General features: G+C 45.0%; 14 protein-coding genes and 2 long non-coding RNA genes across 28 annotated transcripts; 6 read left to right on the forward strand and 10 right to left on the reverse strand.

The window, feature by feature from the left end:
* Positions 1-4,678: 4,678 nt before the first annotated feature.
* LOC134139607 (probable E3 ubiquitin-protein ligase HERC3) lies at positions 4,679-56,190 on the reverse strand. Of its 6 annotated transcripts, XM_062574209.1 has the most exons (25): positions 56,148-56,190; positions 51,169-51,432; positions 36,416-36,575; positions 34,877-34,953; positions 34,056-34,277; positions 31,560-31,651; positions 30,833-30,963; positions 30,077-30,237; positions 29,609-29,685; positions 28,838-28,962; positions 28,215-28,274; positions 25,728-25,839; positions 24,502-24,691; positions 22,572-22,735; positions 21,875-21,988; positions 20,567-20,590; positions 20,392-20,481; positions 18,486-18,656; positions 17,647-17,790; positions 16,099-16,265; positions 14,839-14,905; positions 12,958-13,040; positions 9,391-9,574; positions 8,539-8,641; positions 4,679-6,608 (listed from the first exon to the last, which is right to left on the reverse strand). In XM_062574209.1, the coding sequence occupies exons 2-25, from the start codon at positions 51,392-51,394 to the stop codon at positions 6,400-6,402; spliced, it is 3,153 nt and encodes a 1,050-aa protein (XP_062430193.1). In that variant the 5' UTR covers positions 51,395-51,432; positions 56,148-56,190; the 3' UTR covers positions 4,679-6,399. The 6 variants fall into 6 exon arrangements, 5 of the variants coding, with proteins under 5 accessions (XP_062430193.1, XP_062430196.1, XP_062430194.1 ...); XM_062574210.1 differs by lacking the exons at positions 4,679-6,608; positions 8,539-8,641; positions 9,391-9,574 and adding an exon at positions 11,949-12,116; XM_062574212.1 differs by lacking the exons at positions 4,679-6,608; positions 8,539-8,641; positions 16,099-16,265 and having other exon boundaries at positions 9,496-9,574.
* Positions 56,191-61,354: 5,164 nt separating this feature from the next.
* LOC134139611 (E3 ISG15--protein ligase HERC5-like) lies at positions 61,355-79,731 on the reverse strand. 2 transcript variants are annotated; one of them, XM_062574225.1, is made up of 23 exons: positions 79,574-79,731; positions 79,143-79,255; positions 78,429-78,505; positions 78,076-78,297; positions 77,211-77,302; positions 76,526-76,656; positions 75,821-75,969; positions 74,917-74,993; positions 74,506-74,594; positions 73,634-73,693; positions 73,019-73,121; positions 72,388-72,571; positions 71,886-72,064; positions 70,587-70,685; positions 69,249-69,359; positions 69,038-69,160; positions 66,219-66,359; positions 65,943-66,109; positions 65,203-65,269; positions 64,942-65,024; positions 63,859-64,042; positions 63,378-63,477; positions 61,355-62,761 (listed from the first exon to the last, which is right to left on the reverse strand). In XM_062574225.1, the coding sequence occupies exons 2-23, from the start codon at positions 79,214-79,216 to the stop codon at positions 62,547-62,549; spliced, it is 2,727 nt and encodes a 908-aa protein (XP_062430209.1). In that variant the 5' UTR covers positions 79,217-79,255; positions 79,574-79,731; the 3' UTR covers positions 61,355-62,546. The 2 variants fall into 2 exon arrangements, with proteins under 2 accessions (XP_062430209.1, XP_062430207.1); XM_062574223.1 differs by having other exon boundaries at positions 79,143-79,284.
* On the forward strand, positions 66,511-67,580 carry PIGY (phosphatidylinositol glycan anchor biosynthesis class Y). The gene is made up of 2 exons (XM_062574226.1): positions 66,511-66,610; positions 66,686-67,580. Exon 2 carries the CDS (start codon positions 66,887-66,889, stop codon positions 67,100-67,102), a length of 216 nt encoding a protein of 71 aa, XP_062430210.1. The 5' UTR covers positions 66,511-66,610; positions 66,686-66,886; the 3' UTR covers positions 67,103-67,580.
* An 8,794-nt stretch (positions 79,732-88,525) lies between the features above and the next one.
* FRAS1 (Fraser extracellular matrix complex subunit 1) lies at positions 88,526-268,193 on the reverse strand. The gene is made up of 73 exons (XM_062574968.1): positions 268,112-268,193; positions 263,894-263,925; positions 203,818-203,925; positions 200,493-200,585; positions 198,491-198,650; positions 197,468-197,601; positions 194,438-194,521; positions 193,720-193,821; positions 193,425-193,616; positions 189,312-189,401; positions 187,400-187,547; positions 184,909-185,052; positions 184,340-184,474; positions 177,031-177,174; positions 174,583-174,723; positions 174,001-174,141; positions 172,909-173,079; positions 170,702-170,842; positions 168,502-168,645; positions 160,864-161,016; positions 158,600-158,746; positions 154,857-155,003; positions 153,184-153,324; positions 152,826-152,966; positions 152,087-152,227; positions 151,150-151,420; positions 149,878-149,962; positions 146,917-147,243; positions 142,008-142,161; positions 139,214-139,392; positions 136,489-136,605; positions 132,381-132,495; positions 131,593-131,730; positions 130,942-130,974; positions 130,093-130,224; positions 129,213-129,338; positions 128,090-128,337; positions 125,007-125,155; positions 124,511-124,673; positions 123,696-123,831; positions 122,529-122,719; positions 121,958-122,111; positions 121,153-121,416; positions 120,136-120,324; positions 119,666-119,785; positions 119,030-119,209; positions 116,652-116,776; positions 115,813-115,953; positions 114,634-114,861; positions 114,249-114,362; positions 112,543-112,693; positions 111,777-111,936; positions 111,046-111,208; positions 110,054-110,300; positions 108,705-109,049; positions 108,249-108,409; positions 107,455-107,602; positions 106,185-106,390; positions 105,559-105,715; positions 104,648-104,848; positions 103,115-103,302; positions 102,657-102,932; positions 101,364-101,596; positions 100,800-100,960; positions 100,085-100,299; positions 97,306-97,456; positions 96,153-96,260; positions 95,072-95,231; positions 93,788-93,904; positions 93,191-93,357; positions 92,630-92,835; positions 90,576-90,722; positions 88,526-89,512 (listed from the first exon to the last, which is right to left on the reverse strand). The coding sequence occupies exons 1-73, from the start codon at positions 268,191-268,193 to the stop codon at positions 88,928-88,930; spliced, it is 11,988 nt and encodes a 3,995-aa protein (XP_062430952.1). The 3' UTR covers positions 88,526-88,927.
* A 9,984-nt stretch (positions 268,194-278,177) lies between these two features.
* MRPL1 (mitochondrial ribosomal protein L1) lies at positions 278,178-299,004 on the reverse strand. Of its 2 annotated transcripts, XM_062574227.1 has the most exons (9): positions 298,911-299,004; positions 298,625-298,718; positions 297,344-297,587; positions 295,530-295,613; positions 293,228-293,299; positions 292,925-293,036; positions 291,400-291,500; positions 285,138-285,219; positions 278,178-282,345 (listed from the first exon to the last, which is right to left on the reverse strand). In XM_062574227.1, the coding sequence occupies exons 1-9, from the start codon at positions 298,948-298,950 to the stop codon at positions 282,212-282,214; spliced, it is 963 nt and encodes a 320-aa protein (XP_062430211.1). In that variant the 5' UTR covers positions 298,951-299,004; the 3' UTR covers positions 278,178-282,211. The 2 variants fall into 2 exon arrangements, with proteins under 2 accessions (XP_062430211.1, XP_062430212.1); XM_062574228.1 differs by lacking the exon at positions 298,625-298,718 and having other exon boundaries at positions 298,911-298,965.
* A 1,811-nt stretch (positions 299,005-300,815) lies between these two features.
* CNOT6L (CCR4-NOT transcription complex subunit 6 like) lies at positions 300,816-332,404 on the forward strand. Of its 4 annotated transcripts, XM_062574232.1 has the most exons (13): positions 300,816-300,865; positions 301,313-301,441; positions 319,129-319,250; positions 319,738-319,924; positions 320,390-320,475; positions 320,907-320,996; positions 321,737-321,805; positions 324,162-324,319; positions 325,265-325,419; positions 326,882-327,033; positions 328,291-328,515; positions 329,205-329,407; positions 329,775-332,404. In XM_062574232.1, the coding sequence occupies exons 3-13, from the start codon at positions 319,139-319,141 to the stop codon at positions 329,985-329,987; spliced, it is 1,650 nt and encodes a 549-aa protein (XP_062430216.1). In that variant the 5' UTR covers positions 300,816-300,865; positions 301,313-301,441; positions 319,129-319,138; the 3' UTR covers positions 329,988-332,404. The 4 variants fall into 4 exon arrangements, with proteins under 4 accessions (XP_062430216.1, XP_062430213.1, XP_062430215.1 ...); XM_062574229.1 differs by lacking the exon at positions 301,313-301,441 and having other exon boundaries at positions 300,818-300,865; XM_062574231.1 differs by lacking the exons at positions 300,816-300,865; positions 301,313-301,441 and adding an exon at positions 308,286-308,300.
* Positions 301,531-304,440, forward strand: LOC134140161 (uncharacterized). Its single transcript, XR_009958331.1, has 2 exons — positions 301,531-303,737; positions 304,071-304,440. It is a non-coding gene; the product is annotated as an uncharacterized LOC134140161 (long non-coding RNA).
* A 1,998-nt stretch (positions 332,405-334,402) lies between the features above and the next one.
* On the reverse strand, positions 334,403-335,409 carry CXCL13 (C-X-C motif chemokine ligand 13). Its single transcript, XM_062575031.1, has 4 exons — positions 335,334-335,409; positions 334,969-335,098; positions 334,791-334,874; positions 334,403-334,699 (listed from the first exon to the last, which is right to left on the reverse strand). The coding sequence occupies exons 1-4, from the start codon at positions 335,395-335,397 to the stop codon at positions 334,675-334,677; spliced, it is 303 nt and encodes a 100-aa protein (XP_062431015.1). The 5' UTR covers positions 335,398-335,409; the 3' UTR covers positions 334,403-334,674.
* A 1,196-nt stretch (positions 335,410-336,605) lies between these two features.
* Positions 336,606-349,416, reverse strand: LOC134140163 (interleukin-8-like). The gene is made up of 5 exons (XM_062575032.1): positions 349,353-349,416; positions 346,188-346,367; positions 338,780-338,909; positions 337,553-337,636; positions 336,606-337,030 (listed from the first exon to the last, which is right to left on the reverse strand). Exons 2-5 carry the CDS (start codon positions 346,228-346,230, stop codon positions 337,018-337,020), a joined length of 270 nt encoding a protein of 89 aa, XP_062431016.1. The 5' UTR covers positions 346,231-346,367; positions 349,353-349,416; the 3' UTR covers positions 336,606-337,017.
* Positions 349,417-373,746: 24,330 nt separating this feature from the next.
* On the reverse strand, positions 373,747-380,683 carry CCNG2 (cyclin G2). The gene is made up of 7 exons (XM_062574233.1): positions 380,425-380,683; positions 379,308-379,445; positions 378,131-378,381; positions 377,887-377,965; positions 377,708-377,806; positions 376,499-376,704; positions 373,747-375,984 (listed from the first exon to the last, which is right to left on the reverse strand). The coding sequence occupies exons 1-7, from the start codon at positions 380,560-380,562 to the stop codon at positions 375,852-375,854; spliced, it is 1,044 nt and encodes a 347-aa protein (XP_062430217.1). The 5' UTR covers positions 380,563-380,683; the 3' UTR covers positions 373,747-375,851.
* A 1,624-nt stretch (positions 380,684-382,307) lies between these two features.
* LOC134140164 (uncharacterized) lies at positions 382,308-397,407 on the reverse strand. The gene is made up of 2 exons (XR_009958332.1): positions 397,061-397,407; positions 382,308-382,920 (listed from the first exon to the last, which is right to left on the reverse strand). It is a non-coding gene; the product is annotated as an uncharacterized LOC134140164 (long non-coding RNA).
* A 370-nt stretch (positions 397,408-397,777) lies between these two features.
* CCNI (cyclin I) lies at positions 397,778-433,227 on the forward strand. The gene is made up of 7 exons (XM_062574236.1): positions 397,778-398,147; positions 413,693-413,849; positions 424,884-425,018; positions 428,933-429,007; positions 429,189-429,329; positions 430,191-430,421; positions 431,521-433,227. The coding sequence occupies exons 2-7, from the start codon at positions 413,736-413,738 to the stop codon at positions 431,977-431,979; spliced, it is 1,155 nt and encodes a 384-aa protein (XP_062430220.1). The 5' UTR covers positions 397,778-398,147; positions 413,693-413,735; the 3' UTR covers positions 431,980-433,227.
* A 4,153-nt stretch (positions 433,228-437,380) lies between these two features.
* Positions 437,381-494,239, reverse strand: SEPTIN11 (septin 11). Of its 2 annotated transcripts, none has more exons than XM_062574234.1 (10): positions 494,153-494,239; positions 466,450-466,564; positions 463,153-463,348; positions 460,588-460,774; positions 458,273-458,434; positions 456,293-456,389; positions 454,393-454,561; positions 449,603-449,735; positions 448,485-448,672; positions 437,381-437,483 (listed from the first exon to the last, which is right to left on the reverse strand). In XM_062574234.1, exons 1-10 carry the CDS (start codon positions 494,177-494,179, stop codon positions 437,417-437,419), a joined length of 1,341 nt encoding a protein of 446 aa, XP_062430218.1. In that variant the 5' UTR covers positions 494,180-494,239; the 3' UTR covers positions 437,381-437,416. The 2 variants fall into 2 exon arrangements, with proteins under 2 accessions (XP_062430218.1, XP_062430219.1); XM_062574235.1 differs by lacking the exon at positions 437,381-437,483 and adding an exon at positions 444,008-444,576.
* Positions 494,240-498,873: 4,634 nt separating this feature from the next.
* On the forward strand, positions 498,874-500,937 carry SOWAHB (sosondowah ankyrin repeat domain family member B). Its single transcript, XM_062574969.1, has 2 exons — positions 498,874-499,248; positions 499,567-500,937. The coding sequence occupies exons 1-2, from the start codon at positions 498,874-498,876 to the stop codon at positions 500,881-500,883; spliced, it is 1,692 nt and encodes a 563-aa protein (XP_062430953.1). The 3' UTR covers positions 500,884-500,937.
* Positions 500,938-520,455: 19,518 nt separating this feature from the next.
* LOC134139621 (16 kDa beta-galactoside-binding lectin) lies at positions 520,456-530,208 on the forward strand. Of its 2 annotated transcripts, XM_062574239.1 has the most exons (6): positions 520,456-520,528; positions 522,037-522,116; positions 522,316-522,487; positions 522,988-523,096; positions 524,010-524,076; positions 528,448-530,208. In XM_062574239.1, the coding sequence occupies exons 1-6, from the start codon at positions 520,520-520,522 to the stop codon at positions 528,455-528,457; spliced, it is 447 nt and encodes a 148-aa protein (XP_062430223.1). In that variant the 5' UTR covers positions 520,456-520,519; the 3' UTR covers positions 528,458-530,208. The 2 variants fall into 2 exon arrangements, with proteins under 2 accessions (XP_062430223.1, XP_062430224.1); XM_062574240.1 differs by lacking the exon at positions 524,010-524,076.
* Positions 529,632-564,746, reverse strand: SHROOM3 (shroom family member 3). Its single transcript, XM_062574238.1, has 9 exons — positions 564,629-564,746; positions 552,667-552,798; positions 545,770-549,043; positions 542,435-542,511; positions 537,887-538,801; positions 536,218-536,718; positions 535,116-535,266; positions 531,307-531,579; positions 529,632-530,614 (listed from the first exon to the last, which is right to left on the reverse strand). Exons 2-9 carry the CDS (start codon positions 552,723-552,725, stop codon positions 530,255-530,257), a joined length of 5,610 nt encoding a protein of 1,869 aa, XP_062430222.1. The 5' UTR covers positions 552,726-552,798; positions 564,629-564,746; the 3' UTR covers positions 529,632-530,254.
* Between the last annotated feature and the right edge of the window lie 11,970 nt (positions 564,747-576,716).

Genomic DNA, 576,716 nt, shown 5'->3' on the forward strand with positions numbered 1-576,716 from the left:
CACTCACACTCCACACTCCACACTCCACACTCCACACTCCACACTCCACACTCCACACTCCACACTCCACACTCCACACTCCACACTCCACACCACACTCCACACTCCACACTCCACACTCCACACTCCACACTCCACACTCCACACTCCACACTCCACACTCCACACTCCACACACCACACTCCACACTCCACACTCCACACTCCACACTCCACACACCACACTCCACACTCCACACTCCACACTCCACACTCACACTCCACACTCCACACCACACTCCACACTCCACACTCCACACTCCACACTCCACACTCCACACTCCACACTCCACACTCCACACTCCACACTCCACACTCCACACTCCACACTCCACACTCCACACTCCACACTCCACACTCCACACTCCACACTCCACACTCCACACTCCACACTCCACACTCCACACCACACTCCACACTCCACACTCCACACTCCACACTCACACTCCACACTCACACTCCACACCACACTCCACACTCCACACTCCACACTCCACACTCCACACTCCACACTCCACACTCCACACTCCACACTCCACACCACACTCCACACTCCACACTCCACACTCCACACTCCACACTCCACACTCCACACTCCACACTCCACACTCCACACTCCACACTCCACACTCCACACTCCACACTCCACACTCCACACTCCACACTCCACACTCCACACTCCACACTCCACACTCCACACTCCACACTCCACACTCCACACTCCACACTCCACACTCCACACTCCACACTCCACACTCCACACTCCACACTCCACACACCACACTCCACACTCCACACTCCACACTCCACACTCCACACTCCACACTCCACACTCCACACCCACACTCCACACTCCACACTCCACACTCCACACTCCACACTCCACACTCCACACCCACACTCCACACTCCACACTCCACACTCCACACTCCACACTCCACACTCCACACTCCACACTCCACACTCCACACTCCACACCCACACTCCACACTCCACACACCACACTCCACACTCCACACTCCACACTCCACACTCCACACTCCACACTCCACACTCCACACTCCACACTCCACACTCCACACTCCACACTCCACACTCCACACTCCACACTCCACACTCCACACTCCACACTCCACACTCCACACTCCACCTCACACTCCACACTCCACACTCCACACTCCACACTCACACTCCACACTCCACACTCCACACTCCACACTCCACACTCACACTCCACACTCCACACTCCACACTCCACACTCCACACTCCACACTCCACACTCCACACCACACTCCACACTCCACACTCCCACACTCCACACTCCACACTCCACACTCCACACTCCACACTCCACACTCCACACTCCACACTCCACACACCACACTCCACACTCCACACCCACACTCCACACTCCACACTCACACTCCACACTCCACACTCCACACTCCACACTCCACACTCCACACTCCACACTCCACACTCCACACTCCACACTCCACACTCCACACTCCACACTCCACACTCCACACTCCACACTCACACTCCACACTCCACACTCCACACTCCACACCCACACTCCACACTCCACACTCCACACTCCACACTCCACACTCCACACTCCACACTCCACACTCCACACTCCACACTCCACACTCCACACTCCACACTCCACACTCCACACTCCACACTCCACACTCCACACTCCACACTCCACACTCCACACTCCACACTCCACACTCCACACTCCACACTCCACACTCCACACTCCACACTCCACACTCCACACTCCACACTCCACACTCCACACTCCACACTCCACACTCCACACTCCACACTCCACACTCCACACTCCACACTCCACACTCCACACTCCACACTCCACACTCCACACTCCACACTCCACACTCCACACTCCCACTCCACACTCCACACTCCACACTCCACACTCCACACTCCACACTCCACACTCCACACTCCACACTCCACACTCCACACTCCACACTCCACACTCACACTCCACACTCCACACTCCACACTCCACACTCCACACTCCACACTCCACACTCCACACTCCACACTCCACACTCCACACTCCACACTCCACACTCCACACTCCACACTCCACACTCCACACTCACACTCCACACTCCACACTCCACACTCCACACTCCACACTCCACACTCCACACTCCACACTCCACACTCCACACTCCACACTCCACACTCCACACTCCACACTCCACACTCCACACTCCACACTCCACACTCCACACTCCACACTCCACACTCCACACTCCACACTCCACACTCCACACTCCACACTCCACACTCCACACTCCACACTCCACACTCCACACTCCACACTCCACACTCCACACTCCACACTCCACACTCCACACTCCACACTCCACACTCCACACTCCACACTCCACACTCCACACTCCACACTCCACACTCCACACTCCACACTCCACACTCCACACTCCACACTCCACACTCCACACTCCACACTCCACACTCCACACTCCACACTCCACACTCCACACTCCACACTCCACACTCCACACTCCACACTCCACACTCCACACTCCACACTCCACACTCCACACTCCACACTCCACACTCCACACTCCACACTCCACACTCCACACTCCACACTCCACACTCCACACTCCACACTCCACACTCCACACTCCACACTCCACACTCCACACTCCACACTCCACACTCCACACTCCACACTCCACACTCCACACTCCACACTCCACACTCCACACTCCACACTCCACACTCCACACTCCACACTCCACACTCCACACTCCACACTCCACACTCCACACTCCACACTCCACACTCCACACTCCACACTCCACACTCCACACTCCACACTCCACACTCCACACTCCACACTCCACACTCCACACTCCACACTCCACACTCCACACTCCACACTCCACACTCCACACTCCACACTCCACACTCCACACTCCACACTCCACACTCCACACTCCACACTCCACACTCCACACTCCACACTCCACACTCCACACTCCACACTCCACACTCCACACTCCACACTCCACACTCCACACTCCACACTCCACACTCCACACTCCACACTCCACACTCCACACTCCACACTCCACACTCCACACTCCACACTCCACACTCCACACTCCACACTCCACACTCCACACTCCACACTCCACACTCCACACTCCACACTCCACACTCCACACTCCACACTCCACACTCCACACTCCACACTCCACACTCCACACTCCACACTCCACACTCCACACTCCACACTCCACACTCCACACTCCACACTCCACACTCCACACTCCACACTCCACACTCCACACTCCACACTCCACACTCCACACTCCACACTCCACACTCCACACTCCACACTCCACACTCCACACTCCACACTCCACACTCCACACTCCACACTCCACACTCCACACTCCACACTCCACACTCCACACTCCACACTCCACACTCCACACTCCACACTCCACACTCCACACTCCACACTCCACACTCCACACTCCACACTCCACACTCCACACTCCACACTCCACACTCCACACTCCACACTCCACACTCCACACTCCACACTCCACACTCCACACTCCACACTCCACACTCCACACTCCACACTCCACACTCCACACTCCACACTCCACACTCCACACTCCACACTCCACACTCCACACTCCACACTCCACACTCCACACTCCACACTCCACACTCCACACTCCACACTCCACACTCCACACTCCTGACCCTGTGCCACCACAGGCCTTGGAAATTCAGTAGCTACTCTTTTTCCCAGCCTCTTGTCAAGCTTTGGGCAAAGTCTTCTCTTTTCACTTCTCATCTCCCGTCTTGTTCATTTGCCACAATCATTTCAGGTAACTGTTTTAATACAATCTATCTGTTGACTGTATTTGTGTATTGTTGTCATATGTTGTAGATAACATAATTAATTACCAATTAATGAATTGAAGAGACATAAGCCAGCAAATAATATATAAATACTTTCATGTTACATCTTTATTAACTATACCAAAATACTATATATTTAGGAGTTCTCCTAAAGTGAAGACAAGCAGAGCCATTCTTTGAGATGCTCAGGAGAACTGGAGGCCTTAGGACTATATTATGGAAATCCTGTTTTAGCACAGTATGACAACGTTAATATCACTAGTGAGTTGATGCTGTCCCACTGTGACAGTGACTGACCCGGGCCCTGCACCACCTCGCTAACTTCCTTACTGGCATTTTGAGGGAGGGGCGATGCACACGCTGCAGTTCCCCCTACCTGCCAGGAAGGTGCCACTCGCCCCGGTCCCCTCCACTTCAGGATCAGTTTGCTGAGCTGCTGCGGCTCCCGCCGTCATCAGTGCTGCTCTGCGCTGGGCACGTGCAGGACAGCCGGGCACTGACCAGTGCGACAGCCCTAACGCAGGGGCACAAGCCACAGGCAGGCGGGTCCCAGGCGGGGTGCTGGGGCCCTCAGCTGCACCCTGGGGACCAGCTGGGCAGGCAGAGGAACCGAACCCTGCGCCTGGCACTGCTCAGACCTCGCTGCAGCCCCTCCTTCACCGCCAACACAAAGGTAGCCATGCTGTCTCAATCAAACACCAGATTTATTGCGTAATACTGAACTATGTACACACACATCATAGAAAATAAACAATTTGATATAACTGTATATTTGTCCTTAATGCTGCATTGTAAAGAGGCTGAAGGGCTCTCAGTGTAGCCACCAATTTGTCTTTCTTAAAAAAAAAAAAAAAAAATACCCAGAAGCTGAAAACCTTTTGTTACGAAGTGCAAAGTGCAATATTATATATTGAACATGGTGCATAAATACTGTACGTCCTAATAACAAGTCAGTCCATTCCAAACCCACCTTAGGCTTAAGGTGAGATTGACATCAAGACCTGAAGGGGGCTCATTCAAACAAACATCACTGAAGGGGGGGGAATGGGGTTGGGGTGAAGAAGATGAAGCTCCCATCTTACAGGAGATACGTAGTTCCAATCATTTCATTCACATCACTGATTGTCCTTTAGGTGCCCCCAGCACTGGGCAAAATAGCTGACAAGTGAAAGGAGGCTTCTCTCAAACAGCTTAAACCTCAGAAAATAATCCCAACTGCAAACATAAAACCAATCATCATCTCTAAAGAGTGGGTTAATGCGTGAACACGGGTTTCATGCTTATTTCTTTTTTTCTGAGATCATGACATCATGACATGACATCTGAGATCGTTTCCTCATGAGATCAGAGGGCTTGCAAACACACACACACACACACACACACACACGCGCGCGTGCACACATGTGACCACACGACTTCTGGGAACAGGCAGCGGTAGTCAAAGCAGCCACCTCACCTTGAACTGGAACATGGTGTCTGTTCGGCTGGAGAAACAAGGCCCAGCTAGGCCCACTCCGTCTATCTTGCAGACTTACCAATATAGAAACGCAATACGAGCGAGATGCAATTTGAGAAAGCCATCATTATAGGTACGGTTTGTTCTTCCAAAAGTCTGAACGCAACCACCGCTTCAGAGGAGTCGGAGACTTTAAGACGACGACATCGCTTGGGAACACAATTTGAGACAAAAGACGACAAACAAGCTGACTCCCTCCAAGCCACTGTACTCACCGTGAGACAGCCTGATGCAAGGTGGCAGAGCTTGTACCATAACTAATACACTGTGCTGGGAGGTCACGAACAACATCCCAGCCCAGCACCCGCCTGCCCGGACCAAGGGGCAGGGGGGGGCATATCCACTTACTTACTTACTTAAAGCAAGCAAGAACCAGCTTGCACTAATAAAGAAGGAAAAAAAGGGTAGGGGAAAAAAAAAAATCACAGCTTTTCAAGATGATGATCACTATTTCATCCTGAATTTCCACCATAGCCTAAAATGCAAAGAACATCAAAATATTTAAACAACTGGACTAAAAGGAGAGGTAAGTCTGTGTGTGCATGGGCAGTAAAAGCAAACTACGAGGAGCTGCTAGGAGGGCAGTGGTGCAGAGCGAAAGGGAAACAAACAAACAAACAAAAAAACCCCACTGACTGAACTGATTTCTTTCAGTGGATTAGGAAAAAAAAAAAAAAAAAAAAGTCTAAGCAACAGTCTCTCCCTGCTGAAATCCCAGAAAATGCAGCCAGCATCAGGTTGAGACACTGCATCATCTGTATCTATTATTACTACTAATTATATTATTCCCCAAAATTTTCTGATCCATTCCCTTACAAAAATAAAGCCAACTCCACTCTTTCTTTCTTTGTTTCCTCTGTACCCAAGTGTCAGTGTCTCTTCCCTACTGGTCAAGCTAAGCTAAAGCCCTCATAGTGATCGATGGCTTGGATGAGCCGGGCGCTGAGGATCTCCTTGCTGCTGTACTTGGGCAGGTCCAGGAGGTTGTAGCAGGTGTGAGCCACGGGCAGGTACTGCTCGCCGCTGGCGGTGGACTGGATGACGATGCGCAGGCTCGACATGCCGTAGATGGGGATGCGGTCGCTGCCCGTCAGGAACACTGGGGAAAGCAGAGCGAAGGCAGGGCGGTTAGGGCGGGCGCGCTGCCTCCCGGGGCAGACCCCCTCGCTGCACGGGCGACCGCCTCAGCGCGCACGTTCTGGCCAGTCTGTCCAGCTTGAGCACGCAGGACAACTGGCTTTCTGCTCATTTATTTGGGAAGAAAGTCTAACTAACTGGGACACGTGCGCCTCTTCAGTGGTCGTCCACCAGCGTGTCTGTTGTTAAAGGCGGCAACTCGGCCCAGGGCGGAGCGCTGCGCTGCCGGGCAGCACACAGCCCTGGCGACCACAAATGACTCCAGCGCTGCCCTGACCCTCGTCCAGAGGAGAGGTCTGGTGCTGAACGTGCTCGGCTCCCCTCGCGTTAGAAGGAAGGGTCACGAGCCACTGCTAGGCCCGTGGTTCAGCGTACGCGTCTCCAACGCCATCCGTTATTTTTTTTGCGAGGGCAATAAAAATTGGTTTTACCCTATAGCCTTTTCCAAAGCAGCATCTTCCCTGAAGCAACGTGCTGATACCAAAGACAGCTGCAGGCAGGGGAGCTGCACCAGCAAAAATCCGGCCATGCATTACTGCGTTTGTTCCAAGCAACCGGCTGCACTAAGAGGACAGCGACTACTTTGCGTCTGCGCCTACTTCCTGGCCAAGTAATGGGACAGTGACCCCCCAGCGCAGCCGAACTGCCGGCTCAGCTCTCCCACTGCAGTAGCTGCGGGCTCGGAGGAACAGCCCCATCCGAACAGCTGCCTGGCAAAAGGCTGGCACCAGGCCTGCCCCTCGCATGGACCTCACTGCAGTGGGGGACAGACAGATGTGCAGCTCCCCGGTCGGCCAGGGCAGCAGGGACATCTGAGCGCGCTGACGTGACCGTGCCCTGCAGCACCACAGTGACTCCTGAGACCAAGGTGGGGGGGCAAATGCCAGGGAGTCTATTTTTAAGCAGAGCGCAAGATCCTACGTCCTACCCCGCTGCTTCTCGCAGGAGGCTGACGAGAAGGCAGGGCTTTTTCAGGCCTTCAAAGGACACACACTAGTTTTCCAAAACAAAGTCCCAAGGCCAGGCACCCAGCCTGGGCGACTCCTCAGCTCTTTTTCCACCGGCCCCAAAGCTGGCTGCTGCCCCCAAGAAAACATCTCTCCTCTGTCCACAGGCTCAGACGGACACGGACGCTTTTCGGTGGCGGATCGGAGAGCTGGGACAAGGGCTGTTCTCTAAGACTGGCGGGGGTAAACAAACAGGAAAGAACTCTGCAAGGGTCAGTTTAAGGAGTAAATTAAATTCTGAGGACTGAACAATTGATTAACCATCTCTTCTTGGAGATGAGTTCATCTAGAATATTTAGAACTGAATAATCTGTCAACACTATCAAGAGAAAAGTGCTTTCCTCAGCACGCCTCCGTCTGTGTGGTTGGAACCAACTGTTTCCAAACAGATACAGATTAGCGGGTACAAGAACAGGGAACAAAACCAGGCCAAAACAAAAATGATTAACCTTTCCCAGGTTAATCCCATCCTCAAGGGAACTAAAGTTGTCAGCTGCAGCAACAAACTCCAAGAATCTGCCCTTAAAACCACATATGTTTACTCCCCTCTCATTTTGTCCCCAGGTAAAGTGAACCCTCCGGCAGCTCAGCTCTGTGGGCGGCTGGGACGCTCAAAGTCCAGCGCAGCCACACACCGCGTCCAGGCGCCCTGCTGAAGGCAGGGCACACCCTCCCTGAGGCCATTTCTCCGGGGGCTTCCTCGCCTCCTCAGCACAGCACCCACCGTGCTAGCACGGTGACACCAGCGGGACAGCAGCCATCTGTTACCTGCTCACTCCAACGCGCGGCCCCACTTCCCTGCTACGTGAAGCACGAGCTTCTCCACTTGTCACCCTGCAACTTTCCCATTTCAAGAGAGAGCCTGCATCACTGCAAGATACTTACAGAGAAATTTCTTCTTCTTTTCCAAGGGAAATGCATGAAAGGTTTCCCAAAACATTCTCACGGTTGGGTGTGTTGCACTGTAGTCTCCTTTATAGACAGCACTCTGTTAAAACCAAAAAGTCACATCATTTCACCTGGTACTAGAAAGCAGAGACTAAGCAGAAACCAGAACTGATCTCTCCTGGTATCTGATGTCAGATCCACACATGACAGTCACAAAACAGAGCACGGGATGCATCATGGGCAATAGAACAGCTCACAGAGCCAGAAAAGGGCTCTCGTAGCAACCCGCAGAAGGAAGGTGCTTCGCTTCCAGCTATTTCACTAATTAACAAGTGTGATGAGGAATCCTGGGGGGCCTGCTCACAGGCTGGACTCATGGACAGGATCACACATTCTGCATTGCAAAGTCAACTCCACGGCTAGGGTAGGGCAAGTAATGAGCTACACATTTGAGAGGATTACAACTCTTGCCCTGCGTCCAGGTTCCCCTTTGAGCGCTTGGCACCCTACTTTTTCCTCTCGTGCACTGGCATGAGTTTTACTCTGGGTAAAGACCCCGATATTGTCTCGTCTCTTCAGTCTCAGGCTTCATCCCTAAACAGGGCAGACTGAAAGCTGCCTTTCCTGTCCTTTCCTGTCCCCACTTCTCTCCATGAGCTTTATGAGTAGCAGGAGAGCCCAGTAGGCCAGAAGCTTTCATACGAGTGTTGGTAGGGTGTACAAGGAATATAGAAAAAGACATCTGTGGTTTATCAGATCTTGTGTTCCAGGCTCGCGCCCATCTCACCCAACTGCCCCATCCTGGTACTTGTTAAGAAGAAGAAACATAAGGCAAGAGGGAAGGTTTACCTCCTCCAGTTCCTCCCAGTTGTAGTTACTGTTTCCAACTATCATGGCCCTTAGCTCTGTGGGCTGGAAGAGTTCCAGGACCTTTCCACCGCACACTTTCAGGAAGCCAGTGGAAAAGGCCGTGTACCACTCATCGATGGAGAGGTTGAAGATGTAATTCACATAAGCTTCAACAAATTCTTCCCTAGCGCATTGAGAGAGAGCAGGTAGAGGAAAGCACTTTTATTCATATGGCTGAGCATTGGCACAGCTAGTCTTCCTACAGAGCAATTGCAGGCCAGAAGCATATTTGACGGGGATTAAAGAGGAAATCTCCTAAGTATTCAAAATAAAATAACCAAACAGTTCAGCAGGCCAGAATTAAATGTTTCTGGCTATAATGCATCTTGCATACATCAGTCTCCAGCAGGTTCACCCCACTGCCTTCCTTCCACCAGCTGAGTCACTGTAATACTGACAAAGAATTAGGCAACAAGTATCGCCACGCGTCTATTTAACGCTTGGCAACGGCAGCGCGGGAGGTTCCCGGCAGCCCAGGCTGTGCGTTACCGATACACCCGCAGAGCGGCCTCCTATCCAGTTGCCGACAGGCCAGGAGCGACTCCAAGCTCTGGGGAGCTGTCAGGAACAGAGCTTTTTTCTCCGTGGAGCCCACGCCCCCACTGAGAGTGTGTAAAGTAAATATCAGGATTCAGTCACCAGAGGAACACATCCACCCTCTGTCTCAGCTCTTGCAACCCTACGTTTAGGACGTGCAAGAAATAACCTATGGCTATTCTCAGCCCACAGGCGCCGGGGGTTACTCAGCACAGGGCTGCCCGCCCATCTGCGACAACCTCCAACTGCCGGATGCCACCAGCCAGCACGCCACCAGGCAGCAGGAGCCAGACCAGACAGATGGTGCCCAGAAGACAGCCAGGTCCAAAACCAAGAGCTTCATAAAACCCTGGTTAGGTACCCTGTGATTTTTAGGGGCAGCTGCAGCTGACTCACTCCTCACTGAGAGTCCTGCCAGGTGTTCAATGCTTTTGAAACTAAAGCAGTAGGTTACAGGCAAGACTGAGGAAGTCCTGGTCTGAGACTGCAGGGCCGATTCCTTCCCTCCTGCCCCCGATGGGAAATGCACCAGGTTAATTCTCAAGGAATTCCCCTCGCTACAGAGCGAGGAAATTACCCTCAGAAAGCTACGGAGACGGAAACTACCTCTTCACCTTCAAACTCTGGCTAAACAATGCGCTGATCGGCATTTGGAGTACGTGACAAAGAGAACGACTTCTCTCAGAATGACAACCCTGTTTTGCTTCAAAGGTTTCTAAGAACAGCACTAAGATAAAAACAATGTCCTGTAATCATTGCCAGAAACTTGTGGCAGGCCTCAACCAAACTCTCACCTCTGGATTTTGTTAGGAAGTTAAGCATCTTTAATACTCTCTCCCATTCCTTTTCTTACGGTATCGTAACTTGAGCGCAAGACTAGAATTTTATTGGTGCAATGACTTAAAGCACGTCCCCTTTGTTTACACCTGACAATAAAGCATCAGCCTGCATAATGTGGCAAACAGACATGAAACTAGCCTGTGTAGGTTGAGCAGTCATTTTTTGCCTGACATTTGAGAGCAGCTCACACTTGCAATCAAAAGGTAAGCAGGTCAGGAAAAAAAATGCAGAGCGCAGTATCTCAGTCTCTAGCTGAGGAGGTCACAATCAAAAGTAATATTTTGACCTTTGGGTAGAGGAACTCTCACAGCATATGCTGTGTAAAAGCAGCAAAGGATGGGTGAGAAACCTTAAAACAAAAATAAAGATGTAGACTGACAAATATGAAAACTTGGAATAAGAAGCCATATAGTAAAGGGGGATTTACTGTCCAGTGCTTTTGTTCTATTGCCTTTTTCCCGGTAGTGACCTGAGCGTAAGGGAAATTCAAGCCGATTGAGCGCGTAATACCTCCCCGACTGTTACGGTCACACACCCTCTATCAAGAACATTTTCTCTTGCAACACCCAGTAGGGACTCTAAAGGAAAAAGGGAAAATGCAGGCATTTCCTACTTGGCATTTCTCAGTGAGGGCAACACTGAATTTTTCAGTACCTGGTGAACCTTCTTCTTCAAGTAGGAAGGGCAGTGCCCAGGAACGTGCAGGCAGCACACTACCGAGGCCAAGAGGGCAGCAAATTAATCCCCTGACCTCTGAACGCAGGGGTGGAGGAAGTCATTAAGCACTGCAAGGTGGACAAAGTGACAGCTGCGTCTAGACTCGGATTTAGAGGTTAGCTTGAGTTCAAAACTCGGGTCAAGACAAAGCAATTACATTCTGGAATGTCTTAATCCAGTGCAGCTGCAAACTAGCCTTTCTCCTCATAGGCTTGCTTCTCTTCTTGCCTATTCTAACTTAAAAGCTGCAGGAGCTAATATGGATGCTCTTCTCAAACATTTGCTCTGAGCTAAAATCTGTGTTCCTTCCCCTAAGCTTATCTGGCACACAGTAGAAAAATGGCCTTTTTCTTTAGAGTCAACACGGCCAACCTAAAAGCCTAAAGGAGACTATCACAGGCATTTTCATTTTTACCTCACTGTACCAAGTATAAGTCAAATTCTCTATTTACCTGAAGCCCACCTTCTCTTTGCAGGGAGACAGACTTACACTGCTCCATCTCCACTTGGATTTTGCACGGAGGCAGCTATCTAGCTGTAAACACGCACCCTTTTGTGCAGTAGTGAAGTAGCTAAGAAGGTAATAGAAAATACTTTTGTTACAGCAATGGCTTTAGACACAATCTGAACCTTTTTAAATAATCAGATTAATAGGAAATGACTTCATCTCCAGGCTTGCCAGCAAGGTCTTCAGCAGCCCTAGTATAAGCCTCTAACCATGCTGCTGACTAATCGCCAGATCACACTGTTTTGCCAGCAGAGAAAGAATTTGAATGCTGATTCAAGTAAGAAACGCATTTGTAGAAATCCAATTACAAGATTATGAGAAGAAAACAGTTTAGCAGCTGGAAAAAAAGGTGGGGGAAAATGGTGGCTCTGCTGGTAATAACTCTCAGGGAGTCAGTCAAATGGAAAGGAGTCTATTTATGTACAACAGTGCCTTGCAGCTCTAATCAGGGATGGTGGTCCTCTCTCCTACCAGACATGCACAAGGGAATGTGCTTCCTGCTTCTGAATTAATAGTCTAAACAAGTTTACTAGTCTGTGTTGTTTTTTGGTCATGTACAGTTCCTGTAAACACAATAAGGGAGATTAACTTTCAAGGGCCCACATCATTCTGCAATCTCTATTTACCCTGTGTAAACTGTGCTAAAGGGTGCATGTGAAGGTCTTTTACAGGGAAGCTATGTATCCAAAATGGTATAGGACTTTTTCCAAAGCAGCTGGAAAGATGCTAAAAACCTTGTTTATGTAAGGCTCACAGATGCCTAACAATTTTGAACAACAGGTCCCAGAATTTGCTCACAATAATTTCTAATGCTCCTCCAAAATTTCGTCTCAGTCAAACTTTTTGTGGCATTGCATCTGACTCCACTTGAAACCTGAGTCTATCCCCCCATATGCCCCACTTACCTATTATCCTTTTGCACCAAAATTTTGTCTCCATCTTCAATCAGGTTCTTCTGCTCTGTCACACCATAGCTTTCCCTGCAGATCTATACAAAACAAGAAAACTAGTTTTATCAAAAGCACTTCCCAGGCCACAAGCCTGCAAAAAAAATACAAGGTCCTCTTTCACAGTTGATTACTGGTATGTGAAGGGTGCAGTAGAGAGGCCTGAGAAAAGGGTATATGCAAAGCAATTTCTCTCTGCTGTAAATGCCCTGCACGTTTCATCATTTGTTATCACTTATATTTGCTGTACGACTTATTAAGCCTAAATGCAAACCTGGAAGTGAACAAAGTTACCCTTTCAAGTATTCTAAAATACCTGTTATGCCTGACAAAATCTATTCTAGATGTTTAGGTATCAATTTCTTGTGGGGGGGGGGGGGAAAGGGGGATTGATCACTTAAAAAACCCACTATATTTAAGTAAGACCACGTGCTCTGGCAACAAAAAGGACTCCATTTTTATAATGGAATGCCAGTATATTAATTCATCTCTTCTCAATATAAGACTGCATGACCACAGACAATTTGCTGCTTTTGCCTGGGCTAGAATGGCACCAACACAAGCGCACTCAGTACGCATACAATCGGTCACATGGAGAAAATGCAAAAGGGTCAATTTTCAAGTTGCCATGCACAAGAGAGTCACAGGTTTTGACAGGCATGGAGATCAATTATTTATTCATTTCAGAGTTCAGGAGATTATTTCAAGGCTTTAGCATGTATGTCTGTATGCGTGTATGTATTATGTGACAGGAAGTGCAGAAAAGAGAGACCAAGAATGCCCTTTTAAATGAAAGGAGAATTTGGAGATGATTCTACCAGGTTACTTTAAAATAGTTTGTATTATTATCACTTTGATTATCGTTTCATTATCTCACTCTGAACTGCAGCTCTGACCTGCATGAGATACAGTCAGACTCAGGTCTGAATGACTCCAGACGCTAGTCTGATACAAGACACTATTTTATGTGCTGTCCTTTATTAAACAAGGCAGGGGACAACATTCTCCCAGCTCAGCAAATATTTTCTCCACAGCACATAGCAGAGCTTTCTGGCACCTTGTTATTACCTCAGGCCAGCTCTAGACAGATAGCCATGAACCTAGACCAGGCCCGAGAGGAACCCATCACTCCAAGTCAGTTAGAGCATCAGGACTTTGAAACAAAGACGCTGTGCTTCTTTGCGAGATTCTACATGTTTGAATGTGATGAGGGACCTACCTAATATCTTAATGTACATAAAGATTTGGCTCTTAATTTTGGGGAATCAACACTATTATAGAAACTATTGTCTCTAGGCTACTAGCAAGAAACAAGTTCTTCTACAACCCCAGTAGCACAGGAATGCAACTACCTCATTTTGTATCCTAGCAAAAGGCTCCAGCATTTTGTTTTTAAGGAAGTCTGACCGAGCACATTCACTGTAACCTTTAAAGTTAAAAAAAAATATTAATATGACGACAGAAAGGAAAATTCTAAATTGTGTTAACAGTTCAAGAATCAACTCAGTGATGTCAAAGCCTAACTTCCATTTCAAGGGGGACTTAGGAATCTACTTCTTACTGTCTTGTGGCTGAGAAGTCAGCCACCGGCACTTAAATCACGTGCCACAGTGACAACTGCTATTTTGAACATCACCCAGCTTATCGACTTACTACCTGAGTTTTCATGGCCACAAACAAGAACAAGGGAGTTGCCAGCAAAGAATTTCAACATTTCTAAGATTTATGAGATATGTGCTACAGGCATACTTAGGAGTAAGCTACAATACGCATGAATAAGTAGATGGGCTTCAAGCGTACCATAACAATCACAGCACTGACATGTTAAATATATCTTACTGTAAAATTTAAGCAGAACATCTCCTCCACATCTTCCCCAGGGTAATCTAAAAGCTGCTGAAGACTCCTACAAGAGAAGTAGGGAAAGAAGAGGAAAAAAATCAGAGATTCAGAAAACCATACATTTAAAGGGGAAAGGAAAAATCAGCAAAAGTAAACATCATCATGAACATCATCATACATCTGGGTAATAGGATTACAAGAGAGAAACTGAGTCACTTGAAGGGGCAAGAAAGAAATACACCTCAAACGCGGAAACGTTTTGTTAGAAGCAGGATAAATGCCACTCTACACAAATTATCAATACGATCCATACCTACCTCGTATAAGGATTCCCATTAATGATTCTGACCTCAGAATAGATTTAAATTTCAAGTTCTTAAGGGCTGCTAGACAGTATAAACACCACACAAAGGTCTGAGGAAACGAAGGAAGTAAGGGTGGTAGGAAGTTATATCTATATCCCTGTTATGTTCAAATTATTCTTCTCCTATTACTCTAAATTCTGCTGCTGTCTTCTTGGTGTTTTTCTGCATTATTGTTAAACGCAGCTGCAGCTTTGTGCTGATAAATCAGACAGCAGCTCAGAGGAAAAAAGGAAACAGCAGTCAGACAATGTGACCTTAACCTCTCAGTGTCAGAGAGAGCAAAAGCCCCCACAAAATTACACAGAAAATATTCAACACCCGGTTTAGAAAAAGCCATTCCTTTGCCCCATTCAAACTCTTTTTTAGCACGGGACCATGTCACAGTTACAGTGGTCCAAGTAGAGGACAACAGAGAAGGAGTTGCCTGAAGGGACACATACACCCCACGCAGCTCCTGTCCTGGGCTACGTCATGAGATGCACATCAGACCTGCTCACTAAGCCAAGCCTGGCCAGGGGGAAGAGGCTGAGGCTGCAGTCTGGGATCCTGCAGGCAATCACGCTGTGGAGTGCTAGGCCCCCATTCCCTGCTTTCTAAGGGGTCTAGTAGGTATCTTTTGGATATTCTGATACCTGTTTTGGGGAGGTCTGGAAAGTCACTGCAGGAGTTATAGTCTGAGTACATAGATTCGACAGCCTGTGGGAGAGGAGATGGCTCCTGTGAAATTCCTCACATGCCTAAATACTTTCCTTGGATCACAGCCCCCAAATTAATCAGTCACTGAAAGGGATCAGGAGGTGGCTTACTGAACAGCTATTATCCAGTTTGGCATTTCTTGTTCCCAAATGGAAGGTTTCCATTTCCAGAAAGGCTGCCCTTTTGTTTTTCATACCTTCCTTCTGTAGGGGACAGCTCCTTCAAATCCTCTAGGCACGGCTTCACATTCAAGAGCTTTTTGTACAGAGCCAAGGGAAAGTGCAGGTCTACCACGGTGAAGTTGTATATTGCAAGACCGCATATGATGCCAATCAAATGAAACCAGTTGTGTTCTACAAAACACTTCAAAACCATGCACAGAAATCCTGATGAGACACACTGTAACTGGTGCAGTGCACAGTACCCCTTATCCCCATGAGGTGATGGCACTAAGAAGCTGGCCCCTACTTTCTCAGCTGGGGTAAAAGCAAACTGTTCTCATCAGGTCCCAGTTTGGTCCTGAATTCCTTGATCCTGGCCTGCTTGACTGTAGCACAGGATTGAGGCTTCAGAAAACAAGACCTATTACCTTTTCAAGCCATGATTAGCTATAGAAACAGCTTCAAATAGCTACAGCTGCTTTCCATCTTTTCTGTCTTTTATTTCCTTATTATACTTTTCTGCTTTAGACATCAGTGAGGCTTCAACATTCGCATATTTTCTTGCGGTACACAGATGGCAACACTTCTGTCCCCTCCCCCCATCCTGTTTTCTATTAAAAACTTATTAACCATAGCGGTACCTAAGCAAATACAGGTAGGTGTTGGTACACTGGTCTTCATTCCTTCCCACATTTACTCTCACACTGAGATGTCAGTCACAACCAGTCTGCCTATATTTGTTAAATGTCGCAAGTAAACGACTCTAGTGTTTTCAGTGCTTACACTGTCATTCTTGGTGCCAAAAGACACTGCTATTTTTACATCATGAACACAAAGAGTAACTGCTCTGTAATACTGTTTACAAGTTACAAAAGGTACCATGTCATTTCCTCCTTTGTAGAATATAATTAATGCATTAAAAGAACCCCTACCAGGGCAGCTACATCTTAAGGGGAGACTGACAACATAGTTCTCCATCTTGCTAGCAAGGAAGGGCAAGAAAAAAAAGAACATAAACCATCACCCTCCAGCATAATGCTATCTGACAGGCAAAGAACTTGCACTTCACACCCTTCCAAAACCAACCAGCTTCTGCTGCAAACCACGTTTCTTGCCTTTTTAGAGCTCCCTGACATAGAGCATTAACAAGTTTAGACCCTGAAGGTGATAGTGATGCACAAATAAGTGGATTGATTGCAGTTATGTGAACAGCAGGGGAAGCACAGAACTAATGTCATTACAACTTAAGCCTCTAGTCCTGTAAACCACCACATGATTATCACATTCATGATAATGAGAGTTCTATTAACCCCTCCATTACAAGCAACCATCTGATACTTAATACATGTTTTATTATGGGCTAAGAATAAAGAGAAAGAGCCAATTCCTTTACAGGCATAATTATCACAGTTCTATTAAAGTTAATGGACCTGTACTAATTTAGGCTGACTGGAAATAGAGCTCACATTGTGTCATGGGTGGAAAACGGGAGGAAGATCATTGCTTTCCCACAGCTGCCACTAACTCGCTTGTCACTCAGAGTGTATTCATTCAAGTGGTCTGTATACAGAGTAAGGACTCACCGTGTCTGAAAACCACAGCAGGTTTGACTCTGGGTAATAAGTGAACATGCCATAGATGGGGTTGAGGAGTTCCTTTAACAACAGGAGGAAAAATTCCTTTGTCACCCCTCCAGCATCAACAGCTTCCTCACCATCAAAGATGACCTGCAGGAGAAGTTGGTCAGTAACAAGGATGTAGAGACGAGACTACTGAGTGAATCAGATGTATTTGTAATCGAGAGTTATGCAAAGCAGTTCATTTGACATACCCAAATCCACCTCCACCTATGAGCCCGTTTCAGTGCTTTGTTTGCAGAGGGGGAAAGGGAATAGGAACTAGCAAATCTGGTATTTTGAAAAATGTTTACCCTCTCATTTTTCTCATGTCGGATGGTAACTAAATCATAAACAGCTACTTGTCCTCTCTACAAAAGAAGCAGCAACACGACCATTCTCTTCTACATGCAATTGTTACCACGGTAGCTTCTAGCAGCCATGAATTTTGTAGCAACTAAAACACATCCTATTGCGAGTGGCCTGCTTATGTAGAATGGCAAAAAAGACACTGCATCCTAACATAGAAATGTTTTTCTCTCTCCCCCTTATACAGTAGGCATGTCAGGAAAACTTCCCCAAAACAGAAAGCAAACTCTACGTGTTTTGTAAACTGACCATCGCCAAAAATTCCCAGGGGTCATGGAGGAGAAAGACTCAACCCTCTGTTGACTAGATGAAGCCCTGCTGTGTGTTCTACACGTGGAAGAGCCAACGGGCACTGGTGAGGTGGCAACGTGAAGGGCAGAAGGGCTGCAAAAATGTCAGTTGGATGAGTAAGTGCTAAACAAATGGAGAAAACTTACTTTAAGAGGCTTTTTCAAATCAATGTCTGAATGAATGCTCAGCTCCCTCAAAGCATCACCAACCAAGTTACTCCTGCGGACATGAAGTACCAGGAAAGGGCTTCTGACCAGCAGAGGCTCCAGGGTGAGAAGCATGAACACATTCTGCAAGTTTGCACCGTTTATTGCCACCTGAAAATGAGAGGCGTGAATTAAGAGCTGCTGTTCTGCTCCTTTCTGAAAGGAAAACAGTAACCATACGCCTGACATTCCTTCCTTCCTTCCTTACTCTTTTGGTCTGTTTTTGCAGGAGTACAGGGGCTCTATGCCCACTCTGTACATGCATGTGTGGCTAATTTCCCTCCATCTCCCATATCCACACCTTTTGAGTCCACTGGCTTACTTCAACTGAGTGAGACAAGAAGTTATTAAATTCCCAAGCACTGCGTGACATAAGGCAGACAGGTGGAAGAAAGACTTTCTTCATGTTCTTAACTGAGCAAAGAAATTCAGTGTGAAAACAACCCTGAAAAGATGCCAGAGAGTCCATGAGGCACAGCAGTATTACTAACATGCCAGGGGAGGAGCTGGTTGACAACTGCAACTTGCAAGGCACCAGGGAACCCACCCCACACAATCCAAAGTTCTCACTTACCCCACAACAGAGAACCCACGTAAGGCACAAATTCTAGTCAAAGCTTTGACCACACGTAGTGTTTGTTCTCACTCACAGATTCTAGTAAGTGACAAACGCACTCTGTATAATTCACTTACAATGTTAATTGACCATGAGACAGAAATCTATTGGAAACCAGGCTTCCTTTGTTCCAGCACTCACAAAACTGCTTGTTTCTGTGGCCTCTTAGTGGCTGACTTCATTAAGATCTTGTCTCTCAAGACAACAAAACCTATGCCAGACCGCTGTCCTGCCAAGGCAAGGCAGATAACCTCCTCGCAGCAATACACTGCTCATACTCATGTTCCGGGGAGCTGGAAATACATGGGGGAGGGCTGCAAAAATAACAGCGTCAGAAGCCAATTCCAGGCTGTTGAGCGAGTGTGGGCCCAGCCTTCTCTTCCTTGCCAGGGACCATGTGTTATGGTGGCTACAGAAAACCTAAGAGATGGATCTCACGTGAGACCAGCACCATGGCCATGAGTAACTGAGGACAGTTTTCCACTCAGAAGGAACGTGGCAGTCATGGACCTTGCCAAACTCCTTTCTCAGAGGACCGGAGTAGTTCCTGACCCGACCTGCACTGGATGCAGGACCAGTGACCACTCTCTGCCCCTGCATGAGCAGTATCAGCTACCAGTGAGCGGTTTATACCGGCACAGAGGGCAGGCCGGTTGTCCTTGTCACAGCCTAGCTAGGACACAGCTTGGCTGCCACCTACAGGGTAAGGGCACAGAAGCCAATTAGCTGCTGTGACCCCATCTCTGGAGCATCCAGGTTCTGTGCCCTTCACTGCAGACAGATGTGTTAGCTGGTGACAAGTCACTGCTGGCAACCAGGAATGGGGTCATGAGCTGGACCTCAAAGCCTCAGTTTTTGACACACCCTCTGTGCCAGATAGAAACTTCAAAAGAGGAACCCACTTACCTGAAAGCCTGTCTGCTTTTCCAGCCTTACAGCTCCTTTAGTACAGACCTCCTCTTACTTCTATCCTTAGATGACCACAAACACACAGTATTCTGTTTAAGTTTCCACATCTGGCAGGCCGGATGTTACCAAGCTTACCGAAGCGAAAGAAACCAGGAGCTGCCCCTGCAGCATCCAGGGCAAAAGTTCTCCAGCTACTTTTTTCTCTCTTGTCACAGAAACAGTGAAATGCAACACACTAACCCCCACTGAATCCTTTGCAGGCACTGATGGGAAAGGAAAGGAAAAAAATAGGACAGAAAAAACAGAAGAGAGAAAAGTTACCTGCATCTGTAGTTCAGCATCTGTCTGTAACATCTTGGTCTTAGCCTGAGCATCGAAGATGAAAGGATAAGAACAGAGTGTCACAGCATCCTGCAAGAAAGGCAGGCAGACTGGTTCCTAATTTGCAGTTTTGATAAGCACTTCAAGGAAGAAGCACAAAGAACAATTTTCTTACCTGCATAATAGATGGTCTCACTTTCTGTGAAAGCAAAAAGGAAAAAAATAAAAATCTTTCATTCTGTCAGTTGTGTCTTTTATTTTTCTTTTTTTTAGGATGGACTAGTTCAAAGGCGACCCAAAGAAACCTTATCTGCTCTGGGACCAACAACCCAATTTTTTCTTCTTGAAGAGAAGCACAGGAAATTCCTTCTCAAGGAAATGCACAAGTTCTAATTCAGAACTTTTGCATCAAATATTACTAAGAGGACTAACTGGCACAGAGGCCTGCGTTAGCCTGCCATAGGTGAAATTCACTCTTCTGAAGAAAAACAAGAATACCACCCCCAAGGCAGAGATCATGTGAAACAACAAGAGACAAGGCAAGGCCACAACGTGAAAACTTAAGACCACTCCAGTAACACAGCTTACTCCTCTTAATAGACATATTGATGCATTTTTATCTATTACTGTTACATAAAACTGAGTCAGTATTATATTACTCCACTCACTGAAAGCAAGCACAGAGCAGCACTACTTATGTGATGGAAGGCAGGCACAGGGGGCACAGCACACGACATTTACAAAGTCCATAAAAACACACACAAAAATTCTTGCTACAGTCAGGTTTTATTCTTGCAGCATCCCTTGATGGATATTTTTGATGTTTTCTCACATTTGGGATTTCTTTCCTTCCTATAATTAACTATTCTCATTGAGCTCCTACACAGCATTTTCCAGCCCTCAGTTTAGTCATCTCCATTCTTACAGATGAGAAAGTGAGGCATAAAAGAGGTGAAGGGTCTTACCCAAGATCACCCAGCAGGTTACTGGAAGAGCCAGGAATAGAACCCGCATCTCTTGAGTCTTGGTTCAGTCCCCTAGCCAGTACGCCACACTGCCTCCTCTTACAGAGCAACATTTTAAGATCACTGGCTACATTATTCACAATACCTGCCTAAACAGCAGAAGTAAAGGGTAAAAATTATGATTTTAGAATATAGGATTTGGCTCCTGAGGTGTTGATTACATTAAAAGGATCCAGCAACTGAATTAATCCCCTTGTGCAAGGATCAAATGGGACTCACATGAATAATCACAGAGATCGTTACAAGCATTAGTTAAATACTGTTAGCTTTAGCTTTTTGAATGGTCTTATTTTAAGGCAACTTTTCAAGCTACTGAGTACCCAAATCAGAGAGCTTATATATAGATGCTCCTATACTGTATACATTATACTCTTAATAAGGATATTAAAAATGCAGATCTCTTAAGACTAGAGAGACAAACAGACAGCTATTTCATGACTACATATAAAGCCTCTTACCATTCCAGCCTGATGCAAGAACCACATGAGATAATCCTCCTGAATGTCCACCAAGTTGGAAATCTCAGGGATATAAAACTTATCATACTCTACGTGTTTAACCTTCTGATTTACCTAGTGAGGAAGACAGGTTTTAAAAATACGGATGTATTCAGCATTTTTCTACAAACAAGCAGGCTTGTTCTCTTCAAAAAGGCTTCCCCTCACAGCTCAGATACAATCGAACACAGTGGCTTGCAACACTAAGCCTTAGAAAGCCTTACAAATAACTGAGGTGCCTTATATTTTCCTGGGAACTAATCGAGATAAGTAATGATGCAAAACATGGGCAAGAAAAACTTCTTTCCTACTGCTTCTTTTAGTTCTCCCTCCTCCTCAGAGTAAACAGCACCAAGGCAGTGGAAACATAATGGATGATGAAACAGGTATTTGTGATGGAGCAACAGCACACAGTCTGGTGGCTCAGCAGTGGTGCTTTCTAAGGCAAACTTTTCCTAGTGCTCGAGACAGGACTGGACAGTCTTCAAACACCCTGAAGTCAGAACAGCCACAAACATCTTCCTTCTTGTGGTGTCTCAGGGGGCAATGACACAGCTGTCAAACCGGAACTGTGGCCACTTTGCCCCTGCCAACTGGTGAAGGGCAGAGAAGAGACTGAATCATCTGCAGCCAGCTAACACCCAGATTTCCCTCTTACCTTGTGGAGTTTCTCCAGAAGTCTGAGCGCAGCAGTAATGTAACTGCTGAACAGCACCGGGATCAACAGCGTCTTTCTTCCACTGAGGAGGTATACCACTGCCCCTTTATAGAGGTCCACTAGTCTCAGGAAATACCTCGGGCACACTTGAGACCACCAATTATCTGGAAAGGAGAGGAAAATCGATATAAATATTAAATTGAAGGCCACAGAGTATTCTAAATAAAGGAGTACAGCTGAAAACAGGGAAACATACTTAAGAATAATTTCAGAAAGCCTCCCTACTTCTATTCTAACTGCAGCAATAGGAAAGCAAGACAAGTCAGCTGCAGACACTAGAAGTCTCAAAGATCTTCCCTTCCCCTCTGATATAACCACCCCACTCACCATCCAGCCCCTACGCCAATCAGTGCTAGTGTCTGAATTCAAGATTCTTGCAAGATATTATGTTCTTGCAGAGAACCCACAACTTCCATCCATCACTCTAATCACTGACTCACTCTCAGTGAGAAGAAGACAGCTACATAGCCCAATCTTCATCAATACCACATACTTTTCTAGTGGATGTCAAGAGGGCATCCCTGGCACATCTGTGCTAAAGGTCTGAACTCCTCCTCTTTAAGAAGGCTGATTTCTTTCCTGTCAAGGACAATAAGCTTTGCCTCTCTTCTGAAGGTCTGGACTCTGGTCTACTAGCATCTTTGCTAGACCTAATCAGCCTGCAAAGTAGAAGCAGGAGCTTGGGAAACCATCACATCTACCTGTTAGAAACAAACATGTATTCATTCCCTCAGGTGTCAGCACAATAGTGAACTCTGGCAGGCAGAAGGATGAGAATCCTTTACATTTCTATAGACTAACAATCACAGTGGACTAGAAACTCTAAGCAGAAGAGGCAAGCTGGTTCCAAACTCTATGAATACAAAAAAAAAAAAAAAAAAAAAACAAAAAAAAAAACACCACTAAATTTCACTGGAGCAACGCTCCTGGAGGCCCAAACACATTACATAGCATTATATATGATACTATGAGAATTAGTCTAAGATAATCTTAAACAACACAAAAAATAACAACACAAAAAATAACAAAAGTAACAGCTTAGCAAACATGCATAAACAACTGTAAGCAACGTATGCTCTACTTAGCTTAAGCTAAGCTATCAGGAAATAATATGAGCATAATTCAGAAGATTCTGGAGCAGAAGAGCTGGAACATTCTGATGAGAAAACAGTCAGTAGGCTTTTCTGTACCTTGTATAGGATAAGATAATTTTGTATAAGCAGCACATCTGCTAATTTACTTTATACAGAACAGTATATTTTAATGTGGGCAGTATCTAGTTATATTTAAGAGAGTAAGATCTTAATCTCCACAATCTACAAAACCTATGTTCACGCAGCAGCCTTAAAATTTCTTTGGAACTGAATCTCTGAATGTAGGCAGATTAGCTAAGGCTCTTCCCTACTAGCTGTTCTTTGAAGTGATATTTTATTTCTAAATTAAAATAAGTCACCTGAATTTTCTCATTTATTATCCACACTACCACATACTTTATACATTCTGTATTACTGCAACTGATGAACTTTCCACATTTTACCTGTATGGCAAGTTCTTTATTTCCTCATATTTTAAACCTAAAATTCAAAGCACATTCAAAAAGCTTTTAATTGGGAACTTAGGTTGGGAGGTGAGGGTAGATTCCTTGAACGCTTTTGGTTCCCCCACTCCTTTTTGGAGGTGAATCCTTCCTAACAATACTGTATCAGAAATAACACTCAATTATCACTGCAGCTGTGGTAACAAAACAAAAGGTTAAGTCAAAACAAAACATGACTGAAAAATCTCAAGCCAACACTTTGTGTCCCAGCAGGATGCTTTGAGCCATTTCAGGCACATCCTTCTCTAAGGGAGAAAATGAATTATCCCTTACCAAGAACTTTGCTGGGGTTGGTATCCAAGCGCAGAATAGCCATTGCTAGAGGAAGTGTTAATGTTATATAATACTTTGAGTCTTGGAAGAGTGGAAATTCAGGTAGAATCAAGTAGATCCTCATTGCCTCAACATCTGGTGGTGAGCTGGACAGCTGAGGAATCAAAAAGCTTTCAAAGCTCTTTAATATCTAGAAGGAAACAAGAAGGCATCTGAAAACAGGTGAAAGACTTTTTTCACTGAGGCCCTCCATCGTAATAGTTGGAGGACCCTGTTAACACATTGTACGTCCCTCACAGCCTGGGAAACACATAATTACAGGAGACTATAAAAAGGATCATATACTAGAACATCAACTTCAAAGAACAAAGCCATCCACTTTTAGCTTATGCCACACTACAGAAATTAACTGCCACTACATTTACCTTCACATACTGTAAGTGTTATTGTGCATCTTGTTTAGAACCAAATGATGAGGAATTATCAGCATTAAAGTCAAAAGAGTAACTGAGATTTTTAGCATCAAAGCCATATACTTAATAGCTAGAGCGATTTATCTACTCCGTAAGCTAATCTCACTCCATTACTTATTTCATAAGAACAAACTTCACTAAGAACGGCTACTACTCTGTGACTTTTGAAGTCTCAAAGTTCATGCTAGTGGTTCTACCCAGCACACATTCACGAACCATTTAAAATATCTTGGGCTAAGTCTTCAACTAGTTATCACTCTAAATCTACTGAAGTCATTATATCAGCTGAAGATCAAATGCACAGGAAAAGAAAATATCAATTCTAGTTAAAAAGATGGCAGTGAGAACATTAAAATTATAGTTAAAAAACGGCACAGAGAACAAACAATTGCATCTCACAGTTCTTGTACTCATAGGAGATATACCCTGAGTTAGTGCTTGAGCTGGTATAAAATCATCAAAATACTCAACATGCAAGAAATGAGCATATATTAATTGTTTACAAGATGCGGACTTAATTTCAGGAGCTATTTCAAGTATTCAATACCATAGGATAGAACTTTTTTTCGAAAATAAGCTTTTGGGTCACGTTCTAAGAATGTGGAAATTAGTTCAGGTTGATGAAGATGCAGTATCTAGCCTGCAAATATTAAACACAACCTGCTTCCCAAAAACCTACCGTTACTTCCATGTTACAGAGGGACGAAGTCCTTACTCTCCCTCTGAATATCCCCAAATCCAGAAGTGCAATACCTGGTCTAAGAGAATGGAGTGCTGAGAGTTCATCAGCTTCTCAAACAGCACTCTGGTGGAGTTCAAATCAATCCCTGGGATCTTCGGACTGGTCTTAAAATGTTCATCAATTCTTAAAAAAAAAAAAAAAAAGAAAAAAAAAAGTCACAGACAGCCTGGCATAAATTTAAGAAAGAGTAACGACTACCCTGTGTGTTGGCATGGCCTGAGTGCAAACAACAGAGAATGATGGCCAGGGAATTAATCAGTCTAGAAACAAAGTAGAACTTGGAATCTTTTTGTTAAACATAAGATGAACAATTCACCCTTCTGGACTCCTTCGGGCCTTGATGAGAGTTGAGATTCTTGTAGGTAAACATTTTATCAAATGCTTTGATTTCCCCAGCATACCTTACTAACCTAAGAGCCTGCCTGCACAGGTCTGATAGCTTAAAACCATATAAAAACCAAACCTACTATATGTATCAGGATTCTCTGTATTGCCTGATATACACACTATGTATTTTTAATAGAAAAGTCTGTTTATGCACACACCATAAGAAAGGGAGGGGTGATGCGCAAGAAGACACTGCCTGTTACACAAGGGAACAGACTTTCATCAACTCCATCCTCTTACTTTCTATCCCTAAAACTAAAGCAGGACCACAACCAAACCACAATACAGTTGAGACGACTTTATTTGTAACAAAGATGTGCTGTCCTTTCCGCTAGTCTTGAAAGGATGCAGTTTACCCAAGATGCCTGTGTAAGTGAGATAACAAAGGCAAGCCTACTGAGGACAATAATCTGACAACTTGATCTAGTAATGCAATGCAGCAGGTAAGTTCCCATATCAGCATCTAGAGTGTGTTCAACAGCTGTAACAGTAGCTCTCAGCACCACCACCTGCAGATATAACAGATCTGCAGATGACAGCAAAAAGAGAAAAAGGTCATTACTACAATTCCATTCAAGGATTTCCCAAGAGCCATGCCACAAGTCACCTTGCGTGCGCGCTGTATCAGACATCCCCTGAAGGAAAAGGCACCTACTAAACATCAGATGCAATTCTCAGTTTGCTGGTGTGGCTCTAACGATATGAGAAGCTAAACTTAGTCTCCTGTAGTAGGAGAGTTATTTCCATAACCACACAAGCGCCAGGCTGGAAATAGCTCCTCAGAGTCACACTGTAGTGCAGAAAGCTCCAGGCTATGATGTGCAGCAGCAGCACTGCAGCCTGCCCAGCTGCACAGGCACAGAAAAGCTGCTCTTCCATCTAACCCTGTATACCACAATGCCATACTGCAAATAGGCCTATATGGCATTAGGATGCTGAAAGGATGTACAAGGGTATTTCTACCAGGTGCCCTGTAACATTATGTTTCACATATAAAGATGCACATTTAAATACAACCTCACCTCAGTGTATGGTGGCTTCAGATTTTATGGTTCATTTACTCACACTTCTGTAAAAGTTAAACCCTGCACTAGCCAAGATATCATTAAGGTGGAAAGACAAGCACATCAGGGTGATCAAGTCATGCACTCCACTCATTTCCACAAAAGAGATGTGGGACTATCTACTGTGACTCAACAACGTGAAAATGTCACAATGTGTTTTAAATCAACATGACACAACTCTCCTAGTGTGGTAACATGATGCTTTCTCACAAGGTTGGAGAAGAAACCATTGCACTAGTGGTAAAAAGCAGGAATAATTAGTGAATTGTTTTCTTTTCAAGTTACTCTTGGAAAAAAATTAGTCAAAGATTACTCAAAGTAACTAGGTTCTTCACCTAGCTACAGGTCATTATTCATCATATCACCATAAAAATTCCTCTTCATTTTATGCTGTTACCTCCCCCTCTATTTATAGACACAGCCATCACAATCCTTTCCAGCCCTCAGCCTTTCACCAAGCTATGCATATTACTTGCTCATCACCACCCATTGTTAGTTACACGCATTACATTTTACCAGTACAGGTCATCCTCTCCTTGAAATTCCTGCTTTTGTAAGCATGAGCACATAACTCTCCAAAACTGACGTCACCTAAAAGGAAAGTGCTGCCATGTTTTTCACATGCATGCATTTTTTTAAAAGCGATCTGTGTTGAAGTATACCTCCACACACACACCCCCCAGTCCTCACTGGCTAATTCAGCTGGGTATGAGACTATTCAGATAACCAGGATCACTTATTTCCCTTAATGTCAGTACTCCTACCCTTCTCTCTTAAAAAACAGTTTATATGCATTTTGTAAAAAAAAGTAACAATTGTGACAACTCCAGGGATTCCATGGCACTTACAGTACACTCACCATTCACTTTCTTAGACTATTTGCCTTCCTTATCCAGCTCTGACCACCCATCTCCTTAGCGGCTGCTCTCTGCCCCAGTCTCCTGCCTGATCACAAAAATCAAAGCCCATTGCAACAGTGAACAAAGTAAAGAGATTCCAGTTTGTCTCAAGGGAAGGACACACTTCTGGACCCCGTTTACCACTTACTTCTTCTCCAGGAAGCTTCCATTCCAGCAGGCAGCCGAGGACAGTATCTGAACTACATTACTGTTTGCAGCAAGAAGACAAAAGAAGATAGAGATACAAAACATGAGAAGATGTCCCAGTCAGTCTCCTTAGCTTTCTTCCCTTCCTTCCTTGGAAGGCAATCTCAGAATCACATCATTCAGAGGCACAGTGGTGACACAGCCCACTCAGCATCATGTAACATCCCTCTTCGAAAGGATATTGGTAGTGCCTTCTTTCCACTTACTCCGTTTTTCTCAGGGCAGGCACACAGGGGAAGGGAAAGGAATTTCAATCAACCTGCATAAAGCTTCTTGTTCCTTTTCACATGAACACTAAGCACATACAGAGGACAACTTCAAATCCAATTCCCACCCATCATTCCAGTCATGTTCTGAGGCAGCCTCAAATACCTCTGGTCGTGCTAGGGAGCTGTAACCTGTCATCCTTACAACTGGTAACTGTCCCCACTGGAGCTTGGGTATGACCAAGAATCACACTTGGAAAAAGTTGCTAAGTTTCAAGTGAAACATGGCATGGTAGCCAACAAAATTCTTTAAATAAAATTTTTGACAAAAAAGCTTCTCCAGTGCCCCAATACCTACTTGACAGAATTAGAACCGTTCTTTTCTAAAAGCTTTTGCCTCCAGACATCTATAGTTTCATCATTTATTAAACAGGTGTAACGTGTTTCATTTATGGTCCGGAAATCATCAGCAGGCAAGGAATTCTGTGAGAAGATACAGATTTCAGCAAAGGCAAGGCTTGTAAACAATTTCTTCTTACTCACAATCTGATTTCTACACAAAAATGATCGCTTTCTCAAGTGCCATTTCTGCACAGGCTTGAAGAGGAAGCTATGGCTCAACTAACGAGCTCAGAAAGGAATGGAAAAAACAGGACCATCACCAAATATAATTTGAAAAATAAAAAGAAAAAACTGTTTTCTTAAGTGTACCAAAGCCCTTTTAAATGTCTCAGAAAAAACATGTCAAAACACCTCTTGAAAGAAATAAGGAGACAGAAACAACAATCGAGCATTCAGCCCTCCATGCAGCCTACATCTTCAGAGAACCTCAGGGTACGTGTTACACAACCTTACACTCTAATCACCCAGAACCTTATAGGGGAAGCAGCCTCTTTCTTATAATCTGCAAAGGAAATAATTCCCCTCATTGTCGATCGAACTGAAACCAGTGTCTTCCCAATTGCTCTTTGACATGACCCTGAAGGAACGCATCTAAGCTCTTTCAGTCACTCCTAATCAGTTGAAAATCCCTGTAATAGTTGTCATTAGTAAGGTTGTCATTAGTAAGGATGGACTGCAAAGGCTGGGGCAGAGGTACAGACCTAAGATGATTTTTTTTTTTTTTTACCTCATATTTGGAGCAAAGCACAAATGTTTGGTCTCCTCCAGAAAAGATGTGTTTAACAATGTGATATTTACAAGCATCTGTTAAAGAAAGAGATGTAGTTCTGTTAGATGACACTCTTGGCCTAGCAGGAGGAAAAGGTTGTAATTTTTAAACTACAGTGGGTGTTTTAAAGAGAAACCTAGGCTCTCCAAAATCATTACTAGAACAATTTCATGAAGGCTCAAGATCCTCAAATGTTGAGCTGCATTACGAAAAGAGAAAGGGAGATAGTACACGGGTTAATTAAGAGAGCAAGAGGTCATCTACTACTTTCTATAGTGCCTCTGGACCAAGGGGCTAGGATCATTCTATCGTTTCTAGCAGTTTCATTCCAACCCACAGACCAACGTCAAGATGTCTGTAGATCACCATAGATGAAATGAAAGCATCTACGTCCATTTGCCACTTCAGATTGCACACAGCACATACCAGGTTTCCCTGAGAGTTGTCCATTGTGAGCTGCCCAGTGACCCTTCACAGGAGAGGGACACTTAACATTGCACGTGTGCCCCGTTCCTAGCTGGCCTCTTGTTCCACAGCCAAATGCATAGATCATTCCTGAAGAAGGCACAAAGGCTAAAGTGTGATGTCTGCAACAGAGACGGGTACAAAGTTTAGACCACGTTTAACAATTGAAGAAAAAACACAGACATAGTCTGAAATTTATTTTCTGTTCACTAGACTAGAAGTTGGTGCAAAGCAGCATATTTCTACTAATACCAATGATCAGCTTTTGCCACCTGATGGCACCAGTTTATGGAGCACAGCTCATTAGCTGGAAGGGACAAAGAGCAGTCTGTGCTGGCAAGCAGGCTCACAGATGAAATAATCTGCCATTTGCCAAGTCTGTACATACCAAAAAATAGTATCACAGCACAGTATTAATAACTCTCTTTTCAGGGAAGAGGCAGGAAACTTGTGACCAAAGGGCCTGCAGCTTCAGAGTCCATCTGGATTATTAAGATGGAAAGAGACCTTCCTTCAGATTATAGCATAGGCAACAGCCTCAACTAAAGATCGATCTCATTTAGAGGGCCTTAAAATTCTCATGTACAGTAAATTTTAAATTAACTTAGTTTTGACATGCAGGATGTGCAAGCAAACTATCCCATAAAGGTACTAGAGCCAGTATCAGCACTAACCACCACTAAAGGAAAACTTCTGACTGTGCACACAGGTACTCACCTGCCACAAGCAATCTGGGATACTTCGCTGCCCATTAGCTCGAGAACTCTTCGGGGGTTCACTTCGTCGTTCATGGAGTCGTGTCCCAGCTGCCCACAGGAACCTGCACCGAACGTGAACACCCCTCCACTCTGTTAGCAAATCAGACAGCATATTCTCTGTTTAGGGACCCATAGCCTAGCAGCATCTCTCTGACTCCAGTTTCACTATCAGCCCAAGCTTAAGCAGAGGCAAGACCTGAGCAGACCTAGCCCCATCTTCCGTTCACTAAACTATACTCTAATTGGAAACTGCAGGAGGTATACTACTGAAAACTTCTATTGTAAATGTTGTGAGTGAATGACAACATGTTTGTTTTAAACACCCCTTCCTTTTACCCTGTTTTTCCTTCTGATGCACAAAAGCTCTTTTTATCTTCCAGTAAAATGTTGTTTTCAGCCCTTTGGATGTATGTTTGTTAAATTCCCTGATCAAATCTGTTTCTCTGAGGGAGTCAGCTGAGTTTTGCTATTCATTGTTATGAATTATTAGTATCTTCAGAAATGACAATGAATCTCAAAATAAACTAAAACAAGACTTTACTTTCCACTTAGTTCATTTAGTTCACCTTACTGGGGTCAGATGGAAAAAGTTAAGTCAACCTGTTTTTCTGCCATTACCCAGGGAACTAAATGAATCCATTAGGCAGGTGAGACAGCAGCCAACATTCCCAGGTTGGCACTTTTACCTTTGTCAGAACTGCCGTGTGTTCTTCTCCACAGCTGATGTAAACAACCTTCTGAGACCGCAACAGCTTCACGTGGCAAGGAGATTCTCGGTCTGCATTGTAAACAATGGAAACAAGAAGGGTTTGTTTCATACATACACACCAAAATGTCTGAAAAAACCACTAGCAGTCTGATTTTCAGATGTGACCTGCAACTCTGACACAGTACAAGGAAGCTTTAGCAAATGTGGAAAAAATAACATACGCTTCAACATGTCCCTGTTGCTTTCTCCTCCAATTCTTAAATGATTTGTGCCAGGCATACAGGAAGGTGTCCAGAGCAAGAACATAAATATTGAGTATGTTGTATGAACTCAGTCAGCACCTGCAGGTCGGAACACAACTAGTGCAGCCTAGCTACACCCACCTTCAGCCTCCTGCTCTGTTCCAGACCTCTCACAGACTGCTGCATACATCTGTTTCCAAAAGCTCGCTCAGGGCCTCTTTGAGGCTAACGATACTGACATTTGGGAGACACCAGTGCAGGGCATATGACAAGGTGAATCCCAAGGTGTATTTAAATGCCAGGTCTTCCTTCTTTTGTCATATTTTAAGAAAAAGATCCTCCTATTTGCAGAGGTTAATCTCAGGCACAGTTTAATGATGCTTCTGTTCATGCTGCTGTCTTAAATCATTAGAAGTGGGTCTCCCCACAATGAATATATCAAGCAAGATTTCACGTTATACTGATGTGGCAGGTAGGCATTTCAAAGAACAGTAGGCAGCCCAAAACTGCTTCCTCTGCACCAATGAAAAATAAGGTTCCTACCAAGAGGGCTATCCACTTTTTAAAGACTCTCACCAAAGGATTTTACAGCTGCTTTTTCTGGGTAGTGAAAGGCAAACAGTCACATTTTCCACAGATTTAAAAATGACAGTGGATTCTTTATTTACTTTGTTCTGTATTTTCCCCCACTGATCTTTATTTTGACTGAAATGATGCTTCTTAACCCTACAGCATAATTGTTTAAATAACAGTGCTACAAAATACTCATGCTTGTAGACTTTGCTGTTCATGTTCACTAAGTATAATTCTCACTGCCTCACCACGATTCACTAACCATAGATATAAAATATTTATTACAGATGCCTGCCAGCTGTGCCATATATTGAGGGTAAGCAGACTGTGATCCCTGGCCAACATAGCCCCACAAGCAGAGGCCCCCTGTATATTTAAGATGGCCCAAGAACTAAGCAAGGCTCTCAAACTGCAGCTTTTCTACTAGCACTGCGTTGAAATTAGATGCATCTATTTGCTAGTCTATATGGGAAGAACACAGATGCTTTTCCAGAGCAGTGCTCTAGCTTACATACAGTCCAAGAAAGCAGCTCTGAAACATTTCCGAGAGAATACAAGTTACAAGTTCTCCAAGTGTGTTTCACATTCCTAAAAATGCAAAGCAAGATGAAAGGATACATAAAACAATTCAGGCTCTTGTGCTAAACTGCAGGCTGTTCTTCAGTAACAGCTTTAAGTATATGTTTCTGTTGGTAGAGTAGATTTCAAAATGCACCCCTGCATTATAGATACACAAAATATAAGTGGAGAGATGGTTTTCTTTAGCAACATATAGTGTTTACATATTAGCACATATGCAACCTAGCATTTACAAATATATACACCCCATGTGTACTTACTCATGCAAAATAAGTTATTCACAAATGCTGGGCATCAAGTCCACACTCAGTAACTTGTCTAGATATTTAATACACATTTAAAGTTACTCAGAAACTGTGTTGAAAATGAAGAGCTTGATTTGCAACTGCAAAAAAATTCTTCCTCTCACTTCCTTTTTTCCAAAGGGTTAAGAACATGTTAGCAACAAGCAGAGGAGTTCTGGGCTTTGCAGAATAATGGTAATGTCATATTCACTCTTCAGCTTCATTTATAAAACTATTTCCAATTCTGTTGATGGCTAGGCTGTACTGAACATGGTCACCTGAAAAAGTTTATAAAATTACGCAACCAATAAACTAGACAGCATTTTTTAATACTGAAATACTCTGTGCTGGCATTCTGTAGCAAACAGATGCTCTCCAGTCAAAAACATGTTGGCAAACTAGGGGATGGATCCAGCACACTGTTCCACAGGGACAGCCTTTGCTCCACGTCAACTTCAAACAAAACCATGGACACAGTATTTTGAAAGAAGAAAGAATCCTAGCCCTTCCTTGGATGCCCACATGTTGACACTCGCATTTGAGAGGCTTCATTTTTCTGACCTTCTTCACTCCCACTAACATCTACAACAGAAAGAAAAAATGTGTTTCTGTTCCTATCAAACAGGAAAAGCCTGAAGAACCTTTTAGATCACATTTCTCTGTCCTCTCTTCCAAAGAGCAGTGGCTAAGGTTACCTATCTGCTCAATAAAAATACACTCTAAATGTGAAAAGTTGCATTCAGTCAAAAAAAAAAAATCCATTCCTTCTTTCACCTAGGAGTAAGGTTTTAATACCTCGTTCATCACTTAATCCCAGTTGCCCTGAGCTGTTCTTCCCCCAGCCAAACACAGCTCCTGAGAGAGACAGGGCAAAGCTGTGGGCTCCACCTGCAGCAACCTGAGCCAAAGGGATCCCATCAAGAGATTTGACACGTTGCGGGCTGGCTTGGGAGGGACATTCTTTACCCAAGCCCAGCTGACCATAGTTGTTCTGTCCCCACGTGAAGAACTGGCCATCTGAAACAAGGAAAGAAAAAAAGAGTCATAGAGTGAAAGCTAGTCAACAGGAAAACAGTTTGTTAAAATGAACGTGAACCAAACAGGGGGCTTCCTCTCTACTCATCCTTAAAACAGAAAAATCAACAAGACATTCTCTACTAAAATAAAAATCGCAGTCTGAAGCCACCAGGTCAGTACACAGATGTGTGACTAAGTGCAAAATACAATACTGGATTACTGTAACTTAAACAGCAAAATGAAGAGTGGTCCACATGCTGCATACTACAGAGTAGTAGCCAAGGGTAACTTCCACAAAAAGACATTAATTATGCACATTTTTCTAAATCAGGATGGAAGGGTTTTAAATGCCTGCCATCATACAATAGTGAGGTAGTGGGTAGCCTGTGCATGATGTTTCCTCTCTTGACAGTACTGACAAAGGCTTTCTTGGGCTCCTTCAATATTTATAGTATCTGACAAGTTGTATACTCCCCCATTTGGATCAAAAGCAGTTGAGACAGGGACACCCTTGGTCTGTCACGTGGAAATAAGCAATCTTGGATACTATGCAAAATAACAGTATAAATCTTGGTAATAAATAATAAATGTTACAGTACCTGCAGCCAAAGCCAGGCAATGCCAATTTCCACAGGAAACCTGCAGAATTGTCTGTTGGTTCAATTTCTTTATCAACCTAAAGAAGGAGATGCTATTTTAGAGTAATAGTCTACATATACAGTATCACCTAAATATCATTTCAAGCATTTTTGCTAAACACATAATCTGCAGTTTTGAAATTGAGTATTTTTTTGAAGGAAATACATACCCAGGGCACAAAAGTTGCAAAACTGTGAAGAGCTTTGGACAGTTGAATACCAACTCTAAGCAAGCTACTGCTATAAAGCTGAATCCAAACATTGGAAAATGGTGGAGACAGCTCAGTTTTAGCATCTTTCTTGCTGTTTTCTTTCAGGCATCAAAATTTTTCACGCTCTTCGGGGGCAGAGCCACTCCTATGAGCTATAGCACCAGTGCTTTGTACATGGAACAGCAAGCATTGAAGGGCCATGTTATTTCACAAAAACGTACTTTTAAAAATGGCACTATCACATTAGCAGATGAGCCTTTTTTCTTTTTTATAGCAGATCTACCTGCAAGTAAAGGGCTACCTTCCCACACAGCCAGCCCACCAGCTCCAACATAATGTTTTGTAACCGAAATTCTTTTCTTCTCAACACTGTTGCCACAATCATGTTCACCCCAGACAGGTATCCAAAACTGCCTCTACCTGCTCTGCACTGGCTTTGCAATGGTAGCAGGACTAGGAGACAGAATTCACCTGTTACGAATGCAACATGGTAAAATACCATTAAAAGTACGAAGAGACCACAGATATCCTTGTTATGGTGATAAGCTGAGACCTCTCCTCTGTGACCTGCTTTGGATGAACAAGTATCAGTACCCACAACTGATCTCTGCACCATCTACATGTGCTTCCATTTAACCCTTACCAGTGCTCTGACACAGGTAAGTTATATTTAATAAGTAAATGAAGAAAATGAGCACTGTTGTTAAAGTTTGAGTAACACTGACTATTCACAATTGCAATAGGCTGGTTTAGCAGCTTTGGTGCTAAGTAAAAGGCGTGAATGGGCACCACAGCACAATAGTTTCAGAGCTGAGATGCTGGTTCACTCAGCCGTACTTTTTTTTTTTTCCTGTTCTTAAAAAGTTAGCTCCTACCTCAGAGGACTTCCATGGGAGTTGAGTACAGGCAGGTATCACATAGCATTTCCATTTTTAGGTCTTCCCTCATGTATCTTCTTGAAAAACACTGGCACTTTTTCCAATGAGGGAAGTCAAATACACTCTGATTTTCTCCTGCTGTGGGCCCTGAGCACCCAAGGGCAGGTCTATCCTGTCTGACCTTCCTTAGAACACATTCATCCAAATCCCAAGGATGCTCAAGGACTGCCAGTGCAGAGGAGGAGGAGGAGGTAGAGGAGGCCTCATGCTTATACTTGTAAATAAGAAGTGCCTTGTTACCAGCCCTTTTAGTTAATAAAACACGGCTGCTGACTCCAGGCTGGAAGAATCCCTCAGGCTGCACCTCCAGGAAGTTGCCTTAAGAAAACCTGAACCTGTTAAAAATTTACCTTGGTACTGTTACTGCATCTTCTATAGTAGTGAGACCCAGCTGTCCATCGCTGCCTGCACCCCAGGAGAAGAGCTGGCCCTGGTCACTGAGCGCCACACTGTGAGACTCTCCACAGGCCACATGCACTATGTGCTGTCCTGCCAGTGCTCCAATTTGTTCTGAGGAAAACAGAAAACCTCTCCTGTCATAGGATTCATCTCATATTTATACACAGGCATTAGTCTAGAAAAATCCAGATGTAAAGCCATTCAGATGGATGCATTGATGCCCAATTCTGTTTTGAAACTCTTTCCCTAAGAGAAAAGCACTAAACTATTGAAAACACAGAGGTTGTAGCTGCGGAGCCGTTCTGAAAGCCTCGTCTGTAAACCACAGAATAAAGGGAGGTAGTTGCTCCCGGGCGTAGTAACAGTCTACAAGCAAATAGCCCCACAGCTCCACATAAGGAGAAAACCCACCAGCTTATTTAGGAAAAGTCAGATTTGATGGTTTCTCACTCAGTTTTGATGTGGGGATCAGCAGAGACTCAGAACTCAGCAGACCCTGTAAAACTCTCCTGCTTTTCCACGTCTCTTATACCCCATGAAGACAGGTTATTCACAGAGCTAATCAACTCAGTTCTCTCTCAATTCACTCCTCAATGTATGAAAGCAGATGTGTTACAATATTCACAGTGCTAAGCTTGGAATAGGCTTGAACCAATCAACCACTTACTAGTCATGTTTCTGTCTGTCAGATATACAACAAATCCTATGAGAAGGGACCAAAGCCTTATAGTGGAATAAAAAGGAAAAAAAAAAAAAAAAAAAAACACTCAGTCCTTTGGAAGATTCCCCACAATTAATTTCTCATTATTATGTCACTGCATGCAGCTGAACTAGCTTTGACAACCACTTTTAAAGACACCAACAACCAAGCCTAACTCATTATGTAAAGTTTTTATAAATGGACATTAAAAATCCTTGTCTAGCAGTAAAATAGTAGAAATACCATGCTTGTGGTAGAAAAACTCCCCCACAAGCCAGACAGGCGCAAGGTTAGTTTTATTTTTATTTTTTTGCCTCTGAATAAAAATAAATGTTAGAGTGAATGAAGAAAGATTCACTCCATAAGCTACATGCCACTCACTAGTTTTAATAAAAGCAAAGCCACTTGGCTGGGACACGAGAGGGAAGGGGAGTTGCATGTCATTCTATGACAATGACACTTCACATCAAAGGCACCTGGAAATCATTAACATATTACCCATGCAGTTCGTATCCTTAGGCCCATAAATGTACTGTTGCTTGGTAGCCTGTTTTATGCTCATTTACATATAGAATTAAGGAAGCCTAATTTTATACGTGGACTCTAAATAACCAGAAGCTGCACAGGCTGGTCAAGGTCAACGATAAACAGACCAGAGATCTCAATGTAAATATGAAATGTAAATATGGCTCTGGTCTCTTTTCAACAGTTAGAGGGACAAAAATAAATAAATAACACACAAGTCCACTGCCTAAGCTCAGCTGAACACATATCTATACTAGGACCTGAAGGTCCCCCATCAAAGCTCCTGCTGGAGAGGATGAAGCATCACTAGAGGAAATCCTTTCGATCATGAGCAGTTCACTTTGTTACCTTCCTAGCTGGGCTATGCAGCACGCCCTGTGTAGCTGTAAGTTTGAATGCCAGGATGCACTGAGCCCATGTGTTATCCAGAATGCCTGAGCTCTTAAACCAGTCACAAACCCACCAACCTTCCCCTCTTCTAAAGCTGCTCTCTGCACACTGCCAAACACTCAAGGGGACAACACGTATTTGACGGGAAAACAAACGTGGACAATATGGGAAGCTAAGGCATCAGTAACAGAAAATGTGCTGCTACCCGAATGCATAAAGGAGTTAATTTCTTCCCTGAAAAAGCAATATTTGGTATAAACACGTGTCTAGCTTGCTGCAGAAGGGCTATTACGAGCTGCCCCTGAGAAATCAAAGCACCCTGGGGAAACGACAGAAGATTCCACAGACTGAATACCAACATGAGGAGATCAAGAGGGCAGAATGCTGAAGACAGCAATACTGCAGCTGGAGAGAAAATGTTGTGAGGTATCAGGAGCCTGGGGTAAGAACCACATAGCTAAGGGCTTCATGTGCAGGGATGAGGAGAGGATGGCTGAGAGGTTTAGAAATCCAGAGCTGCTGCTTCAATCCCCATGGACTCTATTTTAAGTCTAATTTGGCAACACAAACCTGACCTTGCTCCATGTGCCATCCCAAGGGACTAATAAAAACTGAGTTGTTTTGAAAGGCTGCCCTGTGTCACTGAAAGTGTTCAGTGACCACACTGCTCACCAAGAGGCACAGTACAGCTTCATGTACACTCAGTAAATAACCACTAATAGAAGAAGTATCCACGTCCTGGAGCTGAAGAGCTTTTCTTCAAAATGTAAGCCTAGGCCTACCCCAGCATAGCACACTCTAAGCCCCTGTTTCTTGCAGCTTGTCTACGTTTCTTCACAACTTGGCAAACTCTGAACAGTTTATGCTTTACACATCTGCACACATCTCTCCTTCCAGCGATGGAACAAGCCAACCTTCCCTTGGGGCACAGAGGTTGCCCATGGAGTCCAACAAGGGCCCCAGTCCACTGGTTGCCAGTGCAAAGGAAGTTTAGGTTTAGCACTGTGTGCTCAGTAACTGCTAAATAAGTCCAGTCAAATGGAGTTTAATAAGCACACCAAACAAAGTTGAGCAGAACAAAACCTTGAAAACAATAGGGAAGTGTTGAAGGAGCTATGTAATAAAATATTTCAACACGTCATGAAACTGCCAAAAAAAAAAAAAACACAAAAGCCCCAAGTTTCAAGAAGTACACATTGACTCAATCTTTACTTCTAAAGACACAAGCTGCCTCAAACAGCACCAATACTCAGAACTTATTTTTCAGTTCTTCGCATCTGATGGAGTTATTTTCATCCTTTTCTGTTCAGTTTACCTGACAGATCTTCGTTCACCATTCTGATGTAAACAGGTATCAAGGTCTGACTTCTTTTGCTCCTACTTGTTAGATCCTTTTATAAAATACACATTGGACCAAAGAACGAGGTTCAGGCAAAATGGATTCCGGATAGCACTTCTCTGAAGCAAGCCAGGCCTAGTTCCCAGAGCTGCTCCAGCGTGTGTCTGCCAGTCCTTCCTGTTCCCAAGGGCATTTCAGCAAAAGCTGTAGACAGGTGATACCTATTTCCCATCCAGTAGCTCCCCTTAGCTGTCTGATTTCACTCTACTTGGACACATGGCCAAGACTCAGTGTGACAATAGCCAAGTCAGAACATTTGCTCAGTTGTTTTCTGCTAGGAAAGGGCTCACTAAAGGCCTCACTAAAACAGGTGTCTTAATTGCTTGTCTGCCTAAGAAAGAAATGGTAAAAGAAACACAGAGAAAGGAGAAACAATCGTAGACAGAAAGTCCTCTGGATAAAATGCTAGCAGCTGGCAACTCTGAGGACAGAAAAAGCCAACTTTTTTGTGTTGCCATACTTGTTAATATAGCCCAGGTCCACACAGAGGATATCTAAGCATTATGCAACTAAGATCTAAAAATAAGAAGTGAGAGATATAACATTTTAATGCATAAGACAGCTGAACATTTAATCAGACACCACTAGCAACCTGCACTTCACCCATCTGGTCTTTTTGTTCTCTGGCTGATGACTGAAGAGCCTTATTAATTCTCACGTAAAAGGAGCTGAGCTCTTCCCTTTTAGAAGATGAACTACAGTAACACCTTAAACCATCTAGCAAGGTGACAATGACAGCGTTAGCACTTACAGAAGCCTGATGCAACAGCCATTAACTCCATGAAAAACCTCCTTCTGCATTCAACAGGTGCTAAGAAAATGAAAAAAGGTTGCACAGCTGAAACATATCAGTCATCAGCATTTCATTAAAGCACTTTACAAAAGGCAAGTCAGCAACTGTGGATCACATAACTCTCCAACATGGGTTTGATTCATTACGTAGGAACCTTCCATTGACTCCTGACTGCCTCTGCCTCCACTGGCACATCCCAGAGATGTTTCTGCATATGGATATCCTGGCTATGTTTCTAGGCTGTGATGAGCTTCATGCTTTCACTCCCAATAAAGTCAGCTGAGCTTTAAAACATGCATGAACTTTTTAATGAAACTGGAAAGAGGAAAGAAGAAAAACTTGAAGCAATTGTAATGCTTGCAAGTGTACAAAAGGAAAACTACACACAAGATTTCTCCCTTCCCTTAGGAGGGTTCCCCTTTGTCAGCACTACTATAACAACCCTCAGCTATTCAACGCTTTTATCAGTATTACCACCATGAGCACATTCACCAGCTTTTCCAAGAAGTGTCATCACCTGTGAAGCACCAGTGAAGGGTGCTTCTACCACTTGGAAACCGGTAACTGAGTCACCCCCTGATCTACCTCTGTTTCAGTCGTACTTTCAACTTGGACCATCTAGGTGTCTCTTGCTCACAGCTGCCCTGGACAACATTTGGAGGTTAAGACAGGGGAGGAAAAAAGTTTTACTCTAGACAACTTAAGTCAGGCAAACATACAGGTTGTCCTAAACTAGCATATGCTTTTGAAAAAAAAAAAAAAATCAATAAAGCCAGCACATAAGAAATCATGGGAACTAAGACTATGACTCCATTCAGATCATCTCTGCAGGCTGCGTTTTGTCAGCAGTAACATCAGAGGAAGGCTCACAGAGAGGAGGAAAGGGCTACAGGACAGTTTCAGGAACAAACCTGTGTGATTGCAGGCAGCGTCTGGTAAGATTAGGTGGCTACACAAGACAGGTGAATGACACGTACAACACGTAGGCACCTGGAAACACCCTGCCTGGCACAAGCCCCACGGTATTGCTGCCATTACCTTCCTTCCTCCTCCCTGTGGGACTTCTCCAAGGAGATGTTATGTACTTGTCACATCTTGCCTTCAGACTACAAGAGCTTTGGGCTGTGGGAAGCATCCTGCTCTGCAACTGCACAGCCCACTAGAAGAGCAACTCCATCTCAGGAGCCTCTATCTCTGCAGTAATACAGCTACCCTTTCTTTCTGCCTGCCGCTCTCACAGATAGGTAACAATCCACCTCATTTTCAAAGTTCTCTCAGTATGGGACAAAACCTTATTTGTTTTCTATACTTGTATCATAAACTAGAGCAGTACAGGAGCAGCCCAATTGGGGGGCTGACAATGGTAGCACTGAAGCTGATCAGGCTTTGGTTTTGACTACTGAGGAGGAATGTGAAGATAGAATTGATTCATTGAATAAAAATGCAAAAAAGGAAAAAGAGTAAGACACCGATCAAAGCAGGTGATATTCCCAGGAACGCTGCTGGTCACAGTGGTGGGAGCACTGTCAATAGAACAAGGTTGAGAAGCTCTAGGTAAAACAATTCCGCAGTTTCCTTTCATCTACAGACACTAATGAAGCTTACTTAATGCCTGCTTTGCTGTACAGCACACATATTACTGCTCACTAATTTAGCATTGCTACTTACAGGCTTAAACCAGAACAAGGTTGGTTTAGTTGTAAGCAACATTGTCACTTCATAAAGCTGACTGTGATTACATCAAGGAAGGAACGTAAGTGCAAGAAGCAATAGCTTCTCATGCCATCTTGAACCCTGAGCAGCCTTGCACAACCCCATGGTGTCACCTTCTGTCTACTTTGCTGGCTACTCCCCCTCACAACTGCAAAAGGGGACCTCTTCCAAGGTTTGATGTGAAAGCAAACCTCTTCCTCAGACATAGTCATATATGGCCTTTCATTCCCCCACAGTGTTGTCTTTTACTAGAGACATGGTCTTGAAAAAGATTACAAGCTCTTTGAATGCTTCTCTGACAAGCTGTAGGCTGGCTGGCACAGGTACAGCTGACACGCAGCGGTACAGCTGACAGGCAGCAAGGAAAAATTCTTGAAATGGCTAAGCATACAGGGAAGGCTCCAGTCCAACAAACATCAGCTGGGAGAGGAAAGACTCCATGTGCTGCCTTCAGACCCTGGAGGTAAGAAAATACCAGCACTTCTTTCAGTTAGGAAAGACACCAAGACTTGTGAAAGAAACACACTGGAAAAATGTGTTTAGGCAACAGATATAACCTGCTTTCCTCCTCAGTTCATTGCGGAGAGGAGCTGTAAAACATGGCTATTTGGCCAGGACTGCCAGCTGCTGGCAGCCTGCTACAGCATTAGTTGTGGCCGGTTTGCAACTGCTGAGAAACCCCAGAAGCCCGCCATACACACCTTGGCCACCACCACAGCACAACTCTGATGTGTGCAGGACACACCAGACCTCAGGGCCATGTGCTAAGCAGAAACACCTGTAGTGAAAGGTGGAATTAGGTGTATACATACTGGATTCAAAGAGCTTGTATTACACCATGCAAAAACTTATTTCTCCTTGAGAAATCCCAAGCATAGCCACAGTAACATTAAGAGCAGGGACAGGAGTCCAGGGAAAGGGAAGAACAAGCCCTTCACTACAGCCCCTAATACCCACATGCAAGAGTTAACATAGCCAGATGACAAAGTACTGAGACAACCATATAAAGGCAAAAGAAAAGGCAACCAATATATGACACTGGCAGCTCCACTTAATAAAATTACACCTGCACTTCCTAGCACAACTACAAAAGAAATCTGTTCATTTCTTCCCTGTAGTTCTTCCCCAAACACAATACTACATCATTCCCAGCTGCCTTATCACAGCTCCTTGCAAATTACCTGCTGGTGAATCAAGTAGATTTAAGTCTCAAAGACAGAGGAATGTCTACAGCCTGGCTTTGGGGCTCAGTCAGTTGCTCTTGGCAACCCAGGAGGTAAGTTGGAGGTTATTACTAGCCATCTGCTATGCTCAATTGGACAGATCACCACTGTACAAGTGTCCTCCCCTGGCATGTGATCACATCTGAGCAGAGAGAACAAAGTGAAGCATCTCCTAACTGCAGAACAAACAGCATTACTATATACCATATATACTGCAAGCAAACCACACAGGGTTTGTCCTGCTTTCTGCCTCTGGACATGTGAAAAAATAGCTAAAGAGCACATTATTAGTAGGCAACTCACATCCTGAAGCAGTTTTGCACAACAGGAAAATTTTAGCTTTCATCAAGACATTTTGTATTTTCTTCCATGAGGGAAGCTAGATTTTCTAGGTGCCTACACAAGACAGCACAAGACAGAAGCTCACTTGCGACAGTCTCAGACTTTGATGAGGCAGCATTGGACTTTCAAAAGCGCTTGGTGCGCTCCTCACTCTGTTCCCATTTAATTCAATCCTGCTGTGATTTGCATGGGAGCAGAACAAAGCTACAAATTCCCAAAAAGCCGCACCTGCACAGTGCATATTTGAGCATACTTGTCCTTGTTTTCAGTGACATTCCAATCAGTTTCACAAGTACTGCTTGAAAATACGCTACTGCAAAGAAGCCTTGTGATAAACTGCATTCATTCCCCTTCTTTGCCAATCAAACATTCACAGCATTTACAAACCACTTTTGTTTTAAATAAAGATTCAGTAACTTTTAGGAACACAGTCTGACAAGATTTAAATGCACTCTTTTTTGGAATAGTAAAGAGCTTTACAGAGCACACACTGAAACCTGACACATAAATCAAATGGCCAGCTTCTGGAGAAAGCTCTTCCTGAAACCATACGCTCTAGCAACAATGCTTAATAATATGGAAGATGTTGACTGAAGCTCTGAATTCACAGCTCTCTGATGGATGCAAAATAAAAGCAGTCTGCGATATTTGGATGTATCTCATTGTTTTCTTCAGAAGAAACACTGTTCTTGTAGATTTACAGATATCAAAAAACCCACTGAAAGCGTTGTTGTGTACCATTACCATGGAGCTAAAGTACAAGTGATTCACATGAACACTCAAGTAAGACACCAGGTATTAATGTAAACCTCAGGAAAACTTGAAAGATTTTATCATGTTTGTGCAGTAAAAGGTATTCAAGGATATGCAATTTAGTCATTTAGCAGAGGTTATTCTGTATAAGAGGCAAGTTGAAGTCCAGATAATTACACAGATAACAGGGCAGAAGAAAGAAATCTGTAGCGATGTTGCACTAAAGAACTGCACAGAATGATTACACTTCATTGTAAAATTTGAAGGACAGTATGAAAAAAGGAGAGATGAACATCTGTACATTTGAATTTATACAGACAGTCAACTCTGAACAGCAGGTCAGATGTTAAGAGTGAGTAGCTCTTGTCTGTTACATTACTTAACAGGAATAGCTGTTTTCTGCTAGCAGCTTTAAGTGTCTAAAATACACGATTGAGAAGAAAATGAATTTATACAAAGATCTTTGAGATAATTCTTTTGAGTACAGCTTGACCGGGACCCATTAAACTGTTTAATGTTGACTGAATCAAACTTATAGTCACAGACATAATTATGGGTCTTCTGGAAGATCTAAGTCTGTCCAGAGAAGAGACAGCAATAAGCACATGCTAGGAGTCTGAGTCAAACTCACTCTTCTCATCTAACAGTTATATATGAAAATAAGCAAACCAATCCCTTTTCTGTCAGGAAAGCAGAAGGAAGTTCATCCTGAAGGGCCAATCACTTTTGAGAGTCTCAGAAAGAAAGATTAAATCAGATAGAGAATGTTTTACAACAATCTTTTACCAAATTCAGGCCTTGTTGCAGGAAAAACATGCGGACACATGTTTCAGGCTAAAGGAAACACAATATTAAGGCAAGAGTAAAAGTGTCCTTACTAAGAAAAAACATGCAGGCTACTTTTATTAGGGGCAATAATAGAGTTTTGAGTTGCCAAAGGGAGATTTCCAATTGCAGATACATATTCACAGAGCCTCACCTCTAAGAGCATTGCTTGATAACTGCATATTGTCATCTGTGGCTACGTCACATAACATCTTGACAACAGAAAAAGGAACCTGAAGCATCAACAGCCACCGAGCCACTGAAGCCTGGTATTGGGTAAAGTCAGTGTTCATGAACCAGACAACACAAATTTAAGAACACCTGCTCTGAGTATCTGTCATATTCAGAACCCTCACCTGCAGATTCCTCAGCCTGCTTGTTTTCAGGCACATCTTCCAGGCTCTGGCAGGACTAATGCTTACACACATGGCTGCCGTGTCTCTGTTGCACCTTTTACAACATGAGGGGGGATGCAGAGGAAGCATGGGAGAGACGAAGCTAGATTCTCCTGGACCACAGCACTTGGAAAGTGTTGATACAGCTGCATACTGAGCATCAGCTCTGCACCTAGACCAGGGAACAAAATTGTCTCAGATCCTTTCTGAAAAGTCTGTTTAGTCATGGTGTGCAAGAATAAATGGCTCCTGGGCTAACTGTTGTTTAAGGTCCCTTTTTCTTGCTTCATTCCTTGTGCAAAGGAGAGAAAAGGAGGAGGAACAGGACTGCAAACTAAACGTCCTCCTAGCACTGCGACCCTGCTCCTAAGTGGCTCCCAATCTCACCTATTCCATGCAGCAGCTATGTCTCCTCATCTACGATTTGCTCACTTCTGGAACTGCAAACAAGAGCACTGACACCTCTCCTCCTATGCATGAGCAACCTAGCCTTCCCAGCTAACTCCTCACCCATCAGGAAGAAGTTGAGAGGAACAGCCTTGCAGGCTGTCCTTCCAGGGAGGTTTTGTATCTGAATTCCCAGCTGTTACACTGTTACAGGGTTTATGATTAACAGGCTTGCCAAAGTTTCAAGCATCAAGCTTTCCGGTCACTGTAACCCTGTGCTGGAGTTCAGGGCAAGTGTGTTTACATTTGAGAAACAAGGCTGCAGATCCGGATTTTTTTTTTCTTTTTTCTTTCTTTTTTTTTTGAGGGGGGCCCAATGCTGGGCATTGCTACCTTGCACATTTGCATCCAAATAAGTTTAGTAATAACAGAAGAAATAATTTAAAAAGCCAGCATGGTTTTGCCTGTGCTATGTTACCAGAAGAAAGGTGCAAAGCACATTTTGTGGCAGATATTTTTCTGTAAGTTTCTTGGGACACTAATTACTAAAGGCTAAGATTCCCTAATAGCACAGTTCAAATGAAGCCTGAATGAGCTGCAGAGAGCAGATCTCTAGACCAGACAGCATGTTCCATATTTCAAAGACTTGAGCACATTTCTAAAGCTTTACAAATGGGTAAGAACCAGCTAGTTACTTCACACACCTGTATGGTTCAGCATAACCCCCACAAGAGCCTTTTACCTTGGTTACCTGGGCCTGTCTTTTGCTTTCCAGCATATGCACTCATATTCACATAAAACACGCTTTTCATCAGCTAAGAGCCATCACAAGGAGTCAAGACACCACATAATACCTGAAGAAAAGCAACCAGAGTGTAATTTCAGAGCTGAAGAACCAGAAAGTCAGCTCTGGTGAGAGAAAATATTTGTCTGGTTTCCCAGAACTAATGCAGTAGAGTTACCACTTCCCTTTAGGGATGTAATCTATGCTAACACCTGATGGTGCCTAGGAAATTAATACAAACTCAGACTGATTTTGCAAGACCGGAGTCTTCTCAGCTCTTACTGTCACCACACAGATTTCTGATCTGCTTCTCCTAAGAGGTAAATTACAGGGAAGGGTATTTGCATAAAAAGAAGTCACCACTGACTAACACCTTTCATTCAGCAGAATGCACTTCCCCAGTAATTTCTGTTCCCCTCCATGGAGGGGCACAACCACCCTGCCAGGTGCCATCCTATCCCCACCTTACATCCACAAGCTCAGCTGATGTGACAATAAACAAAGCTTTTTAATTAAAAAGATTATTTCATTCAAAGGTACTCTTTAAAGGACTCCGAAGAGGAATTACCCAGAGTTCTGTGCCACAGTTTGATGACTGTAAGCAGCATGAATGAGAAGCAAGATTTAAATAGTATCCTCCCACTACAGATATCTGTAATGGAAGACAGAACAAGAATAGGAAAGTAAATTATTTGGAATTCGTAGTAAAGGAAGAAAGGGAGATGAAATCTTCAACAATGTTTAGTGCACATATAACAACTCTTTTGCCACTGAAGTCACTAGTAAAATTCTTCAAGCTTTTCAAGGAGACCACTGTCAGATTAATGCTGAGTGCACTGCAAAGTCCGAGAGTTTCAGTCATAAGCAAACATCATGGGAACTAACCATCTCCAATTAAACAACACGATCACATATTCTGAAAACACTAACGGAAGCTTTTAAGATGTTGGTAGCTAAGTTTCACAAAAAAGAAAAAAAGCAAGAGAGAAAAGGCAATTTCTTTTTTGTAAATACAAACCTGGGCAGCAGGAAGGAGACCACTCCACTCCTCTAAAGTCACTAAGCACTTTGCCACAGTTTTCAAAAGGTTCAGACTCCCTGAATATTTTCCTTATCTCAGTGTTACTCTCGAACACAACTAAATCATGCCTCGCGCAACAATAAGCATTTCTAGAGTCACGGAATCACAGAATGGTTAAGGTTGGAAGGGACCTCTGGAGATCATCTAGTCCAACTCCCCTGCTCAAGGAAGGTCCCTTGGAGCACATTGCACAGAACTGCATCCAGGTGGGTTTTGAATATCTCCAGAGGAGACTCCACAGCCTCTCTGGGCAACCTGTTCCAGTGCTCTGTCACTCTCACAGTAAAGAGGGTTTTCCCTCATATTCAGGCGGAACTTCCTGTGTTTCCGTTTGTGCCTGCTGCCTCTCGTCCCGCCGCTTGGCACCACCAAAAAGAGCCCAGCCTCATCCTCTTGATAAGATCCCCTCTCAGTCTTCTCCTCTCCAGGCTACACAGGCCCAGCTCTCACAGCTTTTTCTCATAGGAGAGACTCCAGTCCCCTGATCATCTTTGTAAGCATGCTTAGAGATGCCATCCAGGATGAGCTGTTCCACCACCTTTCCAGGGATGGAGGTGACACTGACTGGCCTGCAGTTGCCTGGCCAGGCACCCCTTTTTAAAGACTGGAGCGACAATGACTTTCTTCCAGTTCTCAGGCACCTCGCCTGTTCTCCATGACCTGTCAAAGATGATGGAGAATGGCCTAGGAACAATATCACTAGCTCCTTCAGTACTCATGAGTGCACCCCATCAGGGCCCATGGATTTGTGGGTGTCAGGCTTGCCTAAATGATCTCTAACCCCATCCTCCTCCAACAAGGGGAAGTACGCCTTTCTCTCTCATCTCCAGGCTCTGCGATTCCCGATGGCTGCCCTCAGCAGCAAAGGCTGAAGCAAAGGCAACATTCAGTAACTCCGTCTTCTCCGTACCCTTCGTCGCCAGGGTCCTCAACCCATTCAGCAGCAGGCCCACATTCTCCCTAGTCTTCCTTTTGCTACTTGTGGAGTTGAAGAAACCCCGCTTGTTGTCCTTGAGGTCTCCTGACGGATTTAACTCCAAACGGGCCTTAGCCTTCCTCGTCGCATCCCTGCATACTCTGACAGCGTTTCTATATTCCTCCCAAGTGGCCTGTCCCTTCTTCCACACTTTGTGCCTTTCCTCCTTCTGATTGAGTTTTGCCAGGAGCTCCTTGCTCACCCATGCAGGTCTCCTGCCCCCTTTGCCTGACTTCTCGCCTTCCTGGTCTGTCTTTCCTAAAAGGCACATAGCCATCCATGGCAGCATTCCAGTCATGTGAGCTATCCCACTATGTCTCTGTAACTGCAATGAGAGTCCAGATCGGGGTCTCCAGGTACTTTGCCAGCAGAGAATGCCTGCAGGGAACAGCCAATCTTATGCTCTCAGCTTCCTCACAAGGAGATCCAGCCCACCCCCAGTGCTGGGCAAAGACAGGCTATTCCTGGCTGCCCTCATACGCTAGGCAGAATCAAATCATAGTGCAGTAAAAATCAATGGGCCTCAGGCCCACACTGCCCTGCCCTTCAAAGGTTGAACAGAGGTAGTTACAGGGCTCCCGACTCTACACATTTCTCCTGTTCTCATCCTCATGCGCACTGGTAATCTTCTGTCATCTTTACCTTTAATAGCTCAGGACCCAACATGCCCTAAACAGCTTCAGTCACAGGTTTGCCAGAACTCTGTACTTCACTCACTTGATCTCAGACTGCCCCTTTTCTATAGTCCTACCCAAAAGCAGGGCTACCTAATGGCTAAAACCTTTTTCAGGACTCATGAGTTCCATTTGCAGCCTGGATCCTTGACTCACTGCGTGGCCACCATTTTCCTTACCATCATGTGCTTGTTTTTACAAGCAAATGGCAGACTAACCGAAGGATATTGCTCAGAGCATAGTCTTTCAGAATTTCTGGGACTTCACCACATTAAAGCCATGCAGCTTATTAGTGAACTTGCAAGGGGAAGTATTTGTGTCAGGTAAGATAGAATACTCACTAAGCTTGGATTCCTTTTACTAAGCATCTCATTAATTCCAGTGCCTAAATTTACAAACAAAGATGAACAGCAGTTGTGCACAAAGGAGACTTAAGCACTCCTGATATTGTCTGGAAATAATTTGTAGGAAAAGGAAGAGAGGTCAGAACCAACATCAGCTCCCCTAATCCAACATCACGGCTGCAAAAATCTAGCCAGTGCTCAAGAGAAAGCAGCAAACAACCCTCAGATGGAGAAAAGGAGTCGTGAAGTCAGTCAGCTCACACTTACACATATTACATAGGGAACTATGGATATTTTGTATACTCTCTTAAGTCTGTCATGCAACTATAAGGCAAGTTAGAAGAACACCCAGCCCTACAGAGAAATAGTTGGCAATTTGAGGAAAGATGCCTATTGTTTTAAATACCTAGGAAAGTTTCTTTTATTGCCCATATAAAAATCACTGAACACAGTGTTCCAGCTGTACTAAGAACATTAAGTTCAGAAACAGAAGCAAGAGCTGAATTTCCACCCTGGACTTGGCCTGGGGATGTACTTGGGAGGAAGGTTGAGAATTTAACCCATCCTGCTTTTCACTGAAATATGCAAACTGATAAATCAGTATCTTTACCACATGCCAACACCAAAACATAGATAGAAAGTGAATTGGAAGGTCAACATTCAAAAGCAAAGTTATAGAAAAGGCTTCAGAGGTCCTGAAAACAAGAAATACACAGTTAAACCGCTCCTTGCAAACTCAAGGAAGGAGAGGCACCAGCTCCCTACAGCTTTGCACAGACAGGTTCTGCCTGTTGGAACACAATTACAAAAATGCTATTCAATTCAGGGGAACAGAAGGCTACAGTGACCTTCTTCCAGAGTTAAGATGACATGAAGGGGAGAGGTGGAGAGGGCACACATGGACAAAAGCCTTCTAAGAGGGAAAACCAAAACATCTGTAAACCCTCTCAGCCAGAGAGGGCTTGTTCTCCGCAAGTACTTTCAACACAGGCCTGTTCTCTTCGGTACAAATGATAAACTGAGCAATAACTGAAAGAGAGCAGGGATGCAACACAATCGGAAAAGCAAAGCAGAAGACAGTGTGACTCATTGCCCTCTCTTCCCCTTTATAATAAGGCACACTAATGCCAAATAACAAAATCTGTTCTGATACCATCTGCACTCCCCTTTATTTTGGTGCATTTCCCAGGCAAATTGAGCAGACCTGTCTCCCCCACTCATGCTCAGATTTAGCTTTCAAGAGCCAGCAAATATTATTCAGCATCGTCACTGTGTTATTACACACGATCTTCAGCCTTGTTAACTGCTCCAGCTCCACAGCATTCACAGAACAGCTACTATAATCTTCTCAGCCTCCCAGCCTCAGCTGGTTTGAAACCTTGTATAAAAAGCAGACATACCTGGCTTGCTTCCTTCACTCTCGTGCCCCAGTTGGCCTTTGGTGTTCAAGCCACAGGTATACACTTCCCCGTCTTCCAGAAGGAAAATGGAATGGTTTCCTCCACATGCCACTTCCTTGACATTTCTGTCATGAATGAATCCATACACCTGAGGTTCAGGAACGATGACCTGGAGGTTGCTACCTATCCCAGGCTGTCCAAAAGACGAGTATCCCCAGCATAGCATTTTCTCTCTTTTCAGCAAGTCATGTAGCTTTATCCTTCCTGGGAAAGGGAAACAGGGAGAGGACAGATGAAGCAAGTATTCAGCAAGTTATCTTTTAGAGATGAGCTGCTTTGAGCAGAAGATAGAATCAGCTGGAAAAAAAAAGAAAAAAAAAAAGAGTATTTCCTGACCAAATTGGTCAGGCTTGTAGACTGACAGTTAAAAAATTTAAAAAAAAAATATTTTTACCATTACACAAACTAACAGACAAGAACCAAGGCAGTTCAGACCTCAGGTACTAAGTGCCTTCATACCCTGGCCACCTCCATTTGTAAGGTGGTGAAAATGTTCTGAAACCCATCAGTCTCAGGTTCTTTCATCCCAACAAAAGCACTCTACCTCAAAAGCAAAATTCAACCTCCTTCCCAACTCAACTGTAATGTTTTTTAGAACTAATCGCTCCAAATACTAACTTTTAGTCCAGTAATGTCACATTTGGGGCCACTACTTAAAGATGGTTTTAAAAGTATCTTGAGGATGATCAAAACAGCCCTGCACAGACTAACAGAGGCATTTATAGCATGCTGGCCAATGCACAAGTATATCATATCTGATAAAGCCAAGCTAAGAAGGATTTCACAAAACTGTACACATTCTTCCAAACCAGTTATGTGCGTACACACCAATTTCCCAAGAAAAAGCAGTCTACATGGAACAGCACACTGACAGCTTGGCCCCTGACAGCAACAGATAGATAAAACCCTAACACTGATATAACTTGCCAGAACTCAGGTATTACCTTTTCCACTACGCTCAGAGTCAGGACCTTCAGAAAACACAGCAACATGGGAAGGAAAAACAAAGCAATATAAAAGGAACTAAGGAATTATACAGTCTGAATTTGTTAACGACAACATCCTTATGCTTAAGAGCAGGGAAAAAGGCATGTGTATGTTTTTAAATATATATATAGTATAGATGCATATACCCATACACACACACGCACATGTGTGTATATAGACACCTGTCAGCTTTCACTCCAGAAGAATCATCTGAAAGATTTAGCAATGCTCTCTTGTCACCCGTAATCACAAAGTGTTTAGGTTATTTGTTAAACATGCCGTACTAATGAGACATCAAGAATTCCTCTGCTTAAGCTAGAATATGGTTAAAGCTTTTCTGTAAGGGGAAGAAAAAAAAATAAGAGAAAGAAAATGAGAACTCCTACACAATAGGTCTTACAACTCATTACACCAAGTTTCCAACAAAGGCAATTTACATCAGCAGCATTTATTATCTCAGCACAAGATCTGAAACCAAATGTAATCCCTGAGGTTCCACAGATTCCTCAAGAAAACAAGGTTCATTTTACCATTTTGAGCAGACAGGAAACGCCATGCATTCAGTTTGCATCTAAAGCTTGGTCCTAATTCAAGCCCTCGGTATTAGCAGTAAAGCCTTTTGTAATCTAAGCCCTAAGCAATGGGTGTCCATCTCTCACTCCATTATCCTTGCCTGTCAGTTGTGGTCATGCAGTCAGCTGTGGTCACTTCCATTGAGGCAGGACTGAGCTGGATGAGGGAGGGAGGGAGAGGATTTTCTAGCTGCAATTCATCAGCAGTTCAGTTTCCTACTGCAAACAGTTTACCAGGAACTCTCGTCAGGGTGCTTTAAAGCATGCTATGAATCCCTTTTATTTCTATCACAGCATCACAGCTGATGCCTTTGCTCCTTTTTAACATCACTTCATGCATACACATCCACATGCATGCTGACCAGCTCCAAAGCACCCATGGGCAAAAAGCAGGACATTGCAGGGCTCTGTCCAGTTGTTAAATTAGTTGGTGTGTATATTCTGGCATTTGGTTGTCCTGAGGAAAAAAGGAAAAAAAAATGATGAAAGATATCCTACTGGTTACTCTATTTCCTATGCTAAGGATAGAAATGTCATAGACATAGTGAAATTGAAGCAAATGCATGTGCTTATCCTTTATATGACACATCTGATGTATTTGTAGTGAACTTCACAATCTGTCTCAAAAAAAAAAAAAGCCAACATAAGCAACTTCCTGAAGGTGGCAACACCAAAGAACAAAATCATTACAAAATTGACATCTGAAATGGTAGTAACCTGAGTCTGTAATTCCTCTCTGCCTGGGGAATTACCTTATTACAAAGATATCAGTAGCCTTCACAATAAGAGCAAACCTAAGGATCCAAAGATCACATTCCCTGAGGGTATAAATGGAGGTTACCTCTGAGATGAAGATATTTCACGATTAAATGGGATGAACTACTGCAACATTGTACAACATGAGCTAAATATTAATTCAATACATCTTTCTAAAAAGGTTCCTAGAAAGTCTGGTCCTCATAGAATATTCTTCTATTTTTCTTCTTTCATTTAAAAATGCTAAAAATACTTTAATTGCTTTCCTTTTCTTCATATTCCCCACAAGAATTTGCTGTAATGGGCAGGGGATAGGATATGAATGGTAACAGGAGAGAAAAACATCCATCTATTACTACACAATTTAAAATAGCAAGAGTTCAAACTCCAATAACTCATATGCACTCTAGGATCATTTCAAGGGAGCTCAGCTCCCATTCATGCTAGCAGGCAGATTTCCTGAAGCATCCAAAAATTTAACAGTCCCTACAAGAGATGATGGGGACTTCTGGGCACAGAACGTCTTAGAAAAATCCATAGTCCGGTCTTAAGAACTAGATTTTTTTTGTACAGTCTTAAAGCACCTCCTTTGAATAGTCACTGCCCCCTCCTTTCATACTCGCTAGTCATTTTGCTGATAAATTCACACGCAGCTTTATTCCAAAAGGAGAGAGCAGCACTTTCCACTCAGGAGTGAAAATCCACGTAGCCACTTTCCACTTGAGAGCATGGGCACAGAAACATACTTATTTCCCGATGGCCTGGTGAGCCACATTTTTAATTTACTTATTTTGAGAACAGTGCACATTTTAAAAGCTACAGCTGTTTTTAATATTTTTCTCTAAGATGCAGCATGCAAAGCTGCTGCAACTTGCTGTGCATGCAAGAGCCGCAGCTTCTTGTGTGACGGGGAACACAAGAAGGCTTCAAAGGAGAACTTCACGCTCCATTTCCAATTCTAGTTAAGGCAGTTATTCCTCTTTGACATTAGTGGAACAACTGAAAATGCACGTAACACTGCAAACTACATCAACAGGCTGCATTACCCATCTTATGGTGACACAATTACATTAAAAGTTTGAGACAGGCAGTAACACACATGATGTACACACATGCATATACCCATACATTTTATACCCACACATCTGAATTTTTAAAAGTGACCAATCATTCCTAATGCTCAGCTTGATGCACCTGAAACAAGTTGAATTTTTATCTCTGAACAACATGCCCTTAGGAAAGGGCTTTTAAAACATGTATGTTAGGGCACTAAAGTTCCCAGCACCTTTTGAAAATTAGGTTGCAACAAAAAAAGGAGCTATAGCACCCAATGACAGTATAATTCCCTGTTCTTTAGGGATCACAGCGCAGCTGCTTTGATACTCATGTTTTAGAGGATAAGAGCAGGTGCAATGCAGCAAAGCTACTCATCCAAAGGGATTCCCTCTTTCTACCCCCCCCCCAAAAAAAAAGGGGGGGGAGAGGGAGAACCTGCCAAACATCTTCAAACATTAATACGCCAGGAATAATTCACCACTGAAGGATATGCACAGCACAGCCAGAGAAAAGAAAACCTCACACTGCAGGGAATATTTTGAGGAAGACAACAGTGGGTGTAAGATCCACCCCTCCCGCTATAATAAGCCTCAGCTGACATACTAAGTATATATCCTTTCATGAAAAGCAACCCTGGTGATTTATAGGATTATTGTAAAATACTAATGCTGCTTTTAAGATCATGACAGGATGCATTTTTACATTTCTCTTATTAATAGCTATCGCAACACACACAGTCTCTTCACACAACCAATGTAGCCAAAAACCATAGCTGTGCAGCAATTGCATGCTTTCTGGGAAAGTTAGTTAAGTAAATACTGTGCTCACAACAAGCAAAGCTCAAAGCTGAACGCTCTCTGAACAAAGCAATCTGCCAACTGGCAGGACATGAGTAAACAACCCTTTTCTTCCTGTTGTTCGTGGGACTTCACCTAGCAAATGTGCGTTTTTTTGTTTTTTTTTTTTTAATCAGCGTTGCCCAATAACGAAGCAATTGCTGCTTGTTTCTGTCACAAGCGGGCCTCCAAGCCCACTTTCTCCTTCTCGCCTTCGTTTCGCTCCAACTAGGCACTCAGGTCACTGAGCGAGCAAATGCCAGGTGCAACCAATCCCACCGCAAAAAGAGCATTTCCACTGCACAACCAAGCGCCCTCCGAGAAAGCATTTTCGACCAGCCACCAGCGGCAACCTCCACGGCGCACAAGGAGAAGGACGGGCTCCACCAACCCCCGTCAGGCCCCGCTAGCACCTCGCCCCCTGTCGGGCGCACCGGCGCCGCCAGCCCGCGGGCACCCGCGCCGGGGGCACCAGCGGCCTCAGACCATGGCTCTGCCCCTCGCACGTTCCCCACCCCCGGTAGCTCCGGCCCAGCGGGGGGCCACAAGGCGCCACCCGCGAGAGGCTGCTGCCGCCGCCGCCCGCGACGTGACACGGTCCCGGCTGCTGCCGATACCGCCGGGCCTGCCCACCCTTCACCGGGCGCAGCAGCGCCCCCAAAGCCCCCCCAGTGCCCGCCTCAACCCCCTCAAATCCCCGCCGGAATCCCACCTGCCGCCGCCTCACCGGTCCCGCCGCCGCCGCCGCCACGGCAACGAGGAAGTCCCGCCCCCCGCCGGCGGGAGTGACGTCGGGGCGCGCCCAATGAGCAGCACGGGGCCGGCCCGGGCGCGCCAATCAGCGGCGGCGGGCGGGCGGCGGCCGTTGGGCGGGCCTCGCGCGGGCGGCCGTTGGCGGTTGGCAGTTGGGCGAGGCTCGTGACTGAGGCGTGGGGGCGGGGCGGGGCGTGTCTGTCACGCAGCTGGGCGCGCACCGGGCTTCAGCTGGGGCGAGGGAATGGCGCGGGGCTGGAGCCCGTCTTCGTTTTGATAAGCATGAACTATGGCTTCTTAATAACGTTAGTCAGCAGCCTCCCTCATTCTTCTCTTTTATCTTTCGTTTTGCCTGGCCTTTGGGCCTCTGACAGGCTTGTTTGCTTTGGAATTAATATTTTACATCAAATTTCAAGCTGGGGGAAATATCTGTGGTCAAAGGGTGAATCTTTGGAGAGAGAAAAAAAAAAAGAGGTCGGTCCTTCAAATGAGCATGCAATTACAACTCCTAAGGACGTATTTTCTGATTTTAATGCCATCCAATTAGGAAAAGGCCACCCACATGTCACCCAAGAAATGGCTGCATTTCTGTAGTCATGTAACAGTAAAGGTAACCCAACAATCGACAGTCGTGTTTGACCGAAGGACAAGCACCGGAGCTATACACATCTGGCTCCCACTCAGACCGTCAAAACGGCAGTCAGGATTTGTGCAAACCGCATAGAGATGCTTGTACGGGTTCCAAAAAAATAGAGGTCCCTAAACCATGTCCAGTGCCCACGGTATTCATCTCCCCTGTGCTACTCTCTGGCAGCTTTCAGTGTTTGTATGGCTAGCATGCAATGTGTCACGTATGAGGCAAAAATGTGACCTATATGGGCATGGATCATGCAAATTTTGCAGAAAACGAACTACTTTGCATTGTAAAATTACACCACTGACATAATAGCTTTTATCTACTAGTATTGCAAGCAGCTTCTACAATAACTGTAAACACTTAGAGGAAAAAACAGTTCCTTCTTTGTTTGTTTTTGTTTTATTTATTTTGTCGTTTGGAAGCCCTTTGTATATAGTCACTGTTTCCCTTTACACTCAGTTTCCTCTGTTTGTTTGGGTCTCTGACGGAGCAATCAAGGAGGCAAGGACATGCAAAAAAACAAGAAAACAAGCTAGTCAAGCCCAGGATTTGTCAGAGGGAACCAGGAATCTCTTGCTGAAAGCAATTACTAATTGGCTGTATTTCAAGTTCAAAGAGAACTTTCAGGGCTGGCACTTTATAAATGTACAAAGTAATAAAGAGACCAAAGTAAAATAATTCTGTATCTGTTTCCACGCAGTCTACTGTGTGCCACTTCTTTTGGAGGCTGCTACCAGTGCAAATTTTTAATAAGAGCTCGAGTTTCACTGCAGTATGGATTTTCTTTATTGCAGTATAGATTTTCCTCTTTTTATTTTTTATTTTTTATTTTTTTTTCCCCAGGCTAAATCAAGCTGGCATGTGTGGAGTCAACATCTCCCTGCTGGCTAATGTCTGCTCCAGAAGGGCCCATGGCAAGGTTAGATCTTTTTCCAGAAAAGCTTTTAGCTCACTATTTCCTTAATAGGTTATCTCTGCTTGTTGAGAAAGATAAACCCCTTCAAAGTGATACACCACCACCCAACCACCGTAGAGGACCAGGTCTGAAGATGTCCAGAGACTGCAAAATATGCAACTAATCAGGATTTCCCAAGTGCCTCTTTTCTCCCTTACTTAAATAAACAGCTGCCCAGTGTGAAGAGCCGCACGGGCCAGCACGGAGGAGGTCTCCACAACATGCACGTTGACGTAACACAAATTATTATCACTGCAGTTATCTCCACAAAGGGTGATGGAGTGGCAGCTGCCCTGTGAACCCTCTTCTGGTAGATGTATCTCCTCAGAGTCTTTCCATATGTGCCATTGGTAGCCTTTTGCCACAACAGTCCATGGTACAGACATTTAATTGTGTGTGTGTGGGGGGGTGGCTATGTGCAAGTAGTGATGCTTTACACCTTTTTAGCCATACTCCTCCTCAGAGTTCATCACCAATACTAAATAGTCCTCAAACCACCCCAAAGACCAATGTGTGACAGATATTAAAGTCCCTTGAGTACTGAGAGGGAGATTTCAAGAGCTTCACCAGCTCTGGCTACCAGTTTCTCATGCTGGGCTCTGAATCTAATAACAGAAAGCCCTGGCAGGTCCAGGATTTCAGCTGGGTTGTTCCTTGCTCCTGTTACAGACCACCAAGTCCTAAATCATGCCCGGCTTTCTGCAGCAGGTCAGCCACAATACAGGGTGCTTAGGAATTGCACACATCAAGTAAAAGTACTGTTTATGCTTTGAAAGACACCAGTGAAAGAGTGTTCCCCAAATCCAGACTGAAGCAGGCTGGGGCAGCCCATTCCTGCGTGTCAGCCCACGGCAGCCAGCTTCGCCGTTTCCCCGTTCTTCCGCAGAGCTGGGCCTCCCTCTGTGCGGTGCCAGGAACCTGCCCTCGCCGAATTCTGCAGCAATCTGCGGGTTGCGGTGTTTCCCCCAAGCCACGGTAGTCCCCAGAGGGATGATGCATTTCGTCGTATCTCAAGCTCAGCAATCCGGGCTGTTTTTGTGTGTGATGTGGTTCGCCATCCGTCACAGTCATGTTGCAGCCCGACAGCTGCTGCACTGCCTTAGTTCATTAGTTCTGAATGATCGGGATAAATCCTTAATTCTTTCGGTTTTGTCACAAGCCTGAGGATGCTTAAAATTCTTCCCTGCAGCCCTGAGGAAGACAACTGATTTACAAGAGACTCCCAGTAACAGTGGGAAACCTAGAAAAAGCTTGAAATTGCAACTCAGTTCATATGAGAAAGCCCCAAAGTCAATGTCCTTTAAAAATGTGAGTTTTTTCCTTCCCTGATGTAAAGATTTATTATTTTTGAGGTACCTGATTCATACGTTTCAAGGGTACAGGCAGTGAGTTAATGTGTGCTGAGAATCAGATAAGCTTAACTCTTTTTACAAGCTGTTCCACAATGTCAGGAAGAAGAGTGCATAAACTATTTCCCAGGCAAAAAGGGAAAACATGAGACAAACAGGAAAAAAAATATCCTCACTCATAGATCATGGGAATAACTGCTGCAGCAATGTCTTCCAGGGTTAAGTTGAGCTGACCTCTTATTTTGTACTGGCAGGTATGAAGTCAAAAGCTTTATCGATAGTGTTATAAATGGGGTAGGGCATGTACAGACTGGTACAGAGTCTGCAGTTTCCATTACTAGCTTGCATTCCCTGGTTTGATTCATTTCTGCCACCTATTTTCTTTTTGCTTTCCTTTCCCTGGTTCATGTCCAGTCCTCTCTTTCACATGGAGCAGTTGAGTGCCAGCCTTGGTAGCGAGCATTTGCGCATATAGGAGCTAAGAGGTGAAGCGCTTGTGGGTGTCCTTTAACATTTCTTAACTAGTCCTGGCAGTGCAGAATTGTTAGAGACGGAGCGGTTGAAAGTGTTTTTCAAAGGAAACTATGTTACTCCAAAATGCAGTCATGCCTTGCACCAGACACATTTAATTCAAATCCATCAAAAAAATACTAAGAGCTGTCCCTGAAGTGCCTTGGGGCTGAGGCTACCTGTAGTCAGGAAGCAGCCTGGTTTGACCAGCCAAGATTTTCCTGAATTGTTTCCATAAAGACATAAAATGACTCAGAATAAGTACAGGATGAGCAGGTAGGATCATGGTGCAATGACATCCGGAGGGATTGCTGCTACCTCTGGTAGGTTACACCCTGCTCTGCAGTAATACAGTAAAAGGCTTCCCATTCTTGTGATCTATGGTGTTCAGGAAGCTGTAGAGACTCTCTGCACCAGAGAAACTGTGCCTTCGTATTTGCCACTCCCTACCTTCTTGTTAGGGTTTCTTTGCTGTCTGAATCTGTGTTATTTTGGTTTAACTTTTTAAACTCATAGCAGGATATCAGGTTCATGCACCTTGTTTTTCTGTGTGTGTTCTGTAATGAGCATTACTTGACAAAACGTAGATACAGCTTGGTGCTCAAAGTCATTTCAAGAAAAGAGAGACTCTGCTCCTTCTGAAGCTTTTTTTTTTTGTAAAAGCAGGGCTTATTTGAGGACAAACTAAAAATAGCCTTGAAAGTTACTCTAGGCTTTATCTCCTCTGTGCTGTTGCATCAGACATGACAAGAAGGAAATTCCTTCAGGCTTTAAATAAACCTGTAATCATTTAATCTCTAATGGGTTGTTTTGAAATCCGAACAGAATACACCTTCTGTGCACTTGCACAGCATTGAAGATCACTCCAGATTTCCAAGCCCTAATGGAGGCTTAGAAAAACATAAAAAAAAAAAAAAAAAAAACAGGAACAAGCAGCTGGGAGCACGCTAGAGAAAAGCAGCAACCTGAGCTGCCATGACAGAGAGCTGCAATGATCTGGCAGTACTGGCTGGGGTAGGATCTTCTAGCTCAGTGGGGATGACATCATGTCGGGCAACAGCTTGGGTTTCTGCCAGTTCCCTCATTCCTCAGAAATATATCTGCAGCTGCATGATACCCATTAAAGAGATGGTTAAAAAAAACACTTTTCATGTAGTGGGAAAAAAAGTCACCATGAGCAGATGGCACTGTGTTGGTTAAAATCCACTGGGCTGGGACAGTCTCCAGGGAGGTGCTTTCACCAAAAGCTCCCCTGTTGCTGCAACTCCTGTGGGTCTGTCAGCCTATATGCTGGAGTCAGAAGAAGAAAAAAAGAAATGTAATTCTCTTCACAAGCCTTGCGCATTTCTCACACATGCTTTGAACGACCCAGGTGCAACCTTTTCTTACAATCTGAGTTGTATCAAATGCTTTAAAATAAGGGCATTGCTGCAGTACCTCTCACACCAATAAACCAGTGACTGAAACAAAAGACTACAGGATAGTTCCCCAAGTGATAACAGACATGTTTGTAGTGATGCAGGTTATCTTCTACAGCTTGGGAGTAAAACTTCACTTTTCGCTAAAACGCAGCCACGTCTGGGTCAGGACACTACACGATAGACAGCACACGGAGTAAAGACAGAACTGGAGGTAGAAAACGCTGTCTTCTTCTTGCACTAAGTTTTTACATTCATATAAAGTATATTTTGCACCAAACCCAAGACTTTCTCTTATTTGACTTAGGCAATGCATCTGTTTGAAGTACACTTGACTCCTCATGTGAATGACTTTCCTATATCTACTATATGAGGACAAAAAACACAGATACACAGGCAGCTGCTTAACAAAAAAAAGAACAAAACTACAGATATGGGAATTCAATCAATCATCACTTAATTCAACGTAGCATTTGACAACAGACATAATAAAAATCATTCTTCAGATGTGTGTGTCCATTCACACATTTAACATAGCAAAGAAACGAGAGGATTGCTAGTAAATCATTATCATTGTCTCTCAATAGAACAAAATACATATTTTTTTTTTTACATGAAGTAAAACATACAGGAAAAATATACAGCTGTAGCCTTTACACTCTGCTGGACATTGACAATGTGCTGCCAGTGTCAGGTACTGTCCTGGCAATGAACTTCCAGCAGTCATGCCTCATGTTCACAGGGCTCCGGGTAGGCACTGAGTTGTTCTGCAGGCCTAATATTTTGTTTTATTGTAAACCATCTACATAGAAAATACAAAGAAAACATGACAAATTCCACAGTACTATCACACTAAATAATAAAAAGACCATTAATGCTTTAAAAATAAGGCTTTTGACCAAGTCAAGGATCACTCAAGTCCTCATCCTGAGAATGTCTCTCAGGTAAATCAAAGGCAATATACAGGTGAGTAATGACTGCTCAGTCAATTCAGTTTTCAGGAGCTGGTCTCCTTAGAAATAAGTGCTCCCTAAGAAGATCCATCACTAACATGGATGAAAACTTTTCCTGCCTTCCTCTTGCAACTACTATTGGTTAGCATACACTTACAGTGTGATTGCTGGTGATTTGGAAAGCACAAAGTCTCAGGCTGCTGAAAGGTCACCCACTAAGTAGCATCAGTACAGTGCAGGGAAGATGGACATATACATAAACATATCTGTTTCCCAACTTGCTTCATGAAAGCATGTTAAGTAGATGATTAAAATCAGGAAAGAAGAATCCTAACAACCAGGCATCTGATCGAAGCTCGTTTTTATAATACACAACCCGAGGAATGCACTTAAGTGTCTAGAAAGTAGAGTAAAAATAAGGGAAGGCGTGAGGAGAAACCAGCACATCAGAGGCACAAAGAAAAATAAATTAAGAGGTGAGACAAAGACTGAATTTTCTGTTTGCTTACTTTTGCTTTAAAGCACTCCCGACAAAGTTAGGGCAAACCAAAATTCTCACAATGCTCTATGGCAGAGAGGAGCCTTTTTTTGAGTATTCTTTTACAGCTGTATCTGGGCAGCTGTAATATATAGCTGCAGGTATTGCCAACAGGATAGTACGCATCTGGATTTTCCTTTTCAGGATCTGCAATAACAAATGTAAAATCTTCTAGTCCACTTGCCGGAATTCGATCAGATCCTGACAAAAAAGCTGGAGGGAGGTTTAAAACAAACAAACAAACAAAAAAAAAAAACTAGTTAGCAGATTCAAAAAACATTATCAGAAGATGAAAAACTGTAGAGAAAATTACTGTAAACATATGGTTATTTCCATAAGCTAATTAGTTTTCTTTCTCAGACTTGAATATAGTAAGTCTCTTGAGATTCATAGTTTATAAGCTCTGTTTTACTTTTAGAGACTTTGTGGATAAAAAAAGCCAGGCTACATCTGACCTTTTGCATTTAAAAAGAATGGGCTGGATTCTGCAGTTCTTTGAAAAAAGCTAAACTGCTTGTGTCAGTATACGCAAGGAAGGGCTCTGAGGCATCTGACCAACAGCTGATACCCACAGAAGTAAGCGACAAAATAGTCGCAGGGTTCATGGGGGTGTCAGGTGCACGCAGGTAAGCCTCCAGGGAGGTCAGAACTGAGGCTGTGCGTATCCCCATGTCAACTCTCTCCGGCTTTCACTAGAGAACGGTGGGGAAAGACATGGCCAAAGCCATCTGGAATGACAGTATTTTTCACGTGTAATGAAGAAATCTAAAATGTGTGTTCTAGGGGAGAGAAGGGGCTAGAAAACAGTTTAAAGTGTCTGATACATTACCGAGAAACATTCTCTTTTTTTCTTCTGGGAGTTTGTGAAACACATCCCAAAAACTTTTGATGGTTTCATCTGACTTTCTATAACCTGAGTACTTCACATTCTGTTGAAGAAAACAAAAATAAACTGGCCAGTTAATCCTTTTCCATTTAAAGTAACAACAGTTTATCCAATATATTTTATAGTCCTCTTCATAGATGTTCAAATCCTCTTAATCTCTGGAATCTGCTTGTTTGTTTGTTTTTTTAAATATTTACGTGACAATCCTTGATCTATTATTTGATTTTTATTCTCTTTTACTCTTGTAACTGGGGTACAAGAAATACATTCAAAACCATGAGACAAGTGAAAAAAAAAAAAAAAAAAGGAGTCCCTTGAAACCCTATTTTGGTACTTATGACATATGCAATCAACAAAAGAACAGGGCAGAAAGAGTTTATGCTCAGCAAATATAGCAGAGATACATTCTGCTTGTATCCAGTACCTTTTCCAGCAGGTGCCAGTCATATTTTTTGTGTCCCTCAAAAATAGCCTGGAGCTCTACAGGGAGAAACATCTTCCACTTTTTAGCTGGGCAGCCTCTTGAAAACCCTCGCATAAACTCCTTAAATGGCTTTTGTACTGATTCATTGAACACATAGTTCACATACAAGTCAACAAATTCCTTCCTGCAAAGATATTTTGATTCAAACAAGCAACGTAAGAGGTGATGTCTTTAAAAGAAGAAATATAAAGAGCTTTATTCCTTGGACGTGGCCAGGGCCATATGCTGCATGTAGGACCTGCTTTACATTGTCTTTACTGTCAGCAGTCATTACTAGCAATTATTCATTCACTGAATTAAGCAAATAAAAGAGAACGCTGGCCAGCATGGATTCCTTTTGATAACACTCCTCATCTTCGTATGACCTCTCCAATGAAATCATACTTGTCATTTCACTATGATGACAGAACCCAGCAGAAAAAATGGTGTAAATCCAGACAAACTCATTTCAAAAGCCAAAGAATTATGCTGGAATCAAAAGAATTATTCACACACCTGCTAATCAGTATGATTGCACTCCTCTCTATTCGTGATGAGGAAACATTTAGTGACCCTATACTTCTATACAATCCACCCAATGTAAATGATATACTTTGAGCTTCCTAAACAGCCCCTTCGTGGATCCATATGGGTCCTCGGAGCAACTGCATAACTCAAGACGTAGAACTTCTCTCTGTTCCCCTGTGTCAGAGTAACCACTGACATGATGTCTTATTGATAGATTTCTCCTCTTCTGTTATGGGCAAGATATATCCCATGTATGTAACACAGTGCTGATGTTCAGCACTTTCTAAGAGTGTCACCATGCAAATGGTTTGCACAGCAAGTGCACAGATTTCTAGCAGGGAGGACACAAGTGGAAAAACATGGGAACACTAAATTCTTGCAGCTTAAAGCTAATGGACAGAAACCTCCTCCTCTCCTATGACAGGATGCCAAACACTTCAAAGCTTATGGGGATAGTTAGTGGTTTGATATTTCATATATTCATGACAGAAAACAGGATAAAAAAATAAAACCTACCTGTTCTGCTTAGTGACAGGAATGTTGGTACCATTTTCTTTAAGTTCAGTGACAACCGTGGAGCCTCCTTCTTCTTCCAGTATCTACACAAGTAAATCAAAACATTGCAAGCTGAGCTGTATCTACCATTTTTCCTTTTTGCAAGGCCTGACACAGCGCTCTTACTGTACGAGTTCATAGGTCAGTTGTGCTGTTTTCATATGGATACTGACTTGCCTAAATAAGTGCACAGCATGTCTGAATGGCTTGATAATGTCTTACCGTGAAGTTCAAGTCCAGGTTCTCAAAGATATCATCGTGTTCTTCATCCAAAATTTGCTGAAGACTCCTTTTAAAACAAAAAAAGGGGGGGGGGGAGAAGAAGAAACATACTTCAAAGATCGTTCTATGTGGCATTCAAATTCTGCTTCAAAACCATTCCTTGGCAGCCACTACTTAAATGCATATACACACACAGAACACTTGTATTCACGTGGCACCTCCATAAGTGGCCCTAAAACGACCCCTATACTTATGTCCCACCGCTGCCGTGACCTGAGGGCAGATGCCTTGACTGCCAAGGATTCCAGGCAAGTCTATTCCCACCCCTTGCGGGGGGATAACTTTACAGAGCAAGTCCAGTGGTGAGGGGGCTTGGACAACAGCCTTCCAAAGACTATCTAGGAAAGACCTACACTTGGACTGGGGGATGATCTAGGAGATCTATTTTGCAGTGCTGTGACTCTCAGAGCTCTTCAGGCAACCTCTGGTTTCCGTCCCCTGAGGGCCTTTCTGCACTTCAGCCCCGCCACCGGCTCCAGGGCGGGGGCTCCCGTCTCTCTCCTGCTGCTCACAGGCCTCGCGTGGAAAGCTGGCCTTCCGGGACCGAGGAGTTTTGCGATACGTGGGCCAGGACAGCAGCTGGGGACGGCGGCGCAGCTTCGGTGCCTTCTGCCCGCGCCGCACGGTCAGGGGACCTGCCTCGGCAGCGCTCTCCCGGCGGAGGCGGTCTGGGGCCGTACCTGCCCTCTGAAGGCAGCAGCTCCTTCAAGTCTTCCAGCGTGAGCTCAACCTGGAGCATCTTCTTGTAGAGCGCTTGGGGGAAGGGAAAGGGAGCGATGCACTTGTTGTACAGGGCCATTCCGAAGAGGGTCCCGACGAGGAAGAAGGTGTTGCCGTGGCTGGACGCCTAGTCAGAAGCGGTAAGAGCAGCGGCGGTAAGGCAAGGGAGGGGGCCCCGCGCCGCCCCCCAGCCCGGCCGCGGGGCAGGGAGCAGGGCCCGCGGCGTCCGCCCTTACCTGCCTGGGGAACCAGAGGAGCTGCGAGGCGAGGCGGCGGAAGGCCCCGGCCCCGGGCTCGCGGAGGGCCCTGGCGGCCACGCTGAAGAGCTCCCGCGTCAGCCCGCCCTCGTCCACGCCGGCCTCGCCGTCGAAGCTCACCTGCGGGCACCGCGGTCAGCGCCGCAGCCCGCGCGCGCCCCCGCGCCCGCCCGCGCGCGCCCCCGCGCCGGAAGCGCCGCGGCGGCCATGTTGCGCGGCGGGCGGCGGGCGGCGGCGGCGCTGCTGCTGCGGCGGGCGGCGAGCGGCGGCGGCGGGGGCGGCGCGGGGGGACGGGGCCCGGCGCGGCCGCCGCCGCTGGAGCCGTCGCTGCTGCGCGTCCTGGTGTGCCCGCTCTCCAAGCGGCCGCTGAGGTGAGCGGCGCCGCGGGCGGGCCGGGCCGGGCCGGGCCCGGGCGCCGGCGGCTGAGCGAGCTTGGGCCCGCGCAGGTACGAGGAGGCCGCGAACGAGCTCGTGAACGAGGAGCTGGGCATCGCCTACCCCGTCGTCGACGGCATCCCCACCATGGTCCCGGAGGCGGCGAGGAAAACCCGCGCCAAGCCCGCGGCCGCGCCGGCGGCCCAGGGCGCGGAGCGGCCCTGAGCGGCGCGGCGGGGCGCGGCGCGGCGCGGCGCGGCGCGGCGGGCGGCATGCCGCCCTCGCTGCCCACCCTCGCCGTGCTCGTCCCCCTCCTCTCCCTGGCAGGCCTCCTCTACTCGGCCAGCGTGGACGACGCCTTCCCGCAGGGCTGCGCCAGCGCCGGCAGCCTCTGCTTCTACAGCCTCCTGCTCCCTGTCACCGTACCCGTTTACGTCTTCTTCCACCTCTGGACCTGGATGGGCATTAAGCTTTTCAGGCACAACTAGCGCGATGCAGGTGCTAACCCCCGCGCTCCTCCAGAGCGCTGCAGCTTATTTCATCTCACCAGGTACCGCAGCCGACTTCGAGCCCCCTGCTCCCACTAGAGGCTGTTGTCATTTTCCCTGCGCTGTCCGCCAGCGTGCATGAATCCTCTGTAGCAAGCCCACTACTTAGTTACTGCTAAGGAAGATCCAGAGGAGGAAGGATGAGAAGCATTAATTGCTCCTAATGTGTTGTGTGTGTAGCAGTGCTACCGGAAAATCTTCCAGAGGGTGGTGGTCTTTACTAGCAAGGACTGTGCTCTGACTGGAATAACTGACTTTTTCGGAACAGCAAGCACTGTCAGCCTGCAGTGATGTGAAGCTATCTGAATTATCAGCACGGGGTGTGTTTGTATGTCTTGAATATGTGCATGTATTGAAATGTATTTGTCTCACTGCTGGAAAAATGTAAAATAAACTAGGTTTGTGTTTAGTAACGAAATTTGAGTTAAATGAAGACATTTACTTGGATGTACACATACGGGTATCATCCAACAGCTGCTACTTATTTCTTTTAAGAAGATGAGGAACTAAAAAAAAGCAGCAAAGGACTATGTTCTTGGCATAGTCTGACAAAATGTCCTAGTAAGACACAGCGAGGAAATTAATGCCACACTACAGATTAACACCACACTAGTCTATTACAAAGGATTCTTATTTGTATTTTGTTACTGGGTAAGTTTATATTTGCCATATAAACACATGAACGACTGCAACCTACTGAAAGTTCAGAAATGCAGCACCAAATTGTAAACATCAGGCCTTAGCACCTCTTGGTGCGTTATTTAACAAAGCAATCAAATTGATCAGGCAACTGCTGGGCAAATAGTACTGCGATGCATGGTATGAAAGGCAATGCCCAGAAGATCAGTATTCAAAGGCTGGCTTTAGTTAAGCGGAGCTGATTTGTAAGAGCTCCTCATACAACCAGTGAGGTTAGAGGCTCACCTAGAGGACAGTGCAGAGCACAGGCCTTACTGCGGTCTGTAAAGAGAGGCCTATTTCAGCTGATGTAGCGAGAAGGGGGGGGGAAGGAAAGGTAGCCCTAGGAGCCCTTTGTGAATCTTCTCCTACGTGTATAGTAAGGGAGGGTTCTGGCTGGCAAGAAGGCTCGCTCGATCAGCGCCGGAAGATAATTAAGAGCGCACAGCGTTTGATAGATCCTACGGCTCAGGTCCGGTACCAAGCTGCGACAGCCTTCGTGTCAGCGACCGAGAACAGAAGCACGTGGTCCCTGAGCTGAACTCAGCTCTGGGCTGGTGCCTTGCTCCCATGTCAGCCATCTAACCGCTTTTGCGTGGCAGGGCTGGCATTGCCATACCTGAGGATAATACAACTGCCAAAACATCTGTATTGGGAAACCACAAGTTAAAGTCGCACAGAGAGAACAGTAATAAGTATTTCTTCTCTCTGTTGCTGGCACTACTCTTTCCCATCAGGCACCATGGCTAAAAGAGAAATGTTTTTTGTGGCCACATCAGTCTGGCTGACTGCTTGGCCACCAGCTTTTCGCTTAGAGCAGACTAGCCTAGAGTCTTCACAGCAAGTCTAGCAGTAACAGGCTTGACTGTCAGTTACAGTTTGCTGAGCTACCCAATTACATCACCTCAAAGCAACTTCACAGTAAATAAAACCACTATTCATATTAGTGCTTAACTTAGGCAAACCAAGCTTGATGTCTACCTGGAATAAGAATGCGAGATCTTGCCCTCCAGATTTATTCTATGCCCCCCCCAGTGGAACGTTTTTTTAATAATAATTTGAGGGCAAGTTTTTTTGTTACATGCTCACTGAATACAGTAAACCTTTCCTACCATACTTCAGCAACACTGAAAAACAGAGAACTCTGCAGTAATATATTCAGAGATAACAAAATATTAATAGAGTATGATTTCTTACTTCTAACATCCTCCTGAATTGTTCAGGTGCTGCGTTATTTAAAATGTCCCATACGTCTTGCAGAAGGTGTTGTCTTCTGACCGGAAAAAACCATGGTTCCTGTACTTCCAGTGGAAAGCTCATCTGAAGAACAAAATAAGTGTGTTAAAAACTGTGTTTATCTCTTTTAAACTGTAAAATAGTAATAAAAATAGTAACTGGCTGCACTTACAATATTTATCAAGCAGTGGAGGGACAGAATACTGCGTTCTATATCGTGAACTGCAATCTTATCTTGCATATCAAAGATGCATGGGTATTTAGTCAGCTTCCATAGAGCAGTCTGAAATGACAAAAAAAAAAAGTGTGCTGTTTTCTGCTTGCAAAACCAGAGTTCAGGAGGTACATGTACCAACTGAACTGCCAGTCTATACTGTAGCAAATTCCTGTTTCTCTGAAACATACCCTTGTTGTTCACATGAATACCGTACCACAGAGACGCACTTTCTAAAAGCAGCTTCTAAATGTTTTTGTGAGTAGGAAACCCTGATAGAGAGGCATCTGAATTCTTGGAGAATGTGTTTTGATTTTTTCCCCCCCTCTCTTAATGCTGGCAGCCACTCATGCTGCAGCACCCCAGAAATAAACCAGTGATTTTTAACAGCATCCTCCATACTTCAGCTAAACCAAAACACATAGCAAAAATGTTGTAGGTGCCCAGGTTATGATGCATTATTGCTGAGAATTGTTATTTTTGTTAGTTTTAACACCAAAAATAGATAGGAGTATATAAAATAATGTGTGTCAAAATGTTACATTTCTCTTGTGACAAAGCAGCAGCTTCAGATAATGTCCTGTTTTGCTTACGGTTCCATATTTTTACTCAAACCAACTCCTCTGCTTTGGTTAATTGGTACAAAGAAGCAGATTAGCAGGTGAATTAGGTTCCTGCCCTGCAAACTCCAGCCAAGTTGCCACAAAATTGCATTATTTGTCTGAGGAAGCCCCAACCATCCACATGTTTCCATTTCATATTGCTTCTAGTGACACTGATGGTATTTGATACCTAATTTTCACTCCTTCATACAATAGTGTAGCACGTCACTGATTTTTATTTATTTATTTTCTATTACCACTGCTTTGTTCTTAGATGAAAATAAATTGAAATACTCAACAGGTTTGCTCCATAGAAGTTTTAACAGTCCTCCAACAGTTCTGTTAAATGGACTGGTTAAAATCTAGAGCAACAAGAAGTATAGCAACCACCCCCCCAGTGCTATTTCACACTGGTGATCAATTCAAAGCAGTTAGTGCCGCCTAAGATGTTGGGGAACAGTTCTGGCTCTCAGAACCAGGGGTCATGAAAGGAGAGGAGTTAACTGTGGCTGCTAAAATAAGCCCCAGTGAGATTATAAATGGTTTGCATAATTTAAAATAGTTGGAGGACTGGAGTAAATGCATTGTGTTTGAGCTTTGTTGGTCTATAAATATTTATCTCCACATTTATCGGTTCATTTAAACAAAGCAGAAGAGTAAGCGTATTGTACCAGTGGAAAGATTTCATACTTACTTTTTTCACATCCCTGCAGAAACACATTCTGATAATCTCTTTCACTGCAGGTATATAAAAGTTGCTCTTGTGTATTCTAAAACCAGCCTTGGACTTCACCTGTATTGGTAACATGCAGTATGAAAAGGAGCGTTGGCAGATCTAATGAGCAGTGCATCCATACAGCAGGACAGGACTGAGGAGTAACAGGGCCCTCTTTGCAGAGAGAGGGCTCTGAGATCCTGCACAGAAGTGGAACCACAGAAACACCACAAACAGCACGGTACTCAGCAGTGAGCAGGCAGAAAACCACAAGTAAACTCTCAGGAAACTCTCACGATTCTCATTTCCATGAAGGCCCATTAGCAGGACTCCATCAGGGGAGGTATGTTTCACTTTGAGCCTCTTCTGTGTTGCAAGAGAATCTAAAGTTCCGCAATCGCTTTAATATTTCGTGCCTGACAAAGGTCTGATTTTTCAGGAGCAGTGAAGATGCAAGGCTCCAAGTGCTGTTACTCCATCTAAAGGGCTCCCCCTGCTGCACCTGCAATTTTTATCTGGTAGATAAATATGGATTCAAGAGTCTAAACTTATATGCCCTAACCTGCATTCCCAGCCAAGGATATTCAGTTTTGAACAAAATTTAATCCTCTGATTCACATCAGGTGTATGTTTGAGTTCTTGACTCTAAGTTTTGAAAATCTCAGCAGGATCAAGAATGGTACTCAAAAAGAATATAGCTACAAGCCCTTCTCTTCCCCTTGTTCTTATGCAGCAACATACATGCTCTAACTCTATCATCCCAGGTGATTTCTCAGGTAACAGACCCTTAAAGCGTCTTACAGTGTTGCTGTGGTATCCACGATGTGTGAGACACATGGGCCATCTTCAAAACACTGTGGACAGTTAGCAGGGTGAGGGATTCCGCTAGCAGGAAGGGGATCAAGCGTGCTGTGTGATGGACACCATGTCCTTGGCTCTGCACACACCAGTGCAAGCGTGCCTCACACCACTGACAGCATTGCCCACGGGCGCTGTAGCGCACTTCAGCTCTTCGCTTCTCAAGGGGCTCTGCCAGGAACAAGAGTGGGACTTGGGGTAGGTAACGATGTTCCCTGTGGCAAGTGAGGGCCTTCACAGCTATGCTGCTGTACGGCCGAAGAGATTCCTGAAGCAGTGTCAAACGACAAGGTCCTGTGTTCCCTTGGAAGGGGGAAAGTTAGAGAATTCAACAGGGGAAGGAAAAAATTAAAAAAAAAAAAAAAAAAAAGATGAAAATATTCTAAACCCTACTTCTTCAGAATTCAAACACTTTCTCACCTGGAAAAGAAACTGTAATATGTGCAGAGTCGCTCGCTCTTGGCAGCGCAGTTCAAAGAGGCTTCTTCTGCAAAACCTCACTTCGAAGATTAATTGAGACAGATTGTTCCAGGAAGCCCTCTGATAGATGCTGATGAGCTCTTTGAAAAAGAATTCTTCTAGATTTGACAACAGGGATTCTGTAAAGAAAACAGCTAGTAAAGTATTTGCCACAGGCAACAGACAAATAACTACAATTTCTAGATGAAGCTGCATTTCTTCTTTTTTTATCAAATCAACTAAACAAAACATTTATTTTTGCACTACAAATATTAGGAAACCTACGGAAACTTTCTCTTGTGACCACTTTTGCTGTGTAGTCCCCATGTTTCTGTTTCTGCAGAAACCACTTCTTCCAGGCTAAACTCCTGGAACCAGCTACATCAGTGAGAGTATCTCTTGCTCCACAGCCCAAAATGAACAAGCATTTAAATCATTCTGTTCTACTGAGCCCAAACCCTACCAAGAATTTGCAGGTCCCTTGGCTGGAGTCTCATGATGGCTTGGGCTAGCAGACCAAGAGAATGGTAAGAGGCGTCATCCTTTTCCCGCAAAAGGAAGGGTAAGATCAAGTAGATTCTGAAATTTTCAGGTGAGATGGGAGAGAGAGACAGTGACGGCAGTAACTTCTTAATCTCCTGTTTCACCTTGAAAGGGAAAAAAAAGACAGAATGATTAAAAATGGAAGGTGTTGTGCCAGAATAATCCATGAATTAGGTTAGCACAGAACAAGTCTCGTGCGCAAATCTTCCTTCACACATTTGCCTAGGATGCTACCTCTAAATTTAATTATTGAATTGGTCAGTTTTCATATTGACTTTGGGTTACTCATTCGTTCGTTCGAGTCAGTAAAAGGGAGCTCACGATAATTCTCCCAACACTTCCCTTCTAAGGGGAGGAAGCGTGTCAGCTTTGGCACATTCCCAGTGCTATGACTTTCTGTCCAAGCACACACAAGGCTTCAGCAGGAATAACAAGCAGACTATTCCTTCTCTTCAAGCAGCTGCCTGAAAGGTCTGGGGAAAATGGTACTTGGATCCAGAGCTTTGCAGTGTTTTGTTTGTGTAGTAAGAATTTCTATACCACATCCTTACCTCTTGGAAGACTCTTGGCTCGCAGCTGATATTCTCATAAAAACGTAGCACTTCTAACATGTCTACACCCGAGATTTCTTTGGAAGTTCTGAAATGCTTGTCCCTATCACAAAGGGGAAAAAAAAAAAAAAAAAAAAAACTCATCCAATGATGTGAGAAGCTTGCTTCCTTTCTCTGATGGGTGTAGTTTCATCTGTTCTACCAAGACATTCTCACTACAGTGTGATCTGATTAATGTTCTGTCCTTCCTGTCTCTTGTTGCTGTATGCTGTCAGTGATATGCTTTCCATATTTCACCCTAGAATGACATGCCGGGAGAAGACATTTTGGATTTCTGGGGAGCTGAAATACTGCCTAAATGGAATATTACCATCTGTCAAATGTCACTATGGGATAATCTACTAGCATATGAGCTTCTATAGCCCACTTCGATAGGTTCAGAGGCTTAAAAACTTAACTATTTTTGGCATCATCTTTTCCTTAAAAATACAGACTTGCTTCTTGCAAATATAGATACAACTATTCATTCTCTACATGTATAGCTTAAAATAACACTACCTGGTTAGTTCATACACAGCTAATATATTTGTTTATGTATAAGCTAGCATACACTACCTTTGTTCCAAGAAGCTTCCATTGATGCATGCCTCAGATGAAAAGATCAGACTAATATCCCTGATAGGAGAAAATAAAAAAACAATCCTTTCAACAAGAACAGCAACTTCAGTTTTTAATTATGAAAAAAACCCCACCCTGTGTACAACTGTATCTATAGCTAACCGTATAAAACTTCTCTTAATACTACTTTTCATATGACTTGAACCAAATTAAAAGCACTCAAGAGAAATACTCAGAGCCAAATCAATGAAGACCTTGGAATGCTCAAAATGAGCAACGGGAGTCAGGTTTTCCCACAGAAAATAACTTCCTGCATGAGATCTGAAAAAAACTAGCTTTTCATAATTCCTGCCAATAAGCATTAGGTTCTCGAAAGCAGTGTTGCACTTGTTGCTTTTGAAACCGGGTAACTGAAGAAGAGATTGTGGATTTCAAATGCTGACACGCCCTGAACGTTCCAGACACGCTGGCTGGGTTACTTCACATTACGCTTTTTGCACAAGGCCTTGGTCCACAGACTGAACCTGGCACTGCTGCAACTTGTCAAGTCTTTGTCTACCTAGTAACTATTCTGTGCAGTGAGAGGAGCAGAGGCTGCTAAAGCCTGGCAGTCTGCATATCTCTTCTTACGAAAGGCATACTGAAGAACTGCTGCTTACTAATGTGTTTTTGCCTAGGCAAAAACGATACAAGAACTACTGGTACAAGTTTCAAAGAAACAAAAAGCAAATGTTACATTCTGCCGTGGCTAAATTCTTGAACATCAGTTCCTACAAGAATCTCCAAAGGAAAATAATTCTTAGAGAAAACTATGTATCAGGAAAAAAAAAAAGAAAAAAAAAAAGAAAAAACACAGGGCTCTGACTTACTTTCTTGTGTCCTCCCACTTTTGTGAATAGGAATTAGAAATCCACACATCCTTCAGAGTGGCAATTCCATTCAAATTAAGATAGGAATTCTGTATGAAATGTATGAACATATTGATGAGATTAGAAGTCTGGCACATGGGACTCGTTTTTTTTTTCAAGCTAGTCATTAAAAGATTTCAGCTAGAACCTAAATATAAACAAATTAATGATCATCCAGCATGATTTGTAGATGCATACAATATAGAAGACATACATAATTGCAATGTAAGTTTGTTTCTGCATAGAAACAAGACAGCTGCAAAGAGGCAGATAGGAATTTGAAGAAGTTAGAGTAGGATGGAAAATCCAAGTTTCCATCAGTAATGTGAATAATAACAATAATATAGAAGCCATAATCAAATATGCACATACCCTTTTCTTCAACAGCAGGATAATACTTTGGTTTCCTCCTGCAATAATTTTAATCTCCTTTTGTGATGTACTGTTTCCTGTGAAATAATAATAAGAATTTTCAAAGGAGCATTTGAAGAAACAGTCATTATCTATAGGGAGTTCAGTGCAAGGGCATGGCATATTAAAAAATAAATAAATAAACCCACTCAAATAGTAGCTCTTTGTCTAAAAATAAATTCTGTGCGGCAACTATCTATGATGATAAATCAAGCAGCAAATGGAATCATCAAGCGAGCATGAGACATTATAACTTGGGCTACTACAAGCTGTTCGCTTGTTATCCAGTAAGGATGGCAAGGAATAGTCAGCAATTGGGTTGATCCAATTGGATAATTATGTTTTCTTCTAAGGTTGTGGAAAAATTTGGGACACTAGATTAACCACTCAGAGGTAGAGCTCCTTCCACAGACTGAGAAAGTAACTGCTGCTCAAGCTAAACAATTTTGCAGACACATTTCTTTCCAGATTTCTTGGATCTTCTGTCCTCAGGAAAATCATTTGGTTGTTAGACTGAAAAAAACAGACAGCAAGTTTTGTATTTGGAAGCTCCCGTGAGCTTGTGCAATCGAAGCAGAAGGGGCAAGTGAAATCTTCCACCTAGCACCCCTCTACCTCAGCTGTGCCCATGTGTTTGCAGAGCTGACCCTCCTAATCCTCCTTCTCACCACCTGGGGACTGAAGATCAAGTTCTTTGTCCTAAACTATATCTTTTTTTTTTTTTCTCCACTTACTACATTCTCATTAAAAAAAAAAAAAAAAAAAAAAAAAAAAAAAAAAGTGTTCTCAATGTAAATCAAGAAAGTAAGCACCTGTCTTTTTGACTTAGATACGGATTATACCAGTCTGCTACTGTGAACATTACCCTGATTTTGTTTTCCATTATCCACAGGTAAATTGATGGGAAGTGGTACCAGCTGATTAGACTTTCCCTCATTTCCCAGCTGTCCTTCCTCACCAGAACCAAATGAGTAGACTTTGCCCAAGGAGGGGACGTAAACTAGAGTGTGCCGTCTGCTCAGAAAAGAGAAAAAACAGTCAGAATAAGCTAATATGACTGAGCTACTCAGAATAAAATTTACAAATACATTTTTAGAGTGGGTAGCTAAGGCTTCATTTTAAAAATCATCATAGTTCAGCTATAAAATAAACTTTAATCAAATCCTTAGCATCCTTCTTTGCATAAACATTTAGCAACAAAAAAACCCCATATGAACCTATTTTTTCTATACTATCCTCTACTGTTTGTGATTTATACTGGTCTCATACATGCAAAGTGTTGAGCCTCGCTAGCTTTATCTTCTTCCTTTTTTTCACACACATATAATTTCTATGCTGCTAGACACAGAAGCAGCTCCCCCAAAAATTAACAGGAGACATTTTGTGGCCTAGTTCCAGAACGGAAGAACAGACTCGCATGCTCGTCACCATTCTTTGGTTCTTTCTAGGACCCATCGTTCCATCAAAGCACACGTGAACTCAGTGACCTTCGTGGCTCAGCCTTTTGACTCTGGAACCGAGCACACCCATGACTTAGACCCTCGAGGACATTTTACTGTCATTTTCCTACCTTCCACAGGCAACCTGCGACACTCTTGCTCCCCACAGCTCAGCCACCATGCGAGGGGTCTGTTCGCTGCGAGTGGAGTTGTGACCAAGCTGGCCAGCCTCTCCCGCTCCAAAGGTGCACACCAGCCCGTCCTTGAAGGAGAAGAAACAAACAGCAGGATCACTGCACCTAGCCGCCAGCAAGAAACAACACACTACACGGGCCTTGATTCAAAACATCTGTGATTCAAACACAGGTAGAGTTCTCTTTGCATCAAGCTTAATCTTACATTGTTTACAGGTGCACGTGCTTTAACTCCTGAGAATAACTCCCCATTGTTTAAGAATTTTACTTGTATGAGTAAACCCTAGTGAACTGGTTATTGTTGGCATTTTCTAAAGTCTCCAATATGCTATAAGCACAAAAGATGTTCAGATAGGATAGAGAGTTGAACTGCACCTCCTCGCCCCAGGATTCCTGTTTACCATCTCTCTGCAAAACTTCTGCACAAGGTGACAGGAATCAGAGCAAAGACTAGTTTTCCAAAACTCAGTTAGCAAACCTTGGCAACTGTCTTTGGATTCTGATGGAAGTGGGTATTGCAGGTATTGCCATTCCAGTTTCTCCATGCTGAGCTGTAGCAGCTTATCCTCTCTCCTAGGGTGAAATCTCAGATGCCGAGTTTCACATTCAAATTCAGACTCACCTTGGAGAGAACTGCAGTGTGATCTGCTCCACATGAGATAAATACAGTCTTCCAGTGGTGTAACGCTCCGATATATGATGGGCAGTCCCTGTCTGGACAGAAAACACAGCACAGCTAAAGCAAGAGAGTACTGGGGAATCTCACATAAATAGAGGTTTAGAAAAGACTTTTTAGCCTCTTCAGTCCTTTCTTAAAGCAATTTACAACTTGGTTTGAGTCATTTTCTACCCTCCACTATAACACACAGTTTCTCATAACATTCTTCTTTATTCATTTACATTAGATTGGAAACAATGCTTCGCACTTTCACATCTGGTTGCCAAAAGATAAGTTCCTACATTCATACTTGACTTTGAAATATCTGACACTGAAGGGATTGTGCATGTTCATCTCCTACTGATTTAAGTTCTGTCTGGCTAAATCAACTGCTCTCTAGGCTTCTAGGATGGAAGATATAGGCTAATTTTGATTCTTCTCTCACCTTTTATTTGCAGAAAACTAAGGAAGGCAAAGAGGTATAAAATGAATATCATTTGGTGCAAGATTGCCTGGAGAGAGAACAGAACAGCAAAGAGATCTCTGAGACATACCTGTTTTTTGCATCCTTGTTATCCAGTTGGCCACATAAAATGATTGTAAATTCTACAGTGTGGAAGTATAATCCCACATCCCTTGTCATGCATGTGTTTCCTGACCAGGATACAACAGCTTGCACATGAAAAACTTATCCGGATACACTTTCTTCCAAAGACTCTCTTACCCGCTGCTGTCTCGCAGGGGTTTGTCATCCCTCGTTTCTGCAGTAAGCTTGCTGATTGGGAAAAAAACCTTCCTACTTCAGTCTCACACTGCTGTCTTTCCTCACCTTGTGTGTGTCCAAGTCCCAGCTGTCCAGAGTCGTTCTTTCCCCAGGAGTACACAGCTCCAGAGAGTGACACCACCAGGCTGTGAGCTCCTCCAGCAGCGATCTGAGCAAGCGCGATGCCCTTTAGCCCCTCCACGAGCTGCGGTTCAGCGGCGCATGTGACTTGTCCTCCCACTCCAAGCTGTCCATGGGCATTCTGGCCCCAGGTGAAGAGCTCACCTCCTCCACCCAGGGAACAGAAGAAGTCAGCTCTAGTACTCATGCCTCCCTCCAGTCTTTTTGCTTTGGGAGTGGTAGGGAGGGGGAGACCAGTGCTGTGTTCAGGGAGGAAAAGCTTGCATAAAAGCGGCTACCTCTAGACAGTGCCATGGAATGATGGTCCCCACAGGCTATTTGGACAATATATCGGTTTCCTAATTCTTTCAGCAGCCTACAAAAATAAGGAAGAAATATTCACTCAAATAGAGAGACGCTGTGCCACAAGACAAAGCAAAGGAAGAGCATCTGCTATTAGCTGTGCCCCAGCATGTTTAGTGGCATATATGTGGAAGAATAGAGGTCATTTCTCAGTTGATGCACCTTGCTTTTATGCTAGTCTACCTCAGCTGAGCTAATTGCTTTGCTGTGATTCGCCCCAGTGGAAGCTGGAAGAGTCAGGCTCAGACACGGGTGAGTTAACAGAAAATCCCACAGCATACTGCAGTGCCATCTTTAGACAGTACCTCTCATCACAGCTTAATCAGGAGGTGGCACAGTTGGGGTGGGCTCGGGTCTCTCACCCACAGCCTTCCCAAGCCACGTGTAGTTTGCAAGTCATTTGCGTTACTCCGGAATATGACTCTGATCCTTACTGAGTTTAAGAGAAACCTGTATCATGCTCATCTTCATCAGCCTACCTCTTTGTATTGTCCTCAAAACCAGTGCATTTCTTGCTGTGTAAAAAAAGGGGAGAAAGCTGTGGCCTGGAGGAATGAGCCTGCCTCAATGTCCCGGACGCTGCCCTTTGGAAAAGCAGGCCGTGGTCTCTGACATTACCATCCACACCCCCACGTCATGCAGCTCCTTACCTTGTCTCAAAGCGGGTAGCCGAAGCCGTAGCCCGGTGCTCGGAAAGCTTCCCGTCAGAGGAGAGAAGGAGCATGTGCGTTGCTTCGCAGTCCAAACATAGCACCTGCTTGTTCTGCAATTGCACGTATTTTGCCAAGCAGACTGGGACAGACACAACAGCACACTAAGGCAGTGGGCATCGTAACCAGCTCTGAGACCCCCGTGTGCGCTTTCGCCGAGGGTCTCCGCTCCTCGGCCGTGAGCGGGAAGAGCACGCAGCGAATTTTCTCAGGCCCCTTTGGCATTTAAGCATCCGCCGCGCTAGCTGGCTGCGTGCCAGACGGCTGGCACGGGGAGGCATTTCCCCACCTCCCCCTCCCTTGTGACACCAGATTTAAAAGCCACAGGTGAAATAACACCCCTCCCCCCCCCCCCCCCCCCCGGCAGTTACCTTCACCGCCGGAAAGGAGAACCACCCCCGACTTCTCCACGGCAGCGAAGCGGCCCTGCTTGCAGAGGGCTTGCCGCAGCCTCTCCGGCTGCCGCAGGAAGCAGCCGGGCCGCTGGGCGGCCGCGGGCAGCACCAGCAGCCCCGGCCCGCAGCCCCCCGCCGCTGCCATGCGACGCTCGCCGCGGCCACAGTGCCGGCAGCGGGCGCGGCGCGGCACCGCTCGGCACGGCCCGGCCGGAGCAGGAAACCGAAACCCAAACCCTGCTGGGGAAATGGAAAGTGAAACACACACTCTCACACACACACTCCCTCACTGCCTAGCTCTCGCTCTCGCTCTCTCCCCTGCCTCAGCAGCCCTAAACCGGCACTTGCTGGCTTCTTACTGCGAAAGAGAGGCAAGGAACTTCAGGACCCTAAAAAAAGGCAGAAAAAAAGGGCAAAACAGGACAGGTACAGCGCCACTGGGTAAGTCGGTGGTACAGCTGTAACTGTCTCGCACGAAAAGCCAGGTAATTTCTTGCACAGTAAGCCTTTCTTCAAAACGTGCAATGCTCGACTTCTTTACAGAATGTAAACGTGCTTCTCCGTTCTTCTGCACTTTGAGATGTGGTTTTGCTAGTTCACCGATCTATGAACAGTGACTTGAAGAATCTATCTTTTTTCCAGGATTTCATAAAATCCCCTCTTGCAGCACGCACAAACCTCCTCCCTGAGCGCGCTGAAGCTGCAGCTGATGCGTGGCGTTGACAGCGTCAGTCACAGAGGGCGGAAACTCCGCAGCAAACCGAAGGGGCAAAACCCTTTCTCAGAGGTTGGGTAATAAACCCCTGTAGGTAGAAACAATCCTGAGGCATGAGTTTGTACCCCTTGCAAAACTATTATTTGCATCAATTATTACAGCTCAGTATTACTCTGTTATCTCTACAGTAGCAGCATTACGATATTCTGTAGCAATGACTTCCACAGTGCAATTGCTACTGTGAAGATTTTTCTTCCTATCACCTCTGAATAGATTTCCCTTTGCTTTTATTCACTGTCTGCACTACAATAGGAACAAATCTCTGAGCTTACGCAGTGAGGTAAACATTCAATTTATATGCTTTTGTTTTATCCTCTCCAAGCCTTAAAGTTTCTAAATAAGGACTTATTTGGAAGGAATAATTACAGTCCTTTTAGGCTTTTTCACACTTGTTTATCATCATCAGATGTTCAAAACTCCTCAATTTTGCAACATAAACTATTTTCCAGAAAATGTAAAACCTGCTTTTCTGGCAAAGTCCATCATCATTGTGCTCTTTATCAAAACTGCAATGAAGTTGCAAGACTCCATGCCCCTGGATCTGAATGCCAAAACCTTTACCTGGCCTCAATTAAAAAACAAACAAACCAAAAAAACCCAACAAAAACAAACAAACAAAACTATTAAGAGTTTTTGCTCTAGGCTACAATGAAATTTCATTTATGAACAACCATCCTGTTTACAGTTTCTATTATTGTTTTGCAGCTGAAATATGGAAACATGGTGTGCAAAATCTTACAAGCTTTTGGCAAAATAACAACCACCATCCCTACTACACGGAGCTCAGCTGTCCTGATGGAGTTGTGTGTAAGCATGCAAACAAATCTGCATCTGGACAGAGACTGCACTTCTTGTACACTGCAAGTAAAATACTGTCACATTCCTGTCCCGTGGCTCCCTCTCGTGTGGCTACCCGTCCTGCGGCACCTGCACCCATGGACCCTTGTGCCTTGGCACCCTCTCTGGTGACACCCCCTGCCGTGGCACTCTGTGCTCTGTTTGACGTGTTCAACCATGTTTCTGGCAAAATATGTTAAATCACATGCTCAGAATTCTTATTCCACGATGTGTTTTGCATGTCTTTGATCATGTTTGGCCGTGTGTCTGACAACGTGTTTGATCACGTGTTTGGCCCTGTGTTTGGTGACACGTTTAGCAACCTGGTTGGCTGTGTGCTGGGCCATGTGTTTCGCTATGTGTTTGCTCAGATGCTTGATGATGTGTCCGATCTTGTGTTTCATCGCAGTTTTGATTCCATGTTTGGCCATGAGGCTGGCAATATGTTCGACCACATTTTCCCAGGATGTCGCTGATCACGTGGTTGATCACATGTTGCGGTTGAACATGCGTGCCCAAAACGTGCTAAAGCACTTGTTTGCCCGTTAAGCGTTTAATCACATTTGATCACGTGTTGTGTTTGACCATGGGGAGGTCCCTGGGGGAAGGGCTCCTCGCCTGCGGGTGGGGTGGCTGGGGGAGGCCGCAGAGGCTGCAGGGGGCCCTGAGGGACGCTGGGCGGAGAGACGCCCACGGCGCGACGGTGCCTGTTCCCAGGTCCGGCGGCGCTGGCTGGCCTCGGCGTGGGCGTGCGAGCGAGCTGGAGAGGGCCCTGCAGGTGCGCATCCAGCTGCTGGGCGCTTACGGAGAGGCACGGGAGCACAGGGTGAGCAGCCCCCACGGCCAGCAGCCCCCTCCCCGCCGGCCGTGGCCCCAGCAGGCAGCTCTGGCCAGGCCAGCACCGGGTTTTGGGTCCCCTGGGGCCACGGGCAACCCTTCGCTCGCCCCCTGCCCGGCAGCGGCTCGGGGACGGTGGGGCCGCCGGTGACCTTTGCCCCTGCCTCTTGCTCCCACAGCACAGCCATGCCCACGAGCAATTCGGTGTCCTGGTGGGACTGCTGGGGCCCCTCATGAGCGACGTGGCGGCTGCGTCCCGCCGGCGGGCAGCCACCGGCCTCGGCCGCCTGCTCCAGATCGGAGGTGTGAAGAGCGCGCAGGGCCCCGCGCTGCTGCTGCCCGGGGACCAGGGACCACCCCCCTTCGCGACCAGCCCCTCGCCCGGCACGTGGACCCGCTACGCCGCCCTCAGGGGGCCCTGGCTTCACCCTGGCCTTTGCCACCCTCCCTCGGGTCTGGCTCTATCCGCCCACGGGGCCGAAGTTGGCTCCCTGCCAGCGTGACTCCCCTTCCTCCCAGCTCCAGCCGAGACCACGGAAGCGGCGACCGAAGAGATCGGGTACCTGCGCGAGAGGCCGAACGCCAGCGAGGCCGAGTCCCTGCTGGCGACTTCCAACAGCATCGCGAAGGCAGCTGGGCTCTGAAAAGCAGGGTGGGGGCCGGTGGTGGGCTCGCACCCCTCTCCCTGCTGCCAGCGGGGTCTCGCGCTGTTCCCCGAGCGAGCTGCTGCAGGGGGACACGCGCTGCGAGCACGGGGCAGAAGGCTGGAGACGTGTCTGTCCTCTCGGCCCACGACGAAAGGAGTAGGTGCCGTGCGCTGTCAGCGCGCGAGCGTCGTATCTGAGCCATGTGCAACCTGGTCTCCTCTCTTTCCGATTTCCCCCGGGTCGTTTGCAAATACTTCCCTCGAGGCCAGGCCACAGGCTTTGTGAGCGCCATCGCGGAGAGCTTGCTGTGCGCCAGGCCCGCGTGTGCGGGGGCTGCTGGGCGGCAGACGCTCATGTCCCTGAGGAACTGCGGAGAGCAAACCCTCCAGGAAGAGGTGGGAGAGGCGGGTTTTCCGTCAGCGTTCGGCTGTTCTTTGCTGTTGGCCCCCAAGAAGGGGGGGGGACGGGACACCTTCCAGGTGCCAGAGATCGCGAGCGCCCTTTACGCGTGCCTGCGGAGCACCCCGAGGCGCTTTGTGCTGCAGGCCTTGGTCCTCCTGGCCCGCTCTCACCAACGCCTGGTGCTCGACAGCCTCCTCCAGAAGCGCCTGCCCACAGGCAGGTCTGTGCGCTCGCCCTCCCCTCTGCCATCAGCCCCGGGGCGCGCCGGCCTGGGGGGCCGGTCGGAAGCAGGTGGTTTTCCCCCGGGAAATGCTGAGCGCTGCCGGAGCGCGGACTCGCGTCCCTATCCTGACCTGGGCATCGCCGGCCCCGTTGGAGACGAGGAGGGCGCTCGACCTCTGGTGAGGGTGTCGCGGGCACTCGAAGATGCTGCCTCGCGTCTGTTCCCTTGCAGCGACACGGCGGAGCTGTGGAGGAGCCTGGGGAGAAGCGCTCTGGGGTGCCGCATGCTGGGGCACTTAACGGAGAAGTTAAGAGCAGCCCCGGGAGCGAGTGCTGCTCTCGGGAGCTGGGCAGCCGCCGGGACGCCCCGGAGCCTCGCACGGTAGGGTCGGCGGCCGAGGCGTTGGCACCGTCTCGCGTCTGCTTTCCAGCCGGTGCCTCGGTGCAAGGCAACGTCCTGCCCCTCGCGAGCGCCCGCAGAGCCTCGGGGTGCTGTGCCAGGGCACCGGTGGTGCACGCAGCCGGGAGAGCTGGCTGCTGCCGGGCTGCAAGGCTGTTGCCGCGGTGGGGATCAGAGACAGAAAAAGCCTCCCGGGCCGGCGGGGGGACGTGCAGGGTGGGAAAGGCCCCCGCGTTACCAGACACTCCTTGGCTGAATTGCTCTGTAGATCACCCAGGCCCTCTCCGAGATGATGTCTGAGCTGCAGAGCGAGATGCTGGTCCGACGCCTGCTTCCCCTCTTCCTTCCCTGCCTCCTGCGGCAAATCAGCGAGATGCTGGGGGAGGAGATGGCGCTGGGCGGTGGGGAGCCGGGCAGCAACTACGTGCCGGGCAGGTACGGAGCGGCAGGGCGGTTTTCTGTTAGCTTAAGCTGTGAAGAGTGTCGACCGGCATTTCAGGAGTCCTTTGGCTCTCCCTCAGGGGAGGTTGGGATGAGCGAATCTTCCCTCAAAGTTATGCCACTGAGGATTTCTCTTGCCTTTTTTTTTTTTTTTTTTTCCACCAGACTTTTTGTGGAGGCCCTAGAGCTGGTGCTGGCGAACTGCCTGGAGAAGCGCTGGCTGCCGCTGCTGCGGAGGCAGGGAGCGTGGACATCGCTGGCAGAACCCCGGGCTCACGCCACCGGCATGCATCTCCTGGCGAGGTAGGAGCCCTGGGATGCGCCCTGCCTCGTCCCGAGGGCTGCGCCCGCGAGAACAGTTGCTGGGACCTTGCTGCGTGCCCGGGAGCTCTGCCGTGCTGCGGAGCGGGGTCCGCGTCAGAGCGGGCAAATCCGGGAGCCACGGCCCGCGGCTGTCCCACGCGACTGCGCGTCTCGAGCCTGCTGGTGCTTCGTGCGCAGCGTGCTGCTCCGCGCCGAGCTCGTCCCGCAGTGCCTAGTGGAGACCCTCTTCCCGTGGCTGGCTTCGCACCTGGCAAACCTGCGGCTCACCGCCGCGGCTTTTTTTGCTGAGGTGAGGCGCGGGGAGGGCTCGGAGGGGCTCCTTGAGACGCCGCTGCTGGGGGCGGCCCCTGGAGCCCCGGGACGCGGCTGTCGCTGCACCTCGCCTGGTGCGAGTCACGTCGCCACGCTAGCGGCCACGTGGCTTTGCTGCAGCTGATGAAGGACCAAGCAGTGGAGGAGCGCGAACTCCTGAAGCCCCTCCTGGAGGCCTTGGTAGAAAGATCGCGGGACCCTGTCCGGAGCGTGCGGCAAACGGCAGCGAGAGGCGTGGGCAACGTGGCCAGCAGAGCGCCCGGCCAGGCGAGATGGCCTTCTCTGCGCTCTGAGCGCGGCCCCGGATCGAGAGCTGCCGTAGGGACAAGCAAAGGGTGACGTGGGGCTGTGCTGAGGCTGCGCTCCTCGCTCGGGTGTCAGCTTGGGTGCCAAGCGGGGCTCCCCGGGCTGGGGTCTGCTCTGGGCTGGCTCTCGCGAGGGCAGCCCTTGGCGCTGCGGTGGGAGGCAGGAGCAGCGAACAGCTTGCACACCCCTTGCTCCGCAGCTGTGGAGGCACCGGGTGGTCGTGGTGGAGGTGCTGCTTGAGGGCCTAGAGGACACGGCTGGCACGGAGGTGGCTGCCGAGAGCCTGCTGGCGCTCGCAAAGGTGGTGGGGGAGCTGGAGAAGGGCCGTGGGCTCTGCCTTTAAAGACGTGGCGAGGCGCAGCCAGGCGCTCCTGGGGGCGGTAAGTGCAGCCGCTCTCGCTCCTGCTGACGAGAGGTGGGGGCCAGGGCGAGCGCGTGCAGTTTGGAGAAGAGGGAGAGTTTCTCGGCGCCATCAGAAGCTGCCGCTTGCGAGTCCCTTTTGGGCAGGGAGTCTGTCCGGTGCCGGGCGCGAGGCAGGCGAAGGTGCCGCGGTGCTGCATGCGCACGCACGAGGCTGCCGGCGTCTCTGCAGCCCTCGCTGAGAGGTTTCTCCCTCGGTGCCCCGGGTGGGAGAGCGGCGTCCTTGCAACCACCCCGACGCTCTTCTCCAGGCGTGCAAGGTCGCTGTGCATCAGTGCGCCCCGTTCCTGGGCTCGAAGAGGGTGCAGCAGCGCATCGCCACGAGCGCAGGGCTGAGCGCCGCCGAGCCGCAGGACGAAGTCTGCAGACACGGCGCCGGCTGAGCGGCTGCAGCGGTGGGACCTGGCGCTCCTGTTCGGAGGCAGGAGATGGCAGCCCAGCTGCCGCCTCGAGGGCTGGGGGCTCTCGCGGCTCCCGGACAGGGGTCGCGGGGGAAACGGCGGCTGAGCACCCACGGCACCTGCCTGCGGTGTCTTTGCAGCTCAGCGGAACCGGCGGCGCGCCGAGGCCCCCCGCGCGCAGATGGCGGCAGCCACGGTCCCCCCTGCATCGGGGGGCCCAGCAGCCCGGGGGCGGAAGGCAATAAAGATCCGGCCACAAGCGGAAGGTGCCGGCCCTGTCTGGGCTCTGTGGGGCCTTGCGCCGGCCTAGGCTGCCCCGCACCCGGGGCTGGGCCTCCCCTGTGTTTTTGAGCTCAAAAACAGAGGTCAAGTCCTGCCTTTTTGGGTCGAAAGCAGCGGCTGAATCCTGCCTTTTTAGGGGCCACAAATGGAGGCTCCCTTGGCTCTTTCTGTGTCTGAAAACAGACCAAGTCCTGCATTTTTGGGACCTGGAAACTGCAGTGAGTTCAGCTGTTTCCAGCCCCAAAGCGGAGGCCGAGGGGGCCCTTTCCAGGGGAGGAAGCGGCAGTGGGGTGGGAGGCCATGTGTGTGAACCCTTCCCAAAGACGGGGGTCTGTCCGCGAGCGCCCCAAGGGCAGGGAGGCGGGCACACGCCAGGCCAAACCTCACGTCTGAGAGAACTTCTGGCTCGAGAGTGGGTTTTTGGGAGAAACACCAGCAGAAAGCATCTGCCAGACCCCGTATTTATTCAACACTCATCCAATACTTTCAGCGCTAATTAACCCATTAGCTTATAGATACTCAATCAGTACTGGCCAATGTGCTGCTACTGATTCGATACTCATCATCCAGCTGCTCAATCATGAGTCAACATAGATAAACCGACCAGCCGACATTCACGCGATACTTCCAGTACTGAATAACCGGTTTGTCCACGCTGATGCCACGTACATTAAGCTCAGTAGTCAACATGCACCGAATATTCGCGAGCGCCTTGCTGGGCGCTGGACTCCCCATCCCCACGTACGGCTCGGCGCTGCCCCATAGACAAGCCTGGGGCGCCCGCTGCGGCTCCCGGTGTCCGCAGGTTCCTCCTGGCAGCCCTGGAGCCCCGTCCCATCCTCCGGGACGCTACCTGCTGCTGCTGCTCCGGGTCAGCCCCCCTTGGCACTGCCAGGCACCGCCGCAGCTGCCGCCTCCCCCTGGTCCCAGCACCGCACACAGGGTCCCCACGGCCGGGACGTTGTCGTGCTCAGGTGAATGCTGTTCGAAGCGCAACGTGTTGCCCTGGAACAAGCAGATTGCGGGAAGCGCAGTGCTGTGTGTGAACACGGTGTATTTGTTTGCACACTGCCACACAAGCAGAGCTCCCAAAAGCCCCAGGACCAAGGAGCAGCCCTGGCCCGGGGCACCCTCGGTGCAAACCAGTATCCCCCCAGGATCCCCGGCGTGGAGCGAAGGAGCCCCCCACGCTCCCCTTTGCCTGCAGCAAGGCCCTGCTGTGCTGGCATCCCTGGAGCAGCCCCAGCACTGGCTGCTGAGTACAGCATGACCAGGATCGTCCCCCTACCAAGGAGTCAGTGAAACAAGGAAAGGAGGTAAAAACCCAGAGCCAAGTGCGTATTTCAAATACAACAGACATTAACAAATCCTTCACCATTGTGTCCCAGTTTTTTGAAGTTAAGCATGTAAAAGTAGCACCAGTTAGCTCAGTCCCTGAGCTACCAGAAAAGGAGACCGAAGGGGCGAGTCCACGATGTGCCGCATCGGGAAGAACACACACAGGATGCACGGGGAAAGGCCGCCCCAGTCACGTGCGGTACGAACGGTCCCTCGGCGCTCCGTGGCGAGGCCGGATGCGACGCCAGCGCTGGCAGGGAGCCACAGCTGCGCGGCTGACACACGGCGTGTCCCCTGCCGCCGGCCACCACAGCGGAACGGCAGCCTGTCCCCTGCGGGGCTCACGGCTCCTCCGCCAGCGGGCCGGGCCGGAGCCTGCACGGAGCGAACCCCAACGCCTGAGTGCCGGGGTTGCGGCCGCCCGACTGCATCGTTTTCCTCCTCGCAGGAAAAGAAACACCCAAACTCGCCCCAGGCATTCAGCAGGGATGTGCTGGTTTTCCTTCTTGCTTTCTGCTCTCAGAGGTGGGAGCGCGAACCCTGGCTGTGACGGGGGCCATGAGTGCCAGCTGCTCTCCTGGCAGACACGGAGCCATCCCACCGCACAGGGAGACGGTGCAGAGCAGTGGGTGCTCGCTGCAGCTGGGAGCCTGGGGAAGCTGCCGTGCTCAGAGCCGCCTGGGGCAAGGCGGGCTCCGTGGTGGGGCCAGGAGCCAAGGGCAGCGCTGCGGCCACGCGACTGCAGCGAGCTTCCCCTCGGAGTCTGCTCCCGGCCGGGCTGAACGATGCCCCGTGATGGCCCTCGGCCTCCCTCGCACACGGGATTTGTTTCTCTGCAGCGTTTCGCCCTGCTCAGGCACCAGCACTGATGCTCAGACCGGCTCCGCACACACTCTCGCCCAAGGCAGGGAGGCGAGCAGCAAAGCCGGGGAAAGGGCTCAGCCCGGGAAGCAGCAGGTCGAGCTCCTGTGCTGAGCCCCCAGCAGCAGCCCCGAGCCTGAGGCAAGGCTGCAGCATCGCTCCCCTGGTGCAAATGCAGCGAGTGGCACAGACCCACTCTGCCCGAGCTGCCCCTGCTCCACAGGGAGGTGTTTGGCTCCCAGGGACGTAGTTACAGAAGTGGCAAAGCGTGAAGTAAAGGAGCGTGGCGGAGACGCACATGGAGAGCTCAGCATTGTCTGCCCTGCCCAGCTCCAGCAGTTGTGGGCAACGAGGGAGATCAGTCGTGAGCAGAGGTTTGAGATCATCACTCAAAGCGAAAGCCACCCATTTTTCTCAGAAGTATATAAAAATACCAGCATAGTTTTTCTTATATTTTCTCTTCTTCTTTTTTTTCTGTTTTTGAAACTTATAAAAAGCCTTTACAAAATAAAAGTGTGCGTCTCATTAAACTTCTGTTCCATCGGGCACATTGCTGTGGACTTTGACTTCTAAGTTCACCTGCTTCACCTTCCCGCCCTTCACCTTCGGGGCGCCCCCCGTTTCCCTCAGGATGTTGATATTCCTCACGGTGCAGTACTGGCTGTTCACAGCCTTCCCCGCTCCCTTGGGCAGCTCCACCTTGGTGTTCAGGGGATGCTCCTCTGCAATGGCTCTGGCTGCCTCCTTCCTCCTCTGCAGCTTTCGACACTTCCTGGTGATGAAGCAAACTCCCAAAAGCACCAGCACCAGCAGCATGACGGCAGCGAATGCACTCCCGAGGGAAGTGCCTGTCTGCGACAAGGAGGCTGCAGCAACTGCTTCCTCCATCTCCAAGAGCAGCGATTTCATGTTGGTGCCATTCTTGATCTGGTCGCCTTCATTGTCATAGACCAAGGAGTCGTCCAGCATCAGCCTCCCGTCACTGTCGACCAAGTCCCTGCGGCCACGTTTCAAGCGGTGAGTGAGAGATCGCTGAACACGAGGCCCTGCAATACTCTCTGGGCCAATTATGTAGATGACTTGAAGGTACCACTGATGGCCAGCTTCCACCTTTAAGAAAAAGAACACACACACACAGGAAATTTTACTGACAATTTTTAGATATATTTTTTTTAAGGTAAAGCTGGTTGCGTTTTTTCAACTAGCTTTTTGATTTCTGCAGATACTGACAAAAATGCTCACAATGCTTCTAGAACACCTGCAATAATATGTGTCATCCAGTTTGGTGTTCAGTTTCCTGACTATCTTTGCAACTGTAATAAATAACTCAGGAACATGGATAAACTGCTTTTAAAGAGCTGCTTTTCTGCGTGCTTTGAGAAAGTACTTTTTCAAAAGAGCTTAAAAAACAGAATAATTCTTCATCTCCATATTCTGTACTGGAGCATTCAGCTCCCTAACTGGTTCCCCTGCTAATTTATGGTACAACCCCAAGAATGCCCAGAAGCCACATAGGCAAGTAGAGTTCACTGGATTGCAGAAGGTCTATTTGAGGAGGGGCAAAAAAGACCAGAAATCAGCATATACAATTCTGCCCTTAATCACGTGCTTCCGTTGCGTCCCTCCTGCGAGGGTGGTCTCTGCTATGATCTGGCCTGGCTCCTCCACTTCTCGTACTGGCCAGCAGCTCTGCACTGACAGGAGCCGCAATGAGAAGTTGCCTGCCCCGTTAAGTGATGAGAGGAGCCAAGAGCTCTGAGCTCCTGTTACCTTCAGCTCACTGGGGAAAACTCCCCGCAACTTTTACAACCAGATGCTGAACAGAAGCTCTGATTTCTCACATTGCATTAATACTGAGGTAAATCAAGCAGAAATCTTCCACAAAATGGTCTGCAAATGCAAATGACCATATGGGCCACTGACCATATGGGAGTCAACCTAGCTTCACAGGGACCAAGTTATGGGGGTGGAAATGAATGCTAGCATGTCCCACCTCGCCATCAGAAAGGCTATTTGAAGGTTGCCATTAAATTGCAGAAGACTGCAGGATCTACCTTAACATGAATTTGTTTTTCCTAACAATGTCAGGCCCAAAGCCTAAAATTTACAGAGCATCTGCAACAACCTGGGCAGAGAAGTTCATTTTAGGCTTCTGACATCGCTTGCCATGTACCTTATAGAGAGCGTCCACCTTGAGAGTAAATCCATCGACTCCAGGCATGCTGCTTACTGAATGAAACTCAGATAATTCAGAAGCAAAGTGGGCATCAAAAGGGACATCATGGAAATACTTATCAGTTACTTCTGGTTGGTTTCGGTCCTGGAAGGCAGAGAGGCTTCAAGAGCAGGAATGCACACTACCAGCAACGTGTACATAACAAGCAGACCTTCAAGGGTGGTGTTACCGACAGTGCAAAGCAGAGCACCCCTCAAGCCGAATACAGCCTTAAAAGATGACCTCTCCCTCCCAGGAACCTTCGATGATGCTAATCCAAATTGGGACAAATCCTCCCTAGTCTTAAAACTACTTCCTCTGTTTTCCAGATAAATTTTAACCCATTTTCAGGAATTTTCAGGCTAAGCCTGGCATTTCTGCACATCTTTCCAAAGGGAAGTCAAAAGCCAGCAAAATACTACATACTACTGCAAAAACCCAGTCCAACTGCCCAGCCTTTGCAAATCGCTGTAAAAGGTGCTATAGAAGGGCCTCATTTACATTTATTCCCCCTCCACCCCATATGGATACATACATTTGTTTAAATGTGCGGGTTATAGTACAGAAAATACATATACCCTGTATGATTTGTAATCCCTTCATACCGATTTAGCACACCCTTTCAATACTAGGCTTGTTGAAAGGAACATGAGAAGAGTGTAACCAGCCTGCTCCTCTGTACAAGCTAGACTGGACCAAAACCATTAGCATTACCCTTGTACTGGAAATGGTAATGTGGCTGCCAGTAAGGACACTGGCAAGTGTTAATTTCAAAGCATGCAATTAGAGCTAAATGCATCTTGGGAGCTAATCACAGCTTTAGACAATGAAGAAGAATTTCTGGTAAGTGATAAATAAACCTCCCTTTATATGCTGCCAGTCCTGTCGTTCCCAAGTGATGGTATAAACAGAAATCAAGGAGATTTTTAAAAGTTTGCTACATCACTTTTTTCCCCTCCTCATCTCTTATCCTTTAGACTAAGAAATACACAGGAGTAAAGATCAAGGAAAAACTGATCTGGTCTTCACGGTTCAGACTTGTCTGACAAGCACTACAAAAAGCCACCACATTTCATTTCTCATGCCTCTGCAGCCAGACTCTGCTCGTACTGGGGAAAAAACAAAGCAGCAGACGCCAGCTCTGCAAGCAGATATTTGCATGAGGACAGCTCCCAAAAGAGGGACGACTCTAGCACAGGCAACACACTTTACTGGGGCTCCGGCTTTCCAGGGCCACGCAAAGGAGCTGGCGGCTGTGAGGCGTTGCAGGCTCTGTCCAGAGTCACTGCAGGATGTTGTGCAGTTTGGGGGTCTCTGGGGAAGTCAAATGGAAAAGCAACAGTGCTGAGTACTTTGGGACAGTCAGGCTAGTCAGAAAAAATAAAGGCGAAAATAGCTAGAACTGCAGACTAAAATAGCTAATAGGAGCTAAATATCACATGAGCAGTGCACTAACTACTTCTGAAAAGAGGAGGAGAAAGCTAACACTAATGTAATATACTGAATCTGATCTTGCTGTTTGTGGTTGTTTCATCCCCACATTAGGCCCAGCAAGATGCAAGTGATCAGGTCCTGTCCAAACAAGGCAGACCCAGTGCCATGTAGCAAACATTCTGCTAGTTGCTGGGACACTCACTTTTTCTCATAGCCAGCTAGCATGTCTTTTGTCTAGCCTCAGCAAAACAATGCTTCGCCTTTCAAAATGAGAAGTGTTAGTCAGTGTTTTTGCTAAACACAGTTAATTTTCCTCCCTCTTAAAGACAGTGCTCCCTGCACTGGCTCCCTGATGTGCAGTCCCTTCTCCACAAGCTGGAAGGTCAGTTAGTCCCCAGATCTGTTCTACGCTCCTGTGACATGGATTTAGTCCTTCAGAGTTTCCTCCTCTGAAAGTTTTTGAAGAGGAAAAGGAAACATAGGTCTCATACAGGGTACAAGGGGCATCACCAGACTTCTCCAGACATGATCACACAAAATGCTGGACATCATGGTTTTGTTCACAGCACAGAACTTACTAAGAGGAGAAATCTGTGCTTGAGGTACTTGTTGGGTTGAATACAGCCATACTGGGGTCCCTCATTATACACAGTTCCTGTTGGGTCAAAGAAAGGCACGTAGCCGTCCTTGCCAGTACAGAGGTAGACTTTTTCCAGCTGTAGCTTGTAGGCAGCATTTAGGTTTTGTTCGGGGTTCCAGAGCACGCGGCCATACAGGATTTGACCTGAGGAGGTTGGGAGAAGAATGGTCAGGATAAATTCTCTGAAGGGTAACAGGGAGGAGATGAGACAAATTCAGCAGGAGAACCATTCCCAGAGCCAAATGCATCAACTAGAAATGGATCTGGTTTTTGATGGGTTTTAATTTGCATGGGCAGATGACAGAATATCATGCCATAAATACATTCTTGTCTTCTGGTCATGCTATTACAGAACTGCAACATGCTTAAAATGACATTTGCTGCTGCAAAAGAGGCAAAGCCAAACTTGGGTTTTACCATTCTCTTCCACAGAAGCAGAAGTGCTGAAGACAGAAGCATTAGATACAAATGGTACAGGAAAAGAGAAAAAAAATCCTACCTTTTGAAAATGCCCCTTTGTAATCCATTTCCGCCAGAGACATTTCAGATTTGGTGGGATCCATCAAAAACACTTTCTCATTGTTACAGAGTTGAAACTCTGTGTTTAGGGAGTAGACAACAGGAACTGGGCGGTTTGTCTGCTGGAAGGCAATTGGGATCAAAAATCTAAAATTGGGACAGCAAGGAAAAAAGAGAGATTTAGTCTGTGCTGTTCTGAAGTTACATGCTGGTGACCTATATAATCGCTTTGCCCTTCCTCCCTCCTGCTTGATTATTTGCAGGCCAGCAGCCCACACTTCAGTAGTATTCAACCCAAGCTGACTGGTTGTTCTCATCCTGCCCAGTTTTCCAGCAACCGCACAGGGCCCTGCATAACTGGTCGAAGCCAGCTGATGATGGCTTTGCTTTCCTTCGTGTCTGGCGACAATCTCGTACTGCCCTGACAAGGAACAGTCGCAGTCACAGGGGGACGCCTGAGCCAAACACGAGGCTCATCCCCTTCCCTTTTTGCAGCTGCTACGTGCCTGCTGGGACTACGCAAACAGCTTAGGCCAGCTAAAACTGTCCTGCCGAAAGGCCAAGCGCAGCTCCTTACCGTTCAGGGGCATGAGCGGTGCAGGGCAGGGGCTTGTCTCCGGGCTCGATCCATGGCTGTGTGGGCTGTACAGTGCAGGGAATGAGGAAGATCGTGTACTCTCCAGAGTAGTCCTTCCTGTAAAGAGGTGGGAGACACTGCGATCACCAAACTGACTCCAAGCTGTTCACCCAGCTGAAGTGCTTGCCTAAAAGCCTCCGTTCTCTAATTAGTGCAAGCAAGGGAGACAAAGTTCAGAGCTGGACCTAACCCACACCCAGAAACCTCCATTTATCCTAGCAGTTGCAGGAGGGATGAATTTGGCCCACAGTGCTTAATTTGGCCCTCTGTTTGTGCAGCAGCATACACAGAAAAAGGAAATAAACTGAAATAATAAAAAAGTTATTTTTTTTAAGGTGAACCAAATCTCTCTAAATTTTAACATACCTACTTCCATCAAGCACGGCACTAATGACTAAGTCAGTCACAAACAGGAAATTCTACTTTAACCTGCAGGCTGCAAAACAAACCTCAGACACAGTGGTGTCTACCTAGCCACTGGTGTAATTCCTAGAAAAATGCATTTACAAGATGGATTGACTTTTTTCTACTTCTATGACAGACAGAGCAGTTGCTATTCACACGCTCTAGCTCTGAATCCTTGAGTAAGGCCAGCTTGTTACCGTTCCACCCTGCTTCTGGCTCTGTGGCTGCCAAAGGGGCAACAGGGATTGCTCTCTCCAGCCTGGACTTGAAGCTACCAAATCCGTTTCCCGGGGTCTCCAGGACCGTCACTGCTGTGAGGAGCGAGCAGGAAGGATTTCCAGTTCATTAAAGCAGCGCCAGAGTTGGCTCCATGAGCAGCACCTCTGTCAGCACTGCGCGGCAATACAACAGGCTCTCTACCCTGGCGCAGCTCTCGTCCAGGCTCACTCAAGGGTGAGCACAGACAAGGAGAAGGAAAAGAACACCTTGCTGGGGGCTTTACAAACTGGAGCCTGCCTCAGGAAGAGCACCAAGAGGCCATCAGGCCAAGCAAGGCTAAATTCAGCCGCTGAAGGGCAAGAGGAACAAGGACTGAATGCCACCAGGTACAGTTTAGTACAGCCACACACAAATGTGCACAGTCTCGTGCTGGTCTCAATTACACCAGCATTTAACAGTTGTGATGATGAGCACAGGAACGGTGTGTCAGTATTAACTATTCCCGCTGTGCCACTGCTGTTCCTTCCCCGAGCTTTCACCTCTCCCGAAGACTATCTGTAGCAGGAAGCTGCTGCAGGTGCCTGAGGCCACTGTCCTCACCTGTTATAGGAGCTGGTGGCTCTCCAGAGCTGGTAGGGCGAGTCGAACGTCTGCGCACTCCACAGCAGCTGCAGGTCAAATTCGATCCCTCCCAGGTGCTCGGGTGTTCTTAGAAAAGACTTCACATCTGGCAGGCTGTGGTGCTCCATTACAAAAAGCCCTGCAGGGAGGACAAAGGATCCCGCGGGGATTTGCCACTGGCACCGCTCTGCACCGCTCCCTTGGAGGTGTCAGGTAAGGCAGAGTGCTGGGAGCCCCCCTGCTGCACACCTCGCAGAGGGACTCCCCATGGTAGGGTGATTGCAGCTCTCACGTTAAGAGAGACTGGAGAGCCAGCACAGTGGAGCTGCTATTGCGGCCTCATATCCAGAAGCAACTTTTGCTACTGGTAGTAGTTGGTTGGCTGGAGCAAGTTAGGGGCAGATCTCAAACACACTGCTGAACAAGACAAACTCTAGTGCTGCTGCAGCCTGCTGCTGCCTTAATACCAGCTGCTCCAGAACTGGCAGTGGATGCCCCTGCCCCCCCTTCCCAGACACAATGCTGTGCTGCTCCAATCTCCTATTTAAAGCAGGAGTTGTGGCACGTTCATGTGAGACAGCAGCAGAGGACATGGAGCTGACCTGCCCTTGGCAGAGAAAAGAGATGATGATGAAGAGAGTCAATAGGTGAAGCACTTGTTAGATTAAGGCTTTTCATCTTGTGGATAATGGAAATTATTAAGCCCAAATCAGTCAGGCTTCTGAGAGGCCTAGCTAAACAGCTGGGTAGTTCTTATAATAGGCATAAGGATGTTAGGAAGCTTGGAATCAAAAAGAAGTTTGCATATACTCCTTCATTTTAATACAAGAAAGTTGTTCTTAATTCTCCAGCCCAGGACAAGTAGAAGACCTCAAGTTCTTCTCCATAAGGCAGAAAATTAAAACAAAAAATACCAAAGAGCAAACTGGTTCCTGGGCTGAAATACCTCCTTTGAAGATGAATCCTGTCCTTAGCCAGAGCTTGCTTTCCTACCTCTGTTTTCAGAGCAGATTCGTATCTGCACGGCACTTCCTTTCTCCATTAGCACTAATACTCTTACCTCTAAACTTGGCCTGCGTCTTGAACTCAATCACCAGACGGCCATCCTCACGGATATAAATCCTGATGATCTGCAGCCGGGCTGAGAGCACGCTGTCTGTCTGAATCCCTGCATGCGCAGCAAGAACAAAGTCACTGGGGGATGCGTAACACAGCGGGCCCTAAAATGAGCTCTGTCATCCCCACATAGCCCCAGATATGCTTAGGGGAAGTCCAGAAAGACACAACTTAATTGGGATCATTCTCCAGTGGATCATGGATTTCCTTTATTATCCACATACGCTGCCTAAGTCCCACTCAAGAAGAAAGGAAGTAAATGCACTGAGTTCTCCTTTTGACTACTTTGTGAATATAACATATTTTACGCCAGCTACACATCAAGGTAACTGTTCTAGATGATTGTTCTGTGCACTCTTGGCCTTAATTCCCCAGTGTCCCTCCTAACACAATGCTCTGTGAGTCCCTGCTCCAAAATACTTAGTATTACCACCGCCAGAAGAAAAGCCAAGGAGAAGGAGACTCCCTTCCTTGTAGCCTGTCACCAACATGAGCAGCAATATTTGCTCCAGACTGTAGTTGTAGGTTCACAGCACACACAGCCTCCAAATATTGTGGGAAAGCTAAATAACCCAGCCGGAAACAGAAGACTCACAGGCAGAGGATAAGCCACAAATAGCTGCACTGATGTTAATTCTTGGATGTCACCACCAGCAAAGGAGAGTACCGCAATTTTAACAGATAATAGTAACTATAGGAAGAAAGTCTCCCTGCGAGAGCCAGGAGGCTGAGGAACATTACTGCAACTCCTGCATGAGCTTCACTGGAAAGTGATGGAGAAAAGACTCAAAATGTGCCATAGGGAACAGCCTCTGCTGGGTGGTGGCAAGTTAGGTGACAATAGTGGCCTTTTTCTGCAGCACTTTCTAGGGCTCAGGGACGACTGTTTCCATTATCAGAGAGAGGCTGGGCGGAAATGACAGCTCCCCTGCTAAGCATTCCTGAGTGTTGCCGTATCTGAACTCAGCTTGCATGCCTCTTTTCTTCAGCAAGCACTACCCCTACTCAGGAGTGCAGTGGCAGGGCAGCAGCTAAGAAAGAAGAAAAACCAAGAACAGAACACTTTCCCCAGCCTCCCTCAAATGCCTCAGCCCTACCTGTTCTCCAGAGAACAGTATCATAGAAAAAGGAGAACTCCATCTCGGTGTGATGCTCCAGAGACGCCCAGCCTCTCGGTGCTGTCACGTAAACGTAGGACACATAGAGTGGGACGTAGACTGTTAAGAAGGACTGAGCAGAGTCCCGTACCTGCCAATAAAACCCGCAAAGGTGGTTACACAGTGGCTAGGAGAGACACTGGCTCACACTCCCAGCACCCGTTGTGCTCAGCTTCTGCTTTGTGAACAGAAAAAAGGTCAGAGGAGCTGCAAGAGAAGTCTCTTTTCTTTGGGTCCCTGTGGGTCTCTCTCCACAGAGGGAATCATGGATAGCCTAAGCACATGGAAGATAATGTCAGGAAGATGTATTCCCAAGGCAATAGGATGTCTTTGCCCCACAGAGACTGGGCATTATTGCCAAGTAATAAACGAGGACAGCTGAGGGCAGGAAACGTTTCCTCTGGAGCAAAAGTTATTCTGATGTTTGGGTGAGGTAGAGTGCTGAGAACAGCTTTTCTGTTGCCATTTTGTACATCAGCTTATTTGTTTGCGCGCACACACACATGCACACGTGTTGCACATTAAAGAGTAACTGAGGGTAAAAGCAGTAAGTTCTGAAAGCATTTTAACACTTTGCCATTCTGGGACAGCCACTCCGGAAGATTTTTTTTCTCTTTTCCAATTCACAGCATGGAGGCATGTGTGAGCATGTCTGCAGCTGGAGGCAAGTCCTTCCACATCAGCCCCCAAACTACTCACTGCAAGAATCAGGGGTGTGTGCCCAAGCCGCAGCGCAGCGGGGCGAGATATGAACTGCTGTGGGGCAGTGTAGTTGTGCTAGCACCCAGTTGAGCACGGCGCACTACGCTCTGCTGTGCCTCTGCAGCATCCTTGCCACCTCTGCGCCACACCGAGCTCTGCGGTGCTGGCGCAGCCAGGGTGGGGAACACTGCTGCCAGCTCACTCCCTTGCATCACACAACATCAAAAAAAAAAAAAAAAAAAAAAAAAGACACCTAAAGGTTTAAAACAACGAATGAGCTCTGGGCTTCTTGTTTGTATTATTGGAATAATAAAATAAACAAGGTAACATCCCTGACCAGTGAAGAGCAGAATTTTGGAAAGGGCTCAATAAAGCCCTGATCTGGTGGGCATGTTTAGCTCAGTTGGGTAGAGTGTGGTGCTGCTAATGCCAAGGTCACGGGTTCAGTCCCCGTATGGGGCGGTGCTGAGTGTCGGACGAGATGATCTCCAGAGGTCCCTTCCAACCTTACCAACCTATGAACATATGAACATCTACCTGCAGTCAAGGAGAGTTGGTTCACTGCTCCCAGTGTAGACACAGAGTTAAATCAGCCCTTCTGATTGTGGAAACCTTCAGGAGATTTCTCCAAGGAGGAAAGAAATCTAAGAGTTATAGCCCAGAATCAGCTAAAAGTGTGTGCATCATTCTAGACCTACTAATACATGGACCTGAATATATGTAATGGTCATAAATAAAGACAATCTCTCTGTGGGTAGTGAAAGGCATACAAGTTCTCCAAACTCACTGCAATGCTAATACACAGAAATACACTAAATAATGCACTATAAACAATTAGCTCATTTCAAAAAAAAAACTATCGCTGGACTGCCATTTGAAAATTATCCATCAAAAACGGTTGGGAAAAAAATATACGCAAATACAGAGTGCTCCTCACAGGCTACAGAGTCCCAACAGCAAGTCAGAGCTGACTGTAGGTACTTTGGACAAACATGCAGCTTAAATAAGTGCATCTCTCCTAATGCTAAAGTACACTGTTGTCATTCACATCGCAAACAAAAGGAGCTGTGCTTCATTCTCCCTCCCCCCAAAAAAGCGCTTCTAATTTCATGATTTTTTTTTTTTTTAAAAAGCTATTTGGCTTGCTCAGAACTGCCCACAAGAACTTCTGCAACAGCGCAGTGTCCTGGCTGAATACACCGTTTATTATCTCCAGAAGGCAGCTCGTACTCTGCAAGCCCCTCACAGAGCCCGAAGAGACACATTCCAAACCGGCTGGCAGCAGCCTCCACGTGCTAAATTATGCAGTTGTTCAGTTCAAGTAGCTCCTCTGCATTTGTGCCAACAATTGGAACTATAAAAGGAAAGTTTAAAAAGTATTCCACATTGTCAGGAATTAAAAGACACCACGCTGAGCATAACATTCTGACTGGGAATTTACTGTAAGAATCTAACGCAGGGGACATACTCCCTCGAGCAAGATGTACATGTATAATCTGTCCATAAGAGGGCAGTGGGACACACCAAAGCAGGGAAAGACATTATTTTACAAAAGAATGTTGCTGGCTTGTAGTCGGTAAACTAAGAAATGTCATCAAAAATCCCATGACCTCTCTCCACTGAACTACTGGGGGGTACAAACTGATGTGTTTCTACTCCCCTTCTTTGCTCATATACCACAGCTAAGAATGCAGTCAAAACTGTTAAAGAATACAGCACAGACGAGAATGTTTTGTAGCTCCAGTACCCCCATTATATTTTTTAAAATGCACTGTATATTTATAAGCTCTTACTCTTGAAAGAAACCTACCTACTCCAAATAAAATAAACGAATGAGATATATTTCACAAAGTACTGCTCTTCTTTTCCTAAGAGGAAAGAAAAACCAAACATGCCTCTGCTGTACAGAGTAGAAGAGCAGATATACCTAATAAATATTCATAACCACATGGAAGAGCTTTGCCTGAGAATGGACAAAGATTTGGATTAGGTGAAAGAGCTTCAGACACGGTCTCACCTGAAAGTCAGCAGTTACAGAGCCTCCGCAGATGTCAATTAACTCGGTCATGTCATAATAAGCGTTGAAAGTCCAAATACAGCTCTTCAGGTTGAGATGTTTGTAGAGCTGGATTGTCTTTGGCTCTCTCACTGTGGGGTCAAACTGGTAGGGACGGTCATACCCAGGACCAAGAACGATACTGTCCTGGGTCACTTCATCCAGGAATCCTGCCTCTGGAATCAAGAGACATCAGAAAACCTATCACTCTAGATTTTTATCAGCTTGAAGCCAAGTACTGAGGTCCTGTTTTCACTCTCAAATCATGTCAGTGCTTTTTATTGTACTAGAGCTTAATAGCTCCTCTCCATTATCCTAGAGGTCAAATTGAATACATAGCACTCTTCATGGGTAAAAACATTACAGCAACAGAGTAACAAAACTACAAACCTATTCGCTAAAGGTTAAACTTCAAAAAATGCAAAACAACTTGGGTATAAAATGAACAGTCTGAAATGCAATAGCCCCTGCTCGCTGTGAAGCAGGTTGCATTCACAGACCACATGACCCTGATTGTCAGGAAATTCTGCTCACTGTTGTTAGCAGGGGAAGATGAATTATTTTTTTTTACATAATATCAAAAGCACACAGAGGAAGACAGAGCCCTCTCTGCATTTCTTTACTGGCTTCCCCCAAACCCCAGATTCAGAAAACAATAGCTGACTTTAAAGATTACCTGAGATGCCTTTAAGGTCTCGGATGGTGACTAGGTTTGAGCAGACATGTTGGTGCCTGTAGATAGACTCAGAGAGCAGGAAATGCAGATTGTGCAGCGGCAGGGTGGAGATGAGGGGTAGCATCCCATCCTGATGAGGAATTTGCACCGAGATGTGGATCCTGGAACAAACAGTGGATGAGAGGGCAGAACAAGCAGCCCTGGGAGGCACAAGAGCCTCATACACCAACCTACGCCACAAAGAAGCAGTGCATAGGCAGGGTAAGCCTGGCAGTGGCAGTCTGGTATTTAGATACAGCTGGATTTCCTTATCTATGCATCTGCTCTTCAAAATGTCCCACCAACTCCCAGATCACTCCCTGCAGGGAAGAGCACCTCTGCGGTGGAGTGGGGCGAGAGGAAGTGAGCGTGAGCGCTGCCCTGGACACCCTGCACTGCTCACGAGAGCACGCTGCACGGACGGATGTGGCTTCGGACGTGCACTCTCCTTGCAGCCCAGGCCAGCCCTGTAATCCCAAGGGGCTTTGAGGAAGACCGCGCACACGCCCTGCTCCCAGCTCACACCTATTAGGATGTTCCTTGTGTTTGACGTCCAAGTACTTCAGAGTGGCAATGAACGACTGTGCCTGGAAACCTCGGGCCGTTCCTGCTACTACTGGGGTGTGACAAATGGCACTGTCTGTCCCGATGGTAACTATGTTGCTTCTCAGGGGGGTCCCCACATGGCCAGCCTTGTCCACAGCCTTGGCCACACAGCGCACGTGGAACCGTCGGCTGAAATAAATGCTGTCCAGCACCTGCAGGCAATGAGGAGAGACATACATGCATGGGAGTCAAAAGCACCTTTGTAGTGATATCTTACCACATCCCCAAACCACTTTGCCCTGGTGCTTTGATATGGCACAGAGGACAGGCACACACCTGCACATGCACACCAGGAGCATGCACGTAACAGCACCTGCCTGGCCATTCTGGCATGTAGGCATGACTGGCCTTGTTATCCATGCTGCAGAAGACACACTGATATGTCATGTGCTTTACAGCCGCCTAACTCTGCCCACATACTGAAAGAAGGGGAAGAGGGAACCTGAGATATCATAATCTGCCAAGCTCCACCTGTCCCTGGCCACCAGAAAGTTACCAAAGTGTCTGAGTGCTCACAGCTACTTCCCAAGTCGACAGAAGCAGTGTTTTTGGCAGGCTCAGTGAAAAATAGTACTAAATTTTCCAAAGCCTGAAGAAAAAACAAATCCCCAAACAGGCCCCCTCATTCCAGTTCCCAAGTCCAAGGAGACTTTACATCTTAATCACTACATACCTGAGGCGTGCACCACCCACCATGCGTTGCTTAGACTCCCCCCCCCCCCCCCCCCCCCCCGGTCTTGCACAAGCGGGCATGATCTAGAAACACCTCCGGATGCCTGAAAGATGCTGAGACATCATACACAGTTGGGAGCACCTGGGAAAATCCCCCACAGAAAAAGAGTAATTCTGTCTGTGGGGCAGGGCATGAACCATCCAGAGGTCTCAGGCCACAAATAGAGCAACAAGGCCAAACAAGCACCTGAAGAACAGTGGCTCATAATCTGAGCCATGCCCCTCCTGCACCATAAGCAGAGAGGAAAGGAAGCAGGTAATCACTCGGCCAGATCCTGGTAACACAGGTTATATCAGCATACCGAGTTCTCACTCAGGCACAGTCACTTTTCCAAGTGCGCAACTTATCAGCTGCAGTAATGCAACCAATTCCACGTGTGAGTGATCACTCAGCTCACTGACCGAGTTGCCACAAGCCCTCGTCTGACTTGTGTCATGTGCTCTTGTAGCCTTGCTGTGCCAGTACGTATAGTCACATACCTTATGGTTGACGCTAGTGAATGGCGTATTGTCAGTGATGGTTTCAAAAGGTGACCTGGCCCCGTTACCGTCCGTGGGGGTTGCTACTTCCCAGCTGAACTGTACTGAAGACTGATTGATCCCAGCCTCACTGCAGCGTTCCTTCATGACCACATACTTGGGGAAGTGAGGGTCACAAGGAGTGACACAGATGAGTGGATAGCCTGGGGAAGGGGATTTCTTAGCACCCTCTTTGGTAGCTCCTTCCACATGGTCATAATCAGCCAGGGTGACAACCTGCAAAGACGTGAGACTGCAGCATTCACTGGGGGTTCACGGAAAGAGCAGCAAAGGCTATCCTTCTTCCCACACACTCCAAGCCTGCTACGTAACTGCACCTCTTAATTTTATTTCAGAAACCTCACTGGGGAATCTGTACTCAAAGGACTAAATCACATTCATCGCAATGGGCAACTTACCACAGGGGGTGCCGGAAGAATCAGGCTCCCCGCTGCCTCTTGATCCAAAATAGTCACTATTGCAGTGCTGGTATCTCCAAGAACAGCGTCCACTGGATCATCTGGACCTAGCACCAGCGAGAAGGACTCATGCCACTCCCGGTCTTCATTGGACATGATCTCCACCTTAAAGATGATGTATTTCACACCTGTGAGAGTATATGTAAGAGAAACAGAAAGAATTCAATTCATCACATTCATGGGCCAGTTGTTACTCTAAAGTTTCCACAGAATACTGAACAGCTTGTCTAGGTCATGACAACTGAAACATTATGATAAAGTACACCTTACGGGTTTTATTCCCACTCACTTCCACTAATAATTGACCTCCCTTCCTCACAGGGATTTATTCTATGCATAAAATTCCAGGTATGACAACTAATCCAATCGATCAGGTGATAGATTTACTAGCAGATGCCATCACAGGATTAATCATGTCTAACTTATATTAGCTGTCTGCTAATAAAAATCTACAGTCCAAAGTACACTCCATCCCTGCTGTGAGCATCTCTGCTCCAACTCTCATGCCAGTATGTAGAGCTGCTTGGTTAGGGCTTCTTGGTCTCAGCAACATGGTCTGAGCAGTCTTAAAAAATCCTGAAAAACCTATGAGCGTTACATTCCCTGAGGACCACTTTACTGGCACCTGGCAGACACTAGTGCTTCTTCCTGTGTTACGATCACCCTTCTTGTAATAGCTCAACCCTTTCACATCACAAAGTTATGGTTGTAACAAAGTGCAGGGTGTCAGCCTAGGGGAGTTGCACTTACTTTAAAGATGACCACATGGTAGGGCCTTATGCAGTATATTTAAAAAATACTACCAAGAATTCAGAAAAAACACTCCAAAGGAAAAAAGTAAGACCCTTCTCAACTGGCACAGGCACTGTAAAGGGATGAAGAATGGTACTCGAGGGAAAGCATGGTAAGATTTGGGATGGCTTTCCAGTCTTTTCAAGGGACATGAATCCCTGTGAGCAGACAGTCTCAACAATCTTTGTTTTCTTAGATAATTACAGACTGCTCAGTAAAAAAAAAAAAAAAAAAAATCTGTCTTAGGGCTTTCATTCCTCTTCTGAGAAGCTTGTGCTCAGAACAGAAGCCATTATAGTGGGAGGTTTGAGCTGAGAATGATTAGACAGGGCGAGGGGGAGAGGCAAAAACACATGCCTAACACACAGAAAGGGGAAAAATCTTGCAATCCACTTGTAACACACTGGAGAATTGCATAATGTTTTCTTCCACAAAGAATGTGCTAAGACTGAGAACAAACCTCAAATCAAAAATACATCTAAGGGATTTGTACAACCTTCTTATAGTTAATGCATCCACCCCCCCAGGAGCAGTTAGACCTATGTCGATGTCATAAGCCTCATGCAAAAAGTGAGTTTTTCCAAGTCTCCTGAATATTTCTCTTCATTGTTCCTTTCCCACATGCATAAAACATCACTGGTCACATCACCACCTCAAACCTCCCCTCCAAGGATCCTTTACCTGGGCTGAATTTGAGCACTCGACTCTTGGGGTAGTAATCCACTCCAGCCTGAGCTGAGCCATCACGGGTGCTACAGCGGACTTTTGAGGTCCTGTTCTGATCCCCTCTCCGGACCACCTTGATATTTAAAACAGCAACACCCTCTGGGCCAGGGGGTTCCCGCACTTGATAGGAAGCTTCTTCAAACTCAATGGTGGGTGCTAAAGAAACAGCAGCGAAGAAAAAGCCCCAGGTCGGCACCACAGCTGATGGTTTACAGATGAAGTACATTCCCCTTCAGAATCTGCAGTAAGCTCCTTTTAGAGCACATCTGCACCTCTTCAGAGCCAGGGGCTCCTCAAAGCAAGGGCCAAAACTGCAGCTGTAACATTTCAGTATGAACTAGGCTACAGAAGAAAGCACATTAACTCCTCTGTCCCCTGCCTCCCGCTGAAGCACATGTCCCTGCTCCATGAGATGTGATGGAGACATGGATCCCATTCCTAGTCACACTGCAAGGACCTACCATTCCCCTTTCTCCCCACAAACCTCTCCAGGCTGTGGCACTGCAAAGGGAATACAACAGCTCCCAGAGGAAGCACAGTGGCTTCCTGAGCGACTGCAGGGCAACGGGAAATGGGACAAATGGGTGTATGCAAGCCCCTGCTATTCAATCCCTCCTGTAATACCATGACCAGTGCACAAAGCCCCCGCACGGACGACCTCATGATTGTCTTGCTCATAGATCGGTGGGTCTCCAGCACAGTATTTCTGTGAGAATGAATCCAACAAACCAAAGCTGTGATAATGTGACCGAAGGCATTTCTTGTGTACTGACTGAAACTCAAAACTGTTGATGAGATTGCGCTGACTACTTGGAACTGCATCCTGCACTACAGCTTCTACATCCTTTTTGTGTCTTCTCACTTACCATCTTCATCATTGGTGACAGTTACAGTTGCCATATCCATCTTCCCAATCCTAGCTCCACTCCAGTGGTTTCCAAGTGGGCTACCAAGATAGACCCGAAACTGCTCTTCTGGTTCAAAGGCAGAATCATCACTGATGTAAACAGTGCAGTTCTTTAACTAACAAGGAGGAGAAAACAGGAAACGGTCATAAATCCCCTGAACCCACCAGAAGGCCAGACTGCTCCTCTCCATCTAGTGTTTATTATCTGAGTATTGTTAACCCTGGAAGAAGCACTCTTCTATTTTTAAGGCTATTTCTTCAGGGTGGAAAAAACAGCACAGAAAAAACAACATGATGAGATACAGCAGTGAACACATCTACTTCCACAAACCAACAGCTCCTTGCCACAAAAGTCCTTAGTCCTACTGACACAGAGGATTTGTTTTTGATGTTTTAACCAGTCTCGTAATGAACAAAGACTCTCTCCAGAGTCCTGTCATATATCCAGAACCAGAGGATTTGTGACTTTAAGTGTTTGTGGAAGCAGCTCTGCAAAACGCCTCTGAAATCAGAGAGTCAATGAGGAGATCTGAAACTCTCTCATCCATCGCTCTTCATTCTCCCTTTAAGATCAGTTCAACTTACCTTCTCCCCTTTCAAAAAAGTGATGCGGGACTCCTCTGCATCTCTCCTTTCTGCAAAGTCCTCCATGACCACTGCTGTCTGGCTCTGGGTGTAGCACCTGACAGAAGACTCATAGCTCAGGTCCCCTGTGCGGAAGACGGGGATGTGCAGGACACCCTCCTTCTCCTTCACCATGAACACATCCTTGCTGAACTGCATACTGGGTACTGCAGAAGGCAATAAGAGTCAAGCAGCAATGAGCTCCCCCAAGAGAGACAGGAGCTAATGGAGGCACATAAACTCTTGGAGAACTGCTGTAGGGAGTCTGACAGCCAGAGAATGAAATGACAGTTTCACTGCGCCTTAGCAAAGGATTTGGTTTTAACAAACCAGTGACCTTAATTGCCCTCCACGGACAACAGGACTCCTAGAGTCATAGATTCATAGAATGGTAAGGTTGGAAGGGACCTCTGGAGCTCATCTAGTCCAAACTTCAGCATAGCCACATATGGGGATTGAACCCATGACCTCAGCATTAGCAGCACCACGCTCTAACCAACTGAGCTAAACCTGCCCCCAACTCTGCTGTCCTTCAAAAACGATACAGTATCTTTCTTAATCACCTGTTAGTCACCTACTCCAAAGGCTGCTGAAACTGTTTTCTTCCCCAACATTTTGGTGCTGCTCCAGTATGCTGGAGAACAAGACAGGCCTGGAAGTGGTGTGTTTGTAAGGCATGTCAGGGAGGGATTACATGAGAACTCAGTACTGAAAATAATTCCTTCGTCTCAAATCATTAAGCTGCTGTCTATGGACAGACATAAAATAAATGGTTTGCAGCAAGGAAAGCAGATCGCAACAGAAGATACAAAGGCAGAAATGATTATAGTCTACTACAGAATTAAATTATGCAGATGGTGCTTTCCTCAGGCAAGCAAACACGAGAGACATTAAAACTCAAGGGAAAGGAAACATATCCTGAAATATTCTCACACAACAGGGGGGACTTTGGCTCAGAGACAGCACGAATGAGGACTGAGCAGAGGAGACAAAGCCTGCCTGAAAGCAAAGGAATCCTACTGGACAATTTATTCTGCACTTTCAAAGACTCTGTGCTTTTGTGGACAGTGATGCATGGAAAGAACAGGGTAGCGAAATGGAACGGGAGGATCCCCAAACCATAGGCTAAATCCACCCTAGGAGTAACTTTACTTGAACAAGTCTCCTGCTGTGCAGAAGTGCTGAAGATGAGACTAGGATGGACTAGACAGAGTTGCCATGGATAGCTTACCATCCTGGAAGATGTCATTAATGGCCACTATTGCTTGGAAAGGCTTTTTCAACTCAGCTCCATGGGGTGAACTGAGATATACAACAAATGTCTCCAGTCCTTCTATCACCGGGTACTGAGCATCGTCCAGGATCGTCAGAGTGCAGGACTAAAAGGAAAGCAGAAATCCCACTTTTAGAGATGCAATCTCTCGTCACTCTGTGAAAAGGCAGAGATTCCTGGCATTCACATTTGGGTATCCCATTCAGTCTTTTTCTGCATTCATTAACCAATGACTGTTCTTCTGGAAACAATGTTCTAGATCTAGGCACATCACTTCGCAGAAGAGGCAGCCACTTTTACGCTGGGAGAGATGTTTTCAGTGAATCTGGATAGAGCACTGACCTGACGCGGATCTGTGCCTGAGAGATTCATTAACCCTTCTCACATACCGTCCAAGCACCTCACCCCCACTGAGGTTGTTAACAAGCAGAAATACCTGGCAGACAGTAATCATGCATTAACCCTCAGCTTCCTTTCTGCACCCTCTCCTTGTACAGCACTTCCTATCCTCATCTCTCATGTTTAGGAACACAGAAAGACTATTAAACGCATGGGTGGTTTGAGATACCCAAACATAGACCAGAAGTCAAGAATCCATTGATAAATAATCCCTTAAAAATCCACTGTTCAAGCCTCTCGAAAGGAGGAGGAACAACGTCTTTCAAGATCTGTTGTCAAACATCTAACCAATGCTGAGTTATTCAGTGTCAACTGACTGAGCAGACTCATGAGTGACTGAAGAGGCTCCTTACCTCTTCTGTCCTCCCTGGCCTGAACTCTATTTTCCTGGAGCTGGGGATATAGTCAATTCCTGGGCTGGCAGATGGAGGGTCTGATGTCCGAGTGGCGCACCACACAGAGATGGGGATGGAAAGATCAGGTCCCTGTCGCAGGACTGGAATTTCAATGTTTCCTGTATCATCAGTTGCATACATGAGAAATAAGATTAGAAACCAGTCAGACACCACAAAACCGCCTCCTCTCCCCCCTTTGGTGTGCCCTTCTCCTGTCATCACTGCCCCTGCACTGAGCATGGACCGTTGCAGTGAATAACTCCCAGTCCTCCCTCAGGGGCAGAGGAAAGAACAGAAACTCGCCAAAAATCTTTTACGATCTCCTGCAGTGCACTAGACTGCTCTTTCTGATGCCTCACTGTGGTGAAAACGTGCATTCCCGGTAAGCACCCCACACATTCTTCTGTTCTTCACCTGCAGCCTCACTGACGGTGAAAGTAGCATTTCCCAGGAACACAGTAGAGGCGTCATTGGGACCACTGATGAAGACGCTGGCTGAAGCCAGGCTTCCAATGCGGGCATTATCGGAAGCATCAGCCAATACAATCTCAAATTCCTCCTCTTCTTCGTATTCGCTGTCATCAATCAGTGTGACGTCACATGTCGACATGGTGACACCCGGCCCCAAAACAATGCGGTTCTCATCTGTCATCCCCCGGGACTTGAAGTCAGAGCCAGGCTCCAGCCTATAAATGCTGCTTCCCTTGGCTGATTTGGAGACAGTGTAACAAATGGCAGACACAGTGTTGCTGTTGTCCCCTAAGATGCAACAGAAAATCTTGTAACTCTCTGCAAATTCTCTTACTCCATTTGGTGGAGAAGTCAGATATTATTAATTTAAATAGTGAAAAAAAAAAAAGCAGCATATTTCACAAAAGGGGTGCGGGAGTATAAAGAACACCATCCTTGCTCCTAAACTAGCACAAAACAGGCTTAGGGCTGACTTCCATGTGTACATCAAACCTGCACTCTTGGTGACTACTCTCTGGGAGCCAATGGTGCTTGCCTACTAGAGAATATACAGCACAGTGACAGGGTCTGCACAAAGCACAGTATCTAGATCACATGGAAGCAGCAAATAGAAACAAAGGTTTGCTTCTGCTCACACTGGCAGGAGAAATGGGTCCAAAAGCAGAGAACTTTAGCTTGGTGAGACTTGCAACAGACCTGGGAAAGAAAAAAATCCAGCTATCTGCCCAATCTTGTTTCCTATCATTTCAGTTGCACCATAAAACTACTTTCGAAGATCAAAAAAAAAAAAAAAAAAAAAAAAGGAAAGAAAAAAGAAAAAGAAAAAAAAGAAAAGAAAAAAGAAGACAAGACCTAAACCATATCAAACCAAATCCCTAGCAAATACCACTTGTTTTGGCGGTCACAGGTATTTGCCTAGCAGAAACAGCCTTTTGCCTGAGTCTGACAAAAGTATATGCTGCAGATTCCTCAGTAGCTTTGTACTGATCCCATTCATAAAAAAGACTGCAGCATACACTCAATAAACTGCTTCTATTGTCTATAAAGTCCGAAATCTAAAGTCAAACTCTAGGCAGCCCCAGGCACTTCACAGGACACTGGCAGGTCCTGCACTTGTCACCTCTCACCTTCCTGTCGACTACAGTCTCCAGGACTTCCCATCCACCCTCTGCAGAACAGGCATAGGCTCTGCACATCACCCCTACAGCGCTCAGTGCTTGCAGAGTCACTCTCCTCCCACACCGCAGAGTCTTGTGGGAGCACAGACAGTTGCTCTGTCCAGCTTGACCCACCTTTCCTTTCAACGGGAGCAGAGAGCAAACCAGCACTCTCACTGATGCGGTACATCTTCCTGTCGAACTGCAGGGTGGGCTCGTCCTCGGCATCAGTGATGAAGACTGTGGCCCGGGTGATGTTTCCCAGCAAGGCATAGGCTGGCATGCTGAGCTCCACGGCAAAGCTCTCCGTGCTCTCAAAGACGACATCATCATTAATGACGATGGTGCAGGCCTTGGTGTCCTCCCACTCCTCAAACTGCACCTGGAGGGGGGAAAGCAGCAATGTATGCAGTCACTGGCACACTGTTCTCCCGGATTGAAATTTTCTGTCCTTCTTGCCTCCCCTTTCCTTCATGTCCTGCACATGCAGCAGTGCCATGCAACAACTTAAGCCCAAGATAAAGGATGACTGAAGGTGCAAGGCAGCAGCAAATACAGTGTCTGGGCTCCTATTCCTGGTTTCAGTCATGGTTTTAGTCTTTTGTATGACCATGAATAGCAATCCTACCTGCGCAAGCCTGTAACATTTGTAGTCTATCAAAATACCACCCCAAAAGGTATCCGCCAATATAAAAACCTGATAAAAAAAGAGACCCTTTCTGAAAGAAATAAATCAGACTTTTAGAAATGAAATACCTGACAGTCTCCATCATGTTTTTATCAGTTCTGCTATGACTCTTTAGTATTATAGGCATCATAAGCTTTACAAAGAGAGAGAACAAACACATTGCACAAAAACTACTTGAATTAAAAAAAATAAGAAGTACTGCTTAAATATGCAGGAGACAGTGAAGTCTTTTATGAAATTCCTGTGTCCATGTTCAAAGACAGACGCTAATGGAAGAAATGGCTGCGGGTAGAGAAAAATTCTAGCAATTAATAATCTGTTATGCCTCCACTTTCCACCAATTTCCCAGTGGGCCCTGCCCTCCTGCCTTCACTGTTGTTCCAGGCTTGCTGGCAAGTGCCACAGCCAGCCCTTCCTTCTCCCTGCGCTCTCAACCTACCTGTCCTGCGTACTCCACGTAGTCCTGCTCTCCAGGCTGTGAACCGGCGCTGGAGGTGGCCGTTCCCTGCTCCGTGAGGCACAAGACAATTGCATACTGGTTGAGGTTACCAATCCGCTGCACGGTGACACTCACAGAGCCTGCACTCTCACTGACATTGTAGCTGAAAATATATTAAATTGGGACAAATACAGGACACTGTTTAATGGACTAGCTGATTGCACTGATGTGCTACGGGGAATGTGGCGATTAGGAATTTCAGACTGGGAAGCAAACCCTGTGTGTTAATACTGGTCCTGAGCCCCACAAACTCAAGCTGACTGATGCCTCTACAGAAAGTCCAGGGGACACTTATAACCAAGACACAAATGGTATTCTCCAGGTCAGGCACTTGAGTAGATGTCAGCTGTTTAGCAACTCTGCTCCACGGTTTAACCCCGCAAACGCTTCTACTCTCTGACACACACATGAATTCCCTTTTCCATACTGGCTGCTCTTGGCTCCTCCACCATCTAGGAATCAATAGTGGGACTGTCGTGTGGAATTACAGCGCATGGCAGTGAGACCTCAAGTCTTTATGGCATACAAGTGAAATGATCATAAACGATGGTAACTGTCCCAGAAATTTGATTGCATGCTGCAGGTCCATCACATATTACAGAGCTCAATCTGCTTTGCTCTTAATAAGAGCATCTCTGTGTGAACCATACTGTAAACTCCATGTCATTTACCTGGTGTATGTAAAGCTGATGAGAGACCACTGGATATGGAAGACATTGCCACTGACCACATTAGGCTTGCTGTCCTTCACTAGGAACTGAAAGCTGTCCACACTCTCCTGAACCTTCTCCTCATGCATCACGTATCGAATGAGGCCGTGGTTCACATCCTCTGCCAGGAGGAGATGTCCAGTGAGCCAACTCAGAAATTCAACCGCAGTTTTACAAATAAGCAGTGCACATGCATGCACACACACAGCTGCATGGCTTGGGTCCTGTACATGACCTTCATGCTGCTAGAGCTTCTCTTACTCGCACAGTCTTATCTCTGACAGAAGCCAGCCTGCAAGCTGTGACAGATTATTCCTTTGCCTAATCTTTATCTGTAATGGTTCATGTTTAAAAATGAAGTAAATTTAAAGTAGCTTTGGTCAAACATATGGAATCTGAACTTGCTAAGCAGTATATATTTCAGCTCTAGTCCATAAGCTCATATGTCTAATGGGGCTCCTTTTCCCTGCAGAGATGTTCAGGGATCTCTGATTTTCTTGCAGTGTAAAGTAACTTTTCTAAGCTCCAGCCCCAAAATAATAGGTCCCTTCCATTCTCTCTGTTTGCACTTACAGAGCCCAAGGGAGGCCAGGCTTGGCTGGCAAGACCTAATGAGAAGGGACAGCAGAAGTGCTGACTGCATTTGCACAGGACAAGACACAAGCTACCCTGATAAACTCAGGCAGCCAAAGGAAAAAAGTAACAACATGTAGCCCAATTTCCATACCCTGAGTGAAAGTGGTCACAGTTGTCCCTGGTTTCAGCTTGCTCTCCACATAACCATGTCTGGGACCTGCTGTTATCTCATAGATCAGCTGTTTGTCATCTGTGTCAGGATCTGTCGTCAGTAATTCCTTCTTAGTGATTACATTGGTTGCCTGGATTAAAGCCAAACCAAGGGAGTTGAACTCTGGAGATGTAGTAGTGACAGTCTGACTGCTCATCTGAAAAGCCCAATCATCCCTCTATCAAACAGTGCACCATAAGGGAGAAGTTAGGGAATTTAGGATTATTGTCACAAAGAGTGGCCTTGAACAGACAGAGGCTGTAGAGCTCTAGTCATGTCCCACATGATATTTGACAGCACAGAAAGGATTCAAATTCTGCTCCAGATTTGGTTTAAAAAAATAGTTGTGTAAAAGCAATTTTAGAACAAGCTGCCAAGCTCTGTCTAGCTGGAATTAAAAGTTAGGGCAAATCTCCTGGTTTCACCTGGAAACCGCCCCTCCATGAACGAGGCTGATGCTCACGTAAGACCTGCTTTCACCAAAAACATCTGCAGATGGCCTCAAGTTTAAGGGTTTCACTCAGAACATTTTATGCTGCTTTAGCGAGTCTGTACTAATCCTCTTTCTTATCTCATATAGATATGTCTCAGTTTCACCACATTTTGCTTTCTCTTTAAAGAGAAAATACCTTTAACAAAGTGGGGAAAAAGAGAAAGAGCATTAACCTTCCTGAGGCCTCAGGAATGCTTTCTCCTAAGTCAGAAACTTCAGTTGAAATTCCATTTCTTAATATGCTGTCACCTAGCTCCCTTTTTCCTGGAAAGGACTGCAGCTAATGCTGGGTCCTCAAAAGTGAGCACAGGGTTTATTCCCTAGGCTTTTGTTTGGACTTAGCAGAATAAATGTATGTCACAGTAAGGAACCATGTCATCTCTACTGTGGCTGCTGCAGCACACAGTGAAGGCTTCTCAGCCATCAGCAAAACTGAAAAGAAACAGCCCCAGGTATGAGGGAAAAGGCACAGGACAAATCTGCCCAAGAAGGGTGGCTGAAGGGAGTGGGGCTGTGCTGAGCTGGACAGCTTGTGAGAGAGCCAAGAAGAGTCAGGCTTACTGCTCCTGCTGATGTGAGGGAAGGGGATGGGTCAGGAAGCAGCTTTTCCCCTTGCCCCAAGATACCTCCCTGAACTCCTGCAATGCACCCACAGTTCTGCAACACTCTGGTACATTAAAGCAGGTGGAAAACCCACTGCTCCCAGAAGTCTGGTAGCCCAGGTGATCATCTGCACTGTCTTTGCAAAGGGTTGAAGCTGCCTCTGCCATCATGGAGCTCCACAGCAAAGGAGGCTCCTTGGATCCTGCACTGCTTCCTCCCCCTGTCTTCTTCTCAGGCCTGCTGGGAAAGAGCTTCCTGCAGCCAGCTATCCAGCAGAAGCACCTCCCAGCCTAATGCTCCCTGCCCACTGAGCACAGACCCTCTCTTCACAGGCTCTACCTTCATCTCATGCTGCCTGGTTTAGCTAATGGAGCAACACAGGCATCCCTGCAAATCTCTGCCTCTTCCGAGCCACTCCATGAACACAGAGGAACACTTGCTTTCTGCCAAAACAGTAACAATGCTAACGGGTCAGGATGTTTGCCTGTGAACCCCCTTCTCCTGAAACAGTCTGAGCAACAACCTAAGTCGAATCCAGGCAGCCAGTTACCTTGCCATCTGTGTACTCCAGCCACTGCAAGCCCAGGTTGGTGATGACCCTGGGTGTTCCATCATCCACAGGGAGAATGTCCACTTTGAAGCGCTGCGGTGCTGCCGTCACGACCTGACAAATGTTCAGAGTCATGGCTGACACTGTGGCAATCAAAGCTTTGGCTACCATATTGTCAGTTTGGTTCCTTTCAGCTTCTTTAGGGGCTAGTCTGCACACACAAATGCCAAGCTGGGACACCAGTGAACAAACACACGGTAGCACATAACTGAGAATACTCAGTCCTTATCTTCAGTGGAGTAACAGCAGCTGAGTCTTCCTCCTGTGAGGGGAGCTGCCTATCAGCTATGGAAAATTTCCCTCTCCTCCCCCATCCTCCCCTTACCTCCTTTCCCCCATCCTCCACAATGAAGAAGGGATTGGTCCCATCAGACACAGTGAAAGTGAAGTGATCCTTCAGGGAGCTGCTGCCATCATGACTGTAGCTGATGCGGTTCTGGTAGATGTCATCCATCGTGAAGGTAGTGGCTTGGTGGTAGCGCTGGCCATTGTTAGTGCATTCAATCAGGCCATGCTGGGGGGGCTGCACAACTGTGAACGTGATTGACTCAGCCTGCACCGAGGAGACAGGGTGGTGAAGGTGAGGATGTGCTCCCGGAGCCAGACGGGAAGGTCGCTCACGCTAGAGAGACCTGGAGCGGGACTCTCCACACACAGCCAGCCTTCCTAGTACAGTATTCCCAACCAGGGCTGAAAGGCAGCACTGCATCCTGAAACAGTTCACCCTGAGACCTAGCACTACCCCATTCTGCTCCCACACAACCACCCAAGTAGGGAGAGCTAGGCTAGATTCATCAGACCAAACTATTGGTTTGGATGGTCTGAGATAGCTCTCACCCTCATGACAACTCCTTAATCAGAACAGCGATTACTCCTCCTGCAACCGTTCTAAGCGTCCAAGCCCATTGTCACTTTGGCACAGGGTAGCACGTAAGCGAAGCTGCTCCATGGAAGCAGTGACAATCTTTGCTTTGGCTCAGAGCAGTTACGGTGAGCCAGGAGCTCTCTTGCCCTGAGGAAACTGCAGCCCAATGAGGTACAGTCAGCATGGGACTGCTTCACCTCCAGTAAGACCCAGAACGAGGAGGAGGAAATGCCATTTTCATCTGTGCCAAGCATAAGCTCAGGGCTACTCAGGTCAAGTCCATAACATTCAAAAGGAGGTGAGGACAGGGCAGGGACTAGCTCTGATCACAGCAACTTTGCAGTATTTTTCATGTAGCTTTTTGTTGTTTGTGTGTCCAAGAGACACCCCAGATGAAGTATACATTTCTCAAGCCAAGACTTTGCACTGCTCAAACACTCATTTATCTATTTATCTATCTACATACAAATGGGGTCTTCTGCAAGCTGTTTGTTTGAAATTCTGATCAAACAGGATATGAGCAGGTAGGGAAGACACTCATTACAATCTCTCTCTTTGAACACAAGCCCATTTCTTCTGATAGCCCACATGTGCAGCAGGACAGGGTAGGTAGGAGGCAAGGGGGGAGTCCTGCCTTACCTCTGTGTCAGCATCTGTTGCTTTAAGCTCAAACTCCGTGATGGTTTTTCTCACACCTTCCTGAACTCTCATCCCAGGGCTCTGCACTATCGGTAGGGAGTCATCCACAGGGTTAATGGTGATGTCAAATGTCTGGCTCACCTAGAAGAGAAGAAAAAGCCTCTCCAGACAAATGCAGTCTACTAAGAGTGCAATGCAACTGAAACGGTAATGCTGTAAGAAGACCACAGTAACCACTGAGTATGAGTTTCTTTATTTTGGCCTTGTTTTTCTTCTGCGAGTAAACAAGAGCTTTTGAGTTCAAATCATATGAATATGACCTCTACTACCCCCCCCCCCATAATTCCTTCACCATCTTTCTGTGATATTTACAGAGATACATTTTTTCCCTCTGTTATTGAGCTCTGCTTTGTCCTCTTATCTCTGCAGCTATTATTTCCCCCTTTCCCAAAATAGGGAGGAGACATTTCTCAAGGGTTTGGCTATGCTTCTGGCTCCTCTGTCAATGCATTGGATGAATGCTGAGCTCCAGCAGTGACTGCTCAGCAGATGAAAATTAGACACTGAAATCTAGGTAAACATATATGAAGAGGCTATATCTCAGGCTGCTCCACTTTTTGTGAAAAGGGTTCTCTCCTCTTCTGTGGTAAGATCTCTGACACAAGAGAAGCAAGAGTATCCACCATTGTGGAGTTACAAGCCCACACGCAGCTTGTTTCATTTCTTTTGCCTAAGTGTATCTGTGTCTCACAAGCACGCAGGAGGAAAACTGACTCCCACCACATATGCCAGAACCAAGAGTCTGCTCTGACTCGAGGAAGAAACATGCTGGAACCTACCTCATTCGTTCCATCAGACACAGAAAAGGTGAATGCATCGGCATGCTTTTCAGTGTCACTAGTATGGACGTATTGGATGTTACGAGAGGCCAGGTCTGCCTGGCTGAAAGAATTTATTCTTGTCCCTAGAAAAAGAACAGTAAAGGAAAATGTGCAACAGAAACAGAGACAGGGAAAAATACAGGGAGCTGGACACATATAAGCACTCACTCTTGGTTCGCTCTGCTTTCACTGAGACTATACCATGAACTTCAACTGAGCCAGGCCTTTGGCTGACATACAGCTGAAAACTCTACTCCACAACTTCTGAATTAACATAGCAGCCCCCTTCTGCAAAGAGAAGTACAGACTTCTTCACAGACTTCAAAGGGTATGACGGTGCTTCACACTGCTAGGACACCTGATAGGGGTCAGGCCACACAGGGCACAGAGCAAGAGAGAAGCTGTGAGAAACAGCTTTGATTCTCCCTGCCAAACAAGACAGCTTTAACCATGGCATCGCTCAGTGTAGGCAAAAGGTTCCCAGCCTCAGTTGGCGTGCAAACAGCCTCACCTCACAGTTTTCAAAAACGCCTTCAAAATCATAGGGAACAGCAACAACAGAAATGTCCCACAAGGGCAGAGTAGCGGTCGGCCCGGCCTGGCACTGTCTCCAGCAGTGCAGGAGGGAGAGCACAGGAGCCTGGGCACAATCTGCTCTTTTTTCCTCCTAGCACCCAGCATACAGAACAGTCCAAGTCCTATTTTCAACACTAATTTATAGTGACACCTTTACAGTCTTAGGGGCAACATGGTCACAGAAAGGTTCCCCCAAAGCATTTTAAAAAGCATTTGAACTTTTAACTCTCATTGGTGCATCTGACAGTTTTACTGCTCTTAACAAGAAAAACCTTGGAAAAAAATAACAGTTTTTCACTAGTTTATCACATTAAATGGCTACTGACAAGTATTGGCCACACTACAAAAGATGCAGGGAACTAGTACAAATAAATGACCCCAAAAATGGATGATTAGCCAAGGTTTACTCAGAGCTCATTAGTTTTAAAGTTTGTGAGAATATACGCTCTTTTGAGTGCTCCAGTACTCTCTCCTTAGGCTTAGGTCATTTAAGCCATGAGAACAATTATTTCACATTGCATGAGCTGATATGTTTCTTAGTCCCTTAAGGATCAAAAAAAAAGCCAAGAAATTGGAATCATCACGTTTTAAATAGCAGGAGGAATAAAAACTTAATTCAGCTCCTTCAGATCTCAGAAGTATGAGAGTCATTGTTTGGTTCAAAATTTAGACAAAAGCATTGTAAGTTTTTAATTTTCTCTCAGCAGAGGGTTTGTATATTTATAATTTCCATCCATTATTCCTACCCTCTCAACAGAGTTGTCAGAAGACATCTTACACTAAGAAGATTAGACTTTAAAACTATGCTGTACAGGGACTGTCTGCATTCTGAAAATGCACAGTAGAGATTTACACTTTAATCTCATGTTAAGAAGAAATCAAATTCTAAGAAGAAACAAAATCTTAGGTGAGTATAATCTACACCAAAAGAGCATATTATATGACAGCACAATTTTAAGACTAAAAAAGAGTAGGGACACACATACTATCAGGGGATAGCTGGGCTTGGGGGACAACTCTAAAATTTAGACTAGATTTGCAGGGAATTCTTTTCTGAATTTCACAAGGTTGACCAAAAAAGCCTAAATTACCAGAAGGTCTCCAGAATCTGGAGGGTCAAAGTGGAAGAGTGTGTAAATGGGCACAGTGCACTGTTTAAAATAGTCTCTCACAGAGTCTGTGGGAATTCATTATCCAGCATATCCATCACACCAGATGTGTGTGACTTATCTTCCTTTTAAGAGTTCTCTCCCACTCTGCAGCACTGCCAGGAGAAGAGGCTGGAGTTAAGGGATCAAGAGAGATTACAGGCCAAAATGGGGGAGTAAAAACAAGTTATCTGTTCACCAAGGGATAGTCTGTTACCATAGACATTAGGGGATAGATTCTTTTGAGCTCTGCACTATATGCTGTCACAGAGACGGGTTGCCTGCCATGCAGATGCAGCGCAGATCCTGAAGGAGGAGATTCACACAGTGGTGAACCAGACTGATCTGCAAGGCCCACAGGCTGAGGTTACAAAGGGGCCTAAACTCACCGAATGGCTGAATAAATCCTTGTCTGCCGAGTGTTGGGCTGCCCTGCCTCCACTGACCCTACTCTGCAATGCTCTTGATCAATGACTGTTTGCTTTCTGACAGAGAACATAATTCCCGCTCCCTCCAAGTACATTTTTCATGCAGTAAACCTTCAGGGCTTAAAAGCCCTTCTGTGCTTTGCTGTTAGAAGTGTCCAACAGAGCCAAAAGCTCTCCTGCAAACCTGGGGAGGTGGCGCGCTCCAGGTGCCCCAGCTGTGGTTGCCTGATGAGCCGGAACCAGAGCTTGGCTGGCTCACTGTCCTGATCAGTGGCAGAGAGCTGCAGGGTTGTAATCTTCTTCATCGAGTTCTCATCCAAGACCAGCCCCTTGTTAGTGATGATGGAGGGGGGGAGCCTGTCCTCTAAAAGGGTTAGGCACAAAATGGAGTGAGTTAGGAGACAGCCAGCCTTCTTTCCTTGGTATTATTTACACCAGATACTTGTGTGCAAGGAAAACAGCACCCTCCCACACTTTGTTAGGCAACCCTCCCAAATCAGTAATTCTAAAATGAGTATTTGGGGCCTCAGCACTAAAGAGGAGGATAGTAACATTATAATGTCTACACAGTATTAAGATGCCAAGTGGAATTTTTCTGCCTTTTCCAGTGAGTTTGTCACGTACCAAAGAACTACTCCTTATATCAGTGAACTTTTCCCATGCCCTAAATGTCAAAGGCTTTTGAATGAACAATGGGAAAAAAAGCACTGCATCTCAAGAATTATATCTTAACTTGCCATACATGTGGGATGGAAATCTCACTCTGCTAAGGTCTGAGCTCTGCAGCAAAGAAAATGTAACTTAAGAAATATTTTTTTACCTAATACACTAATATAGAAAAACTGGTCCATCAGTTTGTTGCCGTCTGCATCAATCACATCAAAGGTGAAAGCAAAACTTCCGCTGGGATCCCCTTTCTTGTGACTGTATGTCACTTGCCCTTGAGAGAGGGACAGGAGAAAAGAGGTAGTTTACTACAGGCTGTATCATTTCGTTCTTAGTTTGGAACCAGGCTGACACTGTTAGCCAAGGGTCTGGGGGCTTGACAGAACTCCCACATTTGGATTTCATTACTTTTTTCTCTTCATTCTTTTTCTCCTGCTGAAAAAGACTTTTTAGCACTTGCTTTATGACATGTGTTTCTCCCCCAACATAACCATCTTATTTTACTACTTTCCCTCTCCCTTTTCTGCTTCAAATCATCTTCCCCTTGACATAAAGATGTGGCCACATTTTACTTAGAACTGGCTGTTAGACACAGCAATTAGCTAAAATCAAGCACTCTCTCACCTTTATTTATATCAGCCTGGGTGAAACTTTTGACTGGTCCATTAGCAGAGATCTGGACTTGATTATCACTTTCGGTCAACTGCAGACTGCCGACGCTGGGATCCTTCTTCATGACAAATTTGACCTTTGTGTCATCCAAATTAATAGCTGCCACTTTCAAGTGCTGATCTGTGAGGCGTGCTGCAGAGCCTGCACCAGAGAGAGAAGACCTACCAATGGCTCCACCCAATCCAGCCCAGTGATTTGTCTAGGTTGGCCCATAGAGTTTACAAATAGCAGGTCATACGTTACAAAATTGGGAGTTGCAGTTTTATGGAGGGTGAGGGCAACTCCACTATAAGGAAAACAAGCAGAGGACTCTTCTCCAAGGATGTCCTGGATGTCCAACTTGGCACAGCAGCACTGAAGACATATGCTTTGCTCCTGTCTCAAGTGCCTGGATGCTAGGCCTGCTGGGGAGCCCAGGCCTACGAGCTGGGTTGGATCCACACAGGGCACGTCACCAACATGGAGCAGTAACTGTATGATTTCATGTTTCTCACTAATATATCAGCACAGCACAGGTTTAACTGTGGTGGTCACATTTCCAAAAATATAAAACAAAGCTCAAGGCAGAGGAAAGTTTCTGAAAGGTGAGCACTGTCAGACTGCAGCGATCTGTCAGGACCGCAGTTAGATGCTCTCACACTTACTCCTTCCCAGCTAATAGATATAAAGCCCCAGACTATACATTTGTTCTTGGGAGGCAAGGACTTAACTACAGCATTCCCTGCTGCACTTGCATAGACAGAGCACAGTCATCTGTGTGTGTAATTCATTCTCACCCTTCCCTTCAATAAATCACCACCCCTTTGCCCCACTTTGGGAGAAAAAACATTTGAAAGAGATTTTCCTAGTCAAATCAGAGGTGTAAGCACATACCTTCACCTTGCAATTACAGCCACAGGGAAACATATGCTTACATCTCCCAGTGAGTTGGCTGAACACAAGATACTATCCTCCCTCCTCATACTGTACCAGCAGAAAGCTGCAGGCCCTTGTTGACGACTAATTTGGGTGGCTCGTTCTTCTGCAGCTCCATGGAGAACTCCAGCCTCCCCACCTGGGTGTAGAAACCATCTGTGATGGAGAATCCAAACTCATCCGTCTGCGCCGCTGCACCACTCTGAGTATAAACGATCAACTCATCCAAAATGTCCTGGTAGGTGAAGGATGAGCCCTGGGACAGCACAAGCCCATGATCCATGGGCTCCCCAGCAGCCTGCCTCCTGCGGAGATAACCTGACAAATGCAGGAAAATTACAGGGAGAAGACGGCCTGTCGGAGGACTGTTTGCATGCCAGTTCAGTAGGATGCACACAGGTGAACGTGGCCTTACAGCTCCTGACGACAGTGTCTTGCCAGGAGAGTTAAAGGAAATTTTCCACTTATTGTCAAAGCTGGTAAGAATTCTGCTGCTTATAGGAGATCTGAAAGGTGGCACACAGCCCCCACTGGTTTAACAAAACAAAGCAGCCTTCTCTACATACCCTGCCTTGCTTTTCACTAGTTGCTCAGTTCTGAACACTGAATCCCACAACAGGTGATTTGCACCAAGATGGGGTAACACAAAAGGAAACTTCCCAGGAAAGTGTATTCAGGCTGAATCTTTCCCCCATCTCAGACAGTGAGGGAAATCTCTCAAAGAACAAGTCTGTCCTGATGGGCAATCCCTGGGTGACTGCTGGGCCACACTGAACAAATGTGCTTTACGTGAATGTGCCAGGCTTCTCTCTCACGTCAGGAGGTGGTACACACACACACACAGCTTGTCAGGACTTACCATGGTCAGGAGTTTTTGTAACCACAATGACAAGTTCACTGTCCTGGGTGTCCAAGTCCTGCAGGCTGAGGGAGGCATTGGTAACCACCACGCCTGAGCCCTCCTGCATTCTGACAGGCTCCAGCATCATCTTTGGGGGCTCATCATTTTGTCGCTGTACAGATCCAAAGGCAGACAGTGACAGAAAGGAAAAGGCCAAAGGAAAATGACTGTTTCCTATCAGCATGAAACACAAGCTCCCAAATAACAGTACTGATGCTGTGGTACATGGGTGGGCTACATCAATCTATCTCCAAATCTATCCATCATTGTGGATGCTTATAAGATGGAAGGGACACCAGAGAAATAAGCCCTGAGGAAGCTGCTGCAATGCACAACTGTTTCCTGGTCTGATGGTGAGTTATGCTGCTGTACTAGGGGAAGGAAACAGGAGGAAGAAATCCCTCTTTAATCGCCTTCACATCTGTTACAAAGGGGTGAGCACAGCTCACAACTAGAGGGAGCTGCACCTTAAAAGCCACTTGTCTCTGGGGGAAGAGAGGGCTTCAGCAACCAGAGAGCATGTGCGTACCTGAATAGTGATATTAATGCTGTGCACCTCAGACTGGCTGAAGCCGTTGCTCACATAAAAGCTGAAAACATCATTTGTTGGCTCGATGCTTTCATGGACACTCTGAAAATAGTAAATGCTGTTCTCTAGAACGTCTTGAATAGAGAAGGATGCATCCATGGCCATAGCACCCTGTGGGCCAAAACTCTCACCTGCAAACAGAAGTCACCAGTGAAAGGAGGTTCAATTCACTAATAGAGGAAAAAAAGCAGAATTAGGAGAAGAATAACAAGTTCAGAGATGCAGAAGGATGTTCATTTCTGAAACATGGTTTTCACTTATCTTGTGAACCTATGTAAAAAGCAATTTCTGTTGCACTAGAGCAGGCATTTAGGAAGTTGCATTTTTATGCACAGTACAAGTGATCCCCAGTCCCAGAACTACTTAAACTTTCTTCAACGATGAGACAGTCGCTAACATCTCCCCTCAACCCAATCACCACATCAAGTTGTACCTTGAAAAACTATGGCTCTCAGCCAAGAAAAATACCCAGCCATAGCCTGTTTAAGGAGAGGAGAATCATTACCAAAATAGCACAAAGCAGAGATCATTCAGGAGGGACGATATATCATGGTTAGTAACTCCTGCACTCCTAGAGAAATGTAGTAACTGTTGTAACAAGCCACCATATTGGCCAACACAGGGTGGTATTTTAGAAAGGGAAGTTATGCTTTAAGTAAAATGTCACCTCTCTTAGGATCAATACACAGGAGTGAGCAAACAGTCCCCTTGGATGAACATCCTTGGATAACATGAGAGGAATTCTACATCTTCTGAGTAACAAAGTAAGCTAAGAGAGTGTCATCAGCCATGTTCTGCCACAGATCACCCAGCTTTAAAGCTCACTGTGACAGTTGCTGGGATTCAGCAAAGAATGCTTTATACTCAACGACAGACAGAGTAAAACATGCTGGAAATACACACGGGCTTGTAAAAGCTTTCATTGTCCCAGCCTCCCCAGAAAGAAGTTATCTTGTAATGTTGACTTAAGAGCTCTTTGTCATCAACTGACACCAATCAGAGCAGGAGAGAGGAATCGTGATGAGATCAGTTAGTCTGCTCCAGCATGGCATTTCCTATGTTCCCTTTCAATGGCCAGGAAGAAGAAGAGACAGTCAAGTACTTTACCTGTCTTAGTGTTTTCAATGTAGCCATACATAGGTAAAGTAATAACTGTGACCTGCAGGTCTTCCTTGACAGCAGTATCATAATCAGCAGCTAAGTGGTGATGAGCCAGCAGTGGGACCCTGCCCCCCTCATCCACCTGGAAAACAAAAGAACACAACAAAACTACCATCAATGCACACAACACACAACAATATCCAAATCAATACTGAAAAAGTCTGCACAGTCACTCCATGGAGGAGGCTCCCCAGGCACTTGCACGTTCACTTCTCTGAAGTCCCGTCTCATCCTCCCCCAGAGGGTTTGAACATGAGATCAGCTGGGAGGTGGGGTGGGATGGGAAGAATAAAGCCTACCTGCCCCCCAAGAGGAGCTTGCAAGTGCTTTATCAGGGAGGAGGAGGACTGGCAGAGTCACGCTGACCTCTTGGAGGGAGAGATTTGTATTTCTTGTTGAGGGGAAGTTTTGGAACGTAAGGGAGGGGGAAGGCAAAGTTGGAAAGGAGGGAGATCACTTCAAAAGGCTCTGATAAGGAGACTGAAATGCTTTGTATCAATCCAAAGCCCTAGATGTTTTCAGACTCAACCTCTGGACCCAGCTCCTGACCAGAACAGAAGTAGTTGAGGTTCAGGGATGCAGCAGTACCATCAGCCTCCTTTAACCTTTGAGTAATTTTATTAACTCTTCGCACCCACACGATTGCATGTGTAACACCATACTTTCACAGTGATTTGCCCTCAATCCAGGAAAAGACCATTCAGTTTCTCACACCGGACACATTCTTGACACTGTTTCCAGTATCCTTGGTGGCCACTTACAGTAATGTGGTCAGCAAAAGCAATGAGTGATAGCACTGTCTGGGCAGATGTGATAGTGATGGTAAACATCTGGCTGTCAAGCCGGTTGTTATCAGCATCAAAAACAGTGAAGTGGAAGATGTCTGTGACTGGTTGATCGCCGGTTTCAAACACAGTGGAGTAGCTGTGCAAGTCAAAACACAACCTGAGTCAGTGAGTCTCACAACAGTCACTATTTTCAGTGTTAAATATCTAAAATGTCACCATGACATTGCAGACACAGAAAAATATCCTCATAATCTGAAGCTACACAAACTTCTGGCATTTCACACACACAGAAATACCTATCTCTGTACACAGCAAATGCCCTCATTTGTAATCTTGTAAGACACAATAGTCTAGAAAGGACAAAATAACTTCGATGCATTGCACTAATATAGTATAGCCCTGAGATCCCCGCAGAGAGCCCACTAAGCTTTTAATTGACATGTCTTGATGGAAAAGAGCTCTTTGATACCTGATCCTCTGGTTGTTGATGTCTTCCATGGTGAAATTATAAACCTTGGAAAGCTCTTCATCACGAGAGCCAGAAGTTCGTAAGAGAGTGCCGTATGTGGGCAGAGATATTAACTGGATTCTTATCTCTGAGTCAGGAGAATTATTATCCTAAATGTGAAAAAAACAAAACAAAATCCAAGATTAGCTTCCACTAGACGGAAGGAGGAAGAAAATGTTTTACAGGGAAATACATCAAGCTCGTAGGGTCAAACCCGCAGCTGTTGAATACTGGAGAAGCTCTACTGATGAGGAAAGCATCAGCTGGATGTACCTCCCCAGAATCTGCCACAAAATGCATTTTGCTTTTCTTTCAACCAAGAGGCTTTCTCTCTGCCTTCTATCACACCAACACATTCTCCAAAAGATAACCCGGTATTTTGAATTTCAAATTACACTCCTACATAAACCGAGCCAAAATGTTATTAATAAACGGCAGAGAGTTGCCAATCAGTGCTTCAGACAGACACAGAGCTAAGATCAGCTCTTAGTTAAAAAAGGACAAATTTAGAGCAATGCTGCAATAGACAGATCCATATTAAACTAAATACTCAATCTGGCTCCTTATAACTACATTAAGTGCAACCACGTCCTTGATATCCTCAACATACAGAGCAGGAGCCAAATCCTCTTTTCTGTGACTGTTGCCTGCCTTAGAATAAACTCGAAGAACTTCCATGTCAGCTTTCCTTCCTAAGAGGAGAACAGGACAGACTCAATTCTGTGCAAAACGTTATACACGCACAGGGTAAAACTCCATCTGGCTTAGCCACAGAGACGGTCGGTATATCAACACTGTTCTTCAAAGCCATTTTTTATGCATTGATTTAGGTACCAAAACATGCCAACTGCATTTTTAAAAGCATTCACTTAGGACAGGCACCTAACTGCACCTCACTTTAATGAGTAATTCTGTGTCTCACCTGCTGAAGTGTTTTGGCAAACTCAAATGATATGCTTCTCTGCATGTCTCCTGCCAAATCACTATGAAAATAAAGCACTGGCTGCCAATCTCCTAGAGATATCTGCAAATCCAGTCAGCCCTGGAAAAACAGTGCTGGAAGGTATTTGAGCCCATCTGCCTTTCTTGGCTGCTTGGTACAAGGAGTATGCAACAGGTAGGGCTTTTAAAAGCAAAGCAGTCCAAGCTCTTAACAGGTGGAAAAAATTTCTGAAGGGTTATTTTCATCAGTCAGACAAGAATTGTTCAAGTTACAGTGGTTTACTCTTTTAGCATAACTGATTCATATACTTTCGTAAAGTTGTAATTTTTATGGCACATAACTATGGCAAACCAAACCTATGTATCTATCTTGGACAGGGAAAAAACACTTGCTCCCAACTGCTGCTCTTGATTTTGTTAATGTTTTTTGGTGAAAGTGCCAGAAAGTCAGATTATACAGACTGCTCTCTGAATAGGTCTGCTGATCTTTCTGAACTCACTGCATCTCCTTGTACCAGGATTTATTTTATAAAAGTATTTCTGACATGATTCACCTTTTCCAGAACCAGAAACTGGTTAAAAACAAGTAATTCGTTCTGAGGGAGAGGTTGGTTTACTACTCAGTAAAATGTTCTACTGTAATGAAGTACAAGGCCTTGAAACCGGCCCGGGCTGGAAAGCTCTAGCAATCAAACCAGTCAAGTCCAGAAAGGAGACCGGGCTGTGAATATTCCCGTGAGGAAGCAGTGACACTGCTAGAAAGGTAACGAACTCCTACAGCTTATTTCTGTACGAGACAAGTACAGTTCATGTTAGCAGGGGTGGCAATGCTGTGAAAAAAAACAAATCGGTCTTTGACTCATCCAGTAGGTTTTGAAAATGTTACCTGCTGTCAGCCAGGAGAGCATGGCTTGCTGCTATCAGAAGAGAGCCTGACACAACGCAGGTAAAACACCTCTGAGTGCAGAGGGCCTGGACAACACACGCCTTCCTTAGTGAAGAAGCAGCAACAACATGGTATGACCAGCCCTCTGGGACTTACTATGCTTCAGTTGAAACACTCAGCTTTCTATTACTGCTATCAGGAAAGGGAACGAGTCTCTTACAGCTTGGTCAGTCTAGCATCTTCTAGCCATCTCAGGGATCTAGATTTACAGCTCACAACTTTGCATATATGGAAATGGTGTGGCCAATAGGGATGGAGCCAGCACACCAATTGCAGCTGAAATGCATTTTTAATGGAGCAGGCTAGCTACAACCTGACTGCTCAGAAAGCAGCTATCAGAAAACAGAAGCTGGGGTGATGCGATCCACATGAAAACAGGGCTACATCTCAAGTTGACATTTACATACTTGTCTGTGTAGATTTGCTCACATTCTTGGTACAGACTTGTATTCCTTGGAAAAAACATTCTTATCCTGCCTCATCCCCCGTAGTTCCCTAAGCACCTCTGACAGCCATTACGTTAAGTCTCTCCAGCCATTCCCATGTGCTTTGGTTTCACTCTCACCTCCTCCCTAAGGGGAGGAATGTGCACACCTGTAATCCACTGCCAGTATCTTTGCTGTTAAATCAACTGCTAGGAGCAAGATGTCTTTCTTCTGACTTTCACTAACAGTGTAAGTCTTGTATAGCACCAAAACCCCGGAATCAACTCCAAGCTGCCAAGGAGTACAGCATCTTGGATTGCTTAAAAAAAAAATCCTCAAGCATGTCCAGAAAAAGAACTAGGTAATTTTGAAAGACAGATGGGACAGAACAGGTAGATAGAAATCATCTAGGGATTATCACTAAGCAAATACGTGTGCTTTATTAACAAGTCTGTTTGGTACCTAAATCTGGGATTAACTCAGTTCTCATGTTAGCATGGCAGTTCACCTCTGATTCAGTCAAACACAGATAGCTTTAAACCCTGTTGGATAAAAGAGCCCATTATCCCGTTTTTGGCAGCAGTAGTTAAAATACAGTCAAAACTTGAGTTCTCTGCCAAGAATCCACACCAACTGCAGAGAGGGGTATGCTGTGAAGGCTCTGTGGGGGGATTAGGAAAGGGATGCTGGCAGCACTCATTGGGTTGAGGCAGAAATAGATGAAAGCTTACAATATAAGCGAGGTGCAGCCGAGAGAGAGTCACAGAGCTTTTACTAGCCACAGTCATTGCTAACAGGCAGCCTGGGGCCAGCTGTGGACCGTTGTTATCCAGCAGGGACACCTCCACCCTCAGCACTGTTGTCACCGTGGTGACACCATCAGTGACAGAGATTTCCATGCTGTCCTCTGCTGTTGACGAACCATCATGGACGTATTGCAGAGCATTTCGAGTGACGTCCTCATAGGTGAAGGTGTCACCTTCCCAAAAAAAATAAAAATTGCACAAGTCAGACTGACTTTGTTCAGAAAACCAATCCAATTCAACTCATTTAAGGCTCCAATTTAGCAAAAAACAGAATCACATGCTTAGCTGGCATTTAATATCATCCTTACAGAGGTGTGAGTTATGAGGGGATTTATTAAGGATTATCTATCATTTATGTTACTGGTATGATTTATATTACAGTATATATTTATATTATTTATATTACATATATTTATGTTGCATCTTAATTATATTATTTATTAATAGATGCAGGACAGAGAGAAAGCTACAACTTCACAGTTTCACAGACACAGCAACTCTTCCCTGTTCTCTGAGAGCACAGAGGCCCTCCTTCCTTCCCAGCTTCTGTGTAAGCTTCCATCTGTCATAGCTAGATAATGCTTCTATCTCCAGATCTTCTGTTTGCTCCACTCCCCTATAGATAGCATTTGTCCATCTGATCACATACTGGAAACTGCCACCACCAAATCAATAGTAAAACTCTTCAGGAGCTTTGATGACTGGCTCACATGTTTACTTGGACACAGGCTTCAGGAGAAATGTTCACTAAGCATTATGTCAGATTTAACTTCCCATGTAAAACAAAACATGCCTTCTGATTAACTCCTGGTTAGAGTTACCACAAGACTGTGTGTTAACTAGCCCACACATCTTGGCACAGGAAACACACTGACTCAGCCAGGAATTAGACAACAAACCAAAGCAAAGGGGAAGTGTCTCCCATGCATCCCATTCCATGGTCACACGTTTTCAGGCCTCCATCTCCTGCTGCTCAACTGAACTGTCTGTTCCACCAGGCACACGCTGACCCCCTCACCACCTTTAAAAAGACTTCTGCTCAACTTACCCGCTCCCATGTGTTCCTGCACTCCTGCACTGTACTTGAGCACAATGCCGTGGTGGGGAGGTTTCACCAGCTCAAAAAAGAGACCCTCAGGAGCTGTGTCTGTGTCGCTCACCGCCAACTGGATCCCTGTTCCAGGGAAAGAGATCACAAGCTTCAGCATCCTTATTCTCTTAAGCAGGAGAGATTTTCTTAAGTTTTGTGATGTGCTCTTGTGCAGGGAGCCAAAACAATAATTCAGTCAGTACCTGAAAAGTTGAATTACTCTAGAGCAGTTCTAGGGCAAGCACATGCTGCCTTCACTGAAATAATTAGTCCTCCGATGATGCTTAGAGGTTGTATTACAGAACTTACCATCAATAAGGCTCACAAACAAAAGCTATGCAAACCTGCAGCTTATAAAAGTGATTGTGTGTGTGAGTGCGCATAGAGCAGGGGGGTATCTGTAAGAACCCCACAGAACCTCCTGACACCACCAGAAATTAAGTTTTCCTAAACAAAAGTGCAGCAGATCATACCACTAACTAACAGCTAAGCCCCTCAACTCATGAGGTAAATGCAACCTGAGGGAAATGGTGATAAACCCTCTCCCTTGTGCACAGTTCAGTTGAGAGGCCAGCGAACGTGGAGATTGCAGAGCAGCATAAGGGGGAAAAAACAGAGAAGAAACAGATACCTGAGCCTGCTCTCCTATGCCTCAGCCAACAAATGAACATGAGTCTTCTCAGTGGCTCCCACTACACCCACACAAGGACAGCTCCTTAGCTAAACGGACAGAGATGAGGGAGACTAAAACTCCCCAGTTCCATCCAGGTGGCCTTGTGGCAATGAACTCCAAGGCTGAGGCAGAGCTCTGCCATGCTGTTCCTTCCACTCTACTCACCGATGGCAGCCTTTCCCCCCTGGCTGACCTCCAGGAATGGAGCAGTGATCTGGAAGACTGGAGGCTGTTGCTCCGCAGACAGCAAATGAATGACAAATACCATCTCTGGGGTTGTGTGTTCGCCATCAGACACTAAAAACAGTCAAAAACCACATCTGAGTGCAGGGATGTGTTTTCAGGGACTTACCTGGGTAATTCACTCTCCTCCACAAATCACAATGCCACATCACTGACTTCCCACTACTTGCCAACCTACCCCTTTGTCTATGGACCCATATACACAATTCAAAAATCCTGTCAACAGTATTCATATTTGCCCTTAAGTTCACCCCTAGTAAGACAAGTACAACTTGGAAGAACCTATGTGTGTGCATGTATACTTATTATCTTCCATATATCTATCAGGTGCACTTGTAAGTCAGATAATAGGGTTCTCCTTGCTAGTGGAACATTTGCATCCCTGTCCAAGACAGTACATGGAAAAGGAAAGACATGTTAAACAAAGTAGTTTATCAGTAGTGATTTAACTATAGAATTATTTCCTTGCTATATTAACTAAAAAAAAAAAAAATCTGATGTACATTATACACTGAGGGAAAATAGGAATGAATTAGCCTTGCAGGACAAATTTTAGACAACTAATGGAAAACTGAATTAACTCCTAGCTCCTACAAACACTATTGGGGCACAACTATACGAATATTCCCCTGGCACATACATTTTCACAAATTCCTACTGAGCACCCATAGATGTGCCTGCAGTGGTTGAAAGGCCAAGAAGTAACAGGTAATGTGAAGGGCACAGGGAGGAAAATCTTTTTGGCCAGGAAAGAACACATAACACTCATACCTGTGAATCGGAAGTTCACTGACTCTGGAAGACCTGAAGGGAAAACACAAGCAATTTGTGTAATTGTGGTTAGAACAGGAAAGCACACACTGATAGGCAACTCCTAACTGCAGAGCAGCAGCTCAGAGTGCACGACCCACTATCAGCATGGGCAATGCTAAATGCTGCAGTGAACAATGTCATATCCTCATAACTCACTGAATGCTGCTATATTGTCCCACAAGGGGAAATCTTGTCCGAGTCACCAAAAGCAATGGTGAGCTCTTGGAACATTCCCATACACACTGTAACCCACCTCCCCAGGCAAAGGCAGAGGCAAGGGACCGCAGAATGAAAGAAGAGGGAAGACAGCCAGCTTTCTCCTGTTCTGCTCTCCAACATACACTGAATCACTGGCAGGAAACGGAGAAAGTGTTTTCCTGAGAAACTGGGCATTCCTGGAAATAGTAAAGCAAGCATAAACTGGTCTTGTCCTAAAATAGCTAGGACTCTTCTCGATTTCAAATAAGAACAAGACAGATTCCCACGTCCTTTGTATAATTGAGGCCTCATGCCCTAGTACATCTGGACATAAACATGAAGTAACTGGTTTGGAGAAGGACCAGCACTTCAGCTACTCATGGGCACTAGAACAAATGTTCAGCTACTTACCCGCAAATGAGAATGCAATGATCTCTCTCAAGTGAGGAGCTGAAGTTGGTGGACGATACACAATCTTGCCATTGTTTATATCTGCTTGGCTGAAATACCGGACTGGGGAGAGAGGCCTGTCTTTGTGCTCCACAATACCTACAAAGAGCTCAATATTAACAAGATGATTTTTTTTGCTTTTTTTTTTAAGGCAAGACACCAAAGACCAGAGCTTCTTTTTCTCCCTCCAGGTACTTCTTTTTACATCTTTAGTGGTTGCTGAATGGGTCTGCACCCAGGACAGATTCTGTATATATAATATATAACTATATATATATATAGTTATATGTATATATAGTTATATAGTTGTGTGTATATATATATATAAATATTATAATCAAATATAATTATAATAATTATATAATAAATATAATATATATATATTCTGCATTGGAAATTAAAAAGAGGTTCTTCACTTGTTTTTTTTTTTTTTTTTTCCCAAATGTCTCTCACTAGAGAGTTGAAAATCAGAAAGCCATGGAGTGCAATATTAAATATATTCCAGACAATAATAATAATAATAAAAAAATGTCCACACATTGCTGACTAAACAAGCCTAAGAAACTCTTCTTAAGAAAGAAGTTGCTTGAAAGCTAGTGAAGGAGGCTGAACAGATTAACAGATGCCCCACAGAATGACACTGTGAAAAAAGCTAGAAGCACAGCAATAAATTCAGAAGACTGTAAGTTTCAGCACTGAAGTGACATTTTGCAACAACAAAGCTGCCATGTTCTGATTGCTTCACTTGCCTTGGCCGGGAAGCAGAGGGACAGTCACATTGAACAGGATTTTCTCACTGGAAATCTCCGGGTCTACAAAGGAGAGGTGATGGGGCTCAATCACTGTCACACGGTCCTCCAGCACCTCAACAAACACATTAGACCATGAGCATGAAAGCCAAAACATAGGAAGGCGAGAGAATTTGTTTTGTTATACTTAAATACAAGACAGTCTTTCCATTTTTATTGGTTTTAGACCTAAAATCGACATGGGATGGGATTGGCCAAACCTTTAGCAAGGCTCTCAGACTCCTGCGGAGTAGGGACTACCTGCAATGAGATCAGAGAAGACACTGAAGCTTGATAATGAGTAAAATTTGCAATAGGGCCAGGGCAAGTCTTAGGGACCATCTAAACACACTTTCACCCCATCTGACTTTATAATGCAGAAACTGAATACTATCATGCTCAACAGGAGACAGCATTATAGAGGATCATATCTATTAAATCTTTCCTTCTGGAGAGTGAGAAAGGGGCTAAAAGCCTATGAAAAAAGAGAAAACCACCTTTTTTTATATATAATTCTGAGTTTACTCCTACTTTCAGGCTGCCCAGAAAAGTAGCAGTGTTTTTAACACATTCTCCAGGCAACGGAGGGGCTAGAGCAGAGGGACTGACTGTGACAATCCTAACCATGAAGTCAGGACAACACAGGGCCTGGTGTTACAGTCTGGCCATGCCATAAGACAGCAGCAAAGACTAGGGTCTCACACTGAGGGAAAGGAAATGTCACCACAGATTATGCAAACTGGGCTGCCCTCTGCACATGTGCAGCCTGCACTGTCCCAGGGGAGTGGAGTTTATTTTTCTCTCTTACAGCAACTAAGAACAGATGAATGAAAATCCAATTTGATTAAAAACCCATTGGATGAAGATATAATTCTTTCCGCAGGTAGTTTACTGGTCTCATCTGAAGTGCCCTGAATGAATTTGCTTTTAAAAGAAATCCTGAAAATTTCCATAGAAATGCAGAGGAACCAAAGGTTTCTCCTTCGTCTTAAATCTGTCTCATAATTGTCTCATTCCCTCCATTCCCAGAGTATCATTAACCAAAGGTGGGCAGTGTGTTATTGGAGTTACGGTGCTGCACAAACAAATTTAAATGTACAAAGGCATTTAACCTGCACACATTTGTGAACCTTAATCGTGTGGAATTGACAACTATGAGAAACCACTGAGTTTAATTTCAGCTGGGTATGAAAAGCCTCCAGCTCATTTCATAATTACTAACAAAATATGGAGAGTACAAGCTAAATTAAGGACACAGGCAATTAATTCATCTGCTTCAGAGCATGAGATGATCATCTGCTACAGCTCAGAAACAAATTAGTTTTCCACCTACCACATCTTGCACAGCAAGATATATAGATATATATCAGCAAGATATATTGTGTATATATATATATATATATATATATAGTTATATATTATATATACAGGACTGTGATGCCACCCTATCAAACCTGCCCCCATTCTGCGGGCCTCACATGTCAGTCCAGCTGTTGGCCTGGACACTGTAGCAAGGTGAAAGTTCCTGACAGACCAGCTCAGTCTATCACAGATGCCACCAATCTCCCAAATCAACTCCAAAGGCAGTGCCAATTCATCTCTCTCTTTCTTCAGTTTTCACTCAAACATATCCGAAGAGAAACCACAGCCTGTGAGTGACTCTTGTAAAGAAGTTAAATAAAACCTCGTCAATCCTTCTTAGATGTGAAAGTGTCACATATCCAGTCAGAATCAAAAGCCACAAAGTTTATTTGCGATACTGACATTGCTATGTACAGCCCTGTATAAAGAGGGCAGGCTTAAAATTAACAGCAGTGCCCCTTTCACATAGCCAGTTTGAGAAGAGTCTAGAGGAGTACCTCTCTATGCTTGCAGAACTGTCCCTCTCATTCACAAAGCCAATCTCCGTTAGCATTTAGCTAGAGAGAAGCTCAGGCTCCTATCACCAGTGCTGTAAGTGTGGGGGAAACAGGTAACATGATGCATTACTGAAGAAGGAAACAGTATAGATGTATGCCCAGTTTAACCATCAAAGCAGCACTGCACTTCACAGAATCTCAAAACGGGTAAGGTTGGAAGGGACCTCTGGAGATCATCTAGTCTCCCTTTCTTTGACCTTTCTCAGCAGGACGCACAAAGCCAAGATTTAAGGTATGAAAAGACCTAAAATTTTGTGTTTGCCCTTCCAGCAGAGAAGTCAATCTAATTTTGAAAGACTCTGAAGACAGATTAAACAGAACTCAATCACACTGATGCAAGGAAGTACAATTTTAGGATGAAAAGATTTAAGGTAATGATTGCTTCCTAGTTGTCTCCAAGGCATATTTCTCTCTCTCAAAGGTAGTGCTTGCAGGTAGCAAGCCATCCTCTCAGTAAAACATGTTTTATGGCACTACTGAATTTTGTGCTGTGTAATTGGCTATAAAATCCAGCACTGCACAGCTCAGTCAGATTCCTCTCCCCTGAATTTTGTCAAGTGACAACAACCAAAAGTCTAAAAGAGAAAGAAACATCATCGGCTATCACTCCAAGTAGCAGTCTGAGGGTGTTTTATTATTACCTGTATTTTAAACCCTGACAAGGCCCTTGTGTCATGGACTGTTCACTAATTTCTCTCCAGTAGCTTCCTTAAGCCCCTCCTGGCCACAGGCCTGGCAGGCTTTGCCAACTTATGAGTCCACTGCCTCCCCTGAGAAGGCTCCTCCTGGGAACCATGGCACCCAGGAGGTCTGCCACATCTGCTCTCCTGCATGGGCCTCTCAGAGCACTCTTGTCTGCCACGGAGTGCCTGAGGGCACAGGCTTTCTGTTTGACAGCATCCTGCTGGAATGCTCTAAATAAACCATCAGGAACAAATAATGCCAAAGATGCCTGCACACTACCTCCAAGCTTGTAGACTCAGCTCCCCCAGAGCACAGCTCCTGCCTGAAGAGTTGGCCTCAGCTCCATTCACATTTCTCACAAGTGCTTCCCTATGCATTATTTTTCATAGCCTGTCCTGGCTCGCTCCTATCAGCTCAAGACAGCTGTTTAGTGGATTATGTTCTCAGCCCCCCTCTGAAACCCCCACTGACCACAGTAAGGCTACATGGCCAAGTTGATGCCAAAACCAGACCTCCTGCCTTTAGCATGGTTCTCTGAGAGTCCTGATGGGCACTCTAGACTTAGCTCCCCTGCAGCCCACACGCTCTATTTCCCTGCAGAATCAAAGAACAGGGGAGAATAGAAAAAAGAATGGAGAAAGCCAGACTTCACCACCACCCCCATACTGGGGACATGGAGGAGGCATGCACCAAAGTCAGAGTACTCACAAAATCAACTTTAAACTTGAAGATCATCTTTTAAATTAAAAGAATCAAGAAAATAGTCATGTTAGAGAGAACGCTGTGTTAACAAAATGGTTGTTCCCAGAGCTGATGCTTCAGGAAAAGGTAATTCAGTTCCCTGCACGCAGACAAAACGGGCTTGTCTGAAAGTTTTCCAGACAGATTATAATCTGTGTTCCTGATGTTAAGATGATGGATGAAAACTTTCTGATGTGGGTGGACTACAACTCCAATAAACAAGATTTGTAGTGGAATTACTGAGATCTATTCATTACAGTTTCTTTAACCCACCATTTTTCATTCTTGTCCTTCTTAACAGCTGCTCAAGAGTGTTCTGAAAATACTAAGAATTCCATGAAAAGAAGTTAAAAATATTTTTTCTTTTCTCTCGCCCTCTCCCTTCCAATTTACACATTCATCATTTCTACTGAGTTTCTAAACTTTTTTGTGGGGGTGGTGAGTCTTTTTTTTAAAAAAAAAAAAAAAAAACAAAAAAAACCCCAAAAAAACAAAAAAACCCATTTTTTCTTCTAACCTGTCTAGGCTTTTTTTCATTTAGGTCTGTTTTCTACTCCACTTATCTGGTGTATAATCTCTGTTCTTTAGATTTAGTTCAATCTTTGAATCATGAATCAATATTTAGCAATTATTACTACTCTATAGGAAGCTCTGCTCCCTGTGCGCTAACGTAACAAGAGCAGCAACACAGCAAACAGCAGTCAGTCGTTTCAGTTCACACTTACAGCCATGTGCAAAGAGGAGCCGAGTGAAAGCTGAGGTGCTCTGGGAGTCCGTGGGAGAATGGCAACGTTGAAGATGTGGGTTTCCAAGTTGGCTGGTGGAGCTGCAGAGCTAGATACCTGGGAAGGAGAGATCATGTGAATGGACACCTGACAAAGGATACCACTGCATTTCCAGACTAGTTTCATACCTTCCCTCTCCTCTCTTCCTGGAAGGTGAAGACAAACACCCTTCCATCAAACACCAAATCTAAAGTACAAATGCATGATAACTGCTAGGAACTAAGGCTTTTATATGCAATCATTTTCTCCATTATTGCCTGTACAATCTGTAAATGGCTTATTTCTTTATTAACATGTTGAAAGACATCTCTGTTTGCCAATTCCCTATCTTCAGTTACTCATGCCCCCTGTCCTGCCTCAGTTTTGCTGAATTTTACCTCAACTGTTTGTATCTCTTAATGGAATTCCTCAGCACAAGAGCAGAAATGATAATGGGTTTTTAAATCTTCCCTCCACTCAAAATGACCACTGGCTGTGCCGCAAAGCTGAAAATAACTGGTCTTCTAACAACGGCAGCACCGATCCTTGGCAGTGACTCTTTGTGATGCCTACAAAGACAGACTTTCCAAGAGAGGCTGTGCTTGGGTTTGACACAAGAGACCCATGCAGATTCCAGACACCACTACAACACTAAAATTAATCCAGTTGCATCTAAGTTATTGTAGCACGCTTGCAGTAATGACATGTAAAGCAAATAAACAAAGTTAAATCTGTAAAAATTCAGAGGACCAGTGCCATCCAACAGAGATAAGCCTGTAAAAATTGACAACAACCCTGAGATAACGCAAGCATCCAAAGATCTGCGGTCCCCTCTTTGCTAGACTCAGTTACACGTTTATCTTTTGCTAGGTATGTAGTTTTATTGACTACAAGAGAACTTAAGCCCTTCGTGAGCAAGAATGGACTTCAGCACATCCTTGATTTTAAGAAAACGCATAAAAATGTTCTGCTGAATTGAACAGAATTATTTTAGCCATTTGTTAGACCTGTTTTGAGTTGCTGTCTGAAGGGTAATTGCCAAAGTACTAATGAAAATGTGTCAGCCTTTCCTATGATGCCCTAATCCACCACTCAAGACTCAGACAGACGTGTTATGGTCTTCTGATGTGATCTGTGAAATCATGGCTTCCTCTCTCATATGTAGTTATCACTACTGCACCAAGATACCAAAAACATTCAACTCATGCAAAATGCATACTCTGTAACAGTAACACAGCAATTAAAAATTAGCTTGTTCAACATCTGACACTCACAGCTTCCTCATTATCGCTTATGTTAATTACTTTAGAAATTACCCTAATTGCCTCTCCGATGCTACAGGAATACCTTCTGAGTTGTTAACTAAATTGTTGTGAGTGTTCATGTTGGCTGAGTGTTATGGGATGCTGTTAAACTTTTCAAATAAACAGTAAGGACCTGCTTGAGGAATTTTATGGCCACTAAGCCTGTGGGGAGGTGGGATTTCTTTTTATATTACATCTGCTGGAGGGTATTTTTACCATTTGTCTGTCTGCAAGAAGGAGAGTAGTCTGCAGCAAAAATTAAGGTATTAGTTGAGGGACTCCTGGAAGCAGGAGGGCTGCTTGATTTGGGGGCTTACAAAACAAACCTAATTAAGAAAAAAATTACTTAGCACATTTTGTACTTGGAGTAAACACTACAGGTTTTAGGAGAGAACAATGTATTGTGGTGTCATGCAGAACCAAGAAGTCAAACTTCCTGTCTGAAGTGCAAATGCAACTGAATACTTATGAGGGCATCAAAACCTTCAGGTTAAGAGCTGCAGTAACACACCTTGCACGGGGAAGTCTTCTCACAGTGATACCTGGGACAGTGGCAAGCTAAAACCATTTCCTGTTCCTATTTCTTCCCAGAACAGCTCCCCTCAGGCCAACCCCAAGCACAACAGCAGGGTTCCAGAAGAAAGGAACCATCCCCACAAGATAATCCTGCCCCGCAGGCATACAGCTGATGGAGAAGTGATCACCACAACAGAAAGAATCAGTCTCTGATGTGTAACTGTGCCATGTTCGCCTACTCTAACAAGTCTGCTGGTTTCATCCTGCGGTAATTACAAGTGTACATCTGTTTGTTTGTTCACTCTGGGGACTCTTTTATCTCATGAAGCTTTCCTGCCCAGACAAGCTAGCAGGCTGGCACTAGAGCAGTGTCATTCCTTTCCTACAGAACCCTCTTCTATCCAATATGGAGTTTTTCTGTGGAAAATCAGGTGGGCTATTATGTTAACAAGTCAACTATTAGATGCTACTCGAAAGACAGTTTTCCCCAGATCTGCAGTATGGCCTGTGATTTGCCATCCAGAAGGTTAACGTCATCATACGAGGATCAGCACTGCGGGAAACTGGCTGGCTGGCTCCACTGCCACAGGTCAAACCTGGTGATCCACACGCAGGGAAAACTCTCTTGGTAAACACGCACATACACATTTACAAACAACACATATACACACATGTCTATATTTAAATATGTATACATATTAACATGCATGTGTTTGTGTATATGTGTTCATGTTTATATGTATATGTATATATTAAAACTTTGTGTCATAAAATACTGTCATTCAGGGAACAGCAGACCAAGTAATCTCAAAGAAAAACACCATCAGAACTGCTCTGGAACCTGCTGTGAATATGACAACAAGTACCTGGAATTGGAAGGAATCACTCTCCACTTGAGATCCGGAGTGCCTGTACCACACAATGCCTTCATTGATGTCCTGCTGGGTAAAAGATGTTGTAGGCGAGACTGCTCTTCCATCAGGCAAAAGCTGCCATGAGTCTGCTGGGCCATCTGCTGGCATTGGGACCAGGAGCACTACTTCACCTGGGAAAAGCAGAGATGAACAGCCAGGGTACGCTCATGAGAAAACAAGGGGGAGGAGGATGCTTTTTCACCAACTCTTGAGCATATTAAGAAAAGTGTCCTCATTCATCTTTACTGGTTTTGGTTATATATAATTTAACTGCTATCTAAATAACTTGAGTTAGTTGTGCATTGCTAGTCTCTTAACAGATTTTGAAAGTATCCCTCATGGCTACTAGTTCAGAACCACATATATTATAAATCACTTTCACTTTCCTTCCAGCATTAATCATTCTATTATGCAAAATACTCATCATAAGCTCTCTCAGTTCATTTCCCAAAACCATATTCAGTGAGAGTAATAAAATAATTCAGCAAGCTGAAATATACTTCTGTTTTATCATCAAACTCTACGCTAATATTCCCTTATCAGTGAAATCCACTAATCTAATTACATTCCCAGTCTGATGCTTCTGCTCATGAGAGTTCACTACCTTAATCTCTGAGTGATTTCAAAAGATGTTACTCACACACTCAAAGGAGTTAGGACCTGCAAGTTGTTTACCCCTCCGAAAGTAAGATCAGAAACAATTAGAGCACACAGTAGCTTTAAGGAAGATGCAACTCTGTGATGCTTGCTTAATTTATGATGACCATTTCATTTGAAACAAACAAAAAAAAAATGGAAAAGCACCTATTGAATCATTATACACATGAACATGAAGTTTGTGTACACACATGCAATTTATGCCTGAAATACATCGACCTTATAGAGTTGCAATTTCCAGAGCTGTCTAGAGGACTTAGGTATTGTGATATATGATTTATTCTTTTTAAAGAGACTGGACACTTGTATCATTTTTAATTGGCTTTCGAGATTTCATCATCCAAGAATGCGTGCCAAATGGAACAGCTCAGGGTATAACAATAGCTACTCACATATAAATGTGTGAAAAAAACCTATCTTGAGGCATCCTACATGCCTAGAAGAGAGCCAGGGAGGACAGTGATTCTGCATCTAGCAACAAGACAAGAGGTTCACCAAAAAGAGATCATTAGAAAGATTCACTGCTCCCTGGCACCCAACAGTACAAAACCAAATCAACTCTGCAGAAGAAAAAGATCTGGGCAGAGAGAGAGGTTTTCTCTTCCTCGAGTCAATCCCTTTCATTTCGTTGCAGGGTCTTGAAATAAAGGATAAGGAGCATCCTTAGTCTATACATTTGTGTTACAGAAATGTAGTAGCCAATTCTGAACTGGTTTTATTTCTTATCTAAAATCCAATGATATATTTTTCTACAGGTATGAATATCTTTTTCATGAGTCACATTCTAAGATAGGCAGATAAGCCGTCCTTCATTAAGGATCCATTTTCTATGTTTCTCTGTCTTGAATTTTTCCTTTCTGTGAAATACTTTACATGAAACTTTGAAGCTTACTGATTCCTGCTGCTTATTCCTCACCTGAAGCTACAAACCTGTTTACATTACTGCAATTAATTACAGAAGAGATAATTATGATGATACAAATACAAAATTGTAAGTTTTGGTTAGGGTTAGGCAGCAGGAGACAAACTCCTCAGAGAAAAATTCTTGTTTTCATGTAAATGCTTATTAAAAAGGTAGCCCATCTGCAGAAAACCAAAGGGAGAATACAAATTAACTATTCTCTTCTAAACTGCAGGAATAACATGATTTCTGTTTTCACCAGGTGCTGGCAGCTGTTAATTTTATCCAGCTCAGCAAATAAATAGCAATGATACTGTTTCATGCAAATTCCAAGCATGTTATTTAGAGACATGATTCTAGTGAAGAAAATGATAACTCTGATGAAGAAAACATTTTTCTTTTCTGCTCATAGTTGCTTCCCCTCCACATATAGCATCTTCTCTTTTCCATCAGCTTCTCTGAATCTGTATCTCAGTCACAAATCCCATTACCTCCTACCCTCCTTGGCCTGGCTCCAGAGCATATTCTGAAATCTGAAGTTCTACAGAATGGGGAAAGTATTTGCAAACTTGTAAAAGTAGTTACTCTGAAATATGAGATCAGAGACTCTTAATAGGAGTTTAGAGATGAGAATTATATATGGATGAAAATGTCACCAATTTCTGTTTGAGTCAAAACCCCTTGCATTATTAAAAATCAAATGTAAAAGAGTTTGAGAAGTTCTTCAACTGTTCAAGGTACATTTGCTCAGTAGTTTCCAAAGAAAGATGTTACTCCACGCTGTTCTGAAACCAAACATTCATCACAGAATACCAACTTTCAGCAGTGAGTGAGTGAGTTTCTGCTCTCATAAGGCTGTAAAGCCACTAGAATGTCACTAACCTCAGAGAAACACCATTACTAGGAAGGACAACAGTGTTTCATTACTTCACATGCTCACTTGAACTAACAAAAGCAATATGAGGTTAGCAGCACTTATTCAGTATAGTATTGTATGAAAATATACTCTAAAATGCTACTAGTTGTGAACAAAATACCATGAAAAAATCACACTCCAGTATGTCTCTGCAGAACCTCATCTTCCTCAAAAGTAAGAAGAATCCTGCACTTTTATTTAGTGGTGGGGTCATGTGAGGAGAAAGCAACAAATTACAGCTCTTTTTCAACAGTAACGCCAGAGGAATTTACCGTATCTTGGCTGGTCCTTGACGATGCTATAGATTATCTCAGAGTCACGAGCACCGGGCACCTCAGCCTGCAGAATTCTCTTGGAGATCTGTAGCATGCCTCCCAGGGGCACCCAGACCAGGGAGTTTGTCACCAGCTGAGGGCGTCCGTCACTCTGCATTGTGAGGAGATCAGCATGAAAGGGCTTAGCTCAATGTCAGCTATGCTGTGTTGACGGAAATAATTTTTAAGTAAAAAAGATGAGGTGGAGCATTTTGGAGTTTCTTATGCACACAACCCTGGTTGTCTGCTTTAAGAAAAGCATATGTATTTTTAACTTACATCCCTAGGACCTAACTCTCCCTCTGCTGAACTGATCTTGTCCACTAAGAATTTAACTTCCTACTTCTGACCCTAAACCTTCCTGATCTCAGTATCTCCCCAAAATTATGTCCTTTGCCATCATTCTCAGTCTCTACTCACTTGCCTTTTGACATATGTCTTTACAAAATTTATCTCCATGACGCAGTGGAAAATAATTATCCAGTCCACTGGACTAGTTTGACCGGATACACATTGTTTCTTAATTCTCCATTTTATTTCTAAAAATACACACCTTTCAAGCGTGCTTGTAAAACAACAAGCCTCACACCCATTCAAAAGAATATACAAATAACATCTCCGATATCTTTATGCACACATGTAACTGTTATCACTTCTCTATGGGCAAATCCAGATTCAGAACCAACCTCATGCTTTTTGACCAGAAGACAAGGAACAGGGTTTTTTCACCATTAATTCCCGAGAATTTTTCGCAACTATGGGAGTCTTGTATGTGTAAGTCTATATGTTAGTTGACTTAAGATGATGCTAAACAACTTTGCTTAACAGTAGTTTTCCAATTGGAAATCAGATTTATGAGTTTTGCTTTCTTTGATAGCTCACTTTCTGTTGGACAGACCACCACAATCCTTGTGACCTCTTCAGTGCTATGGTCCTCTTTTAGAAGCTCAACTGCTGTTAAGTGTGTTTTCCATTCTTGATTTCTATGGATTTCACATTGAAACCAGCTATGGTGAACTTTTAAATGCCACATAGTCTCAGACTGTGTCAGGCGAACAATTTATCAGCACAATGTTTGCTTTATTTTTTTGAAGAACTTAAGAAATAAGTCAGACCTATTCGCAGCCAAAAGAACCCTGCCAATATACAGAATAGCTTTCCTCTCAGCTTATCGATTAGATTACATCATGACACAGATAGATCTTTAAGAGAAAAGTGGAACTCTGGAACAGGAAACAAACAACGTGAGAAGGTCAGAAAGGTCCCTGGATTTACTGTGTGAGGAAAGAAAAGAGAGACTAGGTGTACCTCAGAGACTGACAGGCAAAAGTCACTGTTTGGAAATAAAATATTTCTAAACACAAGGCTGTGATTTTGCTATGAACATTGAACCCTTCTACTTTTCAGTAATTAAATGATTAAATGTGTCTTCACTGGCCACATTAAACCAGTCAGGCATTTTCTAACGCTGTTTCCACCTTTGATGCTGCAGTTCTGCTGACTAATAAAAATACACTCACGAGACAGCTCTTTTTGCTTAACAGTCTTTTCACATACACAAATTACTGTCTGATCTGAATGTTCACCCAGTGTTCAGCAAAACAGCTAGACTTGCATTAAATTCTTTTACTGGTGCCTGAGCACACAGTTGGCAAACATGGGAATGAACCAGTTGCTCAAGAAAGGTGTTTTCAGAGTGCCCAGAAGCTAACGTCCTTCCTGCTCACTGCTTCAGCTACCTGCTCCCAGGTAGGGCAAGACTCATTGCCTGGCAGTATCTTAGAAACAAACCTTCCCTAGACGAATCTCCCCCGGCAGTCCAAGGACAGTTCAGCCTCAGAGGCATGCACGCTTACGTCATCTCATCACAACGGGCAATGAGTGCGCTCTGCAGGGCAGCTGCAGAAGCAGTCGATAGGTTTGGTAAATCGGGTACATTCTGGAAGACCCTAGGGTTTTACAAAGTGACCTGACAAGAGCTAAGACGCACACCTGAAACAAGCCTCTCTTATCCTTCCCCTGCATTCAGCTCAGTCTCTCAGACGGTCTATATCTCATTAGCAATGAACACACCTCATGCAAGCAGGCCTGACCTCCTTTCACCTGTACTACAAGGCTTGAGACTGTTTTCTAGAACACAGGCTCACACTTCCCCATTGGAGTACCACTGGTGGGAAAACAAATCTTCCACCAAAAAATAAGCACCAGCAGGTCTCAGATTAACTTTACAGAAATTGTAATTGTTAGAGAACATCAACAGAAATATACAGCAGTGCAAAGCATTATCAAGAGTTCTCAAAATAGAGGCTAGGTGTTCAGGCTGCAGTATATCAAATGAAACATTTGGATATGGGCAAATGCAGAAAATCATGCTGTCAGCAGCCAAATGGACTATTTAAAAAAAAAAAAAAAAAAAAACTTGCAGAAAACTAGGCACATAGGCACACCCATTGCAAGTAAACAAACCCCTCTAATTCATAATATTTGAAAGGTTATGTTCTCCCTTCTTTTATGTTTTTGCATTCACACTGCAGTGCTTCTGTGGATTAATGTCCTAAAATTTTATGCTCCCCAGAAAAAAAAAGAATCCTAGAAATGTCCTTTAACATTAGTATGTACTACATAAAACCGTTCAGCAGTATAGTATAAGAAGCTCTATGCACTTAGGTATGTAACCTAGGTTTAGAAACCAAACTCTAACCCCCCACACTTCTAGCCAGGGTTGTACCAGGCTCAACAGTCTTTGGATGAAAACCAGGAAAAGAAAAATGTGTCTTTGCATGTGTGTCTCAACAGCAACTTTTCAGAAATAAGCCCTGCATCCATTTCATCTCCCAAGGCTACTGCACAAAGACAATAATTAGGATGAGGCAGAAGCTGGGTGGCTGCCAGCTCTACCCTCACATTAAACATTGCTCTGCTCTCACCTCTATCACCGCCTTCATTCTTCTCCATAGCCAAGAGTGCACAGAGAAACTCGGAAAGATAACGAGAGACAAGGGAGTGCAAAACTGGCTAGTGAAAGAAACTATACTCAGCAATTCACTCTCCTTGGCATTTACAACAAGGACCTGCCTAATCAACAGCAGGAAAAAAAATGTTACAACTGAGTGGTTTCCAACATTTTACAGTCCTTCTGCTCTCCTCCAGGCTCCTTAGGGCCACATAAGTAATCTGGGTAAGTAAACCACAGGTGGGGCTGCTCTCATTCCAGGAGTCTGAATAACTCAGCACCAGCCTTCTAAGCAATCCTGTTTTGATTTCCAGACTGATTAATTATCATTAATTACTACTTCTGCTTCAAGAGTACCCGCAGGGTCCAAAGGAGATCTCTCCCTCCTTGTGCTAGCTACATACAGACACACATAGTGCCTATAAACCTTCCTCAAAATTCTCAGGCCCAAGGAGCTATGACAGACATCTAACACAGCAGAAAAGAAGACAGAAGAAGGGTAATATCATCTCCTCTTGGTTCTTTTTTATAGAGTGGGTGCACACAAAGATCGTTTAATTCTCAGATCCACGCACAAAAGGACTCCCTGTAGTGGACCATTTCTCTTGTAGCTGTGGTTTTTTTTCTTATTCCTCTTTCACATTTACTAAGAGATAAGCATATTCTCAAGTTTTCTGCATATTTTATTACAATACTACAAAAACAGAACAGAAATGCTTGCAAGTACTTAAGCAACTTTATTTTTTTTTGAAAGTCTGTCACTCAATTTGTATAAATTGCATGCTTTCTTCAGCTGGGATTTGCTTCAGGAACAAACGGATAAAGCACCACTATTTCTACTTTCTACCCTATAGAATTTAATACAAAGTGACATTCCATGTCCAAATACAGAAGTGACAAATGGCCATTTTTTATTTGTGAACTGCAGTAAAAGCAAGAAACAGAAACAAAAATACTTAACAGTAATTTCTGAGTGCTAGGTATCTGTGCCTTGTCTATGAAATCTACCAAGCATAACAACGTATGAAGTGGAAGATTTCAGTGGAGCAACACTGAGTGAAGTGTTCCTAACCTTTGATCACCATGGTCGGAGTACCAATGCTATGCCTTTTTAACCAAGCTGTGTAACTCATTTAGGTTCCTTTCCTTGCTCTTTTCCTGAGACCTGTCCGTCCTTCATGTAAGCCTATCTCTTCCCACATTGCAGGTCTGACTTCGGAATTCTCATTTGTTGTGTTACATTCTATGACAGAGGAACCTTCTTTCCTCATAGGGGTTTTCTTCCTAACCTCTCTCTGGCCTCATTTCATTGAACGGTCTAATTGGTATCTGTGAAGTCAGTCCAAATGTTCATTTTAAACTTGGACAGAAATGGCCCCATTCAGAAACATATCCACCCACTAAAGCAGTTCAAATACTATTGCTTATCTAAAATTTGCTCTAGCTCCTGAGCGCTGTAAGTTGCTGACCCAGTTCCCTGTTGTGTACCTCTTTTGCCTTTGGCAGAACTTCAGATTCAAATGCAAGAATTTTAGTGAGCCTCCTGTCTCTCATATCATACTCCTGCCAAGCCAGTGACTGGTTTTATTACTTCTCCAGCCTTCTCTTTCCCTCTTCCACTCATTCTCAAATTTATTGTCCTTATCAGGCAACAAAACTCTCACTTATAACTCCAGAAGAACTGTTCATCAAGTAACTGCGGCCCTTGAATTTTCAAGGCTGCACAATTCAAGTTGAACTGTTCCTGTTCCAAATGAAAAACTCAGGTGACCTGCAAATCTCCATCAATTCATCACTTTCCACTATCTCTGACCAGAGCCTGTTGGTAATGCAGGATCTGTGACACCTCAGGGATACAGTGATTCTTCTCCAGACTTCTCATTTGCTTAAGAGGATTTATGTCATAGCACATACCTTGGGAGCAATCTTAATGTAGAACAGGATGTTCTGGAAGTGGTACCCATCGTTCACTTGCAAAAGCATTGTGTCATCCTGGCTGTCAGAGTCATCGTGAGCATAACGTAGGAGACCCCTGGCAAGGTCACTGAGGTGAAATACGTGGACTGAAGAAGCCAAGTCCCTAGGAGGTTTGACCAGCTGCCCATGGCGTGGGGGCTCTAAAACCATTAGCACTACATCTTGAGGATTGTCACCATCTCTCATACCCAGCAACACGTCTGTTATAGTTCCAGTTTCCCCTCTGCTGACGAGGAGAGCCTCATTTCTGAGAACATACGGGGCCTGAAACACAAAAGCAACTCTTAGCTGTTTGCTAAACCATAGCAATTTGATGATGATCAAACTCTGAAAAGAAAGATGTGGAGGTTAAGGAAATTAGTTCATCTCTGAAAGACTCCTACTTCTAAGCAACAGGGAATCACTCTCCATACTTTCCTCCACATTGGCAGATCTAAGAATATCTAGCAATTTAGGGTGACTTAATTACATTAGAGCAGGTTTCTCTTGCTACAGCAAGCTTATAGCAAGAAAAAACCTCAGGAAATTTGTAAGAAAGCAATACAGTTATCAGTTAGAGTCTGCATGGATAACAGATGAGGGACACAATTTTGCTCTACTCCTTTCCACAGAAATTCAAACGAAGATGTTCATTTCTTCAACTATTTTGGAACAACTATGCTTTATATATATGTCAGCATGCCCAACTGGAATTCAGACACTTCAGATGATGAAGACTTACTCATGGGAATAACAACTTCAGGGTTGGGGAAGAGTGATATACCGTATTTCCCACATGTATATTCTATACCTCTGGTAACTTTGACCTTTTTTGAAGCACTAATGCTTGAAAACAAGATCCAGCATAACCTGCACATCTGCTTAAAACGGTCTGTACAGAAGGGAAAACAAAAGTAAAAGAGAATATCAGATTAGGGAGAGTGGCTTACACAACTGTGAGTCAAAGTGGTAGGCAGAAGCATGAATAACGCTTCTAAGTAAAAATGAGTCAATTAACACCAAAGGATATGCTTTTGCTTGTCCGGAACTGATAAAGTCCACTTCAAAGACAGCAAAACCACAAGTCAGCTCTGATGACTGGCTGTCATCAGCATCATTGCTTGTTTATTTTCAAAGAGTCCACATAGCCTTATTCATCCAAGAAAGAAAATCAGCTACAGTCCACATTTCTCAAGGTTCAGACTAGTTCCTTAGTACTTCATTGTCAAGAAAGCTGTGAAGAGGTTTAAATCTGCAGTCTCTATTGATCTCAGTAAACACCATTCACCATCGGTAATACCTTGCCTTGGGAGGGGGGAATGATCCTGCAGAGACAAAGTCAAAACCCTAGGAACATTCTTCAGAGAGCTAACTGCTGTCACCTCACCTGCGTACAATTGATCAGGATTATTAAGGATTGACAGACAAAATTCCTACTATTAAACTTCACTTATGCACTCTGGGGCAGTAACTGCAGCTCCTCCTCAGGTGCATGTCCTACTGGGGTAAACAAGAGATTACACTGAGCAAAGATTTCAGCACCAACCAGAATCAATACATATACAACAGGATCAAAACCTTGAGTTTGTATTGCACTGAAGGTCAAACTAGAACTCTCTGAATTTCAAAAGTTATGAAATGACTAATAGAAAATATAATAATTAAAAGTAACAAATTGCAATTAAAAATAATTCCTAACCATGAAGCCATCACCTCTCTAAGATCCCAATACAGAAAGATACCAAGCACTGTAAAGTCTCATGACTGGCAGAGAACCACAGAGATTCTGCAACTCAAAAGGTGTTGTTGCCTCTACGAAACACTAAATGCATTAATTTGGACCCTTCCATTGGTGACTGCAGTGAGCAAGTCAGGTCCATTTACACTTAGACGAACATAATATGGCTTGACTGTAACTGGAAATCTGGCTATCGTCTTTTTTGTTTTTAGTGCTGACTCCCTATTGCCTACAAGCCTGACTTAGCATCCATTCTTACAGCGAAGTAATTTAAGAAATTAACTTCTTTAATCACTCCACTCATGGGCGGGTTTGCGTCTGAAGGTGCTGGTACCATCCTGTGCTTCACGCTCAGTATAGTAGGAACAGAGCCAGCAGCTCAAGTCAGTGATGAATCTCTGAGGGGGAGGAGGGGCACAGTAAGACTTTTTGATAGGCTGACTTGGACCCATGCAGCTAGGGCTAGGTTTGAACAACTCACCCCTTCTGCAATGCTGTACTTCTCCCCTGCATGTATATCGCATGTGCCTCTTCAAGCTTTGTCTTTCAGAGAGCTCACTCTTAGAAAAGGAGTCCTGTATGTACTGCCTCTATGCAGTCTCCTGGGGAGGCCACTATACAACACTGTGCTACAGATTTTAAATAACAGTAATGAGACAGGGACAGTTGACAGTACCATCAACTTGACTATAGTATTGAGTAGTTTAGGAGACACACATAAGGAGAAAGCACCACCTGAAATAGTTTGTGCTCATTTAATTCCCAGCTGCCCTGGAACACGGCATTTAAGAAAATACTCTCAACTATCAAAGCATCCCTACCATAGAGATCAATCATCATTCAACTGCCCTGCAGTAAGAGGCTGAGCAACTAGACCATCCACTGATCAAAAGAATAATTTAAACAGTAGGGACTCCTTAGTTCTCACTGATAATTGCTCTATGATTGCACAGCTACAATTCCCCGTACAAACAAAATTACATGGGTCAGCTTCTTCTTTCACTTAACCCAGTCCAGTTCTTTCAAATCACTGTTGACTGCCTTGCAACTAAGTGACAGTTGAATCTAATGTGACCTGAACACCAGCTACTGTTCTAACCAGCTCTTCTGTTATCACTGCAAGAAACCAGGGCTCTAAAAGGTACAAAAAATGAGGTTGTTTCCAAACTTTGTTAAATTACCTGTGTTGAAAGTGCTTGAATGTTGACCACCTCAGGCTGGGAGAAGAACTGTTGATCGCTGACCTTCAAGGAAAACTGCCCTTTCCTAAACAAGTCCCCAACAACCCCAAAACAGAGGATAATATAGATGAATGAAGTGTTCTCACAGGACACAATGATGATAAACTATTACATATTTAGGAAAAATGACTCACATAGTGACAGATGCTTTAGATTAAGTTTCTGCAGTTATGTCTTTATAGGATCTTTTCTGAAGATTCACAACATGTAATAAAATACTGTCATCTCCTTTCAAGTATGTAATAACATACCCTCATTTCCTTTAACTAATGTTACCTGCATAGATGATTTGTCCAAGATTAAGTGCTGACTCTAAATGCTAGCTAGTCTCTGCTAAAGAAAAATGCCATTTACCTGGCTTCAACTCAGCAGTTCCCATTCTTTAGTATCTATGCTTCCTACTTACTTTTTCAAAATGGCACCCTTGAACAAAACACCTTGAGCATAAAGAAACTGTTTTGCTCAAGACAAGATCCTGATAGCTATTGTGATGATCAGACAAAAAAGAAAAAAGCCTGATACAAAACCACATGCCTTAGGTCTAGTGAGCATCCTTGGCATCAGAGGGACACACTGAAAGTATTATTGAAAATAGTGAGTCAAAGCATGCTTTAATTTATACAATTAGAAATCTAGAAGAATTCCACTGATTTCAGTCTAGTCCCAAGGTCTTATGGTGATACAAAGCAAGTGTAAAATTTGGCAGTATGACTAGCTCATTGCCTGGCAGCCAGGGGAAACATGCTTCCTTGCAATACACTTGCAGTATGAACGCTGCCAGGTGCTAACCACCTCTCATGGTCCCAAGACACTAACTGAGCACATGTTGCAGGCAAAGTAGCAGTTTATGCTGTAGAGCACAGTAGTGACATTATTTGCTCTCTTGACAGTATCAAGAAATTGTCGTAAGAGCCAGCACAATATGCCAGTATTTATCACCCAACAGGAGCATCCTAAAGACAAGATAAGACTTCTGCATCCCCCAAGCACAACAGACTGGCAGCTGGATCACAGTGAAATCTTATTCTATACATAGAAAAGTTTTGCACCATCCTTTATATTACGGCACAGTATCTCTGAAATACAGCAATAATATTTTTAGTAGCAGTGAGACGTGCACTTCATCATAAGAATGTTTCCAAGGGACAAGGGAATACATGTTCTCAAGATATGTCTTGAGGCAAGAGTTTAGAAAGAAGCATCACCAGTCACCTGGCCTTCTCTTTGCTGTGTATAAAGCGGACTCTCTTTTCCTCCACATCCTTGCAGCTGAAGTGGTCACCTTTGCTTAGCTGCACTTCTTGCCCATTCGCCACCATCACCAGCTTGCCGTTGGAGGGAGCACTGTCGATATGGAACAAGAGCTGTCCTGTGTCACCACCTATGTCATGTATCCCTAATAAGGAGAGGTCTAGGGGCTTTACCCCACCAATCCCTACTGTGAGGGTGTTATTCACTTGGAAACTCAAGTGATGCTTGCCGGCTAAAAAGAAAGAGAAGGGAGAAGTATTACTGAATAAATGTTCTTCATTTCACAGCCACCAGCTGTACTAGCATCTTGCCTGTCTTTAAAACCTTAATGACAGTCCCTACCACCTATTGGGACAACAGGGTGCCAAAACCTTTTAATGTCCTGCACATCACGGACCTAGGTGGACTATCACCATCTCAAGAAGAAAGGCAGACAAATCCAGTCCCCACTAGGATTTTGAGGGTCTTGGGCAACTGACCTTCCATCTTCAGTTCCAAACAGCAAAACTAAAAACGAACATATATTGATGCACCCTGGAGATGGACTAATAAATGTCCACATGCTACTAGGAACATGTGAAGGGTAAGTATTATAGTTGATTCAATAATGTATTTCTCCCAGGACATTTTTTATTATTGTTTTGTATTGATGATAAGGGAAAATACAAAGCTGTGACTGAAAAGACACACATACCTGGGTAATTTCACTCTAGAAATCCATGTTCATGAACCTTCTATACAATAAAAAAGTTGCAGTAAAAAAGCTGCCAGCTCTTAGTAGCCAACACAACACTGTACAAAACAGTTCCAAAAACACCACTGAACAAACACTTAGCTCTGATCCTAAAATTTGCTGGAAGCCTGCCAGCCCAGTTGCCTTATCACAACAGACACTCACCTTCACACTCTCTGGTCCACATGTTTTCATAGAAACCCTGGCCACAGGAAGAAACACAAATCTTGTTCTTTAGGAAGGTGGTGCTGTCACAGAGGTGGCACAGGCTGTCACTGACACACTCCAAGCATCCACGAGGACAAGCTGAATTGGATGGAAAGTACAACCCCATTGAGACTCTGCAAACAATGTAGCCACTGATATGCAGAGCTGTTCCCGGGAGGTCGTAACAGAAATGCCACTCCTCTTAGTGTCTTACCTACATCATAAAAATCATCAAAGAGAAGGGCCAAACAGTTTTGATTAAAGAGCTTTCAAGAAGTTCCTTCCTCGTTTGACAAGTAATTTCCACAGACTACAGAGAAACCGAAACAATCTTCCAAATGGAAAAAGTATGTTTAAATTCTACCAATTGAAAAAAACCTCTCCCAAAAGATATTCTAGTCCCACACAACTTGTTAACCCACAAATGCAACTGAAACCTTTCAGTGTGTTTTTACTACTGGTTATCCATGGTTAGTTATCTACACCGAATCTCATTCTTCCTGAATTAGGCACATCTGAATGCAGATGCTGCCTGCTCTTTAATTCTCAAGTTGACTGCATCACCTTGACAGTGAGTTTAACACAGCATCAAAAGCACTTCCTCTTTGCCCAAACTTTGCAGGGAGAGAAAGTAGCGTACAGAACATAGACTACAACCCCTTATCCCTCTCCACCATCTCACTCCCATTTTGCTTACCTGTGCATTTTTGCTGTGCATTATCTGCATAATATCTCTTCCCACAATCGCGAACACAGTGAGTGCCCAGGAGGAAAAACGGGGCTTCACAAAGGCTGCATTCATCTGGTTGGTGACACTGAAGGCAGTGTTCATCACACCCTAGAAGTCACATATAAGGAGTTCAGCACAACTCCACCTCCTGCTGCTTCCTGCATTGTGCTGTTACTCTGCTAGGAACCACTGCACTGCTGCATGCGGATGCCGGCAGGCAGCAAGTGAGAGTATGCCTTCTGAATGCAAGATATGCACAAGTTGGGGACAAGGAGGGAAACGTGTTGGTAGCAGTGATTAGAAGCAATGCTTGAGAATAACTTACTCTGGCAAGTGTCTGACTCCTTGTAGAAAGCTAAGGGGCACTGTTCCATGCAAGCTCCTTCATGGAGAACGTAGCCATCCATGCACTGCAGGCAGTCAGTCCTCTGGGGGCCTTTACAAGCATTACAGCTCCAGTCGCACTCTGGAAGAAAAGAATTTAATGTAGGGTAGCCCTCTCCAGGGTGCACAGCTCACCCTGTAAAAATGCCTAGCATAGTGGGACCTATGAGCTATAGGAATATAAGCCCAAACAGCAAAAAGTAAAGAAAGAACTGTTTAAGAGATGCTTTAAAAAAAGGAAAAAAAAAAAGTAAGATTTGTACTGACCGACTTCTTACAACATAAGATGCATCATTTTTTTCCCACCTGTTGGACTTAACGTGCCCTATGTCAGATTCAAGCAGGCTTAGCTCTTGTTCGGCATTCAGACCCACACAACACTGGCACAGTTTTGTACCCTATAAAGCCTGATTTTACCCTGGAAGTGCCAACGCTCCTTCCCTACCAACACGGATTTTGTTGTTCATTAATAATTATCCAGCCCAATTCATGAATCTCATCCCTTTCAAATTCAGAGCCTTCTAGGATCCCAAATGCTTTTCTAATCACTCTTACCACAAGCGAATGAAACCACTGTCCCTCGCTATCCAAATGCCCCTCTGAGAAGTCCACACCAGATACTTCTGGGATCACGTATGCCTTCAGATGCCCTTGCACTATTCCCCCTCAGTCTTCAGCAGAGTCCCACTGTGCACACATGTCCAAGGACTATTCACTTTGCCAGTGCTACTGTTTGTGCTTTGATAGCACTTAGAGGGCCTTAATCAGCAATTAGTAAAAGAAAAACTTGGCTGATAAGAAAGACAAATGGTCAAGAAGAAATGAGGGAAAAGAACCACTCAAAGGAGAGCTGATGTGCCCATCACTGCAGGCCATACAGCATGTCCAAGCCAAAGCCAGCACAGGAGCCCTGTCACATTCCAGCACCCTAAATGATGGATCATGCCACTTCTCTGAAGTACTGTGATGTTAAAGGGACTGATGCAACCTAGTTAAGCTAGGTTCAGGCACTGAGAGAGCCAAGTAGAAATGAACACTGAACAAGTCACTTGCATTAAATCCTTAGGCAACAGTATTCTGCAATAAAGCCACATTATCTTCATTTATTTTCATTATGGAACACTCTCCTTGGGAGTTCTGGAAATCTTTTAAGTCATGCGTCTTTTAAATCACTCCCAAATGTTGTTGTTGAAGTCATCCAGCAATGCAAGTATTTAATAAGTCAAAGAGAAGCAGGTAAGTACACAAGGCCCTACAAGCACTTTAAGAAAAGAGCCTGGTAAACTCACTCGTTATTCAGCTGACCCATGACTAAATGAATTGCAGGACCTGACCCTTGAAAAGTTTGCTGTCTCACTTACTAAATCATTTACAAGAGATGAATTTGCAGTAATCTTGTTTTTCACTGAAAGGCTGAAGTATGTGACAGCAGACTGCCGAAAAAGAAGAAAACTGTAGAAACCTCACAAGTGGTCTGTTACTACCAACAACCCCCTTCACACATGCTTTTTATAGCAAGCCACCTGTACAGATTATGCTGCAGTATAACAGATTATTAGCCAAGTTAGTCGGAATTATTATTTTTTTCCTTTAAGCTAGCAATGTATTTTTCACCTCTGCATGTCCTGGTGGAAAAATCAAGGTAATACTGCTGAGCACAGCTTTCGTACTGGCATTCTCCAAACAATAAGACCTTAGCTGGATCTCTGCAAGACGTACAGCCTGCGAATGACTCACAGCTCAGGCACTGGCTGTTGCAAGCTGTGGAAAGACAAAGAAAATAACTGTAATTATTGTTGTATCAGTTAATTGTACAAGGAAAATACGATTTTTTCCTGTAGCTTCTCTACTGTAGGTCCTCTCTGGGACACCCCTACAGAGGCTTCAGTTTCTGCTTCTTACGTCCCTCCTGACAACTGTTAAGTCTCCCTTGATTAGAAAATGACTTCTATGTCTCCTCATAGAACTGTATAACATTGCTCCTAAGTGCTTAAGAGAAGAAGCTAATAAGATCAGTTATGACGGTTCTTTCTCTCCTCTGCCAAATCATGATAAAAGATGGAACTTGAATTCAGATCTCCAAATAAGAACTCTCCTTGTCTCTGTTTGTTGTAGTAGTAGTAGTTGTTGTTCTCTTTAAGCATCTTATGTTTCTAACGATTACAGGTTTAAGTTACAAAGACATCTTTAGAGGCCATAATGTACTGCTACAATCAATTTAGCAATCCTTGGGGGAACCAAAGGCCCACTGAATTTCACCTACTATTTCCTATTTTTGTAGTTGGACACAGTTTGAAATTTTGGAGCTCCAGAAAGCAAAGAGAAAGGCCAGGGGAAAAAAAAATAATTCAGGAATGTACTGAATCTAGGATCAAAGTCCAGGGGTTCAGAGTATTTCAGCTTACCTCTTTGATGTCCAGGGTAAGAATTTCCCAGAGCCAGAGCTCTTAGCTCATTCACAGCAGAGAGTGTAATAGTACTATGAAGTACTATTCCTCCTAGCACTTTGCCTCTATGCACTGAAAGCCCACTCTAATACTGGTGAGACAAAACTCCGCAAAAATAATCAACTGCTTCCAAAGGTGCACAGCACATCGCAACTGCATGAGGACAAAACTCATGTCTGCTTTACACAAACAACTGTAATTGCCCTGCTGACAAATACTTCAGCGGCACATGCAAAAGGACCGTTAGATACCTAATCAAGCAGTAGTGAGCACTGCTAACTCCATGTGCAGTCAGAATCTTTGCCCAAGTCCAATTCTGTATTTATGATAAATCAGTCAATTTCTGAAGACCCAACTCCAAACATTTAAGCTGAAGAATAAAGCTTAGCCGACCATTTTTAATGAAAATACAAAATGAAACAAAATCTCTCACAGGATTTAACACAGCAACAGTGCAGATATTAAAAGAGATATGCTATTTTTGGAAATTCATTTCCATTAGTTACACTATTTATGGAAATTAATTTCCCTCTGCTTTTAATTCAGGTTTGAGTTTTATAACCACCAACCTCAAAATGCAGAAACATAGCTGAAAATACCCACCTTGCTCTTGTTGAAACTCAATCCAATGTGCCCTTCAAAATAATTACTTGTTTTATCTTGTCTCAATAATGTCACAGAAGGCCTGTATTTTGTTGAGGTACAAATGTACTTCTAACAAAATGTTTTCTCAAAGAATCCAGCAATTGTTTTCAGGTGCTCTAGTGCCAATCTTATTTCACCTAACTTCAGAATATTATATGGAATAATTACTATTCATGAAGTGCTATGAAAAGCCAACTATTAAAAGTATGGCAAAACATACCACATGAAGTACAAATATAGAGAAATCAAGTTACCCAAAGAAATATTCCTGAACAGTAAGCAAAAACTATATTTGAAAGCAATCACATCTGTTTATCAGCATGACTCCATATCTACATTTTTAAACCCAAGAAAAGCTTGTTAAGTTTTGCATTGTTCCTCAGCCAGTAGGTCAATGAGCTTAGAAGTATCTTAGAGAGCAAATACATACACTCAGCATCTCTCTCAACTCCATTCCAAACCTGAGTTCCTCAAAAGCTCAATGTGATTCAAATAAACTTTGAAGGGAGACCAAATTTCTCAGCCTAAGAGCCAATCTCTGATTAAACAATCTTCATTACCTCTAAGTGGTAGTTTCTCAGCAGCCTGGGACAGTTTATATCTACACTGCTTATCAGCAGTACTTCACATAAAAAGGCACAAGTGACAATTGGAATGACAAGAATCCATTGCACCAACACACTTTGCCCTGAGCCTCCTGTCACAAGCATTACCTGCACTTCTTAAAAAGCCATTTTCCAGCTAGGAGATTAGAAATGTCTCCTTGTAGTGAGTTTGCTTGCAAAAATCTATTTGCATTTGAGCTACTAAACCAAATTCAGGAAGGGCACAGTTCTCACGAACATTCCACTTCTACCAAGATGTCCTGGGGAGGCCTATCAGTAGGAAAGTTTTCATTAGGAAAGGACATTTTCATTAGGAAGGGGGCTATTCTGGAGTAGTGATAAGAAACTCTATACAGCAAGAAGGAACAGTAAACATCTTGTAGAGCTGATATGAAAATAGGCAAGGCAGTGAGAATCCTGTGCTTCTGGGTTTTTTTATTCCTTTTCGTTACTTTCCTGTTTTTTATTACTAAACAGCCTTTTTTCTGTCAACTGAAGAATAGTACAAACTCTTCCAGCTATTTCCTTGAACTTATGCAAGGTGTCTCCATTTCTGCTGATATGATAGAAATAATAGTTTCAGGAGAAAAATATATATCAACAAAAGGCAGGTAAAGCTGACAACCATATCAGTTTCCTCCTACAGGACTCATCACTAAAGAAATTAGGTCTAAAGAGGATGAGACTGATACCTGCTCTCAGTGCAGTGCAATAGAGTTATTCTATCATAAATCAGAGTACTTTAAATTAGTGTAACACATCTGAGTGTTCAGGTTCAGAGCAAGCAAACCATTTAAGAACTCATTTATTTTTAGACACGTGTACTATAGTGGATCAATTCAAGCAAGTGTTTTAATATTTTTTATGTCTCTGAGCTATAAAATTTAGCATTTTGGAACATCAAGTCCAATAATTATGTGAGGAATAACTCAACTGATGTCAAGGCCAGAGAAAACAGAATAATAAAGGTAAAGAAACACCTGGGTGATTCACAAGGTATGACAGCAGGCATAGGAGAAAATATTATTGGACTTAACATCAGATCAATTACATCAGCTCATCAGATGGTAAAAATATCACAGGTTAGCTATGTCAGCCAGGGATGCGTCTATTAGGTTGCACCTAATTTCTACTGGAGTTTTCACCAGTGGCAAAACTTGCCCTAAATGCTGAGGTCTTAGCAGAGCTAATACATCAGTGATCTTCCACAGCAGGTACTGGCAGGCAGTACTGTGAGGAGGGGGTTACTCAGTAAGAATTGATTAGAACTGGTCTAACCATGTCAGGTTTTCAAAATAAATAAATAAAATAAAATAAAAAGGAGTCCTGGAGTCCACCAGTTCTTTTGGCCACTGCTCTACGTACTGCCTAGACAAAGGAGCCTTACACAAGCTGTCTAGCAGATTTTTACCATGAAATCCAAGGTCTCCTGTCTCTGAAGTCAGTAACAAAACTGCAACTGTGCTTCAATCTAAAGCATTCTGTAGGCTCTGCATCTCACGTAGCTAATCACTTCTGCCAACTCGCTGAATTTTCAGGCACCTGAAGTCTTCTTCTGGCAATAGGAACAGTAGCAAAGGAGCAAGAAACCACATCTTGGTGATTACCAATATGGTAATATGTTGTGGAAAGGACAGATGGCTTGGAGAGAGAAACTCACGTTTGCAGGTCTGGCTCTCATCTCTGTAGTATCCTGGGGAACAGACTGGAACACACATGCTGGTGTGGGACAGAACCAGGCTGCTGTTGCAGGAAGAGCAGGAAAAAGGGCCTCTGCCGCTGCAGGTCTTGCATGAGGGGTGACATCCTGCAGGGACAGCAAGGGCAAATGTTTTTGTTCAAAGAAACGTAGGTCTTTAAATTTCACGAGGTCCAGCAGAAGCATTCTCAGAGACCAAGCACAGCAATACTAAGTTTCCAAAGTTCTCACTAAATTATAAGACAGCTACTGGTGCTCAGCACTCAGTAGCAGCCTTACAACCACCTTCAACCTGTTGGAGCTCTCCTTTACACTAGAGGCCCTTTATAACCACTTTATACCAGTGAATTAAGCAGCTCTAACACCGTACCAGTACCACAACTGTTCCCCCCAGAATGTGACGGAGAACTTAAATGAGTTTTATCCATGCTTTATGTGCCATGTGCACTAGCTCTCTCCCCTTCCTCTCTTCTTCTGCTCTCTTTTTACATGTTCCTCTTCTCATCTATCTTCCCTTCCCTTTAGGGACACATTAATAACCCTACTGGATCAGATCAACCTTCTCATGCTTCTCCTCATCTATTTTCAGGTCAGTTCATCCTGAGCCTGATGTGTTTCATCTATTTAGAATCCCACCAAGTGCTTTTCTGACTTTTTCACATATCTGAGATGACTTACATCCATCCCTTCAGCAGGAGTGGCACAAGTACCACCTATTGCAAGAAGCAGCACTGAAAGACAGTGAATTGTCAATCTCTATGCACCCTCTTCCCATTTCACTTGTGATTTTGTAGACCTCCATCACATCCTCTCCAGCAAGTCATCTCTTTTCCAGGTTGAAGAGCTGTAGTCTGCTCAGTTATTCGCTGTCCAGAAACCATCTGCTGCCCTTCCCTGAAGCTTGTTCAGTTCTACTGCTTCCTGTTCAAGATGACCAGAACTGTTCATAGTACTCAACATCTTCAGTCAGCAGCAGAAGGAACTCCTCTATTTCTATGCTCCTTTTATACTAAATCCTGACATTTGATTTGTTTTTTCAATGTTGCTGGACACCGATGTGACATTTCCACAGTGATCGATCACTGCCACTGCAAGGATGCCGTCATTTTGTTTGAAAAACTAGAAATAATCTGCAATACTCTATGTTCAGATTAAGACGCACTGGGCTCCGTGGGCCATGTAACAAGGAAAGTAACCCAATTCTTTCTAGGAAGAGTCTAAGAAACATAGAACAGCACAAAGATGAAAATACAAGACCATAAACAACAACAAAAACTGCAGCAGTCTCAGGGATAGGTGAAGGTCCAAAAAGCTAGAGAACAGATCATGTTATCAATCTATCTTCACCTACACAGCCAGAGCACTGCATCTACCAGGCATGCAAGCTGATGAAACTCTTTTGTTGTGTTTGAGCCTGCTAGGAATGATTGCCTTTGGACCATTATTGCAGTGAGGTAATGCTCAATGAACATCAGGCAACCTGCAAGAAGATCCTAGCTAGAATGACACTCCACTCCAGATTGCAGACTTCTGGAAAAGTTGCTAACATTAACAGGTCTGTCTTTTATGAGCAGAAGTTGTATGGCCCCTTGCAGCACATGTCTAGAAATGGTCTTAAAGGACCAGTATCCCAGAACTGAGTCCCCCACACAAATTGGAGACTCAGTGATGGGCACATGAAAAGCCTCTGTTTGAAATTATCCTTGATTGTGGTTAAATAGCCCATCTACTTCTAGGAGTAACTTCAAGGCAGCTGTTCCTACACAGAATACAGAGCACTGTCACACTATTCTCTGGGCCGCTGCTTTCGAGAGATGGGACTTACCAGAGAGATACAGAAACTCACCTCCATCTCTTCCTCACAAGCACACTGCTATCTGGTACTTGTTACAGTATTGTAACAGTGGGCAGGTATTGTAACAGTGGGCTACCTCTCACTAGCCTCAGTACGTGCTCAAGACAGTGGAGCAGTGTTGGCCTTAAAGAACTCACTGTCTAAAAACACAGATGAAGGACCGCACAGTGACAGTGTCCCCAGCCATCCAGCATAAATGTGAGCCAGGAAGGTCACCACCAGGCTCCACTGCAATGTCTGCTCACTGGACCAGGCTTCTCTTCTGAGGAGGAGCCATTTCACGGCTCCATATCCATATCCCAATCTCACAGGGATTCAGACAGATCCTGCTACCTTGCTGCTACTTGTGGCTTCCATAAGGGCTACTCACTTTTGCAGGCACCGTTCTCCACATAGTACCCCACTGGACAGTCAGGAACGCAGTGATCCCCCAGCAGCAAGTGACGGGCATTCTGACACTTCAGGCATATGCTGCCGGTGTCCCGCAGGTTGGCCACGCACTGATGGCACAAAGGATGGCAGTCTAAAGGAAGCAGGGAATAACAGATACTGTGACCACAGATGAACAAAACAGAACTGTCATGGTGAAACACACCACCAAGAACTCAAGGACCACATTAGGGAAGTTACTTTCAAGCCCCTTACTGCTCTTCGGTGTACAAGGGCTGAGATCAGGTGCTAAACATTGCACTTCCAGATCTTTGCAAGAGGGATGATCTGCATTCAAGGAGCATTCCTTTCCCTTTGCCCTCATTTCCACCTTATATTATTTTCTTCTTGGGTATTGTGGTCTCTTCACTTAGCCTCAGTAAATACACAGTTTGAATATTCTCTGCATCTCTCCTGCCCCATTCAAGCACCAAGCATCTTCCCTCCCCTCCTTCCTTAAACTAATTTGGGAAAGCTTTGTCAGAAGCCAGTCTGAAGTGCCCTACTTTCCCCAGTCCTCTCTTTGATTTTTAGGTATGTCCACCTACAAGTTTCTCTAACAAAACTACGTTGCCAGCAATAGGCATTCACTCCCCTTTGTTCCTACCCCTTAAAAATGAAGAATACTACCTGGATAGACTATTTCCTTCTCCTATAGTTCATAACATTCAGACTTTCCCACACAAATGAGACATCCATATCCCAAAAGGCCACAGCATACCTCAAAGCCAAGCCAAAAGTGGAATTTAGAGTTGCATGAGTGCCTCAAAACCTTTCCTTTTTTCTTTTTTTCCCAGCAGCACAGAAACTTATGTCTCCTGACCTCTATCTGAACTTGGGTGTTTCAAAAGGTTTTACAACAAGCCTTTTGTATGCACAACAGGGCAGTGTAAGGCAACCTGGAAGCCAAATTAATCCTCATTACGGTAATTCAGAAAATTATAAAGGAAATGACGACTATCTTGAAAGAAATGTAATAATGAGGCTTGATTCTAGTACTTGGCCTCTTGTCAGATTTCTACTGAAGGTTCAACTTTCTGTCTTTTGTCTCTCCTGAGAGCATTACTACAGATTGTCAGGCAATCGAATTTTACAAGCTGAAGACAAGGTCACATAGGAGTTCCAGGGAATTCTGCATCTATACCTGCAAGAATGCAACAACAACTAGTATCTAACCCTAGCCTGATTTCTCCTAAATGTTACACACAGACAAGTCTTTCCAGACACTAGGGAGAAAGGGAGAAAGCACAGGTGCAGCTCAGAAATAAATACAATCCCAACAACATACAGTATCCAAGGTCCTTAAAGCAGTTGCCTCCTTCCCCTCCTGACTTCACATAGCATGTAACCTATGTAGTCTCTGCTCCCCTGACCTTGTTGATGGGAAACTAACAGCCAGAGGGGAGGTAAAGGTGAGCAAGAATAAAGACTAGCAGTAGGACAGCAACCCTGTAACTTCTCATTCCATCGGTCAGGACAGTGATAATAAGAGCAAAGCAGCATATGCGGTGGTGCTCCTGCATTTAGTGACAAACCTCAAAATCTCCTGCTTACAGGCGTTATCACACTGCAGCTTCCTGACTCTGTACAGAAGAACTCAATACCCACGGTGTCATCGCAAAGAGCATGCAAAACTTCACAACCAAAGTAGGCCAAGGTCCCAAACCTGCACTGACATCAGAGTGCAGAGACCTACATCAGAGTGCATCTACCTACAGCCTCACTGAAGCAAGAAAGTATCTTCTGCCCACATGCAGCTCTCTGTACGTGACAAGGAAGACAAAAATGTCATTCAAAAGGCCCTGAACACCATATGTATCCTGCAAGTACAAGGCTGGAGGGGAGGGAAAGTTTCACATGCTCATACTAAATAAAGTTAACATAATTTCAACTAGTGTCTCATGCTTCCAAGTTCACTCAGCAATACACCAACTCATCTTCTTGTCAAAATAACACTCTTGCTGTTTAATCTCTCACTACAGCCACTGGCAGCAGAGAGTTTTGGCTAAATGCAATATATAATCAAACTCATAACTAGTTCTTCAGTAACCAAGAAGAAAAGAGACTCACGAATGCTCAGTATGTTCCATATACAGAGCATGAAAATGAGAGCAAGAAAACGCTGGAGGTTCAAATAACCAGAATCTACTGTAAATAACTGGACTGTCCCAAAACAATGCTTAAGGCTTAAGTATCTACAAAACCAAGTGCTGTTGCAGTACACTCTTCTCCTCTTTAACACCTCGATCTGAGATCCCATATGTTTAAAGAGGTCTTTTTTTCATTTACTGTTTTATGTCCATACCTCTCTTGTTCCTTTGAAAACTTGGATATCAAAGCACGCACAACACCAAAAAAAAAGGGGGGGGGGGAGAAGAAAAAGAAGAAAAAGACACTTGTGGTGAATTTGAAGGGCCTTGGGGAACTAGTGACAGAAGAAAGAATAACTGAAGGACTTTGTATTGGAAAAGATTATTTAAATTTTTCACAGCAGGCTGCCTTTGAAGGAGCAGGAGCAGAATATTTTCTTTATGCTTCTCAGTAATATCTCACATCCGTATTTGTTTCCTGTTCCTGTCTTCTCCCTGTCAGTCCTCGCCACAACTCAGATGGGATGCAACTCCATGTAGCTAGCTGCTCAAGTGTCAGAGGCCTCACATGCCATGTTTGCTGAAAGTCACTTTGGTTACCCAATTCCTTTAGACTTCTTCCAGTATCCAAAGTGGACTCTTCAGGGTAGGATGTTACCATCCTGCTCACAGTTCAAATGCCTCCCCATTCAAGATTACTAAGCTGTCTCCCACTATCCAGACAAAACTTCTCCCTGCCACCCTTTCAGCCTGTTCTACATTTTTTCTTTGTCAATTCAATCTCCTGTGCAAAATCTTACATATCACTGATCTTCCTATAAAGCAAGTTACATGACATAAAGTATGATATCGTGGGTTCACAGATTTCAATTTTCACAGCTACTGCACCACCATACTCTCTTCAGCTTTTTCTTAGCATGTAAAGAAAAGGTAAAGAAAATAGTGCGCTTCCTATATGGAAAAGTATCTACATCTACATCTATAAAGTTTCACATTATACTTACTAAGGTATGGTATGAGGACTACAACAGGGCACTACTTTAAAACCATGTAATTTGCAGGTGTGTCAGCATGCAAACATTCTGCAATCCTTACAATAAATCCAGAAAGAGAAATCACTGTGGCTGATTCAGCAGGATACCTAGGACTGACTAGCGTTTTTGCTTTGTTGTTTCTTCAGAGGGTGTTTTGCCTCTCTCTTAAAAGAGCTGAAATGGTCTTTGACACCAAAAACTAGTAAGGTGAACTCCTTCTGAAGTGAAATCATGTTTGCAGGGAGATGTCTGCATCTTCTGAAAGGGGTGAGAGCTTCTCTAGGCAGAATAAGGTCCACTTGGATGGTGCTTGGCACAAATGAGTCCAGATTAAAATGGGGAAATGGTCTTCCATTCTCCTTATCTAGCAATTCAGTTGATATTTTTTGTAGGCAATTGTACAGCAGTGACTAAGTGAAGTCAAGTCTCCCTCTTGCTCTACTCGGAAAAACTCCAGCTCTTTTGGATGATATCAATGTCCCTCTAAGAGTACAACAACAACCCATTAATTTTACAAGGAGATGAGTGTATTTCTTGTTGTCAGTGTTCCTACCGGACTTCTAAGAGCAAGGCTGAAAGGTTTGTTATAGGCATCCTCCTAAGTGAGCTCTTCTCATTTGTCTTTGAATATTTTTACAATCACACACAGCCTTAAAAGCAAGCAAGGGCCTGAGCAGTTGAACTCAAGGATTGGGAGTTTCCTGGCAAAAAGGATGCAAGTCTAAGTTAAGATAAGAACTTGTGGGACACTGTCAGTGAGAGTCTTGATTTTTGTTTTGTGCCAACTACCCCTTCTACCAATTCTTTTACAAAGACCTTTGCATCTGTTTACTCCTCAGCTGAGAACCCAGTGGAGCTCTGTCCGTTAACTCCTTGCTTCATCTGCTGCGCGGTCCCTCTGCATGTTCCTAGCTGTCCTTCCACTAAGTCAGGAAAAGAGCGAGGAGGAAGCCTCAAGACAGGCACATGACTTTTTCAAAGCAGGAAAGCAAGACCAGGGTTTTATTAGCAGAACAATAGTTTTAATGTTGGTGCTATTTCTAGATTGTTAACCGCCACACTTCCAGAAGCTAAACTTGTCTCAGATGAACAGCTAAGAGAGGGAGAGAGAAATTAAATAATATTTACGAAGTGGGAAAACACAAAACTCAGAAGACCTGAGACTCAATAGAGGACAGCTAAAACCAGAAACACACTCCTGTGCACACACTTTAACTACAAAACAAAATTCATAAACTGAGTACTCTTCAGAACACTGGCACAAATTCTTTGTTCCCAAACAGGAGCTTGGAAATTCACTGATCTTTTAATATCTGGTGCCATTTCATCATTCCTCTGCTTACATTTGAAATGCTTATTTGATAAACTGCTAAAAACAAAACTTTTTTTTTTTTCCTATTAACAAGGTCAATGTTCCAGTCCTCATTCAGGTAACATGTACAATAAAAACATTCATTCACAGGCAATGGTTTCAAGTGACAGTTGGTTTTCTCCAGCCTCTATGAAAGATTTTTCCCTGCAGGTCCATGAAGTACAACAGGTGGCTATAATGCACAGCAGTCCCTATAAACCAAAACACAGTTCTGTCTGGAGGATCAGGAATTGTAGCTAGATTAGAAGATAACTGTAAAATAATGATTGCTTTGGGAAAAAAGGAAAAAGCTTTGTTAAATTCTGATGCAAATCACGTATTATACAAATGTCAGGGGTTTCACTGTTTTCTTTTATGGGACAGCTGCTCTTTAACTGGTAATTAATAACTTGGCAAAGCAAATTTAGCATTTCAATCAGTGCTGAATGAGGCAAATGAGTGAAATTTAACAGCTTGGATGTGGAGCTCTTTATCTGTTGCAAAACTAGCAACACTTATCATATGCTTAAACATCAGACATAAATTTGGCACAAGGACAACACAGTTTAAACCGGAAATCAAAGACCAAAGCACAACTTTTTTTTTTTTAAAGGTAACAAATAAATATTCCACTATGAGAATCTTTAAAACTTCAGTTTGAGGACCTTTAAAACTTCAGTTAGACCAAGAAGCATCACTGCATCTATGTGCAAGAGCACATAGACATTAGTGGTCCACCAGTTATGAAGATCAAGCAAAAATTTATACTGGCCTCTACCACAGGAGTGACACAAGTCAGTCACACAGCAAGCCTAAGGTCAGAGCCAGGAAGAGGAAAGATGTCTCCTTTTGCTCTTACTACCATTGTACCTACGAAGCCTTCTCTCCTGTTTCTGAGAGCATAGAAACATTACTGACGCTCAGTGACTCCAGCCACTGCGAACCAAGTCTTGAAAATGCGTTTCGGCCTTGAGAAGACGACTCTGTAGTGCCTGAGGTTCTTGGCCTACTCGGCTTTGAAATAAAGCTTGCTTAATTTGCAAGAAAAGGATGCATTACCAGACTGCAATTGCTTTGGAGTCCAGAAAGCCAGGTAAGGTCCTTTCCAGGCAATCCATCACTGTCAGCATAGAGAATCTCCAGGTCAAACCATGCCCTCCACAATGCCCGAGTGACCCCTCTGTTTCCAATTTCTAGTCCTCATTACTGCCAGGCACCCTGATGTCTGCTTAATCACCTGATATTTGGAGAGTACATTTATTGCTCCATGACACCTCACCGAACGTGCAGGAAGCAGCAGCCTGAAAGGAATAATTAAAGCACATAGCACGAAGGAAGCAGCGAAGAAAACCCTTCTCAGGAACAGTCTTTGTTTGTGATAAATGATACTATGTATTTTTTTTAAAAAAATAAAACTTGCATCTGTATTTCTTGAGACCTTTTCACAGGAAGCATAATGAAAAATAATGGGAAAATAAGGTGGAAGAAATAAAGAGCGTACAGCTAAGATGTTACAGGACATTAATAAGCATTGTTATCTTCCCTGAAATTTTACAGGACAGAGACAGCTTGTGATACTGAAATGCTGAGATGCTGGGTAATTTCCATACTGTGATCACTAGTCTGTATGAACCAGCTTGATTCCCCAGTCTGACTTCTTGTATACCTAAGGAGCTGTACAATACTTCTGAGACATTTTCCTACTCCTCAGATATCTCATTCCCTCCTCTTTTTGTCTGTACTACAATCAGGTAAAACAGTAACTGTTGGTTAAAAAGAAGATGAAGAAATAGGTCATTAAATTAACCTGTGGAGAGCAAAGAAACGAGCCTTTTGTTAAAAAAAAAAAGGCAAAAACACACACACACACACACACGTAAACAAAAACAAGTCTGTGTGAAGGGGAGTTATCTAGACAACACTGAGAATGATTGCTTCTCAATGGATGTATTTTGTCTATTGCATTTTTTCCCTTTTCTTAAGCTTATCCACTTTGGAACTATTCAGCGTGGCATAAGCCTCACACACTGTATCTTTTCTTTGATAAAGAAAAAAAAAGTGGTTTGATAAAGCTCAAAAATTGTTGGAGAGGTTCCCAGGATACATTTATATATGTCCACATGATGGATTAAAACCGATTTATCTTCTTAAAAAGGTAAATGCAATTACTGACTTCTGACAATAGGCTTGAGTGTAGGCACAGAACACTCACGGAGTATAACCCCTGTGTATAAATTTTATTATCACCCAAAAATGCACAAGCAATCCTAGCTGTACCAGCTTTTCCATAGGGCCCTGTAAGTTGCCCCACATAACAAATATTCCCTTAATTTAATTTGCTCTGTGCCAGACCTAAGCAGCTTTCCTGGCTCTGGGTCCACCAAACTTGGCTCTGCTCTCAGAGGAGACCCTGTTTCTGGCCACTGCCAGGTAGCAAAACCTCAGATATTACACACATCTGGGACTGCTCCTTCCTGCAGGGCAAGGTGGTGCCCTTTTGTTTCAGTGTGGCTGCAGGGAACAAGGAAAGCAAGTGCCCTGTCTTTGCAGAGCGCAGGATGTTCTCAAACTGGAAGACCAGGGAATACAGTGACAGGCTGTAAAGCTCAGACTGGAGCAAGACACAGTTAAGTACGTTTTGGTGACCAGAGAGCGAGCAGTGCACAACCAAAGGCGAGCACATCACTGAAGAGAGCAGAGCTGTAGCCCATCCTATTGTTAATAATTTATTTGTTACAGCATCATTAACCATGTGAATGCTCCACTGATTCCCAAAAGTACCCAACCGTAAGTGTGATCTCAAGCCTTCACCAAACCAAGCAGCAACAAGCCTGGCAAAAACAGTCTTCTCTCTCCCTCCTTCCTGCCCTATACAATTCACAATTGGCTTCACACAGCTCTAGTGAAGATATGCACAGCCGCAGAGGCAAGTGGTTTCGCTACACAGTGTTTACACTGGAGAATTGACTAATGGTATTCTCATCAATGTGACTTTCTTCTTATAGCAAGCATTTTGATTTCTTCGTGGCGTGTGCTGAAATACCCGGCCACTGCCGCAGAAAGACAATCACTCTGTACTATCCATGCAATCTTCTCTTACCTACCCACACAATATCCCACCAGGTTGAGATACTGCTCTTCCTTGCAGCTAGTCCTGCACTTTCCACCAGCTAGAGTTGCATGGGGATGGCAGGTTACACACTCCAAGTCAGCAGGGCCATGGCATGTCTTGCAGGATGGATGACAGGCTGGATAAGAAAACAAACACTCATTGTTATGCACTCACTATTGCCTACCTTCCACCCTTCCCAGAAACCCAGCCCCTCTAATAATTTTTTACTTCTACATGGACATAAAATGATGTTGATAACAAAAGTGACTGAAGAGTTCTGACTGGGAAGGTTTTGACATTCTCCTTGTAAATAAACAAGATGCAGAAAGAGTTGAAAATTTAAAGCTTTGCTTTTTTTTCTCTTCGTAAATTAAGGTATAGATCTATACAAAATACAGTAATCAGCTTATTTATTCCTCTCTCTAGCATATGCATGTGCATATAGAGTGTTGGATGCAAGGGAGAGTTAAATTAAACATCTTGGGATTATATAAAAATTGTCACGAGTATGAGTTTGATATTTACGAGTAGGGAATCCAGGAGTGAATTCTGTACAAATCCCTCCCAAACTGAAGCCAGTAAAATGTAAATGCCATGCCATCTCATTAGCCACTCTGTGTCTGGCAGAAGCTCAACAAAAGGATTGTAGAGAAAGAGATTAAGATTGCTCAAAAATATTTCACTCAGACTGTTTTTGTATCCTTCTACCTTTAAAGCCAGATGACTTATTTCCATGATTTCCACACTATAGATCAGAGGTACTACAGCTAATGACCTGTAAAAACGTCCTAAAAACTTTATAAAATCTTCTGTGAATAAAAGCACACAACTTCAAAGTCTCCCATCTCAGGACTCCCCCAGACTACAGTCGCTCCCTCTCCACATGGAAGCCGGGGTTCTCACAGTAGCCATCATGTAAGGCTCCTGTGTTTAAGACCTAACACATCAACTCCCACTACCCTCTCAGCTTTTCAGAAATTGTGCCTCGATTCCACTGTTCAGTAAAAGCAAAAGGAAGAGTCAAATATCCAGGCACACCTACATTAACTGAGCCTTGCTGTTCAAAAAATGCAGGAGATCTAAGCTGGCAGCACACAGAAAGCTGCCACTTTCTTGACAGTGAAATTTTGTTCCCAAGATATTTACATAAGCCTGGGATCTGAAGCAGTATAACGCAGCGTTCAGCAGCTACCTCAGCTCCTAGGCAGCAGCACACAACATCAGAATTGATCAATCTTTACAAAGGCTCGCCAAACGAACAGATTTATAGAGTTTTCTCCTGGATGAATATAGATTGAATAAATAGAACAATGGACTTCAGAAGAGTTCCCTCTCTCTAAACTTGAGGCCTCCTGGGGAAGCAACCAATATAACTTCAGTAAATTTCCCCCATTACCAGGACAGATGCGCAGACACTTTATCAGACAAATCTATAAAAAGAAAAAAAAACGACAACTTTCAGCTGACCTTGAAGGGACTGATCAGATTTCAAATGCCTGCCTTTCCTCACCCATTGGCCTCAGCAGCTAATAATGAAGGGCACGTCCCAAATGCCAGCTCCCTGCAAGAGGCACAGGGGATTGAATTGTGGCAGTCACCCTGAAAGTCAGCAGTTGCAATCATCTGCTTAGATGAGATCAAACAGCCTGAATAAAGGCCACATGCTGACTGATGGGCAAGCCTAGGACACAAATAAGTAATGCCGTCCTCCTTCCTAATCAGCCATATCCACAGAAGTAATGTTTTTTCTCCTACATCTGCAGAATTTCCTCCTCCTAAACCCACCCTTACAGTCAGCAGTGGATTAAAAATAAATCTAATTCATATGGACAACATACTTATCTAGACTAATAAAACCAGTTCATGCTTCAGTACTATTCAGCATGTTAAAGAGCTCTTTGCCCACAATATGCTAGCTAAGAACAGTACCTAAGCTCATTGAAATAAAAAGCAAAATATTTTCAGGAAACCAATCCAGGGGAGCAAAACTGATTATAATTTCTGTTTCAACGTGTACGCCTTCCTCCCATTAGGGGATTTCGTTTCCTGAAAGTGGACTTTACTTCTCCCCTGAAAAGACTTAAACAGCTGCATATAATCTCACAGCATCTCTATGCTGAGAAATGCACTACAAAATGTGCACGCAGTAAAACTCATGGTTTAAGCTGCAGGTGCCTGCACTATGCACTCACAGTAGCAGTGATCTTCGTGGCTGAACAGCCCCTCTGGGCACTCGGAGAGGCACCGGCCTTCAAGCAGGACATGGGAAGATGGACAAGTCGTACAGTCCTGGGAAGTGCTCCCCATGCAGCCTGCACAGGAGGAGTGGCACTCTGCAGGAAAGGGATAAACAGAGAGACAGAGAGAGCCAAATTGTTTTCTAGCTTATCTCTGCTGTTTCTGTCTTAAGAGTCCAGCTAGATTGCTTTCTCCCCTAAGAAACAAGACAGCATTTGCTTTATAGGATTCTCTGCTTGTGAAATGCAAAAAGGGCAAAAGGGCTAAGGCTGTACAGCATACTTCTTGAAGATAAGGAGCAACCACAAATAGCTGCATATTTAATCTGTCTTTGCATCCATGCAATTCATTCCTGAATTTCTAAAGCAGAAAGCTGAGATGCACAACGCCGCGCAATACCTATTGCCTGCCTTTAAGAGCTCTGGGCTCCTGCCAGCTGACCAGGGGTTGAAATCAGCTCTTGCTATCACCCTACAGTTACCCCAAGAGACGTTTTCTATCAAGCTCCTTGGTAGGCTTAGGTCACCATCCATCCTGGAGCAGTAACAGTGGCAGACTCATCACCTGACTTCGTAACTAACAAACTACTGCACCCTCACTAAAAGGGCTATTCAGGAAAAAAAAGAAGAGAATAAGTAAGGTGCAGAGTTGAAATGATAGATTCCTTCACCTTGGCCTTTACTGCTCCTGATCCTAAAACAAGCCGGCTTAAACTAATAGTCTGATTAAATAAATATATAACTGTTTAGCTAAAAGAACCAATATTTTTTAGAACAGAGCTTTAGAAGGACATGTGGAGAAATATTTCTGTGGATTCCTGAAAAGTTCACAACCATGCAAGCAAAACTTTCAAAGTTAATGCTTTAACCTGCACATGAACACATTTTTATTTTGAATAGATATTGCAGGTGTAGTATACATCTGTTGTGGGTTTACATTCTCGAAAAGGTGCATCTATATGCTTTGCACAAATTCAAAGCTTGAAATATTGAATCTTCACACTCTTTTGCAATAAATCAAACAACTATTCTAAAGCCATTACTGATACAGTAGAGCTAATAACACATGGGGCTGTGTCGGCATTCTTGTCCAACGACGTAATCTAGCACTGTTGCTGAACTCTGCTTAGGCCTGTTTGTGCAGATTCGTTCATCTGTCTGAAGCAATGGTATATGGGCTTCTTCATTCAGTTTCAATGCCATAACCTAGAGTAAGCCAAGCAAATCCATTACCTGCCAAGAGAGAGGCACTGCATGCAGGAGCCCCAGAACTAGGTCTGGAGCCTCTCCAAGCATGCCAGGAAATATACTGCATGGCAGAGGCTCAGCTGGATAAGGTGCCATCTCTCCATAGGCCTAAACGGGGGTTATGGTACCTCCTGCCAACTGGGGATGCTTCCATATAATTTTGCAAATGAAGAAATACAAAAACTGTGGTGATTCTTCTCCACGCACTTCACAGCAATCTCACAGAGCAAGGAATGGAACTTCACTTAAGGAAAAATGGAAGACAACGTTCTTCATTCATTCTAATCATTTATTCCTACAAAAATTTTCTCTCAGAGCAGTGGGAAACCATGTAAGTGTCCCTAACGCACACCATCTGAGCCTCTCTTCCAAACTCCAGCATTCAGTGTAAAAGCTTCCTATTTGAGATTTCAGGAGAAGTAATGCAGCAATGGCTGAAAGGTGTGCTGAAGCACATCTCAGATGAGCTTTGTCTACAGAAGAGACTGCTGTGGGATGTCTTGACTTGCTGCAAGGGATAATAAGGAGACCACCCAGCATTTTCTGAAAAGGCACTCTCCATTTTCAACTTTAAGGATTGTTTCTGCTCTAACATAAATCAGTGGTAAAAGTTGTATCCTCAACTTCAGTGAAAAGAAGGCTAAGCTGTTACTGTATATTTGAATATAGTCATTTAGAAAGGTAACTTAATCCTTTACTTACAAACTATTGTAGAGCATATTTTCCTTCAAATTTACCACCATATGCCATTCCGAAAGTTATTCGGCTTAAATTTTCATGACTGTCACAAGGCAAACACAAGAGCTCAAAGCATGTAAAAAGTGAACACAGTTTGAGACCACTCCAAACATCTAAAAAGCCCAGTGTTGCCCTGTGCTTAAGGACTTGAGCAAATTGTTCACATCTCTACTCACGTCTGCACACCCCTGTGCTCTCCAGGTAGAACTGGGCTTGGCAGTGAGAGAGGCAAAGGCCATGTACATCTCCTTCCACATGCTGGTCAGGCTGCAGTACATCTGGCACCCTGCACTGCACGCAATGAAAGGCCTCTGGGCCAATGCAGGTGCGACAGGATGGGTGGCAACCTGCCCACAGGTAAGAGAACAGTTAGAGCCACAGCGCTCAGAACAGCTTTCTGAGACAGATGGACAAGGCACAACAACTGTGCAAACTGGAGCATCTTGTCTTAAACATGAGAGAAAACGGGAAGAAAACACTGATTCGGGCCCTCTTGGTGATCCCACTTCTCACTTCTGCATTATCGCAGGCATTCCAACGCTCAAACAGTCAGCAAAGAGCACACAACTACCTTGCAGCAAATCACAGAACCCAGTGCTAAAGAATCTGTTCCAAAAGCACACAGGATGCTGTATTTTCTTTAATGGAGCAGGGGTTTTTAAATAATATTTTGCCATCTATTCCTAAATAAAAAATAATGGTTCTTTCTCTGATTAAATAAAGTACATAAAAATAATGCAGGAAAAAACTCTGCAGTTCTATGCCATACGCATTCAATTTTCCTTTAAGTTCCAGAACTTCAAAGGTGAACACAACCTCGCTAGGACAGATGGCAAGAAATGAGTCTAAAAGGGTTCATGGGTAGTACAAACTCATCTCCTGAATTTTCAGGATTTTCATTGCTGCAAAATGACTTCAACCTTAGCAAATTTACTAGATAAGTATAAAATGTTATTCACCTCTTAACTTGTATCAAGAAAAATTTCAAATTGCTAGGAATATACATTTATTTCAACAGCATTCGGATAAAATATCCCCAAGATTACTAAATCTTGAGCAGGTGAAACCCCAAACCTCAAATACACAAATTTGGGATTTTCTTTCTAAAGTGGAAAACAATCAGTAGACCATCATGGGAACCTCTCATTCCTTGACCAGTTCTGCACAGAAAATGGACTAGAATCATAGCTGAATACGCACACTAATAGTCAATATAGGCAGACTGATTTACAACAGCTAAGGAACTTAACCCAAATTACATGGCTTACCCTTGCAGACATTTTGATCCTGATAAAAACCCTCTCCACAGCCTTGCAGGCACTGTCCTTGATGCAATGCCAGAGGAAGGGAACAGGAGGTACAGTGGGTGGCCAAAGGTCCCTCACAAGTGGAGCACAAATCATGACAAGCTGATAAAGAGAAAGAGTACATGGAACTGAAATACTCCATTTATTCTGCTTGCAGAATAGGCAGCCAGTGTTGCTGGCTACAGTATCCTCCAGCCAACAACTGGCAGGATATTCGGCTATATGAACTAATGAGAGCAGAAGCACACAAGTATTAATAACTATAATAATAATATAGTATACTATAGTAATAATGACTCCCCTCACACACTGTTTTGAGTATGTATCTCAGTATGTATCATTACGCTTCACAAAGCAAAAAAGTTATTTAAAATAATCCGTCACAAGTGAACCAAAGAAATCAAAAATTGAAATTCCTTTTCCCACCCTCAATTTCACACTCTTAAAGTTCCCTCCTTACAAGAACACATCTGGGGAACAGAAGACAACATCTGGAGCGTGCCCTGAGAGCCATAAGAAAGATCATGCAAAGATGCCTATTACCTCTGCATCTTCCACTGCTGTCGGGAAAATATCCATCTGGGCACTCTGAAACGCATTTCCCATCATGTAACATCTTATCCGAAGCACAGGTTAAACATCTGGGTTGGTCTGAATAGCATGTTTCACAGGACTGGTCACAAGCTGCCAAAGACCACAGCTCATTAACTAAAAGCACTCACTAGGCAAAAAAAACAGCAGAGCCATTAACCTGGCTACATACATAAAGTAGCGTAAACCATGTCTTGTTCTTCCTTTGTCAGAAAGATATCTTTAAATGCGCTGCTCCAGCACAAGTAACCTTTCACACTTCCCTGCAGTACCTAGTGACATTCACAGAGGCAGACATGTGAGCGCTGACATGCATTCACTGCCCTGTTTCCCGTCGAGGCCACTGAGAAAAGTGCAGGTGCTGGGAGTGGGTCTATACCAGCACTCCCTCCACGCTGGCACAAGGGAGGCCACCCAGCCCGACTGCCTGCAGCAGCTTAGGGAGAGAAAGACTCTTACAAATCCCACCATTCTCCTGCTCCTGTAATGGGGCATCTGGGGAAAAAAGTTTGCATCCCCATGCCTGGCCACACCTGGATCTACCCTTAACAGCACCGAAGATTTCCATTTCTGAGTACAAGAGTGTGAAGGACCACGGATGGTCTCAAGGCTGCCTTATAAGCTTGTGTTTCCCAGTCTGCAGGGGACTTGCACTCAGTTTGGTCTGCACACCCTTCAGGTCTGAAAGGCTTTTCTTTCCACCAGCAGTGTTACCAGCTAGACTGCTGAGGTATGATTATATCAGCATCCTGAAACTCAACATACAAGCCTCTGTTTGCCTGTAATTTTTGCCTGTTGCTGGACTCAGTGGCATTTCAGGCTGAGACTACATATCAGCTTTGTATGGTGCAAAAGTACCATAGATATCTACATACAGACCAGACACTAAAACATCTTATTTTTCTTTACTAATTAAGATCTCTAATAGTTATCCAGTGAATCCAGAGACAAGTATGTACGTCCTGGGACATAAAAAAAAAAAAAAAAAAAAAAAAAAAAAAGAATCTCTGAAGTAAATAAGAGTGGGGTTTTTCTGTTCACCAGTGGTCTGTGAACAGAGAATATCATTATGAACACTTTCATGTGCGAAAATCATGTCATAAATCTTTACAGATCTTTGCAAAATAAGCCTCAGTCCTCAGGTTGTTCACAAAATGAAAGACAGGGAGAACATTGAGAAAGAATTTATCATTTTTTCCCTTCTTTTTTTCAAATCAGAATTTTGAGAGCGCAAATGCATCAAAAATCAATCATGATAATGTTTTCAATCAATTTTTGTGGTCTATATTACCCCTTGTATTCACTTCTGAAGCTAAATTACCTGTTATATGATAATCTGTTAAATGAGAGAAGCAGTATGAAACTGGCTTCCCTAGGTCAGTGGCATTACTGCTGCTCTATATTCAGAACGGCCAAGTATTTTACTTGTACAATTCTTGCTTATTTTCTCCAGTTGAGAGTTTCCCTTTAAAACAGGTTACAGGTCTCTGCCTGGGCATCAAAACGTGTGTTGTAGGTAGAAGTGGAAAAGCCTGAATTCTGGAGGTTCCTATGCAGCTTTGAGAAATCACTGGCATCTAAACAGAACTTCTTTCTCAACTAAAGATGTAAAATTTTAACTCTGCACACTTTGAAACACATGCTTATAGAATTTACTGGTGTAAACATCAACCAAAGCAAATGGAAACCTAGTCAGAAATCCAGCAAGAAGTGGCTGTAACAATTGTTTTCAACAGGCTCCAGGTATTAAGCCCTCTCTATCTTGCTGTGACTCAGAAAGACCTATATGAAAATAGGCAACCCATGCATCACTTCTACCAACCCTGCTAGACAGACTATCAAAGTAGCTGGAGCTGGCTGAAACACAGACCTGGCCCGCATAGCTGCGGCAAAATTTAGATTATTTATTTATTGAGGTTTTTTTCCCCTTCATGAGCTGCTTGACTTGGTCCTTAATTTCCTCCAGCCTTCCCTTCCCCTTCTTTTAACTAACCTTCTCAATTCCCAAGTCTCATCTGTTATGCAGGTATTAGTTACTGTGATGCTGAATTACAATACAATTTACAAAAACCTGCTGGCAAGGGCCATTTCTCTTGCTGCAGACAAATAGATTTGTCAAGCCCTCAGAAATATCTCAGTCATGCTTTCATGCTGTTCAGTGCGGGAAACAACCTTAAACCTTTCAGCATCTGATTAGCTTAAATGAATTAATAATCTTACAAGCAGCAGCTTTACCCATCCAATTATTTATGCACAAGGTGCCTCTGGCTTCTTAGACGTGAATAAAATCACAGCTGTAGCCTGGCTAAATGAAATATTGATTTCCTTTCTGCAGAGCATTCCTCAAACTTCTTGCAATTGGAGGAAGAAAAAACAACAACAACAAAAAAAAGTATTTACCGCTGCAGATTCCATCCTTCATGTAAAATCCCTGTCCACAACTGGCCACACATAGCCCTGCTTTCAGTATGTGTGATGTGTCTTTGCAGGATAAACAATTGTTCTCATCAGCTCCCCAGCAGGAGGAACAGGACTTGTGACAAGCTGTAGGAAAGAAAGCAAAGAATTAATGAATGATGAACTTCTAGGCGACTTTTCAAAATAAAGAGGTTGCAGGAATTCGCTTTTTTGCTATTTTCTTCCTTATATTTACAGGCATTTTCATTGCTTCAGTACTGCAAGCTTTTCAGTATGTCAGGAAAGGAAAAGAAAAAGACAGGAGGTTTGTTCATAACACTATTTAGTCCTGCTCCTCATGGTGCTAGGTGTTGTACAAGCACAAAGTAAAGGGAAGAGTAAAGAGTTCCTGTCACGCACTATTTAAAGATAAGCCTACAATCAGATCCTCAGAGTGACTACTGACATTAACAGCACTTCATGAACAAATAAAACATCAGACTGCAGGGCCGCAGTCAACATCTTGCAAAACTAAAGTAAGACCGCCGTCTCCTGAAAATCACTCCTTCTGTCCTTCCAAGACTCCGCACTGGAGTATGAGACCGTAGCTGCTGGCTGCTCCTGGCCAGGAAGGGCAGAAATCCTCACATACTCAGGCTCTGAAATTCCTGGGGACAAGTGGGCAGTGGGTCCCAGGTACCGTAGAGTGGAAGACTGCAAGTCTTTTCCCTTACATTGCCAGAGGAAAAGAAGGAACATTTTTTTTTTCCACCGAGTTTAGAAATCAGTTACGTTTCTCTTGAGGTGAGCCATGTATCATGGCTAGTGCACAGCGATGTTCTACCTGCTCCTGAGGCATACCACATTTTGTGACGCAGGCTGTAGAAACATCCCCTCTCGGGCATCTCGGCACAGAAACACGCAGCCAGAACAGAGTGATCCTCAAGTATGGTGACACGTTACAAGTAACTAATAACTATGTGGAGATCAGTTCTGCCTCTCCCCCAAAAATGTTGAATGAGCAGCCTTATAAAAAAACTGCTCAGCTGTGAGGGAAATTCAGCCCACACTGTGGTTAGTGTTTCTGGAATTTGTGCAGCAGACAAACATTAAATCCTGTGCTACCAGTGCTTGCATGAACTGTGCACATTACAGTTCTTAAAGCTACTAGATTTTTTTCTTGATTACACTCAAGTAGGTTCTAGACACATTCATAAATTTATTCTTTAGTAATGAGGCATGTACATGCTTACATTCCTAGACCACGGCAGGAGGAAGAAAATGGAACTTTATGACGTACGGCCTGTATCCATGAACACGTCTAAAGCTGCAGCCACCCAGGAAAAACTCTTCTGCAAGTAGTCTTAGCATAATAAGGAATCAGCAGACAAACCAGCAGCTCACTGGGGAAAGAAAACTCGTATGCTCTAGTAAGCTTAATTCACTTAACTCGGAACACATTTATGTATGAAAGTTACATGAACAAACATGTTCCAATGACAAAAAAAAATCCCTAAATGAGACAGTTCATCCTCTCCCCAATAGCAGGTGAGACAGAAAGTGTTTCTGTTCCAAGACCATGCCTAATGTATCAGGGCAAGGTGAACTAGCACAATGTCAACACCATCAAGTGCATGTAATTGTGGCTGAAGCAGAACACCACAAAAATCAGACATCCCATCCCAAAGTAAAGATTGTGCACACTTTTCTGTTCCAATCAATAATTTCCCTTGCTAATAAAAAGCCGCACCTCATTCCAGCTTGGATGATTCTCAGGGCATGCCCACACTTGCAAGTTAACTGCAGCATATGAGTTCATGCTGTAAATTCCTAAGTACTGAAATGTCCTCACTTCACCTTCCAGCCATGAGTGTTTTGCTCCTCTCTGAGCTCACTCTCATTTTTGACATCTTTTTAAGGGGGTGGATATCAGGGCTTGATCTGCTAATAATAAACCTTCCATAGCACAGCTTTGCCTCCTCAATGCTAACCTGCCTAAATATGTTAACATATCTGAGGATACTCACAGTACTGCAGTCCTCATGTCCTTGCTGAGCTGGTTATTTACAAAAATACTCAAGTCCTCTCCAGTGATACAGCACCTTTTCAGGACAGATTTCTGTCCCCGGCAGCCTGGCCTCTAGACTCTGTTTTTAAACAGACACTCTTGCATACAGCTGTATTAAAAATGCACGTGTGGCAAAAGCAAAGTCATTTGGGCAATTGTGCTTGGCTCTAAGGCTCTCCTATCTGCACTAAACCGGCTGCTCTTCAGTACTTCCTCACCTCAGTCTCCTCTCTCTCACAGCTGCCTCAAGATGTCCCTCCGCATAAGTCAGGATTACACCTTCAGCCCCCCAGCACCACATGTTTTGCTGGGTCTAGGTCTACCATAAACAATTCTCACGCTGGAAGATCTTCAGCATGGCTGTGCCTACCTCCCAGGCTCTTCTCTGGAGATGATGCCCAGCAGTACTGCCTCTGCCACAGTCTGCACCTACCATTCTGCTGGGCTTTTGTCACCGTTACCATCATTCTCCTCACCCGCAGCTTATCACAGAACAATCTTCCCTTCTGGCTTGCCTTCTCTTTAAGCTCTGGCCTTTCAAAGCCCTTCTATGGACACAAGGTTGTAGAGGTAACCAAGAAGTGGCCAGGCCAACCCAGCCTGCTTCCCCATTCTCCGCTGCAAAGTGAGACCCACTAAAAATGTTGCTTTAAACACAGCCAGCAAGAAAGAGAGAGAGACAAGAAGAAATGGAGCTTTAGGCAAGATGGGCTAAGAACATGCCCAGTGCCACACCTCTAGTGGGAAACCTGGAAGGTCTACACTCAAGCCAAGTATTCAAAAACTTCAAAATCCCCCTTCACTCCCTCTCTCCCGCTCCCAACAGGGTCTCATCAGCCTGTGACTATGATCCTGCAAAACCACTCGACGGTATCCCATAGTAAGGCAGCTGTTGCTTTAAAATTGCATATCTTCTTAGATGGAGGATGCCTTCTACGGTCTCTAAGAGTTTGAAAGGCTACGGTGAGAGAAATAAAGATGAAGTACAACCTACCAGAGGTCACCAGGCTTTCTGAGAAGTTGCAATGAATTTGCCAGAACATTATGAAACGGAGACTCTCTGCAATCAAAGCTAATGGACAGGAGAGCAGAGAGGGACAGAAAGGGAGGGCATTTAAGTAGCAGGGCTTGGAAGAGAGAAGGGAAAGGAGAAAGACTGTAATCAGATTTTTAGCAAATCAGGCATGTTTAGCATTTGGAAGCAGAGCAAATGACTCAAAGTACAGGACAGGTGACAATCTCCTCAGGTGGGTCAATGATAAAAGTATCTGTGGCAAGAGACCCAGCTCAGAGGCACTGCTCCAATCATTAGGTCTACCCTGGGAACAGGCTCCAGTGACACAGTCATTTCTGCATGCAGGGCAGCAAGTACCTTCAGGAGTTATCAACTGCTGGTCTCCAGATGACAAACACACACAGCCCATTCATGTTCCTACAGATACAATCCTTCACTTCTTGTGCCTGCTGCGACAAGCACCAGGCAATTTATTTTCACATGTCTTGAGGATTGTTTTGTTGTTATATCCAGCAGCTACTGAGTCCCAGACAGTATCTCTGCTCTGTTTGCTATCAGGAGGTCTAAGCACAGCTGGAGTTACAAGCAAGAGACTGCCACCCCTAGGATTAGGATCTTGTGGCTGGGGCACATGTTCCTGCCCTCTGTTTGCACGCACACACACACACACACACACACCTGCCTGCAAAAGTTTTGGCTCTTTAAGCACTGGACCATTGCCAGGCTCAATGGTTGCTCTTTCCCCAGCCACTCCCCAACTCCACTGAAAAAGAAGGGGAAAAAATAAGTATTCATTGGGCCACTGTCAGCTGAAATGTCTTTGTCTGCAGCAACTAAGTGGATGCCTGAAAATAAATCAGCAGAAGTAACTGCATTGCCAGGAAACTGTGTTTTCTCCTTTTCTTGCTATTTTCAGTTCAGAGTTGGGAAGGGCCATTTTGTACTCTCTCCTCAGTTCAACTGGACATGAAGTTCCTGTAGCCTAATCAGACACTGTTGTTGAATGAAAGATGTTCAAAAGAATACATTTGGCCTTCCAGTTTCAATAGGATGCACAGTTACTCTGCCTCAGCTGACATGAGGGCATTCACTAAGCTGCAATCACACATCTTTCCAGAAAATCAATGCTAAACAGACTAAACTTCCAGGGTCTCCCTTCTTGGTTGAAGCAGGAACACCTCAAAGCTCGTGAACCAAAGGGCCTCTCTCTCTGCTCTGTTACTCAGGAATTCCAGGTGTAAAAACTAAGAGTTGCACAGAAGTGACAGAGGCCTGGTGCTTTTAGAAGACAGGAGTTCCTGTAAGGGCACATTCCCTTTGGCAAAAGGGCGCATGCAGGCATCAGAGTCTGCAGTCTGCTGCATCCCAGACTACCCCGAGGGCCCCAAATCACTGGTCACTCTGGCATAACCAACACATTTCATTACAGCACTCAGACACGAAGCACGGTGCCAGGTATGAGCAACGAGTGCTTTCCACATGCTCTGCCTTTTTGTTCTATCACGAATGACCAAAACCAACAAAAGCTGCACTTACCAAGCTCTCTCTTATTTGCATCAGCAATGTTCACAGGCCTGACGAAAGCAGAGGAAGGCCAGCGCAAAGCGCCTCACAGAACACCATGAGAAGCTGTTGCCTGGCTTTCAGAAAGCACAGATGGGTTCCAACAGCTCTACCTATGCTGTGTGGCAGCAGAAACCACCTCTAACATGTCCTCCTCACTGCAAGCTGGGCAAGCTCAGCTTAGTCATATTCAGTCATTCATTCTCAAGGTAAGCCTCTGCAGCCGGGATACAGCAGAGAAAAACAACAGGGCATGAACAGAAACTCAAGCGCTTTGCTACAGAGTGAGCTGGGTCTGTTATTGTCAGGTTACTCATTTCAATACTCACACTTCAGGAGATCAAAGCAGAAACACTTGCATTCTGCCTAAGCTTTTGAATAATCCTGAAAACATAAATAATTAAGTTGGAAAAATGCAGTGAAAGCACTGAAAACTCCAAGTCCTTTGAGCCCTTTTGTTTTACATGGCAGATATCTTCCCCTCCACCTTCACTTTGCTTTGGCATTTTTTTCTTAACTGTTTACGTGGCCCACTTCTGGCAAGGAAGATTTCATTACTCTGCCCAAAGCAGAATTCCAACCGACCCATGATTATTAAACACACTGGTATGTACCTGAACTGCCACCTTTTATCCTCAAATCTCAATCTTTCTTTTAATGGTTTCAATACTTTACAGAATGGAGGGTTGGGGAGAGCAATAACCCTGGTGTAAGAGCAGAATTGTGAAAAGAACAAAAACAACTTCATTCCAAAATTCAAATTAGATTCAATCAGACCAGATGTTATAAAAAATGAACAAAAGATGAATTCATTGTGTTTTGTTGTTGCAATATAGACAACAGTGTCTCAACAACAGGACGGATTAAGTAACCAGTTCTTACAGGTCTTTTTCAATTGCAAAGCAATTCCTCAAGAGATTGTGTTAATTATTATAGTTCCAACAAACTATCTCATTCATCCTTTCTGTTATTGTGGAACATACTTACCATAAATGTTAAAAACTGTTATGAGAAAAATATCCCTCAACAGTTTAAAGCCAGTTTGGACAAACAGATTACACATTTGTAAAATGGAGAGTGTACAAAGAAAGGCTGAATGAAAATGAATTATGGTCTGTGTCTGAAATTTAAGGCTTTCTCCACTGGTTTTATTTTATGCAGAAAATGCAGCCAGGCAGAACTAAAACAAATTGGTTTAATTCCCTTGAGGAAACAGGAACAAATTTTCCCAGCAACTTTCAGCTACAACCATGCGTGACTGCAAATTCGAATGGAATGTACAATCACTAATCCACAAACCAGTAATAAAATGAAATGTTAGCCTTTCTCCCTACTTCAGCAGTACATGGGGACTGCCAGTTAAAACTCCAGGAGCAGGTGGAAAGGAAATGGTAAAATAAAACCAAATGAAGTAGATGATTATTTGATACTTAACACTATAAATTTGTCTGGACCAGGTCTCTCTCTTCTATTTATATACACACAATAGGGCCCTAGTCTATGCTGCCAGAAGGCAGAGGTTTTCAAAGCTTCAAAACCTGAAACAAATAGTCAGCTTGTCAAGGCAAACCATATTAGAAAAGGAGACTGGACTTAGAATCTGAAGTGTTTTCTCCTGAAATCTGCCAAAAGCCCTAATTTTAGGCAGAAAGGCTGGTTCTAAAGAAATTAAAGCAATGGCTCAAAAAGTTAAGCCTATGCTCCGGTCCTTTGTTGAATTAGGGCTGCAGAAAGATTTCAAAGCCACCTAAAAAGGCCAACTTTAAAGTTAATGCTTTTCTCCTCTTGAAGAAAACAATAAAACTGTCAGGAGAAAAAAGCAGCTACCAGTTTGGAGGAAGTACAAATATCCCAAAGGAGTCGAGGAAGCTCATAAAAACACTGTCATAGTTCCATCAAAAAGAAACCTGTAACTTTCCAATCTTAATCTCAGGCTCTGAAGTCACAAAGGTATAAGATTTAGACACATCTCAGTTTTGTGTGGAATTACTAATTTACATTGTACGTATTTCTCCTGAGAACAGCTAGCCCAATCAACTTTTGGGAAGAGAGCACTGTATGAAGGAAATAAATGGCAAAACAAAGAGGAAAACATCAAAAAAGTATTTTCTGTGATTGTTTTCTGGCTCCAACTCCCCATCTCTCCTAGTAATTCTCCAAAAATGTCAAAGTACTGTCTCTTCAGAGGTCTGCCATTAGCAGCTGCAGCTTAGTGCACACTGAACTCAAAGAAAACCCCAATGGTTCAGATTGCTGGGCATGGTTCAGGGTCTTGTATCCTTAGTAAAATAAGCACATATATCCTGCGCTACCATGCACTTCAATATCACAAAATACACAGTTGCATTTCCAAAAGGGAATTTTGAATGGAAAGAAGACAGTGGCGAAAAACTAGAACTATGTCATTAAAGAGCAGAAACTTGTAGTTCAACAGAAATGATCTGCTGAGGAATTTTAATGAATATTCCTCCAACCAGCAATCAGTTTTACACAGTATGACTTCGTTCCTCTGTTCACTCTTTGCTTTACTCTATGGTAAACATTAACGCCTATGTCAACAGCAGATCCCTCAACTGAGGGTATATATATCTAAGAGACTGGGTACAGCTTTGTCTGCTCTCTTGTTTTTGCAAGTATCACAAAGTCTTTTTGTTTTTTTGAGTTACCTGCACAAAGGAGCTGATCCTGAAAGAACCCCCGCCCACATGAAGTCACACACTGCCCATTCTTCAGCAGCAGGGATGCTTGGCATGAGGAGCACTCAAATCCATTGGTACAGGCTGAACATGTTTCATTGCAGGCTTCCGACAAAAAGCAAAGAAAAACAAAGGAGCATTAATGCCAAATATCTGGAGACAGCAAGACTCCCCTGCTTTGATAAAATGAAACAGTCCATGGAGTATCTCTGTTCAGTTCGTCTGAGTCTGGTCCCCCTACTACCTTTCATGAAGTATTTTTTTTTCCCCGATATGAGATCAAAAATTCGAGAATCTACATTTTCTGGTGACTGCCATCTGAAACCTCTTAAAGTCGTAAGCCTATGGTTACTATGTAGTATTTGCCTGAATGCTTTTCCAAACAGAGCCTGATGATGTGCTTTCAACAGCAATGTGAGACTGCAGGAAGCAAACTAGGGGGCAACTCGGACAGCAAGTCTGTGGGATCCTACAAACAAAAGCACAGCAGGCCAGGGGAAAGAGTCATCTGGCAAGACAAAGTCCCTTGCAGGGCTGACCTAAGCAAGTCCCTGCATCCTGGTAGAAGCCTGATTCACATGTCTCCACACAGCGTCCGTTCTGCAGCTGCCTCCTTGCATCACGGCAGACGTTACAGTGATCAAAGGACTGAGAGCAGGTCAAACAGTCCGGGTGGCACTCAACTGTCACAAAGAAAAGACATAAAGGCAAAAACATCAGCAGTGCTTTCAGCCAGGAAGGTAGAAAACAATGCACACTCAAAAACCAAAGTAAAATTCATTACTGGCTTCTGTAGGCAGCTCAGGGTACATTGGTTTTGGAGTGTTTTTCTTTTAAAATAGCATGAAAAGACTTAAATATTATATTGCTGCATTCTAGTATATTGGAAAGGTATTGTATTGTCTATTGATAAAAAGGATATTCATTGTCCACACTGTTTCTCAGCAGTAAAAATTTTAAGTCATCTGGAATTAATGGCCCAGAACAACCTGATTTTGAGTTTCCTTTAGTCACATCCTGCAATGAAGAGAAAAGCATGCCCACATCAGGTCAGAGTGCAGGTGGCAGATTCTGCCCCCCTTCCTGCAGTCAAAAGTTCTGTGTCATAGTGCTGTAACAAGGTATTTCATGACCACAGATACTTTCTCAAATAGCACAGCTGGTCTCTCTACAGAGGACAGGAGAGGGACTAAATCTTTAATGCTGAGTTACTTTCGCTTGCTGGAATAAAAGCTGTCTGTTCCTCCCTGAAGAGTCAGCAAAAAGGATTCAGATTCTAAAAACTCTCCTTCATTTACACTAAAAAAATCTGTAAGTTTCCAAAGAGGTTCTCCGAAGGGAGGAAAACAGAAGTTATAGAAAACAGACAGTTAAGGTTAACAACAAATCCAAAATGAAGAACAGCAGAAATGAATAGGAGGTTCTGTCTCTAACCATTTCTTTCCACTAATTTTCCAAAGCAGCTCATCCTTACTGCTTAACAATGAACTGACTGCTCAGAGGTACAGAATGGGTAATTTTTCATAAGTAGGGGAAAACTCCCTCAGCTCCACTCCAAACACTCTCAGCAAGAAGGCACAGTTGCTGGTTTTCATGCGACTACAGCTATGTTTAGGGTTAGATGCTCTATACTGAGAATGAATAGGTTCTTCCTGTATGCTTCTTCCAGTATATCTGTGCGAAGAAGCAAATGATTTTTACTGGCTTTAAGGAAACAGATGCATTAAGCACTAGCGTCTCCCTCCTCCCGTAATTTTAGAAAGTGGAGATCAGTTCTGCAAAATAATCTAGCAAGCTTTAGGCTTACAGATTAAGCAGGTTGAATTTTGCATTTGTTTCTCTGTTCTGCATTGGAGGGGATGAGAGGGAGGTAATTTCAGTAAAAGAAATTTCCATTTACCTTTTACAACACAGAAACACAGGTTTAGCTCTGTATGTCCAATATAATGACTTCAAAACTTATATTTTCCAAAGTGCTACTACTCTAGAACAGGTTGGGTTCTCAAGAGTAACCAGCATGCAGTGGCATCTCTTGATAAGAGAACAGATATGTGCTGAGAGCACTTTATAATCTATCCTCTCCTCAGCAGTCTGTATAGAAGCTGTTCTCTTTTGAAAATCCAGAACAATTTTGTCTAAACTGTCCAAACCCCATTTTCCTCACTTTTCAATTTGTAATGGTTTGCATTTTTTTTTTTTTAGCATTTAATAAATAACAAGCTTTAAAACATTACTACGGTAAGTGCACCAAGCCACCGCTGCAAATCACAGCATAATTAAACAACGAAACTATTTTCTTTTTACTGAAATAAACCATTAACTGGGGCACTCTGATAAAACCAAAGTTAGAGGAATGCAGCAAGAACAGCTACCAATAGAAAAAAATAGCAAATCACAGAAAAAGCCTATCAACTATAAAATGTAAATGAAGAAGAATGACAACATCCTGGAGAAAAATGAATTTATATGCAAAGTTAACACATAGCTAAGGCTATTCTAATCTCTCCCAATAATTATTAACTGGCAGTCATTCAGCCCCAGGTGAGCTTGTGGCATGAACAGTGAAAGCAGGTTCTTTCTCTTCCCCCTTCCCAAGAAATAATCATGAACTCATAAACTCCAGAAACCTCATTAAGATTCAGCAAGTAGCAACCTTCTGCCTTAGAAAACTTATGTTGGGAAAAAAAAAAAAAGGAAAAAACAGCACAAAACATTTCCAGAGACTTTTCCCAAAGGAAAGCTATGAAGGGTATGATCTAAACCAAGGGAAGTCAGCAGCAGCCTTTGGATGGAGTCCTAAACCTCTCCTGAAATCCTAACTAAATTATATGGGAACCAGTTAATTTGCAACTGCAAAGGGAATGAAGTAAAGACAAGTTAAAATTTAATGCAGGTGTCAGAACAGCGCTGATCAAACCAGGGAAAGGAAGGCCGCAAGGTTCCCAGAACACGACCCGTGCCAGAGGCGTATGCAACGCGCTCCCACCCAACCCAAGCGACGGCAAGAGGCGGCGGTCTCTGCGCTTGTACCTGGCTCGCAGCGGGGGCAGCACTCCCCCTCTACCTCCACAGCTAGGCTGCCCAGCGGGCAAGGCGGGCAAGAGCGCTGGAAGCAGACCACCTCTGCATCCCGGCATTCACATTCTCTGCACAGCTCCTCTCTCCACGTCTCTCCATCCTGCACAGGACAACACCAAACGGCCAGCATTAGTACTCTGCTCCTCCAGCACAGCTGCCAAGCTCTGCCGTCAGGCCGACTCCAGATTTTACTTTGGGCAACAGACACCTGGTTTGCCAACAAGCAAGAACTTCCCATTGTTTATTGCTTCAATATTAAATTATTTTGCACAAACAAGGTATTTTTCCCATGCAGAGAAATCTCCAGATAAACTCAGAGACTACATCAGTACTAGCAGTAAACATTACTGGGTCTTTCTCAGCACTGACTCCCACTGACACGGGACTGCCCAACTCTGTATGACTAACCCTCTTGCCTTGCAAAACCAGACAGGCTGCAAAGGGTCCTTGGCCTGTGGCAGCTCCTGAATACATTTTCACAACACTCCCTCCAAAATGGGGTGCTTTTTTAGGTAGCAGCACATACCTTCTGCTTCTTCACCTACTTTCATCTTCTCTAACACAAATCATTGTCTCATATGTCAAAATTCTGCTGCCTCACTTGTTTTGCTTCTTTTTCACAGCCCAGTAACAACTGTTTAAAACTGCTTTGTATCTGAATGATACCTTTTATTTGTTCTGAATTTATGTATTTGCAGTTCTGGATTTATATGTTTGTATAATGACGTACTGGGTCATTATAACCTTCTCCTCCGCTACAATTCATCTCATCTATCTGTCAAACTTTAAATCTCTTTCTAACCTTTGATAGCATTTTACACCCTATCCTCCTTTCTTTTGCTGCTTTATTTTCCATCACCAAGCACTGGCTGACATACCATGCAAATACTAGCAGACTGAACCCTCTGCTTTCTTGAAAAGCTAGCCCTCCTGTCTGACCTTTCTACTTTTACAAGTTAGTGGAGGGGAGACGTCTCTCACTCACTGTCTCCCCACTGCCTGCTGCAATCAGCATCCCCAGGTCTCCTCTGAAGGGACCAGAACAAGCTCTCAACCACTGAGCCTCTGCTGGTTCCTTTTGAGGAATTTCAAAGGCAGAAAAAAGTCAGCTGGCATTTTAAATGCTCAAGAAGCTTTCTTGCCAGTTCCTCTCTCAAAAAGGATGAAGAACAAACAGGAATAAACCAGACATCTTAATCTGTTTTACCTCACTTGGCTCAGAGAAAGAGATCTAAGGAAGGAAAGGGAGGTATTATCATTAGGATTAAAATAATAATAATAATAAAAACAGCATTGAACTTCCCATTTCCAATGCATGTTGGCAAACAGCAGCCATCAGTACTTGTACTCATCTGTCAGTGCAATGAAAAGTCCAATACTGGTATATTTCAACCAAGAAATCCAACACTTCCTTTTTCTTTAACTTGAGAAGGAAAGTTCCTTGAAAATATTCATAAAATAAGGCACTCCTGCTGCAGTGAGAATAATAATCAGTGGAATACATAATCAGAAGGCTATACTTCGCCTTTGCTTTGTAGCCCCTAATGTATAGTATGAAAGTGAGGCATCTTAAATGCCCATGAGGTGCACAGGAAACCAATGGGTATGTGTATTAAATATTAAGAGGAACAATTGATTACATGACACAGAAGAAGGTAAGGCAAACAAATTCTGAAGCAGATGTACACGTTATAAACAAGTGTGTTTGGTAAATTCTAAAAGCAGTCTGGAGATTGCTTCAGCGGTTTGTTCTTCTACCACACTTGCAAATAATATCCTTTTCAGAACTGGAGAGGGAGAGCCACTTCTCCAAAACTTTATGAGCAGCACTCTCTACGTGCTCCAAAAGTACCAGGATACTCACTTCTTTGGTATGTTCTCTGTAAATACAGTAACTGTTACTTGAAATACATTCAGGACAGCACTTCCCATTTAAGTGAATTAATTCTTCACCCTGTGAAGAGAAAGGTTGCAGCAATTCAGATGGAATCAACACACCAAAGTACTGTGGAATGCAGAGACAGAACCGCTCTTGCCCTGGAATGCAATCTTCAATATCTAATTTCACCTTATCTCCTCTGTATCCTACTTCATCTCTATCTGTACGGCCTAAAAAATGTGCTTAATTAACACTGTAGTTGCAGAACAAACCTCAGAAAAGGTCAGGGAATTCAGTAATAAGGCCATTGCTTCATCCCTAAATCCTGCACAGAAAGAACCCTCTGGAACAGTCCACTGAAAATACAGAGAACAGGAATATTATTTTTACTATGAATTTCCAGGACTTTTTCGGCTGTCATCGCCAAGTCAATGAATGGAAGCTTACCTTCATTTTCAACGTTTTACTTTTTCCTAAGACAAAAGGCCAAAAATGTTCATGACAAATTTCAAAGCACATGTTCTATTTATCCCAGATGAAAAAAGCCTGATCTTTGTTGCAGCTCCACAGAATTTACTGAAAATACTTTGGATTGAAGATAAGAATTTTTAACAGGGTAACGGAATGAAGTGCTCTAACTGGTCACAAATTTTTGTGCCTAAGCGGAAGCTGAACATTTATGAAAAAGGGAAGCTCTGTCTTAAGAAGCCAACAAACAAAAAGAAATAGCTTCAATGTCTTGACAAAATTCTCATGCATGCTAAACACAGGCAGAAAACATCACAGTAACAAAAGTTACAAATGAATAACTAAATTAGCTATTTTGGCACTGGTTAAATTTTTCTGGCACCGAGCACTGGTTAAATCTTTCCCCATTAAACGTCAGTGCCAACGCTCATCTCAAATCTCAGGGTGATTATTTATTTATCACAAAGCAGAGAAGTCACAACAGGTTTTTAACTGTCTGCAAGGGGCTCATATACCCAATGAAGTCGCATAGCTTTTATTCGTTTCCATTTCGGCACGTGGCTACCTTCTTTGGGGGGCTCACAAAATTCAGCTAAGTGCCAACTTTACCCAGTCACTTTGCTGACTCACACCACCGGAGCATCTATTCCAATACTGTCACTCCAGGATATTTTTTGCTATTCTGCTTTAGTGCATCTAGAAGTTTGTATATGTAAACTCTTCTATACCTACACAGTACAGTAACAACCTCAGCTGCTCTTTATTTAGCTTAGGCAAAACAGCTAATCCAGGCCGTACTTGGGCAACTCTCATACGTTTCTGGGAATAGGTAAGAGAGCAAAGACCATATGGTTTTTACTCATCTAGGACCACGTACAGCCTAAACCTTTCTTTGCTGGTTCTATACAGTTTTGCTACTTAAACCATTACTTCAAAATGCTGTTGGCTGTGGTTGGATCTCATGTCGCTACTATGTACTGTAAAATCTCCCATTCCCATCTGGGCCGACATCCCCCCAACACACACACACACACACACACTGTAGGAGAACAGTTAGGCATGGAACATGGCACTCTCAGCCAGAAGGAAATGCAACTACACTGCTCTGCCAAGACTCAGGAGAGAGAGAGACTGCGAGACAATCAGGCTACTCATGGCTGTTCTGAAGAAAGATTACTCATCACACTGCAGGTTGAGAATGTTGTAAGGCGGTGATGGGCTGGAAGGCAAAAATTGGGAAAAAAACAGGCTATGTAAGTATCTCTCATGCTCATACATAGCTACATCCACATGCACCAGCCACAACTCTCAACCTCCTAGCTCTGCTTCTTCATAATTTCAGAGTAACTTCCACAGGCTGCTGATCATATGTTAGTCACACAGCATCCTGCAGTATCAGCTTTACTGACCCTGCAGTTGCTGGGGTCAACAGGGCTGTGTCTAGAGCAGGCAAGCAAGGCACCACCAGGGGCGTCCCGTCCACCAGGTAGGCTGCGGCTGCCCCTCCTCGCACCCATGACCCATCCTCCTCAGTCATATCTGAACAGTCACGAGGGCGCATTCTTTGCAGAGGTTTTGGGAAGTGGGCCAGTAGGACTATGCGATGCTTTGGCAGCTTGAGTAGGCTTGGTTAAGCACACCTACTTCAACATCCCAAGCCTGCCACATAACTTCCACTCCTAGTTCATCAGAACCTCCTGTTTTTTTGTTTTTTTTTTTTTTTTTTTTTTTTTTAAGATTAGCTCAGAATCACCACAGACACTTTCATTCTTGGTTGCTGGCCAGGTTTGTCTGAAAGGGTTTAAAAGCTAAGCCTTTGCCCTATCCTCATGTAATACTGCTATACTATGTCAAGCTGTCCACAATTTGCAGTTTAAATCTGTGGCCTCATTACACTTTGAATAGGACTATGTGACCAGAAAATTAATAATGCCTTAATGAAGAGATTAATCTAAATGCTTCTAGCTTTATCTCAGCTCTGATTTATTGATGCAGGTGCCTATAAACAAGACCTGCAACTCAAAGAGAAAAAGAGAAAAGAAAAAGAAAATAATTTATATGCTTTTTTGAGTAAATATTTATTACATTAATTTAATGTGCACCTTGTACTATTGAGCTAAACTATGACTGCAACTGTCTTGAGGAAGCCAGTTTATCTTGAGGGAAGCCATGCAGGATTATAAATCCTTGGGCAAATATCTTTAATCAGGTGCTTTCCCTCTGCTGTCCTCCCAGTCATCATATTTCATTGAATTCAGAATAGCAGCCACTTGTACCCTGAAAAATAATAACACTTTTTTAGATGCTCAGCCTTCAGACTGGTTGGTTACCTTTGACAGCCCAAGCCTGGAAAAAAAGTGCACAAGAGATAAAGCTGCTTTTGACCGCCACTCTGTTTTTAACTCTACATGTAAACATCTTCAGCTGTTGTCCTGCAAGATATTCCGAGCTTTTCTGAATAATGGATTCCTCATCAGAACCCAAGGCATGAATATGAATATTAAATCATTCTCCCTACCGAGCCATGACAGCATGCCATCATCATTAGTGTAAATGATCCAATTTACAGCCATAAGCATGCAAGAAGCTGACTAAAACAGATGGAAGTGCACAAGATTTTATGAATGTCATGACTTCCATCCAGCAAAATCTCTCCATAAAGTTTAAGATTATATGAACATCAGGAGTAGCACACCCAGTTGCAAGAGTCTGCATTTTTGTTATTTAGAAGGCACAAACACAGATGAACTAGCATACACTTCTATTCCTACATACATTGCCTCTGCATGATGTATCATTTGAGATTGTGCATGTGGATTCTAACTTTCTGGAACAGCCACTGAAACAATCTAATCTGGTGAAACCATTATGTGCAGCACGTTAATTTTTACTGGAACTCAGTCACAATACAATGGTGCTAGTACATGAGATTTATCATGCAAGCAGAGTCACCAGAAAAGCACTTGTCAGTAAGAAAGAAACCTTAGAAAGCTACAATTCCTTCTCTTCTCTTCACTGACTCTGTGGAGTAGTTGTGATAAAACAGATATTGGCCTATTGATTAAAACAGATGCAGTGACAAAACAGAAGTTTTGTTCCACTGCAAAAAGCTAATTCAAACTAATTGTTATATACAACAAACAAAGTAAGTGTGTGTGTTGCGGGGAGGAGGGAAGAGGGAAAAACATTCAACCCTATCTAATGCCTTTTCCATATTCATGGAAACAACTTGTCAGAGGATTTCATTTTGGAGTAAACCACACCGGGAATCATAACATGCCTTACCAGTTTCACTTCCATGCTCAGAACGGCATGGAAAAGATAGAGTAAAGTGGAACACTGCCTTCCACAACAGTGTGGGAGCAGCGTGGGAGGCAATCCACATAAAATTAGTAACTGGCTTTCTTCACAGCACAAGTCCACTGAGCAGCCAACCTTGCATGGGAAAATCCAAAGCTTACTCATCTTTTCTGTGAGTGCTTTCAAGGTAATTGTACAAAACAAGCCACTAGAGAAAAGCAGGTTCTTTGAGTGTCTCAAGACATTAGTCAAGAGAGAAGGAAAAAAAAGGAGGGAATGAGGGATCAGAGGACTTGAGAGATGTATTTTGAAAGGAAAAACCTTTCTTACCTTGGCACACTCCACTTTGGCGCACACTGCTTTCTGGCAAGTAACTTGCCCTCCACCACACATGCAGAAGTCACAGCGAGTACTATTCCACATCTCACTGTGGTACCTGACGGTGCCATCATAGAAGCAATTTCCCTTGGCAGAGACACATTCCTCACAGCACTTCCCAGAACGCTGCACTTTTTTTTCCCCCTACAAAATGTCAATGATTATTGAGCAGGACTCTCTGAACCCTTTCAAAAGGGCAGACTGACACATGCAGACAGGGTATCGGAGCTGAATGATTTTTAACTACCTTCTCGCATGCAATCAAGTCACACGTCTCTCTTAGACATTTGACTTCCCCTCGGTGACAGGTACATGTAGTACAGGCATTTTTTTTCCACTGTTCACCATGCTATTCAAAAAGAACACGAGATGTATACAATTGTTAAACATCCTTCATAGATAGCCAAATTATCTCCAGAAATCTGTGCTTCCTATTGATGAACATAATCATTTCTTCTGCAGGTCTGTATGCAAGAGCAAACTTCTCTTTAAAAAATGCTTGTAACTGTATAATCAGCAACATAAAGAAAAAATAAGAGGTCTGGATGACAGAGGTATGCATTTCTCATTAATTGTTAGCTAGTGACATCAGTGAGGCCCTAACTGACATTATTAGCAAAAAATAATAGTTAACAGTAAACCCCACATACACATGTATTCATTAAATAATACATTAAATTAACTCCAGGTGCTTTCCTCCTTCAAAGAAAGTGTGAAAAGAAAGTGCCTAATCTGCTTCATCCTGCAAACTTCTTTTCTGTTTGCCAGTAAGTTCTTATCTAGTTTTAATTTCTTTCAACTCTTCTGGCTTTTCAGAAAGGAAAAAAAACAAACAAAAACAAAAAAACCCAACTGTCATACTAAGCTGTCAGTGCCAGCAGAAAGTCAGATGTTATGGAGAAGGAAAGATAGATGTGCCAGAACTTGTGTACAGCTGGCTTTTGGTGTGGCTTATCAAAGGTTACCTGGTACACTCTTCCTGATACGGAGCACGGTTTTGGAATACATTCTGGGCAGCATTTTCCAGGAGACATTATCCTAACTTCATCCTAAATAGAAAGCAGAAGACAAACAGAATAAGAGTAGGAATAGTAAAGATAGGGCTCAGCATCACTGCCTGGAATTTCAGGCATTCTACATCTGTGTGATAACCCACAATCCCTCAAGACTGGATTTTGGCTCCAGTATCTGGGGCCATCTTCTCACTATAAGATCAATGTGGAAGGCTAGAAATAAAAACATTCCCTACATCTCTTTCTTTAGGCTTCTTTGGATGGCAACCAAGGCCCAGATACACAGACACAGATAAAGACACACAACACAAAGACAAAAAATATATACACAAATATATTCAGACATACAGAGAACATATACATAAAGCTACAAAGAGACGCACACTAAAAAATAAGATTGTGGAGAGACAGACTCCTCCTTTCTGGTACTGCCATATTTTCAGGCTTTGAATGTGTAATTTACACTCATCATCTCAGGAGTGCTGTACACAGGTATTTGCACTGTTTAAGTTAAAATCATGCAGCGTAACTGTCTGCACAGGTGTTAAATTATGCTTAAAACTGCATTAGTTTAAACTTTTTCATGACTGATATAAGTTACACCGGAATAGCCTAGCAGTTCACATCAATATAGGAGTTCCTGCATGGCTCAGCTCCATTGGTCCCAAATGTGTATATAATTTAACTGCTACATTTTCACATACATCCATTGATTTGTAATGTGCATAGCATCATTCACCAACACCTCCCTCCAGCCACATCGAAATCAACAGAAGACTGACCTGTGGACTGAAAATCATGCAGAAATGCCAACCACTATAATTTCATCTGCTTTGTTAGTGCAAATCACTAGTTTTCAAAGAAAGAGTGGAAGCCTTTGTATAAAAGTTGTCAACCACGGACTTCCCAGTAGAGTTAAAAGAACTTTTTCAGGGATTTTGTTGGGACAGCATAATGGAGCCTTCCTTTTGGCTCTGATGACTGCTTATTAGGCAGAGATAACCGGCAGCAAAACTCCCTAGAAACAAGCAAGCAAGTAGTGCGAGCTGAAACTGCCAGATATTCATTTAATTTTGCAGTGGAAGCAGCAAGCACACTGGGCAGACTTGACAAGCTTGCATGTTCAGAGAAAAAATATCCACAGAAAGTGTATTCTTCACTCTCGGCTTTTTTCATGATATCTTGGCACCGAGTTAAAAGTGAGGACTTGCCCTGCCCCTCAACTCCTCTTCTCCTATAGTTGACATATTCAGGTGCCCTCCTGTAACAAGCATTTTTGAACTTGTGTCTCCTCAGCATCCAGAAAAGGGCATACTTATCTGAAAGATGTAAGATGAGTTTAATACTCGTTGTCGCCGTGCTGGGAGAAGTTATTTATTCGTTTTTGTCAGGGAGGGGAGTAGGAAGAGACAGGGATAAAGGCACATGACAGGTATGATCAAGCAGAACTCCTGCATGTATTGCCAATGCTCCTTTCAGTGGGCATCTTCTCAGGAAATATCTGGAGCACCATCAGAATTAGCTTTCTGCTGCATTAACTTGGATGTTTTCAGCCAATTATTCTCACATATATCACAGTAATAACAAAGTCATTTCTATTTCTACAAATTAAATCCCAGTGATTAGCTGATTAAACATCAGTGCAATCAGTCAGCAGGTAGCATCAATACATTTGGAGCAGTATACTAATTGAGTATCTTAGGACAAAAGAACGTATGATTAGTATGCAGAACAGGTGAATTTTCCTTCAAACAAAAGAAAAATCAAAACAGCGTTAATTACACAACCATCAAATCATAAGGTTATGACTAGTGCTTTTCTTTTACTGAGTGCTACATGGTGGTCAGGCTGAGCCAGAGCACACATTTCAAGGGAACTAGAGCTCTTGACTGGCTACTGAAGCAAGCTCAGTAGATAAAAGAATTTGAGAAACTGCTGTTTCATGACAAAAAGTCAAGGCCTAAAAGGGGAACTCCCAAGGGGCCCAATCCTGCATTTCAGAGATGTCACTGACATGGTACGCTGCTGAAAACAAGAATGCGGGGAAGCCTAAGAAAACTGTTACAATAGGCCTAATGACATGAAATCCAAAGAGTATAGTCGCACCCTCAAGCACTTCTGGTTTGTAATATAATAAAGAGAATTTAAAGAATCTAGTCACTTTTATAGAGCGTAGAGTATTGTACACAGTCTGCTTTCCTTAACGAACCATTGTGTTAACACTGTATATAATCCTATCATGTTTTGGCTGGGTTTATCACTGCACAAGTGCTGAAAATTCATCATTACTGTCCACAGCAAAGACCTTTGAGACAGAAATGTCCCAGTTCTCTCATTTGGGCTAGAAAAGTAAGTCACTACTTGATCTTGAGTAAGTTATCTTACTGATTTTACTGATCTGCAGACCTCTTTTGAAACACAAGCACATATAAGGAATAGTGCTCTGGGACTCTTTTCCAGCAGAAAGTATGTTTTATTTTTAAAGTCTTCTTAGTCAAAAGGGGAATCTTATCAGCATTTGACTATTTTCAATCGCATTTCTACAGTTCTTGTAAACAAAATAAACAAGAACTGCAAACAAAGCAGCTGAAACAAAAAGTTGAAGTTTGTGAAGACAAATGCCCATTAAACCCCTTGTTCTTTCATTCCTTCTTCCAGAGAAATAAAAACACTTCCTGATCAACTCAGTAACATTGTTTTAGTACAAAACCAAGATCACAGTTTCTCTGGATAATATTTTTGCTTAGTTAGCCAGCAAATGCATGATAAGAGTAAAAGGGTGGGGAGAGAATGTGTTCGTAAAGAGACAGACAGCACTTCTGTATACCAACAGATTTATCATTCTGTATTTCCAGAAATTAAAACTCCCTTTTCCAAATCATCTACTTTCCACATAAGAGCTCTGCCTGCTAGTTTGTACATCCTGCCAAGGAAAAGAAAATAGTCAAGAAAAATGTCCCCAGAAGGCCAGCGGGTCCTGACCTGACTGCACAGCACAGGCTGGCAGGAAGCCACGAAGCACTGAGTCACGCCATTCCTGCAGATGCATTTGGAGCACTGACCAAGACGCCAGTCTTCTCCATCCTGGAACAAGTGGCCATCAAAGGAGCAGGACTCTAAGAGAAATTTAAGATATTGGGTAATTCTCTTTTCACGTCCTTTAATCCCTTTACATTACCCATTCCGCTTCATCGCAAGCACATATGCTGTTCCCAAGGGGATACCGAGTTCTGTATAGGCTTGCTACACAACGCACTGTGTTCTCTGGCAGTCACTGCAGCTTCTCACTTGCTGCAACAATTTCACACCGTTAAAGTCTGTCATCTGTTAGCAGGTGCAGTTGTTGCATACAGAAAGGAACTACAGCAACATGGGGATATTACATTCCTCTACTTTGGGGAAAGAAGAAAAGAATGCATTTAAAGAGTCCTTATTCACGAATACGCCTATGGCACAATGATATCTTTGAAAACAAGCCAGAGTGATTAGAATAATTAAAACAGATTTTGTGCATCTTAGAATTCAAAATCCTCTTTCTCAAAGTAGCAAATATTTACAACAATTCCAACAGTTTTCAGGGGCTTTAAGCTGGTGAATTAAGAGCTCTGGCTGTATTGCTCTTACTGGATTTGAACAAGAAGAAGCATCCAACAGCTCAGGCCTTTTTGAAACTTGCAGCATAAATCTGCAAGTGCCAAGAGTATCCTCACTACACAGGAAATATCTGCGTTCTTTTCCCTAAATCATAGTCTCAAAAGCAAGGACAGAGCAATAGGCACATCTGTTCACTGCCTTTGGCCTATGGGTGAAGCCCTTACAAATGTAAATACAGTAACAGGACAGAAAGAGAATTAAGAGACACGCTTGACCTAGGTGTTTTCCCAATAGAATTGTGTAAGAAAAGAAAACTTGCCCAATCTGGGGACTAAAAGGAGATTTCCAGCTAGTTATCTACTGCTCCGATCACTGAAGCCAGATGGTGCCCCATTCTCACCAGATACTCACCGCCAAGGCCCACACATTTGGGACAGCAGGCTCCCTGAGCAGTGTACTGCAGCTCCCCTCTACTGCAAGCAAGGGCTGGGCAGACCTTGGCAGTGCAGTTCACCTTCCTGTGGGCACAGGAGCACAGGACACATCCAGAGCTGGCCCACTGCGTGCCATGCTGCAATGCACAAAAAAAACACACAAGAGACACATGCATAAATCTAGCTCCTAAGGAGACCTGCAAATTATCTTCTCTTGGCTGAGCCACTCTATAGCACTGTTTAGCTTTCCTCTTTTGCAGGCCCAGCCAAGCCCTGTACATTTTAGCCCTTGCTCCTGGCTGCACTGTTGGGACAAAAAAGCAGCAAAAACTAGGACAGCAGCAAACTTGGGGATTAGCCTGATTTGCCTTCTTGCTGCAGGGGGGAAACCAGCAATAACCCACCTCTGAAGTCCCAGTCTAACGGGTACACCCTCTTTCCATCACAGTCTGCTGGGAGGACTCTTTAGAGACATTCTTCAGCTGTCCCTGCATGTTTTCCACAGAAATGTTCAAAAGGAGCCCCAACGCACACCTGACCGCAACATTGAGCCCCATATAATTAAGCACTTCACTGTAAGTAAAATCTCGTGAACAAATTATTGAAGTAACAATATTCTTATCCTGAGGCAAAGTGAAAAAAATCTGGCCCCCAGAAGAAACATGTTGATGTACTGCAACGTTCTCCAATAAATGGTGAATGTTAACTTTTACAAAACATGCAATACTATCAGGCTTGGAGAAAAGAGCTCTTGTCAGATGGAGTATACCGGTTTTCTTGATGGAGCTACCACGAGGGCTGCTACCTAAACACCTCTAGAATGAAGTTTAAGTTATAAAGCATTACTCTGGCTTAGTGGCAAAAGATAAAACATTTTCTTTGATCTAATCGGTGCTGACTATCAGGATGAGACTTTCTGTGGCCAAAAAATTGTTTCATGTCCACCTCACCCTGGAATCGGGTGATACACATGACTATAGGCACAGGGTGATATTTATTCTCCTGAGTCGGGTCCCAAAAACAGGCTTATAAAGAGCGAAAGGTATGAACTAGCATACAGTAATAGTAACAACAAAAAATACAATGTAATATGATATATTATAGTATCACCCAAATCACACCTACAAATAAAGATGAGAAGAGGATGGATGGGCCCTCCTATTCCAGTCTTTTCTATCTTGCTCATAACAGATCTGTGCTGGTCATGCTGCCCCACTAAAACAGACAGCTACCACCACCATCTGAGGTTTTAGAGTGTACCAGACATTCAAAAGTACTTGGCATTTCACCAGTTTCCGAAGATTTGGACATGACTGACTTCTTGTCGTACTGAAAAGTCCATAAGAGATTAGAGACCTAGACTCTAGGCTCACAGTTAAAACATACTTCTCCATTTGCCTATTGTTCAGCATATGTCATTAACTACTCCTATGAATCACCATATTTTCTTTCCTGCAGACACTTAGTCTTACTGTTTTGGCCTCTCAGGTCCCCTAGGTGCAACTACATCCTGTAATGTGCTTCTTGAATAATTCAGGGTTACAATATGCATAATCCCAGGCTCATGACAGCAATCAATTTCTACCAGCATAAATTGCTGCTGATTGAAGAACTTTCTTTCAGGACAGCTAATGTGTCAAGTTCAATGTATTTTTGCTTCTCCTAACATTACTATATTGTCTCAGACACTCACAGAAACAGCAAAGTGAATGAATGAGTAGAAAACTTTCTCCCCTTAAGCCAAACAGGACACACTATCGCTCAGTGACACATTATCTTTTCACAAACCCTGCATACTGAACTCACTATATATTACATTATCTGATAGTGACAGAATATAGCTGAGATGGAAAGAGTGACAATGAACAATTCTTTTTCCTCATGTCAGCTAAGCACCCTTCACTGACATGAAGCAAGTAGTCAGACAGCTAAAAACCAGAAAGGAATGCCTGGGTTGAGGAATGTGACAGAGCACTCACGCCATGGATCTGTCCTTCATGCTGGCAAAATCCTTCAGCTCGCGAGGCACATTCGGGGCAGCACTTGTTGGGGGCTATTTGGAGCACTTCTCCCTAGACAGATACAAAAATCCAATAAGCAGTGCACATGAAACAGAAAGCTAAACCCGAAGGGACAGACAGGGGATCTCGAAGGACACCACTGCTTTCAGTTTGAAGATCTAATGTGCTAAGAGAAATATACAATGCTGTTACAGAAGATCCCATTGTCAAGAGATGTCGCATCGTCTTGGGATGTTGAATTTGACATTTTATGGTCAAAACTGCCGTAGGAGAATTTGAAGAATTTGGAGAACTCTGTAATTAGAAAGTCCCCAGCAGGACTAGCTTTCAAGCTAGGATGAAGAATAGCTGGAAAACATTTATCCAAGACAAAAACAGGAATTATTCAGTGAAGACCCTCTGAAGAACACATTACAGTCGTAACAAATTTTATTAAATAATATTTTCTACATGTACAGGATGGACCTCATTCTAATGTTTCTCTATATCAGAAGCACAGCTGACAAGCAGAAAGAATATGCATCCAGCAGCTGTACTTCCTAGGTTCAACAACCAGCACTTCTTTGAACAATGGTATTTGAAAACCAACTATCGACCACTTCCAACTACAGCACACACTCACACTCTGATGATACTGCTAACACTTTGGTTTGCCTGTTCAAAGGACTTGGCAAGCTGCCTGTCTACTACATTATGCTGGCAGTAGGAACACAGATGATGCTGATGGAAGGAACTGTCTGAGGTACGACATCAGACCAAGGGCAAAACACATCAGGAAAGACATCAGCCAACACCAGGAAGGACCTTAGCCTCCCTTTCTTGAAAGGTCTCCATGGACTCTGCAAACAAAGATCCCACATTCCTTCCAGCGCTCACACCTGTGCGCTAAATCTCAGACCTGGCACAGTGCCCAATGGACACAACAGCATAAGCTGTCGCAGCATCTTATTTTGCAAGGGCCCCACTCAGGGCAACAGCACCAAGAGCCCTTGGCACCACCTGGGAGATATCACAGATCTCTCAGTATTTTTCCCCTACAGATTTATAAATAAATAAATAAATAAATAAATAAATAGGACCATACAATTTTAGTTATCTGAGTACAGCAGCTAGAGAAGGAAAAAAATGAAATAAAAACAAAAGTAGAGAAGAACATCACAGGTTCAGGAAATGAAATGAAGAAAAATTCTACCTATGAAGTCACCTTCTTTAAAATACTGTGAAGGTGCTTCTCAGGAGAAATATTCCGTCCTTGAAAGGGTACAACCAACTTCTAAGGCATTGCTCTTGACCAAAAGGGAATAATTATTTACTGTAACATAATAAAAAATGAAGATTGTACAATACAAAAACACTGTCTTACCTGTCACCTCTTTATTAATATGATAAAAACCACCAGAATCATTTGAAAACATCATAAGTTTTCTTTCTAAATTTTCTAAAAGAAACAGTTTAATTTTTCAAATTGTAAAAGGCTTCTCACTTGAAGGTTTCCCTCAATGTCATATTTTTATAAGGCTGAACACAAAATAAAATGTTTCATTTAGATTAAACCATTAAACCTCATTCAACTGTGAAGCTGGTAAGAAGAGAAATCACTCTGGGTTTTTTTTTCCTTAAATCACACAACAGAAATAATTTTCACTGATTTTCCATCTACCTAATACATTTTTTTTTCAGTTTGCCTGTGCATGAAGAATATATGCACACATAGCATTAGGTTTTAATATACAAATGTTTAAAATACCACTCGTATCACTTTTTGGAGAGACTGCCAGTTTCTGCTCATGTCTTGTTGCTGTAAACAAGATAGGCAATGTTTACAGAAATCTCACAATAAGCAGATAAGAAATAAACTACAGAGTCTCTGATCTCATTATCTGTGATCAGTTTATGCTTGAAGGATGATCAGATTTATTTTTATTCTGAGACACTTGATAACTCTTCTCATCATTAAAGTGGCCAAACCTTTTTGAAATACTAAATTCTTTGTCTTGATGATTTCCTGTATCAAGGAGTTGCAGTTTTGTTTTACACTCTGTAAATCTTTTTCTCTTTATAAGCCTTATAGCTGCTTTCCATTTTCATTTAACCTTATTGGTTTTTTATGAATGACAACATATTTTCTAGCCCATTCATTATTAGCTGTTCAATGACAGCACTCTTTTTTCTCCCTCCTCTTTAGCACAAAAATCCTAATATTTCTGTTGTCCTTTAATCAATATACAGTCTTAATAAAGGATAAAAATAATAAGGATCAAAAAATATTTCACTGTTAATGCTGTCATATAGGAAAACATTTTAACCTGCTTCATAAAGCTATGTCATTTTTGTATTGGCAGGGCCTCTTTAAAACACTGATTTTCATTGTCATTCATGTGCACTACCCCAGTAATCCAGATGCTAATGTAACACCACTTCTGTGGCCAATTAGCTATAAGCGTTAATGAAGGCTCTAACAGAGAAAGATAAACAAGGGACAACGAAAGCTTAACAAGCACCACAAGGCACAAGAAACTAAGACGACAGAGGATCTCAGCTCTGTTGTTGTTCATCAGAGTGGAAAGCGTCCATCTGCTTGTTTGACAGTGACCTGGCTCCATGTTCAAATGAAGGGTGATTAGAAGCTGGGCTCACGCTGGGAGGTCCAAACGCAGCTCAGGGCCTTCCTCGGGGACCAGACCGCCCTTGGAGCACAGGCAGCCTGCAAGCCGTCCAGCACCAAGCTCTGGTTGTAACGCTGGCAAGGACACAAAGACTTCACACACTGGGCTTCGCCTGTGTTTTCACTCCACAGGCTTGCACCAATGAGAAGCGAAAGGGCACGGGGACTATGTCTGACCCTGGGCAGTCACACACACCCTCAGAGACAAAGATTTCACTGGTCCCTTTTGCTTCCCCCAAGTCCTGCAGTGGATCAGACCCTCAGGTTCCAAGAAAGCTACACAGAGGAAGCCGAGCACAGAACGCTGACACAGTGGCATACAGAGATGCATAACTAGTTCCCCTCTGCCAGTGCCACCGGGGAAACTCCTCCTGCTGCATCTTCTTGTGTCCCAGTTAATACAAGAGCTTTGCCTCCACAGGGACTGTAGATTCAACTGCCCATGCCATACTTCTACATGTCACACACTGTGCAGGTTCCAACACAAGGATTTTGACAAGCCCGTAATTATTGCAAGGGTTAAAGGATGGGGAAAGCAGGAAAATCCAGAGTGATCTGCCGTTTCTCCCACTGCACAAAAACAGACCAGCAGGTGTTTGGGTAGTTTCAGCCCCTTACCTTCTGAAAGTCACACAGTGGGTGTTTGCAGACAGTAGGTTCACAGGTGACAATATTGCTATGGCAGTTGCAGGCCTGGCAAGAATCTGGCTTCCAAATTGTGTTGTTCTGCAAACAAACATAAGTTTTAAATTAGATCCATTTTCTATAAACCAGTTTAGACTGTCCAAACTGCAGCTGCTGCTATGACCAAAGCTTGCACTAAGGCACCTGAGTCAGACTTGAGGCCATCCCACACCTGGACACACAGCTGTGGCAGCAAACAGCACTGTGTGAGAATACAGGTAAATACTGACACCCTTGACACCCAATGAGCTCCCAGCTGTTGAATGAAGTATTTAAAACTTTGAGCCTGTAGAAACATGGAAAGAAAATGTTCTCTCATCAAAACTACAAAAGAAACTGTGCTCATTACTTTAGGCTGTGAGATGGAAGAAAAGGTCTAAAGAATATACCATACAATTAAACTGGTGTAGTCAAAAAAAAAAAAAAAAAAAAAAAAAAGCTGAATGCACAGCCAGGTATAAATAGGCTCTATACAATCTTTTTTTTTTTTTTTTTTTTTTTTTTTCCCAAAAATGTCATGGAGGGAACTCTAAGCAGACAGGCCAGCAGATTTGGAAATAGGTGTCGTCATCACTCAATCAGTGCACTCAACTGGAAACCCACAGCTAACTTGCAAGTGTTTTCACCACCCCTTCTCGACCCTTTTCCATTTCTTCAGCACTGAGGTCATGATCTGACACCACCATCATGCTTTCCTAAGCCAGCTCCGGCCTCATCCAGTTGTTTGGATGGTTGCCAGACTAGGAGTTTTCCTTGCCTCCTGCATGTTTCTCCAAGGACTGAGCATTTACTTGGGACTCCTTACTTTGGGTAGGATTTTTGCAAAACAAAGCTTCCCTTCTCTTTACTCCTGAACACTAACTTCCAGCCATGGTGACAGCAAACATGCTTTAGTGATTTACTCCAATAAACTAATTTACTCACACTGTAAAGTACTACTTAGGCAAATTAAGATAGGAAAACCTGATCAACCTTTTACTAGTAAGAACACATTCTGGGCTAACTGCTAAAGCTGTTAAGCACATTGATAAAACACTCAGATGTGCCCTAAAGGCCCATTAAAGAGCTAAATGAGACCAAAAATCTTTTGAAAAATCTGGCCACTTGTTTCGGTGCTTACATAAAAGCTGCCTTGTGCCGGGCTATGCTAAAAATTGCACTTAATGCGCCACAAACAAGTCTGCAAATGATGGGGACAGTCAACACAAAGCTATCTTAAAGGTTTTATTGCATCTGCGTGATTTAAAGGGGGCACTGGTGGAGGCGCTCTCATATTTGACCCATTCTGCATGCAGGGCAGACTGTCGGGCAGAAAAGCCCAACTCCCTCCCCTTCGGTCTATGTCAAAACGAAACTGCTTGCTCTACAATACTGAACCAACAGTCCAAATCCACCTGCAGCAGGATAACGATACTAATAAGCCATTATTCCTGTTCAGTGCCTTACAAAACCATTTTGTTCGTATCAAACCATACTGTTCACACACGGGAAAGTTTATGCACGACCAATGAGCTCTCCAGCAGCATCATGAATTGAAGTAGATTCTCCATTACAGCGAGTGGCAACATCAACCCCAAGCGCAGTCAGAGACGGCAGTAACGGCACAGCTCGTGACACAAAGAATCAGCCTGACAAAGAGAGAGAGTCATTTCTACTCTGATAATACAGCTGGCTCTCCTCTCACATACGCCCAGCTGTGGCTGTAGAACAGAAACACAGAAACCATTTTTGCTAGCAGATTCACCGTATAGTTATAGAATCAATTCAGAGCAAGTTACGCGCACATAAAGCTTTAGTAATACACACATGCTGTAGTTAATTCTTTCTGTTCTTTTTAACAAAGCTTCATCATACTCAGATATATTCTAAGGCTCAGGGTAACACCTAGAGCTCCAAACAGCTTTCCACTTGCAAAATGTCACGTTTAATTTCTGATTAAATCATTTTATTTATTTATTTATTCATTCACTTGTTTGTTTCCAGCTGGAAGGAGAATCCCAAAATAGCAGGTGGCAAAGAAGGAAATTTGGGCCAAAATGGTATCAATATTGAAGAGCATCCTGCATTTTTAAACTCATTGGAAGAAAAAGTTAAGGTCTCAGAAGAAGTTGTCAGCTTCTGGGTAAGCACTGGGCACAGCAGGGAGGGGAAAGGAAGAGAGCAGATTTAGTGCCTCATCATTTTGCAAGCATAATCACATGGGGATGTACGTATGGCTGCCCACAAGGGACAGCTGTGGCTCTTCTAAGTCTTTACCCTATGGTCTCTCTGCTTTATAAAACAAGAAATATTTCCACAGTGGGAATATTTACAATAGAAATATTTATTGGAATCTGAATTGGAATAATAGCCAAAGGGTTCATATGGAAAGCGAGCAGTACAAAGCTATTCTCACTCACATTCTGAGATCCAAATGCTCAAGTTTCTGATAAAACAATGTTCTATCTTCTCCCTCCCCCATTTTCTATTATAGTCCAAGCAGGCTGGTTCCTGTCTGTGAGCTCTAATTAGCTTTTTCTAAAAACATCATGGGGTAGGCTCTGAAATAGGTCCCAAGCCACTTGGTTACGCTTGGAATCATCTGCACTTGTCCATTTTACACATTTGCCAAGTAACAGACAAAATCTGCACATCACTTCAGAAAATCTAAGAAATCAGACTCTAGCTGATAGTCAGGAAATCACTATTTGGTTTTTCAGATGTGATAATCTTCCTTCTAGTTCCACAGACCTCTATGTTTGGCTTTTTTTGATGATCAAACCTTTACTTTAAGGTTCCTAGCCATGGAGCTACAGACCTACACTCAGGTTGGAAAAGTCAGACTACAGTGATTTTACTGATTTCTCTACAGAAAGGTGAGGATTCTAGTCTCTGTAACACTACCAAATATCACAACGCAATAGCTACAGGAAACCGAGCAAAAAGCAACTCTCAGGCTACGGGCCATTTAAAGTACAAAGCCTTTTAATTCCTTTGAGATGGGGCAGAAAATCATAACATATTTCCATAAACAAAGTAGAAACGCATAAAAGGACGAGGAGATTTTTGCAACAATTTCTTGTGGTGGTCTGGCTGGGTGCAGACAAATGTAGGATCAAATTCCAAACTGATTTTAATGCGCTCCCTGTTTACATTGTAGCTAACAATGCTAATATGGAAAAGCCTAGAAAGATATATGTGCCTATATGTAGAACTATTAAGACCTGGAGAACACAAAATGTTATCTTTCACTGCTAGTATTTCATTTTTTTTCCTTTTCAAACATGAATCTATTGCCAAGACAACCAAACATTAGCCAAAAGATTGTGAATGTTCTTCCCAGTTTTGCCCCTCTCTGTGAGATCTTCGGCAACTCAGGCTAGGATAACATGTCTGAAAGAGATGCAGGAGCCTCGGTCACATAAGAAAGGTTCCTAAGTCACTTCACCAAAGGGAACTGAGATATCAATCACCCAGCTGCAAAATGAGGATCCTACTTACCGATCCTGCACGGTGTGAGGCTGCATGTATAGCACTTACAAAGAAACTTGAAAGCCCCCAGTTATTACTGTTTCAGAGACAAAGCAAGGCTGTTCAGCACACACTCAAAGAATTGCTGTAAATCCTTCTTACATCTTCTCTAAGGCACTATATCTCAGTGGACCAATTATCTACTACAATTTAAGTGTGGAATTCCTACCCTGTTAAGAGTATACTTTTATCAGTGGATATTCAAAGAGCTTTTTCCTTACAGTACTAATATAATTAGCAGTATAAATAACAAAATACTACGCACAGAGCACTTTGAAGAAGGGAAGCACTCTTTAAGTGTCAAATAGTCCTAGTATAATTAATAAATTCTCTGAATTTTCTATATCAAAAGAACAAATGATATACAATTCAGCTGAACTTTATAATGCCAAGCTAGAAGAAGAGATATACCTGAATTAGTTGTTTGGCTTGCACAACATGGGCCAACAAAGCAGAACATGTTCCCACGCCTTTAGAGCTTACAGGCCCCCAGAGAGGAGACAAACTAAAATCCAAAACGCAGCACGAGTTACATACTAGGTTTGGAGAATATGGATGAGGAGAAAAAGGTGGGAGACACGATGGAAAGATAAGAAGAGAAGAGAGGAAAAGCAAGACAGTAACAGTCACTGCAAAAGAGGTTTGAAGCAAAGAACAAGCTAGAGAGAAAAAGAGCAGACAGCAGAAGGGGGAACCCGGCACAGCAGTAAGCCCTCATGGCTTGCTGTTGTCGTACTGTCATGTTAACTGGAGGACAGAAAGACCTATATCTTTATGAATATGGCTTTTTTGACTGAATATCACAAATTTATATAGCTGCATCTGTTCTTCCTCTACCTCAGGAATGAAAAACATCAAATTAAAAATAATTGGACTCTGCTATTAATACAAAACAAAAAAAAGCCTCAGTAATTCGATCAAATGGAGCTTAACACAGGATGCTGTTTCACTAAATAACAATCTGCTTTATTGTGGTGCAGTGACTGAGGAAATATGAAGCCTGCAACAGCTGTTTCGTCCCCCCCCCCCACACACACACACGCTTTTCTTATGGCTTCATGAAAATATTCAGCCAATCCATAAAATGCCACCAGATGTTGTATCCTCCACTGTAACATACAAGACTCAGCACTGGTCATCTGGTTGGTGGTGGTGCTGGAATTGCCAAGCAGGGTGAAAACAAGAATCTACAGCTGAAGAGGCTAATATCAGCCAGGAATCAAATCTGCGACTTTTACTTTCCTGCTGCAGACAGTAAGGTTGCTGTTGTTCCTCACGTGCCCCACCGATTACACTTCTGCTTCCTGTCGTTAACTTTCAAGGGAGCTGCCCTGTCTCCAGGCCAAGGGAGGCACACGAGGGTGGCACCTTCCCTTCGGGAAGGCGGGTGCCGCACCACGGCAAACCCCAGGCAGAGGAGCTGCGGCTCTGCCGGAAAGGACGTTACCAGCAAAGCAGCCGGTCGGAGCTCTCCCCAAGAGACGCAGCAGCCCGCACAGCGCCTGGAGTCTTCAAAGGCCCAAGAAGGCAGCCTTGGATCTGCTTCAAATGTTGCTCTCCGCCAGAGACAACTACAGAAGGGCAGGTATTGGATGTCTTGGAAGAAGATTAGGTTGCTTTGTTGCAACTACAGGCAGAAGCCAGAGCAATTACACTTCTGGTAACAATTACCAGCATCACCCGCCAGCTGCCAAGTGAGGAGACTTGGCAGCTCAATAATACTGCTTTCATTTATCATTTCCACTCCAATTAGCTGACAATACCAGGCAATTGGTAGAATAAACCCAAACCTAAGGGAAGTTGACAGAACGCTATGTGGTCTGCTAATGGAGCAATGAAGAGATGAAGTAATTCAGAGACATATAAATGATTCCCAGTACCCATTCAGGGTTAGACTTTATCTTTCATAATAGGGAATTGTTGCCAATGCTGAGTATGTTTTCAAATCTGATATGTCCTTGCATGTAATGAAACTCTGTTGAAAATGGTCTTTTAATGGGCTTATTATAGCTGGCATATAAGCAGAACAACACGGGAAAGGCTTAGTCTCTAAAACCAACCCAAAATCCAGCTGACCTCAGTGGATATATATATTCAGCCTGGCGTTCCTGCTACAGAGCAGTGCCGGCAGAATATACAGCTTGATTAACAACATGTTAATATTTTGTTTCAGGAACTGGGAACAATTAATCCCCATCCTCAAATCCGAGAATTTAGAAGGTATACAAATTAAAGCAAGGTACCACATACGGTTCATTAGCCTGTTGCTTTTCTAGATTTTCTAATTACATCTTTCATCAGTTGTCTAGGCCTTTTACAGGAGAGAAAATAAAAAAGAGGCTACAAGCAAAATTTCATAGCAGTCCTAATTGATCTCAGAGACAGGAGGACTACAAAATAGATATTCTTAACTCACTTACGTGCTTTTGCATACTTTATCCTATCTTTCATAAAGACACAAAAGCAGTCGCTCTGAAAGAGCTCAGACAAATGAATTCTCAGTGAAGAAACAGGCTACATAACTAAAATAAAAGGTTTTAAATCATTGGTTATAATCACGGTTTAAATCAGCATACAGAAATCGTGATTTAGACCTACAAGTTCAATTATTTTTCTGTAGCCTTGTTCCTCTGTAATAAAGGTTAACGCTGCCTGGTTGGTCACCATTAAAACGTATCCATCTGTATTCAAATACAGCCTTTGCACAAACCACTGCACATTCTTTCCTGACTGGAAGAAGCAATACTGCTACACACAACAATTTAAATGACTGTAGTTCAACACATATATATGCTGATTCTTATGCTTTCCTCCTCCTTTCTAATCAATTCATACCAGTATTTGCAAAATGAAAAATTAACACAAGTACCATTTTGAAGTACCCTTAATTAGTTAAGTAACTCTGTGATGAATATGAAAAGAAAAGAATTTCAAGAGAATGTTTTGCATTTAAAAGTGATTAATCACAAGCAACATAGTTGCACCACACTTTGAGATTTCAAGCCCGTAGATTGCAGCTTTACATGCCTATCTTTTACTCCTAAAAGAAATTTTTTTCCTTCCTTCTCAACACTTAATTTCTTTGCTTTGAAGGAAAAAGGATAAATTACTTGAATAAACTGCAACTAACAATTATTTGCTTGGCCTCTGCAAAACGAGCTACTATTTCCAGAAATTGGTTTAGCACTGTACTCCTTCTGTACGTTTACTGAAAAAAATCCACAAGCCATTATGACTTAAAAAACAGTATGACTTAAAAAAAAAAAAAAAAGAAAGAAAGAAAAAGACTGTAAACATACACAATTTGTTTTGTTTTTTTTTTTTTAATTTTAATGCAAATAGTTTTAACAAACTATAATAAGCTTCAGCCTTCTGGTTGTTGTAACTTCAAGAGTATTTTTTTCAAAACAAGTAGAATTTAAATGAAGAAATCTGTTCAAATTTTGTATCTTTTCATTTTCAAGTCTACTCTACTGCTTTTTTCATTCTGTATCTATGTATGCAGGTATCTGGCATAAATTTGAAAACATCAGAGAGTATGCTAAGCATGTGTTCAATATTAGCACCAATAAATAAATAAGCATATATTGAGAATAAACACCAATAAATAATGGATATTTGGAAGATCACAGTAACATGTGCTCTCACAAACTCTTCTGCAACACATGTCCAGAATCTGAGCAACATCCAAGGACTTAGCTTTTTTAGTTGTCACATTTTGTATTTGATCTCTTCTGTGGGAGTGAAAAATCAAGACCTTAACTGGGTTATAAAATCAGCAACAGAGAAAGTGGAGGTGAAAGGAGATGGGAAGAGAAAAAGCTTGAGTTTGTCTTTTCATTAGGTAAAATTCTGCTGGGTAAATCAATGTGGTCTATGTTCCAATTTTTTTTAGGCAATGTAGAGAAAGAACACCACCAGCTTCCTGACACAGTAGCAAAACCAAATGCCACAGAGAGAGGTATTTCCACAAATGACGCTGCTTTCCATGCAAACATGTTACTGAAAGCTGAGGCACAAAATCCAAGTCCTGACAGAAAGCACTGTGTTTGACTCTATTAATCTGGAAACACAATATCCTTGCCCAGTCATGAAAAAAATCATGCTGCATACAATAAAAAAAAAATATAGAAAATATTGCCTCAATAAGAGAGAGCCGGAAGACTGTATCTTCTTCATTAGACTCAAGCTCTCTTTCCCTCTTGAAAGAGATTATAATTAGCATTCTACATCTTTCTGTAAACCAATTGAGATTTCTGAAAGAAAATACACATTCAAATCCATAATTTTTAACATCCCCCAAACCAGAAAATTGACTTTAAAGTCATGAGATAATGAGGTTCTCTTGAGGCCTGGATGGTGCAAAGTGATCCCTTTTTTAAGCTTTTCTCCACAGTCACACAAGTAGGAATTTGGTTTTCTTCTCTCTCTCTCTCTCTCTTTTTTTTTTTTTTTTTTTTTTTTTTTTCCTGGACTCAAACCTGTTTTCAAAATGTCAGTAACTGGGTAAGTAGTATCTCAGCAAACACAGGAACCTCCCAGAAAATAATGAAAGCTGGCGACACAGAGCTGCTTTACGCTTAGTTGAAGGCTCAGGTTAGAAAGCCCTCCACCCAACACCACACAGCGCAGCTGTAGGGAAGTATGCAAACGTTCTGCCCACCTAACCACAGATAACACACTGCACTCCTAAAACAGTATTGCAGCAGTTAAGAAACTAAAAGTATAAATGCTTATAGTGAGTCATTCTTGCCTAACTCCATTTTTGCACAACCCGACTTCTTTCAAAAACATTTTCTTAAACACCAACAATATGGCAGGATACAGAAAATTTTGCCCAGAACAGCTTACAGTTTCCTTGCATGCTTTCCTCACACATTGGGACCATCTGTAAAAGGATGCAGAGAACAACTAATAGTAAAAGTAATTATTATAGGGAAGGGGTTACAATCCCAGTATCGCTGCACTCGGCGAGAGCAAAAGCATCTGACCCAGGAACTTGCTTTTGACAAGAGCTAAAACGAGACAGATGAGACTAGAAATACAGAAATACACAAATCAATACTTCTTCCCAAAACACTTCCTGTTCAGTTTACAGCTCAGAGGCTTCCCAAGTCAGAAGCAGTATTTCTGCATTCTGCATTTGCCCAGTCTCCCCTTGAGCTCATGTAAACTTTAAGCATCGACAACACCTTGCAGCACAGTTCCAGAGCTTGCTCACGCATGGAGTGAAAAAAACATCTCCCTCGTGGGGAGCTAAAAGATGTTCCGAAATAGGCATAAAAATAGGTATCAGGCAAATGATAGACTAAAATACTGGATCCTTACTGAGAGCAGATACTACCCCAGGACAGCACCTGAGAACAGCTTGGGGCAGCAGTGAAAGAATAAAGGAAAAAACCCAGAAGACCCAGGTTGAATGGTTGAATTTCTGCAGTGACTACTGTGACACCTCAGGCAAGATGTTTCTCGTGGCACAAAGTAAAAGATCCCACTCTCAGGAGACAGACAAACTGCCTTCCCAGATTGCAAGGAGCCTTGACAAGTTAACTTTGATGGGTGGCTTTGGATGAATCAGAGAAAAAGTAATCTCTGAATAAGTCTGTGAGAAGGAGCCATTTCACTCTGCTGCTACGTCAGTGGACCCCACAGCAGAATCCAGCTCTGCCTCCATCCCCTGGTGGGGAACAGCTTCACACCGTCTTTCCGCGAACCCTCACTGGAAAGGAGCTGGTGCCCTGGTGACCGAACCGGCCCAACCAAGAAGCAGCAGCACTGCTAATCCATGCCTCGCATCGCCGTGGCCATCGGGCCCTGAACAAACACCTCATGCACGTGTATTCGAGTTCGAAAATGGCCCATGGGGAAGTGATCATGAAACAAGAACAGGCTTGGGTTCACAAGCTTTTTTTTTCTTTTCTTATTTTTCCCTGACCATGGCTTGTTGTATGCCATGTTGCATGTGCCCAAGTTGGAGAAGCCAGACACACCAGCAACTCTCCTTAACAGTCAGATACGCAGTTGTGGTCCTTCTGTTGTTTTTTTCTCTCTGTTTATTCAAACATTTCATAATCTGCCAACCAGCAAGTTTCAAGTATCCTCCCCCAAAACGGCTCCTGAAAGGATCCCAGACTGGGAGTGTTTGATTGAACAGCTGTTGAAAATGAGGGAGGTAAGGGATTAATTTAACCTAAACTTGATCACAGCTTCACTTATAGCATTTATTGAGACATAATGGATTTTTTTGGAGCAGCAGGAGTCAGAATCTCCTGAGTGCAATGGAATACGTACACAGCACGCAAGTGCAGCTAAGGCAAAGTGCATCTTCACCTGCCAAAAGCACCAAGAAAGTTATATTCTATCCCCTTAAAAATGACACCACTTGTTAGAGAACTGAACATGTGAAAGTCGCCAGGATGTAAGTAGCCAATATTGAATGCTGAAGGCTGTAAAACTGCAGGTGAACTGTCAACAGCTGTGCACAGAAGCACAGCTTGAAAAAATTATCACAGATTTGAAATTGGCTATTAAACCAGCTTAATCCAGTGCACATATTATTAGGGATGCCCTGCAGAGCAGAGCCTGGCTATACTTTCTAGAAAATAGCATTGGCCTTTTGAGCATTAGTTCACATTTTCGAACAGAGAGCAGAATACCCTCTGTAGTTCCCCCACCACTATATCACATGATGATGCAATATTCCCAGCAGACTGTGTAACTTTAAATTCATCCTGTTGTGCTGCTGAAACGCAGGCAACGTTGGGTCAAACGCTTCAATGTCAACTGTATCTCGCCAGGGCAGGATGACCAAGATTGGCTAAAGCCTTTTATCCCCCTTCTAACAAAAAACATCAGGGCATGAAAATCACTGCAGCTCTGCCAATGGACTCGGTAGGAAAAGAAAATATATTTCAGCAAGTCATTTGTAATAGACCTTCCAAATACTCTACTGGGTGAAACATAACTCTATTTCCATTTCTTGAAGGCAATAACAGACTGCAGAGCAATTTTGCAGGCCACTTCTACAATTTTAATATATATTTTTACATATATATATATATATAAAAAATATTTTACATATTTTTATATATATATATATATATATAAAATAAATAAAATTTCCAATTCCAAGCTGGATATTTAGGAAGTATACATCTTTGAAAGCACAAAGCAAGGAATTACACACCTCAAATCCTACTATTGTTACTGTGGATCCAAGCATAGTAATCTTCCCTACAGCTCCCAGAAAATACAACTCTTTATGTCCTTATCTTTAATCTGAGCTCCCTACGCAGTAGATTAATAAACTGGTTCTTCTTTTCCTTCAAAGAAAGAAGGGGACCCCTGTGAAAGTCCTGCAGAGTCAGTCATTAATCTTTGTGAACAAGAAAGAGAAAAAGAAAAAAAAACAGATTTCATGGGCTGTCTTCATGTGCTCTAGTATTGTTTCAGGAGCCTCTCATTCAGTGGTGGCTGTCAAGATTTAAACGAGGTAGTAATTTTATGGCCAAACAAATTGAAATAAATGTCAGCAAAAGGTGTGTAATAGCCTAGTACTTTATTTGAAAACGTGGACTCAGTGTTGCAATCTGTTACAAATTATTAAATTAACTGACTTTAGCACGTGGAAACCATAAGCTCAGAAATAAAATTAGACTTAGAGCATCCTAAAAAGGGCAGTATGACATAGGCATTTGTGTGAAGGGAAGACGTCCGTGATATTTTTTGATAGAAAAGATACAAAAGATAACTGGCTCTCCGGATGTTTCACACCATCCATCTTTCACCTTATTTCCTCTATTTTATTACAAGCATTCTGCAGAGCCAGTGTCTAGCATTCCTCCTCATCAACTCCCCATGCACTAATTCCCCTCCACCCCCATAGAGAGAGGGTCTATCTTGAGGCAGTCACATTTGATGAACCAAAAAAAGTGTAACTAGATTAACAAAGACAACAGATAGTGTGTGAAAAACAGGTCCATCAATCTCTTATGAAATGTAGCTACCCAAGTTTAAACTTTAGATCCTTAAGTCCCGGAAACGCTAAGTAACAGGAACACAGAGAAGGCTCGCCCTTACACCTTCCCTGTTACTTTTACCCACTTCTCCGGACTATCTGCCACTAGTGAGGGAGTCGGACCGCTGGGCTGGTCTGTCCCAGCTCTGTGAGGACAGGCGTGTGATCCAAGCACTGCACTGTGAAATCAGGTTCTGCAATATGCCGCTGGCCAGCTTTCTCGCACATGCATGCCCTGCAGATCATCACTGGGCAATTCAAACTGAGCGGTTCAGCCCCAAAAATAAAATGAACTACTGGCATCTGGCTAGAGCCTAGTCTGAGATGACAGAGCAGGTAGAAAAAGACTGTTCATCCACAAAAGCGATGACTCTAAGTGAATGCACTTAGCATTTCTGACAAGAAGAGATGGTTTTCTATGAAACAGTAGGTCCAACAACATTTGCATTGAAGGTACTATTGGTAGTAGGGTGGAATAGCAGGTACAGTGCATGTCTAGAAGCAGAACAAATCAAGGCCCTGGCAAATGAAGGAGCAGTTTTCCCAAAAGATCAATCTAGGCATCCAAAAAATGAAAAAGGTTAGTCCATTAAGTGATTAGAAGGAATGGAAGGAGGCACTGGAGTGAAATACTGGGGCAGGAGGGAGTACTATCTTACGATAGATTAGTATCAACACTCAATAGGCATATGTAAAAAACAGTAACTCCTCCAGCAGTGCTTTGTTCCTTGTTATTTTTTGACTTAGGGATTACATCTGTCCAGCCATTATCTGCATTATCAGCACATTCTACTGTCTAGCAAGTGTGCAGGAAAACATCTCACACGCACACACTTCACCTTGAAATACACCAGAACTGACTTATCTTTCCCAGTTGCCTTAAGGGAAGAAGAAAAGGCACTCAGGTAGTGACATATATTTTAAAAAAACAGAACCTCCCACTGTAATTTCAGATTGTAATTCCCAGCAACATTATTGCTGGGCAAGAAAGGAAGACACAAAAAAATTTTCCTGTGCTCTTCCCCTCCTCCTGCATGTGCCACAACAAAAGCAGTAATCTCCTCCAGCACATAGCTGCCTAAGGGAAATTAGAGGGGCCTGGAATTGCAGTCCAAACCGTTTCAAAGACATGTCTTCAGCACCAGGGCTGCGATTGATTGCCAGTGCAGATCAAGAGCAACAGGTCCTCTCACAGTGTGTGAGGAAGTAGAAAAGAGTTGAGCTAAACATCATGGTCCCTATGTTCACTGGGTCCCGCACTCTCTAAAATTGATGTGTGTGTGTGTGTGTGTGTGTGTGTGTTTTTTTGTTTTTGTTTTTTACAGTTACAAAGCATACCCCATTCAAAAACAAGCTGAAGAGAACTACGTTGATTATCTCTTGCTCTAATAAAGAAAATATTCCATGAGTTTAAGGATACTCTATTCATTCTAGTGTCTTAACTTTCTCTGCACATGTTTTCATTAATGGAAGATTTTCCTACTGAATTATAATGAAGGCAGCACCAGGCCCTGCTTGGGGATTTTTTTACTGCATTTTTTAATCCTTTAGATTCTTTCCTTCCTCTTTATTGATTATTCAGCTTTTGGGAACTTTGTCTCTTGCACCACTAAACAGCCTTGCATAGCCTCACACTCATGGCTAGCTAGAGCGAAAGAGAAAAGTGAACACTGTGTGGTAAACTGCCTTGCACTGTGACAGCACGATCAATGAACAGGACATCACTTATCTTGAGAAAAGCCACTGAGCTCCAAGTCCACTGCTAGTCAGCCATTACGAAATCTGCCATTCAAGCTAACCTACCAACCAAAATATCCCTTTCTGATGGAGGACACCTTCAGCAGCAGAGAAAGTAACAACACTTGCTCTGCATGACAGGCTCAGAAGTTGGCCAGAAACAGAGTGGAAGACAGGACACAGTGAAGACAAAAAAAAAAAAAAAAAAAGATGGCAAATGACAAATAGATTGCTGAAGATCTAAGAAACAGAACTAGTATTACTGGTAATTTTTACCTGGCTTTAAGTCTCTTAACAGGACAAGATTTGACCTAATTTGTCCTTGCTGTCTCCAAGTTGAGAGAGAGCAAAAAAGTTCTACCTGACCACTAAGCTTTAATTCTTGGATTTCCAACTGCCAGGGGCAACTGCTCCTGTGAGCAATCAGTCACAAGCACTAACAGGCAATCCTAGAAAGAAACACAGACCTCACAGTGATGCAATGAAATATGTCCACTGCCCTGCAGTTTCCCTCTGAAATAATGAGCTCACAGCAGGGGGGTGAACTTTTAAGACCTCAGCCTAGTACTCAGCACTGCTGTACTCCGGGGTCAGAGAGGCTGCTGACGGCAAGCTTGGTATTCTGTTCTTTGTTCAAGTTACACGCTTCCAAAGCCAAAGCTCAGTATCATTTTTTCTGAAGCAAAAGCAGAAGCTTTGCTATGCCAGAATTGCTATCCATCAGGATTTTCTCTGAAATAAATCAAGGGACTGACTCATAGGACTGAAAATACTAACAAGATCCTGCTAGATCGGCTCTATGCCCTGAATTTCAGGTTGGCACCAAGTAGCTAGCATCAGAAAGGGCCACAAGGGCTCAGGAGGAGTGAGGGAGCACACAAGTGGTTAATGCCTCCAGGGAGGCAGTCACTGAGAGCAGGTGCAATGGAGGGAAGCAGCAACTACACAGCTGGAAGGGGCAGTCAGACAAACCATGATCCATTGCTCTGGGGGGAGGTAGGAATGAGAAACAGTTGTGTGAGGCATTTAAACTCCCTCTTATCAATCAGATAAAACATAAGCAAAAACATGATGCCATTGGAATCATGTTCCATGAGAAGTATGGTTATATTAGTTGGCATGACTGTCTATCACCCAGAAATAAATCATATTTTACATTGAAAAGTGGCAGCATCCAAGGCGAAATAAATTGCAGACTCTCTCAACCTCATGCTGGAAACAGTTCATTTTGCTTTCATTATTCAGAAGCACTTCATAAAAGGTTATGTCAAAAAAATTTATTTAAAATTGAAGCCTTGTAATCCTATCCCAAGTATATTTATTTTTTGACGTATAAAAATGTGTAACACCACAATTCTATGAACTGCTTTTCAAATGTAATGCCAGAGTGATGTCAGGAGTTGTTCTGAAAATAAATACAGCATGCACTTTGCACAGCTCTCCAATCTGCTCCCTCTACTACAGTTTTTCTTCTATAAAAAAGCCAATTTCAAAAAACTTGACTTTCCAGAATAGAAGATAGATAAGGGACAAAGATCACCATAACCTCTAAGGCTCATGCACATGAATTTCTCTCTCACCCCTTTTTCAGCACTTAACACCTTGCTCAGAATAAATCTGTGATAAAAGCTTGGGAATAATTTATATTTATATAATGGTGACTACAGCAGTAAGCGTGAGAAAAAGTATGTGCACACACACTTATCTAGACTTGAAAACAGACCAGGTGGTCCTTAAATCTTTGATGCTTACGGTTTAGAAAAGAGACAATTTTCTAATCAAATCACTTTATTCCTTTGCTATACTGCTGTCTCAATCTACAGGAGCACCTCTACTAACTATTTAGCAATGGCAAAACACGTGCATGCCTCCAACTTCACACTGAAGAGGAATATGCATATTCCCTCCTTCCTCAGTCATCCAAGAATGGGCTGAATGGACTGTAACTAACACCTGGAAGATTGCTTTTGTTATACTTCTGCTACAACCATGTACATTCTGTTTCCTTAATAAGCTTAAATGAATGCTTGCTAAGGTATTTTTTTTTTTCCAAAGCTCATCTCTTGGGTATATAAAGCTCCAGGCATCAACATTCACAAGCATTCAGAGACAAGAGGGGAGTTTTCATCACATCACTTTCAGTGCTGCTGTGGATATTTGCCAGTTTGAAGATTGCTCATTGACATGGTGTGAGTTAATTCTTGTCATGCTACTTCACACTTGGCTAGAAATAATTGCTGTCTCATTACAAATTTAATAATGACCCTGTGATATGGTATAACTCCTCTTTGCAATTTTCTTTTTTCCTTTCTTTCTTTAAAACACAAAAGAGATTAACTGCTACAGAGTCCAGGGATTTTTAATTATTTTTTCCCCTCAAAGGAGGAAATCCCATTTTTCAAGATAGGTAATTTTTGTCAGGTAGTTTTGATAGGGCTTTAGAAACATCCATACTATAGCTTGGATGTCAGGTCCCTGCACGATTCTGAAAAGTCTTTTAGTTTTCCTTCATCTGCATCTACTACAAAGTGGTCTGGGAAGAATCACATGCTTGAGACCTACCTGTGCCCTGAAAGATTCATGGTTTCCCTGAATAACGAAGGGACACAGGAAAATCACTTTATGGAATTCTTGTCTCTAGTGAATACATTAGGAATGACGAGCACAGCATGGAGAATGCCTTTCCTGTTCCACTCCTGACTTACCCACCTGCTCACAGGGAGGACTACAATCCACAGTTGTAGTGAATACAGCTGTAGAGAGAACAAGATATTAAATCTACCTTCCACCTCTACCACAGCCAAATACAGGCTGTGACAAAAGTCACAAAGCAGAAGAGCTGTCACACTCTTCCCTCCTTTAGGGTGAGAAAGGCACAATCCTGCAAGTAAACACACACGCTGCCAAAAGGGATAATCTGTTGAGAAAAAGTTATGGTGGGCAGACTTCACTTCAGTCTTTGCCAAATGGTGGCTGAGTAACACCATTTCAAGTGCCAAGACAAAACTGGATTTATTCCCTTTCTGCATGGGTGACTGCCACAGCATTTCATTCACTTTGCTACTAGCTGGTTACACCAAGAAAGAAATCTGGAAGTATTGCCCTGATACACATTAAAATCTATTTGCATTTTTTGCCTCCTTCTTTCAAGTTTAGCCCAGTTTCACCTCATCCAGATTTCTGCTAACTCCAGTTTGTGCAGAGCAGTCAAGCAGTAACACTGTAACAGGGCATGCAGTGTCTATTTCTAGCCCTAGACAAACAGGTGAAGTGGCTCTGCTGGCTGATGTGAGCAATACGGTCTGGCCAATAGTATGTTTTTTGGAAGGGTTAATCCTTCAATACCAACTGCCACTGAAATACAGGGAACCAGATCAAGCCAGAGCTCAGTCTAACCCAGAGACAATGAACAGCAGCAGACGGTCCAGGGGAAAGCACAAAGAACTCTGCAGCAGGTAGACATCTGCCTCTCACAGAAGTCCCACTCAGGTGCCTTGTAGCCCAAAACTGCATTAAGCCCACAGATAAAAGGTTTCACAACCCATGCAAGATGTTGCCTGCGCTAACTGCAGTAGTTCAGTAACTACATGTAGAATCTACCCCCCTCCTGAAAACCTGGTACATGGTTGGCTTCAAAGACTTCCTACAGCAATGATTGCCAACCAGCAGTGTGTGAAATAGGTTGGGTGAAAATGGCACTATTCCTCCATAATGTTCGAGTGGCATTTCCTAGAGGCACTTAAATACTCTTTGAATAAAGTGTACCATGAAAAACTCCAGGTTCTATCACTGGTCTGGCCACTCTGACCTACAGTCAGAGGGAGGAGAGGTCTCCAGCCACATAGCTATGCCTTAAAAAAACATTTCACACCTTCAATTCCCCACTTTCATCTTGCCTGATTAACATTGTGCCACAGATGCAGCTGATGGAACCTGCAGCCTAGAGGCTTCCTAGAAGAATCCCACAAGAGGTATGAATGTGACCTGATTACTTAGATGAACTTAATTATAAGACAGAAGGCCTTCAACAGAAAAGTAGGCTAATACTTCACTGCATGAGACTTATTTCTCCGAACACTGTGGCAAAACAGAAAAGAGCATTTGCAGAGCTGTATCACCTGATGAGTACTTTCAGCAACTTGAATCACAAGCCTTGTCTCAGTGCAACCATCTCTTCCAAAGACCTTGATGACTGGATGACTGGAGTTCTCTTCCCACTAAGGACTTGGTGCTTCTGATGCTTTGTCTACATTTTACTTTCAATGTTTTTCAGATGAGTAACATATGACATATACCCTTATATTGTCAGAATCTGACAATAAAAGAGTAGGGGACATAGAGAAATATTCTCCTTAAATGGCTCTGTATACTACATGTCCAAAAGACTCCTTGACAGGCTTTAATAATCTTAGTTTTAAATTCCAGATCAGTATTTGGTTTATTTCTGTTTCCTTTTGTACCAGATCCTCTACTTCCCTTCCTAATAGAGAGAAGGAGGACATGAAGCAGAGCTGTCACTCATTAAATCAACATTAATATCCTCATAGACCCTCAACTAGAGGGTAACATGCACACCATATGACTGCTCAACAGCTCAACCATGTGTCCTGGTCAATCTGCAGTGCCTAGATAGCTCCCATTACTGCAGCAATGGGAATCAGTCCAAAGTGTGTTGTACCCATGATGGAAAAATGATGATATTCTCTTTTAGACAGGTTGGAAGGCTACCACTGGCTTACCTCCAAAGCTGACTGCAGTCACACGCTTGCTCTGCCACACACAGTGCAGGCAGTCTGAACTAGCCATGAGCCCACACTGAGTCCATTCGATGAGACACACCAGTACAGGCAGCTACACATTAACAGCATCCAGTCCAGACAAACCAGGTGAGGCTGACGCAGTCTGCATCCACAACGCCTGTGGTCGTGCGACAGGAGCCTTAAAACGCTTCTGGTGCCTCGTCAAGGGCAAAGAAGCATGCCCTACCCTGACCCCTCCTTCTCCTCTTCCCAGACCAAACAAACTCAAGCTGGTGGGTGCCCTATCCAGGTACATGCCAGCCACATAAAACACGCTCCTGCAGCAGCAGGGGAGAGTGGAATCAATCACGCAGCATCACCTAGAGCAAAGGTTTCCTGAGCAAGGGTTTCACTTGTTTCCTCTCCTCCCTGCTCTGGTATGCACACAGAGGGGACATATGCCCAAAAAAGGTTGGGGATTTTTTCTCTCTCTTCTTTCCCATTTCTTTTTTTCTACCAAAGAAATAAAACCAACCTGGTAAGTGTATTGAATTCACTTTCTGTTGGTTATTTCCCCATGGCCACCTGATAATCTGGAAGGAGAGAAAAAGCACCACCACACAAGCAAGTGTTGATTTGACCTTTGAAGAGACCACAGATTCATAAGCCCATTACACTGAACAATGTTAAAACAAAGCATACTGAGGGTTTCACTGAGGCGCATTGTAGAGACCGCACAACAAGTTACACTTGAGAATGTAAGGAATTCTAGGAGAGAAGCATATAATGAACAACCTCTACTGCCATGAGATACCTGGAAGCATCTGTGAGGGAGACCAAGACAGCCAAACTGCTGCAGAAATGAATAGAGCAGGGGCAAATGCAACACTGTTGAAATCTGCAGTACTGCAAAAGGAACAGATGACACAGTGCTGGGGAGGAATCTACACTGTATTAAAGATGATAGGCTTAGCTCAAGAGAAATAACTTTTACTGCAAATATCAGACAAGCAACATGTGGGGAAGGTATCCTTCCCAGCACTGCTCTCTCCCCCTGCACTGCAAGATTTCCAAAAGGTCTATGCCCAGGAGCATGATGGATTTCCCAAACAGCTGCATTCCTCATTTGATTTTGACCTCTGTAAGCCACTTTTCCCACAGCTTCAGTCAGTTTCATCTTGTGAAAAAAAGAAAGGGAGAGTGAGGCAAGTCCCCCAAGCGCAGCTGGCAGCCAGGCTAGTTTCTTTCCTGTTTCCAGTGAAATCACTGTGACTCTGGCTCAGTACCACCCAGACGTGGGTACACCTCTTCGAGTGCACCAACGCCATTCAGCTGTCTCCCATCTTGCCTCAGTATCACAGTCAGCCTGTTACAGTCCAGCTGGAGAAGGAGACAGCTACAATATTAGCTGTCTTTATAGCAGTGGGCCATTCTCATTCGCAAGAGGAATTGTCTGAATGGCCATCTTTTGCCTGAACCCAAGAAACTTTGCTTCTCACAAGCTGCCCAAATTAAATGGACAAACTGGAAAACGCATCCCATATCGCTGCCTCGAACTTTTGCCTATCACAGCCTTGAACATACCTAATGATTCCTGCTCAACACCATGAGAAATGTTGTTTAATATTCTGGAAAGATACTATCATAATGCACGGTCATGGCCTGATAGTTTGTTCTTTAGTGGCCTGGGAACATTAAATATTTCAGTCCTTTCTTCTACCGTAGCAAATACTGCACTTTAAATCTACCCAATAGGTGTTTAAGTCCTGCTACTAATCTTACTTTCAAGTTCTGGGACCCAAAGTACAGGTTTATGGGTTTGTTCTGCAGGCTGAGAAAGCCTGAAAGAAGCTATCATAAATGTAGCCCTCATCAACTACTGAGCAACAGCCTACATAAGGACACTGCTTTGCAGAGCACCCACATACAGTTTCTCTGCCACCATTCCTTTGCCAAAGAGTTCAGTCTCCTCCGACAGCTCACCAATTATTATCCTAGGGTTGCATTTACATGAAGTATCTGTGCCTCCATATAATCCAAGTTTACAATCAGCTGCGATCATACAGCAAGGTCTGGCATTATACAGCAAGGTTTGGCATTATTGGCACAAGATTTGAACACCCATAATTGGCAGCGCTGTCTTATCAGAGCATTATATGAGTGTCTCATATCTAAAGGAATACACAGCTCCCTTGCACAAGCACTGAAATGCTGAACAGAAGTAATACAGTGACAGATGAAAGGAAAGTGGTTATATTAGCACCTTCCAGGAATAACTTATTAAAATAGTACCTAGACCAAGTGGTATTTGAACCAGTGAAGGCTGAACACAGCCATCTAGAACCTTCTCCTTGAAAAAATTCACTAGGTATCTTCAAATCAAGACCAGACTCCTCAAAACATGGAGGGTTACAGAAAGAAAACCTGCCAGCCAGCAGCCCTCATCAACACAAAACATTAGAAGCATCCTCCCACCACCACCTACCCAGGGGCAACACTCTTTGTAAAGCCTACAAACTGCGGTATGTAGCTGCCAGCAGATGCTTGCATGCAACACCACTTCTTCCAGTCCATGAAAGATGCCTGAGGAAGGCCTCAAGAAAGCAAGGGCTCTCCACACAAAAGCAGGCTGCGCAAGGGAAATCCCAAATTCCCCATGCTCCCCTCCCATTCCCTACTCATCTCCACTGAACTGACACACTAAAGCAGCTAAACCACACTATACTTGAAAACAGAAGTCTAAAGAGGGATAAAAACATCCTCCTTATCCCACTATCAATCTGCAGAGCTTTCCTATCCCCTGAAGAGGAATATAAAGATATAAAATCTCAAAACCTAGCTCAGAGCATACTCGGCCTGAAAGCAAGCCAGTACAAAGATTTCTGTGCAACTCTTAGCAGTATGATTAATCTGGGTAGCACTCCCATGTCTGTAGACAGTCACAGGCAAGATGAAAGTGCTCACGAGCTTGTGTACACACACAAGTCATATCACATCACCCCGGCCCACCCTGCAATTTCCACTGTGGAAAGAGATTTATAAAGCAGAGATTTCTCCCTAGGAAGAGAGCAAGTTACCCCAACTTAATTTTTACAGCAGAATGACTGATGCACTCTTATAGCTGCATTTATACTCTGGAATCCACAGACATAATGAAAAATACATCATCCAAGATGCTGGAAAAGGATGGAATTTGCTCACGTTGCCACGCTAATGTGGGCATACTCTGGTACAGGGCATCACCCCAGCAAAAAGAAAGTCTGCCTGTGGCAGGAGGAGAGCAGAGCGTGCCCCAGGCTCCTTGTTGCCTCTCCGAGCCATGGCCAGGGTAGAGAAAAGGGACTTGCGCTTCCAATAATCTCTTCCAGCTATGTCACCTGCTAGAAGTCATCAGCACATGGTTCCAAACATACACCGGGGACAAGAAAAGATCACAGAGACTGCCCAAAAATAAGAGACTGCAAAGAATGTTAACCCAGCCTTACGCTGTGACCCCAATAAGCCAAGCTACACACACACACACACACAAGGAACAGAAATGTAATTCAGATGGCTGACAAGGTGCTGGGTTGGAAAAAGGGAAAATCTCTTCAGAAAACTGAAAATGTCAAGAGTTACTTCAGTTTCAAAGCATTTGAAACTGAAGCAAACATTTTCCAAAGCTTCCTGTAGTTCTCTCTTGTTGCATCATTTTTCTTCCTTTCTTCTCTCAGCTAGTTTTCTATTTCTTACTGGCATCATGCAATAAATTAATATCCAGGCCATTTTACTTCATCTACCCTTTCCTGTTTGCCCCTACACCAGCTTTGTTTTATTGTTCAACTGTGCTCCTTCCTGTAACTTTTCAAAACTTTACCAGCTGTGGAATATCATGCTGTGACAAAAGAAAAATCTGAATTTTGCCATCCTGCTGCACACTTATTACTCAGATGTCTTCAAAAATAAAGTTTGAATCCTGCAATTTTTAGTTTTCAATTTTCTTAAACCAAAATGCAAAAAGTCTGTACAATTATCTTTTGGTAGCGATTTGAAATACCTCTCAGTAAAAAGGTGAATTATTCCAGTGAAATGTCTTTTCTGCTGAAAACATTTGTTTCCAAATTCTATTTAAAAGGAAAATCATTTCTGACATCGTTACACGCAACTTCAATGTCGAACACTAACACAATGGCAAAATGTTCTCCTCAGTTTCAAGTCTGAAAACATTTTATGGTTTCAGTGCAGTTAATTATTCAAATAGCACCAGGAAAAAAAAAAAAAAAAAAAAAAAAAGTAACCACCCCTATCACACAAGCTGCCCAAGCTGGCCATCCTTGTCTTAAACAACCAAAACATCAGGCAAACCCAAGTCTGCCAGTAATGCTGACCCCAAAACCAAGGACTGCAGCTAACTGAGTAAGTCAGCTGCCAGTGAAAAACTAGAGGAAAATCTCACACCCTCTTAGCAGCCAGACAAAATAATACCTTTTCTCTCTGTCTCCCATGGACATTATGCCCTAATTTTCAGCTGGTCACATGTGCTACCCCAAAAGCTGAGATTTTGATTTGTGCAATGCCAATGTAATATAAAACAACTTTAATATTTCAGATGGATGGGTCTGGCAAGTCCCTTCCTTCGACATGTCATTTAAATTTTATAGAGGCGTAAGAAAACGTGATTTATGCAAGATGGAAGTCCCAGGAGCAGCAGCCTGTCACACACAATTCTCATGCCTCATCCATTGCTCCAGCATAATGGCAAATTGCATGAATTCAAAGGAAGGAGACAGCAGGGAACTACACCTCTTAGGAAACTGGCAGAAAACTAGACCTTTCTACTTCTATGTCAGCAAGCTGGTAATGAAGGGTAGTCATTCCTGTTTGGTGGTGGTCTTAAAATGTTAGTGTCAACTAACATTTGCATGATCAAATATCTAAATCACAGTTGGAATTCACTGTCCACTAAATGACAGCTCCAGCACAGCAGACAAAAAAATGACAATTTTCTTGTCCAAACAATACTTTGTGACAGACAAGGACCATTTACAACAGGCAGAAAACAGTATTTACTTTTTTATCTTTATTTTCCTGAGTATCTCCATGCATTCTTGTATCACAAGCAAATGTGTAAAGAATACTCCTGCTTATCTTGTATGCCCTTTGCATTTTTATTAACTCTCCAACTCCAGCTCTAAACTTCCAACACCTCGATTTAAGGGTTATGAGATCCTTTCCCAGTATTTGTTTTATAGAAGGCTGTCTCAGGAAGCTCCTTCCAGTCAGGGCATTACAAACACACCACATAAGATAGTAATTATCTCACTAACACAACAGATAAGGTTTATTCTAACAAAAGCATAATTCATTGTGAACAACCATTTAGTCAAGTTGCTGCAAATCACTTCTTCTAAGCAAGAGCATTTGTTTGGAAGGAAGAATTCACCATAAAGCCTCACATTTGCCTCACATTTGCTCTCATTTTCTCCAGCATTTGACCACGTTCACACTCACTGACAACATTCACAGTCAAAATAAAATGCATGTCAGGGCTGGTATCTAGCAGAAACATTTTTTCCACCTTACTCACATCCCTGATAATACATGCTGTTTTCAAAACACAGAAGGTGTTGGTGGGCTTTCTTGATTATCATACTAAGAACATCAGCAATATTCCTGTAAAACTTACCAGTTGACTTCAGTGAGATATAAGCCATCTTACATCACTATATGAAGACTTAAGAGATGCACTGGAAACTGGACAGACACCACATGAGCTCTGAAACAAGTCAAGTAATTTAAAAGCAAGACAGTCTACCACACATTCAACTTTCTCCAACACACTTAAAACCAAGGCGTTTTCCTTTTCCATCTCAAATAACTTGCTAACATCAGCCTGTTAAGATCATACAGGAGTTTCTTCCTCCCAGTAACCTGTTTTCACTTGCATAGTCTATTCGTCTCCATTTTCATATTCAATATTTCTGTTCCTTCCTTGCATTTTTAAGGATGTATTCTGATAAAACCTAGCTGCAGGACCAGCACTGATATTACTCTGTCTCGTTGTGAATAAGTAGACCTAAATCTCATTTTCTGCATAGCAAAGGGGCGCTCAGAAGGCATCAACAGCTTTGGAGAAGGAAGAATATAAAAGCAAACAGGGAGAATGAGAAACTCACCAGGACTCCCCACTATCTTTCCTCCATGTTCCTGTTAAGACCCTGACTGATGTTTATAGAATAGCAAAAAAATCAGGATTTTCATCACTCCAGCAGTGAAGCTCTTTCCTGTCATTCATTGCCAACTGATAGACATCTCTTGACTAAAATTCAGACACTCTCCAGCACTGATTTCCTAATGAATCACAAAGCAACTGGACCCTACTTCCTTTTCTTACAGTGCAAGAACTACTATGTGCTGAAACAGGAGCAGAAAGAGGGAATGAGATCAAAGACAGGACTTGGTCTGTATCAGGAGACAGCACAAAAGTCTACCAACTGTTTCCAAAATCAGGATTCTTGATCCAAATTCAACATGTAAAGAGACTGCCCAATCCCCACAACTTCTGAGAACTCAGCAGCTCCCAGTGGGGTCAACGCTATACTGTTATATCCACATGTTTCTTTATGGCATAGAGCTTAACTTTTAAGGGGAAGAAGTCCAAAGTAAAGAAGTCCAAGCTTCTCTAAAGCACATTAACATGCTTATAGATATGAGTAAATTAAAATAGCAACCAAAAATGCCTCCCTCAAAAGGTACTCTCCAATATCCTAACCCAGAATAAACCTTTGAGCAAAGACAGGATAAACAGAAACAAGAAATAGTGTCCATGAGAAATTCTTTAATAAGGACTAGGTAATGAGGGACAGTTGCCCTTCTGAGAGCCATTTTAGCATCTCTTAATGAGGAATGTAGAAATAAAGAACCTGTTATAACCTCTCATTTTTAAAATACTGGAGTATAACAAAGTCAGCAGATATGTACCCTATACTCTACTGGCAGATTTTTTCTCCTAGCAGAACGATTATTTCCCGCTGGTGTTCATCTGGGCAGGCTCTCCTCCCTCATTTTCCAGCTAATAAATCAGAAGTAAAAGCTGCAGTTAACAAAACCCACTTTTGACCCTGCATCAAAGCTGCACCTTGCCTTGCTTTGATTCTCCTCCAGATAAACAAAATAAAACAAGTCTCCAATCCACAGTCATCTCATTTCATCCTACCCCCCAGGCAAACTTTACTTCAGTACTGCTCAGGATGGGGACACTAAAAATGGCCTTGTACAAACACTTGGCTTGTCTCAATTACTTGATCTTTGCGTGCTCAGCATTTTGCAGACAGAGGAGCAAGTACAGGCTCTCTCTTTTCTTTTCTTGTCCTCCTTACATCTGGTTAAATTAAGGACAACTAGCTTCAATTACAAGCTGAGTTAAAGCACAATTGCATGGAAAATGGTGTGTGAAGTGTCTGTTTATGTCTCCAGCAACTGCAGGAACCATTATCATCCATCCAATTGTCATGAGGCTTTGTATCACAGTCAGGCCACTAGGATTTAATTCTTTTATATCATACCTACACATCATTTACCTGCTTACCTGTAGGAACTTGCAGTTAAACAAATGACAATCAACCACAGTCCTACAAGATGCAACATTCATTACTGTATATGGTTGTCAGCTGAAACAGGCAACCATTCAAGTAAGAGCTCAGCAATTTATTCTGGAAAAGACATGGGTCAATTTTCATCTGAGGCTGGTAAAACTGCAAACAATGCAGATGTAACCAATAAGACATTTTGCAACACCATCTGCTACTGAGAGACTACTGAACACCTCTAACCAAATGCTCCCTGAAGCATCTTCCCAAACTACCTGCAACGTCCTCCAAATAACATGACTCCTCTTCTCCTTGCAAATCCCACAGTTGCTTTAGGTGACTCCTCACCTATAAGACCCTGCAGAGGAGTTTGTTCTGCAGCCAATGTTTTATTCTAAGCCAAGCAGCAACTCCCGGATGCAGTTCCCAGCACAGTTTTCCTCTCTATTCACATGCAGTCGGTATGGCTTGTTACCTCCCACCAAGCAGAGCTGTTAACAAAAGGCAGAGCCAACCATAACTTCACCATTGCCCAAAGCAGCAGCATGTTTCAGCTCCTGACCAGAACCACCATACCCATCTCCTTACATACCCACGTATAATACATACACACAGTAACCGCCTCCTTTAATCCACACTCCCAGGATATTTTGACACAAGTGCTCATATCAGAACCAATCTTTTTTGAATCCTTTTCCTTTAAAGGTTTCCCCTAACTAACCACATATTTTGAAGGTTCCTGTAAACAAATCCAAGTAATGAGGAAGCAAAATTAAGACACAGATTTTACCTAGAACACCAGAAAACCTAGTTCAGTCTCCTCAGATGATGAAAAATAGATCAACTCCCAAATACCTAACTGTCCTGACAAGAGACTCTTGGAAACGCTCTCCAACAATTCCCTGTTTAACAATTCTTGTCGGGGTAAGGGAGCATTTTGTCTAAGTAAATGGGATTTTATTTCTGGCTGTGATCTCAATTTCAGGCTGGATTCGCAGCACCTGCCTCAGTACAAAAATGTAAAAGTCTGCACATCAAATTCTTCCCTTCTCTGTATTTGTGCAATGGTTACCTATATTCACTGCTGTCCTCTTGCCTTTCAGGCTTGAGCAGGATTTTTCAGGTAGAAAGGAAGACAAACTGATGCTTGCATGCAACCCACACAGAGCAGCACGCTCCACACCTTGCGCTGTCTCTGCAATCGAAATACAAGGCAACTCTTAATACAGGTTTCCCTATGGGGAGTAATCACAGACTATTTTTAACAGACAGGACCACCAGATACTGCTGAAGTCAGAGGTATGGTCTGTACTGATCTGCTTCTAGTGGGATTATAAACTTGAAGCTTCCTTGGCACGCACCCATTTGAAAAGGATCATACAATAACATTACATCTTTAAGTCTGCACCTAGGAGATTTCAGCATTATGCAGTATCTGCACATGCATGGTACCAACAGCTATTCTGTTGAATAAACTAACCCCAAACAAGACTATCCAGCCAAAATTATGAAGTGGAAACAGCAGATCTGCATGCAGCAACATCTGAGCCACAGCTGGCAGTCAGGTGTAACCTCTGCTAACAATTATCTCTTGCCACAGAACCCTCTGCTGACTCAAATTCCTTTTCATTCTGGCCAAAGAGCCAAAAATAAAAAAGGAGGGAACCTCTTCTCCCACTGAAATCTAATCCTGCACATTCCAGCCTATATCAGCTCCCATTCCAATAGCAACAGCCTTTTCTCATCTTGTATTGTCACTCCAGTACCCACCTCACATAAGACATTTGTGATAGATTTTTTTTTTTTAATTCCTCTCTCTTTTTTTTTTTTTTTTTTTTTTTTCCTAAAAACCATCAGTTATGTCTGTTTTGGTCAGATGCTCCTTTGGGACACTTTCTTCACCAAAGATCTTCAGAAGATCTTTGGTTTTAAACTGCAGCCATTCCAAAAGAGCTAACTAGTTGTCACAAAGCAGAACTCAGTTGCATATACGGAATAAAAAAAAAAAATCATTTTTCAACCCACTGATTTTCCTTCTCTTTATCCATTTGTGCTGGCCAGAGGAAGACAGTTATGCCCATTTCACAACACAGATTCTAAAATGGAAGATAAGTTGGGAATTTGGTTTGGAGCCTAGAGTGTGCAGTCTTCTCTACTGAGAAACCGGATAAACTTCAGGGGAGAAACGGTTCCCAACAGTGCACCACAACAGGCTTGTCTGCAGCTCTAGAAAAACTCAGGAAATAAAAAACAAATTTTAACAAATACCTCAAAAAGAAAAAATTAAAAGTATGTATTTTTAAAATTCAAGCATAAAAGGCACCTCACAAGAAACATAGTAGCTGTTAAAATGACAGGCTAGGGAACAAAGACTAATGATAATAACCTTTACTGTTGTTATTACCAATTGCTAATGCCAACACTATCTTTCACTGCTAGCCTTGCCATAGAAAAATCTACAACAGTACCTAAATAAACAAAAAATATGACTAATAAGTAGAACAAATCAAAGTCTCCTTGCATTTATACAGCTTTCCCCTAAAAGATGGCAGTCATGAAATAGAGAAGCTCTCTCAGATGCTTTCTTGCCTGCTACCCAAAAACAAATGCGAGAGGTGTCTGAATCTGAAATGCCTCTGAAACATTCTCCTATAGCCAAGAGCAGTCACGTAATACAAGGTAGCACAATTTGATTCAAAAGTATGATTTCTGTAAGTCTGATCTCTTCTCCAGTCATCTAAGATAACTGTTTCCCTGATCATAAACAGAAGAACATCAGATTTTGCACTTTGTAATCAGTTAAATCAGTTCTTCTAGCTATGTTTTCTTTCAAGGCTCACAGGGTTATCTTTCACAGGGAAATGCAGTAAGTCGTGACTGAAAAAGATAAGGTAAACTACCCCTAGATGCCTCACCAAAATCAGCTATGCATGGCAGTCTGCCCTTTTTGGTATCTTTGCTTGGATGAGAACGCTTTACCTGCGATCCCATTCACAGCTCTTAACAAGAGCACACTGCAGTCTGATCCAGACCATGATTTATGTCTCAGCTTTCCACTGAAGTGATGCCAATATTTGTAAGCTGACCCTACTTCCTTCAGTTTATTCTGTCATCTGTTAATTGCACTAGACATATTCCACACAAAGTACCTTCATAAAGAGCACACAATGAGAATTTATTAGACACAATGGCTCTACACAAAGAGCAGTCTCAAAAAAAGTCATTTAGCGTTGTTCCTGTCTCTTAATCAGAGAACCAGTTCTCGGCACAAAATAAGTGGGCCACTCACATTTCACAAGACACAACCATTTCTCATTTCAAGGAAAAAGACTGTATTTAGCAACTGGCAAAAAACTAAATGAGGTCTATGCAAGATTTTTCTATTGCCATCAATGCCCTTAAGATGAAGCACTTGAATGAGAACAGACACACAAAATAAGCTGTGCTATTCTTGTGAATAATTAACTTCAGTACAAGAAAATGCTTTTCTTGGAATGTACCTTTCCCAAGCAAACAAAATTCACGGTGATAGGGATGACTGAGTAACAGGAATGAAAGGTGTTAAATAGGTGACAGCAAATCCAAAATTTCTCCAGGAAGGCTTCTTTTGGGGAATCTACAGAAAAGTCTTCACATGGGCTTGACATAGACCTCACATGCAAGACAGATACCTTGTGAACTGATCACTTCAAATGAGAATCAGTGTTACAGCACAACATACTCTCTCCTAGAGAGAGGATCAGCTCTGACAGAAAAAGTCCTTGACCCGGCAAAGATCTACACATGTTCATAGCTTAAAAAAAGGGGTATGATAACAGGGGTAGGAATAGTGACACAAGTTTGGTCTTTGCAGGACTTAGCAGGAATTAATGTAATCCTATTAAAAACACTGTAGATAACTATGCCATCGCATACTGTTAAAAAGACTGCGTAATGTCCATTTATGCAAGCATAGTTCATACAAAACTCTCCTTCTGGCCTATGTTCATGATTCCTAACAGGATGTGCAACAAGGCATAGTTATAGTTTAAAACTGAGAGGGAGTTTAAAATTTCAGAACAAAGGCCAAGTGCACAACCAGTTGCTGGAACGGGTGGGAGACAAGGAGGTGTGAAGTCTTAGAGCCAGTTATGAACTGCACCACACTATCTTTTGATTTCACTGAGAGATGAAAAAGACTTAAAGTTTGTGAATGCCCTCTGAGGATCTTGAGGTATTTAAAGGAAACTAATCAACATTTTTATTCGGGATGCATCTTTCGTATTCAAGGGACAGAGGAACTGACACATTTCTACTTCTTTTATACAGACAGGTATGATGAACAAGAAATGTTACATAACTTATTACAAACCATGTACACAAGGACTATTTCTGAACTGGGCTTGTAATTCAAAATACCTATATCACACATTCACAGAGCATGGGGCCCACTCCTGAAAAGTCTCTCTGTAAGAGAGTAAAAAAGTAAGCATCCTGTGAAAAATGCAACATTTTGTCATGCATTAATGATTAATTTTTCCTCAAAGGAATCTGGGCTTTTTAACCAGCTGTGGAACTTGGCTCTTGTACCTTTTTTGCCAATTGTTACAGCTACCGAACTCAGGTGTTTCCAGCCACCAAAGTGAATGGCCTTGATCTCCAACAGCCTGCATCATAGATACAGACAGAAATTCTGCAAGTCACAAAATAAACTATGTAATAGGGCTGCAATGCAAGTGTAGTTTGGGAAAACTATGCTGGATGTAAAGTTCACTTGGTTGGCACTAGAAAGGAGCCAAACTGAATATTTCCCAGCTAGCTAAAGATCGCTGATTGCCTATACAACACTTGTGAACAGGGCTGGTGCGTTCAATGATAGCATTCAGCAGGCAGGTCAATCACAAAGCCTCACATCAACCATCACTGCAGCAGAGCAACTTCAGCAGCAAATGGTTCACCCAACTGGCGTTATCCAACTGTGCTACAGAGCAGGTAAGAAGCAGAATTTCAGTCAAGGTCTCCTACAGCCCAGCCCTTAACACTTACCAAAAAGATTCCAGTATTCACCATTTGTTCCCAGCAGACTTATCTAACTACTTAATTTCCAACTATCTCCTCTTTCTCATTTTATGTATAAAAGGCAATCAAAAAAGAAAGACTAAAAGTTCACATGCCAGTCTAACATCCTTCCATCTCTATCCACTTGGCCTTCTAAACTGTCAGAATTGTGTCCTTCCTTACTGCTGCTCTATCAGAACATCTTTCAACAATTCGCTATTTTTCACGTCTGCTTCCTAAAACTCCTAAAACAAAACTTTAATTACACATAACTTGATCCAGACTGGAATGCACTTTATTTTGCTTAAGTGCATATAAAATGCTAAGGTTTTTTCTTCACCATGGCTTTAAACCTGTTTTAATTGTCTTCAGTTTTGCAATCACATCTCCTGTGTCAGCCAGTGTGCTCAAGAAAAAAGCAGCAGAAAAGTGATATTTTACAGTCCTCAAAACTGTAAATAACGTGCCTTTCCACAAAGTCAGACTTCTTGTCTTTTTCCTGTTGATTCATGTCCACAGATTGCCCAAGAATTCCTCCCTTTGAGGAAGAACCATTGAGTTGTACAGACTCACTTTTTACCGAGAGCACCAACTTCCCCTGTCCAGTTCTGTTCACCACAAGCCTCACTCCAACAATTGTAACTACAGGCTTGACCCACAGGAGAAGGCACCAGCAGCAATAGTGAACAGAGTCATTTTTAACAACTCCTCTCCAAACAGAGCCCTGCTTGGGGTACACCTTTCTTGGGCAATCATAATTTATGCTATACCAATTCAAGGGGAGATCTCTGCTGAAATTTCAAACATACTGTCCCCCTGAGGAACAGAAAGATGTATTTCTTATAAAAGTAAGTGGCATAAAGACCTCTTGGTCATTAGAGCCTCCAAAGAAACAGCTTAGAATTTGAAAGCAACATCTGCACATACACTGCCCAACACTCAGATCAAAGAAAAAACACAGCCAAAGTTTTTAAAGTATCATTGTATTTACTGCAACAGGAATCTTGCTCTGACCACTTGCAATCTCCTGTAATTTGTGATTTTAGGACTACTTAAAATTACTTTTCTGATATAAAACACTCTGTCCTTGATGTTTAAAGTCAAATATTAGCTAGTGTTTATAGGAAAGGGAATAGTTTCAAACTATTATTATCTCCTGCACTGGCAAACAAGGATTTTATTTTTTCTTCATCTCAAACATACCATTTTATCTCAGCCTTAAGAGAAGTAACAAGCAATGAACAAAGGTACAGCCTCTGCCAGGTAAGAGCTCCTCCTAAGAGCAATCTGTCCTACAATTGTGCCTAGAGACCACACGCCTACATTGCAGAACTCCACAGTGCCATATGCTATAAAAACAAATAGAAGCTTTTTAAACCAAAACAGCAGAAGGGCCAGGATAAAGGTAAAATCTCCCATCTCTTGGGGAAGAGAGACAGAGCAGTTCATTTCATGCACACACATGCAGAAATCACACAGCCATAACAAGTCTGAGTGGAAAAGTTCAAGGAAATATGCATGAAGGCTGCACAATAGATCAGAAGTTACAGGAGAGAAGTTTTCAACTCCGTCACAAACTACAGCGTGGCTTTGGGCAAACTATTTAGCATCTCAGACTTCCACCTGCAAAACAGGGTGAATGCCACCTTTGCATAGTGATGATAATGTGAGTATTAACAGTAAAACTACTCCATTTTATAGGAATGGCAAACATGCCCTACCTTCCTACCTGCAAAAAATGCATCAGCCCTATCTATCCAATATCAACTGTAAATTCTTCATACAACCTGTGAATGTATAATGCCCATCCCAAAACAGGATCCATAAACAGTAATATTAAATGTGGCATAGTAACAGCCATGGGGGAAAAAGTGATAAAATCCTCCAAAAATCCATCATCACTTTGGCTAAAGCTCATTCAAAGTCGTTTGAAATTCAGTTGGGTTCGGACTTCCATTATTTTATCTTTGGTATTCTGGTTGTTTGGCAGTTTGCCTAACAGAGCCAAAAGCCATGTCTCTTCCTGCTGAAAAACAAGCTAACAGAGATGGCATTGATACTCCACTCATCAGCTCTGTAAAACTACTCAAGTTTAATCATACACAGGGAACAAAACACACACAGACATCCTGTGCCCTACCTGAGGGGACGAGAACAAGGGAGGTGAGGAACAAGCAACGGCTGATTCTTCTAAGACAACACATTGTATAAACATGGTCATGTTTCATAGGGAAAGAAGGGGGCATAGCCAGTTACAAAGCATTTTTAAAGGCATGCTGAGCATTTTCTTTAGCAAAATAGTTCAGAGGCAAGGAAAAGGGGAATTTTGCAGCACTTAAATTAGAAAATTACAAAAACCTCAACAATTCTCCCCATAACACGCGCTTGACCAGCTGAACACAGACTGTATCATGTTTTCTGATGAAGCCCAAAGGCCACCATCTTCCTTCAGTTGCATCTAAACCATGGGGATCCAGACGCAATTCCAAGCTGCTTCCTGATCTTGAAGAACTACAAAGGCTGTCATTCTTCAGCTGTACACAGACAAGGTTTTACAGGAGGAGGGAGGGAAGGTAGGGCTACTTCTGAGGACACATAAATAAATCTCCCCTTGGGTATCAGGCATATCACCGTTTAAGGACAAGGCACTGTAAGCACGCAGTTCTTCAGAACAAAGGGACACAGATGTGCGCTCTATATTCAGAAATAGGTATCAGATACCTATGTGTCCACAAGCAAACTTTCTGCATTGGCAACAATTGTATAGGGCAATAAAGCGGATGTTTTTTCATCCTTTAATTCTCTCAGCTCTGAAAGTAAAAGCTCAGTTAACCGGCCTTTCAGTTCCTCACTACCTCAATAACTGAGTAGGTAAGGGTGAAATTGCAAGTTAAAGATGAACTAAACCAACTGCAGCCTCTCCATCATGAATTCTCTCCCTTGATTCATGCTCCTTAATAACTTGTTTCACAGCACAGCTCTGGCATTCAGGGACCCTCTGCTGAACAGATTCAACTTGCTAAATCAGCAGAGAATTACTAATTTTTCCCTGATTTAGTTCTCTGCCTCCGAGGGAGGCAGGGGAAAATATGGCCAACCCTTTCAACAAGGGCAGTTACCTAAGGCTGGGTACAACATTAAATGACACTCTCACATTATCAGTGACAGCTGGTATGTGCCTGTACTTGTATTTGTTGTTGTTGTTTTTTTTTAACAAATTAGAAACCGTCACTTATGACATCAATGTACACAAATGCCTAACTTGTATGTTAAAACATAAGCTTACAGCTAAAACTAGAATCAAAGCTTCCTGTATACTCTATACCATGACCAACCACAGCAGCAGCAACAAAATTTGGTCTTCTGTGTGTGTTATTCTCTCAGGTTTCTAAGAGCAAGAAAGAACTGATCAAATCTACTTGGATGCAGAATATCAGGAAGGATTTAGCTTATCAGATAAAGCAGTAGTTGCTGACTATAAGGAACATAGACATTAGCAAAAAGTTATCCTTAATTCAGGCTATCAAGGCTTTACCAGATAAGTTTAAAAGCTTGTGGCTTAAGACTCCACCATTAAATTATAAGAGGTAGAAGAAATTGCTTCAACAGATTTAGACACAACAGATTAAGTTTTCTACAGAGTATTCCCCTTTTCTTGCCTCGTCATCCTACCCATTTTTCATAGATTACAGCACTGCTATGGATTTTGCTTAATGAGGTTTACACAATGTTATAGGTACTTAATTTAGCTGTCACAGCTACCATCTGTAATTAATCCTCCCAGGAGCTAGAACACTGCACAGCTTGTTACTGCAAGCTGTGCTTCTAGGATAGTACAAGCTTATAACCTCCATAATTCTGATCTCCTGTCATTTTATGCCACCATAACCTCTCTAGCTTCATATGACCTACTCCCTGTTCACATCAGCCAGTGGAGAACATGATCCACAGGAAAAAGTTGTGGAGCTGGAGGTGTGTGGGAACGTTCTTTTCTTCTTCTTGTGTTTTTCCCTTTTCATGGAGGAAGAAGTAAGGGAGCAAGCAGATGCTCTGGCCCTCAACGTTTGGAGACCATTTCTGTGTGACATTCTGCATACAGCTTCCTCAGCAAGAATTGCATGTGCTTAAGACACAGCCTTTAATACTGAAACGAGTGAGGCTTTTACCTTGTACTAACGTACACGCATTTTACTGAAAAAAAAGAGACAATGAAATAATAGCACTCCAATCTCCCCTTTAATGTTACAATAAAAAGTAGACAAGGCGAATAATACACCTTCTTCATGACACTGCCTATACTACTGAATTTTCTCTCATAGGTTTTAATACCAAAAGGGAGCTTGCTTGCTTTTTAACACAAGGAGACTTGTATTACTTAACTTCACCGTATAAATGAACTCCTGATTTGGTTCCAACAGCTGCAATTTAAGCATAGCATAAATTTAAGTAAAAGCAGCCAACCATAATTTAAAGATTTCTAGTGATGCAGAATAATTCATAATACACCTCAGGGAATTTTTCCAATGATTTCACATCTCTGCTGTTAAAAATCTACTAAATTTCTAAGCTGAATTTACCTAGCTTTCAGTTTCTGGCTATATCATTTTCTGATGGGAAAAAAAAGTTTTATTTATAAGAATTCCTGCCCTCTAATCTTTTAGAGATGGGGACTAAGTCAGCCCTTGATGTTCTCCGAGAAATAATTCAGACTGAGCTCGAGTCTTTTGTTATGAGGCATATCTCTCCTCCAGACCCCCTCCACCCTTGTGCATCCTGCCCTATCCTGAACTAGATGTCACTGAACAGTGAAAAATCCACTTTATTTCAGCAGTTGTCACAGCAATGCTGAATATCCAGTTACTATAACACCCTTTCTCCTGAACTGTAAAGCCTCTTATTCAGAGGGATTACATCACTTACTCAGGTGGTAAGGCACCAAGAGCAGAGACGTTTCCATAGGCACTTCAGCCCTCCTCAGAGGCACCCATCACTTCAGCAGAGCCGCAGTTGCTCTTCCTAAATGCATTGCCTTGTCTCTGGCCATACTGACACACATCTTATAGTCTGCCTAGAGCAATCCTACCCTCTCTCTTAGGATCTGTACCAAGCAGGCCTCTTCCACGTTACCAATAATTTTTAAGCATATGAGCACAGAACAGTAACTTCTGTGGGACTCACTGTGAAGATGAGCTGATCTTGCTGCAGCAAGCAGTTCCTAAACCTACCAATTAGATCTTAATCTGTCCAACAGAAGCCATGTTAGCTTTACATTGGTCTGATTCCTGAGATGAGTCAAAATGTATACAGAAATCCACCACACTAGTTCTGTTAACTTCCTAAATCTTGCAATCTGAGGGAAAACATGGATGAGGGGAAGAAAGAGGTAAAGCAAGACCTATTTCCCTCACAAGCCACAGCAATGAGAAATTAACCGCAAACAAGTTCCACTGCTCAGAATGAGCCTGATGCTCTTAAAGAGTGTTAAAGGATCACTTCACGCAGAGCAAATAGATTCATACAATTGTTTATCAGAGGCTGAGCTAAATAACCATGCATCCACCTCACTGTGATGCCTTGCACCTTAGATATCTTGAAACCTTGACATTAATCAGTAGTTTCCAAGTATAAGAGCCAACTACTAGACGGAAGTGCCTGAGAGGCTACAGGAGTCAAAGGCAGAAAAGGTGATCCAGCTCCTCCTGGAAGAGAAAATGGCCTATGTTTTCTCTGGTTCTGTAAAGGCCTCGATAACCTCCATCCTTCTTCCCCCATCTACTAGTGGGAACTATTCTTATCTACTGGGCATTAAATGCTAGCTGTAAAACAGTAAGAACAGGACCACATATTCAATAAAGATTAGTTTGCATTGTTTAATCTAGCTGTTTGGGGGTTGGTGTCTTTTCAATATTATTTCTATTATAAGAGCATTTAAAAGAGTTTTAAAAATATAGAATGATTTCAATTCAAAATTACTATCACAACCTGAATTTCAAACTACAGGTAATATCTTATAAGAGGGGCAAGTTCTGTCAGCACTTGTATAAGCTCTTTGGTGTAACTGAAGGCAAACAAAAATGAAAAACCCTGTGTAATCAAAGCCCTGCCATTTTTGACTGCTCTGTCTAGGTTTCCTCCTTAATGAGATTTTGCAGTAAAATGCAGTGAAGAAACAAATCTAAAAGCAGCTCTGTGATTGAAAACCGAATGCTGATCTTCCATGGATGAAAGATCATTCCAATGGGTGGACCTGCAAGGCTTTTTTTTTTTTTTTTTTTAATACAAGCTGGATATTCAATATATGCTGAAAAATAACCAAGGTACATTCAAGCTACCTTTAACTACACATCCCAAAACTGGAATTCTCAAACCCAACCTCTCCTGTGTGTTAGGGCCCAAATTTATCAAGACAGTGTTCATACATATTTTCTTGAGCAGCACAAATTAATTTCTTGTGCAATAAAAGAACTACAAAGGTGTCCCTGAAGTGTGTTACATTTCCTCACTGGGAAACAAATAAAGCAAAAGATGGAGGATTTTGCTCTTTGAGAAACAAAGGGTGACTAGGTGGGAAACAGGTCAAATGTTGAATGTCCAAAGGCCCCAAATGCTTCTCCTCTCCACCTTAATTCATCTCCACCTGCAGCTAGTTCCTTGGCAACAGAAACAAATGTGCAACAGGCCCTGGCCTCTGGTGCAAGATAAGAAGAAATGAATGCTTTGGGGGTACGTTCCCAATATAAACTATCACCATGCCCACCGTAGTCACGTGCAAATACGTTTGACTCCACACAATAAATCACTCCTTTCCAAGGCAAATTCAGCTTTACATTTCTAGTTCACAAAGTTGGTTGACGCAAACAACGCAGACCAATCCCTAAGCTTTTGAGCCTCTCTATAGTTTGCTCACTTTAATGAATGAAATTTCCTCTCCTTGAGGATGTCAAACCATCCCATGCTAGACAAACGCAAATGACACATGAAATCTCCGAGGCAAGCTGCTTTCATTTGCATGGTCATTTTTTAACAAACAAAAACAGGCCTCCCACCTTATTCATTTCAAAAGGGCAATTACAGCCCTCTGAAACCACTGAGATATGTAGAAAGGCTGGCAGATAGCTGAGTAAGGGACTTTGCCAGATCAGTACCTTGGCCTTTCCTGTCACTGAGAGAGAAGCAGATAAAGAATCAAAATGGGAGAAAAACATGTTTCCTGGTCTGAAGAGACTAACACAGCTGTACAAAGAAATGTGCAAGACCACCTCAGCACAGAAAACTATGAGCTCCTCTGCTCAAAGGAGGACATCAACTTTTAGTAAAAGTTCTTAGCTGTGTTAGAGTTTGGGAGACTCAGATAGGATCAGGGTCCCCTCTGCGCAGGTAATCTGCACACACAGCAAGTGCTAGTCACATTATCACCCGGAGGTAACCAAATGTTGAAAGGAAGAAGGATAGTTCTGCTAGGAGAGGGGCAGGGACTTTCCCTCAGTCACTCTGGAGATCAACAACAGAGCTACAGTGACAGCAGAAGCATTTGCTTTTCTCCACAGTGCATTCATTCACAGCCCTTCAGTTGCACATTCCAGCAAAGGCTGGTTACATGTTTACCAGAGCTGGTCAAGACATTTAACAAAGAGCTTTCAAAAAAAAAAAAATTTTTTGGAAACAAACAAAAAGCTTCTAAACACAACCTCTTTTGTTTGGGCTGATGCATTCTTTAAAGTGTTACCCCCAAAAGCTACTGAAAACATATCATTCACCAAAAATCATATTTCAGATCTCATGTGCACAAAGCAAGCTCAGCAAAACCCCTGCGAAAAAAGAAATCACTAATAAACCTAAAGGCACAGAAACATAATCAACAAGTTTTTTGATCAGCTTCCAAGCTGTTCTTTTATAGGGTACACATGCCTTTCTCAGAAACCTAGCACATGACTTGCACACCTGCTTTTAACACTTCAAAGGTTTGGGTCTGTGCCCCTGGTGTGGATATTCCTGAGCATTGACTTCTGTTCACAGCAGACCCACCCAGTGGGGTGCCACACACAGAGCCCAGTTGGACCCCCTTCCACCACCTATGAAAGAGGGTTAAAGTGGGATTTAACTGACACATGAGCCTCAGGTTCACCTTCCTGCAGAGAAGAGTTTCATCAGTGAGCTGCTACAGAACAGCTTTATACAATGAAAAAGACTCTACTCCCCAGGATCACATAAGAGCTAGGTTACCAAAAAATCCCCCAAACCACTGCATACACGTATACATACACCAATCACGGCATAACAGCTGAGGAGTGAACATCTTTTCAGTCTGTTTAGCAGGATTTTGCTTGGGTCTGCTGTAAAGATCAAGAAGTAAAGCTAGAGGAGAGTAAGTCACCCTTCGTTCCTCCACAGGGTGTACAGGATAGACATTTGGATCTCCACACCAACCATTTGATCCACAGGTCCACTCCTACCATACCACACTACTTCCCACTGCAGACATCTAGCCTAAAATACTCCTTGCCAGAGAAGAGACAAGAACACAAAGCAGAGCCAGGAGCTCTTCCCAAGGAAGTAAGAGGCAAAGCACAGATGGATGTACAACACTACAACGGCCTGAGAAGGCAAGGATAATCATGCTCTATCAGAACAAGAGTAACCCCACTGAAACTACCGTGTAATCACATACAGATCACAATACAGCCCTTCCTGTCGAGTTCACGCAGCCCCAGCAGGTGGACAGTACTGATGCAGACGACACAGGGGTGAATAAGGCGAGGGCCTAGTAGACCACGCACCACCTTTGCACCTAATCCAGCACAGAGCTGGATCCTCCATGTGCCACAGCATGCACCATCAGCTCCTCTGGATACAAATTGCCCGCAGTCTACGCATGTGTTTAACCCACATCTCTAGGTCCCAGAGCGCTACTCTCAGTATGAACGTGACTTCCTATGAATGCAAAATTTACCACTCCACAACATGTGAAAAGTGGCAGCAAAGTCTTGTACTCTGAGTAGGGGACAGGGTTTTGCCTCATCACACATGAAGCCTTCATCAGTGCTTACACAGAGCATGGAGTCATCCAGATCTCAATCCGCAACAGTAACTCAGAGACGACTCTATACATGGCAGCAGGATAACACCAAAGCATCTGTTGTGGGGAGGCCAGCCCACAATTTTTCATCTACATACAACCCCCAACACCCCAAACTTAACACAACTGTATTGCTCCAGATGGCTCAACCTCAAGCCTTCAGCTGCCCTGAATACTCAAAGCCCACAAAATGTCACAGGATGCAATCTTTACTGCTTTGTTCATTAGTTTGCTAAAACCCACACAACTCAACCATTTTTTGGACTCAGAAGCTGGGACAAAGCATTACCTTGAGAGTGGTTTTTAATCACATACACAGAAAACACAGCACTGACTGGCTGAACAAGAAAGCAGGTGGTCCAAAACCCAAGTCAAGCTTTAGAGCTGGTATCTTCATACACACAGGGACAGCACACAGCACAGCGAGGGGAGGGACAAATAATGAATGACTTCTCCCTTCCCTCCCCCAGCTACAGACTAGGGCAGACCTGGCCTATGGTCGGGGAGGAACAGCCCCAAAGGGTCTTTGTTCCACACTCAGCTCCAAGCATCCCCCAGAAAGGCTCCTTCCTCAGTCATGTTCGTACAGGCGAAACTACACAAACAAGTTATTGCACATGCTGCAAAATATTCTGCAGACTTGACAGGGAAGCCAATGGCTTTCCGTGCACCAATCCATGCTACTAGCTAAGCCCACAACTAAGAGAAGCAGATTTAAATTAAGAGGCCACTTGGAGCTAATGACTGGCCAGAGGCATACCCACACGGGGAAGACACACTGTAAATGACTATGTGCAGAACAGCCTCTTTCCACCCAAAGAGCAGCATTCTGGAAATCTGAAGGACTGTCACTCTCTAGAAGGCACTTGAACCCTCCTCCAGTAGCAACAGAAACCACCTCTTTTTTCCAGCTCTCAGGTCAGCAAAGTATAAGAGCTTTTGATCCTATAATTAGAAAGAAAAAAAGAGAGAGAAAGAGAGAACAAGAATACAAAACAGCTATCACTTGGAATGGCCCACACAAATGGTTAAATCAGCACAAAGGAAAGAAGAAATAGCTGTTCCCAGGAGGGCTATCTTGAGAGGGGAGGGGGAGTGGGAGGAGAGGCATCTGAAGATGGGCAAGTGAAGGAAACCTCCATTCCACCATGGACTATCTGCTTTAACATGTTCCCCAAGGACAGCTCCCTCTATAACCACTCATTTGTATCCAATACTGTATCATCTCTTTCCACAAAGATGTGAGAATTTGACTAAGAAAGAGCCAAAACTTCAAGCGTAGGGCCAGGATGAAGAAAAAACATGAGACAGAGCAGTGGTTGAGGTTGGTGCAAATCTCTTAAGTAAAATTAAAAGGTAAACTCATGCTCTTTAGAAAGCTCACTGATAAAACAGTTCCCATTTTACATCCTTGCTCTGAGTATTAAATAAGCTCATTGGCTTGAAGGCTGACTGCCAGCTTTAGGGTCAAATGCTCCACTGGTAAAATATCCAGCTCCACTGACATCAGAGGAGCTACAGTCACTTACAGTAGCTGAGGACCTAGCCAACTAAAGCTCAAGAGAAGGGGAATATAGGCTTCCCAAATAGAAATACTGATCGCATTCCCATAACTGACTCAGGCCTCATCTCCAGTTTCTCTGCAACACTGCAAACTGGCAAGTCCGCAATTGCCATCTAAATCACACTGGCATCACTTTCTGGAGTGAAAGACAGAGAAAGATCAACTCTGTGTCAGTAAGGCAGCAGATATTTCTTAGCTTTGACCTGCCCAGCAATCCTCACAAAACCGCACTCTACCACTCCAGACAGATGCTGCTGTCAATACAGTCTCAAGAAGGTTTCCAAATATGAACATCAACAAATCATAGCTTTCTCATTTCCATATCATCTTTCAGTCAAGGGTCAGGTTAAGTCCATAACAAAAATAGACCATTTCCACATTGCTGGGAGAATGAATGTCTGAAAGTATCACAGGCACGTAACACTAAAAGCACTCAAGAGAACAAAGGAACGCATTGCCTCCATGGACTGTACAGAAATGGAAACAGCAGCAGATTAGAGACTCAGCCCAACCTGCAGAGGAGCACATGAAAAGGCGCACAGAAAAAGGGAATTTTTTTAATGTCAGATATCTCCAGCAGTCCAGCACCAGTCACTCCAACACCCCTAACAACCAGCCAGCCTACACCACGTATGTTTGGGAACCCCTTCTCAGAGATAACACAGAAGGACCACATTCCTCGTGAATCACTGTTGCCAACACATTCCTTCCTCCTGTATCTGCCAGGGTATTTTCCCCCCATCCATCCACACAGTCTACACAGACAGTCCCCAACATGCCTCGTGAGTGACACAAATGCAACATCTAGCCACCAATCAACAGCTGGGCTTGCTCCCGGAGGAAGCAGCTTCTAACGTGTCAAGGCAGTATTCACATCAACCTGTTCTTAGCTGAGGTAGTAGCAGGAAAAGGCATAATGAAGCTGGGGAAATGACATCCTTTATTCAACTGAGTACAGCTGAATACAGCTGAGTACAGGGCTATTAGGAGGCTTTAAGCTAAATGCAGGTGAGGCACTGTCTTCCTACACGAACCTGCTTTCTTTTACTTACAATCCTGTTACATATTTGGACTGAGGTGCTGAATTCAGTCCACTTGTGGATTTGCTTGTACATATTGGCACAGAATGACACAATTTACAGCATTCCCCAAAAGAAAGTGCCATGGCATTAATTTACAGTATTTTTAGAAAAACTAAAGCTCCCACATACATTCTTTTAGCATGTTATAATAAAACAGGAGATTATAAACAGAACTCCCTGGAGCCAACACAGAAGGAGCTAAGTGTAAGCTGATACACTTAAAAAAGAGAGAGAGAGAGAGAGAGAGAGAGAGAGAGAAAGAAAAAAGCACCCAAAGTTAACTTACCCTGTCTCCATCACAGAAAAAAGCACCATAGTGACACTTATGGCACTCCAGTTACACTAAATTAGCTAAAGCCTATAAAATATTGGTGCAGCCACATAAGGGAGAGAGGCTCAACTACCAAGACTATTTCTTCTCTTTTCTCTGAGAACAACCGTTTAATCTGAGAATAAATGTTAACAGGTTGTTTTACAAAATGTGATGTATTTAACCAGATGCTCTCATTATTTCTACTGCAGTGCTTGAAAAATGATAGCTTCTATAAATACAGTAAAAAAAAAAATTATTACAGGAGCAAGAAATTACTTCAGTAAAGTTAAAAATTTGCTGACATCACACAGAAAGCACTGAAAATATATTTAGAGACCTCATAGCAGCTCTTACATAGATAACACTATTGACGGGTTTAACAATTGTTCATGACAATATGAAAAATTTTTCATTTTTATTTGCATAAAAATAAAAAACATCAAGAGGGTTCCACATTAAAAAAAAAAACAATCAGTGCTTCTGACAATGCAGCCACATTTTGACAGCATGACAGGTGAGCACCCAAACCTGACTAGTGCTAGATAGAAACGTTACACCAAATAGATGCCTGAACAGGTCAAAGGGATCTAGATGCTAATTACGGCAGAAAAGGCAGCTTAACTGCACAGCCCATTCCTAGAATGCAAAATACGATAGATCTTGCCCTTTCCTAGGGATTTAAGAGGCCTGCCTCTGATCTCACAGATTTTTGTCTGAAGCAAGATGGAGAATATCAACAGCTTAGATCTTCTCCACACAAATAAGATAGTTATGCACTGCAATAAGGACAGGTCAGAGGAGATGGAAGTATCCACAGCAACTCCATTACAGTCCTCTCCAAAGCCCAAGATCCCGAGGTCTCACCATCCTTCTACAGCCAGCAAATCCCTCAAACTCATTGGAAAGAACCCCATGATCTTCTGGGACTGGCTTGTTAAAATGACAGAGGAATGGACAAGACAAAAACTGTTTTAATGCCAGAGCAAGACAGATCAGCAGTTAAGTCACATCATCTTCACAAGGAAGCAGTAGAACAGTTGTCCTAAGTCTGCTCTCCTGAATCAAAGTATTAATGAACCAGACAAAAAATAAACCACCCAAAATTAGAGATAAATTATATTAAAGTTACACCTTTCGCTGTCTCAACATGTCTCAGCTATACTGAGTGATCATGGATGTGCCCTCATTTACCAGGTCACTCACACATTATGTACATGTGATCCTTTTACACTCAAGCACACGTGATCCAGATTACACTCAAGCATCCAAAAGCCTCTTTGGAAGTAAAATCAAAGTGCTTTTAAAATATATAGCAAGATCACAGTCATCACAGTATGATGCTGTTTGTTTATTGTGTATAAGATCACAAGTACATCACAGTCATGCCCAAACTTCTGCAGCTGCATGATCCACTACTTTAAGATTCACATAATAAAGGGGTTCACAGTCATATTCATTATGGCTACAAACTCAAGAGTCTTGGTAAGAAACCTCCTCGTGATGTTGCATACCTTGGCGTCACTTTATTTATGCAGTATAAACAGGATCGCAATGACAGTCTTCTACTTAAACCAACCACCGTACAGAATTGTGCTGGGATACAGCATTCGAGTAAGGAACACACCTTTTATGATACATTAACATAAACATATATAAGGGTCTGTAGCTCTCAAGACATGTTACCCTTGTGTTTTTCCTTTTAAAGGAAGTAGAAATGCCTTTTTATTTGAATCTAGTAAGCCAAAAATACAGCTCGTTGTGGTACAACACTCTTCAACCATGTAGCTTTGCTTCCAGCACAATGTCTTACTATTCCATTTCAACACTTTGTGTATAATATCTAGCAGAAAAGCCAAGAATGTAAACATCAGGAACACCTCAAAGGAAAGTTCGTAATGTAAGATTCCTCACTAAATCAGTCTGACAGCATTGAACTTCCCTAATGCAAACATTGTTCATTTGTGATGACAGTCACACGCATAGAGTATGTGTCCACAATCCTGTCTGCAGAGAGCACATTATGGACCTAAATGTTTAAGTCTCTCTTGCTCTGGAATATTCCATCTCAGTATTTCTCTGGATTGTAATCAAACTTTGTAGTAAATATGTTCCACTTTGCTTCACTTACCTGTGTAACTTAAAGTTAATTTGGAATAAATTCTGCTCAATTTTTATTTGATTGCATCTCAGATGGTTGCATTTTATTAAATATGTTATCTTTAGATTTCTTTGAAAGCAACATTTTAGCCTCTGCTCTGTCCTAAGGACTTTTTAAAAAGTTTTAAACAGATGTTCATTAAAATTTATCATTTCGTTCTAGGAAGTCTATGTTTTAAATGAAATATGAAAGAGAGACTTTAAAATTACTCCTCAGATCAGTCGCTGGCAGTATATAATTCACAATTGTTTTGGAAGATTTCCCACAACAGTGGACAGAATTTGGCACTTCCAGCTTCCTTTGCATAAGCTTGATGACCCTCAGTCTCATTGAGGAACTGAGATGGAAAAGAACAGACAATTAAGTTGTAACACCCAATTTAAAACCAAACATATACTTTTGAAGTAGAAGAGCTCTAAAACTCTGATTCTTCAAAACAAAAAAGATCCTGTAATAAAAACATAGCAAGTTACATTCACTCTACAATATTGAAAAGTTAACTGCAAATTAACTCCTTAAAGATGAAAGAAAAATGGGTCTTCTCACACATAAGAATCTATAAAACTAAAAAATGCAGGAAAGAAATTGCTAACAAGTTGGCTCATGTTTTCACCTGAAACCACTCTATCAGGCTCAATGCATGAAAGAATTTACTGTATCCAGTAGCTCAGAACTAGCCATTAGCACATAAATAATGATAGCTCTGCCTAAGTCAGCAGAGGTTTGCAAGTTCACAACTGAACAACCACCTCTGTCCTTTCTCTGAAAAGGACATCTCTGAACCACAAAGGCAGCATAAGTTATAGCTTTGGTCTTATGCTGTCTCAATAACAAAAAGTAATTATTCCAACATGACTATGCCCAAATCTTTTAATGTAGGTCGACAGATGAATTCTCATAACACAAAAGGTTTGAAAACTTTCCATGGAGACTACATTTCTATTAAAAATCATAAGATTTCTATTTTGATAAAGATAAATAGGCATACAGATATACATTTCAAATTTGTCATTTCTCTACAATACTCTAACCTTCAGCTCTTCCCAATGCAAGTGAAAATATATGTTCAGTAACAAATTTGCACTGATTTTTCCCAATCTGAGCTGCAAAACATTTAGTTTTGATCTTCATAAAACTCAGGAAGTAGCTTATAAAACTTCTAAATTGTTTCAACCAAAAAAACATCTGGTTTAAAATTCTTCAAATTAATATAAGAAAGAGTCATGTTCACAATATATCATTTAGGGGTCAAGGGAGAGTTTCTTCTCATCGATCCTCAGAAAAGCACAGGTGAGACCCTCTGAAAACACCTATTACTCTCCATGACTAAATCATAGTATCCCAGCTGGTAATATAAAGATACCTCTGATACCAAGCTCACAGGATTAGTTAGAGAATTAATCACTGAATGATTCTGGAGTACCTGTAATGATTAAAAAATGGAGTAAGCACTAAGTGTTTTATTCTAACAGGCCTCCCTTGTCTTTATGGCTCAGTAGTAAATCACAGCATTAGGAAAATTACAGTGCTCTTCCAATAGAAGTCTATTGTATATTTTCACACAAGCTATTTAATATGTACGGCAGAAATACAGATAGCCTCGCATCATAAACTTCAGGGCATCACAGCATTTTACTCCCTTTAAAGACACTTTCAAGGCTGACAGATCTGAAAGTGATATATATATAAAAAAAATCAATGCAACCATCTGGAAGATTTTTATATTTGGAAATCTTTCCATCTATTATATGCACTCTTGAGAGTACCTAGGAATATCTTAGACTATTTCAAAAGACCAAGGGGACATTCCCCTGTTCCTCATGATTTGTAAGCCCAAGATGTTTTGAGATAGAAGAACAAGGTCTCAAACACATCTTGGGCTATGATAGATGCAAGTGCAGCCTGGCAATGAGACAGTGCAAAGCTGCCTTTCTCTTGGAGCTTTCTGGCATGTAACATGTAAAAATCAGACAATTCCCACAGCTTCCCTATCAGGGGCTTTTCCTCAGTCGCTGTTGCCCTTTCTCCCAACGGTCTCCCTGAAAGCACACCTAAAGATACAATGTATAGGATAATTTTCTCTAGGTTTTGCCACTTCAAAGAGTTCTGCCTTGATCCCCAGACCAGAAAGTCTGGAATCCTGTTTTTTCAAAAGTAAAAACCTATTTTTGCCATCCACATGACCATTCAACTACCTGGATGCAAAACTCAGCCCAAACAGGTGGCCAGTGCTTTCAGAGTCAGCTGAAAAGATCAAATAAAAAACATTTTAGACATTAGACATGAGTTATATAGTGATACACAGACCCATCTAATCCAGGCTGTTTCATTTGTCCAGATTGATTTAAGCCAATTGATAGATATTGTACTGAAAATAGACAGAAAACTGTTTATATAACAAGTATCCTCCTAAAGAAAGCTTTCATGGTTGAGATACAAGCCTCTGAAACTAGGATTATAGTGGAAATTAAAAGCAACTACCAGAATCTAGGGTTGCTGATAAAAGAGGCCTTCCTGCAAAGCAAAAAAATACTGTGTTTATCTTCTAAGCTGCCCTGCAGCAAGCATTAGGGTGGAATTTCAGCTGCCCACAGAAGTTAAGTAACACACTGCTCAGCTCTAGCAAGCACTCACTTAGATGAGGGAGACATTACATGACTTACTTTTTTAGAACTGTCTTCCCTGCCACAGAGAGTGTGCTGAAGGTTTTCTCCTGCTAGCATCACTTCAATTTTTACTTACTAGATCAAACAAAACAGTCAAACATAAGTTACTTTCCCACTAGGAGAAGTCTTTTGACAAAAGTGATGTGTTTGCTCTCAAAACACAAAAACTGCCAGACAAAACTCTTTCTCCATTCACAGGGTAGAGAACCTCTCCATACCATCTGCTGGATACAATGTGTATACACGTCATCACAGCACATGCTGCAGCCACAGTAACCCAACAATCCTGTATATGATAATGGAAAAGTTGTATGCGAAAATGCTGCTGCCTCATGGATGCCAGCAAGTGTGCATGTGTGTAGGGGGTCCTAGCAGTAAAGGGAGATGAAAACAGGAAGACTTCCTCTCAACGCCTCTAGCTGGAAGACATATCCCTTTCCCCCTCTCAGCTACAAGCAAATGAGCTTAAATCACTCTCTGCAGAATCCTCTTGTTGACAATGCACTTTCATATTTCCTTCTAATGCAAGATCATTTCTTCTCTAACACAAGATCTGAACCATGAAGTCTGACATTTTTGCTACAATGTCTTAGTCATTTTTTCCTTTCCTAAAGCTACTGATACATTCATGTATTCATTGCCTAAGCTCCACTTCTGTAAAATCTTATGTCTGGGGATAATTAAAACTATATTGACGTTCTTAAGTTCAAAGACCTTAAAAAGTTATTTGATGAACATTAACGTTATGCCCCAGGAACGCAATGACAGATTTTCATTACACTATAAAAATTTGAAGATGATTGTCTTCAGAATTATGCCCCGCTGGGTGATTTTTGGAGTTCATAATTATGCAGAAGAGATGGGAAATCAGTTTGAGTGAGCTGTCATTTAAGACACACAGGGAAAAAAAAAGGGAAAGGAAGCATTCATTATTTAAAACTAAAACCACACCATGTCATGTTTGCCCACAGAAAGTTACAATAAAATCCATCCTGGAATACCTGGCAGTGATTCCCAACTGAAATATGCTCTTGCCTCTTCCTTCTTTGGCACTCTCATTGCCAGGAACAACTAGAAGTTCAGAAACAAAGGGGCCAAGTCTCATTTATATCCACATAAACCTATCTGTACTAACCCCATTGAACAAATCTGCTTCTCACCTAAACCATAGATACACTCCACTATTCCACTCAGAACAGCGTTGTCTTGTAGTTTTACCACTAAATCCACAGATCTAATGATTATCATTTTCTACTCTCAGGTATAGCGTATAACCCACTATAGAGATAGTTGCTTTGTTTTCTCCCATCTTCATCACCAGTGGGGCACTGGTGCTTCCAAGGTCACAGCTGGCGCTTGCACCCCCCACACCAAAGAACAAGAGATTTTTCAATGCAGAGCCCAAGTTAAGTACACACTTTACTACGACAAGGGTTTGCTGCCAATTTCAGCAACATCAGAAACTATATTTGAGGCAGGCCCTCAGGTGACAACAGCTGTCACCTTTCTATAGCTATGTTTATTCGCATTGACCACAGACCTCTCCACTTAATGTACTATATGCTTTTTCCATTGGCAAAAATTGATCTCTTCATTTCTCTTACCAATTATCTAGATGTCACAGCCCCTACTCTAAAGGGGAGATTGAAACTGAAACTGACAGAGGTTTGGATGGATTTTTGAGAGGGAAGAAATTAGGAACACAATCTAAGTTAGTAGGTTAGCAAAGAAAAAAAAGGAATTTTTCAGGCTGAGAATTTAAGGAGGAAAAGTAAATGACAAATTACAAGGGGTTATCTCCCATACAGGGTTCTTCAAATGTACCCAGAGAGGAAAAGCATAACAATTTGTGAAATTTATAAATGCTAGGTAATTGTTAAATTGTTGTACTGCTGAATGAACCTATAAAGAAGTTCAACAGCTCCTGCCAAGGCTTTGGCATGTAGCTCCTGTAAATTTGATATTAATCTACTTAGGGTAGTGTTTGTGGATGAATACCTATCTTGCAGGACCACCATGAAACAGAAAATATGCATCAGAACAGCTCTTATAAGGACCCTGATCTCCAAATAAGGCTGATTGGAGATAACCTGTTCAGTGAGGATTGAAGCATGACTCTTCCACTAGCCAAGACACAGCAGGAAGAGGAACAAGACCAGAAGCAGAATATTGTGCCAGCAGACACTGATAACTTACTTCAAGGAGAAAAGTGCAGAGAGAGATTGCAGATAGCCAACAGTTTCTGATCTAAGTTCAAAAATCTCAGAGTTTTGTCTTTTGATTTATAAATTTGTCCATATTTCTTTTCATGCTACCTAGAGTAACAAAGAGTCATTTCAAAACCCCTTTTCATCACAAACACAAAGTGTGCAGCTGAAGTCCTCATTCAAATGCTGTTTTTAAACATGCATAGACAGGGAGCGTGCAGCTTCACAGTGGGGCCCTGGACTGCTAGAACAGAGGAAAAAGAATGACATCTTATGGAAACTCAACATACCACAAAGAAAAACGTTACACACCTGCACACATAGGAAGGGAACAAAATGGAGGTGGGAGAAAAGTTTAATGTATTGACAGCCCACCATGGAGCAATTGAGAGCTTGAAACCTCTCACAGGTAGGTAGGGCAGATAAGCAAGTAATCCCAGGACAAAAATGGAAGCTTGGCTCTTCAGCTGCTACAGGTTAAGTGTTAAAGCACAGTATCTGACACAGAAGTTTGCCCATCAGCGTTCAGATGTTTTGCAGAAAGGGACATGGCCACCATTAGGGAGTAGTACCTAAAGAAAAGTGGGTATCACCACTCACAGTGGCTAGAACCTGCCCAGCAGAGGCAACTTGCTGCTCCTAGAGGCAAGTGCTCTGGGGCCTGAACTCCTGCTAAGCTCTAAGCATGTTAGGAATTGACAGATTCTGCTTCACTCAGAGCAGTAGGACACAAGCTGCTGCCCCCAAAGCCAGGGCCACTCAGCATCCCACACCTCAACTGCTGCCTGTCCCGAACTGCTGCCTGCACTCCCTCCCCTGCTCCTCTCAGCTCTGTGGGTATCGATTGCAGACCACACGGCATACATACAAGCAGCTGTTACCCAACCAGTTTGTATTGTATGAATTAGTCATTCATTTGTGCATATGACAAAAGGCCCTCCAGTTGTGAGTTGTCATTTTTCCGGATTTTTTTTTTCATTGAAATGAACATGTAACCAGTAAAGAGAGTGGCATTTACCACCATTCCACATGCATTTGTCCTTCTGCCTGCCCTCAGAACATTTCTGGGATCTTCTAAGCAGCAGTCCTGAAACAGGAAAAATCTAAAATCACTGGTGCAGCTATCAACAAGCTTTGCAGCAGATCCAGAATCTTCTAAATAAAAAAGTAAGTTAGCACTGCTACAACTTTGAACAGGGTACAGCCCTTCAAGCAAATCCTTCCAAACATTTAAGGAAGGAGACATAGCTAATCTCAGCACTCTCATTACTGACGTTGGAAAGAAAAACAGTAGTCATGTGGAGAGCCAGGGCTCTTTTTAAAAAGAGGAAAAACTCCATAACTTAAACTGATTTGCAAGTTAGGCTGATTGTCTTCCATATCCTATGCCAAGCACATTCAATTTTGAGACGTAAAATTGTAATAGTGGTCAGTCCTGACGTTTTTACTTTGTGTTATTTAGTATTCAAAACAAGTTTGTTATAGGGTTGCCCTAAGTAAGGATACAGGGAAAGTCTGAAACATACCAAACCTCAGTAGTAGTATTAACATGGTGTTCCCTGGTAAATTTAATATAGCTTTAATCCATAAAAGTGACATTTGAAGTCTTCTGTATGAGAAAATAAAAAAGCAGAATTACATGATATTAAAACGTATGTCTTGATCCATAAAGAAACAACTTTTCTGATCAGATAAAATTACACTACATCTTCAGGAGATGAATCTTCATCCTACTTCTAAGCTACTTCTACTTGGTACCACCAAAAAATAAAGAGCATGCATTCCCAACCCTCTAACTTAGGCTGACTTGTTTTAAGCAAAAAAAAAAAAAAAAAAAAAAAAAAAACATATGCAGTACATGCTTTATTCACAAAACTTACCAAATTGATTTTTCTTTTAATTTTGATCTTCAGTTTTTCCTCAGTTTTCTAAGAGCCTCAAATGTTATTTCCTATGTGAGCTGTCTCATTATATTAATAACCGCTAGCTGCATACAAATTATAGAAAGCAAGAGGCCTATCTATCACCCTGTATTTCCATTTCTTCACAAAGTAAAAAGTGAATATTAAGCCCTATACACATGAGAAAGAATTATTCAGTGTCATGCACTTGCTTTAAGCAGTTGTAAATGACCCAATAACACTGCAAAATAAGGCCCCTGCTGCCTTCCCCTTGTTTCTTCCACCGCTACTCTAGGAACCAAAAGTTAGAACATGAAGTCCTAGGAGAGTCAATACATCTAATTATATCTCAAAAAATCATATGTAGATATGAAAGCAGACTAATACTGATGTAAGAATACATTCACTTAGTGACAGCAGAAAAAGCTACCTGGATTTTGCAAGCTTCTAATACAGGTAACTCATTACCTCCCTAATATTCATACCAAAGCAGGAGACAGCAGAAGAACTAATCAAGTGTGGACTACAGAGCACTCAGAGGAACATTTGCAGCAAGATGTACTGTTCTGTGTAACATCCATTTGAACACTATACAGCCCATTTGTGCTGCTATAAGGAGTTTTACAGTTTAAAAATTGATTTATATATACATACCTGGTATACATATAGAAGCTTATAGTTTTGTTCCTTGGAAGAACTGAGAATATATCCTGGCAAAAATGGAGTAATAAGTTGTGATTTATAAAACCCATTTTCGCCATAATAAATTGAAGATTTTGCTTGCTAATTTTCAAATCATTAACACTGCAAAATGAGATGACAACTTGTTACCCTAAAAAAAAAAAAGGCAGCTCTCCTGTTACCTTAACTGAATATTTTTCCTAAGAACAGCCTTGTGCCTGCTCACATTTACTGTAACTGGTCCCTTAGTTTTTTCAGCATTGACACTATCCACAATGGGATGGTTTACTTTAAGTTTTTTTTTTTTTAGAAAAAAAAAAAAACACTTCCTATTCACTACATTTATCCTTTCACATATGACTCTGCATAAACAACATCAGAAATTAATTTAAAATGCATAAAACTAAGCTTCTTTTTAAATTCAAACATTAAATGCATACATGTAGCTTCAAGATGTCTAAGTTGATCACAGTAATTAACTTAGACACTGTTTTATGAAACAAGTTATGTGAACTTATGATAGATTTTTCAAATTGTTCATTGTCACGAACTTCACATTTTAGAAGTAATACTTCCATCCTACTTTTTCTTCAAACAGAAGAGAATGAGAGGAAAACACCAAGCAACAGGCTCTTCCTCCAGAACTGTCAACTAACACTTTTTCCTCTATTCTGAAAACACTAGCCACTGAAATAAGCTAGCTGAATAATGGAAACAGTTCAGTAAGAAAGGTTTCTGGAGCTGAAAAAAAACACACCTCAAGAATAAAACAGCATCATGCTCCCATTTTTTTTTCCCCATCTTTTGCTGGTGGTGTTCTTTATTTGCCCAGCTCCTTGAAAATGTTTACAGAAAGTTACTTAAGTTGCATGATTAATGCATATATTAAATCAATGGTCTGCTATAAATACAGCTGATCACATACATATACAACACCACATTTGTCAATCTGATGTTTATTTTTGTGGTCCCCTGTCACAAACTGCAGAGCAGAATCACAAAGATGAAAAGTAGAACTACCTGAAAAGCTGTAACAATCGATTTATTTTTCCTTTTGAGAGGTGTATTGCTCTTTTGACAGATTGCTAAATCTAGGTCTTAAAAGAAGACTTTTAAGACATTCAAGTCGATTAAGCACTTCAATAGCCTTAAAAGCTTTTCCAGGTAGTTTCAAAAAGGAAAAACTATTTGATAGAAGTACACTACTTTTTATTGTGGGTTAGGTTAGGGCTTTTAATTCCCTTCAAGACAAAAAAGGTATATTTCCTTCCAGAAAAAGCTGCTAGGTTTGTTTGGTACTTGATTGTTACAAGACCCCCATATTTGTCTTGTTCAACTTCACAAGTCTTCCAGTCCAAAACTCATCCTTACATGTGCTACCAGCAGCTGTTACAACAAAATAGACCCATATTTTCACAGTCAAAATAAAATAGTTCACTGGAGATTGCTCAGCTGAACTTGTCCTTTCTAACTGGAAAGTCCATCAGACATATACTGTCGTTTATCAAACCATACCTTCCATTTAAACCATCTCCCTCTTCATTTCACAGCCCCCTTTTCTCTTCTCTTCCCAGGGCTGAAAGCTATTCTTGGCACAAGAGAACTGGCAGATAGACATCAGTACCTCCCCCAAACATTTACCTTCATTATGGGATGAATGCCTCCTCATCCCCACCTACCTCACCATTTAGGTTAATAAAATGTATTCTGTCCTTTGCTAAACAAAGGAAGCAGTTATGCTGACTGTGTGAAGCCGAGAACTCCCTCAGAAATGAGGGAGGGGAGAATGCAAGCCTTCTCTGCACAGTAAGAGTTAAACTCATGGATGCTTTTTCCCCCCTCAGGAAATACATGAGCAGAAGCTGACCCTTGATATATGAGCTACTAAGTCAGGCAAGCAAGATGTAGAGTGTTCTCCTCAGTATTAAAGATTCAAACAGTTTGGCTGTAGTTGAATAGACTGCACTTCAATGTTTGGTTTCTACTCCAAGTTTTTCAAATGACTTAAGAGTTCACATTTGCATCCGAAGCAAGACAGCCAAGTACCATAAAGCAAGACTTTCAGCATTCAGCCTTCCTACACTAACCTAGAACAGCTCATCCACAAATACTTGCAACACTGAGAAAAACCCTGAATAGCATAGAACACTGAAAGGCAAAAAAACATATCTAAACACTGTTTAAGATGAGGAACCTTCCACAGATGTATCAAGGAGATGAAGGGGAGAGTGAGCAGTGTTTAGTACCACAGGCACACTACAGTGCTGCCACTCCAGGCAAAATCCATCAGGTGAGGTTGCAAGCTTCAGCTCAATACCTTCTCGCTATTCAGAAGAGCCATCTCGCTCCCCCTGGCAGCAAGCAAATGGTTTGTAAGCATATGCAAGCAGAAAGCACTTTCCCTCTGGAACAGACTGCAGAGAGGACATCCTTATTTTGTAAGTTTGTCCTACCACTAGGATTTGTTCACTGAAGATTTTTTCCATCTGCAACTTTGAGAAGACATATACAAACACTAACCCTGCAAAATTACCCCCCACAATCTGCATCTATGCTCTCCTCTGGGCACGTACCAATACCAACAGTGAAGACTCCCACAGCAAATTCTGCAGTCAGACACATCTATGCTCTTCTATATTGGGGTCCTAACTCCATCTTGTAACCCTCAACTGAACTCGCAATACATCAATGGCAGAGAGGGGTCTGGCAAAGGCAGCCTCAGCAACAGCTAGAATGCTGCTACATACAGCCACATAGAGTCCAGCTCTGTTTCCCTTCAATCATGCTGCAATACTTGTGAGCACACACATTCCCAGGCCAGGGCAGAGCCTCCCTTTGCATGTTTACTTTTTGCAACACAACTAAGCTTACAAGGCTAGCATAGGTAATCTCTGGGTTGTGGACACGGCCATTCAGGTCTGCTTCTGTCACTCCCAACCAAAGTAAAGTAATCGTGTGTACTGTTCTCGCACAGTGATAAGTGGAAGAAGGCTAGGAGAAAGGAAAAAAACACAAAGTCTGCTCTCATGCCATCTTAGTAGCCCAATTTTATCAAGCCACAGCATGAAGCCATCTTCATGTTCTCTTTTGCATTTAGCTGGTAGGTTATCACACTCACTCGCAGATAGTGGGGCTGTTCCACGCTACCACCACAGCTTTCTCCTGTTGGTGCTACAATCAAGTCACAAGTGTCATTTTTGCAGCCACTGCATCCACAAAAAGCTTCAGCGCCTTCTGAAGGAATAATTATTCATCCGTTCCTCTCTCCTGCAGTTTCTTGTCCCTCATCTTAAAGGCTTACAAAGAAAAAATTAATGAAATCCAGGCAACCCCAAAAAGCTCAGGTCCAAGATCAGTTACACTATGAGGCTAGGTGATGGTTTGGGGGGGGGGGGGAACTCTAGCTCTAGTAAAGGCTGTTTCCTTCACATTACCAAAAAGTAAAAAAATCTAAGTGCAAGGGACTAAACTTGTAACAGGAACATCATTTCTGTCCCATTCCTTAAACTATTCAGCCTCTATTTGGAAAAGCATGTCTGTTTTGCAAGCACAGACAAAACAGACACACAAACATATCCATCAGCTCAACACCCAAGGGTTTCCTGTTACCAGAGTGACCTGGGAGCCCTCCACAAGGCCAGCTCCAATGCTAGCAGAACTACCTTGTACCATTATTCTTCTGAGCACACCACTGATGCCTACACCACATGCCTCAGCACCTGTACACAGAGAAAGTGCAAAGAGGCCCCGCCACCAGTGAACACACTCTCTCTGGTAAGACTAGTGGGAGCTAAGTAGCAGGACACAGGCTACAGGTATAACTGGCTTCTACTCTTCTCCTGATCTGAGTTTAAAAAGAAAGGAGAGAAAAATGTGCATTCATCAAGAGGACACTATAGCAGACATGCCATTTCAACTCATCCATCTAGAATCTTAAACAAGTGATTCAATAACAACCTTTTCCCCAACTTCAGCAGACAATTGTACCAGGATCAAAGCCATCAGGCAATAGTTCCAAAACCTCATCTGTCACATAGCTACTACAATGCTCTATAAGCACCAAGATTAATGTAATACTGATTCACATGTATGTTTCCTCCCTCTGCATCTTCAGATTTTATATTTGTTGATGACATTAACCTCAAGGCCAGGGAAACTGCAAATGGTTTACTTATTAACATAACACTATGTGCGTTCACTACCACCAGGCAGATAAGGAACAGACACATACATCACATTTCCTCATTTACTGGTTACCTTACATTCCTGAAAGTTTCCTGTTACAAGGACAGAAATCTCAATGCATCTAGATGATTTGATAGTCACAGTGCATTCTGGGATCTTAAGTTCCCTGTTCCCTGGGCCACCAGGCTACCAGCTTCACCAAGGCTGGTCACAGATCCCTTTGGGCCTGTTTAGCTCTGTTTACTCCCTCTACTTGAACAGACAAAAGATGTTAAGAGCTGAGCTGCCTGGGGAAAACTAGGCAGGAATTCATGCTTGCACTCCCACAGCTGGCTGAAGTCTGTAAAGCCTTATGGATGTTATTGAGGACCTATATCACAAGGAGCTAGGTACAGGCTAGGCACAAGGCTTCAAGCAAAAAGAGCAGATGGCAAGACTGTGCCAACCTTCCACACAAAACAAGGGAACACACAGGACAAGAGGCCAGCAACATCCCGATGACACCACTTGGCTCTCTCCCACTCTGCTTTTAGATGGCAATAGCAATAATTTGCATGTCTGGTGGTAGCAAGAAAAGACTCTTTCTCTGAGCTCAGTGACCACTAACACTCCATTCATTCTGCTGCTGAAGGAAAAAGATTTGCAGTAAACTGAGGTTCTGGAGGAAAGCAGAACAGACAACTGCTCTTCAGCTACTAAAATCTCCCTTCTGCATTGATGCTGACAAACTCTTTTGTGAGCATGCACCTGGACCCTGCCACAGGCAGTAAGGATGATGCAAACAGAAACAAATGCTGGCACAAAAGCTGACACTTGTTCTCTTCCTAGTTCTGTACCATAACCATACAGGAACATCACTATCCAGGGTTGCAGTATGCAACTAAAAGGTGTTATTTTTTTTCCACTGAAGTATTTTAAGTCAAAGCTACACCAAAATAATCCCTTGCACAACATGCTGATCATTCCTGACACTTCAAAAACCCGTCCAAAGACATCTAAGAGAGGGCCTACGAGCACTCCTGCTGATCTCAAAGGTGCCATTTTGCATTGTAGCACCCAGCTCTGAAGAGGCACACTGCAGAGCAGCTCCACGGGGACACAATTCGGCAGCACAAATGGCTGAAAGCCCTGCCTGCCACTTACAGTAATAAAATACACACCAAACACTCATACTTTAATTAACCTCCCTTTAGGCCAGGAATAATGTCACAGACAATGCCCAAATGAGCGGCATGACAACAGCTCTCTGTAGCCATGCCATGCCAACTGCCGATTTTCTCCTGGTAAGTGTTGCTTACCCCCTCCAAAAGGGAGCAGAAACCAGTACTGGTTCACATACCACAAGTTTGGCCCCTAAATATCACTCCCATGATCAGCTCCATCTCAGTTTCACAACAATTTCCAGTTCTCCACAACTTATTCCACATTAGTCACTCTGAACAGTATTTCTTTCCACCTCAACTCCCATCTTCTCCCAAAGACCGAAGACCAAGATGGTAGCAGAATTGCTGTTCTTGTCATTTTTCCTGTTAGATCTGAGCTTCGAGACAGCAGCCTTCTGCAAAGGTAATGTGAGTTCTTAAGTCCTATCACAGCCAAGTACTGCCAAGCTACAAGTGTTAAGTGGCTTTAACACACTGATGTACTACCTCTAATGTAGACTTTCTACCATGCTTAACCAAACCAACTCCAGCACCACTGAAGGGACCACACGCAAAGGATAAAATAGTACAAAGGCTCTTTTCCAACTCTAACTTCCATGTTTCTTGGTGCAGTTTTTTTTCTTTTATAGTAGGTACAGTACTAGGTACAGTACTAGGTACAGTAGATGTACCTAGCCCAAGGGTTTAGTGCACTGCATGTGGGGTTTGAGCTGGAAAGGATAGCAATTTAAAATCTGTCCTGAGATGGCTTGCCCAAGCTGCAGAGTCCATTCTTTTGATCTATATTCAATCCTAAAGATTAATCAAGACCAAAGCTAGTACATTAGTGCATACGAAACAAAGTAGTACTAAAATACTCACAGAAAAAGCAGTGGAAGAGCCATTTCCACAGCAAATATCACTGAGATAAGAAAGCAGGTACATCTTCAGGCATTATAAAAAGCTCCTACCCTATCTCTTGTTAATTAAAAGTATGACAAGCTTTAATTGTTCAAACTCACTCCACTGAACGTATCAGCTATATACCTGCGTTAATATTGCATTTGCTCTCGCTTCTACAGCAAGTAAATTATTTTGTACAGCTCATAACTAGTACAGTTACAGAAGTGGTTTCTTCATAAAAACCTTAATCTTACCGAATATTGAGATAAAGAAAAAAATTAAAGATAATGAGAGCAAATTCTTTGAATAGGATACATTAATTCAGAAAATCCCACAATCTTTAAATATACATGTTGCTACAAAAAGTCATTTAGACCTGCACCAGCAGTTCAAACACACAGCAGCATGGAAAGGGGAAGAACAACACACTAGGAAACCAAAGGCGGCAAGAAATAGCAGATGACGTACCAATACCATATAGTGACATAGATGTAACATCTCACTTGATAACCCTACAGCAGTGTTATTGCCCTTACTGAGTTGCAATGCTCAGAAGAGAACTATCTACGTTACAGTTTATTACAGTTGATGGAGCAAAGATAAACCTTTTCAATTCCTTCAAAATATGTTGATGCTCCACAGAGCATTATTAATGGAAGCAAATACATTCAGTCTTTGTCCACCTTCCTCTCACCTTTTCCCACCATCCTCTGAAGACATTTGCCTCCAGTAGTCCTCTCCATTCCCTACTTTAGGGAGGAAAACTTTTAAGATCTAATGCCCAGGTTGGAGCTCTAATGGAAACAAAAAATTCCAGGCTCTTTCAGACAGGTGCTGCACACTGCTTTCTAGCCTACGGTAATGAATCACAGAAAGCCTGCTCCGGAATAGGAGGCAGGTAAAAAAGCACTCCAGAAAATCAAGTTGCTTGACCGTTTCCTTTTACCCCAGAGTACTTAACCAAGGCAGACAACTGCTAGAGAGCACAACACAGTTTACACAACAGATGGGTTTTTTTAAAAAGCCCAAGTTATGCACAGAATACAGGCATAGAAACAGAAGCCTATGGAAGAAAATACATCAGATTTAAAAAGTCAAGGCACAATAGTTTTGCCCTGATCAGCTGAGAGTATTAAATTCTCATCATCAATACCTTACCTTATTTAGGGCAAAACTGCAGAACATACACCAGCATTACTAAGCCATTTTACAAAACACTACCCACCCAGTCAAAGACTGCACACTTGTTTTAAGGTTCCTGGAAGCCACAAGAATCACCCCACATGCCTTCTGGATACTGGACCTTGAAGGAGCCCCATGTAGCAGCAAGCACAGAGTTGTACCAGCTAGGCTGCTGCTGCTTCCCGATGGGCTGAAGGCTTGCAGCAACATCCTTTGCTCTGAGTTTACACACCCTGGTGACTGAGGTGACAAAACTACGAACCCAGCTCAAGTTCAAGCTTGAAAGTTCAGGAGCACCTTCTTGGTCACTTTCCCCAATGCAACATCTTCAAGTCAACCTACCTCAAACAACAAGCCTTGGTAGACACAGGCACCTGTGGGACAAAACAGAAAATTGGTTAGTAGCGATACACTTGCCAGTGATAAAACAAATGAATTTAGTGCAACAAGATAATATTTGGCAACCTTCAGACTGCACTGTCTGCACACTCTGGCTGAAAAAAAAAAAAAGACACAAGCACTTCCAGAATAGCATGAAGATGACAAAGGTATGTTCTGAAGAGGTGAAATATCACAACCCATAATCACCTTACATGCTCTTTGAACAGCCTACCAGGCGGGTGAAGAATTTAGGCATTTGGTGCTACCTGCATGGAGGGAACATATTCTCCCCCTGCACTGTCACAAAGGTTACCCTTTCATAAGATAGCAATTTGCACACTATACATGCAAGACATAGCTTACGATTGTTTCAACTTGATTCATGGAGCAAGCTCTCACTGAAATAAAGGGAAGCCACGGCTACTCAAGGGCAAAATACGATCCTTAAAAGGCAAGATTACACAGCATTTAAACTGCTTGCTAGAGAGCAGTTTCTTCTCTGTGCTCCTATAAATCCTTCTACCATTAACATGAGAAACAAATAAGTGCACGAATACACACATAAAGTAATCACTGTGAGAAGAGCTGCCATGCATTCCTGCTCCTAAATCACACTACGGGCAACAAGTCACATTTCACCCACTGTTGGGCTAACAGGACTCCTCCATCTGACATCCAAACATTGACACTGCCAGTTGAGAGAAAGGTTCTCCAAGCAAGTGACAGATGTACATACATTCAAACATAATTTATATATCCTACTTCAATAAATTAAATAAAGGGTTAGAAATAAAATATGAATAAGTTCAATGACAGTTCTTTCATTGATTTTTCTGGGAAACAGCTCTTCAAGAACTGCATATATCTGCCAACTGAAAATGTGACAAGCATGTGAAATCAAAAGCAACGTAAGAAACTCAACGATAAAAAGAACAGAACACAGGGAAAAGTCACCTCAAGGGACCACCCAGAGAACTAAAAGAATCTCCTTGTTGAGAAAAGCAGTAATTCCCATAAAAGCAGATTAGACAAATTCATGAAGAAAGCCTTGCAACTATACTGCTTCAGATAAAGAGCTCCTCCTTCAAGCTTGTCTTTAGTTCAGCTACAAGAGGCTGCAGAAGCACCGTCAGGAAATATTTTCCCTTACTGAGAAGATGAGCTACAACATCATAGTCAAGCTTCCTTCAAACCCAGCAGGTATATTTCCACTCACATTGACAGGAAACTAGTTAAGTTCTGCTCAAGCAGTCTGAGCCCGGGGAGGGCTAAATGCCCAAACACTGGATTTCATTCCAACTTCTGAACAGTTCCCTTCATACCACTCCCGATGATCTGAACCATAAAATTAACCACTTCATACTTGCCAAGGTAGCTTTTCATTTTAACGGTAGTACAAAGGGATTTGAATGCAGCTGAGAGTCAGACTCAGTAATCGCCCATTGTTTCTTCGGTTTTCAAGACAATTACTCTCGGGGGAAGTGAGGGAAGTTTTACCGTACCTTTTCCTGACTTCAAGTTACTGTACTTATTTTCTCACACACACCTATCTCTCCTCATTTTCCCACACCTTTCTTTTGGGAAGATGCAACAGCTTGAAGGGTCATCAAGTTGCACCTTGTAATTCACTGCAAAATATTATATATTCCATACTGTTGTGAGGAACATCAGAAAACAGCACCTAACAGCAGTGCATTAAGAAAAGCAAACAGTTCAACTGTTTTAATCCTGAAAACAGTTCACTGTCCTTGCTCTTCTTTTAACATCTATAGTCCCTTAGAAGTGCCAAAACAATGATTTGACATCTTAAAAAAAAAGCAAATTACTGTATCTAAATCCTCACTTAGTACTTAAAGACCTCAAAAAGCTAAGGGAAAAAAGTAATAAGAAAAAATAGCATTTCCTACCTTTATTTGAAGAGGCTATAATTAAATCTAGGGCTCCTTTGCACTAGGCATTGTAATAAATTGTGAAAAACAACTCACAATGATTACAGCACCCTGTGCCAACGAGCTCCTCACTTCCATGGCGCACCACAGAGCAGGAACCAGGGCAGTAAGGCAAGAGCAACCACCACAGATGGCCCAAGCACCAGCAGGGGCCAGACAGACCTCCAAATCTTTCTCAGCTCTACAACCTGCTCCCACCACTGCACTCCGTAGAGGCAGGCTCACCTCAACCTCTGTGCGACTATAAGGTAAGCAAAAAGTCTCATTCTTCCTCTCTTCTTTAAAGACGAGACATAGTTCACACTCTCACATTTGAGAGATACTAGGATCTAACCTTGCTCTACACAATTCAGTCCTCAGTTTCAAATAGTTTTAATTCCCCCCCTCATCATTCCTAGTGCTAAACCATGCCATACAAAGGCTTTGTTCTGAGTGAGCCGCCAGATATCGCGCAATGCACATCACACAGCCTTGCTTTCCATTCCAGTTAGCAGGCATTGCATGCAATTCCAAGGCACTTGTGTGATGAGCCATCTTTTGCAGAGCCCACCTGAAAGGGGTTTCCTCAAAAGAAAATATTCCCTTCCATATATTGAAAAGCTTGGGAAGAAATTCTCAAACCTTTTGCCTTGTTATTTTTGTTGTCCATCCTGGATGCAGAAGCTTGGGGGGTTGGGGGCAGATTTTGAGTTAGTTTCTTTTAAAGATGGAAAGTCTCTGGTAAGCAACTGCCACACAAGTAAGTCTCCCCAATTCACACCTGGCAATACTTTAACTTCCACATGACTATTCCTAACTAATAAGTACTTTTATTGATCAGAAGTATAGCAAGAGGGATAGTTATGGCATGGACAGTATCTGGGGAACCTGTCAAATAGGGTACTAACCACTGACCATTATATTGCCAAAATGAAACTTAAGTAAAGCCCTTAAGAGCACAAGTCCAGCCACAAGCCTATTACCTAATACAATTGATAACCTTCCCCCATGCCCTCTTGACAGTCAGTATAAGATCATATAGAACTTGGCACCTTTTACAAGTCTGTCCAGAAGATTTTTTTTTTTTTTTTTTTTAGTAATAGAGTTTGTGCTCTACAGCTTAGCTATACTAAGCACAACACACGCACATGAAGTTTAAACTCTCAGCTTTGCTCTTCACAAGTGCAAGGTGATGACTGCTACCTACCCTCCACTTTGCAAAATCGTTGCTATCACCACTAGGAATGCTTCAGCAGGCAGAGTACAAAACCGCATTTTGCATTTAGAGATCTCGTGGGCAAGCAGCCTTACCCCCACGACTGCCAGTGCAGGGTGGGGAAACGAGCGGTGGCATTAAAGGGCATCATTCAAATAGCATGGGGCGGGAAAGGGCATGAGCCAGGAAGGGAAAGGACAAGGGCCAGGGAAGCAAGCGAGATGGGCTGAGTTCCACCAGCAGCAGGGCTCACCACTGCCCATTTCAAGTGCAGATATCAGAAGCCCAGCATTTCTTGAAATAAAGCAACCCAGAAAAAGAAGCCTCTTTAGAAAACCCCGACCTCAGCTTCGCAGGGGACTGACCACTGACCCAAACCTCCCCCTCACCCCTCCCATCCCTGAAAGGGGCTCCCATGTGCCGGGTGAAGCCCCCACTCAACACCTCCGTAACCCCAGCGCCCCGACCTTCAGCTGCCCTCGCTCCCCTCACCCAAAGGCCCCCTCCATCCCCACCGCAGCCCCGCCAGCCTGCGCCGAACGGAACGGCGGCTCCCTTACACCCGCCTCGGAAGTGCCGGGGCCCCGCTCCGGGTGTTTAACGCCACCTCGCCCTCGAGCACCTGCAGGTGCCCGAACACCGTGACACCGGGGCAGGAGAAAGCCCGGCGGCAGGTCCCCCCCCCCTCCCCTCGCAGCCCCGGGGCTCCGGGCCTCGGCCGCGGAGGGACAGGACGGGACAGCCCGGCCCGGCCCGGCCGCTTCCAGTCAGCCGCGGCTTCGCCCCTCACCACCGCGCGCGCCCCCGCCCCGCCCCGCGCCAACGGCCGCCAACGGCCGCCGCGAGGCGCGCCCGCCTCCGGGCGAGCCGCCAAAATGGCGGGGGGAGGGGGGGGGGGAGCGGCCGGCGCCCCCTGCTCCCCCCCACTCCCCCCAGGTCGGGGCCGAAGCCCCGGAGAGGGGGGGAAGCGGCGGCGGCTTCTCCTCGGGGCCGCGGCGGCGGGACGGGGCCAGGCGCGGCGCGGCACTCACTCACCTGCGGGCGGCGGCGGCGGCGCGGCGGCCAGCGCCGCGCAGAGGAGGCACAGCGGCACCCAGGCGGCGGCCGGGGCGCCCATGGCCCCGCGGCGCTGCCCTGCGCGGCCGAAACCCGGCGGCGGGCGGGCAGGTGCCGCCGGCCTCTGCCGCCGCCAAACTTTCCCCTCCGCTGCCGCCGCGGCTCGGGCGCACAAAGCGCCGCCGGCGGGGGCTCCCCTCGGCTCGGCGCGGCGCCGCCAAGCGCCGTCCCCCGCCGCCCGCCCGCCCACCGCGCCCAGCCCGCCCCCGGCTGCACCCCCCGAGTGCCTCCCCGCCGCCTCCGGCCTCGGCCGGGGCTCCTGCCCCCACCCCCGCCTTGCTTCCCCCCGCCGCAGGCCTCGGCCCGCGCGTGGGGGCCGCATCCCCCCCCCCCCAAAAAAAAAATAACCCTCCTGCCGCTCGCCCCAGTAGCTGTCCACGGGGCGAGCCAAGCGCCGGCGCTTCCAGCATCCCGCCTCGCGCCCACAACGTGCCCCACTAAATGGAGCATCCACAGCCCCTTCCACCTGCGCCAAAAACGCCAATTCAGGTTGTGGCAGTCGGGGGCAAGTGGTTTGCTGGGCAAACCACGTTCGCGTTGGTGAACGCAACGCAGACTGCCCCGGAGAGCGCTGCACGGCCCAGAGCCTTTGGGCAGCTTGACTCAGGCCATACACTCAACAACGCCCAAGCGCGGGAATTACGAAGTTGTCATTGCTGAAGCTTTGCTTCTTTTTGAAGCTCTTAAGTTCTGTTTGGATCCCACTTTTTCTTGGAGGGCATCACCGAAAGGGTCGCACTATTTACTGGGAAAACCTCTCTGTTGTATAGGTACACAATCAAGGAACTTTAACATTGCAAACTCAACAACTCCATATACTTTAGCATCACCTATAATAAAATTTGCTTCTAAAAAGAAATCTGAGAACCTTATAAGTCAACCCTGAGCACTGCACACCAGCTGCATTGGCAGTTTGAGTTCAGCTCCTCCTGGTACATCAGCTCTCTGTTTAGGCATTCCTCTCCATCCCCTGCTCCCCCAACACCACCCCCAGCACATACCCCACTTTCCCATCTCCTGTCTCCTCAAAAACTCCTAATAACTTGACCTCCAGCATTTGCACACAGCTGGAGGCACTGGAGCCGACCTTTGCAAGTGCCTCAGCCATATGAAAACTGTCTAAGTTGCATCCAAGCAGCAATAAAGAAAACCAGCACAAGTCTCAAGACCTTGGCCACTTAAACATTATTTATCAGTGAACTGGGAAAAAAAAAATCACATAGTTGTACTAATCTATGAATGAAGTTCTCTTCAGCTCAGCAAACACTTCACCGAAAAACCCCATCCACCATCTAACAGAGTCAGCTGATAACCTGAACTAGTGAAGTCTCTTCCTTCTGCTTCCTTTTAACTAAATCATTCTGATTAAATATAACTATGCCAGCAAACCTAACAGCAATTCCTCACGGTAATCTGTTCAACTGTGATCAGTTTCTACACACTTGAATCCAGAGCGAGACAAAGTTTTCCAGCACTGTAAGTGTCATTAATCGTTGTATTATAATTCCTACAAGTGAGAAGTGTACAGAGTGGCATTGATCCAAGATTTGAGTAGCAATCCACATGAGCTTCTTGCTGTTTTACCAAGTTAGTACTCATTAGTGAGAGCAGAAGGCACTCCTTATAAATACAGAAGCAGAGAAACATAGCTTGCAGTGCACACTTAATTTCTAACCAAACTAATATTGTATGTTAATTTAAAATACACTAGAAACAATTAAGGGAACGAATATGGGCTCTAAACTCCTCTTAATAACTCAGGTGAAAGTCAGGGCAACTTTGCTGGACTCTAAGGAGCACCAGCAGGATGGAATAGGTGTAAAGAACAAGAAGAGTCTGGCATGCAGTACTCATTCATAAATGCGTAAAGCTGAAGAGATACCTGCTGCACACCAATGCTTTTATACCAGGTGTACATTCAACAGCACAGCAAGAGAGGACAAATTCTGGTTGTTTGCTGCCCTCATTTTCTGTTAACCAATGGTACGAACACTGCTAGTGTTTTCTTGCCATCTTGCCCAAATGCACATCTGCTCTTCAATTATTGTTGCAGACCAGTCTGGCTCTTACCTTTGGATCACAGATGTGCAGAAACAGACACTGACTTTTCTCTCTTGCTCTGCCTGAAAAAGATAGATAAGCTCCAAGGATGGCATGATCTAGTAATGTGCAAAGCATTATTAGGACCACTCTGTATGTGAACTAAAACCAAATTTACCACCTGCTCATTCTCTCCATTATATTTAGATTGAAAACAGTGGATTAACATGAGCAAAATGAGTCCTTCCTTACTAAATAACAGAAATGGACAGCATAAAAGTTACCAAGAAAAAGGGGGCACTGTTTGGGAGGTCAGTTTTGTTAGTCTTTGATATGTCTTTGCTGTAATTATTTCCATGCTAGTCTGCTTTGTTCTTCCTACACTATTTTCCCTTGGGTTGGGGTATTCCTGCAGGGAAAGATTTATCTGCTCTTTCTTCTATTTTATGTTTTTGGTCCAATTTTCTTCTACAATTTCCTTTTCCAGCTGCAGCCTGTCTCTCACCTCGCTTTCTGCTGTCCTGAGCAGTTCACCTTCCCCTTCCCTTCCTCTCCATCTTGCAAGTGCTGACCTGCTCATCACTCCAACACCTCTACCTGGTTTTTTTTGTCATCTTTGCATCTTTCATCCAACAGATGAATAGATAGCACATGTTAAAATTGCTGCTGCTTAAATAGCTGTAGAGCAGCAATGTTCCTTGTGGGAGCAGCAAACAAGCACACTGCCAGCAAACTGCTTCAGAAAGGACACTGTTCGAACAAGAGTCGTAATAGAAGAAATTTGGTTGAGGAAGAGGTCAGACCTGCATGCTTTGATGCTGTCTGTCTGAATATGCTTCCTCACACTCCATGTGTTGTTTAGTCACATCTACCCCTCCAGAATGGTCTCAGTGTCTGTTATGAGCAGTCTCCAGCTCTAACACCCTATTCCAGTTCTTCCCTACGCCCACAAGCTTCAGTTCTCCTGTTGAGGCAGCTTCACTAAATGCCATCTTCTGGGTCCCACTACACAATCCCTAAATCCCTTTAGAAGACAAAAGGATATAAGGCGGGAGCTCAGAAACAAGAGACCAACCAGGACAGCTCCTTACTGTGAGTGTGACAAATAAGCAGGTAAGATAAGCTGCAGGCCCAAGCTGAGCAAAGGAAATATGGTCTTTTGGGGAAATCCATTTCTAAAGTAAGCTATTTCAGAGCACAGTCAGAATCATGATGCAATGCAGGAGGATAGCAGGAACTTGAGTCCACACCATTCTGCTCTCACAAAACCTGAAGGAGTAGATTAATTACACAGAGAAAAGAGTTACTTCACTATTCAACTGTCAAGGGAGAGACTGTTCTAGGTTTTGAATAGTTTGAGACTGCTATGGAAATAACTTACATTAATATTAAAGTCTGTCCCAAAGCAGCTGCTGAAGTCAGCAACAGAAGAAATTAACATCTATAATTTAGATTTTAGAAATGTATTCATTCCAGGACCTGAATTGAGAGTCTTTCCCTCTAGGAAAGAAAATATGTATTAAAAAAAAAACATTTCTGAAATTTTGCAACAAAGCTTCCATGGCATTTCAGAACTTAACTCCTAATTCAGCACAAGAGTAGTGTTTTTGAGTCCACTTGAGCTTTTAACCACCCCAGTTTCAGTAAATTTCAGGCTACAAAGCCATGAGATTGTAATGGGACTGGAAGCTTGCCTTGCAAGATGCATTCTTCCAATGACCTGTCACCTGCAGTGTTGCTATAACTTCATTCCCATATTGGTGATATTCAAGAAACTCAGATACCAAATCAAGAACCTATTGTGGTAGTTGTTGCACAAAGTTTTCCCCACCCACACAGCTCACAATTACTTCACATATTCAAAGCACTTTACAAATCTGCAGTCCTCCAGCTAAAGCCTGTCTGCTTTTCAAGGCTTAAATACTTTGAACACACACAGTCACACACCTCAGCCAGAAGGATGATGAGTTAAACAAGTTTGTAGAAATATTAAGGCATCTTTTTAATCCAATCTCTCAGTTGAGATCAGTTTTCCATGCAGTCACATTAAGGCACTGTCTCTCAACTTAGCATGCAAGTCACTAGTTTGAGTGATTGAAATCAGTCATAGCTTACATCCACTGAAAGCTGGGCATGTGCTAGCACACATATGCCAAGAACAGAAAAAAGAAACACATTCCTGAAAAGGATCTCTTCCCAACTAAAGGCTGATGGCTTTTCTCAGGCTCTTAATTTCTTGGATTTTAGCCTTCACAACTGATGCTCAGAAATCTATGGGCTAGGCCAGCAAAGAGGACTGTGACCTTTACATAGGAGCTTCTCAGAGAGATAGGCACTGCTTTAGTTCAACACCTGTATCAAGCCAACCGCCTTCCGGGATAATTAAAGTATTGCTAAACAGACAATTAAGAAATAATTTTTCAATTTTTCCAGTTACCCTTATAGTTTTGTTCTTAGAGTTAAGAAAAATCTCACCTTATGTAAATATGCATTCCTGCACATTCCACAGGGGTAACTCCATTGTACAAAAGTGTACACACTTACTACATTTAACCACATTCAGTTTGTGACCGCTTGTCAAAATGGTCATTGCTCTTCGTGAGAAAGTGAACAGGAGGCCACGGTTTACCTTCTCTACACAACTCTCTCCTCTCTTCACCTGTTGTTAACAGTCCCAGTCTGCCTTGTGAGGAGCCTTTTGCCATGCCCGAATCATTTTTCCTCATCTCAGTTTATGTTGGCTCTGTTGTCTTTGAAGATGAGCTGACCTGGTCAAGTAAGAGACTGGTATAAATGAAATGCTAGCATAGATAATTTAAGGAAAAAGGCATGTGTGAGGAGCCCAAGGGAAAGGAGAGAGACCTTTTTCAACAAGCAATAGTATGTCACCACTGTGCTCGAAGACACCAGAGTTTTTAGCATCTCTGAAAAACCCAGCTGGCTTTTTCCATAAGGAAAACTGTGGATAAAAACCAATAGCTATGACGGGTACAAATGATCCATGGAGAATGGAATGACACCATACCTCCTCTCTTCTGCTGGAAAAGGGAAGTTGCATGCCAAGTTCAAGTCTCCTAACTAATATTAAACAGCAGAGACAATTCAGCTTTGACAACAGCTCTGTGCTGAACTCCAAGCAGCAAATCCCATCAAAGTCAAATTCAAATCTCTACTGGTGAATGTTTTACTTGGCACAGAGCAATAATGTGCCAGAGGCTGCAACCGCACCTTAAGTAGTTCACAGTTTTCGCATTTATAAAGTAAACAGAAGTGGTATGGAACAGCACAAGGTTTTTTTTGGAGAGAGCTTAAACTCATTCCCCAGCATGTCAAGACACTGCCATTGAATATGAGCTTGACCTGACATTAATATGTTCACAGTTGTTTATAGAAAGTATTGTTTTACCTAGAAGGCCAAAGGATTTGTATCTTTAATTCTAAAAAGAAAGGATTCTAAGGTAAAAAGTGTGAGGAAGCATGAGTGGGTTTTATCTGACCAGCAGAAGATTTCCTCTCATAACACTGATGCTGCGATAAAGCTGGGAGATTAAATTCTCTCACACAGCATGAAGCCCAATACACCCACGCCATCCTGAGCGCTTGGTATTGTATTTCAGTCAGACTTCTATCAAAGGTAAGCAAAACCGCTTTATTTATAAATACACATATTCAGAAAGAACAGCGGTATTTTTAACACGATGACTTGAAGTTACTCTTTCAGGATTATTCATTGCACTATCTCCTCACTTGCTATCTTTTCTTCAGAAACAGCACTATTTTTAAACATAGATGTCTGAGGCCCAATACTCTAGGATAAACAGTCTATCCTTGAGTTTAGTTCTAAGTTTACTGACTTGCTAGGTAACCTCTTACCATACCTTTCAAAAAACCTTTGACAGAAGGTAAGTGATCTGAAGGCCAATCTGACATGCTTTAACACAAGTCTGTGTTTCACAGGCTAGATGCTCTGTACTTCATACACATCTCGCCCTTTAACGTAATACCTGAGACCACAAATCACTACCAAAATGTAAGAAACACAGTTTCTCTGCACACCTACTAGGGATAAGAAAATACATCTTCATATTATCTACAGTATAAAGTGTATTTTAAAACTACTAATGAACAAAACCTAAGACTAGCCTATTAAATATAACATACATCTTTCAAGCCACAATAGGTTGATACTGGCTTCTGGTATGGATTTTGAAAGTGATTAAAAACTCTCAAAATTGTTATTTTTTCCTTACCTCCTCATCTACATCCAACCCTGTTTGAAAGTCCTTGGGAAGACAGAAAAATGCCCACTTCTCACACTAACAGTCCAGCACAATGTTACTGTTTACACGGATGCCTGCATTTAAGCTTCAGATAGCCCAGACAGATATGCACATATGACTACTTTGTGTGCACATACACCTCTAGCCAAAAATCTGGGGGCAGCATCCACCAGGCAGCCCATAGGAAGGAAGTCTGGAAGGTACTTCCCCAAAACCTCAGAACAAGGACACTGCTTTCAACCAGATGACACGCATGCCTACTTAGCTCCAACTGAGACCTTGTCCAGATATCTCACTGCTCCAGTTCCCAAAATCTACACCCAGTTTTGAATAGCAGCTAGCTTGCACAAAGGTCATTTCCAAATTCACTTTGTTATAACCAGATTTAGTTTTCTGCTGCTAGGAAATGAGTTAACTAGTTTTACAGAAGAGTGGAGCGGGCTTAAAATAGTCTATTACTTTTATTTCTACTCCAGTCTACTTCCCTTCTAAAGACTCAGAGTCCATGTGTCTGGTAGCATAATCTTAGGACTCCTCCTGCTGGAGAGATGAAGCTTTCCAGCAGGACAATACGTGTTAACCACCATCCTTCTTAGTGAGGTAGTTTATGCTATATATTTTTTAAAAAAGAAATCCTTTAGCCTTAAAGAACAATCCCCCAAACATTTCTCTACTTAAACAGTCTCAACACAGATGAAAAGACCTTCATAACTCCAGCTACAAATAAATACCATCAGCACAGGTTTGTAATATAAAGATGCCCACTGTCATACCCTACAGAGCATAGAAGAAACCTGCTGCCCAAATGAAGACCACACCAGATAAAGTTTGCAAGCACCACAGCTCCCACTGTAACCCATCCAGCTCTACCAGTGATTAGGATAATACAGCATTGCAGGGTCACTCTGTGTGGTAGCTTATTTTAACTCAGTTTTTCTCAATTTTCAGAATTTGGGAAGGCAGAGTTAATTCCTGTTTTTCCCTCGTACGTGTGGATCTAGGGAAGACCTTCATTTCCTGTTTCTCAGCTTAATAGGATCTGACAACAGGAAATTGAATGCTCAGAAGGAGAGTAAGCAGCACCAGGCTGCTGCCTTAATTGCTTTTACATTTTTCATGAGCAGTTTCAGCAGGACTGATCTTTGTTCTCAAAGCTCTCTTGTATGAAAGCTTGCCTCTGCCGTAAGGTGGAGGAACACCACCCACTATAGGGAAAGGTGAACCTAAAACCAACAGCTTATATGGAAAGTGGTAAATAGCCACTGAAGTCAGCAAGTGTATCCAAGTCACTCTCGAGGTCTTCTCCTCATTAGGCTGCTCCTAATACAATCTCCTCCTGTATTAGGCTGCTAATACAAATCTCTGGTGGACTGATCCCCCTGCTGCTTATCCTCAACACAGAAAAAGGCCTGTTTTGGAAGAACTGCAATGGGAAATGAAGGAACAGCTCTCCGCCCAAGCCAGCTTCCACCTGGACAAGCCAGCGCTCCCCTCAACCTTAAAACTCTTTGCATACGCACTGAACATTACTGCTGCAAAAAGCAGCATCACGAATTCACTCATTGTCAGATCAACCTTCAAGCAGTTGCAGGATTAAGTCTATAGTCACCTGCAGGCTCAACTGCTAATGGAAGTGACAATTTGGGGGAAGAAGCGCATCCCTGACATCTTCAGTCAGTTATGACTGGTTTCATTTCTCTCCTCCCATTTAAGACAATTGAAGTTGTACCACACCAACAGAATCAGGCTACGAATTAACCTCACCCAAAATACAGGGGCCACAACCCAGCTCAACAATGATGGTACTTCAGAGTATGAATATAACCACGCCAGCCAAATTTCTCTTCCACCACCTTTTTCCTTCTAGTTTTCAAATATGCTGTTTTCTTATCAGCAATGTAAATGAAGGTGGACCTTTTGAAACAAAGTGCTCAAAACAGCCTTCTTATTTCCCCACACTGTCCCCTTGTGTACTGTAAGTGGTACCTGGCCAACCACAATGCTGTTTTTCACCTTCTTACCATTCCTATGTATGCCAAGGTAGTTAGGGATATAGCCTGTCTCAGCATTTTTGGAAATAACATGCTCCATACACACACAGATGTTCAATAGATCTAGTCAGTGACATCACGTGGATGGGCTTTCTATTAGGCCAAAATTTTCCCAGCAGTTTTGTCTGCCTCAGAATGAAGTGCTCAACCTGACATATTAAACTAGCTTAGTTTTAGAGCAGAATGTGCACACACAGCAGAACTTAGCAGCTCTGTCCCCGGGGGATAAAAAAAGAAAAATAAGAGATAGTCTGCGACAAGTTTAACTCCAGAAGTATACAAGGCAGGTCCTACTTGAGGCTACACTGAGTTACAAGACTGCAGAACAGTTTGGGTGAGGCCAGTGCTAATTGTAATGGCTAGCACACTGGAAAATACACCTGGAAAAAACACAGTATGAAGAGGCTAGTCCTGCTGGCTTCATTTTGTGTGTGGAATTTGCAATATCCCTATCCAGGTCTTCCTAAGTTGTCCTCAGCGGCACAACTTTCAAGCTCTGTAAACTTAGCATGACCAACACAGATTGAAGTTTTTCTGAATGCAACTAATACCTGTGCATGCTCAGGTTTAGACCAAATGTCTTCATCTCCCACAGCTGCAGGCCTCTAATACGTTTCTTCCTTGTTTGGACACACATTTGTTTGTGGCAAGGCAGTTCATTGCCTGCTTCTCCTTAGTTATAGCTAACAGCAGTTTCACACAGGGTAATTTTAAAAACAATCACACATTACCTGAGGTGCAAGATACATTGCAGTACTCTTCCATTAAGCCATAGCATGGACCTTTTTCAATACTCACATAAATAGCAGAGATTCCCGGCCACAAAACTCCTGCTTTCTCAAAACAAGGAGCTCACTGTCTTAGAGGCAGAGGTTGTAACCTTAAAAGCTGTAACCTAACTCTTAAGAAACATTTTTAGATGAAATAAGATTACCAACCAAATTCAGCATAGCTTGGATTGTGCTGCTAAAAATGAGACAGGAGAGCATAAGGAAGGGTGACTGCAATGAAGAAACATGCAGGCCTTTTGAAGAGGACAGTCAAAAGGGCCTTCTTCACTTGCATGGGATATGGGAGGATGGTCTACCATCTACCCTCCTAGACATCTCTTCTCGCTGAGGGTAAAGTACTTTTCTCTAAGGAATAACTTACTTGAAATGCTTTTTCATTTACTGCAGGTAACACTACATAAAAGCAATCACCAACGACTAGTTCAGGCTTCGTGACATATCATTCTTGGCTTAACCACAGTTGCACATAACCAGGCCCTGGATTACTGCTATTTTGTTTTTGATTGAAGATCTGCTCTATTTACCTTGCAGATGAGTATGAAGTAGTCATTAGGGGAGAACCCTGGAACCTCTGATCACACACAACCTACAACCACCTAGGGGGGCAGGTTTAGCTCAGCTGGTTAGAACATGGTGCTGCTAATGCCAAGGTCACGGGTTCAATCCCTGTATGGGCTATGCTGAGGGTTGGACTAGATGATCTCCAGAGGTCCCTTCCAACCTTACCAATTGTATGATTGACTCTAACATTTAAGATAGTTATAACACTATAAATCAATTGTTCATCTATAACCAGAAACCACTAAAACATTAGAACTCCACATTTGACAAAGAGTACACCAGTATTTATTTCCAGAAGCAACCAATACCCTTTTAGTTATGCTTATTCTAATAATTAGAACTAGTTTCTAAGATATTTTGACACAAAGACCACATGTACAATCCCTATTCTGCATGTTTTAGGACTAAGCTTATTAAACAGGAATAATCATACATATTCTTCCTCTTACCTCTCCATGTCCATCAAGCATTTCAGGATACAAACATTATGTGCATAAACATCATATAATGCTGTTTTAGTATTACACAGGCCAGAGGCATTACTGCTATATTGATTTACTAACCTGTACTAAAAACTGTAGGATTATGCTTAAGTTTTAGTTGCATTTGCACTTGCAATTTTTGCTCACCTGATCTACAAAGATTTACAAATTTACAGAATTGCCAGTGTCTGAGCTTTAAAAATCAAGTATTTCTGCAGAAATATATAGTATTTCACCTTTAAAATCTTGATTTTAAATTTGCCTGAATATTTACATTTAAGCATCACTTCTTAAATGCCCATCTTGCAAAGGACTCTTACCTTCTAGCATTTTAGATAGTAAAATCTCTGTAGGAGGTAAAGAAAGATTAAAGCAGAAGCCAAGGAATCTATGGAGTTAATATCAAACTTATTTTTCTAGACCAACAGATCTTACTTTCATCTTGTTCCTTTTGGGGTCAGGAATAACATATACTATGTATCATGTTATCTCATAATATTACTTCTATACATAATTCATCAATAATAAAAACATCCTTGCTTACCTGCAGGCACAAAACATTCTTTGCAAGGGTGAAGTGATCTTCGTGTCAAACAGCCTTTTTGCTAAAAATACAGTGTGTTAATCCCCTACTTGCAATGCATGAGAAACTTGAATACCTAAAACTTAAGACAATCCTCAAAAAAGTTATGCCTACCACAGCTCGATGTTTTCTACTCACACAAGCACACAGCCTCAGCACATGTAACAAAGATGCACAAGTTAAATGGTCTACCTGTTAAAGATACTGTACTTGAGCTAGTGAAGCTAGACATAGCATCAGGAACCTGTGGAAAATGATTAGTTTTTTTTTTCCCCCACTGGATAAAATCACTTACATAACACTTCACATAATAAAGTGCTTTGTTGCAGACCACGCACTGCATTCCCCCTCTAGACTGGCCTTGACTGGAGTTGCCAGGCAGAGTCAATACTCAGTCCAGCTAGCTGGGTTGGTGTGTGTTTTGGTTGGGGGGGGTGGTTCTTTGTTGGGGGCAGGGGAACCAAACAAAACCCCCCAAAGACTGGAATAGTTCAAAGCCATCACAAAAACATCCTTTTTGATTATGTATCCTCTCCTGTCTACTAAATATGCCTGGTGCTACAGGCCAGAGATGAACAGAGAACAGCATTCACAACCTGAAACACTACCCAACAACTTGCTGTGATTTTTACAGAACAGGGAGAAAAACTTTGATACTCAGGGTAATTACAAGTTACTGAAATTATCAATTTCCTCATCTGTATCTCAGTAAATCAGAGATACAAGCATTTTTGTAGGAATAGGCAACAAAGTTATCTTCCCTTTCTCAACACTTCAAGTGGTGCTATAATTAGAATTAGACCGAAATAATTTGGATGTTTAGGTCAGCTAACTACTCCTAATCTAACAGTATTTTTGCCAGTCACATCAGCCCTTCACTTCAATAAACATAGGTTTAACATTCTTCTTTCTACTAGGCATGCAAGAATAGCCTACAGTCAAAAGCTGTTATATATATGGTTATTCAAATAGCCATACTGACACTTCCCCCCACACACATACTGGATATCTACTGAAGTCACTGTGAAGTCTCCTTTTACCTTAAGTAAATTTTGAGATCTAGCCCTTAAAAGGTAAGTACTCCACATAGTTTAAAAAACATAGCAGTGGTCTAACAGCAAGTTGTCAAGCACTGTGACCAACTGCAGCCAAATGCTTCAGACGGAGGTGCAAAAACTTCTAAGTAGACTGATACTGGTAATCTCCTCCTCCAAAGAGCCTCATCTCCAATAATAGGAATGATTTAAATACCCAATGCAAGTCATCTCTCTCGATCTGGATAATCTCATCTTTGTAAATAGCAATCCTTTTTAGAACCTTCTTAAATTTCTGGCTTCAGTTCTACCGGTTTATGTTTAGCAATAGCATATGAAAAGCAGCACAAGAAACTCTCCACGCACAGAGAAGACGAAGACCACCACCTGCTGGAAGCAGCACAGAGAATGCTGGGGAACAAATTCTGCAAGCAGACAGGGAAATACCCATTTTTAGGCAACCAGCTAGGAGTTGCACGAATATTTATGCTAGTCTCCAGTTTACATACAACAACTATGCTGGAGAGAAACAAGGCAGATTAAAAGCCACAGCAGTTACTACCCAAACTGAATTAAATCAGCCCAAATGGTTAAGACTATACTACAAGCATATTCATTATTGGCTGTTGTAAGAAAGTTTGTTATTTTAGTTGGTTTGACTCACACCAACTGGTCCTAAAGAACAAAAGTTAACCGCACCAAAAAAAAAAAGTTCAAACACTGCTAACTTTAGCCTAATATGCTTAAGAGCTCAATCCCCAAGAAAGTTTCATTCATTTATTGAAAATCTACCACTTACATCAAGCTGTACTAAGAGATACTTCTATTTCAATTACAATGTCTAGGCATTCAAGATTTTGAACCAAGTCTAGAGGGTGTTTATAGCTACAGAGAGTCAAAGGAGCAGGTGAAGCAGGTGTGCAACAGCCAGCCCTGCAGCCTTCTTCCATACACTCCTAGGAAGGCGTTGGGAGCTTCTATCCAGCCACTGATATATCAGTTCTCTGGCCAGGTGTATAAAGTACCATACACTTCTGAGATGAAGAGTCTAGCACAGCACTGTATCTCTACAGCTTCCAGCTAATCACTGCTCCTCTTCATACATGCCCTTCATCCCCCTGATAACACACGTAATCCACGTAAGGTGTCCATCAACACTTTTAGGTAAAGTCTCATCACAGGGCACATGGCATAGGTGTCTTCCTCCATGAAGAACCTGTATGAAACAAAACCTCCTGCTGCCTGTTGTGAAGCTCCTCAAAACACATCCAGTTAGCCCAACCAGTTATTTACAAGCCCAAAAGGAACCTCTAGCAGATACAAAACACGCACACTTTGAAGTTTTACTCAGGTTTAACACTAACATTAAAATCTTAAATTTTAAAGGAAAGCAACCCACTAACTGAACTTCCTGAGGAGCATAATATCAGTTATACATAGATGAAATAGTTTTATTTTCAAGATATAGTATATACGATCACTCCTCTCAGAGGACAATCCATTAGGAAAAACTCAGTTGTTGCAGTTAAATTGCAATGACTATCCTGAACACAGAAGCTCCAAGTAGCCTTGATGTACCAGCTGACCTCTCTAGCATCTTTGCATTTAGATCAAGTCAAAAGAAAATGAGATTACACAAGCATTATACCATGCAGATATGACTCTCACCAACTCAAAGGGAGTCACATCTCAGGAAACTGAATGGTAAGTACCATCTAAATCAGTTCTGTTCAAGAGTTTTTTTAGACAGTTTGCCACAAGAGACTACATTAGTTCTTGCTGCAGACTGAGTCAAGTAGACAGACACACCGAACATTCTGCTATTTCAGAGCAGAAAGCCCAAAATTATATCTATAACAGCTGCTAGCTTTTCATCTGCATCTATGGGAATTGGATGAGAATAATTAAGAATTTACAATACTACTTATTGAGTATAAACTACATTACATGCAAAGAAAATCCCCCACAAAGTGGGGAGCTTTTAGCTTCCAGAGGAAGTGTTAAGTATCTTCAGGTTTGACATGATACTCCCATTGGCGACATTGTTTCTTGTTACATGGATTTTTTTTTAAAAAAAAATCAATTTGATTTATTTTTTCTTTTCACAGGGTAAGATTTGCATTACATCACTTGCTTTCCCATGCCTGATAATAATCGGCAAGGGAAAACATTACATACTAACAAGTTTTTGGACATGTTATTCATCTTCTGGGTTTTTCTCTTCTTCGTCTTTTTCTTCTTCTTTCTCTACCTGAGGAAGAAGTCCATCAAGGTTCAGAAGCAAACCTTCACTGGTTGAAGATCGAATAACCAGCTTTTGCACAAAAGGACCTAAAAAAAACACCCAAAAAAGACAACAATTCAGTTATTCCACCACTTTTCAGGTCTCCAAGTTGATTCTTATTACTGTTCTATACAATGTCAAGCACATGTCCAGAACCAGAACTATACATGTACCCACATCATTTCAGTACAGGTTCTAACACACCTTGGGAAATTGGCTTCAAAATGAAATTCACATTCTGGTGTCACAAAAGGTACTAACTTGGTAGCTACATTACTCCTTCCGTATTTCACCAGTAGCTTACACCACAGCCACTCCAGGCCTCAGAACAAACAAACAAAGCTTCATACATTTCATATACTCACACCTTCAAAAAATAAGTACAGATGAACTTGCTTTGGAACATGGTCCTGACAGAAGAAAAATGGGCAGAAAGTTCATTAGCAACCTAATCACTTTATTCTGGCAGCCCAGTGTGCCAGCCTAGGGTCATGTTCTCCAAGAAGTGACTTAGGAAGCACATATACATCTAAGCTTAAGTGAAAGGCTTCTTTTCTAAAGGTATCATACATGCAATTCCATAGAAAAGAAAGAGGTATAATTACATTCCTTGTAGGGAAGCTACCTTGTGCTTTGCAAGACACCACCCAGGTATTTCAAACTGGTGGAAAAAACAACTGAGTTCTAGAATAAAAGTCAAATTGGATTTTAAGAGAAAATGTAAGCATTCTTAAGGTGCTAAATATTTCGCAGAGCTCTCAGCAAGGGAGCAGCAGAGGAAAGCAGCATCCAGGAGTCAGCACCCATAAGCTAGTCCATGTCCAGACTCACCACAGCACTATTATCCCCTTAAACTTCTTAGTTAGAAGTGAGATTGTCTTCCTCTTTAAAATGTATCTTGAAGATGAAGGAAGAGATAAAACAGAAGTTTAATTCTGCTTACAGTCCCCTCAAGAGAAAGGGGAACAGCAGCAGATACAGACATACAGGGTCCACAGGCTCTTAGGATTGGCTAGGCACTGCCTGTCTTTCAGTAGCATTACAAGTCCATCAGCACTGACAGATGCGTTTCACTACTCCTCCTCTAAAGGGAGTAAAGAGAAAAGCAGTAACGCTCCACAAAATGCCGTCTGCTTTATCAGTTACATACACATTGTAGCCTGAGACTGCGCAACCCAAGACAAGGAAAACGGCATAGGAGAACCAAAGAAAAGAGTTACAGTAAGCTCCAGAACACTAGAATGAAGCTTTACGTACTTGGAGTTTCACAGATTTTAAATACCCTCCAGCTTATAATCTAAATACTGGTACATAAGGCACACAAGAAGGTTCCTATTTCAAGATCCCATTACCAAATACAGAAGGAGCCTTTTGACAAGAGGAACTAAAGAAATAGCAGCCTGACTTCTTTGTGGAAGATTAAATACAACTCCTACATTACACTGAGAAAGTATACTTGGTATTTTTAGTCTTGCATTGTATGAAGCGACTTAAACAGGCATGCAGTTTTGTGATAACCACATAGCTGCAAGAAGACATTCTATTGCATACATAATGTTTGAAAGGAACTAAGTAAGGTACAATAATCTGTAGTTACTTGGTCTAAATGATTGATAGTTAGTAAGCATATCTAGACTTAACTGTCGTAAAGATCTATTAAGAATCAAGTTTGCTTGATTAAACATATTTATCACTTGTAGGAAGCAACTAAAAAGCCCACCAGAAAAAGCAAGCTTGATAATGCAAAACACAAATATAAAGGCTATCAAGCCCAGAACAGCTTACCCTTACTTCATTAGGCTGTTGTAGTACAGATAGCAACTCATTAATGCAAAACCCAGCCTCCTTTCTACTTTAACCATTCATCTCTGGTCACCCAATCCTTACACATTTTTAGGGAGCTGAAAAGCTTTCAAAGCTTGTAAACTTTGCATTTCATAATCCATGTTTGGTTTGTATGGTAGTTTTTATTAATAGAGTATCACTCGAAAGAGACACAATAAATGTTTGCAAAAGTTAAATCAGTATTGACACAAGTTAACCATTATGTTAGTTTAAACATGCAGCTATTCTTGCTTATAATTATGTTCTTAAATCACTACTTCCACTCCATTTACACAAGTGACATTTGTTTAGAGTTTACTTCATCAGAACAAAGAGCAGACTACATGTTAGTTCTGTTTCTGTGGGTTCTGCTCCTTGTTCCTTAGCAAAGAAACTGAACAGAATTCATCTTCTTAATCCTTTGTAACCTGATCTTCCAGTTCAGGAGTTTTAAAAACAGCATTAGCAACTTTGCAGAATGAACAGCAGAAATCCAAAAAGCATCTTAGCAATAAAAGAATAGAACTGGTAGTATGTCTTCACAAGCAGGTACCTGACATATGACTAGATATTAGCCGAAGCATAGTTTCAACTAAAGCAGCTGCAGGTGGAGTCTAGTTGTAGATGCTCTGCACTCGTGTCCTGTCAGTGGGGTAAAGCCAAAGTGCACAGTCCCTGCAGACCCCTATGTCTCATTAGGATTTCACTGTGTGGCTACAATCCATTTCAGCATCCACCCTGCAAGCTTAATTTATATCTCACTTCTTTTCCTCATGGATGCTTACCTAGTGCTGCAGTGCAATAGGAGTTCAAATCAGTAGGAAGAGACCCTATTCATGCCCTTACGGACCAGCAAGTTCTTAGGCCCTGACTTACTGAGCTGCCTAACAGCTCCCTCCTGTCTCAAGGTGAATGAAGTCATGAGGTCATCTGATGACACCCTGGTTAAGAATACTCATTTCTTTGTTTTGTTTGCTATAGCTTCAGTTAACAGATTAAAAGAAAAGCTACTTACCATAGCTTGATGGCTTGAATGTGCAGATGTCCTGGATAATTGCATTTAGATTGGCAACTATCTGCTCAGTAGGCATATCCAGCTGGAAAAGGATAATTCAGAGTTAGCCACAGTGAAACTTAAGGCCTAGATTAATAAGGTGGGCTGGGTACATACTTATTCTCTATTTGGGTAGATTGTTTCTTCAGATGGTGCCCCCTGTTAAATGTGTCACAAACCCCACTAACAGCCTCAGCTAGGTGACCCCCAAGCATTTTTATATAGGGTTATAGGCTCATCATTTTTCTTATTTCTACTCAGGGCATCAAATTCCCATGGCTCTGTATACCTCATATGGTCTTAAAAGAAATAAAGACTTAAAACAATGATGTACAAATACTTTGACAAAAAGCTTATTGGCAATTAAGCATTTCAGAAGAAAAGCTTTGAAAAGCAGCTGCCAGAATATAAAACACATCAACCCAAATAGAAGAACCTTAAATTGAATAAATATTACCAGAATCAAACCAAATGAATCTTAAGAAGTTCTTCTTCCTCTCCATTTTCTTTCCCTTCTCAACATCTCACACAAATTCTACTACTTTCAGGAAGTATGTGGAAACATTCCAGTATCATCTCTAAACACAACCTTTTCACAGAACAGGTCTATTATCTACACTTTTTATGTACCCTAATTCCTATCCGTGGCATTTTTCACCTTCCAACAAAAACTTGTTCTGTCCAGTGCCCTTACCTAACAAGGCACTTGAGCACATCCCACTTCAGGCATACCAGCAGTCCCTACCCCAGCTGGACCAATCACAAATCCCAAGAGTGCGCCAACAGCACTGCCATTAAATCAGTATCTCCATCTTACCTTACAGGTCCATTATCTTAAACCGAAATTGCTGTTTATCTCATCCAGATTCTCTAACAATAAGCAGCTCACAATGAGAAAACATGCCAACCTGAACACTCTCAGATCAAAGCCAGGGCTTATTTATCTCAGCTCTACAAAGATTTGACATGCATTTCTTAAACTTGGTATTATAGCAACAAAATATTAATTTATGTTATACTTCATTTGCTGTCTGCTCTCATCCATATCAACCAGACATCTTTACCTAGATGAAAATTTGTTTCTGGAGATTGCAGGGATGGAGCCAGAGGGAAAAAAAAATGCATTTTTCATTTGAACTGTCTCAGCAGAGTTCCCAGAAAACACTGAGGTCCCTTCTTCTCTCCCCCCTTCCAACACAGCATGAAGTAAATTTCACTACAACATCATTTAATTACTTTTCTGCCCATGTATGGCTTACATTAGAAATACTGTTGTACTTTACTACTCTCCTCTCAGACTTGACCCCTTAATTCTGGTTCATGCTCTTGTGGTAGGCTTTCAGTACAAATGCAATTCTTCTGCTCCATATGCCAGTATGCTTTCATCCTTCAATCAGTGTTACATTAATTGCAAGGTGCTCAATCACCAGCAAAGCAATAGGTAGAAAAGTCAGTGTTGACTACCACTGTGCATTTCATTTCACTGACAGACTCACCAAGCAGCATGACATTTAAACTAAATGAACACTAACCTGGAACAACCTAAACAAAACACTTCGTTAGCTAATTAGAACTTACGCTTCAAATTAAGGTTTAGAACCATTTGCTTCCAAATCTAATACTAAGTTCAAACCTTAAATGACTCAATTGTATAGTCTGAACAACCTACTTAGCATTTGCAGTCTGTTACCCAGTCTCAAAGAGTCCATAAGATACAGAGTTAACAAGTTGCTCTAAACATCACTTTACAACTTCCTATAAGGACTGAGAGTTACAACACATTACAAGAGATGATCAACTGATTTCTTCATGTTTGAGATATTTATGTATTCTACATTTAGACAGGGAAAGAAAACAGGAGTCAAAAAGCAACTTGTGTTCAGACATCCTTTGTCCCAGAAATTACGTAAGTTATTTAGGTGCCAACAGCTTCTCCCCCCGCTCCCCCCCCCCCAAAAAAAAAATCAAGAAGAGGAAGGCACAAGATCTTTGAATATTTCAAAGTAGTTTCCACATTACCACAAATATCCCACAGTAACTGCTTGCATAGGCATACTCATGCTGTACTAGCACTTTTGATATATTATTCACAGAAGTGCCCCATTTACGTAAACTTACACACGCCCTGACAAAGCTGTTCTGGATCGCATCTTCCAAGCAAGCTACTTACAGTTTAGGCCAACTTCAGTGGGAACTGTGTGTCTTAAGATCTGAGTCTTCCTGAAGAACAACAGCTGCACAAGGAGCTGCTATGGATGATATTCCAGACCACTTCTTCCTACAAATACAACCTAAGCACCCAGCAGCTAACAGGATGATGGTATAGACTACAGAGAAGAGAAATTAAGCAGTACTTATTTCACTCGTGAATGTTTAGGACACTTCTCTACAGAGCAGCGCAAGGCGCCATAACAAGATTCAGGGAAGTTCTGCTTAAGAAACGTGATACATGTATGCCTTTTAAAATGTCTCTACCCCTGCTGCCTAGTCAGAAATTGCCCCTAAATATTCAGTATTGCAGAAGTTTCAACAAAACACATTATGTTCAAAATTGTTCATGAAGTGTCAATCCTTCTAATGCCTAGCAGATCTTAACACTGCAGCTGAACACAAAAAAGCCAAAGCTCTTTGCTAGCTAAATATCCAAATAATAGAAAAAAAAAAAAAAAGTCCTGCAATTAAAAACGCAAGCTTGAGGCACAAAATTGCTTTTTGAAACTGTATTCACAGCTTATTCTCACAAGAGATCAGTCAGGTCACCTGAGCTGCACTACAGACTTAACCCAGGCAGTTCAAATGCAATGTAAGGAAGTGGGAGTCATGATAGAGCCTAAGAAAAACAGTAAAAGACAAAGAGAAGAGTGAAGTCCTATGAAACAGGATTATCACCAGCTACTGAACTCAATGCTTAAAAAAAAAAGCATAGGAGAATAAGTTTTGAAACTAGCTAGAAATATCCATCTGACACAGCAGAGCTGTGCTACATGGCAGAAGCAATGTGTTGAGCACACCTCCCTGAGGCAAGTAGGATGTGCAAAAAAAAGGAACCCGCATTTGGAACATTTAAGTTGAAGAGCAAGAACAGAATCCATACAAAAAGAGCAAGACAGAAGCAACTGTTTTTAAAAGAAACCTATATATTGCATGGGATCACTGCTTCAGAAATGCTTCCAGCTTGAATGAAAGCATGAGAAAATAGTGTTTCCTCTTCCTACTTTAACTTACCAAAACTTTGTTTTTTTAAAAAAAAACAAACTTGTTTGGTCCACTGTTTTGTTTCAAGTTCAAGTCTTTTGCCAATATGAGATCTTTGAAATACATCATTGCTGTGTTGATGACATTGCTTGGGTACAGCCTAATACACACTATCAAGACCTAAGTAATACCTAACCCTGTAAAACATGCTTGTCCCTTCAGCTCTCACTGAAGTACATAATATAAGGCAGAGCATCCAACTCTCCCTCAACCTGGCCACAGACTAAATCCTTTAAAAATACCTCCATGAATAGCTTCCCAGGTAAGCAAGCCTTTACATACGAGATCTGGAATTAAGAACAGCTCAGAAAGGTAACAGAACACTGTTAGAACTATGTTTTTCACACGGCTCCCTTTTCCTACCTCCCACCAAACCTTTTTCAACTCACAAACATTTCAAAACACAGAAGTGAACACCTCATCCACATTTTTTTTTTGAGAAAACATGTAATTACTTTTCAACCTGTAAGAAGAAAAATAAGAACAACTGACAGTTATAACCTATGCTCATCCACAGAGGAGGGAGGAAGACGCCATTTCTAGTGCCAACAGACATCTGTTTCCTACCTTAAATCTCAACTCCTATGCACTTCTACCTTTTGTAGCCAAAACTGTGGAGGTCTCTAGTCTGGTACACCTCTCCGTAGTTTTAAGGACGCAAACAAAATGGTGATCCTGTGAACACACTTCTTCCTAAAAAATGCATTCTTTTAAACAAAATGTTAGAATTAGATTTCTTGAAATACCCTTAGTCCATTCTATGGAAGAAACATTTCCCTGTAACTCTCTGCATAAGCATGAGGAGACTAGAAATTGCTTCCTAACATCCATTTAAACTCATAATTCTATAAAAACAAATCTAGTTTGGGAGAAAAAGCATGTTGTAGTGATCAACAGTACATTATCCAGTTTCAAATGCTATGTCAAAATCCTCAAAAACCACTTTAAGCTGCCCTCTGCAAGTAGTACCACTGACAGGTAACATCTCCTTTGCTATCTCTTTAAGCTCTATTTCTCAATAGAGTATTTTACGTTTTGTTTTACAACTACAGATTACAGCAATTAAACCTAACTGCTGCCAGTTTTTGGCCTTTCAATTGACATCAACTATTATCACATGCAGAAAGAAACCACTGAAGCTACTGACTTGTGTGGGAGTGCAGTATTACACCAAGCCATAGGCCATAATTGAACTAACAAGCAACATAAGACGGCAGCACTAGAGGGAAAACATCTCTTTGAGAGAGGCCAACTTGGCAGAGTCCCAGAAGCATCTATGCTACTGTTTGGAATACAGCAACAGATCTTTATGCTTATGTAATTCATAGGTGATTATTCTCTCACTGACAAGATTTCATTTCTTGCAGCTCTTGATTTAGTAGCATGCTGATATGTATAACCACTCATGGCTTCTACAGGCTCCCAGAGCCTTTCCTCTACTATCAAGATTTTCTTCCACAATAACTGCACTAACAGGAGTAAAACCAGGTCAGTTAAAATAGAGTAGCTGGAAAGGGTAGAGACACTTCACACAAGCCAGATTCATCCTTCTGCTTACAACTCCCAGAACACACAGTGCATGCATCATGTTAGTCACCTCTGCTAGGCAGCTGATACTAACTTCCACAGATCAACTTTGGGTACAAGTATACCCCAGTCATAGTACCTGACCTACATTAAGAATTCATTCACAAATAACTCTTCATTACTGAAAGAGCCTCCTCTGAAACAGCACAGAAAAACCAGGAAGGACACCACAAAAATGACATCCCTGACTGCACCAAATCTTTCAAGTGATACAGAGTGGCAGGGCCATAACTGCCCAGTAACAGAACATGAGGTACTGTGTAACACCAGGGATGTTTTAATGTTAATAACAGCAAACACTTTGCATTTCAGAAAGTAACTACAGTCGTATGAAGCTATACTAACTGCAGTTTTGCCAAATAGAGTCAGAGCTTTTCATTCACCTTGATTTAAATGAGTTTCTTTCCTAACAATGCTAAAAGAAGCTTCACAAGATGTTTCAACTGCAAATAGCTGACCTACAGTATAATACAATTTGTTTCAAACTATCTGAACTTTAGAGATACAAAAGAATATAGTTACAATACTTGAACTTGAACCAATATATGTCCCTATACATACAGCTGAAGCTATTCCCTGCCTCTACAAAGCTTTAATACACAACATTCCTTAGCCAAATAGTCCCAAGAACCTCCATTTCAAATTGTCAAGAGCAGCAAGATACACAACTTGCCACAGCTAGCCCAACTTAACAAGCTATCTTATCTGTAAGACTGCCAGACAAAACTCCAGGGATTAAAGGTCTTGTAAGCTTCCTTTCTGCACTGCTATCAGCTTAAAAAAAAAAAAAAAAAAAGCTATAACTCAGGCAAGGCACACAGACTAAACAATGAAAAAACAAAGACAGAGCAAAGAAAATAAGGGAAGCAAGTAAGGAAAGAAACAGCGCAAGGCAAGAAAAGATCCTTAACATTATCCACTTCCTTATAAAACAGTCATCAAAACACAGACAAATTGTGATTACAGCCAGCACAACACAAAATTAATGGTTTTTATTATACACCAGGTCAGTTCAGAGATTTTCAATATTAAAATCAGTCCTCAATTATTAGGTTAAAGAAATCAAGTCCTTTTTGATACACTTGTGCATGCCGACCTCCGACTTATAACCTCCAGCTTACTTATCAAATAAAATACTTAACCCACAAATGAAGAGGAAGTGGAACCTATGCTAAGCTCTCACAAGCCATAAGGAGATTGCTAAATATATTCACCACTATTTGACTTGCATCTTATTTCGTTCAACACTACGATACATTGCCAAAATGGTAGCAAATGCAGATCCCATTTTTGACATCCTTGAGATTTTTCTTCCTTCTGCTTGATACTAACTCTGACTCTGCTCAGCAGAGGAAGCTTAAGAACTCTGTATACAACTTACTCTTGCTATTCTTGTTTTGATTAGATGCTCATCTTCCACTGCATACTCAAGGCCTTCTTTAAAGAGCTGCAGCATTTTGGGAATATCACGACCCATAGAATCTAATTTAACAAAAAACAGAAAAAAAATAGTTTGAGTATTGTTTATTAGCATGACAAAACGTAATACCAGTAAAGGAAGAATTCAACATTTCAGTTCAGGCAGTCAAACAAGAAACTCCTAAACAAGCAAGACCTGGGCCCTCTCACACAGGTTCTACATAAGTCCCCCTTCTCCCTCCATCCTTCCCCATTCATCTGCACAAACAGCTGCTTCAGTACAGTGTATGTAGCAGAGACTTCACTTCAAATAAAGAACCTGTGAAGAACATGTTAAGTGTATTAAAGCTTTGTTGTGTAACTAAAGTAGCTTGGAACACTGAAACCTAAGGAGTTAAGTTTAGAAAAGTCCCAAGCATCTACGTTAAGAAATAAACTGTCCGCAGCTATGCAACAACAAGGTTACATGCCACCTGAAACACGCTAGCCCAAATGAGCATTTCCACAAGTCAAGACAGCTGTTTTCTCATTGTTATCTCAGCTACAGGGGCTTACATGGTAGATTTACAACATCACTCAACCACTTCAAGTACAAACTATTTTCCCCATGTGTTTCGACAACTCCAAGAAAAATTATTTGGTTTGTAGCTTACTGACATCTGAACTTGAGATGGCACATGTATTACCACTTGTTCCAAAAATACATCTGGAATTCACTGTTGCAATGCCTTGGACAGGTTAATAGGCTTGCCTCAAATGTTTACATGACTGAAAAGACAGCCTGCAGCTTGTTAAAACATCACAAAGACAGCTGGAGCAGGAAATAAGGATACAGTCTGAGACACAATACTTCACACAGTTGGCACAGACTCAGTACTGTTGGAATAGCATCTTTTTTCCCCCTCCACAAGTTAGAAACAGCTCCTTTAAGCAAAATTACAAATAAAGGAAGTCTGCAAGGGAGGACAAAAGGTAGAAACTGATGGTTGTTGCTATGAGAAACCTGACCTGAAGAGGGAATTTCTTGAACATTATGGAAAAGAGACCACACAGTTAAGGAAACAGACTGTACTAAAGAAAAGCATGAAGAACAGTGCTGTTTACAACTATTGGATAAGCAGAAGGACCAGTAATAGTTACAAACCTAAGATCCAAGAAAGTTCTACAGCAGTTAGGCAATTCAGCTATCTCAATAAAACAATTTTCTTCAAGTGTCTCTACTAAATTTCATTATATTCATTATCACAAGTATTGGAGTAACTAGTTGACAAACTTATCTCAACTAATTCCTTGTTTGTGTCAGTTGTACAGGAAACTCAAAGTACTAGGCAACTCATCTAAGAGAAATAAGCAGCTCTTGGTTACACACAATTACAATACCCAGTGTCATTCTATTTCTTCAAAAAAGTTATCACCTCTAGACTTAAGTCTTATTTCAGTATTTTAGATTCCAATACTTCGATTTAGGAAAAAGAATCCCTTCTTACTTCTTCTTGCACTCGGGTATTTTCTTCTTAGTTTGCTCTTCAGTGGTATTAATTTAGGCATTATTTCAGGGACAGCTACGTAGAAGTCCATTTTTATTTCATCTTCCAAAATCTGCAATAAAAACTATCTTTAGGAATAACTTCAGTACTTAACATACAGCTACAAACAGAGAACTCATTATCTCTCCTAGTTTTGTCTGCTCATTTTAACATAGAGCTTGTTGAATATGAGATTTCTTGCTCACTCCCCCTCATTGTTTTAGTTAGGATGTTTAATTCACATAGCTCTTAAAAAATAAATACCCATTTGATTAATTCAACTCCTCCCACAATGGAAGCTCCATTCTGTTGGGCTATTTCAGCTTCTTCCTTGTTCTGTTAAAAAGAAAAAACAATTAGTAATATCTAGACTATCAACTAATTTGTCAATATCAGCATCACTGGAAAGGGGATTTATCTTTGACAACTGGCTTTAAAAAGAAAATTCATAAATTAAGAACAACACTCTGTCTAAACAGTTTAAGACAAAGACTAAAAGCCTAGCACTGGTAATTTAACATAAACTACAACTTCAGTTCACTCCAGGAACAATAAGAGTAATAAAGCCTTTAGCGCATTTCTTCTAGTAGACAGGAGTAACAGATTAGTCACATTTCCTGAATAGTTCAAGTCTTCTCTCTTGCCCCCACCCTCTGGAAGTTACAACCAGATGGAGTCAGCCTTTATTGTTACTCACAGCTAAAGGAAAAGCATGGAGCATGCTATTGAAAGCTAGTGTTAATTATCTTGTTAGAAATAAGGCTGTTCTACTTCAGAAAATACTTTTAAAAGTATTTAGCTTCAAAGAACACTTAGAAGGTAATCTCAGCTGTCCTGTAATGTTTCATTATTCTCTCTAATATGGAAAGAAAATATTGATATGAAATTAGGAATTGTATACAAACTATAACTCAGCTTTTAACCCAGGCAGATACGTCTTAAAGTGACTTTTCCTTACGTGAAGGAACTGAATAGTTCCCACATCTCCCATTTGAAACCACTGTGAAGTATTCTAGTTGCTTAAGTCTTTCATATATACACCTTCACTAGGAAAGGCATCTTTTATCCCATGTGATTTTGAGGTATTAGAGAAGGTTTGAAGATACAGCACTAAAGAAGCCTGAAAGTTCAGGTCTTTAAACCAGGGGTCAGTTCTGCAGGAAGATTTTTACATTGTAGCTATTGTTCCCAGCTTGGCAAAAAACTCCAAATGGTAGTTAGCTAAACCAGTGATATTTCTCTAGGGCAATATTAAGAGATGCACGCACAGCCATTTAGAGCAATTCAAAAGTCTGAAGTCTTAAGTCACCATGAGTTTGGGGCTGTCAACTGGCAACACACTAATTTCCGCTAAGGCTAAAACTAGTCTCAGAGACTACAATTGCTTTGTCACATTTGTGAACTCCTAGGACACTAACAGAGTTTGGGGGATGAGGTTACATTCTTTTAGGTTTTTCGAGAAAGACTTGCTTTTTTCTCTGCCTCACTGAGATCTTTCTACAACACAGGTTACCAGAAGTAGGAAACACTTCTAATCTGCGCTGCCTACTTAAAAAGTGTTTAAGAGCAGTGGTGGACATTCACTGCTACACTAAATGGTTTGTATTACACTTGCTTATGAACTTTTTACTCTATACCCTCTGCCAACAAAAAAAATTTAAAAAGCTTATCTTCTTTCCAATCCTTATCTCAGGACTCTCCACAAGCAGTAACAGAGATGAGAAACTTGGTTAGGACATTAAGTCAGAAGAGAAGATGCTTGCTCTGATTTTTATTAGAAACTAGAAGAAGCGAACAAAAAGAAATACCAGCACCTCCCTTGTACCAGCTCTGCACAGTACTAAAGAAATAAAGTGTTTTGTATGAACACAAACAAAGGAGACCACATTAAGGTACTCAGTTACTTTTTGCTTCTTTATGACAAATTAAAGAACTTGATTCCCTAATACTGTTTCCTTCAGGATACACACATGCACACTACATTCACATATTAAACAGCTGTCTGCATCAGAGAGAGAAAAGCAGCAACCACAAGACAATCTAACAGCTTTCAGTGTTCAGTTATAGGAATTCAAAGCCTTTACTGAAAGAGGGCAACAGCCAAGAACTTAGAGACCGCTGTCTTGCCTGCAAAACAGGGAAGTGTACCTCAGATCATTTTAAGCTTGTAACTCCATGCCTAGGGCAGGAGGTCTGGTGTATGTTTATTGATGAGTTTCCATGGTTTTATTCCAACAAGCTGAATATAAGCAAATGGAAGTAGAAAATGATGCTACTAATATTTTTTTAATCAATCAGCCTGAATCATCTCAGGCACATGTGTGCAGATATCCATGATTATGCCTTAGGTACATTGCTAGAATATTCTACATAAACACACAAAGATGAAGGAAACCCAAGAAGGTACATGTTAATACATCAAGACACTGCTGAAAACCAACCCTAGACTTGAGACTTCCGTAAAACATTCAGCATCTTCTGAATAAAGGTACAGTACAAATACAAAAACTGGCTGCATTGTAAAAGCATGCTATGTACATAACTGAATTAATTCATATTCACCCACCTCTGTGAAAACCAAGACTTTATTCATGTCATCTGTAAAACGATATGGAAGAAGAACAACGCTTGCAAATGGATCCACTTTTTTCTAAAAAGAAAAAGAAAAAAATCCCAAAAGAATCAGAAATAACTTCAGGATAAATCATAGTAAAACACTTGGCCAAACTCAACTGCGTGCAGTTGGCCTCCTGAACAACAAAAATTATCTACAGAAAACTCATAATAGAAAGGCACTGAATGCATACATTTGGATTACATTTTTAAGTCTAGTACATCAGTACATCTAGACATCAGTAGCATCTAGGCTACAGCTACTTAAAAGATGAGAATTATTTATGTTACAGTTTTCCAAGAAAAAGGAGCTGGGATCAGCAACTCAAAGCATGAGATGCTACTGCATTCAGGTTCGGTCCATAAGTTGCCTACAACTACCCCACCTAGATGTTTATCTAAACCAAGTTTCTGATGTAATGGCCAACGCAAGGTATCAGCAAGCAACGCATCTCTCTACAGGCTTTAAGAACACCCCATCACCACCAGAAGCAGGTGCCAGACCTCTACACTTTAAGAAATTTCCTAGCTCCATAGGACAGCTAGTACACCCAGGAGGGCTTTACGTACACATGGAAAGAAGCAACCTTTATTCTGAAGGAGTCAACTGTCTCTTACTTACAAAGTAAACAGAAGAAGTTGCAAGGAAAGACTAAACCAGGCTAAGACACCTTGGCAAAAGGGAAGACTGGCTATGGAAGCTAAAATACTCCAAAACAAGACACAAGTCAGATTCCTGAGAACTGCCAAGGAAACGGAGACTGCGAGAGATGACATCTGGCAGAGATTCACCTTGCTTTCTCTCATTTCTTCACACCTGTGTCTTCTGAAAAATTTAAGATGTGAATCCAAGCCAGGTAACCAAATAGTAGCAAGGCATTCCCCAAACAGCCAGTCTAATAACTAAGGTCTTGTAACATTAACTGGAATGCTATACCAAGGTAACAAGGTAGTTCTGCTCTGAATTTGAGGCCAGTCACACAGACCAGGAGGAGAGGAGCTGCTACCACATTGTCAGGGCAAGGGCAAATAGAAGCATCTTCTAGTAGTCACTGAGGATGCCAGTAAATTCTCTAGTCTGCAGTCATGTACACGTATGAACCCCAAGAGTCCCAGGAAAAGAGAGCAAAAAAAATTTTTATGTACTCCCTTCTCTGTACATACTTCCCTTTCACTGACTCTTAATAAAAATCTGAGTTGTGTACATACAGCATTCTCATCCCAACTGTAGCAGCAAAATAGTCATACAAAAACAAGCAACAGCATACTTTCAAAGGGCATGATTAGCCAAAAAACAAGGTCGGACAGAGATTTTTTTTTTTAAAAAAAATGTGTTTAGACTTCTCCCCTTAACAGTCATTCTACCAACAATGGTAAACTACACAGCTATCAAACACAGCACTAGTGAGAAAGCATCAGAAACGTTACAGAATGGAAGATGCATGTGATGTTAACTTGTAAGCAGGTTAATCTTTAAGTTGAGAGCCTAAGACAAAAGTAAAGCTTATTTTGGTCACTTATCTTTGAAACTGTTTCAGTCACAATACAACCCATCTTCAGAAGTCTTGATGACTGAATCCTTACCCCATGAACCTGAGGGATGTTTACTGATACCGAGTATTAATGTGTGTATCACCTGCAAAAGCACATAGTATTCTGACAAACAGGGAAGTCGCTGGAGAAACCAAGAAAGCCAACAGCAGTATTTACACTGAGAATACCTCCTTCCTGTGTTAAAATTAAGATTTGTATCCGCTTCCAACTTACCTTCTTCTGTAATGCCATATCCAGAGTTATGTTAACATACACATACTGCCTTGGGTAAGTGAAGTCCAGTTCCTGAAATTTCTTTAGCATACCTACAGCCACTTCTGCATCATAGGATGGCCGCTCGTAACACCATGTTAGGTATACATCATCTACTGGCTTACTCATCAGTGGCTGTCTAATGAGTCTCTTTTTCTTTTTTGTTTCTTCCTGCTTAGTCTTCTGTGAACTTTTCTTCGCCGCTCTAAGACAAACCAAACAGAAAAGTTTGATCATCAGCCAAAGAGTTTGGCACATGTTCCAAAAGCAATTAGATACCATCATGTGTCAATTACTAACTAATGATTAGTTAATGAGGTAGGCACTGCACAATGAAACCATAAATAACATGCACAAATTAATCTCAGTAACTCCTCAGATGTCTGAGAAACAAACCAGACATTCAAAAATTAGAAGTTCTGAAGGCAATTAAGCTCTATAAACTATATAGTCACATTTGTGCAACACAGAATCAAGCTAAAAGCCCTTACTACATTAAATCAGAACAACTTCAAAAAAATGCACAAGCCTTGCAGGTGTTGCCCCAAGGGGGCTTGTAACAGGCATTGTGACTGAACTGCTTCTAAGCAAAGCCTGCACACTTTCCTAGTATTCAAATACAGGCATATCAGCCATGGTGTGGGGTTTCCTCCCTCCAGCAAAGCACGGCAATCTCACCTTCACTCACAAGGGAAGTCCTTCCCCATATGATTTTATATATGATTAACAAATAGAAGTCCCAGGTCTATGTTTTGCTACTTATTTTAAAAGGCTCTCAAATAAAATAACATAATAGGTATAGATAGACTCTTCTATCTAAGAGCTCTCCACATCTGTATTAACTACAGTGAGAAAGTTAACAACACTTTAGATTACTTCACATGCTGTGTGTTTCCCTGCTGCGTATGGAGTTAATCTCTCCTTCTCCTAATGTAGAAGTGTCATACTTAAAAAGAGAGAACAAAGCCATGAAAGACTGACAGAAGAGGAAAAAGACAAATTGTCTGAAACCAATTTCATAAACTCACTGATATCTCGCAAGTACCAGCAAAGCCCCCCCCCCCCGGCGGCTCCAGGTTGGCTGCTCCCTCTCCATACCGGCTCCCTGCTGGCCCGGGGCTGCTCTAACGCCGGCCCGGCCGTTACAGCAAGGCCGGAAGCCCCGAGGGCACCACCGCGACGAACCGTCGGACCCGTACGGGGGGGTCAGGGGCCCGCCCGCGCCGCGGCGGCCGCACTCACTTGGCGGCGGTGGCAGCAGCAGCGTAGGGTCTGCCGGGCGGCGGGAGGCACGGCCGGAGTCCGGGGGCGGCCGCCCCGCGACGCGGCGCCAGCACTGCGAGGAAGCGCAAACACAACCCGCCTCAGGTGGGCCCGGGGCCTCCGCGGGCAACGCCAACCGCCGCACCTCCCCCCCCCGGAACGAGCCCCGCGCCCCCCAAAGGGCCGGGCGGCGACGGCTGCAGGCCCGGGCCTCCCCCGCCCGCTACAACCGGGAGCAGGCGGCGGCGACCGGGCGCTGCCTCACCTCGCCACAGGCATCGCCCGGCCGCCGCCGCCGCCGCCATCTTATCCGGCCGCCCCGGTGCAGGGCGCAAAGCGCTCCCCGTCGGCGCGCGCGGCGCGGAACGGCGGTTCCGGCGGCGGGCGGGGCCGGGCGGTTCCGGCGGCGGCCGGAAGCGCCGCGCGGTGTCACCCTCATCGCCATCCGGGTTCCCCACCCCCCACCCCCGACACACTTCCCCTGCGGGGCCTCGCAGGCCGCTGCAGCTCGGTTCCCTCCCGGGCACACCTCTGCCCAAGGATATTCCCTTGTTAAATTAATTCTTTTTCTTTTTTTTTTTTTTCCTGGAAACCCTGAATTTTCTCTCTCGGTTTGTCCTGACACAGTTGCAAAACACCTGACCGGCAGCAAGTGAAAAAGCTGGCGCTCGAGTTCGCGCTGGTTTTTCCTCGCCTCCCGGCCCTCCCGGCCCTCGGCTCCCGCTCCGCGTTATTCCTTCCCATCGAGCTCGCGAGCGGCCGCTGCGAGGAAGACGCCTGCAGAGCGCCGCGGGGCAGCGCGGGCGTTGCGGCCGCCCTGGGTTTTGCCCCGGTGGGGCGCTTTGGGCACGCCGGCGTCCCGCGGCCGGCCGGCGTGTCCCCCGGGTGGCCTCGCAGCCCCACGCGTGCAGACAGCGCTGCGCGTGTGCAGTCACAGGCGCTCTGCGCCTGTAGCGAGCGGGTGGGCACGAGCGGTGACACGGGCCTGCGTGCGCAGGCGGTGCGTGGTGACATCGGTGCGAGGTGACGCTGCCCTGTGTGTGTGTGTGTGTGTGTGAAGTGACATAACCCTGTGTGTGTGTGTGTGTGTGTGCGCGTGGTGACACAACTGTGTGTGCCTGGTGGCATAACCATGGGTGTATGTGTGTGGAACAACAGTGTGTGTGTGTAGTGACACAACTGCATGCAGGTGGTGACACCGTGTGACGCAACAGCACGTGCATGTGTGTGCAGTGACACAGCTGTGCATGTCTGTGGTGAAATGTGTGCGTGCAGTGACACAGCTCTGCCTGTGTGGTGACACAACCATGTGGAGGGTGAAACAACTCTGTGTGTGTGTGTGGTGACACAACCCCACATATGTGTGCAGTGACACAACCCCGTGTGTGTGCGGTGACACAACCCCGTGTGTGTGCGGTGACACAACCCCGTGTGTGTGTGCAGTGACACAACCCCGTGTGTGCAGTGACACAACCTCGTGTGTGTGTGTGCAGTGACACAACCCCCCCCCCCGGTGTGTGTGTGTGCACTGACACAACCCCGTGTGTGTGCAGTGACACAACCCCGTGTGTGTGCGGTGACACAACCCCGTGTGTGTGTGCAGTGACACAACCCCCCCCGTGTGTGTGTGCAGTGACACAACCCCGTGTGTGTGCAGTGACACAACCCCCCCCGTGTGTGTGTGCAGTGACACAACCCCGTGTGTGTGCGGTGACACAACCCCGTGTGTGTGTGCAGTGACACAACCCCCCCCCCCGTGTGCGGTGACACAACCCCGTGTGTGTGCAGTGACACAACCCCCCCCGTGTGTGTGTGTGCAGTGACACAACCCCCCCCCCGTGTGTGTGTGCAGTGACACAACCCCCTGTGCGCGCACGGCCACCCCCCGCCGCCGCCGCCGCCGCGAGCGGAGCCGCCGCGCCGCCCCCGGCCGGAGCGCGGAGGCGGAGGCGGCGGCCGCGTCCGTGCCGCCCCCTCGCGCGGCGGCCGCATCGCCCCGCCGCCGCCGCCGCCGCCCGTCCCCACCTCCCGCTCCTCCGCCCTCCGCGCCCGCCGCCGCCGCCCCGGCCCGGCCCGGCCCCGCCGCTCCCGCCCCGGCCCGGCGCCGCTCCCGGCGGGCCGCCGCCTGCATGTCGTGGCTGCCCGCCGCCCCGCCGCCGCCGCCGCCCTGCCGCCGCCGCCGCCGCCGGCCCCGCCGCCGCCCCGCCGCGCTGCATGCAGGTGAGAGCCCCGCCGCCATGTCGCGCCCCGCCGCCGCGGCCTGTTGCCGCCGCGCCAGCACCGGGGCCAGCACCCGCCGCCGGCGCCCGGCGCTGCGGCCGCGGCCGCCGCGCGGCCTCCTCCGCGCCCCGGGCCGCCCCGCTGGGCTCGGGGGAGCGGGCCGGGAGCCCCCCGCCCGCCGCCCCTTCCGCGCCCGGGGCCGGGGGCGCCCGAAATGGGGGCGAGCGGCCCCCGGCCCGCGCCCGAAATGGCGGCGGCGGCGGGGCGCGGCGGGCCCGCGGCGGCCGGGGCCGGCGGGCAGCGGCCGGGGCCGGCGCGGCGCCCTGCTCCGCGGCTCCTGCCGCGGCCGCTCGCCTGCTCCGCGTGTTTTAATTTGTATTTTTATTTCTGCGCCCCCCCCCACCCCCGCCCGCCCCGTTGAGGTCTGCCGTCGGCCGCCGCCAGCAGCGCTGAGGACATCTCGCCTTCCCGAACAGCGAGCCGCGGCACCGCCGGTGCCCCTAAACAGCGCCCGCACACGCAAAGTTTCTGCGGCGGTTACTTACTTACTTACTTATTTAAACTCACACACTCTCGGTAAATATGGCAGAGGGCTCGGTTGCTCCCCCCCCCCTCTTTTTTTCTCCCCCCCCCCCCCCGTTTTTATCAGCCGCACCAACATTTTGTCTAACCCGCTTAAAATCCTCGGACGAGTGGCCCTTATCTGCCAGTTGTGAAAACTTCGGGCACACTAAGTATCCGCTCGTGGAGTTCCAGCTTCTCGTCGACTAGCCCACCGATGGGAGCTTTACGTGGAACGGATGATGGCCTTGCTTAAACGGAGGTTTTCTTAAAAATTGATACCTCCATTAAATTTATACCGGTGTCATCCTCCATCCGCAGTACTCCGTTTTCAGCCTAGCACAGAGTCGTGCCCCGGCAGCCCTAAAACTAACCCGGAGGGGAAAACACCTGGTACTGAAATTGCTCACAGTTACACTTCTGGTGTGTGTAGACAGGGCTGATAATGAAAGCAATGGTAGTATGTCTATTTTTAGCCTGTGCCATTCCTTCGGGATGTCTTTGCCCTGGTGCCTAAAAAAATATAGAGAGAGATTATTTCTAATAACCAGGACTTTATTGTGACAAAAATCAAGGAATTCCTAGAATTCCTAGATCAGAATTTGGAGTGCCAAAAGTTTTGACAAAGATGGAATATGGCCTTGACAACTACAGCGCTGTTGGTGATTTTGTTTCCGTATCCTCTCTATCAAAATACAAAGTGAAATTTGCACTAACAACTGTTGATCTTACAAAACGTAGCCTGTTTTAGGTGTGGCCATATGCTAGTGATGCTTCAGAAGAGATAGGGGCACGCTTCACATCTGAGGTTTACTTTGCACTGCATACGAGCACAGTAGCTCTGTCTGACTTCCTGTATCTCACATTTTTTGTTTCCACTACGCTTCAGACTGTTTCATCCTTTATTCAGGGCAAGCAGGTTAGCAGAAACTCTAGTACTGTAAACAGCTGCCTTCAGCTTTCCTTTCCCACACAGAGGGTATTGAGAATTTAGTTATTACTTTTGCTTGTAATTTTGCTCCAGAGTAGATCAGCAGCAGATGCTTCTGACATATTGCCGCTCCATACTTTGAAATAACTATATGCATCGCCGTACGCATGACCTGCAGTTTCGTGTTGATTCATCTGGACAGAACTTATGTTCGAGCATCAACTCAGGCATAAAACCTACTTGCCCGCTGTCTTCAAAGATGATTGAAGATGATAAAAGCCTTGCGATAATGTGACTGTTCAGTTTAACCAGACAGTCAGAATTTTGCAGTGCTCTGCTGCCTATATCTGTCTGTTAAACAAATCCTGTTAAACAGTTTCAGTTTTGTCCTCTTAATACTGAAAGTGAGGACTGCCATGATCCACTCTGAGTGCTATAGTGCAGTAGAACTTAATTTATTCAGTTTTACACTGTCTTTCTACAGGATCTGTTCCTTTTTCGTTCAGTTTGGAAATTTAGTTGAATTGTAAAATACTATGTAAAAGGATTGTAGGTATTACCTGTTCTTGAGCTAAACTTATGTTTCTTTGATCCTTCATAGCTGAGATCCTAACGTGTCAATGTAAGAATACTCATCATCAAAGAAAAGTGGTTTGGCAGCAATATGGAAAACGGAAAACTCTACAGATTCGTTTTAAACATTGTTGAGTTTTACATCAGGTCTATATGGCAGACTTCTGCTGGCACAGCTCTGTCTGCGAGTGCTGTGACGAAGTGTGACCCGTGACTGACATAGCTGTGCCAGCAGAAGTCCCAGCTGTAGATGCAGTTATCTGCAAAATTCTGCTTTTACTGATATAGCTTGTTTTTGTTTTTAACGGTGTTTTTGCTATACTGGTAGCTGTGTTTTGCCAGGAAAGCACAACACTCCCAGGGCAGAAGGAGATCTAGTGTAATAGTGCATTTTTTGTCTGACTTGGGAGGGACAACCGATCCGTTTGTATTTTACATGTGTGCTCTCCTCCTCCCGTTCACGGTCAGTAGAAGTTTGGCAACTTTTACAGTGAAAAATCTCGTGCCGGAGTAAGCGATGTTATGACTGCTACTTGTTTTTCCTTTTTTCCAGAGGTGTTTGTAAAACGTTGTTTCATGTGATAGGTTGGGATTTTTTTCATTCATATTTTCATTGTTTGCCATTAACTGTCTTACTTTCGTACAAAGCAAGGCAAATTTGCGATCAAGTTTGCCCAGTGCAGAAATATTTAGTTCCCACACTGACCTTAAAAGAAATAGACCCCAAAGTGACTCCAAAGGTCTGCATGGACTCTAGTAAAATGAAAAAGAACCACTGGAGAAAAATTCATTGATTTGCACACTAGGGTGAGTCTTTACTTAATTTAAACCTAGAACACTGAGAACAAAAACTTACATTTAGGCAGATTGCAGTAGTTGCTGTCTTTTTTTGTTCAGAGTTCACGTGCGCAAATGGGGAGGTGTATTTGTTTTTTCTTATTAAAATCTTTTCTTATTAAAATATTTTCAAGGGCATTCTGTTTTTAAGTGGTAGCATGACTAACATGCATAATTTCAGAGATCTTCCTTGGCCAAAAAACCCTACTGCTTAGATCACCTTTATTCTGCTGAACACTTCTAAGTTACTTAAGTTTAAAAGGGGCATAAATATGAGTAAAAGATTTGCTTGTTTTTTACTAGAAAGAGCTTTTTGAACTCCCAAAGGGCATGCAAGACACTGAATGTGATCTGATTTGCAGAATACTGAGAAAGCAAATATATTGGGGGAGTTTGGTAACATGAGATAGCACTTCAGAAAACTTCAAAAAGTAAGTTAGAATCTCTCTCATGCATACCTCCTGAAACTAATTCAGGAGGATTTGCTGTGGATTTACTACTTAAAGCATTAAATACTAAGCCTCTGCTAATATTTCTTTTTTAAATGGTGTGGTTCTTTTGATGCCAGCCGCGATGAAACTTTGTGTACTTGCAACTCGCTTTCTTCAGGCGGTTTCTCCTTCTGTCCTAGGGCAGATTTGTTATAGCCATAAAGATACTGATAGCACTTAAACACATGCATACGTTCTCCTCTGCGTTTGTCTGCGTTCCCTGCGTACCCTGAGAACTGGCTCCCGAGATGCTGCTTGTCTAAAACACATTTACTTACCCAGTTGTCAGGTCTTTGGTCTTTCTGGACCAACTCCACTCGCTAAACTCACAGTAAATGGGCAAACTGGGAGATGGAGGCCGCAGGCTGTTCACCTTTTAAAGGTGGTGATTGTTAAATTGGTTGCAAGAGTAACATCTAACTTTGCCTTTCAATTAATTCTTTTTTAGCGATCTGTCTGCACAGCTTCTCCATCTCATCTCTAATAATAAAAGCAGGGGCCAGCTTAGGACATGTCTTTAGGAGTATCTCCACCTGATTACAGTATCTCTGATACTCTCGTGCTCTCCCTCCTCGCCTTAACAGACTAAGGATCTCAGGTTCATGTCCATAAACTTCACATGTGTACCTCTTGCTGCGAAAGCCTCCCAAATGAACCAAAAACTCAGGGGACAAAGGCAGCTGAAGCATCCTGCAGGCGATGGAAGGAGTAAACGTTCAGGATTTCCTGGATCCATTTGTGCCCCCTTCAGGAGTGCTTTGGAGTAAATCTCAGCGTGAGGTGCACAGAGGACTCTAGGCCATTAGTGATGCACGCTGTCCAGTTGGGTTTGAAGTCTAGTAAATTCACAACAGCTGTCTGTGATAGAGGGGGAAAAAAACACTCACAACTCCACAAACTAAAATGATTCTGAAGAAGAAGGAAGTACAGTGGAGGAAGAGCTCTTCAGGAAATCTTATTAAGAGAACAACTTTTGCAGTCCTTTGCATATCTCTGTACAAAGGATCAAAAAGTGGTATAACAGTATTCAGACATTAGCAGCAAGCTTTTCCTTTAGGTTTCCAAAGGTAGTTGTTTAGAATACGACTAAAGCTAGACAGACGTGCTTTCTATGTTGTTCTGTAAGAAACAAAATTTCTCTCTCTCGGGGAGAAGTTTAACCAAGGCTGATGAAAATCATACATTTTTTTTTTTAAGCATCAGAAGTTTTGGCTGCAACTTGTGCAGATTCATTGAACGTGGAGATTGAGAGATTATACCAAGTTGGCACCTTGGGCTAAGGAACAGAACCCCCTTTCGCTGTTGCACATCATGCAAACAACTAATTTAACTAAAGCTTGTAACCTGTATGTGTACACAAGGAACAGATAAGGTTGTGTGTTCACCCTTACTTTGGCATTTCCTGATGTAAATGATTAATGGCATTTTATGATTGCATGGCATTGTAGCTGTTTATGCTTAGCATTTAGCAAAAAGGTTTTGTTTTTAATTTCTTCTTGCCTGTAAAGGGGCTTTATACATAATATTTTCTGTGAGAAAAGTATATAAATGAGATTTAAAAGGCTGTTGAACTAAGATTTCTTAGGAAATTAAGTCAGAGGTACAGCTGCATATTTTAAATAAAGTTAACACTGTGCATACATTGTCTGCGGACAGATTTCACAGATTTTCAATGTGGCTACAGAGTCACATTAACAAATATGTTTAGGCAGTCATATGGCAGGAAAGGAATGAAATGCCTTTCTTTTTTCATCAAAACAAAATAGGTTGAGGGCAGTGAAAAGCTTCTCCTTTGAGCTCATTTTTGCACCCATGTAAGTGGGGCTGGGGGCAAGAGGAAGAGCAGGGTTTTGCTCCTTGCCTCACTGCTGAAAGCAAGTTCAGGCTTGTTTATGACATTGATGGTTAAAAGTGGCAGTGTCAAAAATAGTTAAGAACAAAACAACAGTAAATCTGGCTGTAATTCAAGAAGGTCCATGGGAACTCTTGTACTACTTTACTTCTTCCAGCAAATTATCTGTCTTGCCTACAACGGTAATTGGTGCTTGCTCTGGAGGGAAAAGTTACAGGAGGCGGTGGGGGGACACGGGAAAAGAGATGACAAACCTCAGGAGGGGGAATATATTTCTTAAATCTGTGGGGCGACGGATCTTCAGACAGGTTTTTTGGTGGTTGTTTTTTTCCCCCTCCCCTTTTGAGGCTTGAGGATTGACAAATCTTCAGTGGCGTGCAGGCACGAACCGCCTAATCCTTCAGAGCACCCTGCAATCATCGCTGCTGATGGGCAGGGAGACCGAGGTGACTCAGGATTATTCATTACCCGAGACCAAGCACGAAGGAAAAGCTACTGTGCCCTCAGCTAGGAGTAGCAGGAATTTTTATAGCTGGGGAACTACTGGAGGCGGCAGTCCTCCGAAGCGCCCGCAGGCCTGCGCCCTTCCCGAGTTAGCGCTCGCTTGTGGGCCTGTGTTGGAAACGGGAACGAGAACCAAAGCTCCCGACTAAAGAGTCCTGACCGCAAATGCTTTTTAAAGGCAAAAAATACTCAACCCATGAGCTGGCTCGGCAGACTGCGGAATAAGGATGAACTTTCAGTATTCTGTTGCTGCGGAGCGAGGTTTGCTCGCTAGCTCGTGGGGGAGGCACAGAGGAGCATGGTCTCCCCAGGAGGCAAAGGGAGGTGGGCTTGTCTCCTATATAGCAATAAACGTGCAGGGTCTCACAGCTGCACTGGGAGGGACACGTAGCCTTCACCTTACAGGATCCCAGAATCGGAAAGGGACCTTTTTCTTTACGAAGCTTTAATAGCTCCAGAAACCTGCCCTACAAAGGAAGTTTTATGGACTGCTAAGCAAAGTTTTGTGGATGCTAAAAAATATTCCTTTTGCATAAATTTGAAGCCCAGAAAGCCTTTTTCTTTTCAGTCTTTTGTGTATCCACTACTAGCTGAAACAAGCTTTTTTAGCAAGTTTCTTCTCTGAGTGAGAGACTTGAACCTCACATTTGAAGCAACAGTGCAAAGTGACCCACTCTTCTTTTTTTCCTCTCTGCTTTGGCATCAGTGCCTGTCCAATGTATTTTTTTTTTTTTTTTTAGTTCAGATTTCACAAGGCTAAAGAAAACTACAGAAACATCCCCTTTTTGTCAAGCTACTAATATTATAATAGGCAAGATCTGTAGGTTGTATTCAAGTTTGCTGATGCTCACTCTTTAGGGCAGCTGACAATTTCATTAGGTAGTTTTCTGTCTCTTTTTAGGAGTGCCTCCAAAACTGAACATTTTTGTGAGTTTGACTCACAGATCAGTTCTGCTGTCATCCTCCCTAAGAAATCGGTCTAGAAGCTCTCTCAAAGGTTTCCGTTTAGTTTTGAGTATTTAGAGAGAGAAGCGTATCGAGGCAGACTTTCTCCTACCGAGTTTTATCTGTTCTTTCACGTAATGCTAGCAGGAAAGGGGGGAGCAGAAAACATACCTCACGTGCCCTGCTCACTGCTGTGATCCTGTATTCTGTAAACAACTGAGCAGTTTTCAAGTTTTTAGTTACGTTGCCTGCATCTGTTTGTGCTTCTGTTGCTTAATACCAAGATTTTGTGGTCTAAAAAGGTATTTGAGAGTTCCTGGTGGAAGGGCCCCATTCTGGCACTCATTAAACGTTTGTCTAATGTAAGCAAAGTAGTTTTTGCTCAGAAGATGAAGGGGAATGGATAGCTGAGACCTGCTTGGCCTATGTGCCTTGTGTTATGCTTGTATGAAGTTAATATGCTTTCTGATTTGGAGCATCTTCCTCAAATAAATGGATTTTCTTTCTCTAGAGTCAGCGTTGACACGTGGGAAATAACCTTTCCCTTCTTGTTGCTTCAGGCTTTGCCTGTGCAAGAGCGAGAGCAGAATTACAATACTTAGAGGCTAGTGCACTGTTATCATCCCATCATCTGGGGGAAGAAATGCAGAAAGGAGCTACTGCTGGTGCTCTGAAGAAGCGAGTGCTTCCTGCAATTTTGCAAAGGGTTTGTTCCCTGGCTTCTTGTTGGAGCACGTATTGGTATGTACCGCTCAGCCCTTACACAAATGACACAGGCTGCTGAAAAATAGCGTTTCCTGCTCGTAAAGACAATGCGAAACTTAAAACTGCCATAAGCTGGTTTGCAAGGGACCTTTTTCTGAAAACAGAATATTTGTCAAAAACAATCCTGATAGCAGGAGACACTCTTGCTTTCTTAGGGTGATGTGACTTGCCAGCTCAGGGCAGGAAAAGGCCAGTTGGGACAGTGGTGAAAGTAATTCCAGAAAACTGGTTACTGCTTCCTCTATACCTTAAAATTCAGTTTGTATTTATCCTCTTATGTGACTTTACAACTGGCCTTGGAAATAGGAGAGAGCTAGCACAGAATAAATTATCCACCCAGCAGAAATTTCCACTTGTGAACGCCTTTCCTCTAATCCCTTTTTGTTTTGGAAAGTTAAGAAAGCAAAAGGAAAATGGGGCCAGGCAACTTCTCACATACCAGAGCGTAGTCACAAGTGCCAGGAAGAGTTGGGTTCAGCTCGTCAGATGGCCCTTGACTTGCATTTTTTTTTTCCTCCAGATCAGTTAGATCTTACCACTGGGAACAATTAAATCTCTGATCATTTTTGGACCTGTACATTGATCCTCCTCCTTCTTCCTGTTAATCTAGAGTAAAAGATGATGAAGGAGCTGAGATTGTCAGATTTAAGGGGAATGTTTCAAGCGGATAAGAGAAGCACATATTATTTGAGCTGTTAATAGAATAGGAATCTTACACTACCAAAATCTCTTTGAAATGTCTTGGATTACAAGGCTGTAGAGCCTTTTTATGGATTAGGTAGCAGCTTGGAGCGGGGCTGTGACTTTAGGAAACCCATACTATTCTTTGATGTATTTTGGGTTTACGATTTGACCTGAAGCCAGCACAATAGTCCCATGATGATCTGTAAGATGGTTTTCTGCCTGTTATAGTAACCCCCTAAGTACTGCTCAACTGAGCTCCTTGTGCATTGAAAAGTGGAACTGTTCTCCTCTAAACTGAGAGCAGTTTCTTAGACTGGCTTTCCTTTTTTGTAACGTCTTTCCAAGACCGTTATCTTTTTGCAGGTTTCCACAGCACTTAGTGTAATGAGCACTTGGATCCCCTTGCAGCTCAGCACGTTGTCACATTTGCAAGTGAGTCAGTGCTGCAGCTCTGGGATGGCTGGTGGCATATGTACCTGTGAATCTGCAGCAAAGACCCGTGACCAAAGCCCAGCACCGCAGGGAGCAGCAGGAGTTGCAAGGAGGCCTTCCCAAACCAAAAGCACTGCCAAGTTCGATGAATTAACTTCTTGCCTGCTGCAGTATTGAATAAAAGCAGAAAGCTGTTTGGAAAATGGCAGCAAAAATAGCTCAGGGTATTCCCTGATAAGGTAAAGAGAACACTTCCTCTGAAATCCCTTCACATGGCTGAACAGAAGGATCAACCTAAGTTTAACTTATCTTTTGGCAGAGGAATGAGAGGAATTCACGTTAGCTGTGCCCCTTCCCAGCTAATGTATACTTCAAAGTTTGTTCACATACGGCCTACTTTGCTCTAGGCAGGAGTAGTGTTACAGAGATCCTTCTGCGCACCAGAATTAGCCTTATGCTAATTTTGATTCAAAGACTGGGAAACTTCCTATGTTGGCTCCTATCCCTTCCTTACTGGCCAGAGCTCACAGCTTCTGTACGTCTCATTGACACAGTCCAATTCCATGGAAGCTTATAACAATTTACCTCTTGAATATGCAGCAGGACTTTATCAACAGATGTGAGTTTTCTGTTTCCTGCAGAGCTTGTCTTGGGCTATTGGTATGATTTTTTAATTTTCCATCATTTCGAAACATGGCTAGAAGAGTATATGTTATTTGTTAACAATGATTTTAAAAACAAATCTAGTGTTTGGAAGTTAAGCACAAAGTAAGCACAAATGCAAAAGATTTGGGTAATTGAATACATAAGAAGCTGAACAAGCTATCAAGCTTTGATATCAGAGTAATATGATTTTCTCTGGTTATCAGGCAAGCTTTTCTAAGAAATTTACTTGATTAAAAGTGACATCTATTTAAGTATACCCCATTAAAAAAAATTCCTAGAAACTCCTTCATTAAAAAAAAGTCGCTCCTCTTCACCAGCTCCTCTTTTGAGCGCATTAGCCTAGCTGCTTTGAATGTTAGTGCAGCATCCTGGGGCCTCTTAAAATTGTACTGTGATATAAAAAGGCTAGTTTATTGTGCTAGAGTTTGCAAAACAGTTTTCACTAGTAGTGTGTTGATTTATTCTTTGGCTTCCCCCCCCCCCCAACAAGCTTTGATTAGCGCAAACCTACCTGTAGTTGAACAGGGCAGGCCTTGTAACTTTGAAGCTGTTTGAAGTAAGCATTAACAGTGGCAGATTTCCATGTTGTTAATTATTGCTGCAAAGGACAGACGGTGAGCGATAAGCTGGCCGTTATCTTTCTATCATATGGGGAGAGTAGCTGAAGTGCGGCTCGGCTTTGCTTGTTTTATTAAACTGTTGGCAACGCACCGCGTAAGATAACATTGTGGCCACGGAAATAATCTCATCTACTCTTCTCCTCGAGCACAAACTTTTTTTGAAGGATGAAAGGTTATTGATGGTTTGACTTATATTGTAAAGAAGGGAATAAATATTTATTGAGAAAGCCACTTCAAAGTCGCTGCAGTGGCATGTGCAAATTAATTATTCTGGTATAGAAAAAAAAAAAAAAAAAAAACAGATCGATGGCTGGCTTCTCTCCGATTATTGATCCCGAGGAGCTGAATAAGCCAGAGTGTTGGTTCAGGTGACTTGAACAGGGTCTTCATCATTTCTAAGCAAGTGACTGAATGAACTAAGGTGCAGGATTAGCCTTATCAATAAAACTGCCCTTTCCCTAGAAACCTAGAGGGATGCTAGAGAACAGCAACACTTTGAACGTATCCAGCTCTAAGTGCTGAGTTTTTCTTCTTCCTTGTCCTACACTGTCAGTTTGGAGCTAAGATAACTTACGGTTATCTTAAGTTGCAGCCGTGCACAGCAGTGTTTTGCCGTGATGTTTGCTGCCGATCAGGCAGTCGCCCTGGCTGCTTCCTTCCCCCAGCTCTTGCTGACTTCAGTCCTTAATCCTTTAAGCCACTCTGCCCTGTATCTCATTAAAAGACCAAGGATCTCCAGGGGATGGGGTGGCAGTGCAAATGGGTCATTTCTTTGGGCCCACAGAAGATACGCGTGTAAATAAAAGTACTATTTAAACTGGCCCTCCAAGGGCTTCTGGTTAGGTTTATTTACAGCCTGCCTGTCGACACGCTTTTCTTGCCCTATGGTAGACATCTCATGCATTTCTACAAAGCAGAGCTTGGCTTTGGAGGAGATACCTACCACGCGTTTGCATGTAAACCAGCTCCTCAAAACTGTTTTGAAAGTAATAGGTGCAAAATGTGTATGCAAAGGCGTGTATTACTAATATACGACTCGATCCCTGTTCAGTAGGGACCACGGACCCGGTGAGAGGTAACAGACTATTTCAAGCACAGCAGAAATTGTTCTTTTTGAGTAAAGACTAGAATGTTAATTAAGCAAGCAAATTAAAGTAACTACTTAATGTTATGTAGTATTTCTGTGCAGTAAACAACTCTGTTCTTGTAAATTGGGGGTGGGACAAAGGAAAAGGAAGGGTGGAAACCTGAATATTCTAGTGTTACCTGTGATTTAGAAAAGACTCTATACTTAATTTAAAGGAGATGAGGGAACAGAGGGAAATAACTAGTGGGTGTATGTCAGTAGGACAATTAGCATTTCCATCCACTAAGTGCCAGTTGGCTCTAAAATTAATAGAAAACAGCTAGTTCCCTCCCTTTCCACTCCTCCCCTTGGCTTTTGCTCCTGCACCTTGTAAGGCAGCGCCTAGCAAACCCCCGTGAACTGCCGCAAGGCAAACTCACTAGTGCACAAAGAGAGGATTTGCTGTTAAAGCGAGCAGCAGAAGCCTCAGCGGCCTCCCCTTGCTCAGCCTGCTGGAAGTAGCACACGGGATACGAACAAGAGCAGCGTTTGGACAAACGCCACCGTGTCGTGGCTCTCGGCGCGGCCCCGCCGCCACGCTTCGCCATCGCTGCCCTGCGCCCGCGAGCCCGGTCCCAAATCCCGGACGCAGCTGCTCGCAGAGCCGCCGCCAGTCTGGTGCGGGCTGCAGCGCTTTCTGAATCCTTAACAGCGTTTAACAGGCAGCACGCTGCGTTAGGATACGAGGAGAGTGCAAGCTGACGTAGCTTGCTTACAGGAGCAAGATCCCTCCCTCTCCCACTTGGAGCATTTTTTCCAAAAAAGCAAGCAGCGCGGAAGCCCTGTCTACCTGTTAACCACAGAAGCAAAGTCACTGTTGCTGCAGGCTTGAAAGGAGGTGGAACTCAATGGCCTTTACTGCTCTAACTTCCAAACTTCTCCTAACTGTTTCTGTACTCTTTCTCCTAAAGAGGAGACTTAATTAGTAGAGACCAACGGATTTCGTACAGAAGAGCCCTCTGTATTGGCAAGTCCATGTGCTATCGCATGAGAAAACGTTTTCCTGGATCGTTGGTTTGATAGTAAACGTCTCTTTTCCTACCGATTCACAGCTGCACTTGTAGACAGTGTCATTTGTAGCTCCATGGTATTAAGCTTGCAATTTTAGCTGTTCTACCTTAGATTTAATAATCTTTTCAAATTTGATCTCATCCTGCAGGTTTTCCTCAGTTAGTGTTTAACTCTCTTCCTGTTGATAGGATGTTCGCTTGTGTCCAAGTAGTCTCTATTTTCATTGTGCTTTCTTAAAGCTGGTTTGAAATCTCAGTATTAGGGAATAACATGAACAGAATGCTTGTTTTTTTTTTTTTTTTTTTTTTTTTTAGTAAAAAATATGATGAGGCCTCTTTATTCATTTCACCTATGATCGCAGCCAGATTACTTGGAAGTAGTAGTTGAGGAGAGATAGTAGCTTTATTGACAGACTCACAGTGGTCCTTGAACACTTACCGGAGTTACAATGTCTGGAGAGATCCTAGAAAGTATTCCCGTGGGAACACACAGTAAAGAAATTGTAGATCCAAAAAAGACTACCAAAATTTTCCTTGTATATTTTCTTTCTGGTTTCCTCTGATTTACTAAGTAGTATCCCTTAATACGTATATACACATCCTATGAGGATTTAAGACAAAACCACTACTGGTAGTATGCCATTAATTGATCAACTTGTTTTGCTGATCATTCCCCCCATATTCTCCAGAAATCATTTTCTGTATTTGTGGGTACCAGCTGTAGATTTTCCTCTCTTTAGGGAGCCTGAGACAACGAGACTGTTGTCATACCATCATATAAAAATGCAATGCACTTAAACCAAAACAGCAGCCTTTTGCTGTACCCTTTGGAACCATGTAGTCTTGTTTATAAAATATATAGATTAAAAATGGCTCTGTTTTCAAACTTGTTATCCAGCTTGCCAGGGTTAAATAACAAGTGCCTGTTTGTGTACACACACTCTCATCAACCAGCAAGATTTTTAGTTTCAGTGAGGGATCACCATATGGAAGCGGATGGACACTAAGCTGTTACTGCGCAGAGGGAGGAGAAATGATTCAGGGCCGTCTGCTGGATGGTTTTCAAAATCCTTTGGCAGTTTGACTCATATATAACAAGACTGAAAATCACAAAGCAAGTCACTACACTACAGACCAGGATTTTGAGTTACACCAACGTACTCATGAATATAGGGCTGAAACAAGATGCAGTTAACAACTCCCTTCAATTTATTCTTGATTTGCTTCTCCGCATTAGAAATAGACAGCTCATTTATGCATTGAGGTATGAAAGAACTTGACCAACATACACTATGGTCACTGTAGTATGAGAAATACATCTTTTAAACTCTGGGGAAGAGAGTGGTCATTATTTTGGTACAGCATGTTGGTCTACAGGACTTTGACCTATCTAGTTTCAAAGCCCTCCTGCAATATAGATGCCAAATATCCTGGGCAACTTTGAGCAAGCTTTCTCTTTCCTCTGAGCATGTGTCAGTCAATCCTTCTGCTTGATGTGGGCTATTTGCCTTCAAAAGAAAAGATTTAACATTATTAAAAATGATAGTGATGCAGTTACCTGTCACAGCAAATTTGAGATATCTACTTTGGTATGTTTTGATGCATGATGTATTTAAAGAGATTTTCAGCATTCTCAGCTGCTGTTGACTTCTCATCCATTAAAAAAAGTGCAATGTGATTTAGGAAGTTTCATGTTCAGAGATGGTATAGTATCCCTAGCATAATATGTCTATTTCTGCTGTTGTGTTGATACCATTTGTAGAGCTGCCTGCAGCTTCTCCCTAGTAAAATCACAGTTTATAATTTATATTGATAACTACAGCCTCCATATCCCTCATTCTCCACACCCAAAAAAGTACAGAACAGTTTTCTGTTAGTACCTGGTTTTCTGAAACTCCGCGTGTGCTGAAGCTCCTGCTGTTCGCTCGCTAACACGTGTCTCTTGAGGCTAAAAGCCTGCAGCACAGCCTCCCAGGTCAAAACTGCCCCCTCAGCCCACCAAAAAAAACCCCAACCAAACAAACAAACAGAAAAAAACCCCACTTCTAGCTCTTCTTATACACACCTGGGTAAGAGCTGCTCAAGTTCAGCTGGGACCATAATTAGAGTTTCAGCTGAGTAATGGCACTGTGCCAGTCATCTCGTTGAGTTTTGATGCCAGTGTATGAGAGGCTCTAGGAAAAGTGTTAGGACAGACCTATACCCAAAGAGTTAATACATACATGTGTAAAAAATCAACGCTGCTTCAGTTCCCATATCCCCGGCTGCATGCTCCCTCTCTGTTGCTTGCAGCAGCGCTGGTACTCCTCTGATCTCAGGGTTAACTGGTACAAGGAACTAGGTTTAGCCCCCTGAAGACTAACCAAGCAAAATGTGTATACATATATATATATATTTAAATATTGGTTTGGTTCCAGGACAAGTAGAGCAGAAGACTGCAACCTTAGGAGTTGGGAACCTAGGCAGAATTCATACTTGCTTTAAAAAATGCCTACAGTGGCTCTCAGTTCTTGCTTAATGCTGCCATTATGCAGAATAAAAAAGTATATTCGATTTAAGTTAGATTTCTCTTTTTGTAGCTATGGAAATTATATTGGTGTTCATTTGACTCAGTACTATTTCAGAATAGTATTAAAGTGACTAATATCTGAAAAATGTGTGTGTCATCTGACTCGCAGTTCAGGCCTTGTGTCATTGGAGGGCCTTTGACTGCTGCAAATTACTTTAAATTGGCAGAGCATTTCTCATAACAAGCGATATTTCAACATAACTTGGTTGGGTGCCCTTCCAAAGAGGAAACGATGATCCTGAAACTTTTTGATGGTGTTGTCTGGTCAGTGGTCATCTCCTGGCCCATGGGCAGGTATGAATGAGTATGGGTGGGGTGACTCAGATGTTCTAACCACCACCGTTCTTCAGGCTTTCATCACTGGGGCCTAGGATGTTTGCCCAACATCTGCCAGATGGGGAGGAGCAAAGCTGCTGGGATTTGGCAGCAGGAACGGCCAGCTCTGCTCTGATTTCTGCTCAGCAGCTAGAGGGAAACTGCTGCTGCCCCAAGGCTTTGAATCGACACACATGTGACAGCAAGGACCTGTGTTTGGCCTGAGCCTGAACGCTTAGCCCTCTGTGCCTGACTTGGGATGAAATAGCAAGCAGAAGTACAGATAGTTTTCCGAGTGCCTTTTAAACTGGAAATATACCCTGAAATTTAAATCTGTCTGGTTCTGATATTACTACAATATTATGGTGTAGAAAACAAGAATAAGAATGCCACTAAGCACAACACATTTCATAAAGCAGTCACCCAAGAGCTACTACTGGTTCTTGGGAAGCAAAATTTGGGATGCTGCAGCTGTCCTAGGCCCAGATTTGGTATAAGTACAGATTGTTTCAAGATATGACAGATCAAAAAGCAAAATGAAGACCCATCCTGGCTAGGTGGTTATACTAATAGGTCTGGGAGCTAATAAGTGTCACCCTCTAGATATTTTAAACACAGTGGGCTGGGTTTTAAATCCTAAGAATGAATAGGTCTTGGTTGAGCAGCAGTATTTTCCGGTATGAGGGGTAAGAATCGTCTTGAGTGCACCAACCAGAGTTGGAAGGATTCTCTGCAAACCCAATAGGAAAACAAGCTTTAACTGGTACAGAATATTAGGTAGGAACTTTCAGCATGCGTCTGGAGCTAGAGTGGGTGTCTGGGATGAACCATCTCTTCAAAGGAACTCAGCAAAGTTTATTTTGTAGTTAATAATCATTTGAACATTTCTGTTCATTTTACTGCCCTTTTCCTTAGAAGAAGTTGAGAAGTAGAGAGTTGAACACCTGCAGTCGTCCAAACAGAGAAATGCTGCCTTGGACCCCTGGGCAGCTGCTGCAGAAAGGGGGTCGCAGCAGCAGCGTGGAGCAGCATGGAGAAGGTGCTGCTGGAGAAAGCTGGTACTCGGGTCAGATGGAGGGAAGATGGACAGCTGAATTGAGAGTGGGAGAGCAATGGGTACCAAAATTGAGACCTAGGTGCTAAGCATGGACAGTTCTGATCCAAAGAGTAAAGTCCAAGTACTGAAACGTGATGAGTAAGACTTAAAGATCCCCAAAGTTCCCCTTCTAATATGAGGCCTAAATATTTTCTTGATGTTCTGCTTGATTTTCACCACGCGGATAGCCTTATGTTTTCCCCTTACAGTCTTTATCGTACGTTATGGTTGAAATAAATATTGCCAGGTAATAAAATCTCATTTACTTTTAGAAGATGGGTTGCAAGTAATTCTAATCCACAGCCGTGGCAGCCTTATTCACTGCAAAACTAGCTCGCTGCTTTTTGACATGAGCAGTGAAATTTCTTATACAAAGTATAGTAGCATTGCAGTGTGCTTCTTCGCACTAAACCTGGGGCTGGGCGCTCCACGGCTGGCAGGGACTGCAGGCTCTCCATATGCTCCAACGTTGGCCCCTGTCTTGGTGGTGATTCACAGCTCTGCTGGATTGCTCAGACAGGCTTCAGGGGTCTACAAAATCCAGGAAGAGCGGTGCAGAGGCTCGATGCAATGTAGATCTGCTTTATGCCTGTCTGAGGTCAAGGAACCCCATGACAAAAGTAGAAATAGGGTTCTTGCAGCTTGCAGAAAGGACTGTGAGGCCAGGAGATGCTGCATCATTCTGTCTGCATGTGTTTTTAACATAAAAAATAAATTCCAGAAAACTTGAGCACAGGAGATTCAACAGTACTGAAGTGTAGTCTAAAAGTCTGATTTCACTGATGAGTCCTGCGCCTAATTTTCAGGCTCTGAAGTGGAGAGCTAAGTTTTTCGGATCTATTCCGGTGTCCTTACCTAATCCGTTTCATTTATTTCCCTGGACTGAACTGCTGCAGCCCAGCAGCAGGAGTGCTGAATCCTCTTACACGGCGGCTTTTATTGCCATATGACTTCTACCTGTAAATAGAAGTTTGCTGTAATTAGAAGCGTGGTTTACATCTGCCATGTGCTTGAAACTTGGGGGTTTAATTCAGTGTAAATGGAATTTCCTTGTGTTTTCTCAAGGGAATAAAAAAAATAGTCTTCTAGCTGAGGCACTTCACAAAGGAGAGCTCTGATAACTTGTGTTTCTATACAGTGCCAGAAATCTGTTTTAGCTATCTGCAGCAGTAGTTATTCTGAATTTGAAAAGCTGTTGTAGTTTAAACTAAGCTTGTAAATCAGATGTGTGACCTTTTTTTAGTTGGAAATTATCTCAGCTAGCTTCCTCAAATTCTTCATAGGTTTTTGACTTGTCAGTTCAGCAAACCAAACAAGGGAAGGTTATTTTAAGATCTTCACACCTATTGCAGCTGGTTGTAATAGAGGTACACAGATAAAGAAAAAATGCCTTCTGTAGACCAGTCAGTATGAATTCGTATAAAGTCAGGGGGTTTTGTGTGTCTGGGAAGGAAAGGAGTAGGGTGAAAAGAGCAGTGAGCAGCTTATTCAGTCAGTCTCATGTTATAAACTGAACAACAACGCCGTCTTTCTTGGAGTTGTGGTCTGCAAAGGTATAGAGGACAGCATCTCACCGTATCATCTGCAAATATCATCTGTATGGGGTTTTTTTTGGTTGGGACATCAGAACGCTCTTCTGGCAAGTGTCTGGAAAATTAGTTGGTTTGAACTTGTCTATGTGCAAACTCATTCTTGAAATGTGAGTACACTTGATACTCAGATACCCTGTATGTGTAAGAACCGCTAATGGGAATTTTACCTGCACCTTGTTCTCTCTCTCCTAGGCCATTAGTAATAAAAAGATCTTGACTGATACTAAGAATGAAAAAGCATGAAACAGAAAAGCTAGATAGTTAATGGGGGGAAAAAATCAGCTTATTCCCCTTCAAATTGCAATTTCAAGTCTTTGGTAAGCGAAGAGCAAAACTGGGACATTTGGATGCTGGAAATTCTTGCTGTAAAAAATAGGGAAGAATCTTCCTTTCAACTGTTTCCTATGTAGACTGCAGGAGACAGTAATCCCTATAGGGAATGAGTGAAATGCCGTTGTCTTGTTGACAGGTTCTGTGAACTTCTGTAAACTTAAGTGCATGTGTTTTTGCAGGGTGTCAGTGGGAACAATGAAATGAATTAGAAAATAGGTAAGAATAAAACAGTAAAGTAAATACTTAATATTTTTTCTACCAACTAAGATTTTCTGTATCAAATATTATTCTATTTCTTAAACAATAGAAATTAAGGAAGGTTGATAAGTGGCATACAGTAACGGTTGTGATGATCTTTCAGACTAACAGGGATGCCAAAGGAAAAATATGATCCTCCAGATCCTCGCAGAATTTACACCATCATGTCAGCCGAAGAGGTAGCCAATGGGAAGAAGTCTCACTGGGCCGAATTAGAGATCTCGGGTGAGTGGATTTGGTTTTGAGTCTTGGTTTGGCAGAGTTGCAGTGAGCAAAAATTGCACCAGACCATTCCCAATAGGAGATCCTGCAATGCAAACAGGTTTTCTGAAGTGAGTGGGGAACATTAACTAACTTACCGGATTGCCTGCAAGCCTTTCTTGCTCAATTTCAATTAATTTGGTTTAAAACATTGCCTCAGTTTGTGTGCTAAGTTCTGTATGACATTATCCACTTCCATGGAATTATACCTTTGTCTCCACCTTTTTAACAAGGAGTTTTAGATGATTTTTTAAAACCTGCTCAGTGAAAAGATATTTGAGTGTATTTTCTGTGGGTGTCACTGAGTATTGCATTGATGTAATGGGGTTCCCACACTGGAAATCCTATCCAGCTCTGCAAATGGGTATTCTGAGATCCCCTATAGTTTGCATCCAATAATTTGAGAGTGTAAAGCTGACCAAAGAGGTGGTTCTTTACTTTTCTTTTTTAGGTAGAGTGCGGAGCTTAAGTACGTCACTTTGGTCATTGACGCACTTGACAGCTCTACACCTCAATGACAATAATCTTACTCGCATTCCACCTGATATTGCCAAGCTTCATAATCTGGTTTACCTGGATCTGTCATCCAATAAACTCAGAAGTTTACCAGCAGAACTAGGAAACATGGTATCTCTCAGGTGAGATAAATTATTCTGGTTAACCTTCCAAAACTCTATTTTGTGAGGATTGCAACTAAGTATTTTTTGGCTTTGTGGTCTTTCTTTCATTTAATTATTCCAAAAAATTCAAGACTGGTGCAAAGACTTAGTTCTAATAGTTACTTTTTTTACACTTTTTTGATCTCTGTGAATAGATATCTGTATGTTATGTAGTATTCTTCTTTGAAGCATTCTCAGTTTGAGACTGGAGACTGGCTGCTGTTTAACTTCTCGCTGATATAATTTTGTCTTTGTTTTGTTTTTGCCTTTTTTTTTAATGGAAGTATTTCAGTTGTGCTGTGAAATGGGAAGACTGGCATATCTTTCTTTAATACAAAAAATTCAGAATGGAAACTGCCATCTTTGAAGAGTGGCAGCATATAATTCTTTAAGATTTTTCTTCTGAAGTGATACTCATCCAAAATGTTTTTGCATTTGCTGCAGGGAATTGCTTTTAAATAACAATCTGTTACGGGTTTTGCCTTATGAACTTGGACGGCTCTTCCAGCTACAAACCCTAGGTTTGAAAGGTGAGTTCTTTACAGTAAAATATTCCTAGAAGTGCTCTTGAACTACGGAGAGGGTTGGGCTCAAAAGCCTGATGTATTACCTCAACACTTCCTTACAATTTATTTTAGATACTACACTTGTAGAAAAGCTACCAACTTGTCTGGAAAATGATGCTATTTTTTAATGTTATTAGACTTCATTATAAACTTATTTTAAGTTTGTAAATAGATAAACAGGCCTCTTATTCTGTCTTAGTCGAAGTGAGTTGAAGGAAGAAAGTGTGTACGTATGGGCTGTATGTATAGCATCTGCTACTGTGGTATTCTAGAGTTATGGAATTAAGCAATGTAAAGATCTTCTAGGTCACTTTGTTCTCATTATGGGAAATTTTGCTGCATTGGGAAACCTCAAGAAAGCTAATTGACCAGTTGTTGTTTTATTTGGTTGGCAGGCAATCCTTTATCACAAGATATTCTCAGCCTCTACCAGGATCCAGATGGAACTCGCAAGCTACTGAACTACATGCTTGACAATCTAGCAGGTGACAAATCTACAAATCTGATTGTCAAACGTGTTTTAAAAGTATGCTTTACTGACAGTATCTGTCATTCACTCAGGAATCTGAACTGCTGAGGGAAAAGTATTTTCTAACTGATTTTGTGTTTTGAGATATGTCTTTTGCTCTGGCCTGTGTCTGGAAAACATGCTACGTACAAACCTTCATGAGTTTTATGGTGTGTTTTTAGGAAGCATGTTCTTTAAATGTTGCCATTCTCTTCCTTACTATGCTTTATTAAAAAGTTCAGTTCATGTGCAGATTGAGTAGCAAAAAACCACTGGAGTTGTTAGGATTTTGCATTTCAAGAATTCCTAATTGTTACATTTTAATAGTAGCTGTATTGCATGAATTACTGTGATGTAGGGTAAGGTTCCTGGAGAAAGGGAGTATAGGACGCTGAACCACTGCAAGATTTATCACTTTTTAAGCAGTATGTTCAAGGTGCAGGAGTATTTCAGTGTTTCTTGTTTCTTCTAGATTTAAAAGCAAGAGAGAAAAACAATTGGGAATCATACAGCTGACAATTTGCTGTTAGTATGGCTAGCGTTTTCTACCCTTTAAATGATTTTTGTGTATCCTTGTCTCCCCTGGAGCTTAAAAATGCTTGGGGAGTTGGGGTTGCAAAGCAAAAGGTGAAACAGTATTGTTGAGTCATCAGTTTGATTTAGAAATTGTAGCTTGCAATGATAAACCTGAGTTAATCACTGCTTTAAATTTTTTAGTTCATCCAGAGCAGCTGCCTCCAAGGCCATGGATTACTTTAAAAGAACGAGACCAAATTCTGCCCTCAGGTAAATCTGTAGCTTTTTCCTTGTGTTCAGACAATGAAGCACCAACAAACTTTTCTTTGGCTTTATTTTCAGGGAAGTCTTCTCTGTCACAGAATCAAACTGGAAGTAGCCATTTGTGTTCATTTTTTTATAAAATAATTAACATGTGGCTGAGCTGTGTTTCAAAACTTGGCTGTAAATACTTTTTTCTTTTTTTTCTTTTTTTTCAATCCTGATGTGATGTCAGGCAGTTCTTTTCCATGTCAGGTCTTTTCATATTTGCTACAGCCACTGAGGCCCAACAAAAAAGCTTTCCTTCTTTTTATATGTACTATTTCATAGTATAGAGAAGAACTGTAAAATAACTGTATACAAATGAAGCGTCCACACCTATGCTGACTAGCGTTAGACTTTGAGAAGTCCTTTATCTGCAAGCGAACACATGGAGTGCCTGGTACTGCAGTTAGTTTAATGCCCTCTGTTGTTGTTCATGGTAAAGTGCAAGAGGCTGCATTTCCTCAGTATGTACAAATCCACTGTCTGTTCTTCCTGAAGGTAGCCCTCAAAAAGCGTTCGTGAGTGTGTATAAAGAACACAAATGCTAATATTGTTATTGCAGAAGATGTGATTAATAACCAACGAGAGTAATGTTGGCAGTCTAATGGGTTTTTTTTTTAGAATTCCCAGAATATCAGGTCTTCAAGACAACTCAGTAGTGTGTTCAGTAAGTTAATGTAGTAAAGATCACCTGTCATTTTTTTATTTTCAAAATGGCAAACCAGCAAAAAATCGAAAGGGAGGAAATACCAAAAAGCTTCTATAGTGCTGCAGTATAAAGCTGCATTTCTACTTCAAAAACAGGATCTTAGTGCAGTTCAACTGACTTGATTTTGGTTTTTTAATCAATTTTTCAGAGCAGAAACGGAATTTAGGAGTCATTAAACAGCATTGCACTAAGCAAGTGAGCTATGAGGTATTTCATGGTAGAAATGGAAAGATCCAGTGCAAGAAGCTTTTCAGAAAGAAAAAAAATCAATAGGTTGATATAATACAATGGAAACAACTGAACATCAGAAATCTTTTTTGACTATGAATATAAGTATACAACTGTTTTGTTGTGTAAGACAGATTAATCTGCAAAACAGTACCAGCAATCTTTTATTTGACTTCAGTCTATGCAACTGTCTTAGTGCTGTTGTCAAATGCCTTTCTGCTAGTCTTGGCTATATCAAACTTTATCTCATAAAAGAACAAAAGATGGGTTTACGTTGTATTTTTAGTCTTTGTAATGAGACATCTGGAAGTTCACAAATGATATTTTCAGCTCCTGTTATACTAAAAAATATGTTTATATGTGCTGAATTATACTGTACATGTTGAAACACTGGCTGCAGGCTTCTGGGAGAGAGGCAGTGACAGAGCCTGAGGTAACATCATAGCAAAGCCTCACTTAATTCCCTGCAAATGTAGGCAGTTTCTTTCCCAGTGGCATGGTGCTAGGATGTTGCACTTACCTACTTTTTTTTCTTTTTAATTAGTTTAAAATCCAAGGTGATGTTTGAAGAGAGAGCTAAAATGTTTGTGCATAAAAGAATTGTGTTTTGAGCTTAATGACCTGATGAAATGCATGCTGACTTCTCCCTTTTTTTTTTTTCAGTGCCAGCAAATAATGTATTAGGTACTCACTGATTTATGAATTCATTTCTCCTTCTCTTACCCACCCTCTCCTAGGCCCCTATCTGCCTTGGACTTCATGCACTTTAACTACAGGAAAGAGGAAGAATATGTTTTTCTAGTCAATTAGAAATTGACAGGTGCTAGGAAAATCATACCGATGTTTTGGAGTTAAACTGCCTAAAAATGAAGCTTTCTAAAGCAGCATTTCTCTCTGATGCTGCAGTGTCGTGACATGGTAATAGTTCCTTGATAGTTTGGTTTTGATTTTGCTCTCAAGCACTGAATATTGGCGTTTGACTTAGTTGCTGAAATGATGCTCCTCTCCTGTCCCCCACCCCCCCAGCTCCAGAGAGACTATTCCTAACTGTTGCTGACCCGTAAATTACTCATTCCCCAAAGGAAATAAAGAATTAATGGCAAAATGGGATTTCATTGCTTTGTTACAATTATTACTCTCTTGTGTTTTGGTAGTAATGCTGATATTTTTTCAGGAAGATTTTATCTGTGCATGATAACTGCTGGCTCAGCAGGGCCTTTTTAACTCCTTTTCATGAAACTCTTAGTGGAATAAGCCCACTGAATTTTGTTGGGTAGGCCCTCCAAAATAGACCATGTAAGATACAGTATTTTGACTGGAATAATTTCAGCATTTGTTATCTTCCGAAGCTGATGTCCTTTCGCCTTCTTTGTTTCCTTCTAGCTTCGTTCACAGTTATGTGTTACAATGTGTTGTGTGATAAATACGCCACCCGGCAGCTCTATGGCTACTGCCCATCTTGGGCACTGAACTGGGAGTACAGGAAAAAGGGAATCATGGAAGAAATAGTCAACTGTGATGCAGATATCATTAGTCTTCAGGTAAGAACTTTGTTTTACATCAGAAACAGAAGACATTAACTTCCACCATTAGGGAGTAGTATTCTCCTGAAAGCACCGTATTCTCCTGCCTGCTAACAGATTCTGGGGCTTAGCAATACAAACTGTGCGCCCAGCTCCCTGTTCACATGTTATCCTGTGTTTTACGAAGGAAGACAAAGGAACAGAGATAAAAATAGCTCAGCTAATTTTTGGAGTTTACTGCAGAAAGGCAGACTGCAGAATGGTAAATCCCCAAAGGCCACTGTCTCTTGCCCACTCCTGCATGGTACAGAAGTTAAAATACATGTTTCTTAAAAACAATCTCACTCAAAACAGAAGGGACCAACATGTTAAGAGTTAGTAATTGGATGCTGGATTAGTGCTTGTATCCAGCTACCTTACTAGGAGTTTATTGCAAATGCTTAGTACAGTGGAGCACTTCTGTCTTTAACGTGATCTTTGTTACCTAAGCAAGCTCTGGTAAATAAAATTCTTGAGCAAGGTGAGAACCGTTACTTTGTTCTGAAAAGCTCAAGGGAACCCTATTGGAGGTCCAGTGTTACTGCGAAGAAAATGTATGGCTATAGAAGAGTGAGAAACCCTTTTAAGGTAGTGCTCTCAAGGTTAAATATTAATTGCTGCTCTAAGCAGTTTTAACCTAGGACAGTATCCGTATTCCCATGTCAAAAATAGCAGGTGTAATCTCCTGTTGGTATTCAAAATACACCTGTCACTTTCCCTTTTGGGGGATTCCAGGATATCAAGGAGCGCGAATCTGTTTCCATCAGGCCATTAATCTAGGAAGTAACGTGATTTGTGCAAACAGGAGCCTTTGACATTGCTAAAAGTTGCTGATTGCAAGCCAAGACAAGCACAAGTTGCCATACAGTGATAAGAGGGACTTACTTGACTTTGTTAGTCTCGGATATTTGTGTTCAATTCCAGGAAGTGGAAACAGAGCAATACTTCACCCTTTTTCTGCCAGCCTTGAAAGAACGAGGATACGACGGATTCTTTTCTCCAAAGTCACGTGCCAAAATCATGTCTGAGCAGGAGAAAAAGCATGTGGATGGCTGTGCAATATTCTTCAAAACAGAAAAGTAAGGGGCAAAAGCAGCTTTTCTTAAAAGCATTTTAAAATAGTTTGATTTATGTCTGAAGGCCTCCCTCTCTCAGGATGTGTGCTAACCAAATTACTGTGCTATAAAACAAAGCATGAAGTTCACTCCAAGGAGTGATCCTCCTTCCTCCCCGTGCTGCTCTGATTATTTGCAGCAGAGTCGTTACGTTTCTTTTAGACTATGAACAAAGATATCTCTTACGAAACATGAAAGTTGTAGGAGGGTTAGTGTGAATAAAAAGTTACACGCTTTACTTTTGCACTTTTTGATTGATCTACTAATAATACCTCAGCTTTCTTTACAAGCTTTTGCCTTGCTGGACATAAAGTTCTACCCTTCTAAGATTAATTGTTAAAGATCCATAAGATGTGCTGGCTTAATCTTCAGTTATTAAAAGATGTATTGCTGCCAGATGATCACAGAATATTCTCTGCTCTAATCTGGGTAAATTTTTGAGTACCTGATCCATAAAGTTCGGCTACACTAGAAGCATCAGACTTTTAGGAAGGGAGGAGGTGGTGCTAGAATCACACTGCTCATCTGTGCGAACTGCTCCTGGGACTGTGCTCATGTTGTACTGCTCAGAGGGTCATTTGAATATTCACTCTGAGCTATTTCACAAATAGAATGGAAGTTGTACAAAATCTTAGCCCCTTTCTGTGTATTCATTGCTTTCAGAAACAAAAATACGGCTTTCAGATTGTGCATAAAAATGATGGAACTGGTTCTGAATAGAGAAAATTTGTGAAAACAAACAACGGATGTTTTTAAAGCCTTGCTGCTAACAAGGCTATATGGAGTACTCGTTACTAGGCTTTGGCTGTCACTGTTAAAAACCAGAAGAACTCAATTTGTCTGTTAATAATAATTAAACTTATTTTTACTTTCTAAGATGCGGGGAAAAAAGTTCATTCAAGAGGAAGGTTTCAGTTTGTTCTGAACCTAGGTATTTTGGGGCATTTAAAGGCCAGAAGGGAATGAAAACGCAATTTCACAAAACTAATGGTGATAGCTAGCGGTTAGAAAGAAGATGTTCTTTAATAACACATTTGTCCAAAATCAAAGACAACCCTTTAATTACCATCTCATCTTAATTTTTTGCCTTGGACACTCTCCCAAGGAGGTGTGATAACCTCTGTGCATTGCTCTGAAAAGGCCTCTCAGAGTGTTACACTGACACAAGTAAATACTTCCTAGATCCTTGTTTTCTCATCTCCCAGGTGAGCAGCTCCCTTGGCAGATGGAGAGCTCTACGCTGGCTTGGCGATACTTCCTAGAACGGGTTTTTGTTTATTAAAATGAAAGGACAGAAGAGATGCACCTCACCCTGTCCTACAGGCTCTCTCCATAGATGTGGAGGACTGGAGTTCATATACAAACCGTGTCTTTAAAATACCCATATGTCGTACGTTTTAACATGCGATTCTGTTTGTTTAATCAGATTTACTCTGGTGCAGAAGCATACAGTGGAGTTCAATCAGGTGGCAATGGCGAACTCCGAAGGTTCAGAAGCTATGTTAAACCGAGTGATGACGAAGGACAACATTGGAGTTGCTGTGGTGTTAGAAGTGCACAAAGAATTATTTGGAGCAAGTAAGTATGACCGTGGTTAACTTAAAGACTGATTATTTGGTTCCACTTAAAATGTGAATTATTGCTTATGTAATGTGATTCTGTAGAATATTATCACCGCTAGTGCTGTAATGAAGTACTTGCAGAAGAGCAAACACGTTGGAAGCTAAAATAGGACATCGGGAACATGATTCCCTGGTCTAGCTGCACTTTCATCCGTACATCCAACATCTAGCTTTCTCCTCTCGAGTTTTTGTCCTTGCTTATTTTGATGATTAAATTCTACTTGATAAATTTTTTCCAAGGTCAGTATGCTTGCATGCAGATGCTCTTACCAATACTTCTAGGAAATATTCAGCTTCTATTTTCAAGTCTCTTTTTTTTATCCTTTATTGAATCCTTCCATCCTCCCCCAGTGATTACATGACAGTGCTGATGTACTGATGTGGAAAAATTAGATTATCAGGTATCTTTTGATGCCAGCTGATTGACTGACTGTCACATTTTCATTAAGTTTGATCAGATGCAATAGACAATTTCAAGATAGTTAGAGTTGCCACCCTGTTCTGTTTGCATGCCTGTTTTATTTATTACTTGTATCTGGTGTACTCTTAAAAGGAGCAGGATGTCCAAATTGCGGGACAGGAAGAAGCTGCTTGTAACTTTATGTCCCATCTTTTAGAGTACCGTTTCTCAGATAAATAGTAAAAGCGGCTGTATTGTTTTCCAGCAACTAAGTTCAAACTGCATTCATTTAATCAGGTTTGAATTTTTCCCAAGGGACCACGCTGCCATACTGTGGCAGGAAAGAGTCAGGAAACCCTCCTGTGCCTTAAACATTGAATAGTGGTACGTGATTTAAAAGTCAAGTTATGACCACTTTCACCTTTAAATTCATAGCGCCCTTTAGTGCCTGGGAATTGGAAAGTTCTTGAGATGTGTCCTGGAGAAGTGAGAGGAAGAAGAGGGAAGCATTTAGAAGAGATGTTAACACATGCAGTTGAGCAATAGAGACGGAATAAAATTCTAATTGTATTGTATTGGGTGGGTTATTGTTCTTTCCTATAAGGGACAGATTTGTTCAAGTTATGATACGTGAATGTTGTTGATTCAGAAGGGAGCAATGGTTCAAGAATAGCTTCTTTCTGCAATGAATGTACATCCATCTACTAGTGTGTCTGAAGCCCTCAGTTGCTAGGCCCTGAACATAATGATAGGGAATCATCTGGGTTCACATAATCAGCCTTATCACTGAAAAAAATGTATTTATTTTTCTAGGTATGAAATCACTTCATGTGGACAAACAGCTGCTCATTGTGGCCAATGCCCACATGCACTGGGACCCTGAATACTCAGATGTGAAACTCATTCAGACTATGATGTTTGTCTCAGAACTGAAAAATATCCTTGAGAAAGCCTCAAGCAGGCCTGGTAGCCCAACAGCAGATCCTAATTCTATCCCTCTGGTGCTGTGTGCAGATCTTAACTCACTGCCTGATTCAGGTAGGACTGATTACTTCTTAATTTTTTTTTTTTTTTTGGAATGCTTGAATCCTCTTTTGCTCTGAGGGTTGTTTGGTAGTTTGTACTTCTTTGGTTAAGTATTGATGAAAGTTTTCTTAGTTAACAGCTGCCTTTCAAAATCTGAATAAAGAAAATGCAAGCCCTCTGGTTGAGTAGACTGTTTTTTGTGGTGAGTTGTATGCTCTTAAAAAGCTGGTTGTGCTTTAAAAGATGTGTAGAAAAGCACAAAAAGATCTTAAAATGAATTGCTAGATAAATAGCCTTGCCTTGCCTTGAGCAACACTAATAAGTGGGATTGTAGTGAGTTCCTGATGTAAGATGAAGACTTTCTGAAGCAATGGACTTGCTATGTGATGTTTAATACTGTAATATCAGAAATACATATGAAAGCTGCTTCTCTAGCACTCCCTGTGTCAGTACATACTCTGTGGTCTCACCGTAATCCTAAAAAACAGTGTCAAAACCGCTGGGGAGCTGCTGTTCCCTGGCTGCCAGTCAGAGAGCTGCCTACCTGTCAGACACGGACAAGACAGCCGCTGGGTGGATTTCCACTTGGGTGGGAAGCACTTTTCTTTCTTACTTCATGGGGTCTCTTTTTGGTGTTCTGGGTTTCAGCGCCTAGGTCAAAATACCACAAACACTGAATTGGTTATTTCCTTTGCAAACAGGTGTAGTGGAATACCTAAGCAATGGCATAGTAGCTGACAACCACAAGGACTTCAAAGAGTTGCGTTACAACGAGTGTCTCATGAACTTCAGCGGCAATGGGAAAAATGGGGCTTCTGAAGGAAGAATTACGCATGGCTTCCAACTCAAGAGCGCCTATGAAAACAACTTGATGCCTTACACCAATTACACTTTTGATTTCAAAGTAAGCAGTGATTTTTTCTGAAATGGCAGACATTGACCTGGTCTCTCCAGGATGCTGTCTTAATTTTCTGGCAGTTGGCTGTCTTTCTCTCTGTTCATGTAAGTGCTTCACCACCGGTTCCTGCGCTTGTCGGATACTTCCCTAACAAAGAGAAATTGTAGATCCGTGGGTGTTTTTAAGCTCCTGAAGCTGATTCCGGTCAGGGACTTAAAATGGAGACAGCGCATTGAACACAAAAAGCTGTATGTGTTTATTACGCTAGTCCTGGCGCTGTACACCTTCCTCTGAATTGCAGCGAGGGGCAAGTCAAGTATGGGTTGCCAGGACCCGAATCTGTTCTCACTGTCATGTTTTTCTTTCTCCCTAGGGTGTGATTGACTACATTTTCTATTCCAACACTCACATGAACGTGCTTGGTGTCCTGGGGCCTTTGGACCCTCAGTGGCTGGTTGAGAACAACATCACTGGGTGTCCACACCCTCACATCCCTTCAGACCACTTCTCACTGTTAACACAACTCGAACTCCATCCTCCGCTCCTGCCTCTTGTCAACGGTGTTCACTTGCCCAGCAGGAGGTAGTGGAGCCTTGCCCCGTTGCGGGCAAGGACCTGTTGTCATGGACCTGTACAGTTGTAAATCAAAGTATATAGGAGTGAAGTATGGCCAACCTTAAGCTGCTTCTTCAAGCTCCTTTCCTTATGTGTTTGATATGAAATTTTGCACATTTTGGTGCATATTGGTATCATTTGGCACTAGGGCTGGAACCAAAGTATTATTCCCTTTCCAGGTTTTTAATTTAATTTTTTTTTTAACTGGCAAGCTTTTTCTTTTCAGTAGGAAGCTGCACTTACAAATGGACAAATGAGATTAAAAACTTGCATAGTTGCATATTCAAAGATAATGCTTTTTTTCCAGAATATGGCAAAATGAGCCATCCTTTTAAGAGAAAGAAAAGCAAAAGTAGAAATGATTGTCTTGTAGGAAGTATATTAGAAATGCTGTTTGTCTGAACCCAAAATGGAGGCTGAACTCTGCATCCAAAATAAATTTTGCACATCAGCAAAGCACTTAATATTTGACTATAAATTATTAGCAGTGTGGCCCTGCCCGTTATCTGACTAATATTTGAAAACCAAAGATGGCTTACTAGCCATAGTGACACCTGAGGTCTAAATTCTCCTGAGGTAATTTCATTTACGATGAATTTTACGATGACGTTACGTCGCACAAGAAGTTGTATTTGAGCATTTAATGCCCTATAGATTGCTTGCTTGGCAGCCGTAAAGGTGACTTTTTTTTTTGAGCTCTGGAGAACTTGGTCCTTTCTGGGTAGGATACTGGGTAATCCAAACCGTCTCTGTTAAACAGAGCTGTCTGTCTGCTTTGGCAAACCGGGGTGACGCACTGTTTAGCAGCATAGTTTGGGAGCAGGATTTAGAAATGGCAGGAAATCGCACTTAGATAGTTGCAAGCATTTGAGTTTTGGGAGAATAAATAAGTTACAGATCCGTTCCAGGCTCCCTTTGCTAAAGTTCAGTTGCAAAGGTGAGAAACTTTTTGGATTAACTGGTTATGCCAAGGGTACAGGAAAAAGCCTCTGGAAGTGATCTTACTTCTGTCTCCAAAGTGCATGGGGAGTAGTTATCTGAATGGTTTTTTTTTTTTCCATTGGGAGAGAGAGTGGTAGCCATAATCATTCCTTGCATTATTTTTCCTGACCCTAGTTGCCAAATAGCCATCATAGGTTTTTAATACTCTTTCTTTCTGTTGTCGGTCAGGGTTGAATTAAAAAGCTGCTGGTTCATTCCCAACTGTTTATGCTCTTTAGATGTGTTGGAAATCTCTCTCTTTTTTTTTTTTCTTTTCTTTTTTTTCTTTTTTTTTTTTTTTCTTTTTATGCTCGAGGTGGCCAGTTCAAAACCTTGTGCCTCAAGAGGCATTAAACATAATGCAATTTTCTGAAAAATTGGTTGGCTGCTTGATGTTAAAAAAAATGGCACAGTAATAGGAAAAGGTTGTGTCTGTGTTTTTAAGTTTTTCTTTATTCTGCTTTTTTGCTGCTATAAGATTTTCTTGAATTTATATTTTAAACTTTTCATGCACTTTACTGTTTCTAGTCTCAAAATGTGATATTTTTAATAAATGAAAAAATTTTCCATTATGTGAATGAAATTTTTAAACAGATTGATAGCCTATATTTATGTCTCATTCGTATACTTAAAAAGTCAAATTTAAATTGTTTAAATTAGTTTTAAATACTAAGGAGCCATCTGCTGTCTTGCAAAACTGACAATTCAGGCTGTTCCTCCGCTCTTTAATTACACATTTCCTTTGTCTTTTTATACATAGGAAATCATCCATAGGAAAAATCAATTGGAGCTAGGGTAGAAAACATTCCCTGACTTTTGTTGGGGGGCTGGGGAGGGGAGGGTGGGGGACAGAATGCAAAAATTGGTTCAACACAATGACAACTCCCTTTTAAAAGAAGTGCCTAAAAACGGAGGCGTCATCTACTGTCTGCTATAAATTGGAAGTTACCGTAGCTGGGTGAAATTGATGTACAGAAATTGCTTTGCGCAGCACCAAAAGCCCTTTCTAAAGACGGATTTTGCCTCTAGGTGCAGGTATCTCTCGGTCAATATACCTCAGCGTTCGACACCTAGCCGCGCAGATAAATTGAGAAAGCAATTGAGAGTATAGTACTGGAAAGTAGAATAGCATGAAAAACTTAATTTTGTGGACATTACCTTTCTGTAATCAGCTACTGTATCTTTTTTGGAGGGAGGGATTCTCTGCTCTGGAGGTATGCACTAACCACCCGTTCTCCTCCTTTCGTACACGCATGGTCAACTAGCAACGTGAGCAATATTTCCTACCATACTTCACTCCCAATATTTTTTGAGCTGTTTGTATAAAATGGAATTTAAAGTTCACCTATGATTGTATATGAACTGCCAAGGAGCCCGTTTATTAATAAAAATAAAAACCAACAGCAATCTTTTGTAATACCAGGGTGGGAGAGGGCGGGAGCGGAAAAGAAAAACTGGGAAACCTTGTACACACCGGAGGTTTTACTTTCTTTTGGTTTATGCTCAGTGGAAGCGTTCTGTCGCAGGAGGGTGTTTAATTGGGATTTCTCTGCTTCAAAATGCTTTCCAGAACGTCCGTTCTGCTGCTGTGTCGTTTTCAAAACGTTATTTTAACAGATCATGCCCCAAAACTCGGACTTTTTTTTTTTTTTTTTTTTTAAAAAAAAAAAAGGAGAAGGGTCTGGTTTGTATTTTGCATGGTAAGTGTCTCAGGGTGGCTTTACCTGCCTTTCACGTGTCTGGCTGGCGGCCGCTTGCCTTTCTGCCCGTTCTCTGCCGCCTTTCTGTGCCCTGAAGGTAGGAGCAGCAGCGGGGGCGCGCTGTCCCCGGGCCGCCCCCCGCCCGGCTCTGCTTGCTGGGCACGCGGCGGTGCCCTCGCATCGCCGGCTCGGGGAAAAGGGCCCAGTTACTGCTCCTTGCTTTCCTGGGTTTCCAAAATAACCCCTTTTTTTTTTTTTTTTTTTTTTGCCTGGTGTCACCTTGTAAGCAGCAGCACTGCTGAAAGCAAGCAGAGGAGGGGAAAAAAAAGATCTAACACCCTTCGACGAGCAGCTGCTTAACATTCGCTATGGTAAACGTGTTAGATATGGGGGTTTGTGTGTGTGTATATATATATATATGTATATATAAATACATATATAGAGAGATGTATAAAAGAGAATTTTATACAATGTAGCTGAATATTTTTGTTTCATCTTGGTGCTAAGGAGGTGAACGCTTGCGTAGCACACGGCGGCGCCGGGCACGGCACGGCGGGGGCTTTTCTTCCCCCTTGCTGCGTGACGAGCGCTTCCCGTCCGCGTCTAGCGTCGCTGGAGAAGCAGCTTCACGGCGTCCGGCCGCGTGGGTGAAGCCGCTGCTGTCGAGCCTGCGGAAAGCGCAGGAGATTCCCGCCGGCCGCAGCTGCTCGCTCCGCCGTCTGTGCGGCGGCCGCTGACGCGGCCGCCCGGGCCCCGCGGCTTCGGCGGCGGCGCTCGCCCCGAGTGACGCGCTCCGTTACTTTGCCTTCGTTTCCCGCTTTTACCCGTGGCGCAAAACGCCCTCTTTCCGAGCAGCGAACCTTGCGACGCCCGACGCCGGCCCCACCTCGGCCTGGCCTTCCAACACCCGAACTCGCACCTTTCTCCTTTTTTTTTTTTTTAATTTGATTTTTATTCCGCTGCCGCTTCCCCCAGCGGCGGCTCGTCCTGGCGCCTGCGCGCCCTCAGCTCCCACGCGGCTGGGCTGCCGGCGTCTCCCCGGCGCCGGCGAAAACGGGCTTGGAAAACCCGACGCGGGAGAGCAGGAGGGCTTGAAAGGCAAAGCCGAGGAGAAAGAAACCCCGAGAGAGGGAGAGGAGAGAGAAGAGGAGCGGGAACCCCCTCCGCCGAAAGGCGCTCACCGGCCGCCGGCACCAGGAGCACGGGGCTGAGGAGCAGGGCGAGGGCCAGCGCGGCCGGCAGCGGCTTCGTCCTGCCCGAAACGCCCGCGAGCGCCGCCGCCACCGCCGCCGCCGCGGCGGGGGAACTCGCCGAGCAGGAAGCGGGGAGGGGGAAAAGCGCCACCGCGCTTCTCCCCAGCCCCGTCCGCCCGCTTCCCCTCGTGCCGCTGCCCCGCGGACATGTGGCGCCCGGGAATTTCGGCCGGGAAGCCCCTGCGCCCCGCGGCGCTCGCCGTCGCGAAGCCGTCAGCGACCAGGTGGTGGGGAAACGAGCCCCGAGGGGCAGAAGGAAAACACCTATTTAAGCGCGTTAATTCCCCCCCTTTGCTCGAGAGGCTGCCACCCCTGCGAGGGACCTCGCGCCTGCCTCCCGCCCCGGCTCGTGGGGCGGCGCTGGGGTCCCCAACCTGCTCCCCAGGGCCGCCCCCCCCCCCCCAGCCCGCGCGTCCGGAGGGGGGACGCGGAGGACGGCCACGGGGCGGAGGTGCGGGCTGCCAGGTTTAATAGAGGCGGTCGGCGGCGCCCCGAGGGGAGCTCGCGCCTCCCGCGGGCACCGCGGGACGCATCGCGCGGGGGTGGGAGGAAACAGAGCGCCGTTGCAATGGTTTGGGTGGTCTGCAATGGTCTGCAATGGTCTGCAACGGTCTGCAATGGTCTGCAAGCGTAGAAAGGGGGGAAGCGCGCTGGTGGAAGCGCCGCGGGGCTTCGTCGAGCGGCGCCGGTTCTCAGGCCATCCGGCCGCCCCGCGGCAGCTTCCCTAGCGAGGAGCCTCTTTCTTCCTCCTGCCGAAAGCGGAGGGGGAGAAACGGGTGAAGGCGGGCTGCCGCCGCGGGGGCTCGCGGGGACGCCCCCGGGGCCGGGGGGGCAGCTTACAGGCTGGGAAGGTCCTGCAGGAGTTTCTTCACCCAGGAGCTGTCGGGATCCACGCACACTCTCTTGCGGTTTTTGAGCGTAATTCTGGAAAACAAGCCGGGTCGGCGGCCGAGGCGGCGCCCGCCGAGCGGGAGGCAAAGCCGCCGGCTGAGGCGCAGGCTCGCGCGGCCGCACTTACATGAGCTCCTGGCGCCGGCAGCTGCTGCCCGCCGGCCTGACCTCGACGCTGCTGTAGGTCCGCGGCGGGATGAAGGTCGCCGTGGTCTTGGCGCAGCGGCAGCTCAGGTTGCTGTTGGCTTGCAGCAGGGCTGGGGGCACAGGGCAGCGCTCGCTGCGGGCACCCCCGAGCCCTCCCGGCCCCACGCACCCCAAAACCCCCCTCCACGGGGCCCCGCCGGCCCCCTACCCCTGCTGCAAAAATAGCGAAAAAGCAGGGGTGGGAAAAAGGAAGGAGGATGGGGAAGGAAAGGAAAAAAGGGGGGGGAATAAAAGGAGGAAATCAGGAAGGGGGGAGGCCGCCCGCACCCCCGGCCGCCCGCTCACCTGCGTCGGCGGCGTGGCGGGCGCCCAGCAGCAGCCAGAGCAGCACGGCCGCCCGGCACGCCATGCCGGCCCCGCAGCGCCGGGAGGCGGGAGGCAGAGCGGGGGCCCGGAGCCGCCGGCACCCCACCTATTTGAGCAGGGAAAAAGGAGAAGTGAAGCCACGGCTTCCCCCCGGCACCCCGTGGCCGGCGGCAGGGGGGCCGCAGGGGTCGCCGGGGGGCTGTGCCCGTCTCGCTTCCCCGCCGGAGACGCGTGCCGAACGGGCAATGCCGCCGATAAAAACCGGCTCCAGCCCCGGCTGCGCTCGGGTTCCTTAAACCGCATCTGCTTTGCCTTTCCTGAGCAGCTGATTCTCGTAAAGGCAGCGGCTGTTCCTGCTGAGGGCTATTCTCAGCCCTCATAATCCCCCAAACCTGGAGTTTTTGGGGTGGGTTTGTTGTTGGCTTTTTTTTTTTTTTTTTTTTTTGGGGGGGGGGGTGCAGTCAGATATTGCTCTTTGCAACACAGGTGCTATCCCCGGGCCAGCTCAGGCTGCTGTAAGTGGCTGGTGCTCTGCACTATCCTATGCACGCACGCTCACACACACACTCATTTTATATATATGTGTGTGTGTGTATATATAATAACATATACAGGCATATATATGTGTGTCCTGTGGTCACTCCTGGGCCGTTTCAGCTCGGCGTGGTGCAAGGTAGTGAAGCACTGCTGAATGGTGGAAGGTCCCTGGCAGCCCTCCGTGAAGTTGCTGCTGGAGAGTCCTTGGGAAAAGGGGTTTTTGCAGCCCCACAGCAGGCACACGCCGCGGGCTGGGGGGCACGGAGAGGCGGGCAGGAGGCCTCTGGGGCGCCTGTTCCTCCCTCTGAGGGCTCACAGCGACACGTGCAGCGAATTCTTCCCTATGTCACGCCGGACACCTCGACGGGTGCAGCCTGCAGGCAGACTGCCCTTCGGCGAGGCAAACCCCGGCCAGGCTTTGGAGATGCTTTTGCTGTTTGCCCCGCGGCCAGCTGTCCCACAGTCGCCTCGCACCAGACCACCAAGCACGTGCTGGCGACCGTGGCCGCCTCGGACGAGCCTTCTCCCACGCTCACCTCGATGCCTCTGTATGTTGGAAGCACATTCTCGTGCCTGCAGCGTGTTTGTGAAAGAGCATCGGCCAGAGCACCCCTGATTTAAGAGACCACAAAAGCATCTCCAGGAAAGTTATGACAGTGGGTTTATCGCAGTTCTTTGGAGCTGAAACGAGGTTCAAGGCAAGACCCAACAAAATTCTGAGGGAAAGAAAAATACAGATTTTATTTGGCTTGTGCTTTCAGGGCAGGACACACAGTGGCACGTAACAAGCAATACGACACGCAGCCTGCTCACGAGTGCTTTGCACCGGAGGAGTTGGAGACCTGCCCCAGCGGAGAAGGGAACAGCCCTCGCGTGAGAGCACACGAGGCGAGCCAAGGAGGGGCAAGCGCTCACGCAGCTCCGTACCCAGCGCCGGCGAAAGGGCCGGGGGGCTCCGCGCCGGGCGGCAGCGGCGAGGCAGCACGCGGGGAGCAGCTGCCGCTCGGCCCCGGGGCTCGGGCTTTGCGGGAGTGGGGGGAAGCGATGGCAAAGTGAGGAGCCGTGGGGTTTTCACGCCTGTGCGTCCGTCTCAAGGCTCGGAACAGCAGCTTCCGTAGCAGGAAGCTTACTTTTTCTTCCTGCAAAAAGCAGAAGGAGGGGAAACATGTGAACGTGCAAACGTGGGTCCTGGGGGAGGAAGCTTCTGCACGGAGCCAGGGAAGTCGCCGCGCTTTCCTCGGGGCAGGTGTCCCCTGTGGGGACATCTCCTGGCCACCGCTCCGCCACGATGGAGCCGGCAGTGCCAGAAACCAGGGAAACTCCTCCGGGTACCAGAGAGGGAAAGTTTTACCGGGCGAGCACGAAAGCACGACCGTGCTCGCTACGGCCAAACCCTGCTCCTGCCCCTGGGGTGGGTTTTTCTGGTGTATTTTCAGAGGCGTGGTGCTGGGCAGGAGCAGGGGAGAGCCCGACCCGCGGGTGGCACAGGCTTGCGCCCCTCTGCCTCAGGGCTCGTCCCCCAGCAGAGGCGGCCTCAGAGAAGGTCCCGGCCCCAGGAGACGCTTTGCCACTGCGAGCCCTTGACCCAAGCCCGTGGACATGGCGAGATGCTGCCCAGGGATCTTCTACATCAGCCTAAGGGCTTTATTAAAGACACTTACGTGCTAGCAATACGTTTCAGTAGTTTCTTTACCCAAAGGGCCTCAGGATTCACACACACCTTTGAGGAGGTTTTTAATTTAATTCTGAAACAGAAGCAGAGTTTGTGACCGTTACACTCCCTCCAAAGGCAGGTATTTGAGCAACCAGAGGGCATCTGCGAGAAACAGCTTTCTCCGGCTGTGCGGGGGAGTCACAGAAAGCTGCTCATGGAGGGAGGCAACAGGACGGTTAGGAAAGAGGAAAAACCAAGACGCAACACATCCCTGCACCCAGCAGAGACCACCCTTGAAGCCCAGGGGCTGCCACCCAGAGGCAGTTTACTCTGCAGATCTACACACTCAAAGCTGCTGGCAAAGTCTTAGTAAGGCCGATGCACCTATTGCTCTTCCCTCAGCATCGATGGGACAGGGAAAACGTGTCAGAAGGCAAAAGGAAATTGATGCTGAGCAGGTAAATAAATCTTACACTTTCATTTAACAGGCTGCTTTAGCTAAGACAGAAGTGACGAGAGAAGGGCTTGCACTGAAATGCTGCCTGCTCTCAGCAGTGCTGTATATTGACAGGGAGAAAATAGGTCTTAGTTATGGCTCCTTCCACCTAGGTGCCTGAAGAGGCGTTTCCTCCAGACTGCAAACACCGCTACTGGGGAATCACACTTTCCCCTGCTCGAAAGGTTTATTCACATCATCAGCACCTCATTTCTGGGGCTACAACTCTGGAAGGACCGAAGGAGGTGGGAGACGCGTGGTGTTTCCTGGGTCTGGGCAGGCTGAAAATGCCACCAGAGCGCTCCGCGGGGGCAGCGTCACCCTTCTGCTGCTGAGTTTGGAATCGCAAAATCAGTGGTTTACTTGCAGCTTCTGAAGGAAGTTCCCCGCAGAACGGAGGTGGCAGCTGGCGCGGTGCCTTGCGCCCCTCGGCCAAACCAACTCCCGCTGAAGCCCTTCCCACGGCCCAGGCGGGTCAGCGCCCAGGCGCATCCTTCGTCACAGTCGGCCCCCCCAACTTTGAGTGTGGCTGAGATTGCTGGCTTTTAAAAAGATTTTAAGCTTTTTTCTTTCTTTTTTTTTTTTTAAAAAAAAGAAAAAAACGGAAGTGGCAAAGCATGGTGCTTACAGAGAAAAATGCTGAGCGCTGGCACTACCGCTCAGAGGGAGCTGGAGAAAAGCAGCCCTGTGGCCCCGTGGCGACAGCGAACGCTGCAGCAAGGCCCTGGTAGCACTTACATGATTTCTGTGCGTCTGCAGGTGCTCCCCACCGGTCTGATCTCAATGCTTTCGTACCGCTTCGGGCTGATGTAGTCTGAAGTCGTCTTCAGGCACCTGCAGTTCAGGTTTCCGTTCATTTCCAGGATGGCTGGGAAGGAGAGAAAGCGACAGCTCGCACAAGCACGCAGTAACCCATTAGCGATGAAGAATTACCCCTTTCTGGGGCTTTTTTTTTTTTTTTTTTTAACCCGTTTTAGGGGCCAGCAGGAGAAACAGCACTGCCTGCGTTTCCGCACCCGTGCCCTGCGAGAAGCCCTCGGCTTTGTGCAGATCCCGCCGGCCCGCCGGGAGCTCACCTGCGCGGGCCGTGCGCGCCGGCAGCAGCAGCAGCAGCAGCAGCAGCGGCAGCAGCAGCGGCAGCAGCAGCGGCGGCAGCCCGGCGAGCCGGGGGCAGCCCAGTCCCATCCTCGCCGCGCGCTCGTCCCTGGAGCCGCTCCGAGGCGCCGGGGCAGAGCGAAGCTCCTATTTATTCGGGGAGGTTCGCGTGCCCGGCCCAGCCGGCTTCAAACCCGAGCGGTCACGGCCGACAAGCGGGGCGTGAAAAGCGGTGACTTCACTCGGGGGACGCCCCGGCGGCGGCGGGGCAAGGCAGCGAGCGGGCGAGCTGGCTGCCCGCCGGCCCCGCGCCAGTTTGCCCCCGCCGCCCCCTCCTCGTTAGCCGCCTCTGCGCGAAGAACGTCGCTCCTTGCTCCCTGCGCTACCTGCTCTCCGGCCGCAAAGGAGAATCCAAAATAAAGCCGGAGCATAAACCCCCGGGCAAACAGGGTTTTCTGCCTGCAGCTAGATATTTACATATTTCTTCAGCGGGGCGATAATTCCCCGTGCTATTTTTGCCATCTCTTACATCAGCAAGAAGGCTCTGCACAGCACAGTGGAAAAAGTCCGAAGATCTCCGCTCTACCTTTCCAGGCACCCCAAAGCTAGAGCCCCGCTGTGCCAGTAAAACACCCCGTAAATGCAAGCGATCGCCAGCGCAGCAACGCCGGCGAGAGGCGCGATCGGAGCACGGGGACGCGGCGCGGGAGCCCCCGCCGCCCTGCGCCGTCCTGGTGCGCATCCTGCCACGCCGCGCCCGGGCCGTCCTCCGCCAGCGTAGGGAGCGGAAACCTGCCTGGGCACGCGAGGAGTCCCGGCGGCCCACGAACGCCGCTAACAGGCTCGTTTGACTTAGATCCCCTTTCCCCCTAAGCCGGGCTGGAGCAGCACCGTACTTCTGCGCTGTCAAATGCAATGGAGTTCGAGCCCTTGAGGGCTGACTGTAGGTATTAACACGGGATGTTGCGCTTAACACACCACCGGAGGTAACCAGCGACCATACGTGCAAGTCTCCTGCTGATCTGAGGGCCAGCCCCATCATACTGCTATTTTTGGCAGCTCTGATAGAAGATATTCAATGGCCTTTTGCGTTGCCCCAGGGCTGGGGCTGCCCGCAAGGCGAAGCCACCAGCCAGGAAGGGAAAGGGGAAGGGGACACGCGGCCACAGGAGTGAAGCAGGGAGGAAGGAAGAGGGTGGCAGAAACACGATGTGGTTGTGTAATAACATTTGTAATTCAGAGCTTTCAAATCACATCAGTATTTTATAGAGTAATGCAATGACGAAATTAAAAAAAAAGGGGGGGGGGGAAAGAAAGTCTTCCACAAGTCCACAGAGGGATTTGTTCTTCTCCAAGGCGGGGCAACAATCTTGTAAACTCTCAATTTTGCATTCAAGAAATCAAAGTCAAAAATGGGCAAATAGGAGTTTAACTTCCCATAGATCAGGGTCCCGGTGAGCCAAGGGAGGGTTTCCATTAACTGTTCCCAGTGTCCCATCAACTTGCGGCTCTGTCAGTGGGAAAGGAGCTGTCATTAAAGCTGGATTTTGTTCAATACTTGCAGTTTTCAGGTTCCTTGCAAAATGTTGTTAAGAGAGTATTGACCTGAAGACGGATTCATGTGGTTTTGCTGAGTAGGGGCAGGGGTCTTTTTGCAGAAGAGTCTCCAAAACAGTGGGGAAGCGCAGGCGTTTCCCCGCCCAGAGCTGCACAGGCCCCGGGCGACGTGTCCCACTTGCTGCAGGAAGCTGCCCATCCTTGGCCACTCCTAAGGATTTCATACCTTAGGGGCTGTCCACGACACGGGTGAAGCGGTGCCAACACCCAGGGATGGCCCAAAATTTTAATGGGCCCCTTCTAGCAAAAACAAACGGCAGTTTTCAGCTCCAGTGATGCTATTGGGCTGGACATCTCTTCATGATGTAGTGGGGATGAAACCTGGGCATTTCTCAGGGAGGTCTGGAGGGCCTCCTCTTCGCAACCAGCATGGAGAAAGGTGTCTGTGGCGTGGAGGGGCCACGGCAGCATCTGTCCTCCTACCCTCCGAATACCAGAAGTGGGACAAAACGATGTGCTCATCCCCAGGGTAGCAAGGAAACAACAGTCATTACAGCATCATCCAATCCAGCAGGAGCGACTAAGGGCACCTCTCACCCTGCCCCAGCATGTGCAGCTTCTAGAAGCTTTATTCTGGGAAGCTAAACAACCACAATCTTGGTGCAGTTGATCTAATTTTTATTAGACCAACCTCAGTGATATCACACACTCAGCACATCTGTCCAAATCCTTTACCATTTGTTAATGGGAAGACGTATGATGGATATCCAGCTAATCTGTGGACACCATTCCTAGGTTTATCTAGCTATATGATTGCTGCTCCTTTTTTCTGGGGAAAAAAATAAGGCAAAAAAAAAAATGTTAGAGGCCAATTTGTACAGGGCCTGGTTTGCATATCAAGAATAAGCCACTCTAATTTCGGGTGGGGCATTGCATGGCCATCATTGCCCACACAGCTACAAAGAGAAGCTGAGCGTAACTAGCAGTTCCTTCACAGACGTGTCCTATTAATTCATATCTAAACACAGATTTTCGTAGCACAGTCCAGCTCTTGTTCAGTTACTGAAGTGACGTGCTCGGATTTCCCCCGGTACACAGAGCAATCTGTTGAATCCCCACTGTATCATACCAGAATATGCTGATTTGACCAGCTGGTCCCAAAGCTCTCAAAGCTTGAGATAGAAAGGTGAAATGGATGTGGATGTACCATAAGAACTTCAGGGAGATTCTGTAATCCCAGGTTTTTAAGTGGTTTTGATAGCAGTGTTTTTGATGCATGACTATACTGATTAACATTTTGGTGTTTTCTCAGGAAGGAAGAGTATACAGTCATTGCTGGTGGCTAATGTTTCTACATGCCAAACGGTAATTCCGAAAAGAGAAAAGAAGGGTAAGGATCTACCCTAAGACTATATTTAAGCTAACCACTTCCTGGATGCCAGTAATTCAGAAGAGCAGCCCTCGTATATCGCTCTGTGGATTTACTTGTGCCATCGTCATCTGAAACACGCTAGAAATGATCTAGCAGCTTGTGTGCTTACCGCAGCAGCTGTATCGTCGCAGGCAAGATGGCCAAGCACGCTGTAATAGTGATCGCCTTCTCTCACTCTGCCCCACGTCCGAGCTGCGACAGTTCAGGCACAGGGCGAGCCTGACCAGTGCTGCAGTCAACCAGTTGTTACAAAGAGCTTGATTTGAGTCACTTCGGAGTTTCGTTATTTTTTTTATTAGATACTGTTTTCCCCTGGATCTTCTGGAAATCCCTTCTATGGCACCTCAACTGAAGGCCTCCAGGGATGCAGTGCGAATAGCTCCCAAAGGACACGAGCACGGCAAGAAAGTAATGCTCTGCTGTGTGCCTTTGCTGCGCTTCTGCAGGTGTTAAGCAGCTTAAAAACATGCATTTTTGTCTTGAAAAGCTATAAGAGGCCTCAAGCTAGTTCAGCAAGGTCTCCTTGAACACAGTGCAAAAATATATCACGAGAAATGAGAGGGGACTCAGGCAAACCCATAAGGAAGGGAGAAGAAAGCTCACACTTTTTGACAGAGGGAGACTGGAGAAACTATGTTCCTAAGCTCTCTTTGAAAGATGAGAGTGAAAAAGGTGTCAGAGTGTTTCCCAACAAACAAGGCAAGGATGGAGCAAGAACTCGGTCTGTAACGGCAGTTTTGGAGATGAGAAGAAAATGATCTGAGCTAAGCACATCAAGAGAAGCAAACCACACCAGGCATTTGCAATGTCAGACAAGAACAGACAGAAACCCAACCCTGGCATCAAGGCTGTGGAGATGTTGGCTCTCCTGCCCTTGGAAGATGATGTGGGCCCTCAACAAAATAGTGCATAAGGATTCATAAAAGGCTGCTTTGCAAATGTCTGCAGTAAGTGCAGCTGACACTGAACCTGGAGCGTTTGGGCCATATTGAAACTGTTAGTTTGTTGCAAGTGAAAGTGAACTTTCCCCTGCAAGCCACCCAGTACACCTTTGGCTGACAGATCACAACTGTTTGAAAATAGAAAAAAAAAAAAAAAAAAAAAAAAAAAAAAAAAAAAAACAGACACCAACACACCAACCCCAAACCCCCAACTGCAGTGAATTGTCACTGCTGTGGTTTGTGGTGCATCATCTGCTGCAGAGATAAAGATACCTTTTGCTGAAACATGAGGGCGAGTTTCCTGCACACCTGCCTCTGTGCTACCCACTTAGGTAGTGTGTGAAAACCCCTTCAGGGGCGCACGGGATCTGACCTCTGAGCTCATTTGCTGCTATTGTGGAAAAGAGTCCCCATCCGTTTCATTTAGTGTCCAATTTCCAGACCTAGGCTCCTTCCACTGTCCATCCTAGCTGGGAGGTCCTCACATCGTCTTGTGCCTCTGCTGGCTCTAAAACACATTCCCAACTAACTTGTGTTCATTTATATGAGAAAACTCGTTTAGCTAAATCATCATTTTCCCTGACGTCCTCTCTTCTGGTCACATTTTAATAAGAGGAGTTCACTTATACAGGGAATATATACTAGGGAAAAGAAAACTGACCTCAGAGGCACTAGACTGAGACCGGACAAATCTGAGCGTTCGCAGTCTGGCCTGATGCCCTCTCACAGGCACCCCCAGGCTGCTTTGCCCCTAGGTCGGCGGGCACGCAAAGGGGCGAAGGCTTGACACAGCAGTATTGCGGCACAAACCATCGTTTCAAATCTAGAAGTCTCTCTCTGAAGCCAACAGCCGAACGTGTGGGTCCGCAAGGCCATGTGTTGGTGGTTTCCAATTCAGCCAAAACACAGCCCCGGAGTTTTATTTGTAGTCAGATGCAAAACAGATCGAAATTACTGCCCCAAACTCCAGATATAGAAATGAAATTTAAACATGAGAGTACCAGAATTAGAGAAAGCTGAGCAAAATCAGCCCCCTAGCAAACTAACTGTCACTTATTTTCTTACACAGAAGGCATGCGGACGTGCCAGTGAAATGGCATGGGGAGAAAACCTCATTTTGGCGGTGTAATCATACCTATGCTCTTCGTCTCTGCAAGGAGATGAAAAAACTACTTGAAAGTATGTGCATTTTTAAAAGTATGAATGGAGCATTTGGCATGGATCTACTTGAGGACTAAAGAAAGGAGACACAAGGAGCAAGAGGGCTGTTTAAAAGAGAAAGAATAAAGAGGAAGGATGAGGAGTTTCTGCCCAGAGAGGCAAATGGCACCAAGCAAACACAGGAGAAAGTCCTGACTGCTGTAATCTTGCCCTGCACTCACTTGCACTTGGTACTAGAAAAGCATGCAGGAGAGGGACCCCCAAACTTTCCCCTTGCCCATTTGCATGTGGGCACACACGAAGGAACCAGTCTAGACGCTGCAGGTGCCTGGGGGCACCGTTAGCTCTTTGCATAGGGGTGTCACGCGGCGGTGACAGCCTGCTGTCTGTCGTTGGAGCAAGCCCATGACGAGTTGAAACGAAGTCCGGTCGCGTCAGGGAGAGCCAATGAAGTGCAAGCCCAGGCGTTATAAATGAGATGTGCCTGTGGACACGGCCTGGCTGCACTTGTCGCACACTTGGTAGAGGGCATTGGAAAGCAGAGACCAGCGCTGCTGCAGGGCAAGGGAAGGTCAATGTGATGTACTCCACAAGATCTATTCCTTTAGCACCTCGGTCTTGGATCAGCAACAAAGTGGTCCAGCGTAATTATCCCAGCTAGACTAAAACGTACTCTGGGAAACCCCCCAGTGAGATGTAGTCTGCACCTCAGCAGCGTATTTGTGAACTTGTCACCAAACTCAACTGCAGTCGCCACAACTCAGGACACCTTTCCCTGGAACAGAAAGAGGACACTAACACAGATGAGCTTGACACTGGCTCTTGAGAAGACTTGTGCAACGGATGCTAAAGACAAGATGCTAAATCAGAGGGCACGGGATCCAGCCAAGCCGCCAGTGCTGGTAGGATGGTGGGTATCGAGCAGGTTTTCACTGCAGTTCAAGGTTTTAGTCATCTCTTGCGTCAGGCAGTACATCAGCAATCGCACCAATAGCAGGAAAACGGGCAAGAAAGAGGAGCTGGACCCAGGGGACTGCTGAGATTCAGAGGGAGACGTCTGAGCTTTCACTCTTGGACCTTTCTGCCCAGGACGGGAAGAAAAGAGATTCCAGAAGTGTCATGAGGACCAGAAAGAATGAACTATCAGCACGCAGAATACAGCAGCGCATCGCCCCTCTGTGCCAGAGGGAGCAGCCTGGCAAAGGTGCATTTCACCACTAGAGCTGAAGTACATCCAATGTGGGCATCTTATTTAGGCAAACACTTAGTTTCACCAGCAGTCTCCCAAGGACAGTTAAGGCAAGATCTCCTCTCTTCCTCCTCAGAGGCTGAAAACTTGGTAAATGCAGCTAGAAACACACAGGTTTGGTTAGAGTATTGTTTTTTTTTCCCCAAAAACCTTAGCTGTTTCCATTTTAGTTGAAGTCAGTAGTTAACAAGCTGTTTCTATCTGGCTTGCAGAATAACCCACAACTACCATTTCTGGTATAGCCAAACACAGTTTTGACCTATTTTATCCTGGCTAAGTCAGTACAGTAGCACATATAAAGAAAAGCAGCATCTCTGCTTCTAGCTTGGCACAAGCTTTCTCAGTCCCAAGAAAAAGCCAGCCCAATGTCTAGCAGCACACTGTCGCTTCACGTGTATGTTAGAGACTCATTTCCCTACAAATGTCACCTCTTTCCAGACTATCTGAAGTTGATTATCGTAGCACACACGACGTTTCTCTCTGCCATTTGCCACCTGTTCAAAGCAGCATTTACAGATCTGGTGCTTGCACTAGCTTGGCATTTCCAGTCTGACTGAGCAATGCTAGGTTTATTTGGCATACTTGAAAAGTTCATGAGCTGTGCAGATGACAAATCCACAAGCACTATATAAACCACCTCACGCTTCACGGATGGGACTGGTGTCAGTTCCCTGCCACTGGGCTCCATGGGGGCACTAGTGATGGTCCTACCTGCAGAGAGATGGACAAGTGACCACCACACACGTCCTGCCATCAGTCAATCCCTGCTGAAGGGTTGGGCCGCAGAGGGCGACAGGGGACTGCAAGGGGTGGGAGGCTACACCTCCTTCTGTCAGGTGTCTCCTCGACTCTTCTCCTTGGGGAAGATGCTTTCCTTTCCCCACATTTTGCCTGCAGTCAACACAAAAGTCATTAAAAAAAAAAAAAAAAAAAAAAAAGCATGCTTACAGTGCCCATCCCCTAGCACCACTTAAGAATGTGCATGGTAAGGAGGGGAAATCCAGACCACCACAGAAAAGGAACCGCCTTGGTGCGATACAAGTGTCTTTGGGGAGACAAGCAGATGTTAAACTCCTGGAAAGCCCCTTCTTTACTGGTGTCTCAGCCCTGGCATCCCTGAATCAGCACTTCAGGTGCCAGGGCCTTGCTGCTGAGCCAGTGCAGCTACTTGAGCCGAGGAAGAAGAAACTACAGCCAAACTTCTGCAAGAGTTTTACATCTAACCAGCCCGGAGAATTGATACTGAAAGAGTTGCCTCACAGCTAAAATACTCCAGTGTTGCTGGAGTTTCAGTGTTTCAGGTTGGGGTGGGGAAAGGATACTGGAAAGCGAAACCAAGAAGCATAAACCCACAGAAACCATGAAGCCTGCTTTGATCTTTCCTCAGCTTTTAACTTCATTCTCATTTACAAAACACACCTGGAAAACTGATAAATCTAAAAAGTTACAGGGCACAGCCTGGGTTTGGATCCAGACCATTTCTGATGCTATTTGTGCATTTCCTTTCACACCCTGCCTTTGTGCGGCTCAGATGACTGCTGCTCACAAGCAAAGAGTAGAGCATCGCTTGGCTTGACGTTTTATTGCATGAAAAAGATTTTCCACCCACAGTTTAAAACTTCCTGCCCCTGCCTGCCAAGCATAAAAGAAAAACTGAGAAAAAGAAAAAGTGGTCTTCATCTAACCAGGCTGATTTTTCAGGTGGATCTTACCAAGCAGGAAAGCTCCTGCCTGACAGGGTTTCAGCCCTCAGAAGAGAGATGTTCTGATTAACTTCTCTTACTATTTATAGACATATGAACTTAAATCATGGCCTTAGGGGGATTCCCTACTTTATCTTCAGCTCCTGGGGGGGCGGGGGGAGCTGTCTATGACAAATGCTTAATTTAACACTGCCAGCTTCCTGGCATAGTTTTTATGAGCATTTTGGTCTTCAGGGGAGGCTTCAAATAACTCCCGCAGCAGGTGGTTCCTCACAGTTCATTTCCCCAGTGCTCCAGAAAGGATTCATTACTGTTCTCCTTTTTCTGCTCCTCCCATGCTCCTTTCAGTATCTCCCTTTCATCAGTGATTTCTTTCTTTAAGGTCAGAAAGGACTGTTGCAGGCCTGTCTACATCAGCAAGGACTGTGGACCAGCTTGAGTAGATCTGCAGAGCATTTGCCAATCTGAGGGCTGGACATCCAGGCTGTACACATATATCAGGGGCTTTTTGACTTTACTCTAGATTAATTGCAGTCTGGCCCTGTGGACTGAACACCTGTCAGAGGCTGGACCTCTTCTGGATTAGTTTCACTGGAAAATAATTGAGTTACTGCTCTTGAGCATCACCTCGTAGGATGGAGTGAATGAGCATGCTGGGGACCTTTGTTTCAGAAAAACCCTCTGTGATCTGAACTGAAACACTAATGCACCCTAAGATTACTTCAGCCCAAATTGCCACATCACAGCAAGCCCCAGATGGTGTCTTCACTCCGGATCATGTCACACTCTGAGGAAGGGAGAGAAGGGCACCTGCAGAGAGCGGGGGCATGTGTCGCCTGTCCCCTGGATACAGTGGAAGACAAGACGGGGGCCATTAGAAAGCCAAATAATGGCAAAAGTACTACAGGAATTAACACTGCTATTTGCCATATCACTGCATGAGAAATTTAGCTATTCCTCCTTACAATTGCCATGTTAATCCCACATTTGTACAAAAATACATTTTTAGATCAGGAAGGAAAAAGCATTATTATTACAGACTATGGAAAAAAAGTCCATGGTGTACACAGGATTCGATGAGCTTCTGGGGAGAGGCAAAGCGGCCAGTTGTGAAATATGTGACATCAAGACCAAGGACACCCTGACCACAAGGGGGAGAATCACAGGTTTGTGGCAAAGGACTCACACTGCCGACCCTGTCTACAGCTGAGCAGCTTTAGAGGCTGCTCAGTGAAGAGCATTAGGTAATGAAAATTCTAGTTTCTTTGAAGTTCATTCCCACTTCAAAAATTTATGGAAACAGACAGGAAGCTAGTATCTTCTCAAGTGGTTTTGCCTCGTTTTTGCAAGACATATTCCATAGAGAACTGAGATGTTTACTTTGAGTAAGCATGGATGCCTGTCTATACGGGAGACAATGCCATGCCTTACGCAGTACCTCAACGCTTTCAGCTACAAAGGGTCAATCCTAAGGCTCTAAGTGCTTTTAAATAAGCTGATCACCACAACAACTTGAAAATGATCTGAGAGTTATTTTTAGATCTGCTTGGAAACACAATGGCTTTACTTTTTGGGTTGTGACTACAGTTAACTCTATTTCAAAGCAATGCCACAGAGGAATGTCTCCTCTTTCCAACCCCTGTACAAGAAATAGAAATAAGGCAGCAACCTTTGGCCTTAACAGGTCAAAAGCTTGGAAGAAGCCCAGGAAACTAGTCAGCACTTCAAATGAAGAGAGAAACAGGCTTACGGTCAGCCAGAGTGTAACGAATGCCCTTCTGAAGCGCGTGCTTCCTAGCAGACCTGTCGGTGCTTTTTAGGTTGAAACATTTGCACGGCTGATGCTATCACGGCAATACGCATCTTCTGAAAAAGAGAGCACTTAAGAGCCAGAATGCCCTGACCTAATGTGAAGGTGACATTATGGCCCCCGTCCTCACCCTGTCTTGCTCAGGGGTGTTGTTTGTGCCTCCGACACTGTGGGAGCACTAGCATGTAGCCAGAAGAGTTGCTGTCCACCAAGCTTTTATTTATATACAGTACATCCAGGGTCTGGTGTGGATTTATGGTTGAAGGCACAAGGTGCTGCACAATAAAGATGCTAATACAGTCATTATACAGTCAAAGGCTTATCTAGAGGTGCACTGATAAAGAGCAGAAAGAAGTGCAGTACCTGCGGAGCAGTGGAGGTGCGCAGAGAAGTTGCATAACCAATCCAAAGGGATCCAGTAGTGGCCTAGGATAAATAAAAAAATAAAAGTGAGAGTATCTATAAATCACCTGCATGCTGAAAGTCATTTGAAATTAATCTGCCTGCACTGGTTCTTCCACAGGCCTAGAAAGGAAAAAGATGTCTGGGAATATCTTTATTAGCTAAGTGACCCCGCTGTTCAGTCACTTGAGCCTGTCCATTTACAGCTGCAGGTCAGAGCAGACAAGAATTCAAATGTGGCCTTTCTGCAGTGGGCTGAAGCACCCTGAGCCACTGCCTGCAAGCATGAAATAGGTAAATCGGGGAAAATAGAAAACTGAGCAGAAAAATACTAAATCTCACCCATATCCTAACTAAAGGAATGTGAGTGTTTCTGAAAGTCTCAAGAAAAATCTCTCTTTAATACAGCTGATACCTGAGAGAAACTTCTTCCCTCTCTTTAAATATATACTTTATCCTTTCCTCCTGCTAAATGCACTCATATGCATATTAAATTCCCATCCTTTCCTACCCTTGGATTTGTCAGGACAGCCTTTTCCTTTCCTTAGTCTGTTGGTCCTCATAGATTCACAGATAGCTTAGAAGAAAAATAGAAACAGTAGAAAATCTGGATCCTCTAACATGTCAACTAACTAGACATAAACACAGAAAATTTTCATTCATTTTGGGGTCTGTTTTTCCTTGTTCAAACACCAAAAGCAAAAAGCAAAATTGCCAAAGGACTAAAATATTCGTGCTTTGAATTAGAGAAGAAATCCCACTGATGAAGAGTACCATGACATGAACCAAGCTGAGCCCTCACAAATTTATCTGATTATGGTCCCATATTAATATGCATTTTCCAATAAAAATGAGATCATCTGTTGCATGTTGTTCTGACAGTGGACAAATAGGATTTGTCCTCAAATAGAGTTTTAAGCTGTTTTTAAGATTTGCAGTTTACAAATCTTCTCTTAAATAAAGATCTATTTGCTAGCAGATTGGCCTGAAATATTTTTTTTTTTTCTCTGAGGGCTGCTTAGTCTTTTTTACATGCTTGATTCCGATGGGTTGCTCGTTATATTCCATCTTGGCCTCTGGAGCTGACACTTCACTTTTAAACTGCACAATAATCAAGAAACAGTAACTCTCATCTCTTCGTGTTGTGCCCTTTCTCCCTGATGTAAACATTCCCTAGGACTACGGGGCCGCTAAGAGCGCTCAGGCATTTGGAGGGTCTGAATTTCAGCGAGCAGAACTTCAACATCCTATTTGATAATAGGCTACAGGACAAGTGAAAATCGTTCTTGTGTTCCCCCTGGAAAACTAGCTCTCCCCAAAGCTGCTGGCCTCTGCTGATGGGGGTTGCAGCACTGCAGGACAAAAGTCCATTCGGAAGAAAGTGGAAATGGTGAGGGGGTATTTCACATGGCAGCTCTGGTTGCACAGAAGCTGGAGGTGGTGTACAAACAAGGCATTTGGAAAGATATTTCCCCCACATAACATAGTGCCCACATAGCGTAATCTATTAGCATAGCAAAGCAAGGGACTTTGCTCCTCCCTCAAAGCACGGGCCTGGGGAAGATGGGCAGCTTCGATGCCCACATCACATGGACATAGGATTTAGACTTGCAAGGGCAGCAACGAGTTGTGCAGAAAAGGCACCAGCTGCGCTTTCATTTTGCAATGACACCATGAGATTCATGCACAGCAAAGCAGCGATTCAAGAAGTACGTAAGGGGAAAACATCATCCCTTCCTTTAGTTTCAAAGCCGTATTTGTTGCTTGGCTCAACTGCACTATTCTTTACACACAGCTATTTTAGCTGAAAAAACTGTGGAACATGTACGAATATCCAGAATATTTTGCCCTTTGTACATGAACATGTTTCATCTGCCTTGAGGAAAGACCCTAGGAATGGCTGCGCTGGGTGAGATACGCAGCCCAGTAAGTCGTCACCGGTAGCGGCCAGTGGCAGATGTCTGGAGAGGAGGGGACGTACACACAGGAGGAGGGGATGTACACACAGATGCACACCGGGACTTTCCTCAAGTCCTTTCCAGCATTTGCTGATGTGCAGCGTTTGTGACAGCCCCACGTGAAAAGCCGGTGTGTAGCAGGGCTCCGGGGAGGCTGTGGACTTGGCACCACTAGAGAGCGGCAGACACCAGCACTACAGATGACAGCTCAGCACCACCAGTGCTATACTGAAACAAGGGAAAATGGCCTCAAGAGCGTGACTTTCATACAGCCAGGGAGGTACAGAAGTGCCTCGGTTGGAGCTTGGAGGTCATCGTCAAAGCGGACTGACTGTAGGGTTAAGGTGGTAACCTCTTTTTAGGTGTTACAAGGGACTGCTCTCATCATGACAGACTCTTCCATTGACTGCTTAGAGAGGCTACTTCCAGAAATATTTCTGAATTGCCAGCTTTAAAGTGTTCCCCAGCTTGTTTGTCATCTCCGTGAGTGACGGCAGCACATTAACATGAGCTTTTGTTAGTGTTGCTGCACTGCCCAGTGCCACCCGAATGGGACATGGACACATCCCGCATGAGGACAGGTGGAACGGGCATGGCAGGAGGCGGCAGCTCGGCAGCACCAAGGGACTGGGATCATTGCAAGGTAGCAATGAAGAGTGGAGATTTGGGCCTAGAGAAGGAAGAGGGAGGGCAGAGAAGAAAGGGAGAAAGTCTTCCATAAAAAAAAAAAAAAAAAAAAAAAAAAAAAAAACACCCTCTCTAGCCAGAGCTCTTGGCTTAATTCTCAGGCAAGAGCAGAGCCCATAGAGCTGGCTTGTCTTGATGCTCTGCAGCAAAGAACGGTTTAAGGTAGGTTTTTGGGTGGTAAGAAGCACAGAGTCATCCTGGAAATTTAGAAATGCCTGTTAGACCCCACAGACCCTGCAGCAACATCAAGGGACTTTTTTTTGGGAGAGGATAGAGCAAGACTGCTACATGGAGCAGGAAAGATGAGGAGATGCAGGCAGAATGTCTTTCCTCCCCTGCACTGCTGTGGGACTGGTTAAAGACTACAGTGTGATGAAGCAGGGCAGGAAAGGAGAAAAGCCCTGGAGAGACAGGACATTTGCAAAAGGGCTAAGTGCTGAGCAGGATTGTTCACGGGTGGCAAGAGGAGGCTCAAGAGCCAGTCACCAGAAAGGAAGTTATTACACATCACTGTGCCTACTGCAGAGCCACCATCAGATACAGCAAGAAATTGTGCCCAGTTAGAGAGGGAAAGAGCCTTCCCGAAGCGTTCAGAGGATGGCATGAGGAAAGGGATGTCACTGAACAGCTTCATTGCCATCTCCAAGATGTTACAGAGAGCAGGAGCAAGCTGAGATGAGCAAACTGAGGATGCGTGTTGCCATGTAGGCAAAGTACTCCTGTGACTCAAAATACATATTGGGGCAATACCAGGCAATATGCAAGGGAGAAGCTTTTGTACTGCTCTTCAAAAGCTGTCACCCTCAAGATCAAGTGTTATCCTGCTTACTGAGCACAGTAGGCTTATGGATGATCATGTTGACGTTTGATCCTATCTTATGAAAGATACCTCTAAGCAGAGGCAGGTGGAGATGCCCATTTGTTAGTCTGACATACTAAATATCCTGCTCTGCTTCAGGCTCCAGGACCCAGGCTTTCTTCTATGGAGACTTCTTTGCCAATAAACTTGGCAACATTAGCAGGCATGCCTGCTGCAGCAAGTCTACCAGAGTTTGCAAGCAGCCTAAAATACCAGTGTTATTTCTGAGCTCACCAAAACACACATTTTTTGTGCTCACAGCTTGAAGGAATATTAACCTAGCTACACGTCTGAACCACAACCTTTGTGGCTGAGGACAACCTACTATATAGGCCTCCTGCTGCTGAACTAGGTTGCAATGCTTTACAGTATAAGCATGCCATCATTAAAAGGAGCACCAGCTAGAAAAGGATCAGTGCCATCTTCTCAGTCCAGGGAGATTTCATATGAAAATACCTACAGTTTTGCTTGAAGCATGAAGAGGCTCATCTAGGTGCAATGCCTGCTTAGAATGTGTATCTACAGTAGCTACACTCCTAGCTGGAAAACCTGCAGCTTAAATAGTCATAAGCTGAGACATGAGCGACTGTTACTGCTCAGCTGCACACCTGGAAACAGCTGGAAACTGTTAGTTTCATAGAAACCAGTGTACAGCATATAAAAGTAGAAAACTATTACAACAGTTGAGGCTTCCCACTGGAAGCAGCTGGAGATCCAGAGAGTAGGCTGGCTGCTTTGATGGTTTGAGTATGTGACCTCGTTTGTGCTTAAGTGCTGGGAAAGTGTACGTTTGAGATCTTTGGCTTCTTGAATCGCTAACAGAAATGACAGTAGGACTGAAGTTTAAGGGAGCTCAAGGTGAACTTCATCCCAAATTTTTCAAGAGTTTTTGTTTGAAAGGCAGCTCTGCACCTGAAAGATATGCTTCCCTCAGTACAACGTTTCACGTTGATTCATTAAGTAATGCGGTCACAAGCCTGCAGCGTAAGACCTCTACAGAGGCAAGATGGAGAGAGAGAGTCAGGAGTGGTCCCACTATTCTAACGCCTTGCTAGGCCTGTGAACCTTATAAGAATCAACTAGTAGTTATCCTGAACTCCTCCATTCCCCAGCAGTTATTGAGATTTTCCAGTATAAAGTACAAAACATAGCTGACAAACACGACATGCCATGAGCTAGTAGCTTTCATACACGACATCTGTGTGTCAGTCAGTTCTTCTGAGTGATACAGCTATAAGTTTACTGAGTAAATTATACAACTCAGTGAGAACATGAGCAAAATCCCCCTTGATATCTAAGTGTATACACTCAAGACTTATTTATGGGCAGGTTGAGGGTTTCTCCTTACACCCATATAGTGCTCTCCCACCTGCCACTCAGGAGACTAAGATGGGAGGCAGATAGCACTATCCTCAGGGTCTGCACAGGATATACCAGGAGGCATTCAGGCCCAGGTACAGGTTGGTAAAACTAACTTATCTAACAGTTAGTTGCCCAAACTGCATTTGTGCCTGTTTTTTCCGCCTCTCTATCTTTTGAGCTGGAGAGAAATTCCTCCCAACCAGTGAAACTGGGAAGGCAAAGAAGCTAGAGCGCATTCAGCTACCTCTGTGGATAAGATGCGTTTCTCTGCAGAACTTTCCAAATAGTTGAGATTTGTAGTACTTAAGAAATAAAAGTCAAAACAGACAAATATTTAACACCACTAAGCCTACTGTACAGTAAGTCTTATCTGCTTCAGTGCTCATCTAGCAGTTGTAGACAACTAATGGACCCTCCCAAATGTTTCATTTGTCACGTTGAAGTAAATGATGTTTATCCACCCAGAACTCAAGCATGTGGGGTTGGGAGACCACGTAATACAGTGGACAGCATCACAACAGCATGATTCATAACAGATTTACACTGAACCTTGCCTCACCCAAAGTGTTTCCTACCCTCAAGTTGAACAAGCCTGCAGGAGTGTTTAAAGGTCATGGTGCTAAATGCCATTTGAGTATTTTTGCCACTCAAAGGATTCCCGTATCAGCCCTAGCATTGCATCCAAGAGCACCTCTCCCTGGCTGTATGAGAAGAGCATCCCTGGAAAGGTTCAAAGCCAACAGGGCGCCCTGGCTGTCTTAGCCAGCAGCCTGTCCTACTGTCAGCCAGTGACATGCTAGGACTGCGTTTTGTCCCAGCAGGAGAGGAATTGATAGCAAAGCACTCATTAGGACAGGTCCATCACTGCAGCCTCTCCAAAGCAGTCTGTCTCGAGGACAGTCGCTTTTGCGAATGGGAAGACAGGCTTGGCAGCCTGCTTCACTGGCACGAACGTTTGGGTGCCGAAGTGGGAATCAACGGCTGCGAAGGTCTCACTGATTGCATTATAGGAGACAGCGTTCGTCCAGATGCTACATGCCCAACAAAAAGCCAGGTTTAAAGCAAGTGGGTAAGAGCTTGCTTTTTTCTGGAGCCAGATCAGCTCATAGCTTCAAATGCTATATTGGTGACACTACAAGTAGAGAGGCAAGTACTGTATCCCATGAACAAACATATCCTTGGATGCACCTGTACCCTAAGTGATATCTAGTGGAATAAGCAGAGAAAGGAAGGAATAACTAGAAAGGAGAGGGCTATTCCATGTGTCTCCAGTGTTTCACGTACAAAGACACCAAAGGCTGCTGCATCCTGCCTCCGCTGCTGCAATACATTTACGTGATGTGCACAAGGCCACAGTCCTTATTCCAGCCCTTGCACAGCTCCAAGGTGAGCTCTGTTCTGACCTGCACGGCCCAGCAGATACTTCCTTGTTGGCCTCTGCTGAAATGTCCTCTCGAATGACCAGCTACAAACCACAGACAGGAAGACCTGTCTGGCCTCCTTTCCCCTTCCCCTCCTCTTTTAGGTAGGGACAAATGGAGGTGAGTCCAATTACAAATCTGTGTTATGCTCCCAAGCTGTCAGACAGCTGCAGACGGAGGCTGTCACCAGTCCCACCTCCACACAAATAAAGCCACAGCTATTTGCCCTGCCCAGCTGATACTTCCTTCTGCTGCTCAGTCTGCGGTCCACAGGTAGTTTCTGAACAGCTCCAGGTATCAGGGTGTTTATATGAATAGCGACTCACACCTCCCTCCACGAGCCTCTCCTAGTGTTAGTCACCATCCTGCCTAACCTCAGCCTAACCAGCAAGGCAGGAGCCCGTGTTTCCACCACACCTATGAAAAAGCCTTTTTTCTGAGGGGCAGTTGCTGTGTGCCACTTGCAGCAGAATAAACGCTTGTACTTCAGGGTCACCTCAAGAGCCCACCACATACCTTCTTCTGTATAAGCAAGCCTGGGAGACATCAGCAGGCCCTTTGTCAACACTTGATATCTGAAGGACATATGAAACTGTTCAGGTTCGTTTTCCCTTGCTGTGTGATACAGCTCATGCAGCAGCAGTCAGTCATGGGATATGCAGTGAGCACTCTGCACCTCTCCAACAGGCTAGGTGACAAAGTCCTTCAAATGCTGGGTGTGAGCCTTCTAGGGTATTTACTCAGTCTCCCTTAGACTTCTGCAACCGGAGCTCAAACTTTGCCCAAATCCCTTCTCCTTTAGGCAGCAGTGTAAGTCTTGGGATGCACAAATCAAAGATCTACAACGCACTTTTTCTCCAGCTTACATTAGTGTAAGGAAAACACCAGTCATGTCCCATTTTAGACCCCCAAACCTCCTGCTACAGCGTCAAAAGCATCTTCCCTATGCCACATTGCCAATACTCTACAGGAATTTCCACCTTCTCTGCAGTCTTATTGTAACACTTAATGGAAAGAGAAAGAACCTTTTAGGTCTTCATTTGGGCCAGATAAATTTATTTGCTATTCATAAAATTCCTACTCCCCATCAAAGTCTCAGGTGATTTTTTGCTAAGTGAGGTATGGTAGCTTTTTCTGAAATGCTGGCTACCTCATTGTACTCTAAAGAAAATGAGCTCTTTTGAACTCATTTGCATTTTGACAGACAAGCAGGAAGCTGTGGTTTCTTCCAGAATTAGTAACAAAGAAGAACTAAATTTCCTTTCCCCTTTTCACTCTGGAAGAAGTCAGACCTGTCAACAGCTTTTTACCCATCACTGTGTGTTTAGAGGTTTTCAGCAAGAATATTAGTATGTTTGTGAAGTTACTTCAAATTATGAATACACAAAATGCAAGTAAAAACCTACTTGTAGGCATCATTTCATTGACAAAAAGACAGTTTCAAATACATTACGGGAAAGTTTTGTATGGCAAAAAGTAGAATCCTAGGGGGCAAGAACAACAGAACACAGATTTTCCCAAATACAGAACTTCTTTCCTCCTCCAGAGTCTAAGTAATCTGGGCCTGGTATGTTCGAAGAAGCCAGCAGACCCTGTTAAAAGGCTGTAATTTTCTATGTTGCTCACTACTCCGTGTGAACAGCTGTGCAAAGCTGACATTGCAAGCCCTTCCCATGCTTTGAAATGACTTGAAGGGAGGAACACTGCTTTTCTCCTCCCTTCCTACCCTATCCACATCAGCTTCCAAGATCTGGCTGAAAAAAAAGCTAGGAAGTTTCAAAGAGAAAAGCTAGAGAGTTCTCCTCCGGACAGGTAAGGTGAAGGGAGAAGGTTGGGGGTGCATGTGAAGAGGCAATGACGTCTTCTACAACCTGGCAGTAGCAATGTGTCAGCACACAACACTTCCGTACTGTATTGTGAACTGCCATTTCCCTGTAGAAAGAGAATTTGTAGGCATGCCATCTGCCGGGAACCTAAACCCACCATGCTGGTTTGGTTGGGTTTTTTTAAGCTCTGAGTGAAAAACCTACCAGAAGTCCTTTGTTTCACCTGTCCTTCAGGTGAAGGACACCCTTCAGCATCTGTCACCTGCCATGTTTCACAGCTCCTATCTTCAGGTGCTGACACCTCTGCTGACAGTATGTTGCTCCCTGTCTCTCTGTGAGCTGAGAGTGAGTATCCACCTATGGGAAGTTCAGGACTTCTCAAAGGAGCAGGTTGAGTATAGGAATTTTCTTTTAATGGGGTGAAGTTTCAAACCCTTAAAAGGTTTTCGTCTGGGAAGACCTTAAAGTGTGGGGATGAGAAGGTCCCTGCAATTCATAGGGACTTTGAAGCCAGAAGTTTAAGAAGTCTTTTGGGATCATACCTGGAGAGGCCCAAGGACTACACTTTCTACATGAGCTTTGGCACTGTCTAGCCATTTCCTGAGAGGTAGAGGCTTCTGCCCTTTCCTCCACTCATTCCCTTCTTCTTAATCCTCTACTTTCACTTCTAAGAAAAGCCTGCTTGCCTGCAAGCTCCCCACTACGGGATGAAGTAGAAACTTCTATTTGCATCAGAAAGGAAATGGGGCGAAGATATACTCTTGTTAATAAGGAAACTCTTATTCAGGTTAAATAATCAGCACCTGTAGAAACTATGTGTAACAGCATTTGAAAAATTGTGCGCTTTTCCTTAGACGTACTGTCTGTATGGACTTAAATACAGTCTAACGTCAATCAGTAGCCATAAAAGAAAATGAGTAAAATACCTGTATTTTCCATGCACAGACCTTGTCATGGAGCTGTTTGCAGAGGCTTCTCTCTGCTAAGAAATGTGGCAGCCAGCTTTCTTGCAATCAGCAGGACATTTGCTGTGACGAGTCGCTCTGCATTTGGGCAGAGTTAGGATTTGGTAGGCTGCTGGTGGCTGAGGGCACTTCAAGTGAGATGGAAGCCAGCTTTGGTGCCTTCCTCGGGTGCCTGGGTAATTGACAACAACTGAGGAGGATGAGCTGAGCTAATCTGAGAACGACAGAGGCAAGCTAATGACAGTTTACTCCCTGACTACTTACCTCCAGGTCCATCATACCTTCTCTGCAGTCATTTCCAAGTCTAAATTTTACAAGCTCTGAGCAGTGCGTTTGTCTGCAGAAACGCATGACCTGTGAGGGGAACATGTGTTTTTTCTCTAATGCAGAATTCCTCATATTGTCCCAAATGCTAGGATAGTGGTGGTATACTCCACCCTTCCAGCAAAGGGCAAAGACAGGATGCTAGAGGAACTCTGCAAATAGCACGATAGAAGTGCATAACAAGTTTTCTTAATCAGACAGAAAGTTGTTCCATAAAGCAGCACTGACATGGGAATGCATTCCCAGAAATCCTCAAGTGTCTTAGTAAACCACTGTTGCTTTCAGAAACAGATTTCTTTTCATTTATATTCTGGTGTTCTTAGAATTGCTCTTCTGTCCTTTCTTTGCAGCAAAGCTTTTCAGCATATGTCAATCCCTCAAGTGAGAAAGTAGTTTAACATTAATTTTGTGGTCGAAGAAACAAAAAACAAACAAAAATCCACAACTATCGAGTTCTCCTCTCTCCTTTTATCTAGCTTGCACTTTGCCACCAACCCATTTTACACAGCCCTGAAGACTGAAGGGACTCTGCAACCAGATTTCCCTCAGCTGTTAGTATTTCAACACATAGGCAGCCCTGAGCATACTTTTCCCTGCCCATGGTTAAATGGCTCAAAATTGCAAAAGAGGCAATTTCTCACTATTCCAGCCATTTCGCAGCAGGCTACCCAGAACACCCTACAACAAAGCAATAAGAAATAGAGCTAAAGTTCAGACAACTGATTAGAACTGAAAAACACAAGTTGCTTTTTAGTACTTCCTTTTTGTTTTGTTTTTGTATCCTAACTCCTAAGAAAGCTAATGAACCTCAGGGTAGAGCATATGACTCGTAAGCAACTATTTTTTTCTCATCTCAGAAAGCCCTATTTTGCTTAATACAGACAGCACTCATGCCTAAAGAAAACTTGAGAAAGCTCTAGGTAGGCGAGCCCTATGCAGGATTAGTCATGTTCACAGACACCCACTCCATTTGTGGACTATCAGGTTTGGATCACATAACATTCATCCACAGTGCAATACCTCAGATAAATGCAATGCCACCACCTTTTTTTTTTTTTTTTTTTTTAACATAGAGGTTTGTCAAGCTGAAAATGCCCTGCAGGCTGCACCTTAAACCCCCCTGTCCTAGACAATTTATCTGTCAGGTAGGATCCCCTCCCCCCGCCGGCTCTCCCTATTTGTAGATTATTTTCAGCTGTACAAGTTTCATTTCTGCTGATGCTAATAAAGCTGAACCCTGAGAGAAGAGTTTGATTTCCATCAAACCCTCCATCCCCTAGAGAGTCAGTGTGAAGTCAGCTAAGAAATCATTTCCCACAACATCTATTAGAGAATAAATTGTAGGAAGATAATAAGTTTTCCTCCATGAAAGCATTTTCCTGCCATTTCCTATCAGCTTCAGATACAAGAAAAAAAGTGGAGTGCTATTTCCCCTGACCTTGCTTCTCTCCCCTTCCAGCTCAGCCTTCCCCCAAAGCAGCCCCCATCATGCAAAAAATGAAGCCAAAGCCCCCTTTTTATATATTAAGCTTCCCCCCCTCCTTCTTCCAAATTTAAACAAATGGAACAGTTTAATGATTCCCCTTTCCCACTTCCCCCAACAAGGCTCTTTTACAGGATCACAACAGCTGCCACCCAGCACTTCTTCCTTTTATAATCACTGGCCCAGGAGGCTTTGCCTGTCTATCTCTTTGTAAGAATGGAGGTGTTATGGAGGTAACTATATCAGTCTTCCAGTCAAATAGGGAATGTCTGTGCCTTGGTCTGAACAGGGTACATTCACTAAGAGGACAGCACAGGTTTTCTTTAGCCAACTCTTGGTTTGCAGAAGAGTCATCTACTAGTGTTGGTTTCAAAATCCAGAACACTGATCTGGCTAAGTATCACTGTCAGATTACACCAAAAAGCCTGTTGTAGGCTGGCTGAGCTTGTACCCTCTGAAAAGGGCTGACCCTTTTTTTTTTTTTTTTTTTTTTTTTTTTTTTTTTTTTTGCTCTTTACTTAAGTCTTAAATTGAGATGACTTTGCTGGTGTCTATCTTGCTGAGCAACGTGCACGCTTTGCAGCTGCTGGGCTCCCTGCTCCTGTGAAGAGCAAGGAAGCCCACAGCAAACTTGTTTTGATGTTAGCAATGCAACGAGCAAGAGGGCAGGCACAGAGCTGAGAGTCAAGTGGTTTATAAAAGCCTGAAAGGTTTGAATGGGCTGTGGATCCAAGCCTTGAAGCAGGGGGAAAAAAAGAACATACCCTCTGAATAAGGACCTGGCTTGGCTTTGGGTTTGAGTTAAGTCAATTGTGCTTTGAAGAAAGGGCCTGCAAGGCCTCTGGCTACGATGGGACTGGATCTTTCCCAGCTGTCAGCTGCAATTTCACTCAGAGCCTGTGAGCGAGCAGCCGTGGAGAGAGGCAGTAATTCCTCTGTCCTCCAAGAATTCTGCAACTCTCGAAAGGCGGAAAAATACTAAGCTCTTGTTTCCAACTCACTTTTGTCTCTATCTGACAAGAAGAAAACATTGTTCTCCTTAACCACCTTGAGAGTTTCAAATTGCTGGTAGTGAGAGAAAGCTTTGCCCAGGAGGACATGGCAATGCCATCAGGAGGTTCAGACAAGTGATCTTGGTTAGGCATCTTTCGAAAATAATGTACTTAAACCCATTGCTTAACGCCTGAGAGAGTTCCAGGCCTCACTTGTGCCAGAAGTGGAGGAGAGGGAAGATCGGTACTGTCGATTTGCATATCCCATATGTTGCTATAAATCATAGCAGGGGCTGTTGCTTAAGAAAGATCTTAGTTGAGGAAGGCCAATGAAGGCAACATGTTTAAAATGAGATGAGGAAGAAATACGGTAACTAAACAGGAGAAAATAACAGTTGAGGTGAATGCAAAGTGAAAACCAACTAACAACTATTTGCATTAGGATTTTGCACAGCCTGCTGTGATGTAGGACAACTGACTTCCTTCACAAAATTAACTGTATCAATGTGAAGGGCAGAGCTGGAGGCCAGATTCAAGGCAGCTCTGTGTGGGTATTAACTGCACTTGTGCAGCTCAAGTAACTTAGCATTTTGCTAGGTGAAGATTTTCAAAACCAGATGCTAATGTAAGGGACACAATGTAAGCAGAGTGCTGCAGAGGTCTGCCTCAGTGTTGCAAGGATGGGCTTGGCTGCATGCCAAATAGTAGCTGAATCAGAGTTTAGCAGCACCCTTTAAACTACTGTGCTTCTCAGAATAACATATTTCCAGTCCTTTAATGAAAGTCTAATGTTTGATGTTCCTCCCCTTCCTGCGCAGACCATAGAACTAAGAAAATCAGCACCAGTAGTCAGTTCTAAAAGTGCTTGTGACTAAAGATTAAATGGTAAAATAGATATACTCCATCTCACCTTTGTGATTTTTGCTGATACCTATTCCCTCAAAAATTACTGCTAATACACTAGATCCTGGCTAGTTACTCCCAGCTCAGTCTCCTGTGGGGCATTTTCTCTTCTGAAGTGAAAATGAAAAGACTGGCCCAGTTTCAAAGTGCAGATTTCAATTTCAGACTTTCCGAGTTCAGGAGTATTCTGCCTTTGTTGTAATTCAGCCCACAGTAACACGGGACAGTTTTGCTTGCTTGTTTTCAGAAACCTGCTACTAAGATAAGAACTCACTCATGTAAGCATTTGTAAAACTCAAGTGCTGATCCAGTATTTGTATCTAGAGTCTTCCCTCTGGCCTAACCCTCCAGATGTACAAGACCCAAGTTTCAGAGCTCATGACTCTCCAGCTCTGGGAAGTAACAGCAGCTAGAGGTATTCAGCTACTGGGAAAAATCTAGCTCTCTGCACATGGGTGGAAAACAACCGCTCCTGTTTTGCACCCTAGTTGCCCCTGTAGATCTCCTATGCTAGGAACTTTAACAGTCCTATGTAAGCAGCATTCTTCAAGGAGTTAATGTATAACACATCTTATCAGGAGAATGTTAGCACAACTAATTTTCTGATCCTTTGGGAGAAGAAAGACTTTGCTATCGCAAAGCTGTCTTACCTTGAAACATGGCTATTGTCACAAAAGAAACTGCTCTTGAACAGGGCTAGTTCCTTTGCTGCATTTGTGATAAAGCTAATTTCCATCTTCTTGCTCCTTCTCCCTCCTAAGGCATCGGTGAGGGCCTACCTGCCACAAAATGCACTTTGGAAGCAGGCTGTGTCTACACCTTTGTGTACTTTCAGTCCAGGGGGAACACTGCTGGTAGAAGAAGGGCAGAAGCCTGTATATAGAGGCCTGTAGAAGAGAACTTAATCAAAACTTACCTTGCACAAGAGCCTTGGCTAAGACTATGCCTATGAGGCAGGGAAGGTCCTTAAAAATGGTGAGGAGTTTTCTTCTCGACTCAATCTCGTACAGCTGCTGTATCTTCTACATAGCCTAGGGAAAACCAGCATTGGAAGCCAAGCAGACCCACACATCAACTGCCTAGGATGTGACCCACATCATCAGACAAACAGTGGGATTGCTAAGGAAGAAAGGAACACCACAGCTTTTTTTTAAAAAAATATGACCTTAAAAGCCCTGGTTACCCAAATCAATGCTCAGTTTGTTAGTGCAAATACGAATTGGGGTGGGGAGAATAAGTCTAATGACAACACAGGTAGATTGCCTAAGAGGAATAAGAACATCTCTCTATATAACACATTTCATTAGGGCATCTGCTTTACAAAGAGCAAAAATGCTCCTGTGGAGAGAAGACAATGATTAGTAGCTCTGGGAAACTGTTGAGCTCCTGTGGCTAGGTAATGTATCTGTGGTGCAGAACGGTCACAACAAGCAAGAGTGGGCTGTGGGGACACATCTTGGCTGGGTGGCTTGAAGCCTGCAGCCAAGAGAAAGCTCTCCTTTAACAGCAAGAGCTGAGATTTCAACACAGCCCACGTCAGTGCAAGAGGAGACCTGTGGTCTGCCAGCCCGAGTGAGGTGCTTACGTGACCTGAGGAGGTTGGACTGGCAGCCAGAGGGCAAAAGCAAGGCCAGCTACGCTGAGCAGAGCTAAGGACTCTTGTGAACGTGATCCATGTAGGAGCTGTCATGTGAACTGCTGCACCAGCAACTGCCCTCTTGTTACTGACCTCCCCCTTCCAGCTCAGATTCTCCATAAACAGCGAGTCCAAGGGATCACCGAGGAGATGCAGTGATTCATTAACACCAGGACTGATCCAGCCTTTTCCCCACTTCCCAGCCAAACTGACACTACAGAACTGAGCTTGACACTTGCAACACAGAGGGGCAGTAGTCCAGTGATGCGCCACTTCTCACACAAAACTCGTTGCTTTGCAAACTGCCAGGCAACACTTTGCATGCAGATGTGAGGAGTTTTCCAATCAGACAGGAAAGTAGCTCTACACAGCTGGGTAAATTTCCATAGCGGAAACACACTTCTCAATAAACAGCCTGTCAAGGTCGGGTTTGAAGCACAGACAGGAGGAAGTATGGAAAAATTTGTGCGGCTGTTAGCTATTTGAAAAAGGACTTTGATCTCCACTTAACCCACCATCTAACACCACTGAAGAAGCAATACATTTCACAAAGCATTTCATTTACCTTTTATATAAATGTAAGATGTGCAAGACATTAGCTGAAGGATAGGTACCGGATACACAGCATTGTCACTACTACTGCTTAGTTAAAAAAAAAAAAAAAAAAAAAAAAGGAGTTATTTCCTTGTTAACAGCTAAAGAAGTAATTCCAAAAGGTATACATTGATCACAGCGCAACACCACCAAGCCATGGCCAGTGCAGACCAAAACACTTCACACACCCCTGAGTCTAAAAGATTGGACTGGAAAGGTCTGAAGAAAGCAATAACATAAAAGTTTGAACACTGGTGAAGCAGGAAAGATGACATAAGCAGAGCCAGAGTGGCATTAACCCTCTGAGGACTGAAAGCTGTATACAAAGAGTTCAGCATCCTGATTTCAGGTGGACCCTTTGCAAGGAACGAATTGCAAGGGCATTTAGAAGACAGACTTCTACAGCAATAGTAGTAGTAGTTAAACAGAGCAGGAGAGTTAAATTTTCCATTACATCAAGCCCCTCTCCAACAACTGTGGCACCACAATTATCCAGATAAAGAATGAATAAAATGTACATAAGCATACTCAGCATAGTGTAAAGACAACTTCATATAAAAAAAAGAACTAAGCCTTTAGCTGCTTTCTGTAGAACTCTGAAGCCATTTATTTTTTAAAAAAATAAAGAGTTATATCCTAATTATAGGTTGGCCTCTACAGCTGCTGAAAAATATCATGTATTAAACATGTATTAAATGCAAAACCCTCATCTTCCTTCTTGCAACTGTGCATCTGCGTGCAACAATCATTTGAGAGACGCATTTTTAATGGAGGCAAAGTTAGGCATAGAAAGGTGGCGCTTCCAAGGAAGCGCTCCCAGGGATGTCAGTGAGGGCAGCAGGAAGAGGTTAGTGCCGAGCACCTGGGCAAAGTCCAGCCCTGTGAGAGCTTGTGTCACTTGGCCCACTGGCACACAAACATAGCTCACTGTCTGGGTTTGAGCTGGGCTCTAACAAGGAGACTAGCTAAAGATCCTGTCTGGGGCAGCCAGAAGAATGAGTTCTAGAAAAAGGGAGGTATATAAAAGGTTGGTTTGCCTTTCCTTCCAATGTTAGAAAGAGAATGGAAAAAAAAAAAAAGAATGAAAGGATTGAGAATTTTTACCAAATAATTGTCATGTAGACAGGAAAGGGAGGACACTGTCCCCAGCTATAAAGCAACCTGCTAGTCTGCAAGTGATGCTCAGAAATGGCACAAGCAGCACTCAAGTGACATTACTTCCCCTCAGGACATACCTGAAAGCTATCTTACATGCCTCTGCTTGGGTTGCAGCATTGATTTACCCTTGTTCTTGCCATAGTCCAAAGTTAATAATCCTAACAGTCACCGTAACTCCTAATAAGGCTATTAGTAAGGTTACTAGGCTGCCTTCTCATTCAAGGAGCACTTTGAAATACTGGCTATCAAGATTCATCTCCAGACTGCTGATTTGTAAAAAACAGCTTTCCACATTGCTCATGTCCTTTATATGCTCATAGCAGTAGCTCTTGCTTTTCCCTGCCTCCCTTGGTGCTCCAACGCAGCACTCTGAGCTGCAGCTACAGCCCGTTGCTCCCCTCAGGCCCACTAACATGCCGCTTGCTTTGAATAGCGGGATACATCTATCAAACTGCACCCGTGCAGAGTCTCTGGAACTAAAGATCCCCTAAAGGTCCTCTAAAGGAACTGAAGGCCTCTGGGACTAAAGGGACACGGCTCAGTGATCGGCAGGCACTGCCTTGGAGAGACATCGAGACAAAAAGAAGTGCTTGCCAACTAGTTTAAGACAAGACAGCTAACATCCTAAAGAACTGTTGTCCAAAACCAGACATTAAACAGCAGCTTTCTGCACAGCAATGGCTGGTACTGCTTCCTGCTTAATCACAGCTAATTCCCCCAACTAACATTAGTGCATACATGCCTGCTACACATGCAGTTGCCACTGGCCTGTGTGATCAGTGAACTAGGAATAAAGTGCTCCTCACTTGCTGCAGCACCGTTCTCTGATCATCTGACAGGTTAATTGCTGGCTTTTTCTTCAACTACACATCTAAGATCTAAGGGCCTCTGCTTTGCAACTCTGGCCCAGCAAGATCAAAGCATATTGTCAAATATCTTGGGCCAAATCCTCTACTCTGCGAAAGCCGCTTGCTGCATCTTGAGGGCAGCGTTGTCATGAAAAGTCAATTGAACTGGACAGCGAGTTTAGCCCCACTAAGGCTATAGTCAATTGTTTTACTTTAATCTCTTTCAGGTCCTGACATCCTGGGAGTGTTGAACTAGTCCCTGGGAAACAAAGGAGGCAGAGAGTAAAAGGCAGCACTAGCCCCAGCTCCTGTCCTTGATAGCTGGATCTGGCTGAAGAACCTGAGCCAGTGAGCATGAATCTCTACCTTGACTGAAATTCTGCCTCCAGCAGGACCTTGCTGCAGCAGCTGAAGGGTGGAAGGAAGGCCATGCTGGAGAACGCTGGTACTTTCTGTGTAAGTACAGTGATATGTATCCAGGAGCTGTGGACTGAAAGCTTTGATGCTGAGTCAATCCCCAAAAGAAAAGCTATGGGATTATGCTTGACCTCAGGTGTTAGAGAGCCAGTATTAAAGTATTGCTGCCAGCTTACTCTGGGAAAGCAGAGAAGCAGAAGCACTGTCAAAGATTAAACACCAGTGGAAATAAGATCTGCTTCCCCCACCCCCCAAAACAAGAATTCTTAATTCGTATTCATTCCAGAATCTCATCTGAAGAGAGCACTGAGCTACCGCCACAGATAAGTACTTGTTTATGAAATCAGCTAGTAGATTAAAAAGAAACCAAACATTATAGACAACAAAACACCTTTAATTATGAGATCTTTTGTATTTTAGTAGTATCCGAAGATACCAGCTGAGACCTTACTACTGCTAGATACAAACAGAAGATACACTACAGATACGGTAAGCGCACAGCATGTGGTTCAGTGCCAACCATGCACAAAAAAAGAAAGGGAGATAGTATCATTCCCGTTTTTTTAAAGTGAGGCAATGATTAGCCAGATTTCTACAGGGTGGAACAGCAGCTACTGAAAAGCCACACTGAAAGCTCAAGACAAAGCTGGGAATCTGGCCCATATCTCCATGCCAAGTGACAGTCCAACACCTTGACCACTCTTTCTGGTCTGAAGGCTGCTACGTATCCTTAACAGCTGTGGACCACGCCAAAGAATATAGGCCATTTTCTTACAGACATAAGAAATTTACCTGCAACCAGCTATTGTATCAGTACACAACTGGTATGTAAACAAATGTCTGTTATAAAAAAGGTCCAACACTTAAGTCTTTTTCTTGTTCCCTCTTTGTCTCCCGAGAGCAAAGATGAACATAGGTGCAGAGTGGCACAACAAATCCCACCTAAAAACATCCTTTAGATAAGTAAAATAATCCTATAGGCCTCCAAAGGAAAGAAATGGTCTATTCCTGTTAGAAACCTGTGGAAGACAAATGATCATGCCCTTTCTGCACTGTCTCAGTGCAAGCCAGAAAACCTTTGTGTTCTACTTATCACTGGAAGAGCTCTCTTCTGCACTGACTCCGGCTATTACCAGCTCCCGAACCAAACCATTTGGAAGGAAGTGTAAGTGCATACCCTCCACTGAGACATTCAAGGAGCAGTAGATATTAGTTATTCCTAATTATACCTTTGAGAAAATCCACAGGATTTCCTCCACCAATCCATGTGGATAACAAGATCTCAGACCCTAGGATGGCACCCAGCCCTCATGCCAAATCTTTACATTTGACATTGTTTTCAGAGAACATCTTGATCTGAGAAAAGTATCTTTTCCTGCCCAAACTCTTTGGGGCTCTGTTCAGATACAAATCATGTGGGCCCCTAATACCTCCACACTCAGATTTGTTATAATACGGCGCTTCAAAGATGAAGTTTTTAACAAAGGGTTATAAATAACTCCTGTTTAATGTGCCTTGGGCAAAGGCATTTCACACCCCAACAATAAGCATACCGGGTTAATAGCTATCTAGCACTCAGCCAACTATGAACAAGTGTTCAACACACTATGTGACTGTACATTCCTATCGGTTTGGCAGGGTAAGGTGCACACATTCTTCATATTGAAACTGAAACCAGATTTTAATAGGCATTAACAGCCATGCAGTATACATGCATACAGATCAGAGCAACGTGTCATTCATCACCATCACTTGTTTGGTGTTAAAGACCACAATACCCCAAGAACTAATGAGCAACTAGTAAGTTTGGGGTGCAAGAGTAAATCCTGAATTTAAGCTTTAAGGTATACAACAGCTATTGCAGTAGCAACAGGAAACTGTGGAGATAATCGATCAAAGTAGACACCCTGAGAAGAGAGTAATAACTAGTCCCTACCATGGAGCCACACTGGATTGCTTAACTGATGTAAAAACAGCTGTCTCATGGTGTACTTACAGCATTGAGAGCGTGCCTTCTCCGCATTGCCCAGACAGGCTAAGGATACCGATATTGAACAGTAAAGATACTGAACAATAAAAGCCTAAAGTAGTAAAAGGACCTCTGTTTACAAAGGATAGTGCATCTAGCAAGAACGCGCACCTGAATCTGCAGAGCGCTGTTGCATGAGGTCTCAGCTTCATGAGTGATAGACCAGACCAATCTGTTTCAGTAAAGCTTGAGTGAAGGACAGCATGCAGCTGCTGCACCCCGACAGGAGCACAGACCATGAAGTGGGACCTGCAGTGTCCCTTTGCTCCCCTGCTACAGCAAGGGAGGAGTAGCCTACTTTACTCTGTCACTGAACAGCTTTGCCCTCCTGTCCCTTTGACACCACGCCAATGTCTGAGGTGAGGAGTTGGCACACAAACTCCATCTGGCTTCTGATAGTCTGCAGCACAAAGATTAAGCAACTGGCCTCTGATTTGGTAATCTTAGCAGGACCGTAAGCCTAGAAAAGGGATCACCTCAAGTCCTTTTGCTCCCTAGAAGGGTCGATAATCGAGTTTGGACAAACAGTAGTCCCACCTCCCACCGTATACGATGAGACTGCTCCTCAGACTGCAGTTGGATAACACCTTCAAAAGCTCCTTGGAGACTTAAGAATCTAAGTTCACCCTAACTTCTGAACAGTTTTACCCACAGAAAAATGAAACCCTTAGAGAACAAGCATACAAGCCCTTGCAGGGTAAACAGAGAACATTCCAGCTGTTGCAAAACTTGCATTACAGCAGCTCTCATCAGCATGGTCTACATTTCCAGGCACAGTGCACCAAGTCTGAGGTGCCTTTACAAGGCTACTGAAGAAATGGTACCCCTGAAGATACTGCATAGGATTTGTCCCTGCAACCAAAGAGTATCTGTCCTTGCTAGCTGTGAAGTTCTTCCTATAAAATGCAGAATGCCTCCTGCAACAGAAAGCGGGGCAGACATCAGAGGCCAAACAGGTCCTGTCACACAAGCAAAAGCCACACTACCAGAATTGAATCCCTGTTCTGAAACATCTTTACATTAGAGCACCTAAAAGCACCACTAGGAAGAAATAGGTGGCCTAGCTGCACTCCCACCAAAATCAGCAGTATCTGCTTTCTCATGGACCCTTGTGTATCCTGTCTTCCCATAACAGCTACACACTTCTGTTTTCCACTGATTTATTCTTGACATCTGTGAGAGACAGTAAAGAGCTATTCTTATTTTTGTTTTACTGACACAGAACAAAGGCAGGGAGAGATTCAGCAATGCACAGAAGGTCAAGGAGGAAGCGTGTGACAGAGAAAGGAGTTGAGTTTGTCCTTCTAGGTCCAGGACAAGATTTCTCACCATAGGCCAGTTCTTCTCCCATTGACTTCACAGGGTGGGAACGAAGCCAACGCCAAGTACTTTGGAAATCCCATCATGAATGCTTCCTCTATGTAGATATTTTAATACTGTTTATATCTCTGATGAAGCTGTACTAGCTGCAGCCAAAAAAAACCCCACCAGCATTCTTTCAAAGAGAAATGAAATACTTCATTAATTTAAAAACTGTTGAGATTGCAAATCAGGAACAGAACATACAGATCTAGAGGGAAGATTACTAATAATTCATGAGCAAAATGCTATGTTTATGCAACACTAAGGATAAGATTTTAATTGCTTATTACTCTAATTGATTTCATTCAGTTGTTATGGCAACTTACTCCCTTTAGCATATACACTACACTAGACTCTTAGAGGCCTCTACAGAACAAGGCCATGACACAGCACGGTTACAACACCTACTGCAAGATAAACAGTGATTATCTGCTTACACAATGTATGGGAGACTCAGAACACACTTAGGGCTGTCTAGCACCTTCTAGTCCAATATTTTATTATTATTAGCTGATAAATTCGAGTTTCTCTCAGCTGTCCCAGCTGATAATTTCCACACTTATTTCTACCAAAAACAGTTCTCAGTTTTCATTACTTCACTCTCTCCTTGAACAGTTTGCTGTTTTGTGAGAAGGAAGATAGTCACGGCAGTTTTGTCAGAACATTATACTAGACATTAGCTTTCCTCTATTCTGACTCTTTTCCAGAATATTCTTTAGGCAACAGGGATTCAGAGGAAAAACTTGAAACCTGACAGAGACCTGGTCTTGCCATCTTGGAGGTTAGTTAGAAGTACCCTGCATGAGCTTGGCTCAGCTCTACTTCTGCACTCACTTTTCTATCCCTTCCAATCTCTCCCTAGTATTGCTGCAGTTGCTGTCCACCTGTAAAATTTATACACAAACCCATGTATGGCAAAATGGATATTGCTATCCTAACAAATGTACTAGTGAGCCACATTTTGCCCATCTCTGGAGTACTCCAAAGATCTCTTCCAGTGTGAGCAGTCAAGCATACCACATTTGTAGGGAGCTGAACAGAGCAGCGGTGAGTTTGGCACTATCTGGAAATAGGAAAAAAAGACATTTTTCTCTTGTTATTCTATGCAATGCACATTGAATTGGAACTGCAGAATTCCATTTCTGCGCTTGTCCCAATGTACTGCTTTACATTTCGTTGTGGTTTAAAGGCCTTGATAGCTAACTGGTATCACAGGAATCCCCTATTTTCCCTGCCCCTTCACAAACTAGCAAATAAGTTGTATGAGATCATGAGGCCACAGTACCAAGTACAGAGTCTGCTCTAAACACCGACCTACAGAAACACAGTACTTATTTCACTAGACAAGTAGGGAGATGTTAAAGATTGGGGCCTGAACACAGTGAGTGATTTACATGGAAAGTTTTTGTTGTTCTGTGCAAGTTGTTATGCAGTCACGGGGTGATGAACTCAAGTTTTCTGTCTAACAGTTGATTGTCACTATTTAATTATGGCTTGACAAATTACTAGAAGAGAAGCAGCTCCACTACTGATGCCCTGTGGCTCACTTCACCCACAGGGCAGCAGATTTGAAAGGCAAGCAGTGTGAGCACATCTGGAGACTGTCAGAGACTGGAGCTCATCTACAAAAAGTATGAAGTGTAAGAATGACTATACTACTGAACTACCAATCCTATTCATTAAATAGATATGATAGTAAGTTATTTGACAAAGGCACAAGACAGGGTAACGCTCCAGAGCTCACACAAACTGCACAGCTACGAGCAGCCCTGGGAGGTGCCTTTCCCACAGAAAGATTTTCATGCCCCTCTGCCCCAATGCAAAACAGTCTTATTGACAGTACAGTTATGAAAATGAGCATACATCTCAACTCCGAGAACACAAACATTCAAAGCTGCACCTTCTGGTCTAAGAAAGCCCAAATCAACATATGAAAAGTATGCACAGCGAGCTCTGCTATTAACAAGGCAAATGCCTGCTTTGAGGGATGCACACCAATCTCACCTTGCAAAAATCAAAGCTGAGCCTCAGTGTCAAACTACAGAAGTAAATCTGACAATGTCCTCTTCAGCAAATTTGTTCTCATACTGGGACCAACTTGAAAGTAGCTAAATGGTGCACCTCAAGCTTTATTAAACAGACTAGTCTCACCAGCTGCTGGTTAACCCAAGGACATCTCTTGCACCTTTACAACATTTCATCTAAACAGTGTAAGTATTATCTGCAGACTCCTGAGCAAGATAGCTGCTGTACCCAAGTGACCTGAGTGGGCACCTTTGAAGTAGGAGCTCTAAAGCTGTTGCAGTAAAGATGTTATGTTCAAAGTGGTCACAGTCAGCAAGCATGTCATTGCACTTAAACATTGAGTACTTGAAATATGAGCAATATTGTTATATAATTGACTTTTACTGATGTGTATGACTTGAGACATGCAAGAAAGTTTAAGAATATCAGGTGTCAGTCCCTCATCTGTTGTATGTGGGAAGTGAGAAACCTTGTAATGTGTTCATGCATTAAAAAAAAAATTGCAAAGGCCATGAAGAAGAGTAAGTTAAACTCACAGGATTATTTTAGCAGTAGCAGTGGCCCTATTCTTGCCACACACGCTCACTGCCAACAGTGACAGCCCTCGTTGTCAGCGCCACAGAGCCCTACTCATTCCCAGCCCCTATCCACACACAGCGCTCCAGTATTGACAGCACCAGGGCAGGATTCCCACTCCCCAGAGTGATGTGCAGTGCTGGATGATGGGCTGGGCTGGCAGAGGGAGCACTCTTGTGCTTGCTCACACTCAGCCCCTTGTGCATGGAAGAAAAACCTCAAAAAAGCAGAGGTCTATATCCAACGTTTTAAAGCAACATCAGCAGGCAGGTGAGCTGGCATCTCTCCACTGCACTGCTCAGATTTGTGTGTGGGTAGGTCTTGGCTACTTGTTTCAGTCCTTTCAGGCCTGGGAACACGGTTTCAGCAAGGATTAGAGCTCCTTATGTCCTATATTGCTGCACAGTCATTACAGCTGCATTAAGCATTTTTCAACACACCAACACTGGGAACACCTTTAAGATGCAAAGGGGAGTGAAACTCTGGTTTTAAATTCCCCTTTCATGAATAACTGTAGGTGCTTTGACTGCAAAATCCCAAACACATCCAGAGACCAAGTTCCAGTCAGAGTTTAAAAACCCACAGAATTCCAACCTGTAACCCAAAACACTTCTCCTGTAGCGAGCCTTAGCTTCACCACTAGCGGGAGCTCCCCTTTGCCAGATGTGCAAACACACCAATCAAAATCCTCAGTATACAGGAGCAGAGCTTAGCTGCATCTGTGCAGGCCTGATAAGCACAGTACACCTCACATCAGCTTCTAGAACCAATGCAGAGCAAAGATTCACGTTCAGCAGCAATCCACACAAGTCCTCTTTGCAAACTGTTCAAAGCTTGCTGATAAACCTGAAAAACAGCTGGTGTACCATACAGACCACAGCAAAGAAAAGCAAGCCAGGGCTTCGAGTAACCAACTATAACTCACACCAGTTAACAAATACAGCAATTGGTTTATTATCATTCTCAACTGAAACAAAACTCAGTAGGTTCATTACCTGTAACAAGGGCACTCTGCCTCAGAGGTGAGCTTCCAGGTGCAGAGACTTGCAATAAAAAGTCTTCAAATATACAGTATTATCATACAGAGTACATAATAAATTAATATCTACATGCAACATACCTACAAAAAGGTACAATGTAAAAAAATACAGTATTTTATGCCCATTTTTTGTTTTAAATTTTTTTCTGTACATTTTTTTAATTTACATTTTTATATACATTTTTGTAAACTTTTTGTATTTTTATAAAACTGAAAGCATATAACAGTTATGAACTTATGGCACTGCTCATATCATTCTAAACAATACTTAGAAGTACAAAACAACCATCAGCTTGTTTGCCCCTTCATTTCTACTTTGACACCACCACACTTCACACAGTTATTCTCAGTGAAATTTCTTCACTTGCTACCTAGCCATATTCTCAATATGGAAAAAATGCAATCCTAATCAAGTTTGCGTGCTTCAATAAAAGTTCAGAAAAAAGATCGTATCAACTACTTCATCAACATCACATTTACCTGATATTACTGCATAATACCAACTTCTCCCGCACTAACCGCTTTATATAAACATGCAAACAAGTCTGATCATGACTCAGTCAATAATATGAAGATACTGAAATCAACTACAAAGGTTAAATATTTAAAGGAATACAGACTTACCAAAATTTGTCATGTTAATAAGCCTATTCTAATAGTATGGACTGACAAGTTAACACTAGGAGTTTAAACACACTGAAGTATACAATGCAAATTTCAGTGTAAGCTAGTTTGCATTAATTTAAAGAAGATATGAAAGCAAGCCCTGTCACACACTTGTCTTACCAGAACCACACTCTTACTAGGCATATTCCTACTTTAAAACAGCTTCCTGAAGCTTATGAAAAAATAAGCTTTTAAAAATGCCCTTGGAGTACAAAACACAAGATCAAAGACACTCCTTCCCAAAAGAAGCACAGCACATATGAAGTGTAAAAGCAGTTCCAGTATTAAAGAAAGGCCCATTTGACAGCAAAGCATCACTTCAGCATGGTACTTTTGTGTATACCCATCATTCCCACACAATCCATTCACCCAATTCAAGACCATTGCAAAATACTTCAGGGTGGAAGGGTCCTTAGGAGGTCTCTAGTCCAACCTCCTGCTCAGAGCAGGGTCAATACTAAGTTCAGATCAGCTTGCTCAGGGCTTTGTCACATCAAGCATCGACAGCCTCCCAGGATGGAGGCTGCACAGCCCTTCTGGGGCCCTGTTCCTATGCTCAACAGAGAAAATTTCTTCCCTTACTTGGGAACCTCAAATTTCAATTTATGAGCACCATCTCTCCTATTTGCACCGTTCACCTCTGTCAAGAGCCTGGATTCATCTTCTCAATAGCTTCTTAGAGACTCAACAGCTGCTATTCAATCTCCTGCCATCACCCCCACCAAAAGCCCTTTCTCTGTCGAACTGAACGAACCCAGGTCCCTCAGGGCTCTGCTCACAGGTCACGTGCCCCAAACCTCTTGGCAGCTCCCTGCTGGACTTGCTCAAGTTGATCAAGATCTCTTACATACTGCAGACCTAACACTGGACACAGTAGTCCAGATTAGATCTGAAAAAAGCCAAGTAAAAGGGTGAAAACCCTACTCCTCTCAGGCTACTGGCATTCCTCTTGTTAAAGCCCAGCATGCTGTCAGCCTTCACTGCTACCAAGACACTGCTGACTTCCATTTAGCTGGCGAGCACGAGGAACCCCAGGTGCACAACTGCATCTGACCTTATTAACAGAACTATAATGGTGCACAACTCTGCAACATTTGTCCTCGATGACAGCAGAACTACACAAGAAGCTTTTGCTGAAGTGGGACCTGAATGGAAGTTTCTCCTTAAAAAAAGTTAGAACAACACAAGGTAGGCATTCTAAGCATTTGGATATACCACAGCAACTCTTGCCTTAATAAAGACAGTATATAGAGTACTAACTCCTCATTTATTATTGCCAAAACATTATGGTGCATTAAAATTCCTAACCTAGAATTATTAAGCATTAATGCTAAGACTGAGAGTTAAGAGTTTGCCACTTCATTTTAGGTTTGAGGTCAAAGAAGAAGGTGCCTTCCAGATCACTAGGAGGAGAACTGCTAAGGCTTTCTTCTCCGCTGCTCATATCTTCACAGGAGTCTTCACTAAAAGAAACAGTAGGAAAAATATTTTAAACTAAGCACAAACCCTTGAAAGTGGCAAAGTATTCCTCAACCATGCTATTTTCTCACAAACTTTGATTCCTAGCATAGTATTTAAATCTAACCACTCCTCACCAATAATGCTTAAATCATAACAAGGTACAGTTTCCTTTTTCCTAGTGCCAAGAACTTCCTACCAACCAAGAAGCAGGCAGTGTATAAGATATCAAACAGAAGTTACTTTAGTAGACTTCCAATGCATCATAAGCCTCCTTGACTTGCAAAACACTCCCCTCCCCCAAAAGCATTGTAATCATACTTGTTCAAACAGCAAAACAACAGTTCCCTAAATTTTCTTCCGCTTAGGGTGTATTTTAAGTCTACTAGTCTACTGAAGTTTCCAAAGCTAGAATTCTTTCCAGTAGTATTGACTAAATCTAGTTTTTAAAAAGCTGCCGTAACATTTCCAGAAAATTGGAATTTCCCACAAGTCAGCTGTCTGATGGGTTTTACTAACCTCTCGCTTTCATTGAAACATCCACCCTCCGGTATTGTTGGCAACTCAGGAACACTGTAGTAACTGTTTTGTAGATTCTGGGCAGTACGTCTTGAAACGATCCAAACTAGCTTTTTATGATCTGGCTTGCAACATTCAGGAGAAGAATAATCTGCTAGGCATTTTGAGACCAGTTCTCTCCAGTAAAGCAGGTCACTATCACTTATCTTCACAGTGAGGAGCAAAAAAAAAAAAAATAATAATAATAAAAATAAATCTAAATTACCTTACACAGAGGCTCAAAAGATACTCCCTCCTGTCATTTTACCTTGAAGGGTAATTCAGAAGTATCAGTCAAAGGTTAAATTGATCACCAATGCTTCTATCAATAAAATTTTGATGCTTTGGAAGGCTGACCACTATACATTTCACAGATATGTCCACACAAGTTCCAAGTAACAGTTCACCTATCAGTGGCTGTTGGTATTCTCCCACAAGGTATTAAACACTGAGAGCTTTATTTGTGCTAATGCAATAGATCAATGCCAGTCAGTGTAAGACAATCCTATTTTGAGAAGTTCCACTGCCTTCATAATATCATCCTTCTAAAACAGTATCAAATATTAAGTGCTTTCCTCCAAGAAGCATTTCTACTGCAGATGGAGTTAGCTGTATTTGACTACAGTAGTAATAAGTTTGTGGTTTTAGACTGTCACAACTGATAACAAGCAGCTAGAAACTTTAAATTCTGTATTAGTTACTGGGTAGTAAAAGAACAAACCCAGCAGCATTTCAGTCATTGAAGTAATTAGACTGGAAATTCCTCTAGAACATGCAGCTAGAACTGTGTAAGTTAAATAAGCTACTTGAAGTTTGTACGATTTAGTCATTAAGAAACAGCATTTCTTCTAATTTTAGACATTCAAGCCAGTTTTTAAACTGTAATCCTTTTAACATCCCAGAGAGTTGCCAAGATATGCAAGTGAGAAATGACTACCTGACCTCATTCTCAATTAAGCAGTAGTTATTTGCATACGGCATTTTACCAATGGAATTGTGTTAGTAGTTAGAAAAGCTTCAGACATGCTTAAAAACTAGTTTCATTATTTCAGTTGCTGCCAAACAGTATCTCTAGAGGCTGTACTGTCACAGTAGGGATTCCTTGAATGTAACATGGTATATCATTAGCTGTATCAGTCAACAACTACACAAACCACTGAAAATATTTACCTTTGAATGCTTTTGAACACGCAGAAGGATCTCAAACTGCTCAACAGATTTCAAAGTCTGAACTTCTAGAGTGAGAAGGCACAAGGCCAAGACAGATGGCTAGAAGGACAAAAAACACTGCTTAACATACACGAATCAAAGCCTACTCAGATGTCACCTAAAATGCTAATTTTACTTACTTTTGCTTTAGAAAAGACTAGACGACAGTTGCAAGCTTTTAACTGTGCTTCCAATTTGTCAAGATTCAGTATTTCTTTCCTACGAGACACCCAAGAGAAAGAGGCATTCATATCAACAAGTCTTCACACATCAGAAAGCAAAACTAACAGTTGGCTCTTCACCTGGTGATACCACAAGCCCCTTTTTAAGGGGACATACATAGTGTGAGCATGACAATACCATCAAGAAGCAATTCAAACTCACCTTTCTGAGGTATGACAGAGTACAATAGCATGGTACAAGTGCAAGAAGGTTAAGGCAGTAGTAGCTTTAAATTCAAAGTGCAGCTTCTCTGAAATTATCTTTTCCATCCGTTTCAGGTCGGACACCGTGCATTTACATTGGCTGATCCGGATGATCTCATGAGCAGATGGAATATTGCATTCTTCTTCAACTACTCGGGCAGCCAGTTGAAAACAACAGACTCCAATGCAAGATAAATGCTTTGGTTTCACCTAAAAGCAAGAGGAAGCATTATGAATATTTTAAAAAACCCCACAAAACACAGAATGAGGTTTAACATCTGTAAGAAATCTGTTATAAAATCATTTACTGTCTATGACAATCTTCCTGTGGGCCGTGTTTATCAAATAGCCTGGGTTAACAGCTTTGAACACTCATTACAATGGAATAAGAGGTCTAAGGTATCTCAGTTAGACCCAATACATCTGCAGTCAGTCACTTACATCTCATCTAGTTTTAAGTAGTTCCACCAGTTCATTTTCAGCAGAACATAGCTATGCATGGCCAATAGAGCAAAACTGGTCTGTCACAGCTAAGTCAGTCAAAAATTGAAGTTCAACAGCTGAGCACCCACTACTGAAATTGTTCCACATCACTACAGACCAAAACAAAGATATACACCAAGAACTAATAGCCCCCCTTCTCAAAGTGACAGTGCTCACTTACCCTCAATTAAATCCTATCCAAGTTTGGCCTAAGCTTGTTCTAGGCAATCTTATGCCTCCCTTATCTTACTGCAGCATTAAATTAAGCTATACTAAAGTACTTAGAGTTGGTTTGTAACACAGCTCATTCACTTCGTACTTCTGTCCTCTTGGGTTCTACATTGACCTAGCGAAGGTTACACAGGCTCTTCAGGTAAATGAACCATGCTGCTACTTGCCTTTAAGGGTCAGGAGCAGTTTCAGCATGAAGCACTTAATACATCACATTAATAGGCTAATCTTTCACAAAGGAAGTGTTCTCAACTCCAGGCTTACACAGGAGCAATCAGGAAATGTTATTAGCTTAAAATCAGTAAACACAGTATCTCATAGATCGCAACCTTCCTCTTCCCCTTTGTGTGTCAGACAACAAAGCCCACAGGAAGCTTGCATATTCAGCTGACAATACAGCAGGTACTCTCCACTCAGATTACCTTCATTAGAGCCAAGAATCTGTCCAGAATATTAACAGCCAAAACAAATGTTTCAGTTGCAAAACCAAAAAACTTGGTCAGACTCCAAAGATCTTCCACCTTGACATTCCTTAGTCTTGGGCACAGAGTATTTTCATTCTGTGGTAAAACAAAAAGCCAGTATTTATATCAGTGGTAACTATGATCACTCACTCCCTTATCAAGGTATCCATTACCTAGACCAAAAAAAAGTCTTATGTACTCTCTACTACATTTAACTTAAAATGTGAGTTCTGTACCTGAGACTCAGAAGTCATTCAACATAGCTGTATTAAGGGTAGATCCTATAAGCTTCACTGGTGTAATACCCAGCACAACCACATTTCTAAGTATGCACTTATTATAAGCCAATCTTTACCAGAAAGTGTGCACACACAGTGACTCTTGCCCTCAGGGAAAAAGATGAACAAACTCACCTTCCTGGGTGTGAATATTAAGGTAACTACAGGCTCTGCTTTCAAAACAACCAAGCTGACAGATTTCAGAAAGGCTCTTTCTCTTCAAGACTAAGACCTTATGCAAAAGCTCACAAACATCTCAAGCCTGTCGCTAAACCTCGTAAGAAACTTCGGTCACAAACGTGAAGATTTTTAAGGCTTTTTTGTTGTTACGTAGTGAAGGCTTCTTGGTTCATTCCCCCGGGCTTTGTTAATCAAAAGCTGATAGCTTCCCCCTTTGATAAACTACCTGTTTCACATCCCGGCTTTCCTGCACTGACACAGTAGTGAAATATGCGCACTAAGTGGAATTAAACACACTTTTCGCTGCAGGTGTGAAACAAAGCATGAAGAATGAACATTAAATACGTGCATAATTTGTTTGCCCGACCAGCAGCTCGTAGCTCTTCGATAACACAGCATATTAAAACATGTAACAGGCTGCTGAGCGAGCCAGAACAAAGGCAAAGAGGCATGCGCAGAGGAGAGACCGAACTTTTACAAGGTGAGAGGCCGTCCCCTTGCCTCTGCCTTAGGGCTCAGTTTTACAAGTCACACTTTATTGTACGCGTTTACCCCTCCCGCCCTGAGGAGAGGCTCTCCCCCCCCCCCCCCCCCCCGGCCCCGGGGCCCTCCCTCACCTCGGCCGCACACTCGATGAGGCTGAGCCCCTTCTCGCGGGGCTGGAACCGCCCCTCCTGCTCCAGGTGCACATTCAGCTGCTTGAAGAGCCAGAGCGCCTCACTGCTCATCTTCTCCCCGGCCTCCAGATCCTTCATCTCCGCCGGAGCCACGGCCCGTCGCCCGGCGGCAGCGCCCTCCCAACCGCCTCCCGGCCCCGGGCACCCCTCCCGGGCCGGCGGGCAGGCGACAGCGGGCTCCCGCCGCAGCCCCCGCCGCTCGGCCCCTCCGCGGCGCCGACGGCGGCGGCCGAGCCCCGCTTCCCGTCACCGCACGGACGCGGGGCGGCCCCGCCGCGGGCCCCGCATCCAGGCGAGGCCGTCCGCGCCCCCGCCGGCGGCCGGCCCCACGTCAGTCAAGCCGACGGCCGCGGGAGCGACACCATCACCACCCCCTGCCCGAGCCGCCGCGGCCCCGCATCAAAATGGAGGCGGCGCGGCGCCGCCCCCTTGTTTTTGTTCTCCCGGCCCGCAGATGGCCTCGCGCGCAGGGCTCGCTGCTAGGCCCGGCCGGTGATCCGCCCGGGGGCGGTGCGAGGCGAGGAAAAAAGAGTCCGCTCAGAGCCGCTCACCGTGGGCGAGCGCAGCTTCCCCGGATGTGCGGGCGCGCCGCAGCCATCCCGCAACGCTCCTGCGCGGCCGGACGCGAGGCGCGATCCCGCGGCGGGGAGGGCGGCACTAGGCCCCGGCGGAAGGAGACAGGGCGAGGGTCGCAGCACGCCTTTAAAGGGCCCGGGGCGGGGCCTCTGTGGCGGCTCGCCGGTTTTGAAAAGTCCGCCCAAACCCTCCCCCGCCCTGATTGGCCGGCGCTCCCTAGCCGCTGATTGGCCAGCGGTCGCCCTTGCCCCCCTCCCCTCCCCACCGGTCGCGTTGTGTTGTTTACCAGCAGTGATTGGCCGTCCGGGGAGGGCGGGTCCCTCCGGATTGGCCGGCCGAGTTCTGCCTCTGCTTCGCCCGCAGCTCCGGGCCTTAGCAACCGCGGCGGCGCCGTGTGCGCGCGCGCGGGGCGCCCGAGGCGGGGGGCGCGGGGGCGCCAACGGCCGGAGCGCGAGCGCCCGCTCCGCCCCGGGGGGCTGCGGCGCGCTGCGGTCCCTCGGCCGAGTCCCCAGGAAACCTTTTCTGGCGCCGCGGGTCCCTTAGGCTGCCCCTGTGATTAGTTAATCGGAGTGCTGACCTGCAGGCTCTGAGGGAGGTGGCCTGAGGTGGCTCAGCCCTGAGGTAGCTCAGCTTGTGTGGACCCGACTCCCCGGGGAGTGGGACACGGGTGGGAGCCTTCTCCTCACATCGTGTCTCCTGATGTCCGCATGCCCCAGCTTGTCTGGCTTGAAAATCCCACATACTGCTTTAAATGAAGAGGCAGTTTTACTGACTGTCTGGTGTTTGAGAGTTTCAGGAGGTACATTTCCAAGCTTCTCTTCATAATCATGGTAGATTTATGTGTAGCAGGAATTCAGGGTCCGATGCTTAAGGAAGAAGATGGCTAATACTGTAAGCAGGTCGCAACTATGCTGTTACCTGCCCCCTAGCAGAACACCAGACATAGAGGGGTTGCATCAGCTCTTCTCAGTGGACAGCTCAACAGAGCCCTAATGATAAGGTAAAACAGGATCTCACAAGATATATCACAGTCTGGATTTGTGAAATTTTTATATACATGGAACCTGTTCCATGTTCTGCAGATACATTTTTCATGGACAAACCCAAATGGACAACACAAATCTCAAAGGGAAATCCAAAATGACAGTGATGTGTACGTACTGAAGTAAAAAAAAAAAAAAAAAATGTGGCTACTTGCGGCAAGGACAGCAGATGAGCATTCCGTATAATTTAGTGAATTTCCACAGTTCCAACAAATAGAAAATGTTTATTAAGTGTGTCAGTCTGGGAAAATAAGCCTCCTGTACAAAACAGTCAACAATGTTGACTATGCCAATCTCTATTTCCAGGCACAGTTATTGTCTGTTATGCCAGTGATGATGGCCAAGAATTTCCTACTGTTTATTTTGATTATGAGCTCTCTTAGGTTCCCACAAATATGCACAATTTACAGGACAGTACTCTCATAGGTGCCATCAAGTATATCCAAACACTCCTGAATAGAGCATCCCTGCAATGTGAATGAACTAGCATAGCTACCTTTTTTTTCTTCAAGGTCTAAAGTTACTTTTATCTTCTGAAATAAGGAGTTGTGGCTGTGCTCCAATTTTAAAAACAGTGCTTATCATTAATGGAGTTGACTTCAAACTGACTTCTGGCAGCTGCAGATGTCACCTATGTGATGTTTGCAAGATAAAGCTCATGAGTCCAGTCTGTATTATCCAAATTCCCTTGGCAGTCCATGCTTTTTTCTCCACATTCTCAAATACGTCTTGCCACATGAAGCACCACAGAGATGCAGAATAGACGTTCTCCTTCAGACAGATAAAACCACAGAGCAGAACATATGTTTCAGCTTACCTAAACGCAAAGGAAAACCAGAAAGGATTATTTTTTAAAACACATAGCATCTGGATTCTTAAAAAACTAATTCAGCAATCTACTTGAACACATACACTGTTTTTATTTTACTGACCAACTTAAACCTAATAGAACACTTTGAAAATTTATCATTCACATATCATGTAATTCGATGGAGAAAAAGGTCTGTTATACGAGTATGGATCAACAGGGCTTTTTCTGTGTAGCCTTGCATCAGAAGAGCTTATTTTCTACATTTGGAAGAGAAGGGTCGCTGTCCCATCTTTGTTCCTCTGTCATTAGCTATCTGTTGTGAAAAGCTGTGTAGGAGTGAAAAAAAAAAACAAACCAAACCAACCAAACAAAAAAACCCACACACCCTCAAGGATCCTTCATATAAAAGAAGGAGTCATGAGCTTTGGAATTGTAAACAATGAAACTTCGTCTGCTCCCTGTGCTATATGGACCTGGCAGAACAACCCAGTGTTGCAGCAAAGCAGGAGTCATGGTGAAGTCCACAAGTAAAGCTCTTTTCTTTCCCTACACAACAAATAACTAATCTTAATGTTGTACTTATTTGAGATTAAGGGATGAAAAAATTTTTTTGTTGTTGTGACACTTTTCAGCACCGTCAAGTGACATAGGCAGGCTTTATTTTAATAAGTCTTACTAAACAATCTTCTAATATGGCTTGGCAAAACTTGTCTTAGCAGGTCTGCATGGCATTTGATTGAGAATGGTTATGGATGGCTAATAGCTGGGTATTGAGTAGCAGATGATAGAGATATTAACTGGACCTTGTAGTATGCAGCTTTCCAAAGTGAAATTATACTATAAACCTTCATGATTAAGGGACAGACAGTAGAAACATCTTAAGGGAAAACTCCCTAGAAACATGAAGTCTTCTCTGTCACAGCCCAGTCAGCAATTGGTCTCCAGAGTAAAGAACAACAGGACTCCCTTAAAGCAATTGTTTCCTTTTTATCACTTAACCAAAGAGCTCTGTGCACTTTACAGCCACTCATTGAACTATATGCTCCATTGCTATTCCATTGTCCTGGTAAGGAGGAGAGAGGCACCATGAAACCAGTTACAAACTAGAGATAAAAGTCACTGACTTGTGACTTCTTCTCTTTCTCCATCAGACAAAACTGCTGCCATATGGGAGCATGACATATTTCCCACAATTCTGAGAAAAAAATGTGTGTAGTTTGGCCAATATTCTTTAAATTCTGTGATGATGCAAGAGACAACAGCTATTACATGAATTAGCATTTTATTCAAGCATAATTCAAGCTTACTTGAAAATGTAGGTAAAGTATCAAACATCAAGAGAGTCTACAAAAAATGAGATTAGCCCTAGAATCCTTCCCCTCCTTGAGAGCTACCTAGTCTTTCTTTCAAAATTCCTTAACAGACATCATAAAAAAAAGATTTTTTTGTTGTTTTAATTAAAAGGGGTGATTTGAGGGTTAGATTGTTTATTTTACTGAGGAGAGTAAAACTAGTTTCTTTACGCAAATAAAGTACTCATAGTGCGCGTGTGTATATTTATGTATTATGTACACACACACACACAAATACAAATACATAAACTTATCTATATAAAAGCAATACTTTGCAGAGTTGGTTTTAAAAGCAGAGGGACCAGCCCCTGGTGATAAAAACCTATCAAAACTGAAGTATTTGCATAGGTCCTTAGTGAGGGGACACAAAGTCTAGGAGATAAAATGATTTGTATGTCTTCTAGAATTTAAAACTTGTTTCCTTGACAGAACCCCCTCAAGGAGAATGGCATTCGATCCTCTAGTAGCCATACAAGTAAATGTCCCTACTGGTTTAGCTCCCATCTTTAATGTAGATGTATGTAATTTCACGCTTGTCATCTTGTGCTAATGGAAGTTGGTCAAGTTCAGAATTCATAAATAAATTAGATTATTCAGATTTATTACATTCTTCCTAAATGACAGAAGGAAAACAAGGCTTGCCAATCAAGGAATAATGCAAACACAAAGTCAGCACTGGTGAAAAAGTTCACTGGAAACATGAATAAATCCAGAGATCAGCAATGACCGTGCACGTATGCCTTAGTGACCGCACCGAGTGCAAAATAATTGTTGAAATTAGCAATGGAAGGTGCAGAAAAAAAGAAACCAAGCTTGTTCATTCAGGAAAAGGGAGCTAAAATTAGCAGTAAATATTTTGAGCAGACAAGATCTAAACAGAAATCAGTGGAGACGTAAATAAATTTAGCATAGACTGTAAGATTTTACAATAGAGACTGTGATTTTGTTTTGCTGGTACAACATATGGCAAAACAGTACTGAAATATATCTAACAATATTAGTGGCTAGATAAGAGGAATTTCCATGACATGAGCAACCTTATCACAAAGGGGAAATGCAAGTCAGTCTACACAAGAAAATCTGTAACACCACAGCTGTATTGTTCAGGTGTATTGCTTTACATTTATAGTTTTTTTTGAACAGCGTCCTGAAATACCTTTCAGGCTAGACCAGCTGCCCATCCAGACAGTAAGCCTGGAGGCAGAGTTCAGTTTGTTTCGGCCATTATTATGCTCTGAGGTCTGCCACTGCGACTGACTGCAGGGCACCTTCGGCAAAGCAACTTGCATATGTGGGTCCGGCAAACTGCAAACTTTGATTGGACAGAGCTGGTTTTATATATATATTTATATATGCAAAGCCAGCTCTATCCAATATATATATAAACATACACACACACACACCAGAACTCTCTATATAAAGTGTGTATCATTTACATATATACAATAGATTTCTATACATACATAAAACTATGCATGTATTTATGCTGCTATAAAGTTGCTGTGTATTGATACCACATACTGTGCTTACGGAAAAGAAAGCTACCACAGTATGGGTTACACTGGGATAAGTACGTCCATACTAGCACAGCTGCATCAAAGTTCAGGGACAAGAGGAAGTGCATCAGTGTAATTTAAGTCACAAAACTTTCTACTATAAACAAGGCCTGAATAATATGCTGAACTACAGCTAACTACTGAGGAACTGGCATCAGACTTCCAGAGACAGTTGAAGCAAAGGGCTGAAAGACCTTCATTTTCACATCTAGATTAATATTTGGTGAAAGGCTAGGTCTGCTTTCACCCTATTCATGCTGTTTTAATGCAGTGTCCTCCCCTTCCTTCCCCTCCACCCATATGATGTGGTTACATCAGAGATACTCTGGAGATTAAACTGTCTTAGGAAAAGTTTGTGAACCACTCTGACAATAGGAAAACCTAACTTCTGACTTCCAAGACAAGGTTACTGGGAGAGACAGATCAAAAACCTGACTTGTTTAGGATTCTGATACACGACAGAGCTTTCCCAGAAATTGTTCAAATTTACAGTAGAATTGCTGGCATAAAACTTGGAAAACATAGCTAAAAATCAAGTTGTTTGTAGCAAGTGCCTAGTCCTAAAATCCTGATCCCAAAGGAAATCAGTGTCTTCACTGAGAATTTCTACTAGAGCAAAAGGATTTTTTTTTTCAGGAACAACACTGTGGGTTGGCCCTGTCTATTACTTCATCTCAGAAGAAGCCTATGTATGGTGTGCTAATAATCACAGAAATCAAGGCTCCCTAATACCGAGAGAGCATTGGGAAATGCCAAAGAGGGAGCAGAGTTGTTGGGAGAGCCTGATTTTCTGCCTATGTTCTCATGACGACACCTCTCTAAACAGAGCTGGCAAGATTTGTAATAGTGTTCAGAGGCTGACTGCCAACCTTGCAAGCACATTGTCCAATGCATCATACTTCTGCAATGTTTTCAAAATTCATAGTGGCTTCTTGAGGTTATGCTTTTTGAAGGCTTCGAAAATGGCTCTGGCACAAGAAGAGGAAGGGGGAACTACACCACCACACTGATGCAAACCCCCTCTGAAAAAAAGGTGAGAAGGGGAAGAGCTTGTGAATGACTTTACCCCTTGCCACTTAAAATATTGCCACTCACAGGGCGTTGTTGCCGCACCTTGTTCAAATTCCACTCCCTGTGCTCTGAGAAAACTGATGAAACCATGAGAGTGTCCAAGACTGTGGTGCATTTCATAGCTTACCTAGTGAATAAAATTATTCTATGTGATTTCTGTTAGGTCAGTTTAGATGCTCTTTGTATTACAGTTGCATATTCCCCCTGCAGCTCCTCTGTGAGCCAGTTCAGTTTCACTGATTTCCATTATAGCTATTCTCAGAAATCTATATTGCATCTATAGGTCTATTAAAATATTGCTTCCTGTCCTTTTTTAGATAATAATATCAAATGCATACATCAATTTACTTCTGGAAAACATTGCAGCAAATATTTGTAATGGCAACTGAAGATATAAACCTGATTCTGATGCCACTGACATTGTTGTGCGGCAAGAGTAATCTTCTAGAAGAAAGAGAATTACACCAGGGCAAATGCCTGAGCAACCTGCTTCATTGCTTTTATGGCAATAATTTGCCTTCATGCAGGTTAAATTGTCTGAGAGGAAGCTGTATGTTTCAATAACCTTGTGCTTGTCTAAGCATGACCACATAACTAGCAGTTTGCTTAAAGTTCTCTTTTAATAATGATTTGTTACTGGAAGGTGTATTTCATTCACTCTGTACTTTTGTCACTTGTCACAAATGGGTTCTTTTATTTAATTGACAAGATAATTCTAGGCAACTTTGTACTTAAGGCTTTTAAAAGTATTTTTAAAAAAAGATAGTTGTGTATAATTTCAAAAGACATGTTCAAAGTCACGTGGAACCTGCACAAAATGGAATTTAAATTAGTCATTAAAAGTTAAGCCAAGAACAAAAGAGCAGTTACCTTTTGGACTATACAACCAGGCAGCTGTTGAGTGAAATGACTTACTAGGAAGTATTCAGTTACAACTACTAGAAATGGATATTTAAAATTTATTTACACATTTAACATGGCACATTCCCATTTTACAACTTAACATTAAAGTCTAAGACACTGAAAGAAGCCTTGCACAAAGCATCCACAAGTCAGTAGGAAGACACTTCCATCTTAACTTCCGTCAAGTTTTTAATCCAGCAATGCAAGTATTATGAAAAAGAAAGAAAGAAAAAAAAAAGATGTAGAATAGCAAAGTATACATGTTCTGTGTTCTTGTATGAGCAGAGCTCATACAAGGCTATAGAGACTGCATGATGAGTCACACATTGTGACTTACACCTCATCAGTTTTTATTAGAAACTCTGTCTCAGTAACAGTTAGTGACGAATTTCTGGCTACCAGTCAGGTATCTTCCTACTTTCTCATCATGCTGATGTGTTACTGAAGACATTCTCAATTCCTTACACACTTGCTTTGCATGGATTAAGTAGTCTGAGTTCTTGAATACAACAGACCATAGATTTCACTACACACACCTTCTAATAAGCCAGTCTTAATCTGAAAGCCTCAAGAGAGGAAAAAACCCTTAATTATCTAATATTGTATAAACAAAATATATCTCATTGCGCCTTTCATAGGGTTTTTTAAGCTTTCCTCCTTGAATGTCTTCTGCTAAAATTGAGAATTAGTATCTTTTAATATGGCATGGAGATAACTATTAACTGTAAATAACAAATCATGTCAACAAGTATATTTTCCCTTTATTGGTCTATATAAAGTCTCACAAATTACTAAGGTTGGAAAGCCTAAAAAAATGTAACCCCTCAAGTCATTAACAAGTATCTAGAAATTGGCTGAAATGATTACTTTTACACAGGTAACTAACATCTGGAACTCTAGAAATGTCAGAGTCTCTGGATCTTACTACATTTTCTGTGTCAGAAATGGAATGTTAGATTTTTTCCTTTCTTCCTATACTACTCTTTAGTCATTTTATTGGTGCTTAATGTCCCTCTCATATTTCCCACTAATTTATACTCTGTTCCCAAGCATTAATTGCTCTGTGCTAGTATGAACAGAGATGTACAAATTTCCATGCACAGCACCACAGATGTTTTTCAAGTAACAGCTGCAGGAACATTTCCAGCATAGTTCTATCTTAAGCTAGCATATCCAGACACATTTCATTAACATACTCCTGCTACTTGCCAGAAGGAATAACTCCGACTTACTTTCTCAGATGTACAGTCAGTAGGTAGCTTTGCCTGTCTGAAAATATCTGTGTCTAAGTCAAGAGTTCAAACTGTGTAACTTTGTATTTAGGATCACATATCCCATAGTTCCTTAAATACTTACAGAGTGCGCAGAAAATCCTCCAACATCTAACCTAATCTGTCTCTGCTTTCCTCCTCCTGGCACTGCAATCCATGGCACAGCTCCCATCTCCTTCAGTGGAAGAAATGCCAGGCCCCAACAGCAACAATTCAGGAGTTAGGACAGGAAATGAAGAATGCTGTAACCACCTGAGGTGCCAGGTGAATTTTAGCAAATGGAAACATTTGTCACTCTTCTAAAATCTGCAACCTTCTTTCTGTCTGAAAGAGTTTCAGTGACTACATGGGATCAAAGTCCTCCATTCCACATTCTCATTTGAAAGACAAGATCTGGTCCCACACAGTTTCAGCATTCAACTGAAAATGAGAAAACCTCTGTAGGACTGAGAAACTGCTGGTAGTATATAGTGTTGCTGTATACTGTATCTCAGTAATGCTACAGTTTTTCCTTCTATTCATTTGAAATTTGAGGCATTATTTATGCTGTGTCATTATTTTAAGGACAAGAATAAATAGGCAGTTTTGACCTTTGAAATGTGCATATCTTTGCTACATTTGGTTTGACATTATTCTGTGTTCCCTATATCCATTTTTTTTTTATTTTTAATTTCCAAAGAACTGTCTTCAATACAGACAGCTAAACATTCCCAAGTCAGGTCCATGAGCATTCACTGCAATATTCCCATTTTTGTTGCGAGTATGGTAGACGGTGCCATGCCCATCTACTCTAACTTTAGCTTATGTAAAGAGATGTGACTCACCTTGTGTTTACAGACAATACTAAGCTATTTTGTCATGAAAAGTTTTGGTTTCTGTTCCTTATTTGCTTTGTGCACTTATTTCTTCCCTAAAAGCAAACAACTCCCACCCCTTAATCCTCCCACCTCCATGAAAAAAAAACAAAAACAAAAACAAGCAAACAAACAAAAAAAAACAAGCCAGAACTAAATTTGGGAAGTTTGAAATTAACATCAGGCTTAAAGCAGTGAATGGTAATTTAGCTTTTCTCAATATGAATTAGATAATCCGAGTACCCTTTTGTTTTCTATATGCTTTGAATGGTCATCTATAGTTCCTTACGTTAAGGATGGATTTATCCCTATAGATTAGAACACATTTCTTCCTACTTTTAATCCAAGACTTACTCTCCCCTAGAGAACGCAGCATATATTTCAGATCGCATATATATAGGCACTCTGTAGGCACACTATAGGCATTCCTAAAAAATCAAGGTAGCTGTTTGAATGTTTTTCCACCCTTTCTTCTAGTGCAAGATTTTCAAAACCGCTAGCCACAGCGGATGACAGGTTTCAAATGTGCTTGGCACGCAAGAGGAATTGATGGGTATAAAGCAGTTTTCCAGACATGGGCTATGATTTTAGATTGTGCCTGCAGCAGTAGAATTGGTCAGTCATTTTGCTTGCATTTAATGAAGCTGTAAAACATGTCATCTCTATAAACCTAGAAAAAAGTCCTGAAGAAAAATCCTGACACACACAGAAGAGTGCAAGTCACTGAGCTACTGGACAGCAAAATATCCATTTAAATAGGGAGGTATACAATTGTCACAGGAACACTATAGATTTTGTGAGATGTCTGCTAACATAAACTCTTGTAATGGTAACATGAACTCTCTAGGACATAAAATACCAAATTATAGGTGATGATGTCTAGGATGAAGAATAACCACAATCAAGGTAATCACTATTAACTGCTATTAAGTATTCATGTAGAGAAAAGAAGGGAATTTTGATATTTTGGAAGGGGAAAATGTAAGAGAAACTGTATTAAAAGACTGGATAGAATTATTTTTCAAGGCACTGTTCCTCACTTTTTCTCCTTTACCAGAGACATAATTAAGCTGCTTTAGCTGAAGGCTTGTTTGGAATAGGCATGCTCAAGAATACACAGCTGCTGTTGCCTAAGGATATGAAAGATTTAACAGTGCTCTGAGATAAGATACTATTCTATACTTTACAATAATGCTTTATAAATTTTTGTTAGGCTTTTCCATAAACGTAAGATCTTCTGATGCAGCAGGGAGACAGCTCAGGACTTGAAGATCAAGTCTAATTATGGAAAAGTTCATAGATTCACATGCTGTTCTTAGGCCTGTGCCAACTTTTAAAATTAAAATCCTTTCTCCTTTCTTCACTTGTTCCCCATTTTTAGGCAGTTTAATATGAAAGTGGCATACTCTCCTTGTTGTGTAAAGTCCTACAGGTCATGAACTGATTTTTAAAGATGGCTTACTGAAGTTTGTTAACGGAAAAGGGAAACTGAGGATAAAAGAAGAGAAGGAGGAGTCATGAGGATACAGGTTTGTGTCACAATCAACTTTCAGAATGAAAAATATCTGCTAAGTATCAAATAGGACTCCTTTTTATTATGGAATAATGACAAATTGTTCTTCTGTTTTTGTTAATGAGAGCTTTGTTACCAACTTAAGCAGATGCAAGCCATATATGAACAAAAAAGCATTTCATCCAATTTCAGCTCAAGTCCAGCCCAACTTCTGCTGAGCCTACACCTGGAGACAAAGCATCTCTGTAACAGGTATGAGATCAAATTTTAGTTGAGGGCTGTATCTCTGGCCCTCTAGTATTGACCAGTGCTGATGTCTTCGATGCATTCAAATTACCCTATCATTTTTGTTATGTCCAATTTTTAAAACTATTCAACCTGATTTAACTCAGAAGTTAACTCTTCTTTGAGCAGGGGTTTGGCCTGGATAACCTCCGATGGTCCCTTCCAAACTAAATTATTCTCTGATTTTATGACTATTGCAGTTAACACCTTTGCATTTGTAGTGCCCAAATACTTATTGATCTTAGATTGTGAAAGTGTATTGGTCATTTTCTGCTTTTCCTGTAGTGCTATATTGCCAATGTGTTTTGCTTCTAGCACTGTTAGACCAGAAGAAATTACCTTGCAGTTTAGAAAATGATTCAAGAAAATACTTATCTTCAAATCAAATTATATAAAACTTAACCTAAATGTGATATGATGACTATTTGAAAATTTTTTTCTCTAAAATTTGGCACCATTTTATCATTTAGAAGAGCAAGTCTAAAAAATTTGGGATGCAGACAGTTAAACTAAGAATCACTTTTTTTTCCTTACAGTAATCTGGATTCAGGCACATAGATCGTGTATATGAAACAAAATTAAGAAAAAATGTGCTATATATGGGGTAGCTATATACAAATATAAACAAACAAATTCTCCATATTTTTATATAAATAAAATACTGTTATTGGGTATCTGTTCCACTCTATCACACTGCCAGCATAAAATTGAAACTGTTGTACAAGAAGGCATACAGTCCTATCTGCTGTTGGCTTTCACATGTTGCAATATGCATTTCTGACTAGTCATCTATTTTCTAGAAAGAACAGTTGATTTACAGCTGAAATCCCTAGGGTGAGAGATTCTGTCCAAAGGTTTTATAATAACAGATCAAGTTAAATGGAATAGATTCAAAAATTTCCCAAATGGTAAAGCAAATGACAAAAATATATATTTTGCTGAAGAAAATTACATAATCTGGGACTACTTATTCAGTAATCACAAATTAGGCTGCATAACTGAGAGACTGCTTCTCCCTGCATGAGAGGATGATAGCTTGTAATAAGGAAAGTACTAAAAGTGACAATTGATTTAAAAGTGAAAGAATAGATTGCACAACGGCACAATTTGTTGACTGTATAAGCTACATGCAGTCATGGCTCTTTCTTGTATCTTTATCAAAAATGGATCTAGGTATCTGACAGAGTGTGCAAGATATATATTTTTTGTTAAACATTTATTTTTCCAAAACTAACAAATATTTGGAGAGATAATTTATGTTCCTTTCTGTTTCAGAAAAAGTAAACAATCTTCGAGCACTTTGGAAAGGTCTTTCTTGCTGCTAGTCTCTTACTGGCCAGCAGCTTCTCTCTTCCATGGCAAGACAACAATTTACCTTCAGTTTCATGCATGGAACAGCTGAATTCTACTTGTGAAACTGTTGGGGTTTGTCTGTCCAGCTGCAGTAGAAATCTACATTTTATGCTGAGGTAAATGAATGAGCCTGCATCTGGTTTCTTTTTTCTTTTGACACATACTTTAGGAATACCAGAATATATTTTTTCAAAGGATAATTCATTATTGCCTGTAAGAACAAGCATAGTGAATGTACTAATAAGGTAGAACATAAGAATTGTGCAAGCTCAGTCTTATAAATTTGTATGTACTGACTTCCACACTATTTACTTGGAAAATTAGCCTTCTGTTGATTGATTCATTGCAGAGAAAGGATAAGAGTCACAAAAATAACTAGTAATTTTGGATAGTTCAGTTTTCACAGAGGTCAAAGACAGTTCAGCATTCAAACTCATTTCATTTTTTTTCCAGAACTCCTAGTGCTGATGATCTTTGTCTGATGAACACTTACTCTGCGGAAGCTGGGTAAAGACTGTCAACTAATTTCACCCTAAATTATTTTGGAGGGATTTTCATTTTCTCCTGTTGCCTTTCCTGGAATTCCATAATATTGTCTTGCAAGCTATGCTTGTAGGAAAAGAAAAGGAAGGGTAACTTTTTTTTACAGCTTTTGAATATGGGTTCCTGAGAGAATGTTTCATTCCAGTCACTGGAAAGAGGAGTTCCCTCCAAAAAGAGAAAAAATCTTTCCAAGGCCTGAATAAGCTTCAAAATGTTATTTCTGCAGTGTTATCAGCATGCAGGTCTGACTGCTTCACTGGGCACTTGAATGCCTCTGCATGGGTTTTCTCCAGCAATGGCTCAAGCTCAGCCTGCCTTTGGGGCAGCCAGCACAGATGCCCCAGGCCCTTCCTCTTTGGTGATGAATATGACTTTAGAGGAGAGCTCTCCTGCTTACCAAATTCTGCCTAAGGTCAGACTTGGGGGGGGGGGGGAGGGAAAGAGGACTTTTTAATGTATTTCTCTGTAAGGCTGTGTGTCCTTTATGCCAACACTATGTCCAACAGTGCCTCTTCTAGGGTGAGTGCAACTTGTACAGTTGCACTTGTTTTCTTTCTTTCTTTTTTTTTTTTTTAAGATCTCGAGTTTGTAATAAAGAAGCCATCGTTATAAAACAGTCAAAGTCAAAGCACAAACACAGGAATTACTAGACTTATTCTGCCATGCTACACTGAAGTCATCCAGTTAAACAGCAATTATTATTAAAAGTTTGTATTTCTCTAGTCCCTCAGGATATCCAAATGCTTTACAAAATACTTTAATTTAGCCTCGCAACCAGCCTGACAAGAAGGTAATTTTTGCCCTCTTCTGAAGTTGTTGAATATACACCTATTTGAACTCATCAGATTTGCTTGCCTGTGTTGGACTTTGTGTGAACATGATTTGGGTGGATATGAAAATTAGTATTAACTTTTGCATCTGTGGGTTTAACAAACTGGTCAAAAGTCACGCAGTAAATAGCACTTGGGTCTCCAAAGCATAGCTCAGAGCCAAAACCACAAGGCCATCTGTTTTTCCTTCTGAAGAGTGTTTAAGTGGTACAGATAATAATGTCTGTTGCAAAGATAAATGTCCTTCTCTTTTCCATGCATTGGAATTTGGCTGTGAATCTAGCAGTACTCTTTTCCTACCTTCCACTCAGCAGTGGCAAAATCAGGAATTGCATCAGCAAGAAAACGGGTATTACAAGTGCTTTAGATGTATAATTTTCTTTTTTCCACTAACATGGGTCTCTCAATGCTCTAACATTTACTGGCCTGTCAACTCCTTAGCGCCCAGTCTGCATTAAGGCAGTGGCCACCTGTGTAGTTATGCTGTCACAGTCTTGAGAACCAGGGTGGGGACACTTAAGACTACAGCAATCAGGATTGGTACAAGCCCCCTGCATGCCCAGACGGCAAGTTTACCATATGTGCTGCCTATGCGAACGTTGTTGCCCTGAGACGTTTCCTTAAAACAGACATGCCTTAGTTGCACCCAGTAGGGGCATAAAGGTCTTCTCCCTGCTATATAACTGCAGTTGTTCCTTGGCTGATATGACATTTGGGGTCTTTATGCTGTTCCAGATTTTTGTATGATGCATTGGGTCCCTGCCTGCTGAACACCTGCTTGTAATGGCCTTTTTCCAGGTATGCTTCATTACACTCGTGAGGTTATTTTTTGTAGACTTAATACTTTTGCTTTCTCCTTGGGCTGCAGACCCAGAGTTCTTGCTGGTTGTCTACAACTCCTTCTCAGCAGTCTCTCTTAATCCCTTGGCCTTGGCAGCCTCTTAGTTATGGCAGCCTGCCTACCATAACCCTCAGCTGCTCTAGGCACATGCTGTGGCTTTCTTCTTGGAGTGTGTACAACTGGGCAGCTATTTCAACCCCCTAGCCATCATGCCTAGACCTCCTATAGAGGCTGGAAGTGTCCTGAGAGACTTTGCTTCCAATTTACCACCCTGCTAAAATAACCTACTCTGTAGTCCCTCCCGTGCCAGGTAACTGGCTCTTCAATCTCCAGGGCTTCCGTAGGAAAGGAGTATCTCTCACTAGGAAAGGAGTATCTCTCACGTAGCTGACTGGCTGATTGCACTACTTTCAACTCAGTTGGGTGCTGCGTCAGCTATCCCTTCCTACTGTGGCTGAGGACAAAGGGCTATAATCACATGAATCTAGTTGAGGGCATATTCAGCAGGAGAGGGGTAAAAGGAACTCTGTTGCAGTACGTCAGTACTAGAGGTTCCTGCCAGACCATCAGTTCCGGACTCTGCGGGTCTGAGGATGTGTCGCATGGCCTTGGGCTCCCTGCACTGCCATACTAAACCTGCTGGGAAGGGCCCTGATGGAAATCCCTTAAGCAAATAGTCACAGTATGCAAGAACTACTGTAACTTCAGCATTGCAACAATCTTGTGACACTGCATGCCAGACTTCCAGCAAGAATTTCCCAATGGGGAGCATCAACTAAATTATCCTCACTTGATCACTGCCAGACACTACTAGTGGGCCAATAAAAAAAAATAATGCCTTTGCTATTTCACACATTCCTGAAATGCTGATCTTCTCACGGTGAGAACCAGAAGAGTTAGATTGAAACTGGAAAGCTAGGTAAAATTCCAATGGACCTTGCAAAAAGTTTGCAAATGCTGGCTCTCTCTTCACCTACTTAGCTCTAAAAGACATACTCCAATTCAAAATAAAGAGGGAAAATGGAGGGGAGCAGTGCACATTATGCACAGGGAGATCTGGTTGCTGTACTGAAAATAGCCTTTCATTTTACCATCTTAAATATAGACTGAGAGTTACCAGAGAACGGGTTAAAAAACCTTATGCCATATGAGTTTTAACAAACTGATTCAGAGTTCATTCGTCAGGAAATTAATAGAAAAATTCTATGGTCTCTCTCTAGGCTTGATTTATGTCTTTAGAGGAAATCGTCCTTTGTGTGCTATCTCAACAGCTAATAACTACAGATACTGGAAAAGGGTTTAAAGAAAATGAGTTGCCTTTGCGCTGAACTTCTTGCTTTCATCTGTTAATTTCAACCTGTGGTGGTACAGCAAGGTTTTGCTCTTCACCTTGGCAGTGGCAGGATTTTCGAATTATTTACTTCAGCTATATAGTTCCTGTAGCTGTAGCATTATAACGTCTCCTGTCCCCCGAAGAAAAGACCTACGTTAAAGAAATGTGAGCACTCCCAAATTAAGTTGTCCAGTTCTCAAGTCCAGCAGAAAAAAAAAAAAAAAAAAAAAAAAAAAAAAAAAAAAAAAGAGGCTGTGGAAAGCCATCCCAGCTAACCTAATACTTCAGGGATCTCTACCTTCGGCTCTGCGACGCGACACCCGTAGAGAGGCTACAAACTGCAAGTGTGAAGGAAAAAAAATGGCAGTGAATGTCTTCTGCAGGCCTTGGTGTTCCGGGAAAGGACTGTGGAAGCCAATAAAGCGAATGAGGGGTTAATACCTGTTTGCAGCTTGCACGGCAGCGAAAGAAGACGCTAGCGGTGACCAGGAGCCTTGCTGCAACCTGGACAGCAGGAGAGAAGCAGACCAGGAGACACCAGGCGGCTGTAAAAGCAGCGAGAACGTAACGCTTTCGCTGCGTGCTCACGCGCGCCGAGGAGAAGGTGTCCGCAAGCAAACGCCTCGCTGTTCGGCGACTGCTTTCAGTGCAACTTCGCAGGGTCCAGCGCCGGCGGGAAGAGCCCGGGCGGGCCCGGCCCGCCGCCGCCTCCCGCCCCGCAGCCCGCTCAGCGGAGCTGTCCACCAACGGCCGCCGCCGCGGCCTCAACGGTCCCGGCCGCCGCCGCCGCGGCCCGGCAAGGCGCAGGCGCGGCGCGCACGGACGGCGGGCAGCGGGATACGCTCGCTCGCTCGCTCGCTCTCTGCGGCCGCCTCGGCTCGATCCTTCCGCCGGGCGGCCGGCGGGGGAAGAGTCCGCCGCGCCGGTGCCGCGGGAGCCGCCGCGCTGCAGTCGCAGCGCTGCGCGCCCGCGCGCGGGAGGGGGGGGGGGGGGGGCAGGGAGGGGGAGAGCCGCACGCGCCGCGCCGCTCGGGCGCCAACGGCCCTAACGGCCGCCGGCGCGCGCGGCGTTGTTCCCCGCGCTGGTGCTGAACGGCCGCAACGGCCGCCGCGCCCCGCCCGCGCGGGAGGCGGGCGGAGGCTGAGGGGAGGCCGCCCCGCCGGCCCTTCTTTCCCCCCGCTGCTCCCCCCGGGAAGCGGCTGGCTGCTGGCTGCCTCTCGCTCTCCCCTCCCCTTCCCTTTTTTTTAATTTTTATTTCCTTTTTTTTTTTTTTTATCCCCCGCCCCCGCTTCCCGGGGCAGCGGCGGCCCGCCCCCCCCTCCCCACGATCCCTCCCCGCCCGCCCCCCTCCCGCCGCCGCGGCCCCGCACCGGCCCCACCATGGCGACATGAGCCCGCCGGACGCCGCCGCCGCCGCGGACATGGGGCCCGTACGGAGCTGAAGCGCCGCGGAGGAGCCCCGCCGCCGCCCCGCCATGGGGTGCTGATGGCCGGGCCCCGCCGGGCACCCCGCCACCGCGCAGGGGAGGTGAGCGGCGCCTCGGGGGCGGGGAGGGGGCCCGCGGGGCCCGGCGGCCCCCTGGCCGCGGGGCGGGGCGGGGGGTGCAAGAGACCGGGTGTGTGGGGGGTGTGTGTGCGTGTGCAGGGGGAGCGGTGCGCGGGGCGGGAGCGTGTGCAGGGCGCGGGGGGGGGGGGAGTGTGCAAGGCATTGTGTGTGCAGTGCATTGTGTGCCGCCCGCGGGGCACCGAGCGTGCAAGGCGTTGTGCGCGCAGGGCGCGCGCTCGCGGTGCCCGTGCGCGCGAGGGCGCAGCGCCCGGCGCTGGGCGATGCACTGCCGTGTGCCTGTGCAATGCCTGGCACGCGTGTGCGTGCCGCTCTTGTGGGTGTGCGCAGTGTGCACTGCGGTGCAATGCTATGCAATGCACGCGTGGCCGCAGGCAGGGTCCGGGTGGCCAGGAGTGGTCACTTAGTTTGTGCCCTGCCCGAGTGTTGCCCCGTCCCCGCATGGCCTGCAGGCGACCACGGGCATCAGCCGTGGAGTTGTGCCCCAGCTGTGACTTCATGTGTTTAGCGGCACCGGTGACCTCTTGGTGACGGTTGCGAGTTGGTTTTTGTTCTCCATCTTCGGCGAAAACAGATCGTTTGCAGAGATGGACTCTGCCCTTCCTCCTTCACCTTTGCTCTCGCACCTGTGGTGGAAGAAGTTTCCCTGAAAGAAGAGTGGCGTTTTCTATAAATTTGTCTCCGGAGGGGCACACTAAACAAATAAGGCTACCATAGGTTATTTCAAACAAATGGTAATAAGCAAACTTGTGGAAGATCCTCCGGAAAATTTGCCCATACCACACAGAAAGACTTTTCCCCCTGTCTACCCTTTTGACCCCATGAAGAGAGGGAAAGAAGCAATCCCCTGTTTTCCCACTCGTAAAAATAAAGCTGTTAGGAGAGGGACTCTTTTGAGGTTGAACTAAAAAAGTGCTTTTCATCATCAGCCTTTGTGTGCAGTCCTCCCCAAAACATCCTTTCTTTCCATGGTTTACTTGCTGATGCATGAAACAGCTCCTTTTAAACACAGGGGCGAGTTTTTATTTTTTACTAAATAAAATACCTAAAATGAGCAGAATGTCTTGTGTGATTGTGACATTCCCCTGCCAGAGTGTGTCTCACCTTTTCCGTGCCATGAGGGACCGAAGTGGCTGTGGCCCCCTCTCCCTGATACCCTGGCTTAGGCATTACCTCACCTCTGGTTCAAAACCAGGGGGTGTTTGTGTGAGTGTTCGTGTCCCTGTAGAGTCCAGGTTTTGCAAGATGAAGCTGGGCAGGAGTTTAGCCCTCAAATAAGCAGATTACAGCATCTTTTCCTTGTCTCGAGGGTTTGATTTTGGATCCCTGCAAACGATTAAGGTTTGCTTTTAAAGTAGCTTGGCTGCCTTGCAAAGCTGGGGATGGATCTCTCGTCTTGTGCGCCTGTGCCTGCACAGATCTTGGCATGGGATGCAAGAAGCTGATCTTTTGGCTTTTCCCCAGCAGAAGTTAAACTTTCACATGGTGTATATGTACTTCTAATTATCCTTCACCTCTGTTTAGAGCTTGCATATAGTTGGACATGGCAGAACTGATCTTAGACTCTCTTTTTATTGTATCCTTTCTGTATTCTTAACTGAGCCTTGTATTTTCTTACTGGGTTTTGTTTCTCGGGGTCCTCATTTAAAAACACTGTGAGATTCCTTCTGCCATTTTGTCCTTGCGTGATAGAGTGTTGTTGTCAGTTGAAATGCCATTCAATACCCTTTCCACAAAAGGTACTGCTTGGTGGATGTCTGCTGGGCTGGGCATCCCCCCGTTTTGTGTTCGGGGTAAGAGGTACTGCGAGGGCTGTTGCAGTGTCTGCCAGGGTAAATTGCTAAGCTGAAGTGGCTGCAGGCCCTGTGGACTAACAATGGGTTTTGTTCAGGCAAAAAGATTAAAACAGGGTATGTCTCCTTCTTTCCCCGGTGGAAACTGAAAAACACAAAAGGTATTTTTGGGAAAGGGAAGGAAAGAGTTTTCCAATTGATTCTTGTAGCTCTTAGAGGATTGGTGTTGAGGATTAATCTTCATGGTAGAAGAATTGTTTTTGCCTTGTGTTTGCACAACATTTTGCAGTGAGATTTTAGTTTCCCACTGGGGTTCGTAAGCAATATTATATTCCAAAAGTGAGCTTTTAATGCTCCTTTTTTGTTTTAAAAACATAGGTAGGGGCACTTCAGTAGAGTATTTTTGTCACTACTTCTGCTGTCTGTCTGCAGAGAGCCTGGAGCAGAGTTGTGCTCTGCAGAGCGTCCGCCTGCTGGGCATCTCTGTGGTGGGGCTGCAGGCAGCGTTGGTGGGTGCCAGCAGTGAGCGGAGCAGTGCACCCCGCAGCTGCTCTGCCCTGGGCCCGCTGGCCAGCAGTCTGTTTGTGCATGTGATTGAAGCATTGATGTGCCACAGAGGAACCTTGTGCTTGCTGGGTATAGGTTACCTGGCGAAAGCAGCCTCTGTCCTGCTGGGAGACGAGGCCAGGTGGCCCACCTCACCACATGCATGGAGGCCTTCGCGAGGAGTTGTGTCCCGATGGGCTAATGAGGAGTTGTTTGAAGGCCAGCTGGGCAGCTCGTTAGACTGGCTGCACAGTGCTCCCTCCTCTGGTCTTTGCACAGGGAGGTGTGTGCACACCTGCTTCTTACTGTCCTCGAACAGGCAACAGAAATGAGAAACAGAGCACTCATGTGATGGGTCTCACCTTTTGGTGCCTGTGTGAAAGATGCTTTCCTTTGAATATCCACAGCAATGCACAGTGCTCATGCTGATTTAAGTCATCCATTTATCCATCCGTTTATCCTGGGTGACTGAGGGAAGAATCAGGTCTACTATATTGATGCATTTTCCTGTATTTCTGGCAAGAGTCTTTTTAATTCTCTGGGAGCAGTTTTGTTCTTGTAACCAGAAGTTTTAATTTTTCTTCTTTCCTCCATTTTGCTGAAATTTCAGTTTAAAAAAATATGATTTGTTTATATAGAGAGGATATTTCAAATTCATGTATTAAAATACTCAGACCCAGTAACACGCAAAACGATAACAAATGCACAACCATCTAAGTGAGTGTGGTTTCCAGGAGTTAAAGTACATTTCAGTACTGGTCTGTGGTGCCAAAGCTTTCCTGTAGATACACTGTAGGCAAGAAATGCTTAATTAGAGAGTGGGTGCTTTTATTAATAGCCCTAGGTAGATGTTTCAGAGGATTTTGTAACGGGTGGCTCACCTGGTATTGTCTACCTCATTATACTGATACAGAAAACGGAAGGTTTGCTAACTGTCAGAGGTTGCACAGCAAGTCACCCACTGAGCGGCATTAGCAGAGGAAAACCCTTAGCCATCAGGTGCTCTCTCTCCAGCTCATGGCTGGGAAGTGTTATGGAAGTACCAATAAACTTTGAGGCTTGCAAACATTGCTTTGTATGTGAGGAGGAGGATAGTTGGGAAATTATATTTCAAGCTTTTCAACTAACTAAGAAATGAAAATTTATGTGAGGGTGACAAATACACTAGAGATTAAAATGCATACTAGTGTCGTAAGTCATATTTATTTCATGGTTTAAACTGTTGATTTATTCATACAAACTGTATTTTCTTACTTTGCTAATGAGTTGTTGTATAATGATGCTTGAAGCATAAGAGTAATTGCTGAGTGTTTGCAGTCTGCAGTTTGTTTCACAGTCCGCTGTAGGCATGAACCCTGCTGGAGACGGATTTAATAAAAGCTATGCAGGACTAGCTATAATGGTAGTGGCTCCAGGAAAACTGCATGTGGTATTTTGACCACCAAACAGTAACGCTTCAGACTCCATTGCCCATGCAGGGAGCAAAGTGTGAGTAGAAGAGAAGTCTCCAGATAGAGCCAAACATAGCTGTAAGATCTGAAGGTCCTCTTGTGAAAGATGCAGAATAGGTGTCTGGAGTTCACCTGCCTAGTAACAAATTGTGACTGCTTTCCTTAGTTTCCATGATTTTCAGTTGGGCTGTGGGTGATACGAATGATACCACATTCTAGTACTGTCACTAGAATGCTCCTACTAAGTGGGAAACCCAACAGGCCATCAAGAAGGTAGCTTTCAAGGGGGATTCTGGTTAGCTGCAAACAGAGGGTAGTTTCTTTCACAACTGAGTACAAACCCAGCTGTTTTCATGTGCCAAAAAAGCAAAGTGAAATCATTCAGATGTATGGAAAATCTCAGGTGTTCTCTGTCTCAGTGTGAGGCAGATATGGTCTGAAATTTCCCTTCCTATGTGTTTGGTAACTACAAACATTATCAACACTCGTTTATTAACCATAGTAGGTAGTTGCATTTGGTATGTAATAAGCTGGTCTAAAAGCTCACTCATGAGTAACAAGTTAGTGCAGATACTCTGATTTGCTCATCAACCCCCAGACATCAAACATTGTCTTTACCTGGATGATGGGAGGTGCTGGATGAACCCACTTGCCAGAGGCTTTTGTGCCTTTTTGATGTCTTTTTTCTTTTTCTTTTCTTTTTTTTTTTTTTAACCATATATACGTCAAGATTCTGTTTCTTGGCAGGGGTAGTTCTTGACTTCAGTGATATTCTGTTAGATGAGAATTTGGCCCCCAAAATCTTCAGCCTTTGCCTTTCTAACATAATTTTGACTGTAGATCATGAGTTTAAACTGCTCGTAACTGCAGCCATGCAGCTGAAAAGTCTGCTTTTAAGGATGCAACTGCTGTAATAACATTACCAACAAATGCAGCTTGGTCTCCATTTGCTAAAGTGAGCTGCATCCCTTTGGAGAACTGCATGTGTGTCTCATATGTGTCTATACTTGCACTGATAGGAGCAAATGAGGGTTTTACATGACTGTGCTTTGCAGAAGCAGCAGAAGGGGAACCCCAGCTTTACCATTATGAGCAGAGCCATTGGATGTAGTCTTTGCAGTTTTATTACTGGCACCTCCACCTCCCCAGGTGTCCTTCCCTCAATTTATTTTGGGTCAGGGACTCTTGTGCTTAGGTTGTTCAATACTGGGGAAATCAAGGCTTTAATATTCGTACCAGTTGGGCAAGAGAGATGAGTATGTAGGGAAGAGCCAGGACTGTGCTTGTGTTATCCTATTTTTGTGGGCAGCTGGAATTACGTCCTTTTCCATATTGTCTCAACAAGAAAGTAATTAGAGAGCAAGCTCATGCTCCTGGAGGATAATTAGGCTTTATAACTGTGGGTTCTCTTTGGTTAGTGAGAAAGAGGATACTGTACCCTCAGAGCCTAAGAATGCTGCTCTGCAGCTAATGCGCTGTATTTTATAATTGATCTATTGTTTGAACAGCAGATAACTTTTCATTTCCTCATAATTATTTCTTTTCAGAGCCTTATGCTGTATCCTGGTATTAGCTGTAATCACTGACTATTTACCCCGAAGCCAATCAGAGTCTACAGAGCAAAATATTGGCCTTGGTGATCATTTATGCTTTCAGATTTCAGATTCTGTTTTGTAGATGTTAAGAGGAATCGAGTCACTGTAGTTGCACTTTTTTTGGATGTGGGTGTTAAACTGTGTAAAAACTTGTTTGATTTTGTTGCTGTTCATTTATGTTAATAACTGACTAATACTGAAAGACAAAAAGAACTCTTGCTGAATTCTGTTCCTGTGTTTTTACCCTTAGAGGCACTGTATTTATAGGGTTTGAGTGATTAAATTACTCAAAAGGTGGTGCCTGATGGTTTAGATTCTGTGCCTGTTGGCCCTTGCCTATGCAGAATTAGCTTTTATGTGCGTGAAAACCTCTGGCACTATTTTATGAAAATATTGCTCAGACTTATACTTTGTGAGCTTGATTTTCCTCAGAGTGACTTCCTTCAAGTTACTGTTGATTTATAGCAAGTTATATTGGTGATGGGAGAAGTGATTCAGCCTCTTTACGTGTTGCTTTTCCTTTTAGGAGACTGACAGTGAGACATTACATAATGCCAGCTTTGTTTTGTTTTGTTTTGTTTTTAACCTCCTTGCTCTGCTTTTAGCATTTGCAGAGGCAGCGTGTGTCTCTGGAACTGATGAGCCACTTTGGGCATGCAGCCGAGCTATTGCAACTGTGCTGCTGTGAGCCTGAAGCCCACAGGTCCCTTTACTGCTTGTGTGCACAGAATTTGGAGCAAGGCTCTGCTATTGTTTTCTTAGATTTACCCTTCATTTAGGTTGGAAACTGTGTAAAAATAATGGCCATATTTCAGCAAACACTTGCTTTCTTAGCCTAGTTTGTTGTTTCTTTATACCTGTCGTGCACTTCAGTTCTGAATGGGGAGGTAGTACCATCTCTTTGGTATATAACTGCAAACTGTCCCATACAAGGACTGTCTGCCCTTGGTGGCGTGATTCCCCAGTGCACACAATGAAGGCTCACATTCCTGACTTGGCAGCATGTCTGTCTTGAGTATTGAGATATGGGTGCCAAACAACAGCAGGCCTAGTTCCTACCAAAATATTAGCCTGAGTCCCTTGGCTTATTTTAACGGATCTTGTGGGGAGTTTACATCTTCCAACAGCCATTTTGCTTGCATATCTGCAGCCAGATGACAAGCCCACGGTGTTGAAAGAGCGTAAAACGTAAGCATTTTTGTTGCAAGTATTCATAAAATGGCATGGAGGAGTTTTGGGTTGTAAGGGTTTAGTTTTTGCTTAATTTAATCCATGCAAGCAAACAGCCTCCATCAGTTAATAACTTTTCCTTTGATTTTTAGGTTCAAATAAACCAAAATCTCAAAGCAGAACTCATTAAAATATATTGAGTTTCATCTCCTCTTTGCATCAAACACATACGTTATGCAGCTGGAGCTGGTCTCCTAGGCTGGATTCTCAGTTTACCTTTTATCCACAGTTTCCTTGGTATGTTGCCACGCACTGCCTCGAAAGGGGAAGGAGCTGTGATTCAAGCAGCTTGTCAGCGTGCCGTGGGACACAAAATTTTAAACGCCTGCTGACGTAAGGCCCTGCTGGACAAATATTATTTGAAACAACTCATCTTGGCTGTTAGCGAGAGAACAGGAAACACAAACCTCATCCAGCGTTTTTAACAGGAGCCATTAGAAAGGGGGGTAGGCTAGGTAAGGATGTGTGCGCTTGTGCGCCTCTCCAGCAGGGAAGGATGGTGATGTTGTCTGAACGTTCAGTCATGAGTTAGTCTTCTGCTTTGTCTTGTAGAAGTCCCTACTTTTGAAAACATCATTTAAGCTTGAAACCCTAGTATCGCTCACCTGTCGCAGGGAATGAAGTGCAGCAGAGATTTCTTAAAACTGATCTCTTTTAGACTCCATGGGTGCGTCTGAGTAAACTGGGTGCCATGCATAGATCTTCTTCTTCTCTCTCTCTCTCTCTCTCTCTTTTTTTTTTTTAACAAAACAGTGACTGCTGGGGAAAATAATAATAATAAAAAAAAGTCTCTAGCCAGTACCTACAGGAACTCCCCTGAGTGACCACTATCTGGCAGCAGCTTTATACTGCTACCCTTACCAGTGCCTTTGCAATTTGGCACCCTCCTTGCTGTCTGAGAATGCCCTCATCCAGGCATTTCTTGCTCTGAAGTTACTGCTCCTGTTTTCTTGATTTTTTTTTTCTATCATAAAGGAATCCTATGAGAAACTGAAGATGTGTGTATCTTTTACCACATTGCTTTACAAATCTGAAAATGTGTGTGCTGGTGTGACAAATACCACCTGGGCTTTCCTTTCTGAACAGGCTTGTAACAAGCAAAACTTTTGTTCTCCTTAGGGTTGCACTTGCAAATAATTCTGGACCAACATTGCCAATTGCTTTGGGATCTGAACAAATGCACAGCATGTGAGCTCTGATTGTTTATAAACAGGGTTTTAGTATGTTTGTAAAATGCTTGTAAGCCCTTGGTAATCATGGCTGCACCCTTAATTCAGAGTGGAGCCCTCTCTCTGGTCCCCTGCATGCCTGAAGAGCCTTTCACTGTAATGTGCAGAGTATTCTGTAATACAGAAAAATCCACTCCATTTCACTACTCATCAGTATTCATTTCTGTCACTTTTTGTTCCACTTCTTGTTCTCCATGGAAATGGTGTGGGGGATGGACACCTTTCCTTTGGTGGAGGAAGATTCTCTAGACCAGAATAAAAACAGAAGGCGGTGATGGGAAGAGTGTACTTCTGCTGATCATGATGCATCTCTCTCCGAAGTGAAAAGAGGGCGTCTTCTCCTGTGGAGTGTGTAAATGGGCCCTGGGGTTTCACAACAGACTTCAGAATGCCTCCTTTCCCCCCCCATCAAAATGTTACTGTTCATTCTCTCTCTGCAGTTGCAGACTTGCATTTTTAACTGGCAACTTCCTTTAAAATGTTTTGAAAACTTCTTAAATTTGAAAACTGTCTCTAAAATGAGGTCAGCTTTATTTGCACTCCCAGGAAAAATCTTGTTGGAGGAAAAGAAGTGGTGAGTGTGCGAGGTGTATGTGCTTGGTTGAAAGATACTGCCAAAATATCTTACAGGCTTCCAGGCTTCCCTTTGTAGCAGGTTGTGGGAGGTAGTGCTGAGTGAGTCATACAGACAAATGGCAAGGGCCCTCTCCATTTCCCAGCCTGGATAAAATTTCTTATTTTTGATTTTAGGTCTATTGGCTGTTTATACGCAAGTCGAATATGCTGCTTGTTAAGTTTGCAGTATTGTATGTTTACCTGTAGCATATTTGTTTCATACTCATATATTTCTCATGGAGAAACATCCTTGTTTTAATGTCTTTATTAATATTCATTCTATAAAAGTCAGATCATTGCTTCTAATCCACTTACTTATTTAGATCTTGAAATTTGAAACTATATACACATTTCTTTTGACCAATATATTCAATTATTTAACTTGATAAAGATCATACATTGTCTCACAACTCTGTCAAGCTGTCATACCCCCTCGCAAGGCTACAATATGATTTACTTTCTACAACTTCAGAACAGTTGGATGTTGATCTTAACCCCTGCCAGTACTCTGCTTATCACTGTAGCTTCAGATAGTGCTTTGACCAGTTGAAAAGACAGAAAACTAGCCATTTCCAGTAGTGAGGCATTCTTGGGAATTTTTGTTCTCCAAACTACAAAAAAAAAAAAAAAAAAAAAAGGAAAAAAAGTCTATTTGAACTGTTCTATGACATAGAAACATTATAGAAATTGCAAAGGAATTTTATACCTGCTGCTTTATTTCATTGCTTAAGCCTGAGGAGAAAAGTATTTCTTCTGCATTGTATCTGTTGCATCTATTTTATTGCATTGCTTCAATTTGAGAAGAAGAATCTCAGATTTAAATAATGCAATGTCTACATTTACCTGCCTGGAGCAAATTTCTGGACTGCCTTACTGACAGTGATGTGGAAGGAGTTAAGCCAAGAGAAAGCCCCAGGTACTAAAATTAACCTCCATCCTACCCCCGCCCACAGCTTTGAAATTTCTAATCACAACTTGCAGTTGATGATTTCTTCTAACAGTGCAAAGTACATTTTGATCATTTGAAATCACAGATGGCTGGCTGGAGCTCTCAGGAATTCAGTCTCCTTCCTCTCCCTCCTGCTTTGCCTTCTTCCCCCACCCAGAAAAATCTGTTTTCAGGTCATCTGTAAGATTATATTATTGCTTGCTAAAGCTGAAGCAGATTTGGCTGCTGGTCACTGAAAATACTTAACAAGGTCTGCAGAAATGCATGTAGTGCATTTCAATAGCGTAAATGCTATTGAAATTACCTCTCTTGTCCAGAATACCCACTTGGATTTGTTTACAAGATGAAGATACTAGTTTCTAAATCGTTTCTAATCCTAGAAATCTTGTTAACTTTCTATGAAACAATCTATATTTTAAAAAAAAGTAGGTAAAACAAAAGGAGCTTTTACCAACACATGGAGCGATTTTGGTGATCCTATTTACAGTGCAGTCCTAAGAGGGGTTATGCTGGCATAGCTGAATTGCAGCTGGAGGCAAGGGATAATCAGGAATTTTGTAAACTCATTTTGCTGCTGGATAGTACGCTCGTGTAACTATGTCTTCTGTCTGCAGGAGCCACTTTAGTAAGTAAACACAAAGTCTAAAAAATTGCATCCTACACAAATGCACTCCCCCCTGCCCCCTCTTCCCCAAAAAAACCCTAGGAAGTGCTTCTGCCTAAGTGGCTGTCTGCCCGAATTACCGTAAATGTGAAACTGCTTTGTTAAAGTCTGTAGCCTGCAGCACTTGCGGTGTAAAACTTCAATAGGGAAACTGAAAGTACCTTTTTAAGTAAAGTTAACTATAAGCTTGTATTAAAATGGAGACAAAATTTTATGAGATGGATTACATTTATGGACCAAGTCAGGGTATTTTTACAGGATAAGCATCATCTTGAAGATCTCCAGTAATTGCTATGCTCCTCATAGTGAAAAGCTCACACCAGAATTTTGACGCTCTAATCTCAGAGCAAGATTCGACCTGCAGCATGTGATCTTGCTCACAGAAGACCTCGAAACAAAGCTGGTGCATTGACTTGGCTCACTTCCTTTTCTCTCACTTTCCAGCAGTTCTTTAGGGAATTTGAGAGTAGCCAATTGACCTTACATTGAATGGATTAAAAAAAAGCAAAAACAGTGGTTCAAAAATTTCCAAACCACAAAAAAAAAAAAGTATATGGAGATCGAGTTTAATTTTAAATCAGGAAAAGAGAGGCTGAATGTTAGTTTCTGGTGGCCTAATCTTACTTGGTCACAGCTGCTGCAGTTTCTTCACCCTCGGGTCTCTTGGGCAGGTATTCAGTCACAGAAAAAAGTATGCAAAAGTGGCTGACCAGGTCTTTGCTGTCAGAGCAGCCTCAGCCCTTGTGGTGCTACTGCTGCTTTCTGCAGGGATGGCTGCTCATGAAGATGTCTTTAAAGTATCCTTACTGCTGGTGGGAGCCTTGACACAGCTTTTCTGTGATGCTCCTTTTTAACATCTCGGTCTCAGCAAGAGACTGGTTCCTCCACGGTCTTCGTCTGACTTCTCTGCGGCCAGAGTTAGGGAAGCAGTGCTGACCATCTCATTTCTCTTCCTCCCCGGCAATTCTTGCTCTGCATTGGCCCCATGTGTTTTGTGAAGTGCCGTGCACATGTAGAGCGTGCTGATTTTTTTTTTTAATGGCATGATTTTATCTGATTAAGAGCTATGTAAATTCAGATGCAAACTAGTTTCAGCCCTCAGGATGCTTGGCGAGTTGCCTGATGTGCTTTCGGTGCTGGAAAAGTCTGTGTACCACTGTAGCTCAAAGGGAAAGTTTCAAGCACATCATTTTTTTTTTGTTGTTGTACAAAGGTTGTTGTGCCTCAGCCCTCATTGATTTGCCTTGCTAGTTTAGAAGGGAAAGGTTATTTTTTTCCTCCTTTTTCCCCTTGGCAGCTCTAGCTGCCTTCACTACTCATTCAAAACGGTGCACCATGTACGCTTGGTAATTAAGGGCGCTGTAGCAGTGCCACTCGGCACTGGTTGATACAGTGCAGGTACTATCACTTTTTTGAAATCTGCTATGCTGAGACACTCTGTCAAGATCATGGTGTTGATTTTTGATTCTGAGAACCTGAGAAGAGGTGTGTAATGTACACTGGGTTAATCATAGTATTGCATATGTGCCTGCAGAACTTATTTATGTTCCTACCTCTAGTTACTGATTTTCAGCCAGATAAATGACAGGGTACATGGCACAGTCTGTTCTTTCCATTAGCCTCCTCTGCCAAGTGGGTAAAACTCCCTTTTTCCTTGAAACAGAGCAGCTCTCTAGCTGCTGCTTTGCTAGACGTAATCGGCCATCTTGGCATTGTGGAGGAAATGAAACCGTGATCAGGATTTTGCTTTTAGCGGAGTGGCTGCTCCCTCTCTAGCTGCACCCACACTCGGCAGCTTCTTCCCATGGCAATAGCAGGGCCTCTTCTCCCCAGAGGAGGACCTTAGCATCTGCACTGGGTGCTTGGGCAGGAGAGGCAGAGGGAAACATTTTTCAGCCAGTTTCTGTTTGGTGGTTTTCTCCCTTTTGTTTTTTCCTCTTGCCTCATCAGCTTTCACACCACATGACTTACGTACCCTCCTCAGAGAGTGAGTAGAGGAACCAGAAGCACCAGCACCGGTGGAGATAAGAGTTGGCCTTAAAAAAGTCCCAGAGGATGTTGTTAGGGGAGGAGGAAATAAAAAGGGGATGAGGGTAACTAAGCTGTTTTCTGGAAGGGCCTTTGGAGTAGAACTTGTGGCTCAGCCTCTGAGAAAAAAAAGATGTGAGCAAGACCCAGATGACCCCAGAGGTCTGTCAGATCCATTTGTACTGTAAATATGGTGGGAACAGTTGCCTGTCACGTCGGGAAAAAACGTCACTGAGGCTCTTGAGACACTATCTTTTGCCTGTATTTTTTCATATGTTTTCTCCACTGATTGGAGAAGTGGCTAATTACTTACCTCTTTCCTACAACAACAAGAAACAGCCATCAATATTTCATACTAGGAGAAGTGGTCAGGATAAATATGGCTCCTGCTCTTGTTAAACGCATGCAGCAAGTTGCTCACTGTCTCCTTACGCTCAGTGCTCTGTGCTGGTTCCCAAATGCAGCCCCGGTGCAGCACTCGCAGGTTTTGCGATGCTGGGAATGGTCTGGGTTACAGCAGTGTTACAGGGAGCTGTTCTGGAGGCCAGCCGAGCCAGGGAGAGCCTCTCTGCTCACTTGACTGAGCTTTGGATCCGTTCCGACTTTGCTGTTTTTCCCCTGTGCATTATTTCATCTTGTGTAATACGGAGTGCTCACGCAACCCTTTAATTGTTCTTCTCCAATTATGCACCATCTAGTGTGGACTGAGAGGTCGTAGCTAATGCCCTATTGGGTGTTACCCAGTGAGATTGCCTGTTTAAAGAAGGCTTCCTTCCGTAGCAACTGAGGCTCTGTAGACTTAGTTAAATATATGAAAAAAATCTCCGATCTTCTGCACTGCAAAGACCTAAAAAAAAAAAGAAAAAAAGAAAAAAAGAAAGAAAGAAATCTGGAGTCTGAGTTGCCAGGCAGACCAGCTGCTTTCACTGATGTAGGAGTTAGATGCACGACTATCTAGTGTCCCAGCTCAACTCCTGTTGAAATCCAGTGTACTGGATGGATGGAGTCCAAATGGCTTCTCCTCACTATGGTCAGCCAAACTCCCAGTGCCTGCCCGAAGGGCCGGATTATTCACCTCTACTTGCAATTTGTATAGCTCTTCACATCTGCGCAGAGGGTGTGTAGCTCATCACTGCTGTTGTGATTTTCCAGAGTTTTACACCTCTTTGGAAGTGTTGATGGCTCTGGAAATGGTTGCTAATCAGAGTTTTGGGAACCAGTTTTGATGGAATGCTAATGGCTGCAGATGAAACCCCTGGGGGAATGAGCTGGGGCGGGCGAATAGGCCTCTTTGTGAGCGTGAAACAGTGCTCCTCATTCAGCTTCATTAGCAACACCATTTAGCATTGTAGGAGTGTGAGCAGCATCATCCTGAGGTTTAAAAAAGATACTTGTGCAAGAATCAGTAAATGCACGTAGACAAACTGCATTTAAAGCTGCTGTTCTGCATGGAAGAAAATAGTCCCACCTCTGGTATTGAACAGAATCTGTGAAATGGGAAGCTTGTAATACAGACTTTTCAATCTCATAATTAACTACCCACTTAGGGGCTGATTGCAAATGATTTTGGGACACACTGCAAAGCATTTTCAGCCCGTTCGGGCTCATTTGTTGCGATTCTGGATCCAAGGTGTTCCCTCCAGCAGGGAAATCGCTATGTGGCCATTCACCTTGGGTCATTACACTGACAGCTAGAAAGCCTGCTTAGAGTATACCAAGCCAGTACAGCCTCTCCTTTGTTCACATAGTGGTAGTTGTTTTATAAAAATCTAATAAAGAGGGATTTCTGTTCAAAGTTTATTTGCCACTTAAAATCTCCTTGGCTGTAAGTGGGACTTGAGTGCTGTTTCATGCCTTGTGCAGGTTGTGTGTGAATTGCGCCCATTAAAAACCGTTGCATAAGTGCTACAAATTAATAAAATAAGAAAAATATTTGTTCTGTAGTTTCCCTTAAATCCATGATGATGCCCTGAATCATCCCTATGTATAGAGCTGTTGTTATTATTGTATATAATCAACTGGTTCTTTGTGTTTTCACTGCAGACTTGATGTTTATTTTCTCTTGTTCAACATGCTGCTTTATTTCCTGTAAATATAACATAAACTGTTATTAACAAGCTAGTCTTTATAAAATAGCCTGGCTAGGATTTGGCCAATATCCACCTGTTTCAGATTTCATGAGAGCACACAAAAGGAATTGAAAGTTTAAATACTTTCCCATGGATTTATGCTTCAGGGCTGAATTGTTTTGGCTAAGTGATTTAATACTGTTAAGAAATTTGCAGCCAGAATAGTGGTAGGCAGTATTAGAAGAATTTGAATAACCTTTTCAGTCAGACCATCTTCTCTTATTAAAAGGCTTTTATGGAATCTATTGTCTTTAAAAAAATATTTTGTCTATTTTGTTTTTAATCTCAAATTCAGAAGTATCTTGACACATTCTTGAGACTGTATGAGGCTCAGGGAAACCCTGATTTTTCTTTTTGCTTTCTGTACAGCAAGATAGATTGTGTACTTTTTGTCGTCACTTTTGCCAGTAGAAGTAAGCTCCAAATACTGTAGGTCTTGTAGAAAATTTTGTCATTGCTTATGCAGCTTGTAATTAATTCATGCCTCACAAAGGCTGTTGTTGGGTTTGCTGTTTTTTGCCTCCTTTAAAATGCATTTCCTATTTAAAGTTAGGTGCTATCTAATCCTCTGGATCTAACATATTTTCAGAGCTGTCAGACCCAAAAGTAACCTTCCTGAACTCCCTAGTACCTTTGCATTGTAGGTGAAATGGGTTGCAGCTTTTGTGAGAAATTACAAACCATACAGCAGGGAGGGAAAATATTGACCTTTTTGTGGGACTGCAGCTTGTAAATCATACAAACATTCTTCTGTTTTGCACGGAACTTCCTGTTGCAGAGGAAGATACTAGAGTAAGGCTAGCACGAAGCAGACTCTGAGGCTGGGATTTTCGAAAAATGCTTGAATAACCTAGCTTCCCCTGAAACGACAGGTAGATTGTTTTTAACTTCAGTAGGATTTAGGCCAAGGCTGCCTACTTTCTAAAATCCCCTTTATATTTCCCAGTTTCTCATTTTCCTCTTTTCAAGTATTTTTCATTAAACACCCTAACTTGCTGCTGAAATGGGAGTAGTCTTGTCTAATTGCCTGCATGACTATGAAGTAGAAGACCACTGGCAGGACCCTCCACCTCACATATATGTTGGAGATGTATGGACCATTTTGGTCTGACATTATCCAGATTTGAGCTGGACTGTTTGGGCTTCCTTGGATAGGTTTGCCAAGTACCTGTCCATGCTGCAGATAGGCCTGTGCCATTTCTTGCAGCTTTAGTCACCTTTGTGCTGTTTACTAGATAGTCATGGCTAGCATTTCACTAGCTTGTCTTTTGGTCTTGCAGGTAGCTGTATCCAGTTGGGTGGCAGGTGGATCCAAGGGTCACCATGAAGTTTTCAGGACCCCTGGAGAGCCAGAGGTTGTCTCTCCTTCTGGAGATGGCAATCTCTAGAGAAGCTCAAATGTGGAAAGCACATGTGCCGAAAATTCAGCCCAATCAGGTAAAGTGTCTTATTTACATCTTTTATTTTAGTAAAGATTCTGTCAAAGGTATGAGATTATACCATGGTGTGTTTTTATGTGGACAACTGAAGCTGTTACATGAGACGTCACCTTCTGTTTGGGAGCTGGGAAATTACCCTTTGAAGCAGGTACTGTTTTATTTGAGGAACATGCCCACTATCAGGGGTACAAGACATACTGTACAGAATACGGTGTTAAATCTCTGCTGTTTCTTGTAGAAGCACGTACTTATATTCCTTTAATTAAATTCATTTTATGAATTGCATGAATAATTAGCTCACATTTCTAGTGGGTGCCTGCTGAGCAACAGTTTTGAAAAGCAACTTAATTTTGTGGGATTAAGTTCATTAATAATACTGCTGAAATGCTGGTTGCTTTCCACATGAGGCATCTTCTCACTTGAACCATTACTGCTAGTTTAGCTCAGGCTTCCTCATGAAATAGCGCGTTCACAGAGAAAGCCTGACTTTGCCACTTTTTCTCATTTTGAGCCAGGTTCTTAGCTCGTGTAAATCATCACAGATTTGTAAGGTAGGTACAGCTGTATCAGCTTAAGCCAGCTGACGGTCTGTCTTGGTAAGGCACTCTCTACCCTGGGAATAACCTCACTGATAAAGACTACTGATAAAGCCGGGTGCAAGGTAGTGTCGAGGGAAGCAGAGCTAGGCCCCTGGCCTGTTTCAGTGAAGAGCATGTTCTCCTCACCCCTGTTCTGTAGGAAAAAATATATTTTTAAAGGGCTCAATATTAGGTTCATTAGTCCACCTTAAGGTGTTCGAGTAGGTCACCTGATTTTCGGAGGTGTTGACTGGATCATGACTGTGGCTGACTTGAGGCTGCACACATTTTAATACCCTTGTTTATGGTAAACCAGCCTGCTCTTCTGTGTTGGCAGTATCCCTGGAGTTGGTGATTATAATGTAGCGAGATAAGATTACAGTATATGAGATAGGTTAGGGATTCAGAGAGTGTAACCAAACCAGACTTGTGTGAAGATTTCCCAGTAACAGAATTCCTGCATTTCTTGCCTTTCTGAAGTTGATTCTGGGTGGCCAAGAAACCACCACCTCCATTAGCCCGTTCTCTGTAGCAATCCCTCCCTTGCAAGATTAGATTATTGCCCTTTGAAGATGAGGTTCCCCAGCTGTGGCGTGTCTGAGATGTCGCAGCAGTGTAACGACTGACCTCGGTCCTTTCTGTGGTGAAGAGCCCTTGTCTTGCTGCCAGGCATCTCTGTGCTCTTTCTTCCCATGGCAAAGAGATTCAGGGCTTTACTTGGCATGGTGTCAAGGGGCCTGGATGTCACTGAAGTTGAGGTTTCGCAGCATCTTGTGAGATGTTGTCCTTAGTAGTAAATACTTGGAAGTTAATTTGACTTTCGGCTAACTGCCACGTATCAAACTGGGGAGGCAACTCCTGTTGCCTTCTGTGAAAAGTCGGAGTAGGCTCAAGTATGGAAACAGTGTGATGGCTACAGCCATTATAAAATTTGTGCTCAATAAAAGACTCAGTTCTGGCCTGGATGGATACCAAATTTGTGCTTTTAGTGTGCAATTATGTCATGATAATGAAAGATCTTTTCCCCCCTCCTCCTCTTAAGGATAATAAAGTGGAGATTCATACTAAGGAGTATTTCCTGGCCCTCCCTGTTTAGCACCATAAGGTTTCTGCTCCAGGAACTTCATGAGACTTCCATCTTCAAAATGGTGTTGTTTTTATAACCATTTTTTACTTTTTCCTACATATAAATTCAAGACATTGACTCTATCAGCTAGAATGTCACAGTATTAAATGTTTTCTAGCACTAAAAAATCATTAAATTGAGTTGAAGTCTCTATGTGCGTATGTATAAAATGTGCAAAGGTCAGACTTAAAAGAGAACATAAACACAGCTGTCTGCTCAGGGGAAATCCTGGCTTGCACAGCCAGGCTATATCTGAAAAGGCTATATCTGGGTTTGTAATCCTGTAAAATATTTCTTTCTCTTCCTATAGTTCATGACAAGGCTTTCAAACTGTCACATTTTCTTTCAGTTCTGCAGTATTCGTTTTGGCAATGTTGCAATCATATAGTTCAGTGTGAATTATCCTGTTCTCTCAAATATCTGAAATAAGGTCATATCCCGTAACATCTATTCGCTTCTTTTGAAAACAGCTTCCGTAGCCTAAAACCTCACTTGTATGAAATTATAGTTTATTTCCCATGACAGTCAGGAAATCTGCATCATTCTGTGTATCAGATCTGGCAGCTTGAAGCATGTGTAACTTTCCATTCCTTGCTACAAAGGTAGACTGACTATAAAATGTGTTTTAATGAAGAAATTTGGTTTGCAAATGAGAAGATATGTGTGCATGTACAAAAAAGCTAATGATCAGATTAGAAATACACCTTAACTATTATTCAGGAGTGAAATTTCAGTTTGATTCTTGGAGGCATTTTTGATTCTAATGTTTAAAAAAGAAAACATAAATTCATTTCTAAATCTGTTTGTCTCAGAGTTGAAATCTTTGAAAGGAAGGAAGAAATTCAAAGTTACAGAAACAGGAAGACTTCATACTCGCAGTACAGGGTGCAGAATCTCTTGGGGGTTTCTGTCCTGATACCTCTGGCTCCCAGTGTTTGTAAATATAGCATAGCCAGATGTCATAGGGGCTTTCAGGCTGAAAAAATAGCTGGGCTTCATCTGGAACCCCCTTGATTTTATTAGTATTGCCGAATGTATTTGATCCTTTTTTTTACCTTTAGGTCAAACAATATGCAGATGACATTCAGGAAGTTTTCCTGTGATTAAGGCTTGAGAAATCAAGCAGCAAAGACTGGTCAAAGGTTTATTTTTGCATGTTACCAAGTAACTTTGCAACAGACATGTTTAAGCCAAGATTTTTATTTTTTACTGAAATAGTGTCACATCTGCTATTTCTCCTTTCTCTGCTTCTTCTGTTTCCCTCACTCTTTCTACCTTCTCATTTGTTCTGTGTACATCATCAGGAATCAGGAGACTGGAGGTCGTTCCCATTTTTTTCCACTGTCTCCCCACATGACCTTGGGTAGATCTTTTAACCTTCCAGTGCCTGTTTTATCCCGTGGGTGAAACAGGGACTGATATTTCCAGCTTTGCAAAACATTGTGAGATGAATGCGTTCAGCTCACCTGATGGGCAGAGCAGTGAACTCTCCCCAGTGGGTGTTTGTGCACGTTATTTTGCAGATGGCAGAGGCTGTGCTGCTCGAGCTCTTTGCTGCACCACTAAACCACAATCAGACCCCGCAGACTGGCACTTCGGAAAATTACCAGGAGAGCACCTCTAATTCCAAACCAATGCAAGTGAGAAACAGCCCAGGGAGAGTCATCTGGGGGTCACTGTGCTGTAAAAGAAGTGTTCCTGGGACCCAAATGGGGACTGATTTGGCCCTGATGTTTATAGCTGCCCTTTTTAGAAGCCTCCCAGGCCCGATAAAGGTGACCTGCTCCCAGATGAGCAGGCATATGCAGGATCAACTAGGAGAAAGAGCAAAATGTCTGCCTGGGACAGCAGACATAAAAAAGAATTATCAGGTAAAGTGTTTTTCTTAGATTAGGCAGCAATGAAATTGAGTAAGTTGGAGTTCACAGCTAATATTTCTTTTTAGGACGGCCTTTTCCAAAGGTCCTAAGGAATTCTTACAAGTTATTTGTACTGTGCTAGCACTCTGGAGCCTGAGTCGTGGCTCCTGGCCCTCTTGTCTGACACACAGTGAGCGAGGAGCACGTTCCTGCAGCACCATTCCTGGGTCAGAGGCGACAAGTGAATTCAGTTGTCAGTACGAGGGAAGCAGAACAGCTCTGCGTGCTTCTCAGCATCGTAGAGACCGCACCAGCAGCTTTCTGACAAATACTGGATGTCAGGTCTGTAGGTGTTGTGTGAGGTGCAGTAATTCCCTCCCGGGCAGAATTACTGACCTCGGCTGTTGCTCGCTTTGGAGCAATGAAATGACAGACATGGGGAATGCAGTGCCACTATGTCGTTCTGCAGGATAGTCATCTACAGCCACAGCGTGTTGACTTGTCTTGTGCTATAGTGTTAGTTAACATTTTTGGCTCGACGCCTTCACAGAAATATCCTGTTCTTTGATGATGTTTAAAGGCATGTTCATCGATAGAATAGGCAACAGACAGCCTGTTTCTCCATAAGAAATCAAGTAACTGCAGGAAAGAGTTCACTGTGATGTACCTGCACTTCGCCCAAGGAACAGACAGAAGCTGACATCCCACATGCTTCCCCATTTCTATCATCTTAAACACATTTGATTCGGTTCTGTAGTTAGACAGTTGATTTGTATTTGTGCTAATACAAAAATCGATCAGTTTACAAATTTGGCTGTGCTCCAAAAAAACTGGGAATTAGCATCACATCTTTTGCTTGGAAGATACAAGCCTGTCACTCAAATACAGGTTTTGAATTGTGTTAACAGTTTTGCACATCTGATGGAACTTTGCTAGTCTTCCACTTTCGTATTTTGGGTTATATGGGCAGACTCCTTGGCCAGAGGCCTGTGCAGCAGCATCCTGCCCTTTGCTTCTGCTGATCTCCTGATGGATGGAGATCCTTGCACATGGAAGGCAGGAGAAGGATCGGTAGGTGTGAGCAAATGGCTGTGATGCAGGGCAGTTTGTAAAAGTAACTTGCAGGCTGTGGTGTAGCAGTACTTTGTTTCTTCGCGCTCAGCAAAACCATGGGGCACTTTTTCAAAACAGTTTTATTGGTGCTCTGCGGGGTGCTTCCTGCACAGCAGAACTATTCTGAAATCCCTCATGCTTCATGCAGCTGCCTTCTGGCTTCCTGCTGTGGGCAAGCCAGGCGGCCCGTCATGCGAGTGTCTGCATGGGCGCCGGTCCAGAGAAAAGCACAGACACCTGCGCAGCCTCCCGCACCCCACGGCTGCGGTGCGCGGGGGCCAGGTAACGTGGCAGCCTTGCCGACGGGCCGGGAGCGCCACGTCTCGGGGCCTGCGGTCGCGGATGGTGAGCAAGGCTGCCTCACAGTCGGGCGCTGGATCCTGCCAGCGCTTTCTGGTGGAGAGCAGGGAATGTTCTCGCTTTTTCGAGTGGCGTGGGTCGTGCACACGCCTGCAAATCTCTGGTGCAGGGACAGGCAGAGCTGTAGGTCGAGCCTTGCTCTGATGAGGCCTCCGCTCCAAAAAAAAAAAAAAAAGAAAAAGAAAAAGAAAAAAAAGAAGAAGGGAGGGAAAGTGACTGCCAGATGAGATGAATTGGCCTTCGGACCTCAGGGCGGTTGTTGAGTCTGCCTCAGAGCAGCCTGCTGCTGCGCTGAAAACGAAGGCTGCCGTTGCTAGGCTTGGATTAATTTTCCCTGACGTGCAGTCTAATTAAAGCTGCCGGACTAGGCGGTCATGCTTTTCCACGCCTGGGGTTAAGTTCTGTAATGGCAGATTTGTGGCAGCAAAACAAAGAGATGACCACGGACACTTTGAGTGGCAGAAGACAATGTCTGTGGGAAAGTACTTTCAAAATGAAGAGGATCTTGGTGTGCAGCCCGGAGGGACTTCTTGCTTTCAGCCACAGTCGTGTCTCATTTTTGCTTTTAATTTTGTATAACTCAAGGAACAATGACCTCACTGCTTAATTAATTTTGCAGTGTTGTAGCTCATATTCACATTACTAGGGTGACATACATATACCTTTGAGGTAGAGGAATAAAAACCATATATTTGGATAGGAAGTTCCCTGCCTTGCTTGGAAGCAGCAGCAGGATGTGTTGACATGATGGGAGCAGTTCTCACTCATTCCGACCCTCTGTGAAAATGAACTATAAGGAATTTACTTGGTGCTGCTGTGAGGAGACTTAAATTTACCTGGTCTTCCGGGGTAAGGGAATTCTGTCCCCACCAATGACCTTATAATTGCAATTAGAGACTGAAGCAGGGAAACTTTTTATTGGATTGATGCTATTCCAGAAAAGAGCTGAAGATTCACCTCATTCTTACTTCCTTCCTGCAACATAGTTCTTAAGAAGCCAAGATGTATTTTGGAGCCTTACTTCTGTTGTGCCTAGAAATGACTTTACCTTGCAGTTACGCCTTCATATGCAAGGGACTCAGTTCTCTGTGCGTGGGTTATTTTATTTTTTTTTTTTTTTTTGGTTTTAATTACATACATGTTGCTTAGATATGCTTTATTTTTCAGTGATCCAGATTAAACGCCAAGTTTTTCACATGGAAAGGTCCATGTTACCGGGGGCTGAGCGTGCAGTTGCTATTTGCTATGTTAGGGCCGAGCCATTTCACATTAACTTCTGATCCTGAAGTTTGACCTTTCGGCCTCCTGTGGCCTGTGAAGGGCAATCTACCAGAATCAGCTGTAGTGAGAGACTCTACGGACAAATCCCAGGAGGACCGAAGGCCGAGAGGCAGCTTAGGAAGATGATCCCTTCTTCCCGCCCCATTTCCCACAGACACTGCTCTTGGGAGACAGCGTAACCTTTCGCTCTGGCAGGAGCTGGGCAGGGAGGATTGCGCCGGGCCAGGACGGACACAGGCAGGAGTTGGGCAAGGTGATCCCTGTTTCTCCCGGATCTGTTGGGAAAGGAGACGACCAGGTTGTGCTGCCAGGGAAGCAGAGGGGATGGGCGAAGTCCTCCTGTGCTGCAGAGGAGAAGAGCCTGGCGCTGCAGCAGGGCAGCTGCTGATCTTGCCCCCTCCTCTACAGCAGACATGTACAGCAAGAGGGAACATGGGGAGAGAGAGGCTGCCGTGCTATTTAACATTGCACTGATTTTGAATCTCTCCTCCTCCTGCTGGAGGGCCCAAGCGTGTTCTTACTGGCTTCCCTAGAAGCGCTGTTGTGCCAGGAGCAGGTCAGTGATTTAGGAGTCACAGACAGGTTTTTAAAATCATGTGTTTTTTTTTTGTTTGTTTGTTTGAAGGAACATTTCAGTTTGGTTTTTAGGGATACACACAGGGCTTAGTTTCTGGATTCACTCAGATCCTGCATTTTCAAAATAATACTTTAAGCTGCTTGAAACCTTTTAAGTCTGCAGTATTGGCCAAACCTGGCTGTGGTTATAAATCCTTTTGTATGGTTTTTTTTGGTCTCCTTCCATTTAAAAATAAATGCAATGAATAAAGCAATAAAAAAGTTCAGCTTAACAGTAGCCCCTCCCCTTAATGACAGTGTTTTTTGGGTTCTGCTGTGCAGTGCTCACCTTGCTACGTGAGAAATGGTCTCTATAAGGACAGCCAGCATTTAACATACTGTTTGCTGTGTTTTTTCCTCCAGGTAATTTCTAGGTCACTACCCCATTGTCCAAAAAAAGAGATGTTGTTAGCAAACCATTTTATAAACTTCTTACTGCTGAGTGTGTGGTGCATTTATTACAGGCGCAGCATGCTTCAAACTAGCATTTCTGGAATGAGTGCAGCCCACTGTGGGCAGCAGGAGTTCTGCCATGGATGGGGCTGAGATTTCACCTGTACATTGCAATAACATTTATAGAAAGAATCATTATGTCTTAGAATTGAGGAAAGTAGTTTACTCTTCTCTGTAAAAGTGGTAGGTGCTTTTTAAAAAGCAGTGCTATTGTCAAGTGACATCCAGAGGTCCCGGCTGAGAGCAGAGGCCCACCTGGATCTGAGACAGAGTCCTGCTGACTCTGTGGCACCACTGGGGCATCAGGAGAGAAAACAAGGCGAGACTTTCTTCTCCTCAGAGAAGCCACGTGGTAAGGCAAGTTTTGCAGGCAGAGGTAGTACATTGTATTACACCAAATGTTGCAGCTGGAAAAAATGGCTTTTGATTACAAAAACCTGTGTCTTTAGATTGTCACAGCCACGCCAGCATTCCTGTTTTACCTTTTCTAAGGGAATTGCTTAAGTACTTTTCAGTGGGACCTGTGTCTGTGAACAAATGTAACCAGCTGTGTGTCCACTAACAAGCTGTCAGCCCAGAACTCAGCTTGGGACCGAGCACTTCAGCCCTGCCACCTTCCCCTCCTCTGCTCTCCCACTAGGGAGATGGACCTCAATGCCAGTAAGGAATTTAAGTACAGAATAAGCAAATTTCGTACTTTAAGTAACCATCCTTGAAAAGATGTGATGCTGGTATTCTGGTAGATGTTGCTGTGCTGGTAGAAGCGCTAGTGTAATTGCACTTCTGCCTACCAAGCTCTGTTTTCAAGGGTTTTCTTGGCTCATAGGCGGTGGATTCAATATGCCAGTAAAAAAAAAGTGCATCATTGTCTAGCTGAAACATATGGTACTTCGATAATAGAGGTGGCCTAAAGTATTTATTTTGCTCCATTGTCAGGTGTTTTTGTCTTTTAATTCCTGCTACTTCTTCCCTCTTATGTTTCTGCTGAGAGGACAGCTACGATAGCCCGGCCCAGGAGTGATTTTTTTTGTTTGTGCAAGCCCTTAGCAACTTGGCAGGCAGCTTTTATTCAGTTTCTTTCTCTTAAACTGTCTCAGCAGTAGTCAAACTGTTGTAGAGAACACAAGGACCCTCCTCAAGGCAGTAGAAATTCACTTGGTTTCACTTCTTACTTCTGGATAATGTCCTTGCTAATCACCTCAAATAATCCAGGTTGAAGTAAGACCAGAGAGATGCTTGGTTGAAAGACTGCAGAAGCTGTAAATATTTCAGAGTACAAGTCAGACAGAGCATTTATTATGTCAATGACTGGTCTATATTTGTGGTTGAAATTCAACTGTTTTCCAAACAGATCAATAGTGGTGTCTTGAGCCAAAAGAAAAAAAAAAAGCCTTTTGAATTGAAATTGTACCTGATTAACCCCAGTCCACAATTTCCTTTACTGCTGAAAGGTTTTTTTTTTTTTTTTTTTTTTGTGTGTGTGTGTGTGTGTGTGAGAGAGAGAGAGAGAGAGAGAGAGAGAACTCTATTTGGAATCTTCTATTTTTAGTATGTACTGAGCTAAAAAAAAATCACTACAATTTTAAAGAAAAATAAACCTATCCTCTCAAAACACCAACTCATTTTCCTCCCATCTGCTGTCTGTCAGGGGCTGGGCACCCGCCTGGCTCCGGTAGCATGTCTGGTTTTGTTCAGGTCTGGCTTTTTTGTATATCTGAGTGGTGTCTCGTCTAAGAAGGTCAATAAATCTCCTAGAGCGAAGCTGGAGGGTAACTGTGTCAGCACCTGAGAAGCTACGAGATAGCCTTCCTTCTTTGCTGCAGGGTGCAGTAGCGTTTGAGTGATGCTTAAATCAGGGTTTCTGTAAAGAAAAAGTTGGCTGTCTCAAGGGAGATTTCTTTGGATGGGGTAAGTTACTCTGTGTTGCACTTAACGAATCTACACCAGCGGTCCGGGGAAAAGCCAGGCAGTCGGTAGGATGGTCTCCCTGCCTGTTCCCCCGGAGGCTTTGCACAGGACTCACTGCTCTCATGTCCTGGTGATGCTTCCTGGTCACAGGTGTGTGCCTACTCTGCAGGGTCAGTGACTACCTGAAGGCCTTCGTTTGGGAATGTAGTGGGGAAGGGGGAAGCACGTATAGACCATTACTTGTCGAGACTGCAGGAACTCCACATGAACACAAGTGCTAGGAGATCACAATCTCCCGAGAAATAAGGTGGGAAACTCAATTTAGCAGCTGTGTCCTTTCCAGAAGCACATATGTAGATGCTTACAGCCACTGCTGTGCCTTAACAACAGTTCGTGCTCTTGCTTTTTCCCTGGGACTCATAGTTTCAGAAGTGGGAGCACAGGTCCTTCAGGGATTTTGAAAATAGACTATGTTATGCTCGGCAAGTGGGGAGAAGAGAGCAGGAAGAGAAGGGGATGCATGTTCAGTAGCCCTCTTGTGCAGGAACAAGGTTGTATTGATTGCTGCATAAATACTGTTAGATGGTGAGGCCATGCTGTCCGTGTTAATGCCAGGAGAGTAACTTTTACAGGAGGACTGGGATTGTTTCATAGAGTGATGACCATACGGCTTTCCTGAAACTGGCACTTAACCAGCAGCCTGGACAACGCCAGGGGTCTGCAGGCTAATGCCATACGCTGATACCATGGCAAGGACTGGCTTGCAGCTGCAGCCCAGAGACAGAAACAGTTACTTGGATTACTGAGAATTCACAGGATTAGTAAAGGCAAGAGTTCTTCCCCTTGCTCTAATTGTCCACCCCAGAGTTCAGTAGTTGATTATCTTGATGAGCTGGAGGAAAAGACCCCAAATAGCCTAACATATCTTTTATGGCTTGAGACATGTTGCTAGATCCCACACCCATTTAACAGTGTCAGAACATAAAGCTGAGGTAGGTGTTTAGAGACTGTCCCCACCAAAAGGTGAGAGGCCCAACCTGGTCCTGTGTCCCCGCAGGGGCAGAGGACACGCTGCTGGCTGTGTGGGCGGCTTCCTGGAGCAGCTCGCGGAGGATGCAGGCTGCAGCTTGTGGCCTGCAAGCTGCTGAGCGCCTTTAGCCTTTTGCTGACTCGTATGCGAACGAAGCACATCGGGTGCCGTCTGTGATTGCTTGTTAGCAATATTGCAAGTATAGTTTGTGCGTGTGTTAAGGCAGACCTGGATCCCTCTGCAAAGTTGACAGATTTTTGTTATATGCATTAAGTTTTTCTATAAAGGGAGCTGGCACTCTGCTCTAACCTTTTCAGCCATGAGGGCTTACAGTTAGAGACTCTCCTTTTGCCTGTGTGTTTGAATGCTAGACTTGGAGGACATTTGGAAAGCCTGTGCTCTGTGCAAAATGACATGCATGAACTACCAGTATTGATTTGCCCAGGCAGAGAAAGATCTATGTAGAAATCTTGATGCAGTTCCCTACTGGAAAGCCTGTTTTGGACTGTCTGCATCCCGGAGCCACCAGTAAAGGTGCATGATCACCAGCCACACGTGCGAGAGCTGAGTGCTTCCTCAGGCAGGTTCAGAGCACCCCTTTCTGAAGCAGCCTTTGTTTCAGTGCTAACTCCTGTAGAGGTAAATATGTTTGGTCTTTTCTGAGTTGCTCAACCCTTATTTAAGAACGTTTTGTTTTTCTCTCCAACAGGATGTAGCCATTTCTCCAAAGCAGAGGGATGAGGTCATTCAGTGGCTGGCCAAGCTCAAATACCAGTTCCACCTTTATCCAGAAACGCTCGCCCTGGCCATCAGTCTTTTGGACAGGTTTTTAGCCACAGTAAAGGTAAATATTTGCAGATACGTAAACCAAAATGGATCTTTACTGCCCACTCAGAGTATGCCAGCAACCCTCTTTCCTGTTCCTGCATATAATCCTGGTGGTGTGACTGTATGGAAGTGCTTACTTTTCACCTCTGCTCTCCCCATCCTCTTTCTTTCTCACGCATATACAGGAGGTCACTTGTATTACTGCAAACCTTAATTTCAGGTGCTGAAGCTGTGGCAGTGCACCACTCTCACTGTGGCAATACACTGCCACTAGGCACTTTCGGAGGTAGTTTCTTTCCTCAGTCATTTTTCCCTTGGTGATTGCTTTCACCAGCACATGCTGGTCAGCCTCTCCCGGGAAACTAACCCAGCACTTACATCTGCCAAGAGTATTTTCTCCCTCTTCTGTTCTGCCTCGTTTCCTTTACATACTGCAGCTCATTAGTTTAAACACCTATTAACCTAGAAGAAAGCCAGTGCCCTGCCTCTTGAACTGCATGTTCTCTTCTAACCTGGTTTGAATGTTAAGTTAACCCTACCAACATACTTGTTTCTTAAGCAATTGTTGCTTAACCAGAGAGAAAAAGAATATAAGTAGAGATCTTAAAGCAGATACATTTTAGATGAAAAGAAAGATCTGACCTGAGCAAAACTGAGTCATAAAGCTAAAGGAAATAGCTGTTAGCCCACCATTAGAGACCTCAGCCCAGTGCCCTCTCACACAGTCCCAGCTTGCCTCTCTTAATTGCTCTCGTATTTAACTGCAGCAGTATTTAGTCTCACCTGGAACTGCTGTGAGCACTTGCTAGTAGTGAATGAGCTGATGGGAACAAATAGATGCTTGAGGACTGGTTTGGGCCAGGATTTTTTAAGCCAGTGTGCTGGTGCAGGGAAATGAAGGAACGGGACAGGTTCAGCCAGAGATGAGTGCTTCTGGCAGGAACGTGTGTGTGTGTGTGTGTGGGGGGGGAAGCTGTTGAGTGCTAATGTGGTCTGTAGATAATCTGATGGACTAAGATCTAAAGAGAGACTGATTTTCAGGCAGACCTGAAGAGAAAAGGTGGTAAGCGAGCATGGCTGCAAGTCCTGACAGTGACGGGCTGTGCAGTCTGCTGTACTGAATGGCACAGAGAATATGGCCATAAAGTATTTGTTTTTTTAGGCCTAGTATTTCATAGGGACTTTTAAAGAAAAATAAATAAATAAAACCCAGTATTTAGGACATCTGCAACTCTGGGTGGGAGCTGTTGTTGTTCTGTATCTTAGCCAGTTGTGCTGTGAGTGCTAAATGGGTCTGCTATGGGAATAAATCAGAGGTGCTGTGCTTGGGATGCATTTTGTACCCCTGTCAATGACCAAACTGGGGGGGGGGGGTCACCTCAAGATCCCTAGCCTTGAGTTCTGAAGCCAGGCTTTGGGCCTTACCTCTTCCTATATTTGCGCAGTTAAATTCTGTGCTCAGCAAATCTGCAGTCTCAGCTTCACGTGCGTCTAATCTTATTACAAACACTCTTAGGTAAGTAATACAGCTTAGGAAATGTAAGCAGGAGAACATAGTATTTTCAGCCTGCGTACTTACGTTTCAATGAGACGTGGCTCAACAGAACAATGATGTCTTCCATTAACCCATCCTTTAGCTATCGTTAAATATTGATAACATTTAAATTACAAGTCATGGAAAACTTAACTTAAAATGGGTGATTTACTGGAACACTGAGATGGAAAATAGGTATTTAAAATCCCTCAACAGTAATGCCCTCAAGTACAGTTTTTGCTTGCAGTAATTTGCAGCAGCCAGTCTACAGAGAAATGAAGTATGAGACCAAGAGAAGCTCGCTGTGTGCCTCAGGCAGCGAGGAGGAATGTGGAAAGGCATTTGTCAAGAGGTTTTCAGCTTATTCTGAGCTCCTGGGCGAGCATTACTCAAACAGGTCAGGGCTTCTGCTCCCGCCCCTGCTTTTCTTCTCCCATAAAGCTGTTGCTTTATGGTTCCAGCGATGCACCTTAACGCCTGCTTCTTACCAGGTGCTGCTCTGCAGGACTGTTAAGACAGCTAGTCTCTTCCCTTTGCTGTAAGCGTGCGCTGAAATTGCTCAGCGCTGTGCTGTTGGCCAGCTACGTTTCTGGTGACCAGCAGCGTTTGCTGTAGGTCTCTGCACAGCGCCAGTTAACCGCCGGCGGAGGCTTGGCGATATTTGCAGCAGCCGTAGGCAGCGTTTGCCCGTTGATGAGGCGTAGGGAGAGCGAGCAGAGGCTTCTGGAGGGGACTGGGCCGGGTGACTGTGCTTTAACACGCTTGGGCAAAAAACGCTCTTCGCCCTTGCAGGGTGGTGGAGGGCAGCATGCATAGGAAGTGAAGGGACAAATGCATTATTGAAGTAATGCTAAATAAAGCAGGGAATAAACTTGACTGAGCATTGGAACTTGCTCTAAACACCTCCTTCTGCCTGACTACCGCGCGAGTGTCCTTTTTGCTGTACATTTATTATACACTGACTTGACAGTTTGCTCTTAACTTGCCTCTGCGGGGAAGAACAAGTCTCAGTCTTGCCTTGAGGGACTTCAGTCTCTTTACTGTGAGTGATACCTGAACACACACGTGTACCTCTGTCTGCCCCCAGCGTGGACTCCCTACAACTATCTAAGCTGAAGTTGAAATATCACTAGAAAGCCAAGGCTCCAGGCACAGCTGAATCTTTTCATGTAACTGAAACTGAACACTGCTAAATATCTTTAATTTTGATGGCATCCAGTGTCCTTCTTTCCTGCTGCTTTCTGGAAACAGTGTTTTAGGTTTCCTGAGAGCTCGTTGCATGAGTGTGGCTTATAGGATCGCACCCTTAAACCCCCATATCTCTGTTCCACTAAAACTAACCCAGCAGGAATTAATTATGGCAGCAGTGGATTTTGCATTCTACGCAGGGTTTCAGTTGTCCTTTGCTTTTTCTCATTGAAATTGCTTTCAGTGCAGTCAGAAGATCAGCTCTACCCCGGCCGCGTGGAGGTGCAGCGGTTTGCTGAGGGCGCAGTGCCTCTGCTTGTCCTAGCCCTCAGCTACTGCGCCTAGCGCTAAGGAGCAGGTGGATGCACCCTGTCACACCTTATCTTTTTCCTTTAGACTAACGTTGGAAGCTAAGTCCTGTGCCAGACTTAAGATTGGCACGTCCAGTGGGGTTTTGCTCAGTAGTAAATTCTGAGCACGTGCTTATGCTCCATTGATCACAGGGGCTACCTACCTGCTCCGTTTTTTTTTTTTTTTTTTTTTTTTTTTTGCCCTCCACTGAATTAAGGCTCAGAAAAGTTTTGACGCACGTGGGAAAAAAATAAAATAAAAATCACCCTTTCCCCTTCTAATTTAACCTAACCTCACCTAAAGCACCTCACCCTAAAAGGGGCCTGCTCTCCCTCGATAATCTCTGGGCCATGGTTTTGAGAACTACTAACAAATAACGTAAGTGGAATGTTTTTTATGTATGCTTTATACTTGTTCAGCAGACAAGGACAGCATTTTTAAACTCTTATTTTCCTTCCTACTCTGCCTCTGCCCCCCGAGCTGCAGCAATGGCAGCGTGCTGCTGCAGCAGGTGGCGCGGTGACGGTTTTGTGCCAGTAGATGATCTGGCCCTTCTGGTTTGCTCCTTGCTATTTCTGCTACACTGACTAAAAACGAGCTCTTTCCACTCCATTGCCGCACATCAGTGGGTGCCAGTTACAGCGATGGAGCTGGCTGGTTTCTGTGCTGTTTTACGTCATGGAATATGGATTTTCGCTCCGCATGGCTTGCCACCGCCGCGGCGTGTCGGAGGTCAGGCCGCTGATCCAGAACACGCCGTGCGGGCAGCTGGAGACCCTGGGGCTGAGGATGTCCGAGCAGAAGGGATTTCTGTATTGCATTCATCCGGGGAATTTCTCTGCTGTTCTCTGTCCTAGGCCCGTCCAAAGTACTTGAACTGTATTGCAATCAGCTGCTTCTTCCTTGCTGCAAAGACCATTGAGGAAGATGAGGTAATAAATATATTTTTTTCTGGTAATCTGCTGTCATCTGACTGTATGCTTTTCTAGTGCTATCTCTGCTTGCATGGGGTGGTTGGCACTTGAAGGGCAGGGATGAAGCTTCTTGTGCAATTTTTATGAAGACGATTGGCACTTTCTCTTCTCCCCCTTGCCCACATGTTGGCTTTTACAGAGGATTCCAGTACTGAAGGTGTTGGCTCGGGATAGCTTTTGTGGTTGTTCTCCAGCTGAAATTCGCAGAATGGAGAAGATTATCCTGGATAAACTGAACTGGGATCTTCACATGGCAACACCACTGGATTTCCTTCATATTGTAAATAAGAAGATACTCTATTTTCTCTGCTATCTTAGTATGTACTGTATCAAGAGGTACCTAGACAAAAACCCCTCCCTGTTGGAGAGCAGAGCCCTCAGCATGTTGTCACAATACTTTTGTACAAGCACTTTCTGAAACAACCAACCTTTCCAGAAAGCTTCAGAGGCAACTTGTGATTTGAAATAACTCGGGGGCAATTTTCAAAATTTGTGCCCACTGTCTGAAAACCTGGCCCTAAACTGCTGGTGGTTTTGTTCAAACCTAAATAGCAGGCAGCAGTAAAATACAAATGAAGCAAGGAGGAAGCCCCAGTGCCGGGCAGTGGGCACGCTCAGGGCGAGCTGCAGAAGGAACAGAGAGCCTGCTAGTTTGATAAGAGGTTAAAGAGAATGAAAACACCCCGAGTGTCTCTTCATTGAATTTCATCTTCTCTCGGCTTTCCTGAGGGGAGGCTTTTGGCTAGGACACCTCAATTCTCAAATGTGCATTGCTGAGAGAGGAGGCGAGGATGAGAGAGAGAGAGTGGAGGGGCCTTCTGCAGAGCTCCGAGCAGCATGGCTCCCACCGCGTGTGATGGGGCACCCTGGCAAAAGGCAGCTCGAGGCTGTTCGTGGGTTCAGCACGGAGCTGCTTTTTCCACGGTGTGGGAAAGTCAAGGGTTACACCACGTGACGGAGGTTCCCTTGCGTCTGGGGGTGCCTGTCGCACGCCACCCTCGCGGTACGACCTGGTTCCGTTGCTCTAAAGGCACGTGGCCAAGAGGAGCCTGCGCTGCGCCCACGGGGGCTGCGTGGTGGGTCGCGTGGCTGCGCGGGCCTGTTGTGACACCACGTGCTTCCTGTGCTTGTCTCCCCCCAGTTCCACGCGGTTGCGGTGTCCAACAGGCCTCAGCTATTGACCATCCTGCCCAAACCGAGTCCCTCGCAGCACGTGGCGGCCCTCACCAAGCAGCTGCTGCAATGCATGGCCTGTTACCAGCTGCTGCAGTTCAAGGGCTCCATGCTGGCCCTGGCCATCGTCAGCCTGGAGCTGGAGAAGCTGCTGCCTGACTGGCTGGCTCTCATCATCGAGCTGCTCCAGAAGGTGCAGGTAAGGGGAGCTGGGGCTGGACATCACGGCACCAAGGGGCAGGGAGCCACCGGGGCCACGGAAGGCTGCAGCTTGGACAGGAGGCATCCAGGGAGAAGGGAAACTTGTCCTGGATGGCAGCTGGCTGTAGTCAAAAAAAATACCTCCCCTAGTCCCAGGGAGCGAGGAGCGCTGGGCTCAGCCGTGAGCCAGGAAGCGGAACGAGCCCCCTGTGAGCGTGGAGAGGAGGGCAGAGGTTCAGTGGAACCGGCTGTGCTTCTCCCGCGTTCACTTCCTTCAGTCTTACTGAAAACACAACCTTCTCCTTGGTGTTTGGTCCAGATGAAGCAGCGCTGGGTGAGGGCGGGTGCTGGGAGAGGGGTGGTCTTCACGTGGGCACGATGCCCTGTCCATTACGAAAGCTGAGTCTAGTGATAGAGAGGCTGCAGAGGAGACAAACAGCTTAAACGCACAGCCGAGAGGGACGAGGCCAGGGTCCCCTCTTGCTGGAGTAAACCATGAATTTGCCTGTGGATTTGCCCAAGGAAAGCAGGTCTGAGAGCAGAACTGCAGCCACAGATTGGAAAGGGGATTTTCTTAACAGACTTCAGCTCTTGGTTTGTGGAGCCCATCTTCAGCTGCAAGCCTCAGCCACGCAGCCAGGATCCGTGTTCAGCGCCGCATGGGAAATGCTTCCCTGTGCGAGTTCTCAGGTGACGTGAGCCTTCAGGGCTCTCGGGCCCATAGCTGCTGACGCTGCCTGCAAAGATGGTCGCGCGCCAGCCTGAAAGGACGGTTCACTGGGGCAGTTCTGCAGCGTTCATCACGACTGCATCCTGCCTGTGATGGGTAATGGCCACTCTGCACCAGGAAAAAAATCGACACACTGGGGAGAGAATCCTAGTTAGCAGCACAGACGTCGTTTTTAAGCGCATTAGGTGGCCTTATCGCGAGGAGAAGCAGTGAAGCTGCCAGCAGATGCAGTGAGCCATTTTTCAAGCGCGTGGGTGGCCCGTGTGTTCCGAGCACTAGCCCTGCCCTGGTTCGTAGCCACTGGTCTGGCGGCAGCGGGTAACCTTCATGTTGCAATGCCGGTTCCTTGCTTGTCTTCTCGCTCCAGATGGATAGCTCGCAGCTGATCCACTGCCGGGAGCTCGTGGCACATCACCTTTCCACTCTGCAGTCTTCTCTGCTGCCCAATTCTGTATATGTCTACAGTCCCCTCAAGCATACCCTGGTGGCCTGTAACAGAGGAGTGTTCAAATGCCAGCCCTCCTCTGTCCCAGGGCCAGGTTTCTCCAAGGACAACGGCAGGCCAGAAGTGCCAGTCACAGGTACAGCCGCGCTCTACCAGCGTCTGCCGGCTCCCACCAGCTGCAAGCAAGCCTCTGCCAAGCGCAAAGTGGAGGAGATGGAAGTGGACGACTTCTACGACGGTATCAAGCGCCTCTACAACGAAGATGTTGCTCCCGAGGTAGCGGCTCTTGAAGGCGTGGGCTCGGTTTGCAGCGCTGACGTCTCGAGGCAGGAGGGCAGCGTTTCCCCTTGTCCGCCTTTGCAGCCAGTGTCCGTCATGTAGCTGGAGGCGCACGCCGCAGCTGCCTTCCAAACCTCGCAGAACGCGGCGCCGCGTAGCTGCAGTGGGGGGAGAAGGGGCCCATACCTTGTCAGGCTGAACTGAAGGGAGCCAAAAAACAGAAAAAAAAATCCCAAACCTTTTTTGAATTTTTTTCTTGTGCGGCTAATTATAGTTCCACTATTTAAGCACTTAAAAACACAAAAAAGTATAAAAAATTTATAAAAGACCCAAAAACCAAACAAAAAAAGTAGCAAAAAATTGTTTCTTTCTAGTGTTGTCAGTTCCACTGTTTTTCTGCTCCTGTGTGTTGTAACCCATTCTCTGTGTCCAAGAGCTCACATCAATTGTGCAGAGTTGTTTCAGGTTTCCCGGCCAAGTAACACCCCTCTGATCCGGTTTCCTTCTTCTCCTTAGTCTCTTTCTGCTTGCTCCTCTTTTAATTCTCAGCAAGTCTTGTGCATGATGTTCTGTACTATCTGACCTTCATGACAGGTTTGTTTTTTCTTTCTAAAGGAAAAGACCTTTTTTTTTTTTTTTTTGTTAGAACTTTGGTGTTTAAACGTGATGATATTTAAAAACTGAATTTAAATAAAAGGTTAGTCAGAAAAAAAAAAAAAACAACCCCAAAACAATGCTTGCAAACTGCTCCACGCTTAAGTAACCACAGGAGCGTGAAAGTACTCCGCAAGAACACTAGGGCAGTGGCCACGGTGCTCTCTGTACCTTACACAAAGTCTTCTCCAAATTAAACACTGTGTTTTTGAACAGAGAAGGCAGTTAGTGAACTAAAGTACTGTTTTTTTCAAGTGATTTTAGTTCACTATTCTTTTTAGTTTGCACCAGGAATTGCACTCAGTGTAGATATTCACCAACACACGACTTTCTACATCAAGTGTAAACCTTAAATTCTGCAATGGAGACTTTTTTCCCATATGTTTATAAGCTTTTAGCATGTGACCAGCCCTGCTCAGTGAGGTGCTGGAGTGGCTAAGTACGCCCGAGGTTTGAAAGATGGGTAATTACCCATCATAAAAGAACAGAAGACCCTGACCCCAAGTTTTGTGTTCCTGTAACTTCTAACCAAAAGCGAAACCTTTAAAAGCTCCTCTCTTTAAATGTTACACCTGTGTTTCTCGGAATGACCCGTCCCAATCTCAAGCTCTCTCCACAGCCCTGAGGAAGGTATTGTATTTGGAGCCCTTGTACTGATGAAAGCCTTCTGGTAGCAATAAAGTAAGTTGTCCTGGATTCTGAGTCTTGTTTCGTGCTCTCTGCCTGGGCCCAGGAGCAGTTTTACGTGAGGGCTGCCACGAAGCTGCTAAGCTGCGCGCTTCCAGAAGTCCTCACCCGTTTGGGACTTGCACCTTCTTCGTTGCTGGCCTCGACGTCGCGCTGGGCGGCTGGGAAGCAGCCTTCTCCTCCTCCCCCGTCCCACGGCCTGTCCCCCCACAGCGCACAGCTCCCCTGTGACGGGCCCTTCTTGGGCTTCAGCCATCCTCTGCCCGCTCGCGAGCTGGAAACGCGTGAGCCAGCGTCACCTTTTCTACCATCTCAGCCCGCCCGGGGCGGCGTTTCCGGAAGCGGTGCCCTTTCCTTCCGTCATCCTCGTGGTGTCGGAGTTGGGAGCCTTTTATCTCGCTTCCCTTGTTTTCATCCTCTCCAACCAGGGGGTTGTGCAGTCTCAGGGCTTCATCATGCCCACATGTTTTTCTGTTAAATTACACACTGTAACAGCTCTAAATAAAACTGCCCTTGTTTCTGGCACCGAACGTACCAACGCTAGCGCGGGAAAGCCTGGAGTCAGGTAATCCGCACTCCCCCGACAGCCAAGCCGGCAACTGCGGTTGAAGGGAGCCTCCGTGCTCTTGAGCCCGCTGCACGCTGCAGCTGTTAAAATGACCCAGGCTGTCCTGAAGGAGCAGTTGCCACGAGCTCTGGTTGCACGTGCAGACCCAGAGCGGGGAGCCAGGGGTATCGTAACTGCTCTGGCTAGACAGGACTGCGCCGTACAAAACACGGAGAGCGTTGCGGGATGGCAGCCTGTTTTATTTGGCTTCCAAGCGCACCATATGTACTGGGGGAGAGGAAAAAACGGGGATACAAACACCACGGCGGTGTCATCCGACAAGGCTCAGGCTACGCCTCAGTTTGGAACAGCTTCTCCTTCTCTGCACGCTCCCTCTCCCCAGCTTAAGGAACGTCCCCCGCCCAGACCCCTTCAGGCGGCCCTTGGGCGCTCCCAGGGTTACCGCCCTAACCCATTTGCGGAGCAGCAGGAGGGAAGGAGTTGGCACAGGGCTGAAAACAGGAACGTACCTGCGGTGCCAGTTGGCAGAGGCTTTGCTGGAGCAGAAGGAAAGGGAAGCTGGGAGTCAGGAGAGATTTCCACGCTGCTGGAGCGCACACGCGCTTTCTGCTTCTCTAGCAGACGTGCTGTGGCTGTGTTGGCGACTCGCTTTGCAGGGAGGTAGCGTGTTTCCTTCTCTCTATCCTTCCCAATCCCGAAGGCAGGGGACAACAGCCAGCCCTGTGCTGCCCCTCACCAGCGCGTCCCCCAGGCCACGGAAACGAGCTCTGCAGTGACTGAGCTTGCTGCCGCGCTCGGGCCGGCCCCGGGCGCGACAGGACGGGCGAAAAAGCCCTTCTGCTTCAGGAGAAGCGGCATCTTCGTTCTTTGCCGTGAAGGGGAAGGAGGTGGCTCTCTGCTACCGTGCAGCTTGCGAGAGGCAGGTGATTAATTCTGGTGGTGTAACAGCCCGCACCCACTAGCGCGCTCAGCAAGCCCAGCGCAGCGGGGACACGGGAGCAAGGAGCGCCCCGCAGGGCCGCGCAGGGAGGGTCTGGCCAGGCAGCCCAACCGGGAGAAGAGCAAGGCAGAGGGGCAGGGAAGGGCAGTGCTGCCTCCAGCAACGACGACCCTCCCTGCCTCTGGGGCTGGGGAGAGCCAGACAAGGAGCAGCCCCGCTCTGTACCGCCCGGGAAGCAGGTACCCAAAGCGCAAGGGCTAAAAAACTCCCTGGTTACCGAGGAAACTCTTCTGGCAAGGTACGAGGTTCAGACGGACAGAACGCGCCGCAGCCTGACAGACCTACCTGTGCAGGTCCCGCGGGCCGGCTGCCCTGCGCAGGGCTCCCAGGCTCCCCCACCTCCGGGCCAGCTTCCCAGCTGCGCTGCCTGCGGCAGCCTGCGGCCTCCCGCTCTTCCGGGTGCCAAGGAAAGTAAAACCAGGCAAATAACAGCCCGTGAGTTTTTCTTCTCTTTTTCTCGTGTCTCTGCTGCGCAGCAGAGGAACGTGCCGGTCTTCAGCGCACTCTCACCGCCACCGCGAACGCAGCGCGCCACCGAAGAGACTCCCAGAGGCAGCCGCAGCACCCGAGCATACCGAGAGCCTGCTGGCACCACTGAGGCGGACGCGCGTGGCAGGTAGAGGATTAACCTTCGAAACCACTCAGGGCCCAAGCGCAGGCGCCCAGCTCCGCTGCGAGCCACTAGCAACATAACCAGACGCGGCGCCATCGCTTACAGCCCCGGCCTGGTCCCGACTACACCACGAGGGAGCCCTGCCTGGCCAGCAGCCGGGGTGTCGGGCGCCAAGGTCAACGTTGCTGGCTGCACAGAAGCATGGGTTTACAGTGCTCCGCAATTGAAAAGGTGATTCCAAAGATGCTGGCTTGCCTTTGGAAAAGTGCCACTTCCCAGCCAGCTCCACTTCCCAGGACGGAGTCCAGCTGATCTGGAAATAACCAGTATTGCCTGAGATGGAAATCATTTCCCACTTCCCACACCTCCTCCCCACAAAGAAACCCAGACAACGACAAACTCCAGACATGGCCCGCCAGTGCCTTTGTGTTTGGGAGACAGGAGAGCAATAACCTCTCTCCGCAGTTTTCTCTACAGCAGTTCAAGGCTGCTCTCGAGGCGCACCGATAGCGATAGACCTCTGCCATCCTGCTTAGCCTGGGACCACTCAGGAAGTGCTTTTGAGGCCTGCAAGTACTCATGCACCCTCGACACAGGGGAAATCCTGGTTCCTCGAGTGGCTGGTGGGTGAGGATCTCACCCCCGCTCCTGCAGGCACCCAGTGACCAGTCGCGGTGGCCAACAGCGGCACAGCACCAGCAGGGCTGACGCATCCCGCAGCCCCCGTTGTGCTGGTGCCCTCCCGGGAAAGGCGCCTGCTGCACAGGAGGAGCAGGCGGCTTTCAGACCCTGGACCAGGTGAGCAAGCCAAAGCAGCTCTCCGTGTTAGTGGGTCTCCTCACCTACCCCCTTTTCCGCTGCTAAGTACCTATGCGCAGCTGCAGAGCACCTGCCATCCGTCACCCCCATGGGGACAATCCTGCTGCTGCTCCTTCTGGAGAGGGCACCCTGGCTCCAGTCAAGCCCAGTGTGCAGCCTCAGGGACTGCCATCCCATGCTGCAATATGCTGTGTTCCTCAGGAGCCTGATGCTGAAAGCTAACTCATGGCAGGAGAAAAATATCCCAAAGCTCCTACCTTGCATGACAGAGCAGCTTCTGACCTGGAAGCTGCTTCCAGCCCTCTCTTTTCACTCCTCAGCAGCGACAGGAGGATTAAGCCCATGAGCGTTCACCAATTTTAATCGTGGCCACCCGTTTGGTCTTGCGGACAAAGCAGTCTCCAGGCTCTGCCGGGACAGCTGGTGACAGCGAGCGATAAGTAACTGCCCTGGCCGTGTCACAGACTGCCCGACGCTCGGGGAGATGCTGCCGTCTTCCCTGCATCCCGGCACCTCCTCCTGTCAGCCATGTACGGCAGGGAGAAAAGCCCAGCGGCACCATGCCCCGGCAGGCAAGGTGCAGGAAAGCCTCAGCACACTTGCTAGACCCATCGATCCCCTCTTCCGACACGCGGGTCTCAATGCAAACGGCACTCGCAGCCGCCGTATGAGCTTTCTGCTCTTTCCCCCCCAGTACCTCAGCCTCCTCCAATGCTCGACTAGGGATGTCGGAGGGTTTAACCTGGTTTATTCCCTTAGGATCTGTCTGGGGCCCTGTTCCTCATGAAATTCCCTGACCATTTTATTCACTTCTGCTGATACTGTCTGCCTCCACAACCCAGGGCAACAAATTCCAGGAGTTTACTACCTGCTCTATTAAAAATTTACTTAACGTTTTGAACCAGCTTCCTTCCAGCTCACCGAGTGCTCCTTGCTTCTAGTACCGCCAGTTTAATACCTAACAGGTTGGCATCTACTGCCATCGCTATTCTGTGGACTTGGACTACAACACAGAATCACAGAAAAATTCAGGCTGGAAGAGACCTCTAGAGGACACGTACTGCAACCTCGGGCTCACAGCGGGGCAGATCCTCTCTGTCTTCTCCTCTCCAAACCAAGGAGCTCTAACCTTTTTGGTCTCACCTGGCCAGCTGCTGCTCCATCCCATTTATCTTTACAGCGCCCTTCTCTAACTCCACTATGTCCTTCTGGAGACATGAAGGCCAGAACTGCAAGCAGGACTCAAGGCGTGAGCACAGCCAGAGCTGCAAAATAAATGTGGTTCATGTAAGTGGTGGCATTTTGTATCTCAGTTTCCTTTTCTCTCTAGATATATATACATATATACATATACACACAAACACACAAAACTGAAAACCTGTGAAATATTTGGAGCTTACATAATCAGCCAAAGGGTTTTACCCCACTTAAAACCTTGCTGATGTATCCACGCTACTGGTTAATCACCATGCCCTGAACACCTTCTGCAGATGGAAAACGGCCTCTTTGGTACAGCACAATCCTTATGAAGGGTGGAAAAAACGTCCCAAGGGTAGACACCTTCCAGCGCCTCGGGAAGCCCCAGGCCGATCCGGTAGTCTATCAGGTATCTCTTTAGTGTTGCCAACCTACAATCTCAGTTGCGACTTCCTACCTTGACACGAGTTTTGAGAAAGTCACGGGGCACAACTACGTGGATAGGACGACTGGGCAAGCAGCACTATGAACTACATAATAAAAAGCGACTGTATTCAAGAGAGAGGCCGTAGCACAGTGATGGTATTTAACAGGTTGGACTCCTCCCACCTGATGTACTTAAAACGCAGATTTGAAGTTTTTTTAAAAAAAAAGCAAGGTCAGAAGGCCAAGGAGCAAGAAAAAAAAAAGAAGGGACCCCCCCCCCCCCCCCACACACACACACAAAGCGGCGATGGTAGGGGCACCGGGGAGGGTCTCACTGCGCAGGACGCTGCAGGAACTGTCCGGCAAGTGGGTCGGCCTCTGGGCAAGTGACCAGTAAGGTATTTTGGCAAGTCGGATGCCACTGCAGAGGGCTTGCAAAGCTGAGCCGTGGCAAGGCCCCCCTGGCCAGGGGCGGTGGTCCCTCACACTGCAGACCAGCCCAGGCACCAATGCTGAAAGAATGAGACACAGCGCTCGCAAACAAGGCATTTTAATGGGCGAGACGTTTTTTCTCGGCAAACTGTGCCCTCACACGAGCTTGAATGCTCGCACAGCCCCTGGGCCAGGGGCGACGCTCGCCAGCCCCGCAGCAGCACCTCCGGTCGCATCACTGCCAGGTTTACTACCCATTTTGGCAAACACAGGGTTCAGCCCCGCACTTCTCGCTGGGTACCAGTGGCTTGGCGCACTTACAGAACTGCTGCAGCTCTCAGAGCAAAAGACTCACTCGTGTAAGCAGCGTGCCTGCTCTCAGCTAGCAAAAGCAGCCACAGATTTCTGCAGGAAAAGTGAAGAATTAACGCAGGAAGGGTTGGATCCAGCAGTGCCTTCGAGGCCTCAATCCATGAGGCGTTAGCTGCTCGCTTTCCTCCTCAGCAGGCTGAACTGGACTAGTTTTCTAGGTTGGGATGTCTTGTACTAAGCACCATCTAGCTGGAGAGCAGAAGGTGAGCGGACGTCGCCGGGGCCCAGAGAGCGGGGCACTCGCAAGCTCGGTACCGACGCAAATTCTGTCCCCAGCTACATCCACGCAGATATTCCCGTCCCTCGGCGAGGCAGCAGTCAGCAGCTCTGTTCCTACGCCAGGCAGGCATCCACCGCACATGCACAAGGCCAATTCAGCAGTCTTTCAGACTGTATCTGTAAATCCACCTGGTTGCTTGGAAATGTTTCCAGAACAAACAGTTTTTCTGCCACTTTAGGAAAACAGACACCTGTCTCGACGGAGCTTCAAGTCATCTAACACTTTCGTCTCTGAACAGTGCTGAAAAACATTGTGCTTTTGGAAGAAAAGTAAATGATTTCAGCGTAGATCCCTGATAGCTTGTCATGTGCAGACTGGAGAGAGGAAAGCTAGATTATTTAATAGTACCTTTTTCCTGGCACAAAGAAGGATAATCAATCGTGATTAAGACTGGCAGATGAGGAGAAAAAAAAAAGTTACCTCTATTTAGTTTTTAAAAAAAATGCACTGCCCACAAGAAAAAGATCCACAGGGGATCTGGCTGCCCCTTCTGTCCACCCTGACCCAACTAGAGATCACTACACACTGAGTTTACAAGGTTTGTTTTTACCTGTAAACAACAGTTTGCCACTTTTCAAACCCCTCAACTGAATTCACTTCCAAAGTAAACAAGTTATGAAGCTAACCAAGTGTCCCGCATTCAGGACTGTGGGGAAAAAAAAAAAAAAAAGAAAAGAAAAGAAATCATGAATGGGCTTCATGGGACTGAAAAGCAGCCCTCAATCACAGCACAGATCAGCGCAGCGCAGCTGTTGGAGAGAAGACACCTATTCTGCTCACACGGAGGTCGATGAGCTAGGGAAAAATAAAGCCTCGACTGGCAAGAACCAACCCCAACGGTACGCAACAGCGGCCGCCTCCGCTTCACGCAACTTCGCGCCAAAGGCCGAAAGCCGTCCAGGTCTACGGACCCGTTCTCATCACGCGCTCGGGACGCGCTTGTGCTGAAGTTGCGGTGTCCAAAGCAGCCGGAGCGGAGTCAGAAACAAAGTCCTCCGGTTACACACACTCGCCCCGATCCGCCGTCCACCAGCCTCTTCGCCGCCAGCAGCACGTGCACGTTACAGCAAAAGGAGAAAAAACAAGGAGGGAGATAAGCGGGGGACGGGACAAAAGGATAATCCCAGCGCAACGTCTTGGGTTACAGCCACGTCCTCTCCGCCAGCCGTCGCCTCCGTCACCTCTGGTAGCCGCGACGCTGCGGCCAGAGCCCTCACCGAGACGCGTGGCACAGCGCGCCCGCAGCCCCACCGGCGAGAAACAGAAAGGGGAGAGAGAAAGGCGGACGCGATGGAGGGATGAGGTGGCTCTTCTCCCCGCGGGCGGCTGCCCGCGGCCGCGGGCTCTTCCAGCGTGCGCTGTCCATTAGGAAAGGGGTGTGGGGGCTTTGGCAAGATGACGGTTACATAAAGAAGAAGCTACAGAAAAGAGAGAGAGAGAGAGAAAAAAAAAAGAGGTTCAGAATTGAAATTAAAAAAATGGGAAGGGAGGGCGAGAGGGAGGGAAAGAAAAAAAGGTGGAACGACATTTTAAAGGAAATAAGCTGTGAAGGAAAGAGTGCAGTGGGGAGATTTAACGCAAACCAGCGGCGGCGGGGCAGCACACAAGCAAATGCTCGCGACAGCAACAAAAAGCAACCGCCAGACACCAGCACAGGCCTATGGCGACGGCGAGAAGGCAAGAAACAACCCGCTGGGAACCTCTGCCCCGTCACACCCAAACAGAACAGCAACAGCAAAACAAAAGTCACAAAAGGCCACTCAAAGACCAAAGCATTTGGGTAAAAATATATTTCCTCTCCCCACTTCAAGTGTTGGCACTATGTTGTGTACGTAACCTAAAATGTATACAAGAAATAACTGAGCTTATGCTATAAGGTTATTATTCAATTTGTAATTCAAAAAAAGAAATACTTTAACATCAAATAAAGTGACAATATCTAACAGATGCGTACATATAATTTTGCATTAACACTGTATGTAGGTTACACAATTATTTAGTTACAAACATGGGTTATTTTCAAATAGCAAGGTAATAAAGTTCTACATCTATAGTTTAAGGCAATCAGGATATTAAAAATGTATACAAATACAATATTTCTACCGCTGTTCACAGCTTTATTTTTCCATTAATTAAAAAAGAAAAACCCTTCATACTTGTATAGTCCCACGCTGATACACGCTGACTAGAGAGTCAAAGATATTATATACTGCAAAAGCAACCAGGGTCCTTGGAGGAGAGACGGGAATAAGCACTTCTAACATGTTAGAAGGGCAAACGATGATCGGATTTGAACGGACAGGTCTGATACGGTCACACACAAAAAGACATTTCCATTTTCACTTAGTTTTTTTTGAGAAGCAAACTGGGAACTACCTGCAGAGTCGCTGATCACGTTACAGAAACGGCACGTCTAAGGAGAGACTCCGCTACGACCCCCCTCCGCGCGACTCACCCCCTCCTCGGGATCGGCGCCGTCAGGGGCCGGGGCAGCTGCAGCCGAGGGGCGGCGCGAACGGCAGGTTTCGGGCCCGTGAGCCCGGCACGCTCGCCCCTCTCTCGCTGGCAGGGCCGCGTCCCCGAAACGCGCGCCCCCTCGGGCTTTCCTGCTCGCTCCCGCATCCCAAGCTTTGAAACGCAGCGCACGGGGGCCGCGCAGCGCTATCGGCCGGGCGGCGGCGTTGGCTAGCGCGCGGCCAGGTTGGCAGCGCCTCCTGAGCGAGGCTTTTGGCCACTTGCAACCTCTCTGGTTTCTTTCCAAAACGTCAGCAAAATCTGATTGTTACAGAAAGTTTTAAAATAGCTTTAATAATGCCACTTGCAAGTAAGTGGACTTAAAGAAAAAGAGAAGAAGAAAACACCCAGACAATGCAGCTGGTTTAGTCATATCAGTAGTGAGCAAAAAGGGTGGCTCTTACTACTGTACTTACATGCAAAGGTGAAAGCACGTCCAACTAGATTTGAGAGCATCATTTACTCCATGCAGAACCAGGGACTACTGTGAAAAAGGCATGAATAAAGAAAAGAAAGAAGTGCAAAGCTAAACATGGCTCAGGGCATTGGGGAAAGGGGTCATTAACATCTCCTTAGGCAAAAAAAACTAGAAGAACAAAAGCATAAAACCCCAATACCTTCCACTTTGGCAAGTTAATGCTTTATTCCCTGTTCTTTCAAAATAGTTTGCTTTTTGCTGGAGGACAAAACCCAACCAAAAATACATTAATGCATTTGGCCACAGTTTTCCGTTGAAAACAAAAATAGCTAGACTCGGTTGCTTTCCCCTGCCAAACATCCTGTCAAATGAAGCAGGACAAATAAATGTTAAAATTAAGTTTCCTACTTGGCACAAAATGCTCATAATTAAAAAGAGGACAGGCACAGAGACAGCTGAAGCAAAGCATACTGTCACGAGCCATCAGCTTGTGATGTGCATGTACGATTGGATTGTGCAAAACCCATGCCAGAAAACCAGTTTCTTCCCTGATAACTTAAAGGTTGGGTTTGCTAGAAGTCACACGAACTGTGGTTTGGGTTTTCTAAGCAACTCTTCTAAAGAAAAAAAAAAAAAAAAAAAAAAAAAAAAAAAAAAAAAAAAAAAGCAAACCCACCCTCGCACACTATGTAAAAACAAACATACATCCAGGTTGATAGGATAAGAAGATGCACTTGAAAAGAAGGGGAAAAAAAAAAAAAAAAAAAAGAGCAAGAAGAAAATAAATCCTCAAATGTTGTATTTCCGGTTTATTTATTTCTGACTGATTTTTGCCACCTGTCCGAAGTAGCATATTTGGACACCACCTTCCCCAAAGCCACGTTTAGGCAGTGAGGGGTTAAAAAAAGAGAACCCCTAAACACCTTTACCAACCTGACACTTCAAGAAAAGTGATAATTCTGCCTTTATTAACATTCAGAGGCAAGAAACTCCATCCCAGAAACAAGCAAAGAACTGGAGTGCTTGGGACTTATGTTAAGAGTTATTTTTAAGAGTGCTTTAAAGAGAGAAGCAGGAGACTACCTAGCCAGGAGCAGTGGAAATGCTGGCAGCACAGCGGTGGAAGAGAAAGAAATCCCGAAGTCATAGGGCAACCACAGCTCGCCACTTTGCGGGAAGGAAAGGAAAGACTCTGTCCGAAAAGCAACGGCACAAAAAATACAAATTAAACATGCAGATCCGTTTTCAGCCCGCGCTGGCCACAAAGCGAGGCCTGGCTTGTGCTAGATGGCGTTTGCACGTCCTGGAGGGGGACGTCGGCCCCGGGGCCGGAGGGGAGCCCGCGGCCGGGCGCCGTCTCTCCCTCCTCGGCTGCTCCGTCCGTTGCCCGGGAGGAGCCCAAGTCGCTCTCAGGTGGTATTGACCCTCCTGCTGCTCCTTAACACAAACTGGCATCCCGAAGAGCGCTCATCCCAAGCTTCCCCTGCCATGCAAAGCTACCCCCGGGGGCTGCGCTGTTACCTTTCCGTTGCACCGCAGCGGCCCTCGCAGGCAAGCAGGACTTAGAGAGCGCGTTTGCTGCCCTGGAAATGAGCGGCAGCTCCAGGGACGGGGCCCTAAATCAACCGTTTTATCTGCCAAATGCTGGTTAACACAAATAGGGAACCCCTCCTTCCCCTCCCCACGATCTGTATCCTGCAACTAAGCAAGCCAGCATTCAAGTGCACGCAGGCATGCCCCTGACAGCGGGAAGAGGCCGTTTTAAGAGTACGCCGTCCCCCTCGCCTGGGTGTTTTTATTTCCTACGAGGCCGCCGGGATCACACGCATTTGAAACCATGAAACCATTTTCAGCCAGGTTTCAAAGCTTACGGTCAGGGGAGTAACGCGGGGAAAGCAGTACCGGGAAGAGGTCCCTCCCTCTAGGCACCGCCGCAGCACTCAGCGAGCAGCGGCTACACTCAGCGGGAAGGGCAACTGCAAAAACACGCCAGCACATGAGACAAACCCAGGCCAAATCATGTCATCCAGTCAGACAACAAAAACAGTAACTTTAAAAAAAATGACAAAAATCATGCAAGTGTAAAGGCATGCAAGGTCAGTTAAACTTTTGTTATCTACACACACGTACCCCCCTCCCTCCCTCCCCTTACAACAGCGGGACTCGCACTGCTCTAACGCGTTGGCTACTGGAGGAATAGGGGAACGCGGCCGGACTGAAACCCCGGGCTCTGGCAAGGCTCAGCGCCACGGGCCGGGCCGCGAGCCCGGGGCCGCAAGCGGTAGTTCCCCGCGGCTGCCTTCTGCGGGCGCGGGGCACTACCCAGCGCAGGGAACCGCGGCCGGCCCTCCGCGCAGGCAGCACGGCATCAGCAGCATTTACGACCTGATCCAGTCAACGACGCTTGCTGACGTCCAGTCATTGCTCCCAATTCAAATCCACAGCCAAAACAATTTACTGCTGCTGGTTTCGACCGGAAAGAATGCATGGTATCTCTACCTTCCCAGCCCACCCATCCCTGAATTTGCAGTTGCACGAAGTCCTGTACCCAACCCTTCTTCCTTCTTCTTCCCACTATGTTATTAGATGAGTTAATAGTTATTTGTGTTAAAAAATATGAAAAAAAGAAAAAAAAACACAGATGGCAGAGACACATTACTGCAAAAGCAGGTGAATGCAGGAACATCCTTGGCTTGACAGGCTTTATGTGAAGCTTGCACTGCAAGTTAAAAAAAAACAAAAGAACAAAAAAACAAAAAAAGTTAGCAATAATAGAACCCCAAATGAAAAAAAAAATAAATAAATCATGGAAAGTTGGGAGAGCCAACACCAGCAACCTGCTCTGGTGGGTGGGCATGCAGAGGGATTATGGAATTAAAAAGAAATTAAACCTTAAGACTTGGGTCAAGTCTAGCCTACACAACAAGCAAAAGCAAAAAGAAGAACTGAGTGGGAAGAACTGAACAACCGACAACTTAAGTTAGCCAAGGTTACAGGTTCTCCTTGGCTGGTGACTGCAAGGTGTGGGGCTTTTTTCCACAAAGCGCATGTGGGGTGCACGACGGCAGGTGTCCAAGCTGAGTTACTTTACCGCAGGCGCTCGCACAGAAGGCGGGAGCGCAGCCCTTTCTGAAACGCAGCTCTCAGAGCTTGGCACCGTGAGCTCTCCCAGCACCTCAGCAAACCTAAGTTCTCAGGCACAATGCTGATCCTTCAGACATTAACACAAACCTCTTTTACTGGGGCGTTGGGCCTAGCCCCAAAATACAGTTGCTGCATGCTGTAGCTCAGGGATTAAACATGGCCCCAGACAGCCACATCGGATGGGAAGTTACTTATATTGAAAGGAATCTGGAAAAAAGTTTTTGATCTGTTTTTCAGAAGTAGCTTGAAAGGAACAGAAATGGAGCCCCAACAGATGGTCCCAGTCCTGGGCGGGTTGAGGAGCATGTAACACGAAGGCACGTGTTGAGCACATGGTGATCTACCAAACACGCAACCACCAAAACACTATTTGATGCTCCTATTTTAAAACGGATGGTAGAAGTTGGAAGCACAGTCCCACCCAAAAATTACAGCAGGGGCTCAATAACTGGCTCAGCTTCAGATTCAGCAAAGTACTTGAATGACAGCATTACAGACACATACTTGTGTTTTAAGCACAAATACATGCTGCTGCCCCCAAACCAGCACACTTCTCTGACATCAGGCCAGAGCTCCAACAAACTACTGGAACGTATCTAGGAAACAGCAGAAAAAAGAAAGGTAGAAAAAGACAACTCCTTGTTCCTACAGGGACAGTCTGGACATCAAGAGGGCCAAGTTCTCCCTCATGAAGTTAAGCCAGCAGCAAATTGGCCCTGGGCCTTCCCTCCAGCTTGCACAATGCTGAGGAAAGTCTCCGTTGTCCAAGTTGGAGAAAACCGATCCCACGTTCAGAAAAGAGCAATCCCACGAATTACATTCTGGGGAGGCTACAAGGATCACGCTCAGAGCGTGGCAAGGATTTCCTCTGGCAACTGCATGGGAACTGCCACAGCCCATGTCACCACAGAGAAAGCTTGAAAGCCTTACCTATGCCAGCTGCAGCTTTTTGTTAGAGTGCAAGGAGAAACATAAAGCCTTCAGAAAAACCAAGGTGTGCTACAATGCAGAAGCATCAGCATTTCCCTTTAAAGCCTCTGTTAGTAGTTCAGACACTAGAGAACAATTTAAGCAGTTACAACCCCAGGTGTGGAGTGACACTGAAAGGACACACTACTTAAACACATGCATGTTCCTCATGACTGGATTTCTGAGAATGCATCGGCAAAGCAGAAACTGTGCTATTTGTCACAGCTGCTAGAAACATCGATGTATTACACCCACAACGCAGTGCATGTGCCAGCCCACTTCACAGAAGCAACTAGTAGCTAACACCAACTACCAACAGTTACAAAACTCCTCAGATCGCTAAGTTTTGCTCTGGTCTCATGTCTAAGAGGTGAAAAATCTATTGCAGAGCTCATATAAATATTAAGCTAGCAACTCTGTTAATGAGATAAGAAAAAGGGGTCTTCAAAATTGTGTGTTACTTCTAGGAAAGGGCCACCACATACGGATTCTCACATGAGAGAAGACTACTTTTTCAGCCTATCCTATTTACAGGCATCGTCAGGGAATGATATTTCAGCATGCTTGGACATTTAACTGCCTGACACTCACCAGTTCTGCCATTCGGCATGACACTGATCAGCGCCCGCAATGATGCCTTTAACCCAGCAGAGTACACAGTGTACGAGCACTCCACGTATTTCAGCAAGCGCCGCGGGCCAGGTTCTCAGTTAGTATAGAGCAGCATGGCTCCATAGGAGCTACAACAATTTACATCAGCTGAGGAGCTAGCCCTTGGCCCTCCCCTCCTTCCCCTGGGGACCCAGAGTCAGAACAGCAATGAATGACGGGCACTGATCCAGCAGTAGAAACAGGGGGATGTGCAGCGAGCATCAGGGTAACGTCCCGAAGTATAAAAATATACCAGTATATATGCAAAACAACAGAGCCTCACAGGCTCACGCTAGAGACAGCTCACACGTGGCTGAAGTTCACAGGTTAACAGGAGAGTCAAAAGTGGCTACGCCACATCCGTGTTAGCATTTTGGTTCTTTCAACAGCGATGACTTAGTGTTAATTATGAAGGATACTCTGCCTGAGTTGACTAAGAAATGCTCCCTGTTTCACTATCAGCTAATACAAGAAGCGTGGAACTGTCATTTTTGTGTGTGGATTAAAAAAAAAAAAAAAAAGTTTTCCAGTAAGATTTTACTGTATTACCCTCTTTACAGCTTTCCTGATTGCAGTTATAGATTGGCGCTGTTATCACAGATGACCCAGAAAGCACTTGCAAGAGTCCCTTACTGGCTACAGAAAAAAGTGGATGGCAATTATGACGGGAGGCCTTGGAGCAGCCTCTGTTACAGTAAACCGTCTTGCTGTGCTACACAAACAAGCCATGCACAGTCCGCTTCACCTGTGCGGAGTTTGTTGGACTTCACTGTACATTCCACATCCAAACGGACGTTGCGCTCTGGTTTTTAAAGCACAGCGAAGTAGCCAGTATAACGTCAAAAAATACGAGCCTCTAACACTAATAGCAAGCTAAACATAGCTATCTCCAAGTACAGGCTGCAAGGAGGATGTTACATTAATAAGAATTAATTGGGATCTTTAGAGCAAGGTTTTCAGCAGAGCTCTCCAGTGACTTAACTCTGAGCCCAAATCAGTGGCAATGTTACTCCAGTTTCAGGGCCAGCAGAGTTAGGTGCAAACCGAGAACATCTGAAAAATCCCACCACTAATGCTGACCACCAGACAGACTCTGTCCACGGATATACCTGGTTCCTACAGAAGTTGCTGGATCTCAAGAGTATTGGAGGGCACAGTTATTATACTCCTAGCATATGAATATAAAAGAATAGAAAACAATGCCATTGTCTTTACTAAAAGGTATGGATTTCTTAGCTTATTACAACCACAAATGTCATTTACCTGTAATTACGGTACCATAGATTCTGTTGCTAAAAAAAAAAAAAAAAAAAAAAAAAAAAAAAAAAAAAAAAAAAAACAAACAAAAACAAAGCTTTTAACTTTAAAGTAAGCTTCCATTATTCACTTTTGGCACTAGGATTCTCCATGTAAAAATAACATGGCGTTTTTGGTTTCTCATCTACTTCTACTTACAACCATAACCTTAAAGAATAGAAGTGGGGGACTACCTTTGGATGAAAGGAAGGATGAGTAGAGGTCCCTTTTTAGTTCTGGCTCAGGTAGATAAATCTGAGTCCAGAACATCCCAGAGCTGTTCCAGAAGCTGCTGGACACATCATAGGTCAAACCTCCACCATCTGGATTGCTCTCCCACACCAGCTAGACTTTGACATAAAATTTTAAGGTGTTCTTCTAAAGACAAATTAAGATCTTATCCCTGGCCCACCCTTTAGAAAAAAAAATATTTGATCAGGCTGGTAAAAGCCCAGTTTCCAGTCTGGTAATGGGGAAAAGCAAATACAGACATGCAGCAAGATAGAGAAAAAACAACTCCCCAAATCGTGATAGACCCTACAAAGGATGTGGGTGACAGCTGCTTACTTTTTCTTGTCCTTTTCTTTCTTGGTTTGTTGAGAACCTGCCTGCTGAGCCTGTGACTGTAATAGCTGAGCTGCTGCCTTCTTCTTTTGAAAGTTGGTCAGCTCTTCCTCAAGCTCCTTCTTTTTGTCTTCCACTTTTTTCTTCTCTTCTTGGTGAGTCCTCTTTAGATGGTCAAACTTTTCATGGAGCTGTCAGGACAGTGACAATGAGAATTGGAGGAGAATAGAAAAACATTTTACCCCAGTTTCTGGTAGTGATGCCTGGAGAGATCTCACTGGCACTGGGGCCTCACTGCACTAACAACAAGCCAGTTTGTCTGTCACGAGCATGCTTGATCTTATGAGAACACTCCTGCAGTAGTGCATATAGACAGAGGGGAATTAAGCTGTAGGAATATCACAGGTCTCTGGGCACTTCCAAACCCCGCGCCCTGTCCTGCACTGCTTTGTACCTCATGGACTCACTCTTGCTTGAGCAAAGCAAGGGAACATGTCTAGGCGAACCATGCAAATCACATTTGGGCAGCGCACATGAACAGCTCTGTTGTGCCCCTCCACAACTGCGCCGAGCAGCACTTACTGCCCTCCAGGAAGTCCAAGGAAACCTCATCTACTTACTGAAAGTCTCTAGATAGGAGAGACTGCAAGAGGGGCAGCACTGGCTGTAGCACAGCCGGAGTCCACTGCAGATCAACGTTACTCCGAGCAGCAAACATCCTGTGTTTTTAAGGTGGGAGGGAAAGGTGAGGGAGCAGAGGGGACTCCCACAGCACAGAAAGGTTCATGTTTCCACAGAGGTATGAGGCTGCAGCAGCCACTACTGTCATTCTGCAACACCTCCCGCTCCAAGGTATATCTTCCTCTGGCTGCCCAACGCCATGGAATACTCCTGCCCCGTTTTAGAGGCAGAGAATTGGAGCAGAGGATTTACATGATGGGGTCATGCCACAGGGTTGTGGTAGAGCTGGGGAGTCCACACCTGCTCCCTGTAACTGTTTATGCCATGCAAGCCCCTTTTTAGGCTTGATGTGGGAATGCAGGTATCACCTTTGCAGGGCTCTCCTGGAAAAACCACGGCCCACACCCTCACACACTTTTCCGAGTTAATGATATACTTACATCTTTCTCTGCTTCTTTCAACTCCGCTTCCTTTTCCTTCACTCTCATGACAAACATCTGTCTCATTTCATCCTCCTTCTTTTGGAGCTCACCCAGGAATTCATTCCTCTTGGCTTCGTAAGTCTCTTGGAGACTGTTAAAAATTTACAGAGATAACAGTGAAAGCTGTGTTTCATGTGTGCCAATGAGTTTCCAGCCTTTGGTGATCTTAGTGCAGTCTCCTGTCACAAAATGTCACCAGAGGTCCTCAATTGCAACAGAGGTGTGAGCACCTCCACCCAAACAAGTCTTAACTTGCTAGATGGTAGCAGTGTGGAAATAAACCGGTGAGTAAAAACAAGCACACTGTTAAGAATCCTGGAACTCACTTGGGCAGACAGAATGACTGGACCACCCAAATAAATAGCCATTATGTAAGCATCTACAGCAATCACCGATGTTAACCCAGCTTGCTGATCTGTTCAATTCCCACCTTCTTCCCTCACTCGCTTTTCTTCCTGAATCTCTTCCTCTGAAGTAAGAGATGTGCGGAGCAGAGACTGGCATATCAGAGCACAAAATCTGGCTTTACGTAGGTTCATTAAGCACAACACTGTCACAGAGCAAAACTAATTTTCACAAATCATTGCTAACAGATTCAGATCAGGAGCTTTATTTGGATAAAGCCACCTTGGGAGATGTCTTTCTCCTTTAGCTGTCAGGGAGGCTAAGCCTTTGTGAATGTGTGGCAGTGCTCATCCTCTGAATAACCACATTACCAGATTCTTTCATTCCTTTATTCCCCTGCTACTTCTTGGCATTGTTCTAAACCTCCAGCATCAAGATACTGCAGCAAAGATTTGAGACACAAAACATGTTGTCCATGCACCTCTGAGATTTTCAGAGCCTCTTAGGAAGGCTGAATGCCAAATTCCTTTTCATTTTCTTCCTTAAATGGATTTGGATGTTTCAGACATAATGATAGTGTGGGAATGATAACTATTTCCCCAGGAAGCTTTTCTGAAAGTGCATTTTTTAATGAAAACTCCACTGACACAGGAGAGATGCGCTGCCTCATCTACTTAGCATGCACATGTCTAAGCAGCACATTAAACATCAGGCTAGTGAAAAATCATAAACACATTAAAGCCAAAGTATTATCTTGTCTTGCACAGATACTGTTTTGAGCTGGGGAGTAAAACGCAACAGAGGCTCCAGCCTTGGACTTAACATCCCAAATCAATGGGTGCTCCAAATCCCTCCTGAAATATTCCAAGGACAGGCTGCCCCAGAGCTGCTCTTGCACAGCGTTGGCCATCCTGAAGGAATCGCACGATTCCAGCTGACCAGACACTGAACCCAAAAAATCCCTCATGAGACTGTAAACGCACCTGGGAACAGGGCAAGAGGTTTCTTTAGATACTGAACTAGATCAAGGACCATACTGGTCGCAGCAGATACAGGCTTAAACCAGAACCTCCTTAAAATTCAGTCTTCGGTTTAATCTTCTGACTTTGGACACTAACGCTTAAATTTACAAACTTTTCTTAAGTGTCTGGCTAGGGCCTGGGAAAACCCCGAGCACAGATTAGTCTTCACTGCTCAATGAGCAAGAACTGAAATCTGCAATTAGTGACATACTATACTAGAGAGCAGCAGAGCCTTACAGACCAAAAGGGAAAGCTGTGCACACTGCTGCTTGTATCCCATACTGCAAACGGCTTCTCACAAAGCTCATTTCCAAAACACAACGAGGAGTGATAAGCAAGCAAGAAAAGATTAGCAGGAGCTGGTGCCTAAGAGAAGCCCTTAAACTGATCCCGGCTCAATGCAAATCTCAGCTTCAAGCTTAAAACCTACCACTGAACTAAGGTCAGAAACCCAAATCTCTACTGAAGTGACTCCAACCTCCAGAAGAGCCAAATTAACAAAGAAACCGGCCCAGCAACTCCAAACTGCATATGAAAAAACACTCATTGCTCAAAGGAGCAACAGTCAAAACGAACCGAGACTCTTTACAGCTTCTCACAAAAGTGACAAAGGAATTTGCTTTTTAAGTAAACACACACATGAATATAAACCTGGATTAGATGAGTAACTTGATTCTCCAGAACATAATACACACTTAGAGATGCACTGTAAAAAAATTCCCAGTCAAAAAAAAAAAAAAAAAAAAAGGTATTTTGAGAAAATTAACCAGACCAGCTAAGAAACAGGACAGCAGGGAGGTCTCTGTGCAGCAGAGGACTCCCATTCCCACAGCAGATGCCTACAGCTCTGCTCGCTTGGCATCACTGGAACTTGGAGAAGTGGTACCATGTGCTCTGCCCATGTGAGCTGAGTATGATGTCACCGCCAGTCTCCCGTTTGTGCAGCTTCTCGCACAATCGCCTACGTAGCATCAGAATATTTTTGCTGAGGTCTTTTGTCCAACTTGCCTTGAGATTTATATGGAAGACTGCCTGCTCCTAGCAGAAGCTGTGCAAATGGGCTGAGGAATGGTGGTTCCTGTGGTTTCCAAAGCCCAGACCCAGGGGAAGGCTTGTTTCTGATCACTGGAGGAAGAACGGAAGGAACCAAACCTAATGTTTCCCTCATTTCATATGCACATTATCCCCAGCAAACCAGCTTGGGTTCGCAGGTTTAGCTTGTTGACTGGAGCGAGGGAGGGAGGAGGCACCCAGCGTGAACTGCTCTGAACTAGCACGTACCAGATGGAGAAGTTCTGTACGTTTTCATTTCCTTTCCACTTATAGCTTGGTTAAAAGAGGCCTCGTGTACAGGAAGTAATGGAAATTCCTCAGATTCCTGAACGGGAAGGGCTGAGCCCATCTTAAGCCACTGCTCTCTAGAAAGGAAATCCAATAAAGCCCCACACTTTGGCTTAGAAACAGAGCTGGGCTTGACTGATTCCACTAGAGTTTCTCCATTGCAAAAGCAGTGCAGCTGCACAGTCTCAGCAAGCCACAAATCAAAGCCTGAACTGAAGAAAAGCCCATGTCGCAGTGCAGGCCGAGCTCCGCTCTCCGTGCGGTGCTGTTTTCCAGACACAAGGGAGCCAGAAACAGGCGCACAAGGCCCCTGCTCTGCCTCAGGCTCTGCAGCCCACCTGGGCTTCCACTGCTGAGGGCCAGCGACAAGCCGTGGTCGTGCCAATCCGCACTAGCCAGCCGCACACTTGCCTTCTCAGTGATCAGCACAACAATTCCTGACACACGTGCGTTATGGGGCAAACCCACATCGATGCAAGGACAAGCGTGTAATTCTGACTCTCTCCCTCGGGGCAGCAAGGGCCGTGGGATGCTGCTAGGGCAGCGGGTTTCACTTTGGGGGAAAAGGCAGGGAGGAACCGGAAACAGGAAACGAAGAGAGAAAACAACCACCCCCTCCAGCTGTATTCCCATGCAGCTGCCGTCCCTGGCTAACAACTTGGGCTTCAGACCAACAGAGCTGTCAGAGACAGCGTTTAACAATAAACCAAATTTCACGCATAAGACCAGCTCTAGGAGAGCCAACAAGAATATTTCCCCCGAATCACCCTGCTAAGCAGTTACACCTCAGTGCAAGAGTCACCTTCATCTTAGCACAGACACAGCTGCGCTAGCGTCACTTTTAAAATCCAGCTATTGTATCCGGCCTTGACTTTTGGCAGAGCAGGCTGGCTGCAACACACGATCGAGCCTGCAGTGGAGGAGAGGTGGCACTAACGCATCTCCTGAGTATCTCAAAAATCAGCTCTTCTCCAGAGGTAAAGACGTGTCAGGAGGAATTTCTGAAGTGACTGATAAACTCTCTGTCCAACTGACTCACCCAAGCCACCATGAAGCTCACAGTACAGCTAAGGGCAGAACCAGCAGGAAGATGAACATTAGCTCCCTTGGAAGCTGGACAGGTCAAAGGTTTTAGAAAAGCAGGCGTAAGGGTGGAAAGGGGAGGGGAAAAAAAAAAAAAAAAACAGCTTCCCAACTGAAACATGACAAGTCACTCAGAATGGCACTGGTGTTAACCGCTCCCAATCAGACATGCCTACGAGCCCTGACCGCAGACCACAACCAACCCTCCTCTGGTGCCTTACAAAAACAAGGGCCTGCCACTCTGCTGAGGATACAGAATGAAATCAGGAGAAAGTAGCAATCCTCACGGCAACCTTTGTCACATAAAGCAAGAGACAGCTTCAGATGCAGACAGCAACATCAGTTTGCTTAGACCAACAAGGAGCCGCTCTACATAAGGAATGACAGAGGGAGGGTTTAGAAATCAGTCCTTTGGACACTTTTCAGTACTGGCTGATAGGTAACAAGTAGAAGACAGACTTCTGAAAGGCCTTGCAAGTGAAGGCCAGCAGCTCGTATTTGATGTAGCAGAGCAAGATGAGCTCAGGGAAAGGTGCAAAAACAACTGATATAACTTAAGCAACAGGCTGCAGAAAGATCTGTGGAGATCTGCTTCCTCCACTTGAGCTTTCCAGATTGATCCGAAATGGGTTGCATTCTGCTCCCCAAACATATCGCATTCAAGCACCCTGGTGACATTTTACAGGCTCTAGAAAGAATCTATGCCCTTCTGCAGGACTGCTCACATTTTCAAAATATTAAGGCAGTAATAAGTTTTCTTAACCACTCAAGCCTTTCCTGCACACAAATCCTAGGCCCTGAGGGCAGATCTGCATTGCACAAGGTTTCTCTCTCCAATAGTGCTTTATATCTAAGCTGCTCTCAGTGGAGTATTACCCACCTTGTTCTTCCAAACCCCAGCAACCCCAAGACCTCATAACTATCTGGTTGCCCAAAGCCTAAGTTATGCTTTCTTACCTGAATGGTTTGCTGTCTGGATCCGTGTCCTTGAATCCCATCTCTTCTAGTTTGCAGCGCCTGTACAGCTCATAGTGTCGGGTGTGTGTCTGCTCTCTCAAGTCCTCCATGTTCACTCGGATCAACATCTCCCGCAGCTTCACAAAGTCACAGTGATTTTCATTTTCAACTACAAAAGCAGCAGACCATCCATGCAGGCATTAAACCCAGGAGCCAGTGAATTTGTCCCTTTCTGTTTTCTGAGCCCAGACCCCAACTTAGCTAGCCTGAACGCCCTTTAAGCACACAAGCAGAACTCAAAGTTGGCCCACACCAACACGCCTTGCTGAACTTTGAGTGAATGTTGAACACGTGTATTAGAGCAAGGCCCTTCATTGGGTTTGTATCATCCCTGTGTTCCTACCCACCACGGAGGTCCTCGCTGTCCATGCATTTCTGCACCAGCAAGGGAGGTGCTGATCTGTTTGCACAACGGGTTTCACTTCACACTCAAATCCACTCTAAATGCAAGTCACTGACAGGAGCCGAGGCAGGCAGGAGAGTTGCAGTTTGCAATGGTGGTGAAACAGTAGGACCCTGCCAGAGATGCTGGGCTCTTCCCCTGCCTGCTTACTTAGCAAAGGACCCCTAAGCCTCTGCCCCTGGCAGCAAAAGGGAGGCAGCAGACAGGCAAGGCATACCATGGGCTCCCATAACCATTTCTACTCAGAGCAGGGTCTGCTGTGCCGTGCTCAGCCTCTGGGAGTGTGAGCTGTGCAGCCCAGGAGGTTACTGTGGCCAGAGGGCTGCACACATCACTGCAGCGAACAGTTTGGATGTGTTTAAAAATTAAAGCTGCGAGTTCTCCTTTTAGGATCTAACAGTGAGCAGCAGTCTATGCTACTAGCAGACCAATCTGCAGCATGCCCCAGGAGACCCAGCAAAGCACTCCAGCTGCCCAGACAATGGCTCAGAGGAAAGGGGCAATTCAGGGCCAGATCTTCAAAATCTCTCTGGTACCCAACTAAAACTCTGGATGAGCTGGTCTTAAATTTCATGGAAATAGCAAGAATCCAGCAGGATACATGACAAAATACGAGACTTCCCAAACCAACTTGCACAAGCCATGCCCAGTATTGTCCTCCAGCTTACACAACTAGAGACAGGAAGTCTCAAGTTACTTCAGGGTCAAACTTTATTACTGAGGAAAAACTGGATGAGTTATGCAGAAGTGTCTCGTGGATGCTCCTCTGCAGCTTGCTGGGCTGTTCTCCAAACAGATACAGGGCTGAAGCCCCAAGAGCATCACCACTGGGAGTGATGGAGAAGACAGAGACAGTAATGCTCTCGCCCTGTATTTCCCAGTGTTGGTTGGAAAAGGACTGGCCTCATCTTTGGCAGCATTGGTACAACCTGGGTTGCAAATGCAGTCCAAGTCCAAACTCTGCTCTTCATCAGAAGAAAGAGCTTTCAGTGACCTTAGTTAGCAGGGATTGCACACTCAGGCTGCATTTTCTTAGGATACAAGGACAAGATAAACAAAGTAGTCAGTATTAAATTATTTCTGCTCCCATTTCAAGTTGAAAGGGCAGAGATCTGCTGACTACTCCTTCAGCACACAGACTAGCTCCCTGGAAAATCCTCCAGCTACGTGTTTGCGTTCTGGCTTGCGCACAAGGCCCAAACTGAACCATTCAGCTATCCAAGCCTTCCCCCCATTGCTCAGATTTTGTTTGCAGGCAGAAAAGCATCAGAAATAGAGAAGGGCGATTCAAGCTTTTAATTAGTTACTTAATTTTTTTTTTTTTTTTTTTTTTTTTTGTAATTCAAGACAGATTTTGATGCGGCACATCCAAAGATCAACGCATCTTTCATCAGAATGAGACAGTACTAGGACTTATTTGTGCCTTTGATAACATACCCTGCACAACGCCCCATGGGTATTGCCTGGCTTTTGCCATCTTGTTGCCAATCTTCACTTCTTCGGTGCTGCCAACAACGGCAAATGGAAGGTGGACCTAAAAAAAGGAAAAGGACAATGAGATTAGGGGTTTCCTTTGCTGCATTGCCAGCAATTGTTTCTGAAGAGAGCTGTTTACTGTGGCAGCTGCACTAGATTTAAGTTGTTTAGATTCCCTTTGCAATTCAACTGGTGGTTTAGAAAGAGCAATAAAGCAGCCTGGATTGGAAGCCTGCTCGGCCTTATAGTTCAAAATTCTGAAGTCCTGAAATACGTGAGAAAGAGATGCGCATATTTTACATGTAATTACAACACATGACTATCTTAAGCACAGAAAGTGTCTTAAAAAATTGAAATGAGTTTCAGCATTGAGAAAAAATATCTGATAAGCAGCAAAACAAGAAAATAAATTACATCCTCCCAAGCAACATAGGCTAAAAATTCTGGGGATTTCTGCTGCTAGAAATAACAGCTAATGTTTCCTCTTAAAAAAGGCAAAACTGTAAGCAAGAGGAAGAGCAGAGCCAACCCAGCCCAAAGCTGACACATCTGTGTCACCAAGCTCTGCTGTGTCCCAGACGCTCTGTGGGTGTGGTGGGGACAATTTGGCCACCTGGGATCTAGTCCCAGAAGCACAGCCCCTGCCAAGATGGAGCTCGCCTTTCCTGCCAGCCACCCCACAACGCTCTTTCTGCCTTCATGGCATCTGCAAGGGTTGGGTTCAAGCTTGGGGGCACCTCAGCAGCCACGCTGTGGTCACAGGCTGGGCTGGAGGGGAGGAAGCCACATGGCAGAGCGGATGTGATTAACTGGCAAAGGAGCTTCCCACCAGCTGAGCTCCCACAAGCTGACACGGTGGCGGCTGTGCAAGCAGCTCCAGAGGGAGAAGACAATGCGTACGCTGCATGGGATGCCCCAGCAGAGACGCATCCTTTCTCTGCGCCCCCTTTCCCCAGCGAGAACGAACAAGTGATGGGGCAAAGAGGGAGGTAATACAAGGGTTTGGAGAGGGTCCGATACCCAGTCTGCTCCCGGAAGAGTGCCCTCCTCCCCACGCCACCTCCTCTCTGCCTTTGGTTGTGCAACTGTCCACCTATAAGCAATAGCACAGGGAAACTCCCATAAGCCTTCAAGCTGCAGGAAAGGAAAAGGCTTAATCTCAATGCCTCCATTCGCTGCATGTAAAATGCAGATAAAATTTAACCTTCTGCTCACTCACTACTATCTTGCCTGTTTTTAGTGCTCTTGCTTTGGGGCTGACGTATCCTCTTGCGTGCTATGTGCCCTGCAAGCACTGCTGCGATGCATGTCACTGCCAGAAACCCAGAGTGCAGGTTCTTCCCTTCACATTGCAAGTCAGGCCCATTGGAAAACATCATGCTTCCCCATGCAAACCCTGCTAAAGCTCATTCTACCCTAGCTGTGTTTGCCCATGATTTCTACCACTGCTGTTGCTGGAGGAAGGAGAAGGAGGTGAGGGACAGCCAGAGTCACCGCCACAGAGAGCTCTTGGCTCTGCTGAGAGCTGCAATATCGTCAACAGCGCCCTGCTCTTACCGGAAACTGAAACAAAGGCAAATGTGAATCACCCCCCATCAAGCAACCAGTGGTCGCTTGGGACAGGAAACCCAAAGCTCAGCCCTCTGCCCTGACCACTCTGGAGCCCTGCCTCCCATCCTCTTCCTTTCCTGAAATAGGAATACTGCAATAGGGGAAGGATATGAAGAAATGCTCAGATGAGAATCCTTTGTCAGACAATGAAGTATCTCTGGCCAGGCAGCTCACATCTTACAGGTATCTTAGCTCAAAAAGCCTTCTGGCCAGCATGATTTCTGTGCTTAGACTGGGGTTTTAAAGCCAAAAGCAACATGGCACTATGTGCCCTGCCTTGGGAACGGGCTTCAGGGAACCGAGGAAAACAAACCCCAAAAGCAAACATACACTCATCGTGGCATTTATCTCGGCCACCGTCTCTTCGTCCGTTGGAAACTGGTAGATCTGGACACCATTGCTGACCAGCTCACTCATGATTTTACTCTTGAACTTGTGCAACTCATTTTTTGCAATGGTGTCAGCCTTGGCAATGATGGGGATGATGTTCACCTGCAAGACAAGACAAGGACACCCTCATGTAGAGGACTGCACAGATTGTGTCACCAGGAGAGCTCCCGCAGGGATGGTCCCAGAAGCACACTACCAGCCATCTTCTCACTCAGCAAAAGACCTTCCTCGGGGCTACTGCTGACAGCACCACTGCCTGAGACAGGATTTTCAGGCAGCAGAGATGATGGCCTTAAAAAGAAGTCAAATGCAATTTGGCAAAAAGCTATTTCCTGTGCTGTCGTACTCTACTCCTCATCTGAATTGGTGGGACAGGAAATGCTGTCATGGATTATTACAAGTTGTTCCAAAAAAGAAGGAAATTACCATCTAGATATTTCTCCTCTGAGCTGCAGCAGGATGATTGCTTGGACAATAGCTTCCCACAGGGGTTTGCCTGGGTGTTGTTACTGGGGACACCCGGGCAGGCAGCTGGGCTGCTGCTACACTGCTGGAAGCAGATGGTCCAAACTCAATCAGGCGACACACATGGTGGAGGCTGGGCATAACGGAGACCTGCTTCCTCCTCCTCAGTGCCCTCACATGCTCCCATGCTCTGCTGTACTGCAGGACTAGGATTGACTTGTTCCTGCACAGCTCTAAGACTATCATTAAGGGAAACAGCATGATGGGGTTAATACAAAGAATAAATTACTGCCTCTCTTCCCCAGACAAGGCTGTTTGCTATACTGGTGGCAAGATGGCAAATAACAGCACCAAAGAGCCAAGGGGAGACAGCAAGGCATCCTTGGTGGAGCTGAGTGGATCTAGGCACAGTGAGCACCATATGGGTACCTGCTTTGCTGAGAGAGAGCAAGAAAGCACGAGGAGGACTCTGCTTTCTCTCCTCTCTCATCCCACCATTTGGCCAATTTCTGCCTTGCTTTTCCCTAGCTCTCCCTTACAACAGCAGACAACACTGCTAGTGAGGAAGATATTAATACTGATATGAAGAGGTTTTAACTACATTACTTGAAAATCCTTCTATATTACATCACTTAATTCTGTCCAGAGGATACCCCAGAGATATTAATCCACCACTGCCGAAAGAATGAAGACGAATGCCAATGAGCTCATTTGGGGTAAGTCTTTAAAACCCTATTTTAACTTGAAGGGGAAGGGGATCGTTCCCCACCACCACATAAAGCCCAGTCAATAGGCCATTCCAGGAAATAAAGAACCACCGTCATCATGGATCCAAGGAGCCAAAGGCACAAGATGGACCAATCCAAACTGCTTAATCATGATGCAAAGAAGCACAGAGAAACCTCAGCTTAAATACTGTTATGTTTCACATTTGCACTTTAGTTATTTTCCCTAAAAGAAAAGGGATCAGGTCCTCTTGTAAATATCTAAGACTCCATGCTCTATACCAGGTTTCGTTCCTTTTCTTGTTCAAGAGGGTAATCGAGAAAATGCATATAGAGTAACGCATTTGTTCAGATGCTTTCTGTTTATCAGATCTACGTGGTTAGAGTAACACTCCATTTACCACAGAAGTTCATAGAAGTTGTGTCTAGCCAGATGCAGTCAGAGCACACAGACACAGCATTTTGAGTCCTTTTTCATTGATTAGTAAGATGACCTTAAGTGTTCTGGATGTACTTCTTCCCATGACGCACACTCGTCAAACCAAGTTTTGCACTGAAACCTGATTAATTTCTCGGACAAAGGAGAGGAATCATGCCTTTCTCAGTGCTGGAACTAGCAGAGCTTAACTTTAATCTCTCATTCTTATTTATGGATCAAAATAGGAAAACACACTTCTCTTTTTCAACAACCAACCGATCTTTCGGTTCTGAATGAACCTGTCATTGAACTTTGCTGAGTTAACCCACAGCAAAGCAGTAAGAACTAGAATCTGCTACATCACCCTAGCGAAGAGGGCATCTTCCACTCTCAAATTGCCACTTTACTGGACGGCTGTGGAACAAAGCAGCCAAACTTTTGAACCACAAGAGAGAGGACTGGAAAGATGAGAGTCCGAGCCAGACTGACCTATCCCAGCAGCTAGCCCAAGGCACTAAGGTTTTCACATCTCGCATCTGTAATTACCCTCTGTTAAAAACAGACAGCATTTTTCTGTGCAAATTTGGCTAAGTCTTTGGAAAATCAGGAAAGCACTAATTAGGTTATAACACTGGCACAGCAAGTACCTTACTGTCAAGCTTCTTCATGGTGACCAAGTCTAGGGACTTCAGCGAGTGTCCAGTTGGTGCAATGAAATACAGGCAGGCGTGAATCCTGGTGTCGTGGTAATTGAACAGAGATCGCTTAATCTTCAACTCTTCTTGCAAGTAGGCTTCAAATTGTGCATCAATATATTCTACTATGGGCTTGTAGCTGAGGAGAAAAAAAACACAGAGCTGAGCAAGCCAGGGCATTTGTTGTTGGGATACTCCGAGAGCCTCATAACTGCTCTGAATGTTATAGGGACAACGATGGCCTTGGGACCTTCCCTCTGCGACCTCTGCAACCATACACAGATACTACCCTGGAGAACATATTTTGCAGTCACTCACACTTGTCCAAAAGCTTGTCTGTGACTTTAAGAAAAGGGACCAGGAAATTCACATGGAGATAAAAAGAACTTTTCAGAAATTAAGCCTGCAAACAAAGCTCAGCAAACACTGCACTGCTTAGGGTGTACTTTGGGGGAACAGTTTTAGTGAGGACAAAAATGCTGACACGGTGTAATAGGCACTGATCCGACTAATCAATTGTACTTCTAGAAGGAAAACTTCTGCAGCTCACAAAGCTCCACCATCCATAGCGAGCCCCTTGCGGGTGGCCCCCAGGGTCTCCAGCCAAAGGAAGCCCTCAGAGAACAGCATTGAGCCAAAGGCACCAAAACAGTATTGCCACTGCCTTGAGTGCTGGATTTATAGCTGCATCTATGTCTTCATTAAAAAGCAGCTGTGAGGAGGAAGTAGAAGGTCAGGAGTTTGCATGTCCTCATGAAACAGCTTGCCACCAGGCAGCCAACATGGCTTTGGATTGGCCTCTCCGCTCTAGCTGCCAGGGAAGATGTTTCAGCAGTTGCTCAAAACCCTGGGTGAAGCATACCAGACATTGTGATTTACTGAGTGAGAGGTGCGGCCCAAGGCTGTGGTGCTGCAGGAGGGCCACCTGCTTGGGGCAGGATGCCAGAGACCCATGAGAAATCACTGAGCACTGTTCACTAGCTCACAGGCACAGAGGGTATCAAGAAATCTTGTTAGGTGAGCTTGCAACACTGCCAGTTCCTTTGCCTTTGGAAATGTCATCTCTGACCAGGAGATCTCAAAAACCTCAGATAAGAGACACATTGCAAGAACAGCAAAGATCTACTCAGACTGGGTCAGGTTGGAGAAAGCCCTGTAAAAAGTAGACAGAAAAAGGACTGGGAGAACAAGCTGGGCGCACAAAGAAATGGCTCTGCTGTGGTGACAAGTGAGAAGTCCCCAGCTGTGCCAGGTCATAGCAGGACAAAAGCCATCCCTAAACCTTGCCACCTTGTGACCACCCTCTGTTTAACTGCAGGAGGGGGAAACTAGGGGCTTTGCTAGCGCCACTGCCAGCTCTTGCAGTCTGCCAAAGGAAGCAAATGCAAAGTGACCGGCAGTAAGGAGCCTCAGAGTGACCCCACTCTGAGCACCTGCTCCTCTTCTGAGCAGCTTTTGTTCTTGCTGAAGAGCATATGGCAGTGCCTGATGCCTGAGCTCCCTTCAGCCAACACATGCGTCTCTTCACATCTGCTCTGCAGCAAGGAACAGCGCATTTGTTAGGAGCAGGAGGAGCAGAGCAGGGACAACAGATGTGTTTAGTATTTTGGTGTCAGCACAGAAAGCAGAAAAGACTTCCAAAAATAAAATAAATTTAAATAATTGTAACTTTTAAAAATCAAATAAATTTTAACTGTGGAACAGGAAGTGGTATCTGCTCAATCGCCATGCTAACAGGGATTTTGGTGCAAAGTTTGTTATTAAGCTTGCATTATCAAAGAGCTTAGGCAAGTGTCTGTCTGTCCACCAACCACCAGCTCTAGCGCCCTAATAGCATTTTGCCCAGTGAACACACTGCTAGCCACCGTGCTCTCTCTTGGCCACGTGCAGGGAAGAGGGTCGCAAACAACTCCACAAGGAAAACTGGGATTACTGCAACAGGGAACATATGACTAACTGTAGGAAATGTGTTAATTAGTTTATTAGTTGTGATCACAAAATAACTGGTTTTAACACAAGAACAAAAGTCCATATGGACAGACAGAAGGGATTGTGTAGGCTGCCTAGAATACAAACTGCCCAGAATATTTACTTTATGCACACAGCAGGAAAATCAGCAAAAGTCAAAGTCACCTGGACTTGAACATCATCAAAGGGTACGAGCAGGATCTATAATCCAAGTTCCAGCTCCCAAAAGGATAGCAATACAACTGCAATTTGAAGTCAGGTTCAGATATTTACATGTTTCCATTCTAGCAAAGACTTAAACTAACCTAGAGAGGGCAGAAACATAGTTCCAGTTCTGTAATCTTCTAGTTAATCTGTTTGTTCTTCACTTCAGCATCTCTTAATTTTTATCTGTCTCACAGTGCTAGCAACATTAGCTGCCATACCTGCATCAGGAAGTGACCTCTAGGAGCGGTGGTGATCTACCCTGCTCCCATCATGAAGTCAAGCCCTTCTGACCTTGGAGCACATCAGCGTAAGGGCTCCTTCTCTGTACAGAAATCAATTTACCTGTCATCTTTGTTAATCTGATCGCCAAATCCAACTGTGTCAACAATCGTCAACTTCAGACGGACATTACTCTCCTGGAGCTCGTAACTCCTGGCTTTCAATCTCACGCCAGGCTCGTTGTGAGTAGCGGGTTCGCTTTCAAACTTCGTGTTGAACAGTGTGTCCATCAACGTTGACTTGCCAATGCCAGTTTCACCTGAGTAGAAAAAAAAAGCAGCATTAGGACCAGACAATCCCCTTTCCCCATCTCCATTCTCAGGCACATTTGTTAGGGCAAGGACATATTCCACTCTAGTAGCAATAGAGCTAGGCTACGTGCATGTGGCTAAGCAAAATAATCCCTGTAGGAACAGATGTCTTATGAGACAGTCCCCATCTTTACCAATCCCCCAGGACTGAACTGGGGGCTTTGCAGACATCGGGAAGTGATGGCAGCACAGGCCCATTTCCTCTGCAGGTCACACAGTCGGGTCTCTGCAGCACGTGCTGCAGACATCCCCACACTGGGGACTGAGAATCCAAAGTGAGCCCCTGCTACATGATGGCCATTACTTTGACAGGCATCAAGAGAAACTAAATGCTTCCAGTGCTAAAAGCCAGCAAAGGCAGGTGAAGAGCCCAACTGCTGCGCTGGGAGCTGCAAGAGAGACTCATGTCTTCTGTGGGCTGCACTTTCAAGGGAGATGCAGTGCAATCACAGTAAGGACACAGAACAGGGCATCACCAAAGATACAAAGCACCATTGATCTTAGGGACTCTTCATTATTTTGGGGAAGGAAAGGGGATAATTTCACTCACTCACACACATACACACACAGCCTTTTACAGTAAAAAAAAAAAAAAAAAAAAAAAAAAGGGGGGGGGGGAAAGAAATGGGAAGAGGCAGAAGTGGAAAAGATGGGCTGAGCCCTATAAGACTCCCTAAAGTAAAGGTATTAAGCTGAAAAAAGGACATTACAGCTTTAAGAACAGCAGATTAGGCAAAACACAGAAAGTTAAAACATCTGAAATAGCACACTGCAAAAATACCAACTTTTAAAACTATTACAGGTTCACTAATCCCCAGTGTAATTAGGAACATGCATGAAAGCACTAGCCAAAATCTCACTTTTAAACCAAACTTTTCTTTGATCAACTTATGCTTTGCACACTCCTTGCCACATACCTCCACAAAAAACAATCTTTAAGTATTACTGTAAAAACAGGTTTTAGTTGCAGTGATTGTAATACTCAAATCTGCGGGAAAAAACACCATGAAGCCAGGGATGCTGCATCAGGGATGGCCCTCAAGGGTCTCTCTGGGATGTAGGCAGCTCTTCTGGGACGAAAATATGTCTCAAAATACGCAAACCCCCCTGCTTAGAAGACCTTGGAAAGTCATGCAGTAACTGTATCCACAGACGCCACTACTCAGCAACTGCTTGTTGCTCTGTGTTACTCAACAATTCATTTTGCTGGCTTTCACATTGAAAAGCTGACAGTTTTTGCGCTGGACTTGGGAAGGTAAGATATTACTTACAGTCCAGAAAAATAATCAACAGGAGATATACGTGGTACAGCATTCCTGGCCTAGGAAGTTACAGGATATAAAGAAAGCCTTTAAAAACAAAAAAATGTGTGGGGTGAGGAGACAGCAGGCATAAGATGATAGCTTATGACATAGGCCCACGTAGAGCATAACCCACGTGAAAAGATCAGTCCTGAACTGATAACACGCTCTGCTCATCTCTGCAGCTACATTTCTCAGTGAGCTGCTAACGTGAATGCAGCCCTGCTGCACCAGATGGGCTTCGCAGCATTTTAGCCATACACACTACAGTTAAAAGCCTCACAGTGCCGTGCCAAACATAACTGCATCCTTTCTCAAAATGAAATTTTGGAAGTTTTTTTTTTTTTTGGGGGGGGGGGCGCAGGGGAGGGGTTAAGGGAGGGGGGAATTTCTACTAGTTGGACAACCACAGCAATTTGTGTGAAATTTTAATTTGGGGCTAAGAAATAGCTGTTGAACACATTTTACAAGAGAAAAGAGAGCAAATTGCTATGCTAATGGAGGCAAATCAAGTCATGCTAGCAGAGGAATATTTACCACAAGAGAAAAAGGCAATTAATTTATGCCATTTTGATCAAAGAGCTGCTTGCTAATCGTGATGCTCCCTGCTGAATTTTAAATGGTTTCATGCTGTTAGGAGGGTCACGTGGTGGTTGGTAGCTTGAGTGTGCAGAAATACAAGCTATTCCCTTATCTCATCCTTAGACACACAAAGCTGTGGAGAAGAGTCTAGCTGGTTTGCCAGATTTTCATTTCAGATGGCTTAACCTGCACTGCAGGCAGAAATTCTATATGCCACAGAAAACCACAGTCTGAAGGCTGTATTTTTTTCCCAGCTAATTAAGGTAGTTAATTAAAAGGGGTGCTATATTCTATTTAAATGAACACTGGATGGGGAGAAATGGTTCGTGGATCGGTATTCCAACCTAAGAGCAAAATTAAAACCTATTTTGTCCATTCACGGAGCCGCATCTCTGGGGACATCTTGAAGAGGTTCACTAACAGGTCATGTGGCTTCAGCATACGGCTCCCTGGGGCCAAGTAATGGATTTCTAACTGCCTGGCAGCCACTGAGAGTGCAAAGATGTCAGGTATCCCCTCACATTAAAACAAACAAACAAACAAAAAAAACAGCTATCACCCCATATCTCAGCTCTGAATAATTCAGGAAAAGGAATGCAATAACTCAGGCTAGAAAACCAAGGAGCAGCACCCAGATTAAATGCAGCAGAGGACAGGTGACAGGCTTTGTTCTTAGTACATCATTTAGAGACTACAAATGGCACCACTTCCAAACAGAGAAACTACAGAGAGAGAGAGACAGACAGGCAGGTAAAGCCTTGAAGGGACAGAGGTCAGTTTATTGAGAAACAGCCTCTGAGCCCAATCCAAAGAGAGGCAGATTCAAGCTAAGGTGTTTTTAAAAAATATAGTTCCCAAATCAGCTCAGTTTCTTTACAGGTAGACCTATGGGAGAGACAGGCTTCGGCAATCAAAAAAAGTAGATGTCCATCACCTAGAAATTGCAACATTTTGAATCCAGGGGCAAGTGGGAGGAAAGGAAAAGATGGATATTAGATTTTACCCTAGAGCAGCTAGGGAGGGAGGGGAAATTGTTAGCTCCCTGCCACTACGGTCGCTGCAGGCTCAGCTCTTTCCTCTTGGGCAGGGAGAAGGCTTTCTAGCTTGCAAACATGTGCGCACCCCTCGGCACAGGGACACCTGCTCTGCAGCATGGGATGACTTACCCACGCAGAGGATGTTGAAGCAGAAGCCCTGTGACGTCGACTTGTTGACCAGCTGGTCGGGGAGGCTGTCGAAGCCCACATGGCCGGAGAGGGACAGGTTCCTAAGGTCATCATTCTGCAAAGCCAAGCAGAAAGGCATGTGACAGGGAAAGCAAACAGCAGCTCACACTGAATGCCCCTGCTGGGTAGCAGGGCTGTGCCTGGCCTTGGGAGGAAGCGTGGAACAACGCAGGAGTTCGCTGGAGACGAGAGCTTCCCCAAATCACATAGTCTGACCAGCACCCCCAAAGAGCGCGCCACGGAGCAATGCAGGTTGCAGTGCGGCTGAGGCTGCCACTCCAAAACCCAGCGCTCCTCATGGAAAGCAGTGCAAGCAAGTGGAGAGCCAAGCTTGCGCTCTCCTTTGCTCGGTTTGCCGAACTCGCTTTATCCTCACAGCAGCTGGAGGGAAGCGGGACGCTCCTGCGCTTGCGATGCAATACTTTGCTACGGCCACAGCAGGACATTGCTTACACTGCTTAGACAATGCCTCTAAAGCCAGCTAAAATGCCTTTCTGGCTTTCCAGGGCCTTAGCTGGAAGGAAAACAAGCACGTGCGTGTAGCTCTGCAGATGGCTTGCCTTACAACCAACCTCATCTGACACGAGGCGCGAAAGCAGAGCACTGTTCCCAGTCTTTTCCCCACAACTATCAATCCTGTCACGCTGCCCTTCTCTATTTTAGGAGAAAAAAAAAAAAAAAAGAAAGAAAACACACACACCAATCAGGCCAGGCATGCCAGGCCCCCTTCACTCAGCCACCTTGGAGCTGGGAGTCACCTCCTGGACTGGCTCCCCTCCTTCAAGCTGCCCCGGGACTGGAGCTGGTAACGCTGAGGACCCAAGGCTGTTGTGTCAAGAGTAACGTGCTGGCACAGACCTCGTGGGAGGGAGGTTTGAACACCTCCAATATATGATATGATATTAAGGAGTCTTCCACAACAGCTGTATGGCAATTTATATAGGAGCTTAGAGAAATAAGCCAGTTTGGTCATCTCCCCTGGCAAATCACAGCTGCACTAATGCCTCAAGCACGGATCAAAAAACCTTGCTGTGCCCAAAGTGGCTCCACCGTTATTTCATGCAATCTCTTTTCCATAACAGGTTTGTCCTCCCTGACTTAGGATAACAACTTTTCCCCAGTCCTGGACACTGCCAGCAGAGCCACTCCACAAAAGTTATACCTGCTCAGCTGAATTACAGCCATTGGTAACCTCAGCTTGGTTTAAAACAGCTTCTTTTCCATGAAGTTTGCAGGCTTTGGACCAAGCATAGAAAAAGATAGTCTCCAGTTGCCAAAATAAGAATCAAAGGCAGAGAAGGACTTCTTGCTCTCTGTGCGATGGCCTCCTCAAAACGTGCAGCCCCGCTGAGCTGCTGTGAGACCACAGGGTCGGTAACCTGTTAGAAACTGCCAAGTCCCTCAGGAGCCTGCTCGATGCTGATGGAATTGCTAATGACTGCAGTGAGAAGGAAGCTATGCAGGATATTTAGAGAAAAAAGGGGGGGGAGAGAAATACTCTGAGAAAGTGCATAAAAGCAAATTTTTTTTAAAAAATATCCAAGTCTGTACCATTACCACGTGTAAGAGCAGCAGGGCAGGGGCAAAGGGCTCTTTGCCATGCTGACACATGGAGCTTGGCACTCATAATCAACATTTGAATTTTCTATTCTTTCGCATCCTAACCAGGCCTAACTGAAGGCTTAAGGCCAATACACCGGACTCTTCACCTCCACCCCTCCATGTACCGGAAGGGTATTCATCACCACAGCATGTAAGGAGGGCAAGGTAATTAAGGGATGATGCCTTTTGGGTAAAAAAACAAACAAACAAATAAAACAACCCCCCAAAAGACCATCATCCCCATTTACCCATGACGGTGATTTTCCTGGAAAAGTCCCCGACAGCAGGAGACCCTTGGATTTATGCACGACATGAATGAGTTAAACTGAATATTTGTGATGTTAGTATTTTTAAAACATCAGTGGGTTTGGGTTTATGATTAACCAAAGGGAGCTCGGAGAACGTCCCCGAAAGCAATAGGTGCCTGTGACTCAAGCCCCACATAAAGTGGTGGGTGTTCAGCTTCTCTCAGCACAGCATCAGTATCTCTTTCCCTGAGATATTTTAGGAAAGCAAGTTATTTGCCTCATCACCAGTTACTCAGCAGGAACAGGAGTTAGAGTCATATCTTGCATCTGTGTCAGTTATTTTTTGCTGCACAGAGGTTTTTTTTATTATTATTCTTTTTCTGCAAGTGGCAAACATCAACAGTGGAAAAAAATGAAAACAGCATCTCTACAATTTCCAACTCCAATAATTTGCACAAGCTGCGCCACGTAACGGGAGGCAGAAACGTAGCCCAAACACCGAACCCTTCAGGAAGGGCTCCGGGGCTGTCCCAGCAGCTGCGGACATGGTGGCAGGCGGAGACAGCCCCTGTCCCTTTCCTGCAGCTTGGCCCGCGGCACAGGTCTGGGCAGGCAGACTGGAAGCCGCAGGACCTTCCACGAGGCTCTGCAGCCCCTTCTGCCGGGGCAATCTGCATCCACAGCAGCATGCAACGGCAACAGCTGAGGGGACCCCACCACCCTGAAGCCCCCAAAGCCCGCTCACAGGCATCCAGCTCTGCCCAGCTTAACCCCGCCGAGTACATACCCCAGGGAAGCACTATCACGCAGACAACTCGAGACCGCTAACTGGATTAGTTCCGCTCCTCTCTCGCAATCGGGTCAGAACATTTTTGCCTTTACACCAGAATTAGGTGAAAGGCCCAGATACTTTCTCCACGATGAGTAGCACAAAGCTTCCCATGTGGCCAAAACTACTTCTGGATTTTTTTTTTCTTTTTTTTTTCTTTTCTTTTTTTTTTTTTTTTCCAGCTACCAATTAGCCTGACCGCATTGGGTTGAGCTAATAAAACTGGAACTGCCCAGCGTCACTGCCGTTCCTGGCCCTCAGGATGCAGGAGCATGTGGCAAGGATTGAAACAGTTCAAAACTCAGAATAGCTCGTGGGCTCAGGTTTTATCAACATGGAAAGGAAACCTCTGTTGGAGAGCAACAAGTGCAACTGCTTAGTGTGTAATTAGCAGAAAGGGAAAGTGATTCATGCATTCAGTCTGGCAAGACAGGAATGTTTTTAAAACAACAGGATGCTAAGTTAGATGGCTGCATTGCTCTGACCACGAACTGCTGCAACAAGGAAAGAGCCAGCGGGTTAGCTTTTGGTCTCAAGAGAGCCATCCCAGTAGGAACTGGGTGCCTTCGCTTGGAGAGTGGTCAAAGGCTGACATACAGCAACAGTTCAGCTCAGCTCCTCTCTTTCCACCACCCCTCCTCCAGGTACACCCGTGGGCCAGAACAACCCACGGGCTGTCACCCCCCAGGAACGCTGTCCGAAGGGATGCCTTGTTAACGCACTGACGGTTCAGCACGTATGGAAGCAGCAACCTCGGGCTCACACGGTAGAAGTCTGCTCATCAGGAACCAGAGTTTAAAGACATCAAGTGCAGTCCTTACACTCTCGCGCTGCAGGGCTTAGGACAGAGCCACTTCTGCTTTCCCGAGCCCCTGTGCTGTCAGAGGAACCCTTCCTCCCTCCCCACGCACCACTTACACAAGTGGAAAGCCACTGCAAGCCTGCAGAGCTGTATGCTAACCCCTCAACAGCTGTAAAGTAACACATAAATACACATCTGTTTATTTGGACAAGATGTTGATCATTAAATTTCTCCGGAAAGCGACCTGCAGCCCATCCAAGAACTGACATTTCTTGAGTCAACAACAAGCTTTCAGATCCTATTACTCAAGCAAGGAAAACAGAGACAAGTCTCCAGATCCAGAGGCACTGCTAGGACCAGGGCTCTACTACATCCTGTTACCAGAAAAAGATGGATTGCTGGGACCTCCATTCTCCAAAGTCTTAAGAAAAAAAAAATGCTACTCGTAAAAGAAAAAAAAAAAAAAAAAAAAAAAAAACGGGGCTCTGAGTTTGCAAGCCCTTTCAAGTCTACTTAAGATCTATCTTTCTTCATATGTAGCTCCTAAAGGTTTTACAAGTCAAGCAATACTGTAATCCATGCTCAGTTGCTACCAGTGGGTTTGCCTGGATTCAGTTCAGTGAAGCTTCACAAAATTATTTGGCTGATGAGGCACGTGCAGGGAGAGAATCATCTCATTCTTTCTAAGCCACGGCGGCTTGGCAGAGCTAGCAGGGAAAAAAAAGGGGAAACACAAACTTATTTTCCTCCCTGGAGTCAGCAACAGTATGTCTGTGCGCAGACCAGGAGGTGGAAATAAAGGTGATCAGACACGTGCCACTCCTCCGGAGACAGCACGAAGCAGAGCCATGCCCTCGTGCTCAGGCAGCTGGCTGATCTGCCATGAAGCAAACGACTCTCCTGCCACCTTCGGAGCAACCTCGCTCCCAGGAGGCTGCGCAGAGGCTCCAGGGAGACATCTGCATTTATTGCCCTGCTCTGCCCTCTGCTCTCCTCGTCCAAGTCCAAGCCACGGCAGCAACTAGGCGTTTGGCCCAAGCAAGCTCCCAGCTGAGCCTGTTCTGCTTTAAGACCGCCAGCTAAGTCTTCCCCTTGATCCTCCTCTGTTCCCTGCTCCTGGCAGCTGAGGGTCACTTTCTCATGGCCTCCGAAGAGTTAAAGAAAACAAAAATGAGCCTCAAATTTAAGGAGAAAAAAAGCTGGTATGTAAAATATTGAGCTAAACCACAAATATGAAGCAAGTGTTTAGTTATTTGAGGCCACACGATCCAGAGGAGCCTTGAAGAAATTCTGAAAGCTTTTGTTGTTGTCAGCATCTCAGGCCGGCTAAATTTTTGCCTGCATGCTAGGCATGCATCCCCCTGTTTCCAAAGAAATCTCAGGTGCTGGATCCAAAGCAAAGAACCTCAGGGTTACCTCAATCTGTCCCGGGACAGCAAGACAGCCCAGAGACAGCAGTGAGTGTGGAGATGAAGAACAGTTAAGTGAGAACTGGATCTGTCATACCTTTTACCTGCATTAAGCCTAAAAGCCAGGGTCCCTGCCAGAGGAGCACAAAGAGCCAACCCCTAAACCAAAGCTAAGATCTCCGTTTAAGCTGCTTGAACTGACACCCACAAACCACCTTACTCTCCTCAAATAGATAAATGAGGGTTGGACCCTTAACTCTTGAGCAAACTCAAATATAATAATAAGGGACAAAACTTCTAACAGAGAAGTAATTCCTCTCCTTTCAGTAGCTGATGCACTCACACCAGAAGAAAACAGCCTGCAGCAATCAATCAGTTAATAAAGAAAGGAAGAACTGGTTTTTGTTAGGATAACCATCAGTGACACCCACAGAGGAGGGGGAGTTCCTGTCTCCATGCTTCTGCTGGCTGTCTGCAGACGCGGGCAGATGTTTCTGCAAGCTACTTGATGTCTGGGAGGTCTTCTTTTGGGACAGCGAGAGCAGACCCTTTGCAAGGCCTACCTCCCTGCTGCAGATTCATGTGTCACATAAGCCGTGAAGATTCACCAGAGAGGCAGGGCAGGCTGGATGGCTCATACCTCCCGCCCTGCCACCAGTCCACCGGGCGAGGGAGCGGCTCCTGGCCGAGGCTCCCCGCCCATCGCCCCGCAGGGCTGAGCTTCACTGATCCATCTTGCTCTCCCTAAATAAAAGCTGGCACTGGCTGTAGCTGCCTAGTGGCATACAGCTCCTTAACAGAGCACACCTAATTTGCGAAGTCCCCTAGCCCAGCCCTCCAGCCAGGTCTGAAACACTGAGCAGAAAGCCAGGTCTCCCTCCTGCCAGCAACAGGCAAGACTAAGTGTTACGCCACTGCTGGCTCCTCTCTCAGGAACCATGGAGGTCCTGGGGAACTCAGAAAGGCTCTGAACATGCTGGTTTTTCCTTCTTAATCCTGAAGCATTAGGATAGGGAAAAAAAAAGTTATCTGGTGGGAGGAAGGCAGGAAGCAATCTGGCCAACAAAGCCCCCAGGGGCGCAGCAGCCTGGGGGGGGAGGCGTGCTGCCCCTCCTCGCACAGCGAGCCGCTCGGCGGTTACAGGAGTTTGTGTCTGGGGAAGCCGCAGGCCAGGAGAGGCTGCAGGCAAGGCAAACCGGGGGGGGTTAGCGAGGGCGGGGGGAGACGCCCTCAAGGCCGGGTCACCCTGGACACGCTAAGGTTAGCGCAGGTAACGTTCCCTGTCCAAGGTGGGTTACCGACACCTCCTCACGGAGACCCCTAATTCCTTCTTAGCCCAGCAAGCCCCCCCAAATCAGTCGCGGGATGACAGCAACGAGGCTACGGCACGCACGCAGGGTGCGGGAGTGAACAGACATGCACGGAGGGAAGGGCTTGAAGAGCAGGAGGGGAAAACCACCAACAGGCTCCTTGTGGCCACCTTTTCCAACACGCTGGCCCAAACCAATACGGCTCCACACGGGGCCCCTGCAACAGCCAGCAGCAAAAACCTCCGTCCCCCTCGCTCGCATTCGGGAGCCGCGGCCCCGGCCACGCGGCAAGGACACGCTCCCCGCGGCCGAGTGCCTCCACGGCGCGCTGGCGGGGAGGCCAGGGCGGCTGCGAGGCCGGGGAACTGCTTACATTGGCACGCAGCAACGACTCAGCAGGAGGATGGAGAAAAAGGATACAGTCGCGTTCCTCTGTGAAGAGGGAAGTCAGCAAAATCTGACAATTCAAGAGTGGCTGCAGGGAGTGGGAACGAACATTTATCTTCCAGGCAAAATGTTTGGCTAAAGGTCAGTGCAAGCTCAGAGCAGTAACAGCTCCATTTATGCCAAGAACTGACATAAAAGACATTTTCCTCTGTAGGTTTCCAAAAACCACAAACCTTTCTATTTGGAGTAAAAGTGACTAATGCCTCTAACAGCCCCTGATGTCACAAATTGCTAACCAGCAAAAAAGCTGGACTCCGGGCATGATAAGGACCATATGTGCATTCCAGCAAGACTTGTAAACTCGCAGAGGGGAGGAGGGAAAAGGAAGGGAAAGAGAGAGAGGAAGGGAAGGAGGGGGGAGAAAAGAGACATAACGCGACAAACAAGAACGAAGACCATCCAAAGGCAGAGCCCAATGAGAACCAGATGCTCTTGGATCCAGCCGGCCAGCGTCTCTACCGGCAGCAGGACAACTGCCTTTTTGAACTCCTGCGTGAAGCTGATGAAATAAATCCTGGAGTTCCTGCTCAGGGTCAGGCTCCCCAGGCTGAAGCACCCAACTACTCCCGTTCCAAAGCTGCCAGCAGTTCCTTACGATTTCTCTGCCTTTTTGTCCTGCGAGGTGCCCCACGAGTGAGGAAAGGTAAATACATCCCTTCCAGCGTCCCCACTCAGCCGGGCACAGCGGAGAGTTGCGGCGTCCTTCACGCCAGCCCCGACCCAGCAGCCTGCCAGCTGCTGCACGGCAGGGGAGCGAGTTTGTGACACCAGGCCAGTTTACACTAGCTGGAGAAGAGCATTATTGGGGGAAGACTGTGTTCTTGTTAGACTAGAGGACATTTAATCCCATTACGATGAAAAACAACTCAGATTAGACAAGCAGAAGCTAACTGAGAGGTGGAAAGAAGGCTTCTTGTTATGCAGTCCTTGGAAACGCTGAGTTTTTTTGGTTTTTCCTCACCCTTCCGGCTACAAAGTCCCACATCATCACAGATACGAATTCCAGTCCAGCAAGACTGGGGGAGGGAGGGGGGAACAGCAACCACCATCTCCATCTGTATTCCACTGTCATGCACTCAAAATAGCACTGTGAAACAGCTGCATCACAGGCTGTTAAACAAGCCGACGTAGTCTTAGCCAAGAGCCCTCCGCTGAAGGCCCGGAGCAGCGCGGGGCTCGCACGGGGAGGACAGCGCGAGCCGCGGACCTGGCGAGCCCGGCAGCTATGCTGAGGCAGCAGCGGCTGGCAGGCAGCTCGCTGGGAGGGCGAGCTGGGGCACCGCCAGGCAGAGCCAACGGCAAACGTGGGAACGCAGCGCCTGACCCGCTGCCAAGTGCTCCTCCAACCCTCCCCGGGCTTCCACCGACTCCCGTTCAGCCCGGGGAGCGAACGCAACCCCAGGAAAACGCAGAGATTTCTAGAAAGGAAAGAGCTGCACAAGCAAGCTCTGTGAGCTGCTAACAAGGCAGCGTTGTTTCAGTACCTGAATCAAAGCAAGGGCAGCCTCAAGCATAAAAAGCAACAGCTTTCCTGCTAGGTTGGCAGAGCTGGGCTGCCTTGCAGTCCCTTAGCCCCATGTTTTCTTTCCTGAAATCACAGCCCCGCACCAAGGGCAGGTTTTGCGCCCGTTCAATGAGCTCCAGGACCAAACGATGCCCGTTACCGTGCCCAGGATAACTCACGAGCCCCGGGAAGGATTAACAGGACCTGAGCTAACACCCTGTGCCCCCACTGCCTTGCTCACAGGCAGACTAGTGCCACAGCATGGTACCGCTCCGCATGCAGACACCAAAAAAAAGCAGGCCCAGTCTCCAAGCAGGGCCCACAAGGCTGTCTATGAAAGGCACGTGGCTTCAGGCCATCTATCCAGCAGTCTGCTCAAGCCTGCACTGAGGAATTCAGACCTACCACAGCACCTCTCTTCACAGGAGACCAGGCTGACACCGTCATGGTTTTCCCATTTACGTGACAAGCATACGGGAGCTTGTCTTGGGCTTGGAGTTGCAGGAGGGCCTAGAGGAAGCCGGGAAACGCGCTCCTCGGGAACTCCCTACCATGACTTTCACGGCCGTGGTGAGCGCTAGATCCACACCGTGGCCTCCCAGAGGAGTCTTGCTGGCCCAGCATCGCCAAGGAAGTCTCAATCTACTATCAGATCAGCTCTTTTTAAAGCCAGATGCTATTATGCACACACACACGACAACTCGGGATATAAAAGAGCAGGCCAGAAAACATTTCAGATTCAGATGAGCCCTGGTTTTGCCTCTTACCAGCAGTGTATGCATTGAGTATAGTTGTGTAGAAGTGAGGCAGGGGAACACAGAACTGGAGCAAAACTGGATTTGTACTTATTTGTGTTATGATCTAATTTCTAAGGAAAGGTGATTTCTGAGTGCTAAGTCACAAGCCTGGAGTATGCCTCTCACACACACACACACAAAAAAAAAAAAAAAAAAAAAAAAAAAAAGACAGCGTGTTTAGCCCTTCATGGCACATCAAGCTCTTCTAGGGCACGAGAAATTCATTCATCATTAATGATAAAGGTCAGCAATCAAGGAAAATACAGGTTTACAAATAACAGTGTTGACCTCAGCATGCAATTTTGTATTTTGATCAGGACTCAAAGTTGAATTAAGCTGAACCAAATCTGCATGGGAAGAAAAGGTCAAGGCTTACTGAATTACTAATGCTTCAAAACTGAGTGCTTGTCAGCTAAGTTTGCAGACTTCGTGCAACAATATTCCCCACCCGCTTCCCGAGTGCCTTCACTGTCCTGCCGTTATCTAGGAGAGCCAATACAAAGATTTTTCATAAATACAACGGAGCTTCAAGAGCTGCTCCCCATTTTAGCTGAAATACTTCCTTCCCTCCTGCTGACTAATTCCAAATATTTGTGGGTGCCTTGAAAGACTGTACTTTGTCCTTCCAAAAACGTTAGTTGGGCGTGAGAGTTCTGCCAGAGGAAAGCGGCTCTGATCTAGGTGTGCGACGCAGTCCTGACACTGGTATCGTCAGGAAGAGACGTGAGTACGAGGCCACGCTACACCAGGCGTTTAGCTGCGCGGATAGACTGCTACGGATACTTCGCATTTCTGGACTTGACGGGCAGCGCAAGGCAAAACATTCCTCTCGTGGCCAGGAATGTTCCCACAGCCATCTCCACACTCATCGCTCGCAACAGCGCTCGCTTTCCACTGCGGCCCTGGGGATCGTCCAAGCCCTGCAGAGCCTCTGGGCGGGACACCAGCAAACACCCAACAGGCGCTCAGAAATGTCTGAGCTCCAGAAACGCATTATAAAGGAGACAGCTAAACAAACATTCGCAGCACCAGAGGAAGGGATTAACTCTCTAGAAGCAAGGGGATCCAAGGAGAGGCTGTACAGCTCTAGTTTATGGGTTGTAGCAATGACCAACCCTTTTCTACAGATCTAAACTAACCACCGTAAACTCGCAGAGTCCCACTCTGCCTCACGTCTATTTTTCTGCATTGGAGTTTACGTTGAGCTATTCTTCCACCAAAAAAAGTCTTCCTCGAATTCTAGCTCATCTCAACTTTAATTAAAAGCAATGCAAAGTGAAAGAACCACAAGTCCCCACCAGAGAAGCCACCAAGGCCCCTTTCCAATACCACCACACTCGCTTACACGCTACCTTTTTGTCCCCTCCAAACTGAGTCCTCAGCCTTCATCACCAGCAGACTGCAGTGACAGCCAGTTCCTGTGACAAGTTGTGGCCTACATACTGTTTTCTTGCTCAGGCAGGAGGTGCTGGCCACATACAGAGTCAGAGATGCTCTACCAAGCAGATCTCACCAAGAGGGAAGGGAAAGACTTGAAATCTGGCCAGAGGCAGCCCTGGCTGGCACTGACATAGGGAGAACATCAAGTTTCTCCCCGAGTCCCCCACCCCAGGCATCAGACCTCCGTGACTGCAGACAGCAAAGCCTGGGGACCATTGATTTCATTGCAAATTAACTCAGGAGGAGCTCAGGTCACCAAGCAAGTGAAGACAGCCCAAATGAAGCCAGCTACCTACCATCTGGAATAAGTCAGCTGCAATGAGGCTTTGCAAACACTACAGCCGAGGTGGAGAAACCGTGTGCTGCCTTCCTTCCCCGCACGGCCACAGCGCAGGGGCTCCGGGTAGCGCAGCCGACTGGCCTCAGCAAGAGGCTCCCGCAGCCCCAGCTGGTCTCAGCTCATGCTTCAGCAGCTGCAGTCAGGCTACAAGGAAGCAGGTTTGCAGGCAAGAGCGGACCCCCTGAAGGTGCCAGGAAAGGGGAGGCTTTTTGCATAGAAACCCCTCACAGGCCATTCAGAAAGCAGGCTGACAGCAACGCGGCCTCCTCCAGGCCCCTCAGAGTACCCTGGCCTCTGAGGGAGGCTCAAGGAGATGCCACCACCCTCGAGCAAGGGTAAGGCTTTCCCACAGGGAAACAGGGCCCAGCCTTCCACAGGCAGGCAGCACTCGAATGCAGGGAGGGATGACACCTAACATTAGCCTTGCCTGACAAGTTTCTCTCCCAGGAACCTATTTTCCGAACACCTCAATTACTGCAGCAGGAATTCCTTGGGAGTAAAACAGTTTCACTGGTGCAATTACAAATATACGGCAATGAGGCCATGCCGCAGCTCATGGGACGCACCAGGCTCCCAGGCTGTTCAAGCACAGCTTCCACCCGGGGGCTGGATCCTGGCGAGAGATGGCAAGTCTGCGCCGGTGCAGAGACATGGGGATGGAGGCACAACACCCCGCTGCTGGGAAGGCAGGCCAGCACTGGCCACTGGGTGCCTGCCACGGGCCCAGCCCAGGCACATGGCCATCACCCCTCTCCTACGAGCCCCCGGCACTCCCTCACAAGCGCACGCAGCACTTGCATGGCTCCTAGCCATATTTTGGCTTGCAGCTCTCATGCCCTCTGAGATGCTGGCTGAGCTGCCCCCTCCCCACCATCACCAGTCCAAGCCCAGCAAATCCAGCTCCAGCATTCCCCTCAGTTTTGCTTGTTCACCTATACATCCATGACGACTTCCTCGCTTGCAGCTTGCTTAGTAGCGAGGTGCTCCTTCACAGGAGATACATTTTAGAAGTGAAGTTTTACAGCTGCCCTGTAACCTAGAGTAAAAGCAGAAACCTTGCCTTTCTGAGAGATGTCTGGAAGGGAAGAGCTACAAAGAAAAAAGGAACTAGAAAAGCAGATTACTTTGGTGTGCTGGCTAAGAAATAGCCATACACATTGGATTTTTTTTTCTTCCCCAACGCCTTTACCTGTAGTGAGACAGGAACAGCTACCAGGGCCACCAAAATAACACAGGCTAACACAAGGAAAATCCAAGCCCAGCTTCTGAGCAAAATACACAAGCGCAAACAAACCTGTTGTTTCTGAACAGCTGTGGATTTGCACCCACCTGACCCGAGCGCTATGAACAGGCTCGCTGATGACTAAGGGAAGGCTGGGCATCATGTACAAACTGCGGCCTCAGCTAAAGCCCTCAGATGACTTCCGCTCTTCTTCCTGTCTCTATCTCCTCACCCTTTTTGGCTAGGGCTTAAGCTTTGCTGCCAGGCTTTCCTCCCAGACGCTATCGATTTCAAAGCAGCCAGCCTTGTAACAGAGCCCTCTACATGTCCTCCACTAACATCCTGCTATATTTATGTGGTGTCCAAGCAAGTACAGCCATAGATTTGGGCATCTGAAAACTGCCTGCCAGTTGTTGCTTTATGGACAAAAAAAGGACAGTTCTTCAGTGGTGGCACTTCACCAGGAAGCCACCGCTCGTGGACACGACCCACTGACTGTGCAATATTCAGACAGAAGACAGCAAAGCACACTGCCTCACTGCATGGTAGAGACAAGTGATGAGAGTGAAGCAAAATGGTGTAGAGCCACAGAAATTTTAGGGGCAGCCTTGAGGCTAGCACTTCACAGGCACCTCACCTGCCAAAACTCAGAGAGCCAGACACCGCCTTTGCTCTGAAGTTATGCTTAACACTAAAAAACCTTAAGCCTATATAAAGGCTAACATCAGGTTTAAAAAGCCCTAAGTCATGGATGATAAGCCATCAGGAAAACAGGAGCAGCACCTGAGCACGCAGTGGAAGCCATGGTCTGCCATGCAGCCTGCACATCCAGCCAGGAGAAATCTTCAGCAACAGAGCGCTGCCAAATGGCAACTTCTCATCTTCCAGGATTTCGAGCAAATTTATTACTTAAAGCCAGATGCAGAGCTGGCGCAAGCTGCTCCGTAAGAAAAAGTTTGGCCCACGATGCATTTCACAAGTTCCTCTCTTCAGTAAACCACACGTGCTGGTACCTCTCCCTCCTCCCCACTCCGTGGGGAAACAGAGGCAGGTGGCTGCTGCTGGGCTGTGCATGCAAGCGAGGCCAGGCTGGCAGAGGGGCCGCTTCAGGAACCGCCTGCTCTCCAGGTAAAGGTGCTGCCACGCCTGGGCCTTGCAGGAGGTTACAACGCTGCTGACCAAACTTGGCGTTTGCCCACAGCAAACGCCGCTGGGGGCTGCAGTTTCTCTCTTTAATAATTAAATCCCAAGGGGAGAAGGGGAGACGCTGCAATTCTCCACCGGCAGCTAAGGGAGCGGGGACTTTGGAGGCCCGAGCAACAACATACCCGTCCCGCTCCAGTCTCCCTCTCGTGCCCGTTTCAGCCTGCTGCAAGTCGCTGGAGCCAGTCTCCTGGTGACTGCAGGACAGGCTCCTGCCCACGAAGCCAGTGCAAGGACAGCAATTAACATCAGCTGGAGGATTCAGAGAGAGCAGGGCACAAGCAAGGAGAGAGGAAAGCGGCCAGGAGACTCAATACTCTGGCCATAAAGTGCAGCACAGAGCATTACTGTGTCACACCTGGTAGACACCAAAATTCTTTGGGGGTGGTGTTTGCTGAAGGCAATACTGTATTTACTGCCTCCTTTTAGCTGCTTGCACACATCCCAGGCTCAGTGGTGTTGCTAAATATCCCCAACAAGTTCCTAAGCAGCATATCTGGACTTCAAGGGAGGGAGCTTATTTGTGAGCAGAGGAGACAAATCTCATGCTGAGTTTCCCCACAAACACTAACTAGGCATCAGCAGTTCTTGAGAGGAAGGGGGGAAAAAAAAAGAAAGAAAACTCTTAGAATTAGGAAGGGGGGGGGGGGGAGAAATCTCTTTAAGACAGTCCAACATGAAATGAAATCTGAATTAATAAAACCTCAAGGCTCCACACTTGCCCTCGTGCAAATGGTTTCAGATGCTCCCAACTCGTGAATCTCCTGCCAACCAGCATATTTTTATAAGCACATTTTTTGGTTTTGCTTTTGTTCTTTTTTGTCTATTTCTCTGGTTGCTGTAGAAAAAGCCATATATACACAAACCCCCAAACAGAAGCCCAATGGGAACTGAATATAAATGCATAGCATAAGCAAAGAGGAGAGAAGAAAATAATTTTCTTCTAATTCTCATTAAGTTTTATTAACACAAAGTGTTATTTTGAACAGGTATGTGTAGAAAAGCAAGACTCCTGAAGGGAAATATTACCAGTATTTCTATAAACCACCTCACATTAATGAATAAATTCCAGGCACTAATTAAATACATCCTATAACTACAATATACTATTCATATTTATAAAAAGAATTCTCAGAGCTCAGTCTAAAACCTACTATCATCTTTAAAGGGCTCAATCCTCCATCAGATGCACAAAGCCCACTCTATCAGAAAAAAACAACAAAAAAATCCCCAGGTCTCAGAAAACATCTTGCACACTAACCTGACCAAAAAAAGAAAAAAACACAACCCGCACCCACACACCAAAGGCCTTCCAGGACTAAGAGCCCCATGCTCTGCAAGCCTGTTCACAGAAAACAGTCTTAGGGTACAAGGAAAGGAAACTGCTCTGACTGCTTGTGGACTTATTCCCGATTCCCTGCATGTCGGCAACGAGCATCAGCCCCTGCTGCGCACTCCAAGAGTGCAGCCAGTGTCAGCCTCGAGGTCAGCTAATTATAGATATTATAGTCACATACCTAATGGCATTAAATAGCAAATGGATTTATAAATCTGTGGGGGGAGGGGTGGAGGAAGTAACCATTTAGTACTGCCACCATGTACCTTAATCAGCACTCAGCAGATGCTGCGAACACCTTTCCGATACACCCGTATGCTCTCCGGTTTCCCATGCTCACTGTAACATCCCACAGACGGCGCAAGGCGGGTCCCCAGCTTCACGGCCGGGTCGTCACCAAGGCCTCTAACCCGCTGGGTTACCTCAGCGCCCTTTACCACGGTCTGAGAGGAGGGGGGCCGGCGGCCCAGGCCCAGCCCCTGAGAGCAAGGCGGATTTCCAGATGCAACGCTCTGCCGGTAGCTCTCTGCACTCTGAAAGCTGGATGGAAATCCCCCCAAAAAGCTTTAATTGAAATGCAACACACACCCTCAGCCTTCTGACCTGATCAAAACCCAAGGGTTTGCAGTCGCTTACTCACAGACTAGGAGCAGCACCCGGCCCAGGGATGAGCGAGGGAGACCAATACGCTTTCGTGCCAGGTGAAAGCGCGAGCTCAGTTAGCACTGCAAATGATGCAGCCGAAGCTTTTGAAAGGCTCAGCGCCACAGCCAGGTCCACGCAGCCCCATCCCATCCCCAGCCCCATCCCATCCCCAGCCCCATCCCATCCCCAAGTGCGCCAACACGGACATCCCCTGGGGGCGTCGCTGGCCTCACACTCCCCGTGGAGGGCTTAGCTTTGCCAAAAGCACGGGCATAGCTGCTAATGTAACGGTTTCTATGAAACAAGACGCTTGCTGGCACCACTCCACTGCTTCCCAGCGACGTGGCTCTGCCAGGAAAAGGCCTGCAGTAAAAACACAGTCCAAGAAATTCAGTTATCGATGCCTTCCAAAAGGAAGGAGAGACCCTGTTTGCTACAGCCAAGATTTACTTGCAGCATGGCATGTTTTAGGGGAAAACGAGGTCTATAACCAGAAGACGGAACTCACCTCCAGGCTGGTCAATGACTCCCACGCATGAGCGTGCCAAGGTCCCTGCTGTGCCAGTGGCGCGCTTGCGCTGCCGGCAAGGCCCCTGCAGAGCTCCCGCCGCCCCGAGGAAAGCCGGGCGGCACACAGCACGGGCCGTGCGGCCGCAGCAGCTGAGCTACAGAATCACCGAGAGCGTCCGCTCTCGGGGAGCGGCGCCCTGCCTGTCCCCAGGGCTCTCGGAGGAGGTTCTGCTCAGACGGTTTCCAGAGAGCCGCAAGGACGCTAACTCCAGGGACGGGCTCGACAGTGGGGTTTCAGCCCCCCCTTTGAAGGCTGTGCCACCTCCATGCAGCGGGCTCACAACGCTCGGGAGACCCCACCACAACACGCTCCCAGGCTTGGTGTCCACCACCACCAAAACACCCCTGCCAGAGGCACCCATACTGGCTGCTCCGACACAAGCACGGCTCTATTTTGTGACCACGTCTAGAGGCATAAGGGGCAAAAACACACCAGGTAACATCAAGAGCTAGAGCCAGCCTCTCTGCAGCTGTCTGGGGCCACCCTGCAACACTTATTCTCGCAGCTCAGCTGTGTGCATAAAGCTTTGAGAGAAGCACAGTGAGACCTGGAGGGCTTGCAGAAGGGTAGCTATCATCGCTGGCACTCCTGAGGTAGAAGGATACATTTTGTTAGGAAAAACAGCATGAGTGGAAACCACCAGACTTTAATATTGTTCTTAATGCTGCCACAGAGTTGCTGGACAAGCAGAGTGCAAATGAACAACAATTTGTGGGAGGTAGGCACCAACCCGACCCTACAAATTGTCCCAGGCTCCTCAGCCACGTGCCGAGGTTCCCAGACACCTTTGGGAGTTGGGCCATTAGCTCTTCGTACCTCAGTCCTGCTCTCACGCAGCACCGCACTAGTGTAATTAAAGGTAGGAGGCCAAAAGAGATGGAAACAGGCACGCAAGTGCTGCTGGGTTCCCATCTGGCTCTTGAGTTTGGTGCTAAGGCAACGTTTCAGTTTACTAAACTGGAAAAAAAAAAAAAAAAAAAAAAAAGGTGCCCAGTGCCAAGCTCACAAGCTAGATCTAAGGTCTGTAACAGCACCTATGTGCTGTGAGATGACACTTGCCAGACTATCAGAGTACCTGTACTAAAGGGATTGCCCACCCATGCAATAGAGATGGTGCAAAGGCTGCTTGGGAACAGTCTACATCTACAGTCTCTCCCTGTAGGACATTCAGCCCTCTGCTTCCTACATCTTGTTCAATGTGTGAAGAATACTCAGCTTTAATACAATTCTGCTTACTGGTCTCCCTGTAGAGCGTCCTGTGCCCAGCACTGCTCTCCAGCAGGGACAGTTTTTAGGAACTAAGCATGATATTTCCAGGTATTACTCTGATCTCCTCCAACGTTACTTTGCCTGCAGCACCCCCACTGCTCACAAGACCGTTGGCAGAGGTCTGCGAGTGGCTGGCACGCACCCACATGCTTGATGGAATCACGTTCTTCCAAATTCATAAATTATTCCACGGAGAGGCTGCTGCAATATCCATTAGCTGTCGATGGAGCCCTGCTAAAAGGTTAAACTGGAGCCAGAACCCACTCCTGCAAACAAATTCTTGTTTGCCACTGTATTCTGCTTTGACTGTCCATTCCAGACACGTTTGTTTGTGCTTCAGAGAAATACAAAATTAGTCAGATATAGAGTTACTTTTAATTTTTGTCCTCCTGTCAAGACTTGTGCTGTAGCAATCCATGCCCCTGCTTGTAACAGAAGAGCATTAAGTGAAGGCCAGACTTAGTATTTTTCCTTGATTTATCCCCAAAGCAAACAGAAGAACTTCTTCAACATATTATCTGTCTGAACAGTCCAGCTGCTCAGACTCTTTTCCCAGATACTCAAGTTGAACACATAGCTGCTAGAATTCAAAGTCTCGCAACCTCAAATACAAACAATAAACGTTCCACTCCACTTTGTGGAAATATGTTGCTCAAGGACAACTTTTGGAAAGGAAGAATGGAATCTTTTGCAAGGCTGTTGCTCAGAATTAAAAAGCAAGATGAATTGCCATTAGCTTGCATCTTCTGCAGTTACTTTATGCTACAGCTTTGTATATCCACTTCACTCAAATCTGTCTCATCCTCTCTTCCCCCTAAAAGGCTTCCACCCCTAAAAAGTGGGATCTACTGCTCAGGATTCCACAGCCCCCACTCCACACACACACTCCACCATCTCAGCAGGAGAGCACAGGCGCAGCTCAAGGCAGGCTGCTTTCCTGCAGCTCGATTTGCAAAGGCAGAGCACCCCGGGCCAGCACACAACTGCGTCAACTATGGCCCCACGCAGATCACAGGCTGCCCGTATTAGATCCCATCTTCCAGGCCAGGCTGCAATTCCCCTTTTTTCCTGGAAGCACCAAAATAGGGGGCAGTGTGTGGCACGTATCCCTCTGTAAGCAGAGAGGTGAACTGTTTAGCTTGGCCAACTAACTATGCCAGCACACATCACACAACAGCTGAGCTCGAGTCAACCATGGAGCAAGCAAGACTGACAGATGAGCGAGGGTGCTGTAAAGCGAGAAGGCTCTATTGCACGGTGCTTCAATTCTATGCAACAGCAAAGTTTAAAGACCTGAAAGAGCAGCTAAATCTAGTCACAACTTAATGGAGCCATAGGTAAGGATCTGGGAAGACAAACATACCCAAAGGCAAATGCAGCCCGCTCTGAGCAAATGTTTCCTGCAAAGGACTCTGGGGTTAGCTCAGAGCATGGCAGAGCAGGGAGCTCCACAACTGCAAATGCCGGAGCCCTGCCTATACCCGGACTGGTGCACAACTCCCATGCGTGCCGCATGCTTTTGCCCTTAGCTCACGTTACTTAGTGAGAGACACAAAAGCAAGTGATCTGCTGCTGCACGTCCCTTGTTAACGCTGCAAAGGCTGGAGACGCAGCAGCCTCTGCATCACTTGCAGGAGCCCTACTTGTGTAAAGCCAGGAGGATGCGCTCACCCGGCCAGCGCTGGCTTCCCTTGCACCCTCCAGCGCCTCTGAGCCTAGGATGCAGGGCCAAGGCTATTGTGCAAGTCGCTGCACTGGGCACCAAAACAAAACGGAAATACTAGGTTCCCTGCCCTGAAGAGCTTCCAGTAGCAAAGGTATTTCCTATCAAGGCTACCTCAAGACAGTATCAAGTAATGCGCAGTTGCTACAGCAAGCACGGCTGGGGAAAAGGAGAGCATCTGCACACTCTTCTCCCCAGGACTTCTTCCCATGGCTTTTCACAGAGGGACCAACCACTGATCTCATTCCCAAAACACAGATCAGCTTTTAGCCTGCATGAGTTTTATACTTCTCTTCAATATATGTAAGCTATACTATAGCTAGGCTGCCTGGATTTATACTTCCAACTTTCTGGCACATCTCACTAGAGGAAAACATCAGGTTTCTTGGTCAAGCTATAAAAATATTCCTTTCCTTAGGTTATACCAAAAACAAGTAATGCACATCCTATGGAAAAACTGCTCTTCTGAACTCCATTCCTGACGAAGCCAAACCGTAGGGGAAATATGGCTCTCTATAGTAACAGACAGTGGTCACACACCAGGCTACAATTTAAAATAATGTTTTTGTTTAAACAAACCAATCAAAACACCTGACTTTGATGTGCAAGCGTTCTGGCTTACAGCAGGAGAAACTCCCCACATCTTATGCGAACTCACAATTACCCTCAATTGCATTTATATTATCCCAGGGAAACAAGGTCAATGGAGCTGCTCACACTGTTCACTTTCAAGTCCTAGTTCCTTACTGAAACTATCTGCTAAATCTGCTTAAAAACATTACTTGCATATTACCCTATTAGAAGAGTCACTTTTAAGAAAGTTGTTTTTAAATGAGAAGTACTTAATCTGGCAACGCATTTTGCTGCAAGACCCCACTATCTGACTAGAGCTGTAAAGGTGACCATGGCTCTGCTATTAATCCTTAGATTACAACTTCGCCCCTTACAGAACAAGAAAAGCAATCATGAATTGTTTTATATGGAGAGAAAAATCGAGGGCACGTCAAGATGATGCGGTTTGCCCAAGACACCCCGGGCCATCAGGGCGGAAGCACTTCGAGCATGCTGACTGCTCAGGCTCGGATCCCGAGCGCCCCAGCAGCCCCTGTATTTACCTCAGGATGAATAATTACATAACTACATGCAGCATAGGAAGAGCTATTTCCAGCTGGATAAATATAGAGCTACCTGGAAAAACAACATCCAAGGTCTCCTTACACTACTACTTTTGGGCAATTACACAGCAGAAGCCAAGCAGAATTGCTCTTTCCTTGCCACAGTGCCCATCAGCTGCACAGCCAGAAGACAGCGCACTGCTTGGAAAAGCTGGTTAATATCAACTTTCAGCCCAGTTTCTCTGCAATTCTGAGGATCGGGAAGGGTCTACATCTCTCAGGCCTATGAGAAAGGCCAGAGCGCAGTGCAAGAGCTCACCTAAAACCAGAAGCGAGGGCCACATCCAGACTCCAGCCGTGGACTCATTTTGGTTCTTTGGAAATGAGAACAGCACATCAAAAACACCTCTTCCAGGCATGGGGGAGCCGACACGGAGGCAGCACCCTGCTGATCCCTGCGGTGCCAGTCCCTGCTAGGAGAAGCCCTTGCGCACCAGCCCAGGCCCGGCAAGCACCGGCCCCCGACAGCCCACTCCCAGAGATGCTCAGCACCTCGCACCCTCATGGGCTGGCTGGCACCGAGGAAGCACCATTGCAAAAGCAGGCTTAAAGCTCAGACGCCCCAATGACTCACTCGGGCCTCTAAAAACAGACAGAGGGAGCAGGGGAAGAAAGAACCGTAAATTAGGTCAAATGCTACTGAAAAACGCCAATTACTTTTTATATAGCAGATTGCGCTCAAATGTCATTTAATCTCAGCTTGCCGTTGTCAGATATTAGCTTAAATTCCCTGCTTTAATATGGCAGCCAAAGCAAAGTGCCGTGTATTCAATATTAATGAGACAGATGAAACAGAATGAGACCAGGTTGGCATTTTCTGTGATAAAAGGAACTGTGGCAGAAAAGCATGCCTTTAAAAACATTAAAGACTTTTCTTGTTTGCTATATACAATACACTATATATACTATATTGGAAATAGAAAAAAAAATGGTTTCCAAATGCAATTTAAATCCCTTATTTTCTTATCCCCAAAATTAAGAAAGGAGCAATCACTCCTTCATTGTTTCTTCTGTTAAAAACAGTAACAAAAGTAAGCCAAGTTACCTGGCCACAACTAAGGAAAGCCTTTACAGATGCAATTGATGACAGGGGATTTGAAAAACAACTTTAATTTTCAGCATCTACACTCTTGCACTTGCATACAGGCAAAAAAATTGAGAGCACAGACGTCCTTGACTGACAAAAAGGCACAGCGAGATCTGTTACAGCTCAGCCTGGACACAAAGCAAGTTTTGGGGAGGAGATAGAAGGGAAGGATGGATGAGGGTGAATACGCTGTGTGATTTACCACAAGAACAAACTACTGGGGGACCTGGCAAAATCTCTACCCTTCTTGGAGTCTTGACATTAAGGTTTGATGACTGTGCACTGTCCAGTCCTGGGTGGCTGTATTAAGCCTTCTAACCACTGGCAGTATTTATGGCTAGCAATACACCTGCCTACAGTCCAGCAACCTACCCTGTTAGCAGTAAAAACTGAGACTAAATGAGACCCGTTTCCAGCAAATTCCACGGTGAATTCACAAGTTCCTAGAAGAATCTCAGTCTTTACAACATTTCAAATTAGGAACAACAAAAAGAAAAAAAAAGAGCTTTAAACTATCAAAACATCAGTCATACTGTTTCTGTGTAAGCTCACTCTATGGCTTTAGATTTAATTCTACTGATTATAACAGAAGGAGGCAGAGCAGAAAATGTTTTGCCATACCAAGCAGCAGATCCCTCCTGTTCCCTCCCCAAAACCAGCCTTCCTACATTTACGTGTAACCTCTGTATTGGCAACTCTGTACATTTCCTACGCAGACCCAGAGGATTTGGGATAATCCATGCTAGTACAGAGAGATGCCAAGAAGTGTCAGTGATAACTAGATATCTTCACCTTTCCAGGTTGCAAACTCCTTATTTGGAAGCCAGGCGTCTGCCTGCCAAATTCTGTCCCGGGAAGACAAAGCCAGGACCGTCACCCTGGGCTCATCTGAAAGCAGCCAGAAGCTGTTAGGCTGACTCTCAGCTTGTAAGAGTTGGGGTTTCACAGGGGCTGAAAGGAGATGATTTGTGCTCTTTGAAATGCAAAGATTTGGCCGCGCCAAGAAGCAAGAATCTCTATCGGACAGCATAAAAGCAGACGTGCAGTTCAGTCTCCCGTGCAGTTTTGCTCTTGTACCGCACTGCGAGAGCGGTCCCTGCGGAAGAGGGAAATACAAGCTTGTGCGCCGTCACCGAGCGAGCCAAGCAAGCTGACTACCAGACTCACTCCTCTCCCACTTTTGTGCTGTTTACAGACAAAAACAGGCTGCCACCACCAGACTGTCAGAAACTTAATTCAAACCATGTTAACGTGCTGAAGTAAAGCATTTAGTGCAGTTTGTGCACTCAACACAGATGTCTGGCAAATAGACCTCGGCGAGTCTCCTGCCTACTAAGGGTGATGTGCTTTACACTGCACCCAGTTAACTCAGGGGAAAACACCCACAGACTTTACAGAACAGTGCCAGACCCACATACAGCCCCAAAGAGCAACGTCTTGAAAACTGCTTACAGAAATTTCCCTCGGGATTCAAAACATGATTCTCCACTTTCATCTGTTTCATTCAGAAATTATATTAGCCCCTCTCACATGATGGGAGTGTATGTGGACCTCCAGAAACAGTTTCCATTACAATTACTGCTGTTCATAGGAAAGTTTTCAGGAGCTGCTAGCAAAGTGGGTAATATCTGAAGCAAAGCCAAAACATTTTTAAAACAAGCCTTTTCCTATAAGCTTCTGCCAAGTATCCATGACTAGATCTGGTAAAGAAATTAGCTGCAGTTGTTATACTTCAATAATGTCTTTCAATGGCTAGATGCCATCCAAAAATGAGGCAGGGATGCAGAAACAGAAAACCCACCTAGATAACACGAAGATCTAAAGAAGCCACCAGCTGTGATAAAACCCCTTCCCCTCCCAACCCCCCCCAACACCAGTAGCCTGCTCTTTACCATGATCTTATGTGGGATGATATCAAGGAAAACAAATGTCTACACCTGCAACGAAGGATTGAGCTCCTCCAGATTTCCAGCAACTTCAAAAGCACTAATTGCAGTGTCAGACCCTAAGGCTACCTACCCACTTTTCTAGACACAGGAGTCTCGATTTTCAAGGAAGGAAACCCAAGGATAGTTCAAGAGTGGTCAATTGCAGAGCCCAGCAAAATAAATGTACTACCAGGGAAAGAGCAGCAATAGCCTTTAGACTAGGTTTCATGCCATCTGTGGGTATCACTTATCAGTGCTTATCTTTGTGAAGAAGCAGAGCACACAGATAGCAAAAGCTTGCAGAAGGGCTGGATATTACTAATGGAGAACTGCAGGGAGCTTCTCTTCCTCACTCACCACAGCTCTTCCTCCACTGCCTCCTTCAAGCGCCATGCAGGCCTTGCCTACACCTGAGTCAATCGCACCTGCCTGCGCTGCAGATGAAAATACCTGTCTAGGCTCGTGCAAGTTCCACATACCTCCGTGCTCAGCGCTGATGTAGAGGAGCAGGAGAGATCTCACAACATAACGAAGCAGCCAAGGAAGAGCATCTCTTGCGGCCATCTCGCTGAACAGGTTACCTAAAGGCACTCAAACCATCACATATGAAATGGGGAGGAAGGGGGAAGACTTGCTCACCATTGCCCTTCTTAGTTAGGGCGGCAAGACCCTGAGCTTGGTCTTCTGCCTTTCCCATCTGGAGCATTCTCCATCAGTGCTAATGCACTAACAGCGCCACAGTGTCTGAACCATTATCACGCATCGCTTATTACAGCGGGCCGGAGAGCAGTCACGGAGGTGGAAATGAAGGGAGCTGCATACTGTACCTAAAATAAAGGTGTTTTGAAGGGTTTTGTGGGGGATTTTTTTTTTGTTTTGTTTTTTTTTTTGTTAAATCACCTGCTTGTACCCAACTGCTCTGCACTGCAACTGCTTCAGCATCTTCTCCTGCAAGAGCCACTGCAGCTTGAGACCTTGAGCCAAACCACACAAACAGGAGGCCGGACAAGGTAGAAAGGTTTGCAAAGTCGGAAGTCCATGTCCCCTTAGCACCTCTTCTGCAAGAAGAGCCACAAGGCACTGTGCAGCCTCACACTCGTGCTCTCAGTGTCACCTTGAGAGAGGAAGAGGAGGCATGGCAAGAGCACAGGGTTGACAACTGCCAAATTGCTCAAGCAAAGGCAGGCAGCCAGCCAGTAAAGACATCTCTCTCCTGGGAGCTATAGGGGTGGGAGAGGGACATTTAAGACATGCCTCAGCTCCAAGTATTTTATGTCTCAGATTGATGCTGTTCAGTTAGTCCCCACCACTATTTCAGGCTATACTCAGGCACTGAAGTCAACTCCCTGTGATCTCATCCACACAAAAGGAGGTTTGTCCAAAGATCTCCCTCAGTTCCTCACTCCAGGTCAGCTCAACTCCTGCTGGAAAGGCCAAAGGCCCCGCGCTCGCAGTGGGCTGGATACAAAACCTGCCCACGTGTCTGAGACAGCACTGAAAACAATGCGAGGAGGAAGAGGCAGGTTCCCGCCATTGTTAACATCAGTGGGAGCAACAAGAATTGTCTGAAAGAGTTTCCTACTGCAGGCAAGGCGCCGAGGTGAAGAGAGGAAACGAGACGTTCACAAACTCAAACACGGTCACATGCGCACCGCTCAAGCCAGCTTCCCTGGCACAGGCAACTGAGCCAGGCCCTAAAAAAACACACTTCACAGTGGTCAGCAGGCAAGGGAGCCAAAATCGGTGCCACCAGCCATTTCAGCCACCCTGGTTTGTGCCACTCAAGTTCACATCATCACCAGGTTCACTGCAAAGAGAGCGCCTCCCTGGAGGGTACCGGACTATGGGGACAGCTCAGTGCTGCAGCTGGCTGAAACACGAGAGCAAGCTGCAGGGCAGCGTAGCCCTGTGGCTGGAGCACTACCTCCCTGAAGGCGCGCTCCCTGCCCCGGGGTCGATCCCCAACTGCCCCGGCCCCTAAAACCTCTCTCTGACACAGCGCTCTGCCCACAACAGTTCTGCCCCCACCCAGTCGCCCCTTCCCGACTGAAGGCAGCCAAGCGCTCTGCTAACGAGAGAAAAGAGAGCAGAAACACCCAGGTAGGCAGAGGCACCTTCCCCTTCCTTAGGGCTCCTCTCATCGTCAAAAATCAGCGGTCACAGTGCCTCTGCTCCACCCACGGACGCACGCAGACACAGCTGTCCAAAGGCACTGCCCTGTGCCTCTTGCTAGATCTGTTGCTCAGGAAAGGACAAAAAAAAACTCCACAGATTCTTTAGTTCCATTAACCCCCCCACACACACACACACACACCCCTTTTCTCTCCCTCTCTCATTCCCTCCCCTCCATGGAAACTAGCAGTTTCTCATTATAAAGTATTTCTAAAACCGATTAAAGAATATATTGTACAGTTTTAGTCTCTTAGATAACACCTTCCACAGCCCACATGTATAATCTGTGCTCCAACCTGACTTTCTATCAATTTCTTGTTTGGCTTGAGCACTGTGCATGTGTTTACGTGCGAGTGTTATTTTTGCTCCTTTAACTAAGCCAAGCTACAACCCTGAAAACACTTAGGATATACCAAGAAAAAGAAGGTCAGGGAGGCCAGAGCCCTCTCCCATGCTCTGAACTACCGAGACACAATCCAGGGCCAGTCAAGACCCTGGGCAGCGGCCCAGGAGGAGGGAGAGGGTCCCATATCTAGCACATCTCACCCATTTTTGGGCTGCAAGTGGCTTTATGTCAGACTGAGCCTGGGTAGAGCCAGCACAGATGACCGTATGTGTCCTTACACCCACATGAATGTTTAAACGTATGCTAGAGAAGTCTCATGGCAGCTCCCAGCATGAATCCTGCAAAAGCTTTGCTTATGCATGCCATCGCATTCACATACCGAGACCAGTCTCTATTAAGTGAAAAGTTACAGGCAGCACATTACACATGTGCTTTTCCATCTGTGGGATCAGGGCCTTAAAATGAAAGCTGCCCATCTTACCAAAACACACCCTACTCAATTAGAATTAAACACAGACTTCAGAGCAGCTCGCTGATGTTATTTTTCATGCATGCTTTTACAATTAACATAATGTCATATCCTGCCAGGATGTAAAAAGGTTGTGACTCAGGCATGTTATCTTGGTTTTAAGAAATCAAACTGACTCGCTTTGCATTTCCCTCCTTCTCCTTTCTTCCCTCTTTCTTCACTTCTGCCTCTCCAACAAGAGGCACACACATCACTCAGTACCCTTACCAAACACACTGATTACATCCAGAGCTCAAAAGGCAAACATTTATCAGCCTTGTCCATGTAATTAACTACCTCTTCAAACACCCTCCCCGCCACTGATACAACACTGGCCGGCAAAGAGGACTTGGTAAGAAGGCACCCGAGACGAAAGACTCTCAACACCTACCAAATACCAGCCTGCCGTCCTTCCTTTTCCTGCTGCCCCGTGATGAAACAACTCACTTCTCCAAAAAGCAGTGATTCTTGAGGAAGCACAGACTGCCCGCCAGCTGCTCACGGAGAAGCCAAGTCTCCTCACCCTTCCCTTTCCCACACACTGCTCACGCTGAAGAAAGTTTTATTCTGCAATCAGTCCCACTGGACTTGACTCAGCTGCACACAGACCTGAATTTAGTTTAACCAGTATAAAACCTTCTCTGCATGCTGCTTTTGGACTAGGGCTAGTGGACTTCAATTAATCAAACATATTGGAGGCCATGTAGTGGCAGCAGTTTAATATACTGTAGGGAAGACAAAGCAAAACACACACACACACGGACAAACAGAAATCACATTTTATGATAAGCCAGTGAGAGCATGCATCAAACACTCCTGAGCCTACTCACGGTGTGGGTTGCTCCTCTACACAAAGCACAAACGGCTCTGCTTGGCAATACCCTCCAGCCTGCTCTAACACCCAGCTGAGCAGCAACTCCAGCGCCTGCTTATACACTGAAACACAAACTTCAATTTCCACACACACTTCAGATGCTAAGCTCAAGAACAACCTTTATAAAGCACAGGTATACTTCATAGGTATTCTGCTAACAAATGCCTGCTCTTCTTTTGCTTAGCAGCATCACTTGTAATGGTGTTACCGTAGGTGGGGAAGTTGCTTCATACATTCGCTTTGCCACATCCGAGGAACCGCGTAGCCCAGCAGATCCCTAAGCGCACAACAAGCGCCACGAGAAACTGTCTCATGCAGGTCACATCTTGAAGACAGACCATTTTCCTATTATGAGGAGGAGCCACGTTCAAGTCCTCAGCTCATGGGCAGCATCTGCTTCGCTAACAGGCACTGCAGAAGTTACGGGGAGTCCGTCCAGCCTCCCCCCGCGCCGCGGCGGCCGCGTTTCATTCACGTTCCCGCGCCCCACGCGAGGGAGTTTTGCGGGCAGCGCGCCCGGCCGCCGTGGCGGCCCGACTCCCGCTCCGCTCTCTGCGAGGGGGGATCCTCTGTCCTCCCCGCCGTGGGTACGACGGCTCCGGGGGGCCCGGAGCTCCCGGCCATCCACCGCTCCCCGCACACACACATACCCCCGCGCGAACGCCGCCGCCTCCCGCACTCCCTTCCCGCCGGCCGCGGGGGCTGCGCGCCGCAGCCCCGGTCCCCCCCCCCCACCCCGGGTACTGCACCCCCGCAGCCCTCGGTGCCGCGGCCCCGGCACTGCACCGCGTTGCGCGGCGCCCCCGGCCTGGCAGCGCCCTGCGGGCGTCGCGCCCCGGCGCCGCGCTGCACCCACCGCCGGTCTCCCCACGGCCACGGCCATCGCGGAGCGATGCTGAGCAGTGCGCTGCCCGCCGCCTCTGCGCTGCCTGCTAGGGCTGCAACATGGCCACCCGGCGGGGAGGGCCCATGCGCAATGCAAAGGGGCCGGGCGGCGAGGCGGGACCCCCCCGGGCCGCCGCCGCGGAGGGCGGGCGGCGGCGGCGGGCCCGGCCCCGAGCCGCCAGAGCCGGCGGCAGCGCCGCGCCCCCCCGCCCGCCCCCAAGCCGGGGTTCGTCCGTTTGGGGCGGCGCCACGGCCGCGGGGAGCCCCGAAAGCCGGGGGGGGGGGGCAGCGTGCCCCCGGCGGGAAGAGGGAGGCCGGGGGTGGGCAGAGCCGCTGGCGGGAGCGGCCGGTCCTGATCCTGCCGGAGCCGCGGGCAGCAGCGGCCGCCGCCGCCCGCCGAGCTCCCCGCGCTCTGCCGCTGCACGCGAGGACCGGCCCGGGGCCGCCTGCCTCCCGCGACAGGGTTTCCCGGCGGGCGGGGGAGCGCTGCCGTCTCCCCACTGCTCCCCCACCAGCGGGCTTCCCCAGCCCCTCGGCACAACGCCCCTTCCCCTGCAGGGCAGGGGGCTCCGGGGCCCCAGCCGGGGTGTCTCCTCACAGGCTCGAGTCGCGGCAGCCACCGAGGAAGGGCCTCGTTGGGTCAGGCCCTGGCCCGTTTTGCAAGGCATAAAGCCCCAAGGGACAGCAAAGGGCAGGAGGCCTGATCCTGCGCACACGCGGTGAGCGACACGCATAGCCGAGCTGCCCCTCGCACAAGTGGCCACAGTACCATGGCAGAGACGTGGGGCAGAGGCGAGAGCACACCGCTAAGGGAACCAGCGGTTGGTAGTAACTAGCCTGCTCCCGGTGACACGCTTACGCACCCTTGACCCTAAAGGGCCACTTTTGCGCTCCAAAAGCCATTTCCATCCCGCTGCGGAGAAGTGCCTGCCTGTCCCTGATGCCAGGCCCTAGCCTTTTCCCTTCAACAGCTGCTCCTGTCTCCTTAGGAAGGACCAGGGAGCTGCTGTTAGCCAGCGGTCGCCCACACCTACTGCCTCAGCCCTGAGCTGACCAGGGCTCACCACGTGAGCTGTCCTGGGCCCAACAGGAGGAAACGCCACGCAGGGGCTGCGCTCCGTGGAGGACACACACCTGGGGCAGAAGGCCCTGAGTGGCCCCAGGTGCAGCCAGGAAGGGCTGCTCAGGGCCAGCCACCCACCAGGGGTGGGGGCGAGCCCTCGTCAGTGAGGCTGCAGGGCCAGCAAGGCTTGGGGCTTTTTGAGCAGCAAAATCAGTTTTGCAAGCACAGCTAATGCGGTGCTTTCATTATTCTAACACACAAGGCCCCCTAGCTAGTATCCTAGGGAGGCTGCTGTATTAGACTCTCAGAGCATGTTCCTCCCACACACGGAGCTCCAGGTGAGAGGCGCTGACTGTGCCTGTGCTGGGAAGCCTGCTCGGACCAGTGCAGCCTCTAGTGGAAACCTGACGATCATCTCAAAAGAGTTACCCTCCCCGCACCTGCAGGCGAGGCAGGCGTAACTTCCCAGCACCTGAACGGGAGGCTTGCACGATACTTCTGCATCTGCATAACCTAACTAATGCAAAGATCTTCTACATGTGCAAAACCCTAATGTGACTCACCACATTCTTCCTTGGCCTGGAGCAGAGAGAGCTGTGGCTGAAGTTTCACCCCCATAGTTTCGGCATGCAGGACTTCCTGGAGATGGCTGTTCATCCTGAAAGAACAGGAAATAAAATCCATCAAGATATATTCTGCAGTCTTTTAGATCTCAACTGTTACAGCTCCTAGCATTCCTAATGCTCAACGGGAAGAAGCAGGCCCCGTCACTTATAAAAGTTTTAAAGGTCCTGCAGATAAATCCATGCCAAAAGATATTGCCAGTCCTTTACTCTAGAGACCCCACAGGAACTGACTGTGGCTCTCTGAAGCTCTTTTGCAAGAACAGCACATCAATGAGATACAGGTGCTGCAACAACAGTTCATGTCAGCTGTGGGCAATTTGTCAGATCACATAGCATGAGAAAATGTACAAGTAGGCACAGAAATTAGGTTAACTTTTCTCCAGTTTAAAAAATCAATGTGTTAAAACACAGCTATATTGCTCCTGAAAGAAATTAAACATCTTCTCATGCAACAATAAGAACTACAACAATAAGTGGCAGGCTGCTTTCCCCCTCCCTCTTCTTTCTACATATAACTTTGAAGTTTGGCTTCATCCTTCCTCCTGTTTTGTGACTAGCATTACTGACAATTGATTCAAATTTTACCTGAAGGGTCAAGAGAGTGGCTTTGTCCAGGCACCCCCAGAAGGGCTAGAGTGGGATAAATTCAGCCATTTTGAAGACTCCAAAAGCAAACAATTACAGAGAGGATAAACCATTAAAGGATGAGAGGAGGGCAAGAGTCTCTTTAAACCTCTTAGCCAGAAGCAGACAAATGAAGTAACTCCAGGTAACAAAGCAGCACTTCTCCTTGCCTACATGCAGCATTAAACCCACTTAATCCCAAAATGTGATTTGCAGCTGAGGCTCTAAACTGAGAGATAATGTGCCAGCATTGCTCTGCCTGTGAATCAAGGCAAGCTACTCTTCCCAAAGATTTTTGCATGTGTCTGGGAAGGATATTGACAGATAATTATAACCAAACAAGCCTCAACACAGTGCCAAATTATTGTCCATCATCTGAGCTCTGCAGTAAGCCACGTGCTCCCAGCCGGTTGTGACTGTCAAGCGGGATGTGTTAGCTTCACCCATTTTACTCAAACAAGCTTGGTGAGGCTATCCCAACCACAGCAATGCCAAAGCATCCCCGTGCAGTTTCAGCCTTGGTCAGATACTTCAGATACTCAAGCAGTTGCTTAATGTTGGTTGAGAGTGTTTGCCTGATTGCAAGAAAAATGTTCACGGGAGGAATGCTGACATTTCTCAGGAAAAAAAAAAAAAAAAAAAAAAAGCTTCTATTTTATATCAACACCAGGCTTACAGAAAACAAGGTGATATCACGGAAAGCTGTAAAATGCATCCTGATTACATCTAAGTCCATTAAATTGAAACACCTTCATACTGATGTTGTCATTTGCCACAGTTATTTACTTGGATATTTTTATTGCCACAATCTACCCTCCTCTCTTCTTTGTGATCACACTTATATTATTATGTTTCATTCATTTAATCTTGGCCAAGTCAGCTGACAGCATGCTGGTATCACACACAGGGTTGTGGCTCCAATTCAGGCCTCATCAGAAGAGGGAGAAAAGTATTTATATCTTGAAGAACTGTACCAAAACACTGTTGGATAATCTGCTTTTTGATTATAAATTTTAACTTTTCAGGCATTGCATGAGCCCTCTCCTTTACACAGCACCTGTGCCCTACTCAGATGAAAACAGCTGAGAGGATCTAGCCATGCTTTTGGAAAATATACCGCAGGTAAAACCAAAAGCAAGATGTGGTATAGCATGAAAGCGCGGTTACTTCCGCTGCTCTCTCAGGAACCCACATCTTGGCACACTAGATAATTTCTCTGACACATTGCATAAACTGTAACTTCTAAGCTAGAAACTTAAAGTTTCTTTTAGGGGGCTGCTCCCACGGTTCCGCAGGTTACAATGTAGCCGTCCTGCAGCTTCTCTGGGTGATTTATCAGGCTGACAGCACGATAACGTCCTGCGGCAGAAAGCAATGGTGCAGCACCAGCCATCAGAAAGTACAGGCACACACAGCTTGCTTGCTCACTTGAGACCAGCACCGCAGCACACATCCACTCTTGCAAGTGTTTTCTGCATCTGAACCTTAAGCGCAATCCTATGGGTCTGCGTTGCCGAAGCACAAATCACAGGCCAGTCAGTACCCGTGACCTAGCGCAGGCTCTGCCTTGGCTTTGCGAAGGTTGCATGTGGTTCTTGGTTTGCATTGGCTGGAAGGTATTCTGGCTGCCTAGATGACAAGCAGCTAAAAATATTTGTGGCTACCTGGGGGCCTCTGGTAGAGACGACCTCTGGAGTGTGAGCTGGGGCCTGACCCAGACCCCTGGAACCAGCAAGTCTACACTGACTGCACTCCCGCCATGCCTGCTTCCTGACTGTATCACAGGAAAAAATGGCACGTCTTCTCTGCTACACCTCCCACCAGCTACTCTCACCCATCGTCCGTAGGGCTGGGTCTGTCGCTTGGTTGGTTTGTGCAGGGCACGGTGTTTGCTGGGGCACTAACCTTATCTACGCTTCTTGGCTGTAACGTGTACGGTACTAATGATACTAGCAGCAATACCAAATAAATTAGACCCCCACTGCCGAGCAGAATGAGCATCCAGCCTACCATCAGCCCCCCGGTGCACACAGATATGAGGCACAATTTGACTTCAGGCACTGTCCTCTGCGTGGTTGTCGGGCACGGCGGCAGCCCCCCCGGCAGCTACAGCTACCTGTCAAGCCTGAACACCCAGGTCACACTCGCTTCTTCCGAGTGCCGGTTTTTATGAGCCGCAAAGCCCCGGAGGCGGCGGCGGCGGCCGCAAGGGCAAGGGCTGCTCCGCGCCGCGCCGCGCCCGGCCGGGTTTGGGGCGGCTCCGCGCCCTCCGCGGGCAAAGGGCTCCAGCGCCCGGGCGGCCGCACCGCCAGCGGGTTTTACCGCCGAGCGGCGGCCGCGGAGCAGGGGCGAGCGCCGCGCCGAGCCCCGCGCCGCCCCATGGCGCGGGAGCTGAGCCAGGAGGCGGTGCTGGATTTCCTCTGGGGGGCCGGGGGCAGCGCCCCCAACGCTGCGCTGCTCCGCCACTTCGAGCGCTTCCTCCGCGACCCGGCGCTGCCCGCCGCGCAGCGCCGGCAGCGCCGCGACCGCTTCAAGCGCCTCGTCAACTCCCTGGCCACCGTCCGCCCCGCCGCCGCCCCCGGCGCCTCCAAGGACATCGTCCTCCGCCGCCGGTACCGCGACCTCCTCGGCGAGGAGCAGCTGCGGCCGCAGCAGCAGCCCGAGCCGCACCAGAGCGACGAGGAGAGGGAGAGGGAGAGGGAGCGGGAGCCGCCGCCGCCCCGCGACCGCCCCCGGCAGCGGCGGCGCAGCCCCCCGGGCCCGGCGGCGGCAGAGCAGGGGCCAGGGCAGGGGCCGGGGAGGCCCGGCGGGGGGCAGCCCCCCTGCGCCGCCCGCGGCGGGCCGTGCTGCGAGTGCCGCCGGGCGCTCCGCGCCGCCCCGGCCCCGGCCCCGGCCCCGGCCCCGGCCCCGCGGCAGCCGGCCCCGGCTGCGCCGCCCCGGGCCGAGCCATCGCCGCTGCCGCCGGGCCCCGGGGCGCTGCCCTTCGCCAGGCCACCCCCGTACCGGGCCCGGCCACCACCAGGACGCGGGGAGCCGCTGCCGTCGGGACACCAGGAGCCACTTCCATCCCAGGCCCTGCTGCCAGCACCCCGGGAGCCACCACTGTTGGGACCCAAGGAGCCACCTCCATCCCACTCCTTGCTGCCACGATCAGGACCCAAGGAGCCACCTCCATCCCAGTCCTTGCTACCACCACCAGGACCCAAGGAGCCACCTCCATCCCAGTCCTTGCTGCCACCACCAGGACTCAAGGAGTCACCTCCACCCCAGTCCTTGCTGCCACGATCAGGACCCAAGGAGCCAACTCCATCCCAGTCCTTGCTGCCACCATCAGGACCCAAGGAGCTACCTCCAAACTGGTCCCTGCTGCGACCATCAGGACCCAAGGAGCCACCTATATCCCGGTCCCTGCCACCACCATCGGGAACCAGAGCACTTTTCTCCACTGAGCTGCCCCGGTCCCTGCCACTGTCCCTTGCTGGGCCACCTCCATACAGGATCCGTTCACCACCAGGCCCTGGGGGGCCACCTCCATCCCATTGCCTGCTGCCACCAGTAGGACCCAGAGTGCTGCCCTGCAGTAGGCCATCCCATTCCCGATCCTTGCCTCCGCTGCAGTCCCCACTGCCAACACTGGTGCCTGGGGAGTGGGGGTCCCCGGAGTGCAGCCCCCCAGCAACACTGCCTGTCTTCAGGAGCATCCGGTGCCAGCTGGCCTTGCTGGAGGTGCAGGGCACCCCCTCATCACCGCCAGAGGAGGCTGGGGGGCTGCCCTACAGCCTCCCTCCTGAGAGCCTCCCGAAGAGCCTCCCGGGCCGGGGGCCATCGGTGCCACTGGGGCGACGGGAGCACACCTGGCTGGTGGCTGTGTCAGCGGGGCGCTGGGCACAGGTGCAGGGGCTCTTCCTGGAGGAGCCGCAGCTGGCCCTGTGGCGAGACTTCGTGTCGGGCTTCACGGCCCTGCACTGGCTGGCCAAGCATGGTGATGGGCAGGGCCTGCGGGAGCTGGCGGCGGCGGCACAGGAGGCCGGGCTGGTCCTGGACGTGGACGCCCGCTCGGGCTGCGGGTACACGCCGCTCCACCTGGCCGCCATGCACGGCCACCAGATTGCCATCAAAGTGCTGGTGCTGCAGTTGGGGTGCCGGGTGCGGATACGGGACAGCAGTGGGCGCCGGCCCTGGGAGTACCTGGGCAGCTCCACCTCGGGGGAGATCTGGCAGCTCCTAGAGGCGCCTCGGGGCAAGGTCATCTTCCCCACGCAGCCCCTGGCCCGCAGCGTGTCCTCCGTCAGCAAGGCCTCGCTGCCCGCCGGCAGGACCTCGCTGCCCGCCTGCCTCAAGCCGCAGTGCGGCCCCAGGGCAGCGCCTCACCGTCGCGATGGCGACTGAAACGCGGCTCACTGACATGCCCCTGCTGCTGGAGACGGGGCCCACGGGGCCATTCTGTGAGAGGAAGTCGGGCGCGTGCAAAGAGCTGTGAAACTGGGACCAAACCTATTGAAGATACTTTTAAATTAATCCAACAAAACGTTGTCTGAGTCTTTGTGCCCTCGCCTCTGTTTGGTGGTTATCTCTCCAGGAGAAAAGTTTTGCTTGACAAGTGTTTGGGTCAGAGGGCTGCTCACCCACGGAGGAGGGTAGATACCGAAGGGAGCAACCAAAGCGCAGTGACACCCATGGGCGCCTCTGCCCGGCCGTGCTCCCTGTCCCAGGCAGCTCCTCAGGCTCAGCTATGTTTTCTGCCATCTGCTAGATTTGTCAGACTTTTTAAAGCTCTCCACTTGAATGCAACATGCTGTGAGGGAGAGGATGGGACTCCTGCAGGAAGCACATCCAGACCTGGGAAGATAAGCCCTCTGGCCCCACAGGGCAGGCATTAGTTGCTGGGCGCAGCCACAGACACCCCTGCTGGTGGATCCATAGGTTTGGGTTTGCAAGCTCTGGCACAACACCTGCAGCCCGGCTGCAACCAGGTCAGAGTGTTTGCTTTTGCATGCTATTGGTCCTGGACTTGGCAAAATGCTTGTTTATGTAGCCTAAATTCCGGGGAGCTGCAATTAGCTGAGGCTGCACCCCTTCCTAGTCCCAGCAGATTAAGGGTGAGCCATGCTTTTAAAAATGCCACATCTTAAAGTGAAGCCTTCCAGCGAGAGTCCTCAGTGACTGGCCATGGCAGAGGGTGGCAGCTGGAGTGTCTCAAATAGAGGAGGGTGTAATACCTCTGCCCTATCTCTTGCCTGCCAGCCCATGCAGAAAGGAATCTGGGGCAGCACCACAGCCCTGCTCCTCCCCACAACTGCCCCGGGCTGCCTGGTGGCACCGATCCCGCCTCCTCCCTGTGCTCCTCCAGTCTCTCTGCTGCATGTGCCAGGCCTGGGAAGTGCCCAGGATGTCCCCTTCCCACACCGCAGAGACAGAAAGCACTGCTGCAGGAATCTGGGCTGGACGGACAGGGAGCAGTGCCACAGCACGCGCTCTGGGCTTGTAAGGCAAAAAGCAGCTTCCAGCCAGGGCTGTGTTTCCCCCAGGACCCTGAGACCTAAATTGCCTTACATATGTTTAAGTGAGGGGAGTGGGTGGAAGAAGGGGCCAAGGCACAGGAAGAGACTTCCAGCATGGTCCTTCCTGAGAGCTTGCAAACTGCAAAGCTGGCTTTACAGATCTCCGTGGGTTTTATTTATTTATTAAAGAGCTGTGGACTACATGAGGTACTTTTTTCTGATTCAGTTTGAATGAGCTCTTATCAGTCCAAAAATGCACTGGACTAATTTTGTACCAGCATTGCCTGGCTCTCTTACAGATCCCGTACGAAGGCAGGAAGGAAGCTAGGATGCATGGTTCCAAAAGGAACCTGCCTTGTCAGAATCGTGAGTCAAGGGCACAGTGTTGCCTGGGTCATCCTCCTGCTGCAGGGTGACCCCAGAGTACTGACGGGCACCAGTGCTGGTGAAACTAGGGCTGCCGGCTCTGCTCCCCTCAGATGCTCTGGGGCAGACCAGTGCAGTACGTGGGACTGTATTTGAGGCATGTGTCTAAATGTCTGCAGTTTCAGGAGGAACAGGAGTCGGGGCAGCAGAACCTGACCCTTGCATAACCTGCCTCAAGTCCTTGCTCAAGCACTAATTGAGGGCTCTGCTTTGCTCAGGGTTTATTTGAGGGAGGAACTCTCCCCTGCGGAAGGTAAGCTAGTCCGCCTGCCTCTGAGGGCACATACTGCAGAGGATCTTTTCCCAGCCTGGTTTCCTCCTTTTTGAAGGGGAAATTGCTCAGTAAAACAAGTCCTGTGAACAATCGCTCCTCTGTGAGGACAATGAAAGCTTCAACTCATAAGAAACTCAACTCCAATGTGACAGGGTGCTGGCCACTGAAAGGAGCACAGGACCCACAAAGTGGTCACTGCTCCCACAGTGTGGGGGAGCCTCAATTTTGAAATGAGAAACATGCTTTCCTCCCCAGGGTGGTGATTACCAGTCCTCTGTCTTTTGAGAGCATCCTTTTACTCCACAGCCATCTGCAGCTTCTGAAGACTAAAGCTTCCGCCTTTAGTATCTCCAGCATTACTGACACAAGATGAAATCTTAGGACAGTACTACCTTGGGAGTCTCATTTTAAAGCCTTACAATGACCTTCCCCCATGATGCAAATCTGGGTAATTGTTTCCTTTTTTCCCCCTCTCTTTTTTGCACACTGTTGTGGGCCGTGTATGTCATCTTTTAAAGATCAATTTTCTCTCTGTAGCAATATCTTAGTTCAACAATTTAACAAAAAGCTGTGAAATCCTTTTGTGGCCACCTGTTGAGATGACATGGACAAGCAGCTTTCCCCAGTTTTTATATTAATATGCTATAAAACAATCCGTAGGCAGTCTGAAACTACAAATTGCTTTCCCTACCGGATCCAGTGTGCATTTCTTCTGGTTTATTATCCTAGGATTACTTATAATTTCTTGGACTGCTGATATTGGTAATACTGAACAGCTCCTATATAGCACTGCTTTTGAAAGCATTCAGTCTTTGCTTGTGGGCATAACCGTTCTTTTTACCTGTAAAATATCTCAGCCTTCAGGTTTTCTGCTGCTTATTTCACCAGCAGAAAAGCTGAAATCCATCACTCACCCCCAAAGGGGGCAGGGCTGGACCCTTCATCAGTCGTGAGTGGAGGCTGCTTGATACGTTGCTCAGGCAGGGAGATGCAGGGATCCTTGCTCCAGTCTCACAGTACTAACCCACCCATGGGCACTCGCAGAGCTTGAGTGTCTGTTTCAAACCGCTCCTGACCTCCTCTGCTACTTACTTGTCAGCCTGCCTGGCCCCTTTTGCTGTTGTGCATGCTGCTGCTTCCTCATTAGGAGTGCATACGTCTCCTTGCCTCACACCCAATCCAGGCATCTGATTTTGCACCACCCTGAAACACAGAACATGTTGCGGATTAATGCACAGCAGGACTCTGCCCTTTCCTCACATCATTTGAAAACACACCTCCCACTTCACGGCTGCCAGGTGACGAAGTCCACCCCGCTGCTCTGCGATGCTGATCTCCAACCCCCAACCCTGACAGCCACATCCATCGTGTAAGGGACAGATACTCACTCAGCAGCCTTCGGCCGCCACATGATGTCAAGCTCATCAACTCTGGGCCTTAAAAAGTTACGGTAAAGCTAATCCTGCGAACACAGTACTCTCCTTCTCAGTGCCTGCCTAGTCCTTGAGCACATGCAGACATATCCCCTCATTACATCGCTAACAGCTAATGGCACAGCAGAAACAGAACTGTGTGTTGATCTGATTCATTCAGTTTTTGTTAAAGTCCCAATTATGTAACCAAATTGTGGCTCTGATTAAACTCCTGTAGCCTTTACTAACAACAGAGAAGTTGCACAGATGAGCTGGCACAGTCTGATGCAATTACTTAGCTCTTCACCAGGTCTTTGTCATAAACTGTCCTTTCCTCGAAGTCTTTGTCATTTTAGCCTGATAAATCAATTTTCTAAACCCCCAGCCTGCAACACTAGCACTTAAACTAGCAACCACTTTTGCTGAATGGGGTAAACTCAGCACTGAGCAGGAGTGTGTCAGTTTGAGTCACACTTCATGACAGAGGTATTCTTTGAAGAGATGAACCTCCTCCCCTCCAGCAAATCAAAGCTTTCCATCTCAGAAAGCAACCTCCCGTCTATAAACACACCAAAGTTCACACTCAGTTTCCCAGTCAAATGGCTGCAAGCTGGTAAGTGTTGTGCTTCAGCTGAATTTTCACCAGCCTCAGAACAGACTGAATACTAGAGCAACTGTGGGAGCCCAGCCCAACAAGTACCACAGGTTTTAATACAATTTAAAAAACCTCCCTCAGAAAATCAGATGAGAAATACAGGAGAACACTGTTGATTTAAGCTAATAGCCAGGAAATCTGTTATACTGTAGCATCTTATTGAAGCAGTGACAAAGGGAACTTATGTAATTAAAAGTAAATCCATTCAAGAAGCCAAATCACACAAATTCTACTTTGTTCTATTGTGACAAATGTCATTTGGTTTAAATTATTTATACATAACTGCAAAGCAAGAGAAGTGTCTTGTAGATTTTAAGCAAGCAGTGAGACACAGCCCTGATTGTTACTAAGTCTTGTTCAAACTAGAATTTCTGATAACTATGTGTATTACAAGTAAGTCCAAGTAGCAGTTTAGCAGAGTAGATTTTGCAGGAAGAAAACCTCTCAACTAACTGGGAAGTTCTCTCCAGCCTGAGTTTCCCCATTCAAGTCAGACTTACTAGCCTTTCTGGTCAAGAATCATTGTCTCTGGAGACTGAGTCACACAGCAAGGCAATGGAAGCTGACCTCTCTATCTGGTTGAGGTGGTGCCCCTCACACCCAGCATGAGCCATTTAAGCAGACAGACAAGTAAACTTTATAATCAACAGGAAAAAAAATACTTTGAGAGAACAATTTAGACCATTCCAGCAAGGGTTTTAAGGATAAAACTTTAAAGCAAGCTAACAAATGCAGCTTTTATCAGAGTATTAAGAATTAACTAACTGCTTAAACTAAGCATGTTTCTTCAAAACTACAAAGCACTTAAATAAGCAGTAGGAATCCCACCTTAACAATCTCTGAGAGTCCCTAAAAAATATACTTCCCTCATTTTCACGTCCTCAGAAATATAAGCCTAACACCTGAAGAAAATAAAGGCATCTATCCCCTTATATCACCTCAGTGCTGGGTGTAACCTGCTTAAAAGGAGGCTGGGGCAGCTTTGCTTTCATTAACAGTAGTGGTTTTCTTTTGTGGGTGGGATCTTGTTACACCTCATCTAGAAAACAGCGGGTCAGGCTGATAAGTAGAAAGAAGAGGAAAAAGAAAAAAACATTCATCAGCTTTACAGGTAATGTTTTATAGTGGGGAGGTTGTAATAATTTATCAGCTATGTTAGCTTTGAAATGTTTTCTCCTTTTTCTTTCTTAGAAAAGTTTAAAAGTAAATCATAAGTGTATGTGTGTAGAAATAAGAGACTGTTAGTAGGAGAAAAATATGTTACCTGTTACAGGAAAATAGTTGTGAAAAGGAGATGTGGCCTGTTACAGAGGGGGGAAAGATGCCAAGCGGACCAGAGCAGAAATAAGATGACAAACAAGCTTTCCTTAGAAGATACAGAGGAAAAATAATGCAGTTTCTTGAGCAACCCAAGATACTTTTTCAGCTAGTTTTAGTAGATGTATCATTGCTTTATGTAGGTTTGTCTGGTTCAGTGTGCTAAGTGCTATGGATAGGAGGTTTGGTGCTAAGGTACCACGGTGGGAACCATCACCATGCAGCAACTCTGAGTGCAACAGCATGGCTGTAAGCAAAGAGGGGCCACCCTGTGTGGATACTTCTGTTGTATTCCCTCTGTGGGAGCAGTTAAGCTGATCTAGTGCAACAAACCTGCTTCTGGATGGTTCAAATAAGTCCAAGGCCACAGCACTCTACACCCACATAGGATCTGGGCAGGATCAACATATTTTAATGCCAAATATTCCTCAAGGCTCAGGAGTGCCCTAAGGTACAGCCTGCCCACTCAATCCAAAAGTGAGCAAAACAAGAAAGCTATAACCCTTAAATATTCCTCCTGCCTGTTTATCAGTGCTTCTTTGAACTGAGACAGTACTGAATGGAAACACAAAACCTCTGTGTGCAGATAGAGCTGATCAAGATTTCCTGCCTCTTGCCTCTATGTGATGGTGTTTCCTAGGCAGATGCACTGAGTATGGTCAAGGATCACAAGTAATCAAGAGCCCATTCCAAATTATTCCACCCATTAACATCCTTTTTTGGTGGAGAACAGTTTGCATTTGTAATGCTGCCATGGAAAATGGTGACCAAAGTCCTTCAAGGTGTTTCACTGTAGCTGTCATTCACAGCTGGGCCTTTGGCAAGTAGATTATTGGTTAAAGTTTTCCTTTTGGTTTCCCTGGGGCTGCACAGCTGCAGCCCTGAGGAATATACTGATGAACCTGACACCAAACAATGCTTGTGATGGTCTTTAATGTGGCCTAAAGTATTTCATTAAAAGGGAAAAGTGGATGAATTTGCAGAAGTGTGTGTCTCAGGCTGGGAATCCCATAACAGTCCAGCAGGGGACAAATAGCTTTGCACAGCCAAGCACAGAGGAGGTGTTATCACAAGTTGTCCAAAGTCCACACAGCAGTTTCATGCCAATGGGTAAACAGAAAGAATTGTTTAGGGGAAATGGGAAGGTTTTGAGCCTAGTTTACAGAAAAGACAGGAAATATTTCTCAGGCTTTAACAGGGAGTGTGTTATTGCCGCCCAGACAGAGCCTCACTCCCTCCACTAACAAGCACCTTGTCCTCCTTATCTCCCTGGTGTTTCTTGCACTGCATTGTGATGGTATCTGCAGTGTGGGGATTTGGGCTGTTTTCTTATCAGAGGTAAACAGGTGCGTGGGGCTCCAGCCTTGGTCTCAAGGGCTGGTCCAGTGGCCTCATGAGTTTTGGCATGCTGCCCTTGGCCACCAGGAGCCAGCACTTAGTGCTTTGGCATGTCTCTTTTTCTGGGCCTGAATGCAAAATGTGACTTGAAGGATGAGGGCAGGATTTGTCCTTGAAGCCACTTGGTCCACAAGCCTGTGTAGAGCAGACCCTTGGAGCAAAAGGCACCTGAATGAGCCCAAGGGACAAGCATACATCACTGCCTGCAGCCTGCAGGGCTGCGGTGAAGGTCAGGCAGTGCTGGGGCAGCCATGCAGGCAGGTGGTTCAGGATAGCAGCTGTCAGCAACAGGTGAAAGGACAGGCGAGGAACAGCTCGTATTGGTACTGGCCTTTTGCTGTGGAGGCCTGCATGCCCCTTGAGTGACCTGGCCAGCTCTGAGCTGAATGGGGCATTTTGCAGAGGCCTTTTATGGCACTAGGCTGAAGGCACATTGATGCTACATGTCCTCTTCCCCTTGCTCATTTCCCAGTGCCATCACTGGTTTCCCCTTTTGCAACTTCAGTCTCCCTGTGCCTCCACCGAAGGACAAGCCTGCCTGTTAGTCACTGTGGCTTGCTCTGCATCTCCTGCTTGGCTATACCAGTGCCCCTGGCTGAGCCTACAGGGGCATCCATCCATGTGGCTGTACGTAGGCTGGGTAGCTGAGGCAAGCCTGGCAGTGCCCTGCCTCCTGAGAGCGCTAGGAAAAGCTGCCAGCAGCTAAGGTGTTCTTTAGGACCCTACAAGGCAAGAATCATATTGTAGAGACAGCTGAAATGTCCTCCCCAAGTTGGAGGCTCCCTCCTGATTGTAAATTCAGGCTCTGACTTAATCATGTAACTACAGTTTTCCTGTGCAGTTTCTGCAAATACCAGAGGCGATACTGCAAGTTCCTGAGGGTCTGCAGGCCTTGGAGCACCCTGAAGTCGTGGCTCTCCCAAGACATGCCAGGTTCTGCAATGTTTCAGTGTCAGCACAGCATCTCCAGGGGCTGTGCAGCTGGACCATGTAGCTGGACCATGCTTCCCCCAGCTACTCTGGGGTGGATGTCTCCTGTTCCCTGTGGGCAGACTGTGCTCTTCTATACTTGCCCACAGATGTGATGGTGCAGGTATCTGTCCAGCATCAGGCCCAGCAGAGGAATCCCCAGCTCCCTGGGCTCCTGTAGCTTAAACAAGGTCAGGTAGCAGGGTTGAGCCTTGCCTCCTCCCTCCCTGTGAAATGCTGCTGGGGAGGTCTGTGCTTTCCTTAGCTAGTGATGAATGAGCTCCCTAAGTTGGGGCTTGTAATTATGATGAATTGTTAATAAAAGATGATATAAGACTAACAAATATGCAGGGGAGCAGCCCTGGCATGGAGGAGAAGGCTGTTCACCAGCCAGGATGTCTCAGGAAATCTTGTTTCTTAAGAGCCTCTTTGAGGGCCTTGCCAAAGTGGTAGGAGGTTTGTTGCTTGCTTCCATCCAGCCCAAGAGCTGTCACTATGCAGTGTTAGTAAGGCCTGTGTCAGTGGGGCATCCCTGCCCTTGCCCACAGTGCCCCACGGAGTTTGCTCAAGTGGGGGCACTGGGGTGGAGAGGGGCTGCAGCTAGGCTGTAGTCCTGCTTTCCAAGTTGGCAGAGGGGCCTGGCAGGGATGGTGGGCAGGGAAAGGGGTTGTGTGGAAGAAGGCTGGTCCCTGTGCTGACCCTATGCTGTGGCCCTGACTTAGCTTCCTAGCTGGCATCATGTGCTGTTGGCAGAGGTGAGGGAGGTAAAATACCACCCCATGTAAACACTGGAAGGGGAAAGGTTTTCTTATGAGCAAACGTATAAAACAGCTCAACTTCATTAGAACTTATCCTTACTACTTCACTTCCTAGACAGCCTCCTGCATTATGATAGTTTGTCAGCTGAATTCCCAGCTCTGCTTGTGAGTCATAGCATCAGTGACAAAGCAGATGAAGTCTGAATCTTGTTTTAGCATATTTTTGCTGGAGGTTCATAAGCCACAAGCATGTTACCTTGCATTTTTTTTCCTTCCATCTGAGCCCTGCTTCTTACATCATTACAGTCCACCTGCAAGGACAAGGAAAGTATCTGGCAACAGATGTTACTTCACAGCAAGCACGAGAGGCTGACAAAGCTGACAAATTCCTACACAGAGCCCTTTCTAGGGAGAGGGAAATGAACAACATCCAGTTTCACAACACACAGTGTATATATGTCAAAACATATTTTCAGAAAAAGATGAGCAACCATGTGGCACCCTGCAAAGTTATGGCTTCTTGAGGAGATGTGGCTTGAGTGATACAAAAACAATGTAGTGCTTTTCTCAAGGCAAGCTGCTGGGCAGCTTCTAGGCCAAAGAGCTTTAACTGCCATCCAGCAGGGCTCAGTAAACCGGACAGTATTGCCTCCAGATTAAGACAGTCGTAGCCAAGGGAAATTGCACACTTTGGTTTGCACAAACAATAGAACTGGTTCAAGTTGCTTGCTGAATGGCATGCTTGGGAAGTGTAGCTCTTTCTGTTCAGGAGTTACCTGCTTTTTTTTTTTTTTTTTTTTCCCTTTTCAATTTCTGCTTTATAAATGCTGACTAGATAGAGCAAAAAACTTGCAGCTCTCCCCTCTGCTTGGTTTCTTGTTGCCTCATGTGAAGCCCAAGGTTGTTGTTCCTGATAGCACACTCATACTGACTTCATATTGGACAGCTTTTTAGCTGCTGCAGGATGGTCTGTGCTGGAGATGAGCAGCAGTCAGTGGTGTCTGCAGCACCTCTGCTGATGCAAGAGCCTGCTCCTGCTGTCTGAGATGCTGAGACACCTGCACACTGGGGACCTCTGAGGGAACGGATGTGTCCGGAGATGGGAGCTGAACCTATTCCAGCTCTGCTGGGCAGTGGGCGACCTGACAGGTACTGCAGCCTGCTTGCACCTTGGTGAGGTGTCAGGGCCTTGGCTCTGCTTTGGTGGTGACTAACAGAGTGGAGCCAGTCACAGGCTTTGGTTTCTGCTGCAAAAGTTCAGTGGGATCTCTGCCAAGGTAGGGACTGTGGTTCATAGTGCTGCGCTGTTTCTCCTCTAGACATGATCTTTCCTCGGAGGCCTGTGTGTAGTGCCAGGCACTTTGTGGAAGCTGCTACTTGTCAAAGAAAAACTGCATCAGACCCCCACTGGTGTGGGAAGGCCTTGCCTGGGCAAGGAGGCTGGCAAATGGGCCTTGCGCAGGCAGAGTGTGGCTGCTCCTTGTGCTTGTAGGCTTGGTCAGGCCCTTCCTAACACCGGGGGGGGGGGTGGTACTTGTGGAAAAAAACACCCACGTGTGTGGAGATGACATCCGGTCAAGTCCTGTTCCTCCTGCTTGCGGCGGAGGGGAGAGGTGGACAGAGCAGTGCTTCCCACGGGTTCTGGCATCTTGCAGACTTTGCAGATGTGCAGCTTGTCTGACGTGGGGCTGAGGTTTCCCAAGCTGCCGTGGGATTATGTGCGCTCAGCCCCTGTCAAATAGCTAGCTGGGTTTCCTCTCCGGCGCTGCGAGCTGTCACGTACCGTGGGAGGGCAGCACCTCAGAGTATGCTTCAGTGGAGTCTTCTGCCTTTTGCTGACTAATGTGGTGGTAGTAGTGGCTGTGGTAAGGTAGCTGGTTGCATTTGTGCTCTCAGGTGACGCTTGGGGGCATGCCGCAACTTGTCATGAGTCATGGCTGAGGCCCTTGGAGTGACTCGTGCTCTGTTTCCTGCTTCCTGCTAGTGTGAGAAATCCTGCCTGCCCTCCTTTTTCCTGATGTCCTCCTGTGCCCAGCCCTCTCCACCACTGCTGCATTTCGTTGACCTGAAGCGTTTTACAGGCCCACCCAAGAGCTTCAAGGAAAATGCACCAGAGCCTTCAGGGGATTTGGGGAGCAGGGTTCCTCATCTGCCCACTGTGCTCTGTAACAAGGCCTTTCAGCTTCCAAGGGGAACTCACTCAACTGCTGTTTCCAGTCATATTTCTCAAGGCCACTGAGTGTGGGTGATATATATGTGTATTTCTAGCAGACATCCTCTTCAGCTGTCAGCTGAGCTATTGCCTTCCAGCCCTCTGAAAAGTGGTCTGTCATCAATAATGGAAAGCAGCCAAATAACCTACCTGTGTTTGATACTGATTTAAACTGAGTCAACTCTGCCTTTGCATAAAATGGTCCAGCACCTACCAGGAATATTTTCAACAAGAGCCCAAACTTTCCTTGTTTCTGACTAGTTGTAATGGCCTCTAAAGCTGGCCTGCTTCAGGGTAATCCTTAAAATGCCCATAGCTGTCATGGTCGCAGGTTTGCCATTGCTGGAGCTAAAGTAGTAGTCTCAACTGTCTAAAACTTGAGGAAGAACTAAAACTGTTTTAGCAGCATGTATGAAGCCCACTCTTCAGACCTGTAAGGCAGCTAGATGTGCCTCAGCCTGGTTCTTAGCAAACTGCATGCTCTGTCCTGCACTGAGCAAGTGTGGTCCAGCTTGGTGGGCTGAGGGAACAGCAGTGATGTGGAGTGTGCTGAAATCTGCTCTCTTCCTTAATGACTGCCCAGCTCAGGGCTCCCTGTGAGGAGGGGCTGCTCACACAGATATTTCAGGAGGTGTTGCAATCAGATGGGTGAGAAATGAGGAGGACATAACTGAACAAGCTGCACACTGATAGCAGCACTGCCTTGCGGCCCTTCAAATACATAGCCAAGATCTTCTGAGCCTGTGCTGTTGCAGCCATCTGGGCCTCTGTCACTATGGTCATGCCTCAGTCCAGAGTCCAAATCTAGCATTGTAACAAGCTTCCTGGCCTCTGAGCACCAAGGAGGTTTTCTGCAACAAATATATGCAGCCCCTCCTGCTGCCCTTGCTGTCACTCCCCTGTGGAGTAGGTTGATGTGCTGTTATTAGACCTGTTTTTTTTGTTCACTTTCTTGCATGTTCCCTAGATCCCACTGCAGCTCATCAGACACTAATGTGCTGGTGCTCCCTGTGCCAGGAGCAGGCTGTGTGGAGACAAGCAGCCCATCAGCACCAGTGAGGGGCTGGCAGTGATTACAGAACTGCTTGTATCCCCACAGCAGCTGAAGCATCTGGTCTGGCTGCTCTTGCTCCATGGGAGATAGCTGCTGGCCAAGGACCACCCTGGCTTGTGACACGCTCATCAGTGCTGCCCAGGTGCATCCTTGCTGCTGGATGGCAATCCCAGTCTGCAGAGGAGAGCATCGCCCTCAGTCTCATCTTCCGTCTACTGGCTCTGGTGCTGCTGCCTCTGACTGCGAACGAATGGCCGGAGTGGCTCCTGCGGGAGGGTGGCTGTTGGATGGTGCTGGCAGAGATGTCTGGGTCATACAGCTATGTGTCACTGCTGGAAACCCACATGTGAGTCACTCCAACATGCATCAGTGGGGGCAGCTCTGCCAGCCACTGTGCTTTAGTGATGCTGGTTTTAATCAAGGCTTTCAGATGGCCTCCAAGCAAAACCCCCAGTCAGCTTATTTATGACCTCCTGAATGTCATGACTTTTTGCCAGAATTCCCAAATCCTTCCCAGCAGCTGTTTAAATGTCTTGTTTCTTGTGGCAATGCCTTGCCTGACAACAACCCCCTGGCAGCCCTCTGTCAGAGAGCTGTTACGTGGCCCCAGGGGCCTGGTGCTCCCATGTCGCAGCCCCTTACATAAGAGCATTAGCTGTTACGTGTTATGATGTCAATAACAGGCTTTTCTAAAGCTCCTCTTATGTTTCCTTCTGTTAACTTGATTTCACAATTGGCTGATGAAATCATTGCATCAAAGGGGTTCAGTAACCTTGGGTTTGAGAAACCTGGGCGTATCTTCATTGTTTGTTGCATTTCAATAGGTAGAGAAAATCAGAGCTTCTTCCTTAAGTAAGAGAGCCCTTGTGACCCAAGGGCTTAAATGTGATTGAAAAAATATTGAGGGAGGAAAAAGCAGGAAGAGGAAGAAACTTCACCCAAAGTACCATCATTTTGAAGACCTTTCCATCCCTGAGCTCAGAATGGATCACGGCAGAGTTCTTCAGAGTTTGTTGCTACATTTTTAATCAGCTTCCTCTTTCCAATGCATTTTCCAAGTACTTACGACAATTTTTCTTTGAAAACTGAATTTGAAAAATCTGAGCCAGCTATAATACAATCCATTCTCACTGTGGGTGGTTCAAAGGAGACCAACCCTGGCACACAACTGCTTTTGTGGGGAAGAACTCCAGATGGCTTGGGTTTCTAAACCACCCCAGTGTGATGTGTGTGCTACTTGCCAGGCTGGAGGAGAACTCTTCTAAATCAGTCTGGCTTAAGGATGCTAAAGTGCCATTGTGAGCACTTTAGCTGGTGTGGGCTGGTGCGGCAGGCTTGGTCCCACTTTATTCAGAGTCAGTGCGAGTCCCTCACATTGGCTTGCGTGGAACAGGAGCGAAGCCCCAAACCAGGAAATTATATCTGACTGCACTTCAGCAGAGGGGGGACTCTTGCCTTTTGGATTTTACAGAATTAGTGCAGCTACCTAGTGATAGAGGGGGAAATCAAGCCTTAATATTAGAAAAGTCTGAAAGGACCAACAGACTTCCCTTTTGTCAGCTGCAGAGGGAAAACAAAGATATAGCCTGGCCCTTGGTGCATGCCTGATAAATGGGGAAGGCCAAAGGAGTGACTTTCCTACTGCTCTTATCAGCAATCCAGGCTGTGCTTTGTCTGAGGTTCCCTGCAGCTCTCACGGAGACGTGAGGATGAGCGGTTGTGGCAATGCCACTGCCCCATGGGCACATGAGCAGGCGCAGGGTAGAGCGGGTGGCTCTTGAACTCTGAGCACAGCATGCCTTGCTGCTGCAGGGCAGGGGAGGGATGCCAGCCTCTACCAGTCACTGCTCCACTAGGCAAGTGGCTTGGGGAAGGCATTCTCTTCCCTGTGTGTGGGGGGAGGTTGCTTCTTCCATCGGTGGAAGGTGCTGGAGGAGCAGCTGCCAGACCCGTTCCAGGGACCTGCAGCTCTTGCATTTTCTTCTGCTGACTTCAGCAGGACTGAGGAAGGCACTTCCAACATAAGCAACCCTCCAATATCGACTAAGGTGGCTGTGACTGTCATCCAGCCCTGCTGAAACCACTCCTGTGCCACAGACAGTGAGGAAGTAATGCTTCCTGCCATGTCTGCTGTCACAAGACAGATCCTACCCTTGGCTGAGAATCTGGCAAGTCTAGTTTTCTTTGAGAAGCACCTTTTTGCTTTTCAGAAAGCATCCCAGGCTTCCTGGAAAAACCTAGGAGCTTTAGCTTTACAGCTGGCACCCAGTGACCAAAGCAACTTGTAAATAGGAATTCAAACACAGGCTAGACCCCAACCTGTACATAGTCACCATAGTACAAGAAAACAGCTACTATAAGGCATGCTCCAGCAGTGCCTCCCCTCCCTGAGAGACACTCTTATTTTTTACCAAACAGGGAAAGTTATTTGCAACCTTCCTCCTCTTATTCCATTCACAGGGTCCAGACCCAGGGAACAAGCTCTGCTACCCAGATACCTTGGGGAGGGCAACGCACATGCAGTCAGTATTTCCCAGCTCTTCCCATGTCTTGGATACCTTAAACAACATTAAGGCTTGTATAACTCTTATGCAGCTAGTTAAGGAGAGGAAAAGAGTGAGTTCCCTGCCTTTCCTGCAAATCCCTGGGCAGTCTCTGCTATTTTACAATGTAGTTACAGCCTCCAGCTGCAAGATCCCAGTGTGCAGGACCAAAGGCAAGTCCTTTCCAGGCAGTCTCAGTCTCAGAGATTACCAAGAGGTAGGAAATGGAAATAGGGGTGGCTTAGGTGGAAGTGTAGTCCAACGGTGCATTATCAGCAATGGGGTGGCACACAGTTTCTTCACTGCCTTCTTGTAAGTGTCATGAGAAGGAATGCTTTGGAGAGGTGTTTGTTTTCCTGCTGCCTGGCACACTGCAAAGAGGAGGAAAGGATGCACCTGGATTCAGAAGTAAATTTAGAAGAACAGAGACTTTAAGTGGGGAACAAACACCAACAGTTTTTTGGAAATGCAAAAATAAACTCTGAGGAGGTGTTTGCCACCTGCAGATTTGTAAGGTATGTGGAGAGGTGCTAAGTGAAATGAACCTGAAATAACAATGAAGCCCCCCTTCTGCTGGACTGCTATCTGTTTGCTCCAGTTCAATCCAATCCACAGAGAGAGAGGGAGAAACACAGGGACTGTCAGCTTGGGTCAGTGTTAATGAGGGAAATAAAGATGAGACATAATTTAAATTTCACTGAAGGGAACAGCAAACTCCTTTCATCACTGGGTATGATAGCGCAAGAATCAAGGTATTTGATAATTAACCTAGAATAGAGGTGCCTTCCTTACAATATAGGGGGCAGCTGTAACTGGGAAACCCTCTGGGATAGAAGTGCTGCACTGACATGTGGCCATGCAACTCAGCTGGCATCTACAGAGTGACCTGGGCTTTTGGCCCCCCCTCCTGGTACAAAGCTCCCTCTGAGGCTGTGCTTTGAGATGCTTGTTGCCCACAGGCTTTGGGAGGGTGTTTTGGCCTCATGAGAAATGGGACTGTGGTTCTTGAATCATTATTTGTCTTTAAAGAGCAGGTAAAGGGCTTTTTCTTGAGGGTTTGGCTCTATTTCCTCTGCCATCTCCAGAGCCATCTCTAAGCTTCTCCCACGGATAACACGCAACTGGAAGTTACCACAGTGATGACAGCACCAGTGCAACCACTCATGCAAGAGACCTTCAGCACAGACGGGTCCAGAGAGCCCACAGACAACAAAGCTCCTCAGTGGAGGCTTACAACTATGCAACAACTGAAAAGCCACAAAGCTTTCTCTGGGGAGACCATGAGCACAAACTACATGCCACAGGAAGAACCAGTGGCACAGTCAGCAGCAGCACAGAATTACTTAAAGGAAAGTGCCCAGATAACCTTAGCCACCTTCTAACAGTCATGTAGTTAAAGTCTCCATTCAAGTAGAAATATTTAGGTTGCAAGAGCAACCAAGGGCTACAACTGGGACTAGAATCCCACCCAAACAGATACTCTGAAAGCACAAATATTCCTCAAAGAAAGTGCAAGAAACAGGTGCTGTCTTAACCTGACAAATGGAGACCTGGGATACTTAAGGCTTTGCTCACACTAGAAAAGTGAAGGTTATTTTTTGCCCTGTGATCACTCTCATACCAGCATAGTCCATGGGCATGATGAGGTTGCGCCAGTGAAAATGTACCAAGGTAGTTTTTTCCCCCTGCCCTGGCCAGCACAGGCCACCCTGGCGCAGGCGTGTTTCTACCAGTGCAACAGCATGGTGCTGCGTGGGTGCTGCCTCATGAGCGAGCTACTGTGGCTGTAGAGCAGTGCCCTCCCGGAGAGGCACGTGCACAGCACTGCTAGGAGAGAGGTCGGCTCTCCTCCCGCAGGCTCCCACCGGCTTTTCCTGTGTCTGCTCTGTGGGCTTTGCCAGTGAGCATGGCTGCTTTTTCTCAGCGTACAGTGTGCCTTGGGAGAAGCAGAGTTTCCTTCACAGCTCTGGTTCAGAGGAGCACTGAGGGGGCTGCCATCCGCTTATGCATCGCCTGCGAAAGGAGGCAGCCTGCAAGTCGTGAATGAAAAGATGTGAAGTGACAGCCAAGGGAGAAAGCTACTATCAGTGCTTTTAGCAAGAAGTGGAGCCTTTTTCTCAACTACAGAAATGAACAATTCAGGGTACCTAGCATCAACAAATACCAGTGTGCGCAGGTTCAACGCAAGACAAGGCCAAGCACAGGTACTGAAGAGCCACAGCACCTTATGGCACTGCCAGCGTCTGGACCCTGTCTCACGTGGACACCATCACCTCTGAGTTTGCCAGTAGTGGGGGTATGTGCTCAGTCCTTCCAAAAACAGGAGTAAGCCATTTGTAATGACAAGAGTCATTAGCCAGGGATACAACTCATGAAGGGCTGGGATAGATTTTCTCTCGCAGGAAATTAAAAAAGTGTAAGTAAACAAGCTGCGTTCTTCTGGCATTTACCTTCTCAAAATCTAATTCAAGGTTTTTTTACGGACTGTTGTAAGAAAACCAGAGCAGTCAGTGGCTGGTTTTAGCCTGTGCAAATCAAGAGAAGTACTAACAGCTGAGGCCAGGGTCCTGATGCTGGGCAGTGCCTCCTGTTCTCAAGAGCAAGCCTGCAGGGCCAGGTGGTGGGAGGGTACCCTTAATTCCCTTGTGCATCACCCCCTGGAGAAGCAGTGGATGACTCTTCTCTCCCACTTCCTGCCTTCCTCCAGTTGCCTGGCAGGTGCAACATGCTCCCTAAAAGCATGTCCACAAGCAATAACTCCTGGAACTGGGAACAGAGACAGTGTGTGCACCCCAGCTCTGTTCTCTTGGGGCCTGTGTGAGTGTTGGGAGCCCATGCTACTGATGCAGCTAATTGCCTATCTTCTCTACCTTCCAGCTCCTGCCTGGGCTTTCCTCTTGCAGCAGTACCTGCCAGCCTGGAGACGCAGGAGTGGCTTGCATGGGCAGCAGCTCCCTCCCTTCCCCTCCTGGCCTCAGCAGGGACCCTAATCCTCTGCCTGCCTGCTGTGGGCTTGCATGTTTTGTCCCAGGTGCAAAGTCCCAGTCCCCTGGGAAGCAGAGTCCCCTGGCTCAGCCCTTTCCCTGCGGGCAGTGTGAAGTATCCTCTCCTTCACATGGCACAGAGGGCCTGGGGGTGCCCTTGGCAGGATGGGGCAGGGCAGTGTGGTCTTGCTTTGCAGCCTGCTCCTTCCCAAGAACCTGCTGGAAGGGGAGGAGACCCACTGGGGAAATTTCTCCCTTGTTTTCCCACTGGAGGCTGCGAAAGGGAAGATGTTCCTTTTTCTGGTTCCCTGCTGTGGGGGGTAGGACTAAAGAAGGGCAGTTTGGCATCTCAGGACTCTTGTCTGAAACTAATCACTGCTAATTCCCCTGGGTGTAGGATCAGGAGCATTAAATCAGGGCAGGACCAGAGGGATTTCTGCTAACCTAGCTTGGTTGTTAGGGCAGAGCACTCGAGGAAAACTGACAGCACAGTCTCCAAGTACAATTAGATATCTACCTGCCTGAATGAAAGGGTCAGAGGAGGAGACACCAGGCCAGAAAAGCAGCTCACAAGAAATGTGCATTTCAGAGGGGTAATCAGAGCAGCCAGTATGTTAAGCCCATGGCACCACAACCCCCCTCACCAGCAGCACTGCCTCCAGAAATACAGCAGCACAGAAAAGAGAGGTTTCCAGGGGTTTCACAAAGCTGAATGGAAAACAAATACAAAAACCCAACCAACCAAACGGAATTTGCTCAACCCCTCACACGTGGCAGTGAACAGAGGAACAACTGCACAGTAACTCAGGCGCGCAGAAAGCAGGCGCTTAAAGCCTATCTGTAACGCGTGATCCCAGCTAACATGTGAGGGATGGGGGCAAATTTTAGGTGGAATTTCTTGGGCTTTCTCCAAAGCGTCCACGGAGGGACCTGTTCTCAGTGGCATTTGCTACGAGTATCAGGTCTGCTTCTGCAGTTAGCTCCTGACTTCAGCATGGCTTTTGCATATGCAGAGCATAGTCAGGGAGTTAGCTGGAGGCCAGAGCACGTGCAGGGTTTTCCCTGCAGTGCTTCCAGTCAGCATTTTGCCCTGTTTTAAACACTGTCAGTCACAGGACTCCAAATCACATTTGTGACTTTGCAGTTCAAACGCAGCTCAGGCTTGATTTACCCAAAGTCATATGTGATGCTAAAATGCCTTGTGAATGACAGAATTGGATGTGGGGGATATTTGGGGCAAGGGATGGTGTCAAGAGTCAGGACAGTGTCCACACAGCAGCAAGCAGAGCCTGCTGAAGTTTTAGCAGGCTCCTACATGGTAGCATGTTTCCTTCTGCTACCTAGCCATAAATTCCTGTCCTCAGTTTCAATGTTATCAGCGGGTATCTATGTCACAGGCTACCCAGGCTTAACCAACAAGTAACATGCTACATTATAGAGTAGCTCCCACTGAAATTTTAAAAAGCCTTTACTAACCTCATAGTGGGACTGTGAAGTTGCATGTTGCTACTGTCACTTCAGGCATGGGGGAAACTGAGGCACGGAGACCTAAGGACCCTCCTAAGGTTAGTCCAAAGCTGAGAGCATAGCCAGCTGGCCCCATGCCACAGACCCTCCTGGCACCTCATCTGCTGCTCTCCCTGCTCTGCAGAGCCCCTGGGACAGTGACATTAGGTGCTTTGAAGAGATACAGTAAAGGGCAACAGCAGGCGCCAGGGACTAGCTGGAAAAACAGCCTCCTTTCTTGCCGGCTGCACTCAGCCCTGCCTGGCCCCTTCCTCCACTAACAAAGCATTTCTCTTTTCCCTGTGGAGCCTTTTGCAACTGGAGCTGAACCAGTTAGATCACGCTACTTTTCAAAAGCTGCAGCCGGATTTCTCACATGTACTAGTGTCCCACACAAACAGCCTTAACTTTTGGACTCTTCTTAAATTCTGGCATTGGATATTAAGTTTTATTTAAATGCAAGCAGTAGTGCTTTGTACCCAAGGGCTCCTGTCAGTCCAGCCCCCTTGCAGGCGTGATGCTGGGCTGTAAGGACAAGTACATACACATTCTCAGAGGCAGTCACTTTGCAGTGGTAACATGAGGACTCCAACCCTGATTTTAGCCAGGGATCACTTAACAAAAAGCAGCCACCTCACTGCAGGCACAGAGCCACATGCAGGCTCCTGGGAAAGTGCCAAAACACACACTGCATGGCAGCAGCTAGGAGAGCTCACAGCAAGGATTTCTAGGATCACACAGAAGCAGACAATCACTAGCTTTAAAAACCACGCACATTGTGCCTGCAAAGAACAATATCAACACAGATCCATCTCAGCCCTCCCACTGCCCTCTTTAAATGGCTGGGAAAGCTCCAGCCCCAAAACAGCTGCAATTGATCCCCTTCTTCACCCCCCCCCCATCATGTGATAGTCCTGCCCAAGTGATTTAAGCTGCTGGAGCCCAGTGCTGAGTCATGCTGGGCTGTGGAGCAGGGGCTGTGGAGTGTCCTGCCTGGAGGGGCTGGTGTCTGCAGCATGAAGCAAGTGAGTGATCTTTTCTAATTGGGCTGATGTGCTGAGCAGGACTAAGGTTTGGTATGTTTGGGTTTTGGGCTTGGTGCCAGAGAAAGAAGAAAAGGATTAGCTGAGAGGAAATGCGGGGCTGATATGTGGCTGTGGGAGGAATGGTTAGGGCTGATCAGATGCTTTTCTTTTTCCCCCTTGTCCTTCTCTAGTGTATGTTGCGTGAGGGGGAGGTTGCTTTTATAGGTAGTTACATATTTTAATGTCCTAAATGTTTAGGACTGTCTGTAGCTTACAATATCTGAATATCTTTATCCTTAAACTTTGTACTTTGCTTCTGGAAAAATGCCTTTTAGGCACAGGTCTGAGCTAACCCTCAACTTAACAGTAAAGGGATTCAGGGTGGCTACATCTACCCCTAGCTTCCTCCTATCTCCCCTTGCCTTGAAAGGACCTACTTGATGTTGAGGCTGTATATCAGGTTGTACCTGAACAGCACAATAAGAGGAGCTGGAAGGCAGCATTAGCAGCCTGAGTGCTGTGGTGATAAGCAGCTTAGAGACTGGGAGAATCTGACCTCAGCAGTCTCAGCTGTGGGGGGAGCAGACATGAGGATGAGCCCTGGTTTGGGCAGGGTGGCAGCCCTAGGCAGGGGGCTGTGCTCCAGAGCTGCCCGTGGCTGCTGGGTATTTCCTCCAGGAAAGGAGGATGAAACCAATTACTTAATGTAACTGATCTGGATTTAGCCCTCTGCCCTACCATCATGTGGAGCTCAGCACTAATGTGCTTGGACCTGGAGTACAGGCTGTGGAGCACAGCCTGAGTTGTGCTGTCTGACCTGGCCAAAGATCACCCTCCTTCTAGTAAAGGTACTCTGGTAATGTTAAGTGCCATTTTGGGGATATGCAGCTGAGGGAGAGAATAATCTTCCTCCCAGAAAAGGAACAAGCTGAACAAGCCCTCTTATTTCTGGTGCAAGCTTCCCCAGAGGTGTCTGTAACTTGCTTTACTGGCCTGCAGCTAAATGTGGGCTCCATTGATCCTGCTCTCTGTAGCAGTGGCAATAAGTCAAGCTACAAAATACTTCTTTTGTGGCCCTTGTTGCTTGGAGACCCCCTCTAGGGAGGAGGAAAGACATGAAGTGTAATGAAGGTTGCTTAATTGCTCTTATTTCTGTGCTAAGGGCTTTGTCACTGACTTTAAGGTACAAGCCTGCTTGCAAGTGTGTCTCTGGGAGCAGCTGCTAGATGAGTGCCTGCACCTTGGCCTTGCTATACTTGCTTGAACTACCTCCTCCTCAGCTTGCGTTGCTTCCCAAGGGGGGTGCCACTGCTGGGGTGCTGGCTGTGAGGCATCACCCCATCACTGGCAGAGGGGTTAGAGGCAGTTGGGACGGCTCAAAACCCTTGCTGTAGCTCTTGGTTTCAAATGTCCTCGGGTCTGCCAGACATAGCTTCTGCCCTGTCTTGGCCCAAGCAGGGCTAGTAGGCTTGCCATGGGTGGGCAACTCCTATGGTTTGGTCCTGCAGGGATTGGTGGTCACTCAGCTGGATGTCCAGCCTGGAGAATGCATCAAGGTCAAAGGGAAGATCCTGTCAGAAGCTAAAGGGTGAGTGGGAAGATGGGGGAAGGCTGGATGTGGCACTGGGAGGGACTATGTGGGCTCCTGCCTTCCCTGGAGGGTGACTGAGCTCCTGCAGGGCTTGGTCTCTTTGCAGGGAGCAGCTGTGGCTGGAGCTGCTGCATGGCAGGGGGAGGAGAGGGGGCTCATTTGTGCTGCCTCCCCGCAGCTCTCGCTGTCTCCCCAGGTTTGCTGTGAACGTAGGGAAGGACAGCAGCACCCTCATGCTGCATTTCAACCCCCGCTTTGACTGCAAGGGAGATGTCAACACTATTGTATGCAATTCCAAGGAAGATGGCGCATGGGGCGAGGAGGACAGAAAGGCTGACTTCCCCTTCCAGCACGGTGACAAGGTTGAGGTGAGGCCCTGGGGATGTGTGCAGGTCCTGGCACTGACCACAGCACTGGTGTTGCAAGGGTGGAACTTCTAATGCCACCTGACATTTCTAAAATGGAGAAGGGGACAGGCATGGGAAGAGCTAGGAAAGAATCTGGGAGCTCTGCTGACAGTGTCTAGCCCTGCTCTGCCTGAGTTGGTGCTTAGCAGCTCAGGTGTGGTAAGCTCTCCACTCTGGCCTGCCTTTGCAAGCTACAACAGCAAGAGCAATTGAAACACCTGTGATTCCAGCTAGGTCAGCCTCATCCCTTCACTGCAGAAGCCTGGGACTGCCTTTGGGCAGAGCAAACCAGCTTCTTTCCCTCAGTGGTTCTGTTGGGCATTGAGGAGCTGAAGCCAGCTGGCACTGGCTTAACTACCTGTGGCTACCTCATCTGTCATCCTCCTGTGCCCAGTCTGGAGTGACTGGAAAACCTGGCTTGTCAGTAGTGATGTGTACTTCCTTGTCATGGTTTTCTACAGATGTGCATCTCCTTCAATGCTGCGGAGGCTACGGTGAAGCTGGCTGAAACGGAGTTCCAGTTTCCCAATCGTCTGGGCATGGAGAAAATTGAATACCTGGCTGTGGAGGGTGACTTTCAAGTCAAAGCTATCAAATTTAGTTAACTGCTGTGGCTTTTTGTTTTCTTCCTGTCACCTCCTGCACAATGAAATAAACCCAAACTGTCTGTGGCTGCTCCCTCTGCTGTTTCCTGCACTAATCTGCTCACTCATGTGTGCATGTGCTACAGCGGTGGACAGTGGGAAGGGGGATATATCCCCTTATGTCCCTATTTAAACCACAGCTGGTACTGAATTTGGGCTGATCACATGCCATGCAAAGCATGAATGCTGTGACTCAAGCTACCTTAGCAGTAGGTGCTCTCTTGACCCTGCTTCCTGCAAGAAGTGGTTGCTGGCTGTTTGTGCTCTGAGACTAGTCCCAGCCACTCAGCTATGGAGGAGAGGCTTAAGGAAGTGTGGTATGCCACCTCTGTCCAAGGGGCACTGCTCATCCCTCCTTTCTGGGGGGACTGACACACAGCAAGGCATGGCTTGGGCTCTTGCAGGCAGCTTTGCTCTCTGGGAATGTGCTTGGCAGGCAGCTGTCTTGCGGGCTGCTGCGTGTACTTCTGGAGCAGAGAAAGAGCAGGCAAGTCAGGTTAACTGTACTTCTCAGGGAAGAGAAAAGGAGTAAAAGGTGAATCCTGGTGTGGGACCAGATTGGGGTGGGGGGAACTAAGTAAGGTCTTTGTAAGAGCATCCACACTGTCTCTTCTGCTTCATGGATTGCAGTTTCCTAGCACTTGGCTGCTAAGCTCTAGATGCATCCTGAAGGCTATCACCAACAGTGGAAACAGAGGTATTAAATCCTGAAAGTACCAAGTGCAGCTAGCTGCACTTTTAGGTAGAGAAGGGAAAAAAGTCTAATGGTCTCTTCTACCTAAACCTCTTTGCTCTGCTCGTGCAATGCCTTGGGTGTGTCTGCTGCTGCTGTTTCCAAGCTGCTGGCCAGCCATGGCTAACCAGAGAGAGAATTGGGACTGCTGCAGCTTTTGAGGCCCTCAAAAGGTAATGAAATCTTACCCTTGGAGTGAATGCTACAGGTGGGCTTTCTGTGGTGTGGGGCTGGCACTGTGGCCTTGACAGCTGGAGTACTCCTGCCCCAGTGCAGCTCAGCTGGCAAAGAACTGCCCTTGTGTAAGGTCTCACCTTGGCCAAATGCTGCTGAACTGGTGGAATCTGACTCTCCTTGGCTAATCCCTTGCAGCAGGACTGGTAGGGGTCAGAGCTGCATTTGCTAGCCTTTCGAACAGCTGAGTAGTTGGGCCAGTTGCTGGGATAGAGGAATATATCCCTTTGCAGAGCACTTGAGTTCATTTAATGCCTTTTATGGAGAGGCCACAGGCCTGATGCTCTCATGCCTACAAATGCTGTACGGCAGTACGAGTGTCTAAGTCTGTATTGCACCAATTACCTTGGACCTGGCCCAACCCCTGGGAGTGATGGGGGGCCTGCCCTGGAAGTGGACCTGCTTTACTTTAGCACTTTCTGCTTTCTGGTAACTCCTGTTACGGAGGCCTTTGTTCAGCCCTGCTGGAAGGGCTTGAGTTGTAGCTGTGTTCTGCCAGTAGCCCTATAGGCCCAAGCCTAGTGACCCTGAATAGACAGGGCCCCTCCTATTTACTCTCCAGAGTGAGTGCATTTTCTGAGAAGTTAATGGTAGTGATAGCTTTGCACAAATGAGTGTGAGGCTGTCTAGGTAAGACAAGTCCTGGTTATGCTTTTGATTATCAATAACAGTCCTGAGCTTTATGTAAGGCTAGTGTTGGCATGGGAGAAGAGGATGGTTTGAGTAACCCCTCTTGGTCCCTATTTTTCTTTATACCTGGCTGAAGATACACTAAGTACAAAGCCTTTGTGCTGCAGAGGGACAGGGGAACTTGCAGCTTGTCCATCTGTTATCTGTTACTGGTTGTTCTCATCAGACTAGGTATGCATTTGTCAGTACGCACAAGAGTTGAGCTTTCTTTTTTTTCCTCTTCTTTCCTTTCTACTCCTTCCCCTCTTCCCCCCCCCCCCAAATTTCAATAGTGTTTTTTTTTTTTTTTTTTTTTTTTTCCTTCAGCCTTCCTTTCTAGTTAGGTTACCCACAAATCTTCCTGTCCTCTACGCTCTGGACACAAGTACTGTCTTTATGGGAGTCGTTTCCTTTCTTAAAGTGTTGTGAAAAAGGATATTAGGCTTGTCCTGCTTTCTGACACTGGCAGCTACCACTAAGGAGGCCACAACAGAAGAAAGGGTAGGAAGGAAGCATGCTTTTGCCAGTGCTTCCTGCTTCTAGAGTTTTATTTTCTCATGTCCCAGAATTATAAATACTACTGTTCCTATAAGTTACACTGCTAAACAGGCAGAGTAAAGATAAAGTATTGTGGCTGGCTCCTAGAGCAATGCTAAGACTTAACTTCTGCTAGAGAGATCAGGAAAGTGAGAATATTATGCCCTGCTGCAGGCAAAGGGTCACTGAATAAAAAGCAGGGCTGGCCCTTGTTAATAAGAGTCCCTATGCTCTTCTCCTGGAAACACTTGGTGAACTCTGCTTTCCAGTTGCGTAGGGGACAACCTAAGCCCTCCTCACTCTAGAAGAGATGCAGAAAAACATCACAACTAGCATGGCCTAGGGTGTTCATCCTGCTGCCCTCCCCACAACATGCAAAGTTTATGTTCAGTCCCTCAGTCCAGCAATGTGCCCCAACAGATGTCAAAAAAAAAAAAAAAAAAAAAAAACTTAGTATCTGTCTTCTAGCTGTGTGAGCCCAAAGATGAAGAAGGGAAGGGGAGAAAGCCCCAATTCCTGTCAAGGGGGTTGCACCTGCAACCTCAGTCCCTGTCCCTTGCAATTCATCTAAAACCAAAGCTGTACCATTTTCTTGCCCTATAATGTATCACCTGGAAGATTCTAAAAAAAAAAAAAAAAAAAAAAAAAAAAAAAAAAAAAAAAAAAAAAAAAGAGGATTCATGTTACAACAAGAATGCAAATAATTTTTTTTTTAATTGCCCTGAATCTACAGAGAGGAGAACAAATGTCCACTGCAGAAAAGATGAAACTGAAAACAGTAGATGTGACAGAAGAATTAAAATCCCGTGCAGGACCTGATAGAGTTGTGATGGGCAAGAGACTAACAGATTTATGTTCTCAAAAATAACATCTTCCTTCAGCAGTGTGTATTAACTTTGCATGACAGAAAGAGGCCATCCAAGTGATTCTGTAGTTACACCAGCAGGTATGTGACAGTATTCAGGGCAACCTGAAGGATGGCTGCAGGACACGGGAGCCCAGAAATAGGGTGAGTGCCTGTAGTGCATAGAGGAAAAGTGCTGGGGAAGCTGATGGGCAATGTGGATTTTGGTGTCTGCAGGAAGACAGATGGGTCCCTTCCCATGTGAGTCATGTGTTCCCCAGTAAAAGAGGTGCAAGAGTGTGTGTTTTTTTTTTTTTTTTTTTTTTTTTTTTTGTTCCCCCCTCCTCTCTCCAGTAACACATTTGCAAGAGAGCACCTGGCATCCTCTGTGCAAAACAAAAAGGTGACCCATGCAGCAGTGCTCAGCATGCTGACAGCAGTGTCCCTCCTGCGCCTGCCCCCCTTCTCTCCCTTGACCCCAGCCTCCCTGGGCAAGCAAGCTGGCAGGAGCTTCTGCAACTCATTGAATTCAGAAGTCGGCCTCAAACCATTAGCTGTGTTATTGCTGATTTCCCCCTTCTGGTGCTGTGCCCCCAGCCCCTCACCGCGTGCTTCTCCCTGCGCTGGGCCCATCCCCCTGAGGAAACAAGGACAGTTTCCCCCTTCAGCTGCTTCGCATTCTTCCCCTTGGGGGGGGGAAAAAAATCACAAAATGGCACATACTCACTGTTTCGGGCGGGCGGTGGGCTGAGGGGAGTGCTCTGGGGGCTCGCTGCAGGCGGCAGCGCCTCGTTAGCTGTGGTCGCCTCACAGGTGTGAAGAGTAAAATGGCGGCTGGCTCTTCCTGCCTCTCTAAAATGGCGGCTCGTTTTTCCTGCCTTTTTCGGAGGCGAAGCAGTAGCTCCCCGAAAGCCGCTGCAGCGTTCAAACTCCCTGTCCTCAGCCTTGCTGTCACAGATAGCGCCCTTTCCAAGCCTGCCAAATCTTTTCTTAATGTTTTCTTTTTTCTTTATTTAATTACAGCTTTATTTTAGCCCAGCCAAACACCTCGAGATCTGTTTTGGAGAAACAAGGTGCTTTGCAGAATCGAGCACCTCACGAGCCTTGCCAGGCTTCTTGCGTTTGGGCCCTAATGTTTCCTTTAGCGCTAGGACAAACCTGAAGGGGGGGGGGGGAAGCGCTACGGGCCTCTCCCGTCTCGTCCGACAGGTATCGAGGCGTCCGACGGCCGTGTATTTTACCAGCGGCGCCAGGTAAGTGGGTCTGACGTGCCAAGAAATAAACGTGCGTCTCGAGTCGCCGTTACGGACGACGACGACGCGGGAACGCGGTGGCTCTATGCGATGCCGTAGACGCGGAGCGCCTGGCCGCAGCGAGCGTTTACCCTAAACTGGCGGGGTACGTGAAATGTGTGGCTGCTCCGTCCTTACCAGAAAAGCAAGCTAAGAAAAGCAGTAATCAACAGATTTCCCTCTTTGGCGAAAGGCGCTTAAATCTACTGGTTTGGTCAACGTTTTGTTTCTGTCAAATCCCTCTCACGTGTGCTTCTGCCCAACTCGGCAAGCCCCGTGGTCCTGTTCCCTGCGGCAGCAGTTCTTACACAGAGAGGTGCAAAGACCATTTCCCTAATGATAAACTTAACGCCTCTCAAAACAGAAGTAGAGGCTTTAAATCTCTCTCTCTCTCTCTTTTTTTTTTTTTTTTTTTTTTTTTTTTTTTTTTTCCTGAAGAGCTAAGCTGTGATAAAAATGTAAGTAACCGTCACTTGCCTGGTTAGCAGATGCTTATGTGTACAGTAGTATGACTTCTAGCAGGAATCGCTGAACTTAGTGGACTGCAGAGCTGTGCCAAATATCTGAATTTCTTGTAAACCATCAAGAACCCATAACCTCAAGCCTTTTAGCTGGAAATCCTATAAAAGAAACATTTTTTTACAAAATATTAAGTAAAGCCTTATATACCACTGCCACAAGGCGGGCTGGCTGCTGCTGCTTGGAAACACTTGACTTGCAGCATAACTCCAGCCCAGAGTTTGTGAAGGGTAAGACTATAGGACTGTCCTTCTTGGTGAAGTGCTAACTAACAGGAAAATGCTGGGTTGGCTGGTCTCAAACTATTCACAAAAGCATGCCAGATTTGCCAAGTATTTTTGTTTATTTTGGTAAATCTTAAGGAGAAAGGGTGGCTGGAAAAAAAATCCCGAACTATTATTAAAATAAAATAAAATAAACTGATGTGTTTTTTTTTTTTTTTTTTTTAGGATAAATTAAATGCTTTGGCTTGGAAACAACTTCCATTATTTTTTTGGGGTGTGCAGGGGTGGGTCACACCTCCCCCAATATTTTTTTTTTCTGTTTTAGTTTCTGCTATTAAGGCATTAGAATCAGTTACCCAGCTGGTTCTGTTTAGGGTTCTCATGAAATGTTATACTGGCCTGAACAGTGTTCAAGCTCAGAAATAAAAAGGATACGTTCACTGCCAGCACATCTAACAAGCTTGGTGCTTCAAAAATCATTAAAACACGAGGTAGATCTTCTTTGGAGAATGGAAGAATTGATGCCTGATCCGAGAGAAGGGCAATAGTATCTTCTCAGTCTGCCAAGCTGCCTATGGAAGACCTATGTGAGAAATCTGTCTGGTACTTTTTAATAAATGGGAGTGGACTTTAAATCCAGCACAAAAGGCAATGAACATTGTAATTTTCAGTCATGTGCTAGCAGAAATTCATAATGAATGGACTTAATTATGTATTTAAACATCTGCTCCTCTCTCGGTGGCAAGATAGGATGGGACAAAGCAATGCCCTGGAGAAAGGAGAAGTGCAAATGGTTGCTGCGGCAGGAAATCTCTACGAGGTCAGAAGCGAGACAACCCAAATCTGGCTCATGTCTTGTGGACGTAATCTATTCACGCAGCTCTGGCCACGTCCTTCAATGGTGATGAAGCATCTTCGAGAGGACAGTACTTCAGTACTTCTCATGCAGCAAAAGGGAGCCTGGCCGACTCCGCTTTGCTGACTGCAAGCTGGCAGCAATCCTCCAGCTCTGTAAGCTGATAAAGTTTGGGCATATTTAGTTACTGCAAGTTGGGCTGTCTAGGAAATAATCCAACAGCTCTTACAATAGGCTTTTACCTACCTAGCCAGGGCAGAGTACATTATCACTAGATATGCTTGACTTCTGTAGGTAGAAGACAATATTGGATTTTAAATTAATGCCTCTTCTGGCATGTGAGATAATTTCTGATGAAATGGATTCAGACAAATGAGGTTTTGCTGTATAAAAAAATCCTAGCATACATCATTCCTTCAGAAAAATAGCCTATAAATAATTTCAAACTTCAGAATGATTTGAATACAAGATGCAGAAGAAAAATTATATTTTCCTGGTCAAAATCTCCTTTGTAAGGACACTTGCTGGTATAGCCACCGTATGTTGGAACAAGTTGAGGCTTCTTCTGGTAGCTCTTTATTATATTAAAAAAGACAACAACAACAACAAACACTGAGAGATGTTCCAAGCTAATGCATGACTATCTTTGGGGTTCCCTCTTTTTGTTAAGGTTTTCACAACATACAAAATTAAATGTCTTTTCTACATACAGAATAAAGTAGAATCAAGTAACTGATTAGAATATGTACACAAACTTACACATTCTGTCTTGTTCTTTAAAAAATATAAATATCAATAATGTTCAGGAGAACGGGTTGGTTTTATTTTTAAGGCTTCATTCTCTTAGATCCTTCATTATTTAGTGAGGTGCCAGGCAAGCAGGAAAGGGAGGGAAGAGAGGAGGTTGTGTTTATTAAAGGTAATATGTTTATTTCTTGTGAGACTCTTCCTCATTTCTGGCAGGAGAAGAGATAGTTTAGTCCCCTCCAGATTGATTTTAAGTTCTAGGAAGCAGGAGTGAAGGGAAAGGGAAATAAAACTTTATTTTTTTTCCTTCATTGAACGCTTGTTTTAAACCTGTCTCCATTCATGGTCATTGTAAAGAATCTTCTGCAAATTACTTGGATTAAACAGACTCAAGCACGAGGATTTTACCATGTGTCCATCTGGAAAAGGTTAGAGAGAGGATGAGACCACTGGAGGTGTTTTACTGCTGATCCCGGAGGAGGTAGCAAGTGCTGCAGCTAGAGTAGCTGCTGCTGTTGCGTCCCTGGGTGTGAAGTCTGTGGGGAGGCTTTCCATCAGGCACTTGAGCTGTTCCTGACCCAGTTTGATTTTATCATCTAGCTCTCGTTGCTCTATGAGAAGTGCAGACTTCATCTTTACAAAGTGCTGGTAATCCTGGAGTTGTTCCTCAGAGAGATAGTTGCCCAGGATCTCCAAGACCACGCGTTCCCGCCGGTCAAGGTTTTCCTTTAGTTCCCGAGCATCTTCATGCTGGCCAGCCAGCAGTTTCCTCTTCTCATTCAGAGAGCTCTGTACACACCGGAGAAAGTGCTTCAGTATCAGCAGCACTAACTTCACTGACTTCCCCCCTTCTCTGACCCCCCCGACACTAGGTTTGCCACCTCCTGCGGAGGTGGGATGGCTGCTCTGCTCCTAGACACACAGCCATCAACTTGGAGGAGGATGAACATCTCACTGTGGATTGAACACGATTCCCATTGAACTGGACAGTGAATGCTCTAGTCGACATGGGGCAGAAGAGGCCCTGAGAAAGCCAGAAAAATGTGCTCAAGAGCCACAGCTACTAGCATGGTATGGCCTTGTCTCCACCTGCAGCCACCCAAAGAATGTTAAAATTGCCTTCAGCTGAATCAAGGGGCAGCAGGTTGTTGCATGACACAGCCTTTCCTCCACCTGCTGGACATGCTGTCCAGAACACAGCTGTTTTGTTTAGACAAGGGACATTTATATAAATTGGTACCAAGATTCCCAGGGAAAGAACATGTAATGCTTATATGTGCTGAATATGGCAAACTACTACTGACCATCACTTTGAATGCTGTGGTCAAAGGTATTGCTCAGGCCCCTTCATGACCACCAGAGGTCGGTGCCTGAGTAACGCACCCAAGCACCATTGGAAGTTCTAGCTTATACAGGCACATTCTTCTGACTGCTACTGACCCCAAGAAAGGCCAAGATGCTATGGTTATGTAGATACGTACCCGCTCTTCACTGTTGGCATTTTCCCCTAGACTACTCAAAACGTTCTCTACCCGGGCCAGGCGTCCCGAGAGGGAGAGCAAGAGGTTCACCACCTTATCCAAATCACCAATGAACATCTTGTATTTGTCAAACTCGTTAGGTTTGCATAGCTCATTGATCAACAGCTCCACCTCTTCGCCGAGAGCATTATTCATCTTAATGTCTGCAAGCAGGCCTTCCTTGGCTTCCTTCAGGATTTCCAGTTTGTGCGTCAAGCTCCTGATAAGCTCAGCCTGTCAGAAGAGAAACACATTGCCACTGGTCATTATCATAATCACACTGGTCATGTGGATGACAGCAACAAGAAGATAGGACTGCTGTCACTGAGAAGTAGGATCCATTCAGCAACAGCTGACAAAAGAGACATCAAGGAGGAAACAGAGAAGACTGAAATTCAACACTAGCTGAAAACCTGAATGCCTGATCAAATGCCTGATGGAGATATTTTTGTTCTACTATTAGTCAATATTTTCAAAAGATGTATCCAATTTGGTATGCCATATTCTGACAGCCAGCTACATATATTAGCAAGAGGATAATCATCATATGCATCTTTCTTCTTAAGCTGGTTTCAAGCCTCTGTCTGAAAAGAGGCATGAGAGCTACATCTCCTACATTATCCCTGCTCCCTAGCACAGCCTCAGTGTTTTTGTCTGCATGCTACACTTTATATTACCCACAGCTGTATGAAATAACTATTGGAAAAAATGAATTTAATGGTACGATAAGCGACTGAGCTAGAACTTGCTAATTATATATGCCTTAGCAAAAAAGAAGGAATTGCCCCATTTTTCCTCCCCCCTCTTTCAGTACACTGAAAGTACTGAGTGCTCTTTTCTTGGCCATCTCAGTGTTGAAGTGCAAGCCTCAAATTCAGCTGTGACCAAGGAGATTTTACCAGTGTTCACTGACTGTGCACACTCTGCCTCATACAGACACGAATTAAGCAAGCATTTACATCAAAGATACTCTAAATTTACTTAAGACACTGAGGAAAGACATGGAGAGCACACACCCATTTTGTGAAATGCTGACTACTATTTCACTGCTGAAGAAAAAGAAGCCCCCAGGGTTTAGTGACTCCAGAACTAGCTGTATTGCACAAATGCTGGAGATCCTTGTATCTGTTAAGATTTACAGGAAAGATACAGGCAAATGCAGAAGTCTGTGGCTGGGGGCTTGCAATTCTTGCTTCCATTTAATCCTAAGTGAGAACACAGAAAGCAACCTCTTCTCACAACGGTTGTGTATGTTCAGGCTTTCCTTTTCAGCTTGTGCACTGATGAGTCATCATCACATGTATGTTAATCTACTCTGCATACAAACACTGGGATGGGAGTAAATCACAAGGTTGCCTGAAAAGATTCTCTCAAAGTTTATGAATATAGTCTTCTTTCCATCAAAGTTGCTGGTAATTTCAAGTAGGAAGGTATAGTACCTGAAAGGAAAGAGGATCTTCAAACATAGGTCAGGCTGAAGATTGCTCTGAATTTGCCCTTATGCCCAGGAGTTGCCTGCCTGAGTGGTGTTTAAAAGGTAGGTTTCAAAACTGAGACGTGAACTGCACTGTTTAGTCAGACACTACTAGATGGTACACTTTTTGTGTGTGCATCCTTGGAAGTGCTGAGTTTCCTGGCTGCACTACAACCCATTTGCAACTTCCCTGTAAGTGCAGAAGCCAAATAATATGCTCTTAAAACAAATGTCAGGCTTATGCTACCATATACTACTAGGCTTTGCTGGAATGACTGCCAAGTCTTGCCATTTTTTAGCAGGGGAGTTCAAGGGAACATGGCAGCAAAGGTAATACTAGACCCCATCTGCTAGGATAAGGGACAGCCAGAACACTTTTACCTAGATTCTCCCCTCAATAAGACAGGTAGTATCCAGGAACAAGAAGAACAAGAACAAGAACAACAACATCCCCCTCTGCCTGTGATGCTAAAGCCACATTCAAAAAGCAGATTTGCATGAGGCCTGAGCTGCTCAGAGCTGATTGATAGCTCAGAGCTCCTCCTTGTTCCACATGCTTTGCAGGAGGTGCAGGCTCCTTCTAGCCCTCTTTCGCAGGAGGCAACTGCGCTGCAGGGAGTGAAGCATCTTTTCTTCTGTAGGCCTGTGAGTTCAAAGGGGACTGCAAAACACTTGCTTTTTGTTGATTAAACAGCGACTCTCCTGTGATCCTAAATGCCAGCCAACATATTTCCCTGGCGTATTTACAATGGAAATGAGCTTGATTTATCCAAATGACCCTCAGAGTAGCTGCCTTCTCAGATAATGCCTATGCAAATGTTATTTCACACAGACCATGAACAAACATGCCAAGGCAATCTCCCTGTCTGGGCCTAATCACTCCAATCTATTTCTGTTTTTCCATGCAAATGTAACCTTTGAGGGCTGGGACTTGTCCTCCAGTAGCAGGCTCACACTTACTTGCAAGCTTGTCAGATGCCTGCAGCTGCCCACTGACTCCTCGGAACAGCATCCTTGTCTTGTTTAATTGTGCCCCCCCACCACCATATTTCATGTTGGTATAAGCAGGCAGTCATTTTTGAATTGAACAGCACCCCAAAAAGTGCTACAGACACAGTAGGGCCTGTGATTACCTTTGAAGCTGTGCGCTCTACAACCAATGGCTTAGGCCAGCTAATTAAAACTGCAGCCAAAAGCCTTGTTGAAAGCTTTTGATTAGCTACACGTGCACAGCCTATCTGGTATAGACTTGCTGTGCAGAAACTATCTAGGACCACAGCTATAAGAGACGTCGAGGATTGTGAGTGTAGCTAGCCCACGCCAGTGCCATGGTATGATAGCTCCCTAGAGACACTGTCCTACCTGCACCTCACACAAAATGGGGCTACTATGTTTACAATGTATGGGACTTACTTAGATATTTGTATTCTTCAGCATCCTTAAACTCTGCTGTTGTACTAACAGAATACAATACGGGCTGTGTTACTCTGGCTGGTGTAATGTAGGATGTTCTAAATTTACAGGTAGACATGGCTGCTTTTGACATGAAGGTAGCAGGTGAGTGAAGGGATGCAAAAAGTCATGGAAGACAGAGCACCCTGGCCTTCAGCGAGAACTTCAAGGGATATTCCTCAGTGAAATTTAGCTACACTATGAGAGGAAAATGTTTTTTTCCTCTCCTGCCCTGCTCTCCTTCTCCTCCCCATCCCATGACTAGTCATTACACCCCCCATTATGCTGACTGAGATGAACATGGTTTTCATCATGAAACAATAAAAGATGTGGGAAAAAAAGAGTAAAAAGAGTTTCTCTGGTGGCCTTGAGTAGGGACAGGAGGTAAAATAGGTAAATTAGCCTCACTAAGGAGAAAAATCATAGAGTAAAACCTCACGCACTAAGACAGTACAGTCACTGACTAGATCCTGTTCTGTTTTCTGATCTATGTGTCCCTGCTCAAGCCACTTTTCCTCTCTCTGCTTCCTCCCTGCTTTCAGGCATAGACAGCCTCTTACAGTCTATACATTCAGCCTGGGGCACAATACAGGTCAACGAGAGGCTCATGTTAGATTTGCAATGAGCACTCAGAGAAGCACACTCCACTCACAGACATGTGATGGCAGGATCTAGGTTGCCCTAATGAAGCTTCACATGTAGCCTAAATGCACCCAGCTTCTGTGTAATGTGCAAGTGTGACATCCAAACGCTGACCTCAAATTGAAATGTATTTCTTTACTTTAGGACTTACTATTATTTTAACAAAGTAACCAGAAAGTAGTGATGCATGCGCTGAATTTACCTTTTTTTCATTGATGTCCAGCAGCTCCTCTTCCTCAGTTGCTTCTTCTGGCAAGTCCTTGATTTTATTAAGCAGTTCTGCTTTGGGTGCTGAAACGTTATAATAAGCAGGGCAAGTGACCAGAGTTACAGGCACTTCCTTTTCTTCTCTCCTACCACAGTAAAGAAAAAGGAGGAGTTCAGTTTGAGTTTCACTTTTTCCTATGCCTGGAACCATGCTTTTCCAGCAGCTCCTCTTTGACACCTTCTCAGTGTTATTAACCACAAATGAAATGGCCAATTCTCACCAACAGAGGGTGCATGTCAGCTGCTTTCAAATCTCTCCATTGTGCAAAAAAACTGCACAGCTGCCCTACTGTTTAAATGTTGACTAGTTACCAACTCTTAAACAGGAGATTTCTCCTTGCAGGTAAATCAGCATAGCCCAGCTGGTAATGGCTAGACTGACACTTTTATCTGCATTACAACATATTTCAGTATGGTTCTCCAGCTATCACTTATGGTTCCCTGTTGTAGAACACTGCAGGACCTGTGCTGATCTTAGCATCTCACTGAAGTAAGCAGCCCCCCACCCCCATCTCTTCCTTCCAAACCTAGGCCTCTCATTATCTGTTTGCAAGCCACCGGTTTAGGCTTGATTTTACTCTCACATCTGTTACCTTGCCTTGAACTGAACTGCTTCAGATTACAAAGGCTAAGAGAACAAAACCAGTATCTCCTGAGATGGTTCATCTCCTGCCACCCTACCAAGCTGAGAATCATTTTTTACAAAGTCTTGAGAGGTGAGCTCTAAGAGCACAAACAGCCAAGCTAAAGAGAAACAGCATTCAGAAATGCCCTGTCAGCCTCATGCCAGGAGACTAAGAATTATAAAGTAAAACCTCATGCACTGAGACAGTGCAGTCACTGGCTAGATTCTGTTTCTGCCTCTGATCTGATGTGTCCTTGCTCAAGCCACTTTTCCTGTCCCTGTGCCTGTCTCCACCAGTGCCCATCTATAGCAATGTGGAAGAATTCAGCACAGAATTTTTGCTTGTCCTTAAAAGCAAGCAAGCGGCGAGTGGCTGTGACATGAGCCAACAACCTGAACGAACAGTGCTTACTTGTCATCTTCAGATGCTGTCCTGATCGCTGTTTTCTGTGACATCTTTCTTTTCATGTTGTTCTCCTTCAGTAAGCTGGTTCCACTGGGGAAAAGCCCTTCCATTAAGTCCATAGTTGTCTTCATTTTGGAATCTGGATCCAGGATATCAGCCAAAGACTTATCTTTATGGACAATTTCTTTTGCTAGAGCCTCTGACTTGATATCCTCTGGGGTCTTTGTCTTCACTGGAGGAGCTGAGCTGAGTGTCCTGGAGTCCAGGTTGCTATTTTCTGGCTCTTCAGCAGTGACTTCTGGCTCTCTGTTTTTGCCTTCAGGTTGAGTTGGGGGCTGTTTATGAGAGCTTTGAGGTTCTTCAGAAGCAGCAACTAACTGGTGCTGCTCATCCACAGCAGATGGAGAGCTAGTCCTCTTTGATGCAGGCCAATTATTTTCACTGACACTGGTGCCCAATCCTGCTATCTCTCTCTCGACCAAGGCTTTGGGAAAACTTCGGAAGTTGCTATGGACAGAAAAAATCTGTGAGATGAAGAAAAACTTACTGCATAGGATGTTTGTGAACACATGGTGAAGGCCTAACACAGGTAAGTTTTCCTTCTCTCTCACCCATTTTTGTCTCTTTGCATTCCAACACAGAAAAGCCTACACTGTGAAGCCAAAGGCACCAGAAACATTTCATTCCCCTCAACACTGCTCTTTTGTTATTCCAACACAGAAAGAACTAGTGAGTAACCCACTACCTTGTGCGTTAAAGCAGGTGGTCCTGCAGTCAGAAGCACGGAGTGTGTTCAGAGACAAGAGGCAGCAGGGACACAGTTCAGTCAGTCAGTTTTCTGTTCAGGGGCTGGGGACATTAAGTCTCACCCCTTGGGAGAACCCATCTGAGAAGTCTCTGCTCATTTGTCCTTTTCATGTTGGAAAAGCAAATCACTACCACAGCCTCAGCCAGATTCTTCCCTAATGGAAATCAGAGCAGCTCCCTGGAAGTGAGGGAAGCTGTGCCAAGTTAAACCAGCCAGACATCTAGCCCAAACTCCTATCCTTCAGGAAAAATCCCCTATACAATGCTACTGTGGCATATTTGTGTTGTCATTTCTTGGCATATAGTCATTGTTTCATAAGAGGATTATTTGGTGCCAGGTCTGCAGTGTATTCTGGGAACCACTAACAGTTTGGAAAAACATGAGTGTTTGTTATCGGATAGTTTTCTCTCAAAAACAAGTAACTGGAAGGAATCAACAGCCACTTTAACTGTTGATGCTGGAATGAGTAAGAAGAAACCACACTGAAATCCATAGGGTAACTGCTGGGGCAATGAGACCTGGGTAGTTTCTCACTCATAACCCCTTTTGCCTTGCCTGCTAAGCACCTGTCAATTCATCTGCTGGAAGACCACAGAGCTTTTTGTCTTCTTGCTTTATCCCCTGCCCCAGTCACACCATCTGACAATGCTCTTGGCAGCCAGCAAAGCCTAGTGGCAGTGAGTCTGTCCGGCTGTCCCTCTCCCCTCATAATGTGTACGCTCCTCCACAGCTTCATACTCAGCTAGCAGCTGTGGTCACCAGGGCATGCAGAGCTGTGGAGGTCAGTCACATTTGGCTGGAGCCCTGCATATCTTACTCCATATGGCCCTAAAATGCCTGACACACCACGTTACAGCTCCCCCTTACCTCACACTGGCCTCCTCTGAGAACCTGGCGGATTTGTCTCCAGCTGCCCCATTCCCCTCAAGTGCCGCTGGTGGGGGAGGAGAAGGGAATTCCTCCATGCCATTTGCTGAAGTGCAAGAGCTCAGAGGAGGATGGAGTGGCAGCGAGGATGAGAAGGGTTGAGCAACGACACCAGGCTGCGAAGGAGTGACAAACACCTCATCGTCTTCATCATCCTGCGGCAATGGTGGGGGAGTAAGCTGAAGGCATGACTCTGAAATTCGGAGATGGTTTGTCCCATGGGGAGAAGGAGTCTCTGGGTCAGAGGAAGTGCTGCTCTGGGTTGGCAGGAACTGCCACCTCTGGGAGAGCTTTGGCCCGGCCACTGGAGGAGACATCATAGCCCTTGGGAAACTGCTATCCTTGACCGAATGAGCCCATGTCACTTTGGGAGGCAGGGATCTGTGAGGCAGCCCAGCTTTCCTTTTCCACATCATTTCTTCTGTGGGAGTCTCAGGGGATCTATCCTGGACAGCATCCAAAGACTGTGCCTGAATACTGCTGCTGCCCTCAGGGAGAATGGCATCTCGTTTGGCATGATGCTGTCTCAGAGCTTGGCAATCATCTCCTGCAGTCTGCAAATCTGAGGCAGTCTGGGTGGGCATATTAGGTGCAGACTGGCCAGATCCAGACGGAATAAGGTCAAGGAACAAGGGTTTAAAGCCCTGCTTTTGTTCAGGGTAGTGACTCCTTGCCTCTGTTGGGGATGGGACACAGGCAGAAGTCCTGCTCTCTTGCCTAGAAAGCTCCGAGACCTTGTGGTGCTCAGTTAGTGCAGAGGAACTGCCACCAGCCTCGCTGCTGGTCTGAAGATGGGGATAATAACTTGTAAATGACGTTTTTTCTGAGTGGCTTCTTTCCTTCTTGCTGACAGACCTGAAAAATCCAAAGACAGACCACGATAAGGCTAACAGTTAATCAGTGAGCAGGCCAAGCTATTGTACACCCCATTAAAAGGCAAATTATGCAACTATATCTGTGCCTGGTTCAGTGCCTGCTCAGCCAGGCGCAGTGCAGTTATGCTGCTGAAACTAGAAGTAAATACAGTCTATAATTCTAGGGACACAGAGCTAGATCCATTCCCACTCATCCATTCTCATCACTTCCAGTGCATGTTAGATCACATGCGCAGGCACACATGTGGTGAGCATCACAGAAATACTCAGTAGAAAAAAAATGCACTTTTTCTCTGGTTATTGTTTTGAGGCTCAGCTGTCAAATATATGAGTAAGAGTGTGAATAATATGATTTTGGACTCCAGGGAAAATGAATGTATTTCTACAGATCCAAGATTAATGAATCTTCTTTTGACCCAGCTATAAAGTTCAGAGTTTCTCCGGTAGCACAGGAACTAGGCAGCCATCTATATAGGGAAAATCTAAGTGCCTGGATTATTTTCCAGCCTCGCTTTGAATTTTATTACAGATACAGCAGGTAGTGATTGCTGTAAGGAAGACTTTTTGACATTATCTACTCTCAGACTCCTTTTTCAATTACTTATAATTTTGACAACTTGAGCTTTATAGGCCAAAACCTCCCATGATGCTGTTTTTGCTTCTTTTGGAAAGCTGCCATTGAAATGATTCAGTGATCTTCAAGAACAAAGTGAGGCAAAAACTGCACTATTTTAATTGCTAAATAGAGAAGATTCTTAAAACTTTGAGATCCTGTTAGAAAAAAAGAGCTCCTTTCAGATAGGGTGGTGTTACAAAAAGCAAGGCCAATACACTTGAACTGCAACAGGATATGAAGGTTGTAATTTCAATGGATTAAATTACTCTTCCCATCTCTTCTAAGATGTTCTTATGTGAATCCGAGAAAGAGTGGCTGGTCTAAGCGAGGCTCCTGCTTAGAACATGTAGCCAAGCTTACTTGCCCATAAAGCTATTGAGCTGGCAAACAAAATGAGCAAGGACAATAGTGCTAGCAAATCTAAGAGAAAACAGCTTAAAAACATGAGATCATACTGTAAAACAGTAAATACAATAAAGCAGTACTGCCAATACATTTGGTGTTCACAAGATTCACTGTTCAAATAGTCTAACACTTTCTATCCATGATGTTTGAGACCTGGGCCCCAAATTTGCTCTAAGACATACTGGTACAAATTAAGAATAATTTTGTCAAAGATATGGTTTGTTCTGGCTTTATTCTGGTTTTACTGAGAATAGAATTTGGCAGCCTTTGCTTAGAGGAGGGGATGCTTCCCAGACAGACAACTATTGGTATTGTCTGTGGTTCCTGGACAGTAGCAATGTGTATTCTTTTCAGATACTCAGTGTTTGTCAGAAAAGCCAGATGGTAATTCTCTAATTTAAAGACCTCTCCTACTGTAGAGGCAACTGCCGAATCTAAAACTGGAACAACAACCATTTCCAACAGCGCTTATGAGACGGCTATTGTACGTTACCTGGGGAACAACATAAGAGCGTAGAGCATTAAGTCATGGAGCATAAGTGACTGGACCAAATGACCGCTACCAGGACTTGCATAACTTCACCAATAGATGGAGTTTTCTCCTCTAACAAGGGAGGCACAAGGGGCGTTCCCACGTCCTCTCCAGTGCATTGACCAGCAGAGGCTCAGTGGGACCAGTAAGCATAATTCCTGCAGCCTGCTGTTGCCTCCCCTGAAGGGCTCATGCATGGAGTAAGCTGCAGACAGGGATGGGATGGAGCTGGTTCTATGCCAGAAGACTTCCTAGAAAGCCAGCTAATCTGACTGACAAACACAGGGCAGGCAAAGACTGCATCTCTTAAGAGATGGACTGAGGATGCTGCCTTATGCCATGACACTCTCAGAGGCCCAAATCACCTACATGAGCCCAACTGTGTTGTACTCACTCACACTGGGGTGGGGGAAGGTTCAGCAGTATCCTAGAAGTGGGAATTCTTGTGTTAGTCATTGGCATGTGGGTAAGGTCCTGCTCTACCTGCCCCTTTTTAGTCTGTGGAGGATTCAAATCTTGTTCCCACTGGGATTTAAATGCAAAACTTCTACTGGCTGGTAGGGAGTGGTTTGCAGGCTCTGGGCTGGGGCTGTGTCCTAAGAGTCAAGAGGGTTTTCCTGCCTTCCCCTGTCCCTTTGTTGTATCTTTTGGAAAAAACAGGACAGTATTCTGATCAAGAAGGGAAAGTGATCCCACAGTTTCTAGTAGAAATGTGCTTGCATAGCATACAAGATGCCTACACAGCACAAATATCATAAAACTGCTAAGCTAACAGCAATAATCTTTAAGCAGTAAAGCATGTAAAGGAGAAACCCACAGTTCATGCTACCACAGACTTGTTCTCAGGTGGCTTGTTTAGTCCAGTTACTTGGAAAATAGGCTGGGAAGAAAAGGAAATAACAAGTTGTTATTTAAAAGAATGATGAAATGCCACTTTTAGAAAAAAATGGAGAGGCAGAACAAACCAAAACAGCTGTACTTTTCTCTTAGGAAAATATGGAAAATTATTCCAAACCTAAGAAAAAGGATGTGTTTTAAATAATTTTTAAAAAGCATGCCTGAAGATAAAATGAGTCCCTCCAGAATGACATTTATGTCATCCTAGACAAAAAAAATTGCCAGCCAGAGTCTGAACTAAGACCCAGCTAGAGTACGAGCCTGCCTATACTTCTAACTGCCACTATGTGGCCCAGTGCTGCGTACTGAAACTTTTGGAGCCCACAGTGTTAACTCCCAGAGTGACAATAGAGCAGGAAGACATTTACTGCAGTTTTCTGAGAAACGGAGCTCCTTTTGTGAATAATTATTTTAGTCCCTTCTTCACTGTAACAAGAGTGAGCTGTTTGGGCACTTACAGCTTAGGGCAGGCATCTATTTATTACTTATATGTAAATACGACCAGATCAACTTCAGTTCTAGTTAACTTCAAAACAATTCACTGCTAAGTAGTTTCATAGTTATATATGCTCTAACATTCTGAGCTTTATGATTACACTCTTGTATTTTTAAAAACAGTTCTTGCTCCCTGTGCTCCATTGTTTCTGAGCAAAATATCCTAGCTGCACAACAGAAAGTGAATGCAAAGCCTCATGTTCAGCAAGATACTTGAGATCTTCCAGTTTTAGCCCATGTAAATGCTCACTTGCTTTTAGGAAGGCCGCACCCTGGACTGGGAAAAACCAGACAGAGTGAAACATCAAGGTATTTTTTTTCTTTTAGGATCCTTCCGTTATGGTAACCTCTGGATGTGACTCCTAACAGCAGATCAAACCTGTTTTGGAAGGCACGTAATTTGACTACTGCTGCAGAAACATGCTCCAAGATGACATGATCGGAGAGGAGATATTTACAGTGAATGAATGTCTGCAGTCAAAAAACATTGCTCACAGCAGCTTATTCCTTCTAACTCTACTGGGCATAGTGTACCCAAAATTGCACCCATATAGATGTTTTCTTTAGTTTGTCATGATCCAGCCATTTACACATGACAGCTGTTATTGGCAGCAGGATGACAAGAGCTAACTCTGCAGTGACAGAGGGGATACTAACATATTACCTACCTGGCTCCCGCACTGATCACGTAGAAAGGATCTCTCACCAGGGGGGCAAATCCACTGCCTTCCCTTCTCAGCAGGTCCTGGAGCACAAAGACAGAATTAGCAGCAAGAGAAAACAAAACAAAACAACAAAACATAGATGCCTCCTGGTAAGAAACCACTGTGTGTGCCATTTATGGATGGGAGGTAAAGTTGGTAGGGAGTTCCAGTCACCGGAGGGAAAGCAGGCATCCCTGGGGCTTTTACATATTGGTTAAATTCAACAGATTCATCCATCCACCAAGGCTCTGTCCCAGCCTGGCAGTATTTCCCCATGAGGGTCCCCAGAAGAGGAGTAGTACAGCATGGCAACTCAGTCTTCTTCTGTAGGAGCTTGAGCTATAGCATGCTCCTTTTCACCAGCGTGCTGGGAAGCTCGAGCACGGCATACCACGCTCCAGCTCCCTGCTCCTACTTAAAGTCTGCCTTTCCCAGACTTTTCCAGAGAGATAGGTTTTGAAAAGCTCTCACAAGTCCTTGCCTCTTCTACAAAGGGTATCATGGGACCTGTGTGTTCACCCCTGTTTCATATGCAAGTAAGGAGCAGAGCCATCTTTGAAACGGCCTTAACTGGGAAAGCTGAACCCCAAACCATCTGTCCCCAAGCAGAGAGAGAAGCTGATTGCCACCAAGGCTTCAAACTCCAGCCACAAGTGGAGGTGCTGAAAAACACCAGGAAGCCTGGCACTTGGCTCTTTTGAAAACCTAAGCACAGATGCACAAAGGTCTCAGGATCTACCTCCTCTTCAGGCATTTAATTCATCTGAAACCAGAGAAATTTAGTAGCTGAAATACCTTTGTAAATCTGACTCTCCCTCCCCTAGAACTCCCACCATAGGACACCAGACTATTACAAGACATGAAAGCAAATGCTAAGCGTGCTTTTGAAGAGGTTAGTATTTTCTCACATATGATCTTTTTTTGGCACAGAGCTCTTCAGCGTCCCCTTCCCCACGCCCCTAGTTTTTCACTTTTTTTGTCAGCATTGCTGCAGAGGGTGGGTAAGTGCTGATCTTGATTTAGGAGTCAGGGAGCTGGGAGATATGCAGGCTGAGACAGACTAAAAAAGCAGAGGGGAGGAAGGCGGAGAATGCATTCTGAAGACTGATAGCTAATAATTCCACATGGCTATCAATTTCCCTTTATCTTTAAACAAATTCCTACAGTGACATTGCAATGTGATTTATATGCAGCCTGCAAAGAACTCTACATATTGTGTACAAGACCCTGAAAAATATACAGTAAGGCAGTGAAGACTGCTGTTAAACTGAAAATACATATTTCCCACAAAAAATCTGAAAAGGCCAAGAACCCCCCCCCACCCTGTTGTTTTGGCTGCAGCCCGTACTTCTATAGTTTTGGTTTTGTATTGGAGACAGTTGAGAAGCAAACCTAACGAAGAGAGCATTTAAACATATCTTCCCTTTCAAACGATTACAGATCGGTGTACATATTTGAAGTCAAATACGCTATCTTGAATTGGAATTTAAGATCAGGATTTTCTGAAGTGCCGTGCTACCTAAGAGACTAAGTCCTTACTACAGGAGTGAATACAGCTAAACCGCTCTGGGAAACAGCAGTAAGGACTCTGCCCTCTTCTGGATTTGAGCTAAGACCCCGTGAGTTGGTCTGCACTGCTGCTCGTCATCTTCCTTGAGTTAGCTGCCAACAGGCAGACACTCCAGTTTGCCTGCTGCATGTATGGAAGATCAAAAATGAGCCAGCAAGGGGAAAAAAGGGGATCTCAAGAACCTCCCAACCTGTCCCTTGACCAAGACAGCAGATAAACATGAACAAGGGCTGCCTGCTGTCCAACTTGTCACTGAAAAGTAAATCTTAGTGACTCTTCTCACTCTGGAAGCCGGGTTATTTTCTTGCTGCTCTGGCTGTACTGGTAGGCAGAAAAAAGTTGCAGCTTGGCTTTCATGCTAACTCTTTTTTAAGGACTGTCCTTCTACTGAACACAAAAGACTTCATGATCGGCAAGTGTGACAAAGTGGCACAGATGAGCCTGTTGCCTGGGTGGTGTGGAAAAATACTGATGATGGGATGCGAGAGCAGTGATGATGGAAATGCATTCCAGTCACTTGATATTCATAAGCTCCCTTTTAAATTCTATTTTCAAGTGTAGTGTGAGATCTGAGGTCTTTGGAGGGAGAACATTTAGAATGAAGCATGCAAAGGGTCCAGAGAGATGACCCCTTCCCCCACCTCGGTTTGGCCCGTTTCTGAGATGCTGCCCAGGGAACAGCAGCATACTCTTGCTATAATTTCCTTTACATTACTCTGCTGAGTGCTACTTTATTGCACCTAGATAACTTGCTCTAGGCTGATAGCAAGTATAAGAGTTGAAAGAGGAATCCTGGATCTCAGCTGCCCTTTAAGTCTGTGGGAACAGACAAACACTTTGAGAACATCTGGAGCAAGGAGTCTGCCCACATGTTTTGTTTTTAACTTCCTCTCCCCGTGATAAATTGAGCCTGGTGTGAAAACGGGCAGGGGGAGCAGACCTCTCACTGCTGGAAATCAGTGGTTCAACCAGTTGTAGTTACCTAAATAGATCCGAAGAGATTCGAACCAGCTGAGCTGGCCTGCGCATTTTTTCTCCAAAAAGTTTGCCGGTTTCTACTACTTATTGACATCAGAGTCAGTCGAATTCCTTATTTGTGACATCAGCCTAAACGTTCCCAACAACGAAGTGGGGCACGTGGAAAGAGCAGCCGGGCTCTCTGCTAAGCTTTCTTTGCGACTTTTCCCTCCAGTGCTGGAGGCAAAACATAGTGGTTTCTTGGCAGTGTCTCTCCTGAGCACCTCCCAGCTCCCCAGCTGCGGGGGCCAGTGGGAGCCGGTGTAATTTCAGGCAGCCTTTTGGTTTCTCTGCTTTGCATCAGAAAAGCAGTCTAATGCTGAGCTCACGCAGGACAGCAGCAGCAGCACATAAGCACACTAACGCACCTCACCAGAATCGTACTCTGTGCTTCCGCAGGGAAGCTAACAGGCAAGGCTAAGTGCCTTAGATGAGGTGTCAGGAGCAGCAAGAACACGTGTGCGTTACCGGCCTATGCAACAACATCACAGCACCTCCCCCTGAAATAGTTCCAGCAGTAAGAAAGCAGAACAGAAGCACAACCCCACCAACAAGCATTTAAAATAGCACAATGCTAATTAAATTGTAATAAATGGTCTGTATCTCAACATGCATTTAACCTCTCTATAACCGATTGAGCAATTGCCATGACCTAACGTCCGTGGTTCAGAGAACCTCGCCTGCCTCAGAGTATGATCTGCTTTCCACCTACCTGGTGTTTCTTTTCTGCTGTGGGAGTGGGAGACGACCTTGAGCGTATATGCACGGTGACCATCTGATTGTCGTATCTATCAAGCAAGTCTTCCACAGACACCGATTTCCCAGATTTCCTGGCAGAGGAGGGCATTTCGAAGACCCGCTCCTGTTTCCCATAGCAAGGCCGGCCCTGCAAGCCGAGAGCGTCTGTCTGTGTGCCTTTGGTGAGCTCCATTTTGGCTCTGTAACCCCGGCACATGTCTGTTTTCGGTCGGCTTGTGATTGAACTGTCACGGTGCCCTTTCTTCTGCTCATCTCCATTCAGGTTGAAGCAACCCATCAAACCAGGAGGAAGAGTAGAAGATACTCGCCCTGTCCTGGATATCCACTCCAGAGACTCCCTCCGGCGGTAAAGGTTGTGGTCCTGCAGTGAGTTCATGCTGGAGGCGGAGGAAAGGCTCTGGCTGTCTGGGCCGCCAGCCTGCAGATAGGAGCTGTGGGAGCGTTCCCTCAGCAGCCCCACATCTTGAGAGGACGGCCGTCTCCCCATTTTGCGCTCAATGTAATCAGCAAGGGCGTTCTGCTGGAGCTGCTTGAGCTCTGGTTTGGAGAGGCTGGCCGTGGAGGAAGCTTTGCCATCCCTTTCAAAGATCTTACGCCGGTCAGCCACTGTATTCTCTGGGAAGACAAAATGGAGGCCTTTTTTCTGGTGTGAAAAAGGCGACGGTTCGCCATCAGAGATGCCCACCTCATTCATCTTCTCTGGCTCCGAGTAAGACCTCTTCTTCTGCTCAGCTGTTAGCCGCTTCCGGCCCCCGATGCGTGAGACGTGCTGCGTCTTGGCATAGTCCAGGGTGGAGAGGCTGCCTTCTGTCGGCGTGACGCTGTGCCTCTCCTTCGGGGTATGGGGAGATGACGCTGTGCTCCTCATCCCCACGTGGGCTGAAGCAGGCCTCTGGGTCACCCTCTTGGGGGCACTCCCAAACGGGGGACTGATGCGCCGGAAGGATGTAGCCCTCAGTACCCTGGACTGAGCATCTTTAATGCTGTTCCTGTAAGCCCTGTTGAACGGTGTTTCCAACTGTGACCCATGGGCATCCTGGACGTTATCCTTCCAGAGGATCTCCTTCTCAGGCTCCCCTCCTAGCTGGAACGTGCTTTTGCTCCTTGGGAGCTGAGCCGCCCTTATTTGCATCTCATTTTCAGGACACATTTTGTAGTACTCACTCGGTCTGGGCTGCTTCGCCGAGGCCACCATCTGAAGCTCCACGGGGCGCCAGTCAGCCTCTTCAGGCTTCCCACTCCTGCCAGAGGGGCTGGAGACCCTGCCCAGCTCACTGGGCAGCTGGCTGGACTCCTGGGAGCCGAGCTTGCCCCGTGCATCCTCAAGGGTGTTCAGAGAGCACATGGTGCTGGAGGACTGGCTTGACCTGCTCGGCCCATAATGCTGGCCGAAGGTGGGAACACCAGTGCTTTGGGGCCGCTGAGTACTTTGCTCTCGCTGCTCAAACTTGCTGACCTTCTCCAGCACAGAGCAGCGGAGCTTGCTGGGGTCTGGTTTGCCATAGGGAAAGCTTTGGGTGCTACTAGAGCTGAGCCGGCTCCTCCCAAAATCTGAGGTCTTTGGGTGCTGCAGAGAAGGGGGCTCTTCGTCCTTTGGCTCAGCAGCATGGAATGGGGCAGCGCTTGTGCCCTCTTCCCCCTGCCTCGCAAAGGCCTGCATGTCCACATCACTGCACTGCTTGTGCCCTTGTCCCCTTTGATCCTTCTCCTCTTTACCATCGCTGTTCAAGGAGGACAGTCTGGTGCTGGAAAGCCCCTCACCTGGTGGCCCCTCTTTCAGCTCGGAGCTGTTTTGCCTCCTGGAGCTCTCTGGGATGTTTTGCAAGGAGCAGAAGCCATACTGCTTGGCCTCACTATGACCCCAGTGGTGGTGAGCTGCAGCCTCTCTCTCGTTTTTCTGTGGACTGCCATTTTTGTCCTCCTGGGATTTGGCTGCCCGGTCCTCTTTGGCCTGATAACGTGCTTTTCTCTCACTGGCATCCCTCAGCTGGGGCTGTGAGGCTTGAAAACTGTGCTTGGAGGGCTGCACAGTACTTGTGGTCTCTTGGACAGCATGCACTGCCTTGTAAGGGGGAAACAACTCCTCCTTTCTTGACATGGTCAAGTAGACTTCTGGGCCTGCAGTGTTAGGAGATTTATACTGCACAAGTTTTGCTGCAGCATCCTGCTTTCTCTCAGTAGTTGGAGGCTGGTAAAAAACAGTAGATCTGTTTGCAGTGCTTTGGTTTCCATTCTCATCAAAGTCCAGGGGGTTGCTGGCTGCAGCCTTGTCATATGAGACTGGAAGAGGTGGAGGGTACCCGCTTTCTTTGGCCAGAGCTGGATAAAGCGTCCCATTGTTGCTTGCAGAAGGTTGGGGCATCTGGGCGTAGTGTGGCTCTGGGGAAGGTACTGGATAGACACCAGTGGGCAGCAGGGGCTGCCCAGGCTGGGCTGACTGGGAATAGCTGTGTTTGGGCTTCACAGCGGGGCTGCTCTCTGGGCTCTTTTCCACCACGGTGTGCAGATGGCCTTCTCCAAAGGGGGTCTTCAGCAGCGGCCCCTGAGAGAAGCTGCTGACAAGTGGAGGCCAGGCCCCTTTTGGCTGGGTTCGACCAGGCTTGCTCGGATCTAAGCCAGAGCACAAGCCCGGCCTATCATGATGCCTGATGGCTGTGTAGCTGTCGCTGCGAGTAGGTGGCAAGGGAGGTCCCTTGGGGGACTGGCTTTCGCTGTCTGAGGAGCTCTGGCCTGGCTGTGCCCGGGAGGGAGCTGTGCTGTGCCGGCTGAAGCCATGGAGCCTGCCGTGGCTGCGACCATCTGCCAGGGTCCGGCCCTCACAGCTTGGAAGCAAAGCAGAGGACTTCACCTCATACTCCTCGGAGATCCCTCGCTGGGCATCATAGACTGTCTTGATGTACCTGATGTCGGCCTGCCTCATCCCCTCCTGCAGGCCACCTCGGGAATGCACGCTCTCTATGGAGCAGGAGTGCTCCTTGCTGAACGGAGGAGTGGGGTACTCAGGGATGCTGGAATTGGTGGAGAAGGAGCTGTAGGCTGAGTCTCTCTTGTTGTGGAGATGGGAGAGCTGGTCAATGCTGTTGGTGGACTTTGCTGGGGAGAGGTGACAAGGATGGTAGCCAGGGGAGGAATGGTCCAAGCTCTCCATGCTCCCCCGGGAACTGTACTGGTCAGGACTTCTCCTCAGATAGCCATGCTCGTAACCAGAGAGATCGCTGGTGGAGGAGCTGAGGAAGAGCGAGAGAAGAGTAAAAAACAACTGTTAGCAGAGGAGAGGCACAACAACTTATAAGTGAGCTCAGAAGCAAGATGTTTAGTTTTGAGGAGTGCAGATTAAAACCCATATTTGGGCCTTAATCCATCCCCTGTTTGCAGTCATCCCAGTTCGCAAAGAGGAACTGCTTGACATTGCAACACATGGCTCTTATTTACCACAGAGGGGTGGGAGGGAAATAGAGACAGAAACCCAGTGTATCTCTGGAGCCAGGGAAGATCAACCCCACCCATCAAACCTATCCAAAGCACTTGGAAAGCTGAATGAGCGCAGACGCCACTGAGGAGGATGAAAGGAGCGCAAGAGGCATTCTGAGGGGAATGTAATCTCTTTCTTTTTTTTTCCCATTTCATTTCTTTTTATGGAGATGAAGGCTATTCCCTGGCAGGCTTCCTGGAAATTCAGCTGTCCCTGGGACAGTTTGTTTGCTGCAAAAAAACCTAAACAGACAAGACAGAGAAGAGATACATGTGTTTGTGCATGGAGGCAAGTGTGTGTGGGGGTGCAACCATACTATCACTTTGAGAAAGCCCCAGGAAGTCTTTAAAGTCTCCTCACCATGTAGTTTTGCAGACACAGGTGCATCATGGCACTTACCAACATGAGTAGATAGAGGACTTGTAGCCTCCAGAGGCATGCTCATAAAAAAAATGTATGTAGAGATCTATCAGCTGAAAGGGAGCTCCTTTGCGCTGGCCACAGTTCTTTCATACCTCCCATGGCGACACCAAAAATTGCTGTCAGGTCCCCCTGTGCTAATCTCTCCTCTTGGGCTCAAGCAAATGCACTGAGCACTCACAAGCGTACCCTGAGGATTTCATTTCCTTTTCCTGTGTTCCCAACTCCCTTCCCCTGGATATGGCCTTCTCTGGTTCACAAGTGCTATCCTGGCAAAGCCCCAGGGAAGCCCCAGGAAAGCAGAGCCCACTGTCCCACGCAAGGGTGGCAGGGCAAGGCTAAGACCTGCATGCAGGAACAGCGAGCCCAGCCCAGGAGCAGGCCACTGCCTCGGCTGGCACAGGGGATGGCTGCACAGCAGGGAGGGCATGCTTCACCCCACAGAGATAACAAAACCAAACCTGCTTTGTGCAGCAGAGGAGCTGGAGATGCACAGCAGCTCTGGGAAGCAAGGTGCTGGTTCTGGAAGGCAGTCGGTGCATTTAAAAACAGCTAATAAGTGCCTGCTGAAGAGTCTTGTCCTAGATCATATCCCTACTGCATTAACTTCCCCCTTCCCGGACGAACACCCACAAACCCAAAGGACAGACACGGAGGGAGAAGGCTGCTAGGCACAAGCTAGGCACAAGGAAAGGCAAAGGGGAGCCTGTCTACAAGGGGAAGAAGGAAGCAGCTCTGCAGAGAGATGCAGAGGAACACAGAGACAGGCAAAACAGATAAATCTGGTTTACTCATTAGGATGTATCACTCTTTATTTTAATAATGATATAAAAAAAAATCTCCCTGGCAATGCCCAGTGCAGCGCTGACTGACTAACCACTAGGTGTTCCCCGTCAGCCACTCAGGAGATGCAGTCACGCTGTCTGCTTGTGCCAGCCAAAGGCTCTGCCAGGAGCTGTGGCTGAAGCAAAGCCTCTCAGTTGGAAACAAACAGGCTTCTGGATGAGCTATGCTGAAGGTGGAGAGGAACACACGTTTCTCCTGTAATTCTCTCCTTAAAATTTTTCTTTTTATGCCTTTTTCTGTTTTCTCCTTTCAGCCATGGCTCAGTCTCACTTGTAGAAAAAAATGAAGTTTAAATCCTGACGGCTATGGAGACATTTCCCCCTCCTGAAAAATTTAAACTTGTCCTCCTCATGCTGTTCCCAGAGTTTTGGGGGCCTTTGGGAGCTGTTTGGGGGACCCAAGGGGTATGTGTGCCCCAAGCAGATCTCCCGCCTGCAGTTTGCTTCGCCACACTGCACAGGCTCACAGGAGCAGCCCCAGCTCGCTGGGACCACACCACTGACTCCAGTCTGCCTCTGCTGCAGTTCACTGCCAAAACTACGTGTCTTGCAGTATCTTCTTCTAACAGTGCTAACATTACTAGTTTAGACAGACCACTGCACTAACTCCTTACAGAAACACACATGCACATAAAGTTATGATAAAGCTGACCCAGGCAGAAAGCAATTGCCAAAATCAGGAAATCCCTTGCTGAACTTCTCACCCTGGGAGTATATGGTCTGTGATGCAATACTGCTGGCCAGTCCTGCGAGGGGCTTGGTTTTGCTGACAGGCACAGTTACTCTGCTGCCTAAAGTCTTTCTTTCTTTCTTTCTTTTAAATAGACTTATTTTGATTTTAGATTTTTTTTTTCTTTTGTTATGAAAGAAGGCAAGGTGGAGAACACCCGTGAGTTTTTTGTCCCTCAGTGGGTCATGCCAGAGGCACTGAAAGGAAGAAAAATCAGGCATGCTGAATCTACTTCTGAGGAGATTTTGACTGATACTGATTTAATAGGCAGTGCCTACCCTGAGTGCGCCTGGAGTTTTTAAGACCTCAATTTCAACCCAAACATAAATGTGGGAATGGAGGTCATAGGGCACCTGGTTTCCATGTCAGGCAGCTCTCCAGGAATGGTTTGTCCAGTGCTACATCTGTCCACCATGGACTGCACAGCCTGAACGTCCACATTGCATTTTTTCATGGGGGCAGTCTGCGAGGGTGCAGAGCAGGACACCAGCTCCTGCATCCGGACCTGCAGAGAGCTCCCTTAATGTCCTGACACGGGGCTCCTGTCTGGGACAGGGGGATTTTTAAAGTAATTAATTGCCAAGATCTTCATCACTTTGCACAGCATCTGATTGAGGGAAATGTGGCCATTCAGTCCATATATAACCAAACAGGAACTGAAAGCCCTGCAAAACCCTATCTTAACCGTGGCTGTCTGTAAACCCATCAGCTGTATGGAGGTGACTGGGAATATTTTGCCCACAAATCCTTTGTCCCCTTCCTTCACTTCTGTTCTCCAAGATTTAGGCCTTTCCTTCATTTCTGTGCTCTAGATTTAGGCCCTAATCTTGCAGTTAGCATCATCAGGACAGAGCCCCGGGCAGGAGGCAGAGCCTCCCTGAAGGCAGCGATATGCTGGAAATGAGGAAGGCAGCAGGATCAGGGGACCTAGGTTAGAAGCACTTTAGCTTGGGAGACTGACTCCCTTTGCACAGGTACCTGTGAGAGATACCTCAGAACTGCCAAATGATACTAAAATTAAAACAGCAACCAAATACTGCCAGTCTCTTCTCATGGCCCCATCTAGACCTCATAGTCAAGAAAAATCGATGCGCATTTTAACAGCTGCCATTAATGTCTTCACCTGGGGACAACCCCAGTGCTGTCAGAAGCAGTCTGACCCCTCTAACGGTCCCAGGACACAACAGCTAGCAAGGCCATGAGCTTGGTAATCAAAGTGATGTGCAACAACCTGGGGCAACCGTTGAAAGGCTGCAGAAAAGGTGTATCTTTACAGATGAGCAGAAAATGGGTTTTTCTGAACTGACAAACTAGAGGAAAACACAGCAGACTGCTTTACATCTCTGCCTATGCAGCACATGACCACAGGTGTGTGGTGCTTACCTGGAGTGGTAGGACTGATGCCAAGGGGTGCCAAGCATACCCTGAGATATTTGCATCATGCTGAGATCGGGTTGGTTCTCTGCAAATTTGGTTGAATGCCAGGAGTGCGGTCGGCCCAGAGTTTCACTCCGCCTAGGTAAAAGCAGAAGGATTTTGCACATCAGCAACAGGTTGGCTCCTCCCAGGACAACGCATGCGAAGAGACACTGATAAATGCATTTAAAACTGGTCTTGCTCATTTCTGTTTCACTGCTACATTCTTGCCTTTTCTAAGTGACTCAAGAACTTCCGCACCTTGTCTGGCACTCACACAACACACTTCCTTGCACATTTCCAAGGCAACAGGCGGGGGCAGACAAGCAGAGAGTCACTGTCCTCACTGAGCGCAGGCGGTCATCCTCTCTACCTCACGGCCTTGCCCCTTGGGGATGAGCCCAGGGGCCCATTCACATGGATCGATTTACAGCCTGGGGCTGTGTGCAGACTCCCACACATTGCATCGAGCAGGGCAGCTCCGTTCGACTCTTCCGGATACCGAGTGATCACTTTTTTAAAGGTTCCCTTCATTTTAAAGCGCTGGCTGGCAAAGCCATCTAAAGAATCAAATACCACAAGGGGGTGGAAGCCTTGACGATGCCATTTTGATGTCTCCTCAATGCTTATAAAAACGCAGGAAGAGACATGACAACCAAGTGCCAGCAACGTGTGTCCTTCGCATCCCCGAGGGCCTCTCAGCCAGCCAGCCAGCCAGTTGTCCTGCGGCAGCGTGCAAGCCTGGCGGCGTCCCCAGGCACTGCCCAGCACGGTGGGCTTTCAGCTGCTTCCGTTGCCGGTGCTAAAGAAGGGCTCCAACAGTTCTTAGGGGAAAAATAAACCAACAAACCAGCAACATTATTTAAAGCATGTAATGATGCAATGAAAAATCAAAGCAGGGTAGTAGCAATGAAGTGCTCTCAATATGCTGCACCGACTTGTTCACCCCAGCTTGGGGGCTGCTCCCTCTGCTTTCTGCGGGGGATCTGTCCTCTTCTCCCTAGCACTCATGTCCACAACTGCGAACTGAGAACGAGGAGCAGCGCAGGATCCGTGCACCACTGCAGTCCCAAGCGTGACAGCCTGCAGGCACCGACAACGAACAAGCAGGTGACCCTGCTGAGCAGGGAGGTTGGACAAGATGATCTCCAGAGGTCCCTTCCAACCGTACTGATTCTGTGATTCTATGAACCTCACCTACCCATGGAGCGTAACAGCAAGAGGAGGATACAACAGACCTCCCATCTTAGTCTCGCTCAAATTTTCATGGCACAGCACATCCTGAATAAACCGGTAAATCGATTAAAATGTCCTCTATAGATATAAAACAGACACTTAAAAAGGGCTCTGTTATTGCTGCCTGAAACTGTGAAAAGATAGGCTAAAGGAAAATACAAAAGGCAAAAATAATTGTTTTAGGGTCAGGTCCTTAACTGGCACAAATGGACATTTGCACCAGCTGGTGATACGGTCACATGCTCCATTCAATGGGAAAGTGCTGGCAGGCAGTGGGAAGCAGTACTATTTCACCAGGATGTTTTGCTAGCCCTTTGCTACAGATTTGAGAAGAACTGATCATTCTCTGATTGTCAAAAAAAAAAAAAAAAAAAAGAAAAAAAAGAAAAAGAAAAAGAGAAAGAAAAAGAAAAATCTTTTTTTTTTTTTTCCCTTTTAACATCTGTTAGGACAGGATTATACTAATAAAAGTTGAACTGGAGGTTTATAGAGGGTGAGCTGAGGTGTGTTTAAAACAGGGCTCTTTTGTTACACTCTTTGCCCAGCAAAACAAGGAAGCTGAACACTGTAGGATGGGGAGTTGACAGAACCCTTTTTACTCAGAATAACCCATATTCTTGCTTTTTCTGATTCCTAAAATTTCTGTTGCAGGGATTTAAAGACTCTCTTTGTACTTTGGAGTAGAATGAGCACCCAACTCTTGCTCGGGAAAACATCCCGTCTGATCACAAGCAAACCATGTTCCCCCTTGATTTGATCAGTAAGAAGCTGCAAGAGAGCTACACAGCCAGTCTTCTGAGCCACAGATACTTTAAAAGCATTTTGGCCAATACCCTTGTTAAATACAACACGTGGACAGTGAAACTATGAATTCAAGTCAGAAAATGTGCCCTACCAGCCCGGCATGGGATAACCCTGCATTATTTCCGCACCTACCTGATCTTGGAAATGCGAATTAAGGATAACCGAATCTCAGCCGAGCTTGAGGCAGGAGAGGAAGGGCCCCGGCACACCCGGGCGCCAGCTCGTGCTGTAGGCTCACGCGGGGGGTCGCCGAGGAAGGGTAGAGGCGGAGGTGTCGCAGGCTGGCGCGCACACGCCTGCACCAAACAGCAGGGACCAAGGGCCTGACTCAGTGCCCATCAAATCGACTGACAGACTCTCCGTGACGTGGAGCTCAGAGGCTGTAAAGAAAGGCACAGCTGATGCTACCTGTGCCTGGGTGTGTGTACGTGCGTGCTCAGAGGAAAGCCAAAAAGTACCTGGCCTCAGTTTCTGTAACACCCAAGGAAAACGCTTGGCTTCATGCTACTTCCTTAAGTTTTATTTGCAATTGCTGTCGGCCAAATAGGGAAAAGGACTGAAACCGGAGCATAATACGAAAATGAGCACCACTGTGTCTACCGGAGAACAACCATCTCCAATTACAGATCTGAGGGCAATTGAACATATTTCACCTGCCAGTTCTGCAACGGCTTTTGGTTACACTTGTACTTCTCTAGAGCATAACTTTCAGAAACCAATTAAAACCGCTGCAAGATTCAACTCTTTGGCAAGTGAGGCAGAACTGCTTTTGTAAAGCCTACAACACTGTCAGATCCTGATTCATCCCAGCCAAACTGGCTGAGTGATAAAAGCTGCAAATTCCTAAGCAACTAATTCCTGATTTGAGTGAAGAAAAATAAATCATTAGATCTTTAACAGGTAAAAATTCAGTAGCGCTCAGCTGCCTTCAGCAAAACCAGGAGCAGCAGCTGACACTTTGTTCCAGGAAGCTGAAGGATTTCAAAATGCAGAATTGTAATCCCTTCCAAACCAACCCATCCCCTAACCCTTTACAGTAGTTTCTCAAGGGCTGCACCTGCACCACACTTGTTGAAGTGTTCAGACAATTTTATTACCAAAATATTCTCCACTTTAGATAATGAAGAAAGGGATCCCTGTGTTGTAAATGCCAGGGTTAGGAAGGACACCCTCAGCTCCTCACCGACACATCCAGCAATCAGATAAACTGGGCATCCAGGTCAGGTTGGCACCTTGACAAATGCTGGGGAGCGAGGACGCCGGGAGAAGCTGTCGGACCCTGGCGCAACGCTGGAACCTAATAGGTTCAACAGAGGCTCTAACACTGATTACATACCAGATACTGCCAAATTCACACAGTCTGCTGGAAAACTGCAGGGAAAAGTCTTTAATCTCACCTGGTTGCTCCTTGTAACTATACCAGTTACAACATTTTCAGACAGAAACGTGACCATCACATTAGCAGTCTCCTCTGACATCACCCAGCAAGGGCTTGATGCAGCCTGGGCTGCAGGGACTACACTGACATTGCTGAGGCCCTTGACCATCAATAGCTCTGTAGCTCTCTTTTTATTAGGAGAGACTACTGATTGGGTTTTTCATGAGTAAAAAAGATCATTTTTTATGTTTTGTATGCAAAACAGACATGGAACTGCAAACTTTATAAGAAATCTTGGCACTAGCTCTGCAAATGAAAAGGAAAAGCTATTTGAAGTCTTTTTCACAGTATAACAGACAGGTTGAATTATCTTTTTCTCATGGATACAAACTAACACCATACCAACCAGTGAGTCCAATCTCATTTCTGCTCTTCACTCGCTGTTCCTTACCAAAGCCATAGTACATGCACAACCAGAATGCTTTACAATCCAAATATACTCCAGCCCAGAGTCCTCTGAAAGCACACACATACCTCTGTGTAAAAATGTCTGCCTTTAGTCAAACAAAGCACCTCAACTTCTTTAAATTGCCATTTTCTTTTTTTTCCCCTTCATGTTTGCCCAGAAAGGTTTCCATTTCCATAGCTCTCCAAGTGGAGTAGCTTTGCAAAAAAGAAAAGGACAATATGATGGCCAAATAACCCCTGCGCTAGCCAGTAAACTCTTCTGCTCTAGGTTTCGGATGGCAGCATCCAGGCTGACTCCAGCATCAGTCATCATCACTAGCTGCATGCTTTGGCTGAGGCCGAGGAGCACAGCAATACAGCAGTATTTGCTGCTGCTGGGCCAGATTTGCTGGCACAGGTTAGAAAGCACCCTATTTTGAGCTGCACTGCATACACAAATCACCTTAAATTAAATCCACTTTAACTCCTTGGCCAACCTGATCTGAGTCAGATTATCATGAGCAGAATAGCAAAAGGCAACTTAAGCACGCCACTGAGCCTGGCCCATTAAATGAAAGATGGGTCTGACTTGACTGGCCACCAAAAGGTAATGAATACTAAATGAATGACTTCCTAATTTCAAGAAGAGACATCAAACAGACCCAGTTCCTCCCCTGCCCCCACAAACACTGCGATTTTGCCACTTTAAAACCAAACATGAAAAAAAAGAGGAAAGGGAAATGAAAAAAAAAAGATTGTTCTTTAGAATATTCAAAATACTTGTCTTCATCTTTGTTCGTGTTTTATTGACCTTCTGGACTAAGTGGAACCCCCCACTGTGGAAAGTAGGTTTCATACACTGTAAATCAGCCATAAACATTTTGTCTTCAGCAAGAAGCAAGGATTTTCCTGACCCTCTGCCACAGCTAATGATGTACCTGTGCAGGAAGTTTTAAGAAGCTTGGGAAGATACTGACTACAGTATATAGCACCCTGGGAGACTATACAACCTTTAATAATGAAAGCCAGCAGAAATACATAGATGAGGGGAAAAAAACTGTACGTACCCGAGGCAGAGAGTTTTCAAAGGTTACATGCGGGCTAGATTCTCAGCTTGGGTACACTGGCAGAGCCCATCTACTGCTGCTGAGGATCCAAACAGGTAAGGACCTACAGGTAAGAGAGCTGTTCACCATAATCTTCTCATCGTCTCCGCCTCACTGCCCAAGTAAATCGCAGAAGCCAGGACACGTGTCTTTGCACCTACCTCTAGTCACCAGGCCAGTCAGTGGTACAGACTTTCCTTTACCTTGCAGTCAGTACAGACCAAGCAGGAGTAAAGCTGACGAGGGGTGCAGAACAACCGGAGTCAAGTCTCATCACATGCAGAATGGTAACACGCAAAATGTGAGGACAGAGAAAATAATTCCCAATAGAGAAGTTACCTTGCTGCAAACACTAGCATTTTTGACAGCAGTCCTCTAGCCAGATCAAAGCTGTATACAGGAGGCACTTTACCCTGTGCCTGCATGTAAGAGTACATTGCTCCACCACACCAGAATCCCTGCTTTCAGCCAAAAGCCTAAATAAGAAAACCCTCACTATGTTAAAATTATTTTTCCTTCAAATAACATGTTTCTTCATCTCACTCTGCTTGACTTTATAGCCAGGAAAAATCATTTCACAACCCTGTCCCAGTGCACTGCATTGTTTTGCTAGGGATCTAAACATGATATTAAAATACTTTCCATGTGATTTTAAAGCACTTCGTTAAACTCGGTTCTGTCCTATGACAATACTTCAGCACATGCTTAACTTCACTTGCAAACCTAAGCACCAAATCAATTTAGCAAGTGTTTTACTTCCACCTGTGATTAAATCTGCCCTCAGTCCACACTTTGCCGAGTCAGTGAATTAAATGAAAGGTTGGAGTTAGGCTTAGGAGAAGAAAGTTAAACTGAGCATGTTCCTCAAAGCTATCGCCCCAGCACATCCGAGGACCAGCAACCAGCATCCTTCTGTGCAAAGTGCCGCTGGGCACGACTGGTCAGCGTGAGGACAGCTTTGAGCACAGCGAAGTCCCGAACGTGAGGGCAGAGACGCCCTCCAAACGTGAGCTGAGGCAGATGTTGAGGAGAGGAAAGGCTAGTTCATATCCCTGCTGTGCTGCCTGCTCCCTCTCCCTTCTTTCCAGAGGAAACTCTGGAGCTGAACTCTCCCCACAGGACGATTGCCAGAAAGAAGCAAAGCAAGCTGCTGATGTGAAAAGAGAAGGATTTCACAGGGAAAGCATCTTACAGACTGACTTAACTTTACCCTTGCAGACAATAAGGGGATGTAACTTAGCCTTTTAGAAAACTAATGAGTGCAAGCCAAGGAGGGGATGTTGTGGCTGATTGATTAGCAACTCAGACAGAATTGTTGATGCCCCAATAAACTGACCTTTCTGTTTTTAGTGAGACGTACCCAGGAGCTTGCGGGGAGTTAGGTTTCCATCAGTCTCACGTCTGGCAAATGCATCATCCGAGACAAAGGAATAGAGACCAGTTCCGAATAACTCTTCTACCACTGATCTTGTGCTCATTTTTTCGCCTGTTCCAGAAAGCTTCAAAATCCTCCACAGCAAAGAGAAGGGAGAGGAAAGTAGCAAAGTATTTCTAGAAAAGCATCTCTTCCCAACAAATGGCACCGAAGTGCAGCTGCAGGCAGGCTTGGTGGCCTCAGGAACACATTCCCCATGAGCTGCAGGGTCAGTTTTGACCAGCTGCTGGTGTTAACGCTCCCAAGGAAGACAGGAAGAAACAGAGACAAGATATAAAGACATTAGGGTCAGCCTGTGCTGTCCCCTACCGCCTCCCTTTCCCAGGGGAATTGTGCTATCTGCATAAACTTAAAGCATGAAAAGGGTCTGATTTTTCACTGCTGAGGACCTGTCTCCAAGATGGCCACATCTAAAAAGAGTGCTAGCATAGCACAGATACCTTCTACAGACATCCTACGCGTCTCTGCAGTCCCTTCGCCTAGCTATTAAGTAGGAGATGAACGAAAAACTAAAGCACTCAGAAGCCTATTAGGATTTCTACAGAGCCTGGCCACAATCTACTCAAAGCAATGTCGCTCTTAATTAAGGTTCAGTCATGGTTCTAAAAATAAGCATAACAGACAAGGCCAATTAGAAAGAAGTCTGACCATAATGGCATCAGCTTGATGTGTCTTTCACTGATTCTGCCTTTTTAGGCTCACAGAGCCCTTTCAGTAAATTCTGGGGCAAGAGAAACCTGGAGTAAGCTCTGTTGCTTCACATTTTTGCCCCAAAAGAAGGCTTGCTAGAAAGATCTTAAGTTTTTGATATGTTATTTCATGTCATGGACCTGGGACAATAATATCACCCAACAAGTGTGTTGTCATCCTTCCCACACTCCTATACTCAGATTAAACTTTCCCTAAATAAAAAAAACATTGTAAAGAAAACCCACTTCAGAAAGTTTAGGTCAGATGTGTGAATACAGCTTTTAGCACTGTCAGTCTTGAACCAAAAAAGCCCAGTAAAATATCCTGACGGAGTTCAGTGCTCTACCCCAGATCAGCCTCATCTCATTTCTTTCAGACCACCTTCCCAGTGGCATCGGCAGATGTCATGTATCTGCTTTTGGTTTCCAGCTGATGTGTTCAGTTGCTATTTGTTTACTCCATTTGACAACCATCATTTGGAATGTCTGGACTGCATCAGACCAGGCCTTGAATACCACATCAGAGCTGCAGCAGAGTGGAGAGACAGGTACGGACCTCCCCAAAGTCTGTCTGGGCAAGAAAGCAAAGAATCAGAGGCTTCTGCTCAGATTTCATGATGTTACCATCACCAATCTCAGAGGAAAAAGTCTTGATAAACTCCCCACTGGGCCACAGTGAAGAAAAGCCCTGCATGAAAGCAGAGATAACAGCCACATACATGAATATACATTTTTTTCCCTACCATTCCTCTCGACTCCATGTGCAGGAAGCAGTCTGTCCCTCTTCCTCTTCTTCTCCTCTGGCCCCCAAAGAAGGCAGAGAAATGCCATGCAGAGAGATTATCTGATGGTTAAACTAAGGCACCTGTCTGGACACTAGGGATGACCAAGGGCCCAGCTACATTTGTCCTGCCAACTCCAGTGAGGGACAGAGCATGGGTGGCTGTGGGTATATTAAAGCTTCAAGCCCTGCAGCAAAACTTGCCAGAGTTTGCAGGAGAGTGAAGATGGCTTTTCTTCGCAAGAAACACTCTGCTCCAGGCGCAGAAGGAAGTGCTGGGAACACCCGGAGGTGATGGCAGCTGTGAGCAAGTCGCTCTTTAGTTGAACTCAGGAACAGTCAAACATTATAATTAATGATTACTGGTCTTGCACATCACACCTCTGTGTTATCACATTTCTTTGGTAACCCTCAGGCTGTCTTATCCAGGCAAAGGACATTTATTCCCTTTTCCAGTAAAGGAAACAAGGGGCGGAGAAATGAAGTGACTTGCATAAAATCACCCGACAGGCCTACCGCAGAGTGCCGTGCTAGGAACCGGGCCATGCATTACTCCTCAATTTTCCATTTGCCTGAGCCTATGCCTGACAGGCAATATTTAGATTGAAGACTTCACACAGTAAGAGAGTCCCCCTGACATTCCCTGGTATTAAGCAGACACTGGGCTTGAACAGGAACAGTGGGGCTTTGGTTATTAGTGTGAGAGGTGATGTATACAACCTTCATTCTAGCTGATTACTAGATTGAATGACTTTGTCCTACTGGGATCTTCTGGCAGGTTTCTTTTTTAATGAAAGCTATACTAAGTAATAGAGTAAGTGTGATTTAAATCGTGATATAAAGGGTAGTGCAGATCTCCATTTTGAAAGAGTACTTGCTGTCAGGACACAGGACTTTCACATGGGACTGTGGCTTTAACAACTGGGAGCCCACGCAGACACCCGGCTGGTACTAAGAGCACACGGAGGCTGGAATGAGAAGCTGCAGAGCCCAGGATTAAAGACCCTCTGCAAAACTGCTCTGCTGGCTACAAGTTTACTCTGCTTCCTTTATTGAAAAAAGAAAAAAAAAATAGATATGAAAAGAGACAGCTGACTGTATCTTACAGATTGTTTCAGCTTTTTATCTCAGAAAAGGACCCAGCTATTTCCTGTCTTTTCTAGACATTCCTATCATCTCTAAGACCATGAGCAGACCCTCAGGTGGCTTAACCTGCCCAAGGATTTGTAGAAGCTGCACTGATTTATCCTCATTGACAAAGTGGCCTATTGGGTTTAATTCAAATAATTTTTTCGTATTCTTTGTCAGTCAGTAAATCAGTTAAAAAGACAGAAAAACAAGCACAGCTTGGATTCTTTTGCACCCCCATATCAAACACACAGCAACTTGCAACAGGAGAGACTAAGAAACAATGGAAGGAATGTGTTTTCCCAGCCTTGCTCAGTGCTTAGAAGGAACTTGGTGGCTGCCAGCAGAAACACCACCCTGTAAGCCAGATTATCCAAACGTAAGGTGGACAATGAGTCATGGCAGGTAACCAAGGCGATTTTCAGGGCAAGCGTTTCAGATGGTAGCTGGATTCTCTCTGAATCACAGGGACACAAATCAAAGGCAACTTTAATAAACTCAGCACAGAAACATTCCCATAGAAATGATAAGTGGCCAAGAAGACTAAGGTCCACTGGGTGTGTTTGCTTTTATCTGTGTACTCACATCTGTGCATATGGGGGGGGGGTCTGTTCTGAATTAGCCTTCTTCCTTAAGTACCTCAAGAGAAAAAGGGTAAATGCTACCAACAGGAATTCCAACCTGCAGACAGTCAGGTGAACTCCTAATTTTCTCCCCACGTTCCCTACAGGGAGCAGGGGTGATAGGTGGCAGTTCTTGTGTATCTCACCGGGATTTAAACCAGTGGAGGAAGTGAAACAGCAAACCTGAAATCCGCAGCGATCTAACACAATTCCAGCCACAGTACCTCTAACAAACCTGTCTTCTCCCTCACAAAGGGATATCAGCTCAGTAACAATCACTTAAGCACGACAGCAATAAACATTTTGGTAAAAGACACCCCTGTATCTGGATTTCTAGAGCCAGTTCTTCCCCGCTTCTCATCACATACTGCCCTTTACAGTCGGGCAGAACTGTAATAACCCGCGATGGCACTGGCTGGCAGCACCGCCCTTGCCTTGTTTCTTTTGCACAGCCGAGGAAATGAGGCAAGCTTCGGTGAGTAATCGCTCACTGTATGCTCCAGGGGTAAACTCCAGTCTGGTGTAGTGCCACTCCTTTCCACAGATGCTCAGTTGCAACATCTGAGACACCAGTCCCAAGCTCTGGTTTTCCCCTTTGACTGAGGACATTCATTCACTACCCTGAGTTTCAGAGACTGATCAGGATGACTGACAACTCCTCACCATCTGTGTCGCCTTGGGTGCATTTACAGAAAGTAAACAAGCATGGGAACTGCACTCAGCAGTACAGCCAAAGCAAAGGCTGCTGAGTTTGAAATACCCTCCCACACTCAAATTCTTATACATTAAGGTGACTTCCAAAGCTTCAACCCAAGTTAAACTGCTGAGATAGGCAGACATAGCCTTCAACACTGCTGGAAAAGTGAGGCAAAACATTGGCCCTGCATCCAAAGACAAATTAATCCAAGTGAAATGCTGAACGCTGGAGCTCCTGCACAGACCTGCTGTTAGATGTGCAGGCAAGCAGGGCTTACAGCAGGCATATCCTGAATAAATTATTGATATAAAAAGGTGGTGGGTTCGGGGGAGCCTCCTTCTCAAATTCACTGTGGGTCACATACTCTGGGTCCCAAACCCAAATCACAGATAAATCTCACTCTGATAAAACTAGCTTGAGGGGAGAATTCAGCAGTACAATCTGCTCCATCTTGGGAGAAGATCACTTATAGTACAAAACCTGAGCTAGAGGAAAGCAATACAAACTCAGGGAGGTTATACAAATGAACATCTGCTGAAGAGCTAAGCCTTTTCCTCCTCCTTTTGCAGCCACCCCTGCTGCTCAGGGACAGTATCCACAACTGCCCGCGGTTTCATGAAGGGCAGTGGGTTTACTCCAGAAGTTCATTCTTGCTGATTAGATCAGAATATGATTTCACATGTCCTGCATGTCCTTTCCTCAGCTGCTTGGCTACAGAGGTTGGGCCAGATTTCCTATGGCTATTGGAAATCAATGTAGCTTCTTGACTTCATGTAAGTCCAGGTCTGGCCTGAATGCAGTTTTGTCCCTAAAAGTCACTGCTTAGACTCCATGGTGCAATTCTCAGAAGATTGAGACAAAAAAAACCTACAGGGTCATCCAGACTACCATCTGACTGATGTGAGATGCTCTTTTCATGCCAGCCAAAGCTTTGCCTGAGTAAACACTGTAGGATTTGGCCCTATGAGGCCAAGACACAGGAGAAGGAAATTGGGCTCTGCCACAACCCTGGTCAACACAGTGCAACTCAGGAGCCAATTTCTGAAAGCATTCAAGCATTTAAAACACAGATAGGCTCTTAGCAGGACTGTCACAAATGCCAAACTCCCACTGCAACTCAGAATCAAAAGAAGCCATGGGATTTTGGAAAGCCAAGCAGCTAAACCTGGGAAGCCACTCCAGGCTTACACGCCTGCTGTGGAGATATTTTGGTCTCGTATCTCTCATGACAACCTTTACCACAGCTGACATAGTTTTTGAAGAGATAGAACACATCTTCTAGGACCCCTTCCCAGTGAGTAACCCTCACCTGCTGCCAGAGCAACAACTTGTTTACAAACAGCCCTATGTAAATATGATGACATCCAGCAAAGTTGATGCTTGATTTAAGGCCCAAGAGGTCAGTTCCTTTCATTTTCCTGGCACCATGCTGAAAGCAAACAAACCATGAGAAAGGTGGGTATGAGGCTATGAAATTGTCATCAACCACTTCCACCTCCTGAGGCTGCAGGTGCAAGAGGAAAGTGGCATTTGCAGGCTGCTCTGCAAGAACAGCATCTGTAGGACACACACAGCTGATGGAGACATAAACACACAAGTTCTCACCTGGTCTTCAGCCGAAACTTAACTCCTCCCAACCATGTGGCTTTGCTGGGCTGAAGGTCAGTGGTTACACAGTCTGGGCTGAGTGAGCTGGAAGACAGAAGGTCAGTGCATCCCTTTGCTGCATATGTGTCCCTGTCAAAAGAAACAAAGGTCATGTCAAAATCAACACATAAAACAGTCCTTGGATATTTAATGTTTTTAGTCCTTGTTGAAAAAGCATTTTAAGAAATCATAAAGCAATATACAGACCCAGGAGACAAGTCAGGGGCATCAGTCTTGTATTTAAAATGTGTAAAGTAAATGTCATGGAAAGCCACATGTGTCTCTCTCCTTCTCTGTCATTGCCCAAGCAGGGTAAAAGAGTGAGATTTTGCTCTCCTTTGTACCTGGGCAGTGCTCAGCCCTTCAGAACGCCCCTCACAACCATTTTAGAGGAGCTGCACACAGCTTGCTGATTTTCGCAGCTCCTGATTTTCAGCATGCAGGAGAGAGATCAGCTGCAGCATCCATGATATAAAATTAACTATCCAAATCTGTATTCTGGGACTCAAAATCCTGAATTGTTGAGTTCAGGGGCTCCACTGTGGAATGTGCCCTATCTCCACACAACCACCTTCTGAGAGCTTAGAGAGTGCTCTGAACAGATGAGAGAAAAGCTCAGAGAAAGGGAAGGCTGTCTGCATCTCCAGGTGGGAAACTGAGGCCTCAGAAGGGAAAGCAACTGATCGCAGTCAATCTGGGAGGCTGCGTTACAGCCGAGGGCTGACGTGAGCCCTAACCCCAAAGAAACCTGGTTCTCACCCCATCAAGGCTGCAAGACAAAAAGGAACAACTCATGCCACTGCAAAGCAAGTGACCGTACACTGCCAAGCAATGCCCGTTCACACAGTGATACCAAGAATAAGTCTATTCCCCCCTTTACCAGTACTTCCACAAAGTTAGCAAACAAGTAGTTACCCTGCTTTATCACACGCGTGCGGAAGTCACCCAGACATCATGCGACTATGGCTTCAGCTCCTTCCTTCCCGCGGGCGCAGGACAGCCTCAGACTATCCAGTATTCTCATTTGCTACCGTTTTTAGCACTGAAACGTGGGACAGATTCAAAGTTTCTGCTAGTTAAAGGAACCCCCACGTGGCATAAAAGCGGGTATGAAAGGACCCCCTCCGTGCCTCTCAGCCCACAGCGGGCTGTGGTGCGAGGTGCGCTGTAATTGCCTCTTGTTTTGTGCTTAGCGGGCTGCAGGCTGAGTGCACATGCCAGCGTCGGGGGCTTTGGATAGCTGAGATGGCTTGGATGCCATTCCGGTGAGAGGCCGGCCGTCTTTGTGTCCGGCTCGGTCCTCCCCCACGCTCCCTCCCCAAGCCCCCACGTGCCAGGCAGGAATGTTAAGCCTCACATTGCGGATGAGATATAGCAGGGAAGCGCTGCAACACTTTCACCTAGATTACGAAAATGGACTGGTCTGGAATAGCATTTTCACTCACCCTCCTTATCTTCATCCAAATTTGACCCCAAATCCTGCCTTAGCTGCCTTTTCTTTCCATGTACCACATCCCATTCTGCTTTGTCTCTGCCACCCCCTCTCCTCTCTGCGTAAACCTTGCTGGGTGCCACTCGGAGGGACTATGACCAGGGTTCCCTGTAGCCCCTGAACGGAAAGCAGTGAGTCAGGGATTTGGACAGCAAGCCATCACACGCTCACTACCTGCAGCTACAAGATCATGTGAAGCCACTCACCAAACTAAAGAGATCCCCCTCCCTGCCCCGGGACCAGCCTCGCTGTCTAGCAGGAGCAGAACCTCCCTTCAGCTGCACCTGTGAAGTGCCAATACCAGAAATGGCTCCAATTCTCTTCTCTTCCAAAGTTCACCATGAAAAATTCCTAATTTTTAGAGAAACAGATTTCATTGCAAGACAGAGGAAAGACAGGAGAGGTGCTGCAGATAAAAGGAGACTTAGAAAGGTTACACATACACCATTTGCATATACAAATACGTATACAACTGCTTAAGCAAAGCGTTCAGAGGACAAAGGCCCAGCGCGCAGGGCCTGCACCGGGACGCAGCAGAGACGCTCCCAGCCGCGGAGCGCTGCACCTCTGCCCCAAGGCGCAGCTCAGGAGAGACTGCTGCGACAAGAGGCCACAGGAAGCCCCGGGGAGCGCCGAAGTGCAGCTCCCAGCAGCGGTGAGGCTACCGCGCATCACGCTGGAGCCTAACGGGGTGTCCCACTGACAGCGTCACGGCAGGATCCCGTCGGAGGGAAACGGACTCAGCAGAGGCACTTCTCCCCCCTCCAGGGCAAATCCTGACCTCCCTGCTCAGCCTCCGCTTCCCCTACAAGGAACTAAGATCCCTTGCACCTCTCGGACTTCCTAATGGGGCCATAAAGGGAAGATGTAGTTAACCTGGAGATCCGCCGCAGACAGTATGGTGCTCGGGTGACACAACCTTAGCTTAAAGGGGAAAGTAGGCATTTGTCCCGCCGACTTGGGGAGACCTTTGCATGAGTAAGGACTGATGGATCAACACTGGTTGTTGGCCCAGCAGTCCCTCTGTACCAGTGCTGACGCCTGGGGCTCCTGCTGCTCTGGAGTGGTACTCCGGGTCCTTAGCTCTTTCAGAAAGAGCATCTGCATGTCCTAAAGTGTTGCTAACAGCCACCACGCTAAAACCACACAGGCAAACTTGCAAACTCAGGGTGATGCCTTTTGCTGTTTCCAGCTGTTTAAAAGCAGGTAACTGATGCAGGAGAAGGGTATTTTTTTTCATGTTCATAGCAGATGGCTCAGGGTGCCATCTGAACTTTCCCAACACATTGGCAGCAGCTAAATCCTAATGTCCCTATTCCTTCCCTAAATGGCAGACTAGGAGTCTCCCGTCTACAGAATAGGTGTACTCCTCAGTGGAGTAAAGCTGCTGTCATCTTTCCTCCAGTCAACTATCTCAGAAGTAACCTGCACAATATTTAGGATCGGGAAATTACCCCTGTGCCAAATATATATATATATATATATAAAAAAAAGAGCAATCAGCAGCCTGAGAAACTGATACAAAGGAGTTAGTGCGTATGGTGCGTATGGCCTCCTCACCACCACAACCTAGTGATCTTGCAGCACTTAGTCTTTTTTTTTTTTTTTTTTTAAAACAGCTTTTCAAACACCTTAAGAAAGTAAAAGGTAACACAGGCAAAATTCTGCTGTGAGCAGAGCTTTCTGAAAGTGTTATTTCCAAGCATTCCCATGTGGATCCACACTGATCCAAACTTCACCAACAGTGGTAAAAGCAGCAGGAGGGTAAGCAGCTTGGGTGTTCCTCCTCCCCCTGGAAAACCCCTGCTTGCCAGCATGCATAACTGTGGGGTTTACCCCACAGAGACAAAGAAATGCTAATTACTGTCTGCATGGGCTCTAGGGCTGTTGCTTTGGGGCAAAAAGGAAATGCGAAGGGGTTTTTCCGAGGCTCTTCAAAACCTACAATGGCTGAGCTCCATGTGGAATGAAGGGGCTCAATAAAACACTGAAAACTTGTAAGACGGTCTATAAATTGGTCATTAACCAAGCTGGGTGGGGAACACACGAGATAAGGATGCTTCCACCTTGTACGCACCCCTTGAGGATGGAGCCCAGCAGCCGCTCGGCAGCGGTTACCGGCGGGCACTTTGCCTGAAGGAGACACGCCACCCAGGTGTGCCTCCAGGAGAGCTCCGCTGTCTGAACCAGGAGCTGGGAAAACACGTCGGGCCCCGCTGCGTTGTGGCCACAGGGCTGGAGATGTCCCCCAACAACAGCGCCCAACAAACGCAGCCTCTTCCCTCCACTCACGACTTTCTGTCTCACGCTCAGTCGAGTGACCTGACTGTTTGTCCTAGAAGATTTTCTAAGCCATTTCTATATTATTTTTCAAAGACAGATCAGTCTAATAGTCAGGAGTGTAAGAACCTCTAAAAAGATAAAATTTCTTCAGTTTTAAAAAGGAAACAGCCACCTGAGTGCGGAGCAGATGTCAGGGCCTACCTTATGTAGCCTGACTGTCACCATTCATGCTTTTCCTTGCGTGCAATCCTCCTCCCCAAGCCGGAGCTCTCTGCAGCTCGGCACGGTGCGCCGTTCTCTGCAGCTCCGCTCAGCCTGCTGGGATCATCCTCGACGTCAGGGCCGCCTTTTATTTAGGGATGTTGCGAGGTGTCTCACAACGGCATAGTTAAAAGTATCCCTGGCAAGGAGTGGCCTGCAGTTGTTCTTTTTGTTACCGTGTTATTTCTAAAGTTCACAAATGGGAGACAGCAAACCTAGTGCAGTCTATTTAAAAGTCTTTAGCCTCCCACCTGAAGCTGGCAGCTGCCTCTGAAACCCTTCCTTTTCTACAAAGTCCTTGTTTAATTATGAAATGTTATTTATACTTCTCACTGCTTCCATGGTGCCTTTGGTATTTAATGCCACACATGCTAACGGCTAGCCGTACAAAGGCACTCTGCTCAGCTTTTCCCACATCTAAAAATATGGCCTGTTCGGTTTTTACTTGATACTTGCTTGACCAATAGTGAAAGAATCCAGCACTATGATTAAAGTCGTATTTTTAAGAGGAATCTACAGTCAGCTAAAGTCCAATATTAAGGGCCAGAGGAAGCAGCCTGGTCTTCAAAAGTTTCCACCGTCTCCAGCTTTAGTTGCTTGCGTGTCACGCAGAGAGCTCCAGCTTTAGGAGGAAGCAGCAGCATCTCCCAACCCACCCTGCAGCGTCCCCCCTGCAGTTCTCACGCTGCCTCCTGCTTTTCTAAACAACACATCTGCCAAGTGTTTCCTGTCTTCTGCTGCCCTCCAACGAAGCACGTGTGCCCTTACTTTATATGACTCCTTAATCAACTCCCTCCAAGCCGTGTTTGTCTGCTTCTGCCACCTGATGCCTCGTGTCCTTCCCTGGCTGCCACGATCCCTGCAGAACTCATTTAATATTTTACGGAGATCCTTTGCTTTGGACCATAAATTACCCTGACCCCCTCCGGCAGCCTTATCTGCCTCCTGCACTGACCTCTTGTTACCTGCATGCTTGAAACATTTCTTACCATTTATCTCAACCTTTTGGGCACTCAGCTCTTCTTTCTCACCTTTTTCTGTTTTTCTTATCGTTATTTATACTGTCCACATTCCATCCTGCCATTTCTTATGTTTCTGATGTTTTACATTTCTGCTCTGCACCGCTATCTTAATGCACTTAGCACCTCACCGAGCCTCTCTGCCAGGCATTACACACGGGTCAGGGTATAACACTTGTCCTCTTGCAAACGCTCTCATTTGCTGTCTGCGCACTCCTTTGCACGGCAGCTATAAAGGCCATTTTCCTAACTTCCTAGGGCCTAGGCCCTAGGTGTGAGGCACGCATCAAATCCCCCACCAATAATGTCTGAAGCTGCTGACCAAAACAGGCAGGCTTCGTGGAGATATCAGCTTCAAAGAATTAAACTCCATGTTTCCTAAGAACAGTTACTGCAGTAAGGGAAGCGACATAAATCATCGCTCTCACTGAGGAAAGGTGCAGTGTGAGCTCAGCTGTCTGACTAAACCCCCAGAGAGGAGAAAGATTTTGCATAGGAGAGCCTGGACCAGCACCTGGAACTACGTTAAATTGTTAAAAGATTTTTTGACTCTCTCTGTAGTGGGCATTTTTCTAATGTTCCCACCTCCTGGAGTCACGATTACTTGTTTTACAATAATGCCAGGTTTCCTGCCATGGTAAAAGAAGATCTAAGTCCTACAGGATCAAAACTACAAATATTAATAGGTTTAGTAATTTTTAATGTCTCATTATTGCTAAGCCAAAGACCAAAGATTATTCCTAGATGGGAGCATGGAGTTTAAATTTGTTTTTTAGACCATTTGGGATTGAGAGGTGTGTTTATAACCAGTATCAGTATTAAAACCTTTTCTAGAGCATCTCAAATTGGAATTAAAGACAGGAACTCCCAAGTTCTACAGCAACTTTTAGGCATTTCCTAATATTTTTCCCTTCGTCCTAAATCAGAACCTAAGAGGCAACCCTCCTCCACCACAGAAACAGCAAACAGCACAGCGCAACCACAAAATCAAGGAGAAGCAGCAACAAAGCAGAGCTTAGCCCTGGCACCCCTGCAAGAAGTGAGACAAAAGGGTTAAGGTTCGTGTTTCGTCCTTATGGCACCGGAGTCCACGTTACATAATGGCAGAGGTCGCCTCGAGCTCCCTGCGCGGCCAGCCCGAGCTCGAGCTCAGCCAAGAGAGATAAGGACAGTTCGGCAGCTTCACCCCGGCTATCCTCGGCCCGCAGCCCGCGGGCAAGCTCGCATCAGCTGATAAATTGGAATTACGTCTCCTTGTGAATGGAAACGCCGCCGCCTCCGTGACAACCCCCATCTCCCGGCGAAGAGGAAGCCTTCCCGCCTCCTCTCCGCTGCTCAAAGCGGGGCTCCCCCGGGCAGCGCTGCAGGAGGGCACAGAGCCCGTCCTAACGCCGGGCACTGACCTCTCGCTCTGCGGCGGGCATGTGCTTCGCCGATCCTGCTGCTCTGCCTGAGGGGAAGCAGATATGCAGATAGCTTCTGCATTTCTGATTCTGTTACCTCCTGTGGCTGGTCCAGAAATAGCCCATAATCCATCTATCTGTCACGCTCAGAGAAGCTCCTTGGGCTGAAGTGGAAGTGCCCAGGGTGGCCGAGCGCACGGGTAGGGCTTAGCCAGCAGCGGCAAGCGCTGCACCGGTTCAGCAGTCTGGGCCCAGGGGAGCTCTGAGCAGAGCAAGAGCCAGCTGAGGATGCACAGACAGAATACTTTTTCATCAGAAAAGTTCTCATATGCTTGAACTGAAACTTTCCCTTAGGGTCTGCACAGTTTGAACTATAGCTTCTGCTGGGAGATGACTTTCCAGGCCCCGAGGGAAATCTCTAATCTGATACTTAGGAAACTCACCTACAATGTGGAAGATCCAGGTTCAAATCCATGGTCTATTTAGGCAGATAAGGAATTGAAGGCTATTTCATGGACACCTCGAAATGCAACAGGCTCCGCATATTAAAACCCTTCAGCCTAATGCAGAGCAGGCCCGATTTTCAGATCTCAGTAAGCTTACGGAGCACAGAAATCTTGGGACCAAATTAGGGTTTTTTCCCAGAGTTCTGCAGCAATACCTAAGTCTTAAACAGAAACAGTAACTTCCACGTCTTGGATTTAGATGGGGACAGTGCAGTTCAGGAAAAAACAAACAACCCCAAACCATTCAGAGTGCTGCTGGCACTCTGAACAGAGAGGAGAGAGGCAGATGAAAGCAAATTCCAGGAAACAGGAATATTTACTACACGTTTTTGTATCCATCACAGGCACACCTGTGCTGACCCCTGCTAAAATAGGATTACTAGAGTTGATCTTCATGCCATAAGCTAAGCACCAAAAGCAGAAAAAAAATTTCCAGGAACAGTGCAGACCAGAGACAAATCATATGCCTTTGTAAATGCACAGACCACTGCTAAAGACAACCTAAAGGCCAAAGAATCATTGAGCTCACTTGAGATGGGAATATTCAGATTAACACATCTCAAATCCAAGCATACACCACATTCAATCTATTGGCTCCTAACTGGTCATGCTGAGCAAACGGTGTTTCAGGGCAAGGAAAAACAGAGGCAGACAGGTCACCTGAGATGAATTCAGACTCACAGTTTTTCTTCTAGGAAGGGCTCTTTACTTAAGCAACTCTAAACCCCTCTTCTGTGAACAGTAACCCTACAAATCAACAGCAGAGAATAAGCACTGACCTTCAGGTCCACAAGGGGAAAATCTGGAGAATGGAGACTGAATTTTGACTGTACAATACCATCTTGTCCTACTTGTCCAGTGTTTTTTGGGGGGCTTTCTCTTTTCTCTGAGATTGGATGGGCTTTATTCGACTTGACCACAATCCCACAATCAGGCCACACTGTGTTTGCACAGGCCCACACAAACACACACAAAAAAGCCGCTTCTCCACTGTACCTGTTTGCAAGCAGAGAACTGAATGGAGTATTCGCATTCATTTGGGTTCCTCACTTAATTTGGTATTGGCCAAGGGATCTTTGAGAAAATGAACTCCCTCTTTGTCTGTGAGAGGGACCTAATCCTCGTTTTGCCCTGGAGGATTACTGGGTACTTAGAAAGGCACTCACACGCACATTTTTGGTCCGTGCCAGCTGCATTTGGGTCCACAATATGTAGTGTTCATTTTGGTCTTTAGGTTAGATAATAGGCATTCCACTGCACCCAGACCTCGACCCCAGCGATCGCCACCCTCTTAAAGGCACCCTAAATCGCCGCTTTTTGAAACTTGGGCCTTCCCCTGCTTTGCAGTAGTAGCTGTGCTTCAGACAGCGCGTGTGAATCGAGGGTGCAGGCAGGCAGCTGGGCACGCCGCCCTAAACGCTCGAGTCTTTTCTTGTCTGCAGGGCAGGCTGTCGGAGCGCACGGTTCCCTGCGTGGCTCTGCCAAAAAGACCTGAACCCTAGCTGGAAGGAATAGCCTGTAGGACTGAGGAATTAGTTTTTATCCCTCGTCAATTCCTGGCTTTTTATAATACAGGTTTACAGTTATACTCAATTCTAGCTTGCTATTTGTGTCACAGTACCACCCGGGAGCCTGCTCAGGCGCTGGCGCCCACCATGCCGGGGGCTGTACACACCAACATGCAACAGAAAGACATTCCTTCCTCCCCAAGAGCTTGCAGTTAAATAACCCAGGCATTTCAATACCAAGATTCATGTTTCTGCATTCTGATCTGCTCACATTTAAATTCTAAAGTCTCCCAGTCTCCACCTGAACCAAACTTCAGAGCAAGGCCACTGCTGCAGGTAGCTTACTGGGGCCATTCGCTAATGACCTGCACTGGCCGCACAACCTTGACCTAGAGGAAAACCCCTCCCGGACACTGGATCCTGCAAATGCTTGAACACATTTGTCCTTCCACTGTAAGCCTACTAACGGGTTCACTGACGCCAGGTGAGCGTCCTGACTGTTGAAGGCACACTGGGGCACGACACTGCAGGGGCAGAGGGGTGCCCAAGTACGGCCCCATATCGCTATCTGGCTCTAGCAAATGCCCAGCACCAACTCCATGCAGAGCTGGGCTTCTACTCCTGTGGTTTGCTGTGCTCGTGGTGGGTTCATTACTGGCCATGATTTTGCTCTACCAGTCTGGATATAAAGCCCTCAGCCTTTATAGTTTGCTGGTGTTCCCACGCTGGTGAAGCGCCCTTCGTGTGGCTCTGACCCCAATCTGTCTAGGATCACGGCTTAATTCTGCAACGTAGCAATTTGGGATATAGCTCAGTCAAGTACAGTGCCCTGGTTTGCAGCTGGTACAAATCAGGACTGACTTGAGCAGGGCTCTGCCAGCTCAGGAGAGACCTCACCTTCTCAGGAGGTAAGACCCAAGTGCTCTGGGCAGGAGAGATCACTACTGTCATGGCCAGTCAAACGGTATCAGGATGGCAACCATGAAAGGTGAGTGCAATGTGCCCTGCACCCAGACTCTGAAGTGAAATGCTTTTCTGCACCTTGCACTCTCAGAGTTTTAACCACGTTAGAAAACAGGTCCATTTTTTTATTGTCTCAAAAAAGAAAAGTAAAAATACCAAAATATGACATTTTTGCTCTCTTTCACCCCAAGACTCACACAAGTATCCATAAACCTGCTCTTGACCACTCCGAACAACTCTGAGATCTTGAGGGACAGTAAGTCATGTTAGCCTTTGGGGAAGCTGTGGGAAGCCTAGGGAATCAGAGCTGTTCAGGGCCAAGAAGTAATTAGAAACAATCCTGCAGACATGGTCATGAAGTATTGGGATCAAATCTCTCTGAGGTGCAGAAGTGCTTAGATCAGTTAGCCAGAGGTGCCTCAAGTGAAAACAATATACTGGAGAACTCAGTCAAGCAAGAGAGTAAGTAACATGTCTACCCTTAACGTACCATGATCACGGCACACAGATAAAACAGTAGTTACCTGTACCTGATCTGGACATTCTGATGCTGAATCACGCTGATCAAAAGTCACTCAATATAAACTGTAAGACTCAACTCTTCTTACATAACATGAATCAAAACACAACTGGCTGTAAAAAAAAATAAATAAATAAAGGCAGCCATGAGAAGAAAGCAAAAGTCACACTCATGTACACTAAGAAGCCATTTCCATTTTAGGATCAGTTACAAAAGTCAACCAGCTCCATGGGAAAACACCACAAGAGCCGAGTCCAAGTGCTGAAAATACTCTTAGGTTTACAGAGAGAGATTCAACAATCAGAAAATAATTTTCCAGATTTTTTTTAAACACTCCCCCTTTACAACACTGATATTTTACATATAAACCAGAGTAGTACTAGAGAGGGGCCTGAACACAAGCTAGGATGTGTCCCACCTGGGGTCTGGTGACAGGGCACAGAGCCCGGGTCTGAAAGGCAAGACTAGCCCTCACCAGGAACCTTTTCACACAGCGCACAGGAGCTGGGGCCAAGAGGCAGCTGTGCCAGAGGAAGGCTCGACCTGCTGGTGCAGTGGCTTGCGTGAGCATTTCCTAATATATTAAAGGCAAAACAAACTAGGTCAGTTCAGACCAATAATTTAAACGGTTTAAAGCAAAAGATTAGAGCTTACATGAATTGCTCCACTGGCAGATGGGTGAGATCTCTGGCACTGATGAGCAAGCGAGGGCATTAATCTCTTCCGCCAGCACAGCTGGATCTTTCTTCCTGGCTTGCATACATATTGCACCGTGAGTGCTTTAAGGAAATTTAGCCTTAGATTTTACCCTGGCAATTCTCCTTTGAAAATATGGATGTTACTGAAGTGCTAGAAGCAGCTGAGCTGGGTTTTTTTTTTTTTTTTTTTTTTGAAAATTTGGTTCCAGTGCTTGGTAGGGAATATGTGACAACCTGGACATCTCTTCAGAGTGGACAGAAGAAAACCTCATATTCACATTTGCCACAAGGCACAGTGGATGTTCAGAATCAAAAACTTACTCAAGTCTGCAGGTGAATTTTCTCTCTGCTCTCTAACCTGGTTACATCTCTGCAGTGCTTCCTGCTATGCCAGATTTTAATAGCAGTAACTTGAGGGGTGGAGTGCATTTTACAGAGCTAAATCACCTTCACAGGTGTTAACAACTTAGAAGTACTTCTTCTCAGGCAATGCCTAATCCCTGTGATAAGAGCTATTTCACCATCATCGCCACACATGTTTCCTGGACAAACTCCTGAATCCCTTACTCAACAGAGCATCTGTTTACTTCCTCAAGATTTCAGCAGGAGATTTGCTCAAGTGAGAAATGAGGAAAAACTGAGCAAGGAACTAAGGATTTAGTCAGCTGCTTTACAAAATGCAGAATCTCTGCAGGACCTACAAGAACCATGACCAGCTAGGCTAGAAACAGGCAGTAATTGCTGGGTGATCCCCTTTTGGAGAGCACCTGTGACTTGCTTACGCCTTTCTTTGTGTGGTGCAGAATGCTAAGCTTTTCCTCATTTACTAGAGGAGAACTGTATTCCCTCCATTTCCTCTGGGCTGCTGCTGGCATGGCTGGGCACAACGGAGAGCCTAACTTGGGTAATCCAACAGGTGCCAAAAAAGGAGCAGAAAGAGAAAGCATGCCGCCTGGCACACCTTTTAGCGTTTGCAACATCTGAACTCCAGAATGAACAGCGTGCTGTGCTCCCATCTGTTTAAAATGTATTTCAAGGCAAGTCACATACCATAAAAGTTTTCTAAAAAGCCTCCCAGCAGCATCATTTGGCACAGAGTTCAGAAACCTGCAGCCCTCCAGTACTGTAGTGTGGAGAAGCAAAGAGAGTAACAATGATTATTATAGATCACAGTAATGCCACTTAGTTTTTCATCAGTTTCTGAGGCAAGAAATGCTGTTGTTGGTTCATTGTATCTCCTTTGCATTATGTTAACTGGATGGGCCAGTGGAAAACTGATGTACTGGCCCAGGGAGGGCACAAAATTAGCCTGCTAAAACCAGAAAGGACAGGAGCTTTTCAGGTGCATACGCTCCCCTGAGCGTGGTATAAGCACAGAGTAAACTAAAGCCGA

This window comes from Rhea pennata, chromosome 4 (assembly GCF_028389875.1).
Source record: "Rhea pennata isolate bPtePen1 chromosome 4, bPtePen1.pri, whole genome shotgun sequence".
In the NCBI taxonomy this organism is placed as follows: Eukaryota; Metazoa; Chordata; class Aves; order Rheiformes; family Rheidae; genus Rhea; species Rhea pennata.

Bases quoted from the DNA above. Each gene is read 5' to 3' on its own strand.
- SEPTIN11 (XM_062574234.1), bottom strand. From the start codon at position 494,179: ATGGCCGTGGCCGTGGGGAGACCGGCG. The intron at 463,349-466,449 runs GTAAGTCATCCC...TTTTCTACTCAG, and splicing joins CTTCAACATCCTCTGCGTGG to GTGAAACTGGCATTGGCAAG. The intron at 437,484-448,484 runs GTAAGCAGCTGT...TTTATTTTGCAG, and splicing joins AAAGAAAAGGACAAGAAAAA to CTCTGGCTGTGCTCACGCCT.
- FRAS1 (XM_062574968.1), bottom strand. From the start codon at position 268,193: ATGGGCGCCCCGGCCGCCGCCTGGGTGCCGCTGTGCCTCCTCTGCGCG. The intron at 131,731-132,380 runs GCAAGTGAAGCA...AGCTCTTTGTAG, and splicing joins CCCTCTGCTTCCCGGCCAAG to GTATTGTGGAGCACAAAGAC. The intron at 101,597-102,656 runs GTATGTGACTAT...CATTGCCTGCAG, and splicing joins TCACTAGCGTCAACCATAAG to GTGCTGGACAGCATTTATTT.
- SOWAHB (XM_062574969.1), top strand. From the start codon at position 498,874: ATGGCGCGGGAGCTGAGCCAGGAGGCGGTGCTGGATTTCCTCTGGGGG. The intron at 499,249-499,566 runs CCGGGCCCGGCG...CTTCCATCCCAG, and splicing joins GGCAGCGGCGGCGCAGCCCC to GCCCTGCTGCCAGCACCCCG.
- LOC134139611 (XM_062574225.1), bottom strand. From the start codon at position 79,216: ATGCTCCTTCTCTCCTCTGACGGGAAGCTTTCCGAGCACCGGGCTACG. The intron at 74,595-74,916 runs GTATGTGCATAT...CATTTCATACAG, and splicing joins TCCTGCTGTTGAAGAAAAGG to AATTCCTATCTTAATTTGAA. The intron at 70,686-71,885 runs GTGAGAAAGTGT...TTACCAATACAG, and splicing joins TATTACAGTTTCTTTTCCAG to GTGAAGTCCAAGGCTGGTTT.
- LOC134139621 (XM_062574239.1), top strand. The intron at 522,117-522,315 runs GTGAGTGGGAAG...CTGTCTCCCCAG, and splicing joins ATCCTGTCAGAAGCTAAAGG to GTTTGCTGTGAACGTAGGGA. The intron at 522,488-522,987 runs GTGAGGCCCTGG...GGTTTTCTACAG, and splicing joins AGCACGGTGACAAGGTTGAG to ATGTGCATCTCCTTCAATGC.
- PIGY (XM_062574226.1), top strand. From the start codon at position 66,887: ATGCCGCCCTCGCTGCCCACCCTCGCCGTGCTCGTCCCCCTCCTCTCC.
- CCNI (XM_062574236.1), top strand. From the start codon at position 413,736: ATGAAGTTTTCAGGACCCCTGGAGAGCCAGAGGTTGTCTCTCCTTCTG. The intron at 413,850-424,883 runs GTAAAGTGTCTT...TCTCTCCAACAG, and splicing joins CGAAAATTCAGCCCAATCAG to GATGTAGCCATTTCTCCAAA. The intron at 430,422-431,520 runs GTAAGGGGAGCT...TTCTCGCTCCAG, and splicing joins AGCTGCTCCAGAAGGTGCAG to ATGGATAGCTCGCAGCTGAT.
- LOC134139607 (XM_062574209.1), bottom strand. From the start codon at position 51,394: ATGCTATGCTGGGGATACTCGTCTTTTGGACAGCCTGGGATAGGTAGC. The intron at 28,963-29,608 runs GTAAAAAAAAAA...ATCTTCTCACAG, and splicing joins TGCTTTGCTCCAAATATGAG to AATTCCTTGCCTGCTGATGA. The intron at 8,642-9,390 runs GTAAACCTTCCC...TGGTTTTAACAG, and splicing joins ACTGGGAGGAACTGGAGGAG to AGTGCTGTCTATAAAGGAGA.
- MRPL1 (XM_062574227.1), bottom strand. From the start codon at position 298,950: ATGGCGGCGGCGGCGGCGGCCGGGCGATGCCTGTGGCGAG. The intron at 295,614-297,343 runs GTAAGTTGGAAG...TTTTCTTTTTAG, and splicing joins ATATGGCATTACAGAAGAAG to AAAAAAGTGGATCCATTTGC. The intron at 285,220-291,399 runs GTAAGTTGTATA...ATCCTTTTCCAG, and splicing joins TCAAAACAAGAATAGCAAGA to CTGGATATGCCTACTGAGCA.
- CCNG2 (XM_062574233.1), bottom strand. From the start codon at position 380,562: ATGAAGGATCTGGAGGCCGGGGAGAAGATGAGCAGTGAGGCGCTCTGG. The intron at 379,446-380,424 runs GTGAGGGAGGGC...GTTTTACCACAG, and splicing joins TCATCGAGTGTGCGGCCGAG to AATGAAAATACTCTGTGCCC. The intron at 376,705-377,707 runs GTAAATATTTTC...CTCACTGTGAAG, and splicing joins GTGTTCAAAAGCATTCAAAG to ATAAGTGATAGTGACCTGCT.
- SHROOM3 (XM_062574238.1), bottom strand. From the start codon at position 552,725: ATGATGCAAATATCTCAGGGTATGCTTGGCACCCCTTGGCATCAGTCC. The intron at 542,512-545,769 runs GTAGGTGGAAAG...TTTGTGCTCCAG, and splicing joins CAGCAGAAAAGAAACACCAG to GACCTGCTGAGAAGGGAAGG. The intron at 536,719-537,886 runs GTAAGGGGGAGC...TTCTGTCCATAG, and splicing joins TCAGAGGAGGCCAGTGTGAG to CAACTTCCGAAGTTTTCCCA.
- CNOT6L (XM_062574232.1), top strand. From the start codon at position 319,139: ATGCCAAAGGAAAAATATGATCCTCCAGATCCTCGCAGAATTTACACC. The intron at 321,806-324,161 runs GTAAATCTGTAG...GTTTCCTTCTAG, and splicing joins AGACCAAATTCTGCCCTCAG to CTTCGTTCACAGTTATGTGT. The intron at 325,420-326,881 runs GTAAGGGGCAAA...TTGTTTAATCAG, and splicing joins ATATTCTTCAAAACAGAAAA to ATTTACTCTGGTGCAGAAGC.
- CXCL13 (XM_062575031.1), bottom strand. From the start codon at position 335,397: ATGGCGTGCCGGGCGGCCGTGCTGCTCTGGCTGCTGCTGGGCGCCCGC. The intron at 335,099-335,333 runs GTGAGCGGGCGG...CTGTGCCCCCAG, and splicing joins CCGCCACGCCGCCGACGCAG to CCCTGCTGCAAGCCAACAGC. The intron at 334,875-334,968 runs GTAAGTGCGGCC...CTTGTTTTCCAG, and splicing joins TGCCGGCGCCAGGAGCTCAT to AATTACGCTCAAAAACCGCA.
- LOC134140163 (XM_062575032.1), bottom strand. From the start codon at position 346,230: ATGGCAGGACGTGTGTGGTGGTCACTTGTCCATCTCTCTGCAG. The intron at 338,910-346,187 runs GTAGGACCATCA...TCTCCTTCCCAG, and splicing joins ACTTGTCCATCTCTCTGCAG to CCATCCTGGAAATGAACGGA. The intron at 337,637-338,779 runs GTAAGTGCTACC...CTTCTGTTTCAG, and splicing joins TGCAGACGCACAGAAATCAT to AATTAAATTAAAAACCTCCT.